Source organism: Callionymus lyra, chromosome 15 (genome assembly GCF_982586985.1).
Source record: "Callionymus lyra chromosome 15, fCalLyr1.hap1.1, whole genome shotgun sequence".
Lineage (NCBI taxonomy): Eukaryota > Metazoa > Chordata > Actinopteri > Syngnathiformes > Callionymidae > Callionymus > Callionymus lyra.
Genome location: NC_141832.1, coordinates 19341114 through 19901040, shown reverse-complemented (window position 1 = coordinate 19901040; position 559927 = coordinate 19341114). Strand labels below are relative to the sequence as shown.

Here is a 559927-nt window from a genome sequence, read left to right as displayed (position 1 = left end):
ATATATATATATATATATAAATATATATATTGTATTCATATGTTTCAGTTTATATTTAGACTGTACATAGACGTCCATGCCTCTTATGTTTTTATCTTGTAACATATTCTGAAGCTGCTGAACTGTGAATTTCTCTGTGAGATGAATAAAATATCTATCTATCTATCTATTTATAATACATTTATTACTTGATTTATAAGATTAATGACTTCCAAAATATTTTATTACTAGATAAATGTTGTACGATACTACGAGATTAAGTCGTAAAAATACTGTACTATAAGATCTAAATTATATGATACTACGAGAGAAAAAATGAACGCAAAAACTTTATGATGACATAAAAAAGTTGTCTAATACTACAAGATAAAACTCAGACAAAAATACTTTATTACGAGATTAATCTCATACGATACCAGGAGATAAAAGTATTGAGAAAGTACTGTACCACGACATTTAAGTTGTATTCATTTGTTATGAGATTATTCATTAATTTATTCTCTACCGCTTTATCCCGGGGTTTGGGTCGCAGGGAGACTGGAGCCTATCCCAGTGTCATAGGGCGAGAGGCAAGGGACACCCTGGACAGGACACCAGACAGTCGCAGGGCACACAAAGACAGACAACTATTCACACGCTCTCATACCTACGGACAATTTTTCCCAAAGTTCTCAATCAACGTATGTTTTTTGGACTTGAGGAGGAAACCGGAATGCCCGGAGTAAACCCACGCAACATGGGGGGAGCATACTAACTCCACACAGAAAGGTTGTCATGGCCTGGAATCGAACTAGCAACCTTCTTGCTGAGGCGACCGCGCTAACCACGTGATTAAAGTCGTAAAAATAGATTCATTACGAGATTAAAGTCGTAGTAAACTACATTTATAACTAGATTAACCTGGATGGGTTTTAAAAGAGGGTTTTAAAGTCAATGATTAAAATAGATTAAATAATTACATAATTCCACTACAATCATTTTATAATTATCATTATGTCTTCCCCTCATCCTAAACTGGTCCTTCATGGATACTGAGCGCTTGATAGTTTTATGAACGGAGTGCTCAGAGCAAAATACAATTTTAAAATGATATTTGCCACAACACAAACACATTTGAGTTCATAAACTTTACTCCATGTATGCCCATCTTACTGGATCACTTCACATTCAAAGGAATTGTTGGTAAGATTGTGTTTCCAGGTTAAGCTAGTTGGACATTAATATTATTATTGTAGATAATTAACATTTCACTGTGAATTAGATCAGGATTAGAACGGGTTCTTTAGGCAGCCATTTACTGGCCTTTGAATATTTGTAAATTGCCAAACTCAACAATGGAAACGCTGCTTAATGCTAGATTTATATTATCAAGAGAAAACAGTGAATTAACACGTAAATGACTGGATAAAAGAAATGACAACCATTTTCAACAGAAAAAAATATATAAAAAAAAACACACATGTAGATTATAAAAGTTAGAATTTAATCTAATGACAGCAAATTTACATCAACATTAAAACGTGTCTGAAGGTAGAAAACATTCGATCAGTGACAGAATGGACGGCCTCTTTAAATTAAGCAAAAAACTTTAAACCAAGAAAAAAAAAAATCTTCAGATCAACCATAAATGAATGAAAAGGGACGGTTCGGAAACATTTACAAGTAATGACTTTTCTCACAATTTAAACGATAACTATGTTCCCACTGGACCAGTTCCAAAGAATAAAGATGATGAAAATACACGTCATGAAACCTTTTGGAGTGAGTAAGTTAGTCACCTTTATAAATAGTTTATAGAATATATGTGCAGCTATTGTGAGACTCATAAATTGGCTTCATTTCGTGAGACAGGGTTGAAAAACAGGGCCGACAACTGACCAGAAGGGCTGGTCAGACATGAAAGAGAATGGCAATAAGTCACACTTCATTTAACCCGGTAAGTTATTCATAATTCTATATTTCAACTTTGACAGACAACAGATTTAGAAGATGTGAAAAGTTACATTTTGTACTGGAGACAATGAGATTCATCTTCAAGTCTTGCAGCAACGCAACAATCTTATAATATTATGTTAATGGTAACAAGACCAAGCTCTGTATTTTTAAATAAAATATTTTATATCACGATTCTTGGAGTTTTCACTTACATAGAGTAAAGCATGGTGATGGAGTGAACTTTTATGCTGGACTATAAAAACAAACACAACTTTCTAACACTATAGGTTTTACGGGTTTATATCCTAGACATTAGAAATGGTCCTGCTACTCCGTACTGTGGATACGGACAAAATAAAACTGTCACAGAGCCAATTATAGACAGATTAATGATCATCCTTGTTGATTATATCAGACTCTGATGCTTCAGCTAACATTCATTCAAGTTATTAAATCCACAATTATAGTTTGTTTTTGCATATTCTTTTTAACACAATCAGAATCAGTTTCAAATGGATCACTTCATGAATTATGCCTAATCTTAAACCACCAACTGCAACTTAAGTACAAAGCGATTTGTAAATGTATATGAACTATATAGTAGACAAAAATGTAACTTTAGAACACAAGTGTCAAACTCAACTGCACAGGGGGCACAACATTTTAAACCACCATTTAAGTCAAAATATACTGGAAGGTTTGTGCCTGGTCTTCTTAAAAGAGATTAAAAGGGACTTGATCATAAATGGAACATCTATGAGGTTTGACTTTGTCATCAGATTCGATCTTGTTTCCAGTTTCAATCTAGACAATGATCACTTTCAGCGCGTGTTTCTCATGATGCTAGAAAACAAAAATTCAGAATTAGACTTTAACCTTTTACTCTAAAGCTCTTGAGGGCCACATGAAGTGGAATACCAGGCGTGCTTTGCCCCCCGGGACTTGAGTTTGACATGTGTGTTCAAGAACAATTATGACACTTGCTCTTTAAATAAACTTTTTAACAGCAACTAGTCTCAACCTTTGACTCAAAACTGTAGAAAACAGAGCAACTATATTTGAGCTTTGGTATTAAACCTCAGAAACTCTTTCTTTAAAGAACATTAAGGCTGTCAGACCGTTAATAAAATAATCTGGTCGATGTGTGGAAACGTAAATGTAGATTGCAACAGGACTAGAAAGCGGTTAAAGACATTTTTTGAAAAGATAATTAAAGAGAAAAGCACAGATCAAATAGAACGCTTTGACACTTCACAGCCACAACCACACCCTTATTAACTTCATCATTGAGAAAATGACTTCTACGACAAACATTTACTCACTAACGTCCAGTGAAGATCATGGATTATGGCTTCTTTTAGTGCAACTGATTTTACAGTTAGCCTGAGTCACGCCGAAAAAACAGGCCACAGTTATTAAGTTGATTATTGCACCAACACCACAAAGCAGCAGTTTCAGCTACATGTGCAGGGTAAGATAAAAGGTTAAAAATATTCCACTTGTGTCCTCAGAGGGTAGTTTCTCCTTTTTCCAAGAAGAATTCTCTCCCGAAAAGAAACATGCTTTTGTCTCAGCGCTGATCTTCAGAGTGCTCCAGATCTGACGTCTGATCACTCTGTTCCACCTCTTGGCCATCGGGGTTCCTGTCTAACAAGTCTGCTTCCTTCTCCTCGGCTTGCTCCTCTTGTACGCTGGACTCTGGATGTTCTTCTGGTATGATCTCATAGGTGGTCTGTGGGTCCTCTTCAGGCACTGGAGAATTGGTAAGTGGCTGTGGGCTGCTCGTCTCCTCAGCTTGTCCTATGGAGCTGGTATCACTGACCGAGTCCGAGCCTCCACCTGACCGCCGGAATAGCCGCTGACCTGTGAATGTAAGCAGGAAAAATACTTTATAATCAAATAAAGCGTCAAAACAAAATGTGTGGTACAGCTAAAAATATATCTTTTGAATACAGTTAATTTGTATTGATTAAAAATAATTTTATTACAAAAATAAATTGTTCATTACAGATTGGAACCAAACTACGATTGTACGTGTGTTATGTAAACCTAAAAATATGGTGCATTATTCAAAGCTTACAATTGTATTAAATATATAAACCAACAGTTATTGTCGACTGTTTAAATCTCTTGACAGCACTGGTTATTATACCAATCAGTAGATAAAGCATTAATAACGGCTCGCTCTCCCTGACAGCAGGGGTTGTGAGTAAATTTATACGGGCCATAACTGGAGGTACAGTAAATATAAGGAGGATATTAATTTGTAATAATATTACATTCATAATGGAAGGCAAAGCATGCGAAATCCATGATTAAACGGAAGATCCCTTATCTTGGTGAAGCCTGCCATTACATAATACTTCACAAATGTTGACTATAAGTGTGAGCACTCTGGCAGGAAATCAATGGATTCATTACCAGTGATGTTTTCATGTAATACACAAGAGGAATAAAACCACTTGAAATACAAATTCATGTAATTATTTTCTTTAATTCACTTATCGGGCAAGAACAAACTATAAACGATTCCATTTATAGCAAAACTATTCTGCTGACCGATACCACTTCACCGTTGTGTTGTCTCTGGGTCAAGGTGACCCGAGGGCCCAGACACAAATATGTTCGTGGTATTAGGGACAACACAAGGGTGAATGTAGACTGCACAATACAGCATCAACCATTCAGTGCATGCTTTGTTCTTTATATGACAAGTGATGGCCGCCTTGATGAAGGGCAGCTCTTTATAAATTAAGTTGAGTAAAATAATTGAATAGCTTAATAAATAGGGACGATGAGATTAAACATAACAGTCATTGAATTATTTAACAGAACGTTGTATGTTTGAAGAGAGAAAATGTTACCTGGTTGTCTCTTGGATAAGGAGGTAGGGGAGTCCTGCATAGAGGGCCGACCTGGCTGGGCTTTGTTGGAATAAGTCATCTCAGTGGAGTCCAATGAACCTATAACCATTCAAATATATTTTTTCAGATTTATCTCTTAAAAAAGAGGACATGTTTTGGGAAAAAAAAGGATTTCTTGTCACCCTTTTTTAAATGTACGCAATAATGCATCTTCTTTGAATCACTTTGTAAAGTTCAAAAATAGTACATTTTAACTGTTGTTTGATTAACATTCATTATTATTAAGGTAAGGTAAAAGGTAAGGTAAAACTTTATTGATTTATTGAAATTGTTTTTTTCTAATAGACACAGAAAATACAGCATTTTTTCATTTAAAAAAAAATCAAAAATCAAATAAGAACAAGAACATAAAGAGAAAGAACAAGATGACACAATCTAAGTCTAAAGATAAAGACAAAGAACATAGATCAAAGAAAAACAACAAAGACAAAGGCTATAAAGACTAACATAGAACAGAACATCCAGATACTCTCACTCCACTCCTGCCCCCGAACTCAGAATCGTACAATTTAATAGCCCGAGGAATGAATGAGTCCTTGAGTCTATTTGTTTTGCACCTGGGAAGGAGCATTCGTGCACTCATTTTGCTAAATAAAATAAATTAAATTTATTTTAATTAAATTAAAATAAGATAAATTGCAGAGGTGTTTTTCATATACAACAATACAATTACTCAAGAGAGACAATCCTCCACAAAAAAAATCCGATTTACATAATTTTTTAGATTTTTTTAAATGACATACTTTTATTTTATATTTACAACAAAACTCGTGCCTAACAAAATGTAAAAATACCAATAAAAATGATGACTACACTGGGACAGCAACACGCAGTACTTGAGAGCAATAAAAGTCTGTTCTCCATCACATATACTGACTTAATCATTAATTAAGATTTTATTTGAAACATATTTTTCAGTTATTTTGCTAATACATACGAGTAAATGCCTCTTGATGCAGGTAATAATGCTCATGAAGAGGCGTTCGAATAGAGATAATACCCTAAATGTTTTAAGGTATAAGAAAATGTGAAACACCGGTGGAAAAAGAAGATAATAATATTAATAGTCATGTACCTGCTGTAAGGTTAAAGGTCCTCCCCTTTATGGTGCTTTCAACTGGTGAGAACCAGTTTAGTACAGATCCAACCAGAGGAAGCTGTCTCAACATTCCCTGATGGACCGAAGATCAAGACATACGTTACATGCGTTCAGTGTCTGATAAATAATACTTCTTATGCTGTAGCTTGAGCAAGCACCTCTTCTAGGAGTTTATCCTCATTTGCCTTCTGAAGCTGCTGCTCGGCCTCCAGGATGCCCTTCCTCACCACCTCCGTCATGTTCTCCAGCAGCTGCTCAGGAAACCAACAAAAAACAGAATTATACATCAGAAATAATGCTGAGACATGATAAACATTTAATTGCCCCTTACACTCCACATGCCTTTCATATTGTGCTGTAGCTCAACATACAAGATTGAAGACACAGACTTCAATTGTCCAAAACAAAATGATTACCCTTTCATTTTCCTCGATGTCTCTTCCGAGGGCAGTGATCATTTCAACCAGCTCCACAACATCCACATCCTCGCTGATCATACCCACGAAGACACAGTCATCCTCTGCTCCAAACTCAGGGCCTAGAAGACAATATGTACAAAAATAATTGCCATTTACTTTTAGACACCGAGACTATTCCTTAAATAGTTATATATTCTCTGAAGGTACCAGTTGAGAAGGTAATATCAGCATCCAGCTCCTGCAGTTTCTTCAGAAGCTCTGCATTTATGGCCTTCAGCTCCTTCTGTCTCCTGTCCTCATCAATTTCCTCGGACTGAGGCTCAAACCTGTACATTCATCCAACAATAAAATAAATAGCAATATTATATGTATATAACCACACCAACTAAAGAGTATAGCATGGATATCAAAAGATTTATCTTACCGAACAGCACCAAGTCCAGGCCAGCTTACATCTTCAATGTATCTGAGATACGGCGCATGTCTGTGGGTCTCCTCTTTGAAGTCCGGTCTACAGTTTAGGGTAGAGAGCAACACTGGCAACAGCTCACCCAGTTTCTGCACCAGGCTCTCCACATCCTCATGTTCGGTGCTCAAGACTGAAGGTAAAATAAATTTTGGGATGATCAACGTTAAGAAGACTGATGCCATAATGCGTGATGGATTTACCTGCAGCCGTCAGGAGAGGGCTGAAACGGAGACACGCGCCCTCATCTTCAAGCTCAAGAACATCGACCCCACTGCCCGGCACGGTCTGAGCAAGTTGCTCACATAACTGAAGAAAAAAAATTGGATCATTTAGAGCAATGGTAGCCATTTATATGTCAGTGAGCTAATAAAAAAACATCTTCAAACTTCATTAACACAATGAAAGACGGAAGGTGAAAGTATTAACGACATGACAAAGGGGAAAACCTGAACATCCATTAATAATGTTACGAAAAGACAATTTAAAAGTTAGTCACTGATACTTAAATAAAGCGAAGTATACTAATGATTATAAATAAAAAGGCAAAGGACTCACCCATCTGTTGAAGGCATTAAGCACCTCCTTCTCACCAGCACAGAAACTGTCCACCGAACCTGGGCTTGAAGCTGTAAATTACAAGTTATATCATCAACACGGTTTTTTAAATACATTTTCAAACAAACACTGCTGCTACACACTAGTTTAATAACTGGTTCTCCAGCTTTATTTAATGCTTTATGTAAATCATTGATTATACTATTTTTTAATTGTACGTTCTGCTTTACGTTTAGTCACTGAAAAATGGCTTATGGTTCTTAAATATTGGTAGGAGGGACAAGCAAGCATCCAATGACGTAAAGAAGAGAAAGCATCTTAATTTACCAAAATGACATTTATCACCCAAATTGTATATTTATTATTCTTTTGCTCAGATACAAAAGAAATGTTACCAGCACTGGTTTGAGGAGAAAACTTGAAGAGCACCACAGGAGATGTGAGTTCATCCTCCACCTGTTGAAAAGAGAAATATACAGATTAAATAAGTTTACAAACAAATGACCAAAGAAGGGACATGTTATTATGGATTGTTGAAGTCCATGGTTGTCTGACACATGGACTGCTTTAATGAAACCTAATGTGTATGAAAGCTTCTGTCCATTGTTGGTATGGAGCAGCTAGAATAATAGTCGTGGATCAGCAGATTCGACAGCCTGATAACTAAACAAAACAAAATACAATATAGTCTAGAGTGCACTGATCCAGACAGTATCAGACCATACCAACACAGCTGGTGTAATGATTCTTCTGTGGTTTTAACAGAAATGGAATCATTAACATTTTAAGTGCGATTATGTCATATTAAAACATTTTTTAAAATACATAGAGAAGCTCATCAACAACTACGTGATGCAAGCATCATGGTCAGGTGAGGGGGAACTAAAAGTAAGTGTTCCTGGGGTGGGAAGGAAGGGTCATGAATAATGTTTGGGTTTATTATGTATTTAAAAAACTATTGCAGAGATATGATCTATACAACACAGCATACATAAGTTATGGAAAGAAGGGAATCCATAACTCAATTCTAGTTGATGCCGATTATAATATGATTATAACATGTAGTGAGAGTTGGCGTCTTTGTTTCATGATCTCGGTATGTAGTATTTTGCCCATGTTCCATTCATTTTTGTAACATTTCTACTTCTATTAACAATTTTAATAGGACACCAAGAAGAGTCTATGTAAGTTGTACAATGGATTCATGGCATTTTTTAACACTAGACAGGTCTGTTTATTACAACCAAAAGAATCCCATTGTTTACTTTACAGCAAACTTTAACTGTTGGGTTAAAATTGTTAAACAGCCCCACAAGTTTGAAAAAAAAGATGGCTTCAAACTAACTTTAGTTCATCATGAGTTTCTTGTATTGATCTCAATTAACTATTTTACCACATGAATGGCTTCAAACCACTAGGTTGAACCCCGCCAAGTTATTTGTTACAGCTCGTAGTTATGAAAATACAAAGAGGTAAATTGTTTTGTAATCAATTCATCACTGTAACATTTCATTTTGTTGTATTGGAGAAAACTGTGTAAACAGACATTGGCTGTTGCACCAATACAAATACCATACGACAGTAGAATGTCAATCATTTGTATGTAATCTTATTTCATACTTTTAATCTGTGCTGCCACCACAAAAAAATCGATGTTGTGTTTACCATACTGGCAATAGAAGTTTCTGATTCTGATCATTTCCCTGTCTAAGCCAATGTACAAATGGTATGCTTCACACAATCACATTCCCCTATGGAAATCAAAAACTTTACCGTTTCTCGTAGCAATATAGCATCAACTTCTTAATTTGGATCTTACATGTTTAACCTAGTTCAGCTCAAATTAATTACACATTTGTCATTGCAATTACTCATATTTAATTCCATACATGTGGTCAACCATTTCTAGGATCACTACGATGGGGATCCATCATTTTGTGACTACAGTAAACACACAACATCTGGTTACAAATCGGGGTTTTCCAACCAAAGTACTGCCTCTATCCCAGACAAAATATTTGTTAGTGTGTTTGAGTGTCAAAAATGTGTGTTGGTATTTTAATGTTGAACACAAAGCTTCTTGGTCATCCCTCATGCAACAACCTCCAACCCATCATTCCCACCTGTTGTGACAGTCGTCAATCTGGCTTCTGCCTTTATTCAAATTAAATATCGTTACTAAGTGGATCCAAACTGAAGTCTGATACTTGTATCTAGTTTATTAGTTTAGGGAAAATCAATGTTGGAATCCCAATATACAGTTTATAACATGGTTAAATAATGTACACCTACCAATATATCAAATATAAATATATAAATGATCATGATGTTTCTACTTAAAATGTTTAAGCTATTGGAAACCGATATTTGTCAAGTGATTAAATCACTGCTGATGGAACAAATAAATGAGATTAAGCCTGAAACCTTCATCAATTATTCATGACCAGAAACACAATAAGTGCAGGTATGCATTTTCTCAAGAACCTCTAAAACATGCCTGAGTGAAATAGGAAAAATTGGACAGCCCATCAGCCAATGGAGACCCAAACAAGGCAGGGATTTTGTGAGTGAGGGGACATGGTCGGGAGTGAACGTAAGGAGGTGGGGGCAGAGGTTTGATCCCACCTACAATAGAGAGCATGAGAGAGCCCAGAACGTCCCGCAGGGATACCCCGGAGATGGGCGGTATCGGAGAAACCAAGCCCTGCAACCAAGGCAACCCACACTGACCAAACAACTTGACACAAACAAAGACACTGAGACAGTCAGAGTGTTACTGATATCGTTCACAGCACCTCTCAGTCTACTTGATCAATTGTGTATTACTGTGGGTGCTAGTGAACAAGTCTTGGACCCTCAATCCGAGTGTGTACCAACGTGACTGATTACCATGTTCAAAGCCTCCACAAGTGAGATCTCTGTCTCAAGCACATCCTAGAAACATAAGCGAACAGATTTCTCTTTATAAATTACTGAAAATGTACAGAAAGCAACTGTTAATCTCCAAAAATGCCCATTTTAGCAAATATATCATACAGTATATATAAACAAATATATGACAGATCGAGGTCAATCAGTTTTGTGAAAGACTAAATTTGAACAGTAATAATTTTGTACGTTACTAGGGCGCATAATAAATTGCAATATGTGGGTTTGACACAATGTATAAGAGGATTGAAGAAACCGTTAATGGTAACATAATAAAAAATGGTAAATAAACGTTATGCCTACACAAGAGGATGGATGATAAAATGACAATAGTTGTATATTTTTTATTTCTGTGTTTTGTACCTGCATTGTTAGAAAAAAAAAGAAAAACAGTAGCACATTGACTGTTCGAGGTTTTTCAAGTGATTATCTGTTAGAATATTAAACATTGTACATAATAATCTAAGGGGCCAAACGGGAAATTAATCCACAATGCTGATGTAAATGGTGTGGGTCTGATAAGTGATGGAGTTCACCTATTTAAATCTAAAGAACATTAAAAGGTGAGCAGTGTAAATAAATCAAATAAATCTGCTGTGCAAAAAAAACTGTGCCCATAAAAGAAACTAGCAAAGAATACCTTGAGTACTTCAAAGGAACTGTCATCACTTACCGATGTTTTGATGCTGCTAAGAGATTTTAACTTCTGCAGCATTTCCTGGCTCTAAAGGACAAAAAAGAAATTGTGAATGGCAAGCTTGATTTACCATTACAACGATTCGAAATAATGATTAAAAAACCCAGTTACCAAATCTGAAGCATGTCTGATTTTTTCCACAATCCCATTCTGTCCGAGGTACTGCAGGGAAAGCCAGAGTGGAAGTGCTCGAAGCTTCTCCACCGGTTGACTTGAAGTCAAACCTGCTGCCAGAGACTGAGACCAAAGCAGTCACGTTAAAATATGTCATTCGTTACATTTCTGCTGTGCTTTTATGTACCAGAGCAGGATCTTCATGTCTGTAGAGGGTGACTGCGGACACTGCAGGTAAGCCCAGCCACAAACCAGGGGTGAGTGTCATGCTGTCACTTTGAGTTGCTGCCTGAATCAAGAGAGATGCACAATTTATCAGACTATTTATGTGGATCAAGAAACAAAATCTAACTCTAGGATTGCTGTTCACATGTGAAAAGAAATAGATTAAAACAGTTCTGCATAGGAAATTTAGATTCAAATCCTTTAAAGACCTTGATAAACAGCACATCTAGTTTGATATATGAATTTATTAGAATATGTTTATATAAAAAAGGCATTAAATACTTTCATACAGGTTCAGTTACAATTATGGCTACAGCACATTAGACATAGTAGTGAGATTACCATCACAGCAGAGGAGGCTTGTCCCAGTGCCAGGGTCGCCAGGTTGACACTGAGAAGAAAAGGGCGAAAGTAAAAATAGGTCCTGCTTACACTGATTTTTCTTTTTATAAAAATGGCCAACTAATGATTTACAGCATATAAATCTAAAAGATCCAGAGCTGCAACTTTAAGACCCATCTTGTGCCAGGTTACAATTCTACCGAGAGCATTCACTGTGGGAACTACGACAAAAATAAAATAAAATGCATCTTTCAGAGTTACTATAACCACTAATTAACTTAAAGCAACCATATGTAACATTTTGAGATTATTAATACATTTTAATATTTTCTGTAGTGATTTTTATGATAGTTATTAATTAATTACAGTAGTGTCGTAATTCATCTGAACGCAAATTCACTAAAGTTTACACCTACCCTTCCACATGAAGCCACATTGCATATTGTTCACAGATTTCCTTTAGACGTCCCATCTTGTCTGTGTGTCCTGCTCCTGGCGTACCTGAGACATAGCAAACCAAATATGTACTCAAAAATAAACATGCACTAATGCTTCGTTTAAAACCTTCTTGTTGAGAATTCCATTTTTATTCTCTTATACATTATATTTCTATTATACATTTTTTTATAAATTTACCTGCATTTGCGATCAAAAGCAGTGGAAGTTTTCCAGTTTCCATATCCTCCTTGATGAGTTTGTCCAGCATCGCAACATCCTGTGAATCAACAAAAAAGTCTTTGTGATGCTGAACTTTCATAAACACCATAGATGTGAAAGTTCCTACCATTTGATGTTGGGATCCAAAGATTGTGTTGCACGGTACGGTGCACAAACTAGAGAGGGGCAGACCGAGCTAGAAACGCAGAGATAAGTCATGAAGTAAATTATTATTTGTCAAATTAGATTGATTAAAAAAAACAAAATTGCTTCGGTACCTGGTTGCAAAGGTGCTGACCGAGGCCAGGCCTGGAGGCTGCACTCATGTATATAACTGGCTGGTTTGAGCTCAGGACCGAGTAGCCCTCAGTGGCGTATTCTTCATACCGGGAGTTGATAACCAGCCTACACACTTTGACAAGCCCTTCCCGGTCATCCTCATGGAAGTATGCAGAACCATTCTCGTACCTAAAACATCAGGTCAGATTACTTTATGTCCAGGCAGCATCTCTGAATCCCCGAAAGTTTTTTTGTTATAAACAGCTTTTTTTTTTTTTGAAAGAAGGGTTTGCATTACCGCAGTAATTTTTTTAAGGTATTCAAGGTAACATGAATTTGGTTATTTAAACTGGTTGCTGGTAATAAGATGCAGAGAATGTAAGATTGTCTATGAATGTAACCTGTTCTATGAAATAAGAAGTTACAAGTTTGTCTAGCAAGGATGTGTCATCGTACCAGGTTAAGAGATTACATTCCACTCCACCTGAACTCCCCTGAAAACCCTGGAAGTATTTGATGTCATTTGTAAGTGTTAAACAAAAATATCCATTAGCCGTATATTTAACATTATATATTAAAATTATCTCTCATTTGTTTTTCATATTTCACCATTATTTAAGACACCCTTTTACATACAAGGATGTTTGCATTAGGTTGGTAAAGTACACAACCAAATTGACCTCTTCGACATCTGTTATTTTACAGACCCGCCCTGCACACCTTTTTCCCTGTCAAGCAGCAGGCAAACAGACCATACCGAAGAAGACTTCTAATGTTTTCAGCTTTTTGACTTCACTGTATGAGAATGACACCCTGGTATTTTCATGACTGTTGGAATTGACACCATTTAATACATCAATATCTGTGTGTTTTCTTGACAAATTAACAGCAGGAATGGTAATTAATTAAAGTCTCAGGAATAAATAAAGCAAACCATAAATGGGGAAGAAAGTGGCATTTGAAAGTAATTTAACCTCATGCACATTGAAAATACATCCTCTCCCTCCACACAAAGATTGAACAAAAATACCTGAACAGCCTACAGAGCCACATGGTGGTGTCCGACAGAATACGGGTAGTCAGCTTGCACAGTCGTTCTTTCTCAAGAACTGAAATGTAGGCAGCTAGGCTGTGACCTAGCAGTGCCATGTGACCCTGCTCTCCAACATTATGCATCCTACTGGAAAAACAGAACAGACTTTATTAACCAGATTCAGTCTCAAGACATGAAAACACCACAAATGAAAAAAGTCGTTTAAACAGTGAAAAACTATGTGGGTTCAATTTTCCTGACTCACTGTTGGGTTGGTTTATCCTCCTCTTCATCTTCTTCTTCTTCGTGAATGAGGTTGTGAACAAGTTGGAGGATTTCTGAAAAATCCTGGCCGCTGCAGGAAACATAAAACAAGTTATCGTCACTTAAACTCATAATCTCAATAATCTTCTTGTGCCTTCATTTTTATCATTGTTCAAAACAAGTGTTTCGAGTTTCGCTCATTTCTCGGTAGTCCTCTTAACTTCCCTTTTTCTGAAACAACATTTTAGATTCTCTTTTAGAAAAATTCTCTTCTTACTCTCCCTGCAGTGGCCCAGGGATGCTGGTCCGACCGAAGCGTCGTCTCTCTGGTCCTGCTTCCAGTTCTCTGAAAAGATACAGAATGCTTTAGATTATTCTCATGGATATTTTCTGTCTCTACAATTAACATGTATAACAATGTTAAGAAATGTTTTTGACTAAAAAACGTTTCCCAACAATAAAAAACACAAGCAAGAAATATACAATTTATACATTTTGAATGCATCTACCGTCTAAAGGTTTAATTATGTATTTAATTATCATGGCTTTTATGAAGAATTAAATTTTTTACAGACGTGTCAATATTCAAAATTAGTCATCATTGTCCATCTCTATAGTTGTTGATTTTTTGTTTGTTTTTTACATATGAATCATCTTAAAAGTCAAAATGTTGTCCTGTTATCCATTAGAATATGTTCATCATTTAAAAAAAAAAACCCTGCTTATCCATCAGAGGGAGGCACTACAATAGCAGAGGAGCCACATTTGGCTTTAGAGCTGCAAGAATCTTGTTAGTCAAACAGATTTTATAAGAATAATTTTGTTATTTACAGTTTACCACAATAATAATTATACCGTAACACAAATGCAGTTTCACACTTAAGAATATGTAATGAAAATCTAAACTATTGCTTTTAAGCTATCTCAAATGTTTGCCTTTTACTGCTTAACTGTTCATATTAATTACCAATAATTATGTGGTGAAAGAAGTATTCACTGATTACCTAACTAGGTTTCAAATCAAAAGCTATTTATTGTGGCTACCCAATGATTGAAGCACTCACTTTTGAGAATGTTATGGTTTTATTAAAGACTAAAATTGATGCAGCAAAGAAGCTTTTTTTGGCCAAATTTGTACAAATTAGTTGTCTCATTAAATCAGACATTGTGTATCTGAGCTTTTGAATTGAGGATTGAAGACCCCTGCTTTCAGTCACAACGCCTTTAAAAAAATGTATTAGTTAAACCACTTTAACTCATGATATCCCCTTATTTGTCCATCAAAATTCTCTTACCTTGGCCCATCCTCGAGTAGCTTTATGGCCTCACTCAAATTCTTGCCCACTTGAACCAGCGTGTTGTCCAACATCATGCAGGGTCTCGCTTTATGTGTGCTGTAAAAGGAACAAGATGAGATGATACCGATGCTTAAGGGCACACGTTATCTCTTGCCAAATGGGATACTGGAAAAAAAACGAATCTGCATAAAATGTTGCCTTTGCATGAATTAAAGGTGAGATCAGATTGAGAGACTTAGTGGTTTTCTAACCACAATACAATTTTAAAAGGACATCGGTTAAAAAAGCACTGCAAAGAACTCTTGGCCTCATTATATTTAAGGTTCAAGTGCAACCTTAAGATTTGTGTTTCATCCCTGTCTTGGATAACCTTTGTGCCAGACATGTTTTCTGGTTGGGCTGGCTTTGACACATATCTTCTAAAGGCGTGTTTACATTATTGTGAAGGAAGCTGCTGAATATACCACAACATTTTAAAAATCAGGTTACAAATTATGCTACAGGCTTCTTTTGTAATATACACCTAAATACTCGTCTCAAGAATCTCTTGCTTTTACCTCAGACTTCTTAAAAAGAAGCACATCCCATGCACATCAAGCACATTAAAAGAGTTGGGGCTGAAATACTTTAAATATTTTGTTGATCGAAGAAATTGAAAACGTTTCTGGAGAGCAAAACCTTTCCTGAACAGTCCAACTGGTTAAAAAACCAAGTACCTCATTGTAAAATGAAAGTCCCTTGGCAAACCTCAACGAAAGTTGTGTCAACGTTTGAAAGCATGATGACAGTGTTTGTCAGAGATATACAGAGAATTTAAAAGAGAAATTAATAATATTAAATGAGTACTTTTATTTGACTAACATTGCAATACAAAACCTTAAATAATTACAATAAAATTAAATTCTCATTCATTTCTCGTGCTTTTAGATTGTATTATTTGGGTTGTTGTGTTTGGGGGCAGAAGTGGAGTAAAATGATATCCTTTGTCTTTGTTATTTGTCTTTAATCTATGTTCTTTATCTTTAGATTTAGTTTGTGTCATCTTGTTCTTTCTTTTTATAGAAACTTAGTTCTTGTTCTTATTTTTCATTTTTATGAACGTCTATGTTGCTGTGTGCTGGAAAAACAATTTCCCGAAGGAGACCTCCAGATGGATCAATAAAGTTCTATCTATCGATCTATCTAAAATTACATTGCCAGCTGTTGGGATGGTGGGGAAACAAAAAAAACACACAACAGTCCTTTGTATACGTTTCCTTTAATGTTTCCCTTTATTTTAATATTCAAACTAATGTAAATAAGTAAGTAAATAGTATTTGTGAGACCTATTTTTTTTCCTTTTAAAAGTTGCAGTAGTTGTACAAGCTATCTGAATATATACATATATATATTAACTGTTAACAGACAATTCCCAAAGCTGCATTAAAAGTTTGTGCTTATAATCCTGCAGACATATGTGACATGAACACAGCGGTTAAGTTGACAAAATAAGGCAATGACTCGGACAGCCTTTCATTGCATATTTTAGGTTAATGTTTTTCTATCAGAGGAGGAAATTGGTGTCAACGACTGCCCTTGGCTAAAAGTGTGAATTCTTCACTGAAACATGATGACATGTGTTATGACAAATGTTGAAAAGAAAAGTAACATGAGCATTTCCCTAGAAATATGTTAAGCTAGTCAACATTGCCATGGCTATAAAAAGAAGTATACATTATACTATAGACTCGATTTCATATTGATTAAAAAAAAGCTTTAACAAGAGGTCACACTTTGACTTGCTAAAATGCTGGTAAAATTGGTGACTTGAATCCCAAATCTGCAGCATTTTTATTATGAATAACGATCAATGACGCATAAATTAATAATGTAAGCAAATAAACTTGGCTAAAATGTATATAGCACGTTTGTAAATAAGGTATAGTGAGCAACCATCCAGCCGCACCACTAAAGATTGCGATTTTGTAAACAAAGAAATGCCCAGAGACGAAGGATCTACTCCACAATCCATTGTAGACTCTCCAAAATACTCAGTTTACACATTTTTTTAATTTAAATTTAGACTTCTACTCTTTGACGCAATACTCCAGAGCGTAATTGAGATCTTAATGACCACAGTTTACTCTATTTTTACTGTTAAAAGGTTGTTTTTTTGGCCCAGTTAATGCATTGTATTCATGCTGCTTTTAATAAAGAGACAATATATTTTAGTTCATAAAAAAGAAATCTTAATGGTGGACAAAAAAACTGACCTGATTTCAATGTTCTGCAGGTCTTGAACTATAAGTGAGCAAAGTTTCTTGCATTGTTACTAGTGGTGTGTATATAATACATATCCCGATACAGGGGCAACATACATTGCGATACTGTAGGAAACCAAAATATATCCAAGTTTTGAAGGCTGGTGGAATGAACTTGTCATCACTTGTAGGATTTCAATATGCTCTGCGAAAGGCGCTCTACCATCAAAAAATACTTGCTTACTAGAGCTGAAGAGGACATAATGAGTGATCGGAAGTTTAATTGAAAACCAAAAATGAACACTGCGTAAATATAGTTTACTCCTAAATAAGAAAAAAAAATGGAATATATACAATTAAAGAACTATTGGTAACACATAAATATGATTTGCAAGCAAAAAATGAATAAAATGAAAATAAAAAGGGTTGTTGTTTGTTTTTTTAAACAAGACATTTCTATCCATACAAATATGTTATAACCCCTAATTTCTACCCTGGCAATACTGCTTCATATACCCTTCTAACTTCACTGTAAGGTAAGGTAAGGTAAGACTTTATTGATCCCTCAGGAGGTCTCCTTCTGGAAATTGTTTTTTCCAATAGCCACAGAAAATACAGCAATTTTTCATAAAAAATAAATCAAAATAAGATAAGAACAAGAACAAAGAGAAATAAAGAGAAAGAACAAGATGATACAATCTAAGTCTAAAGATAAAGATAAAGAACATAAAAGTAGTACTGTAGTAGTCTTAATGAAAAATAATAGATCTTAATTAATGTGAGAAAAAAAATTGACCAAAATCTGACCTAATTTTCATGTTTAGCATGTCTAAAACTATATGTGTATTTTTTTTAATCTATTTTTGTGGACATATTGATTTGTTGCCCAGTAGATACAGGATGTTGATAGAAAAATCTGACTTGATTCCCATGTTTACTGTGTTCTGTAGGAGTGCCAACTCTCAACGCATAATTGTCAGTGAATTTCTAGAAGGAGACAAACAAGTTCCAGAGCATATATTTCTACTGTCTCTATGAAATAATGTTTATTGAACATGACATCTTGTTGAAAAGTGCAGCCATGAGGAAGGTTAATGATTAGCAAGCAATGCTGGAGCAGGTGCATCACAGGCTAACAGTTCAACTGTTAAATGTTACGTAAAATGTTCACCGACATGATATATGATACAGAAACATTACAAAAAAAAGGCGTGAAAGGAAGAAGGAGAAGCAACCATGTGAGTGAGAAGCAGAACCAGGAGACACCCGGACGCTGCAGCCGGACATTAGGTCAGTGAAGGCGGCTATAGTATCCTTCAGCTCTCGCTCTTCTTACCTTCGCCGCACACGGATGACAGCCTGTGGTTGTTCGCTCGGACTTCTTCAGGAAGACGTTACGGACTCGTGTGGCTAAAAAATATTCGTAAAATATTGTTTTAAATGAAGTAAACGCGCCCAGTGTGTGTTTGCTGAGCATGAATCGCACTACACTTTACTTCCTGGTATCACGCGAGACGTGCGTTCCACGCTGGCAGTGCTGACGTCACTGTATACAAAGATCAGACCAATCAGGTGATGCGAGTCCGTCCCGTCGAACCACTGCTGTTTGGTTACACGTTATAAGGAAATACAATCATTTAAATAAAATAAATCATTTAATAGATGATGACATCTTGATATATCCACATATTTTTTAATTATTGCATTCAATAATTTTTTTCTAGATTCAACCAACATCAGTTTATATCTCACTTTTAAAAATTGTCCTATAATTAAATTAAATCTACTGACTCCTTTAAGAAACATCTTAAGACATTTCTATTTGTTCAGGCTTTTCCTTGATTTGCTGGAGCTCCTGTTGTGTTATCAGTTTTATCTTGCCCTTTAAAGTATATACTTTATTGAATATTGTTTTGATTGTTTAAGCGCTTTGTGACCCTGGTCTAGAAAAGCGCTATACAAATAAAAATTACTTACTTACTTACTTACATATTTTATCGACACCAGAAGCATTTATTGTCATTTCAATGTCTTGATCCTACAATCCTAGTGAATTGTTTGTATTTATTGTTGGATTTTATTCATTAAAGGTTGAGTTTGATCAATCTTTTCTGGATATTATTTTCAGATCTTTTATTTGAAATAAGTAAGTAAGTAAGTAAGTAATATATATTTATATAGCGCTTTTCGAGACCAGGGTCACAAAGCGCTTTAACAATCAAAAACAATACTCAAAACAGTACATACTTCAAAGATCAAGACAACACCGAGAACAACACAGGAGTTCGAGAAATTCAAGTAAGTAAGTAAGTAAGTAAGTAAGTAAGTAAGTAAGTAATTTTTATTTGTATAGCGCTTTTCCAGACCAGGGTCACAAAGCGCTTAAACAATCAAAACAATATTCAATAAAGTATATACTTTAAAGGTCAAGATAAAACTGAACACATCAGGAGTTCAAGAAAATCAAGGAAAAGCCTGAACAAATAAAAAGGTCTTAAGATGTTTCTTAAAGGAGTCAGTAGACTCCATCAAGCGCAAAGAAAGAGGAAGATCGTTCCAAAGCTTAGAATACAAATCAACATCCAATGCTGTTCAAATACTGTAAATATTGTGTTTGCTTTCATTGTTGTCCATGGTACTACCCTCTGGGAGGAGCCTTTATCCTGATCAGCTTGTCGTTCCTGTTGTGTCATGACTCAGGTGCTCTTTAAGTATTATCTTTTTTCAAAAGACAGATATAAAAATACAAAGAGTCGGCCGTAATCCGATGAGAAAGAAGAAATAAACATTTCAATTGAATTTAGCATGCAAGCAAAGGGCAAACAGCCGCCTCAATCAACATGACATTACAAACCAGTATCATCAAAGACAGACAGGAAGGTCATATAAAGACGGAATGAGAGTAAACTACTTTAAACTTGTATTCCAGGCTCATTAGAAACATTTAGGCCCCAGGCTCACTCTTAACAACTACAGTAAAATAGAACTAAAATGTATATTGCTTTCAAAGCAATTGTTAAACTCTAGTAAATCTTAGAAGTGAAATTTTGCGGAACATACCAAACAATTGTTTTCCCTGTCATCCTCATGCTCAAGTCTGAGGTAGTCCCATAGCTTTTGTCATGCAGCTGTTGATTTGATCTAACCTTAAAAAATATACATCTCATTTTAAAACAATACATCAGTTGATTTTCAATCCACAAAGACACAGAAACATATGTTTAAGCCTTTAATACATAGCCCTGAGTGACCAACATTCAAACTCTGCAGTTGTTTACAATAATCTTCATCAATCTCACAGTTTCAACCTCATTTATGCGTTTAAAGTGCACATGCATATTCGTCTGACATTCTTTTAAAAAGTAGAAGTGGTCTCTTGGCTGTCATCGCTCAGTCACACAGCAGCAGTATCAAACATTAAATGTTGCACACACCAAAGCTGGATAAACATGCACCCATGCATTGAAAATCTTCACCATGCTAAAAAGGCATCTCCAGCAATTGCATTCAGTACTCAGATTTCCTGGGACTAAATAAATTAAAAAAGCAAAAAATAAAGGAGAAGAGACTATAATTTTGCTGATTTATAAATACGTGTTCAGGAAATATAAGCCTTCATTTACATGCAGCTGTATCTGAACAAATATCTCTAATTACCTCCTCTTTCTCTGCCTGAAGTATCCATGGATTAAAACATGAATTATTATTCTCCCCTTACAGGAAAGTAATATTAATCACACACATTTTACATATTCAGGTGGTATCAATTAAGTATTTGTACTCAGTAACCACTACCCTGAACTTGACCTAAATATTACTTATTCAAAGTGGCTGTAGAAGGTTTAACAAGCCTGTTTCCAGTGACATCCAGTTTCATGGCAAGAGAGTCCTCATGTTTATCTGTTTCCACAGTGACTAATAAAATAGAAAATAAATGTGCAAGACATCAAGCCCTTATCCATGTGTTTTTCTGACAGAATAAGTTATAGGATTTTACTCAGAATTCTGTTTACGGTAAACATTTTTGGGGTACTTTTGTACTGTAATGATCTCTGTGTAAGTATGACAAAAATAACAATGTTAAAACAGACAGTTATCAGTGACTACAACAGGTTATATCCGGACTGAAACTGAAACCTCATCTTGGCCAACTAAGCCACGAGCTCAAGTCCCAAACTGCCATGAAACTAGATAACCACCATCAATTCTGCCAGTATCAAGACTCTCACACTTTAATCTTGTGATCTCTCTGATTATACACTTCTTCCCAGTCTGGCTATCTTGTTTTTTCCATTTTTCAATTGCTTTATTTTGACCCTCATGCTTTTGACTAAGATTCTGAGAGCGGTCTTGAACTGGTCCTCCTGTTTTCTTGCCTGCTCTGTATAATAAACGTTTTTAATTCTGATCATTTGTGTGAATTTAGCCTTTGGTTTATATTCACTTGTCTCTTTTATTTGACCGTTATGCTGCTGCAGGTATTTTGGGAATAGCCCCCACAATTATGTCAGTTCAGTCTAAATTTAAACTAAGATAAACAACTATTCATCTTCGTTTAGTGCAAATGTGTATCAGAGATATCTTGAAGCCATTGTGTTGAAAATGATAAATAACCAGCAACATAAAGACGTGCAAAACCGACAAGAGGCAAACATTGAGATAGGGACACACTTAAAATCGATATAAATATATTTGATTTATAAATAATATGCAATATTAAGAGAAAATTATATGACAATTCAAGCAATATCTTTAGCATCATAACTTTTTTTGTGAGAAAAAGTACATTTCATACACACTGTCTTTTCACATTATAGATCACATTTTTTGGTTTACTTGTCTTCACCTCATCTAGCAATAACCCACTCCAAGCATTTTCTTCATGTGCTCGTACACCACATACGATATGCTCACAGCAGGAATGACCTTGAGGAAATTCGGGGTGATTCCACGATAGAGACCGGTCACTCCCTCGTGTGATATGATGTACTTAAACTGACCCAGCATGGTCAGCTTGGGTTCACCCTCTGTCAAAGCTGGAAAAAAAAAGGAAAAATCAAATGATGTCTAATCGCTTTCCTTGTCGTGTAAAGAACTTTTAATCTCACCTTGTGCCTGCATACGTGTCCGGATTAAAGCGAGGGGGTAGGATGCCAGCTGACCACACGTGCTGGACACGGTACCACAGCCCAGCAGGACCAAAATCCCTGGATCTGCAGAATCTACACAGTATCGCTGGAGCCAGGCATTTTTTAGAGTCTAAAAATGAGAGGTAGACTTGAGATAAGGTTTATGCAAATTAGAGAAAACAATTTCAACAACTTAACGTCAACTTACCTCATACACAGCTAAGTCGATGCCAGCGTAGGGGATGATGCCAATTGTATTTGGCAAATAGCCCCTGTAAAAAGCCTGAACTCCTTCCATTTTTAGGATTTGTCTGGCACAATCAGCCATACCTGAGTACTGGCCTGTCTTCCTCAATGTGAGCCGAGTCTTTAATACCTGTAGAGAAGCAGAAAAACATTGGTTTTAGAGAAAAATGGCTGTGAAAAAGGCTGTCATTGTGGAAACGAAACAAACATCGGATTAATAATGTGCACAATTTAAACAGATGTTTGGGACACCATATGCAAAGAGTGTATGGAAATCAAGATTGATTAGAATTGCTATTTTTAAGGTCAGTTAGATAAAGGAGAACCATCGATTTTTCAATCGCTAGATGGCACAACAATAACACAATTGTCATTACTCTCTTGAAGGTAAAAGTTAAATACATTGTGTTACATACTATTACTTTTAAAAAAAGCTTTTTTCCTCCACCAAATTTTTCCGGAATTTATCTATAGTTGATAGAATCGTTGTAACTAAACCAAATCTGTAGGCTGGATTCTCAAGCCTTTCCAGTTCTGGACACAAGCAGTCCAGTGGCAATGATATCAAAGTTACGTGACCGTCTTTGAAATCCTTAACTAATTTCTCAACAGTTTGATGGTATTCTTCTGATTATTGTCCATTTAAAATACCCATTTGCAACCATCTTTCTGTTCTTGAGCATCTTGATTGCTCTCTACAGCTTGTGTGTTTAGTAGCACTAGCATCTTCCAGGCAAGAGCCTTCCAACCTTTGTTATTAAGGGCATCTTTTCATGTTTATTAATATTTTGCGTTAATTCTTGGGTTGATATACTAATTTTCCAATAAGAAAATCTCACCTCTAAGACACAGCACCTATTTTCTTTCTGACACCTATGACAGTCGGACATTGTACCTTGGCATTAACCTTGTAAATCCACATTTCCATTCCTGATATATTTGTAATGTATCAAATAGAAATAAATTTTGCTATGCAAACTGATAAAATAATAAACAGAAATGTTTATTTTGGCTAACCCTTGGTTTCTCAGGGACAAGGGGACCTAAAGACCCGAAAACAAATGTGTTTGTGTTATCCCTTGTGTTGTATCTGGGTCAAGGTAAACGTTCCACCACTACATATGTAAGGGAGGTTGTTTATGTACCGACTGGAGCTCAGTTGTCCTCATCTTCGTCCAATAAAGACACATACTGCTCTTCTGTAATGTCAATCTTGGATCGTGTCTTTATGTGGCTCAAACGGGAGGTTTATTTTAAGAGCGTTATTTTGGATGAAAATAAAGACAAAGACAATTGAGCATCAGTTGCTCTATTAAAATGTTTGCCTATATCTCTAAAAAACAAACAGATTATTCTGAAAATAATCCCAAACCTTAGACGCCATGAGGGTGAGTAGAATATAAGTGGAAATTAATTCATTTTGGATGAACTATCACTTTAAGAGTGCACACACACAAATAAACAAATCTTTTTTTATATAGTTCATAGACATTTATGTTCCAACCTCCATTGGGTAGATGATGGTCTGTGCAGTTGCTCCAGCCAATGATCCAGCAATGAACCTCTCCTGGACCCTTAAGGAACCTCCCTCTCGACTGCCGCGGATCAACCATTTGATCTTTAGGAAATAATGTTTAAGACACAAATTATTATTATAACAATTTCAACTATTCTTGGCAGAGTAGCTCGACACAGATTATTCAATATAAAATTGATTATTATACGTCATGCTCAAGGAATCTCTGTGCATTAACCTGTTCATAAGCCATGAATTTAATGGCAGATTCAGGCGCGATCTTCAGGACATTGATGCCATTTCCCCGCCACAGTGACGATACACCTCCTTCTTTCACCATCCCTCTCAGTCCGGACCACAGATTGATCCCCCGAGATGAAGAGCCATGGACCTTGACACACAATCACAACCAGGTCAGACCTCTCTCAGATACGATGATAGCAAAATACAAAAATGAAAGATCCACCTGCAGAAAAACTTTGAGTCTGTCCAGAGGTGCTGTTCCTGTCCGAGACACAGCGCCTGCCATTGCTCCAGCCACGAGCTGCCTCCACACCAGCCCTGACCGTCGCTCTTTCTCTGAGAACTCATCTGGCACTGTCAAATGCTCCCCAATGTCAAACATCTTGCAACGGTATTAGAAATGAATACAGTTTAAAATTATGCATAATCAACTACTTTTTATAGATGGATTCAACTTGAGTTTAAATTATATATTATCTTAAATAATGACATATTTTCTTATTTAATTATTGTTATTTTTTCCCCAAGAACTGAAAATCATAATTTACACTACTCACATGAGAGTGTTTCCAGAAGTGGACGATCTCCTCCACGTTATGGAAAGGATTGAACAGGAAGTGATCCCTCCATTCATTCCAGTCAATGGTCATAGTGCCATCTTTGTCCATACTAGGAATATAAAGCATATCAAACTCACTTGTGTCACGAGCAAATGTAATCTAATAACTTGTATTATATAAAGTATGATGTTTTTATGTTGGCTGATTTAGTTTATTACATTAGATTGAGTTGTGTGGTCGATTATCGTGAACAATGAGCTGAGCCAAAAGACAAAACTCTCAATTACTGGTTAGTCTATGTTTCTAGTCAACTATGGTCAAAAACTTTGGGTAGTTACGGAAAGATTGTGGATACAAGCAGCTGAAATTATTTTTCTCCTTTAGAGACCAGGCGAGGAAACTGGGAGAGTCAGTGGAAAGGCCAGTTAAGGTGGTTTCGAGCACGCTTTCAACGGAATTTCAGGGAGAATTAAAAGTATGTGTTAAAGACATTATTTTCCCTCTTGTCCTAGTAATACCACAATAAACTTCCAGAAGACCTGGAAGAGGATTCTGGGAAGAGAGATATATGTTCCTTCCAACAGGACATCGGATAAGGCTTGAAGATGATGAGTGCTTTTCTGTGTCATGGTTCAAGTACCTTTGTAGAATTTTGGAGGCCTGCTCCACCGTAACCTTCACTCCAAGCTTTTGCAGCACATGTTGAATTTCTCCCACATCAATGCGACCTACGATGAACAATACAATAAATACACATCTGTTTCCTTGATATGGATTTATGCCATTTACACTTTAAAGTAGCTTATTCATGAAGACTGGTTGGTCCAAAACGCTCAGAGATTTCCCATAATTTTCCTGCAAAATGATTTTAGATGTATTTTGTTTGTTGTTTCTATCACTGGCAGGGTCAAGTAGACACATGAAATTGGTGGTGTAGTCTAGGCTGGGCTTCCAAAACTTCTCTATTCCAAGGCTCCCCAAAAACAATAAGCATATAGCCGGGGACCACCTTTGCAAAAGCCAGTAAACCCTTCAACATACAGCATCGGAAAACGTCAACTTTAAGAACGTACTTTTATTTATACTTTAACACGTTTTATGAAGCATTTCAGGCAACTGGGCCACATTAATGTATTCCTATGGATTTTACGAATGTGACATTGTCACAAGTCGTGTATAAAATGAAGGCAGTTTGCGTTTTTTATCATATTAAATTGAATTTCATTCTTTTTTTCCCTCCAATTTTCTGCTGCCCCCTGGCGGCCCCTGGTGGAACTACTGTGCCCACTAATTGGAGGGTATCATGATACAAAAAGGGTATTTTTTTCTTCAGAGATTTAACTACGAGAGAGTAGTACACGACAATGTTAATCATTAGTTCCGAGTGTAGGCATGATTGTTTCAAACGTGCACACCGTCATTGTTGCGGTCCAGGCTGTGGAACATGAGCCGAAGCCTTTTCTCATGAGCCTGCAGGTACTGAGAGAACTCCTGGAAGTCCAGCGAACCATCTTGGTTGATGTCACTCTCCAGAACGATCTGTGAGTACAGAAGGAAACTGTAAGTGGCGTGAAAATCTGTTTGAGGAGGTAAGAATGGAAACAAATAAAGGTGAATGTGCAAGTGGAGGAGACCAGAATAAAGGTAAGTGATGAGGAGATGTGGTTGACATGGAGGTCAGGGGGGTGTGGACAGAGACTGAGACGCACACGAGCAGAGACGGTGTTCCGCTCTGTGAAGGTCAGGATTTAAACCACAGCTTACCTGGAAGTAAACTCCTGTTAAATAGGATAACGGGTGAGAAGAAGAGAGAGAAAGAGAGATGTAGAATGCAAGGGTCTTCACAATGGCATCTAAACACTTCCAATATCTTACAAAATATTTTCAGCATTTTGACTTTTGAAAGGTTATCAGAGTTATAATAGTTAATAAATCAGTTATAATAAGTTGCATAGAGTGATGGAGAAGACAGTATGATGGATCTGAACAACTGCACCAGTAGCTAAGAGGAGAAACCAAACTGTTGCCCTCCCTCCTGAACCCTGACTTCTCTATGGAAGCTATCTTGCACAACCACCTCACTTAATCTGTGAACCCAATTTGTTGTTTCTCTCTTAATATTTTAATAAAACAAATGAAAAGCCTACATATACAACTGGCAACAGTCTTACCAGCTAGACTGCACTTGACCTATATTCTAAATACCATCGTACAGGGTAAACAACCAGTGTGAAAGCCAGTTTAAGTCCGCAAGTAACCCTACACTATATTATGTGGGCAAGCAAGGTAGGAGGGCATTTCCAAGATCCCACATGGTATAAATAAACAGATTCATTAATGTACACATCACTCTGTAAAGATGATGTTGTTGTGACCGCATGACTATTCTAGCGTCAGTCAAGATGGTTTAAGTTTCAACAGTCTGTTAAATATTCATCCGCAGTGGGTTGATTCTAGTGAAGATAGGAGTTGGGACGAGGTCACACCTTTGACTGTGAAGAAGAGGCGCAGAAATAAGACATCTATAGATCAAACAAGGGCTATAATAGATCTAGGTTTTGTGTATCGATGAATCACGTCAATGTTGCTACAGTGCAGATGATTTATAATGCATTTTAATGAATACTTAACTTATATTAAACTTTGGCCATTGACCTAATTTTTTAAAAAAAATTGCTTATTTTTGTTCTCATGAAATATCATGAAAAAAAAAGGCTATTAAAATAACTAGATTTAAATTACAGATATTCCCTGCTCCTTTAGTTTAAGTGTTTTCATTAATATGTTTCTATAACTCTATAAATTGCATCTGGAGTGAGAACTAGGGGTACGACCCACTAACCCTTGGGTGGGCATTCAGTTTCCTTCTGGGGGGAGTGGGCAGATTATATACTGTGACTCTTATCAGAATCAGAAACGTATATTGAAAGGGTTGTAAACGTGACATAAGATTTTTTTTCTCCATAAAAATGATAAATAAAAGGGAGAAAATAGAAGATTAAAAGCCTTAAAATATTTTTAGCAAGTTATTTGTATAGTTGAACTAGTCGTGAAATTGATAGTCATAGGCAGCAAGCCCAGGTCTGGATGATAAACCTATCCTTCCATATAACTTTTCCTTTTTCTATACATTCTATAAGGTCTTCCGCACATGAAAAGAGTTGTATTGGGCTCTATTCTCTCACTGCATCACCGGCCGGTTAGCTCAGTTGGTTAGAGCGTGGTGCTAATAACGCCAAGGTCGCGGGTTCGATCCCCGTACTGGCCACTTCTTTTTATTTTTAATTGTATGTCCTCTTTTTCTCAACAACAAACCTGGTATATTATCAACTGGATTTGTTAATGTCGTAATGCGAAACTATAGTTCAACCATTTTAAATATTTGAATAATGAGATGGCGTTTGATTCATTATGCGACAAGCTGTTTAAAAAAAACATCCATGGAAACATATATATATATATTTAAACATATACAGTACACTTGGCACCTAAAGTAAAACGATCCATAATCCACTCTCACCTCCTCTGCTTCACCTCGGTGTAAACCCCGAGCTGCCAATCCGATCCGCAGCTCACTGATGTCCACCCGTCCGTCTTTATTCAGGTCCAGCTGCCCGAATAACTCCGCGTATTTCTTTCCCCGCTCCAGGTCCAGTGGACCGGTACCGTCCTCCACATGTTCGACAGGAGTCCGGGCACTGGGGCGCCCCTCGTCTTCTTTGCCCATGTATCGCTTACTACCTGTTCGGCAATGTCATCACCGATCATAACACACGAGGAAAGACACCCGGATCTCCCAAGAGAGGGTTCCACTGTTTCAGGTCAGATGGATGAAGATGTTCCGAGGATGTGTCACGGAGGTAAATCCACGCACGAAGATCTATGAGTGACGGTCCACTAAAAAAGCATCAGCAGTTACTTGAAAAAAAAGGGGGGGTGATGGTGGTGGGTCTGCTGGTCGGATCAACGAAAAATAAACCCGGAAAAATCAAATATTCTATATTGTATTTGGTGTGTTCTTCGTAAAGGTGAGACTGAGTCAGTTAATAGTAGCTAATACCTCACGCCGCGCGCCCGCCCACTGCGCGTGACGCGCCTCTGCTGCAGCAACATCACCTTAAAGAGTCCACTGTGCGTGGATGTCTACCATCAACCCGGTTTAGAAAAAACATAAATATATATTTCTTAAGTCCGGACTTATTCGTCTCTTCATCAAGAAGCAATTTTCTTATATATATATTTTTTTCATTTTATAAATATTTCAAACGTTTTTAATGCTGATTCAAACTATAAGTCCGTGGGTAGACCAGAGGAACATGAAAACCATTCTTGTTTTAATACTATAAATAGCCGTAATTATGAGGATTGTGCAGTCCTGACGTGCGGTGATAATATTAGCCCATAAAAGGCTTGGTCAGCGTTCACGGGATAGAGAGAGATTTACAGTCAGACTGTTGCTCAAACCTCTTCAATGATATGTCAAGGACTTTAAGCAACGTTTTTTTTTTTACTGTATGATTCAGGGATCAGTATGGAATTAACCCTAGGGTTTTCTCTGGGACAGTATTGTAAGTAAGTAAGTAGGTAGGTAGGTAGGTAGAACTTTATTAAGTAAGTAAGTAAAGTAAGTAATTAAGTAAGTAAGTTAATAAGTAAAGTAAGTAAGTAAGTAAGTAAGTAAGTAAGTAAGTAAGTAAGTAAGTAAGTAGGTAGGTAGAACTTTATTAAGTAAGTAAATAATTAAGTAAGTAAGTAAGTAAGTAAGTAAGTAAGTAAGTAAGTAAGTAAGTAAGTAAGTAAGTAAGTAAGTAAGTAAGTAAAGTAAAGGTTATTTGTTAAGCGCCTTTCTAGACCAAGGTCACAAAGCGCTTTAACAATCAAAAACAATACAGTTAAAATATACTGTATACTTAAAAGGCCAAGATACATAACAAAAACACAGGAGTGCCAGAAAATCAGGGGAAAATCCTGCACAAATAAAAACGTCTTAAGATTTTTCTTGAAGGAGTCAGTAGATCCATCAAACACAGAGAGAGAGGAAGATTGTTCCAAAGCTTAGGAGCAACAGCCTGGAAGGATTTCTCTCGTCTGGTCCGGTAGCGTGTTCAGGAACCATCAGTAGATTCTGATCCACAGACCTCAGAGCCCGAGTGTAAATCTGGATCAGATCAGTGATGTAAGAAGGGAACCTGACCATGAATAGATCTGAAAGTAAGAACCAGAATTTTAAAGTTGATCCTGAAAGAAACTGGCAGCAGGTGAAGATTTTTAAGGATCGGGTAAATGTGAGTTCTTCTACTAGAGCGGGTCAGAATTCTAGCTGCAGAGTTTTGTATCAACTACAGGCGAGACAGTTCCTTCTTGTTTTAACACAATAATAAACTGTTACAATAGTCTAAACGAGAAGACACAAACGCATTGAAGCTTGCTGAACAAAAAATATTCTTTGAAACCCCTTTGAAAAACTACTGCCACCTTCTGTTACTATAATGACAATGCTATCAACAATGTTTTGAATCCTCAAAAGTAGGGGGTCAAGAAAATATCAATGCATATACATGATTTTGCCCTATGATACTATATTGATATTCAACAGTACTGAATGGTTTATTTTCTATCTATTTTATATATATAATAGAAGAATGGGGGAATCCTACAGATCCCGGCGATGACTGAGGATGAGAGGATACAGTGGACTCTAGCAGCTTTGAGCATACTTACACACAACACACTAAGTTTCAAAACTAATCAAAGCAGATATGACTTTGTCGACGGCCATATGGTCTGTAAGCCCTGCAATGCCTGAGTCCAGTACTCAGGAAATATGTGTTTTTTTTCTACAGTATCGCAATATATCGTACTGTGACACGTATCGGATCGCCAGATTAGTGACAGACTCGGGTAGAACAAACAAGAATATGTAACACAACTTATATATAACAGAGATTGATTTGGTCAAAACTTTCATTTAATAAAGCTAAAATGCATTATTGCCCAATTTCTAATGTTCACTTAAACATTATTGAGGGCCAATAAACAACACTAACAACACAAAACGACAAAAGTATAGACTTATAGAAATCAATACAAAAGAAACATGTTGGTTTTTACATGATCTTTGACCACATGAGAGCAATACAAATACAGTCTAAGGGCCACATGTGGCCCTCAGGCTGCACTATGCCAAATCCGATTTCACAGAACAAAACCATTAATCTAAATGTAAAAAATAAAAAAGATATACATTTCAAATTGAATAACCGAATTTATGATTATTTAGATTTGAATTTTATATTTATTTATTTATCCGATCTTTGTTTATTTCCAGACACTGGACTGAGCTGAGAGGCGCTCGCCCTGCTCGTGCATCAAAACTGCGCCTTCTCGCTCGCCGTAGTGACAAGTACTTCCGGTTAACAACAAGGCCAGTGGCCCTGCTGCCAAATTTTCACACCATCGTATTTTCATCACACAAGTTTTAGGTCATTGTTGAAATAAAGAGAAAGAAGATGCCTTTACCCGTGCAAGTCTTTAACTTCCAGGTAAGGGCTTCCGCGTTTGCGGGTATTAAGAAAACGGTTAAAGCTACAGTTAGCTAAAGCTAATGAGCTCAGTTTCACAGGCTCTTTTGAGTCTAGGCTTTTAACGTTCTTCGTTTTACGAATTATTTAAGTACTTAACAGGTTATAAGTATTGTTGCAAATACTCACTGTGTTCTCGGCATTTAATATACGTAGGTTTGTTAAATGGCTACCGGTGTATATCTGTGACGTATAGTTTTTATATTGAGATTCCCGCTAATCCAAATATGTGTTTATGTTGTTTGGTTCATACACGATTTGTTTATTGTGACATATTCAATACGTAGTAGAAATATAGACAACACTGGTATCATCTTGGATCCAAGATACATCTGGTATCTCTCGATCCAAATGCTGACAACACTTGGTATTACGTACATGTTGATGGCATCACATGGTGGATTCATATTTTGCTTTTCTTCAAGCATTCGTGGCCCATAATAGTTTATCCTTTTGTCCTGGAAGTAGGGAATTGCCTTTTTGTTATGGTGATAAGCGTAATAGTAGATTCTGTGTTTCGTACGAATACCTTGACAACGTTAAATCTACTGCCTCACCATATACATGTTCAATTTGTAACTTAACTCACAAAACGGTATAGATTCAATGTATTACATTCTCAATAAACCCATTTTCTGTGTTAGGGGTCTGTGGAGCCCATGCAGATCGATGCAGACCCCCAGGAGGATCAGCAGAATGCCCCAGATATAAACTACATAGTGGAGAACCCAACCCTGGTAAGTTAAGTTATCTTCTTCTGTGTTTTTGGTCATTCCTGTCAGGTGTTGCCAGAATCTAAACCTTGTTGCTTCTTTTTAGTTTCTCCTACATAGCCTCTTTATTAAAACATCTGCTACACATTTAAAATCTTGGAAACAAAGAGATGTAGTAGTACCAGACTTTTCTTATTTATTCATGTTCATTTATTATACTCTGTGGGGCTTTTTTCTGAAGTTAAACTAGTTAAAGTATAGAGCATTTGCAGATAATGTGAGTTTGAGTAATTACAACTGATGGTAATTTATGTCTACTTCAACTGGAATTGTGGATTGGCTTCACAATAACTTTCCAAGAGAGAATTAAGTCACTTTTCCCTGCGAATACTTGATTAATAAAGTAAGTAAGTAAGCAATTTTTATTTATATAGCGCTTTTCCAGACCAGGGTCACAAAGCGCTTAAACGATCGAAACAAAATTCAATAAAGTATATACTTTAAAGATCAAGATAACACTGATAACACAACAGGAGTTCCAGAAAATCAAGGAAAAGCCTGAACAAATAAAAACGTCTTAAGATGTTTCTTAAAGGAGTCAGTAAAATCCATCAAAGAGAGAAAAGAAACATTTATTCAGGTGTTTTTAGTAAAGCATGTCCAATAAAATCCAAAGAAGTCAAAATTGAATAGTAAACTTGAACATAAATTGCATTGACCGGAAGGATCTTCATACCAATTTCCATTATCAACTAATTGTGATTACATTATATCTTTCAGGCTTCAAAAATCACATGGGATGATTAAATGAGTGAACATGGATAAACGTGTTTCTCATGGTCTCATCTTATGTTTAGTATCTTTTATCATCAAGACAAGCTTCAGTTGTACAAACATGAGATGCCTTCAGAGGACAGTTGATTAATTCAAATAATTTCTTTGCATTTTCAAGAAAGTGAAATATAAAAATCACACAGCCATATTTTTAATCAATTGACATTATAGAAAAAAAATGCAAATGATCTTTGTATGAGAAAGATTTTTTTTTTTATCATTTAAGCACATTTTTCTAGTCATCATGGCTCTCCCATGGCTCTTAAATAACCTTTAATATTTGCTTAAATACCACTATCATGATTATAACATATCAAACAGTCAAAATTATAAATCTAAAGATTTTTTTTACAAAATATTTCCAAAAGAAATGTGATTCTACTTCTGCACAAAAGTAATTTTCTAAAGTTTAAGACACCTTTGGTTAATCTCTTCTTTTCTGCAGGATCTGGAACAATATGCCACCAGCTACAAGGGATTAATGCGCATAGAAAGACTCCAGTTTATAGCCGAGCATTGTCCACAACTGCGAGTTGAGGCTCTGAAGATGGCCCTTACGTTTGTCCAGAGGACCTTTAATGTCGACACCTATGAAGAGATCCACAGAAAACTGACCGAGGCCACACGGTAAATGCTGAGGCTATTCTTAGATGTTTTCTATTGGGACATCAGTCATGTCTTGATTTCAAAAGGTGTTTTCAGTTTAATTCCACTTTACATTGTGGTACCTTTGTGAACAAGGTTCTTAATCTTCTCCAGATATTTTCTGCCATATTCTTGTTACTGTTAGATTATATCACATTTGTTTTGGATTTGCTGGCTTCATGTCCATAATGTGAGAACCAGCGAAGGCTCTTTGAGTCCAGTATATTGAATATTGAGAAGGTTGAGCTGAGTTGCATAAATCAGTTTGCTTATCTTAAGTTACAATACATTGGCGGAACATTGGACTTTGCAACATCATAGAATTCACTTTTAATCCTGACTTGGCAACAACATAACTATACACTTTTGACCTGTTGTTGTTCATTTGAGGTGACGAAAAAAGTCAACTACAGTACCTGCTCATACTATAGTAGAGCAAGTTTTTCTTAAAAGGCCTATCAAGTGGTCAGTAGAGTTACTTTTCCTGAGACTGCTGATCAAATGTAACCAGTAAATGAGATGCTTACTTCAATAGACAAACAAATACCTGGAATAAATGTTCAAAATTAAAGTTGTTTTTACTCTTAGTGAAGTGCAGGGGGTTCCAGACACTGTGCCGGAAGGTGGGGTTGTTCCACCTCCTCTGGATTCAGCATGGGCTGAGTCTACCCGGAAAAAAGCTCTACTCAAACTGGAAAAACTAGACACTGACCTGAAGAATTACAAGGGGAACTCCATTAAAGAGAGCATCAGGTGTGATTCTCTTTTACAGTTGGTTCACAAAGTTGGGAAATGTGTAACTTTTTAACCCTTTTTCTTCTCTAGGAGGGGTCATGATGACCTGGGTGATCATTATCTGGACTGTGGAGACCTCAGTAATGCCCTAAAGTGCTACTCAAGAGCAAGAGATTACTGCACGAGTGCTAAACATGTCATCAACATGTGTCTCAATGTCATCAAGGTACAACTGTCTGAGACGACACATACACTGCTACTTGGGGTTAATGGTTAAATCATTAATTATTTAATCATTATGTAAGTGTTGGAAGCAATATATTTTGTTATCAACTAAACCTGATTGTGTTACCTGTTTCTTACGTATTAATGTTGCCCTTTTTATTGTGTAGATAAGTCGATATAATAGGACATAAAACGTCCAATCAGATCCATGTGGGATTGACTGAATAATTAATGTTGCCAAGCAAACCGGAGTAAAAGCTCAGCCAGTGTGGTAGCCTAGCAACAAACAAAGCATGAGACTAACAAACCAGGAATATGTTTGTTTGTTTTTTTGCAGACTCATAACCACTGAGATTCATCCATGTATCTTAATGATCGTATGGTTTTTGCTCACAGGTTAGTGTTTACCTACAGAACTGGTCCCATGTGCTAAGCTATGTAAACAAGGCTGAGTCTACCCCAGAAATCGCAGAGGTAAGGAATATGTACTACATTAGAGATGCAAATTATCCAATCTTTGTTTAATTCCAATGTCAATCAATATGCTTACAAAGATTCTAAACCCAGTTATTAAACACTTTATTTGAGCACTGACTAATGTCATCAAAGGTAGAATACCACAAGCCATCTGATTATTTTGATCCATTAGATTTTCATATTTAACAATTTTGGATATTTTTTTTATCTTAAAAAAAGTTGTCCAATTGATGAGAATAAGGGCAATTCAATTATTTAATCCGTGATTTCCATGATTAAACAAGATTAAATCCACTGTATAGGAGGGCTGGCTCTGTGGTTGGAATGAAGCTGGACTCACTGGTGACAGTTGCTGAGAGGAGATCATTGAACAAACTACTGTCCATCATGGATGATGACAGTCATCCTCTGAACACTGTCATCAGTGAGCAGAGAAGCAGAATGAGTGCACGAATGCTCCTACCCAGGTGCAACACTAATAGACTCAAGGATTCATTCATTCCTCGGGCTATTAAGTTGTACAATTCTGAGTTCGGGGGCAGGAGTGGAGTAAAAGTATCTGGATGTTCTGTTCTATGTTAGTCTTTGTATCCTTTGTCTTTGTTGTTTTTCTTTGACCTATGTTCTTTATCTTTAGACTTAGATTGTGTCATCTTGTTCTTTCACTTTATGTTCTTCTTCTTATTTTATTTTTAATTTATTATTTTTTATTGTTTATGAAAAATTGCTGGCTATTGGAAAAAAACTATTTCCCGAAGGAGACCTCCTGAGGGATCAATAAAGTTTTACCTTACCTTACCTTACCTTACCTTATACGCTGAATCCAATAATGAATTAAAAAAGTATTTCACTTTAATTTCAATGTTCTTCAGTTATAGAAAAAAAGGTCTGTAATGTTCATTGTGCACGTTTAACATCAGCTCTAGTCAGTAAATGTATTTAGTTTAAACCTCAACTTAAAACATGTAAAAGTAAATAGATAATAATAATAATAACCTGTTGCCATTGACGGAGCATTAATGTTATCCTGTTCTTTCTAAAGTTGGAATTAATGTTTATTGCACTATCTTGCCATAGTTAAAATATAATCTCATCACATCCAGTTATGATTTCTGTATTGAAATAACAAGATATTTTAACGGATTCCTTTCCTGCAGCAACGGGGAGAGCGAGATAGCCACAATCAAGCCGTCCTTACTAAGCTAAAGTGTGCTGCAGGTAAGAGGGAGAGACTAAAATAACTCTCACTAACAAGTGCTGAATAAGCTGCTGATTGTGTATTGTGTGGTTCAGGTCTGGCAGAGTTGGCTTCAAGGAAATACAAACCAGCCGCAAAGTGCTTCCTGCAGGCTTCTTTTGACCACTGTGACTGTCCTGAGGTAAGTTCATGGTTTAACAGATGTATGAAGATGGAAAGCTGTGTGTCACAACAACAATTCTTTCACTGAAAAATCTCAAGGACATCCATTTTGTTTTGTTGAGATTCAAGAGAAACGTTTGTTATCTATTTCTCAGTACATTGTTTTGCACAGGGCTTTGCAGCTAACGGCGTCTTCCCCAAGTCACCTTAAAATAATCTAAGAATAAAGTCCAGTCCACATGGAGATGAAGACCGAAACGAATACATGCTGTTGGAAGTTTAATGAATGAAAAGAAATGAGCAGAGAAGAGAAAAGCCAATCCAACGTTTAAGCTTAAAATTTGGGGCAAACTTTTATTTTCAATCCAGAATTTAACTAAGACCTGGATTTTTAATGTGTTGCCTTCATTTGCTCTCTTGATGCTACTGGTTAAATTCCTCCTTCAAGCTTATAGACGCTAGTTTTCCTACCACAGCTCCCACCAAAGTAGTTGAGCAGCTGAACTGTGACAGTTGATGTCGGTTTTCCCGACTAATTTGTCGGAAAAAAACGATTAACTCGCTCACGTACCAATGCCGTCACACATGCTAGTGTGGAACAATTTATCCTATTCGGATCTAAATTGCCATAATCAAACAACCCGATCATTAAACGGTAAAATCTGCGATTTCTACCCTTGGTGATGATGTCTGAATAAAAATGTTTAATTGCTATTTGAAAGGTTTTCCTTGTATTGTATGTCTGTGAAATTGTTAAAAAATGATTGGACTTTCGTATTTTATGATTCTATTAATCATAGAATCACAAAAGTATGAATGTTCTATTAATTATTAAACTAATGTTGGTTCACTGCTGTGGTTTTGATCTTTAAAAACATAATCATAAATTTTGACATTTATTTATTATGTAGAATAAAATGTTAATTTCCTTTCATGTGTTTTTTTTGTAGCGAATAGTTTATAAACTAACAATAATTTAACAATTTCAAACAATATAGGGCCAATAACAACAGTAGTTATATATAGATGATTTCCACATTTTTAAAAAGGTTTCACCTTTGTCTGAGTAAGAGTTTAATGAGGCTTTACTTGTTTATTTCTTCAGCTGCTGTCGCCCAGTAACGTAGCCGTATATGGAGGGCTGTGTGCGTTGGCGACATTCGATCGCCAGGAGCTTCAACGCAACGTTATATCAAGCAGGTAGATTTGAAAAAAATACAACTTTTAATAACACATTTGAAATGTTAACATCACTCGTTTTATTTTGTTGTAGCTCTTTTAAGTTATTTCTGGAGCTGGAGCCTCAGATCCGTGACATCATCTTTAAGTTTTATGAGTCGAAGTATGCGTCCTGTCTGAAACTCCTGGATGAAATGAAGGTAAAAACAGTCATTTTTGCAGTTTCCTTAATTTATAAAGTTCTATAAATAAATGGTTGTGACCTTGAGCAAGGTTACCCTAGCGCATGTTACATTGTTTTTACAAATGTATCTGGGTTAGCTGAGGTAGTAGACAGAAAAGAGAAGATGTCCTGTGATGATTGACTGTGGTGTCTCCTTATAGGACAACCTGCTGCTGGACATGTACTTGGCACCGCATGTGAGGACGCTGTACAGCCAGATCAGAAACAGAGCTCTCATCCAGGTGAGGGGGCAGAGCTTTAGAACCTCTTATTAGTTTTGCAAATCATTGATGTAAACCAGCCTTGCAAGTATGCATTTGCTTTTATGGAAATGCTGTTTTTAACGGTTGCCAAGCAATGAAATTTCGTTGCCAGATTCACTGCAGTGTTGTGTGTACAAGGCAGAACAGATCTTATCTTTTTCTGAAATATATATTTTGTTTTGAATTATGACTATTTTAATCTCTATATATTTTCACATTATTAAATAATGATAAATGTTTAGTTTTGAAGCTATAACTGTCCATTAAAAAAGCTTCTTATGTGTTACTTTGAATCATTTGAGTAAGGAGATGGTGGACCTTCGAGAAAGACTCATGATTCTTGGACTAATAAAATTATTTTTACGTTGAAGGGAAACTGAAAATAGATTTTATATATCAAGTGTTTGTTTTCGTACAGATATCAGCCTGAATATTTAGTTGATAATGATAGTTTCATCTTCATAGTTTGACTGCTTTGCAACATTTAGGAAAGTGTAAACCACTATGTCTGGTAACTTTCAGTAACTTGCACAGTCAAACTTGAAGCAACATTGTATATAAAGAGTTAAAAAAGAGACAGCGGATAACGGGGGCTTTTCACTTCTATAAATATGATTGAACCAGCCCCGAAGACTGATGCATCTGTTATAACATAAAAGGAGGTGTGATTTTGATCCTTTTGTTTACATTTTTGCTATAACAGATGCATCAGTCTTCGGGGCTGGTTCAATCATATTTACATAAGTGAAAAGCCCCCCATTATCCGCTGTCTGTCTTTTAACTCTTTATATACAATGTTGCTGTTGGTGCCGCTTGTCAGAAAAGTTTAATTGCAATACAACAAACTCTGATGCGCCATTGCCAAATACAGCATGTACATTTATTTACAAAACAAGATAGATATTCGTGTTGTCAGTTTCTGGTTGCATCTTCCTAGTCTTTCGGTATTTATATGAAAACACTGTCTCTGACTGAAGTGCTGGTCATGACACTCGTACACTTGAAAAGAGCGTCCTTTATGCAATAGCTTGAGTTCTACTACATGAGTCCTGATTGTTCAAAATTATACAACTTACTTCACAAAATATAAAATAAATGTTTGTGCATGTGTCGTAGTATTTCAGCCCGTACGTCTCAGCGGACATGACAAAGATGGCGCAGGCCTTCAACACCACAGTGGCGGCTCTGGAAGACGAGCTGACCCAACTCATCCTGGAGGGTCTCATCAACGCCCGCATCGACTCCCACAGCAAAGTGAGTGTCCACCTGTGGTTCCTCTTTACCTCACGGGGGACACTGTTGACGGCTGCCGTGTCTTGTCACAGATCTTGTACGCACGGGACGTCGACCAGAGAAGCACAACCTTCGAGAAGTCCATCCACATGGGCAAGGAGTTCCAGAGACGCGCCAAAGCCATGATCCTCCGAGCTGCTGTGCTACGCAACCAGATCCACGTCAAGGTCAAACATTTTATTTGAACTTCACTTTCCATTAGACACTGAACTTTAATTCATCAAATGAGTTTCAAAATGAAAAGATCGTGAGATTAAGCTCAGATTAGTACAAATAAAAAATACTATTTTATTCCTCAACTGCTTTCTCTTGGCCTCTCTGCCGAGAGGACCAGCCTCAAGGATATTGTTCTTCAAGACTTGCATCTTGCATGTATTTAATGAAGCAGACAGTTAAGTACCTAAGAGGCTCCTCAGCCTCCCACCCTCTTCCTTCCTTCCTTCTTTCTTGAAAATCTCTCCCATGAATAAAATACTTCAATGAGAAAAAGAAATCGACTGTCGTGTCCTTGAAGAAAGTTTAAATTCTCTTGCCATTTGGAGAGTAACAACGGAAACAGATCGGAACAACTTTTTAGAAATGTATTCAACAAGAAAAGTCAGAGACCTTCTCAAAAATCTAAATGGAATAAAGAAAACATTTTGAGTGACCCTGAACTTTTGCGCTACAGCGTATTTTCAGACCCTGCTAGCAAACACTGCCTTAACACATAAAATTATATGAAAAAATCAATATACTTTGAGATGAAAGACCCAGAAATGTATAAGTCAAATAAATTGACCTGCAAAAAGTAATTTTTTTTTTTTTAGTAGATCATAATTAAAAATAACGAATCAAGTATTGTGTATTATGTCATGTCATGTCAAAAACAAGAGCCTAACATTATAACAGAATTCTGTGTCTGTCACCAGTCCCCCCCAAGAGAAGGCAGCCAAGGAGAACTGACGCCGGCCAACAGCCAGACCAGGATGAGCACCAACATGTGAGGGACCCGCCAGAAGGACCCGTACCCCGACTTCACCGCCTCCTCTCCTCCCGCTTCAAGACAGAGCAGAAAAGAAGACTGATTAGGTTGTCATCCTGTGGACGCGAGACGGCCTCAGAGTAGCTGAGGAGGACGCGCTTTTGTTTGCTCATTTTTCATCACAAGCTTTTAAAATAAAGTTCCACATAACTGTCTCTTCCCTGCTGGATGTTTTTAAATTATTCCTCTGTGTTTAGCCAGGAAGTGAGTTGATGTTTTTATTCCACATGAACTTGATTCACAAACGCACACGATTCACTATATTCTATTCTTTCAAATCTTGCAGGAGGAGGTAACAATAACTAGTTTTTAGTATGTGATAGCGATACTGCAAACTGACTTTCCAACTATTTGTCCCTCAAGTTCGTAACTAGATTTGTTTCCTCAAGATTTAACAAAAAAAAAAATCTATATTTAGGAAACCGTTTAGAATATATAGTTGAGGCTTAATCTATCCAATCTCAGAATAAAGATGATATTTTTTAGCATCAATTTTACTTTTATTTGAAATCTGTGTGTATATATATATATGTGTGTGTTGACATCAATTCACACATTCTGACACATGTTTAAAGACCAGACTGTCAAATTTAGTAAAAAAAACCTAAAGAAAGTACTTGTCACTTTAGCCATTCATTCCTAATAATGCTAAAAATGATATGGGACACGAGTGTTGTTTTTTATAGAGCAGATTAGTTGAATCTTTACCACCCAAAATCCAACCAATCACATGTTAGATTTCTTTTTTGACATTTTGCGTTTTGGCTTCATGATTTAATTAGTTATTTAGAACATATATTAAAATAGGACTAGCTTGCTATTAACTAGATACGCGAGCAAATACACAATTTTTTTATAAAATATCATTCACTTCATAATTTTCTGAAGAAACAAAAACAAACCTTCATTGAGTTCGATTAAAGTAAAACAACAGACCATAACAAAATAAGGGATTAATCTAATGCAGAGATTAATCACTAGGTGGCAGTAATGATTCACTGTTGGCATGTTGTGTTTTTATAAATAAGATTCTTCTTGACGCTTCATCTAAGTCTTGACTGAGATCCAGAAGTGACCATATTCACACCAGAAGCCAGCTGGTCATAATGTTATGTGTTTATTTAGTGGAGTCTGGCTATGAGTGTGTGAGGTTTAATAGCTTTTTGTCAGACAGACATGGTGTTAAGATGCTTTATTGTCACAAAGAGTTAATATATAAAAGTTATCACAGACCTGACGATGAAAAAAATAATTTATTGTTTCATTGGATAGCCTATAGTTTAATATATACAAATAAAACATTGTTTGGTGCAATTATCGTCCACTTTCTATGTCATTAAAAACCATTACGAGTATCATGAATTTTAACATTCCACCACTGCAACCAGGAATTGTCTCGCCTTCGGTTGTTTTTCTTTGCACGTGTTTTATTGTGATTTGTTGTCCAATTATTTTTTTGCAAGGATAACAAAACTCAGTTTAATTTCATAGTGTTTTGTGGGTGGAATCGATAACAATGAAGAAAAAAAAACAAAACCTCTGTGATAATAGTTGTCCCGGTAATGTGTACATTTGCTTGAAATCAATAGTTTATTTAAATAGTTCAGATGATGTATTCTGTTGTTTCTGTCACAACTACTTCCTGTATGACTTTTCTTGTCTTTGTACTTCCTGTTTTAATCCAGAGTACTGTTTCTCAAATCGCATACTTGTGTACCTAAACTTAGTTTTTTTAGTGCACAAGTGCGTCTCAATTCTTAGTATGTGAAATGTAGTGCCATGCACACTAAAATTTGCGTACTAAAACACCCACAAAACTGAGTACGGATCGATGGACATGTTCTACCCTCTTAGTGACGTTGACTTTGTAAACGGAATACGTCATATATATATATAAATATATATATATGCATTTACTACACGTCTTTGGTTCCAAACTGCCAGGAGGTGTCGATAGTGTTCCTACAGCTGGTTGAAATCATCGTTAAATAGTAGAAGAAGAAGAAGCTGTCGCATCATTTCAGGTGTCTGTAGCGACAATTTTTGATTTAAGACATACTATCTGTTGAGAATTTGCGTACTAGTTAGTAGATAGATAGATAGATAGATAGATACTTTATTCATCGCCTTAGAGAAATTCACGGTTCAGCTGCTCCAGAAAATGTTACAAAGAGATAGAACACAGAGGCATGCAAGTTATGTACAGTCTAAAATATACTGAAACATATGTATAAAAAGGGAAAAAACTAATATTAAAAATTATTTAAAAAGTATATAAAACGTTAAAAAGAATGGGATGAGTCTGCGTCATGTATGATGCAGGTTGAAGAGTCTGATGGCATGGGGGAGGAATGATCTCCTCAGTCTTTCAGTGGAGCAGGACATTGACAGGTCAGGTAGTCGCTTATCCAGGCAACTAGGTGTGAATACACTTCCATCCCCGACAGCTTGTCCCTCAGGAGCAGAGGCTGGATGGTGTTGAAGGCGCTGGAGAAGTCCAAAAATGTAATTCTCACAGCACCATTGCCTCTGTCCAGGTGAGAGAGAGATCGGTGTTGCAGGAAGATGATGGCATCTTCCACTCCCACCTTTTCCCGGTATGCAAACTTTAGGGGGTCAAGGGCGTGGCAGGTCTGTGGCCTGAGGTGATGAAGCACCAATCGTTCCATGGTCTTCATCACGTGCGACGTCAGGGCCACAGGTCTGAAGTCGTTCATCTCTCCAGGATGGGGTTTCTTTGGGACTGGGATGATGCACGATGTTTTCCACTGCTGGGGAACCTTCCCCAGTCCCAGGCTCAGGTTGAAGATGTGCTGAAGGGGGTGACCCAGTTCCTGTGCGCAGGCCTTCAGTAGTCGAGGCGACACTCCATCTGGACCTGCAGCTTTGTTAGGGCGCAGCCTCCTCAGCTGTCCATGGACCTGAGCTGCTGTGATCGTGGGTGGTGTGGTGGGGGGTTGGGAGTTGTCCTCATCTGAGTTTGTGGAGGCTTGTGTGAGTTGGGGGCTGAGGTGAGGGGTGAGGGCATCTGCATTCATAGGTGTGAGTGGGTGATCAAACCTGTTAGAGAACTGGTTTAACTGGTTTGCCCTTCCCACATCGCTCTCCATGGGGGGTTTCCTCTTGGAGTTGCAGCCAGTGATTGTTTTCATGCCCTCCCACACCTCCCTCATGTTGTTTTCCTGCATCTTTTGTTCTTTCTCTTTTAATCTTCTTTCTGTACTGCCCTTTGGCCTCTCTGAGCTGAACTCGGAGTTCCTTCTGTATCCGCTTGAGCTCCTGGGTGTCGCCATCCTTGAAGGCCCTCTTTTTCTGGTTCAGAAGGCCCTTGATGTTGCTTGTAATCCAGGGCTTGTTGTTAGCAAAGCAGCGTACAGTTCTTACTGGAACAACAACGTCCATACAGAAGTTGATATACTCAGTTGTGCAGTCAACAACCTCCTCAATGTTCTCATCGTGGGATCCATGCAAAGCATCCCAGTCAGTGGTCTCAAAGCAGTCCTGTAGGGCCAGTTCAGCCTCAGGAGACCACTTCCTGAATGTGCGTGTGACTGTAGGCAGCCTCCTCACTCTTTGGATATAATGAGGTTTTAACAGGACCAGATTGTGATCAGCTTTTCCCAGTGCAGGCAGGGGGGAGGCTGTGTATGCACACTATCCTGATGCATACCAACTGCCAGTGCACTAGGAGAAGTATGCGATTTGATAATCACACACTTATACACTTAGTATTCAGTATTTTGAGTACAAAGAGTGTCCCAATTAGCAGTGTGCAAAAATGTAGTGTGCAATGAGCACTCAATTGACACGCTCAAACAGCCAGAAAATTGAGTGTGGATCGATGGACAATTTCCACCCTCAAGGGCCGCCATCTTAGTGACATAGATGACGCTAAACAGAAGCTACGTCACATACTACGCTCAGAACATACCTGCCTAAATGTCTTGAGAAAACACTCATATTACCACAAAACAACACAACAACAATAGTAACACAATGCAACACAACTTAATAACTTGTTTCAATTGGCGAAAATCGCTGTCAAGTGTCGACGATAGTGTTCCGACAGCTGGTTGCAATCACCGTTAAAAAGTAGAAGAAGAAGCTGTCGCGTCATTTCCGGTAAGTGTGTAACGACAGTGTTTGATTTGAGAAATACTATCTGTCAAAATTTGTGCACCGGGCAAGTACATGCACTGTCTTAACGTGTACTGTAAACCAGTGCACTCTGAACACTTCTCTTAGTGCATTGGAGGCTAGTATGCATCAGGATAGTGTACGTACTAACTAGTACGCAAATTCTCCACAGATAGTAATGTCTCAAATCAAACACTTCCGCTACACACTAACCGGAAATGGCGAGACAGCTTCTTCTTCTACTACTATTTAACGATGATTGTAACCAGCTGTAGGAACACTATCAATGACACCTGCTGGCAGCACGTTTTGCAAGTTCGGAAAACAAGAAATATTAGATATTTCGGCAGATATTTACGCCGCTATCGGCACCGAAGACGTGTCATCCTCCTACTGCTGGCTGAAAATGCACCTGAAAATGCACGCCATTTGAGTGGTAGTGATGTCCGTTTACAACGTCAACATCACTAAGATGGTGGCTGTTTAAAGTGTCTATCGATCCATACTCAGTTTTGTGGGCATTTTAGTACGCCAATTTAGTGTGCATGGAGCACTACATTTCGCATACTAAGAGTTGAGACGCACTTATGCACTAAAAGTACTTAGTTTAAGTAAGAAAGTATGCGATTTGAGACACAGCTCTGTTCTGAGCCTGACCCAAGGTTTTCCTAAGGTGCAGCTGAAGTCAATTATTAATCACCCAGCTGCACTTCATCCTGTCGTGTTGCATTTTCTGTTGGGTTTACTTTTCCCTTTAAAAAAAGAAGTAAAATCGTCATGTTTTCTTAGTTTTTATTATGGATTTGCAGTATTTTCCTTCTGGTGTCTATTTCAGCTCCTCTGTCTCCTTTATTACTGCCATGGATTCACTTCTAAAATATCATATCGTGATATTGTAATTTGAAAAAATATAGTTAATTAAAAAGTAAAAATTAGTGTGGTATTGATGAAGCTTCATGAAGCGTCAATCTCATTTTCAAAATCCACTAGATTTATTCTCAATAAGCTTCATGAAGCTTCATCACCGTTGAAAATTTTCAGTGACAAAGAAATGTCGAATTTCAGTGAAATTTTATTGTGAAAAACCACCACCTGTCAAGCTCTGAGAATAACACCAAAGCTTCATGAAGCTTCATTGTTTATATTACTGTTGAAGATGTTCCGTAAACCCAGAGAAGTGTAACAAAGAAATAACAACGTTTAGTTAAACCTCACCTTAGGTTGAAAGAGCGCCACCATCTGAGCCCCTGAAGAATGACACCAACGCTTCATGAAGCGTCATCAGAAGGTTTGGATACAGTGTGATGTGACAACTAGCTTCTCATGACGACGAACAGAAAGTGAATTAATCCTGTCAATGCTGAGCTAAGTGTCCTGATATTCCGTGCCCTCGGGAACGCAACTCTTCGCGGCACCGAAGTCATTTCTCATCGCCGTCGATGTCCTGCTCTGCAGAAATGACTGCGGAGAAAATTGGGGCACATCGGGCTATAATTGAACTCCGTGAAAATGATTATACCGAACAAGCCTTTGAAGGTTTTTTCACCGACTATAAATGATACAGATCCTCAAACAGAGTGCTGCAAGTTTTTTTACTCTCTCAGGAATGTCTTGCATTTGAGGAAGCTGCTGGGAAAAGATGAGATAAAGAGCGGCGACCTCGGGTCAGAGCGGCCGATAATAGAAGATTAAATGATAGTAATCGTTGACCCGGAGACCGAGATGAACACTTTGATAGCGGGCTCTCATGGAAGCACTTTTCTTATTAGACACAAAGAGGACCAGGAATGCGTCTCCGTCCACGAGCAGCACCCGGAGAACAATCCTCCAAAGAAAGAAAGTCTTCATCTGTCAAAGAAGCAGTGAGAGTGATGGAGTGAGCGTGACTGTGAACAGATAGACGTTGAAGAATGAACACGGGGACATAACAGCATCTGTCAAACACTATCAGCGTCATTGGTGGCATCATAGGGAAAAAAAAGTTTGGAGCGAAAGACAAGCAGAACAAAGGAAGTGGCAGACGAGCACGAGTCGAACAAAAGTATGAAATTAACAACGTCAGTCATGGTGATTCAGGCGTTTTTTGGTTTTTTTTTGCTCGAGTTTGTGGTTCTGATTGAACAAAAGCGTGTCGTCAATCAAGACCTGATTATGTGTCAGCCCTCAGGTCTTCATCAGGCTGAACTGAAGGCTCGTCAAGGGAATCAGAGATTTGAAACTTTCGTTGAAAAAACTGCAGACAAAGACCATCATCACTTCCTTAATAATGGATTCACACGGCCTATTGAAAGTGATAGTTCACCCAAGATTTGAACTCATTTTCAAGACGAGCAGTATGGAGGTATTTGGATGTTTTTTAAGTTTCTTTTAGGACGAAGATGAAGATGAAGACCACTGAGCTCCAGTCGCTACATTAAAATGAACATTCCTTTTTCTCTATAACTCTAAAAAGGAACAGATTACTCTGAAAATAATCCCAACCCGAGGGTGAGTAGAAAATGAGTAAAGTCTGAATTTTGGGTGACCTATCGCTTTAAGTGTGCAACAAGAACATGGCCAATTTGCAACTACAACAGACACTAAATGCTAGAATGACAACACTCCTGGCAAACATCGCAACAAGAAGGTGATTCATCGGAAGACATGGAACAGTACAGTATTTTTTTCGGACAAAAACCTAGTTAAACAACCAGCCGGGTGTTCAGGGACGACACACTGGGGTGTATTCTGTGCACATGTAAACAAAGGCGTACAAACAGCAAATTGACGATGATTCTTTTGTGTGAAATTTCTAGACTACTAGACTCAGGAGTCTACGGCAGTGCTCATCGAATTGTTTTACTCTTAAATAAACATCTGTAGGCATATATATATATATATATATATATATATATATATTTAAAAACAAAAAGGGGGGAGAAGGAAAGATAGTAAATTCAGTTAGATTACAGTAACCCAATTTCTGAAATTATGTATATATTGTGTATATAAAATATTGTGAAAATGTAAATACATTTTACCTATTTATAACCACACACCCACATTTTCAATTTAATTTAATTAAATTAAAATACATTTTCCCAAACATGATTTTTATACCTTTACTTTAGGGTCACATGATATTTATGCAGCATTCAAGGACATTGATTTTCAAAACCAGCCTAATATGGTGAAATGTTGTGCCTTGATAAAGCAGTATGAAGTGAATGATACACTTCTAGTATAAATAATTATTAAAGATTCAATTTTGTTACAATCTCTTTGTTGTAGCTTATGACTGAATTGTGGACATTTCAGGGTGTAGTACCTCACACTTGCGCTAGAGGCAGAGTTGTTGATTATACACAGATGGAGTTTGTGTGTGTGTGTGTGTGTGTGTCCCTTTTGTTGACGGTTTTAAGATAGAAATTCATGTTGGCGCATCTATAATGCATTTCTAATGCTAACAAACAATGACACCAAATGTATTCACCAATTGGGAAACTAACTCCCTAATATATTGGACTGTATTCTGAAAATTGTCCCCAATCTTTTTACTAGATTAATCCAGACACGCACACACACAAAGTATGGATTCATCTTGCGATGAAAGCTCTGATCGAACAACGGCGAGACCGATAAGGCAAACCTCCCGTTTATTTAACAGCCACATTAGAATTTCAAAAGGTTGTTTTAAGCAGCCCAGGGAGGTCCTGCCAATCACTGTTGTCAGTCAGAACTAGATCAAACACAAACTCCCACACGCCAGAATTTATTCATTTGTATTGGCTGCTAAATATTGAGGACAAATGTTGGTTCACGATGATGATGGAATTTGTTTAATTTCTAGATTAACTGACTTGTAGTTTAGAACAGAAAAAGATTGTTCATCTTGATTGAATTGCTTTTGATCACCTAATTAAGAACAGAATGAAAAGTAGAAGCATTCATTTAGATTTCTGCAATAAAAAAAGTGTATACACATAAACAGAGAAGACACTGCAGTTATAATGTACCTACACTAGGGGGAACCAGAAACACAATTTAAATTCAAACATATTTGGGCTTTAACTGAGGCTTCAGGGCATTCCTATATAGTTGTATTTGTATTAAAGAAAATGTTTACCCTGAAAAAAAATGTCTGTTGTCAAATTAACTTGCACTTGAAGGCCTTGAGGAAAAGTTACAATTACTCAGGACGACATAATTATAAGAAACAAACACTAACAAGAGGAACTTAAAGGTAAGTAGTCGACGGAGTTAACCTTGTGTCTAAAAGGTTGTTGGTTTGATTCCCAGCTAAGATGGGGTTGCGTAAGGTAACTAAATTCTATACAGTAATAACCTTTTTTTTTTCTTTCCATTTTTCCATTTAATTTTGTTCTTTTAAAAATTTAAAATAAAAAGTTAATCCACATTAAGTCAGATGTTAAACTTTCTCTGGGATAATGTCCTTCATAACATGTGCTTCTACGATAAAATTCAAGTTATATTTATTATATAAAGTCATTACACATGACAGCACATGGACTTTAGGTGCCTGAAGTTTCAATAATAAACTAACATAAAACAAAGTGTGTGGCAGAAGAGTAGATTGTAGTTGCAGGAATAATTAACTCTTTATCTTGTTGTTGATTCCGCCATGTGTGTATGTGTGTGTGTGCTAGTGTTTGACCTCTATATATTTTTTTCATGTCTGCATATCACTTCTCCTTTAATTCCAGACTTCACAAAGCCAAGATAAGGAAAGCCCTGACAGCAGGGATAACAGAAAAGCTGGTATTTTTGCGCTCGGAAAAAAACGACTTCGCTGCTTCAGTTGAGGTTTAAAGATATCATGGTTACAGGCAAGAGTGTCTCCAGCTTCTTGCGTCAATGAACATTCAGTTATAATCTTTATTATTCACAGGTCATTTGCACTTTTCTTTCACCTTTGGTAACACTTCCTGTTACCGTTTGTGTCTCAGCATCTGCTGCATATTTTACAGTCGGTTGCAAACTCCAGACACACTTGAATTGAAGCTCATTAAGGCAGAGTCTGTGTCAGAAAAGAGAGTGTAAAAAAAACAACAACACCTGACCAAAAAAAACAGAAAGGTGCTGGGATATCTCGAGCTGCCAGATTCAGCCGGTGTGAGCCAAAGTCTGTCTTGCCGTCTTGACTAATGTGATTTATGGCCACATTCGATCAGCCTAGCTTTACTTCCTCCAACCATATGTTGCTTTATGACCACTGGAAGGTAAAGTTATTAACACAGATCTCCTGTTTCTTATCATGGATATTTGAAGCACCTAGGATAAAAAAATGTAAATCCATGATTAAAGCATTAGAGACAGAGATAAGGGTTAATGTAATGGTGTACTTCTTAAATTCTTATGTTAAAATTGATGTTCCAACGTAGTATTTACATCCAATTTCTTCACTATCTGTCATACAGAACAAGTTTGTAGTACCAAAAAGTTATATTTATTATTACTGTCTAAAAGGTTTTTTATTTAGAAAAAGAAAACAGACTTTCTTTAAATGTGAAATAGCATGTCAATTCTGACTCGTAACAATGAGTAAAACTAAGTACAAACTCTAGAAACAAAACTTTTCAAAGTCGTCATTCCTTTTAATTAAAGCTTAAACACAAACTCACACATTGGCACTAGGTCTCTAAAAGCTAGCAGACACACAAGATGCGAATACAAAAACATCTTGTTATAACCAGTCCAGAGCCCTTGTTGATTAAGCATTATGTTTTCTTATGCACTTAATTGTAGTTTTTTTGCAGGTCATGCTATTGTATTTTCCTTTTTTTTATCTGAACGTCTGTCTGTGAATATAATCTTGACGTTAAACTGATCCGCGGTACAAAAATAGTTTGTCTAAATAAATGTATAATATTGCATTAAAATCACTGTGAGTGTAAATGGGCAGCTTGGCAGAGGTCTGCTCTCTCAAAGTGCTTTTTCTGTTTCAATACTTTTGGTGCCAATGGGGCACTGAAAAATCGCTCCATAGGCAACTGATTCCAAGATGCTGATTGGATACATTTCCATTGTCAACAAAAAGGATGTGATAAATGAGAAGCTGTTCCTTAAAAAAATGTAATCAATTCTATAATGTTTTTGCCAAATGGAAAAGTTTCACGTCGGCATTAAGATTTAATAGAATGCAAAAAAAAGAAAATCGAACATTAAAATAATGAAAAATACATTTAAAAATAATGCTGAATCAGCAAGAGCCCTGTTTTGCTTTCTCTGAGACAAGAAGAAACCGATTTTCACTAGTTTATAGGTTTATTTTCATTTTTTTTACTTGATTGAAATACTTTACTACTTTTTCTTGGGTCCCAAGAAATAAAGTCTGTTTTCAACCACCATAAAATCAATAAATCCAAAATGAAAAACATTATTTCTTCTGTGTGGCCCTTTTTTTAGGCAAAACTTTATAGAGCTTTTTTAAAAACTCTTCTACAACCAATATTATTAATAGTACAGCCTCCATTTCTGCACACACACCGTCCTCACCTTTTCCTCCTTTCTATTTATTCCACCGATTTTCTTTGACATTTGAGTCATCGCAGTTCAGTGCTTCTCATCCAGGCAGAGGAAGTTAAACATCTATATTGAGCGTGGAGTAAAATGCCACATCTGTTTTACAAAAGGCTACTGATTTGACCAACTGCGTTGAATTATACAGTTACAGGAGACCTGCCTACACGCTCAACATACACTGATTAGTCGTCTGACGTAAGAAAGCCGGAGTCGATCTTACAGCCACAAAAACACAGAGACTCTGCAACTCTATAGTTTATGTCAATCAATTGAAGTGGAAAAGCCAGATAGAAATTGTTGGTGAATGAATAGGATCTGATGAGGTTTCACGATACATTGTCATCATTCTCACAGGCCACTAGATGGTGCTCATAATCCATGTGTTTGTGTCTTCTTGTCTACACTATTGTAACAGTTTATGTTGGTGTCTAAACAAGAAGGAGCTGTCTGGCCTGCAGTTAATACAATACCCTGCAGCGAGAATTCTGACCCGCTCTAGTAGAAGAACTCACATTTCTCCAATCCTTAAAATTCTTCATTGGCTTCCAGTTTCTTTCAGAATCAACTTTAAAATTCTGGTTCTTACTTTCAGATCTATTCATGGTCAGACTCCACCTTACATCACTGATCTGATCCAGCCTTACACCCCAGCTCGGGCTCTGAGGTCTGTAGATCAGAATCTACTGATTGTTCCTGAACACGCTTCCGGACCAGAGGAGAGAAATCCTTCCAATAACCTTTACTTACTTACTTACTTAAAAACTTGCTCTTGACTTGAAAATGGGTGCGATTAGATTCTACGCTGCTGCAGAAAGACTTAACTACGTTCTGAAGGTCTTCTGTTTCCGTGAGCGGCCTTGTAATCATTTCTTTTGCTCCTGGTTTGCTCGCAGCTTAATTTGTTGTTCTTCTCCTGTTTACATTGTTACTCAACCAAGCATTTCTTTTCTTAGTCCTCTGGGTCTTAAGTGTGCGTTTGGGAGAGACACTGACAGATGGTGCGTGTTTGCATGAATGTCCACAGATTGGAAGGAGGTGGTTGCAGTGAACGACTGCTTTTCAAGCACAAACAACTTGTCCGGAATCTGTCTCTACGTGTCTCTTCAGTACATTGACAACAACACTTCTATTAACTTCTCTGCTCTGTTGAAATAGGCCTTTTTTTTTTACACAAGCTCAGTCTATTTCTGTAACGGCGGATCTTCCTCTCATTCTGCCCGTTAGTCAACAAAAATATATTTTGCTCCCTCTCTAATCATACTTTTAGTTTTACACCTTCATAACAACTGTCTGCACATTCCACCAGATAATCTGCTTAAACTTCGATCAACTTGAGTCTTCCTAAGTGAAGGTCGGCATATGAGTGGTGTCACTTTTTCATTACTGGTTTAAAACCAATTCAGTCTATTCTTGACCCAAAAGGCACTTGTTGTGGGGTTTATTTACTATTCTATTTTAAATATTAAATCACAGAAACTAAACTATCAATAGTTGACTTGAAGAACCAATGCTTTTTGCCAGGAATTGGAGTTAAGTTAACTAGACTTTTTTTCAAAACATGAAATATAAACTTACCTTATTTTCGGCACTTTAAGGCGCACTTAAAAGCCTTTCATTTTCTCAAAAAAAGACGGTGCGCATTTATATATGAACATTACCTGGTGGGTGACTTGTTTACAAACACTTTCATGACTATGCGCCAACTGGGCCGAAGCGCCGTGGACGGCATTACGTCATTCTGTCATCACGGGGTGGGATTTCCGGCACACGTCACATCATGGCGGACAGCTATGGAGTGATATTACTGCCACGGGTTTGAGCGAGAGTGTCTTGTTTGTTGTACACTCAAAATCACTCTCCTGAGCGCTCAACCTTGTCATACACGTTCGTTCAACATGTCATACATGCACACTCTAGCTGTCATACACGCGCTCAACTTCTCTGCTGCGCACTTAACATTTGTCTGCTCACAACACCTGTCTCACTCACTGCTGCTTGAAGCTTTTTAAACATCATTTGAACATCGTTACCATGGGAGTGAACAGAGTTGTCAGAACCCTTAATAAAGTTTGACTGTTTTGTTGACATCCCCTTTAGCACAACTTTATCTAGTGGATGCATAACGCAACCCCAGTCAAACGTTTGACTGTATCTTTTATTCTATGCGCTTTATAATCCGGTGCGCCCAATAGTGCGGAAAATACGGTAATCTTTACGAATAAAAATACAACTAAACAGATTGAACATGTTGGAAAAGGCAACAACCCTGGTAAAACCAGATTTGAAATCCAACAAAACCTTTTTTTTTGCAATTCCAGGATGAACTTCTGCGTAATGTTGCCAAAAAAATTGACCTTTTTTAAAATTCATATTTAGAAAGAGAAAATGTTATGTATAATTAATCATGAATGTTCATGATTGTACTGACACATGATAACTTTTAAATGTAGAATTTACATTTGAAAAAGTCACTCATGATCTAATCCTTAAATGATTATTAATGTTAAGATGTTAATTTCATTTAATTTATTTCTATTAACTAATATAACAGTTTTTGTTACTGTTCAAAAATAAATAATCGTCTATCAGGTGACTTTTTTGAAACCATGGATAACTGGTTACAAAAAAGATCACGTCAAGGGATTAGTTATACTAATTTCTTCATCATTATAATTTATATTCAATCATAAACTTTTTATTAACCATCTTATTTTAAGTTGTGTGCTAAACACAAGTCTACATTGATAAAAGGTGAAAAGTATAATACTTAAAATCTTTAAAAAGAAAACATTTTTTCTATGACTTAAACTCACTGTCGTATGTCACCATCGCGACACCTTTGAAAGCGTCTACTATCACGTAGCATAGCACATAGCATATGGTAACCAGCGATTAAATCTCCAGTCACTCTATTATTTCTGCTCATTTCTGTGGAAGACACCAACTGTCTGGGATTTATTCCGCTCCTATCGATGCTATCTTCCTCCTTTCACCTCCTTCCTCTGCCATCTGCTGTCACACCTGGAGTCGTACCTGCGCTGGAAGCTGACCTGCAAAACAATTCTCAAGTGCCAAGTGTCATGTCCTCACAAGTAGTTACTCTGATGCATTACTTTTTTGCTGTAAATTAATGCATTACAAACATAAAAAACAAACAATATTTTACATCAATTCTGAAAGTTATATTTTAACCTGATAATAAGTGGTGAGTTTGATTTCATAATGAATGAAAATTCATCAGTATCAGCAAAATGTGAAATTACTAGCTGTTTGTACTCGAGCAGGCTTTCATTACTATAGCTTGTTTCCTGTCTTATCTATAGTTTCCTCTTGTGTTATCGGTCGTTGTCGGTGGCAGTTCAAGACGCTGTATGGCTGCGACCACCTTATGATGCATGGCTGCCGGTAAGCTGACAATCATCCAAGCATTCATACACACTGGACTTTCCATAGACCGGTGTCAACTCGTTTTATAAATATGTCTGTATGACTGACTTCCCTCACTCCTTCGTTCGTTGATTGGTGTTGGATTTGAGATTTTTCCTCTCTCCTCTCTTCGGACCTTTGTTGGCTTTTCTATGTCAGTGCTTTTTGTTACTCAGTTAAGGTGAGTTTTATTTGAATCATTGACTGAATGAGCCAAAATGGTGACTGTTAAATGTAACGGTTGTTAGCCTCGTAGCAGAATAGCACAACATTTTGGTTTAATTTTGAACAGTCATGACTAGCTATTATTTTAGCGATGCTCTTCTCAACGTAACTTTGTCTGGACGACTCGTAAATTCATGACAATATGATAATATAATTGAATTAATCTAATTTAAATTACATTTGTGACAGTAACAATTACCTTTTTGGAGAAACACTGCTAGGTATACTTTTCACATGTCTCGATAAATTTTACATTATTTTGAGGAAGTGTAAAGAAAATATGCGAAGCTAAAAATGCTTTAGATAATTTTTGAGCTGATATTATACATACACTGTCTATTGAGGCTGTTTATACAAGTCTACATCATTGCAAACAACCTTGTTGGAACGATTTAGAGCAAATAAACTACAGAAAGCAACTGTCAGTATCACTGCTTGTCTGATAGTGATCACTAAATGAGTCATGTTTAACATCGATTTAGTGACTGGAAACCCTCAAGGACGGTCGCGATGAGCAACTTCTCGTAACCTCGGTCTGATGCCTCCGATGACCCCAAACATCACCCGCCGCAACAAAAACACAGAGTTCTGGTTATTATGCAGCTGTCCACTCAAGCGGGGCGACGGAGACTAAGTCCGTTGTCGATAAAAAAGCAACACGGGGCTGAGATCTGATAGCTGCTGTACGAGACAAATACCAACGGTCCTCCTCACTTACTCTGGGCCGCAGATAAAAAGGGATAAAGAGTCTGTAGGGAAAGTGGAGAGGAAATCGCCTGGAGCTGGGAAAAGACACGTGCACTCACACACACACGCCTCAGTCAGAATCAAAAAGCACTGAAGTGTTAACAACAACACATTAGCCCGGGAGCACCTGCAAGTGCACAAGCGTTCAGAAATCAGAGGAAACTCATGTACACATTGATACTGAAGACTCAAGCTGTGAACTCTGTACGGGCGCAAAAACACACTTTCACACACTCCAGTAAATATTGTGAACGTGTCACACAAACAAACTGTCGAAAAAATCTGCTCAGTCATTTCACAACCACCTACAAATTAACGCATACAAACAACCTGCTAAAGAACCAACACACACTCCATTTCCGATCAGATATGTTAGTAATTAACACTTAACAAAATTCGGACAGATGCTCCATGGGCTGATCAATAATTGTGTATTTGTAACATAAGCAAGTTTTTATCCAAATCAGTGGGATTCTCAGAAAATGATGAAAGAAACCTTCAAGGTTGTGATTTATTTGACAATTTTAGAGCAGCTCCTCTGTAGTGAGGATGACAAAACAAACACTGGAATGAGTTAGTTACATTTCCCTTGAAGCGTGATTAAAGAAAAGGTTTGAAGTAAAAATCGCTTTTCCTTATTTTTAGCTCAAGACGGATGCAGTATGAGCCGATGGACAGGAGTTCAAAGTTAAGAATGAAATCTGGAAGCTTGATCAACTCCTACACTTTTGTAAAACAGACTTCTTGCATAAGTTTAACCCCAACAATTACTCCTTTTTCTACTCTTAAAAATTATTTACAACTTGATTAATAACTTTAACCCCCTCATCCTCTAATACCATCTTGTTGATTTTGAGAAGTTTCCTGTACAAAGTACTTCGTTCAGTCAATATAAAAAATGTAGGAAAGCCAAAACTTATTAAATTTTTGGCCGGAAACAAAGATCTTCTCTTGAAGTTGCTTCATCAACCGTGTTACAGTAGAACCGTGTTTGCATATCTTTGTGAGTGTCAGCTTTTCTTTCAGTTCCATGTTAATCTGTAAAACGTTTAAACATTTAGAGATTTCGAACTTAAATACATAAAACTTGACTTATCACCAGTGTTGAGTGTTGAAAATATTCTAGATGGGGTTTTTGTAAGTAAGTAAGTAAGTAAGTAAGTAAGTAAGTAAGTAAGTAATTTTTTTTTATATAGCGCTTTTCCAGACCAGGGTCACAAAGCGCAAAACAACACTACAAAAAAAAAATATACTTTAAAGATCAAGATAATACTGAGAACAACACAGGAGTTCCAGAAAATCAAGGAAAAACCTGAACAAATAGAAACGTCTTAAGATGTTTCTTAAAGGAGTCAGTAGACTCCATCAAGCGCAAAGAGAGAGTATATTTTATATATATATATATTGTGACAGTATATTTTATCTGCCTGTACCAAAGAAAGAAACAGTTGCAACTTGTTTCATTTTTAATGTAGAAGTCTACACTTTTAAAGCTAATGATGAATAATAATGTTTACTATGCTCCTTTTTCAGATAGAAAATACAAAAACATTTTAATTCTATGGCATGAATCCTACAGAACAAACCAAGTTATAAAAAAAAAAACCAAAGGGAAACTATCAAGGACCTGTCCTCTGCACCAGGACAACAGACACAAAGACACTGCAAATAAAAACAAGGATAAAAAAGAAACTTGTAAAACGAAGATGTGGAGAGTGGGGATCGAACAGGCGATAATTGTAATATAAAACCTAATGGCCATTAAGGCCTTATTTTTAGTATCGGGGAATTACTGAAGTTGTGACGTCAAATGCTGCGAAACATGTTTACCTGCCTGTCCTGCGATGAGTTTGCAAATCTTGCGTTGGTAAATGCGTAAAGTGTTATGAGGGATAAACTGTTGTGGATTTCAGGAGGAGATTAGTCTCTGAATCGTGTTCCTGTTCATTTTCTTGCACCGGATACACCTGGAATCTTTATCTCAGGAAACGACTTGTATAATGTTATACCATACCATCTCACACACAGGCCGTTTTGTTATACTTAAGGACAGAAAAAATAAGTTAAGCAAACAGTATTAGATAAACGCCGCTCCACACATGCAGATGCACAAGTGAGTATTTGAAAATAAACAAGAGCGGCATCCTGACGATAGTTTGCACACACATCGTGAAGGAGAAGAGTGATGGCAGTGAGGTAATAAAGAGACTTTATGAGGCAAAGAGAAGCACCCGGGCTGCCAACAAACACGAAGACACGTCTGTGTGAGATGATCCTTGAAGGGCAGCGCCTTTTATCGCCATCGTCCACATTGTGTCTCTTCGTCTTTGATCATCAGCACTCGGTCACGTCTTCATGAGGGCGGCGTCCATCTCATAGACGCGACATGAAACCTGACGGGTTAGGGATGAAGAGCTGACCGACCTCTTGTCACGACCAATGACTGCTGGGAAAAAGTGGTGCTGCATCAACACTATAGGTGTCAGGAAAAAAAATCGATACACTGATAAAAAAATGTTGCACTGTATCGACTTTTTGTTGGGGGCTTAAAAATCACATTTTATTTTTGTGATAGTTGTTTTATGGTTTATATTTCAATAATGTGTGTTTTAAATCAAATTATTCAGAATATTTATCTATTAACGATTAATATCCAAATATCCAATGCATTTGTTGTTTTCACTCTTGCAAATAAAAATGGCAGATAAAGGAACAATGAATACCCGCAAGATCCCAGCGATGACTGAGGACTAGAGGATACAGTCGACTCCAGCTGCTTTATAAGCTAATGTTTGAACATATTTCTGCCTTCAGTTCTATTAATTCAACCAAACAATATCAAGATGTTTCGAAAATTCAGTGTCCCTTAAAATTGCTCAGAAAACTATGCTAACTATTGTATCGTGCACTAATATATTGCGTCAAATCATGTCGTGAGCTATATCTATCGTATTGTATTGTATTGTCAGCGGAATACATTGTATCGTGAACTGATGTATGGATTTGTATCTTGAGCTTAATATATATTGTACCGTACTGTGAGCTGAATATATCGTATCGTATCGTATCGTGAGCTGAACATATCGTATCGTATCATATCGTATTGTTAGCTTATGTGTAATGCTAAGGCCTCAATCAACAATATGTGAGGATCTGATCCTTCCCAGTAACCAGACTGTGAGACACACAAAAATAGTTAAAACCCATCCAAATAAATAATTTAATAAATAAAATTGACTGTAATGGCCAGAACATCTTAAACTCAGACCTCGACCAAAGCAATTTACATAACTTTTAGTTTAAACAATTAGAGAAATTACCGGACTAAATGTCAATTATGTTCATTATATGTCCATATCACCGCCATGACGAAGATTCTTCACGCATTTCAATGATGATGAAGCGAGAAGACGTGATTGATCAGTTGGTATTTGGACGTGTAATGAATCCGTGCTGATCCTGCCAAATAAAAAGTCCGCTCAGCGCCAGAGTCGATGCTGATTTATGAAGCTTCGTTTTACTTTATTGGATGTTGATTTATTTCCAGAGGCGACTATATTGTTCCCCCGGGGGATAGTTTTGTATTCCTTTGCTATCACATCCATGCAGTCTCAGCCCAAAAAAGTAGTGTCCTGAACCTCCTAGCTACTGAGGGAAAGCAAAAAACATTATTGCTTTAATCAACAACTTTAATATCTTTGGGACAATCGAGGATTCTAAGGTCAAAACAAACTTGAAACAAAAACAAAGCTGGATTTCCCAATGGACATCTTTGTCCACATCCTGGATCTTCCTCCTTTAAACGAAATAAAATGTAAATCACATTTTGAATTTGTATTCAGTCATGAATCTAATATTTGCTCTAGAAACAATACTCTAGAAGGTTGCATCTGGACAATGTCACGGTCTCGACCATTATTTGTTTTTTTCCTTCTTCAAACCAATGGCTTATGGTCCTTCCACATTTTTCTTGTCAGGACTATTTGTATCCCATCAGCCTTCATCTTTTTTTGTGAACCACAAGAAAATCCTGAAGTAGAACCTCCAGATTAACTGTACATTTTACAACCAAAACAACAATTCATGTTTATATTAAGCATATTCTTCAGTTCAGTAAATATCAGGAAAGTCTTTCATGATATATATTTGTTCATACATTTCTTTAAAAATGGGTCAGTCACACTAAATCAGACAACCATAGCCCACATTCTCTTCTTAGTTACTTTCTGATCTTGGTAGCGTATCATTCTTTTTTTTTTTAGTAGGTATCGAAGACACATCTATTGAAAGATAAAGTCTGTCTAGAGCATTTATCAGCGGCTATGTGTTCCAGAAAGGAGCATTTGATGATTTATGGACAAAAAGCTACTGTGTTTTTTTCCAACATCTTTTACCTCCTCTGTCTTGTATTGTTTAGTTGCCTGACAGAATATCCAAGTTATTGATAATGATGAGAGGTTATGAAGCTCCGGGAAGCACTTTCTATTTTTTCAAAGCACACTTTATGTCACTCTCACAAATAAAGTATTGATCGGAACAGCTATTCTATTGAAACATTAAGGGTGCCACCTACTGAGCGCTAAAAATATGACACTTGTAGACCAAAGAGCCCGAGTCTGACCATGAATAGATCTGAAAGTAAGAACCAGCATTTTAAAATTGATCCTGAAAGAAACTGGCAGCCAGTGAAGAGTTTTAAGGATCGGAGAAATGTGAGTTCTTCTACTAGAGCTGGTCAGAGTTCTTGCTGAAGAGTTTTGTATTAACAGCAAGCGAGACAGCTATAGGTCACTTTCTGCCCAATAGAGTATTAATTGGAACAGCTATTCGATTGAAAGTTCACATTATTTCAAAATTAAGGACGCCACCTATTGAGCATTAAAAAAATAAAATGTTTTGTGTGTATTTGTCCTCAATTAACTCACTAACCATTTGGGATGCAGGCATGCTGAACAATACTAATATCATTTATCCAATATAAGTTCTTAAAACTATGAAGTAAAACTTGTCCGTAGCAGAGTACCAGTTCCCTGCCATGATGCATTAAACTAAATTAAAGACTGTTATCTATATTTGTCGTGACGGCCCCTGGTATTCGTCTACTGCAAGATCATCATGAGGACACGGCCAAGGAAACTACATTGGGCCAAACCTCCAGGCAAGCCTTCCACAGACAAGCAAGCAAAGGGGCACCGGGAAGGTCAAAGCACTTAATGGCAGAGCACAGCCTGTCCTCGGCAGGAAGTGGCCACGTGTAACTGAGGAACCGGAGAGGTCACCGAAGAGACCAACTGCTCGCCCGCAGAAGAAGCAACAGGGTTCAATGGTATTTGTGCACGTAATAGCCTCAACTTGACCACCTTCTGTTACCTGACCTCAGTTGAAAAAGACCAAAAGGAAACACGGTCTACGATCCAAGAATCTTTACAGAAATCATTGCTGAGTGTCAAAGGATTGTGCCGATGAAAAAAATATTACAGAAGAGTGAACATTGAAGTGTAACCTTCTGGCCTCAAAAGCTGGTTCTTTTTGTATTCACATTAAAAAAGTATGTTCCATTCGGAGAATAAACCCAAGTTGACCATGTGTCTGGTGAATAAGCACTTACAAAACAGCCAATATTAAATTGCAACAAATTTGTTAGTCTCTTTAGGCTGAATCTAGAATCTAGAAGATGAGAAACACATTTAGTTATCACTTCTGTCACATTAGATCTGCTCCCAAAGAAAAAGTCTGACAACTTTATTGGCTTCACAGCCACAAGAGCGTCTTTCATTTAAGAACAAACAAGGTTTTCTAATTTCACTCATATTTCCTCCTGGAGAAACGTCAGCTGTATTACATTTGGTGCTTCAATTTTGCTCTCGGTCAGATCTCCATGATGACAACTAAACACAGAGAACGTTTTTCACGAGGGAATTTCAAAATGAACTTAAATAAACCCACTGAGGTACGACCCTGTGTGTTAAAAATATATCACAATTTGATAATTTATTGTAGCTCTTGATGAAGTGCATATAAGGGCAACTAATGTGTTGATTTAAGTGTGTCTTAAATAGATGTTGGACTCTATTGTACTCATCAGTATGTGTTTGTCTGTACAAAACTCTCTTTTCATTCAAATGTTTACATTAGAAAATGTTCTTAATGCTTCATTTTCCTTATATGAAATTTTGTTTACCATGACCACACCCACTCTGCTGTGATTGGTCAAGCATCTATGTTTGTCACAGCACATCTTCAATCCTGAAGTCTCCACCTCCAAGGGACTCATTGTATAAACAATGTGGGGTGTGATTAGAGCTGGCTGTCGGAGCGAAGACCATTATTATAATGGGCTGCGCTCTCGTAACCTCTCGTTCGCTGAGCTTTCAGACGGGGAAGGACTTTATAAAGTGATAACTTCAAAACATGGTCATGATGAGGGACTTACTGCATCACATTTCAAACATGTGAGTAAGTCAGGAGAGTTGGCTTCTCCAGGTGAGTTGGCCTTTAAAGGAACAAATAATTGGGAGAACTCTCTGAAACAGAAAACAAAAACAATCCAAAACCAATTTTAAAAACATACGGCAAATTCCTGGTAGAGAATTTCTGAACGAGTCATTCTTTTAAGGTCTTTTAAAAAGTTATTTCATGATTTTTACATCTGACATTGCTTTCAATGAACTATGACATGATTTTTTTTACTGTGTAGTTCACCGAAAAATGTGATACGAAGCAGATCTGACAAGACTACTCATGTATTGATAAATTAAAACCTCAATACTAATTGGAAAAGAAAAGTTTTAAAATGTAATTAAAGATTGTTATTTTATTTGTTTTTGTATGTTGTTACCCAAACTGTTTTATTTGTATTGCGTAAGATTTCTAAAACATTTTTGGAAGAGTTGATAAATAAAAAAACAAAACAGGGGCAAAATTGTTCAGTGTTTCTCATTCAGAATTTATTTTATTTCGTATTTAGAAACATGCATTGACAAATAGCAGCTCAGGTCTGTGGGGTTTTCATTTCCCTAATGGTATATTGTCATAAAAAGCTAGTCCTTCTTCAAAAAGTTGTATTATTTAAATTGAACTAATGTCTTCTACATATTCTGGGAATATAATATAGTTTATAACAGAGGCTGCGGGCTGCATGAAATCTCATCAAAGGCCAGACGTTGGAACTGTAAAAAACAACTAATTAAATTGCTTTTCTCTTACAGGAAACTTTTTTTTTCTTCCAAGGTCCCCTGATTCTATATTTTCTTAAGACTTACTTTCATTTCCACTCCGCCCCCCACTTAACTTCTTATTTCTGTTGCATTCTCTCCCAAGAGAAAGCTTTCTCCATCCTGTTAAGGTAGCAACTTGCTTTGTGCCGTGTCCTTGAGGGCACACACACATACACACAAGCACACACACACACACACACACACACACACACACACATAGATAAGTGAACATTCACAAACATCAAACACTGCCAAATATCATGAGCCAAAGCCATTTCCATCTCCCTGCAGCTTGCCCGGTTAAAGAGCAGACAGACATTTACTCTGGAGAGGGATGTGGAGGGAAGGAGGAGTAATCTCTGACAGTCCAGATCATGCCGGCTGGTGCTGCTCCACAAACCTTATTTCGGGACAGATAAACAGATAACAACCGACAGTTGCACTGAAATATCACCAAAGTTTGCACACTTTTGTTTCCTGTTATGACGTATCAACCCGACGTGATGAAGCTGTTGGTTACATCTATCTGTACTATGTTTGTATTTAGCTGTCATCTCGGGGAACAAGGAAAAAGAAAAGAAAAAAAAAAACTTTTTTCGGTTCGAAAATAAAATACAAAACAACTTCCTGCTTACCATATTTTTATCAATCATTTTGTCAATCAGAGCAACTACAAATTACTTAGGTCCTGCAACATCCGAAATATCGATATAAGTATATATATTTTTTTGTTCCATATACTTTACTGATATCCAATAGCACTGTATCGATATTTAAAAAAAAGTTATTTTATGGTGTAAATTTAAATAGTGTGTGTATAAAAAACAATCATACTATTTCTTATTTTACAATTAACCAAAACATTCACGGTTTTTATTTATGTGTGTGGTGCAATTAAACATCTGGCCACTAGTTGGCAACATTCTTCATTTCCTCTGTGCCAAAGTAACAACAAAACGGCAGCAAGTCTGAAAAAGAAAGGATACCCCAGGCTCCACCACCTTTTAAAGCTGATGTTTAGACTCATTTTGGCTTTTAAACAAAGTTTAAAGTTGAAAAATGTAACAAAGACAGATACTGGATATTGCATGTTGCTCTAGGTTGTTTGTGACTTTTAACGCACTTCATTGTTAATATAATATTTTCAGGAGCAATTTGCTACAAGCACTTTCACATTTGATTAGAGACATTCTTTGCTTGTTTATTTGTTTTAAAAGCCAGAAAAAGTGTTGTTTCTTTAAAATAAACAATATATCGTTGTTTCTACAGTATCACAATATATTACATTATATCGTATCGTCACACGTGTATTGTGATAATTATTGTATTGCCTGATTCTTGCAAATACAAGTCCCTTATCCGAAGTACATCTGTTACTTACTCACATTTTAATGCAAACATTGTATTTATGCAACTTGTCTTTGTTTTAAAAAAGGATAATGTACTGTAATTTGTTGACTACAAGCTATGACTTTTTCATACACTTTGAACCCCTGTGGCTTCTACAATGATGTGGCTAATCTTTGGATTTATGGATAAAGACACCAGGAGGCGCTGAAGCAGGAAGTGCAAGAACAAGACAGTAAAGGTGGAATAGATAGTGAAAGAAGGAGCGTATCAGGAACAAAAGGTGGAGGTAACACAACAAAAGCTTGACGTCAATCAAGAAGAAGAAAACGAAAGTTTGATGTTGTGTATCATGCACACAATTTTAGGATTGAAAACACACAGAGAAAGAGGTCAATCTGGCAGCACGTAAATTTGACATCAATGAATCGATGGAGAGATGTCGGAGACGGCAGCGTAAAGAACTTAAAAAAGGCAAAGAAGTCGACAAAATCTTTGAAAATAATAAAATAAAAAGTTTGATCCAGACCCGCAAAAACATGCCCAGATGGTGGTCAGTAGCACAATGGCAAACAAGGTATAAACAAGGAGTTTTTTTTTAGGGTGTTAAATATATACACTAAAAGTAATGACATAATGCTAGCAGTATGAGACAGCCATCTTGGATCTTCAACTGAAGTACGTGTCACACTTGTTTTTCACTTTTAGTTCCTGATGAATGGACCCATAAACTCCATCCATCCATCCAATCTCTACGGCTTATTCCCTAATTGGAGTCAATCCCAGTTTCTTCGAGCGAGATGTGGGGGACACACTGGACAGGACGCCAGTTGCCACAAAGACATACAACCATTCACACACACACTCATACCTACCGACCAATCTTTAAATCTGTATGTTTTCGGACTGTGGGAAAAAACTCCTCCTTTGATTCACTTGAGAACTTCTTCTCATAAGGACAGGAAGCTGGAAAACATACATGCTCTGCTTTTTTCAATATATCCTCTGATTTGTCAAAGGATTTCTTTGATGGCAATCAACAATATTTGCATTTCCACTACCCCGTCCCCATGGCCTACTTCTTTTCTTTGAGTCTGTCCATTATCTCCTCACTTCTTGCTTGCTTGTCTTCTCTTTCATGTCTTTGTTCTCTCTCTCTGCCCTCGTTTTTTTTCTTCTCCTTTTAAAAAAAAAAAAAATAGACTAGTCTATCTCTTATCACACACTAATGCCCCGCAGGCAAAGGATCTTTGCCACACTAACACACACACATCACGGCTGTGTGAATAAATATAAGACAGCCGAAGATAATTCATGAAGACGTGCACTTAAGCGCGCGCACTATTCTATTTCCTGCCGTGCTGTGTTTTTGAATTAAGAATACATAAAAGGAGACGCTGATGCTCCGCAGATTCGACCGGCTGAACCTATTCATAGAAAGAATTTTGACAAGTTAAATAAAGTTTCTTTCAAAAACAGGTTGAAGATTAATTATAGCAGGAAAAATAGTAGCAAGCTGATGAAACAACGTTTTAAAAAATGAAGGAGTTAATCATTGGCTTAAGGAGGAGCCTGCTGCATGAAGGATCCATGGAGGAAATGTAGAAATTGTAGCAACATACTTAGGGGGTACCATGTTTGACTCTGAACTCAAGTTTGATAAAAACACATGGAGTCCACTGTTAAACAGGGGTAACAATGTATGCATCTAATGCAGTATCTTAATTATTTTTACGTTTCCGATAATATTTAATGTAAACTTTATCATTCTTTCATCCAAATTCTGTTGGCTTTTTCTTTCAGATGTAGGTTTATGGTCTGTCTTAGGGGAATAACTGTCATTAGCTAACATACCTTAGCCCTATCTGGAAAAATAGGGTCATTCTGACCACATCCTTTGTCAGGAAAAAGATTCTCAAAAAGACAAAAAGATTCTCAAATTCATTAATTTCTTTGGCCATCAGGCTTTTAAATGCTGCTGACAGCTGGACTTGTGCATTTATTCATAACTTGTTTCTCTCTGCTACCTTTCCATTGCTGGTGCCAACCTGTGGTGCTGACAGTGTGGACGCTGTATGCATTTTGTTGTTGTGTTCTGTTGTAGGTTTTGTGTGGCTGAGGCTGCTGGGATGAATAAAGTTGTTTGAACTTGAACTTAACACGTATACTTAGAGTCAAGACCATTTATCTGTTTTCATTGATTTTGTCAACGTAGCAAATTGAGCTCAGAGATCTTCATTTTTTACAGCTAGAGTGTAACTTTACTCTTGTTGTCATACCTTGAGGAATTGTTTCAGAAAAACTTAAACGAGTCTATATTTTAAGCTTGTTTGGAGCAGAAGCTTAAAGGCTAACATGCAGGACAGGAAACACTTTGGGTAAATACCGCTACTTCTAGAGGAGACAATAGATTGGAAGCACTTGCGGTATTTACCTTAAGTAAAAACCTTCATTTAATTTGAAATGTCTGAACATTAAAGTTTCGTTTTAGCAAATTAAATGGAATTGAATAAACCACAATTACTGGATAATAAACTAAGCATATATGTTGCATCATGTCTTGTTTTCGCCATGTAAAAAATGCTTATTGACGACAATATTTCTTCATACTTTTCGTTGACAAAAGCTTACACACATACATTACACACAATAACCAGCTGGAGTTGAAAATGATAAGCATCATATTGGAGTCGATCTCTGTGGATAATAATGGTAATGAGACTGTTACTTGGAACGATCAGAGTTCTTTTTTATTTCGATGTGAATCCATTACTTCACCAGTATTACTGTTCAGCAGGGGTCCTGAGTCAGCCGAGACAAACAAGAAGAAGACAATCGACTACGGAGACAGAGACTAAATCAAGAATATGATAAAGCGCTATCAAGAAGGCGAAGAAGACAAATGTCCTTGTTTTGAACATGACTCAGGATATGGATAAATGTGGTGCAGTCTGGAGGTTAATAGAAACAAAATGATGTATTCTGAGTCAAAACTTGAATCATCATCTCAATTTTACTGCTTTGACTCTCTTCTGTTTGATCTTCTCAAGCAAGGATGATCATAATTGTTGTTTTAAAATAATGGTATCATGGTTATAATGAATGAAATTCCCAATCTTTTTTTTTTACATGCTCCATCTCTTACTGGGGTCACAATCTGCTCAATGTAATAAAAGTTTATAATACAGTGTTCTAAATGTCTCCTCTCAGAGACAACACAACTTGTTTTTTGTTTTTGATCATAGCGACGTGATAGTGGTATTAAGAGGTTGATCTCCACTGAGGGCCCGGGTACCAAATCCATCGCCGGGATAAAACACGCCAAACCAGGATAAACCTGGTTTAATGATGTGCAAGAATGTGTGAACACAAGGTTTCTTTCTGTTACAAAAGCTTATCTCTGACACTTCAGTGGACATCTAATTAATCCCCTAACCTTGGAAATATTTTCTTTCCCAATGAAACAGCATCGCCACATTCTGACTTCATAATGACTTCCCAACTTATTCCAGAGTGTTTTGCAGAATTTTGAACCTTAGTTCTTTCAAATAAATCTTGTAACAATCCAAAACAGTTATTATCAAGTTAAGCTATTTGCTTTAATTTGGTAAGCAAGTAAGTATGTATCTTTATTTGTAAAGCTGTGGATCCTCTGTCGTCATTTTTGAATTCTTTACGCTGCCGTCTCCAACAACGATTCATTAATTCCAAGTTTATGTGCAGCATCTTATTTTCCCTCCTCAACAGCCTTTAACTTTAAAGGTGTTTCATTAGCTTTTCTCAGTGTAATCTCCTTATTCTTCTTCGTTTTACCACGGTGGCATTTTGCTGTATCACCCCCTTGTTCCAGAAACATCTCATGTAAGTATAAATATGTATATAGTGTATAAAGCACTTGCTTCAGGCCTAAAGAAAATATGTGTTTGAATCCAAACGTTCGAATGTTCACTAAAGGCTGATGTGATTTAGAAAACTTTTTCAATCATACTAATAAAAGCTTTAAACTGAGAATGTTCAGTCTTAAGAAGATTCCACTAATCTTAAAAGCACAAATACAAGCGTCTGGTTAGTCAAGCTTTAAACTATATTTAGTGTTGAATGATGCAGAACCTCTGTCTAGGTTACAATGGACTTTAGAGATGAATTTGAAACGTTTTCATGAAGCGCTAGAAAAGATTGTCTCTGCACTGAACTTGAAGTCACAAGAGCATGGAAACATCGTTATAATAATTTAGAGATGGATTGCTTGTGTTACTGAAGAGTCTATTCTTGTACATCTTGTACTTTACAAAATAATGCCATCCTGTTTTTGTGTCAGTATTAAAAATATTGTCCGGAAAGTAAATGTATTCTAAAGTCAATGTTTGCTGAAACTTGTCATTTGCTTTCCTTACTTTATCTTTTTCAATTCTTACAAACTTACTCTTCAATTAACGGTTAATTTACATGTACAAATGAATAATGCCAAAAAAAAGCGTCTTTGAAAGAGATCTGAATGAATGTTCTCCCAGATGGACCTCCTAGTAGAGCAGACCCAGGGAAGAAAGTACTCTTTGTTTAAGAGCTTTTTTAAAACTCTTTTTTATTTATCCTTTTTCATTTGAAGTGTACATTATGAAGCAAAACTGGGTTTCACTCTTCCAGCCCGCTGTAATCACGCCCGCTTTGTTTATGCAACAAGTCCTTTGGAGGTGGAGACTTCTGGGATTGATGACACGCGGTGATGGACATCAGTGCTTGACCAGCAGAGTAGCTGTGGTTATTGTATATTAGATTTAATTTCCCTAAAAAGGAAGGTTTTCAGTGGGCGGGGCTTCAGCACATTTTCTGATAAAATTGAATAATATCTAATAATATATAAACATTTAAATGAAAAGAGAGACAGACACATACTGATGAGTACAATAGAGGTCCAAGATAAAATTAACCAACTTCTAAATCAGTTGCTCTTCAATCTTTCTTCTAAAATATCATGGCATAATGACATTTATTTCATGTTTATTTAAAAAAATGTTTAGGTTTCTTCTTTTTATTGGCTAACGGCCAAGTTGCAGGTACTTCTGTTAGAATTGATCCGTTAGCGGGGATTCCTCTCTACCCTTCGGCATCTACACTCATTCCCGCCTAGTTTTCCACCCATGTCTCCATACTGTCTGGGGACCTCTGGACCCCTGTAACTCGGTATCCTGGATACTTCTTCCTTGTTTGTACTGTAAAGTGGTTACATAAGGACAAAAAACAATATAATCCGCCACAATGATGCCAAAACGTCACATATTGGTGCTGTAATCCTTCACTGTCCTCTGTAAGTCCAGATATTTTAATTGGTTTGCTTCTCAGACTTATCAACCTGTTGATGTCAAGCTTGAACTAAATAAAGATTTTTTGAATCGATCCTGTTTGTGTGAGTAGTGTGTTTGGGTTCCATGCCAATTCAGAGCTTGACAATCAATAAACAACAAAGTGAATAAGGAGCCATAACTAATAGCATTATTGAGCCTTCCTCTTATTACAAAACACTTTTAAGAAGTGATGTTTGACCAAAGTCTTTCTGCAGTTATGAGTGGAAAAAATGAAGAGAAAAAGCCTCAAGCACACAATTATCATCCTCAATGTGTATTGAAAACACAATGTTTCGTTGTCTTATTAGGACTGTTTTCTGCATCTCCTAATATTTATTTTCTACTGCAAGGGTGAGAAGGGTGCTTTATTTCTTGTTAGAGGATGTATTTAATTGCTTCCATCAAAGTTTGAAGAGGATTGCAAGAAATATAGTAAAAGTATGGTGGCTGGGAAGTACAAAACAAACAAACTAAAAAAAAACTAAAAAACAAATAAAAAAGTCTATGAAACAAATAAAGAAAACAATTGAAAACATTTTATTACACTCTACACTTAATAGAATAAATGTATGTAATGTAATGTTAATTAAATGTACAAACCCTAAAACAGATTTACAAACTTTGTCACCAATGAAAACCTGTTACCATCCGCTTCGTGCCTTGTGGCACATAAGGTCTTCACAGAGCGCTTCCACTTCTCCACGACCATGATGTCCATTGAGCTTCCTTTCTTTCTTTCTTTCTTGAGAGTACGCCTCCAGGTGGTCTTTGGTCTTTCTTTTCTTCTCTTCCCTTCTGTATCATTGCTAAATTGCAGTCCATGTGTCAGCTCTTTCCAAAAGGGCTTCAGTTCTGACGTGATCTTGCCAATGTAACCCAGTATTAGGCGTAGGCATCTATTATGGAACACATCAACTGCTTTGTTGTCTCCTTTGTTTATTTTCCATGTTTCACATCTGTATAGCAAGACTGGCACCACTAGCGTTTTGTAGAGTCCCAGCTTTGTTCTTCTTGTGATGCTGTTGGAGCTCCAGATCTTCTTGAGTCTGATGAAAGCACCATTACCACCGTCTATTCTTCAGAGCCTTCATTCCTCCTCCCTCTTTACAAACTGTTGCTCCCAGGTAAAGTAACTTGTCTGCCTCTTCGATGTCACTGATCTGAATTCTTTCCTGGTTTCTTGCGTTAATCCTCATTGTTTTTGTTTTTTGTGTGTTGATCTTAAGTCCTGCTTGTCTGGCTTCTTCATCCATCCTTGCTGTTTATTCTGAATTTCTTATTTTGTAGAGGATAGTAACACTATGTCATCTGCGAAGGCTAGGTCGTCGTAGTTTTTGTGTTAGCATCTAATTCCATTTTCTCCCCGTGTAACTGTTCTTCTCATGATCCAATCCATCACAATCAAGAATAAGAATCCCAACATATTGCAACCTTATTTGACACCAGTTTTAATCTCAAACCACTCACATATTTCTTCTATATCTTGTCTGGGATTCCATACCTTTCCATGATTATCCACAGGCTTTTGTGATGGACAGAATCAAAAGCTTTTTGGAAGTCTACAAAGTTAGTGTTGCTTGCAACTCATTGACTTGTTTTATGATGTTTTGTAGTCTGTAAACTGCTTGTTCTTTTCTCATTCTGCAGTCAATTCCATTTCTTATACAGTCTACAATAATCCTGCCAAGTATCTTTCATACACCAGAGAGTAGGGTTATGCCTCTAGAGCTCTTACATTCTTTGAGATAAGCCCTTTCTTCCGGTTTGTTGGGATATTTTCATGGTTCCATACTTTCCATAACAATTTGTGTACCTTTATTTCTGAGAACTCTACATCAGCTTTTAATAATTCGGCCGTGATGGAGTCGATGCCTTATTATTCTGCAGTCTTTTTATTGCTTCTTCGACTTCACCTATTGTTGGTTCATTTACTGCAATCTCTTCGATTCCGTCATTGAAGCCCCATTCATCATCTTCTGTTATTGGGTTTCCTGGTTCTTCTCTATTAAACAACTCCGTTGATGAGGTTACCATTTTTGTCTAGTACTGCTGTACTCTGTCTGGGTTACATAATGTCTTTGTGAGTCCATATAGTGTTGTTTTCTTGCAGCGTCTTCGGCTTCACTAGCAATGTTCTCCAATCATTTCCTTTTGTCTGCTTTTATACTTCTCTACACCTCTTTGTTATTCTCTGCATACTTCTAGCTGCTTCTTGATTCTGTGTGTGAAGGATTGACTTATTTATTCTTTCTCTTCATTCTACAAGGCTGATCCATGGCTTCCTCTTTTTCCGTGGTCTACCATCACTGCTTCATCTACTTCTATGTATGCCTTCTCCATTACTTGGGCGTCACGTTCTACCGCTTCATCTCCTACTCTCTCCGCGTATGCTTCCTTTTCCAACAACTGGAACCTGTTTCGCAGACTGATGGAAAAGGTCTTCAAGATGGTTTTATCCTTCAGCTTTGCTGTGTCATACTTGAGTTTTTCTCTTCCTTTTGTCGTTTCTTCCATCCTAGCTTGATTGTTGTGCATAAAAGATGGTGGTCACTTCCAATGTCCGCAGATCTGTGTACTCTGTTGACTCTTGTATGATCTATCGGATTCCTGGTCTTCCCATCTGGAGATATATCCAGGTTGTCTATGGTCGTCTCTTCCAGAGTAGATGATGGTCTGTCCTTCTGATTGTACCACCTTTCCTTGTCCTGTCCACTGCATTTCACCGATGCCCATGATGTTGATTCTTCTGTTCTACATTTCTCATGCTGCTATTGAAATGTTGCCACTTGCGTAGAGTGTTGGTACATACAGTTTCCAATTTTCAAGGTGTTTTTTGGGTGCAGCGGTAACCTTTTCAGACCAAGGGCATCCTGTTGGCTTTGGCCCCTGAGCGTCAAGGTGTCGCTCCTGTTGTGATGACTGGCTTCAGCGTTCCCCGGATATGGTGCACAGATGAAAAACAATGAATTAACTTTTAACTTTAACTCTAAAAAAAATTCACAAAATTTTGAAAAACGTTTACAATCAAAAGTAAAAAAAAAATAAAAAAAACTCTAATACAAATACAAAAATATTTTGAAAAGTTATATATTCTTTTATTTTTTTCCACAAGTTTTTGTATTAGTTTAAGGATTTGTAGATTATGTAAATTATACTTTCCTAGCCACTGTTTTATATAATATAAATGTTTTTTATTTTTTAAATAAAAGTATTAAATATCTATATAGTTAAGCAAAAAGATAATTACAATGTATTAATTTTACATTACACTTAATGTTGATCCAATATCAGTTCCAGTCAGTTATTAAAATATCAAAGCAATAATAACACTGTCATTAGTGAGCAGAGAAGCAGATGGAGTGCACAAATGCTCCTCCCCAGATGCAACACTAATAGACTCAGGGACTCATTCATTCTTTGTACTATTAGATAGTATAATTCTGAGTTCGGGGGCAGGAGTGGAGCAAAAGGATGATGTTATATTTTTCGATGTTATCTTTGTATTCTTTTCTTTGTGTTATTTACTTTGATCTATGTTCTTTATATGTGTACTTTGTCATCCCTTGGACTTTATTCTTTTGTTTGCAATTCGTCTGCTGTGAACTGGAAACCCAATTTCCCCAATGAGGTCTCCAGAAGAATTAATAATGAATTAATAAATGAATAATAATTAAAATTAATAAACTATCTATAATAATAAAAGTGACTCAGGTAAAGTTATTCCTTCATGTCTAACATCTTCTACATTTGTTCAAAACATTCCTCAAGTTGAAGATCTTGGCTCAGTCAGTACCTGTTTCAGGACCCAAAGCCAGCCTTCAGCTTTGGAGCTAGCTCTAGCATGTACCCTCTGGCACCAGAACCCTCGTAATCTCCAACACCACCAGCTTCTACAACACCTTCGCCCACAGTAGCCTCCAGCACCTCCTGCCTCCTTGACTTCCACTTAATCTGTGATCCTAGTTTTGCCAGTAATCCCCAAAGAACAGACTCTGAATGATGGGAGTTATCGGACCAGAACACCTGCCCGGAATGCAGAGTGCTCCAGGTTTGATGCATTGTTGCTGCCCTCGGCTTTTGAAAAGGAGTCACTACAGTACCGCTGACAATGCACACCTGAACGCAACAAACTGACAAGACCTATTCAAACTATAGTCGTTTTTACATCACATTGGTTTTTTCACGATTATTCATACTGAGAGCAAAGAGTGCCTGATCCTGCCAGAACTGTTGATGCTGGAAGCTTCACTAAATACAGTCTTTTAACTAATGTTTAAAACATTTAATCACTTGTATTGCCCTGTTTTCTAATTTTCCTTTCAGAAAGAGCTTCATGCTGTTTGATATGTTGTCATTGGGGAACAAGTATAAATGACTATTTTACAAACTGAAACAGTTCATGCATTTATTTATCGTTTCTGTGGCCACAACAATCTATCACTCCATGGTGGAATGAAATAAAATAGGGTATTTATTCTTTCTTAATGGTATCAATATCTTGTTTTCTTTGTAAATCCACATTTTAAACCTTGACTAGACCATATTATGCTAGATTTTAAATTAATATTTGATCACTCACTTGTACCTCTTTATAAAGGTATTCCCAGACTCTTGACTTGTTTGATTCTGTCAATCTTTTATGATATTATTACTTCTATGCCCTTACGTTTGTCTTCCAACCACGTTGTAAAAGCAGAAATATTTGCTGAAATGGCAGTTGGAAGTCCTTCAGCCGAGGTTATTGGCTTTTCAGAAGAGGGTATACCGATGTTGCTGAACTCATCGGATGGTTCAATATAACCGTCCTTCCGTGTCATCCACCTAAAATACCCGGCTTTGCCCAGGGTTAGCTAATAATAAGATACAAAACCTAAAACATAAAATAAGGCCAAAATACTGGGACGATCTATGACTTAACGTAATGTAACATCCTTAATAATAATTTGCTTTAATTTAGTTTAAATACATTGGGATGAGATGGAGAAAATTAGCATTGTTGCTACACTAATAAAAAAATATTTTTAGCATGCAACCATTTGTTTCTTTTTGGCCTTTGCAGAATAATAAGGCCACATTTTCTTTTCTGTGACACACAACAAAATGGTTCTCATGCTTGTCTGAAATTATCTTGTTTGCATATTTTTGAGCTGAAATTGCCAAAACTGCTTTTAAAAATATTTTTTTTAGTGCCAGCCGCTGGAGTAAGTCCAAGATGTGTGAAATAAACACAAACATAATAAAAAGTCGTGGGTTGGTGAATGACCTTCAAAATACTTTCCAAAGCAATCCTTGTATGCAAAAAAAACCCTGCACTCTGCAGTGAAACACCGTCATCATCCTGCACTTATACCGCTGCCAACATTCATTGGATTAGAGAGAACGATGACGAACATGGTGGACAGGACTGGCTTAGTTTTCACTCAAAATCTCCTGATGTTAATCATTCCAGCTCCAGGTCTTTGACCTTTTGTGGTTTCTGTCTATTCTGTGTGGAAATATGTGAGAATCATCTTGAAGCCCTGAACCCTAAATCCTCAACATTGCCTGTAGAACAATCAGACTCCAGCAGAGCATTGACGCACGCCTTGAAAAATCCTTGATCACTTTGGAGTCTTCTATTCGTGCCTTGCAATCACGGAGATATTTAAAATATCTAAAACCAGTACAATAGCAGTAGCAATGTGGACGCGTCTCATCGCGGCGTGAACCCGAGGTCACATTCTTTTTTACCTTGAAAAATGTCTTTACATGTGGTATGAGCTCTTATAGTTCAAGCATATTGTTCCTGCAGCTTGAGATCTAGTCATTTTATTAAGTGCACTGATGTTATTAGTGCAAGTGATATTTCTAAAGAAGCACTTAAGTAACACTGGAAGTAATTATTAACCAATTATTCTTTGAGTTTGTTTTTTTCGGCCATTCCTATCAGGAATCCACAGACGGTCAGTCTCTTCCCTTTGAGGGGAAGAAAAAACTTTTTTTTCCTTGAACTCAATTTACTTTTTTTCAATCGTCTTCAATTGTACCAAATTAATGAAATGATTTTAGCCACTTGTGGGATGCAGGATCACTGTGAATTGTAAATTTACAAAGATGTTATAAAAATCACTTGAAAAAGTGAACAGTCATCTCTTTGGAAAGAATATAGCTTTTTGGTGTAATTTCGGGTCATTAATAAATCCTGTATGCAAGCTTTACACGCTTCCTGGTTCCAGTCCGAGGTGTCAGATCAAAACCTCTCCTGTACTGGTAACATTGTTCTCCAACTCTCTGTATGATCTTCCTTGTGCTTTTGATCTTTTTTTTTAGTTTGCTTTTATGATTCTGATTCACTGCACGCTTTTTGTTCCTCGTTTCATCGTCTTATCTTTCCTGTACGCTTGTGTTGACAGCCACGCTATTATTTTCCTATCTTCCTGTTCTTCTGTCCGCGTGTTCTAATCTGCAATTGTTCTGATTTTCTCCGTCGCTTCTTTTGTTGCAGTTTTACTACCGCATTTTTGTTACTTGTGTTTGTCGTGTGTTGAGTTTTTGTTAATGAATTCTTAATTCTCATCCTAGTCTAATTCTTGAGTCTCATCAATCAAAAGTCATCACCTACACATAGGATTTAGTTAGTTATGGGCTGTAAACAAGTACTGAATTTTAGTTTATTTGTGCACAATTAAACGTATCTAGTACAAGAAAAGCGTCACTAGAATTACTTAGTATATTTCATTTTTCTACTGGTACTACTAAACCTTGCATTTGTTTCTTCTTGTCTGGGTTATAGCAACAGTTTGTTTTCATGTCTAAACAAGAGAGCTGTCTCGCCTGCAGTTGATACAAAATTTGCAGCGGGAATTCTGACCTGCTCTAGTAGAAGAACTCACATTTTTCCGATCCTAAAACTCTTCATTGGCTTCCAGTTTCTTTCAGGATCAACTTTAAAATTTAACTCAACTTTAAAATACTTTCGGAGCTATTCATGGTCAGACTCCTCCTTACATCAGTGATCTGATCCAGCCTTACACCCCAGCTTGGGCTCTGAGGTCTGTGGATCAGAATCTACTTATGGTTCCTGAACACGGTTCAGGACCAGAGGAGAGAAATCCTTCCAGGCTGTTGCTCCTAAGCTTTGGAACGATCTTCTTCTCTCTCTTTGCGCTTGATGGATCTACTGACTCCTTTAAGAAACATCTTAAGACGTTTCTATTTGAACAGGCTTTTCCTTGATTTTCTTGAACTCCTGTTGTGTTATCAGTTTTATCTTGACCTTTAAAGTATATACTTTATTGAATATTGTTTTGATTGTTTAAGCGCTTTGTGACCCTGGTCTGGAAAAGCGCTATATAAATAAAAATTACTTACTTGATTACTTACTACCACCAATAAACGACTTGTTTAAATGATACTTCACCCAAAATTTGTAATCTGAGTAATCTGTTTACTTTTTAGAGTTATAGGCAAAAATGTAAGAACATATGGCAGCTGTGAACATCGCCCTCCTTCTTTGTCCAAAAAGACAAATTTAAAACATCCAAATACCTCCATACTGCTCGTCTGTAATGTCCTTCTTATATTAAAGCCTCGACATGAGGAGTTGTTCACATTTTGTTCAACAAGTCTATATTTTAAGATTTATTTTTAGGATTGTTTCTTCTGTGTATAAATTAGCGTTTTAGCTCCTGCTCCAAACAAATTTAAATTAAGATTTATAAACATTCTTTGATGGTTTTAAGTGTCTTTTTGGACAAGAAGGACAAAGAAAAGTGGCCGCAAGTTTCTAAATATTGTTTATAAACAGTAAACAAAGCAGACCTTAGAGGCCATTTACCTGTTTTTTTTCTTTGTCTTTGATACAAATTTGATTTACATTTTATTTTGTTTAATGTTTCTGTGGTTTAGCTGTGAATTTTGCCCCCCACATTTTTGTTCCATGCCTTAACTATATAATGAAAGCTACATAAATGGTAAAAATTCCATCAATCGGCTAGAAAGCGATGCTGTGTTGATCCCGCTACGAATGCTCTCACATGCACTTATGCAAAATCGATGCGATGAAGGCATGTTTTGTGTCCTTCAGGGAGCGTTTGTGTCTTTGTGAAATACATCAGCTTTTCATCCCTAATGAGCCAGACGAGTGCGTGATAGCTCAACCCTGACTGTTTTGTGTTTTTGTGAGCCGAGAGTAATTATTTTCTCTGCCTTGGCATGTTTGTAGAGGTTTGTGAAGCTGAGCGATTCAAGAGATGTTCAAAGAAATCTAACTTAGAACAAAGAGTTTCTGAAGGTCTTGGTGATTGAAACGAAGCTGGAGATACTCGATTGATCAGGCAAGAGTTGGTTTATGTGTGTTTTACTCCTCAGTGTGAGTAGGTGTTCAACTATATGTCTATCGACCCGGGTTAGCCCAGGGTCTCTCTCTGACACATCAAGGCAGAAGTTTTCTATTTATATTGAAAGTCATATATTATCTGACCTAATGTTTTTTTTTTTTTTTACTTATTTTATTTTCACTATTTAATTGCATTACTGGTCTTAATTTCTCTTTATTTATTAACTGCTGTAAAGCTGTAAAGTTGACCGAAAGGATTGTTGTAAAGAGCTGTATAAATAGAATATATTTACATTTACATTTAAAATGTCCATATATTTGAGTTGATCTCTGGCAAACATTATCACGCTCTCATCTGTCTGCCGACTTCACCTCCTTTCTGTTTTCATCCTCTTATCTCTCCTCCATCAACTTTCCTCCGTGCATGCTATACCTCTCTCCTCCTCATCTCCCTTTATCTGTGTGCCCTTCTGTCATTATCTTCCTCTCCGCTCCTCTTTGTATTTATCTCTTCCCGTTTCTCTCCATTTAAATCCTCCACCATTCAAAATGGAGGATTACCCTCAAGGTGGAGAACAGCGGCTTCCAGAGCTTTTCCCTTTTGACGTTTATTTACTCAGGGACAAAAAAAAAACGAAAAGCCGAGATTAGCCTCCAGACAAGCATGGCGAGCATTTCTCTTGTGTGCATATTAACCTTTACTTCCTCTGAACACTCACTTCCACCTACATATACACTGTAATGTATTCACACAGCCATTGTATACCGGATTAGAGGAAACACATTTACTACTTTGAGCTATTGCTGACTAAGCGCTGTGTTCCATTTATTATGCAAGAAGATAAATTGAAGGTTAGATTTCTCTTAAGATATTACTTTAGAAGATAATATGTTTTAATATTGCGTGCATACCATTTACGGAGAAATATATCTGAAAATACTCCTTTTAAAATTGATAATTTAACATTCTGCAATATTAATACTTTAATTTCCACTTGACAAATCGAAGTAGCCTGCAGCCTTTAGGACCAATCTCCTCTCAGCAGAGTGATTAGAGGGGGAGATTTAAATGGTTGCAGATAAAAGTCGCATAGCTTTCGCCAATAAACTACAAACCCCAAAAATCAGAGATAAAATAGAAAATGTAGTAGGTTACGTAGGTATCCAGTTGCACATAATTGATATTGATAATTGATTATTATCATTATTTCTTTGGTGTAGTTATGGGTTAGGTTAAGGCTTATCTGTGGAGCTCATAGTTCTGCAAAGCACAAAAGCTAGCATTAGCTTGAGGAAATAGAATTGTATTAGCTCAGACCAGCATGCAGTCAGCTACTTTCTGTCCCTTAAGTTAAGACTTTAAACCAATATTTCACTGAAACATTCAATCATTTAAAAACTGAGAGTACCCCCACTGAGCGACGAAAATGACGACACTACTTAAAACAATCTCTCAGCCATAACCATCAAGCCTACTTACAATTACGACCAATCCGTCTCAGATCTATAGTAAAATTTAAAATAAATTCAATATCTGATTGAATTTTAACATGGGCTTCTTAGCATTGCGATTCCTTAACAAGGATTCAAACTGCTTCTGATGCCACAAAACCATTGAGGTTTGTCACCGCACATCATCAATCCTGGAAGTCTCCACCTCCAAGGGACTGGTTGTATAAACAAAGCTGAGTGTGATTACTGCTGGCTTAGGGAGGAGTGAAGCCATCATTACGTGATAATGGGCTTTGCACTCGTAACCTCGTTCGCCGGGATTTCAGAGAAGAACTTTATAAAGTAATACATTTAAAAGTTACTGCATCTTGGAGAGGAAGACACATTTGAAACATATGAGTCAGAAGAGTTCCCTCTAAACAGTTGTATTTAACTCGGCTAAAATATGTAACATAATTGGTTCTGATATAAACGGTCGTAACCAGACTGTAAAGCAACACAGATTCAGCTTCATTATTGTAAAATAAACGTCTGATCGGCACCAACTGTGTTTTCGCTCTCGCTTCCTGTTCTGTCTTTTTCCGTTCCTCCGAGTCGACTAATGGCAAACAGCTGGACCTCATCAGCAATCAAGAACCTCGCCTACTTCAACCACTCGAGCGCAGACCTGTTCGCCAGAGCAGAGGACTTCCTTCGCTGGTTTGTTGCGCTCGTTCCTCGACCATTAGAGCAATTGTATTTTTGTGAGAGCTTTAGTTGTTTCTTTCGAAAGTGTTTTTTTCTTTTCTGGAATCCAGAAAATGGGTCAGCACAAAAATATTCAGATGTAAGAATCTGTTGCTGTGTCTCAAATCGCAAACTACTCTTAGTATACTAGAAGTTAGTATGCATCAGGATAGTGTACGTACTAACTAGTACGCAAATTCTCCACAGATAGTATGTCTCAAATCAACCACTGCTGCTACACACTAACCGGAAATCACATGACAGCTTCTTCTTCTACTTCTATTTAGCGATGTTTCAACCAGCTGTTTGAACGCTATCGCCGACACCTGCTGGCAGCACGTTTTGCAAGTTTGGGAAAAGAAATAAAGAAAAAATATGAGAATCTAAATATTCGCGAGATATTTACTCTGGTATCAGCAGCGAAGACGTGTTTATCCTTCTACTGCTGCTGAAAATGCACCTGTAAGTATATTAATATATATGCATTTATATATGACGTAACTTCCGTTTAAAACGTCACTAAGATGGCGGCTGCTTAGTGTGTTTAGTGTCCATCGAACCATGCTCAGTTTTGTGGGCGTGTTAGTACGCCAATTTAGTGTGCATGGCGAACTAAATTTTGCATACTAAGAATTGAGATGCACTAACGCACTAAATATACTAACTTTTAGTACGCTAGTATGCGATTTGAGACACAGCATGTGCGCGACACGAATTTAGGCACTTTTCCTTCCTAAATCCCAATCAACCTAGAATTAATCGCAGACTTGTTTGTCCCTTTCCACGCCCTCTTTTACATATGCAAATCATATTTAAATGAGCCAGAGTCCGTGATTTTTCTCCCTGTGATCGGAACAAACTAATGAAAACATGAATTTAAACGGGATTACCGGTTTATATTTGTTCATTTATACATTTCTGACATGGACCACATAATTACATTTGAATAGTTTATATGTTTATATTTTGTATACACAGTTATAAACACATACTTTATTAACAGACGATCAGGGGCTTATTTAAAACGTCTAAAAATGAGTTAAACAAAAATAAAACTGTAAATTAGTAACTTAAGTTCTGAATATTGATGATAAAGATGATCTGATCGTCTGAGTTTCATATAAATGTGTTAGGCAACTGAAACACACACACGTGAGTTGTTATTACATTTATAAAATAAAAACGTTTTGTGTACAAATGACAAATGAACAAATCATGTGACAGTGTATTTATATAGGTGTTTTTCAAAGGGATCGCTCCGATGATGTGATCACACGGCTTTAGCTGCTTCAATTCTGCAGCTTTACTTTGATCAAACGTTGTTTCACAAATGTCTTCATTACTTCTGTTGACCTGAAGCAAGAGACACGAATAATTTTCTTTGTTATATTGTAAAAACAAGCTCATAATTCCTTTAATATTTTTCTGAATACTGGATTAAAATATTAATTATAAAATGATCGATGTTGTCTTAATAAATACAGATCATCAATTTTGTCAATAAGAACATATTAATAAGTTTAATAAGATAACTACTGAGTGTTAATTTATGATCAATATTGATCATGCAGCTGATCTGGGTGTAAGCGATCTACAGACTGTGTGGGAATTATGAACGTTGTACTGCTCTTTTCAGTGTTGATGCATATGGACTTTGACGTGGAAAGGTTGCTAAGCACGTTTTTGGGCATAAAACTCCTTAGTACATGAGGCCCCTGGTCTTGGTTCCTCGGTCAAGTGCTTTGGTTTTTTGTGGATTAGGGAGGTATTGTACTTTTGTTTTGATGGACTGTTGTGTAATGATACTTATTGAGTTATTTATTAATTTATACATTTGTCTTTTTTTTGTGATCGATTGACTCGCCTGGACAAAGCACGTGTAAGTAAGCCCCGAAATAACATTGGAATAATGTTACTCTGACAAGGGTCTTTGTCAATGGAAACACATTCAAAGTATACTTATTCAAAATATAAAAAGATATCAGATTACTTTATATTCTGACAAAAGTTTTTCTTTATTTATTTTATTGTATCACAAGAACTACTACAAAACAGCCTTGGTGATGGGTCGGATGAAACCAAAACATCCCTACTCAAAATGATTCTAGTCAGGCTGTACTAGTAATACTAGTAAACTAAAATAAAATATTTGTAACTCAAGCCAGTCACTAAGAAAGTGACACTCAAGGAATGAAGCTTTTTACCGTCTTATTGTTTGTCACATAACTTGATGTTCTTCAGGTAGAAGTTAGTTCTGTGGGCAGTGCTGAACTGTGTGTGTCGGCCTCCGACTGCGTTTCCTCACAGCGTCTCCGCGTCGGTTAAAAAACAAACCACCTCCTCGGCTCGCAGCACTCCCGCTGCTTCTTCCCTCTGCTTCCTGTACGTCCGACTGACGGCAGTCTGTCGGCTCGTTCTCTCGCCGCCGCCCACCAGCGTGAGCGCCGCTGATAACGCTGATTCATTAGCGTGACTTTGTTACCGGAATGCCAATTACAGCAGGACATATTGTTGCTTCTGAAGCGAACCCCCTGATCTGCTAAACAATTCATGTTCTGCTAAGTGGTTCATGCCTTTACTGCCGGCCATGTGTGTCAGCTTGAGGCCTGATAATGGAAGGTACAGCTTTATAATTCACTGCTTAATTATAATGAAGACACAACCCGTGTTTGCCAGATAGCAACTGTTGCCAAGGGGTCTCTTAGGGCCCTTTTTGTCCTCAGTGCTCTTGCATTAATGGGACTGCACTCTACTTATGCATGTTTTTCATCTTGTATGTTGAGGCCAAACTGAACCTAAAATGTTTTTTTATTGTTAGATAGAAATGAGGGAAGTATTTGTATCGTTCTTTGCTGCAGAAAAATTGACATAGTTGTGAAAATGGAGCATTGCCAAGCACAATTATATTCATTTCTTGGAGGTACCACATGGCAGAACATTTGGTGCTAGCAGCCTGACACAACAGGGATGACTCTTCTGCAGCTGGATTCCTGACTTCAATGAAATCAAATCGAGGATTCTTGTTAAATGGCAACTCATTTGAAAACCCAACTCTCCTGACTCACTCACATGTTTCAAATGTTGACGTCTTAATCTCCAAGATGCCGTAAGTCCCTCATCATTATGACGTTTTGAAGGTAACACTCTATAAAGTTGTCCCCCATCCAAAATCTAGGCGAACGAGAGGTTACAAGATCAGAGTCCCTTATGACGTCTCAATGGGCTTCACTCCTCCAGCCAGCTGTGATCACGCTCTGCTTTGTTTATACAATGAGCACCTTGGAGGTGGAGAGTCCCAGGATTGAAGACACGTGGTGACAAACTTTAATGTTTGACCAATCACAGCAGAGTGGGTGTGGTTATGGCAAATTTGATTTCATCTCCAGAAAGTGTTTTCAGTGGGTGGGGCTTAACCCTATTTTCTAATGTAAATATTTAAATGAAAAGAGTTTTGTACAAACAGACACATACTGATGATACAATAGAGTACAACATCTATTTAAGACACACTTCAACTGAGAAAAATCTCTAAACTTAGGAAAATGTTGTCGGAACATGATCTGGAGCTTGTAATCCATGCGTTTGTTTCTTCTCGTCTGGACTATTGTAACAGTTTGTTTTCATGTCTTAACAAGAAGGAGCTGTCTCGCCTGCAGTTGATTCAGAACTCTGCAGCGAGAATTCTGACCCACTCAAGTAGAAGAACTCACATTTCTCCGATCCTTAAAACTCTTCACTGGCTTCCAGTTTCTTTCAGGCTCAACTTTAAAATTCTGGTTCTTACTTTCAGATCTATTCATGGTCAGGCTCCTCCTTACATCACTGATCTGATCCAGCCTTACACCCCAGCTCGGGCTCTGAGGTCTGTGGATCAGAATCTACTTATGGTTCCACGCACACGGCTCAGGACCAGAGGAGAGAAATCTTTTCAGGCTGTTGCTCCTAAGCTTTGGAACGATCTTCCTCTCTTTGCGCTTGATGGAGTCTACTGACTCCTTTAAGAAACACCTTAAGACGTTTCTATTTGTTCAGGCTTTTCCTTGAATTTCTCGAACTCCTGTGTTCTCAGTATTATCTTGATCTTTAAAGTATGTACTTTTTTGAGTATTTGTTTGATTGTCTAAGCGCTTTGTGACCCTGGTCTCGAAAAGCGCTATATAAATAAATATTACTTACTTACTTACTTAAATCAACACATGAGTTTCACTTCAAATTTACTACGATTTATTCTTGTTAAAATCTTTATTTTGCATTGAAACATGGTGGAATCTTTAGAAAAACAGATGTTTTTGTTAACACCATAGTTAGTCATTACAATTACAACATAAACATAATCATGATTACCATTTTGGCCATAATTTGCTGTAGCTGATGTCTCTTTGTATTTATTATAGTAAGTAACTTCGACCTTCATTTATTTTCTTTGGAGGTTGAGCTCTGAGTAAAGCAGGGTTGTGGACAATTACATCTAACAGGCAAAATGATATACTAAATTAAATAAAAAAACATTTTCAGTTATTTCAATTTTAATCATGAAAGAAGTAATTTCAAAATCACTTAACAATATAAAGTATTTTTCTTTTATTTTGGCATTCAAGATACTCAAATTAAAGAAGAAAAATAATTGATTCAGAGTTGACCTAGAAATTAATTATTAAAAAACAATTCAGAATTCAATACAAAATAACAGCTTTGGCTCCCGGGCCACCCTTTGCCCATGTCTGGTATAAAGCTTTAAACAGAAGAATTGAAAATACGACCTGCAGCCCACACTCCATTTATATTTGGCCTCAAAGAGTCTTATATAACGACTCTCACGTAATGTTTGCACTGAGATGTTGGTTCACCTTGTTCTCTCATGAAAATATGAATTGAAAATTCTACATTTTGGAAAGACATGCTGAAGGTATGCACTAGAAGGTGATAACACTAAACATCTTACATGAGTGGTCTTCAGCCGAGACCATGACTTAGACAGGCAAGACTCAAAACCAATACTTCTCCAAATCAAAACCAATTAAAAACGAATGTAACACACACAAAATAATATAAATTTCACTCCAAAAGTAAAAGTAAAAGTGGTCCTTGCTGTCCTTGTGAAAAAAACGTTAATAATTTGCCTTTTTAAAATGCGTTCTTTTTTTTGTTCAAAACTGACTGTTGACGATTTTGTTCATTCATTAAAGGAGCGAACAATAATCCACTATGGTTGAAGACCACTATTATGGCCTGAACCTGTGCTCATGGGAAACCCAAGACCAAAACCATAGACTGTTGGGCAAGATGGATAGAACTCCAACGAGATTAAGTAAGATGGAGGGTACTCAAGACTGAGCCTAGGAATAAGTGGTCTCATAGGTGGCAAACAGTTGTCACCAGAAGATAAGAAAAAAACATCTACAGAATAATTTCAATGGTCTATTGAAGATAAAACAGCTTTTACTTTCAGTTATAGCTGCTGGTCTGCTTGTTCTGAATAAGAAGCGCTCCACATCTCTTCCTGAGGTCGCTGTGTTCCGTTGCTAGTTTAAAGCCACCTTAACCCTGTTGGGCGTTATTACTGCTGCGATGCTTTAAACTGCTATCACTGAGCTTGAAGTGTCCTTTGGAACATTGTGTCTTCTGGAGTACATGTTCTTTCTTTGAATGTCAGGACTGATGTAACTCTGAGCTTGTGTATTCGTCGCTTGGAGAATATAATGACTCACATTTGTGTCACTAAATGAAATAAAATCTATTTGTAGCACGGACTAGTCACTGTCAGATCTCGCTTAGTGATGGGAAAATGATGAGCAAATATTCTGTTATAATATTTTCAAGCCATTTATATTATTAAAGTTGTATTACTGCTGGTGTTTCATCACTGCTTGTGTGGAGAAGGAATGTGGGAGTAGATGACTCTGTTCCAGGTACGATCTCTGAAGCAGTCAACAATTATCCCGACCTTGAGCGATAATAACTCATTCAAGTTTGTGTTTGGATAAATCTTTGGAGTAAGATAATTAAAGGCTTGTGAAACCCTGACGAAGATTTAACAGCGAACTAACAGCTCTGTGCTTCAGAAAGGAAATTGAAATTTTCAATGAAAATCAAAACCATTTAAGGTCTGGATTCTGTAACATTTTCAACATAAATAATAAACACTTGACAAAAAGAGATGATAACATACTGAAAATATAAAGATTACGATAATATTAAGATAAACACAAGCATACTAGAGTGAAGTAAAGAATAGGAGGAAACTTGAAAATGTTCAAGATTACCAGCCTAGAAATGAGGATTTTTTTTTTTTAGTCTGACACCACGGACTAGAACAAAAAAGCTTTGGGATTATCAACTGGTGTTTAATAGTGACTCCAGCCTGGTGTCACTATCTGTTAAGAGGGGATGAGCACACATACAACAAAGTTAAAACCACCAAACAAACTAAATTGAACATGACATTAACAACAAATAAAGTTACCCTAAACCTTCACCCTAAACACACAAAAACATAGTCTCACTGGACTCTAGATGAATAAGCAGAGTTAGCATGACACTGGTAATTAGTGGGCACAGCATTTATGACTTGTGATCTAAAGTAAAATATCCTATGAAATGTTATAAGCTTATTAGGACCTTTGTTAAAGAAAAAGTCATAGTCAAAAGAGGCCAATTGACTCCAAGTTGTCCCTACTGAAAGTATACAATGTTTAAGTCATTTGTCTTTATTACTATGCATTGCAAAAAACGTAAATTTTAACACCTGGTAAGAAAAAAAGTAAGCACCGATCATCTGAAATTCCTCTCGGCACACTCCATCCTCCCTGCATCCTGAAAACAAGGTAGACAATTAATAGCTGCCAGGTTCTGTAGATTTTGTCGCCATGTCTCTCGTGCTACTTGCTGTCCTCACCTCCTATAGCTCCGCTGAGAGCGCAGCTTTCAGCCCTCTCTGTAAATAATGAGAAAATGAAGCGAGAGTCGGAAATGGAGGGGTCCCCTGTGTGTTGCAAACTGGTGCACAGTCACACTCCATTTAATTAATTTAAAAAAACTGTGAGCAACAGAAGAGAGTAAGAACAGGCCGTCCAAAGAGAGAGAAGGCTCGGGTACATTTAATTTCCTCCAGAATTGAAATTATGAGGAAAGTAACAAACGGGATGATGGGAGGATTTTTGCTTCCAATGTTGGTACAGTATTTATATCTGTAGTAAATGTTTTACATGTATGAAAAATGCTTGCCATCATTCATCAATTCAAACTCATTCAAGTGGCCAAAATCTTTTAACAAACTAAGTTGAGGGAAGAACAAAATTATTATCTTCAACAGTTATATCCTGAAGTATTGTCCTTTTATTCTTGCAGTCTCAATCTTTTTACCCAATTAAATTAATTTTGGTTTTATTGGGAATCTGTGTATATGTCTTATGTGTTGAGTCCTTTTTCTCATCTTACACACTGGCATCATTATAGGTTAAGATATTAATCTACTTTAATTTTGAAGCAACCATCCTATAGGCCTCGTTTTTCACACGTGATTTATGCCATGTCAATCAATTGTTGTCTCCATGGATCTGGCATAACGTTAAAAATTCTGTACTTACTGCCTTTGCCCTCTTCATTCTCTTCAGAACTGCCTTCACTTTGATCTTAACTGCCACCGTTCTCTTTCTTCCTTTCTTTCCCATTTTCATTCATCACTTCTTAGCAGTATTTCATCCTGCTTTCGTTTAAACTGTCTTCACATGGTTCATCAATGTCCTCGTTTCAAAACCTGGGCATCCTGAATAGATCTCAATCCTTTGTTCCTCCTCCAGTCTCTCTACAGGCCAAATGCCTGACTCTTCTCCCAAACATCTCTTTGTTTGCTATTATGTGCCATGTTCTTACTCCAGGTAATACTCAGGTAAAAGGTAGAGGGAAATTGGCTCTGAGCCTTTGTTGTTTGGGAAGAACCCTTGACCACAGACTGTATAAAATATGGATGTAGCATTTGAGTTATTGAACCACAGTTTTTGAGGCCAATCTGCGGCAGTGGCAATATTGGTTTTTCCAGTCCCTGTTCTAGAAGCCGAGTCAGGGTGGGCTGAATCATGGACAAGAGAGGAAAAGTTGTCCATTAAATTGAGGCTCACTAATCATTAAAATAAATAAAACTTTCTTTTAAAACTGCGTGTTACTATATTGAAAATTGGGTTTGAGCCAGGCTTGTCATGATCCTTGTAGATTTTGTCTAATTTTCCTAGTTTGCTTCCTATTCTGTTTGGTTTTCTACCTTTTTTTTTTATCATCAAATCGTGCGCTTCTCTAAGTGCACTGCTTTACAGAAAACTGTAAGACTGTGCATTTACTTGCGCAGTGCGCAGATTTTGACAAGTTAGTACATGATCTGACATGATCTAAATATGCAATGGTCTGTTTTCAGTCGCCATGTTGTTGCACATCCACGACTGGATCGCTGATTTCCCAGATCGTGTTCCACGCTATATTTTTTATCGGAATCTAGTTGCTGTTAAAACATGGCGGATCCGAATATGTCACTGTGCATGCGGATCTTGCAGATTTTCCAGATTGTGTACTGACAGAACTGTCTCAAATTAAACACTGCGGCTACACACTTACAGGAAATGACTGGACAGCTTCTTCTTCTACTACTTTTTAACGCTGATTGCAACCGGCCATTGGAACAATATCGCAGACACTTGACAGTGATTTTCACCAATCGAAACAATCCATTAAATTGTGTTTCGTTGTGTTATTATTGCCGTAGTGTTGTTTTGTGGTAAAATTAGTGTTTTTTTTCCCCGAGACTCACTGCTCAGTATGAATGCATTTATGTACTCCAAATATTAAGTGTAAGTGCAGAAGTGTGCGATTTGGGACACACTTAAGGTTTGGATCCACTGTCATAAAAGTCTGTTTTTTTTTTACTGGGTTTGGACGTGAATTCCGTCTTAAATTATTCAGTTTTATATCAACCGGCCTCAAGTAGACACTCGATTAACTGTAGCTTTTGGCACTTCTGCATTAGCTGGTTTAAAAAAAAAATTATATGTTGCCCTTTTAGAGTCAATCATTAAAATATAATCATGTAGCAGCTGAAGCAGCTTATTTTTCACTGGTTTCTAATTTCTCTTACATTCATGAATAACACATATTTTAATAACATTGATTTAATGCCGTCCTTGGAAGAGCAGTCCAAGTAAATTTGATGCAAAACATCCCTTCTAGCCTCAGGGCAAAGGTCTAAAAAGTGCACGATACTTAGTAAGTGAAAACAAGGACAAATCTCTCTGGCCCAGTCTCCTGAAAGCATCTTTGTGCTTAACATCTAGGTGAGCACTTTTCTTACAGTAAAAAAAAAACTGTATTTGATCAACAAAACAATGACAGCAGGTCTATTTCAATAGATGAATTTTCAGTGGGAACCTGATTTACTTGTTCAACTCCACTCGGTTTGATTCCGGGACATAATTGATTATTGATGTTTGTGTTTCCTTGCTTTCCACAGTCCTCCTTCTCACAGTAACATTGTTTCTGGCGTCCTTGGAACAATCCTGATCTGAGACTGGAGCAACAAAACATGGCAGTAAATTGCAAAATTAAAAAAAGGCAAAACTCCAGACATGGCATATAGGATAGTAACGTTTGTGTCTCTGGTGCTCTCAGCCAGTGAGAGCTGAGCAGAGATGTGCAACCCTTTTTCAGAGATGCTCTATGAAGGAGAAGATAGTTCACTTCGGCCTGTTTCTGAGGAAAGGGAGGATTATTCTCTTCTACTGACAAGTGTATGTTTTGTTTTCCTAACTGATGAATTTGGTGGTGGTCCAGTTCTACATTTAGTTTCATAGAGCACTGACTGGGATGAAAGCATAATGTACATCCTCACCAGGGGCCTCCCGGAGTATCTCAAGGTCCAGGTCACACATTCTCCACATTGGCCTCCACTCATTAGTCCTTACACTTTAAGGAAGTACTCTAATCTCAACTTGTTACCTGTATAACAGACTTCTGTCCACAGATTCAATCAATCAGACACCAACCTCTCCATCATGGGCAAGACTAAAGAGCTGTCTAAGGATATCGGGGACAAGAGTTTAGACCTGCACAATGCCGGGAATGGGCTACAAGACCATTGAAAAGAAGCTGGGTGAGAAAGGGACAAACGACAACAACAAGAAAATAGAATAATCGTCAATCTCCCTTGGTCTGGGGCTCTACGCAAGCTCTCACTCGGTTGGGTATCAATGATCATAAGAAAGGTGAGGGACCAGCCTAGAAATGTGGGCAGCTTGTACATGATCTCAAGGCAGCTCGTGCCAGAGTCACAAAGAAAACCATTGGTACACTACACTGTAATGGTATTCAAATCCTGCTCAAGAAGACACATGAACAGGCCCGTCTGAAGTTTGCCAATGAACATATGAATGATTAAGAGTAGGTGATGAGCTCTTTGGTATTAATTCGGCTTGTCATGTTTGGAGGAAGAGGAATTCTAATTGTGACTTCAAGAACACCATCCCTACCGTCAAGCATTTGGGCTGGAAGCGTTATGATTTGGGGTGTTTCTAGGCTAAGGGGACAGATAAACTACAAATGGGCGTGGATGAGTTTTCCAGCATGACAATGGCCCAAAATATGCAGCCAAGGTAAAAAAAAAGGAGTGGCCTTAAAAAGAAGCAGCATGAAGTTCATGGAGTGGCCTAGCCAGTGTCCGGACCTTCATCCTATAGAAAATCTGTGGAGGGAGATGATGCTTCCAGTTGCAAAGCGACAGCCTCGGAATCTTAAGGATTTGGAAAGGATCTGCAAGAGGAGAGGTCCAAGGATCCTCCTGATATGCATGCTAACCTGATGATCAACTACAAGAAACTTACTCGATGAAATGCAAATTATTTTTCCATCTTTTCTTCTTGATATTCTGTGTCTCACTGTTAAAATGAACCTGGCTTTAAACATATAGACCATTCATTTCTTTGTCAGTGGGCAAACTTACAAAACCAGTGGGGGATCAAATACTTCTTTCCTCCACTGTAAGATCGATGTGATCTTAGAAACTTGCATGGTGGTTTCTTCAACAAATTCAGTTGACTTTGACGTGGAGGAAGAATTCGACCCCTTGGCTCTGGGTATCCTTTGGCGAGCATCAGGTATTATTGGTTACAATATGTGTCAAACGGGTCTTCAGTCCCTATATCATTTTAAAATAGTATGATTCCCATATGGTTTTAGAAAAAGGTGTTAGAATTTGGTCCACATTTATGGAGGTAAATCAACTAACTAGTGATGGTTGGACAGCCGCACTTTATCACTGCTTCTGTTCGTCATTTTTACAATAATTCAGGCTACTGACCAATGTGGCGGATCTCATCAGTACTTTTAGCGGAATATTTGTTGGTTTTAGCTTCATAAACCCATGACCTTCAGTTCTTGCTAGAATGATTCACGGCCAGATGTATAGCCAAGATGAAAGTCTTCTTTTTTATTTCAAGAACCCCCTTATTCGGAAGAGGGTTGACTGTCCTTTTCTATATGTTCTATATTCTATAGTTCTGGGAGATCTATAGGTAGGATAAAATGAAATGTGAGTTTAGAAAAGGGAGCTCCTTTATTATGAGGAAAACGTATAGGTCAGTCGAGGTGAAAAAAAGAGCTGAGCCAACACTTTCCATTTACCATTCATTATTTGTTTCTAGGTACAGTAGGTTCAAACCCGTGACATTCTTTCTCAGAAGTTTGAAATGATTTGCAAGTTAAGTATCAAGGATTGTATATTTAAAGTCCTCACTCTTTTAATTGTTTAACTTCTCATATTAAGGTTGTCACTGTGCACAAAAATATAATTTTGTGTGAGTACATCCTCTTTTTAGTTTTTTTTTTGGACAATGACGTTCTGCAATGGACACCTGAACTGTCCAAAATTTCCTCTCGCTGTTCCTTCTTGCCATACTATATATTTCACGATACAAGCAATGGTATAACCAAAATGTCACTCATTGTAGGTAACTCTAAATTTTGCGGTTTTTATTTAACAAAAACATAATTTCCAAGGTATTTTAACCCATTAGTTGTACCTTCAATCACTAGCATGACTGTTCAAACTTCAGCATTCAGTAGTTTCCCAGTACCAATGATTCATAGTAACTGTAAGTACATTTACAAAATTGCTAAATTGATTACTACAAACTCAATTTACTACAAGGTTGCCACAATTGAAGGAGCCATTTTTCTTTATCTTGTTTATTATTCCATGAGACAAGATGTGCGCGATGAAAGTCTGCGCCTACGATAATTCCAATGGAATTAAATTTGGAGTTGAAATCCAATCAGTGGTTACAAAGTTAGCATGTACAATGGGCATGATGCTCCGAGGAAAACAAAGGACAATTATAGTCCTAATAATGTCTGGTTTGACCGTGAAACTCCCCAGGGAGGTGGCAGTCGCAGATAGAAGGCCAGCCAGCTCATTCATTTTCGACGCCAACAAACCTTTAAACTCCCAAATAAGTAACAAAATGCCGACATGTTTTGTAGCAGCTGAGTATTCCATTGCTAGTGTGAATTTCAAATGTGTTTCTTGAGTACATAATTCCACATGTATTCATTCATACTTCGGATTGCCTTCATTGATAATCTACAATTGAAATATTCATTATAAATAAAGAAAACACATTGAATGAAAGGGAGTGTCCAAACCTATGGTCTGTACTGAATGCATTTATATTTTGTATTATTAAACAAGACAGAAATGCATTTGTTCAGTGCAAAATGTGCACTCACACTAAATATGAACATACGTGATGAAAGATAAAAACAAAAAAACAGCTATAACAATATGACTACAAATACAGACACCATACAATAGCTCACAAAAAAGGTTTCCCTACAACAACAAACCAAAACAAATCCACAGAAAACACTGAGGGATACACAGACCACAAGTTGCTTTACAATTTACATAGTAAATAAAAAATAATTGCCTTTTTTTCTTTTATTCTATTTAATACTATACTTTAATTTTTCAATTCGCATATTTAAATATTTGGCATGCATTTTTGCATGTAATATTTACTGAGGATAATAAAAAATGTATAAGATTCCTATTATTTTAACCTTGGTGTTCATATTTGGCAATATGTATTTTAAATAAATTAAGTATAATTAATATTCCTTTTAATAAAACATTCTAAACCATCCAGGGACAATTGGAAAAAAAAAAACATGATCATTAGGGCTAATACAACAACAGAGACATTACAGTCCTCGGCCGTCTCTGCATAGCAACATCCTCTCTCTGCTGGTACTGGAGTGTTGCAGAATCCATCCGAGTGAGACCTCCTCCTCTCCTCCTCCTCCTCCTCCCCTCCTCCCTTCGCCGGTCCTCTCTCCACCCGGCTGAGCGTCGCACAGCACGTTGAATCACAGACAGCGAGCGGAGGCTGCAGACTTGACCAGACAGTGGATTTAGATCCAGGACAAGAAGAAGTAGACGCTCCCTCAGCAGCCTTCTGGTTCCCAAGGTGAGAGCCGCTTGCACGAGAAGTCCAACTGAAGTGTTTTTTCTTTAACTTCCATCAGGATGAGCTGTCCGACACACAGCATCCTTAGAAACCCATGTTTGGGGGGAAAAAAAAACGAACCTTTAAATTTTATGTGCAAGCGTGCATGCATGCTTTTGTGTCCACCAGGGTGGGGGCTGACCGAGTCTGTTCTCTTGTGTACTTGCCTCCAGCATGACATCCCATTTACACACACACACACATGTCTTTGTGACCTATTTGATTGAGCATTGAATCTGAAAGGTGTGTGTGTCAGAGAGAGACGTTACTCATCCACAGCAGACGTTCAAAGACACGATGTGCATCTGTGGCGGCGATGAAGTTATCCTGCTGGACAGATGTGACTGTCACAAGTGGTGTCATGCAGCTGCACACACACACACACACACACAAACACACACCTCAGATGTAGTTAAGAAGATATCATTTGTGCATTAAATCATTAATGGGATTCGACCATAAATACAGAAATTGATTTTTGTGTTTCGTTCTCGCGTGTATGTGACAATGACTGGACCAACATTTCTACATCCAGTGTCACCGATATGTTCCACTGACTCAGCTCACTGAGGCTCGCCCTCAGTCTACTGTGTGTGTGTGTGTGTGTGTGTGTGTGTGTGTGTGTAGATTGATCACCTGACCACTCATTTCACCAGCAATAGTCTGTCTCTACAGTGACTTTGAAAAGCAGTTTGGAAACACTGACGGGACTCGATTAATCAAGACGGTGTGTCACGTGTCATGTGGTATGTTGTGGAGGAAAACTTATCCTAAACCTGATGACAGAACATCTAAAAACTCCAATGAAACTAAACACCTGGCCTTCATGGAGATGTGTTTGTTGATTGTGTGACCAGGTGTGTTTTATACAAGTAACAAGTTCGAACAGGTGCAGGTAATACAGGTAATGAGTGGAGGATATGAGGAATATCTAAAGAAAAACTAGTGTTTTGAGGGTCGGAATTCTTACTGCATGGTAGGTTAAAAAATACTTGCTCATGCAATAAAATGTAAATTAATTAGTAATAAATCTGGTTTTTTTTTTTTAATATGTTTTAACAGTTATAATGTACATTATAAAATATAGACCTCTACATGCTTTGTGGTAAAAACAAAACAAAACAAATACTGCATAATGAAAAATATTGGGACTGTTTTCTGAGGCAATAAAGCAAAAAAAAAGGCAAAAAGGATGAAGAAAAATAGGTTCATTATAAGAGAAATGAATTATTTTGAAAAGGACAATTTCAGTTTTTGTAAATACTAATACTGAAAAGTCAAATCATGCTACAATAAGGGATGAAAAAAGCGGATCATCATTTTACGATCTTTAATGTAACATGATCAATGTGTAAATAACATTCAGTTTCACTTTTCTATCAGGTTATCTTTAGGGACAACTAATACTCACTAAATAGAAATAAAAAAATGATAAAGGTGAAAGAATGAATGTTTGAATACAGCTGTATTTAGAATTTAAGTAATAATAAAGGACAAAATGAAATAGTCAGTTCACTGTTAAAAATGTTCAGTTTAAGATTGTAGCCCTTGGTAAGTAATGCTTAACATGACACAATTAAATAAAACAATTCACAAGAATCCCTGTGATGCTGGAAGACTAATATAGTCTTGTTAATAACCGTCCGTAAAATGTCGTCTACAGTTTGTTCAGCTGAGAAACCAGCCGGGCTCTACACATTACCTTCCGATCTCTTGCAAGATGAAAAAGCACTTAAACAAGGATTACAAGGGTTCGCTCATTACCTCTCTCTGCTATATTAGTGTTGTGTTGACATCCTGGTGCTCATCTCCAGGTGTTAATGCTACGGTCAGGTTTTTAGCAACAGCTCGGTTATTTTTTTTCACTTTCCTTGAAGGATTGCACTGAAGTTGAATGTCTCTTTCTTTCCATAATTACTGCAGCCATGTGTCAGCAATTACGCATCTGTACTGTTGACTGCTTCCAGTCTGATGAATAAATGTAGTCATACAAAGATAAAAAACTCATCAACTAGCATCTCTCTTTAGAATGTTCCTTCAAACATACCTTTGGGTGACAACCAACAGAACTGAAAGAAATTAAATCAGAAAAAAAAGTAAACGAAATCAGTTCATCCCAATCAATTCTGGACTAAACTTTAGCTAAAGGTAAACGGACTGGTCCTATAAATCAATAATGCACTTACTTTTTTGCACCACGGATAAATATGTCAAAAATAAAATGGTATTCCTGTCAAAAAAATGAACATCAACAATAGACGAAAAATATATCTCACTATTACGCCAAATAAGTCGAAGTCCTTGTACTCTCTTGAACAAGAAGGTCCCATATAGTTTATAGTTTCCCTTTGTTTAAAAAAAAAAAAAAAAGAAGTTTACTGCCTTTTTTCTGCTAGCTAATTCTACCATTAGACCATCTGGACCTGTAAAGTTACTTTGGAGAAAATAAAGATTAAAAGCCTTTCAGACGAGCAGTCAGTGGTCCTGAACCACTGGCAACACATTGGATGAGCTATATTAAGCACCTTGTAAATGAGCCAAACAACACATCATTAATTATTAATGTATACAGTGTTTTACAGAAAGTTAGAAAATAGAGTCAATGAATATTCAGTCTCACATAACCTTGCTTACCCCTCACTCGATCAGTTTTCCTGTGTGTAGGACTCGGAGATGTCGGTTTAAAATCTTTGTTTAAAGGACTTATTTCCTAAAGGTTTCTCACAAAACCTTTAACTCGTGTGTTATATCAATGTTAAGATGACCCTCGCAACCTAGATATAACACAAGGGATACCTAAAACACTTTTTTTCCCCACACCAATGGGTCACCTTGACCCAGAGATAACTTAAGGGTTAAAAAACCTTTTAAAATAAATTTTTAGTAGGTGTTTAAAATGTTAATTTGGGTCAACTTGGCACAACCTCAGCACATGTTTCTTTCATGGACTGTTACATCTAGTTCTTTGGTTTCACTTTATTTTAGCTAAGGAGAATTAGGGGTTGGTTTGCTAATTCCTCATTAATTTGAATACAGCAAAATATATAATGTCGAATAATAAGAAATATTATGAACTTATTAAATACAGAGAATTATTGACCAGCTGAAGCATTGTCCTGATCTATAGAGCTCAGTAGGGGGCGCCCTTATTTTCAAAGTGATGTGAGGCTTCAATAGAATATCTATTGGCCTTTAAGAAAAAGTGCTTCATGAAGCTCCACAGCACATCACTACAGAAAACATTTCCACAATTTGTTTACTTTTGAGCTTTTAACTAAACTCCCTCAATTTCCTGCCTTTCTCAAATGTACACACACTTGAATTTCCTTAAGTTTCAACACAGCATATCTGATTTGTTGCTGTTATGTACTGTATGTCGTCTTCTTGAGCTGTTGGCTCTGTTTGAGAGCTGCTCCATATTTAATAAAAAGGTTGTGATCTTTTGGGACTCCGAAAAGGCTTATACGATCACTGGGGCAATTTTAACAGCAAAAAGCCATAAAACGTGTTGGTATTTCGCTGATATTGCAGCAATTTTGAAGAAAGGAATTTACTTCAAAAAGGTTTTTCAATCATTTGTTTTTTAAATTCAATAGAATCAATCAATTACGGACAATGAATTTCATAGTTATTATTCATGCATAGTTTAAGAGTCTAATTACCATTTATTTATTTTTATATTTTCCTAATAGAAAGTCTCATCAGCATTACAATGTCAATTAATCAAATAATATTCATGCAGGCCGGAAGCAGTAATTAATTCATCATTAAGATCAGGCTCATGGAAACTGTCTCACTCATAGTGTAATATCCATACCAGATTAGTATCATATCCAAATGCAAGGTTTCAGTATTGATGATTTTAGATTGATATATATGGCAATCTCAATTTTGATTATTGTTTTGCATACGACCAATACTATGTAAGTAAGTTAAGGTTATTTGTAAAGCGCCTTTCTAGAACAGGGTCACAAAGCACTTCAGCAAACAAAAACAAAAAACAGTTAAAATACAAGCTTTAAAAGGCCAAGACACATAAGTATCTTTTACATTTTTTTTAAATGTTTTTTATTGATCCTGAAGGAAACTGGCAGCCAGTGAAGACTTTAAGTATCGGGGGAATGTGAGTTCTTCTACTAGAGCTGGTCAGAATTCTCACTGCAGAGTTTTGTATTAACTGCAGGCGAGACAGATCCTTCTTGTTTAGACACGAATATAAACTGTTAGTCTAAACGAGCAGACACAAATTAAAACAAAATTAAAGCCAAATGAGCTTTATTTTCTAACTTTGAATGAATTACAGTTGATTAAACAAAAGAGATTTGCCGCAGAATTTATGGGATTATAAGGTCCAGATTGTGTTGTGACATCATTTTAGTCAGTTTAGAGATGTTACTCTTTGGAAGGAAACACTAACTATTAAACCAAATCCTAAGATCAGCCCTCAGATAATGACCTTCAGACAAATGTTGATCCTGCATTAGCTCAACAATTACAGATCCAAGAGTGGCGTCTACAGCAGCGGCAGAAGGAAACCGCTACTGTAAAACTGAAGACAGATTTTGGATAAGTTTTATGCCAACTCCCCTTTTGGCGAGACAGCAAATCTCACAGAGCAAAGGCAGCGCTGCCAAAAGCAGACAGAGGATGCACACTGATTAACAGGCTGCCACGGCGATGATAAGAGAGGGAAGGAACACAAGTGTGTGTTTATACGCCGTTGTGGGGCTTTGAAACCGCCATGATATTGCTAAGTCAAATCTACGAGGAGTTTTGTCAACCAGATGTAATGAAAAAGTGACATTAAAACGTGTCAGCTGGTCGAACATTCGGAGTAAAATAACAAGTAGAAGTCAGTTGTGTCCGAGCATGACATCTGTGAAACACACTCCTTGGCGTTGGGCTCTGGCTTTGCTTTTTCGCTCCCTATAAATAGGCTGCACAGTCCTCTGGGAAAACACTGAACTTCTTTCTTGCCCCTGGCTTCAGAAAATAAGAGCGGCCATTGTTGTCTGTGAGCAGAGTTGGAAGTGAAGCTCCTGGTGGTCACCAACGATTTCTCCTGCAACTGTTTGCAACCAAGGCTTTCGAAAGCTCCATGTTGAAATTGTCTTCAGTCATTATTTTTAGAGCCCTGTACATATCACTATTCTAGAGTATTAGGGACTCACAAATAACTGTCTTTTCAACATAAGAAAATTAAAAGCATTTATATATGATGGTCATGTTCCTCAACAGGATCTTCGCCAGAAACTCTAGAGGTTCATATCAACGTCCGAAGTATTCAAGGTATCATACTGCTGTTATGGGCTTAGCTGTTGATGCCAGTGTGACTAGCGGGTTGCGAATATGCTACGAAAGGTATTTCATCCAACGTTACGAGACCAGGATCCGATACAGTTGTGACATCAGGGAAGGGAGAAGGTATCAAGTTGTGGTTTACAGTTGTCAACGACTATTAAAATTGTAATACTGTGGCTTTAAGTCTTATTATATAACACATTTAAATCATCATCTTCCACCTTATTTAAAAGAATATTTCATGTTTGGATCACCAACCACTCTCACCATTAGCTTAAAGGGTAACTAACGTGAAAACTCAACTCAGAGGTTACAAAAGTTTCTATTATGGCGTAATAATGGCTTCACTCGTCCTCCTCCAGCCAGCTGTCACCTCGCCCCGCTTTGTTTACACATCAAGTCTATTGGAGGTGGAGCTTTTTGTGATTGATGGCGCGTGGAGACATACTACGATGCTTGACCAGTCACAGCAGCGTGGGTGTGGTTATGATAAACAAGATTGTATATCCAGAAAGACGGTGTTTATTGAACATTTTCTATAGTAAATATTTCAATGAAAAAAGAGTTTTGTACAAACAGACACATACTGATGATACAATGGAGGTCAGAAATCAATTTAAGACACACTTAAATCAACACATTAGTTTCACTTAACCTTTATTTTTTACAGTTGCTCCAGCAGATTCAATTTTCAATTCAATTTTATTTAAAGTGTCTTATCCTAACAAAGTTATGATGCAAAATACAACGTCAACAACCTGTCATGAAAATAATGTCATCAATAAAGATAAAAAAAAATCAATGTTCATTGGCCGTACAGAGTTGTTTAAGTAATATGTTTAAAATGAAAACTATGAATTGCAAGTATGAGATTTCCGCAACGCTTCCAGCTGACACTGATCTCACTTCATTATTGTTATGGGGATCATTTGAGCGGTGTCGGGTAATCCACGATCGGAGGAACACTGTGTCTTACCGTCCATTTCAGTTAATAGTTAGAGCTCTCTTCCGCTCCCAGTTGCTTCTCTAACAGGCTCTGCTTCACACGTTTTGCTGCTGTTCGAATTGAAACCGATGAAAATGGTGCAATTTAGCCCAAATGCGTCGAGAGAGGGCGAGGAGGGATTTTGACAGTGCAGTTCACTGAAGGGTCACTTTCATGGTTGTTACGTCCTGCATTTGTAGATAACGCTGATGGCTCGAATTGTCGGTAATCAGATGGAGCACCTCTTGAGATCAGCTCTTTCTGTTTATCAGTTGATCTTAAGGTCTCATCCTGACTTGACCTGCAATCATGACGTGTTGGATAAAAACGAGGAGAACCATTTGTAAAAAAAAAAAGGAACTGAAATGCAGATTCTTTTTTCACTGGCGTAAGAAAGCATCAGTAAGAGTTGAAACCAATGGTGTGTTTCGAGTTCGTCTTCGGTCATTTCCTGTAAATGATTCCATCCGTCAATGAGGGCCGAAATAACCGACATGACCATTTTCTGCTTGAGGTACCAAGGATAATCTAAATCCCAATTTTCCCAAACAGTCTTATGGAATACCTGAAGAACTTGGAGAATATTGACCTTTTCAATAATCAACACTGGGGCTGTGTATAAGAAAATGTATTAAATAGAATAAGAATCGATTCTATAAAGACTTTTCAATATCGATATAAGAGCGAGAGATTGGTTATTGCGCGGCATATTGGAGCTGTCTAGGACAAAACAAATGAAACTAATAGAATCAGGAAAACTGACGTTAAAATTCACTCGTACTCGCTGTTGGAGAACTAAGGATTCAAAGGGCTTGTTCAGGTCCTTTAACTGAACCACGTCATGATTTAACATAAACATCTGACTGAAACAGTTATTCACAGGACGTATAGAGAGTCGTGCTAACCTGTGACACAGACATTCACTTTTTCTAAACAGGAATCTATACAATGTCATTTAGATGTTTTATTAATACAATAAAATATAATATACTCCAGTTACTTATTCTACTAATATGGGTGGAAACGCAAAGCGACAGCCTGTAGAGGGCACAGCATGCATGAAGTGGAAATGCTGTTTAAACTCAGGAGATAGAAATAAAGTAGATTGTAATACAATTAGGCCATTATCATTATTCAACAACAAATTCTGAATCAAATCAGACCTTATTCACACTTGATAGCCGTGCAATATTGTTTAGTCCTTTCCAAACAAGAGAAAGCAGAAATATTTGATATATATTATTATTATTATATTTGAAATATTCTATTTTTCAAAAATATTATGTGTATTTGAATTTGAACAGATTATGTACTGTGTGTGGGGGGGGGGGGGGGGGGTGCGGGGGGGGAGTCAACTCTAATTATTATGCTTCTTTTTTTCGGGGGGGAGGGAACAGGTTCATGCATTATATTCCTCTCTCTGTTCGGTGCGAGAGAAAGTCACGTACACACTGGTGTGTTGGCAAACAAAACTTTTTCTTTCTTAAGCATTTTTGGAGACTTTAATACTCACAAAAAATTCAATGAAAATACACAAACTAAGAAGTTAAAAAAGTTACAACTGAACTAGTAATTCATAGTGATGTGCTGATGAAGCGGTGTCCTTTTTTCTAGGTGGCAATTTCTGCTTGATTCAATTAAGCCTTCCATATATTAAAGCTTATATCTCATTATTAGCTGCTTCATAAATCTGCATCTGCCCAACACTAGCGTTCAGAAAAAATTCTACGTGTTCAATGTTATAGTTTTACTCAAATCTCAGGAGGGCCACAGTAATACTTTGCCCAGGTCAATCAAACAGCTTACAGTTAATGTTAATTTCACTCAGTTTTTTTCCCTTCCTTCCTTTTTCTCTTGAGCTAGTCTTGTGTGTGGGTGGTGATTTTTCTATAATAATCCTTATCTCGTTTAAGCCTTGTTAAGGAGTTTAAAGGGCAATTATTAACGTATGACTTTCAGAATGAAGTGTTTCTCCAAATCCAAGAATTTTAGAAATATATCTGATGTTGGTTCTTTTCCAGGTTGCTATTGTTATAGATAATAGCTTTCATCTCACTCATATGGTGTCTGTCAGAGAACTGAGATAGACTCACTATTTGGTTCCATTATTTGTTGACCTGGTTTCTCACATCACTGCCTTTTGCCCTAAGCGGCCGGGATAGTCTCCAGTCTCCTACGCCCCCCATAAATATGAAGAACAGGTTCATGCATTATATTCTTGAAGAGCCCTGATTAAATATTTATTATCACGGGTGTATTGGAAAGAGTTTGGCGATACGATACAAAGGGGCAACGATATGATATATTGCAATTCTATAGGAATAACTATGTATCGAGTTTCTTTTTAAAGAGTTAAACTGTACAAAATTAAAAAAAAACTATGAACTCATTTTTTTTAAAAGATACAGCGCTGTTAAATATCAATATGATATCATGGAAAAGAAATATTGCTTATAATATTGTTATTATTTTCTTAAACCCCTATTGTTTATTAGTATTAGTATTAGTAACACCACACACATCAGTGGCTAACAAAACTGTATGATCGGACGACAAGGATTCATACCCTATCAAGGAAATAGTGTGTATCTGTCTGCACACGTGTGTGTCAGCAGACGTACTGTGTTAATATATTCACTTGAGCGTCTCCATGACTTGAAGAGTCTGTTAGCGTGAGTGATTGCACCTCAGGGCCCGCTAGAAAACTAAAGTCAGCTGAAAGGAACGGCATCAAAGGTGTAAAAAACGAAGCACTCATGGCTATTATTCTTCATGAAATGAGCCAAGATGCCATGTTGTTGGTGGCTATTTCAAAACTTATCAGTCATGTGGGAAGCTTTATCTACTTTACAATTGTTGTTGTGGGATGTTGATCTGGTTGATGAAAACGCAAGTGTTGGCTCGTGCATTGTTTTGCCTGTTATTTCAGGATGAATTCTAAAACTGAAATAGATATATTTTGATCAACTATGAATGTTTTATTGCTCATACTGTATCAAATAAAATAATGTATAAGGTAAGAACACATTGTGTTTTATTCACTTGACGCAAAACTAAGCGTCCCTGATTTACTGCTTGCTAAGAGCAGAAAAATAGTACCGTAGGGGAAACCAGTGTTGAAAAGGATTGCGTTAAATCCTCCTCTAACCCAGAAAAGAGTGGATTGTTCGGAAAGAAAGTGAGACTAGTTGGATCTTATTCATTTAATAAGGACACATTTCTCAAACTTTGGTTCACATTTCTAAACTGACATAAACAATAACATAACACTATGTTACATTAATACTGTGAATGACCTTATCTGCAAATATACTGTATATAGTAAAAAATATATCACCAATCTTGAAATCTTTTATGTGAATCTTTATAAACAACACTGATTGTTTATCACTTTTTTTTGTTTAAATGGTGACAGTTTCCTAATAAATGTATATAATTGGTGAGTATCATCTTATAGCTATAGAACTCTTAAAACAGAATTTTGTGACATATTTTCTTAAACAAAGTATTGGAGTTATGTTGGGATATTTTTAGTTCATATTGCCAATCTCATGTACCACCTTATTGGTTCTTCAGCAGGTTTAACAATATACAGAAATTATATAAACATTTGGACAGCAAAATGTAGAAAAACTATTTTTTTGTGCTTTCAGAACGCAAATCTCCACAGTGTTCAGAATTCAGCAATTACCCGTATTTTATAACCAAGTAACTTTAATGCTTTTTTGTTCGTACACGAACAAACTTGCCTTTCAAGATATTAGGGCAAAAGGCAGCTTCCTTAGCTAGAAAAAAACCCCCCACTTAGTAGCAGAAGAATATTTTCCAAATCTAATTGAATATACTTCCTTCACCCCTTATAATGGTTCCTGTAAAGAAAGAGCAGTCGATTTGGTCACTTAAATGACGGCAGGTAAAGGTCAGTCCATGTACCTGCAGTCTCACTCGCTGTTTCCTGCTTATTGATTTATTGCTGTTCCTGCACTGTGGTGGAGAGCAGAAGTGCTAGGAGCTCTTAACTCTCTTTCATAATCACAGCAAGGTGTGTGCGAAACAACACTATTTTCCTCATTTTCTGGTCACAAGAACAAAAAGGCTGTTTTTCGCTTTTTTGAAATGTGATGATAGCAATAAATATACCAATGAAGACAATTGGAGACTTTCAGTTATGTCATAACTTAATTTCACAATTGGTGAGAAAATACTCAAGTACTCTTTGATACTTGGTACTTTGATAAAAACAAAGGTAGTTTAAGTTATTTGAGTAAATTTAAAATACGCTAAAGAGAAATAAAAACAAAATCTAACAGCAAAGTTACTCAATTGCTATTTTATTCATTAAAAGTGCAACTAAAGTGTTGATTTAAGTGTGTCTTAAATAGATGTTGGACTCTATTGTACTCATCAGTATGTGTTTGTACAAAACTCTCTTTTCATTTAAATATTTAAAATAAAAAATAAGCTTTATCCCCGCCCACTGAAAACACTTTTCTGGAGATTAAATGTTGTTTACAATGACCACACCAACTCTGCTGTGATTGGTCAAGCATCAAGTTTGTCACTTAACATCATCAGTCCCTGAAGTATCCACCTCCAAGCGACTCGTTGTACAAACAAAGCGAGGGAGAGAGGAATGAAGCCATTATTATGTCGGAATGGGCTCCGCTCTTGTAACATCTCGTTCGCCCAGATTTCAGACGGGGAAGAACTTTATAAAGTAATAAGTTCAAAACATGGTCATGATGAGAGGCTTGGAGAGAAAGACAACATTTGAATCATGTGAGTGAGTCAGGAGAGTTGGGTTTTTGCATTAGTTTTCCATTAAAAAAAAAAAAATCTAAATCAAAAAAGGCTTTATTGTACCCAAGACCAGGGTTTTAATTTGCTTTTTCAGATAATATATTTATATATTTACATAATAATTCACATTATTTATTACATTTATATTTTTTTTTCCACGCGATAATGAATCTGATTTAAGTACAAACCATACAAATTAATACTAGACATATTTCAGTATCCACACCCCCACCCTACTAAAAAATTAACTCAATTATATTAACGTGAGTACTTATGAATTTTACTTTCCCCTGTTGCTTAATACAACGTGTGTGAACCATTTGTAAATTACATTTTATCGTTCAACTTAAAGTGAAAATATGTGGAAATAAACTTGTGACCTGCTTACATGCTACATCACTATTGGCCGACATTCATCTTGTTTTCATTCTCCACTCGACTTTGGTTCTACGTGTCAAAATTGATTTCACAAGGGAGCAGAATTTTGGTTGCGGGCTGAAAAACGTTATGATCCGAAATGTAAAAACAGGAAGAATGAGAATCATACTCCTACTTTGATTTTGGGCCCAATTAAATGAACCGGCGGGCCGGATTTGGCCCTCAGGCGTGAAGAATTCTGCTACCAAAAATTGCGGAGTTAAAACTTCGCAGCACGCCCGCTTGTTTTTGCATTACTCTGTTTGATTGCTTTTGTTTTCTTGCTGCGGCAACAATGGAATTTGTCACACACTAGACAAAAGAAGGATTTCCTTATCTTCTCATGAAATGTTTCTTTGTCGGGAAACTGCCTTTGGTTCAATGTGAATAGTTTAAATTAGACTCGCAGACGATGGCGAACATCGCAGATGTTGAGTCATTCCTGCGTATCCCATGCTTCTCAGGTTAAACGCTACTCTATTAAACATCGTTTTAACAATATGATGTTATGAATAATTATCAGGAGCCCTGATCATGAAAACTCAGTTAGCATTGTCGTAAAATACTGTTTCCATCTGTTTCATTTCATTTTGTTTGGAGATGAATCTGAGACTACAACAGATGTTTAATTTTAATGGGATTATTTAGAAGCATCTTTGACGGCAGAGATAATACAGGAGGCTTATCTTCTTCTCTTTAGCTTTAGATGGAAGCCTTTTTTGTCTCTTCAAGGATGACAGTGACATTTATAACAAACTCTATCCGTCACCTGTGTACAGGGACTTTAATCGTTGACATTTATGCTCATTCACGTCCCAGGCATCGATTTTATAACCATTCCAATGACACCCAAGTGATTTAGATTGTCCCGACGTTCCTTGTGGCACAACATGTTCCACATGATTCCCTGGATTGGCATAAAATGAAAGATGACGATTTAAACTTTGATGATGTTTCCTGGTTGGTGAGACATAAACACATGAAACACATTTACAGGCTTATTTTACTCATTTTCTACTCTCTCATGTTGACAAGGGTTAGGATTATTTTCAGAGTAATCTGTTCCTTTTTAGAGTTATACACAAAAATATATGTTAACTTTAACATAGCGACTGGAGCTCGGTTTCATCATCGTCCAAAAAGACAAACTTAAAAACATCCTCCATACTGCTCTTCTGAAATGTCCATCTTGTATTGAAGCCTCGACATGCGGAACTTAAACAAGTCTATATTTTAAGCTTCTTTTTAGCACTGACGCTTGCAATGTGTTTCAATGAGGAAAGACATAAGGCAAGAACATGGAGGGTGATGCTTCAAATAAGCTTCAAATGTAGACTTATTTAAGTTTTTTGAAACAATTCATCATGTCAATGCTTCAATACAAAATGGACATTAAAGACAGAGGTATTTTTTGCTTATATTTAACCATTTATTTATTTATTCCGAAGCAATCCCAACCCTTAATCATCATGAGGATGAGTAGAAAATTAGTTAAGTTTTATTTTTGAGTGAACTATCACTTTAACCCTTGTGTTTTATCTGGGTCAAGGTGACCCAAAGGCCCGAAAACAAACTTTGACCTGGAGGGAACACAAGGTTTAAATAACATTTATGTTAAACAATACTTTGTAAAATAATATAAATAATAATAACAATCAATCAATACCCTCAATATCCCTCCATTCATGGACTCAGCTGAAAGTTTCCAGAAGCCTGGTCCACCTTATGGAATGAGATCCGAATGAAAATGTCAGCCTTCATCGTTCATCCTCATCACAACACATGTCAATGTGGCAAAACATCCATGGAACCGTCGGCAGAAACAATCGTTACACGCAGATCAAAAAGAATATGAGACGCACATTAGAGATAAATAGTTCACCCTTTTTTCGGGTTCCTTCGTCAAATCATTTTCTGTTCACAGAATAGAGAATAAGATTAGTGCATTACAGAAATGATATTTACTGAACTGTAGAAATATAAACAACATTTTCTGCCATGAAAGTCACAAACCTTTGAATGTTCTTTTGATGAATTCCTTCTTTTTTTAGCTTCCTGCTTCCACATAAATTGATAAATTCATATTATTATGGGATATTTTATCTGCTTTATTAAGAATATTTGTATCTGTTCTCCATAAAAAAAATCCCTGAAAAGTTGTAGGATCATGTCCAGATCAAACTTTAAATGGACAGCAAAAGAGAACAAAGTTGTACTTCAGCAAAAAACCTACAAAGCAACTTTAATGAGGGTTTTCTCAGGATGCGTTTCCACCAGCTCAGGAATGTGACAGAAACATAAAAAAGGTCTCGGTTCCGTCTTTGAACCCAGGATTTTAAAAACCCTCACTTTTGTCTCTAATGAGTCACAATTGTCGTTAGTGTCCAATTCCTCTCAACTCGCTGACCTTTCTCACTTCTTTACTCGCAGCCATTAAATTGTCTTGGAACCAAACTGTTCCAGACGCCACTGATGACTCATTTGAGAGAGAGAGAGAGAACGAGAGAGAGAGAACGAGAGAGAGAGAACGAGAGAGAGAGAGCGAGAGAGAGAGAGCGAGAGAGAGAGCGAGAGAGAGAGAGAGAGAGAGAGAGAGAGAGAGAGAGAGAGAGAGAGAGAGAGAGAATAAACATGTTGAGGATTCATGCATCATCACTATGACTGTGTGTCACACTTTATTGAAAAGCAAAAACACATATATTATGTTTATGGAGGATAGTTTTACCTTAAGCTAAATTTGTAGTACTCTTTCATATTAAAAATAATAATAATTGAAAAATAGTTTTATCTTATGAATGCCTCCCCTTTATATTATAATTATTATTATCCTTTTTAATAAGTTGCCTGTAGTAAAGGACTACATCCTCCTGAGGGATCAATAAAGTTTTACCTTACCTTACCTTACATAGTGATGAGTTAAACAGGGTGTCTGCACTCAGACCCGGATTACTCTTTCATCTGGGTCTTATACTTCGCTTTCTGGAGGATTGATCATACCAGAGTATCTTCAGGTCATTTATTACCACCAAAAGAAGTACAAGCTTGACCAGCCCTCTCTCTGTGACACAGCATATTGGCAGTCCAGACGAGTACAGCCTGAAATCCTGGGCTCAGCATCCCTTTACATCGTAGTCTCCGTCCATTTGCCCTCCTGGAGTCTCTCAGGCGTTGTTGTCCTGCCGTGAGTTCCTTGATCGTCGTTCTCAGGCAGACGAGAATTGTTTATTCTATCGATGTCTTGACTCTAATCCTGAATTTTGTGAATGTGTGTGTGTGTGTGTGTGTGAGCTGATAACAATTTCCCCCTCATGCAACCTCAAACATAATATATATTTTATAACCCTCTATCTTTAGCGTGCAGAATACATAAATATAACCATTATAATATAACAATATTGAATTACCCTTTAGCATTCATTTAATTATGGCATATATGAATATCAAAGTTTTCATCTAACTATAGCTTCATAGTTGTGCACGAACTGTAGAAACGGTTTAAAAAACCGAAATCCTAGATCTGCCAAACGTAGCTTGGGTGTAAGATTGAAAAGAATATGGACTTTAAATGTCAAAAGGAATTGTATGACATCAAGGAAATGTTCTAGTCCTGATTTAAGTTTAGACCTTGAGTGTCTGGAAAGGTTCCTTTAAATCGAATGTTTTGTCATTATTATAAAAAAAAACATTAACTGAATATCTTCTGCTTAGACTCGAGTAACAGGAGAAAGTAAAAGCTAAAGAATAATTGAAAAAAACTGATTTTCAGGAAACAATTGAATTTTTTTTGCGCTAAAAAGAATAATTCCAAAATGATTGTGTTCTAGGACTTTTTGTACTTCTGACTGATGCATTTTCAAATTTGAATGAAACATCGGTGTTAAGTGAAAGCTGTGAACTATTTTTGTCCATCGTCTTATTGTTCCAAATAAAGCAAAAAAAGGGCCAATTTTAAGCAAGATTTAAGTAATTTTATTCATGTGTATTTAACTATTGCCACATTTTGTAGTTTAAATATATTTATAGAACTTCCTTTATTGTAAATAACCATCTCCAAAAATCAGGAGAAACCTTTTTTGTGTTGTTTAGTATAAAATCGTGTTCAGCAACTTTTTTTGGTCACAACTAACTATAAACAACACAAAAAATGTTTAATTTATTGTTAACTGATAAAAACAACCAAGGCATAAAATCAACTATTAACACCATTAATCTATCAGTTCCTCTCGTCGCTAACTACAGAACCATTACTAAATCATTTAAAACTAACCATTCAATCTTTAACAAGAAGATACTTAGATAAGAAAGATAAGAAGATAAGAAGGTTCAGAGTAGACTGTACTTTCTGAGGAGGCTTCGTTCATTTAACATCTGCAAGAAGCTCCTCTGCATGTTCTACCAGTCTGTGGTGGCCAGTGTCCTGTTCTATGCTGTGGTGTGTTGGGGTGGAAATGTGTCCAAGAGGAGTGTCAACAGGTTGGACAGGTTGATCAGGAGGGCTGGTTCTTTGGTTGGAATGAAGCTGGACTCACTGGTGACAGTTGCTGAGAGGAGATCATTGAACAAACTACTGTCCATCATGGACGATGACAGTCATCCTCTCAGCACTTTCATCAGTGAGCAGAGAAGCAGAATGAGTGCACGAATGCTCCTACCCAGGTGCAAAACAAATAGACTCAGGGACTCATTCATCCCTCGGGCTATTAAATTGTACAATTCTGAGTTCGGGGGCAGGAGTGGAGTGAGAGTATCTGGATGTTCTGTTCCATGTTAGTCTTTGTATCTTTGTCTTTGTTGTTTTTCTTTCCTTGACCTATGTTCTTTGTCTTTGTCTTTAGACTTAGATTGTGTCATCTTGTTCTTCCTCTTTATGTTCTTCTTATTTTATTTTTTATGTATTATTTTTTATTGTTTATGAAAAATTGCTGGCTATTGTAAAAAAACAATTTCCCAAAGGAGACCTCCTGAGGGATCAATAAAGTTTTACCTTACCTTACCTTACCTTACTTGTTAAAATGACAACACAATACTGAATACCATTACAGGGATGAACTATGACCAGTTGTCATCTTTTAGTTGATGCAACCTGGATGCAAACTCTACACTTTCTCTCCTCAAGGTCAACTTTTCTTTATTTCCGTAGCCATTCATGTTTTATCCATCGTTGAAGTCTCTCTAACAATTGACGCTTCTGTAGTGCTCCGAGTCTCTGAATGGCCTTTTGTTATAATTTGTATATTTATCTTCGTTTTGGAAGTTGTTCTTCCAGCATTTTTTGTCATCTTGTATTTGCACAAATTGTCCTGTTATCTCAGCACATGATGATTTGAACAGATCGTCCATAATTTCTGCTAATACTGTTTTCTCCCCAAAGTCGCCCCGAATTCCTCTGCGAAATGAGAGGGTTCCACATGAACACATGGAAGTGCGGAGCTTGACGCTCTTGAGAACTTCACATTTCATCTCCTTGTAAACACAATCTGCTCATTATCCTCCCTCACATGTATCGGCGGACTGTCACGAGGAATCAGATCCGCCAGCTTGCCTGTCCAAATGATTGTTTGTCTGGGGAAAAAAAGGGTCCTTAAAAAAAGCGAGCGGCTCCGTCGCTTGTTGCCATGGTGAACCTCAGCAGGTCGGAGCTGCAGGTGTGTGCGTCGGGCGCTGCGTGTCTGCCTGTGGTTTGTGATGAAGAGATGGAGGTGGAGGTCAGCAGAGCGTTCATCTGTCAGAAGTGTGCATGGTATTAAGATGCTATGAACGCGAGTTTACATGCTCGCACACGTGTTCGCCGGATTGCTGCTGGGTCGTCTCCCGCTCTTCTCATCTGACCTTTGGCCTCCCGCGATATATCTAAATGTCTTGCATTCGAAAAATACAGCAGAGGGTCGGAAGAAGAAAATGAAAAGATAAACTGAGGACGGAGAAAGAAAGGGGAGTGGATGTGAGGAGGAGTGTGGTAGCTGGAGGGATGGATGGAGTCTATGTTTGTGTGTGTGTTTGATTAGGAAGCCAAGTGTAAAAGAATAATCTCGACAAAGCACGAGATTGTAGCAGCTCAGTGTTGCTGCGAGCCAAACAAAAAGCTCTGATGTTGGAAGTGCGTGAGTGTTCGTCACTAAAAGCATTTAATCCCGAATCAGTTTTTGTCAAGATTTGATCTCATGGATGTGCTTCACGATATCAGCCGATATTCTCGTCCAACATTTTCCATTTAACTCAAACATGTTCTTTATTACTCGGCACCAGCGGAATAACAATTGAACAATCTTCGTAGAAACGCTTTAGAAGTGCATCTTGAATAGTTTATTTTTAGTACTGTTCATTGTCTGTGATCAAAATTGCGCTGATGTCAGGTATTAAACACCTGATTTTGAATACAAGATTCATGTTTTTATTATTGTTATTAAGGAATGCGATGTTATTTTTATATTGATCATAAATAATAAATATATACATTTGTCTTAGGTAACCACATAATTTTCAACGTGGAAATGGTGACAGTAATTCAACAAGTATAATGCTATTCGTTAGTTACTAGTATATTATCCTTTGAATCAAATATAATATATATATTATATATATTTCCATGCGTTGCGTTTGTGTCTGCTCGTTTAGACTATAGTAACAGTTCATTTTCATGTCTTAACAAGAAGGAGTTTTCTCGCCTGCAGTTAATACAGAACTCTGCAGCGAGAATTCTGACCCGCTCTAGTAGAAGAACTCTCATTTCTCCGATCCTTAAAACTTTTCACTGGCTGCCAGTTTCTTTCAGGACCAATTTTAAACTCTGGTTCTTACTTACTGGTTCAGAGCTATTCATGGTCAGGCTCCTCCTTACATCAGTGATCTGATCCAGCCTTACACCCCAGCTCGGGCTCTGAGGTCTGTGGATCAGAATCTACTGATGGTTCCTGAACACGCTTCAGGATCAGAGGAGAGAAATCCTTCCAGGCTGTTGATCCTAAGCTTTGGAACAATCTTCCTCTCCCTCTGTGTTTGATGATCTACTGACTCCTTAAGAAACATCTTAAGACATTTTTATTTGTGCAGGATTTTCCCTGATTTTCTGGGACTCCTGTGCTTGTCTTATGTTATATATAATTTAACTGTGTATTGTTTTTGATTGTTAAAGCGCTTTATGACCCTGGTCTAGAAAGGCGCTTTTCAAATAACCTTTACTTACTTACTTATTACACATTTAGACAGCTTCAGGTTTTACAACCAGACACAATATCACTAGTTTGATGATGGAAAATAACTATATCAATTTACAGTTAACTTTAAGTTTAAGGTCATGGGGCTGTTGCTGTTGAACTAAACTGAACAATTGTACGCAGAAAGGTTCATGATAACAACGCGGGTTTTCATCTGATTAATATATATTTTTAAATTCCAATAAAGATTCCAGAGAAGAAATATACTGCACTTGCCTATCTTTGTGTAGAAATGTGAGAGCAAATGACGGGTAAAGAATGACTTGAAAAGTGTGCATGGAATGTAGATTAACAGCTAGTATCTCATTCTTTTTTTCCTCACTGGGTTTCCTCATATTTCGAGCACACAGCACCTCAGGTTAGCTCTTTAGATAATATGCAACGTATTAAACAACCAATAAATGGCCCTGTGACAGAGAAGTCACTTGCTGGGTGATTGTGTCGATGTGCCCCTGAGCAAGACACTATTCCTGACTGCATCACCTCACCCTGCCATCAGTGTGTCCCTGAATGGGTGTCTTATGTTTTTTATGGTGCCGAATCAGCATTAAAGATGCTATAAAACTAGCACTGAAGAGCGAGCACGGCATTTGTTTGCTGAAGTGAAATTAGGCTAAGTAGCCATCACCGCGACCACGGCGTGTAATCGTGAATGGAAGTGACGGAGAAATATAGGTCAAGCGATAAAGCAGTAGTGCCTCTTCTATTCACGTGTTTTAATGCAGCGCTGGAAGCTTATTTCTGAAACCTTTGTTGCTCTTTGGTCTCATCACGATTGAACCAGAAGACAATGACTGTTTGGGTAGGCTGGTGATCATGTTGATGCTTTTTTCCTATCAAGTCGTTTTACTGCTGTGTTACAGGCATAATATGAATCAACTTATTTGTGTGTAAACTTCTACTATAGACAGGTATGTCCTATGTATGAATACTTTTTTATTTTTCTATTGACTTGGGCTTATATTCAGGTGCACTCTAAAGTGTAGGAATGATGGTATAGTGTTTTCTTTTTTCAGGGAAACTTGAGCTATTAACGGAATATAGCTATCTCCAAAACTTTGTTGAGCAACGACTATATTTCATATCGAACTGTTGTAAGGGGTTGTCAAATCAAATAAATGTATGAAAACGATAGGAAACCTTCAAGTAAAAATGTAAATAACAAGTAAGGATAGAAACAACTCTAGCAAAACATAATTAAACAATGTTAATTAATTGTATATTGTGTCATTTTTTAAATACATAATTGAAGGATTCTGGAGCAAGAGCAGGTATAATATAATAAATATTAATTAGGACTTTAAACAAAGACATTTAGCACTTTATCTCAGGGTCAAGGTGACCCGAAGGCCCGGATACAAATGTGTCTGAGGTATCCCTTGTGTTGTCTCTGGGACAAGGTGAACGACCTCCACCACTGCATATGTACTTATGGAAGCCAGGGAGGCCAGAGACAACACAAGGGATAGCACAAATACATTTGTTTTTGAGGCTTCAGGTCACCTTGACCCTGAGGTAACACAAGGGTTATAAAATCATATTTAAAATGTAATGATGTGGGACCCCAGATTGTCAATGTATTTTAGATTAGATCAGATAGAATTTATTAACCCTTTTAACTGTCTCAGTTTTGTTCAAATCATTTTGTAAGGTGATTTTTTTGAACTTGAGTAAAAACACTGACAATGAAAGAAAGTGATGCGATAAAGTACTATTGAAGTTGAACCGTGAACGTCACCAACACAATAGAGGACTCAGTGGGTGGATATAAGGACGACTTCCCGTGTTCCGGCAGTGTAGCCGCAGCAATCGAGACATGACAACTTATATAGTCCGTGCAGTGTCAGGTGTTTGAATTTTCTATCTCCTGGCTTCAAGCCTGAGGAGATCTAGTCGCTTTTTCAATCTCTTTCGCATCATTTCACCTGGGGAATGGTTGTCTGAGCTCAGCTCTGCTGACAGTCCAGTTCCTGGAGCACTTTTAACTTCAGCTCTTCAAACTCTCGACTCTATTGGATACATAGTTTATTTGAGGAGTAGAATTCTTCAATACGGGTGAGTATAAGGTTTAATTTGATGCCCTGAAGTTATTGATGTTCAATCAACAGCTGTAGCCCGAGTCTCTCGTGTTGATTCTTCTTATATAGTTTTGATTCCTCTGCCTGTCTGCAGCAGTATATATATATAAATATATATTTATTCTCATTTATATACAGTTTGCATTTTCAAATTTCAAACTTTATCTGTCGAGAGAATTCCGCTCTATAGTTTGCTAAAAAAGTGATATCTTTCTCATATTACCTGTTGATGCTCCCTAGCTGTGCAACATAGAAAGAGGTCTTGACACATTTTTTTGTTGACTAACATTTGTTAAATCATTAAATAAGTGCTAGACTAAAAGATTTAAAATGTGTGAAAGTGAATCAAATACATTTCGATATTTCAATGATGGTTTCTTACATGAAAAAGACACTGTAAATTAGTGTTTATTCTAAATGCAAGTCATATTAATTGAGTATAAAAGTAGTGAGAGTCGGAGCAAATAAAAAACTTGAAATATGAAAAAGATCTAAATGTGTCTTCATCTCCCGAGTGTGTGTTTACTATTAACTAACCCTCATTTTTGATGATCACAAAACTAGTTTTGAAGAATTGTTTGGATATTTCTGCGTCAGAATAAGTAAGTAAGTAAGTAAGTAAGTAAGTAAGTAATATTTATTTATATAGCGCTTTTCCAGACCAGGGTCACAAAACGCTTAAACAAAAAAAATAATACTCAAAAAAGTATACACTTTAAAGATCAAGATAATACTGAGAACAACACAGGAGTTCCAGAAAATCAAGGAAAAGCCTGAACAAATAGAAACGTCTTAAGATGTTTCTTAAAGGAGTCAGTAGATCCATCAAGCGCAAAGAGAGAGGAAGATTGTTCCAAAGCTTAGGAGCAACAGCCTGAAAATATTTCTCTCCTCTGGTCTTGAGTCGTGTGCGTGGAACCATAAGTAGATTCTGATCAACAGACCTCAGAGCCCGAGCTGGGGTGTAAGGCTGGATCAGATCACTGATGTAAGGAGGAGCCTGACCATGAATAGCTCTGAAAGTAAGAACCAGAATTTTAAAGTTGATCCTGAAAGAAACTGGAAGCCAATGAAGAGTTTTAAGGATTGGAGAAATGTGAGTTCTTCTACTTGAGCGGGTCAGAATTCTCGCTGCAGAGTTCTGAATCAACTGCAGGCGAGACAGCTCCTTCTTGTTAAGACATGAAAACAAACTGTTACAATAGTCCAGACGAGAAGAAACAAACGCATGGATTACAAGCTCCAGATCATGTTCCGACAACATTTTCCTAAGTTTAGAGATTTTTCTCAGTTGAAGGAAACAGTTTCTGGTCAGTTTTCTGCAGTGTTGAACAAGAGACATGTCTTTATCAAATACAACACCCAGGTTTCTCAGGCTCAGTTTGACAGACTGACCTAAGTCACCCAAGTACTGACTCAACCCTGGAATCTTATCATCAGGAGCAATCACCAGAGTTTCAGTTTTGTCCACATTTAGCTGTAAAGTGTTTTCACACTTGTTTGATTTCTAGCAAACAATTGACTAAGCTGTTCAGCCTTTGGGGAAAAATGTGATAAGAAACATCTGGAAATCTCTGAATGATTTTACCGAGGGGAATCAAGTACAGCAAAAACAATAAAGGACCCAGAACAGAACCTTGAGGGACTCCACACAACAGATCTGCCGATTCAGACCTCATTTGATTGGCAGATACACTAAAACTGCGCCCAGAAAGGTAAGATGAGAACCATTCGAACACAGACCCAGACAGTCCCACTTCATCCCTCAGTCTTCTCAGCAGGATCTGGTGATCAACTGTGTCAAAGGCTGAGAACAGATCCAAGAGAACCAGAACAGTGAATTTACCAGAGTCAGCCGACATCATGATGTCACTGGACACTTTCAATAAAGCTGTCTCTGTAGAGTGATGTTTACGGAAGCCAAATTTCTCATCTATATAGGGTTCCTTTAAGTTCAGCTGCATTCTCTTTTGTTTAAACAACCTTAATTCATTTGAAGTTAGGAAATAACGCTCATTTGGCTTTATTTTTGTTTGTTTTTGGAGTTCAGTGAGCTGGTGCTTGAAATGAACCATGTTAACTTCTCATAAAGCCACGCCCAATTGTTTTCAAAAACTTGTTAAATAGTTATTTTCTTATCAGATAAATTGTCCACACCATGCACAATAGAGACAGGTGTATAATATTGTTCAAAAAGATGTGAGACAAATTCAATTTGCCATCATTTTCCCTTTATGAATTACACCAGTCAAATTACACTGACAAGCAGAGAAAACAGCATCTGCTCTGTTTTTTTTTCTTTCCTCAACCCAGCATGAAGGAGAGCGACACATATTTAATAGAAGAAGACAGCTGCCCCATGCTGAAGGTCCTCACAGCTGAAAGATCATTTGTCTTTTGGTTATTAGAAAAAAAGCAATGACAAGAAACTTGAGCCGATTAAGTTTCTTTAAAACATGTCAGTTCAAGTAACGAGAAAGTGGATTTTAATTACATTAATTTACAATTTACCGGCAATGAACAGGCATAATTGCATGTAAACTTCATATTCATAGAAGCAAAATGACATACGTGCTATTCAAAGATGAAAACTTGTTTCAACATTTGTAGAGGCAGCAAACACACTCTAAGTTGAAAAGTAGCAGTAATTGGTGTTGTCCCCGTTTTTAATCTAACTGGAATTATTGAATGTCATAGATTTATCAGACAGCATTCTTCTAGAATTTAGAGATCAATGAAGATGTTCATAATGTTTGTTCAAAGGTTCATGTGTTCATAAGCTTGACACATTAAAGTCGAAAGATGTCTTTTTAAAAAGCTTTTACTTTTTAATGAACGTCAATAGAGATGCTCTAGAGAACGGCTTTAGTTGTTTTTATTATTTATTTATTTTCGAGTATTTGTTTTGCTTATAAAAAGCTCAGGGTTTTTCCTTGTTGTTGCTAGAATGTCCAATTAATTCACCAATTTTCAAAAGATGTCTCTTATCACCAAAATTCATGCTGTATTTTCTTTTCTTTTGTTCGGATGTCTTACAATGGTGGAAGCAAAGCTCCCTAATAATGAAATAAAGTGACAAAAATGGGATCAATCATGAAGTAGAAATTTCTTGTTTCATGTAAAATATTCATATCAAATAAATCCAAATTAATTTAGGGTACTATGTGATTTCATTTATTGAATTCAGTGTCTACGTGTTCGCCTGACATGACCAGGTAAAATCTCTATATTGTCTGTATATATATGTGGCCGTCATGTGGTACAACTGATCATGTAGAGCTCAACAGCTAGTTTGTTCTTTTGTACTGTCAGTATTTCAATTACACAACATAGGCAACAATAATTGTTTTAGCATTTTTTTCTTTCAATTATTATTCTTCCGAGTAATTTAACTCCCAAAAAAAATACGGTAAAAGGGTTTGAAATAATGTGCTTTAATAATATTATTAATTTCTAAAATGATTAGTTCAAAATATATATTTCTTTATTCATCTTTGAATAAAAAACATATTGAAATCAATAAAGTTCAATACTTATAGCTTATTTAACATTTCCAAAGCATAATGATACTTTTTAATTTACCTTTTTCCAGCTTTTTCCCCCATTTTTTTTTCTTGTAACCTCTCAACCAGTTGCCTCTCTGTCTGAAAAAAATCTGCTAGCTAAGAGAGTATAACTAACTACTGCCATTTCAACTGTGTCCATTGGTTAGTCGTAATAGCAGTTGTGACAGGTGGTCCAAGGCGCTTTCGTTCCAGTTCACCGACGTTTCCAAACCGTTTCTTTATCTCTTCGGTTGTTAACTATCTGCAGTTAATCGCTTGGAACAAATAAAATGAATAGTGAAGAGCCAATTATCACGCAATAGCCCCTGCTAAAAACTCTGTCGTTTAATTGAATTGAATCATCATCATCACCATTTTTTAAAACTCTTTCCGTCCTTTTTTAAAAAAAATGCTGAGCTGACCAGACTGGAGATGGTGTTGGTTATCGCGGACATCGCATTTCCCCTGACGCGCTGATGAAACCTGAAGGCCACAGCGCACTGTCACTACTACTAGTGTGTGTGGGGGGGAAAGAAAGTCCTGCGCTCTGAACGCTGGTCTATTTCAAGCTCTAATCCAGAGTCTAAGGTTGTCAAAGTGCCACCCAAGTGTGAAGGATCAAGCCACCGCAGAGTGGATCAAACCGGCTCCGGGCTGAAGGCCGTAAATGAAGAAGTCTAGGAGGAGGCACTGCAGGAGAGGGATGGGAAGGGATGATGAGCCGGGCTTCTGCGGAGTGTGAAAGAAGACGGGAGTGATGAGGAGAATGATAGAGAGAGACGTGATTAGATGTTCGCGGACGAGGCTGGAAGGACGGGAAAATGTGCGCCCGAGCGCCGGGCAACTCACACTGCATGTAAAAGTGCATGTGTGTGGTTTTATCTGTAATGATGGGCATGTAGGAGGACTGGAAAGCCTGCCTCCTCTTTTCACAATCACTGTTCTTGTCCCTCATGCCGGTCTCAATTCTCCTCAGCTTGTTTTTCTTCATCCTCCTACAAGTCTGATTAGCTTTCTCTCTCATCCCTTCATTTATTCTATAACCAACAAAACAGTTTTTTTTCCTTGTTCTTCTCTTCGCCTGTCAGCTGTGTCTCAGAGCGAGATAATGAAAATAAACTGGTTAAATTAAATGAATACAATTTATAAAGCAATTAAGCTTTACACATGTGGTTCACACCTGATAATTCTTTGACTTATTTTTTCTGCAAAAAACACCATGGAAATAATTTATTTTGCATGACATAGCTCAGACGTCAGAGAGGTTGGGTTGTGACTTGACAAATTGCAGGTTAAATCCCAGATATAGACATGATTGTGTCGATGTGACCTTGAGTATGACACTTATTACTCATGGCCTAATTACTCTTAATGGAAAATGTGCGCTCTGCATTGCAGCCTACTGCCATCAGTGTGTGAATCAATGATTGACAAAAGTCCAATTTGCACGGGATAAGTATTACCTGGGGACCTCGGTGTTTTGTAAATGACCCCCCCTCCTCTGCGTTATTTTAAGTGCATTCACACGGGATAAGCGACATCTGTAAAATAGTAATTTTTACTGACATTAACTAGAGATACAGATGGAAAAAGGAGAGCAATTACTAAACGAGAAAGTTAGTGTAACCAACCGTTCTTCGTTTACAGAAGATCAAGTGGACAACTGTTTATTTTCTGCGCTGTCCTGCACATAAATTTGCCCCAACATATTTCTTCCAGAAGAGACACCGTCTGTTACAGTAGTGTAACCGAGTGCATTCGTGTGGGAAACGACGAAGCTTGAACTTAGTTTGTAGCTGTGCAGCGCGCACGTCTTCTTTACTTTCGTCATGTGGAACACACCCCCAACATCAACGAACTCGATCAACTTCCTTTTCAACCCCTTCAAAATAAAACAGCGTAAGTAAATATTAACACAATGGCGAGTGCCTAGAAGTGTGTTACAGTGGCATATATGCGGAATTCAGATTTACAAACACAGACATTCGGATTCACACGGGATTAGTATTTTCACCCGACGTCTAAATTTGGTGAATTACAGTACGTAATTTGTGGCGGAATTATTACATTACAAATCACAGACATGCCGCATTCGCATGGGATTTAAACTCACTCACATTCTCCACAATTATTACAAATTACCAGAGGTCCCCAGGTAATACTTATCCCGTGCTAATCGGACATAAGTGTAAAGCACTTTAAGAGTTAAAAGTAAGTACCATTTACTATTAAATTTACAGATTAAATGTTCTCTTTCTATGTAAATTTTCTTTTCATATTTAATTAATAGTAATTCCTCTACTCACACTTTTTTTCCCAAGAGGTTGGCTTAGTAGAAAAGTTGAACAAAAGCACTTTGGTCTGGCAAGCATGTTTTTATTGTAATATTAGATGCGGTCATCAACGATCAACGATCTTAGCTAAAGAAGAATCTTTTGCTAAGAAGGAAATGTAAGATCAAGCTGACCCATTATTAAAAGCCTTCTCGGTGTTCAAATGCTCAGTGATGAAGCCGTGTCAGGGAAATTTATATACTTTTAGAAAATAATAAAAGATATATGCATATATGAGTTTATAGTTCTACTGTCAACTGTTGAAATGGAATCAGATCTGGTTTAAAGACACACATTTTACTTGTGTAGAAGTGAGAAAGAACAACACAGAAATTTCAACACAAAAAGTCCGTCTGAATCCTTTCTGAAGCAAAGAGCTGTTAGTTCGCTGTTATATCTTCATTTCAGTTTCATTTAACAAATAAGTGTGTTTTCCACGAATAAACCATGTTATCAAAGTTTTTGTGTATACGATGATGATCTCACTGCTTTGCGAAGGCTTGTGGTTATCTTCTATTTGCAAGTTCTCTGGAACTTCTTCAAGGTTTAGACAAATGTTCCGCACATCTTTTGGTCTTTAAACAATAACTACATAGAAGGAGTTTAACAATATTGCAAGTTGACTTTGATCTCAGAGGAATGAGTCAATTAAAAGCTACACAAGTTTGTTACAACACAACCCACAGTGGAGAAGAAAGAAGATCAATGACCTTGTTTCTTTAGTTAAAGTTATGGTGGGAAATTATTATTATTATTTTCCTGAAAAATCTTAATTTTACCCCAAATGAATGCAGTAAATGAAATTCTCCAACAGAAAATTATATAATTTTAGTTACATATGGAAGGCACAATAATGTAAAATCGTGGTTCATGTAGACGATGACATGTCAATTAAACTCAAAAGTAAAAAACAATGAGAAATCTAATGAGTTTAAAAAAGGTTAGAAATCATATATAAATCATAAAATAAAATAAAAAATCAGATGAAACAAGCTTTAATTCAACAAGGTCCAACAGTTTTTTTTGTTTATCTTTGTTGGCCCTTGTTGTACTTATACCTGCTACATTTGGAAGCACAAAGTATGTTTTTAGTGATGGCCAGCTTTTAGGATCAGGGAAATGTGAGTTCTTCTACTAGAGCTGGTCAGAATTCTTGCTGCAGAGCTTTGTACTAGCCATCTTGTTTAGACACGAAAATAAACTGTTACAATAGTCTAAACGAGAAGACACAAACGGATGGATTACAAGCTCCAGATCGTTGTGGCATTATTTTTCCAAGTTTAGAGATTTTTCTTAGTTGAAGGAAACAGTTTCCGGTCAGTTTTTTGCAGTGTTGAACAAGAGACATGTCTTTGTCAAATACAACACCCAGGTTCCTCAGGCTCAAGTACTGACTGACAAGACCCTGAAACTTTATTATCAGACACAACCACCAGTGTATCAGTTTTGTTCATATAAAACTGCAAACTGTTTTCACTTAGCCATTATTTGATCTCTATCTATGGAATACCTATTAAAACACATGATAGTAAAGAAGACTAAATCTAATACTTAAGATGTTATAACATATTTTACTGTCACATTGCACTCGAAGGAGGTAAAGGATGAGAAAAGTATGAATATTTGAAGCATTCTTCCCAGAAAATGGTATCACTTAATTTGAACATGTTCGTTTTATTCTTAGCTGTAATGAACCAATCTTTTTTTGGCAAAATACTACCCAAAAAATATTTTAATGAGTTTTTTAGTTTGTGTCCGGTTTTTTGGCAAATACAGATGCAATGATTGATTTTTAAGAACCTCCTTTATTGACACACAAAAACTTTATTCAACTTTATAGATTTAATCACCCTTTTTTCACCCATACATGAATATGTATTGATCGTCTTTTAATAAGCTTTTTACTCCTTTTTATGATATTTTTTAATTATACTACTCAAATTACCTTCGCCCATTTTGCTGGAAACCAACTGAAAAACAAACCCGTCTCTGCCTCCTCTACGCACACAAACGAAAATGAAAATAATTAGGCTGCAGAAATGAATGAAAATGGGAAAAACTTTAGCTTTCAAGCCTCAAAAGGGACATTTGAAGACTCGCTAAAGGATTTTTAATTGAACGTTAAGGAGGCAGTATTTTATTTCAGGATTTTAGCAACATTTGTTAACTATCAAAGTCTAACTATCAAAACTTTCTCATTAGCTGAGTCTCAAAAAAAAGGGAATCAAACTATCAAAACAAGAAAGTTGTCCAAGATGAAAACAACGTTTATGTTTACTTGATTCCAAACTGTTTGCAATGCGTTTATTAGAGACGGTTTTAAATACAAGTACCAAAATGTGGGCCAGGATGCGTGGGTGCTGGATTCGTCCTCTTCATGTACTCACACATGTTGAGTCATTATTTTCATTTTGGTAAGAATCAATGAACGTGTAAAATTGATTCGCCCACGACTACAAATCCTTTAACATCCAGATATGGTCAGTTTTTGTCTCTTCCCTCCCACACAATCCTTAATTCTCAGTCAAGAACACACTTCTTTTCTTCCTTATTTTGCCAAAATTCTTTCATTCCTGATGACTGTGTCACAAATTTAGCCACAGTGTTGGTAACTCGAGTTCTCCGGCAGTATTTTGTTCTATTAAACCAAGCTTTATATGTGTTTATTGGTCATCATAATGTTGACCTTATGTGAACACCAGTAAATACGTGATCAATTAAAAGATGATAAGTTGTTAATCAATACAAGATCAATAAATCTATGAATTACTGTCTCATAAGAACTTCATGAAACTTCGTTCTTATTCTAGCAGATGTTGTAAAAGTGACATTGTAAAATGTTATTGCAAGAAAGTTCAGACATCTCAGATCTTTTCATGTAACATCATCGTGAGGCGTTGCGTTCCTTTGCAGTTGACTTTGAAGTGATCAAAGTAATTTGAGTTTTTTAAGATATGAGGAGGGTTAGGAGTGATCAAATAGTTCAAAGCAAATTTGACATGTAAGAGTTTGGTCTCGATGTTCTTACACCGACAGAATACAATTCAAATGAAACACCATATTTACGACAACTTGAATTCTACCTAAGCATGTGCAATTTAGTCAGTTTTACTCTCTGCTCTGTAATGTTTAACTTTGAACAAATGTTTAATTAAAACTTCTCATGACTTTCAAAATAATGGCTCCAACTAGTTCTAATAAAATAGGGCAATTTTTAATGAAGCTTCATCAGCCCATTGCTTCATAAGTGTCCCATAGTTAGGGGTTGATATAATACAACTAAAGTCCCAGAGAACCGGTTAATTATTCAACAACTTCTTTAAAACTGCATGTATAATTAAATTGTAGTATCTATAGTTAATGTGTGTAATGTTGCCTAAACAAAGCTCATGATTACTTAGATATGTGTATTTGTAATCTGTTGGCTGCACTGATTCATGTATAAATACAAATGTATTCATGGTAAATACACTTATTATTACACTTTATTACACTTATATTACACTAACTACTGTTGGACGAATACAAGATAAGGTTTTTGCTCAGTGTGCGGGAACTTGATCACGATCACAATTAAGGAAACCTTCAATTCTGTTAAAAACATGCCATGGAAAACAATCATTTTGCCAGAATATATACATTTCTGAAAGGAAGCACAACGCTTTCACAGTTCGAAAACAAGATGCTGACAATGTCTAGCTAATGTGACAGCATTAAAAATGAAAATCAGATTAATGTATGTAGAAGCGATGTAAAGAATTTTTCTCAAATTGATTTCAACCAATCAGAAGCGGAGAATAATGAAGTCATTGCCTGCACTCGTATCTAAACTCTGATAACTGGATGGTAGAAAACACTGACACAGTGATGCAAACAATCTTCCACAAGCTGACCTGAAAACAGTGCAGCTGAGATAAATCCTGCGAAATGAAGAAAATAATAGTCTTCGCCGATTGTCATTGGCCTCCTGATGATGCTTCTCTGCATGTGCAATCTGGAAGAAGACCTTTGGTAATCCCACCAAGAGATTATGTCCGTTGTTTGGTCAAGCTGCAGATGCATGATGCGTTTCTAGACGAAGAAGGTCAGTCTGGGTCTCTGAGCTCATCGGCTTCCGAATGACCCGACCTGATACAACACGTGCAAAAATAGCTGGTTGGAATTTCCATCTTACTTCGTGCACCTAGTTTCGCATTCAACAACGGGGGGTTATTCCAAAGTCAGGAATCATCCCAGGTGCATCTCATACATTATATTTATGATTGCATTTGTTAAGCACTGCCGTTGGTCGACTCACGCTCCAAGATTACTGTTCAGGAAGGACTCGCGGAGAGAAAGGAGGGCGAGGACAAGCAAATAAGTCTCGGAGATGACTAATAGAAGAAGCTGCCGAAGACAGACACAGATGGTGATGCGACAGGGTTCAATCGAGGGGGACACAGATGATGTTGAGGGAGGTGGACAGACTGAGAGACGACACGCTGGGAGGGGCGAGTAATAATCATGCTGGCACGACAGTCAACCTTCTGTTCCGTCCTCGACACTCACACCTACACGCCCCGAGCTACCGGCTATCTCCAGAAACATTACCTCGACATCACTGCGATTCAATGAAAGTTAAATCATTTAGCTAACATGCTAGGCATATTTTAAGTGGGTTTATTGTATTTGATAAAGATAAAATCCTCTTCATTCAGACAGTAGAGCAGGGCCGGGTCTAGACAGGCATGTATGAGGGGGCAGCCACAAATCTTGAGGGGGCATTGTGCTGTTACTTCCTTACTTACATGTAAGTTTGAGGGGGCACAACATTTATTTGAGGGGGCCAGGCCCCCTCTTGCCCCTGCCTAGACCCGGCCCTGCAGTAGAGTGGTTTTGGTTGTGGTTTAGAAGTTGCAGGTTCGATACCATGATGCTTATGGTGTTGTGTCCCTGAGCAAGACATTAACTTACTTAATCCCCGATTGTGTCAGGGTTGAGAACCCGATAACGGACACTTGACGGCGATTTTTCGGCAATCGAAACAACTTATTAAGTAGTGTTCCATTTTGTTCATTATTGTTGTTGTGTTGATTTGTGGTAAAATTAGTGTTTTCCTCGAGACATTTACACCGGTATCTGCTCTGAAGAAGTGTTGTCACTGACTAAGATGGCGGCTGTTAAGGGTGGAAAGTGTCCACTGATCCACACTCAATTTTCAGGCCAATTGAGTGCTCATTGCGCACTAAATTTTTGCACAATGCTCAAAATTTAAAATGAAAGTGCAGAAGTGAGCAATTTGGGCCTTTTTTTTGTTTTGGTGCCCCTGGTGGACCTTTTTGACATTACTCACTATTTGCCACATGATCAGTCACATGACCTGCCAGTGTTTCTCGTCTGCTCATTAACTCAATTCTTTCCACCTGTCTCTTGTTATTTGCTTTGTTCATTTTAGTTAGTGTTCAGTCATTGTCAGTTTGTGTCATTTGTTACATATGTGAACATTTTCTGAAAGCTTATTTATTTTTGTCTTTTTGAAACTCATGAACTTTCTGTTTTTTCTTTGCTTTATTTTTGTTGAATGGATTAAATCTTTGGACTAAAGTAATCTTTTTTTTACTTTGTCTGCGTTTGGGTCGGCACTGCAAACTCCCCGTCAGATCGCCCCTAATGGTAAGAGCTGCTTCGCAGCCTACTCCCATCAATGTATATTTACGTTAATGTGGCTTTTTTTTTTGTTAGGTTATAGGTAAAGGTGTTTATCATGTCAATATATTATCAAATATAAGTATCATAAACAGTGTATAACGGTTTCATAAGGTTCCTTTATTCTCAATTTGAATGATTAGAGACAATTTAGCGTCTATGAAATTAAATTAAATTTAAATATACTGACCGATTGTCATAATAAAAGAGTAGACATTTTTACTCTTTCACCAAGACACACCATTTTATGTTCACCATGATTCACACATTGGCTTCTATTTAATTTTTTTTCTAAGATTTAGCAAGTTTTTGGGTGAACAATAAACTAGTATCAAATAGGTGTTTGAAGGTATAGCAGGCTACGTCCGTCAATGTGCTCTAGAGCAGGAGTCCGAGACCTTTTTTTTGTACCATAGACCGGTTAAATGTCAGGATTATATTCATGGGCTGACTTTTATATAGAAAAAAAGTAAATATAAAAAGCATGAACTACAAAAAAACTGAAATTAAATACAACGATGAATCAGCAAGAGCTCTGGACTGGTTAAAAAAAGATGTTTATGTGTTTGCATTTATGTATATTTGATTGTATGCCGACGATGTTGTTCTGTATGTGTGTAAACAGAAGTTTAGTTTCCAGAGTTTGTGTTTTACTTTAAAAAAAAAGAATGTATATACACAGTGGTGATGTGTTGATAAGGTTTCATGACACAGTGTACAGAGTACATTTGTTTCTGAGGCTCCAATTCAATGAAACCTTACATTATATAGTGCATTATCTTTCGCCAACTGAGCTCTGAGAACAACAACAGATCATCAACACATCACAGAGATAGTAATTATATTCAATATTTCCAGCCTGTCACGTCAAAAGTTCCCAAGTGAACAAGGTTGTTTTGGGAATCCTTTCCTAAAAGCCTTATTTTCCGATACGTGGATTTATTAAACGTGACATCTGCCGTGTGTCTGATGTTCAGGGTATGATGAAAATGAGACCAGGGAAAAATAAGTGTTCCTGCTGCATCAGTCATTCTCCATATCTCTCCGAGCAGTGCTAATAGAGTAAGATAATCCGCTGAACAGATGAAAGGACTTTGCATTTCCCCTGGTGTCATGCGACCGCGTGTCTTTGTGTGTTTGTGAGTGTGTGTTGCTGGTGACTGTAACACAAAAACACAAATTGACAAAACAAGCAGCAGGACAAAAGAAGAAATCGTGTCTTTGACCGGAGAAACATTGGTGTGACTTCACCGAAAACAAACTTATTGAAATGTTTCCGTTGAAAATGTGTCGTTGCATTACCGTAGAGGCTTTACCATCAATCCATATGCATGTTTGTCTGTGGCGGGCCCGCTCCAAAGGCAGCTTAAGTCTTTGCATAATTCATCTTCCAATCCCCTGATCATCGACGTGCTTCTCAGAGTCGCCGCCTTTATTTGTCTGATATCCAGTTGAAATTGTATCACACTTCACTGAGCACATCGTAAATGCATGTGACACTGTCTTTGTCAACAATAAAACCTTCATTGGTTCTGATCACAATAAGAAAAGTGTAAAATTCTGTTTTGGGGAAAAACATTTGACTTGTATCTTGTATCAGAGAAGCAATTGCAAAATTTTGGACAGGCGGGTAAAAAAATGTAATATCAAAGTCTGGTTTGGGTGTTTGCGACTGATCATAGTTTGGTTCTACGTGGGTCGGTCAAAAAACAAAAAAAAAACAACCCTCAGCTTTTCTTGAGTCTGAGCAACATCATCTCAGCTGAGTGGTTAGAGGGGGAGATTTAAATGGCAGTATACGAAGGTGATTTTGTCGCAATAATAAAATAAGGAAGTGAAACTCAAAAGTGTTGGTTAAATGAAAAGTTAAAAAGAAGTGGTATGGCTGGGTGAGGCAGAAAATGATCAGTGGTTGTGTCAAATCAAACGTTGATTCTTAGATGTATTTTGAGATTTTGGCTTAAAAGATTATTGCATTTCAACTATGTAGCCTTAAGTTTTCTGAAGTTAATGTTGTGAAGAGTTTTATTCACGTTTGTTTTAAGCTAATAATCTATTAAGACACTAAAATAAAAATAAAATGATCAAATGTTATTTTTAACTGACTACTAACACACTTTTGAAAGTGTAAAGTAAAGAAACATATGGATTCAGAAACTGTTCTATGAGCCATATAATGAAAACAAGATATTTCAAGTCATATTCAGGTTAATTATTGGTTACAAAAGTCTCTAATCCAAATGACCTACGTGTTTCCACCCACGCCGTGTTGACATTTCAGCCCCTAACATAATTGTCGGCAGTGACCCCTGTAGTGAAACCGTAACTTCTCTCTCGGGCTCACAGCTGTTGTTCAAACCTGCAGTGCGGATTTTTTCTCTGTCCCGAGTCTAGTAGTTCCAGCTCCTCACAAATAATGATGTCTGCTGGGCTTGACTCAGCACCGTGTCAGATATGGAAGGATTTTGCTAGTTTTTATGACTCTTAAATCAAAGTCGAGCTTGTAGAGTTTGAAAATGAAACAGTCAAACAAACACTACATTTTAAACATTTCTTAAACTACTTTAAGAAATGTTTGTAAGTTACTCATCAAGAGCATTAGTTAAAACGTTTTTTTTTCTTCAATGAAAGGTTAAAAAAGGGTATAATTATGACAATTACATGCAAGCTAATACAATACTTTATTTATACCAACGCATACATATACATTTTTAATATACTGGCATAATAAAGTGATCTATATCAAATTAATAATTAATCCTACGCAGCACCTAATGATGCCCAGAAATGTCATGGTTTGAGAATTTACAGTCAAATATGTTCCTACTTCTCACATTTTTTGGTTCTAGCAATGTATATTTCACTGTATAATTTGAGGTATTTAAGTTATTGATTCACATTATCTTAATGTTTTCTCGGTTTAAAACATGAGCAACAGTTGGTTTCCCCATTTAAACACCTGTAATTATCCTGTATAAACAATTACTCTCACCTTTTTCTCTCTTAAATATTTTTTAATTTGCAATTAAGCCAAATTTGATTGTCAATTCCTAAAAACACTTCAATATCAACTGCTAAAGCAACACTATGTTACATTTTGACACATTATACTTCATATTCATACATTCATATTTACTCTAAAGCAAGCTTAGGCAACATGAGCATTATATTGAACGTTTAAGAATTCGGGCAAAAGCACAAATTTACATGATTAATCCCTCAGAGACAAAGTGATAGTTCTATGTTTCTCGTCTGTTTAACATGTTCGATACAAGATGGTCATTACAGACGAGCAGGACGGATGTATTTGGAGGTTTTTCAGTGTCTGACGAAGACGACTTAACACTAGTTGCTACATTAAAATGAACACACAGTTTTACCTATGACGGATTACTCAAAAATAATCCCAACCCTTAGACAACATGAGGGTGAGAAGAAAATTGTCATGAGTCTTATGCGTCTGTTACAGACTGACTTATTTACCCTCTGTCGTCTGTTTTCTATTTTTATCCTCCTGGCCTAAAATATAGCACAGTCGACTTGATGTTTAATCGTCTTTATTATCACTTATGTCATCCCTTCACTCTCAGATCTCCTCTGCACTCCATCTCTGAGGAGCCGCCGTCTATATTTAGATGGACCGTGGTTGCACTTCAACTGCCAAGTGTTGTTCCTGCACTGAGGTGTGAATGGATTCTCGCTTGTCCAGAGCTTGTTTTCTCCAACACTGGACTCTTACTCATATAACGCCATGTTAGCGCCTGAGCTGTGAAACCAAATGAGACGCTTATGATCCATTTCTACGACTTCAAAAGAGTTAATTATTCACTAAATCATCCCTTTATTGACCATTAATAATTTATGAATGTGTCTGAAGGACAGGAAGTGTGTCATCACCAAACACATGAACTTAAAATACTTGCATGCTTTGTTGAAACTACAAATATTTAATACAATTTTCAATCTCACGGCTACACGAACGCCCCTCTGCAGAGCCAATCCTCAGCTTCTATTCTTTATTTGTTTACCCAGACTAGTTAATGCATGACTGGCCCTTTTCAGTCTGGTTCACTTAATATTTCACCCCGGCGGTTTTCTCTTCGCCACTGTTGCTATATCAATATCGCTTTGTTGGAAACAAGAGAAACGCGTTTGTAAATCAGTGACGATAAATAAATGATATGCTAGAATAATGCAGCTGTAGCGGTTCATCCTAATGAAACATTGAAATAAAATGAAAGAGAATAATATTAAGCGAAGCTACAGCTCACTTTAAAAGGACAAATACATATGTATGTAAATGGTTCTATCAATGATGTGAGTGGATACGCACCAGAAAATAACTTGAGACATTGACAAAGCACTTTTGCAGGTAAAAAGAGAAAGTAGGAAAATATAAAAATTAAGCACTGAAATTTAGATTCAAATAAAAAACAGTTCAAATGGTAAAATATGAATTGATTTATTTTTTAATGATGCTAACGTAAAGTGTAATGGATGCTATAGGAAGTGTTTAACCAATCTTAACTAAGTTGTAACTTGAAATGACCATTACTTAAGGACTATAAGCAGCTGCTTTTTTTCACTCTTTGAACCCTGTTACCTACAGGTGAACAGCCACTAGGAGGTGCTCTAGTGGGATGGTACAAATACTAGAGATGAGTAGTTTAGTTTTGAACAATTCATTTGTTAATCATACACAAACTCAACATTAAATGGATCTATCTGGAGATAGAAGAAGGACATGCTGCATGTAAATTTGCCATCAATAAATCAAGGGTGAGACTTTGGAGACGGCAGCGTAAAAAATATTTTTTAATGGCTTATATTAAGGACCACTCTCAAGTCCAGAGATTCAAGTTGTAATACACATTCAAAAAATGATCGTAATTATTTTTGTTTCAAATCATTTATATTGAATTACATTTTTTTTTAAATCCCTGCAAATTTAGCACAATAATGATTAATGTGACAAAGCTGCCACGTTTAGTTTTATGAAAGCATTTAGGTTAAATTTGAAAATGCAAGTAGCCCTGTTTACTTGTTTAAAGTCAAAGCTAGTGTATGTAAGATTAAACTTGTTTCTTCTAAAGTGTCAGGACAATGTCATGGATACCTGGTGCGCAGTTGCCACATACTGCATGTACGTTTATTTAAATAAACAGAATTAAGACTTTTGTGTGTTTCGTTTTTATCTTTTAACTTAAGTCTCACAGATGTTCATATGAAAATACTGTCTCTGACCCACTGCTGTAAAGCAGTTTGGTGGTCACATGACACTCACAGACCATCCGGACAAAGTTATCCAGTGAAGAAAATCGTTAATAATAAATAAATAATAGCACAGTTTAAGATCCAAAATGTTCTGTATTACTGCTTTAACATGCCAAGAAATAAACAAATACAGAAAACTTTTAATCAGTTTTAAAAGAAGGATCTCCCAAACTTGAGCAAAAACGTGGTTCAAAAATGTCAGAATTAGAAAGAGATACCAGAAGTGCAATACATTTTTTGATAAATACACTGAATGTGTCAGAGTAGAAAGGAAAGCGGTCGCGAGGAAAACATTATATTTAGACTGACTGAAAGAGAGAAAGTTGAAATGTGGGATGTCAAGGGAAAGAAGGTCGAGGCCCCAAGGGTGCGGTTGAGGAGAGATGGAAAGAATGGTCTGAGAAGCTTTCTATACAGCCGGTGAGCAGACGTCTATTGAGCTTTTTTTTATTGATGTTGGACTAAGGAAATATGAGAGAAAACATGTGTTCCTACTCACCGCAAATTAAATGAGTAGCACTGAAGGGTAGAAAGCGGATGATTATGCCTGTTGTTTAATTAAGTCAGATGTAATTGTACATTTGGTTTAATCCATTTACTTGAAGGGTTGCGTGGATACAAAAGGCTGCCATCTCCTTCTCCGTGGACACATACAAGACTTTTAAAGCTGTGTTTAGTAATGGTCAGAGTTGACATACTCTGTCCCGATCAATTCGGCTAAACGGCTTATCGATGATGTCTAAACAAGGAAGCGAATTCTCCCTCACAGTAATCATCCATTGATTCTGCAGGTCAGATGTCGAAGAAATTGTTCTCGTCTTCTGCTCCGTCTCCGCTCGTATTCACACATTTCCTCCGCCTTCGGGGGATTTGAAGGCATGGTTGATAAAGATGCACGCTACACTAGAAAATTCCCAGAGGAGCACACGCAAGAATCCCTTTTCCCCTGCCCACCGTTATCTCCTCTGTTGCTATATTTCCAAGGCTGGAGATTACTATTTGCTCTACACTGTTTTGGTCAATCTTCACAGAGAGCTCCGGCAGTGGGGTTGAGCAAGGACAAACATTCCAGAGGGATAGACACAACTTTTTAAAAAATGTTCTGTTTACTCAAAGTTTTGAAGTGTAACCCTGAACATTTTCAACCATTTAAGATGAATAAAGGCGTAGAATAATAATGCTTTCCAAACCATGATATACACGCTGAACAGTCCAGAGTCTTTATAATTTATCATTTGACTTATTCGATGTGTATATTTAGATCAAGATGTTCGGATCGTAATTATCAAACTTACTTTGGGGAATGTTTACCTTTCATGTGCCAGTTTGGATGTGTGGTATGGAAGTTTTAAATTCCTACTTTAATCTACACAATCTTAAATTATGTTAATCTTCGTAGGTTTTTTTGGTTCATTATTAGTCCCTGTTCCACACTGGTGTTTGAACAGGCTAAATATATCCCGCTAAGTCATTTAACATGAGGATATTTTAACAACAATTCAATCATAATTTAATGTTAACAGAGAGAGATAAAAGGGAAATTACTAATCCAAAAATTCATTTGAAAAGTTACATATGTAATGAACATGAACAAAATCAACATCAAGACTACAGAGATCAAGACAATGAAAAATGACCAATGAACTAATCCAGATTGTATTTTTACTCTTAAATAGATACTTTCTAGATTAGCAGTAATACTTGAATAGAAATACATTTTAAAGTAACACATTCTATAGCTCTTGCCACAAGCCATGATAAAACCATCAACTATATGATTGTAGAAAATGAACTTCCTGTAACAAAATGACAACAACCACCTGTCAACATTTAGAATTCCATATATAAGCCAAGGACGGAATGTAGTTTTCTTATCCAAGACAATTGTCCATCCAAGATAGCTCATTAGTAGTTTTGTCTAGTGGAGAAGAAAACTTCTCTATGAAGTTGACTAATAAAAGCACTTTAATCATCCTTCAAAGAAGGTGAGGACCTCTTTTCTTTTGGACATTATGTGTGAAGTTTTGATATAGTCATACTTTTAAACCCATCTGGTCATTATTAAATCTGCTCAGACTGTTTAATGTGAGTTTTCTTTCCCCCCAAAACAACATCGTTCGCCGCCGACTAATTAGTGAGAGAAGTCGCCTTCAGGTTGGAGATGCAAGACAGGCGCTTCTGATGTCTCACTGATGTGGAAGACGAGACTTCTGCAGATGTTTTGAAGTCTGAAGGGAGAGGCGGTCTTCTCCTCTCGAGTGTGCGTCACATAAACATGCTCATACGACACACACACTTAAAGCAGACTGACTGATCGCACAGCTGGATGGCAGGAATTCAGTTACTCAAAATATCCAAAAATATCCGTAATCATTGACAGATTTATACAATTAATGTAGTACTGAACACTTACTAGTCATTAAAGGAAGATCTTAAATGTCTTCTTTACAGCACCAGGTCGTGCACAAACACCCGCACACATGTCGTCTCTCTGGTGTTTTCCTGATTTAAATGCCAAAGTCAGCCGAGTGAAAACGAAAGCTCATATATTTGGCTTTAATGAGTCCTTCAGAAATGTTATTTGTACGTCATTGCACGTCAAAATTATTGAGTTCTTATTTGATTTTACTTAATCTTTCTAAACTAGATATAGGAAGGAGCGAAAACTGTCCATTTTTAATTATAATCTTTCCGTGTCAAGATTTTGACAGCGTTTTTGTGACAGTTCGTAGGAAAGAAACTCACCATTGTCTTACAGTTTTTCTCATTTGAATAAGCAGCTGCACCGACCTAACATTTTCCTGTATACTAAGAAATGGACGTTGTTAAAATAAATAGATGCACAGGGAAAAGAGAAAGAATAAACATTTCCTTCTGTCTGGTGTTTGTATGTGTACTCCCTTTACTTTTCTGCTTCTCCTCCCTGTACAGTCCACAAACAAACATTGACTAAAGTGTTTGTGAAGTGGTTGTCGATGTGTGCTTTGCAATGGACCGTTTCCCACCTCTTTCCCTCTTGAAAGCTCAAGAATCCATCTGCTCTTAAGGGCTAAGGCTTTTTTTATTTTGAGTTTCCTGGAGTAAGTAGCTGGTTTTGGCCTGTTCTTAGCCCCTTGATTAAGAGTAAACGAAAGATAAATTGAAGCTACAGTATCACACAGCGCTAACATTAGCCTCTACAACAAGGTGTCTGGGACAAAACAAATGAAACTGCAGAATCAATGACTTTACCGTCGGATTCTCTGCATGCCATCAGGATAAAAAATGAATACATTAGCCCAATTAGATTAAATTACGCCCATACAGAGTAGGGGAAAAAATGTAGGTTCATTCAGGTGCATGAACTACACTACATCATTGCAATTACACATCTAATGGAAGCAGCTATTCCCAAGGTTTCAATAAAATGCAGGCGCTATAACCTGTGACATATGGAAATCACTATCAGGGTTTCCAACAAAAATCATGCTGGCACCAAGAGAGAATGGGTCACATTCATATGACTTGGCTTTTTTGAGTTTATGCTTTTGCACATAAAACACCCCCAGGCAGGTTAAAGATGTAACCGTGGTTCTATGAATGCTCTGTCCTAAACAGGCAGTCGCTAAGGGTTGCCTAGGAGAGCATGTAGAGGGCAAAGCAGGCATTAAGTAGAATTGTTGTTTAAAATGAGGAGAAATACTTAAGTACATTGTAGCACAGTAAAGCCAATTTTCATTACTCGAGTGCATGATTTGACTATTTGAAACAAAATGTTTCCATCCACCTTATTAACTGAGCTCAAATGAATTTACAAAACTGGCCATGATACCCACTCTTAGTCCAGACTGATGTTGGTACTGAGCCACATAGCAACTTGAAGGAAAGTCTCTTTTTTTAATCAATCGATGGACTATTGGAAAGTGCTCCATCATCTGAATTCAATGTTCGACCATCTTACTTCAAAACTGACGAGTGATTGGGAAGGAACTGCCCCATAGGGTAGTTCAACTGTATTGTAACTTGATGGTATCTGTAGCCATTCAGGTGAAGGCAAAGTGTGCTGTCAACCGATCATTTCTAAAAGGTGAGCAAACAATATCACAAGGCTATTTTGGAGGTCACCGCCTTGTACTTTTTTACACAAGGTAGCCTGTGGCTAATTTCCTGCTTGGATGTTGCCCCAGCTTTCTGAATGTCGCCTGGTTTATCGGCAATAGAGAGTTACATTTAGGAAAAAGGAGGAATGTTGATCAGACAATCCGGGGCTAAAGCCTAGAGGAGTTGGTGGTGGACCCTGATGTGAAAGATCTACTGATAATGGACGTCAATCAAGGCTTAGCAACTGATAGATACAGTATAAGCCGCCCAGGCAGTGCTCAGATCAGTGCAAGAGGGTAGTTGGTTGGATAAATACCTCGTGCAGGATCCCAAAGCACAATCGTTGAAATTGCAGATGCCAGAAAGTATTATCGTTATTACAACTCTAATGTCATGAGGGATAACTTGGGATGTAAACAATGTTGCAGAAGAAAGTATTTAATGTTCACTGAGTGATGCTCTGTCTCTGAAGGAGGGAGCATTTCATGCAACAAAGAAATCCCTCCGAGGGAGAAAACGACATTGCAAAACAACGCGTCTCCAGTGCGAAGACGCTCAGGTACACTTTGTTGATCCACGCTTCAAAGAATTCACATTATTCAGGATTATATTTCATACATCAGTCATCGCCCTTGCTAGATCAAAAGCCTCGGAGACGAGGGCGCTGTTGTGATCTGTGTCCTGGGACCATATGTCGGTGGTATCGAGAATGCAAACTATGTAGCTTCCGCATCCATCATAGGTGTCTATGCGTGTAGTTTGTGCATATGCAAAATCAAATACAATATGGATTAAATATCCAAAGATGATACATTTTCAGCACAAATTCAGCCAAGGTACTACTCTTGTTTAATGGCAGTGCACAGTATCGCTGACAAAGAGAATAGACTGTCAGCTGGGTGGCAGAAGAGATATTCCTTTTCCTTCCTCTGTCCTGGGAACACTGCGTTGTACTACAGCAGTTCTGACAATCATTTGAGTCTGTTCTTGTACCCTTTCTGAGGTGGGCTCTGAAGGAGCACTCAAGCAGCTCCGGAGGACGTTTGTTCTTCTTCACAGGATCCCCATCTGGGTCTTGAAAGTGATGGTATCTGAGTGCACAAATGTGTACAAGTGTTAAAATAACATTGACCGGAGGGGCTTTGCAAACACAATTGGTTCTGTCAGACATGGGAGACCCATGTAGGCATTCGTCCGTCTGTCAACTTCAAAAGTTATAAACAGATTTCAATGAAATATTCATAAAATGTTGACAAAGTAAAAGGAATGGATGATTCTTTTTTTCATCTAGACACCGATGGTTTTTGGATTGCGAACAATTTGCAAAAAAAAAACACCAAAAGCCAACCACCTCAAATTCATTTATAACACTGCACTTCATCAGAACAATAAAAAAACAACCTGCTGTGATGCCAAAACACGTTGTCGCACATTCATACTCTCTTTCCAACTGTGATGTCGGATGTTCTGACAACACACGATTGTTGACAACGATTTGTCAGCATGCTGCGGCCAGAAATCTCATTGAAGACCATCAGCCGCACTCTCTTTTCTGTAATTTTGGTCTGTGAAAAAAGGCTTTATCTCGGCATTTGTTGTGTCTTTAAAAAAAAAGTATTTGAGCAGCTTTGGCAAACGTTTTTTCTTTTTTTTTTTTTTTTAGCGAGGCATCAGCAATAACCATCGGATCATTTCACATGGTGTGACAATGAGAGTGCTGATGAGTTTAGTGTACTTTTTTTCTGTGCTTGGGGCGGTAAAAGGAAGAGATTTGGCAGAAAGCATTAAATGACGGAAAGAGGACAGGACGAGCTGGAGGGAGACAGATCAAAAGAAGCGTGGAGAGGATGGGGAGCGTTGATGGAGGGAATGAGGGACTTCAGCCTTGGGATATTATCTTTTCATCTCATGCCAATTATTTCTAATTTTATTCGTCGAATATCTTCGCAACCCAAATATTAGTGTGTGCTTTTAACCTCTTCTGGGATATTGTCATTGCTGATTTAGAGAAAACTGTTTTCCACGCCTGAATCTGCATTCCAAGTGTCTATTAATGGGGATTACAATGAATCTGTCAGTCCTGGGTTATGGTCAGTCATTTAAAAATGTTTTAATATATTGTTATCGTCATATTTTTCAGAAATATTAATGGTGTTGTAGTTCTCGAGTTCTTTTTCCTCTGTCTCCTAATAGTGGTCTCAACCAAGATTGTTTTTCCACACCCTTCATATGAAAATACTTGCTGAAGCTCCTGACATTGCCCGGGGATTTTTACAAGACAAAAAAAAACGAAAAAAACATTTAAGAGAAAAATGCAAGGACACATTTTACTGTCCCTTTAACATGCTTGCGTGGACTCAAAAGCGTGCTAGGTTTACTAAAACGATCGTAAAACGATGCGGAAGTACTAAGGGCTAAAAGAAGGCTAAGAAACGTTGGAGGACTTGCTCAATATTTGAGCTATAGATCTCCGATTTAGTTCAAAACCTTTCTTGTAATGAGACGAAAGAAATAAGTGCTATTGTCGCATCAATAATAAGGGAATAGTAATGCATGACTTTCTGTCCTTTTTTCATTTGCTGACGTTTAAGGCCAAAACTGAAAAATCTGGATTGTGTACGTTCCTTGAAAATTAATGACAAAAATGAGCTTAAAAAAACAAAACGATATATAAATTGCATCTTTTTTTATGTTGTCAAAAAATACTATACAATAATTATGTTTTAAGAACTCTAAAAAATTCAATTGTTTACTGGATGAAACTGAAATAATCAAAACAAATTACCATCAGAACACAGGTGTTGGTTACTTTGTTGTTTATAACTTATAATGTGTTTTTTTTTTTAACGAGAACTAGAATACATTTCAGCAGTGACAGCAATGACTAAAACAAAATTAAAATGCTTTTTTTTTTAAAGTGTCTCGGTCTTGGCATTAGTCTGGAAAGGTTTGGTTTTGGCTCCGTTTTTCTTGGTCTTCTTAGTCTTGGTTTTAGCAGAGTTGGTCTTGACTACTTGTCTTATAGAGGATACATATTTTTGTATAACCTTATCTGAAAAATAAGGGCTTTCAGTGCAAAAATATATTAAATCTTAAAATCAATTAATTGAGCCAAAAAAAGGATTTGAGCTGTCGAAGACATGTGTATTTGTCGCTGTCACATAATAAGAAATGACCTGTGTTGGACATTGAAGTCATGTTTTCTATTTTAAGCGTGCAAGCTTCACACTAACCCCTGGTTCATTAATTCAACTAGACAGGGAAGAAGGCAGAGGGTATCAATAAGAGTATTTTCTTGTCTGATTTGTTCATAGCATCAATTCTCTGGCAGGCTCTGTAAACCATTAGATTGTGTGGGTCTAATGTGTAACGCTTCTGGGAGCTGGAATTGTGCCCAAAAATTCATAAATTGTTTATCCGACATCACAGAACACGCTGTAAATGTCATGTTTCACCAAACTCTTAACCGATACTGGCACCGCAGACTTTTCTGCACTTGTGCCTCCTTTTAACATTTCTTTCAATTTGCAGACTCGAAGGACACTTGAGGATTTTCTATGTAGCTTGTAACTTACACAAGAACAGCCACTTGGAATTGTTTATGTGCTCGGAGACACAGCAGGAAAAAGGCATTAGTGGGGAGAAGGGAGCTCAATAGGTGCAGCAGAGCAGAGACCTTGGCATCACGGTCCTTTCATCCTGTCTTACTTTTAGAGAGACAAGGGCGTCTCACTTGAAAGGGCCAAACGTTGCAGCCTCAATGAGATAAGTCTGTCGTCCTTGTCAGAAAAGAATTGCCCAAACATTGCTGAGATTATCTGCATAGCTCAGCTGGAAAGAGGAAAATGAATAAAACTTGCTTTGAAGCGACATCAGTTTCTCGCTCTCTGACTGTGCCGGTTTGCAATCTTTGTGTTTTATCACCAACTGTGTGCAAGGAAAGCAAATAAAAGCAAGTCGAGGCTCACTTGTTTAATCTCCGTATTTCCCGAGCTCATGGTCGGTGGTGAGTTTATCTCTCTTTCTTAAGTCTAGTTAAAGTAATAGTTCAAGCTAAATTGACTTATTTTTTACTCACTCTTATGTTGACTAATGGAATATTGTCAGAGTAATCTGTTCCTTTTTTAGAGTTATAGACAAAAATGTATGTTCATTTTAATGTAGGGACTGGAGCTCAGTTGTCTTCATCTTTGTCCAAAATTACACACTTAAAAACATCCAAATACCTCCTTGCTGCTCGTCTGTAATGTCCATCTTGGTCACCACAAGAGGGCTTTGAAAATATGGACAATGCTTCATGAGAACATCACTTGTTAACACAAGTTGGTTCGACAAGATGCTAATGCTAATGTACAACATTATGGTAGATTATTATTTTGAAACTGAGAATGTATTGGTTGTATCTGTGTGACCACAGTTGTGTAGCTACACAAGAACATTTGTGACGTTGGGATTTTGACGAGGATTTGACAGATACTGAGTAATACTTAAAAAAAAGCCTAAAAAAATATGTTCTTAGTTCTGGTTTTTCATCGTCGGTTCTTTTTTTTTTTCTTTAACTTATGTTCTTATTTTAAGGCACATTGTGTCATCGACACTGAACAGAAACTGGGAAAATCTAGAAAAAGATAAATAAAACATTGAACAATAAATAAAAACTTCTTTTTTTTTCCCCAATTATCTTTCTATCTATTTCTATTTTTCTTTTCGTGCTTAAAACAGTGACAACGAGAGAGAGAGGGCATCCCTTGGTGAGGCATACACTGTCGAACTAAGTGCTTTTTCAAAACAGATAAAGGCGTGAATGTGTTTTTATTGTTATGGTGCATAGAATGTTACCCCTAATAGAACCACAGCTTTTTGGTGTTTTAGTTCAAAATGTTTGCATTTTATCACACAGATCTAATATGTAAATTTTTGTTTTGAACTTATACAACACTAGTGGTTCTACCCCAGCAAGAAATGGTCTAAATGTAATGGACCAAGTAATTTAACTGATCTGATTTGCCCATTGCTTATTATCAATAACCCCTGATGGTGTCACATCAAAGTTGATTCATCAGTTTGTGTGATGATTTATTAGCTTCTTTTTTTTTAAACTTAAAGCAGAATTAGTTTGAAGCCATACAAGTTCTTGGACACGGTAACAAATAAATAGTCACAGAAAGTTCTAATTCTAATTCTTCTTATACGATTTTTAATTTGTAATGTAGGATCTCATAATTTAAATATCCATAAAGAATATCATCATTTCACGAATCGCTGTAATCCCTCCGTCATATGTTACAGCCCGAGCAGATGCTCCGAGGAAATAGTTGTGAGAAAGGTTTTCCAGAAATGTAAGCTTGGCAAACATCTTCCGCTCCCTGCCAGCGAGCAAAGTAACATAGACAAGAACACAACTTTTTCTCTCGAATTGCTTGGTCAGGGTTTTCCTCCTCTACAACGACCAGTGTCTATTAGGAAAGGCATCACCATTAACGTATGTCTGTTTTCGTTCGTCATTTCTTCAGTTAATCTAGATTTTCTCTTTTAACGGTGACTTAAAAAATGTAAAATATATGTGTTTTTTTTTTATTCCAATTGATATAAAAATCTATTTTAATCCTTTCATTAAAAAAAGAGTTGATCCAATGCTGCACAACTGTTCGATGCATGTTCTCCCGCAACAAGAAGGCGAACGTTAATCAAGGAGAAATATCGTAGACCCTTTCACCTGTCAGTCAAACTGAGTCTACTTGAAGCTTTTTCTCTCATTTGAAAATGAATCAGGCTGGCAGTGGAGCGGGAGAAGATGATCCCTGGCCTGGAACTGTCAACCAATGATTCTCGCAACTTCTCTCTCCTTTTCCTGCTCGACTTGCACCAGCTAAACTCCTCCTGTGACCTTCAATCCATTATCATCACTCTTGTATTTATATCTATAATGTATAGGAAGTAGATATTAATGATATATTTGAATAGTTTTGTTTCACAAAATCCTGCTAGTGTTTCTACATTTACAATTGAGTTACAAATAATTCATATTTGAATGTACTGTATTCATGAGTTTGAATGATTATTATGTAAACTGAACTCAACGACCGCTCGTAGCGAAGCATGTCTCTCCTGGTTTTCTACTGGAACAATATTTTCTTCTGCAAACTGGTGGATAAATGTTTTATTTTGGGTTTCTTTAGCCTTTATCTAGTCTTAGTTTGTTTATTATCGTGGTGCTGAAGCCTTTAAGAATCTTGTTTTCAACGAGAAATATCTGGTCACTGCTCTTGAGAGAGTGAGGAATCCTTCAAAATATTTGTTGATTTAGATTGTGATCTAGAACAGAGTATCTGTGTCAAAATATGAACTTTGTTTAAGTATTTATTTGGAGAGCATCTTGACTGCTGGTCTAAGATAAATACAGACCCATCTAGTTGTCAACAGATCCAGCGTTGAGAGGTGCTGTGTGATGAACCACCACTAGGACTGGGTATCGCTCGAAAACCTTTGATACCGGTACTGATACTGATGCATTCCATCGGCACCAATAATAAGAGTTTAAGAAAACTACATTAGATGTGGTACAAATCTTAAGTAAAATTTTTCAGCGTTGGTAAATATTTACTCCAAAATGTTTTTTTTTAATATAACATTAAATTATTTTCATTAGTTAAATGTTATTTTATGTTGTCACCATAAATAATTCCAGTGTTGTGTTTACAACGCTGATGATAAAAGTTTTCTAAATCTGATTCTGATTCTAAATAACAAATAATTTACAATGCAAAATAATTTATTAATATGTTATGTTTTTCTGCAGAAAAATCCCAGAAAGATACTCGATCTTAAGGAGGTATTATTTTCTGTTGTTCGTCTGTATGTTAGTGAAACACTTTTTTAGTGAGGTTTTCATGAAACTTTAATATCTGGATTAAAAACTAGACATTACATTTTGGTGTTTCGAGTGAAAACCCAGTGGACTCCCATGATCAACGCTATCTTGCCCACACTTTTGTGTAATTTAGACCCTTTTTCTTGCTCAGTTTTTGCTGAGATTTGCAAGTGAGTTATTCTGAATTGGATTGTTTATATATATATATATATATAATAAAGATTATTGAACAATCATGTTGAAAACGCTACTTGGCAGCGGTTTGCAAATTTCGAAATACTTTTTAACACTTTTTTTTTAATCTATTTAAAATATAGTTTCTTTAAATGAAAGTACTTACTTTTCAATTACTATTGTATTATCTCATTAAATACGAACTTAGATTTCTTTTTTGCCCTTTTTTAGTTATATATGTATAGAGTTATATATGTATTTCATGTGATGATTGTCTTAAAAAGACACACCCCATCAAAATAAATCCCATTATTCTTAACTTAGTCACAACATTATGACCAATTAATGATTGTCTGTGTGAATAATGACAATTTATTTTGCTATCCAAGTCATAATTCTTGTTTTTTTCTACTCTTATCCTTTTTTTTTGGTGTACCATTTGCAAATGGGATAGTAAAAATGGTCTTGGGGAACAAATGAATTTCGTGGATAATAAAGAAAATACATTCTAACAAGCGCTTTTGGCAGCTCCACGCTGCTCTCTGCTGGACAATCATGTACAAATATATATTGTCACGCCTTCCAACAAATCAGATCACCCTGATAATTCAGTACATAACTGTAAAATCTCATGGATACCAGCCTCTCTATGAGTCTCAGCCGCAGCCTCGAAAGTCAAAAACAACCAAAACAAATCCAAAACAGAGAAGCTGTCGTCTGAGCACTTGAAAGACATTTTGTTTTCTCTCTGTGTCGGTTCGCTCCTAGCAGGTGTGTAATTGAATATCTGTCACTGCGAGACAACGCCATCAGATTCTCAGCAGTAGGTCGACAGCTCACAAGAACATCCATTGCTGCACATAAAAGATGACGAGTCTGTGCGCAAGCTCGCTGAAAGTGCTGGACCACATACAGAGGAACACGGGTTGTCGAGGTGGTCGCCAGGAGGTTGAAACGTGTCAGAGATCTGCGGAGTCACATCTGTCATTGGCTGATTTTCCTGTCTCACCTTGTCTCTGCAGGATCCCAACTTGTCAAGAGCTTCCCATCGTCTAAGTGTTTGCATCTCTGGCACGAGGATAATAGGTGAGTCACGATCGCAGCTATAAAGTAGAACATTTAAACCACATGAAGAAAATGTTTTTGGCTGGATGGGATTCCTGGGTAACTTTTCTCAAGATTCCATTAGAATTATACGGGTTATTCAATATTCTGCAAAAGTCAGAGAAACAACTTTCATGATCATGGGCTCTTAGCAAAGCAGAGATCTATCGCAGATATGTCTTCGAGTGCCAAGCGCAGAGTTCTAACGAAATGGCAGCTCTTTGTAGTATTAATGTTTAGGTAAACGCCTCTAGTCACTCTAAACACTTGTCTTCTAAGATTGCCGTGCCACGTGTTGGTTGTGGAATTTTATCGCAGTTTTATGTCGTCTAGAGAGAATCTGTTTTATAAGTTGTCTTACGCAGATGTCTGTCCTTGTCCTTGTTGGAACCAGACTTGCTGGCATCATCTACAGATCGTTTTGTATCTCTCACTGGGAGTGTCGACTTCACCTGACCTGACGAATAGCTGAGCAAGTGGATTCTATAGAGAGGCAATGATTATTTAATATGAATTAAATATGAAAGATTATCAGTTAATCAAGTGATTATTTGAAATGTGTGTTAAATCTAGATGACCGATTACAGTAAAGTTTTCATATCCTTACAGTAGCTACAGATTCAATATATGGATACACTAAAGGGCCATTTTTGGTTGCAATATCTTGTAAAATGAGTTCATATTCTGTACGAGGAAAAAAAACAACATGTTTGTACGTCAGATGTGGGTCGACCAGAGACCACTAAACATGATCTTTATCTCCTACAAACGTAGATTTCTTATCTCATATTATTGTGATGTTATGTAGTACGGATGTAAATATAAAGAAATTAGGTAATTGGAACCAAAAGGTAAATATACAAGATTCAAAATGTCACTTTAGTGCTTCCAAAGAAACAGTCAAGATGAAATCTAAAGGACTTAATCTGTAAACCTGGTGTAAACCTTCAACAGAGAGAGCTGGACTATACATCAAAAACATCTGCTGTACAGAAACACTGAGTTAGCATAATCATGTTAATGCTTACATTTGAGAACTCTATTTATCAGTTAATGATTAAAAACTAAATATTAATAGGTTGGAAATGTCGAGGATAAATCCTTTTATTAAGACTTTTATTAAGATGTATGTGTTAAGAACTTTGTCTAGATCATGAATATTATTTAATTCAAGTCATGAATATATTATTATTTTTCATTTTTAATTATTTATATGTAATTTCATGTTAATGTCTCTTATTTTATTTTGATGTATTGAATTTTATTATTCTGGATTGCCACCGCAAATATATCCCTGTGTCACTGCCCAACGTTTCTGATTCTGGTTCTGAAAAGGCAAAGTCCTTTCTTTCAATTATGTTTTTAATGACACAACAACTCAGTGGTCAAACAACTCAGTGTACAGCATCGATATGATATGAAATAATATTTAATTCTCCAGAAAATACATTTAAAAATGATCATATCACCAAAACTAATAAATATCAGTATTAGTCAAAGGTCTTAAAACTGATGCCATGTGATCGGAAACATCCCAGAATTACCACTTATTCCTCATGGAATGTTATTAAACTTCGATGTCTGTGAAGCAGCTGGAGGTTTGTTGAAAAGTAAAAGAAGTCAAGGATAAAATAAAGAGCTGTTACATCAACGTGTTTAAAGAAATAGTTCTCAAGGTTTTCCTTAAAGTATAATATGGGGGTATCTTTGTTTAGAGTACAGTACTTGAACTGGAGCTGATTTTATAAGAAGCTGTTTCCCACCAACCCTCTTTAAATGTGAGCCAGCATTCCCGCTTCAAGGCTGTGTTAGTTTTGGTTTATTTATCGAGGTCAGTCATTTGTTATACATTCCGGAAGATCAAATATTTTGAATTCCTCTCACTCTTGAGTAAAAGTTATTTTGTAAAAATGTCTTGGGAGGACAGTGTTTTCCATTTCTACTGAGGCCAAGATGATGCTCACCTGCCAGGATTGATCGTCAGCATATTGCATTCACTCCCTTAATGATGAAATGCAGTGAGAGGATCATTAAACATCATATCAGCCAGAACCAGACGTTCGACCCATGCCAGTTTGACTACTGTCCCAACTCTGTTTTTCATGAGTCTAAATCAGGGACGAGCAATTACATTTCCATAGGGACTGTCAGTGCGAAATACAGAAGAGACAATAAAAAAACGGGATGGGGAAATAAAGTAAAGCTAAATAAAATCTCATTATATACTGTTACAATAGTAGTACAACACTATTTTCTTTTGAAGTATAATACGTACTCACAATAAACAAAACATAACTTATCCGTCATTCACTGTCAGAATGATTTAAACATGAACAAGTTTTACTCTCACAAGGGCCAAATAAAAAGGCTTCACATCTGACCCTGTACCACACTTTGACCAGGTCCGGTCAAAGACCTTTAACAATAGGATCGACCCCCCAGTATCTGGTGAATTTGATTCTTCCTTGCTTGTTAAATAGACTATGAATGGTTTGGGACCTAAAACATAGAATTCAGGTAGTCTTATCGATGTTTTCTTATTTCTCTGGATGCTCTGGTCGACCTAACATGTCTTCTGATCTGAGACCCAGACCCAGGTTTGGCAAGACACCGTCCCCTTAATCCTCAAGGTCAGATCAAGACGAAGACCTATACCTTTTGGTCACATGAATAAGGTTTTTGTCAGTTTTAATAATAAATAATATAAAGGAGCAGAATGATTATCTCGGTTGAGACCAGTATTACGGCTGAAATGGAGGGAACTGGACACCTAGAAGACCAAGACCATTTGCCATCAAGACCAAGATATCAAATGAGTATTCTGGAGACCAGACTGAAGATCTACAACACTACTTTGATGTTTTAAGTTGCAGTTCAATTTGAGGATAAGCTCCTCTAAGTCTAAAGCCTTGGTTACTTAGCAGAGCAGGATAGAATGTTCTAGGCAAGTCTTTCAACCCACTCTCACTTGTGTTTAAGAAGATATACAACTATGATCGTGGAGGCATCATGTATGTCCTTCTGTGATCATCCTCCTCTGTTGATGGTTCCTTTGGTACTGATCAAGATCTGGCTCTGAATACGACTAGCAATGTCTGTCCTTCTATCAGAGACTGTAGTTTCAATGTGTTCCCTGTAATCAATTTACGTAACGTTATATTTTTGGAATGGCTTTCCATTGGAGGGTGGTTTGGGCAGGACCCTTGTAACTGAAATGTCATTCCCTGATACTCTGCAGGAAGATGGAAGTCCTTTATTTGGTTTATTGTGTTTCGATTTAGAACTTTTAAAATGGTTACCGACACATTCCAAGCTACTGTCTTTCAGTTGTGGATAAAAAACGTCTTTATATATGCAGAGGTCAGTCTGTAATTGATAAACCACCTCTTATAAAGTAAGCAATTGTGTGAAAATGTATGTTTGGGGCTCTTTCAATTTGACTTGAAGTGACGTTGACACATCCAGCGCTCAAGTCAATAAGCTAATTAAACTGCCAAGCTGAACTGACACTTTTGACCACCGCTGGCGGAGACAGGATGTTGCCTCGAGGAAGAAGAAAGGGATACACTTTTTCACTTTAAACATACTCGTGTTAATGTCTGGAGGACAAAAGGGATTTACGAGTTAGCAATTCAAATGAGGATTTTAAAGTATAAGCGCTTGCTCGTCAAAACCTCAAATACCTTTTCCCCAACCTTGACTTTGAAATGAATATTTCGTCGTCTTTAACCTGAACATATGGCAAAAAGTCACTCCGAAAAAATTTTTATGTCACCAACGAATTGTGCTGGCTGTAATGTAACACATCAGAGGAAGGTCTGAGTGAACACGATGTTTAGTGTGTCGCGTTATATATATTTTCACGGCTCTGAAAGCTTTTTCAGCACAAACCTTGTCTGTAGATATTTCCTCAAATCAAGCAGCAGAGCACTCACAGACATAACTTCAAAAGGGAAAAGTGCTACATCCTTCCACACACACACACACACGCACGCACACGCACACGCACACGCACACACTCATTCTCACGCTCTTGATGTGTGTTACTGAAGGAGAACAAGGTGCCGCTAAAGCTTCTCTCTCATTTCTGTATTTCTGTCTAGACAGCAGGCGATGGATTTATACACCGTGCTGTCACTTAAAGGAACATGGAAAATGACTTTGCTTCGGCAGAAAACTGACAGGAGAACAGCAAAGATAATTTTTGCTGGAAGTGAAAATGGACGATCAAATGTGGCAAAGATTATGGAACACGGAACAAAACGGATTACGTTTGTTATGATAAATTGCTTCTCTTTCGTTTTTGGTTTTATCATCTAAAGAGCGTTTTCAGAATTGAATTTGCAGCTTTGCGTGAGTTTCAGTTTAGAACTGATTAACCAGAAAAATAAAAACAGTAATAAAGAGGTCAGTTAATAAAGGCTAAAATCTATTTTCTTTCTCGTAATATTGAATTGTAATGGATCTGTTATATCCATGTTATAATCCATGCAGGTTTTAAAACTCACACTTTTTGCACTGCAGATTACATCTCACTATTTTTTTGCAAAATATCTTTTATAAAGAAATGTCTAGTTAAGTTTATAGATTCATTTTCAAGCCTAAATAGTTTTAACCTTGTGTTAGAGATAACACAAGGGTTAATATTACCAACAATTAAAAACTAAAAAACACATTAATAATCTGTACTGGAAAAGGTAACATTATTGTATCGTAAAGGCATAAATTAAATATCGGAGATGATGTTTTTTGAAAGACAACCCTGCTTGAGTGTAAATCTCAAATCTATATTGAGTTATTTTCATTTTTAAAACATATTTTTTATTGATTTAAGGAGCATAAATATAAACACAAAAATTGAAAATACAATTCACATTCAGGGCTTTCAAAATAAAATAATAATAATAGTTAAACAATACATATTCAGGAGTGTTAATACAGATAGTGGACGTTAATGGAATAGATGAAAATAAAAATAAATACAAACAACAATGGATTGTAAATATTATGTGTTTGAGTTATTTAACCATGTTTAATAATGACTAAATACATGTCTTTCTCCCTCCTTACATGATCTATTATCATTATTTCTTATTGCATTGTTACTTCCTGCCAAGTAGGTTAACAATGTATTTGCTTTTTAAATTTTTATATAATGTGTGTTATAATTAAAAGAAATTAACTCCTGTAGAGGTTTTTGCTGATGTAATGCTAAAGAAAAATACATTATTTTTACAGTAGTGAACCAGAAACTGTTAACCTTAAGATGACTTATAACATTATATAAGACTAAATAAGAAACAACTGCTTTCAATAGTTGCAATGTTGATATGACTTTCAATATCATTACATTGTTAGAATACATTTGTGGTCAAGGACTCGACCTTTGACCCTATCCAACAAAGTTTGCATCTTGGAGCGATCAACCCGTTTAAAAACCTTCACTTAAACGTATTTAGGTTTAGGAAAAATGTTCCTCTAATTGTTAAATATTTGAGGCACATGATGATGTTGTTGACAGGTTGAGAATAATATCCCTATTAAAGCATCTTTAGCTTCCGCGTCTGCATAAATTCAAATCATCTCTTTATTATAGACGACTGATCTCCACAAAACCACTTCGATAGTGAGGCAACTTCGGTCAATCAATCACGGGAAGATCTTCGTACGATGCCATTGCCGCTCATAACTGGATATGATTGAGTCGGAGGAAATACGTTGGAGCATTCTCTGTGAGAAGATTAATGATAATGGAAAACATTTTTTTTTTTTAAATGAAGACAATGGAGTCCTACATCATGATTTCGGGATCATTTTCTCTGCTGCATGAGGAAAAAGATTCATCCCCCAGACCTCTTCATCATTACACACACACACATGCACACACACACACACAAAACAAACACCCCACGGCTTGACAACAACCAACGTTTCCAGCCCCATTACTCTGTCTCTCCCTCCAACCCATTTCTCTTCTGTAGTCCATTTATCACCTTTTCCCCTCATTAGCTTTAACTCTTGTTCCGAGGAGCAGCCTTTTCCAACCCTATATAGATTTATTTCTAACAAATGCTTAATTACCTTCATGCCGATGATTTCATGTTAAACTTTTATCTAGTTTTCTTTGGGAAAGCCGTGGGTTATTTAGAGTTCCACAAACTTCCAGAATTTCTTGAGTTCCATAATGGGTTTGTTCGCAACTTTCCAAGCACTTCTCAATTTCTTGGTATATGTTAAGGATCCTTTATATTATGGGCCTCAAACTAGAAGGTCTGTGGGCCATTTGAGGCCTGTGCGGTCTTCCATTTGATGTCCAAGTTTTCCTGTATCTGGGCAAAGCAAGTGACTTCATCTTCAAGTCAGATGGTTACAAAAACAAAGATCATTCCGCAATCCCTCAAATGTTGTCATTTATATAGCTTTGTTTATATAGTTAAGATAAAAATACATAAAGTTTGACAAAAATGTCCCGAAATTCACTGTGGAACCAAACAAAAATATACAATAAAATAAACAACAAACCTTCATATTAGATCAAAAACTGAGTTTAAGTTTGTATGGGGCTATTATTGTTGCTAAAGCTTGCGTGAAAGGATTTGAACATACATACCTGTATCTATACAGTGATCCACAAACGGAACTCCATTGACGAATGTGTGACTCGATTTGTATATGTGTTATTCAGAATAAGTATTCATCACTAACTTTGCACAAGATCTAAAAATCAAACAAACCTGCTCTTTTTTTGCATGTGACAACAGTCCTGTCGCCGTTCAAGGTCCATGAATGTGTAACATTTTTAAACAAATGCATCTGCTGCGATGACACCGTCCTGCCAGTAGGGTACGGATATCACAAATTAATTTAAATACTTTTATTTGTAAATGGCAGTTTACCCGCATTACATCATTAGCCAGTTTAGGTCATGGTTACAGCAAGATTCTAGGTTCGAGACCCGTCTAGTTCTTGTCATTCTTACGTGATTGGTTAGATTGTGGTTTAAAGAAATACATATTCAGGTAATAGTCTCAATAAGAGGCATTGGTGTCACATTCATCAACCGAGTTAAGCATTTGTGGATCACTGTACAGATACACATATATTTAAACAAATTCTTTTACGCATTTACAAAGCTTTAGCAACAATAATAGCCCCATACCACTGCTTTTTTCTGTATATTGTTCCCACCAGATTTTTTATCCTATCTGTAACTACAAGTAGCAGTTCAATGAGGTCTTCCAGGCCAGGCGACTCTAAAGAGGAACAGCGATAATAGGGCGACTCGCACAAAGATGTGATCCAAAGTTTCCTGTGACAGAGATCACTGATTAAGAGGCTACATGAGAATTAATGCTGGAGACCTTTGCCTGAGGCCATTTTCCTCTCTCGTAAGAACTTTCTAACACTTACTTTTAATGACATTAATTTATACAGTCTGCCACCGTTTGTACGCTCGAGTGGTTTTAGAAAGAGCCACAGATGTTCTCGCATACTTGGAATCCTCATAGAACTTTTGACTGATGCCAACTTGCAAGTAGATTACATTAAAGTAATAAAAAATATATTTAAATCATTAGCTGAGTTTCTTTTTTGGGAAACTTTAAGCGACAATTTACATGTTAAACAATGTTGTTTCAGAAAAGTGTCATGATGTCAAGTCTCCACATCATCTTGAAATACAGCATGTACATGTTTACAATGAGAGAAAGACTCTTGTCAGTTTTTGGTTTTGTCTTCTAAAAAGTCGCTCAGTATTTCATAGGAACACTCTGTCGCCAACCTTCTGCCGCCAAATGCATTGACACTCACAGACCCAATGGGCAGATGGGTCACCATGGATAGAACAACTGGTTTCAGGAGCCCGAATTCCTGCATCACGGTAACTGACTACATCCAGCTAGCAGAGGGGTGGGCAAACTCGGTCCTCAAGGGTTGCAGTGGGTGCAGGTTCGATCGAGCATGCACAGTTTAACCAATGAGGTTTCATCTAAAACAAGCAACACCAGACTGACAATCAACTGATTACACTCCTAAGACACCTGATTGGTCAAAATGTGTCCTCTTAATTGGTTGGAACAAAAACCTGCGCCCACTGTGGCCCTTGAGGACCGAGTTTGCCCACCCCTGAGCTAGAATCACTCGATCTTGCGCACTAGCTTGTGCTCCCTCTCCACCAGAGAGGCGACATCCATAGTGCTAGCTACTTCAGCCAAGGATTGGATCCTACAGTTGCTCACAACCACTAGATTTGACTACTGGGGGTAAGGCTGGTGATCCAAGCATGGGCAACTGGAAACAGGGTTCCATTTTCCTTACCAACAATGCTTCATTCTACTTCTTGTATGGTTCCTACTTCTTGTATGGTTCCTACCCCAGGACTGGCTTGCCTCGGTTCACCTTAGTTGGGGCATTGAACTGCTCACAACTTTTTTGCTGGGACACATATAGCCTTCCACCACAGTACGGTGGTAAATCAAATAGTCTTCTTTAGATTTAGGAGGGAATATTCACCTGTACCCTGTTCCATTTAGCGACATCAAAATAAATGTTACAAAAGAAAACATAAAATCATGGCACTAATAAAACATGTTCCATTTGTTAATGGTGAAGAGTGTGAGTGGACTATCGTTATTGTTATGGGGTTGCTTGATGGGATTGCTTCGTGTGACGTATTAAGAATTGGTGAACCTAGAAATCATTTAAGAAAGAGTGTTGAACAACAAAACCATAAATAATTCAGTAAACACAAGCATGAAATAATCCAGTAACAGTAAATCCAGACCCAACGAATAATGTCCAAACAGGAAAATAAACCTATGTGGGAACAGAGGAGGGTAAAGGGGTGCATACTGTCACAAAAAGCTTACGAGAGAGCTGAGGCGAAAGAAAAAATGAAAGCGCTGGCAACACCAGGAATTAGCAAAACAAGTATATCCACAATAGTTCCGAAATGTGAGCAGAACAAACGGCTGTTACCGGGTCAGAAGATCTTTTCTCTGGCGCTGAGTTCAGGGACCCTGTCAAGAGAAAACACAAGAAGAGAAAACTGAACTGTAAAATAAAACACTCAAGGCTACAGTGGCGTTTTCACCAACGTAGTCTTGTTTTTTTTTGCTGAGTCCACACAATTATTGAACCAGGTCTCCTTAATTAAACATGCTTATATTTAATTTATAGGCATAAACTGCGCTGCAATGTTGGAGATACTCAGGATTTCTATTACGATTAATCAGGAAGGACAAGATTAGATATGAGTCTATTAAACAGCTCAGGTGGATACAGTAGGTTTGGAGACAAAGTTAGATCGGCCAGAATGAATCTCATTATTCATGAGAAACGTACTCCTCATTTTTCTCCATTTCTCTTCTTATCTTCAGATCATGAATAAATAAATAAAGTGACTTGACTTTAAGTATAATGTCATCACTAAACTGCATGAAACACTGAGAAGATTATGTCATGTACTATTAAAAGTAGAATCTTGTTCTGATAAATTCCCTTTCTTTTACTTTCGCCTCATTATAAAGCTTTCACTGAGATGACGGTGACCTTGGTTATTTTCTTATCCTAATCAAATCAAGTGTGTTCTGTAAAGACTGTATTCATGATTTTTTTGGGTCAAAAAACAAAATAAAATTTGGAATTAATTTACTAATTTGAAGTAGCAAATGCATATTATGGACCAATTTCTTCCTATGTAGAATTTCATATTAAGGATTAAACGGTTTCTTTCCTTCTATCTAGTTTTACTTCTTAACTTTACGTCTTTGTCTGTGCAAATATAATCTATTACGTTAAATAAACCTCACTGCGCCCCCCCCTGAGCTGTAAATATTTGGACATTGTTTCAACAAAAAAGGGTCTGAAGGATTTCTGCAATAATGTAATTTCTAATTTAGCTTGTCCTTTTGTTTACACAACAGGGCTCGCCTACGCTAACAATATCTACTTTAACGAGGACGCCGGATGTTTGTGTCGTGGCAGGTACCAGGGATGACTCACTCACAAATTACATTTATATCCACCTTGGCCACGCATGGTCTTCCTCCCGGGGGAATCTAATTATTCCGACTATATTTACAGTTCACCGCGTCCTTGAGAATGTTAATTTTTGAAAAGCATGCGCGACAATCTTGTTACTTTTGGTTTCATTTTGGTTTTCTTGATGTTATTTGTCGGCAGGTCAGACGTTGGTGAGGGTGACAGTGGAAGGGGATGATGTCCATGCAAAGTGAGTTTTTAAATGTATTTGTTTTTGCTGAGACAACTTTATACTGTTGCCTCTGCCTACTTTATTGCTTTTTTATTGGTGTGTAAGCATGTGAGTCCAACCTCTGCCAACCGTGACATTTAAAAATCCCTTGTTATAAGTATTTCTAGATTAAACACACAGATAAACACAAGCAAACTGATTATTCATTACATTTGGACCTTATTGTTATATTTTTATGTCTAAATAAAAAGCAGATTACGTTTCAGCTAATGGTGGGGGAATCTTATTTAAAATTTGAGGTGTTTTTTTCAAGCATTTCTTATGAAACTAATTTTTGTGCATTATCAAGTTTCCTGTCATATGTTACAAAAGTTAGTAAGATAGCAAGAAAACAATTAAAAGAAACAACCCTCAAAATATAAATATAAAAAAGAAATCAATACCAAATGTAGTACTGTAAAACAAAAAGACAAACTTAAAAATTAAAAATGTATGTCGTCAGAAAGAGCGACAATGAGCAAAAGATTTTCAAATAACTAATAAATAGACTTTGGTCTCAACTATCCAAGCAGATGGATTCCTTAAGAATCCGGAAAACTGGAATGGGAGGAGTCAATACTGGGTCTTAAAGCCTCAAACTTTTTTGCACTATGGACCGGCCTTCAGATAAAAGCATGAAAAATAAAATGGAACTTGGGGGGAAAAACAATATGCACTATGTGCATGAAACATGCATGTCACTGTAATGCTTAATTCGTTTTGCGAGTTAACTGGCTAATATAACAATTTTTTTAAACAAAAGACCTATCATTCAGTTTCTACAACAAAAATGGTAAAAATGTTTTTTGCCCGGTATCAAATCGCTGAAGGACCAATAGTTGGCCATGAGTTGAGGTGAATGAGAACCACTGTCCTAAAGGACATCATGGAACTTTTAATAAGCTGCTAATTGACTGTGACGGGATCAACATCATCAAGAAAAAAAGCAATTGACCTGTGAAGTTCATACTGAATGTTATATTTCACTGCAACTTTTGCAGATAGGATAAAGAGCGTAACAAACATTGAAGTAAATGACGGTGGACCACTCTCAATATCACCACAATTCTCAAAGGTACTTTATAGATTCAGGAGCGGCAGGTCAACTTCTATACACTTGATGGGTTATATCTCCACCAGAAAATAAAAAGGATGTTTTTTTTGACAGAAAATGTAAGATTATGGATCAAAATACTCTATGATCTAAGAAGATAAAAAGTAACAGAATGTGAGGTTTATTCACTGTAGACGAGAGACAATAGTATGAGAAATTAAACAATATAAAAGAGTATTGCAAGGCTCAGCACTAAGGATATGATACCTTAATGCAACTTGATCAAAAAGCAGCCTTATTTTGATTCTTGTGTTGTTTCCCCTGATGTTTTTCCACTTAAATAGAAACATTCAACATGTATTTGAGCAGCACTCTCACCTTCACTCACATACACACAATTTTACCAATACAGAATGTAACTTTAACTAACATTTTGCTCCGAAACAATACTGTCAGAACACATTACAATAGAAACAAGTCATTTTAGAAAAATCACTTTGACTGTGAAGTTTTTGGACCAATTTTGAGTTCATTCTTTAAACATCGTTTCTGGCACCGTTTAAGCACAGACACCGTCTGGTAAGTACCAGTTCAGCACCTATATAATATAAAACCTGTACGATACACATCACTATTGGGCCCAAAGTAGTTACAGACACATTAAACAAGAATACTGAATGTCCTGATATGATACCTTCTGTCTCTTAAAAGACTTTTGAAACTAACATCTGATGAAGAGGAAGATTGAAGAAGAGGGAACTACTAAAGGGTTCAGTGGACATACTTTGAATCAAGCCAATGGCTTATGTGTGATTCCAGTGAGTGAGGCGGACAGTGTGGTGAAGGTGGCGGAGTGGCAGCAAACCTACTACGCGTCAGACTCAGGCATCCAATCGGGAGCGACCACGGTTCGCGACGACGAGAGCAGCACCGAGCACAGCGGGAGTAAGAACTACACGGCAAGTGCTTCGGCAGTGCCCAACGATTCTGGTGGTTCTGGTTCTGTGACGAGAGGAGAAGTCGCCGCCGGTGGAAGAGATAGTCCAACAGGTGAGGAGCTCACAAAGGCCAATAGAATGTTGACTACAAAAAAGTACAACAATTTGGTCCCTTTTATTGTTGTTTATTCAGTAAATAAATGTGAAAACAAAACTTTCCCGACTCACTCACATTTCAAATGTTGAAGTCTTCCTCTCCAAGATGCAGTAAGTCCCTCATCATGACCATGTTCTCAAGTTATTACTTTATAAAGTAATCTCTGAAATCTCAGCAAACGAGAGGTTATGAGAGTGAAGCTCATTATGTCATAATTATGGCTTCACTCCTCCTCCAGCCAGCTGTAATCCCACCCCGCTTTCTTTACACAAAAAGTTCCTTGGAGGTGGAGACTTCCGGGATTGATGACATTCAGTGACACACCTTGATGCTTGACCAGGCAGTGTTTTCAGTGGGCGGGGCTTAAGTACATTTTCTAATGTAAGTATTTAAATTAAAAGAAAGTTTTGTACAAACAGACACATACTGATGAGTACAAAAGAAGTCCAACATGTATTTAAGACACACTTTAATCAACACATTAGTTGAATTTTAAAGCACATTTACTTTATAAACATTTATTTTTATTTACACATTATTTTTTTTTGTATAATAGCAAGGCAAGATATGAGAAATTTCTAGTTTGATACATTTTTTAAATATGTTAAGAATTGCAAGTAAGGGTTCTTGCATCCTTTTTTGCAATTGTATGCTACGGTACCTCGCCTCTGTTATAACATCAACAATCCAATGTAAAATACACAAACAGCCTTAAAAAATGTATATTTAAAATAAAGATTTCACAAAGACAAGGTCCCCGAGGCAATCGTAAACCAAAAGTGGCGAAAGTGTTGATTCTAATTACTAAATATTTTACCTTTTTTTTTTCATTTGAAAAATGTGTTATGCATTACTTTTTTATATGAAATTCTGGTGTAATGTCGTTGTCATTTTGCCTTAACTTGTTTTCATATCAAATAAGGCTTTGAACAGAGTCTATAAGCCTCACCGGCCTGTCAGTTCCCATCTTCAGGATACAAACATTGTGAAACCATCCACTCGTGTGCAGACACTCAGAACATCTATTTGTGTCATCTGAAGCGTCTGCTCGAGAATAAAATAATAATAAATTGGGAATATATATGTTTTCATGGACAAAATTGTGATTATAATTGTTGGTTTCTGCTTCTCATCACGTGCGTCAGTGAAACCGTCTTGTTGATGTGCAGGCGATGAAATCTTGGTAATGGTCAGATGTATCAACGTCCACCTGACTTCGAGAAGACTTTCATGAGACACAATCTTGATGCTTTAGCTCAAATACCAATGGCTAGAACGACAATTAAAAAAAAACAGACACACAATTTTTCACGCTCCAAAACAAGCACTTGAAGTCGTTTCACTTAACAATGTATTGCAGATGCACCGTCTATAAACAAGCTCCTATATCTCACTGAAATGTTTCTCTTCAGATGATGTGTCTCATATTAAGTGTGATGAGATGTTTTGACTGGAAATCCTTCTCACATACACGTGCATTCAGATTAGCTTCAGGATTTAACACTTGGATTATATACTCAAAACCGTTGCAATTACAAGTGATTAAGAAACATGAATATCAAGTCATTTTTTTTTTATTTTTAAACACTAAAGCTTGGATGCATTTCGCTCATTCAATTGAATTGATTCTAGCAAACACATCAATTCCATTTTTATATATAAATAAGAAGCTTCTTGTTTTCAGTCAGTTAAACCAGAGGAAATCTTAAGTCTGGTGAAAACAAAACACTTGATAGTTCAGTCCATCCTCTGATCTTTGCACCAATGATCTGCCTTACTGGGTCGAGGTTCGTTTTGTCACAGAAGGTGTGACTCATTGCTGTCTGCTGTGATCCCACCGGGCTCTTCACTCATGTGGACGGGCTCGGAATACTGATAAGGAAGAGGGAGGATTTAAGGCAGCAAGTACTTTGTGACAAGTTTGGTGTGACGGGATATTTAAGTCAAAACATCACTGAAATGTTTCTTTAAGACCTGAAAAGACTTCTTGAACTAAACCACTTTTCTTTAAGTGAGCAGTTATCATGTTTCTTCTATTCCATATATACATATATTTATACATATTTATGTATTTTAAAAATAATGTTGACTGTTGCCACACTTCTGTTTCAAACAGGGATGGATTGAGATGTTGCATGATATAATAATAATAATAAAAAAAGCGGTTCTTATTAATTGATTGTTGTTATAGACTCAATAATAAATTGTTTGCTTTCAACCTGAAAAACAAGTTTTGTTGTTAACTTACTTATTTAGATGACTTAATATTCATTTTTTTGTGAATTTAAATTGTCCCATGCTATTGAATGCACCATTAGCCGATCCTTTGTTATTAAATGCATGACACTTGTTTGTAATAATCAAAAGATTTGGTGCGTTCCAGGTGTTTTTTAAACAAACAAAAAAATATATATTGTCTTGTTGTAATCAACTTAAATAAGTTAAATATGTTTTTGTTTTTTTTGTTATTTGTTTTTCGTCTCTTTTTCCTCGCAAGAAAATAAATATATCATCATGAATCACACTCTGGTTTCATCAATCAAACTCTGTTGTCTATATAATTGTATTTCCTTTTTTAATTGTACTTAAAAGACTTTAGATTCAAACCAAATCCAAATGAAATGTTTGAACATCAAAAATATTAAGTTCATTTTACAATGATCAACATTTCTTAACATTCATTCAAAGCTTTTATTCCGTTTTTGAGATATTTTGGATGGACATATATAACAGAGAGCAGGTCGGTAGTGATTGTAGACGCTGATGCAATGTCCTATTTTTTTTTTTTCCCCTCAGATTTAGACAATCAATACTCGCTGACCAGAGCTCAGAGAGTCCGGGCCGCCATGTTCCCCGAGACCCTGGTGGAGGGCGAGGCCGCCATGCCGGTCCAATCGGATCCCACGCAGCAGAGCAACGTGCAGCGACTGGCAGAGCCGTCGCATCTGCTGAAGAACGCCATCGTCCACCTGATCAACTACCAGGATGACGCCGAGCTGGCCACCAGGGCGGTGCCAGAGCTCACCAAACTGCTGGCAGATGATGATCCGGTACTTTTTCTTTTTTTCAACTTAACCCAATTTCTTTGTCGGAGGAATTTTTTCAGTTTAAATTCCCTTCACTCTCTCAGCAAAATAAATAGACGAGGGAATGTAAAGTGACAAGGACAACACAAATATTTGGATGTTACAGAGGAAGTGTCAAAATGATGAAGTTAATCGATTAGTTTTAGCCAGAGGCAAGAAAGCTGCGCAGCAGTCTTGGAACCCAGATTCTCTGTAGATGAGAGACGGTAGGAGGCTTGGTGACTAAAATGATTAAAACTTAGTCCGTTTCTGTCGCTCCAACACGACGTCACGTCCGGGTCTTAATACTTTGCTTTATGGAGAGAAAAGGTCGAAATGCAGAGTGTACGGGTCGTTTTATTCGCCGCTTCAAGTCAAACTAAGATACAACTTTACGATCGAAAGGACTCGCTCTTTGCCGGCAGCTCTACAGGTCAATAGCTCCGGGAAAGACGGTCCCGCATTAAAGCACATCTCTATATTTAAGGGAAAGTTTCCTGTCCAGGGGGTCGTCTCTTCCGGGGCAGTGGTTCTTTCAAGCTTCTTCATGTCTCGGGTCACCTGGAGAGTAACTTCCTTGCTTCCCTGTTGTGTGGGCAAGTTCGTTTGTCTTCCAGCCCCCCTTCTTTGGGTGTGTTCCGTTTTGCTCTTTTGTTTCACGCCCACAGGTGTGAGCCGGGGAGACAGACAGATGTTCAACTTATCGCTGTTGGGCTCTAAGGCTGCTCCAAGCTTTTCTTGAAACAGTGTAAATCAGTCTGGAGTGAAATGTTGGTTGTGAATGTGTATTCAAACGTTTAAGCTCTTAGATTAAGCTTGTAATTTATACTTTATATTTTGATTATCTTTTAGCATTAATTTAAGTATGGCGTATACGTATAGTGTATAATAATTTTGAATCTAACATGACAGAGTTTTGGTCTTGTTTCCTTCTTCTATCCCTCTCTTAAGATAGAATCAGTACAAATAATAAAAAAGTCTTCTCGTCAACTTCCCAGGTTGTGGTGAACAAGGCAGCCATGATCGTCAACCAGCTGACCCGTAAAGAAGCCAGTCGACGCGTGCTGGTCCAGTCTTCGGCCCTGGTGGGTGCCGTCGTGCGGGCGATGACGACGGCGGTCGACATGGAGACGGCTCGCTGCACAGCCAGTGTCCTACACAGCCTCTCCCACCAAAAAGAAGGACTGCTGGCGATTTTCAAGTCCGGGGGGATTCCAGCTTTGGTCCGGATGCTCAGGTAGATGCAAGACTATGTACCTATGACCGTATCTGGACTCTTTTTTTTTTTACGGAACCAGCTCAAGAGTGAAACTATTTTGGTGTCTGTTTATATTTTATTTTATTTTATACAAGAACATTATATTCCTGATTTAATACAATAAATCTTTCTGATTAACAGTGGTCCTGATTTAGAGTTTATTTAATTATAAAGTACATATTATTGGACATGGTTTAGTTCCAACTTTCATCCCTTTGGCAGGTAAATGTCAAAATTCGAATAATGTGAAAGAACATTGACGAGTTAGACAATTAGTTAATAGAGAAAAGTAGTAAAACGTACAAACAGATACACAGGTTTAGACAAGGTGGTGGCAACAGTTATCTTCTTATCTTGTCAATCTGTTTGTGGCTTTTTTCCACAAATTCTTGTAGAGGAGGAGATTCTTTGTCAATGTCCAAGTTTAGGCACTTGTGTAGTATGTGACCATGATAATACGTTTTTTATCCAAAACTTTCAGGGCTTGTTTGTAAACTGTAGATGAAATATGTAGTACTTGTATTGTTAATGTATATTGTAACTTTTATATTATAACTATTATTGTTGTTATTGTCTCACACATTTTCATTTTCATCATGTCAATAAACTTCCTGAATACTGACTAAAATACCAATTTAGTCAAAAAAGCTATATCTTGAATAATAAAAAAAAAGTTTCATTATTAGATGTCAATTCACACTAACTGAAAAGAATATGTTGTGAGACATAATAGAAAAAAAGAAGGTGGATATGTTGAGGATGGGAGCCAATGAGGTTAATGGGAGTGGAATATGAGGTGAAGGCATGACTACAATAGTTAGTTAAGGTAGAAGAAACCAACCCATTATTTTATTTGTCATTTTTAAATTCCAAAGGAAAGGTAAATAAAAGTAATATGTACACTATGGATGATTATGAATGATGTAATTATGAATACATTTAAATTATTATTATTTATAAAGCGCTTTTCAGGGTCAAAAAGTGCTGAAATGATCAAAACAATACAAAACAGTTAAAATACATGCTTTAAAAGGTCAAGTCAACATAGAAACAAATACAGCAACCACAAGAAAATGAAGAGAAAGCCTGCACAAATAGATGCTTCTTGAAGGAGTCAGTAGACTCTATCAAACGCAGAGGAATGGAATGTTTACTTTAATAAATACATAAAAATAAATAGATTAATGTTCAAATAAATATAAAAATGTAAAAATAAATGAATTACTGATTTTATTTTTGTCAAAGAACAGTCAATTTATGCGTAAATATATAGTACGTTTATTTATTACATCATTTGATTATGTATTTATACATGTATTTATTTATAAATATGTGATGCATCGTCCTTCATAGTACAGTGCCAACAGTAAACTAAAATTTCATCATGAGGCAAAGTTTTCTTTTTTATATTTTTGATATGATATCTGGCAGTTGCTTTGCAGTTATACATAAATAATTAGACAACGCATAAAAGTGTATTTCAAGTTTAAATATGAGCATAAGTTTTAAATTGCCATTAAAATTTACCAATTGAAATACCCAACTTCCAGAAGGAGATCTTCAGAGGGTTTAATAAAGTAATCTGAATACATATTTATACGACAAGATTATAAATGTTATGTTAATGATACAACACATTAAAAAAGCACTTGGATCTAAAAAATGATTAATCGTTGACTGCGTTGACTAAGCTGTTTCATCAAAGATTTTCTCTGTTTCCTGGAATTTTCCTTCAGGAAGTTCAGCGTCCTCCACCTCAGCGCATTATCCCTGGTCTCACCTATCCTCTTCACAATCCTCTTTGTCGCGTCTGTCTCTCTAAAGATATCCGCCTGAATTGTGAAGTGAAGCTAGATGTCCTTCAGTCGTCCACGTCCACCCGAGTGATTTTATTAACTCAATAGTCTGAGTCGCAAGAATACTTTCACCCGTGTCTTGAGTGAACCAATGAAAGGAAACATATTCTTAAAGGAATCCTTTAAGGGTTTTCACGAGTTAGTTGCTGTCAGTCAAGATAAAAAAGACACAGTATCTCAGTAGGCGGCGGCCAACGTTTGAAAATGATGTAAGATTTCAACACAAAAGTTTCTCAAAGTGGAATATTATGGAGGCAGTGCCATCTAGTGGGCTCTGAAAATAAGGACGGTGCCTCATGAAGCTTCATCAGCAAATTCGCAATTTATAAACAACATTAACAGAGCGACCGAATGAAAACGACTTGCATTCTATCCAAATATTTATTATGAAAAGTCTTACCTAACCTTTACTTTAAATGGCACCACATATTGACACAATGAAGATCATTTTATTTATGTTGATAGTAATAAGATAGATGTCAAATAATCAAGAAAAGCATTTTTTTTTAAAAATTATTATTACTTTCTGTACAAAAGCAGTTTATTAACCAAACATTTTAGGGAAGTTTGTTCCACGTTCCGCATCCAGATAAATGATAATAATAATAATAATTATAATGATGATGAGAAATGCATAAATAAAAGAACAGCATGTGTCCCAAGAGATTCATTTGAAATGGAAATTATAAAAGGGAAGAAACGAAAAAACTCATCCCCAGATTAAACATAACCAAGCAAAATTAAGTGGAATAGTAACAACAATTATTTTTGCAATCCATTGCACATGTGAGCCAGCAACTGATATTTCCCCTGGCCTTTCTTTTCTTCTTTTTAGTTTACCTGATGCGAACCACGGGCAGTATTCTCAGACTGTAACATTACCAAGTACAAAACAGAAAGTTTCACGCCATGTATAAATAAAATGTGTCTCAATACACTAACATACTGGTCCATGGCATAAACATGTGTACTGGAAAGTTGAAATCGGGGGGGACTGGTCTGTGACTTCAGCCCCGAGAGTTTGTTGCTGCTCCAAAGCGAAAGCCGAGCTAATCCTTCTGCTGGGGCTTAACAAAGGAGGGATAATTCACTCATAATTGATTTTGGGGCTTAAATTTACAAAAACTGAAAACTGGAAAAAAAATAATTAGAAAATAGAAACTGGTTGGTTCAATAAGATTGTGGGGGGGGGGCACTGAGATCCCAGAAGGCTTTCTAAATGCAGAGCTTTCTGTAGACCCCCAATGGCTCTTTGTTATTTATTTTATTAAAACCGATTGATTCATGTTTGAAGAAATGATGGCATGTTTTTTTTTAATTCTCATTCTCAGCTCTCAAGTGGAGTCCGTTTTATTTTACGCCATCACCACACTCCACAACCTCCTACTGCACCAGGAGGGAGCCAAGATGGCGGTGCGTCTAGCCGACGGCCTGCAGAGGATGGTGCCCCTCCTGAAGAAAAGCAACCCCAAGTTCCTGGCCATTACCACGGACTGTCTACAGCTGCTGTCTTATGCCAACCAGGAGAGCAAGGTGAGGAGCATGAGATGGGCCTTGAATTTCCCTGATCATTGTTTCTCCTTACAGTTGATTATTCTCGCTAACGGCGGTCCAGACGGTCTGGTGTTCATCATGAGGAACTATAACTATGAGAAGCTTCTGTGGACTACAAGCCGTGTGCTGAAGGTTTTGTCAGTTTGTCCTAGCAACAAGCCGGCGATCGTAGAAGCTGGTAGGTCCATGTCAATGATCGCAACCGTGTAGGTCTGCTGTGCATTAACTGGAGGTCTTTTGCAGGTGGTATGCAGGCATTAGGACAACACCTCACTGGATCAAGTCAGCGTCTGATCCAGAACTGTCTTTGGACGCTCCGGAACCTGTCAGATGCTGCCACTAAGCAGGTAAGAATTAATTTTGCTGTTTGCCCGAACAAAAGCAATAGCTCGATTGCTCAGGTATACTTGATCTACCGATGGTTGGGTTATAACCTCAACCTCAAGCAAGTAAAGGACTTCAACAAATGTTATTGTTAGTTCGTTCCAAAAAACACAACTATTTTTGGATCTTAATCGACAATATCTGCTTCTATGGGCAGTATGGTTAAGCACCTCCAAGACGGAAAAGTCACAAGAATAAAAGGGCTATTCTGCTATATGGACAAGCTACATGGGTATTATTTGGCATAGGCATTCAGCATTTTATCAGTACTTCCTGATGACATTGACATCCTTTACGGCACAGTAACTTATCATAATTTCACCCGCACCTTGGACACCCCTTCCATCATAAATGGAATTGGAGAGACTATTCGGTTTCATGGGTTTCCCTTGCCATCTCCGCCAGGAAAGAACTCATACGCCATCTATCTAGGACTGCTGGAAGGTAGGGACATGTACGGGATACAAAGGCAGATTATTAATCAGATTAAGTTTATTATAGATATATATCAACGACATGACGCGTGGAAGCAAGGCCTCTTGCACTCTCCAACCCTTGTTGACCTCACCATAAATTACCTTGTTGGAAGCGTCTTTTTAGCAACAAAGGCCTTAATGTCAGTCGGTGGAATTAGAAACAGTGTGAGGGTCTTACCTGTATCTATGTGGCCCGCTGTTTTTGACAACTCTGCATCTTGTACATACAGTACAGTACCGACAACATAGAAAGTAGAATAAGGCAAGGGAGGTGAAGCGGTTAAAGAGTGTCTAAGGGGGGCGATACAAAATCTATACGTTATTAAATCATAGAAGGAATGTGCAATACACTTTTACCAGGACTATGAACCAACCACCTTATAATTTTCTGCCACTCTCTCCATTGAGACACAAGTGATTTTAAAAAAGGTTTGTGTACCTTGTCAGGATCTCTGATTTAATTATCAGACCTTTAATTTCCTGCATCAATGACTGGGAGTGACAGCCTGTGTGCTTGTGCTTCCCTTGAAAATGTAGTTTACACTTGGTCGCTTAGCAGCTAATCTTGTAAGCCCGGGGAGGCCAGTTTTAGCTTCAATGTTTACAGCATGAAATTAGGGAAACAAAACATCAAATATGTTTCTGCTCAGAGCCAGGTTCGCCATAAAAAAACAAACATGTTTTGCTGAAATGTTTACACACATTGTAATCTTACATGCTGTGTGGCACAAAAATATGTCAGCATTACCCACAGGGAAACCAAAATTGGAACCACTGTGGGATATTGATATTGATGACTTTTTCAAAGGTCCTATAGATGTTAACCATTGTAAACCAACCTTGTCCCTCTATTTTTTTTACTGCCTATTTGTTCCTTGTAGCAGCTATACAGATTTATATTCATCTACATTATTGTGACGAGGGACATATTTGTTTATGAGAGGTAGCTTTTGGAAAGTACCATTGAAAGACTGAAGCAGAGATGTGCATGCATGTTGGCTCCTCTTCAGTCGTTCCATGGATATCATGATGATTTTATGGTTTTTGGTACACAATGTTTTTGTAGTGTGCAGGAAATTAAACATGTGCTCATTAATCAGAAGACTCACACCGAGTCTGGGTCTTTAAATATCGGCCCAGATCACTTTGGGCTGCGTTATCATGCTGAGAATAACGTTCCGGCAGGAAATTCAGTCAATTAAAGTAAAGGGCATCCTGGCAATTTACAATATAAAACTCTATTCGCAGACGTAAACTCTGAAATATTATTTCGCAACCAGCACTATTCTGCCAACACATCCCTCCCTGAAGAGAGTCTTGCATCACTTTCTGGACTCCATGGATAGAGAATTTAATTTTAGACGTCCAGAGTCCCCCAGGGCTGGACTGGTAATCAGAAGCACCGAGCAATACCCGGTGGGTCATTGCACATTTGGATCGATGCAATAATTAGTTTATCCACAGGCTGGTCCAATGGAATATTTTAAATGAATGCCCATTGGTTCATCTTCAACTCGTGGATGGGTGAACCAGACACACTGAAACTGTGTAGTGTCAATTAGTAGTTCTACTTCATGTGTGCTCTGCCCTTTACTGCTTATGCTATGGGTTACCACCCTCAGGCTTTTTTTGTTGGAAATAACAGACATTGGTGACTTTAAAAACAGGGACCTTAACAAAACTTGTTTTTGGTAAACAGTAAAGAAAGTGGCAACAGCTGTTGCTGAAGTGAAATCTTAATGGGGCAAATGGAATTCAGTAGCTGGGGTGAGTGATTTTGGGTGGGCTATAGAGGATCAGGTGCTGAGGGTGCAGGATTTAATGGTACTTTTTAAAAATCCTTTAGTAGCAGATAACTGTTTGCTCGCAGGGTTGGATAATTGTGTTACCACCAAGGGGTAGTGAAGTCAGTGCCGTGAGAGGATCCACCTTAAAACAGATGTCGCCGGTATCCTGCCCGTGTCCACCAGACAGTTAGCATGTGAATAGTCCTTGTGGCTATTTAATAGTCTTTCTTTACTTATTTAAAAAATGTATTTAAACTCGACACTCTCGAAATATGATTAATTCCACCAGGAGACGGTTCATGAGTTAAACAGTGGAGGTATAAGAGCTGTTTTAAGCTACCCTCAAATACGCCTCAGGTATTTGTTCTACTTTAAAGCAGCCTTGTGAGTGTGGAGAGCAGTTTGATCTGACTTCCTGTCTGCTCGACTCAAATAAGCAGGGCATCTGGTCACCTCTGTTGCAGAGCTGTCGGTAGACACATCTCTACGATGACAACTGTGCTTGAGGTGATGAGTAAATCGAAAAAAAATGTTTTTTAGTGGGGACGGCTTGTGAAGAACATCTTCCTAATACTATAATACTCATTATTTACGACAACTGAAGTACTTGTCCTTCATATGAACCTTTAGGGGGTAATTTCTCAGAAAGTTTTCTCTGCTTTTATAGTATCTTGGGGTTTTTGTCGCATCATGGAGCAACTCCAACTGTTTCTGACATTATCGCTTATACAATACTTTCCAGGAAGGGTTGGACGGTCTGCTGCAGATTCTGGTCACCCAGTTGGGTTCAGATGACGTCAACATGCTGACCTGCGCCACAGGAATCCTGTCCAACCTCACTTGTAACAACTCACGCAACAAGGTAAGCTGGACATCACCATTTGACTTCGCCTGGCAATCAGAAAAATATATATATGTTGCCATCTATAACTCTTTTTTCGGATGAAAAAACATCTCACAATAATTTTAAATAGTTAAGTTGTTGTCCACGGAAGGGAATCTTCCGCACTTCTAGAGAGTAAAAGCGCCATAGACTCAAATAAACATCCGACAGCGGAAATATGTTGAATTTAATTAAGTTTCCCCAAATTTTTTCATGGCTATGAGGTGGAGTGCTACTGGCCTTACCTGCTTACAGTTCTATCCTCTTTCCCCTGGGATTTACTCACTCAGTTTCCATGCTCTTGCCAGTAAATTCAAGAATTGGAATTCAAACCTATGATATTTTCAACTGGAATTTGAATCACAGATAATTTATTACTATTAAAAAAACTTTTTTGATGGCAGTAAAACTAAGAAATTGCCATGTCTAAAAAAAGGTTTTGCCGTAATAATAATAATATTAAAATTCTAAGAAACTATCATTATTTATTTTTTTGAAAATCAATAAACATCCTCCTTCAGCAATAAACATAATTATCTTTTACTAAAACGCTTCAGTCCCCAGCAGTCTCAGTTAATCTAATTTTTTAGCTGCAGTTTATCTCTGGTGTAGGGATGAAAATGGTGTTAAAAATTCAAAGGGGTTTTGTAAGATCAAGATCGTAGATGCAAGCACTTCAAATGGGTTTTCTCCACAGGGTGTCTGTTCTCCCTCTTGGAAAAATAGGAAAAGAAATCACATGCTCAGCATAACGAGGAGCTTTTTAAGGTGACTGTGGACGAGAAGAAAATATTCTCTTTATAGTACTGTCAAAAAAAGAAAGAAAATCACTTAATTAAACGTCCGCCATTTAAAAACAGAAATGAGCCGGAAGCTAAATTAAGGTCTCGGAAAAAGGTCTCATGCAGCGCTGACAGTAATTTATGCAGCTCCTCAAACTAGTTATCTGTCAGGAACAATGATTTGCTGTGACAGACAGCTGGCCGACGATAATATCACCTGTCCCCAATAATCACAGCGTCTGTCTGATGCCGACGGAACACGTAAACAAGCATCACCGAAAGTGACTGAAAGCTGTGCCAACTTTAATTCCATGTTAAACAACTGCATCAAACATTTTTTGAACGTATAAGTTTGCTGTTCCACTCACCTCTGTTCATCCGTTTGACTGATGAAACTTCTGCAGCTACTTACTTTAGAGAATCTGTTGCAATTGTAGCCAGAATATACGCCATTCAGGAAATCTGCAAAATAGAATAGATTTTTTTATTTTTCAAATACATGTCACAGCTTCATTATCCCTTCTTGAATTCACCTCCACCAAACTTTTATTAACAGTTTCCAAATTTCACACAGTTTATAATCTCCCAAAAACGTACATCATTTCAACAACATAAAATTCTTTATTATTACGCACCATGTAAAATATTTTACAGCTCCTCTGACTGCGCTGCCTCCCCACGCACATTGTAAATGTCATTTCCTCCTTTTTATATAAACCATACCGAAGATTAATTTACTTCGTTTTGGTTAAGTTCAGGGTTTTACGGAGGTCAATGAAGGTGTCATGAGGCACAGCGGCTCAGTGATGGGCGAAGTTGGAGGAAATGTGTGTTGATTTCCAGGAAACTAGAGTTGTTGTTTTTGCATCATTTACCAGCAAAAGCTTTAAAAAATAAAGACTGACTCGTAGACTCAGTCAAGAACGCTACTTTATATTTAGATATTCAGTACTGCATTAAAAAAAACATGCGAAAAAAAGGGAAAGCAGAAGGTAAACCTTGCTCTAGCAAGAATACACTCTACTGGGTATCATAATTTCAATGGTTGGGACGTGAATAGACTAAAAAGCGAAACTGATTTCAACATCTTAGTTCAGAATGCCCCTTGTCTAAAACCTCTCATGCACATGCACACAATTTATACCCATAATTATACCGACAAAACACAACTTATTTGTTATTATTGACAAAATGAAGCCCCAAAATACTGCTGACATAACTTCCTGTCTCAGTAAAACTGTATAACCATTGAAAATGTCAGTCAAATTAAGAAAATAACTACATATCGCCAGATTTTAGAAAAATTGGGTCCCTATCCGCCTCCCAGCAAGAAGATTACCGGTTCCCTTCCATGTTGGGGGGAAAGGCAAGTTGTTTCCTTTCAGTGTGTAGTTCATATCTTCTCCCCATGTTGTGTTTGTTTACTCCTAGAACTCCCCGATTTCCTCCCACAGTCCAAAAACATACAGAGGTTGATTGGGAACTTGGTGAAATTGTCTGTAGGTCAAAGTGTGTGTCTGAATGGTTGTGTGGCTACAAACTGGCGACCTGTTCAGGGTGTCCTCTGTGTCTTGCCCGAAAAAGCTGGGATAGACTCCAGCCCACCCGCGACCCCCATTAGTAACTTCTTCTTCTCCCAGCAGTATTACAGACACACAGATAAATATGTTGAGTACACGTTCTTTCATCCATATCCTGTAGACATTGGTGACCCAGTTCGGTGGCGTGGAAGCTCTGATCCACGCGGTCCTGCGCGCCGGGGAGAAGGAAGACGTCGCCGAGCCGGCGGTCTGCGCCCTGCGCCACCTCACCTCGCGCCACCAGGACGCCGAGCTGGCCCAGAACGCCGTGAGGCTTCACTACGGCGTCCCCGCCATCGTCAAGCTGCTCAGCCAGCCGCACTACTGGCCTGTTGTGAAGGTGATTTTACACAATTAACATTTGTAAATTCTACCCTTAGCAACGCTGTGACACCATGCGTTGTGTTGAACAATCGGGGATACCATTGTCAAAGAAAGCAATACTTCGAGGTTCCCTTCAAGTGACCTCAGGTTATTTTCATATTTAAACCAATATTTCAGTAGTTGACCCAAAATGTAGTGGAATACTTTTTTTTCCTCTTGAAGAACTTTTGTGCAGTGAATAGCACGAGGTGGAAGTGAAATGTTTGGATGTTGTTAGCAGCCAGTGCTCGGCTCGGTCCAAAGAAAAGCGTTAGATCTTCGCTCTCTCATCCCTCTGGTCCGCTTTGATACGCCACATCAGACACTTGCTGGCAGACGCTCGCCGGGTACATCCAGTTTTCTTGAATTTCAAGCGTTCCCTGCTTCCACATGTAAAGTTGACCCACATAATAATATCCTATTGAGAAAAAGCCTTTGATGTGGCTCCTGGTTTCAGGCTACGGTTGGACTCATCCGGAACCTGGCGCTGTGCCCGACCAACCAGGCGCCTCTGAGGGAAGCAGGTGCGATTCCACGATTGGTTAATCTGCTGCTGAAGGCTCACCAGGACACGCAAAGACACGGCTCTTCTTCTCAGCAAACTTACCAGGTCAGACAAACACACACATGCTTGCATGCACACGGGCAAGAACGCAAACAGACGCACACTTCGACATGCGCAAAATTGCACACTCAAGCCCAAATACAAACACAGACACGCACAAGAAATACACATGAAAACACAAACACATATATACAAACACTCACGTCACGCACAAACACTTACATAGACATTCACAAACGCAAAAACTACACACACAAATACACACAAGAACGCACGAATGAACACACACATACAAACATGTACATACACTTACAAACATGAACATACACATACAAAAATGAAAGCACACATACAAACCAACCACATACATAAACGGACACAAACAAACACACAAAGAAAGGAAATACTCACACAAACAGGAAACGCACACAGACATTTGAATGCATTAATAAACGAAGACACAAACATGAACGCACAAACAAGAACTCACACATAAACAGGGGGGAAGACAAATGAACAATAACTAAAACACACAATCAGGAACACATTCACAAAGAACACTCAAACAAAAACAGGCAAAAGAACAAACACACACAAAAACAAGAACTCACAAACACACATAAACAGGGGGGCAGGCAAACGAACAATAACTAAAACACACAATCAGGAACACATTCCCAAAGAAGAACACTCAAACAAAAACAGGCACAAGAACAAACACACACAAAAACAATAACTCACAAACACACATAAACACGTAGGGCAGACAAACGAACAATAACTAAAACACACAATCAGGAACACATTCACAAAGAAACTCACTCAAACAAAAACACGCACAAGAACAAACACACACAAATACATGAACACACACACCGACAAGAAGAAACACACAAACAAAACGCACACACACAAACAAGAACGTGCACACTTACACTAACAAGAATGCGCACACACAAAAAAGAAGGCGTCTACACACACACACACACAAACCAGATAGCAAACAGACACACATGTGAAAACAAAAACAGCACACACAAACACATATCACAAAAATGTTCATGTTGCTTATACAGCAAAGAAGTGAGAATACAAACTTCTGTGGTGCATCAAGTTGTGTCTTTCACTTATTGGTAGAAGATGTTCAATTGTTTCAGACGTGTCCAACATATGTATGCACACACACACACACACAGACACACACACACACACACACACACACACACACACACACACACACACACACACACACACACACACACACACACACACACACACACACAGAAACATTCACGCACTAATGCATGGATCCTCCAGAGAGTCACGCTTCCTGCAGATTGTGAGCATATTCTGTTAGTTTTACCAGCAGCAGCAGCAGCAGCAGCAGAAGAAGCTGCAGTCATATATAAATAAAGCAACTATGTGAGTTATTGCATCACATTAAGATCCTCGATCAATTCATGCTCACACTTCAGGCCCTCCATTTAAAATGTTTGCCCGCTCCTGTTACAGCTACTCAACGTCAATAGCTGCACCATATCTTTTTGTCTTCACATTCCATCTGTGAAACATCTTTATGAACGGTTCACTGAGAGGCCATAGAAGTTTATTGTGTGCGCGAGATGTGGAATAAAATATTGTTAATGTAATAGGACTTCTATGAGTGGTGTTACCTTTCAATTTTAGTGAGATAATTCCGTAGCAATATTTAAATAAACCCATGAATTCAAAATAAAATGGTAATAAATTAACATCTAAACATCAGATATTTTAACCTCAAGTTGACGCACATGAATACTAACTAACTATTTACCCTTTTAGAAACATTCATGACTCATGGTATCATTAGTGATGCAACTTTATGATGCATTGTACTGATATTTAGATCTCAGTAGGGGGCGCCATCAGGTATAGACCTATGTTAGGTACGAAGAATAGTGGATCAAAGAAATCGCAGGTGGAAGTAGCATAGTTTGATGAGGTTTCATGATACAGTGTCCACTAGATGGCACTGTCTTCTTTGTTTTTCTAAACCCTGAGAAAAACTGAGAGCGATTAGAAACGTAAATAAACGTCTTAGCTTTGAGCTCAAAAGGGTGTAAAGAAATGCATTAATTCCTAATTATTTGTGTCTATTTTGTTGTGTCTTTCTAACCAGGACGGCGTTCGAATGGAAGAAATCGTAGAAGGATGCACGGGTGCACTTCACATTCTGGCCAGAGACCCGATAAACAGAGGAGAGATCGCCAGCATGCAGACCATCCCCCTGTTTGTGCAGGTATGTGCAGGTTTATACAGAAGATAATCTGACATGAAGTGTAAACGTTAGAGATATTCAGTGGTAGCCTGGGTGCCATCTTATTTCTACCGGGGGCTCCTACACTCGCTACCATAAAAAAATAGTCTGGGATTGCTTGACCCACTGCTATTTGGAACTCGAAATCAGGTAATGAAGGCATCATGTGGTGCACGATGGGCTGGGCCTCTACTGATTGGATGACCCCTGGATGACCCTTCCATACCGCGATCCAATCAGATTGCCTTATTATTCACTCGACCGTGTAGTGTGCTATCAGCACTCAATTGGCACGCACAAATGGCCAGAAAATTTAGTGTGGATTGATGGACACTTTCCACCCTTAGTGACGTAGGTGACGCTAAACGGAAGCTACGTCACTGACGACGTGTCTTCAGAGAAGATACCGGCGTAAATGTCTCAAGAAAACACTATTTTTTACCACAAAACAACACAGCAACAGAAATAACAAAATGGAACACAACTTAAAAACTTGGTTGCAATCAACTTAAAAAGATGTAGAAGAAGAAGCTGTCGAGTCATTTCCGGTAAGTGTGTAGCAGCAGTGTTTGATTTGAGACAGTACTACATGTCGAAATTTGAGCACTACGCAAGTAAGTGCACTATCTTAACGTGTACTGTAAAGCAGTGCACTTAGAGAACTAAGCGAGTTGAGACACTGGTCCTTGATAAAAGATGGTTATATTGTGTTCTTCGGGATGGCTTACCTGAGTGAACATAGTATGTAAGTAAGTAAGTAAGTAAGTAATATTTATTTATATAGCGCTTTTCGAGACCAGGGTCACAAAGCGCTTAAACAATCAAAACAATACTCAAAAAAGTACATACTTTAAAGATCAAGATAATACTGAGAACAACACAGTATGTGAAGAATCATCCCCCTAAATTCTGTTTTTTCAGCTCAAGCCAAACACTGATTTAAAAAAAAGCATTGATTGAACATGTCAATATCATCACAATTATTTGTATTGCCATTTTCAGTGAAGGGTTCAACCAACAAGGATTTTTATGTGGTCAAAAAAAAAACATAAAAACATTTCTAGTTAAGTAAATGTGATCCCACGAGTTAGCATTTTTTCCATCACCTTAAATCAAATGCTGGTGATAATTAAGTTCAATAAAGTGTATTTTTATTGCAATATGGATATATCTGACTTGTACTTTTTATGTTTGTGTTTGTGTGTGTGTCCAGTTGCTCTACTCTTACGTGGAGAATGTCAAGAGAGTGTCTGCTGGCGTCCTGTGCGAGCTCGCTCTTGACAAGCAGTCTGCTGAACTCATCGACGCAGAGGGAGCATCTGCGCCTCTCATGGAGCTGCTGCACTCCAACAACGAAGGCATCGGTACGAAATATTCCCACATTTATGTGACAGTCCATGAAGTTCGTTCAGGTGACACTTTCTTAAAACTGTCCACATGTTTTTATTAAGGTACCAAAGATGGTGTCACATCACTACTATGTGTATTCCTTTTTTAAGTTCCCAAAAAAGAAGCAGCTGAGGCTTGTACGACATTGCAGTGACACTGTTTTGACACTAAGTGGAGCCAGAAACGATCTTTTCAATTTTTACGAATTGTCCATGTAGATCTTTATTCAGCCAGTCTGAATGTCTGAATCTTGCACTTGGAGCTGTCAGGGAGTGTTTATTAATTTAAATGATGTTGCAGCTTCTTCTTCTTCAAAAAAATTCTTCTTGACTAACCAAGAATGTTACCAACATCTAGTGAACACTGTTATATTTTGTTAGGACCTTGAAAAATTATTTTCTTTTACTGTTTTTCCTCGATACAAACCAAAGGTGAACATAGTGTTTCACCAAATAAACCAACTTGAAGCAAAAACAAATAATACTCTATGTATCTGGATTTTAAAGGTCAACTTCATTATAGTGTCGTATGTAAATATGCATTTTCAGTATTTTGACAAAACATTCTAAAACGTAGCACTTTGATATTCACTGAGAGAGCTCAGTCTATCCATGTTTGCTCTTACATTTGGGCAAGCTCAGAAAACTATGAAAGTTAAGTTATAAGTAATGAAATTTATAGATTCAGTAAGATGAATAAAAGCCAGTCACGTGTAAAAGGAATGGTGTTAAACAATTATCGAAGTTGCAGCAGAATGAAGTCACACACACCGCCTACAGTATACACTGCACGTATGAGCCTTTTGTGGCGTCGGTATCCTGATGCTCTTTGACCCAAAATGTCTGTTCTATTGGGACAGAAATAAGATCTTGCATTGGGGGAAAGTCAGTGGGTTTCCCTGGTCAGATTCATTTATTATTTTTCCTGGTATATTAGCTTTAACATTAGCTTGAATGCTAACTAGTGCGGTACATAATTAGTGTGGTGTGAATCGTAATAGTTTATAAATTGAAAAAAGAGCCAAGAATATAGAGATTACATTTAATGAATCGATTTGACATCATCTCGAAGTTTGAATAAACTCATAAACAACATTTTTCTAAACCAGAAACTTTTTAAACAAGATATTTGTTGTAACTAGAAAACCAGTACGTCTAACTTTTCCCAAAGATTTAGTTATATATAAATCTGTAAGGGGGAAGATAACATCAGTATTCATCCTGTAGTACTGACGCCAGCTCCATAATTTACTTCTCCCGCATTAAAAACTCAAGAAAAGAAGATATAGTCAGAAGAAATGGAATGAGCTGTGCAACATAAAACAGGTAGAGCGTGTTGTGACGTTTTTCACTATGGAATTGTATGTAATTCCTGCAGAAAATGTCGTAAGTAATTAGTGTTTTAGGCGCGACAGTGTGACAGTATTTGTATTTCGTGCCAGGTAAGGAAAGTCGTTTCAATGCGAACCACAAAAACAGGTCAGTAACACACGCTGTGTTGCAAACCTGAAGACAGCATCATGTTTCAGTCCTCAGGCTGAACTGAATCATTAATAAGTGGCAGAGGTACGAGTCCTGAGCCCCCCTGTAGGGACTGGACCATCATGGCACCTGCCCACCCCCCCCCTCGCCCCCTGCAATCAACCCTGTCAACAAGACAAAGACTCTTGCCAGAGAGCAGCAAGTTGTGTCGGGTCCGTGTCGGGGCTCGTCACGTTTTGCCCGAGTTCCCTCAGCTCGTTCATTTTTCATACGGAAGAGCCGAAGCTGAGATTCACGATGAGATCTGCTTAGGATGAAGCAAAAAGGGAAAGAATGTATCCTGGAAAAGCAAAAGAAGATAGAGACTGGTGCGTATGTTTTCAAAGCAGCAAAAAAACAAGTCACGCAGTACATTCACTGACATTCACAGACAAAAAGTTTCTTGAAAATCCTCAGTTGCTTACATATATTATTGTTGTTATTGATTGACAGTCATATTTAATGACATAATGTAGTTGTGATGCTTAATGTAGCGTTTAAAGATGTTTTAAAAGAACTTCCATCTGCATCACTCTGACACACAATGAAATGCTTCTCCGAAAAGCTTGACAATGGTTTTGTCACAGTTTAAATTACGCTTTCAAACGTTTCAATGAGAAACAATTTACATTCTCGAAACAACGCTCAGATGCCATTAATCTGTCTGACAAGCGCCTTTTTGTAAAATGATGCGATTGTTCTCGACTTCATGTGGCGAAGGTTCAGTTCAGTCCTCCCTTGACGGCAGCATCAACTGACGATTTATTTTAGCAAAGGGAACTATACTTTCTGTAGTTCAAGATCGAGATTAATATTATTTAGCAAGTGTTTTTTTTCATTGTTAAAGTTCCGTGTTTTGCTATATTCCTGCAGAATGAAATACAGCATTATTCTCCACCTTAAGTACATCAGGGTTAGAAGAACTGATAAAAGAAGATCCAGAGGTGTTAGTATAAAGATTCTGAATAATTTAGTGTTTGCATATTCTTGTCCTTAGGATATTTATAAGTCATTCTTTTTCATAATTCTGGTCCTCCGGAGTCTAAAAGCGAGTTTATGGTGAAATGATTGTTATAGATTAACATCATCTTGTTCCTTTTATCTATCGCATATTTATTCTTTGTTAATAGATCAAAGGATTTAATATCTGAAATTTTACATGTTTGTTATTTTGTCCCTCAAAAATGGTCACTCCTTAAAAAAACAAACACAAGAAAAACCCAAATAAATTTAAAATTGAGCATAAACAGTTAATAAGAATGTCCCCTGAACAGAGACAATTGGAACTTTCAGAATAAGAGCTTAGGGTAAACTGAACAACTGAACTGAACAAAAAGCTAGGAAGCAAAACATGTCTAGTAGGTGAACAGGAAGTAGAGTGACTGATGTCGACTTTTTAGAATGAAAATGTCATTATTTCCCTAACTCACAAATATTTATATATAAATAAATTATATTTTTAAATACTTTGATTAAACTTTTAATTTTCTCAAAGCCACCAAGGGGTCTCAAGGACTAATTTGGAAACTACAAAATGAATATATATTCAATTTGGGGGCTTAGTTGGTGAAACCCAACTCTTCTATTACCAGGACTCGCATCAACTCAAATAACAAGGACTCACTCTGATGTGTTGGACTCGACCCACATCTTCGACACTTAAGAGTAACACGGTCTCTGACCCACATCCAGACAGATACATAACACAACCTTTGCATTAGCCTGAATCACTTATTGTTGTGTAACTGGAGCCCCGGGGACTTTAGAATCTCACTTCCTATCTAAGACGTCTTTAATCCGCGGTGCTCTTTAAATTAATTAGTCACATCCTTCCTTGTGAGTCCTCAGATGTGTGTACCATGATGGCACGCAACTTGTTTATCAAGCAGCCCTGAATTATGGCAGAAAATTCCTTTTCATTTTGATTCCGAGTCGACTATAAAAAAAAAAGTGATCATGAATAATTGCTCAAAGTGTCGGGAAGTGACTGCTCTGTGATTCAGAAATTGATTTATTTGGATTAAAAAAAAAAGGAAGTTTGTACATGCTTTTGCCAATATTAGACGATTTCTTGAAGAAGCTGATCTAAATGCAAATGAGGAGGGGTTTCTGAACTAGTGAGAGATAATTGATTGCCGGGATGTTCTGCTCCGCTGAGCTCTGATGTGTCTCCACAGCTACCTATGCTGCTGCAGTGCTGTTCAGAATTTCAGAGGACAAGAGCTCAGACTACAGGAAAAGAGTGTCAGTGGAGCTCACTCACTCGCTCTTCAAGCATGACCCCGCTGCCTGGGAAATGGTGAGACCCGTCTTTTCGTTGGAATCGAAAAACGCTTTTACAAACTGTAGTTGCTCTGATATCATGAGGGTTTTGCAGTTGACAATGTTCTCACGTAACTCTGGAGCCACCGTAGTTTCGCTGCCTACAGCTCCGGATAATATTGTGTCATCAGTGTGTGATTGTGTGTGTGGATGGGTAACAATTGTTGTGAGTGGCTTTTTTAGAAAAGATTCTGCTAATTGGGTAAATGTTAATATATGAGTTTATTTATTTTCTTTAATAAGTAACTTTAATTATAAAGGGATTTTATGTTATGCTTCAGTTAGTTTCAAAGTTTTTTTGGATGCATTAGCACTATAGCTTTCAGTATGATTCTATATAAATTCAGTCCAAACAATGTTTTATTTAAATACTAAGGGTAGAAAACTCGCATTTCAAATCAGGTGAAACAGACCAACAAGGCAACACATGTGGGCAGGAACCACTTTTGGATTTTCTCATAGAATTAGAAATTAATTGTTTCAACTGAATAAACAATAGAATCCGAAAAGAAAAACACCTCATTATTTAATTTACCTCATTAAATATTATCTCCTTTAATTGTTTAATCGGAATTCTTTTTTTCAGGCACACACTTCCGTTCCTCTAGAGCCGACGTACCTGGCTGACGGTAAGACCCATACAAACACATCGTCTGACTTTTGATTTTCATACTAAAAAAAATGTTTTCTTTTAGCATTGTAAGGTAAGTAACCTGATTTAGCACTTTTACTTAAACAAAGGAATCAAAACTGGTTTAAAGTCACACATTTTACTTGTACAAGTGAGAAAGAACAGAGTTTACATGTCTGTCTGTTCTGAAGCACAGAGCTGTTAGGTTGCTGCTATATCATCGTTGCCGTTAATGAACTTACTCCAAAGATTTAAGAAAAACACAAACTTGAATTAGTTATTAGGTCATTCAAGGTTGATGTTGACTCCTTCAGAGATTGTACCTGGCACGGCTCCTTTTCCACACAAGCAGTAATAAGAAGTACAACCAGCGTCATAATCATCTACAAAATAAATTCCTTAAACCTGTATTTTGGAGGCCATATAACAAGGGAAGGTTTTGGTTGTTGAAGCTGTCTTGCAGGAATACCTGGTACCGGTGAAATTATTTATAGCAGCTGGCAATCTGAGGTTCTGATGGATGTCTGCATATCAGATTTTCTTCTTTTCAATACCACTATTTCTCAGTGCTAAGACATAAAATATAAATATGGCTTCACATTGTTGAGTTCCTGTCAAGTGTTGCTGTTAAATGTTTCATTTCCATTGCTGTTTTGGGCGATGATGAGAGGCAATGATACAGTCGAGCACAAAACCTCAGTTCCATAATCACCATTTACCAACATCCTGTCGGTGGGATGATTTATTCTTCATTCAACTTTTTTACCTTCACTCCTTCAAAATGAAGCACAGATACTCTGCTCAGTGTTGCCTTAAATTATTAAACGTTGGTTTTGTAAAGCAAAAATGTTTTCAGTGTTACTGAAAACACGCTGCTTTGGATCACTTAGTATTCTTGTCAAACTCTGCCAGCACCAAGAATTTGTCACATGCCACGAGGGAATATACAGAGGTTGCCACCTGCTGAGTTTTAATCGCAGGCGGGTTGGTGTGCACGACACGTGCTCCTGTGAAGTGTGAGGCGGGTGGCATAAGAAAACAACATGTTATATGTGCTTGTGTTTTTAAGGTATTTAGGTTCCTTTATGGGGCAGAATAAGAATCTGAAATCAGCCCTACTGACGTAGTATGGTTACCATAATGTATGGACTAATGAGTGAACTTGAATATAAGCCGCAACAGTTAGATCTAGACACAGCTTAAAAACATGTAATATTTACACAGAATTAAACACATTTAAAAAAAAGTATCATTTAATAAATGCTGCCGTTTCTAACAGCAGAAAAGATAAAAAATCCAGATAAAAAAAACACCAGCTTTTATTTATTCTGAACTGTCGTTTTTCTTTTTTTTTTTTATTACACTGCCGTCTCCAATATCCAACCGACGATTAATTAATTCCAAACTGATCATATGCATTTCTTCGAGTGTTTTCCATCAGGTGTACACGATGCTCAAATGGACAAAATCAATCAAAGTCTTATTCTTTATGATAAAAGACATCCAGTTTTCGATACTAAACTGACACCTCTTATTGATCGTAATATTAGTCTCTTCCTCCACCTCTTTTTTTCCACCAACATTACTGCTAGAGCGCATCCTGGAGACCCATTTGAATAAACAAATTAACCATATCATTGTATTAAACGCATTGTTAAAAGGCATGTTAAAAAAAGAGAAGTTGTTTATTGTCCGAAAATACAGTAATTGTTTAAGGGATGATTGACAGTAACCTGATTGGTTCAACTACAAAAGGGATCATGTGTTTTTTGAGTTTGAGCACAAGCATTTTTCGGTCGAACCTGAAAGAAGTTTGAACAGTTTGACAATTGCCTGATTGTTAATCCATTTAAGCGACTGTTTGTGATTGCTTTTTAATTATTAACTTAATTTAATTCATTCATTCATTCCCAATGACCACAATGAGACAAAACCACTTGTGTTGTTTTATTATCGATTCGTAGCCACATGAAAGTTTTCGCCAAAAGAGTTGCTATAGTTTTGTTAATTTATAAACCTTCAAAACATCATCAAATCCAAACAAAACATTTGTAACAATACATTTTTTCCTGTAAATTATGTTTAAAAAATGCTCACTTTTTGTCGACAGGCAGACAGACACACACAACTCATTCAAAAATACGACCATCTCGGCTGATGTGTGCGTCTTTGTTTACGATCAAACATCATCGTATTTTATAATTCAGATCAGATCAACTTCTCTGATCTAATTAAATATTAAAGAAATATATTCAGGCTGTCTTCGTGGAACGTGTTGTTTTCTCCGCCTTCTGCAAGGATAATGAACAAATGACTCTGGAGGTGAAAAGAAAACTATTCATTTATTTTTTGCGGGCACACTAACAAACTGTATGGCATCCAACATGAATAAGTGACTCTTGGTCCCTGGAGGGGTGAGCGGGAGCCAGTCACTTTAATTTCTGGCACATTAAATGATGTCAGGCCCTGAGCTGGACAGGAACCCAAACACACATCTCTTGTCAACATAAGCAGAATCCGGTCCTTATCTCGGTCAAAGGTGAAATGCAGGGCGAGGAAGAGGTCTAGAAGTGATGATCAGGATCCAAGAGGTGGCAGGCATGGCAACAACAGCTGGGAAAAAGGCAGAGGAGATGTATTTAAATAGATTAGAGATGGTGTATCAATAAATAAAAATGAGTTACCATTATGTATACTATATTGCTGAACAGTTGCCCTCTTGACCCTTGGACTCTTTGAGGTGTCCTTCAATATCCAAATCCTATGGCCAATGGTTTCTCCTGAAGAACCAGGAGGCCAAGTCCAGAAGTCTGTGGGCAAGCATAGGGGCCCGGTCCCAAGACTTCCGACGATGGTTTTCATCTCCGAACTAGAGGGTTCTAGGACGTGTACCCAAACAGTTTCTCACCCCGAACCCCCTAAGGATCAAGGAGCACCCCCCTGACCACCAATCAGGTCCCTGAGTGTACCAGTTTCAGAGCAAGGTTGAATGTTTAGGCAAGCCTACCTTAATATTGTCTATGCTGCTTAAACCCTCCTGGGGGTTCCATCAGGCGAGAGGCGGAGGACACCCTGGACAGGACTCCAGCGTCTGTCGCAGGGCACACAAAGACATACAATTATTAACACAAACACACAATCATACCTACGGACAGTTTACCCAAGTTCCCAATTAACCTCTGTATTTTTTTGGACTGTGGGAGGAAACTTGAGTGCCCGGAGTAAACCCACGGAACATACAAACTCCACACTGAAAGGAAAAGGGGTAACATACAAACTCCACACTGAAAGGAAAAGGGGGAACATACAAACTCCACACTGAAAGGAAAAGTGAAATAGGGGGGATTGATGAAGGTTTATTGAGGATGCAGATATCCTGGGACAGTTCAGGGGTAGGTGAAGAAAACGGACAGATCTTGATGAAGCGGAAGATTAATCTGGCAGGAGGTCAGTTTCTCGGTGCAGAAGACTCACTCGAGGTCGGATGTCGGCTGGTCAGGTTCCAGATCTTGTGACGTACATGAACAGAAGGCTGGACCTCTGAGTGTAAGAGAGAGAGGACTGTGCACAGCTGGTTCAGTCAGGCTCATTGCAAGGTGTTGGAGGTTGATCAATTTCTTAAGTTGATTTGCGGATAAAATATCAACAAACTCTCATTATTCTCTCATCAAGCAACTTCAAACCTTAATATTGTATGTTTATTTCATATCCAGTCAAGTTTTTTTGTTTTTCTTCTATTTGGAGTCTAGCTGAGACAATTAAGGTTCAAATTGCTCTCCATATGTGATGCATAAAAAAGAGAATTACTCCCGATATGTAAAGGCTGTAATTGGATTTATTTCGCTCTCTTTTTCACTAATGAATCTATTTACAAAAAAAGAGTGAGAGAGAATGAGGGGCCAAATAATCTCCTCAGATTATGTAACCATAAGACTTGTGTGCTAACCATGCTAACATTAATGCAAGTGAATCACTGAGTGATGAGTTTCTACGAACCACACATTTGTTATTATTTGTTACAGTTGTTTATATTTTTCTCTCTCCTTCAGCGGTTATTTGGAAATAAAGAACACTTGTATAAAAGGTCAAAAATGTTGTCCATATCCCTGCAAAATCTCACACATAGTCTTAAAACATTTTCATTCGTGCAGGCTTTTCCTTGATTTTCTGGAACTCCTGTGTTGTTCTTGGTGTTATCTTGACATTTAAAGTATATCTTTTAGTGAGTATTGTTTTGATTGTTTAAGCGCTTTGTGACCCTGGTCTGGAAAAGCACTCTATAAATATAAATTACTTACTTACTTTGAATACAACATCAGAATTCATTAGTTCTATAATTAATAAGGCTTTTCGATATGATGTCACAGTGGTATATAATCATGTTAAGGTCACATATAACCTGTTATTATAAAGTATAGATAATGGTTTATTCAATGAATTTGACTTTGAGGAGCTATGATTTATCAAATTTAACACCGTGTGATGATACAACACCTCAGTTAGTCATTTCAGAAGTGTCTTTTCAAAATAAAAGATTTTTTTCAAAATGTTTTCACAGTGAAATAAAGTCCCGGACTTTCACTTTTACAGAACTTAAATGATTGACAGTCGATGGGAGCGCTGTACTGACGTACAGTCTCCTAAACACACCGGGTACAAAGTGAAAACGGCGACACAAAGTGAAACCCGTCGCTTCCATCTGTCTCTGTTTATTTATCCTCCGGCTTCACTAAGAAGCTCTTCTCCCCTCTCCTCTGTGTACACACTCTGAAAATCCCACCACTTCACCATCTTTAATTAGAGCTTTAGTCTCGCTCCCAAGTGTATTCCCGTATATCCATGCGCCGAAGTAATCGGCAGAAATATTGGTGTTGTTCAAACATGTAATATCATCTACTCTGAATCCAAGACAAAACAAAGGTTAGTCTCTTACTTGAAGGAAGGCCGAACACACACAAACACACACAACATTCCTTAAATTGAAGTTGCTTTGCTAGTTATATTGTGGAATGAACTCATTTATTTAGTTTACTTCTGAGACAGACAGCAAGGCGGGAAACTTTCTTTGTTAGTCCCTTGACATTTATGTGCCGGATGTTTTTATTCCCCCTAAAAAAAAAGATAATTTCTCTATTCAGCTGCTCTGTTGTAGAGTTGTTAGTGTCCCTTTGTTTGTTATGAAGATGTCTGAGTTGTCTGATTGTCTGACATACAAAATATGGAGAAAAAAAACCATTTACAGTTCAAAATGTCATTCATGTGGATTTGGCAATAGTGACTTTTTGGAGTTAAGGACAGAAATGTGGCAAAAGTTTACAGTGTAGATAGTAAACTGGTAGCGCTTGTGATATTTACCCAGTGTTTCCTGTCAGTGTAGCATGTTAGCCTTTTAGCTTCTGCTAGAAAAAAGCTTAAGATATAGAATTTTTTTCCTCTTTTGTTGAGGCTTCAATACAAAATGGACACTATAGACAGTGTGGAGGTTTTTAGAGGCTTTATTTTTTGACAACTTTGCGACTGTCAAATGGACATACATTTCTGCCTAAAATTAAAAAAGAGACAAATTACACTAAAATAATCCCAACCCATAGTTTTTCATTCATACTTATTCTAACTAACTATCAGATATCTTAAGATATATGCAATACTTTTCCACAAACTTAAAAACAAACCGTGGTTGCATAAATATGACTTACAGGTTCCAAGGTTACACTTAAATATATAAAAATATATACAATAGATGGGTGCTTCTGGTCATGTTAGACATAAGTGTTTACATATGGCTTAAGTAATGAGAGAGACTTTTTAAAGTAGCCAGGAAGATAAATTGAGAAAACACCACAAAAAGAGCTAGTATCTTGTTTTGTAAACAAATGTACACGCATAAACACGACACCAGGGGGAGCCAATAACACAACTAAGAACCCTGCGTATTGGGCCTTTATGACACAGCAATCTCTGCTGCCCTGTAGCCTCCATACATACATGTTAAAAACATGCAATTCTTACACCAACTAAGAAATTAATTATTTTCTGCTTCTGTGATTGATCCAGAGTTGGATGCCACTTACCCTCCATACGGCTACACTGACCTGCCCCTGGACACTTTGCCATTGGACCCGGACTACCACGAGTCCTACATGTCTGAAATGCCCTATGACCCCAGACAAGCTTACCCTGAGCCGCTCTAACATGTAAGTATACCATCAGCTCAGAGCACATTATCGGCTAACTAAACAATTAGCGACTTATTTAGGCAGCTACAGCCGAGTTGTCTAGCTTCCATTGTAACTGGACATGACAACCATTACATATATCTCTGCCCCAGGACCTCCTCAAGTTAAGCATGGCTAGAAAACAGAATCTGAGTTGTTGACAAAATGCCCGAGGCAAAGATCCTTGCCCAAAACAGAAACAGACAGCAAGTATGACAGTTTAACTTGGACACAAATACTTATTTTAGGATATTCTATATTTTTGTTGTAGTTTAATATTTTAGTTTGTGTGAATTAAAAATAACTTGATTTCCTTCTTTTTTTTTTTTAAAACAGTTGCATTAGCAAATATCCACTGTTGCAGTTTAAACTTCAGGCCACTAGATGATAGTCATTACGTATAAAGCAGCTACTAAAGGAACAATGACATACCGGCAATAACTGAGGACGAGAGGACACAGTCGACTCCAGCAGCTTTTAAAGCTGTAACAATAAAGTCAAGTACCATATTAAACTATGTCGGTGTTACTACAGTATCACAATATATTGCAATATAATTTTTGCCCTTGTATCGAGATACGTATCCTATCGCCAGATGCTGCCAATACCCACCCCTACATGAAAAGTGTGATATAGATTTAGTTTTTTTAAAGCAGGAGATTGAGCTCTAAAATGTTGCTTATTCTACTCTTTTCTTTTTGTGTTTGTGTTTCAGGAACAATGATTTGAATCCTGCTCGTGAACAAAAAAAAAAAACTGGATAAACAAAATACCTGGAGGAATGGACTGGAAAGGCCAAGAGTTAAAGACTTGAAATCACAGGGAGAAGCCCCTTTTGCTACAGCTGTAGGAAAACATCCTGTTGTCCAATCAAGAAACAGCTGTTTATTCAAACGTGGTATACTGTTGCTGTACATGAAAACAATGTATCTTTGTCATACTGTGGGCTGTGAAAGTGAGTGTGTGTGTGTGTGTGTGTGTGTGTGTGTGAGGGGTCTTCAGGCATTGTTACAATGGTGTTTTATTAAGCAATCAATTGATGTAAGAATGCTTTTGGCACTTTAGAACCATTGACCGTGAACAAATTCCACAGGTTGTATCGGTTGGAAAAAAAAACTTTTGTTAGCAAAGGTGATCTGGATTTTGTCATTCACTTGTGATGGGTTGATGAAGCTTCATGAAGCCTTATTTTCAAAAGCCAACTAGATGCCGATCCCTGCAACAATTGCGTCAAACTGCGATTCCATTGAAACTTCATGAAGCCTCATAAACCCATCACTATCATTCAATCCCAAAACCGAAGCTGACAACAGGCACCTTTATAGGAAACTCCAAGATATGCATAAGGAGATAAATATGTAGCTTTTTTTCCACAACAACAAGATCCTTAAGTCATAGGGAGGACTTCCTTCGCTGGGCAATGCTAATCGTGTTTTCCCAACTCAGTTCTTTAGATGTTTGAAACCAGTGCACAAGTTCCCGGGTGTCCACGTGTGGTTGTTGCATGGTAGTATATTGTGTCTGCATTGACTTAACTTTCACACACAAAAGGGACGAAAAAAAAAAAACAAGAGCGGCCATTTTGGAATTCATGGATCTGTTTGTGACTGACCTGGTACATGGGAAAGTTCTGTTTCGCTTTGGACTCCAAATGGACATATTGTTTAAAAGTCAGAGGGAAACACTTTAAGACATGTATTCAAACAATTTACATCTTCTTTAAGACGGGGGGGCGTATCCTTGTGGTGATAGCGGATTATGCCGCATACAGCAACCTCCGCTTCCACCCAGTTCTTCGCATGATCAGCATCCAAGAGGAGCAGCAGGAGGTTCGATGATTGCCGAGGGGAAACGGTTCAGTAACTGCTGCAAAGATTCGCCATGTTGAGAAGCACAAGTATCCTGTTGATTATGTCACAGCGTTATTGTTACTCATTCTGGAATCTATTAAATACTGTTATTTTCAAAGAGCGTTGTGTAGGTTTGTTCTGATTCCCTCCGTAGCTCGAATGTAGACGAAATTCAGGACCATCTGTCTTTCGGTTTCTGGATGGATGGATGGATGGATGGATGAACTTGAATTAATCCCTCTGGAGATCTCATTCGTGAAATTGGTTTCAAGCTCACAGCAACACAGACTATAGATTCATAAAAACAAGGACGAAGTGCAATAAAAAGAACAAAGTGCAAGATGACAAAATCTAAGAATAAATAAAATAGAAGAATATAATAATATATAAAACAAAGAAAGGATACAAAGATTAAAATAGTCATTGAGTCTATTAGTGTTGCATCATGGGACGAGCATTCGTGCACTCCATCTGCTTCTCTGCTCACTGATAGCTGTGTTCAGAGGATGACTGTCATCGTCCATGATGGACAGTAGTTTGTTCAATGATCTCCTCTCAGCAACTGTCACCAGTGAGTCCAGCTTCATGCCAACCACAGAGCCAGCCTTTCTGATCAACCTGTCCAACCTGTTGTCACTCCTCTTGGACACATTTCCACCCCAACACACCACAGCATAGAACAGGACACTGGCCACCACAGACTGGTAGAACATAAACTTTCCTGCAGATGTTAAATGATCGAAGCCTCCTCAGAAAGTACAGTCGGCTCTGAACTTTCTTATAAACATGGTCTGTGTTGAATTGCTGGGATCTATGTTTCCTTAATCAACTATAGTCTTATTTCAACTGTATAGTGTCTTGAGATAACTTTGTTATGATAAGACACTTTGAATAAAATTGAATTGAATTGAATTGTGTTGCAGACCAACTATCTCCACCTCGTCACCTGTCTCTGAAGTACAGATGGTGAAGAGGTGAGGGGCCAGTACTGTCCCCTGAGGTGCTCCTGTACTGCAGACTATAGAATCAGACGTGACGTCTTTCAGCCTGACGTACTGTTGTCAATCAGTGAGCTAGTCCAATATCCAGGAGACCAGGCCGGGGTCCACATGCATCTGAGTCAGTTTGTCCAGCAGCAGATTGTGCTGGATATTGTTAAGGGCACTTAAGAAATCCAGGAACAGGATTCTCATTGAGCCGCTTCTTTTATCCAGGTGGGAGTAGTTCTGATGCAGGTGGTGAAGGATGGCATCTTCAACACCAACCGCAGGCTGGTAGGAAAACTGCAGGGATTCTTGTGCATGCTGAACTTGTGGTCTGAGACGTTTGAGGTCAAGCCGCTCCAAGTCAGTGCCACCGGTCTGTAATCGTTTACCTCGCTGGGCCTGTTTTTTTGTTCGAGACTAGAACGATACAGGAAGTCTTCCTCAGGGATAGCAATTTCCCCAGCTGCAGACTGAGGTTGAAGACATGTTGGAGCATCTTTGCTAAATGCTCTCGTGGAAAACAGATTTGTAAGGAAATCATGCTACACCTTGGACGACCAGAGAGGAACTATACCACAGCATCTTTCACTGCCCTTGAGAATTCTGCTACGGGACCAAGTCGTTCTGCTGATGGATTTGACAATAGACTGTAACAGATATAGATTTAGTACCTGTGACTTCACCCATTTTGGGAATACAGTCTTCTGATTAAGACAGAATCTGGTCAAGGTTTAAGTGTTCAAAAAACCCCGAAATGTGCCTTGTCAGTGAATCACTGTGTACCGATAGTGAAACTATTATTAAAGACTTATTCAAGATATTACATTTTGTGGGTTTTTTGGGGGGCTGGGTGTGGTTGTGACTTCCATTCTTTCTGCTCCCAGCCTCAAGTGGACATTAAAAGAACTGCAGCAGTTATAAACTTGTGTATACTACTAAAGGAAGGGTCATCTGAGGGTAATCCTTTCAGGCAAATGAGGTCACAGCACTGGCCTCCCAACCAAAGGTTCCCAAACCAAAAGATGGATCAGGTGATTCCCCTGGATATTGTAAGTGCTTCAGTTTATCTTGGTAATGGTGTATCACTGCTATGTGTGTCAAATATTAAAGCAAATGCTTAAAATGTTTAATCTGAAGTTAAATGTAAGGTTTAATGAAAGTACTAGTTCCCTTTGACAAACACCCGATCCCCTTAAGAGCTGGGACAGGCTCCAGCCCGCCGATTACACGAGGATGGGAACGAGCGGAAGATATGGAATGAATAAAAGAGATAGGCAAGGAAGTAGTTGTATATAGAACAATGCTGCCCTCTTTTGGCTGAATATGTAATGGGCTCTCTGCAGCCTCGACACAGACTGAGGAATTAACGATGCAAAATATACATACAAAAGACATTATACATAACAAAATATATTAAACAATAACAAAATAAATGACGAAACAAACCATACCTGTTTAAGTCAAAAAATACAACATAGAATAATACTTTAGTAATTGCATATTTCACACACATGCTACATATCCGTATGTTCGACTAACACGTTTAAAGTCTCAAATTAAAACACACAGAATTTAATAAAAAATATTAAAGTAAACAACACTAGAATCAATGAAGATTTGGCACAAAACAAGAATGTAGCCGAAGCAGAGCACTTCAACACATTTCAAAAAGCACAAACAACATATGTAAAACAAACCCACACAAAATAAAAAATTAAAGGACAATACAAATAAAATAAAATACAATGGATTTGGTGTAATTCCACTTTGTAATTTAGTACTGGTTACAAATGGAATAAACTCTATACTCTAATATTTCATATCATAGGTCTATATAATTCATTTTTACATTAAGGTATGTATTGGTTTATCTTGTTTTATTATCCTTGAATAATACTATAGTTAATCAATTTAAAATCAGAATTAATTTATGAAAACACTTTTCAATCTTAAATCTAGTCATTTAAAAAAATATTGGCTATTAAAGGAAACTATCAGCTCTTCACTTGGTTCTGAAAAGTAATCAGTTTTTCCCCAGACATAAATATATATGAAAATTACTATTCAGTGATTATGAGGGTTTTAGTTTTCTCAGAAACCTAGAGATTGTCTTTACTGATGATGAAGCGAAGGCTGTTCTTAAGACCATGAGACAATGTAAGCAGCTGGTGTACCTCCATTTGTATTCCCTCCATCCATGAGCTGTTCTTCATAACGTATGTACTCAAATCACTCCAACACCGAAATATTTGTATTCAAAACAGAAATTTACTTGGTAATTTTCGCCCAAAAAAGGAGGTGAAAACAAGTTTGAAGAGCAATGTGGTTCAACTCAAGGTTTTCTCAAGATGGCTTTTTATGACCGTCCGCTACATCCTCTCCATCCAGACAAACAATATAAGAGCTGTCTGAAAAATAGTATAATAAAAAAAAAACGACAACTCTCTGTTGCACCTCGATGTCAGCTCAATTTCTGAAGGGCCATATGTGGATGCTGTGAAAAAAATTGAGGAGGACGAACTGACAGATAGATAGATAGATGATTGAATGTTAAAACTATTTTAGATGACATGTAATAACATTTTTTAAGTTACTTATAATAAGGAGTATCTGAAAACCTGCAGAAAGTAAAAAGACAAATATATTAAACCAGGGATATTTACTAATCAAGATAAAGTTTGACCTCTAAATATACTTTGTATTTGTGTTGTCAAATCTATAAAAATGGAACACTAAAATGTTAATGTTAATATTTATTTAAACACCATGTAAAATACAGAAAGTATATTTATTAGCACAGAACAATTAATTCACTCTCAACAGAGTCGTTAAGTTTTATAAAGTCTTTCCTCGCGAAATCACTTCGCAGGCGATTTGAGAAAAAAACAAAACAAGTTCAGCTGTTTGGCCACTGTGTGGCGCTGAAAGACCGTTATTTGCTGCCTCTGCCAGACTGAACAACCACACTTGAAAAGGAAAAACAAAGAACATTGTTTATGCAATAACACATATAATTTAAGAAAATAATAAAGAACATGAATAAAATGGTTAGGGTATTTTTTCACAAGATTAAGGAAATATAAGTTTAAAGTGTATAATAAGTAGCCTTTGCAATGTTAACCCTTGTGTTATCTCAGGGTCAAGATGACCCGTAACCCTTACCCTACCTTAATCACATTTGTTTTAGGATATATTATATTAAAGACATATTAAAAAGCAGCACTATTTGCATCGACACCATCAGTGCAATACCCACCTTCTTAGACACATCCATCCAGAACAGTGGCATTTGAGGTCTGCCAGGCAGGAGAGCGCTCAGGTGCAGGTTCTATTCAGAGACGCTAGTGTCTCAATCTGGCAAACACACAAATGGACCATCGTCCTGCTAGCTCGGAGAATTTCACAGAATGTTCCATTTTTTTTGGCACTTTATCTCTTCATGTCCACTGACCTGTTGCCCACCAGACATCTGTCTACATCTTCTCAATTACACTCATATTGCGCTAATTAGTAGCGAAAAGGAGTGGGAAACCACCAACACAGACCTCGTCCATCTTTTAGAAGGTCTAAAAGGGTGCGTGAAAAAAAATCAGGACATGATTGGAGAGATCATTTACAGCTATGGAGCAGAGAGGAGTGAAAAGGAAGAAGCAGGAACTATCAGCTAATCTCAATTGCACAGGACAAGAGACTTGATAAAGAAGAAGGAGGTAGAAAGGAAAGAAGAAAGAAGGTCCTGAGATCAACCAGAACCTTTCTAGACCAGGGTCACAAAGTGCGTGAACAATCAAAAACAATACACAGTGAAAATTATTACTTATAAGATCAAGACACATAAGACAAACACAAGAGTCCCAGAAAATCAAGGAAAAGCCTGCAAGAATTAAAATATCTTAAGATGTTTCTTAAAGGAGTCAGTAGATCCATCAAACACAGAGAGAGGAAGATCGTTCCAAAGCTTAGGAGCAACAGCCTGGAAGGATTTCTCTCCTCTGGTCCGGAACCGTGTTCAGGAACCATCAGTAGATTCTGATCCACAGACCTCAGAGCCCGAGCTGGGGTGTAAGGCTGGATCAGATCACTGATGGAAGGAGGAGCCTGACCATGAATAGTTTTGAACGCAAGAAAGAAACTTCCTGAAAGAAACTGGCAGCCAGTGAAGAGTTTTAAGGATCGGGGAAATGTGAGTTCTTCTACAGGAGAGAATTCTCGCTGCAGAGTTTTGTATTAACTGCAGGCGAGAAAACTCCTTCTTGTTTAGATACCAAAATAGACAATTACAATTACTAATAGTCTAAACGAGAAGACACAAACTCATGGATTTCAAGCTCCAGATCGTGTAGTGTAATTTTAGTGTAAGTTTAGAGTTTTTCTCAGTTAAAGGAAACAGTTTCTGGTCAGTTTTCTGCAGTGTTGAACAAGAGACATGTCTTTATCAAATACAACACCCAGGTTTCTAAGGCTCAGTTTCACAGGTTTACCTAAGTCACACAAGTATTGACTCAACCCTGGAACCTTGGCGCAATAACCAGAGTTTTTAGTTTTATCCAGATTTAGCTGCAAAAAAGGGATCCTTACTAAGGGATCTTTTAAATCAAGGGCTATTAAGATGTTTTTTTGTTGTTTTTTTTACAGATGTGAGATCTAATTGTAATAGTTCAAAGTAAAATCATAATTTATAAAGATTTCATTATAAATTGAAGAGGTAAAAAATATGACAAAAATCTTGAGAAAATTACATTAAATACGCGCAGAAATAATAAACAACAAAATACTAATCCAATGTGTATCATAGACGTGCAGGAAAAACTTTTTGTGGGCCCTGAGACCCCTGAACCATAGAAGTCCAACACTAGCTTTGCACCAAAAATCCATCAGAGCAAACATTCCCTCAAAGACTGGAAAAGTATCCATTTTGTCTTATTAGCCTGAAAATCCACATATTCCGTATTAATAGACAGTTTGAATAATGTCTCGCTGTGACACGTGACCCGCTAGCATCAATTATTGATCACCTGTTTCTGCACTGCTGAGACATAATTACCTTTTCTAATGCGTATCCTTCATCACGTTTAAACATTTTTATTGCTTATCTTTCTGCCGATCCCTCTGGCAAAATGTTTCTAATTACACCATTCAAATGGAGTCGGGGAGTAATTTTTCTCTTCGCTTCAATTATGGAGCAGCCAGGACGGCCATATTTCACCTGATCCTGCAGTCGTCTGCTTCTGGAATGAGGTTCAGCTGAGGAAAGTGTTCACCGGAGTGAGGAGAACAATAATAAACGATCTTGTTCCAAATTCAACGATCGAACGGTTTATCTTCGGCCCTCGATACATGTGCTATGCATTTTCACAGAAGCCGCAAAATAAACATCAAAATGTACTTATTATACATCTATCTTCTATATGTCCCTCAGATTTATTTTTCATGCCCGACATCCATTAATGCATGTGTCAGAGGGTACCTGCTGAAGCATGTTCTTTGATGCACGTGTCACAACACAGGATATAGATTTATGAGCTGAAATATTTACCACATCAAAGTGCCTTTGAAGCATGTTCTGCAGAACTTTGACGTACGTCACCTGAGAATGCTGCGTCTTTATTTCCCGATACAGAGTAAAACTAAATGGACAAGCTACTAACATCTCTGCCATAGTTTTCCCTTTTTTTACTCGTTCATATTTTTTGTTTTTATTAAATACACAAGCAACTTGTTGAAGTTGGGTTTTCAGTGTCACGACCACCTCTTTTATGCTTTTGTTTTGACACTGAACTTCCTGGATTAATCCTGTTTCTTCCACATGATCCAGAGCTGCAGCTGCTACGCATTTGCAATCACACCTTTTTTTCTAAGACGTCTTGGCCTGAGGTCAGATGTCAGATCACCACAGTGTTTACTTGAAGGTATGTTCACCAGTTCTTCAGAGTCTGGCTCTTTTAACTCTTGTCTTCTTTGTCAAAAGATTTTCCCGTTTGTCCTGCAACTGACTATTCAATAATCACTAAATTTAGGATGCATTTAGATCGGTCAAAACCGTAGCGCTTAGAATAGTGTTTCAGGCTCCCCCTAGTGTTAGATGAGTGAAACTGCAATGTCTTAAACTGTCCATAAACCCGTTGGTAATATTCTTCCGTCGTGTAAATGTTTACAAAACAAGATGAGAGCTCTTGTCGTGTCAGTTTCATGGTTTATCTTCCTGGTATGTTAATAAATTCTCTCAGTACTTAAAAAAAAAACCAACTCTGTATCTTGGTTTAAAGCAATTTGGTGGTCACATGACACCCAGGCTCTCCAGGCAATTTACGTAATGAAAAGCTGAATTAAAATAATGTCTAGAAAGTTCTACATCATGAGTCACTTATGAATCATTAATGAATAAATATGTAAAAATGTTGCATTCTGTGACTTTCGACTTCTTTCCTCTTAAGGTAAGTACGTTTTATTCCAGTAAAGGCCATTAAGTGATATTTTTTCAACATGTGATGTATTTAACAACTCAATTTATCTGACATTTAAATGTTTTTTACCCAGTTTCTTTAAATATCATCCGATAATGGTGAATTATTATGAAAAATGTATTTAAACTGAAGATCTTTGTATTCTGGTTCATATAAATGAAGCTCTTTAAAGGTCAGTTTCAGTAGTGATGGGATAAAGAAGCTTAATGAGAGTGTCTTTTTTTTTATTGCTCAGTTTTAATGGCTTTTATTAAGGTAAAATATTTGAGTAGAGGGCGCCCTCTAGTGGAAAATAAAGACACTGCTTCAAGCAGCTTTATCAACCCATACAAAGTCACCATCTTATTACCACTTATTTTTCTTTTAATCTGTGTTAGAAGCTTTTAACAAGTTTTGTAAACAGATGTACACGTATAAAATTTAGCTGAAACAGTTGCAACTATGCTATTTCGACACAAGGGGGAGCCAGATATACTGTTTAAAAAAAACTCATAGGGCATTTAATGTATAGACTGTATGTTTATGTTAATAAAAATGCAGTAGAAGACATTGACCTACAGAAAAAGACACAAAGAAGTAGATAAAACCAAAAGCTTTATTGATGGTTACTGATAAGTGGAAGAACCATAGTACATGCACATACAATGACGGCGTAGGAAGCCTTTGTTTTGAACCACAAAACCTACTGGAAGCTGAGCTTGTATAAAGTATTTGCGGAATCAGACATTCAGCAAAGTGAAGACGTGAACTTTTTTTTTTTAGAACCACAATCTTTACCAACAACATACGAAGGTTTTTTTGAACCAGCCCAGCCAAACGGCCTCACGGTTCCTACTGCTGCGTAGATCCAGAATGAGATGCATCAGATTTTTTTTTTTTTTAGCTATCTATTTTTTTTTCATAAATACAAAAAGGAAGATATGTAACAGCACAATTAACTTGGGAATAGTTGTAAACAGAATTGGACGCAGGAATAACCTCGAGGCTGACTTGCAACGTCGCCTTCACCAGGTTCCTGTTCCCGTGTAGCGCTTCCCAAATACACTACAGATTTATTCCAAGAACTTCTATTTACACCATAAATTAGCCTGTTCACAAATGAGTTTTTCATAATATCGGTATATTCCAACATTTACTGTTTAAAGAGTAAAGGTTGTGTCTTAGGAAAAACCAAACAAAATCACATTTAGAATAAGAGGGGAGATCATAAAAAAAAAGAAAAGATAATTACAACTACAGCACTGATATGTCTCAGAATTATGTGGAAGTTACATGTGCAAAATGGTACAGTTGACAAAAAAAAAGACAAAACAATCCCGATGATCTTATCTACAACATGATTACATTATTTCTGAAGACGGTTAAAAATCAGATTATGCCTGGATAGAAAATGAGATAGCTTGTCCTGACAACTGATCTATATCTCTAAATCTAAAACAGCATTATGTAGTTCATATAGGAGAACATCTTCACTGCACAGGTCAAATTCAATACATCGTTGGATTATTATTCATATTATTATTCATACTATATGTCACTCCCTTTAAATTCTACTTATGAAAGAACAGAAAAAAAAAATCGCAACCCAAAGATAAAATAGACACAGTGGCCGTCGACCGCTGCAATATATATTTTTAAATCTCTTCTGGAATATAAAAATCATTCATTATAACAATTGATATCTTGTAAGTTTATATAAAAAACATCTATGTCTGGAACGCTACTCAGTACGGAAGAGGATTAGTGCCACAAAACGTATGAGAATCGGAACACTGTGACTCTCCTCTATCCCTCACTCGCTTCTTTTTTTTAACGTTTTTTTTTAATATTTTCTTCTAGCTATGAATCGACTGAACAGTGAACCTGCCATGGGGGAACCTCTCACACCAGTTAGCTCGACTACACGCGTATACACACACCAGATATATCCACTGGCACCTTTGGCTTCAAGTGATATAATATATAACCATATTATACAGTCAGTTGAACTAGATCTTGAAGAACGTCGCTAAGAGCTAAGCTAAGCTACACTTAATCTATCAGGCTGAGAGAGCAGCTGAGATTGAATCCTGCTTCCTTTCTCATTTCAAGATGAGGAAACAATTAAATTAAGTAAATCTTAATTTAATTTCAATTATAGTGAGACTTTGAAATATCAATCTACTATATTAGTTCTTAGCTTTAATTTAATTTGCTTAATTTATACTGCTAATGTTACATTTTTTAGATTTAAATTTCCAAAATCAATTTTGAGAACAGGTGGAGCATTTTTTAATGAAATACAAACTCATAAAATCATGTTTCTGGAGATTCATTATATCAGATGGATGACTACATTCAATTGACATTCACATTGTTTTTTAAGTATACTTCAAACTTTTCTCCAATAATATAGCATTCTGTTGGTTCTGTTTACTAATAATTGACTCCAAATAACAAAAAAAAAAAGGATTAAGTTCCCTCTAAAATATTAACTTTATTTATTCAATCTATTTTTATTTTATTTTATTTAAAAAAAAATGGATGATGATTAGACTATTCCAACCGATAATGCATGGCCTCGACTTTCTACTGGGTTGTGCGATAAACGCTAATGCTACTTTCTACCCCACTTTAATTCAATTTTTATGGTTATTGTCAACATCAGCAATGTTTTTTAAGTGTTAAAAAGAGTCTAGTCTAAGTATTTATTTATTTTTTGAGTAAAAAATGCTACAAACACAAGGATTCGTTTTTCAAAACACTGTTAACACAATTTTTCTGTCTATGAAAATAACTAAATAAAATTACGATTAATGATGTCCAGCACTCTTTCACTAAATAAAAAAAATAAGTAATTAAACAGTTAAAATAAATTGCAATTATGTTAAAAAATACAACTAAATTTGAATGTTAATTTAAATCCTAAAATCTTTCCGCTTAATTCATTGACCTGGTTTGTAATATTATCCGACACTATTTTCTTGTGTTATGTTTTCAAAAACTAGGTGGCATGAAGAGAGTCTTTTCGTCTATAAAAAATTCAAATAATCATCACATTTTTTGAAATTCAGAGGTTTCTGTGGCTCCTTATTGTCGTGGATGAATAAGGAATGATAAGGAATTCCTCATGTTTCATGTGTTGACAAGCATATTAACCACCTGTATTTATCATAATAGAAAACGTAGTTAATGACGTTTGAACTGATGATTTTAGTCTCTATAAGATTAAAAAAAAAAAAAAAACCTTTCGAGTGGTTCATTCTCAGCTGCTCAATGTATCACCTACAACATCCAACAAAATAATTTTCTGTTTATTTGTGTTTGCTTCTTAACTTTCTGGTCACATGACAAAAAAAAAATCTATCACTGCTAAACTAACTAAAGTGCCAACAAAAACAAAGACAGGAAAAAACCACAGCACTTGACTAGCGCAGTCACGCTATCACACTAAAAAGGATTTTTTTTTTTTTGTTGAAAAATGTAAATAAAATAACGTGACAGTGACCTATCGTACAGGGTTAGATAGAAGCCCGTAGATTCTGATAAATATTTGTATTCCTCCTAATTGTTACTAGTCTCTATTAGTACCATGAAAAAAATTTACAGCTGATAATCTATTATGTTTCAAATCTTCAGAAATGAAAAACCCACAATATCAAAATACACAGCACAAAATATCTGAGGTATAAGATGGAAAATATCAGCTGTCATTTTTATTTTTATTTTTTTTTTAACTCTCGCTCTGATCAGGAGTCGTTGAAGTGATGCACAAAATGCATGTATTGCAATACCCAGTCTTTCTCTTGTACTCCGTTTAGCCTCGCGCACACACACTCGCACACACACACACACAGACTCACACACACACAAGTTCTCTCTGTCCTGTTGGAAGGTTGATTTTGAGTTGAAGGTGTTGCTTAATAAGGTGCGAAGCGGCTGTATCCTCCCCGGTATATACTAGCCTGGAGAGAGGACAGCACCAGCCCCACGTCGTCAGCATGGCTCCGAGCTTTGGCATCTGTCAGCGGTGTGAACGCGTTCTGAAACACACACACACAGATATGTGTGGCTGAGCACCATCACACACACACAAAGACACATTCACTAACAAGTAAGGATGCATAAATATATATTTATATACAGGTATAAATGTATATTTAAGTACAATAAATAGATTTATTAAACTTGTATCCCTACAAAATGCTAAATAATGATAATATATTTTCATTCTGATTTTGACACTTGAGTCCAGTTTCTTAACCAAGTCAGCACCGACTCCAGGGGGGTCAGGGGGGTTCAAGGTGACATTACCGTTGATCTGGTGTGAACTCTCCCCGGACGGGTAGAGCCAAAACTGGAGCAATCATCATGCAGCAAGCACAGGGAGACGCTTCATGCCAGGGGAACATGCCAACAGCTACGTGGAAGAAAGCCAGTCAATACAGAAACCAACAGACACTCATAAACACACAAGTGACGATGGTATCATGGATGGAGTCTTTTATTTTTTGGACTTGAAAAGGAAATCTTAAGAAATCAACAGAAAATTATGATTAAGAAGAACTTAAATGTTAGTTTTTCAGATCTCGAACTAAAATAAATCATAATTTTCTCAGTTTCTCCGATTTTCAGTCCTTAAATGATGCAAGTAACAATGACACAGCTTTATAATTAAGTTTGACATGTTGGAATTTTTTTTTGTTTTATTTACAGACATTCTTAACTTTATTCTCTTAATTATTAAATTAAGAGACTTGTGAAATCTTGCGATTAATTGTTTTGTGAAAATCCAACTCTCCTGACTCACTCGCATGTTTAAAATGTTCAAGTCTTTCTCTCCAAGAGGCAGTAAATCCTTCATCATGACCATGTTTTTAACTTATTACTTTATAAAGTTCTCCCCCGTCTGAAATCTCGGCAAACGAGAGGTTACAAGAGCAGAGTCGATTATGGCGTAATAATGGCTTCACTACTCCTACAGTCAGCTGTGATCACGCCCCACTTTGTTTATACAACGAGTCCTTTGGAGGTGGGGACTTATGGGATTGATGACATAGTGTTTGACCAATCACAGCAGAGTGGTTATGATAAACTTCATTTCATCTAACAGTGTTTCCAGTGGGCGTGGCTTAATCACATTTTCAAATGGAAATATTTCTATTAAAAGATAGTTTTGTACAAACAGACGCATACTGATGAGTACAATAGAGGTCCAAGATCTTGTTAAAATACACTTAAATAATGACATTAGTAGCTCTTTAAATGATTTCGAATCTCTAACTTTGTTTGCCGGTTGTCTGTTTTATAAAATCATATTTTTTGTGTTAGTTTTCTTAAGTAGAGTTGTCGTGGCGGATACAATAGTCAGTCACATCCTAAGCTTACAGCACTTTATAAGGACCTAACGTCTTAATTTTATTTTATAATGATAAAAGAACAAAGAAATGATCCAAATAAAGCAGAATGTAAATGACTAGACCTGATCTGTTTTTTCTAAAAAATGGTGATCTGCCACAATAAAGAATTGTATTAAAGAAAACTCTTTTACTAGGGTGAAATAAAAACATTAAATCTGATCATCAAGTGATTATATAACAAAACTTTTTTTTTTTTAAACCATAAAACGAATCGTTTTGAACACTTAAACTGATTCATTAAAGAGAATCAACTTAGTCATTAATTGATGTTGTCTTTGGATGGCGTGTGGATCTCTGATGCATTTGGACAATCGTCTCCTCGAGGCCGACCGGTTCTCTTACTCCCCCCTTTTCATCTGACCCTCCCTTCAGCTGAAGCACGGCGAGGGATTTGATTATCAAAATGACTAATTATTTCATTACCAGGGAGTGCGGGGCGAGGTGGTATCCACCAAATTAGAAATATAATAACGAACATGGACTGAGCTGCCAACGCATGAAGACATTCATCACCTTTTACAGGCGAGATTAATGTGGCATTTGGACTGCCGATAGCGGCACAGACAAATTCAATTAAGTTTAAGTGAGGGGATGTCAGCGCTGCAGAGAAGCTCAGGCAGGATGCCTGAGGATGAGACGGCAGAAGCGCGGGAGACTGTGATCGAGCAGGCGAGTTTTCGGCGATAGCGCCTTTGCTGGAAACATGGCGCTCACAGCGAGGGAACTGAGACGCTGCACGACTCGGGAGAGTCCGTGAAACTTAAGATTTAGTTATCTGTGAAATGGTTCCGGCGATCGTTGTTACGAGTCAAAAGAGCTAGAGAAGGAGTCGGCGAAAAGTGAAAAAGTCAAGTGCTTTGTTATTGCGGATGGAATGTTTCATCTCAAATTTAGTACAAATGAACTGAGATGTCGAAATTTAGCATAGCGGGCCAATTCTTCTTTGTACAAAAGTCTACTACCAGATAGTTGACTCCAAATTGGTAGCACTTGCTTGTATTCGTGGTGCAGAGTGAATCATAAATTGTTAATTTAAAGCAATTTGAAGATTTTAGACACTTTCTCTAGCTAGCCATGTGGAAGTCCCTTTTGTTAGCTTAAGAAAACAACTTGCAAGGACCATTGCTGGACTTCCAATTCCTGGTGATTTGAAACGGGTATTGTTTAGGTTTTATTTGATAATGGTGCCGGGGATTCTTGAACGTGTGCATTAATAATAAGGTAAGGTAAGGTAAGGTAAAACTTTATTGATAAATTGTTTTTTACCAATAGCCAGCAATTTTTCATAAACAATAAAAAAATATATAATAATAATAAAATAGGTGCAAACGTTTTCAAAATAGTTACCTAACAGTCTGTATGTTTATTTAATGCTAAAAAAAAGGGGGCTAAATAGTGTTTTAGCGAGGCGGCGGTGCATGGGGGGCTTTGCCAGATTTTTGTATTTTAGACGTCTTATCAGGAAGAATGACACAAAAAACGTGAGGGGGGTCAACGAAATAAAGCACAAAAATCTCCTTGGCTTTTTGTTCTGTTACTACCATTAATATCAGAACCCAGTGGCATTATTGAGTATAGGTACTAATCCCTACTGGTGGATGAACCAATCTAAGAGGAGGCTCACCACCACTCTACAGGGGAGTCCAATGACATCTATTTGCCTACCATGGACTGGAGATGTTGGAGGGTTTTTTTAAAAGAAGAACTATCTTTGTTTAAAATGGTCACAAATTACAGATGGTCAAGCATCGCGAGCAAGAGATATCACTGCTTTAAACAATAGCAAACATTCTACTGTGCACCCTTGCTATATTGGTTTAAGTTTTACATGGTGTAGACACCGAGTATGTTGAACTTATTAGCAAGAATGAACAACAACACAAAACAAATGGTTCTATGTCTTGAGTGGGATAAACATCTACAGAAGATGGTGCCATTTTCATCCAATGAGATTTATGAAACAAGCAGCTATGATATGGTTGCTGTATACGAGCTCTACACTTTTTAACGTTCAGGGTATGACTTGCACGGTGGCACAATGGTTAGCACGAACCTGCAAGAAGGTTGCAGGTTCACTTCCCGGTTGAGTGGGAGGCGACTTGTGACCTTTCTGTGTGGAGTTTGTATGTTCTCCCTGTGATGCTTGGGTTTACTCCAGGCACTCCGGTGTCCTCCCATAGTCCAAAAACATACAGAGGTTGATATAAATTTAGGAAATAATCCATAGATATGAGTGTGTGCGTGAATGGTTATGTGTCCCTATGTGCCCTGGGAGAGTCCTCTCCAGGGTGTCCCCAACCTCTCGCCCGAAGATTGGGATAAACTCCAGTTCCCCGTGAACCCCATAAAAGAATAACAGTAGAAAATGGATGGATGGATGAAATGACTTACTATAAATGGCTAGCTATAAACACCAGCGTCCCAATGAGCAGAGTGCGAAACTGTAGTGCGCGATAAACACTCAATTGGTGCACTCAAACGGCCAGAAAATTGAGTGTGGATCGATGGACCACCCTTAACGGCTGCCATCTTAGTGATGTAGATGATGCTAAATGGAAGCTACGTGCAAATACTGCCGTAAATATTACGAGAAAACACTTTTTTTTTTACCACACAAGACGACAACAATAATAACACAATGAAACACAACTTAATAACTTAAGTTTCAATTGGTGAACAGTGCAGTCAAGTGTCGGCGATAGCGTTAAACAGTAGTAAAAGAAGAAGTTGTTGAGTTATTTCCGGTAAGTGTGTAGCGGCAGTGTTTGATTTGAGGCAGTACTACATGTCGAAAATTTGCACACTGGCCAAGTACTTGCACTATCTTAATGTGTACTATAAACCAGTGCACTCTGAGAAGTGTGCAATTTGGGACACAGCCGTTGTCTTACTATCCTTAGCAAATTCAACTGTGTGGTCTGGAGTCTTGCGGTTCTTGGGGGGCTACTCTCGCTGAATCTGTCAAGCATATGAAGCATACCAAAAACATGGCGCGCGAGGAGTCGGACCAAAAGAAACGTCTAAAGATCCTATCTGAAGCAACATTTAAAGTTCAGCTTCGTTGAGCTCCTGCTGGTCCACCTTTCACATGTCACGCCGCCGTTTCATCTTTTGCATTTCAAAAGCTTCTCTAGCACTTCCAGATGCATCAATGTGGAAAAAGAAAATCTCTCTTCTTGTCCGTTCCCTTTACGATTGACCTAGTCGGATCTGGCAGGCAGCTGTACTGATTGAATCATGCTTGCTCGCCTGTGTTTGGAGGAGTTCCAGACAGCTGGGAGTAAACGAAGGGGCAGAACCAGGACCGATGGGGATATTTTTACTCTCATCGGCCTGGGAAACCCTCTGGGTGTCTGGGGTCAGAGGCAGGACAGTATGGCTGAATATAGTTAAGATTAAACCTCAGACCAAAACCCAAAACATTTTGGCTAAATGCAACCAAAATGATAGTAAGAGATCATTTGAGACCTGTTTTCAGAGATCAATAATCTACAAAGATTCAAACCCTGATGTGTATATGAATGAACAAGTTTTAATTTCAAGCTCGGTGTGTCTTGCTTTTCGATATTTACAGAGGAAGTCAAAATTCAGCACCTCAGCAGGTTTACTTTGGGGGAAAACATGATGTCAAATGCAGATAGTAAGTAAGTAAGTAATTTTTATTTATATACCGCTTTTCCAGACCAGGGTCACAAAGTTGGAAAAATGTTATGAACATTTTTAAATAATATATAAATATTCCTTGTCTCTATATATTACTGACTATGTATATATTATCATAGAAACAGCAATTGATATTCTCTAACAAAGTTTAAATGGCAAAAATAAAAATGTATAATTCCTATCCAAATATTTAAAAGTAAAAACTATACACACCAGAGGATTCAAGGGTATTATCTACAAACAATCGGAAATTAGGATCATGTTTTGATAATTTAACCATTTAAAGTCGGCCAGTAATGTCTGAAAACATTGTGATGGATAAAAATAAATAATCTGTCAATACTTATAAAGGTTATCAATAATACTAGAGACTCAGACTAGAGTAATAGAACATATTCTGGATTCATCGGAGGCGAGTGTCAGCAAACAAGATCGGATAATTCTCACTGTTGAGAAAACAACATTGGTTGCCAAACTACTGCCACCACCGGGCGATGATCATTGACCTCCAGTAGGGTCAGGATTTAATTATCCGTGGATGAAATGAGAATCTTTTAATGACTAAGGTAAATCAACAAGGACGGTGAACTAGTGCTTCTCCAGGAGTGAACTAAGTAAAAGACCTGTATCTGGGCTGAGATCTTATCACACCTTAAAAAGGTTCCTGGAAGTTCTGCCCAGAAGGTCACATTTTTTTGTCGATCTGATCTAACTAGCATGGCTACACATTATGACTTATTACATCACGTGCACATAATAGTTTGATTTCCATGAACTACCTTCTTTTGTGCTCACAGTGTTGTAGACAATGGTTTATTGTAGAGAGAGTTAAACAGAAATTATTTTAGGTTCCACTATTTTGGAGGGTTTGATTTTTTTCTTTCACTTCCTGTCTCTCCGTTTCTAATCCCTTGAGCTTGACTAGTGGCACACGGCTGGAACAAATCTGTAATCAAGACCTGACCACTTCAACATAGACATGTAAACATAGATGCCGCATCGACTGTAGACTGATGTGTATAAAATGCCGCCATCTTGGTACAGTGCCATCAGAAGCAGCGCCGCATTAACAACTACAGGGAAGGAGGTACCTCTCAATATTAAAACACAATTATTTGCTGAATTCTGGACCAATTTTCAAATGCTTTGGTCCGTATTTCTTTCATCTATCAAATTCATCATATTCAAAAGTTTTTTTTATTTTTTTTATAGATTTTACAGTAAAACATTCCTTCTACTAATGTATATCTATCTGGTCTGAGGTTTGAAAAAAAACCCCAGTGAAAAACCTTGACAAATGAGCGATTTATGATCACTTTTATAGTGTAAACACAGCATTTCCCTACAGACGTAATGCACTGTAGGAGCGAGTGGCACTGTACCAAGATGGCCGCACTGTTTAATAACTGCTATAGTGGTCGGCAGCAGTCGATGTGGTGTCTATGTATATAAGTCTATGACTTCAACTACCTGAATCCAGACCCGTGAGTGCTTTGGTAAAGTTGTTGTTTCAGTGATCTTCTAGTTTCGACTTTATTGTAATTCCGCCTTTTATATCTCTGATTCTCAGTGTTTGAGTAAGTTTCTTGTTCTATTGTGAGTGTTTTGACCTACAGATCTTTTGTTATTTTAACAGACTGAGTTTTTTTTTTTTTGTTTCCTGTTTTCTCTTTTTCAGTAGACTTTTCGTTTCGAGATATCAGACTTTGGTAGCTATAAGACTCTTGTTGTTCTTTTTATTGTACTCAGTTTTTTCATTTTAAATTATGTTCCATTTCTGCTCATTTTTTTGGGCACTGGTAACTCGCACTTGCACTTTAGGTTCCACCCAAATATTTGTAATCATAAAAGTTTACACGGCTGTATATTGGGAACCATTTTTTAATTTCTGCTTTCAGATGTCTATGACTAAATATGTTCTTAAGAATTTGATCCAACATGTTTTAGAAATGTCTTGATATTGGAAACACTATAGAAACATAATATAATATAGACAATACAACTTTGGAGATTTTTGGTTTTTATTCCATGTAAAATGTTGTAATAATGTTGCCTAACTTACTACATTTTTGCTATAAAGCTACAATGATGCTCCTCAATACTTCACTATGTAACCACTGTACCACACTATATACTCATATATATACTACTTAAGTTGGTAATCTAATAAAACTACAAATTAAACTAATGCATTAAATACATCCATTCACAAGACTTTTTACAATATATTTAAATAAAATGACAGAGAATCTTTACTCTCTAATACTACAAGAAGATCATTTTGCGAGCCGCATGAAATTCTCACTTCCTGCTCTAACATGAGCAAAATGTTCTGAAAGGCTAAATAAATATTTCATTTTCAAACGCTTCCTCCCCCTGTGATTTGAAGGACGACCAAGACACCCAAATAATACCCGGCCAATTGCCAAGCTTAATAATCCTGTTTCTGGTTTTCATGGACAGCATTTCAACAAAGTCATTAAGATGTTTGGTGACTTGAGGATATTTGCCTTTGGAGACGATGAACAAATCTCTGCGACCTTCAGAGGTCGCATCCCAGTTAACTAATGGAGCGCCACCAGCTACGTTTAACATTGGACAACCAAACTGGAGAAAACTGGTGAGTTTTGATTGAAAAAATAATAAATATACTGCATTGATTAGTGTTAATAATTTTTAGAAATGTCTGCTTATTGATGGGATATTGTTACTTGCTTGGATTTATCCTTTTTTAATGGATGATGCAGTTAAAATAAACTGATATTGCACCAATAATATTATGATTATTCAATGTACAGAAGATGGCATGCACAACACAAAGAGCGTCACAGCCCCGGCATGCTGAAAACGGACACCGGCGCAGCGTAGACTTACCATGGCACCAACGCTGTATGTTGCTGCTGGAGTGAGTGCGTGGTTGTAGGGGTCGGCAGCATATACTCGTCCGTAACTGCAGGGAAAAAAGCAAAAACGGTGTCAATTAAGCTTTATTTTGAACATAACTTGTTACTTTCACTAACAAGCTGTTTGGTGCATAAATTGAAGAACAATCGAATAGGAGACATTCAATAAGTTCTCTATTTTTAGACAAAAATACACAGCAGCTAATTCCTTGTGAAATCCCTCCCCTCGCCCGTCCACGATAAGAGCCAATCAGGAGCCAGCGTCTGTGCTTATAATTGAGCTGATTTGCATAGCAGCCCAGTGGTTGAAGCGATTAGAAGTTAATCCCGATTAGTTTTGGACATTTGCTGTTTGCTTGCAGCCCCCCCGCTGCCTCCCCTCTTCCCACCGCTACAAACCCTCCCACACAAAAGACACACGTGCGCGCACACACATGTACGCACACACATGTACGCACACACACACACACGCTACATTTGACCTATCTTATCTCCCGGCACAGAACCCTAACCCGTCGTTGCATGCGTGTGTGTGGAAGCGTGTGTTAAGCTTCAGCTAACGCACAAATTCAAATGCAATTTCCCTTTTTTCTTTTTTTGTGTTGTTGTTGTGTTGAAACGGAAAAAAAAACGAGAATTTAGACACGGAAAAAAGATGTTGAATATCTATCGAGGTGAAACACTTAATTAATTTCAGCTGTGAGACATTTCTGCTGCTTCTATCAAACGCAAACAAAAAAGGAACAAGGCCACAAAGAAAATGTGTTTTTTTTTCGGAAGATTTTGCATAATAAAAGGAGATACTGACTGAAGAAGACAAATTAAAGAACTGACAGATGGGACATAGATGCTTGTTAGTCTTATCAATGAAACCCTTGTGATGCCAGAAAAGTTGAATTAATTGAGCAGAATGTGTTTTAGAATTAGTCCTAATGTACTCATTATACATGAAGGCGAATAAAAATGAGTCTTTTATTTTTGTATGTTATGTTTGTATTGCTAAAGTGACATAAGCTAAAGCTAGTTAGCATCAAAGCCACAATCCACCAAGACACGATGTTAAAACCGCACTATGTGAGAGTCAAAATGTTGTTTCTGTCGCCCCCCAGTGTTAGAATAGTGTAGATGCAATGTTTGTTACAATTACAAAGCAAGACAACAGTGCTGTGTCTCAAATCGCATACTTCTCTTCGTATACTAGAAGTTAGTATGCATCAGGATAGTGTACATACTAACTAGTACGCAAATTCTCAACAGATAGTATGTCTGAAATCAAACACTGCCGCTACGCACTAACCGGAAATCACATGACAGCTTCTTCTTCTACTTCTATTTAACGATGTTTCAACCAGCTGTTTGAACGCTATCGCCGACACCTGCTGGCAGCATGTTTTGCAAGTTTGGAAGAAGAAATAAAGTAAAAATATGAGAATTGAAATATTTGCGAGATATTTAAGCTGTTATGAGCACCGAAGACGTTTCATCCTTCTAATGCTGCTGAAAATGCACCTGTAAGTATATGCATATACCTGTATATGCATTTATATATGACGTAACTTCCGTTTAAAACGTCATTAAGATGGCGGCCGTTTAGGGTGGTTAGTGTCCATCGAACCATACTCAGTTTTGTGGGCGTTATAGTACGCCAATTTAGTGTGCATGGCAAACTCAATTTCTCATACTTAGAATTGAGACGCACTTACGCACTAAAAATACTAACTTTGAGTACGCTAGTATGCGATTTGAAACACAGCACAGGTCTTGTGTAAGTTTCTCTTTTTTTTTCGTCCTGGTAACTTAAAAAATACGTCATGAAAACACTGTCTCTGAAACGCCAATGGAAACAATTGATGGTTTGATGAAGCTTCGCGAAGCAGGGTCCTCGTTTCTGAGCTCAGTAGATGATGCTCTTCGCTTAAAACTAATGTGAGGTTTAATTAAAGTACATTAGTTGCTCATAGCTCAGGATTATACAGCAAAGAGTGCCATCAACCCATCACTGCTTAAAAGAAAACGGACCTAAATGTTCACTGATGAATGTGAAACTGTAGTCAAAAATCAAACCGAGTCGGACCCAGATGTGTAGTTTGTCAAAGCAGCATAGCGTGCAGGCCGGAGCACATCTGCATGAGAGACCATGCGGCATTGACATCAATATTTTACAGCACGTGGGTCGCACCAGGTCCGCTCAGGCTTTATGAAAGCAGCTGCTCTCGCCCCCTCGCTGTGATCACCGCGGCGACAACATGACCCACAAGTTTCAGGCAGGACCCCAGAAGCAGATGGCAACATCCAGACACGAGAGTGATGACGGCGCTCTGAGTTGAGTCATCAGAATCCTCCGTTTATCCGAGAGGCGGCTCGAACAGTCATTCACGGAGAAGACCGTCGCATATACACATGGTGAGACTTTCATAGGGGTCAGACAAACAAACTACTGCAGCCACACGTGCACAATTACACATACATTTGAGATATTTGATAATCAGACCAACTTTCTATAAGAAAAAACACTTTCAGGTGTGATAAATCAGGTCATTATTAAACTATAAAAATGTATCTTTACATCGTAGTATAGTGTGACCTTAATTCTGACTTGCACAAGAGGAAAGTGTAAAAAGAGAGGGTTCATGAAATGTTTTCCCATTTCCATTTCATGCTTTGTTCAAGGATATCAAAACGTAGTAAAAATAAAAATTATTTTGCACCAACAATGCATTTCCTCCCTCATTTATTCATACTTATTTAGAACAATACAGATTATATATATATCTAATATATACCCGTTTTTGCGGGAATTCATTTCATCGTCACTTCCTTTTTCTCCTCAGCTGATTTCGGATAGAATTACACGATGTAAAATAAACAGCAACACTATTATTTTGACATTCAGACAAGCTTATTCATATATAAAGTTAACAGAGAATGTATTTTTCTCTCTACCACATTGAAAAGCGTAAAAATAATATCTTTGTTAAAAATGCATTGTGTGTGTGTGTGTGTGTGTGTGTGTGTGTGTGTGTGTTACCTGTCACTGTATGCAGCAGCTGTGGCAGCAGTAGGCTGGGCATATCTGTAGGCAGTGTAACCACCCTGTAAAACACACATCAGGGACAAATACACGGTTACATGGGTGTGCGACCAACAAGATTCAGCTGTGACAATAATCATCCGCACTGTTGAAATACACAAATATAGACAGAACAATTCCCATATGCATGTTCCCTCTTGTAGATACTGAACTGGCTTTTTTTAGAGGAGGATTAGGATTGTCAATGGACTACTATATACATTTGCAGCTGTCTTTGAATCAGTGATAAAATAAATACATGTGTAATGGATTAAATAGTAGCTGGTTTAATGTTATTTGATTTTACATTGTAAAGTGTATCCTAGTCAATTTTCTTTTAATATAAATCTTAAAAAATCCTAAATTAATTCCACAACCACAACAAAGTATTGGATCGTATCCTTTGTAGGTAGGTAGGTAGGTAGGTAGAACTTTATTTATTTATTTATAACTTTGGGTCAATTTTAAAGGAAAAACAAGGAAAATATTATCATATAATTTAGGTATTTTACATTTGTCTCTTAATTACTTTTTATAGAATATCTTAATAAACCTGCAGACTTATAAAGACCGATGGACACATAAAGCAAACAAAGTAAATAAATACATAAAGTATTGCTATTGTGAGTTTAGTCGGAGACTTACAAACATTTATATAAATTGATAAAACAACAAAAAAAAAGACTTAAAATGCTTTTAAAATACATGTTGTCAGATTAATGGGGGGATGGGGTTGTTTGGGCAGGACTATCACACTTTTTATTTTTTGTGTAATGCTGAAAAAAATCAAAATGAGTCAAATAATGTTTGTTAGTTTTTAATATACATACTTAATATCTCTAATAGCGGTAATTAAATGTCCAAAACAGCGACATTATTATGAATCCGAATCATTTTAATTATATTTATGATGAGTTAAAGGAGAAAAAATACACTTATTTTCTTTATGTTTTGAATTTTCCATTTTCTTTTTGCAAAGTCTATTAAAAAAAAATGGTATTATCTTATAATTCTTCATAAAGATGACATATTCTCGTCTATATTATATGGAGCTCCGCCCCGATCACTTTGAGTGAGTGAAAGTCGTCACCCCTCTTCGCCGTGCAAGTGAGTGTCAGCGAGATGAAGGGTCGTGACGGGTAGATCACGTCCCCCGTTACTCACTGGACACTCCACTGTTTGCTGCAGATGGTGTGATTAATGGACGCCCTGCAGCTCCGCCTGTGTGTGTGTGTGTGTGCACGTGGCCCGACATATGGTCAAGGTTCAGCCTCCGCACATTGAGAAATTTACGGCACCATTTTAAAGATCCGTACCGAATACTCTTTTGAAAAATATCACCTTGTACTTTTAATCCGCGGTAATCCTGCTTTCCTACACACACGTCATCACTTGATGGACGTAATTAGAACGTCAGTCGCGGTGAAATTTGGCTCCGGGAATGATTTTGTAAGGCTGCGAATGACGTCCGTGTCGGCCCAGGCCTGTGCGCTTCACTTAGAGAGCGCTGCTAATAAAGGCAGGGTTAAAATCATTAGCAGGGTTTGGAATTACCTGCTCTTTAATGACTCACAGAGAATTGAGCTCAATGTGTCCCTGGTGCTTTATCAGTCTGAACAAGCTCACACACTGTCACAGTTTGTCACAGAGTCTGCAGCACTTACTCGAACACTTCCTCCTGTTGCCGCTGTTTCTGATGACTCACTTTGAAGTAGTGAGGTATGGATGACGCTTCGTGAAACAGTGTCATTGTTTTCGGAGGACGCTCGCTCCCTATTGCTTTGAGTAGCCATTTTACTGAAACCTCATAGAATTTTGAGAACAGAAGGCGCCACCTAGTGAGCTTTAAAAATAAAAACACTGTTTCATGAAGCTTCATCAACCCATTGCTAGTTTATATCGACTTTCTGACTTCCAAAAAAAACAAAACCTTGTAAGATTTTGGAGGGCGGGGGGGTTATTTAAAATACTTATAGATAGAAATACGTCTAGATATCTATATATAATTAACTCGATGCAACAAATATACGTTGTTTTTTAATTTATTTTCCATATAATTTGTATTTATCTATATTTATTTTTGAGATTAAATAAATAATCCTGGAAAATATGTCATCCTTCATAAACTTTATCTTCTATATATTATATTATATTATTTATATTATTATTATCATTATTAGGTTAGGTTCATCAGTCCATCTCTAGTTTACACTGACTTAAAAATAAAAGATAAGCACATTATTTTACTGATCCTTTTAGATTAGATTAGATTGACTCTATTAATTCCTTCGCCAAATTGGCTTCCAGTTCACAGCAGACATCATAAAAACAAGAACAAATAGCAAAACAAGTATAAAGAACATATATCAAAATAAAAACATAGATCGAAGGAAACAACACATAGAAGCAGATACAAATATTAACATAGAATAGAATCATATTTTTACTCCACTCCTGCTCCCAAACTCAGAATTAAACAATCTAATAACACGAGCAATGAATGAGTCCCTGAGTCTATTAGTGTTGCATCATGGGAAGGAGCATTCGTGCACTCATTCTGCTTCTCTGCTCACTGATGACAGTGTTCAGAGGATGATTTAAGAAGGGATTTGATCTAAAAGATTCTGGGAATTACCCAACATAAAATTAAGAATGGAATATTCAGATGAATTCTAATGACAGATTAATGACATGCAGGAATCTCAAATCCCAACAGCTCACTCATTTTCATAACTGGTCATTAATAACAGACTTTAACATTAATAACTACTACTATTAGGAAGTTATTTATATCTGTGCGACGAACCTTGGAATATACATTTTTTCTCCCTGTCCCTCTTTTGTTTAAAAGTTAAAGAGTATTAGATATTTACATAAAAAAAGAGATTTACACAGAGAGGTGTAAGAAATTGTAATTGGGAATAAGTCAGCAACCATCCTAACGGAGATTCATTTAATTTGATCTTCAGTTGGAAATGTTTCGGGGAAAGAAAAGGTGACACAGACGTGGACGCATGAATCTGGACTGCAGCCGTGACATGAAGCCAATAGAGATCAATAGCTTTTCTGTCTCATCCTGTGATCCATTCGTCAAACGCGCCTGGCTCTACAATAAACACTGCGTCCCCAGCTCTTGATCTCAGCGTTAATGAATATTAAATGTTCCTTTTGCTTTGGAGCGATCAAGCCCTGTGGCGGGGGCGCCGGGTTAATAGGGGGCCAAGGAGGTCGGATTTTACGAGAGAATTGCCTGCGAGACACACACACACTCATGCACACACACACACATACAGAGGGTTTACTGTAACAGCTTTTGTGTTTTATCAACTGTAAAACTGAAGGTCTGTTTCCAATGATTTATTACAGACATTGCATAATGTTTCCTAGATAATAATTCATATTTAAAAATGCATTAGAATTAGAATGGGTGTCATTTTAGAAGCAGCGTGATTGTCTGTCTTCACAAAAGTGTCATTTTGATTCAGTCATTTTAGATTTTATGCTTCTTTTTACGAGTAAATAAGGTCTAAAAGACTTTGCTTTATTTGATTTCTTGACATCTACAACAAATATAAAAGAGACTTTAATAAACTGTCAAAGATAATCTAGTCTTGATAAGAACTCTCAGTAGAATTTAAGGCCAAAGCAATCAAGAGCTGTTTTTAAAAAGAGTCGTCTATGAGTCTTTTCTACGCTTACAGTGATTGTCTTCTGATTATTTGTGAAAGGAAGATGCTCTGATTTTGGGACAAACCATTTATCCGAGGGCTTGTTTCACATGGACTGTGTTCATATGTATTTTACTATTTTACGTACTAAAGAAGTGTTTCAAAAATCAGATTAAAAAAAAAAAGGTTTCACTGATGCAATGTGGGAAACCACCACTTTGATTTTGTGATTTTCTTTTGTGAATCATGGTTGGAAAGGTTGACTTTTAATCATATTATTACTTTTTATTCTGTAATATATATATAAAAATGAACAGATTTATCTTTTCACATGCATCATGTTATTATATAGCTAGAATTTTTGATTTTTAAAACAATTATTAGTTTCTTTCTAAGGTTGTTTTGTTTAAACAGAAACAGTTAACTTTGGATAAATAATCCACAATAAAGTTGCATTGACGAATATTGTTGGACAAGGGCGGACAAATGATTCGACCGTCTCAATTGTTGATAATTATAATTTTTTTAATCCAACGTTTTTCAAATAAGTGATTCTCTAATATGGAATCTTTCATCTACCAACCTTATCTTGTTCGCAGTGCAGTTTATCTATTTTGCAAATTAACCTAAAAGTCAGCTACATTGTATTTGATAAAAAAAACAATGAGACACTAATGAATAGTTTTTCAGTTTAAGTGTTTATAAACAAACCCAAACATTGATAAATCGCCTTTCCAAATGGGAGAAAAACATTGTTTCACCCAAGTGACTTGAAACCATCTCAATCAATTCAAGTTGATTATCTGTCGTTGCAATATCTACAACTTGGCTACATTTTTTTGTAGTCAACTTTTGTTTAGTCAAATCATTTAATGGACCATTTTATGGGATCAAAAAATGGTTAAAACTATACATTAGAATAATTTAAGATAAAACCAAGTACATTTTTTCAATCAATTTAATTTAATTTCAAGAAGCTTATCACGATTAACATATAAAGAGGAACTTTTCATTTATATAGGATCTTCTTTTTAGGGGATTTAGCTTAAATATCTCTATTTTTCCCTTAATTAAAAAAAAACCTTTTTTTTCTTTCAATATATTTTTAGACTGTCCCATTTTCTGTTTAATTAGTTTTGTTAAATTAGTTTTGAATGTATGCTAATAATGTTATGGCATCTTAAATTAAAACTAGAACTAAAATCCGAAATATGATATAAATTCTTAATAGTTATATTTTTTGTTATAGTGGTACTGGTAAATTTGAGTTGACTTTTGCTTAAAAACCCCCAAAATCATTTGACAAAAATGGTTGTGTACTAGTGTGTAATGGTGTGTTAGGATAACAAGTATGACAAAAGCAATAACTCTAAGTACTGGGTCAGTTTGTGGATCTCTCCGCAGAAATATCCTAAAAAGGAACACGTCAAATCAACATGGAGCTTCGGTGTGATGGGATGAGCACCAGACTGTGACGTGATGGACCGCCATCCTCCCACAGAGCATGAGCGTTGAAGGGTTAGCACTTATTTGTTCTAAGAAGCATCGGTGCACAAACAGCGGAGATGGCGGTGTAGCATGCAATGTCATACCTATAAATAATACTTACATAAATATCTGCACCATAAAATCCATCCTGGTAAACAACACTGCAGAGGATGCAAACACAAACAAACAGACAAACACACGATAAAACAAAAACATTCATATTAGTGCATGTTGACATGCAGGTCATCAGGCTAGGCTAACAACCAACCTCGATCTCACAATGCAGATAGTAATGCAACCAACAGAAAGAAAAGAATAACAAGAGGAGTAAACTGAAACTGAGAGTCGAGCAGGAGACCTGTTCAATGGTTTGCTAAGAAGGCTGGAGAGGTTTTCAATCAATACTCCAAAAATCTGTAAAAAATCTGATTATATTTTTACCTATATACAAATATAGACCACCTTTTTTTCTCCTCAACTAATGGTTTAGCAATAAAGGTAGTGGCATCTGTGTGTATCATGTTGCTAACCCGAACACAAAGGAAAACATGATGACTAAAATCCCTGTTTTCGTCGGTACTATGTCATAACTAATGTTTTTTATCAGTAAAACTATGGAAAATGTCTTGATATCAGCTCTTAAAACCTTTTAAAAAAAAATCTTATCGTAATATTCATGAAATAAGTGTGCATTTGGTTTAAAATGAACCAGAAATTAAATAAACTACACAATGTAAATATATATCAACATTTAGTGATTTTGTTGTACACAATAAAGGTATATTTTCATCTTTCCTACATTTCTCGTTAAAAAAATCCCATTATTTACATTAAGTACCAAGTTTTATTTGATAAATAAACACAAAAAACAATTCATTTAAGTATCCAGGGAGTCAGAAATGGCACTTCGAACAGCAATTCTTTAGAAAAATCACGTTATTTTAAACTGAGGGCGCCACCTACTGAGCGATGAAAACACTGGCACTGCTTCATGAAGCTTCATCTCACTAATAATAATATTTAATCTTTGTTTCTTGACAAAAGTACTTGAATTGGGAGTAATGCATCTTCAGTTATGAGTCAGAATTATTTTTAAAATAGATTTTTCAAAGAACATATTTTTTAAACCGGCTGAATATACTGTATATATATAAATATATATACTTATTTATAACGTTGTCTTTCAGTATTACCACAGACGGAGTTCAATGGAATAAACACACATCTAACTAACAGTGTTTTGTATATTAATTCTCCAATTATAGAGTCGCAAATGTCACTTCCTGCTTTGCAGTGGGGGTAGAACGCTTGAGAGATAACTAGCAATCGAATCAACCAATTAAACATCACACCGACCCGCAACCGTGGCAATAAAAAAAGACAATCTCTCTATAGGATGAGGATATTTCCAACCTCTGACCTTCTTGCTCCGAGGCTCTACCACCATTAGAAAATAATGTCATATTGAATAACGATGTTGATAAAAACCTTCAAATTAACTGTTTAAATTTAATTAAAATTGGTGGCATAAATGAAGACCTACACATTACATTTGTATTTATATTATGTGATACTTAAAGTGTTTAATTAAAGCTGGAAATATAGCTTCACGGATAATTAATGTGATATTTTATTATGTCGATATCCCATAAAAATCTATTTAAATGTTCAACATAATAAACTGAATATCTTTCCATTGTCCTTATATGACTGTTTTTAATGAACAGATAAATATATATTTTTTTCAACAGATTTATTTGCAGTTGACTCATCGCCAGTTTTGAAAGAGGATTTTAATGAAAAAGCTTCTCGGGCCGACATTAATTATTCAGCGCGGCGGCAGTAGCGCCGGGTAATTAAGTGGAACAGCGAAGCATTAATAAGAGTACAATCTGTAGCACATATCTCTTTGTCAGGACTTGCTGCCCAAGATTTCACCCAAACATCTCACCTCATCAACCGTGACATTTAGTCAGCTGATCACTGGGATTGTTCATCTGTCCTGTGTCGGAATCTGGCCAGATAGAGACGCTTTTTTGGTTACAGTCAGAAGAGATGCTCCAGTATAAACTTTAATGTAGGTTGCAAAATGATTTTGTTTTTATTTAGTATTTAGCTTAATTTTATCTCTTTTTTATGCTTTTCATGCCTTTATTTTTGCATGATGCTCCCTCGCAACAGCCTTTGTTTTCCAACCGTATCATTATGACTACATTATGATTCCTACTAAAAAGTCTTGATTTTGGGCCAAAGAAGAGATTGTTTTTTTTGCTTATGGTCCCTCATCAATCGAGTTTGTTACATTAATGTTAAATATGAAGCCAAACATTTTGGTTTTGAGAAACCTGGGTGTTTATTTTGGTGTCTAAACAAGAAGGAGTTGTCTTGTCTGCAGTTAATACAAAACTCTGCAGCGAGAATTCTGACCTGCTCTAGTAGAAGAACTCACATTTCCCCGATCCTTAAATCTCTTCACTGGCTTCCAGTTTTTTCCAGGATCCATTTTAAATTTCTGGTTCTTACTTTCAGATCTATTCATGGTCAGACTCCTCTTTACATCACTGATCTGATCCAGCCTTACACCCCAGCTCGGGCTCTGAGGTCTGTGGATCAGAATCTACTGATGGTTCCTGAACACGCTTCTGAAGCAGAGAAGAGAAATCCTTCCAGGCTGTTGCTCCTAAGCTTTGGAACAATCTTCTTCTCCCTCTGTGTTTGATGGATCTACTGAATCCTTTAAGAAGCATCTTAAGACATTTTATTTGTGCTGGCTTTACCCTGATTTTCTTGGACTCCTGTGTTTGTCTCTATGTTGTCTTGGCCTTTTAGAGTTTTTTAAATCTGTAGCTATTTTTAAACATGTATTGCTTTCGATTGTTCAAGCGCTTTGTGACCCTGGTCTAGAAAAGGCGCTTTTTACAAATAACTATTACTTACCTACTAACCTACTTACTTACTTCTCCAGCCTCCTTAACTAATGCAGGGGGGGGGGGGGAAATGTAATGCATTCAAGTCAAAAGATCAGTCAGAAGTGATGCGTCTGTTTGTATTTGGGCAGCTCAAAAAGCACGAGCGCCAGACCTTCCAATTCACCACCTCGCTCTCTGACACCAACAGTTCAAGGCCCGGGTTGACAAATGGGAAAACGTGCAAAGGCACACGTCTTCCAGCATGCCTGTTGGTTGGATCAGCATGCTGTGGTCGTAGGCAGATATGTCGCGGGCATGCATCCGCTTCACTGGATTTTTTTTTTTTTCATTTTGAGAAAAAGGAAGGAGGGGGGGGGGAGGCGTTGCAAAGAGAGGACCCTCACCCTCCATATGCTGGGATATGTGGAGGAGGAGCAGCTGCCCTGAATGTGTTGTATACCGTCCGTCCTCTCCCCCGTATGTGGGCTCCTCTGTATGCTGCGGCTGCTGCAGTGGCTGCTGGGTAAGGAAATCCTGGTACTGGAAAACAAAAATGTAAAACTCTTAACGTATCTAGAAAGCAAACTCATGAAGGAGGTGTGCGGATATGGCGAAGGAGTTAAGCTGTTGCAGAGTATTATTATTAGCTTACGATTAATCTTAATGGGGGGCGACTGACACGTGGATTAATCTGCGAGAGAGAGGTGAGTGAGGGGAGAGGAAAGGATTGAGGTGCCTTTTTTTTTTTTTCTTCCTGCTCCTAATTATACATCTCCTCAAAAGGGAGATCTAATAAAATGCTAATAGAAACTGTGAATCATTTACCAAGCTGATGAAAAATGGAAGGTTTGAGCCAAAGGATAAGAGTCTCTCAAAGAGAGACAAGGAGAAGAGTAAGGGGGTAATTGTTCCTATTCATCTTTTGTCATCTTCCTGTACCCTGTGGCCTAGTAAACCTTATGCCGTACCTGTAAAAAAAAAAAAAATCATCTGATAATCGTTGTCAATGAAAGGCCCATCAAGCATTTTTGATTTAATTCAGAGATGCCCTCTGGTGGTCATAAATAGGGTATCAGATAACGTACCTCCACGGTAATAATCCTCCATAGTTAGGTATCGTAACAAATGAGTTTGTCCACAATCAATGTCAGGCTACTATTCATTGAACGGTTGGAAATTTGAATTTATCCAAAGATTTATGAATTGTAGTGGAAAGAAAAATGGTTGCTAGTGAGTGTATCACTCCTATAAATATACAACATTTCGTTTGTGGTTTATTTAATGTTGTGTTACCAAAATAAAATAAAAAAATAAATGAGGGAGAAATTTGTCATTAAATGCATTTTATATCTCTCAATAAATGTCTGTAGCTGCACAAAAACTACGATAAGTCAACTATATATATATATATATATATTTGTATTTTCTCTTTCCTGTGATTTTTCTTCATTATTATTATTGTTATTTGTAATGTTTTGTATTTTTTTCCTTGTATTATTTTGTGTATGTTTCAAATATAAGAAAATATAAATAAATGTCCGTCAATTTTTGATTTGAATTTGCTTTTAAGTGTTAAACTGAATAGATTAAAAAAAATCTTCAAATATCCCAGCCATTAGTAGCAATAGACTTAGACTTCCTTTTATTGTCGTTGCAGGGAAAACACAACAGTGAAACTGACAACAAAAACAAAAAAGCCAAAAAAACACAGCAGTGAATATTGAATAGTTTTTAATGTTGGATGTTGCAGGTTTTAATTAAAGACCCTATCCGTGGGTTTTTCAACATAGTGTTTCTGGCTCCCCCTAGTTTTGGAATAGTCTAACTGCAATATGGCAATATGCTAAATAATGTTGTTTCTGTGTGTAATTCTCTTCATTTTAAAAAAACAAAAAACACTGTGTCCGTCCTACTCATGAAAAAAATACTTTGGTGGTCACATGACACTCGAAGAGAGCGAAGAACATCATTAAAATAACAGCTAGAAAGCTCTACTTTGTGACTCATAACCATTCAAAATTAAACCAACATGACCATAATTTGCTGTGTTAAAGGGCATCATTTCCATGATACTGACAAAAAAACTCTAACTTTGTTGCTGTCGCCATTTGTCTGCTGTTTGGATTCTAATTTCCTCAATGAATGTATAACCCTGAACTCCTGCATACATAACAAATGATGCCTTCTATAGAAGGCAGAAGGTCTTCTTCGGGGCAAATTTACATGTGTCAATGAAGAGTCAGAGCAAGCTGTCGAGGAAAAAAAAACAAAAAAAAAAACTTCTCTCACTCGCCCTTTTATTCAGTGGAACACAATGAGTCACATTATTAATTTTCTCCAGCTGGAGAGCAAAATGACTCGCTTTTTTTTTTCCTGCCGTTTCATAATCTCGCTCTCTCTGAGGAGAATCTAATTTGTTGCTTTGCAGTCTGTTGGTTCATTTGGAGATTAAACTGTGGTGTTAAACACTTAGAAAGATGGCAGAACAGGGCATGACGGAAAACCACATGGCGCTGCTGCTGATATTCGCTTGGAATTAGTGTTTGCTGGAGAGCAAACGGGGGTTGAGGAAGTGTTTGTATTAAATGCTTAGTGACATCGAGTCTGGAACAAAAGGTTCCATTTAATGACCATTAGCGGAAAGAAAGGTGGATGGAATCGAAAAGGAATCTCTCACAGTTCAATAGGTGGGAGAAAAATTGTATTATTATTTCGTTATCCTCTTATTCTTTGAGTCTATCCCAGCTACACAGGGTAGAAGGCAAAGGGAGAAGATATGAAATCAAGAACTACTACTATGGACATGTCTTTATTACATTTTATTTTTTTTATTTTATTAAAAATCATGTATTGGTGATCAGTTAGACACTGAATCTCCTACAGTCTTATTAAATTATAAAACTCATGCCCTACATTCAACAAAAGACAGGGAAGAAATGATTCCAGCCGACGGAGAAATTGAAATTATCGATTCCAATCAGCACAAAAAATATATATTTAATTTCTTTCTTCGCCCTTGAAGACGCGAGCAATTAGTCGCCTTCTCTTTTCGTCCTCTGCCGTGCTTCACTTCTGTCCTCCGCTGTCACACGTTGATCTTATCACCAAATCCAAGTATTTTTCACCTTAATGGCCTCAGTTAATGACAGTGCGGGGGCCGGGGGAAGAGGGATTGTCGAGGTGGGAACCTGGACAGCTCAGATTAAAGGTGGCATGTTTGTCTAGCTTGTGTCGCGCTGCTCAGCACGGCTCACAAAAAAAAAGGCTTTTGCAGAAAAAAAAAAAAAAAAATTAGGCAGGATTTTAAGAGTGTAAGACAGGAAAGGAAAGGGGTCACGCTGGTGAACAAATGAGGAAGATAAGAAGGGAATGGTGAGGGGAGGAGAAGGTTAAATATGCTTACCTGCATAGAATTCTGGGCTGTAGACAGCGCTGACCACTGGATTTAACTTCCAGCCTTGAAGTCAAACAAAAAATGGCATAATCTTGATGAGCACGTTTTATTCATTTGAACAAACGATAACCTCAGACTCACACCTAGAGCGCAGCATAGAGATAGTCTAGCAACTGATGGAAATACCTCAGAGGACTCAAAACGTTGTGCATCTTTAATAGGATTTATTTTTAGATTATTTTTTTTCCCTAGTTTTTCTTTGCCATCAATAATGATTCACAGAAAGAAATTATACCAAAGTCATCTGAAGGTCATAGAAAATTAAAACCAAATAAATTAATATTACATTATTTTAGGTTTTTCTTGGCCAAGTTTCACCACTTATGTCAATGGGAACATTAATGCAGGAAATCAGTTATAAAAGTAAAGTGTATGTAAGGGATTCGCGGACGAAAAGGTCTGCATCTTTAATAAGGATTGATTTCTAGTTTTAATAGTGATCAACAGAGTTAAATCATACCAAAGTCAAACATCATCTGAAGGTCAAATAAAACCAAATAAATAAATAGTACAGTATTTTTCTAGAATATAATTTATTTCCAGTGTATCTTGGCCAAGGTTCACCACTTATGTCAATGGAAACATTAATGCAGGAAATCAGTTATAAAAGTAAAGTGCATACGATCAATTTACAAAACAGTATTTCTAAATCCTTAATAGATCATACCAAAGTCAAACATCTTCTGAAAGGTCATGGAATAGAAAAAACAAATTAAAGAAAAAGTACTTTCTTTTTTAAATATGTGATAGATTTAGGAAAATTCATGAAATAAGTTATAAAAGTGAAGTGCATCCGATCACCTTACAAAACAGTATTTGCGGACGAAAAGGTGTGCATCTTTAATAAGGATTGATTTCTAGTTTTAATAGTATCAACAGAAATAAATCATACCAAAATCAAACATCTAGTGAAAGGTTATAGAAAAAAAACTAAAAAAAAAAGAAAAAAAAGAGTACTTCATTGTTCTATGATAGATTTAGGAAAATTCAGGAAATCCATTATAAAAGTAAAGTGCATCCGATCAATTTATAAAACACTATTTGCGGAGGTTTAATGGTCTTTAACACATAACATGACTACCAGTCCTGATCTGCCCTAAACCATGGACACGTTTGTTGTGAGTCCCGGATTTGTCGCTACAAGGAATAGTTGTTAAACAGTAAATGCTGGTTCAACCCCCAAAGCACTTTACACCAAGTCAGCCATTCATTCACACGCGAACAACACACTGATGGGAGTAGGCTGTGATGCCGCACGCCAGCTCAACCATCCGGGGTTAAGTGTCTCGCTCGGGGGCACGACGACACAAACATGTCAGGAGCTGGAATTTCAAAAGGGAAGTCACGAGCATGCCACTCTAGGGTCTGAGCTATGCCGCCCAGCAACAATGACGGTTTGAAATGTTGCCTTAAATTCCTATAAGGGGTTTCTACGAGAGACGGACGTCAATTCTGAAGAATTTAGGAGTAATTTAGTTGCAAATATGAGCTGATATCACTCATAATGGGGATAAAAAAATGTGGATTTTCTGATTTAAATGCCTTGTTAAAGCAAATCAGGAATTTGAGCCCAATGGTTTGTTACTCAAAGGGATCATGGAATAAATGACTGCCCAGGCTAAATAAACTCCACTGCCTTTAACCATTGTGTTATCTCAGGGTCAAAGTGACCCAAAGGCCCAAAAAACAAATGTGTTAGTGGTATCCCTTGTGTTGTGTCTGGGTCAAGGTGAACGACCTCCCTGGCTTCCATAAATACATATGCAGTGGTGGAGGTTGTTTATCTTAAGCTAGAAGCAACACAAGGGATACCACAAACTCATTTGTTTTTTGGGCCTCTGGGTTAAACTACTCTCTGGAAGGACTTCTATAGTACGGCTTTGCTTTTCTTAAAATTAGAAACAATTAGCAAATGGCAAAGGTACGTGTTTTTGTTCCAAGGAACTGTACCTATGTATCAACCATTTCTAAATGGGACAAACCATACACGGTACATTATAAATAGACACATTTTGGAATAAAATAAATAAATAAACAAATGTAATTTGTGACACTACTGTAAATCCTATTATATTATAATAAAGTATACATTTTTAAGGATAGCGGGAAGTTTGGGAAAACGCATCATCGTCCATTTTTGGAGTTCTTGTCACTCATCCTACTGCAAGATGTTTTTAAACTAAATATAACTTTTTGAAGTCAACTGAAATATGACTATTTCTAGGGTTGAGCCAACAAGCTAGCTTTGGGTTATTGCTTGCCACAAGTGCAGACAATACTCTGGTATGTTCTAGAATGTCCACAACCACAATTTTTTTCCCCCAAAACTCCCATTTTGTATCTGCTGGAGCAGATATACTGCCTGACAACCATTGTGCGTCTGCCCATGAAGAGATTATGATGTGACACGCCACTAATGTATCTCAAAAAATACTCAACTGTTCTCACCATTTGCATATGGGTTGACCGTCTTCTTATTCGTCATGACTCGGGCTGTTGCATTGTTGACCTGAGAAGTTAAAAGCAGGTTTAAAAAGAGACTCCATGAGTAACAACAAAAACTTCATCGTTGCTTTTTGAATGTAAGGATTTTTTTTTTTTTTTGTTTTTTGCATGCGGTCTTCAAGTGTTTTCAGACAGAAGCAGTACACTGGCAAACACCCGTGTCATCTGGATGTTATGAAAACGCATTCAGAAACACTGAAAAGTAAAAAGAAAAAAAAAAAATCACATCCAAAAAACACTTTCCTTCTCATTTGGATATTTTCTGCCTGGTGAAGCTTCCCAACATGCTTCCCCGTCCCATGTTGCGTGACATTTCAATGTAAAGGAACAACAGATGCACTTGGCAAAAAACTGTAAAATGTGTGGACGCATGCAGCTTGAGATGAAGGAGGTGACACCGTTTGAGGGGGGAGGGAGGGAAGAGATGGGGGAGGAGGGAGTATGTTGGGAGCATTATGCAGCAATCCAGTCATTCTTGAGAATATGAGAGGAGCTGTTGTGATGGAAGCAACACGCAGCATTCACACTGACACAACAGCCTCTCCGATTCATGGCAAGGATCGTCGTTGACAACGGAATCTAAACATCAAATGTGATCAACCAAAGGAAATCATTCCATCGTCTGAAAAGGGGTCAGAGAAAAAAAAAAATCAAAATAATAATAAAAAAAGAAAAAGGGTGCATTATTTTTTTCAAACTCAACGACACATGTTCAAGAAGGTTTCCCACAATCTTAGTTGGATGTGCAAACAAGTCATAGCTCAGTCAGTATATCTCGCACACGCAGCGCCAGGAGGAACACTCAGTGGACGGACACGCACGCCTCCACCTCAGAAAATATGTCAATATAGAGCATCAATCCAACCACAGTTAAAAAAATCAACAGAAACGTCACTTGAGTTCTAGCGTTGCAAACGTTCCAAAAGATAGAGGAAGACAGAGAGGAGATGCTGTCAGAATCGCCCACACTTACCATTCCCAAACCTTTATGGCCCCTCCCACTTGTTTGTGTACTGTTACCGTTGTAACTGTGATGGAGGGGGGGGGGGGGTTCTAAACAAGCTACCGTAGCAAGGATGGTGAAGGTAGGGGGGTTGGGGGGAGAGGATGAGAAAGGAATAAGCAGCATCTTATTCATGTGGCCAAGAAATCATCACGGCACAAACTCTTCAGCTGTCCCTTGTTTTTTTTTTCCCCCCTCGCCCGGCAGTGTGAGACTCAAACTGTCACATGGTTTTATTGAGGGTATCAGTGAAGGGGGAGACAGTTTGGTGCACAGGTCATGGAAAGCAGCACTTTTTTTTTTTTTGGTCTATGATGATGACAGCATGACTGGATCTTTTCTTAGTGCTCCTACCCTCGGATGCATTGTCAAAAATGAATGGAAATATTGTTGAGAGAAACAAAATACAATTATTAAAACATAAGATTAATTTATAAGGAACGATGACGAAGAGGAGAACGTTTATTTGCCATCATCCTGGTTCTTCATAAGTTTATCTATTATTGAAGATTGAAGATTGTTGATGGTGTTTGTATTTCCTGTCGTGGATGCAAGTTCAGATAAAATTGAAAAGTACGTCTTCTACTATATCTTCTTTATTGATAAATTGTCACTTTATCAATTCTTCGCATCCACAATGAATGATTGAATATGTTTTATTTTTATTTTATTACTTATGTTATTTTCATTCATATTATTTCACTCATTTTTAAACTGTACTGCCACCAATATAAATCCCTCTGTTGCGTTTACAACACTGGCAATAAAAGTTTTCTGATTCTGAATGAGAGCGAGAAATAAATCAACTTTGAGGACTCAAAATGAAGTCAAGCCTTAAGAGTGGGCACTGTTAAACACGGGTATTAACTCCGAGTCTTGGATTAAAGTTTGTCCACCAGAGTTAAAATGTCAAAACATCAAGAAAAGCCTGTGGGGACATATGGTCTTGCTCCCTGTGCGATATAACAAGAACTTTCAAATGGCTGGAGAAGAGTGTCACTAGTTGATCTGTGAATAGTTTGTAGAAATGTACTATAAAAGGAAAGAAAGGGATGTTGTTGTGCGTTATATTCCCTAAAGCAAATATCATATTACTTAAGATGGCAAAACTACATAAATGTACCTGTCAGGGATCAATAATTTGGGTATTTATCAGTTTAAACTTTAAATGCTTAATTGTTTTCTTACAAATGATCATTTTCCCCACAATTTTGTGACTCGACTCCTTAAACTCTCTAAATATTCTGTAAAATAACACAAGGATTATCTCAATGTGTGTTCTCCTACCTCATTTTTATCTGTATCGATTATTACTGTCTGAAAGGTGTTTTATTTTGAAAAGGACACGTTTTTTTTTTGTTTGTCATATTGGCTTGTGGCTCTCATCACATTCCATTAAATTGTTGTTATTCTCAGTGGCTTTCTCACTCTTAAATTAATTACATTTTAAATAATAATAAAAAAATGATTGATGTTAATGATTTTTTTTCCTCCAAAATGACCATAAATCAAAAACATTGCAGGCCGATGATCAACTGTTTGCTCCACAATGATTTAAAATTAAAGATACCGATAATAAAGCAGTCAAAAATTATACTAACCAAATGTTTTTGTTTACATTGATATTTTGATCTAAAAGAAACTGTTTGCGCTTCCCCCCATTTTTTGTCACTGCTAGACTCAAGTCTGCATCCCTCTGAATCAAATAATAAATCATTTCAAATCAGGCAAATCATATGAAAGAAAACACACAATATAAATGATTTTCTTAGTCAAAAAAAAAAAAAAGGGTAATAGGAAATAAATAATGTTTTATTAAAAAATTGATTTAATGAAAAAGATGGCAATAGTCACACACACACAAGAACACACACACACACACACACAACACACGCTTAAACTAAGAGACTGAAAGCAGTTTTGAAAAAGACAAAAAAACGTACCTCTATTTTACGACCTTCAACCACCGTGCCATGTAATTTCTCTCTGGCTCTGTCGGCGTCCAAACTATGTTCAAATGTTACAAAGCCAAACCCCTGTGAAGACAAAAAACACATAGTTATTATTTCCGTTTAATCCACAAGACCACAAGGAGAAAAGAAAAAAAATGCCGATTGTATCTGACATCGCGTGAAGATTGGAGGACATTTTTGACGCTGCATTGATCAGTCTTCACTAAATGAAGTTGTAGATATTTAATTAACTTTGAAAACACCAATCGTCAACATTCATTTTAATTAAATCCAATTGTTCCTCGTTAATGTTTGAGGTCCTCATCGACTCCAGACATATTTTGTTCAGGAAATATCAACGAATTAGGACTCAATCATTATTGCCTCTCCTCGTGGACGTCTGGAGGTCGTCGAGGATGTTGCCACTCTTGTACGGATCGATTCGTCGTTTCACAAAGTGATAGGAACAATTCTCCGCTGCAGCGTCGATACTTCAGCCTGTAGCACGAACGTAGCAACTATTAAAATGAAATGTTGGTTTAAGTCTTGAGTTGGATTGTGTGAATAGCTTGATCTCAACGACTATTTTTTGGAATTAAAGTCTCCATTTCAAAAGAAAAAGATTTTGACTTTTATTTTGTATCATCCTGCTTCTGCCTGCTCTCTCTCTCTCTTGACAGTCGGCGAGAGCGAGGCTCCGCGAGAACCACAGCTGCCGACGATGAACAATCTACTGCCACGTATAAAGGCGGGAATCCTCTCAGACTCAGCGTCACTATGTTGCCCTTGTTAGCCTGGTAATGCTCGCGCCCGGCCTGACTTTTTGGACTCTACCTTAAACTCTTGTTAATCGTTTTCCTGACCACTTTTTCGGCAGTGCTTTTTGTTCTCTTTGGTGAGTTCGATATAATTTGTGTTTCTCTTCTTCCACAGTGGATCTCGCGACTTGCAGCCACGCCCTCCTGAGCTGTCTCTTTTATTTACGGACTATTGTTGGACTTAATGAGCCTGAGAAACCTGGGTGTTGTATTTGATAAAGACATGTCTCTTGTTCAACACTGCAGAAAACTGACCAGAAACTGTTTCCTTCAACTGAGAAAAATCTCTAAACTTCGGAAAATGTTGTCGGAACATGATCTGGAGCTTGTAATCCAGTTTGTTTCTTCTCGTCTGGACTATTGTAACAGTTTGTTTTCATGTCTTAACAAGAAGGATCTGTCTCGCCTGCAGTTGATTAAGAACTCTGCAGCAAGAATTCTAACCCGCTCTAGTAGAAGAACTCACATTTCTCCGATCCTTAAAACTCTTCACTGGCTTCCAGTTTCTTTCAGGATCAACTTTAAAATTCTGGTTCTTACTTTCAGATCTATTCATGGTCAGGCTCCTCCTTACATCACTGATCTGATCCGGCCTTACACCCCAGCTCGGGCTCTGAGGTCTGTGGATCAGAATCTACTTATGGTTCCTGAACACGGTTCAGGACCAGAGGAGAGAAATCCTTTCAGGCTGTTGCTCCTAAGCTTTGGAACGATCTTCCTCTCTTTGCGCTTGATGGATCTACTGACTCCTTCAAGAAACATCTTAAGACGTTTTTTTTGTTCAGGCTTTTCCTTGATTTTCTGGAACTACTGTTGTGTTATCAGTTTTATCTTGACCTTTAAAGTATATACTTTATTGAATATTGTTTTGATGGTTAAGCACTTTGTGACCCTGGTCTGGAAAAGCGCTATACAATTAAAAATTAATTACTTACTTAATATTGTAATTTTTGGACTGAGAGAAAGGACTCAGTTACACTGCCACCATCTTCTGGACCTTCGTTGTATTTGTATCTTTGTATTAATTTGTCTTTTGACTTTTTTTTTTGTCACCTTAGCTATTGTAATTTTATTGTCATCCACATCTGGGTCACCTTAAGTATTCCATGACATGAAAAAGCCAAAATACTTAAATTTTTGAGTCGTCTCCAAGAAAACTTTCGATGACTAGATTGACTATAAGCTTCCCATATTACTAGTGGAAGAAGTGGGGGACATTCGCTTAGTCAATGAAGCAATGATCACAATTTTTAAAAATGCACTGTTTACAAATTTAAAAAAGAATAAGGGAATAACAAATTATTACATTAAAATATAAACTAGCATACAAAGTGCACTGATTAAAAATGCTCCCCGAAGTGTGTGATTAATATTAAAAAGATTAAAAAGGGTTTAGAACCAGTGAGTCCCGTTAGATCAGGGATGTGCAATTGAATTTTCTCAAAAGAAGCCTTAATATAATGGAAGAACAAAAAAACAAAACAAGTTAAATCACAAAAAACAAATCGAATAGAAATGAGATGAATCGGATAAAATTGTAATTGTATTGCTTTTTTTATTTCAATATTAATTTAATATCTCCTTGATGGGCAATGAATACTCACAGTAGTGACAAACCTCGAACAAAAAGATATTCAGTCGCAAGTTAAAAATAACTAAAATAAATAAATGCAAAATGTATTTATTTGTTTCAACATGATTTGATTGAGTTTTGCTTTCACCTCATTAGGGCCACATAAGTAGATAGATAGATAGATACTTTATTCATCTCCTTAGAGAAATTCACGGTTCAGCAGCTCCAGAATATGTTACAAAGAGATAGAACACAGTTACAAAGAGATAGAACACAGTATTAAGTAAGTATTGTCTGTATTAGATAAATGGGCCAAAATGTAAAAGTTCACTGGACTGTTTGATATACCAAAAAATACATGAAGCTTCAACTACTATGATTATACTTCCTCTAACATCCAATTTCATTCTTGCCACTAACTATTGGTTTTTGAAGTTTCCTTATATCTTCTAAAACATCAATATTCTGTTAATCTATAACACTTAATTTAAAATCTTCATGGATCACAATGATCCGGTGGCTGATCCATATAAAATAATTAGGAGGGCCAGAATTGGCTCAGAAACTGTGGTGGCCAAAAGAATGCTTTTTTCATGTACATCATCACTCACATTTATACAAGAGGGAAATTAGACGCTTGTCAGCTAAAGACATAAACAGTATGTTTAGGAACTGGAGAAAAAGTGATGCTTCTGAGACCACCAATCCGAAAATAGGACAGTTTTACCTTCCACTGTAATTCTAAGAAGTCTGAACTAACACATGCTGCAGTTAAACATTTCTAAACCACTAGTTTCACATTAAAAACTGACAAAATTCAGATTTCAGACTAAACACGTATCAGGATAAAACATGTTGCTATCCCATCATAACCTGAAACATTTCACTCATTTCTTTACAATCTGTCAGCACTGACCCTCCATACAAACATTGATTTAGTCAAATTTAGCAGCTTGTTAAAGCTGTGACCAAGAAAACAGTTTCTGTGCAGCCATCTGCAGGTCAAAATAACAAAAAAACCCACAAACCTACTGTTGGCGTTGTGTTGATTTAAAGTTACACACTCGAATCATAAACCAAAAAACTACTAACGTGAAATGTTGGACAGAGAATTGCTGCTCTGCATTATTTAGTTTTTCTCTTTACTATTGATGGATAGAATACTTAACACACATAAATCGGCACAATATATTTAAAAAAATAGAAGTTTAACTCTTTAAAACAAAGTAGAATCTAAATACAAAGAGTGAAAATGCATACCTTGGATCCACGTTCATTGAAGATGATTTCCACATCGAGGATTTTGCCAAATTGCTGAAATTGGGATAAAAAGAAAAAATGAAAAATATACACATTTTACATTAAACGTTCATGATATATTACACTCTATATGTAAAAGTATATATATATTCTGCCATTTCTGAATGTATTTCATGCTTTAACTAAGTAGAAATTCTGAATGATTTTATCTGTATTGCTAAAATCAATCATTTTTGCTTTAACTATGTAAGAAACTCTACAGAAATCCTGTTTATCAAAGTTATTTTCAATAGCTGCTGAAAAGTGTAAGCTGTCTTCCTAAGTGTCACTTTGTTTATACACACAAACTCAACTTGTTCCTGTCGGATTCACTTGTGTTGGACTGCGTTAGATTTACTTACACCGAACATTTGCCTGAGGTCTGGGTCTCTGAACCTGAAGGGGATGTTGGAGACGTGGAGTCTCTTGGGTTGGGCTTTGCTGTCTGTGCTTTCAGTTGCATTCTGCGTCGATGACTGACTGTCCGTCTGAGCGGCATCGTCTGTCTGCTGGCAGACAACAAGACGTTTAGTTATTTATATGCAGTCTCACCCAAATCTCTCTGTGGTTTGATGTCACGTTTTAAATGTATCATCTTGAGAACTGGGGTCTCAAAATTCACACATACTGATGGCAGTAGGCTGCGACGCAGAGCGCCAACTCAACCATCAGGAGCAATCAGGATAAAGTGTCTTGCTCAGAGACACAACGCCACAATCTCATCCGGAGCTGGGATTGAACCCGCAACTTCTCAGGCCACAAGACAAGCACTCTACCAACTGAGCTATGAGTGTTGGCTGAGAAAGGGACTACGTATTTGTACAATTTCACACCTGTGTTGCCTCTGGGTCCATATGACCTCAAGGTAAATGACCTCCAAAACTGCATATGGATTTATGGAAGCTAGGAAGGTCTTTCACCTTCACCGTCACGTTCACAACACAAGGGTTAAGAAATAAATATCATTATATCAAATGTTATCATATATATACATATGTTTGGTTATTATATATTAAATGTTTGAAAATAACTGAGAGTGTGTGTTATTGCATTTACTTAAATAAATGTATTAACATAATTGCTTTTGTTTCATTTCTTGGTGTGAGTAGGAAACGGAATGTATGCCTCTGAAATACATATACAAGGTTTCAAGGGGAACACTAAACATCCTAATCCATTCATTCGAGTCCATGTTTATCCGGTTGTGACCTTTGTTTTTGTCTGTCGGCTAATAAATATCCTATGATGGGAAATGCATATCCCACGAAACAGTTCTTGCTTCAAAGGGAAATTGGATGAAGTGATGAGAGTGTATATTCTGTATTGCTCCTCCTTGTACAAGTAAAATGATTGTGACTTTACCATCTTTGAATTCTGTGCTTTGAGTTTCAGCAACAGTTTCCTAATGGGATAGTTAAGGTTTATATCCGCAAACATTATAATGAAAAGAAAAAAAATCAAATTAGGAGCAAAGACTCGCAAAAAAAACACCTGATAGGCCCTCCAACCCGCACTGTCCAGTTAAGTTTGAGGCCCCTGGTCTATAACTTTTAGTTGACTCAGAGTCTGAGTCTAGAAAGATGTGTCTGAGGAAACAGATCTACTTTAGTAAAAACGACAAGTAAGTCCCAGAATAGAATATTCTATGGTTTAGACTAACTTCTGTTCAATCTGACTAATGTAAAAATATAATAGATTAACTTTAAAATGTAAAGCTTGAATCAAAGGAGATCACAAAACGAAGGAAAATGTATGAAGTAATGATTAGTGATGTGTCGGTGAAGCTTCATGAAACCGTTTCCTTACATTTGGGCTCACTTTATTTCACTCTCTACACTATAACCCTTTACTTTTAATAACTATTCTAATGACACCACAAATATGTTTTAAAATATGGGCGCCCTCTAATGAGCTATTAGAAACACGGCACTGTTTCATGAAGTTTCGTGAAGCTTCATCAGTCCGTCACTAATAGAAATATGAAACTCTAAACTAATTTAAACTCATTAATATGCTGCTATTTAAACATGTAATCAGGAAAATAACACAGCAAATCTTTACTTATATAATCGATATTGTCAATTATGACATTTAAAATATATTTATAGGAAGTATTGAGTGACAAAAATCACATTTGTTTTATCTTTCTTATTCATCTTTTCAATAAACATTAAAATACGTGACTCTTTACCTAACATACCTGTAAAGTGCCATCAATCAGTTCCATCCTTTGAATACTGAATTTCTTTGTAAGAGGATTTAATTGATCCTCCTCTCATCGCCGGTGACCCCAGTCCACTGATCTTTATAACCCATGAGTCAGACACAGGTTGTAAATTGTACCGGATGAAAAGCTGCCAGAGCTCGGTCGGGCGGGGGGGTAAAACATGCGCACAAAAAAAAGAATAACACAAGGACATAATAGGTGGTAATGAACACAAACACAAGGAACCAGCAGCCGTCTGTATTTGGCATTTACCTCTCAGTGTGAGTGAGATCAATGGTGGATAAACACACAAGGAGAAGCCCTGGACTCCTGTTACTACAGCGCATGTGTGTGTGTGTGGGTGCGAATGTGTGGGTCTCACTTTGCTCACTTCGCTTCAGAGCGCCCAAAAACACGGGTATCAATCTATAAACAAGACACCCGTTGACACAGGGAAGGACAGAGTGCGAGGCCGGCTGCACAGCCATTCAATACAAATATAAAAAGCGGAAACACCCTTTGATTCGCTCGGAAAGCTGCCGAGCAAGGCAGGAATTAACCATTGAAGACATGAATAGATATTATTAAGGGGGGAGCCTCCGCTTATTATGTTAAATAATAATTCCATTACACGTTGATATCGCTGCCAAATCCTTGTGCTGAATACTAAAATAACTACAAGGGCATTGTTTCCCACCTACTCGCTTTCTTTTTTAGTCCGAGGCGTTAAGCCAGCTGCAACTAAAGCCTCCACGCATTAATATGTGCATGTTTGTGTGGGCGTGTGATGTTGAAAAGAAGCGAGCATAAGGCAAGGAGACTGGAGGTCTTTCATGTAACGCATAGGTATATGCCGGCACACACAGAGAAAAAAAAAACAAAAAAAAAAACGCACAGGCAAAGCCACAACTGCCATCTGTGCAAAGCTCCGAGGTGGCAGCGACATCCGCCCACGCTCGCGCTGAAGAAATAAAACAAACAACAAGGGAGACAATAAAGCGAATCCCTTTTGGCAACAGAGGTGGATATGTGAGGCAGGGACACACTGTATAGTCTTTTATGATCTCGCAGAACCAACACAAACCGTGTCAGTCATCGTTAGCACATATGGCCAAAAAGACTGCATCCGTGTAATCGACTTTTTTTTTCTTCTTCAGATGGTAGATTCGTGCCTTGTTTCTACCGAGAAAACATGTTTGAGGACAAAGAGGTCCACAAACCCCAACACCATTGAACATTTTTCAATTGTACCCAAAATGTATTTTAACTAAAGATACAGTGGATTTTTACATTCCTGAGTTAGATGAATGGTAACTTCTAAATGTCTTCCCATAGCACTGGAACCTGGATGGTATTATGCTGAAAATAAATGACAAAAACCTACATATTTAAATACAAACACAATTATTTTTTATAGATTCTTTACGATGTATATACACAATATCCTGTATTGGTGTTTTCTGAGTTGAAGTCCCCTTATAATGCCCAATTTAAAAGATACATTTTTATTCTTAGATTCACTCATTTAATTTAATAAAAAGGATATTTGCTCTTCGAAAATAATATGCTCAGGTTCTGAGAAAATGGACCCTTCTAGGATAATAAAATAAATTACAAAACTGCACCGACACTTTCATCCAACACTGAACAGCGTTTCATGGATTGTATTTGGATGCTTGAAAAACTGATCTGAACAAAGGTAGAAGTAAAAATAGAAGCAAGGCGTAAGACAAAAAAGGAGCAAAATAAGTTATACTGTAATCCAGTGGAAATCCAAGAAGATTCTCAAAACATTATTACATGGACTGACCTGCATTCATGACTTTAATCTGTATCATGATATTGTACAAACATGTTTTTTTTATTTGTTGGCTGTGTACCTTGTGAAGTTTCATGAAGCAGTGTCAGTAGGTGGCGCTCTCACCTTGCTTTTATTTTTGTTTGGGTTACGATTATTTTTCAAGTTCTGGAAGTCAAAGCATCATTGTTAAAATGAATCTCAGATTAGGTCTTAAAACTACATTTCCCAGAGTTCACCAGCAGCAAACTACCTGCCATTGATTGGAAGCATCTGGGTTTGCATGGAGGGATTCAGTCTTTCAATGAACCTTCAGAGAGAAAACACTCGAAGTTCCTTCACAGGTTCAGTCCAAAGACACCAATGGTCAGTGAAATATTTTACCTTCATTCTCTTTAAAATGTTCATTTTTAAGTGCTGTGTAGATTAAGGGACACATGGTATCATTGACTTAATTGTTTTTTTGGTAAATGTTTTTTTGCTAAGAACAATAGTTCATTCATTTTCTGTTGTGTTTACGATAAATATGCTTGCCTCAATTGGTAATATTTGAAGGTTATTTTCTAGGCCCTTTTTGTGTTACGGTTGCGATTAATGATGCGCAACGTCTTTTTTTTTGGTTTTCTTCAGGAAGGTTTAGTGGGGGAAATCTGGAAATGCATCTCCACACATTGAAGCATTTACCTTTTATTGATTAAAAATGTTTCATTTTCTTTCATGATCTTTCAACAACGGATGGTAACCCTTTAGCACGCAAAGATGTAAATCTTTATGGACGATACACAAAGAATGATATAGTTTCCATATGAAACGAGTCAGTCTACTTGCGTGTAGCTTTTCTCTTTAATATTAAGTAACAATCAAATAATCATACATTGATTTTGGGTGAAAGTCCACAAGTTGTTGAACAGAATGCTAAGCTAAAGTAGCCACAGACCCTTTTCCTTCTTTGGGTAAGGTTGTACGGAAGTTTTCTTAACTCAACAATTGAAGTAACATTAACCTTTGCACCACTAGCTACTCACCACTGATCCAATCCATGGAGGGATATTAATCTTCAATACTTCAACTATAAGGACCATCAATGTGTCCTTTGCTACATTCGAAAAAAAGGTGCCGTTCAGGACGGCTTCAATTTCTTTGTCTTCAAAACATCTCGGAACATGAGTCGTTGCTTGTCTGGTGATCTCGAGCCCATTCCTTTCATCATGATCCCGTGATTCTGATAAGAAGAGGCTCAATCTAATCCCCCATAATCACCTGCACCATCATCCGGACGAGAACCCCGTTTCATCTTATTTCCATCTCCACCTTTTCTGTTGATATGAAATAACATAAATAGGTCACCGAAAGGAATGTTTGGAGAATAGGTCACGGTCTAAGAGGATTGTTGTTGTTTTTCATCTGTATTTTCATCTAAATTGCAGCAAGAATTTGTAAGAAAGGTGTCAAAATAAACGTCTTGCTACACTGTCCTTATACAATTACGACGGCGTTTACAATAAACTGCCTTTGTGTGCAGCAGCTTGTCGAGCGTATAAAAGAAAAGGGAAAAGTCTGAAGCTTTTGTGGGAGGACTGCAGCAGACTGAGAGACTGCAGGGGAGAACTGATGAGGCTTCCAGATGTACCATTAGCCGTCTTTTCGCTGCCAACAGCTTTCTCTCGCTTAATCTATAGTCTCATAAATTCACGAGGATGGGAGGAAGCCAACGTATATAAAATCTGTAGGCTATGGATTCCTCCTCTTTGAAAGCTGTGACTCCGGTTACCTTGCCTTGAAGGAATTAAAGTTTTGACCTAAACTCTTATGTTCGTATTGATTTAAACATCACTTTTAACGTGCCTGGATTGGACATCTGGGAAAAAAACCATATATTGGAACTTTTTTTTTTATAGTTTGTCTTGTGAATACATGATTCATTCTGTGCTTCCATGGTCCAACACTAGTGGATAATGCTGTGCTGATGAGGCTTCATGAAACAGTGTTTTTGAGCGCTCACTAGGTGGCGCCCAGGGATTACAAAATTATTAGAAGTGTCAATAGAATATCAATTTAAGGCGATAGACTACTGCGGAGAGAGAGCCATCTAGTGGGCTCTGACTGTAAGGACACTGTTTTCATAACGCTTCAGTCACTACTATTCCGTCTTGAATTGCATGTTTCAAAAACAGTATTTAAACTCGTATCTGTAAATAATTGACACAGGGTTTCGTGATTCAGTGTCTTAAGTTTCAGTCTGTTGAGCAATCATTGGCTCTCAAAACTAAACAAGTGATTAAATTAACAACTTAAATTGAATATTACGTAAATAATATTATTACTTTATTTTGAAGCTAGAGGTGAGGAAAAAAAAACCCAACTTTAACAAATGGATATGAATTGATATATAATAATGTATTCTTATCATGGCATGTTTTTTTTTGCTTATTTATGGCTTTAATACAAATCATTAATATTGTGTGTTGTAGTTTTCTTTCTTTTTTTAAACAGAAGAGAAACTATGCTATCACCAGGTAAATTTTAAAGTAGTTACAAAGAGTTAATTTCAAATATTGTAATCGTTTTTTGGATCATTTCATTAAATAATTTGAATATTGATGTGTTGAATTTGTTTCTATTGAAAAGTTGAATTCCATAATTTGAGTATAAAAAGGTTGCATCTATATTTATTGAATCAAAATATTCAAACGTTTTCAAAATCAATTGCATAATTTTTCACATTCAGTTTGACATTTTAATTTGAATAAATCAAGACAAAACCAAACGAGCACCGAGCTACTTGATCGTATTTTCAGCCAATCTTGCGACTCGTAAATGATCAGGTGACGACATCGAAGCAGCCGCGTCAATTTAGGTATTTTCCTGACAAGGGGTCAGCTTTATATTAAGGTCTTAAAATTCAATCTTTGGTTTCCGTCAAAGGGTTTGAGCAGGAACGATATTTTACTCTTAGTCAGATCCGTCTGTATAACAGCAAAAGCCACGCCCACAATGTCTGTTTAGCTCACTCGGTAAATGAGTCGAGGTTTGTCTTTTGCAGGCTCTAAAAAACAACAATATGAATCAATTCGGTCATTTCTATCATGGTTTGGAATTTAATCTTTTACGTTTTTGTTTTTGGAAAATAGGTTAGTTTCATCACCAGCGTTTCAGTTATGATTTATGACTTCAGATTTCAAGAAATAATATACATTCCCGGCGTGGATTAAAAATAAAGCGACTTTTCCTTTCTTTTTTCTCCCTCCTTTTCTTTTGAGTTAATACATCTTCTCTGCTTCGAGTTCAATTTAATTTGAAGTAATGGCTTCACTGGTGGCTTGTTTTCCAGGAATGGAACTTGGCTCCCGTTCAATTCCTTTAGCCTCATCTGTGAGGGAACATCTAAACTATGACTCACCTTTTTTTTCTGGCCTGGTTTTCCGTTTCCTATATTTGTCATGATGTGAACTTTAATTTAAAGACTCCAAGATCATCATAACCCACAAAATAGTGTTATATAACAGAACAAAAGTTGTTTATTTTGTGCCCATAGTCTTTCCACTGCCTGTTAAATTGAAAAAACGCTATGTATTTTGCTAAATTTATATATATTGGTAAAGGAAATTAAGATTTTTATATTTTATATAAATAAAACAATAATTCAATTATATATAAATTCATGTAATCCCTTGTATACAATTTAATGATTATTATCCCTGTATCTTTTTAGTTGTATTTTTCTATTTTGTGATTAAGTATTTTTCATTTAAAATGTTATTTATGTAAAATGAATTACAGGGATAATTATGAAAAATGTACATAATTAATTGAATTCACTGGAGAGAGAGCACAAGGCTTTTGACAAGACGCGCAAATTAATTAGACACATCTTTTTTTTTTTAATCAACTTCCACATCAACGTACGCTCACAGTATCGCAGTCAACGCTATCCCATCATGCCTTACTGTTGCTGTGCCGGTGACGGTCTGGGTGCCGTTGTCCGAGCCGCCCTGCTCCCTGTGGCTCTGTGAGGTCTGGTACATGGTGAGGGGGTGCTCGCTGACCGCCGCCTGCACCCCAGCGTAGTCCTGCGGCGCCGCCGCGTGCGGATGCGAGTGCGGATGCGAGTGCGGATGCGGGTGTGAAGCCGTGAACTCAGCCGGAATGCCATTCTGAGGAGGGGGGGCGAACTGGGCGGAGGGGTAAGTCTGGGCCATGGATGGGTCCGGGGGTGCTGGTGTGTCCTGGTTACCCTGCGAGACAGAAAGAGATATGTGTTATACTTCAGTGAAGTACTTTTGAAAACATCTACACAAGCATTAATTGATGATTTCTATGCTTTCAGCACTCACCTATTCACACAAACATTCACACACTGGTGGGAGTAGGCCGCGACGCAACACGTCATCTCAACATTTCAAGCCATCATGGGTTAGTGTCTTTTTTATTTTAACCTAAAACAATTTATTTCACCCAAAATGATGGCCGTACATTGATTTTCCTTTGTTTATTTTTTTACTTTCTTGAAATTTCATCGCAGACAATGAGTTCAAAGAGACAGCAGGGGGCAGTAGCATTGGTAAACGTCAAATGCTCGACACGTACAGGAGCCGCGAGCAAGAACAGGAGCTCGTGTTGTCGGCTTCACTGAGAGTGATTTATCGCTGATCCAGAATGTTTTAAAAAAAACGCCATTAGCCCTGAGAGAAATCACATTAAACATCTTGTCATTAAAAAAAATAAAAGTATAAAATTCCGAGCCAATTCAATACAGTGAGTTTCGTAGATTGAATGTGTAAAATGTGAATGAAGCTTCTTTTTTTTTCTGCCGACACAGGCTGGAGTATAATCATCAGTGTAACTCTTTCTGACTGAAGTGCATCTGTTTATCATTGATTTCTATCTCTGCCAAGCATCTTTTTGCAGACCCAGGTTTATCGATTCATCTCTTGGAAGCATTACACAAAAGCTATTGAGCTTCCGTCCTTAAAAAAAAGAAAAGGAGTAGAACTCTAGATTCTGCGGGAAAATCTCTTTATTTTTTATTAATTTTCCAGGCCTGAATTCAAACGGGAATATGAGAATGCTGCTTTTTTATTTTTCCATGATCCGTAGCAATGAAGGAAAAAGTGTTTAATGTGACCAGACAGTATTTGATTTATAAAACTGTTTACATTACCTTCTCCTTTTAGAATTCTCTTGATTTATGAAACATTATTATTATATGTACATGTCTTTGGGATTCAAACATTAAATATAAGTTAAGAAAACCTGTACAAAATGTAATCCTGAATTTTAAATCAATTTATTTTAAAGATCAATCTAATTTTAATTAACTGTATTGCAAATAATAAATATTTACACAGCTGCCTGATGTGAAAAGTATCTGTTTCCACTTCAATTACACTGCATTCAAGACTCAATCAAATCGAATCAATTCATTACCCAAACTAAATATTTGAATATTTTGTGGCAGATGTGTAATTACAGAGCAATGATGGTTTATTTTCTAAGATGGTTGATACCATCACCCCTTTTATTTCCTTCATTGAAGGCAGTAAAGTAGCCCAAAATTCTCCCAACAAACCTCCACCAGCCTCTTTTGCAGAGCTGGGTATTTATCTAAAGTTTTTGATACTGATACGATACCTTCACTTCTATGCCTGTTCCTGAATGATACCCTTTTTTTTTCTTTTTTTTTTTTTAATACTTATTTTGTTAGATAATTTCTAAAAAAAAGACATTACACATGGTGCAAATCCTGAGTTTAACTTTTCTTTCTTTGGTACATTTCCACTACAAGCCGTTTTCTTGCAGAGTAACAAGTAACGCATCATTTGCGTGTTCACAGTTGTTGCCATATATCAGTTTTTCCTCCAGAAAAATCCACACATTATCTAGTTTTGATCAGGTGAGAGAGATTTTTCTATACTCTCTGGTCTATAGAAGCATTTTGGTCAGCGCCACAAAGGAACCAAAGTTTGATACCCAGCCCCACTCTTTGGAAGGACCTTGAACCGAGACTGGCCCATGGTTTCAACCTCTCAGTGAGTAGCAGACCAGAGCTCCCTTGAGCAAAAAAGATAAAGCCCCGTCACCCCTTTTGAACAAATTAAATATGCCTTCACTCTCTTTTTATCACTACGTATTGCTTAGGATTCTATGCAAAAGTTTTTACGATGATTATAGAACCTTTTGAGAAACTGGTTCTTGACCAAAAGAGTCTGAGATAAAGATAAAACGTCTTCATATGTGAAGATATTGCCAAGATACTTGGGATGATGAATAATAAAAACAGTACAAATAAATCATATATTTTTTAATTTTTACTTATTTAACTAGTTTACTTTAGTTAGTTTAATTTATTTCTGAGTAAAACAACCTTGTCAAAAGTCACAAGCTAATGATGATTTCTTTCAAAAAATAAAAAACGCATTCAAAACAGTGACAATCAATAGAAAATAAATTGTATAAATGATTTGCTTGACCACTGCTTCACAGTGCAGTTCCACTCTCTTCCGACCGTCCTTTTTTGATAACCACCTCAAAATGAACGAATCATTCATGAACACGCCGACTATTGATCCCCTAAATCTCTTGTTTTTTTTTTAGGTAACAGGGGTAAACATTTGGAAACCAGTTGATCATCACAACCCAGGTTTTTGTTGAGATAATTGCCTCCGAGAACACCGTCTGTTCCGAACAATAGTCTAGTTTAAGATTCTTCTGCTCCGGTCCAAGTCCTGCACTGCATCTTTAAGAGGTTTAAGAGAAAAGCCAACATCTTGATCTCTGGATTGTGGTTTAACTGAAAGCTAGCCACACAAAAAAATGTTGGAAACATTGAGCGAATGTGAGTGTGTGTGAGGCAGAGAGAGGGAGAAAGTGAGTGGAAGTTAGGGAGAGGAAGAAAAAGTATGAGGGAAATACAGACATGAGTTTTGGCTAAATGCTCTGGTTTCTAATGAGAAACACATTTCTACAGCTGAAATATGCCATACGTGGCAGCGCACAACACACACCTACATAGACACACACACACTCGCGCGCACACACGGAGCAGTGAGGAAAACACAATAAAAAGACAGCATAAGAGCCGCTTTCTCTTCCATTTGTGCTCTGCTTTCTCACCCTTTCTCTCGCAGGAACACACACTTGTCCACTGCAGCTTAGGTTTCCAAGAGGTTATCATGCAATATGTCTAATGCAGGGCTGCCTTTCCAAAGAACACTTCACTGTTCTGGAAACCAGGAAGCCACAGCATTATGCAACTGTGGTTGAAGCCAACACACTTGAAGCCCAGTTTCACCCCAAAACCAAGCAGTGGCTCATCGTACCGTTTGAGACTTTCAGAACATCTACAAATGGCTTTTTTTTGAGACAATTGCTGAGTAGAGAAGTAGTTTTTTTTTTAAGCTTTCCTATTTAATAAAGAAAACATGAAGGACATTTCATTTTAGATGAAACTGCAAAATTATATTTTTTATTAATATTTTTTATCCACTTTTGATGCATTAATATCAATTTAAATCTTCCATGCCTCATTCAAAACTCCACTTTATTTTACTACATTTCCTTTTTTTTTACATATTGATTTTTTGACATATTGATTAAATTCTGGATTTATTTTTACACTTAGTTAAAATCATACTATTAGTGAAGGGTTGAAGCTTCATGAAGTATTGTTTTTTTTTTAGAGCTCTATATGTGGTGTGGTTAGCTTAACAAAGATGTGACCTTTAAAATGGCTGTTCCAAGTCACTGGTTAGTGTGGAGAGAGTGACACCTAGTGGGCTCTGAAAGCAAGAACAAATACTTCATGAAGCTTCATCAACCCTTCACTAATAGTATGATTTTAACTAAGGGTCAAATTAAATCCAGAAGCATATGTTTAAAGTAAGTCAATTAACATGATTCAGGTTTTAACAGTAAATAATTAAAAATGCAAATTGTAAGCATTCAAAAGTATTTAAAAATATATTTGAATTAGGCATGGAAGATTAAAATTGTCTCTAAATTGCTTCTTCAAAAAATAAAACAAATGATAATAAAAAAGCCCATTTATCACGTCTTAATTTAATCAAACATCACTTCCAAAATAGATTAAAAAACACACAACAATGTCACACATGCAAACTAATGTCACCAGGAATTAAAAACTCATTGAAACCAGCATTAACATCGATTTTAAAGAGGGTATAACGACACAAAAGAGGACAAAACACATATGAATATAAGACGAAAATTGACGACAACAAAAGGGAAGGAAAAAAAGTCTTGGCAACGCTACACAAAGGTCAAGTGGTGCCATCAATCTAACAAATTGGAAGTGACAAGAGCGCACCGCGAGGTAAGATTCACCGTTAATTTGATCTTAACTATGGCTGGGAGAGAAATCCAACAGAGACTCAGTTGTCAAGGAGGACGGAAACTATCGGGGTGATGTCGGTCTACCTAACGTCATGAATCGAGGATTGAAAATGGATTTTAGTATTGTCTTTAGATTATCCAGGTTCTTGCTCCATATTTCAAACCAAGAGTCAACGACGAGCCTTAAAATGAATCCAAAGAAAAAGATCTTTAGTTCTTGAATCACATTCAGAAGACAAACAAAAACAATCTCCTTTTCACGCATTTTTCTTCTTAACTGTCACAAAGCCAAGATATATTTCTCCAAACATCTCCCACAAAAGAGCTCCAACAACTCCTCTGGACACTAAAGACTGGACGAGAAAAAGACATGCGAGCAACACGGACCTAAAAAAAGCCCACACCACATGCAAACACACCCAATACAAGCGCACAGCTGCTTTGTGCAGCGCCTCAGAAAGACTCGCAGGAAGAGCGAGCGAGTGTGTGTGTGTATCTATGTGTGTGTGTAGGTGTGAGTAAGTCAGGGAGAGTGTGCCTACAAAAAAAAGGGTGTTAAAATATGTTCCATAGAAGTACCTGCTCTACCATCTCCTCTCTGTCTTCCACGCACATCCAGCTGCGCTATAAAGTCCAGTCGGGCAGTGTTTGCGTACAGCGGTCATCAATTATGGATGTGTGTCTGGGTGTGCGTTGTGACGGAGCGAGCAGGAGGAGGAGGAGCACGAGGTGTTACTATGAATGAAAGCAGCTTGAGGAAAAACTGTAACACAACATCACTCCTCGTCTTGATTCATGCCCCCTTTTTCTTTCTTTTTTTTGCTTCCTTTACGTCGTCCTCGCTTCGCTAGCTGCCGCTGGAAACCAAGAGCCGAGTTAAGCCGCTGGTTTCTCCTGGAAAGACGTTTATCTTCAGTGACTGTTGAGGATTTAAGCAAATCCTGACTTATTAATGGATGGCGCCGTTGTGAGTGATGTGTATTTACATGAATGAACACTAGGGATGGGATGATGAAGCTTCATGAAGCAGTGTCATGTTGTTTAGAGGTCAGTAGGTGGCGCCATCACTTTAAAAGTGATGTGTCATTAGAACAGTTATTCAAAACCAAGGAAAAAAGTGCAGGGACTGCCATCTTGTGGGCTCTGAAAGGATTGACACTGCTTCATGAAGCTTCTTCAGACCATCACTAATCATTATTTCTCTGTTCATTTTCCAATATTGTATTTCAAATTTTGATGATTATATATTTAGAATTTGGAAATATTTTACATGATGTGGGAAAGATAATCACTTGGGGTGTGTTTTGGCAAGAATCTGTCGATTTGATGCGTATCAAAGAAACACCGATAGAATGTTTTGCGATACAGCTGCCGGAGTCGACTGTATCCTCTCGTCCTCAGTCATCATTTGGCTCTCGCAAGATTTAACTGTTACTTAAGCTTTGTAGGACGAAAAGACTCTTGCCATTAAGCTGCTATACGTTTAATTGCAACACAAAATGAATAAAATGCTGTAAATATTTGCATGTTAATTGTTGATTCATAAAAAAATAAACATGATTCCTTATTTCTCTGTTCATTTTGCAATATTGCATTTCAAATTTTGATGATTATATATTTCGAATTTTTGAATTATTTTACATGATTTGTGAAAGATAATCATTAGGTGTTATGTTTTAGCAAGAGTCCTGCGATACAATGCGTATCACAGAAACACTAATAGAATGTATTGCGATACTGTTAAAAGAGGATATATTTGTAGTATTGTCTGAGCACTAGACTCTGGTGTTGCAGAATTTACAGGAGTCTTAACTACTTTCATTTATTTATAAACCAAAATATGTTGAAACAACAGCTTTAACAGATACTTAATCTTTGTAGGACGTAATGACGCTTGTCAAGTAGTGGCTAAACGTTTAATTGCAACACAAAATGAACAAAGAGCTAAGAATATTTGCATGTTAATTGTCAATTAATCAAAATTAAAGATGATTCCTTATTTCTCTGTTCATTTTCCAATATTGCATTTCAAATTTTGATGATTAAATACTTAGAATTTTGGAATTATTTTACATGATGTGAGAAAGATAATCCCTTGGGGGGGAGTTTTGGCAAGAATCTGGCGATACAATACGTATCACAGAAACACTAATAGAATATATTGCGATACTGTAGTAACGAGGATATATTTGTAGTATTGTCTGAGCACTTGACTCTGGTGTTGCAAAATTTACAGAAGTCTTAACTACTTTCATTTATTTTTAAACCAAAATATGTCACAACAACGGCCTTGACAGCTGCCCGAGTCAACTGTATCCTCTCGTCCTCAGTTATCTTTTGACTCTTGCAAGATTTAATTGTTACTTAAGCTTTGTAGGACGTAATGACTCTTGCCATCCAGCGGCTATACGTTTAATTGCCACACAATTAAAAATGCTGTGAATATTTGCATGATGATTGTAAATTCATGAAAATTAAACATGATTCCTTATTTCTCTGTTCATTTTCCAATATTGCATTTCGAATTTTGATGATTATATATTTCGAATTTTGGAATTACTTTACATCATATGTGAAAGATAATTACTTGGGGTGTGTTTTGGCAAGAATCTACCGATATCACAGGAACAACTATAGATTGTATTGGGATTTATTGCGATACTGTTGTAGCGAGGATATATGTGTAGTGTTGTCTGACTCTGCTGTTGCAAAATTTAAAGAAGTTGTAACGACTTTCATTTATTTTGAAACAATTTTTTTTCTCCAAACAACGGCTTTAACAGCTACCGGAGTAGACTGTATCCTCTCGTCCTCAGTCATCATTTGGCTCTCGCAAGATTTAATTGTTACTTAAGCTTTGTAGGACGTAATGACTCTTGCCATCTAGCGGCTATACGTTTAATTGCAACACAAAATGAACAAAGTTAAATGTATATACACTGTATATGTCAAAAATAATAGATACAGTGTTAAATATGCAATACAGAATAATTGTAAAAAGAAAACGATGTAGAGAGGTTCTGATATTTACTCACACCACTAGTTATCAGTCCAGTGACTTCAGAATTCATCTGAATATTCATTTTTCTTTCAGCTCTGTCGCACTTTTTTTCCCCCCTGTTTATACGAGGTCTAGGTGTTGAGCTGGACCGACCCCGCCAATAAGAAATTGAAACAACTTTAAGTATGGCCGCCCACTTAGGATGATTGCTTAGAAATAAGATTGGATCTGCCAGGGTAGGTCTGCTGAGGTTATACACATTATCTAGTGAGAATATTGGAAGGTTTTGAAAAATGTAAGATACTGAAGTGTTTTACAGAAGTACAATATCATTTCACCCTTTGTGTTATGAAAGAAATGTGTTTGTTGTATCCTTTGTTTTAAGGTGAACAACACCCACCACTGAATATGTATTTTTGGAAGCCAGAATATAAACCAAAAAATTCATTTTTTGTTAAACCCATTTATCCGTTACAAGCAAATCCAGCGTAAATAACAAAACATCCATTTAACTTGACTGAGGTCCGACTTATCCATGTGGAAGTAGACGTCAGTGTGAGAATTCCTGCTGGCTCTGTTGACGGGAACAGCGGTAGCTACGTGGTTTCGAAGCTTTGTTTACTTTTTTTTTGCGGTTGTGCTTTTTCATTTTGTGCCGAAGTTCTAGGCGAGTGTTGAATTTCACTATATAAACACATGTATTTTTGCCGCTAGCATTGCACTGATCGCTCTCTGTTTGTCGAACCAGGCTTTAAGTCCACTTGGGTCTGATGCCACCAGGTTTATCACCACACCAGGATGAACTAGAACCAACTCGTGACTCATGTTGCTTAAAGAATCAACCATGTACTGTACATACTCTTTCATCGTACCAACCACATCGTCACGACATGACTAACCACAGTGCTCTTTTTGTAGATGGATATTTGAATGAAAAATAAGCCATTTCAAACAAATATATCCAGTAAATAATTGCCATTATTGCCGTTTTAAACTATCCGTACTTGAAGTCAACATGTGGTTTGCTGTTGATGTTGAAACTAAGGACTAGAATATATCGGCTATTTTATGTTAAGACAAAAAGTGTTGAAAGGTACTAAGAATTGAATATTGTTGATGAGAAAATAATGATAAATAGGGTGAGATTTGCACTCTGTTTTCATGTTCCCCAAGGCCAGGGTTTTCTCAAAAAACCCCACCAACCCTTGCTATGTACCCCCTCCTCCCTTCACTGGATATTAAAAACAAATGCCACCAGATTTCATCATCCATCCACACTGAAAATCGCTGATTCCAGAATGTTCAAACAATTTGCCAAATGTAAAAATACAAACAGAATTTGCACTGTGAATTAATAGTTATAATATACTTATTTTCCCTTTTTTTAAATTTTATTATTATGTTTTTTTTATTCACTCATTATTTTATTTCGTAAATTTATCTAATTTATTGTTAATATTTGTATTAATTTCGTTTTTTATTTTTGGTATTTGTATTGCCAACCGTGTCAAGGCGCATCGTCAACAATATTGTTTTTTTGACAATAAAGACATTCGATTCTATTCTATCCTATGAAACTATGACCCTACGCAGGACCTGGGGATGTCGAGGCTCTTCTTGATGATTTTGATATGTGCTCTATAAAGTTGTCTAGCTGCCCTATAGTAACACAAACAATAATAATAATAATAATACATTTTATTTATATTGCACTTTTTATCATACATGACCTCAAAGTGCTACAGTAGACTTATAAAAACAATTACAAGAGTTTTTAAATAAAGAGGTTTTCACAGTCTTTACAGAGTTTTAACACTGTCTTTTCCTTTTAAATGAGTATAATTACATAAAAATAATAAAAACATTAGAAAGAAAGGTTTTAAGAATAATTTAGATTTTTATTTGGTCAGGTCAAGTTTAAGACGCATAATGAAAATAATGCCAATATAATAATTTTATAATGAAAAAAAATTAAATAATATAAATAATTATTAAAAATACGACAAATAAAAAATAATAAAATTGCAAAAATATATATATATAGTTGCGGTTAACTAATATCCTGACTTCGTAGCATGTATCACGTTGGTTTTTAAGAAGCTGTTTCACTGAAACTGTCAACAGTGAATGACGAGCGGAGACAGATGTACACACACCTGTACACACACACACACACACACACACAGTGTATCATCCACAGATCGATAGTTCAGTGAGCTGGTCTGACCATCTGACTGTCTTATTACCACACGTGGAGATGGAGGGATAAGAAACCGGTGACTTCCGTCCAGATGTGTGTGTGTGTGTGTGTGTGTGTTCTTGTACTGGTCATGTAGTTGACAGATGGTTGGGGATGATGTGTGAGGCGCGGTGTGACCAGAGTAACACACACAAACACACACGCATGAGGGCTCGGCTGCCAGTCTGCTCGACTCGAGGCCAGACGTTCATTAGTCGTTTGGTTGTTCATTCGCTCACTCAGTGAGCCAGAACTCCACTTCAATCATGACTCAGCCGAGCTCCTGTGATCACTCACTCCATCAAAACCTTCACTCGCCTCTCTTTTCTCCCTCGTTTTATGAATCTGTGGATCCGTCCGCCGTCACATTTTAAGAGCAGGCAATTCAATAATTACCTCCGACTGTGACCGTAAAACCTGGAGGGGGAAATACTCCTCGTGTCCCCCGTGGTGTCAAATTAGTTCATAATTTCATTCCCATGATTTACTTAACCTGCCTGCAATGGAAGGAGTCGCGGCTGAAAGCCGTTTCTAAAGATCAGCTGTGACAGCAATTGGGAATTATTGCTTTCACCTTTTCGCTGTGTGTAATTTTATTTTCAAAAGGATATTTCTCCAGCAGAGCACGAGACAAGCTTTGACTTGAACACTTAAAATTGATTATTTTTTTTAATAAAAAGAAAATAAAACTTCAACTTTGTCGTGAGAAAAGCCCAGAATATCTAAATTCTTTCACAAAGACACTGTTTACAACTGAGAAAAATAACGTTTTTACAGGAGAACATTTGCTGAAAGCTGGACAGTCACAACTCAGTAGGATTGATGTTGTGTTTTTACGTTTTTGTTTTTCGCAGTTAAAACATTTATTCGATCTTTGTCCAAAAATGTTGTATAAATGTATGTTTAAATCAAACCTAAAACAGTTTATTGTAAAATGGTTTTAAGTACTCTAAGAAGCTTGAGGAAACGGAGCGAAAATAAGATTCCATGAAAAGGCGAATTAAGAAATGAAGCTTCATGAAGCCGTTTTATTATTTTCAGAGGCCACTAGAGGGCAGTCACTATATTTTATTGCTGAGTAACTATTCTATTCTGATCTCTGAAGCTTCATCACTAACAATCATATACAAGAGTCAACTTTTAAATTACAAGTGAAGATATTTCACAACTAAAAATTATTCATATTGTTAAAAAGCAGTTGTAACTATTTGTTCCTTTGATAAATTGTAATGTAGCTGTAAATGATTCCACACAAATTCATAATTGATTCATGTTTGTGGAACAATAGGAAAAAAGTACAAAATAACAAACGTAACATTGAATTATACTTAAGGTGACAGGGATATGACAGAGGGCAGATACTACAACAGAGTCCAATTAAATATTGAGCCGTTATTCTGGACACATCTCAGATTTTCCTGAGAGGCACAATTAAAAAAAACAAAACAAAAAACAAATGCTTCTTGTCGCACGTAAATTACTTCATGGACCATATTAGCCATTTTCCCTTCATAGCGCTATAGTGTTTCAAAGGAAGTGATGTGCTGAAGAAGCTTCATGAAGCAGTGTTCATTTTGTCAGAGCCCACTAGAGGGCACTCTCTGCTTTATATCCACCATTCAAATAAAAACACATTTAAAAATATCAGGACATACTTTGTGAAGCTTCATCCGCCCATTTCTAGTTAAAAGATGAATTGATGTTTATCTTACTGCTTGTATTAATTGATGGGGAAACTAGGCATTTCCAATGACAAAATAATCATGGATGCAACATATAGTTGGGCATCCCATAATCACTATCATCTACAATAGAATAATAGAATAACTTTGAATTGACCAATATGCATATGTCCGTTGATTTGAAATTTTAAATACATTTTACTGTCACAACTTTTGAGTTTTTTTAAATTAATGTAATTTATTTACAATTTGGTTGACGTCTGAGTGAAGCTTAAATTACTTTTTTGAAAGTCGAATGCCAAAAAAATAGATTTATTTTTACTAAAATTAAACATTGTAAGGGTATGAGATCACTATTATAAGTAACATTAACGGATCCCTTATTAAAATGTTCCAAACAGGACTTCACCCATTTTAAAACCATTTATTTTTTGCTAAAAACGACACATATCCATACATATATATAGTGTTATGATGAGTTATTCATTGTCACAAACGTTTAAGAACCGACTCTTCAGTCTTTCTGGTCTCGGGTTGTGACTGAAATGACATTTGGAACAAGGTCGCCATCAATTAGAAAAGACTCTAAAATGTCAACCGCCAGCGTGTCACTCTTTATTATTATTCTAATGAAATCTCCACAAGAGCTGCCGGCCATCATCAATGTTTATTACGGCGCTCGCGCGACTGTCAGAGGAGCCGCGCCGGAACGCTGGCTTTACCGGCGAATGGTTAACCTTATTTGACTCCCTTTTGTGGGGAAGTGTGAATGTTCCAGTCATGTAAAACACATGTTCAGGATGTCGGGATCCGTGTTTCGCACCTGCTGCGGAGAGAATCTAAACACGGCTGCCAATAAACACACATCTGCTCCTCGTGTTACGTACGAGAAGCTTGTCACGTTACAGCGATTTTAATGTACATTTCTTTCCTCAAATTACTTGATCTTCTCATTGAGTGTAAACAGAGTTTTTTGATAAATACCCTCAGAGTTTATGCCTGGAATACTGTGTGGCATGTTTATGCAGCAGAGAACTTGGTAGTGTGGAGGAACAATTCAATAAAACCAACGTAAAAGAATCTTGAAAATCCTGAATTATTATGCACAATTACATGGAAAAGCATGTTTCACATTTCACTTAATGTTCTGCATCACCACCCCTTAAAAACAGCATATTTTGAAGTTTAATAGCTTCAAAAACAGTAATTTCTTGCACAGTAGAACTCTCTGGCTATGTTACTTTGAGTTCGAAGCCAAAAAGGAGATACTGACATACGTTTTTTTATTTTTTTATCTCAATCGGAAACATTAATCCTGTTTTATAAAAGGAATCTGTGGAATCTAATGTGGAATCTGTCAGTGGCGGAACAGAGATTGTAGTGACACATTTCTGACACTTGGGGGAGCCAGAACACACATTTCCGAACGTACATATTGAGGCTTTAACAAGCATTGAGTCCGACACCAGGAGCCAAATTATCAAGTCTTTATAGTATGGTACGGGTTTTATTCTTTTCATTTCACTTTCTCCAACAACCTGGTATTTTTGAGTCTGTTTTGACCAAAACCATATTTTTCGCTTTTCAGAACAGCTGGTGAGTGTAAAGAGTGATTTAAAACAGTTCCCCGCCAACTTAAAACTCACTCAGATCCTCAAATTATTTTTCAAGCTAATAGTTGAGAAAATCTTTTCAACAGAAACGGAAGAAAAAACAATATATTGAATAGAAATATTGGCAACTTAAAATATTTCTTAAACTAAAATAAGGAACCCAAGACAAGAAAAAATATAACTTATACCCCAAAAAATAATAGTATTAAAATAATGAAATAACAAATTCAGCTTTATATATATCTCTTGAAATAATGTTGGTAAATTCGGAAACTCTCCAGAGTAATTTCAGATTGAAATGATGACATTTACTACAAGTACCAATTCAAAAAGTAAATTAAAAGGGTAACATTTGACCACATTGATAATATTTTTTCTCTCTAAACTTCAGGGGGGACATCAAGAGTGAGAAGGAGCATCCTCACTGTTTTAATTATCCTTAGACTTTGAACTTGTCGATACATTTTTGTTTTGTAATGCTAACTTTTTCTGTGCTTACTTTGTTGTGTTGATTTCACTTCTTAGTCGGTCCTACCGTCACTGTTAAGTTCCACGTCCACCGTGTGCGTCTAAGGGTCGTTTCACACTTGGCAAAATTCAAATGAGATTTCCAGACCAAGCGTGTTTGCCATCAATCATGACATGACCTAGGCTGATAGACCTCCCTCCTCTCAGCTGTAAGACACTCGAAAATCATCTTGTTGTGTTTCATGTGTCAAACACTGAACGCCCGCAGCCTTTCACTGAGGTTAACTTGGGGTTTTTCATCTCGCAAATGCTTCATCACTTCACCAGTTCATTTTCAAGTTACACGACCCCTTCGGGGTTATCGCAGCGCTCATTGCAGGAGTGTGTACGAGTGCGTGGCATTATATCCCTGCCAAGCTCCTGTCAAATTTGTGTAATGCTAGGTTTTTGTTCCATTTTTATTCCATTTTTTTCCGAGTCAGCATTAAAAGAAAGAAGCAAATAGCTTGAAGCGGCAGAGCTGTTCCTGTAATTTAACAACAGGAGGCATCGCAGCATGCGCTTGACTGACAGAGCAAAAGCTGCTGGTCTGTAACTCGAGTCTGACTAGTTAACTTTCCACTCGAGTGTGAGGAAATTAATGAATCCATTTAACTTGTACACTCTTCTGTAAGAACTTTGTTCGAATACATTTTCACGTTTTGCATTCAATTTCTCATTTGAGCACCTAAAAATGATATTAATTACATATTTATTTCAGATTACAGATAATGTGTTTTACCACCACTCTTTTCCTACAGATGGCACCTGGTATTCCACCAAACCAGAAGACAAAATTACATATTTTGCAAACTTAATATGGTCAAAATCTTCATGGCCACCTTTTTTTGTAAAAGGGCAGATAGCAAGGAAATGTTTTAGTTATTTTTCTTTCATTTCGTAGCATCTGTATCTGCTTGATAATTGACCAAAAGTTTGAAAGACCAATTGGACAGGTACGCTAATAGTTGAATAAGGTTGGTTTGCAATTTCAGTTGAAAAAAGTGTAGTTTATATCATCCTATGGAGCTGATGCACATGTTCCTTTTCGCAGTCCAACTTCCTGCTCCAGGTACCTTGAAGTACTCTAGGTACTATGGCTTTGTCTGATGCCTTTTGACCACTCCTATAATTCACTCGCATCCTTTTTATTTTGTTATTTTCTTTGATCTATGTTCTTTATATTTGCACTTTGTCCTCCTTGCACTTTGTTTTTTTATTTGCACGTTGTTCTTGGTCTGCTTTTATGAAACAATCGTCTGCTGTGTACTGGGAATCCAATTCCCCGAAGGAGATCTCCAGAGGGAATAATAAAGTCTATATATTCCTCTTAATCACAGGCTCAGGTCTGGGATTTTGGCTCGCAATTGTAAGGATTGTATTCTGCCCCAAAACATTTCCTCAGAAATTAGTATTAGATTTGCAAGGATGTATTAAATAAAAAGTAAAGACGAGGAAGACAGTAGTTGGCGAGAGATGGTACAGATCCAAGAGAGTATAAGTAAAACTAATGAGTCTAACGTTCAATTCCGCAACTGGAACATCGCGTGTTTGGACTGAGAACCGGAAAGTTCAAGAAGCCACAATGGCTTGCACTCACTGGAACAATCCCTGAAAGACTTGATTTCATAAGACAGATCTCTTTTTCTGACATATCTTTTCCACCGACGGCTCCTTCTTGTTTATGCACAGCGCTTTAGCTTTCTCGACTGCACTTAAAACAAAACTCTGAAGCGAGAATTCTGACCTGCTCTAGTAGAAGAACTCACATTTCTCCGATCCTTAAAACTCTGCATTGGCTGCCAGTTTCTTTCAGGATCAACTTTAAAATTTGGGTTCTTACTTTCAGATCTATTCATGGTCAGACTCCTCCTTACATTAGTGATCTGATCCAGTCTTTCAACCCAGGTCTGAGGTTTGTGGATCACAATCTACTGATAGTTCCTCGCACTTACTTCTGAACCAGAGGAGAGAAATTCTTCCAGGCTGTTGCTCCTAAGAGATGATTGTGAGACAACAACAGTAGATGTTGGACGGACAGGTAGTATAACCATATGACGGAATATTGTAAGAAATAACTGGAGAAACTTTGTCATGGAGCTTCCAATTTTGTTGGGGATGGCAAGATTCATTATTGTGCTTTAGTAACATGGCATGATGGTTCTGGTTTCAGTAGAAACGAGGGCTTGTTGTCTATTACATGCCACTTTCTTGAGTTAGTGATGGGCCAAAGAAGCTTAATAAAGTCAATGGGTGGTTCCAGCATTTTTAAAACTATTTGGGGATTTGCAAATTCTTTATTGATCATACAGTTCCATCTACTGGGCTCTTAAAATAAGGGCTTCATGAAGCTTTGTCAGTATTTTACTCCATTCAAAAAATGTTAATTTTATTTCTTTGTTTTTTGGCAATTTATATGTCAATACAAATTATATGTCTCAATTCCATTTTCACGATCCAAAATGTTCATTCACCAAAAATATAAGATGCATTTCCAGCGCTGGCATCTCTCCGAACCATGACATGAAATGAAACCGAACTGAATATCAACCATTTTCAAATGTCTCCACTCTCTTCTTGTCGACTGTAGTGATTCCACTGCTCACTGTTGAGTTATATAAAAGGTCCCGAGGAACGCCCCCGACACTCCGAGAAAATCTGAGTCACTCAGGCAAATAGTCTTTTCCTGTCAACAATGGAATAATGACAACATAATGTGCATCTAGATTTACAATTTCCGGTGCATCATGGAGGTTGCAAATGTGTTCTAGTAATGATATTGAATCATTACGCTGACTTAGACGACTTGAATCCATTTGATTCCTTCGCGAACATTTGAGCTCTACAGCAGATTCGATTGTATTCGGGGGATATAGATTAAAACCTACTGCCTCGTGGGGCAACATCAGCCGCTTCTGTCTGGCGGCGCGTGGATTACTAATGACGTTCATTTAGTTTGGCTCGTGTCACTGTTTATGTTCCATCATCAGGAGCTCGCTCTTATAGCCCGTCACTGGATGTAATATCACATGAGTTATGGGTTAATCGACGACCGCGGCAACCGCATCCCCCCACGTCCACCCGCAACATACACTCGCGCAAACACACGCATGCATGTACACAACCCAGAAGCCCTCCGAGGACATATTAAACACTTTTCCCAGCAACGTTTCCATGGCAACATGAAGATGAGCTTCCAATTGCTTTGCTCCAAAGAAACATGGCCAAGGTTTTAAATGATCCAAAAACCATGTCGGAGTGTGTCAGCGAGGGGAGGGCGACCGAAAACATAAAAATAGACTAAATCTGAACACGGCAAGATTTTTGAAAAAGTGCTGCAGATTTTTGTACATTGATCTTGCAGGGAAAAAAAATAAGATAAGAAATGGTTGACGGTTGGAAAGATACATCTGTTCCTCTCTTTCAAAATGAATTTCAGGATTTCTCTGCACCAGCTTGAGTAAGCATTGGTCAACAAATCAAACTGTCAGAGCATGGAAAAGTATTATGGCGATGAAGAAGACATATGAGAGGAATTAAGGAACAGTTGGCGTAAAGTCGTGCACTGGGATCTCAAAAAAACCGTCTCTTTCTCGTCTTGTTTATCCTTCCACAGAGGTCTGGACACAAGTCAACGTGACTCAAATCGTGAATGATGGAAAGAATTTACAGCTGACTTGGAAGAGAAAGATTTGATTTAAAATGCAGATCAAGCGTATAGAGTATGAACTTTAAAACATGAGTCACAAATCTACTTTACCTATGATTATTTCTGACATTAACAATTCAAGGTAATTTTTATTGTGTGATAATGTTGATTTGCAACTTTAAGGCTCTATACAGACATAACAACAACACAAAACAACAACACAAACTTTAAACACCAAAAAAGACCGTCACATTTTCTGTAATTATAGTTTAACTTTGAGCCACCATAACCTATTGGGGGTGTGTATTGGCAAGAAAAAAGGGACAAGCACAGCGATACTATATATTGTAATCTATATATTGTATTACTGTAGTAACAAGGATATATTTGTAGTATTGTCTTGTATTTGACTCTGGTTTTGCCGAATTTACAGACCACATGACTCTTGACGAAGTCGCTGCTTTAATTCCTTTTAAACCAAAATAAATCCAAGTATCGGATTTACAAGCTGCTGAAGTCCACTGTATCCTCTCGTCCTCAGTCATCGTTGGGATCTTGCAGAATCCAATTGTTCCTTTAGCTTCAGGGGACCTGATGACTTCTGCCATCTAGTGACCAGCAGTTTAATTGCATCACAAAAATGAACAAATTCAGTTAATATTTGTGCGTTAATTGTAAATTAAAAAAAATCTAATTATTTTATTGTATACACACTTATTCTACTGAAAACAACCATTAGGTAAAAATTAAAATATGATTTTTAAACCATGTTTTCTTTTTAACTTTTGTGCTGTCGTATATCGATACAGTATTGTGAAAAAATAAAAGCGATATGTCATTGTATCGACATTTTCTGACGTCCCTCTGACCTATGGTATGTAGTATAACTCGGTAGGTAATATTTCAACAATGATATTGACAATGTTTCTTTGTCTGGGTGGGTATGGGTAACAGTGGACTAAAGAATATATAACATTGTAGTTCCAATGCTCTGACAGTGGGGGAGACAAAAATCATCCAATCAATCTTGCAGATTGGGGCTTTAACCAATAGTAACTAATGTTTTCAAATTAATTTTTTGGATAACACATTTTATCCAATAAAAAAACATCAGTTAACACCATTAAATCCTACTCTGCAAGGGTCATACATTAGCTGCTTCTTCACAATGTATTTTGCCAATTAAAAAATACATGAATAAAATTAAAATGTATATTTACAAAAGCAAGACTCACATTATTCTGAATATATAACTATTTGTTTGTGCAATGTTACTTGTTTATTTATGTAACTTTGGACATGTAATTTTAACGACAGAATTATTGGGTCCAGAGCGCCACCTACTCGAGTAAAAGAATAGAGATGCTTCTTCGTTTGTCAAATTATTATTATTCCCAACCACCTGAACATCACCGGAAATAACTCGTATAAAAAAAGCTCTAAGTGCAGTGAATGGAATATCCCGAGTGCCACAATAGTTCAGCAGGAGTAAGTGGACATTTCATGTCACAGCAGGTTTGTGTTCCCTTGACAAAAATAGGAAGCTTTCAGTGAGAGGAAAAGTAACTGTCAAACACAACAGAGACTTTGAACTCATGACAAGACACAAAGATTTTGAAAACTAAACAATCATCTTGGGGATAAATTGACAGAAAAAGTCCCAATAATAAGGTAATCACAGTTAAACAATGTATATAAATTCATTCAAAATATATGTATTTTAAACTCTGTTGCACAGCTTACATTTAAGACAACTACCTGAACACTGATACACTTCTTACAGTGTTCTAAAGCTAGCTTGAGGCACAATGAATCCACAGTGCATTGAAGATATTGTGTGACGGTGTCAAGGATCTTAAAAGATTTCCGTCACACCAGCTTTATTTCACCATCATCATCCCACTTCACATCTGCCCAATTGGGTTTTGTGTTCCTTAGTTATTCCTTAACTTTCAGTACAATAAACAGGCAAGTGCTTTGTCAACACACGAACATTCCTTCTTGAGAGAAATATTCCGCACATTTTACTGTGTGTGAGTGGGTGGGTGGTAAGGGGTCGGGGGTCTCTGTGAGTGTGTGTGTGTGTGTCAGGTTCAGTGGCCCATATACCTTGTCCCCTTTACGTCTAACAGCATGTTGCCTTTTCCCTGTCGGACATCAACTCTCCTCCACGAGCTTCAGCATTCCCCTCAGCAGGGTGTGGGAGTTCAGAGTGTGTGTGTTGGAGTGGGGGGGAGGTAGGGAGGGATGGAGGGGGGAGGTGGCGACTCTCCCATGAGTGGGTATTAGTATCACGCTCAGCCTGGCAGGAGTACTTGTCACATTCGGTGGATGCTCTTCTCCCCCTACAAGCTTTTATTACTCCCATGTACCTGACTTGTTGGCGGCGGGTGATAATGAACAGTATGAATCACGGCCGTGTCGAATCAGGTGCTTCATATTAAGGAGGAAGTCTCCTCTTACAATGCAGCGCTCCCTCGCAATATCGTGGTTCACCTTCCACGCTCCCTTTTTTCTTTTTTTTTTTTTTTTACAGTACAACATATTTAAATTTATTAAAGCGTTCCCGACTGAAGAGGCTACGAGATGGTTTGTAGTTTTCATAGTGTTATTACTGCCTGCTGTAGACCACGACCAATGGCAAAACACAGACACACTGTTCTAGTCTTGAACTGTTCAACGACCAAACCAACTCTCACTCTTTTCCCTTTAAGCCAGAAACGAAAAACACACTTTCGCAATCTCATGACAAGAAATTAATGAATCTTTAGTTCGGGATCTAAAAAAGATGGAGGACGACGTTACAGACGAGGGTGGGGGGGCAGCGCAGTCAGAGGAGCTGTAATGTATTTTACGGTTGGGTAAAAGTTAAAAAAACAAAGTTTTTGGAAAGAATATAAACGGTGTGTGAATGTGGAAAATGTGAATGACAGTCTGGGGAAGGTTTATGACGATTGCAAGGAGAGATTATGAGAATCAAATATACTGTATATGAATATACAGTATATTTGATTAGTTAAAAAATAAGCAGTTTTCAGAACCGGATCGATGTCTATCACTTAATTGTAGTCCCTACTATTAGGTGATAAACAAAGTACTCTATAGGGTCCTGTGTGTCATAAGTGCTCTAATATACAAAAGGGAAATTTCTCAAAAACATAAATTAAAATTTTATCTTTGACATGTTAAATAATGAAATAAAAAACAAGAATAAATAAACTTAATCTGAGTTGTGTTCTGTCAGTTTAATCTTTGGACTAAAATATGTGTGCTGGTGTGCAAAAATGTGCGAATTTTAAAATACATTTTGAATGTATATATCACTAGTAGTGTCTGGGAATTTGTCGCCAAACTCTAAACCAGGGAAATAAGAGTCGGTGCTTGTCTAACAATATCTGAATTGTTCTGATATATATATATATATATATATTTTTTAGAGGTGTTTCACTGTCTTCGTTGAAATATTTTCACCCCACATCCATGAGTCAAGAGTATCAAGATAAAACAAGACTATTTTGAAGACCATCTGGAAAAAAAAATATCCCTTTTCAAGTTTCAAGCTCCGAAAATTGTCTCTGTTAAATGTTGCTCAGATGTTTACGGAAGCATGTGCCCCTCGGTGAAGATGGGTGAGGACTACAGAGCACCTCGGCGCTCCAGTGCATCAACGGAGTCAGACATCAGGAGGATTTCGGGTGCAGCAAGGAGCCGGCAGTGTTTTCTCTGTGTAGCCTCGCTGCCGTAGTCACACGGGACGGGGGGGAACGTTACGCAACGGCTGTGATGAACAGAACTGAGCGGCGCTCGCTGCACGCTTCACACCCACAGAAAATAGTAGGGTTCCCGAGAAGCGCAGGCAGCCTGTAAATAATGCATGTCAGGAAAGAAACGCACACAGACACAGACACAAACACACACACTCGCACACACACAGACTGAGCCTTCCAGCTTTTTAAAGATGAGTCGTCTTGGAAACAAAACCGTATAATTTGGTATACAGTGCTTCAAAAGGACTGTGTGTGGAATGTTCTGGCAGCTGCAGGGAAATATTACATCCCAAAAATCTTTAAGCCATGCAAATGAGGTCTCTTATTTTTCCATGTCTAACCTTTTTCCCCCCTGCATTTTGTCAAGAGTGTGTGCTCCATGATTTAGGTCTTTTATTTCCCAGGTCGTCCGGATATTAACTAATTCAAGCGTGCGGTTTGTAATCTTCCCCCGACATGCTGGGGCTTTCACTGTGGTACCTTTTTTAGAGTCGCCTCAAATCCAGCAGGAAAAAAAAAAAAGCCCGGCGAGGAGTGTGGAATAACACGACATTTTAATTGAAGTTCTCGTGCTCAGGGGTTCATTTGTGGGATAATTCTGGTCCCTGATATTACTCTGTAATTCCTCACGCTGTGATCAACTCTATATATATAAACGTTCATAGTTTAATAAAAAAACAAACGCGCACAATGTCATTACTACTCATAATACTACTGTGAGGAGTGAGGAGTTTAATTCCACCTTTGAGGATCTATTCTCGAAAGGTTGGTTAGTTATAAAGAGTTGTAGACATAACAGGAATTTTCGTTTGGAATTCCCAGCCCTCAGTCTGTAAGGTTTCCTCCAAGGAATAGTAAAGGTGGTGAACTGTCTGTTTGTGGAGTGTTTTATTTGAGTGTTTTATTTGCAAGAAACCTAGTGAAAGGAACATAAAGCTAACGAAGCTTCATGAAGCAGTGTCTTTATTTTCAGAGCCCACTAGATGGCGCTCTTTATGATATAATGTATTAATTTGAACAGCTACTCCATTCAAATGTCATTTGAATCATTTTTAGGCTGACTTCACTGAGCTCTCAAAAACAAGAACATTGACACTGTTTTGTGAAGCTTCATCAGCCCATTACTCGCTAAGACCACTAGAAGTGGGTTCAAGATCTTAAATCAAGATGTTGACAGAATGAGAATTAGTTCAGGCAACATTCTTAAAGAAACATACATGGAGAATATTGTGTTGTTGTAGTTCAGACAACGTCATGAGATTGAAACTAGAAGTCATGATTACCAAAGTCTGTGAATCCCATAGATAGCCCTATTTCTACAATAAAAAATGATGGTCTTAACCAGTTGTGAGAAATAGTGTCCGGGGTTCATGAGGCTTTTTTATACAGCTGATGAGGTAGTGAGAGGCTGAATGTCATGTTGTTTAGATGTCAGTAGGTGGCGCCATCAATTTAAAATGATTTGATGTTTCATTAGAAAAAGTTGTTCAAAACAAAGGAAAACAGTGCAGAGACCGCCATCTATTGCACTCGGAAAAAAAACTTCACGAAGTGTCATCAGACCATCACCATGATAATGTATCATGATACAGTCTTCTCAGTTTAAAAGGCCACTAGAGGGCACTCTAAGTTTCAAAATGAAGCCAGGTTTCACTGAATTAAGTAGAGCCAAATATTATAAAGATGGTCAATGTATTTGGTTATACAATGACCGCTTGATTCTAGGTGAAACGTCACCAGAGTAAACTGGTTCATTTTCAGCTCCAGCTATAAAAACGCATTTAAGCTAACAGAGCTTTTGCCTAGCTTCTACTGGTGTTACGTTGAAGGGGCTAGTGACAGGATTCGCGGGATCATTTTTTTGGAAAACATAGTTCAGCTTGTTCAGCTCATCTTATCTAGCTTTTAATAAAGGTTACATACAATATTAGAATACATTTCAAATAAAAACCAACTCCTGCCGCCTAACATGTATATATTTTTTTCATATGTTCTGTGTCTTTGCAGTTTGCTGGTTATCGCTCTGTGGTTGGATGTTTAACGATTTTTTTTTTATGGGTTGTGCGATTAAAAAGTAAATGAATAATCAAAAATATTAAAAGTGATGGCTGGTTTAATTGACACATGATATTGGTAATCATGTTCATCATTATGTCATAATTGCGTTCATAAATCTAAATTGTATGAAGCAAAATCACATGTGAATGAATCCACCTGCTGCTGACTTGCATACAATAACATTATTTTGGACATGGCTACGTTAACATGCTACTGAAACATACTTTCTGCCCCGACAGACCTTCACATGCAATAGCCCCCCTTGGAAAACAAGTTCTCGCTTTGGGTATAAATCAGAGAAAATCCTGTAGTTGGGACTCCAACAGCTGCCTCTGGTGTCAAATTCAAACAGCTTCTAATCATCCATCACCTCAACACTCTGGATTCAGGGTGGCATTTAATCCAGCTCACCCCTGCTGCTCAGAAGCCACATTTATCTCGTCCAATAAATCAAGCTGCTTGGGTTGTTAGCCTCTTAAAAAGTAATAACCCACCGGTGAGTCATACATTACAAAGCTCACACTGTGCAGCCAAATATTGTTGGGGCTCAGAGTAGTTCATCTTAAATATTAGTGGATGTCATGTGGCTGCTTGTGCTTGAGGCCCTGTCATATCCTCGTGATGTAATGTAGTAGCAAAGAAAATGTTTTCCCGACTGTCAGTAGCTTAAACTTTTGACAAAGAACGGCTCTCACTCATATTCTCTTTGTATGGGTTCAACTCATTTATAATGTATAAGAGGTGCTTGATCCTGCTGATCCAGGTGGTTTTTGAGATGCATTCCTTGTGGAATTAGAGCTGTAGCAATAAATAATCTTAAGCTACCATTCAATATGATGTATTCAGCTCACGATACCATATCATACGATGTATTCAGCTCAGGATACCATACGATACGATGTATTCAGCTCATGATACCATACGATACGATGTATTCAGCTCATGATACCATACGATGTATTCAGCTCAGGATACCATACGATACAATGTATTCAGCTCAGGATACCATATGATACGATGTATTCAGCTCAGGATACCATACGATACGATGTATTCAGCTCAGGATACCATTTGATACGATGTATTCAGCTCACGATACTATTCGATACGATGTATTCCGCTCACAATACCATACGATACGATGTATTCAGCTCACGATACCATACGATACGATGTATTCAGCTCATGATATCATACGATGTATTCAGCTCAGGATACCATACGATACGATGTATTCAGCTCAGGATACCATACGATACGATGTATTCAACTCAGGATACCATACGATGTATTCAGCTCAGGATACGATATGATGTATTCGGCTCAGGATACCATACGATACGATGTATTCAGCTCATGATACCATACGATGTATTCAGCTCAGGATACCATACGATACGATGTATTCAGCTCAGGATACCATATGATACGATGTATTCAGCTCAGGATACCATACGATACGATGTATTCAGCTCAGGATACCATTTGATACGATGTATTCAGCTCACGATACTATTCGATACGATGTATTCCGCTCACAATACCATACGATACGATGTATTCAGCTCACGATACCATACGATACGATGTATTCAGCTCATGATATCATACGATGTATTCAGCTCAGGATACCATACGATACGATGTATTCAGCTCAGGATACCATACGATACGATGTATTCAACTCAGGATACCATACGATGTATTCAGCTCAGGATACAATATGATGTATTCGGCTCAGGATACCATACGATACGATGTATTCAGCTCATGATACCATACGATGTATTCAGCTCAGGATACCATACGATACGATGTATTCAGCTCAGGATACCATATGATACGATGTATTCAGCTCAGGATACCATACGATACGATGTATTCAGCTCAGGATACCATTTGATACGATGTATTCAGCTCACGATACTATTCGATACGATGTATTCCGCTCACGATACCATACGATACGATGTATTCAGCTCACGATACCATACGATACGATGTATTCAGCTCAGGATACCTTTCGATACGATGTATTCGGCTCAGGATACCAATCGATACGATGTATTCGGCTCAGCATACCATTCGATACGATGTATTCAGCTCACGATACCATACGATACGATGTATTCGGCTCACAATACCATACGATACGATGTATTTGGCTCAGGATACCATACGATACGATGTATTCGGCTCAGGATACCATACGATACGATGTATTCGGCTCACGATACAATACGATACGATGTATTCGGCTCAATATACCATTTTATATGATATATTGAGCTAACGGTACCATTCTATAAGCTATATTTAGCTTGAGTTACCGTTCGATACTATGTATTCAGCTCAATATACCATTTGATACGATATATTGAGCTCACGGTACCATTCGATACGATATATTCAGCTCACGATACCATTTGATACAATGTATTCAGCTCATGATACCATTAGATACAATGTATTTATCTCACTATACCATTCGATACGATGTATTTATCTCACTATACCATTCGATAGGATGTATTCAGCTCATGATACCATTCGATACAATGTATTTATCTCACTTTACCATTCGATAAGATGTATTCAGCTCACGATACCATTTTAAAACAAACAGAAAAACGATACAGTGCTGTTAAGTATTAATATAGTATGTTGGAAAATATTGAGATATATATATCAGAGAACTCTGCCCATAACTATTTACATTTTGAAATATTTACATATGAAACTGTACCATTTTATTTAAGCACCATCGATCGATAACAAACTGATCTCAAGAGTATCTTTTGTTGTCCTACTCAGTTGGTGATTTCCCCCGTATCAGGCCGCGTTACCGCCTACTCCCATCAGTGTGTGAAGGGAAAAGAGTTTTTTTTAAGTCACTTTAGAGAAAAGCCTATTCTCAAAGCATAAATATGTTAAATATTTTGAGAATTTTTGCCCTTTTTTAAGAATTCTTAGAGTTACAAGTTTTTTCTCCTTCAGATTGAGTTCAAGAAAGACGCAGCCTACGATCTTTCTTTTGAGCAGCAAGATGATCGCAATGTTAGACTTTTTTTGGAAAGGTTTAGCATTTATTATTCATTCCATGATGAGCGACTCTAAATAAAACTTGAGTGTGTGACACAAGAATGATCAGTGACATAAATACAGATGAAGTGTGTCATGCAAACCTTTAGAGCACATTAGAAACATATTTACACTTGAAAATTACCTCCATGAAACCAGTAAGTTAGTTTTAGTTAAAAGAGATCAATAAAAGGTCTGTTATTGTTTTAGTTGCGGCTCCATGTTGCAAATGGTTCGCTGTAACATCACCCTCCGGTTTACCCGTTTTATTCCTGCCATTTCTGACGCTCACACACACAAACACACACACACAGAAACAGAGAGATGGGGAAAGAAAACTCTCTAAATGACTGAACAAGAGCAATTCGGTCAGTAAACCAGCCACTTTGTCATCGCATTAGAGGAGCAGTTAGACTCGTAAATGAGCAATAGGAATTTCTCTCTGTGCTCCATCATACTGCATAATACCAGAAGGGCGGCTCTAACGAGAGCAAATGTCTTTTCAGACCGCTCTGGACTTCAAGAGTGTCAGGAGACGGCAGTTGTTTGTATTCCACCGTAGAAAGTCTCATACCTTCAAATTGACTGTCTGGAAGTGCCACTCTCCAAATCTTTTAAGGCGGAAATAAATCATCTGCATCTGACTTTCGATGCATCTTTGTAAACACAATAATTCTGATGGACTGGAAGAATTGCAACTATTTGTTGCACTGAATTCCCTGAAGTATGAACCTTAGCTTGCATGTGTTTTATTCAATACATTATTCACCCCCGTCTTTGATCCAATCCTTCACAAAGTAACACAATGTTCCTATTATCGAAAAACAAGCTGTGAATCTGTATTTAAATCTAATATATCTATAAACTTTTTCATGTTTCTAATAATGTTGTAAATTTATAATGTCCTGTATTTTACGTGCTTTTATTTTGTAGTTTTTTCTGTCTCTGACAATTCCTTCTCCTTGATTTTCTGGAACTCCTGTTGTGTTATCAGTTTTATCTTGATCTTTAAAATATATACTTTATTGAATATTGTTTTGATTGTTTAAGCGCTTTGTGACCTTGGTCTGGAAAAGCGCTATACAAATAAAAATGACTTACTTACTTACTTTGTCACTTTAAACAGTTTAGTAACACATAGCTACAACCAACAACTGTATGTTATCTCAGCTTCCTGGTTCCAATCCGTGGTGTCAGATTGATCCATGGACCCAGGATGTGATTTTTTAATTCCCTTCAAGGTTATATTATTCCCTATTCATTCCTTGTGATTCCAATCTTCTGCGCAAGTTTTGTCTACTTATTTTCCTTACTTTTGTACGGGTGTGTTGCAACTACATCCTTTTAAGTTCATATTCCCATTGTCTATGTGATTGTTTTATTCATTGCTATTTCTAAATTTCAGTTTTTGTTGTGTGTTTCAGATTCTCTCTCATCTAAACATAAAATGTATATATAAATTCAAGTATTGCATTAATTCAAAACCCAAAGATGATCCCAAATTTCCCTCGGCTAGACGTGGATCTAAGCTGTAAACCCCGGTGCACCACGTCGCAGCAACACAATGTGGATGGTCTTGCCAAGTCCGTCGCTTTTCAGAGAAGATGAATGAAGCCCCATTCACTAATTCAAACTAGTCTCCAAATGCCCAAACTTATCAAAAACCCATTTCCATCTCCCCGGGGGGCTCCGCTATCCCAGATTTTTGGACAAAATAATCTCCAAATGAATAAACCACTTTGTTCTATATTTAGAGTGTCTTTGGAGCCAAAACAAGCTGCGAGCGTAACAGAGACGAGGCTGCACATATCCAGCCACGAGATCTTTTATTTAGAGTGCTGCTCTGGAAAATAATGACTGGATGTTCATTTGTGATCATCAATGCATATAAACAAGGAGGGGAAAAGACTTAAAATACCACATTCGATACAGAGATTAGACAAATATTTCAGTATGCTCCATCAGTGGTGTGTTTGTTAATGAGACACTAAAATAATATACAGAGTCGACAGACCAAACCTCATATTTGCTTGCAAGTGCTGAAACATGTAAGTGTAATTGCTGAAACGTGTGATTTATTTTGGTTTTATTTTCTTAACTCACTTCCTGTTCTTTCCTTTCCCATTTCCTTTCAACCACCAGATCAAAGGGTTTCTTGCACTGGTATTGTAGTTGATATCTAGTCTCTCTTTGGTTGTTCTTGTTTGGGCTATTTATATTTTTGCCTTTGTGTCTGAGTTAAAAAAAAAAAAAAAATTCAGCAGTGTTTTGACGTCTGTGTTTTGATTTATTCAGTTTTCAGGTTCCATGTTGTTATTTTTAGTTTTCATTTTTATTCCCGGGTTTGGTGGTTTGTTGTAAATGATTTATTCAGTTTTTTATTTATTTGAATTCTGGTTATTTATAATAAATATATAAATAAATAAAAAACGTTCTTTGTTATCTTCTTATATTGGTGTCTGATCATGTTTCCTCATGGATAATTTAAATTAGATTTTTAATTGTTATTATTCAATACTTGTTTAAGACTATAATTAATTGTAAGTTCTCCATCTTGGTAGTTTCTCTAATTCTATTTTTATGTCCTTTCTAGTAGTATTTCTTGCCCCTCAAAATAAATTAATTCAATATAGAATGTATAATTGTCAGAATTTGAAATAAAATGGATAAATAAAAGTTATTAATTATATTAATATTTTGATTTAATAACTTTATACTTTTATACTAAAAGGAAATAAAAAAAAATTACCGGAAAAATCATTCCTGTCAGATTCCAAAATGGTCTTGTGCATGTGCAAGTTTTTTTGTCCGGACTATTGTTTTGATTGTTTAAGCACTTTGTGACCCTGGTCTGGAAAAGCGCTCTACAAATAAAAATGACTTACTTACTTACTTACTTACAGGACACGTTATACTTTCCCACTGTTTTTATTAATATACAGGTTTTATTCTTATTTTTATTCGTAATATCCTTAAAAACTTGCGACACAATTGTTTGTATCCATTAACCTTTACTCTTAACTATTTGCATACATGGTACAGTTACACTAGTGTCAATTTAGGACATTGTAACTCACTTCCTGTTTTATTTTCTTCCTCTCTCCTGATCGTATTCATATTTTCTGAAGCCTTATTTGTTACTACACTGACCACCTGACCTGAGCCTTGTTATTTTGAGATCTTTAGGAGGACATTTTCCCCTGGTGTGTAAAACGGGATTGATAAATTCATCCATTAATTTCCTACCTCTTTTTTCCTTAGGGTGACATCTTCAAAGATCTAGGTACAATTGAACATCTACTTGATTTCAAATAGTAAAATGAAATTCTGTTTTGAGGATCACATCTGTACAAATTCAAAATCATCGATAAACAGATAATTCATTTCAACGTTTATAACTGATACAGGAAATAATTGGTTGTGAGACCAAGTCCATCATTTCATGGACGGTTGCTTTGTATTGGCCGAACATTAAAATATACATTACGGCCCCTTGTTGGACATAATCCACCCACACAAAGGTATCACTCTTTATCCAGCCGGTGGGTGGGTCGAGCGAGAAGAAGGTTGACAGATTGAAGGTGATAACTTTGCCGGGATGAAACTAATCAATAGGTCAGTTAATGCATCAGTCTATTATCGGCCCTCACAGAGGCACTAAAACATCACCATAAACCAGTCAGTCAATCGATGAGTTAGCAGACCAGTCTGTAACACACACACACACACACACATACACACACACTTACACACACACACACAACAACAGATGTGTCAGAGGAAATGTCGCAGTCTTACCTTTTATAAGGCCAAAAGCATCCATCAGGGGGAAACCGGCAGAGAAAGAAAAGAGAAAGAAGAGAAAAACAACATAAATTATCTTTGAAAAGTTTTGTAAAATACACACAATGTTGCTTGAGTGGCAAAGACAATTAGTGGAAAAAGGACACAGAAAAAAGGGCCTGTTGTTGTTGAAATTCATGACAATTAAACCTTTTCATTGTTGCAAGTTATTATTGTTCCCAATGTTTTGAAATATATTAATTCACCATGAGATTCTTGTTTTGTTTTTTTTAGATGAAGGCCACGTCTTTGATTCATTTTATGACTTTTTTAATGGGCCCATAAAGACTTGAATCCTAGAAAAATGTTTGAAATTACGTTTGTTTTTCAACTTGTTTTTGTTTAAATGTAATTTTTAATAGTAGATAGATGGATGGATAGATAGATAGACTTTATTAATCCCTCTGGAGATCTCATTTGGGAAATTGGGTTTCCAGTACACAGAAGACGATCATTTCATAAAAACAAGAACAAAGTGCAAATATAAAGAACATAGATCAAAGTAACTAAGACAAAGAAAAGGAGACAAAGATTAGTATTTTTCATGAATGAACCTAAAGATTACCTTTTTTGTTCAACACAATTTGTTTTTACATGTCAATATATACGTTGAAAATATAACAAAGAAAATAAACTATGTTTTTTAATAGAATTTTTCGTAAGAGAAACTTGGAAATTATTTTGGACATGGGTGTCGGTTGTTTTGAAGTCTCAAGTGAAATTCTACTTCCAAAAGTTTTCAGAGACAAATGTTTCCCAGAAGAGAAGCAGGGAGGAAGGTGATCAATAGCTAGGTTATTAAAATGGAAGTCATCATTATTGATCCGTGTGCGCTCTAATATGACTTCACAATGGTAGCGTGAGCAGAAAAATAAATAATAAAAAGCAGCTCAGAATGAAATAACAATTGATTCCAATGCTACGCTTCTCACGCCGCACACACTCAAGCATGTCATTTTCTAATGAAAGCTTGAATATATAAGTGTCTGCTACGTTCCAGTATTTAGTACCAGACGATGGTTATTGTAATGATACTGAAAAATGGTCAAACACTGATGTAATGAAGGATAATTACTGCATTTCTATGATTTTTTTTTAACGAGAACTGATCATTTCCAATCACCAAACCAATAATTTAACAATGAACTACAATGACCTTTCTCGGTCTTCGTAGACACTCGAGAAACAACTTCTAAAGTCAAACATTTTTTTCCTCCAAACCTCCAACAGGCTCAACCATAAAATATATTTCTTTTTTGAGCAACAATATGTTTGTAAATCTGGTTGACAGAAGTGTTGTTCAGAACCATCCCAACATACATCCAGATAATGGATACAAAAGCGTGGGTGGGTTTGTAATACGGCTGGCGTAATGAATACAAATTTATCACAATTCGTCGCGTGGTTCCGCCGAATAATCTGGATTAAATCGCATTGTATATGCAAAATCCAATAATAAATTAAAAAGCTGCACACAGATTCAGCGTGAATCTTAACTCATAACATGGAAAACAAAATATTATTAATTATAACAAATAAAAGCTTATTGCGTTGGCATTTATAAGTTTCTTTTCATAAAAAGCAATGTACACAATGTGATTACTCACTATTAATCATTATATTTCTTCTATTAATAGCGATTAAAACTTCCCTCCCTATTTTTAATTTTCCTTGTCTTTTCATTAATGAATGTTTTAATTTCTTTTATGTCCGCCATTCCTGCTGGTTGTGTTAGTTACTTCACCCGTCCCTTACTTCCTTAAATAAATAAATTAATGACTTTTTAGCTTAATAAAATAAACATAGTATCCATCATAGTATTGCAAGTATTTGCACAGTATTGACTCGTTACAGTAAACCAGTAGTTTGTGAACGATGGGGAAAAAAACCCCATCAATATTCTCAATATTCTGTGTATTTGAATCACAGTAGTCGATCTCGGCTCAACTCTGACCCGTTTTGTCCTGGCACGACTCCCTCATCTAGAATCGGTGCCCTCCAAATTCCTGACTCCGGTTCAAACTTCAAAAAACTGCACTCCGACGATTTGTCTGGCTGTGATATTGAACATTTTTACCGGACGCACACACACACACACACACACTCCCAGATGTGTGTGTGTGCGTTCAAAAGCAACCGGGGTGAAGACAGATGGGGAGCCGAGCCGAGCCACTCCAACTCTTTCATCCCTCATCAAACTATTAATTCATCCTCACTCAGTCCGCGGCTTGGCGTGCACTCTTCCAGATGAATATTAATTGGGATTGTGGCAGATCTACACGTTCTCCTTCTCTGCTAACTTGCTACATGGCTGAGCCTGATTAAAGCCAATCATTTACATAATTAACATATGGTGCTAGCCCTGTCTTTAATGTGCTGATCATCGGCCCTCCTCTCACACACACACACACACACACACACACACACACACACACACACACACACACACACACACACACACACACACACACACACACACACACCATCATCTGCTAACGTAGGGGTGTAATGGCGTCACTTAGGCTCGTGGTGAGGTGCGTTCTTTTGCTCACCTTCTCTTGAGTGTCACTGATGTCTTTGCACAGCAGGTGATATTTATTTATTTTTAAAGGCATCTCACACTGTTAAAGATGTGTTGTGAAGATGAGGTTCAACATCTATGTGCGTTGCAATCCCATGATTCACAGCAATTGCTTTAGAAAAACATGACTTGAAATTGATTCAATTTTTTTTTTTGTCCGTTTAAATGCTGTCAGTGCACAATACAGGAAATCCCCATGTTTTAATAAAAAACTGGAAAATCACACCTTCCAGATTGTGTACTACACTACAAACACAACTTACCTACTCAGTTTTTTGTCCAACTAAGGTTGCCATTAAAACATGTTAGCAATACAGAATTTTGCATTATCAAGCAGATTAATACTTAATTCGTTGGCTGGTGCATCGTTTTAAACAACTGGTATGTTTTTGTTGGTTTTGTTTATTAAACTATACAATGCATTGCAATGTTACTGCATAACATTTATACTGGGAATAATTTTCAGAAGAACCAATATAGACTCTAGCATGTCTTCATGAACAGTAAATTATCAAAGACATGCTAGTCTGATCAAACCCTAGCAGGAGCCAAGGTCTCTAGTGGGCCAGTTTTATTTGGTTATAGTTATAGTCAGAGTTATTTGGTCATATTTGTTGTTAGCCTAACTTGACCAACCTCTGTTTTTTTTTTCAACTATAGTGTACATTGGAGTAAATATTAAACAGTTAACTTGCTAGTTTAGCTAGTCAAACAATGCTAACTGCAGTCAATCCAAGGTAAACAAAATTTCTAGTTTATATCATGGGGTTAAAATTCTTAAATTTAAATACATTTTAAAATGTATATTCACGCTCTCATTAACATTTTCTATTTCTGATTAAAAAAGGACTCAATTCGTAAATAGCCTTCTTTGTATTCAATCTGATTATTCAGCAGGATTGCGTCTCCAGCTGTGTTACATGCCCTACAGATGGTGCACAGATTTGCACATCAGCTGCGTGAAATAGTGTGAAAAAAATGTTGTTTTTAACTAAAGTGTGAAACTTAGTATCTCGCCCCATTACAAAGGGCTACGATGCTAACAACATAACCGCTGAATTTTGCAATGTTTTCTCTTCTTGGACATTGAATAGAAAACTGCTATTCTTTTAAATTTTTGGTGGACTTGGAGATCAAACTGCAAGTAAATCAGTTGCTAGAAAACTACTTGTGTATGAGTGTCATTGAAAACTTGTTGGTCGTATTCAACCTGAAGGATTCTTGACTTGTTACGAATCCTTCTTTGATTTAGTTAAACTCTTATGATGGTCTAATGTGGTGTTTTAGCTATTGTTCGTTCCTGTAGCAATACACGATTCTAATGTCCTGAGAACCCACAAGATCTCAAGAAACGACAAACTAAATTAACTTGTACTATAAACTTAAATTGTACATATTAAAGGATTCACCTTAAGAAAAAAAAAAAAAAAAACTTATTATTGTTATTATTATCATTAAAGTTATTAATAACCATAGTTACAAAATGTTCTTTTGTAAATGTGCAACAACGCTACAATTTAGCTCCTCCTTTGTCATATACTACGAAAAGAGTGCATTCGAAGACACTTTCAGGATAATACTCGAATACACAAAATACATAAAATACTGGTAGTTTCTATTTTTTTTAACTAAAAGACAAAAAAGCCTTTTGGGCAGCTGACAACTGATCAACAGTACTTCCACATGACGTGGTGTCAAAAAAAGGAGGCTCTCCGGGGCCAGTGACCGTCGAGCCGAGAGTGTCATCAGCTGGCCGCCACGGAGACTGGAAGTGTCACAGCAAAGGCAGAAGAAGTGGGTGTCCTTTGGCCACGTCGTGCACCAATGACTGATTCATTGAGAAAAGTGGCCGGCGGGAACTGGAAGATGAATGTCACTTAACTCCAGGCACATTAGAAGGGAGCATGTGGTCTGCATGCTAGATGACCTGCAAGTGTACCTGACCTCGCCGACCACGGGGCGTCATCGTCTTGCATGGGTCGAGGAACATTGGCCCTATACGAGGGACCCATGGGCGTCAGCGCTGCTCTTGGTGGTGAACTTACATTGTGGGTAGAGTTCAATAGTCGGTACGGAACTACCTACCCTACCCTACTACCCTATAATTTGGGATCTAGAGAGTAGCAAGATTATGTCATCGTAAATAGTAAGTAAGTAATTTATATTTATAGAAAAAAAGATGTTCCTCTGGTCCTGAAGCGTGTTCAGGAACCATCAGTACATTCTGATCCACAGACCTCAGAGCCCGAGCTGGGGTGTAAGGCTGGATCTGATCACTGATCTAAGGAGGAGCCTGACCATGAATAGATCTGAAAGTAAGAACCAGAATTTTAAAGTTGATCCTGAAAGAAACTGGAAGCCAGTGAAGAGTTTTAAGGATCGGGGGAAATGTGAGTTCTTCTACTTGAGCGGGTCAGAATTCTCGCTGCAGCGTTTTGTATCAACTGCAGTCGTCTGTGTAGTTGCATGAACAACACAGACCCGGTGGAGCCCTCCAGCTAAAGGTTGCGTTATCATGCAATAGTCACTGGAGACCCGGGTATGAATCCCGGAGAAAACATCGTTAGCGACCCCGAGAGCCAACCTTCAAGGAAAATGGGATACCATGCCTGGGTAGGCAATAAGTTGACTTCTGAAGAGGGCGACTGTCAAGCTGTAATCGATGCTCAAGGGCAAAAAAAAAAAACGGTGAAACTTTCACTCCCTCTTTTCTTTTCGACAAATTATGAAACCCCAGTTGGAGGCTTCAACCTAAATGCCCTACTTTCTTGATATAAAAATCACTGTTCCGTGGGTTACTAGCACTTTCCATATCACCCCCAAAAGCCAAACATCCCTCACTTTTTGTGAAAAATTGTTCTTCATCAGAATTTCAAAGGACGATACGGGTGGTGGGGAAAAACCCTTGGGTAGCCAAAGCTGCCGACCGTAAATGTTGTGTCCCCTTTGGTCATGCATAAGTAAGACGCCGCCCGAGGTCTGCACTGGTTGTAAAGGCCGCTGTTGGAGGTTCTGGGGTAAATCTAAGATGCCTTAAGACAAGATTATATAAAGATGACGTGTTGCAGGAAATATGACACAAAAATTAAATAATTAATCTTAGCTACTTGATTGTCTCTGAGGCGAGGATTAAATGGTTTAAAGCCATTAGTAACCTGTTCCTCTCATCGGAACCCTTTCATCTAGAATCTTAGAGTCCTGTGACAACCAGAGGCTAGTACTTTTAATATCCAACCATGAATTTAGTATACTTCAATCCAACGTTAATGGCAAATTGTTGAGACGTGAACAACATTTTAGACTCTTTTAAAATCAGCAAAACATACAAGATTGACTTTTTTCCCCATATTTACTGCGATCTTCGCTGTCATAACTCTTGAGTTCATATTTTAAAAAGTGTTCTTTAGTACACAACTTTGCCTCAACCAGTGTGTACCTCCCAATCCTCTTTTTGGTTGGAGACGGCAGTTTTTCTCATTTCCATTATCGATAAAGCTTCTAGGAAGAGAAAACTAACCATTTCGGTTTTCCCAAAAAGACGATTCAAACCAAATTAGAACTGTGGTCGGACATTTTGGACTTTTGCAATTATATTGTGTTAAATAATGTGAGGGGCCAACAGACTTCAGTTTTAGGGCTGAAAAAGTTACACGAGATGGAGGTTTTCCATTATAAACTAAAGTAGAATTGTAGTACTAAAAATTCTGGTTCCCGACACCAAATATACTTTTTTTAATTGCAAAATTTCCAAGAGGTTCACATAAATGAAAATCTCACAGCCCACTATGATAAAACTATTTTCGTGACACTGATTTAGTTTCTTGTATCGAGGAACCAGTCATAACCGCTTTATTACACAGTTACTACTTGTCCCAGACATTGTTTTGATCGTCCAAAAACGACCTCACAAAGTCTCACACCAAGCCTTAAACAAAAAGCCTCGTTAGGAAACGGTTCACTGAAAGGCCAACGGTGGCCCGGAGGTTAAAAGGCTTCAGATTAGCAAGACGATGATGTCATCGGACTCAAGAACGCAAACAGAAGTACTTTGTTCCAACAAAGTTTTGTCACCAATTATCTTCCCAAGCACCAAACACATAATGACTCATTGGACAAACTATATAAATAAATAAGGGAAACCCCTGAAGGCGTTTTCTATTGAAATCTACCTTCGGTCAAACCAGGAATAGAACAGGAAGTTGAAAATCAGCCTTAATAGAGTCGAGATTAAAAAAGTTAGCAGATATAAATGAGAACTACAAGTGTATGTATACAAAAGAAATAAAAAAAAAATGGTCCATCCTCACACTCATATAGGTTTAAAAGTCAAATTACTCTGCATGTGATGTAACATGTCTAGTAATGTGCATTAGTGCACGTGGATCGCATCGTTCTCCGCCTAAGGCTCCACGATCTCTGCTTCGCTCTCGCTTCGCTCATTAGGTGAAGCTCGAGCGACCGAGCAACGCTCGGATCTCTCGTCTCATCACAGGAAGGGAGACTCGGTGCCACTTTTAGTCCGGCTCAAAAATATTCAACCGCCGCCAAAGAAGACGATTTCATTCTAGTAAAAAAAAAATGCTGTGTGATGCCTGGTTCATCATGTTCTGATCTGTCAGTGGCTGGAAAGTCATCATTTTTGAAGACGACACACACACCAAACTTTAAGATGGAGAAATTCCATTACATGGTCGAAATATTGTGTCATCATCAAGGTCAGAGAATCAGAGGTCTAAGATGATCTGAGCATTATGATCCTCATAATTACATGTTAGCCGCAACCTGCCTTGTCGTGTCACTGTAAACTGAATTGTCGTAACTTTCAACACATGGATCAGTTATAGAGATAATGTTTTTTAATATCTGTTGCATGTTGTCACCATCGTTGTAAGTGTACGTCGCTGCCGGGTCATAAGGTTGGGGGGGAATAGGCTGTTTTGCCAAGATCAGAGTTTAACTGATACTTAACTGAATTTTCTACACACCCTCGTTTCGAGTAAGGGTTGAGAGAATTAAAAATGTGTGTCTTTTTTGAAGTTCTAGGCAAAAATGTAAGTTTAAATGACGGTCGCAACTACACAGTCCAAAAATACACAGTTAAAAAACATCTAAATACCTCCATAATGTTTGTCTGTAATGTTATGTCTCTGCTGTAACATGGCAAATTGTTCACGTAAAAGTTTAAAACTTATGTAGTATGGAGGTATTTTCACGTTTTTTGGTGTCTTTTTTTAGACAAAGAAGAGTAAGCACCAGTTGTTACTGTCATATGGAAATACTTTTTCCTATAACTAGTAGAAAATGAGTGAAATTTGAGGCGAACAAACCCTTTAATCTCGAACCAAACCTTAGCGGTTTAAAGTAAGTCACCAAAGGATCCATCCGATCAGGAAACAAACAGGCTTTGTGATTTCCATAAACCAGGGTTAACCCTGAAGTTACCTCGATGAGACGTTAATCCTGCTTCATTTGGAGGCTCAAAGCAACATAGCGTATTGATTTGTAAACACCCGTCATTGTAGAACAACAACTAGGTCATGGTTAAACCTTTATCAATATAACTATATCACTCAACCTCTCAAAAAAACAGTGCGACTGACTCGTCCTACAATAAGATTCATTCGATCTCAATAACCCTTGTGTCGTCTCTGGGTAAAGGTGGCTAGAAGGCCCGAAAACAAATGTGTTTGTGGTATCCCTTGTGTTGTCTTGGAGTCAAGGTGACCCAGTGGCAGAAAACAAATGTGTTTGAGGTATAACTTTTGTTGTCTGTGGTATCCCTCGTGTTATCTCAGGGTCAAGATGACATGGTGGCAGAAAACAAATGTATTTCTGGTATCCCTTGTGTCGTCTTTGGAATCAAGGTGACCCGGTGGCGAAAACAATTGTGTTTGAGGTATCGCTCGTGTAGAACAACCTCCCTGGCTTCCAGAAATACATGTTCAGTGGTGGAGGTCGTTCAGCTTGACCTTGAAGCAACACAAAGGATACCTTAAAGACATTTTTTTCGGGCTTTCGGGTTACCATGACCCAGAGGGTTAAATCACATACCAACAGTCTGGTTTACCAATTTTACCACGAGAACTGGAGTCGCACATATTCAGCATTATTTGTGATTCACAATAAATTGGGTTAGTGGCTCAAAACACAAGCAAAATATTTTGACATATGAGAAGATCAACAATTTTCTTAATCGGTTTTAGTTACAAACGGCGTGTCACACTGCAGAACAGCGTTTAGAAAAGCAAACACTTCCCTTCATTGCTCCTTCATACAGGCGACGGCTGATAAAGATTGATAAAAATGTGACAAGCATTTGTTGGAACGTCATATTTCCATTGAAATAAGAGCAAAAAAAGAAACAACAAATGTCTGCCAGAGCGGCAGTCATGATTCCACATGGATGAGAATTTTCTGGTCATTTGCATTCATTATCTAAGCGAGTGCAGAGAGGCGGGAGTGTGCAGGTGTGTGTGCGCCTGTGTGCGTGTGTGTGTGTGTAAGAGTGAGTGTGGGTGATCATTTTTCTGCCTGTTAATATTGACTGTCTAATATGAGAGTGCGAGTGTGTGTGTGTGTGTGTGTGTGTGTGCTCGGCCCGCAAAAGTGCTTGCATCGGCAGGTTCATCCTGAGAGCCTCTCAAATCAAATGACCAAGAACAATGTGGAGAAAAATGCTGAGGTCGGCGAGACTGAGCTCACACACACACACCGACGCAAACATGAACGCGCTCGCACACACACAGTATTTCAATTTAAATGTGTTTCAGACGTTTCTCTTTCCTTAATTCATTTTCTCTGCCTCTTTTCTCCGTCCTCTCTTCCCCTCCTCCGCATCCTTCTCGCAATATCTATTTAAATAGCCTTTTAAACCTATTTGCTGCAATATTACCGCACGTGTCTCTTTTCCTGACATTACAACCGTATTTGCTTTTGAAAAAAAAAAAAGAAATAAGGTTATCAAACAATAGCGTAGACAAAAACAATATCTATGTTCACAAAATAATTGCCATTATTTGTGTCGCTTGTGATTCCCTGGGCAGAAAAAAAAAGAGTAAATTCTCGCCACTAGTGTTACACAGTTCCATATAATCCTCGGTTTCATTTGGTTTGGACCACTAAAGTGTTGTTATTTGACCTTTGAAGACACTTCCCTGTTATCAACCTTGGACTGATTCTTTGTGAGGTGTGTGTGTGTGTGTAGGTGTGTGTGTGTGCAGACCAATTTCAAATCATTTCCCATCCAAACTCATAATATTCGTTTTTTTGCGTGGTTTTTTTTGTAGCTTTCTTGCTAGAAACACACAAAGTATTTCTTGTTTTGTTTTTATTATTTCAATCTCATATTTTCAGTTCACGTGTTTCTGTGGTTTACATACAATTATATACTAAAGTGTCATTATTTTAGAGAGTGAAAAGAAACATCATTATTTTTGCTTTTTTCAAGGACTTCATAGTTAGTTGATGCTTTTGTTGATGATGTAACTGTCTTCGCTGGTGTTGCATACAAGATCATTTAAATAACCATCTAACAAACAACAATATTTTTCTGACCTATTTAACTTCTACCCCCTATTTCCTTATAGCGGTCGAGCTATAATTCTTTACCAAACTCTCCGTAACAGTAAGTAAGATTGTGATGTAATTGTTTTTATTCTTAAACTTTGTGTTATCTCTGGGTCAAGGTAACATATGCATTGTTTGAGGTTTTTTGCTGCTAAAACAAGGTTTAAATTATTCCTTTTTTTCCCCCCGCTAATGTTACGATATATTCAGCTCACTCTAGAAGACGATATATGTCGATATTCTTGAACTATTTTGTGAATGATTTCAGGGGGCATTGTTCTGTGGTTGTGCTTCTCCTGATTGGTTAAATTAATAAAAAGCCCAAAAAACATCAGCTTTAGAAGCTATTGGAGCGGGCTGTATCCCCTCGTCCTCAGTAATTGACGGGATCTCACTGGATTTCATTGTTGCTATAGCTGCGGAGGAGTTAATAAGTGCCATCTAGTGGCCAGTGAAACACCAAACTGATCAAATGATGTGAACATTTGAATCTTATTAATTTTTTTTAATTTTTTTTTACATATTAACCATACAAATTGTGATTGACTGAATAATCTGATCCTGATGTTATTTTAAGATGTAATTAATTTGTTTGCCTTCTGTACTTATATTGTGTTTATAGTTAATCTTGCATATCTTTCTTCAGATTTAATTTTATTTCTGCCTTCTGTAATTTTATTTTGAATTATTTTGTTAATAGTTTATTTAACATTTTAATAATTTCTAAGTGGTATATTTAAAGTCTTTAACTTGTCAGTTTATCGTTATGTTATTGTATTTTAAGACGTGTTTATTTGCTTGAATTTCTCTACGGAGATGAATAAAAGTATCTATTTGTCTAAAATATGATTTTAAAGGCTTAATAATTGATACAGTAACATAAAAAAATAAAAAAAATCAATATTTTTTTTCTCCAAATCCCACATTAAACTACTTGGCCGGCCAGATCTGCCCGGTAGCCGATCAATCTCTGAACGTTTTTGATCAATAGGAAGAAACCAGAGTTGTTGTTTTCTCTCAAACGTAAACAAACATGTCGATTTCTTGTTCAGGACGGAATCAAAAGATTCTTTAACTCGTGTGTGTAGAGCAGGAAGTCGGTAGAAGACTCGGACTCGTGCTGGAACTGAAAGATAAACCTAAATGGGACTCTGGAATGTGCAGTTGTCTCACCGCGATAAGGACGGGAGCGGACAACCTTGAACTGCTTTAATGTATAAATTGAAGATGGAAATAACATGTGAATGAATAAAAAAAAAAAAAAAAAGTGAGGAAGGAAGCAGCGACGTTCATTTGTAGGAAGATTTTAACCATTAAAGGTCACGGCTTTCCTCGGCTGTTTTGGTGTGGGTCGGAGAATAGTGGCGAAAACGGTAACAAATAGGAGTCATCAGTCGGAACGTGGGGCGAGAGAGCGAGATGTTGCTGATGATTGATTACACGAGCGAGAGAGAGGGAGGGAAGAGAAAGACCCTCGCGCCGATGCTGAGGTGCTGATGTCAACGATTTGTACCAGCCGACCGAGGGCAGCGCTGCCGGAGTCCATGTTTTCCCTCCGAGCGGCTGAGCACGTCTGACGAATCATGGGGGGGTCGGGGGTGGGGGGTCACACGTGTTCAGCCAGGTTACCGCGACCAGTCGCTGCAGATGTGTTCTGCTGATGTTTTTTTGTTTTTTTCTCCACGTATCCGCGGATCATCCAGGACAAATGTCTGGTGAACGCTCGTGCAGAAACATGGTGTTACACTGTCAGCGCCTTCAAAGAGAGGCAGCGACATCCACTTTCTATTTCCAGCCACACACTCCAAATGTGAGCTTTTGCATTACAGCAGTTGGTTTTTTTTGCAGTTGTCTGACCTGAATATTTTTTTTTTACATAAACATCCAAACAAAAACAGCGTGTGTCTTGTTTTTTTTCCTCAAACTTCAACTCCCAAAAAGCTAAAAATAAGCCGCACAGACATGTTCTTCCTGCATGAAAGGACAATTAACACGTTCAAAATGGCCACATGAGGAGCACGAGCCTCATGACAATTAAAGAAAACTACCAGACGAGTGGAGAAAAAACGGCCGCTCGGAAATACTCGTTCTGGGCTTGTTTTTTTTTCATTTTCCTGGTGATTTATTTGACTTTAATTAATAAGGATGTTGAACATTTAAAAATATTGTCAAATCGCTCGATTGAGCCCCAAAATAATACAGACAGAACAACATAACTCAGTAAATTGATTATATTGTTGTTTTTTTTATCACATTTTGAAATAAATTACTTTCATTTCCTTTAGTGGAAAAATTCTGCTTTAATTTATTAGCATTTTTGCGGCAAGGTTTAAGAAAGGGTGACGTTTCAAAGGTCACACAACCCTAGTATAATTGCCAAAATCTTTCCATTATAAAACAAGTGAATTTATCGCAGCATCACTAATTGTAAACTATTACATGAAATTTTATTTAATGACTTTTTTTACTATCTCTGAACAGAGGCAGTTGTATATGATTGTACTCTTTATTTTAGATGGATGGATGGATGGATGGATGCAGCACCGGTTACAGATAAACACGTCTTAAAATAACAAAATAAAATAAAAACAATGTTGTACAAACTTCTCGGAATGTAAATAAAAAATACAATAAAATATAGCAATAAACAGGCATGATAAATACTGAAAATATACCAATATTAACAATTAACAAATGTTATCAAACTATTTTAAACTGAAATCCAACAATAAACAACTGTAATAAAACAATTACAAACTGTAAAAAAAAGAAGAAAAATCCCTAGATCCCTCGGAAATTTGAATTTTGAAAAGTCTTTAGTTTTATAAATTGAGAAATATATGTTTTAAATGTATTTAATTGATTGTTATTATTTTGAATTAAATATTAAATAATTTATAAGATATTATTAGTTGTTTTAAAGAATATATTTTTTTAATAAAATATTATAAAATACTGGAGCATACGTTTTTTCCATGAATTTTAAATCCGTACCTCTGATCATTTAGTTAGACGTTGATAGTTATTGGTTTGGTTTGACTTATGGTGGAATTTTGAAATAATAGAAAAAATAGAAACATAATACTTAAGTAGTAGTAGAGTAAATGTGCGTCTTGGCAAGAATGTGACGATACGATACTCATCACAATACGGGTGCAACAATATGATACATTGTGATACTATCGGAACAATAGTTTCTTTTGATAGTAGTATCGAGTACTTGACTCTGGTGTTGCAGTATTTACAGACCACATGACTCTTGACAAAGTTGTAACTGCTTTCAATTGTTTTGAAACCAAAATATGTCCAAACATAAGCTTTAAAAGCTGATGGTTTCTACTGTATCCTCTCGTCCTCAGTTATCGCCAAACTCTTTAGCGATCATTTAGCTGCTTAAGACATTGACCGCTGCTGCCTAGCAACCCGAAGTTTAACAGCAATCTTTATTTAAATTATCGATACATTGCTGTTGAATATTGATATAGTATCGTAGAAACAAATATCGCGATATATCGACATATCTCTGTGCTACACTTTATTGTTTTATATCATGGCGAACACCAGTTATCGACTTTTAACAAAAGAAGCGGAGAAAACGATCGAGGAGAACGATTCTCCAAAGAACACAAAGAAGTATTATTGATGTATTTTAATAGAAATGTTCATCAATTTGAAACCAAACCTGCCAGGAGACGTTGTGCCTGCTCCGCCTCGCTAATGAGCAAACTTGTTCTCCACGTTGTTTGCAAATGAGTTAATTAATAATAATTAAGTCATCTTGATGACTTGTGTGCGTATATATGTGTGTGTGTGTAGATGTGTGTTTGGTAATATTTAGACCAGGATGAGCCAGCCTCGAATTAGCCAATCAATCAGACCGCAGGGTAAACAAACACACACACAAACACACAGTGTTTATGAAAGAAATCAATCAGCGATGGAGATAGTCCGAGTCTGTCAGCGACTCGCTCTCCCTCGGTTTGTTCCTGTCTCTGGGTCTCTCGCCCTCTGCTCGCTGCGATAAGTGGGTTAAGCTCCTTTGGGTTAATTAGACTGTTTCAGATGTGACTAATTTGCCGGCCGCAGGCTCCGCGATATTCCAACCAAAGATTGTGTGTGTGTGAGGGTTTGTGTGTGTGTGTGGGGGTGTGTGTGTGTGTGCGCGCTCACTTCAAGCGTGGCATCCTCGAACGATGGTGAAGTATGGTATAGTGAATTCAAGTCTGATGAACGCATCATCGGATGTGGAGATTAGAGCGTTCAAGAGACTCGCAGACGCACAACTCTCATCTGATTGTGTGTGTTTTCTGACGTGTGTGTCAGACTATCATCTAGTGTTTGGAGCTGTGGGTGATTGTGTGTGCTTAACTTTGTGTGTTGAAAGGAATTTTCATATAGTGTTTTTTTTCCCTCTCCATAGGGCCAATGTGTGTGTACTATGACTATGAGTTAGTTGTGTATTTGTGTGTTTATTTCATATATTTTTCTGGTATGTCAATGTGTTTATTCTGATGAATGGGTGTGTTGGTGTTGTGTGTATTATTATAGTCCTTGAATCTATTATTGGGGGTTGTGTTGATGGGTTGTGCTTGTGTGTTCTTATGTAAAGTTTGTGTGTGTACCTATTTATAACTATGTGCATTCATTTGAATTTCCCACATGTATGTGTGTGCTAAGGGTATTTGTGTGTGTCTGTGGGACCACTCATGTCCTTTCATTTTTCTGTGTGTTTTCAATGTTTTTATGTCAGTTAATGACTGGTTTTGTGTCTCAAATTGTGTTTGAATCTATTTTTTGTGTGTATACTGTTTGTATGTGTATACAGGTTTGGTTTGTGTGTATGTGTGTGTGTGTGGTTATCACTGCATTTGTGTCTCAGATTGTGTTTGAATATTTTATTTGTTTGTATATTGTTTGTATGTGTGTAGAGGTTTGGTGTATGTGGGTGTGTGTTTGTGTATCTGTGTGTATGTGTGTGTGTGGTTATCACTGCATTTGTGTCTCAGATTGTGTTTGAATATTTTATTTGTTTGTATATTGTTTGTATGTGTGTAGAGGTTTGGTGTATGTTGGTGTGTGTTTGTGCATCCGTGTGTATGTGTGTGTGTGGTTATCACTGCATTTGTGTCTCAGCTTGTGTTTGAATATATCATTTGTGTGTATATTGTTTGAATGTGTGAACAGGTTTGTTGTGTGTGTTTGTGTATGGCTGTGTGTGTGGTTATCACTGCATTTGTGTCTCAGAGTGTGAGTCTGTATTTACAACTTTGTGCATGCATGTAAAATCTTTGCTCCCTCTTTATAGAGCCAATGTGTGTGTACTAAGACTGTATAAGTTGTGTATTTGTGTGTGTCAAAACGGCCATTAACAAATGTACCTTATGTTTCTTTGTTTTTTTATGTTAGCATGTGCAAGTGTGTGTTTGTACATGTGTGTGTATCACTGCATTTGTCTCGGATTGTGTTTGAATCTATTCTTGGGGTTTGTGTTGATGTGTTGGATTTCTTTGTCTATAGTCTGACATTGTGTGAGACTGTATTCACGACTTTGTCCGTGCATTTAAAATTGTTCAATAAGTCAATAATTTTCCTTTTGTGTCAATGTTTTTGTGTGTGTAGGAGTGTTTGTGTGAGTGTACAGGTTTAGTGTGTTTGTGCATGGGTTTGTGTTTGTATCACTGCATTTATGTCTCAGATTGTATTCCAATCTGTCCTTGGGTTTTGTGTTCATGTGCGTGTGCATTCTCTTGTGATTCTATTGCGTGTTTTATTTCTGTGGACACATCTGCATGCACATTTTTGCACATTTCCATATAAGGTTCCGAGTCTCCGTCTGCAGCCGTGAGCATCATCGTCGTCATCAGCTCTGACCAGCATAAGTCTGGTAATACTTGAACATTTGGGCCAGAATTCTAGAACAGACTCTCGCCTGCGGTGACTGGAAGTGACGACACGAAAGGTCAGAGTCTAGAGCTCGGTCCTGCTGAGTCAACATTTTTTTTTCTATTTATTTATGTGTTTCCTTTTGGCCTCTGATGATGCTTTACTGTTAGTCTGCAGTATTTCAGCCCCACAGAGGAAGAAGGCAAATACACAAACACGTGGCAAAAAATAACAAAAATACACAATATAAAAAAATCCATGTGTGTATTGTGTGAGTATTATAAATTATGAATAAAAGTGTGTATTAAATGTAGTTTTTATGGAGAAATTATTAAACTTTTTGACAGTGTTCACCAGGCTCAGGTCTTGTTGTTTAGTTTATTGTGTAGTTTAAATTTTTGTTTGGCAAATAGGTTAAAAATTCTGCGTCCTCTGATGATAAATATAAACCTCGACTTTAACGACCCTTTACAACGGCTGTAAATTTGATTGATAGTTTATAATTCAAGTATAGTCTTTTCTGGAGAAACAAATCAGATATTAACACATATAAATATTAATATTTATTTTGTCAACTGAAAACTGAACATAATGGATCTAATTGTTTGACATTTTTATTTTATTTTACAAAGAATCAATTAAAAAAAAGGGGAAAATTGCATTAAAGTTTAAAAATATCTAACTGTAAAAAAATATCAACGCAAATAATAAAATTCCTGAACAAAAATAAAAAAAAAAAACCCCATAAATTACAATATTTATAATATTGTGAATAGAGTTAGACAAGTAAAGTGTAAAAAAATTAAATCAATTGAATATGTCATTTGTAAAAAAAGTTCATTTTTATAACTTTTTTTAAATTAAACTCGTCTAATCGAAAATCCATTTGGCTCAATTACTTATCCAACAACCATAAACAATGTAATTACTTTTCTTTTGTTACTTGTATAACAATGAATATAAAAGTTGGATAAAAAACAAACTCCAACTCTGTCTATGCGAGCAGATTTAATCAATGTCTTAATGGTTTCCTAGTGTGAAAATATTCGCCGATAACCTTTCATTTTAGAGTTGGAATTAAAAATGATCTCATTAATTAGAGATGCTGTGAATATAAATCACATTAATTGAGAATATTATTCTCTGCCACTTCTTCTTGTGCATCAGTTAAGTTGTTCTTGTTTTATTTTATTCATTTATTCGGTTCAAACCGACATCTACTGTATGTTTTGTGCAAAAATATAAAGATGTCGGTTTACTAAACATTCCTGTCTTCATTTCTTTGTTATTGAATGATATCCACATTCATATTTAATCCAAAACACATTGGAAGTTACAGCTGAATACGTTTCTTCACAGTTGGATATCCTCCATATCCCTTCCGACACTACCTCGGCGAGCTCTGCTGGTGGTACAGTAACGTTTTCATATTACGACAAGATGTTTATAGCGGACGATCACGGGGCTCATGCTGAGCTCTGATATTATTTCCCACTAAACGCATAAAAACCAACTGGTGATCCGACATTATCATAAGAAAAGAAAGCGGCGAGGAAGGAAGTATTCCGTCTCTTAATGTTTCCCGCTTCCATTAGTGTTTTATTTTGTCATCGTGAGAGGAATAACAGCGTGAGAGAATCACTGATAGGCCTCATAATCACCATGGCGTCTGATAGAAACACTTGCTGTCGAGCCAGAGAAACATTATCATTAACATCTGAACACAAACACCATTGTCAAGCATCAGCTGTCTCGCTTCCATTCGCCACGCGTTGTAAAAACGGCTTATCCGCCAAACATATCAGCAAACAAAGCTGCGGCGGAGAAGCGATTCACTTTCGACATCAACCCCGGGATCTGGACATTAACCCGTGAGTCAAATCGTAAGAGGCGGAAAGACTGACTTGTGTTTGTGAACAACCGTGTGTCTGTATCTGCAGCGTGACGGCGAAGAAAATGCAGCGCTAAGAAGAAAAGTTCAGAGCAAAGTTCTCCCGAGACTCTCCGGTATGAAGCCGTCTCTGTGAGAAAAAGGTCAATGAGTTAAAGTCTACACTCCTAAAAACAAAAAAAAATCGCTCTTCACCGACAAAGAAGGTCATCAGCCCAGGTATCATTTAAAGTTGCACACTTCCTGAGCAAGCATAAAAAAAAAGCTTTCTCTGCACCTCAGCGTGAATAATATCTCAGGTTTCTAGCAGAGAAAAGAAGGTTTTAAACCCCTGTAATACATTGACACACACAAACACACAAACTGTTCATTGTAAATGTCACCAACAAACATAATGTCTTATAACTGTGCTTTCATTTTGTATATGTCTAAATACATATTTCATAATGGCGCTTCATGAAGCACTGTCAACTCTTTCCCAAACCACTAGATGGCACTCTCTCCACAATCTATTGTGTTAAACAGCTATTCTTTTGAAACCTCAAGTAATTTTCGACTGAGGGCGCCCCCTACTGAGCTCTTAGTAATAATAGGAAAGTGTTTCACTGTCAAACTAGGAGGCGATATGATTCGTATGATGATACAGGAGCAATGATATGATATGATATACTGAAATACATTGCGATACTATAGGAACAAGTATATAATGGTAGTATTTTCAAGTACTTAACTCTACTGTTGCATAATTTCCAGACCGCATGACTCTTGACAAAGTCTTAATTTAACATCTTATAACAATCAAACAATTTCCCCGAAGGAGACCTCCTGAGGGATCAATAAAGTTTTACCTTACCTTACCTTACCTTTACAAAATAACCAGTTATTTCTGTCAGTATTATTTGAGGGATTCATTTTGTCAATTATTACAAGGCATAATGTCTCTTCTGTCAGTATTATTTTGGGGGAAATTTTGTTGAATTTAAACGGACTGAGTTAATGTTCTAGTCAGAATTATTTTGAAACAAAATTTTGTCATTTGCAACAGACTGAAAGAAGAATATGTTCAAACATTAGCTTCAAAAGCTGCTTGAGTCGACTGTATCCTCTCATTCTCAGTTATCGCCGGGTACATTTATTTCTTCTTCATTAGCTGCGTAGGATTTGTAATGATTGCTGCCATCTGGCGGCATGAAGTTTAATTGCAACAAAAAAAATGAACAAAGTCTATCAATATTAATGATATAAGTTAATTGTGAATAAATGAACGTATTATTTTATTGGACACACACTTTATTTACATTCAATATGATTTGAAAGGCAAACTAAATAAATGATAAAATTGATAGTGTTATTGAATATTGATACAGTATCGTGGAAAATGCGATATATATACATAGTATATAAATGCACTCATTGCACAAAGATAATAAAATATTCACCTTTCGATTATACAGTACCATGAAAAAAACGAAGTTGTCCCGCCATCTTCGCAGGCATCAGGAAGTCACAAACTGAACTCACAAAGAAGTTTATCCAGCCACTCCTTTTTAGGGAGAAGTCCAAAGATAGAGTACGTACGGGAAAAGCCCTCACCCCTTTTGCACAAGCTCGTCCAAGACCACAGATGGAATGTTAAACAGTTTCAAGATCGATGCCCGGAACGCATCTCAACTGAACCATTTGTTTAGCCTTGAGAGATGTCAATACATCCATGAGGGTCGTCCGTCTCTGTGATTTCTCTCCAGTGGTATGAAGCGGCGTGCGCGCCCCGACACGTGCACGCCCCGACACATGCGCGCCCCGACACATGCGCGCTCCATACCCTCAGATCGCATTAAAGCCGCTCTGGCCTGCCTCGCCGAACATTTCCAATTATTGCTCTAAGTGCTCCTCCATCACTGAATGTCAAGTATCGAGTGTCACCAGACGTATACACAATCTATGTGCGCCCTGAGGGATGAAACTCTATCTGCGGTCGGATTGATCGGAGAACACTGGGATTCAATTGGAATCATGCATCAGACTTTTGGATTCTTTTAAATAAAATCAAGAAATGATGTGATGCCATATTGATTTTTGCTTTTTCCCCTCAGAGTCGGCGGGGACTTTAGAGGCCAGGCATGGCATCAAAACAACTTGTCTATTTTAAATTCGGCGAGATAAAAAGTAGAAATTAGTCGTATTGCTCAAAAACTCATCTTCCTCCTGAGTCATGTTGGGGATCTAAGTGAAGACATTAATCATCATTATCATCAATTTCTGTGGTCAAAATTCAATTTTAAAGCAACACACTAGTGCTGGTTTCTCGCTCTCATGTTTAAACTTTATAACTTTATATTTTTCATTTTCGCAATGGAAATAATTTGGCCAACCACTGCTTTATTAATCTGTACATTCAGTTCTAGCTAGGTAAAACCAAGAACAGTGTTAATTACAGTGTTTCAAGAAAAGTATAAGAATAGTGAAACTAGTGTTAAGAACAGTTTGAAGAACAGTTTGAAAAAACAGTTTGAAGAGCAGTGTCAAGAATAGTCTCAAGAATAGTGTCAAGAACAGTAACAAGAATACTGTAAAGAACAGTTTGAAGAACAGTGTCAAGAACAGTTTGAAGAACAGTGTCAAGAACAGTTTGAAGAACAGTTTGAAGAACATTGTCAAGAATAGTTTGAGGAACAGTGTCAAGAACAGTTTGAATAACAGTGTCAAGAACAGTTTGAAAAACAGTGTCAAGAACAGTTTGAGGAACAGTGTCAAGAACAGTTTGAAGAACAGTGTTAAGAATAGTCGCAAGGATAGTGTCAAGAACAGTAACAAGAATACTGTCAAGAACCGTTTGAAGAGAAGTGTTAAGAATAGTGTCAAGAACAGTTTGAAGAACAGTTTGAAGAGCAGTGCTAAGAACAGCATCACAAACAGTGTAAAGAATAGTGTTAAGATCAGTTTGAAGAAAAGTGCCAAGGGTTAGGTTAAGTGCCAAGAAAAGTTTTAAGAACAGTTTAAAAACAGTGTCAAGAACAGTTTCAAGAATAGTAACAAGTAACAAGAATACTGTAAAGAACGGTTTGAAGAGCAGTGTCAAGAACAGTATCAGGATCTGTGTGAAGAACAGTTTGAAGAACAGCCTCAAGAACAGTGTCAGGATCAGTTTGAAGAACAGTTTGCAGAACAGTTTGCAGAACAGTGTTATGAACAGTGTTATGAACAGTGTCAAAAATAGTTTCAAGAATATTTTCCAGAATAATATTCACAGTTCCAAGAACAGCTTCTATAACAGTTTCAAGTCAACCCTTTTTTACAGAAAGAGAATGTATTAGAACTAAAAAGTAATGTATTTGAACTACAGCAGGGGAAGATTCTGAACAAATATTGTTGGTGGTTGGATACCAACAAGTATCAGTGTCATGGATTTGGATGAATGGGTTCCTTGAATGCACAATATAGACAAAGTCTTGCAGTTTATTGAGCATTCATGTATAATTTTTAACTTAACAAGATGTTTTTTAGACATTTTGCAGAGAACCTGATATATCTGAATCCCATATGTACCCATTACAGCATGACAAATCCCAATTCTTCTTTTTTAAACATGAAGTGTTTTAAGAATATTTGAGAAGAGTTGTGAAGACACCTGTACAGAAAACCTTTAGTATTAATCCCTGAAAGAAAACATTTCACAGGCTTTTGTTCCACAGAAAATCCGAACCATTTGTATTTCCTGCCACAGCCGTTGGAAGTGACTGTTTTCTTCTCTCATTTCAAGTTGGCCGGAGAGTGAGTGCCAGCGGAAGTGACAGCACAACATAAAGTGATACAATAGACAATGACAGCAGTGTCAAAGACGTATTAGTTGTCACTGAGTGTTATCTGTTGTTTATTGCGGCGCTTATTACTGTAGAACTTTGAAATACATTAATGATTTATCAGCCTTGGTACACTTCTGGACACCTCGATGAAGGTCACGGTGCAAACACTTTTGAAAGGGTGAAGGTGCTTCGAAGAATAAACACAAACTTTTTTTGTGGAACTTAATGAAAATGATTGATAAGAATAAGAATACATTTGATCTAAAAGTACCAAGCTATTCTGTCGGTATTATTTTGGGGCTTCATTTTGTCAATTATAACAGACTGAATCACTTTTCTGTCAGTATTATTTTGGGGAAGATTAGTGTAAATTGAAATAGCTGAGTTACTCTTACAGTATTTCATAATTCTTTTGGGACATAATTTCGTCATTTGTAAGAGACTGAGTTACTGCTCTGAGAACTTAAAGTTGAGGCTTCATTCCGTCAATTGTAAAAGACGAACGTGACTGAAAAGTGCTTAAACTATAGTATGTTTATCATATTTACCATCCACACATTATAACTGCTTATGCTTTCTCTCATTCATGGTTGGATTTTTTTTTTGTTGAGTAATTTGTCTCTTTTTGCTCGTCTGTAACGTTCATCTTGTATTGAAGCCTCGACGGAAGAATTGTTCCTGAAAAAACTTTGACAAGTCTGTATATTTTTAGGATGTTTTTAAGTGTGTAAGTTTGGACAAAGATAAAGATGAAGACAACTGAGCTCCAGTCGCTACATTAAAATGAATGTACATTTTTACCTATAACTCTTAAAAAGTAACAGATTACTGTAAAATAATCCCAACCCTTGGACAACATGAGGGTGAGTAAATAACGAGTGAGATTTAAAATTTTTGGGGCAAATATTTTTACACAGAAATTAAAATAAAAAAATAAATAAAAAAATTGATTCAAGAGTAAAAAGTCTTTATTGTCATTATGTCAAATAGAGCGATAACTAAATTAAAACAAAACAGACAAAGAGTATTTCCCTTTAAACCTAGTGTAAATTGTCATTGTCACTTCATAAGACATAGATAACATAACAGATTTAATAACACATTATATTTATTTTTATGAATAATTGCTGTATTGCTGTGGAGTCTACCGACTCTTTCAAGAAACATCTTAACACGTTTTTATTTGTTCAGGCTTTTCCTTGATTTTCTGGAACTCCTGTGTTGCTCTCAGTATTATCTTGATCTTTAAAGTATATATTTTATTGAGTATTGTTTTGATTGTTTAAGCGCTTTGTGACCCTGGTCTGGAAAAGCGCTATATAAATACAAATTACTTACTTACTGTGTCTAATTGAAAAAAAAAAAAAGAAATCCCGAAAGAGACCTCCTGAGGGATCAATAAAGTTCTACCTATAAAGTATACTTGCAAATATTTGCAAAGGAAATTTGAAAGTAAACCAAAACCTTAGTGAGACACAAGAATACGGCATTTAAAACTATGTTGCTTTTCAATGTGTTTAATAGGTTAATGTAAAAATTGATACCATTACTTTTCTTGACAATCAACAGCATCATTGAAATCAAATATTATTTAATAAAAAAAGAAGATGAACTGAACTAGTAACTGTGGGTACTTGTCTATGGGAGCAGAACCGTATGGCACCAGAAAAAGATCAAAGGACTTCGTCTGATTCTTACTTCAGTTCAAGTAGACACTTCAACACACAACTAACTACACACACAATCCTTACATTTCCTTTTGGGCTTTTTTTTTCAACAAAGAAGTTTCTCTTCTTTAATCATGTTTGAGCATTTCATGGGGCCTCCCTTTTTTTTAATCCAGGAACTGACTCCTTGAGGGAGGGGGATCACGGTACCTAAAAGAAAAAAAGCTCCCTCTGCTGGGACGGTGTGACCCCGGGGAGGAAAGGAAAACGTGGATGAAACTTTTGATCTGGCGACCCTGCCGCGTACAAAAGGGCGACTAAAGATGATGATTAACGCTCATTGTTTATCCGAGTGGCTTGCTTTGTTATCGTGAGCCCGGATGTTGAGCCTGGTTTTTGTGTCGTGTGTGTGTGTGTGTGGCGGTAGATGTGTGTGTTGTTGCGAGAAGCATAGCGGGATAATTCCTGGTGAATGAGCACGATGCTACATACACATTACATACAGTAGCACAACAATGCCCCTCAGCGTCACACGAACAGAGAGAATAAATGAGCGGAGCAGCAGCCTGGCACTTTTTCTTGCATGTGTGTGTGTGTGTGAGTGTGTGTGTCTCCAGCCTGCAAGGCACACTGTGACCCAGATAGCATAAAGTATTTCACGCGTTCGGGATCCCTCTAAATTAAAGACACTCACTTCCCTTTCTTCTCCTTCGCTCTCGTCTCCATCACGGGGCGAGCGGAGGATTGAAATGGTGTCATGGACGGAGGAAGAGAACACATCTCCTCCTCCTTCCGCTCTTCTTACTAAATCATCAAAAGGAGTTAAAATGCCAACAGACATAATGAGGTTGTGGAGTCTACCCCGCAACCTCCCCCAGCTACTCCTCCTCCCCCCCCATTTTCCCCACCTCTGTTTCTTCATCTCCACCCTGCCCGGCTCCTCTTGTTATCTCCCTCGCACTCTTTGTGTGTTCGCTCTGTTGACTGCAGGTGGTTTCGCAGCTGAAAAGAGCAGTCAGATAATACCCCCGTATCGGTCAACAAATCCATAGAAAAGGGGGGAAATCATCAGGGTCTGAGATGGAGCCCCGATCATTTACATATCCTCCCGAAAATATCAATCAGCCACTCCGCTGATTTATTGTCGTACTTTTAATGAAGTCGGTGTCTCACAAGAGGCGTCGGTTGAATCGATGCCGCTAGAGGTCACGATATCGTGCCCCCCCCCCGCCCCCCCGTCCGCGGGTCAAGACAATTGCCGGAGGTTTTTTTTTTTGCTGCATTTCCCATGATGCCTATCATGTTTTCTCCATTTCAAAAGGCTCCGGCGTGAGATCAATTACGTTCGATTTTGTTGATTAGGAAAAGCGTCGGAGCATTTAGATTACTCGCTGAGGACCGCAACCCCGGTAAACAACTTGGCGGCAGCACATTGAACAAATCGCTTGACGTGACTCTTGATGAAGGAGCTTTGAGGAGAGAATGAATTCAAATGATGGCGTGCAGAGAACAAACGAAAAAAATGACATGGTGTTGTTGGCGAAAATTGAATTGGCAGAAATTAAAAACATCATAAACTTTCTTAAAGTATCACTTTTTAAATGTATTTCTTATTTAGTATCATTATATGTGATACATCACATAAATACTTAATACATCTCATTTAAAAAAACCTTTTTAAAATTACATATTTCTGTATCCATCTTTAATTCAGCTAACATGACATTTAAAAGGTTTTACTATACTTAAAATAAATACTTATTATGTATATAATAATAGCGCTGTTTACCCCAGAATGACAGCAGATTTAATGCTTATGTTTTAGGGTGGTCAAGTTATTCTTAACCATATTTTACTAACCAAAAATGTATAATTTCTCTAACTCTGCAAAGGTTAACATTACAATTTTTCTTTATCTTAAAAAGCATTAATACTGACTTATATTAACAAACAATACCTGAACCAAGTACTAGGGTTTGGAGAAAAAAAAGTATAGTATGTAAGATAAGTTCTTGTCATTATAGAGCTATTCCTAAGAAAATTCTTAAATTCTTGAATTTATTTTCATTTTAACCGATAGACCTTTTGATCAATATTTGGTATAAATTGGAAACGCTACCTCATGAATCCGAATCAGTTATTGGTGGCAAATTATGAAGAACAGTATTAATACATTTCCTAAAGTGAATAAACAAAAAACTTAAATGATAGCATAGCATTGCATAAAACATATTTTAAGATGTAAAACTTTATTTTATTTTATTTTTAACCTGTGTTATTTCCAAATGCAGGTCTTAAAATACTATTGTTATTTTCAATAGCTAATAATAGCTGTGGTTAAAGCTAAATATCATCATATATATCTTATCATCATAAGAAAGAATGGGTGGTAAAAATCGATTGTGTTTTGCGGTTAAGTTTTTATTAGATCTAGGTCCTTGTATTTTTTTCTATTTATTAATAATAATAAAAACAACAACATCTAGACGTTACGTAAGAAGCTGACATGCTTCAGGGAGGCCAGAGGAGCTGTCCATTCAGCACCACGCCGGCAGAGTTCCTCTCAGCCTTTGTCCTTTTATAGAGTCGAAACCTGGTAAATGTACCTGTTAAATAATGAAGAAGCCGTTCCAGGAGTTTAACTGAACAGCTCCAACCTTGCCCTAGAATTTTTCCAGGGAATTATCTGACATCTGCCGGGTCAGTACAACAGAATATGCCAGTCTGTCTGATCTTCTGAGTCAGTATGATACAAGTAGAAACACAAACTACTTTTCACACTGAATCTGTTTGTAATGCTCTGCTTATGATGTAAAACATCATGAATGACATGAAGTACTTTTATCCTCAAAGAATTTGCAGTAAAATTGAATTTTTACTTTTGACGTAAGATTCGTAAGATTTCCATGAACAAATATCTGCAGTTGTCTGTATAAGTGTGAATTTAAATAAAAAAATAGGTAAACATACATTTTTATAATTACGAATGGACAGTTTTATTTCGGTATACATTTTTAATATCAAACCTTTCTGTAAAGATGATCAACTCCTTTTCTACTATTGTCAACAAGTTGAATCGTCCGCAAATGTGATACATATCAACTTATTAAACTATACTGTACCAATTTTATTCAAATAAAGTATAAATAACTTGGGTCCCAATACCGAACCCTGTGGCACACCACAAGTTACTTTTCCACAATGTGACACGGTATTATTCATTTTTACATATTGTACTTATTTAAATACCTTCTTATCCAATTAAATATAACACCTCTTACTCCATATCATTCTGCAGTATTTAGGGATGATTAATCGTAACAAACACTTTACGGTAATATATAATAACTACAGCATATTGTTTCTTATCTATAGCCATAGCTATATCTGCTAGAAATTCCATCACTGCTAAGGATGTTGATCGGTTGTTCCTAAACCAATATTGATGGTCACTTAGTAACGGATATTTTTCCATAATATTTCTCTGTTTTCGAGTATTTTTGAAAACTCAGATAGCAATGAAGACTCATTCAACCTCTCTTAGGTTTCAACTTTTCGTAGCTACTTCCTGTCAACCGACTTAAGTAACACAATATCTTATTTAACCTCGGGAGGTCTTGACGTGTTTTTTTTTTTACATGCTGTGCTTCTGATTTACACATAATTTTAACCTTTTTTTTCCTGCTGTAAAACAAACAAATAAAAGAAGTAGATGAAAGAAATGTTCATCAACGACGGGCGACAGCAGTAGACGAAACACAACCTCTAACTATCAAGCATGAGTCAACGTTAATAGAAAACAATTTCCCGAAGGAGACCTCCTGAGGGATCAATAAAGTTTTACCTTAAAACTGGAGCAGACAGATCACATATTAACCAAATAATCCGACCACATTCTGTTGAATTCGTAGCACTGGATTGTTAAATATGAAAGTATACTTTGATTTGGTTTTCCCCCACAAAACCGTGAAGCAAAGCATTTCCAGGGCACTGTGTGTAATTGAACCTGAAATAAACCAGAAAACAGCTTCTGCATGTTGGTCCAGCAGCTGTCTGGATCCAACACACCTGGCGCTGTGAGTCATTCCATATTCATGTGCTTCCTGTTTGCCCACACAGAACCCAGCAGAGCTGCTGATCAAGAACCCAAATCTCATCCCCAAATCAGCACATCACACGATTTCAGCTCTAAGTGGGTGTGATGGCTGTGTATGGATCAGTTCTGAGCAGCTGAGGTCAGCATCATCCAGTCCAGCACACAAGTACAGGAACCAACACTGTGTCTTGTCTTTGCTGTTTTACGTGTATCAAAGAAGACAGAAGTACTCCCGCCTGCTCTGCTGCTTTTAAGGAAACCTCTCTATCATTTAACCACGTTACTGTCTTGGGTATCTATAAAACAGTGAGGGGTACCAGTCTGTGCGGAAACGAAATATAATTTAGATAAATTCTGTACTGATTATTACTGTAAATGTGTTTTTTATTTTGAAAAAATCAAACCAATTCTCTGTAGTAACATTAGCTTGTGTCCCTTGACATTCGGCACGTTTTATTTAATCAAGTTTACTAAATAAATTGGCCTCTAAATAGTGACAATGACAAAAACACAAACGCTTCATGGAATAAATCCGGAAACATCAGAACATTCAGCATTGTGGTGATTGTTTTTTGCTCATAAAGTTAACAATTATTGTTAAACTGTCATGCTATTTTGTTTCTGCCGTTTTTATCCTAAGGATGGCCTGTGCTGCAAAAAATGTAGCTAAAATGAATGCTATGAAGAACAAACACAGTGACAAATGTAGTGATTTCTACGGGAAAAGTGAAGAACATTTGCAATGGAGTACCGTACAGTTATGAATTCAAGTATTTTAATTCCTGGCATGTCTTCTCCCACCCATCCAATTCGTTGTAGCATAAAGTCTGTTTATCGACAGTTGAGAAGATGCGAGACGAGGGTTCATTTTTTCGGCTTTGACTTTTTTGTATCTATTTGATAAGATAAACCAAGCAGATGATTTTTGGACATATTGTCATTGCAGCTAATGTAGATGTCAATTATTATAGACTCAATTGATTTGTGTTCATCTTTTAACGAATAGATAGCTGCCCCGAATAATATACAAACGCTTGTTATCATATAATCTGATTTATCTAGAAGTCTCCTTTGAGCTATGAGATCATTTTTGCTTTTCAGTTTTAGAGAAAATTAGTCCTAATATGGACACTATTATCATCATAAATTGGGCATTCTATGGATCAAGTGTCAGTTCCTCTTTATGTTTAGTCATGTTGTAAAAAGGAGATTCACAAAATCAATAATGCAACATTTATTTCAAAACAACTCTTATTTTTCTGCCCTAAATGATTTGTAAGTAAGTCATGTATATAAAAACAAAGATACATCTTTTTTACGGATTTATCCTTCAAAGGAACCAATCATTTTATTCTATTTCCCATTTTGGATCTTGATTCTGGTTAGAATATAAAATTGGGGATGAACTATGTTTGACAACGATTGGATAATTGAAGCAATATTGATATTAAATTATAAATGAAAAAATAAAGATTCAGTCCTGACAGGAAGCTCAAAGGAGTGAATTCATGAATCATTGATTACAAGTAAGGGATGAGAGGAAAAATGAATATATACTTCTGTAGATCACTGAATGAATGAATGAATTTTGTTCGATGAAAGTGTTTCATGTATTAACTATGAACCCCCTTTTTCTTCTGCAGGTTGCTATGGCAGCAGCTGTGATGGTCCAGGACCTACTGAGACTGTCTTCCTGCCTGCAGAGCTCGTGCGAATGTATTTTTGAACAAAAGAAAAGTTTGGCCTCCTTCTCCTTTCAGTTCATTTTTTAATCCTCTTTCTTCATCCTCACTACCTCCATCCCCCACTCTCTCTGTCCCGCTCTCCATCCATCTTCTCTTCCATTCAGCCGTGCAGCGCTGGCGTGTTGTTGCATGAACAAGACGGAGGATTGTGTTCGTGTTTCTGGCCTTGCTGGTAAAAAAAAAGAAAAAAAGGAAAATATTTTGGGTATAACGTGAGAGATAAGGTGAGTCATCACTACACTCTTGTGGCGATACACATGGGTCAGCGCATCCTGACTGGGATGCACTGAACGTTGGGACCAGCACAAACCTCCCTCTTTCTTCAGATACGTCTGAAATGTTGTGACAGGAAAGGATCTGATCAAACAGTCATCCCAGACGTAGAGTTCTGGACATCAGAAGAGGACGTGAACACTACTACCAGAGAGATTGATTTAAAAAAAACAAAAAAAACCCACTGGACTTTTTTTTAAGATCTTACAATTGCTCGACCAAAAGGATAATTCAACAAAAGAGGCTTCTATCATTCATCAAAGACCAACATTGATTTAGTTAGTCCGTTTTCTGCTTTCTTCTTGCACAAGTCACACTTCTTTGATAGTCGCAACAAGACAACCTTGACATCCAATGAACTGTTGGCACGGCCCAGCAGACGCAAAGCATTCAAACCAAGCAAGAAATGCCTGTGAAAAATAAAGAAATTGTTATTTCTATTCGATTCTATTTCTATCTAGCCTTGAAGGGAAAATACACTAAGAGACTTAGACGCTGCCTGTAGCAGAGACTTTCACAAGTCAGACTCGAAAGACCAGGTCAAGACCAAGTTACGACCAATACCTTGACCAGACCAAGACAAGACCAAAAGCAAGACCAAAACAAAAAGCAAGGACAAAACCAAAACAAAAAACAAGACCAAGAACAGAAATAAGACCAGGACAAAGACTTTTACCAACCAAGACAAAACAAAAAGCAAGACCAAAACCAGGACCAGGACCAACGCCTTGACCAGATCAAGACAAGACCAAGACCATGACCAAAACGAAAACTCAGACCAATACAAAAAACAAAGACCGAGACCAAAACCAAAGACAAGACCAAGAAAAGACCAAAACCAAGACCAAGACCAAGACCTTGACCAGATCAAGACAAGACAAAGACCAAGACCAAGAGCAAAAGCAATAGCAAAGCCAATAACAAGACCAAGACCATGACCATGACCATGACAACACCAAAAGCAAGACCAAAACCAAAAACACCAAAAAAAACTAAACCAAGACCAAGACCAAGACCAAAAACAAGACCTTAACCAAGACCAAGAAATGACATAAACAAGAACTCAGACTGTCAACACCAAGACATGATAAAGACCACAGACTGCCAAGGCCAAGTCATGAACAAGATGGTCCAATGTAAAGAAATCCATTTTCCAACTATCCATCTTATCATTTTTGAGTTTCAAAAGTGTCATTATGGTCTCAGCCAAGGCTGTTACGTGACTGTCAGATGATCAGATTTCAATGAAACTTCAAGGACATTTTGATAATATGATAAGGAAAATGTAATGCAATTTTTGGGGTCTTCTGGAGTTCTATTTGGCTTAAGAAATATTTATAAGGTTTCAACACTCTCTGTCAATACAACTGCCACTGACTATCCATAGATGACATGTGAGAAGCTAAAAAAGATATAAAACGGTAAAAAGGATGTGTGTAAATTAGGATCTTGGTGGAGGTCAGCTCTCTCTCGAGTTATTTAACTCACGTTGCTCTTTAAGCTCACCGCTTTAGAAACTCTTATCATAACATCTTAAGTGCTAAATTTCATTGTCTCCTCTTGTCTGACATATGCTGCTCGAACGAGCTCTATAAATAAAGTCCGAGACGAGTTGTATTATAAGCAATATAAATAAATAAATCGAGAGAACACCTTCTGTGAAAAGGAGATATTTTATTGATGGTTCGAGCGAGGACGGAGGAATACAAACAGCAGGTAGAGGAAAGAAGCCTCGACAAAAAGTTTTATTTGGAAACAAGCGTCTAGTATTTATCACATCATCACGGGAAAAGTCTGGAAGGTTAAGAGCAGCCACACGTGCTCCATACAAAGATTTTATTCACGCGACAGAGATGGAATCTTTTTTGTGGCTTTTTTTATTACGAATGTGCCTTTGAGTACATCAAATCTGATAATAACGTCGTGAAAATACAACTTCATAAAAAGGCTAAGCTCCTAAAATATTTATTTTATGAAAATCCAATTTGAAAGCTTCAACCACTTTTAATGAGAAAGTGAAGCACTTGATTGCAAAGAGTTGAAGGAAGCAGAATATAATAAAACACGGCGTTTCCAAATGATCGCTGCGAGTCTCATTATAGTTGCTAGTTCTGTAGCTGTGCTTGATTTATTGGTAATATTGAAACGAAAAAAAAATGCACATTACAACACCTCGCATCTTTCAATATAACGTTTTATCTCGACATGTCCAGATAATGCTCAACGAGAACTAAGAATTGTGATAAATATGGATGAATAATTTACCAGAATGTTTACTTTAGATTAATAATTGTAAATGTTTCTTTGTAACTTTATAATTTCTGTGTATTTTGTTAAGCTTTTTTTGTGCTTGGACATTTTTATTCTGAAATTACTTAAAAAAAAGGGAACATATGCCATAATCATTCATTAAAATTGAAAAGAATATTCAGTGTGAGGACAATTTTTAGCAGGATTTAAATATATAATTATTGAAATAAATGAATTAAGTATATAAGTATGTGTCTGAATCTACCTACTATATTGATGAGAAGATACAACTTCAAAATAAAATCCATCACAAGGTCCGTGTGATGTTTTTAGATAATGATAATAGCACTTGAATGGTGGGAGTAGTAAAGTCGCAGCCATCCATTAGTTTGGTTCAGCGTGAGCACATCAATCATAAGCCACGCTTTTCTACCAGGGCTTGTTTAATGACTCTATTTATAAGCAAGCACTGCCTGAACGGTGAGGGGTCCTCAACATCAGCAAACTAGAGAAGCGTCAAATTTCATTTTGACAATGTATTTTAATGTCAGTATGGAGTGTTTTTTTCATACTAGCAGCAGTTTACACATCATTAGATACTCACATCCAATTTTAGTTGGATCTATCTATTTAATGTTTTTATTATATATACCTATGTAGGAGTAATGTATACATCATTTATTCTTTTTATTCAATTAGATAAAGTTTACAAATATGGCCGCTGAAAAAGCCCAGTACTGTGTCTCAAATCGCATACTACTCTTAGTAGGCTAGAAGTTAGTATGCGTCAGTTTAGTGTACGTACTAACTAGTACGCAAATTCTCCACAGATAGTATGTCTCAAATCAAACACTGCTGCTACACACTAACCGGAAATCACATGACAGCTTCTTCTTCTACTTCTATTTAACGATGTTTCAACCAGCTGTTTGAACGCTATCGCCGACACCTGCTGGCAGCATGTTTTGCAAGTTTGGAAAAAGAAATAAAGAAAAAATATGAGAATCGAAATATTCGCAAGATATTTAAGCTGGTATCAGCAGCGAAGACGTGTTTATCCTCCTCCTGCTGCTGAAAATGCACCTGTAAGTATATGAATATATATGCATTTATATATGACGTAACTTCCGTTTAAAACGTCACTAAGATGGCGGCTGTTTAGTGTGTTTAGTGTCCATCGAACCATGCTCAGTTTTGTGGGCGTGTTAGTACGCCAATTTAGTGTGCATGGCGCACTAAATTTCGCATACTAAGAATTGAGACGCACTAACGCACTAAAAATACTAACTTTTAGTACGCTAGTATGCGATTTGAGACACAGCACAGTTGAAACAGGAGAAGAGACAATGACCACATACAGAAAATTGACGATGTGGCAAATTTGGTCATGTACCCATAATGATAATTTCCCTTCGCATTAAGTCACGCTTACACATGGCCACCTTTTCTTTAACCCTTGTGTTGTCTTTGGGTCAAGGTGAACGACCTCCACCAATGCATATGTATTTATGGAGGCCATAAATAAATACCTTAGGTATGAGTGTGTGTGTGGACAATAAGTCTTGCAACAGACTAGCGTCCTCACCCACCTAACGCCCGAAGAAACTGGGATGGGCTCCAGACCCAAGTAACCACCATAAGGGAATAAGCGGCAAAGAAAATGAATGAATGAATGAATGAATGAATGAATGGGAAGTTGTTCACCTTGTCCCAAAACCTTTCATGTAATGTTGCTTGTCTGTGTCTTTGGTATAACTTGACCAAGAACACAAGCTTAACTCCGCTTTGCCTTTTATGGTCGTACATATAGAATAATTATCAGAGAAATGATGGTGAATTATGAACTATAATTGTTTTATTGACATTATTATATATTAGATCCAATGCATTAGGTTATTTTGTATGCAGAGTCTGGTTCTGCTTGAGGTTTCTGCCTTCTAAAAGGACTTTTTTCCTCACAAATGTCATTCAATCATTGTTGATTCGCTGGGAACTGTTTTTCTTTTTTCCGATATAGTCTAACTTAAACTGTCAATGTGTCATGATTTGACACTTAAAATACAATTGAATTGAATTATTTGGGTTTTCTTCAACATCCAAATAGAAACAAATAATGAATGTTAGTTAAAACATTTTGTTCTAGTCAAGCATTTTATTTTAAGAAAAAAAAACATTTAGTTGTTTGAACATTATTAATACAAGCCTTTGTCATTCGTTTTGGTAAAATAAAGTCTCGGCACAATTCACAAAATATTATCCAAGCTAACAAAAGATATAAAATAATCATGAGCAAAGAAATAGCTACACACGCGCACACACAATTAAAGATTTACTGCATCACCGTGCAATCCACTCTTTCGCATGTTAGACAGAGCAATGTGGTGGGAACAAAAAAAAAAATCATCAAATGCTGCTACATTAGAGGAAAAAGCATCGACGGTGGAAAAAAAATTAGTATGAAAAAATGTCACACGTCTATCTTTCAGTCACGCACACACTGGATTCCCAAAGGTCTTCATATGAATTTAACATGTCTTACCAGGTTCAACTATATATATCTATAAAGACCCAGATTCACCATGTAGAAACAACACACACACACACACACTTAGAGCAAACCATACAACACACACACCACCCAGTTACGCCACCAACACATTAGCACAGAAAGAGTTAAAACTGAAAGAGTTAAAACATTGCGGTCTGAAGACAAAAGCACTCTCTCTTTGTCTCACTCTCTTTCTCACACACAAAACACACAGACACGCACACCTACATGCACAGACACACACACACACACACACACACACTCATTTACACCCGCACAGCTTGCAGCCGTGGATCAAAGCACTGGATAAAGGAATGAGACTAATGGAGGAAAGTTGCTTAATGACAAATTGTCAGATTGCAGAAGCCATTTTCTCGGCTCGTCATTTGGCTCTTTCATCCATGGGCGCTGCTAAAATATTCCTCTACTCCAGGCTTGTGCTCGGTCACACTTTCAATTCCCCTTCCGTGCATTTTTTTATCCCCGCTTCTTTTTTTTTACCGTGCAATTTCAGAGGGGAAAGTCCCACAACGGCAATGTGAAAGGAAATTGGGTCAACAAAACATACAATTGTTTACATCCTGACTGCACAATAAAAATACACTGAATTCCCCTGCAGACTCTGCCGGTCTAGTCATTACTTTGCACAATTTTTACACCGAAAATCTTTCAGCTAGGGATCTGTGTTTCTCTAATTAGAAAAAAGCAGCAGTATAGAAACTGTGCCGGTTAATAATGGATAGTCAATTAAACATACAAAGCCAAGCCTTCCGGGGTTCACAAGTCCCCACGGTGTTAGGATGTCCACTTCTGCCGTCGGCGCTGGCTTCTATATTGAAAAGATATCAAATTCCATTTTGAAAGTGACCCCTGTCCCCCTCAGGGATCTGTATGATGTTCAGGAACCTGATCCTGGCTCAGTTTTAACTAGGAATAAGTAGTGCATTTACGAAGGTCTTAGCTTTTACACAGCGACGTCCGTTACTGGACCTAAGTCTTTTAAACTAAAGTGTGAAGGTGAGCCCCATCAAGATACCAGTGCAAAATGTCTGTTACAAATGGACAAGCTCTAGTTGAGGACTATGTGGAAAGGTTATTACTAGACTCTGTTCCAATGACTGTATCCCTTCATCCCCAATGGATTCCTGTTTTCTTTTCAGGCTGAGTAAACGGACCAAATCACAGCTCACTGTCTCCAGTGGAATCTCCTCCTCAGGGCCTACTATTACCCTCAGATAGGTCAGGGTTGTCTTTCTTCAGGGCAATCTGCACTGGCCCGTCCTTTTACCAGAGAGTGGATGCTTCGCCCAGAGATAGTGGCAGCCCCTTTGGTCCCAATAAGAGTCATCTTAAATAGACCTGTTTCAGGTAGTGGAGATGGCAAAGTGCAGGGGATGGATTTCTATCGACGAACAAGGGAAACCCCCTTCGATGCATTATCAGAAGAGTGGCCAGAATAAGTGTTGAGCTCTTATCCATGCCTGGTCTTAATACCTCATGGGCTTCACTGTATTACCCTGGGATCCTACTGAACTATTTTTAGCAACCAGGTGAACAGGATATGGTTCTCAGACCATCCTGAGCATCACAATCCAGGTGCTTTTCAGAGAACTTTTTCCCTCGATCATGGCCTTTCAAGGCACTTTATATTTTCCCATCCAGTTGGTAAATCCTACTTCATTAAAGGAGTTTAAGGGTCTAGACCGAGGCACCATTTCTATTGGATTACAAGACAGTTCTGGACATGTTTAGTTGGAAAAGTATATGATCATAAACTCAAGCATTCAAGTTTTTACATTCTTTTTTTTAAGTTTCATGCATTTCTCTCATAGTGGGATCCAGACGAAAATCCAAGCATTTTTCAAAGGACCAGGAATATTCTCAAAGCACAAAGGATATTTTATGTTAACTTCTTTCATCCTCATTTTGTAAACTCAAGACTCCAGATCTGAAGTATTACAGTCATTTAAGTTTAATTATTTTGATACAGGCTTTATATGGGTTAACAGGCTAAAAAGCGGGACCTTAAGCCCGAAAAAAACAACTATTTTCTCAAATTTAGCAAATAATTGCCTATGTGATAATGATACAACATCGTCATTTCTTCTGTGATAAGCAGATCCAAATCGATACAAAGAATGCTGGCATAAAACATCGCTAAAACAAGAGATTAAAACGAAGCTCGTAATGCTAATGCTAACACCAGATGGTTCATTTGGAACAGAAACAAACATGAGCTTGATATACTAGTCATAATTGAACACATTTAAGACCACATTTGCACCTTCATGTCCTACATTCTTTACTTGCAGAGAAGAAATACTACAAAAAGTAACCAGAAAATGGTGTTTCCAACAGCATTCAATACGTATTTGGTGATCTTTTTTTATTTACTCCATGCTACATTCACTACCCGCTGCCATTCCTGGTGGATGGAGAGCGAAGACCTTCTACATGTCTGAACGCATGGATGGAATTTAATGAAACCAACATTGATGGATGTTTAACAGTGTAGCGCCATCTACTGGGACTCATCACCGACCCGGCGATTGATTTATGATGAGAACCACAAGGCCAGTTCCCAGGAGCAGAGCCTGAGGGGGGGTAGGACACCATTAGCCAGCATAATATTAAAAAAGGTTTCTCACAAGGCTATGTTTGCGATGCCGTCACCGTGTTTATTTGTTATACAGGTGCCAATTTTTACAAAGTTTTACACTCACCGGAATTGAGAAAATAAGTCTTGTTTGCCAAAATATTGTTTAATTAATAATGGCCCCTTTTTAATAAATCAAAATACCCCCGCAAATCCGATAAGGTAGAGGGTAGAAGGTAGAAACAATATACATGTTAAATGATTATTATTCAAACAATTCACCAAACATCACCATGAAATTCGACTGGTCGCCATAAATAATTATTAACTTCAGGCTACAATCAATTTGTACACTTGTTTTAATACGGCTCAAAATGTTATTCTGGATGATAAAATAAAAACATTGCCCAATTGTCCAACATGATAACTATCAAGTGTTGCAGAGTAAAAACAAAAACAAATGTAGGGTGAAATGAAAACCAACACATTTCAAATAACAAATGTTTGGTGTTCGAAAATTCCCCTAAAAATGACAATGAAATTAATTATAATCATTTACACGTTCATGAAACTATAAACAACACAACTTTAAACACAGTTATATTAAAGTCAATGCCTGAAAAAAGAAAAAGAAAATAAAATATGTTCCTGTCAAAATCCACATTCAAACTTGCATTAAAATATAATATTATTAATTTAAAATACATGATTTAGTTTATTAGTCAACTAAGTTGAAATAGAATATATTTATAGGTTGAATTTGAAAAAGAAAATATGTTCATAACCCTTAAAATGTATCTAATATATTATTGCCAGTTCGCTAGGGTGGCTTTAAAAGAGCAAATTCAACTTCGCCTACGGTTTCTTCGATGTCCAACAGCCCAAAAAGAGTGACAACCCGATAAAAATTCACGTCTGTGTTAATTCAATCTATTGAACACGTTTAGAAAATGAAACGTCAACTCAACATGAAACAAGCAACACAAGTTCCATCACAGCAATGACGCAGCATTCTTCACGCCTGAATCTGTTTATCAACATGGTTGTCTACAAAGACAACACATCACACAGAATTCACATTCATTTATATTGTTAAAAGGATCTATAAAGTGTTGTTCCCTAAATTCATGATACATACTTGTATAACAATGTTATTTATTAATTATTTTTGTTGAAATCAACGTCATAACATTTTATTTTTACTAATAAAGTCAAACTTTTTAAATGTTTATTTAACTGTTTTATAAACGGGACACTAACTGTCTTTTTGTACGTCATGAAAACTGAGAAAACTGTTAAAAATGTATTATCATTTTTATGGTTATTTTATGAAATCTTCATTTCAAATTCCCGATCCAACATATATTTCTTTTTTTTTTTTCATTAAAAAAATAACCTTTTTTTCTGGTCGACTCGTTTTATTTTTAAAATATGTTTATTAAATTAAAATGATCACACAATAAAAGATGGTAAGACCATACAAAGAAAACGAAAGGCAACAGAAAGATGTCTTTGACATTGCTCAACGCCACTTCAACACACAGACACACACAGTTGCAATAGTGACTTAAAAAAATTACATTTTCTTTATGTCTTTCATCTTAATGTACTGCGTTTTTTTAAGGTAATAATATGCCTAATGTATCCTCAGATGGAATTTAATAAATAGATACAAATATACAATCAATGTATTTTTTTATTAAAATATACTTTTTTTATGAATTTATTTCAGTTTATTTACTTGATTTACCTCCAAAATCATATTTAAATACAGCTTATTTTAAGCTTATACACTAGTTTATTTAATGTAGCTGCTAAAATAATATTATTGCTGAAAAAAAAACAACCTTGTTAACATTTCTTCGTATGAATAAAATGAATAGAAATTCAGATTGCGACACACTGGATGACAATGTAGGCTTTAACTCAGTATTCCGCTCACTTTCAAAGCCACAAGTTCAACTAAACGCCCCCAACTATCAGGGGTAAACATCAGAAGAAGCTTTCGTGGAAATCTTCTGCCACCAGCAGCAGCAGCAGCATCTTGACGAGAGATAGTTCAGAGCAACAGCATCGTTGTTCCACAACCGGCAGATAATGCATATATTTACAGTTTTTTTTTGTTTTTTTTCAACGTCCCATCAGCTCACAAGTGCCGGGCTCCACTTCCCCAGCAAACACTCACTCACCTGCTGTAGATACATGAAGGTGAGGGCAGCGCAGGACAGCTGAGGACAGGCTTCCACATTAGGTAGAGCCACACATGTTCCTCCGGGATGCTGCATGTTCCCTCCTTTGGGCTTGCACGGAAACCAAAAAAAAAAAAAAGCCCCTCAAAGCCCTTCAACTCTGATAGTAAGAAGAGGTGTTAGAAGAGAGAAAGAAAGAAAGGTTTTTTGTTTTGTCTTTGAAAAAGAAGAAGGGAAATATTTGTGAAAGAGCGAGAAAAAAGATGCAGGTTGTAGAGGATGCAGCAGCCGGTCCCATACGATGGAGACCTGAGTGGTTTCTGCTCGCAATAAGGCGGGACGAGTGCGAGAGCGAGGAAGAGGAGAGAGAGAGAGAGAGAGAGAGAGAAAGAGAGGGAGGAAGAGAGAGAGAATGGTCTGCTGCAGTGTGTGAGTAGGAAGAGTGTATGTGTGTGTGTGTGGAGGCAAGCCAGCAGTCAGTGTGACTGCGCTCGCTGGAGCGTGATGGAGGCAGAAATTGTCTGTGTGTGTTTCTAATGTGGTGTGTGTGTGTGTGTGTGTGTGTGCGAGGAAGTCCAGCAGTGTGTGTGTGTGTGTAGTTTCCCTGCATGAAATGAAAAAAAAAAATAAAAGAAAAAAAGTGCTGATCTCTCTTTACCCCCATCATTCTCTTAAAAAATTGAAGCTCTCTGACATGTGTAACTGGAGGCGACAAGGATGCCGACCGCAGTCACTTACACGAGCTCGCGCGTCGGACTCGGGAGTGCCTAATCCACCGGCACGACTAGTTTTGGTGGCACAGAGACAACCTCCAGTACCTTAAAAAAGATTTCAGACCCCGATAGCTTTCGATTGTTTTCCACACAAATCTCCTACGATTGTGTTTCTGCTTCTCTACAGGAGTGAATCATTTTCACTCGGTTCCCCTGAATCATTGTTTCCGTGATTTGTTTTACTTCAGCGGAAACATGATCAAAGCATCTGTGGTTGTGTTGATGGAGATTAGATTCTAAGAAGAGCAACATTGAAGCTCTTTTTTTTTGAAGTTGCAAATCTCCAAGATGCAGTAAGTCGCTCATCATGACCATGTTTTTATTCCATACAAGGTTCTTCCCCATCTCAAATCTCAGCGAACAAAAGGTTACAAAAGCAGAGTCAATCATAACATAATAATGGACTTCACTCCTCCTCCAGCAAGCTCTAATCACGCCCACTTTGTTTATACAACGAGTCCTTTGGAGGTGGAGACTTCCGGGGTTGATGACTTGCTGTGACAACTCTTGATATTTGACCAATCACAGCAGAGTGGGTGTGGCTATGGTAAACAGGATTGAATCTCCAACAAAGGGTTTTTCAGTGGGTGGGGCCTATTTTCTAATGTAAATATTTAAATAAAAAAAGAGTTTTGTACAAACAGACACATACTGATGAGTACAACAGACTCCAAGATCTATTTAAGACACACTTAAATCAACACATCGGTTCAGTTTAAGTTTAAATTCACAAAATGTACAAGTTTGACTGTGATATTTATATTCTTTGATGCTCAATAACCTTTATTATCTCTACGTTTTTCCTCTTTCATCAAACACTCACCAAGCAGATTCCTTTTCCTTCAACATCATTTTTATGGTTGTTAAAAGTCTCTGTAAGATTGTAGACAGCAATGACAGTTTCTTATCTTATATTTGAATCATTAGCATAAGAATTGAATGAAATGTGAAGCAGCTTGATTAAAACAGTAGTTAGTCAGCTGTCGAGACGTCAGTCTGTTTGGTATATAAAGTGCTTTTTTGAAGCTACAAAAATATTGTTGGATCCAAAACGGATAACTGGAGTCGCTCCGTGGGGGAAATCTTCACAATCGTTTGAGCCCTTTATGCCTGCTTTAGCGAGGGATCCCCCATAGATCGTAGCAGATTGTAATTGTTTACTGGAAGAAGGAAAACAACCAACCAATCCTAATCAACAATATTTTTTTGATTAGGATTGAATTAGGATTCTTTTTAATGTTTTTTATTATTTATACTAAAATGTATATAGTAAGTATTTATAGTTGTATTTTTCGTAATCTAAAAATAAATATTATAATTATATTTATAATGTAATTTCTTTTTTTTTAATGTATTTGTGGATAAACACTAAATAAAAACACCACGATCATATTAACATAATAAATATACTTTTATTTTTAAAGTAACTTCCTACAGACAAATGTGACGAACTTTCATTTGAATAATACATGTTTCTTCTTGAGCTTTTTATTTAAAAAAAAAAAACTGTCCTCACCTTCACCCTGAGAAGCTGTGAAAGAGTAAAGAAGAATCTTAAGTCATTCCTTTACTTCTTGTCTGCACACTTGAACAAACAAGTCAGTCCTGATGAAAACGTTTTCTTTACTCGTTCACCAGGAGCGAGAATATATATCCATATATTATATATATATATATATACATCTGAACAAGTCTTTTGTGGTTACATTTGTATCCAAAAGAAAAAGATTTCCACGAGTGCAACTTCCTTTAAAATGTCCCTTTTTCTCCATTATGTCAACCAATCGAAGTGTCAAGAAACGTTGTAACATCAAATTATAAACTGAATGCATTTAAAATGTAAAAAGGAAACAAAGTGCAGTGAAGGTGAAATGCCTCACAGAGAGGTTGTATGAAATGTGTGTTTGTGTGTGAGTGTGTAAGTGTGTGTGTGTGCGAAGGCAAATAAAGCCATATTATGGGATGAAGCAGAACCCCGCAAGTGTGTGGCTGCGGGCCAACAGCTACCTTTTATCCATTCGTTCGAGTGACGACACACTCGTCTTTTTCCCCCCCCTCTGCATCTTCGCTTCCTCTACCAGGCGCCTTTGGGCACTGCTTTTTTTTTTGCTACCACTCGCACGTAAACATTTGCTAAGCCCGTGGAGCTAAAGGCGGCACTCTCTTCTACACAAATACAATCTTCAGGCGACGTGTCCATTTTAAGATGTCAAGTTTTTAAACCATGAAACTTGTTTGCCCTCTTCATATTCACATGGTTGTAATGATGAAAAGATGACGCAACGACCGCTTCCTGTTTCTCTGAAGGTGTTGAAAATGACACACAACTCTCTGTTGTTAATGTGAAATATTTGAGAATTAAATTCAAGTTATATTAAATCTATTTATCACTTTTTCTATTTTCACGTTCATTTTATGACTAAAAATGTGTATAAAAATAAATAAATAAAATTATGTTTTAATAATAAATATCTTACATTATTAAATATAAATAGACACATATTTAATTAGATCTAAAGAATTAACAATTTAGATGTCATATAAACCACTTTTTGTCGTACAATATTATTCATACAAAAATAAAGAAGCTCTACTATATTTGTATAGCAAACCTTAAGTAATAAGAACAATTTAATACGTTGATATTAATTATTAATATTTGTGTAAAAATAGTTTTTTTTCTTTACATATACATATATATTTACTGGCATAAAAATATTTTTTTAAGTCACATATTAAACAAATCCACTCTGACAAACAGCATTCTCTGTTATTGTTGTGAAATATTTTAGAATTTAATTCAAGTTATATTAAATTAATTCATCACTTTTTCTATTTTCACGTTTATTTTATGACTAAAAATGTGTATAAAAATAAATAAATTAGGATTTTTTTTAAAAATAAATATGTAACATTATTAAATATAGACACATTTAATTAGATCTAAACACTTTTAACTTCTAAACCAAATTAACAATTAAGATGTCATATAAACCACTTTTTGTCGTACAATATTTTTCATACAAAAATAAAGAAGCAGTATTATATTTGTATAGCAAACCTTAAGTAATAAGAACAAATGTAATACGTTGATATTAATTATTAATATTTGTGTAAAAATAGTTTTTTTCTTTACATAAACATATATATTCTGGCATAAAAATATTTTTTTAAGTCACATATTAAACAAATCCACTCTGACAAACAGCATTCTCTGTTGTTGTTGTGAAATATTTTAGAATTTAATTCAAGTTATATTAAATTAATTCATCACTTTTTCTATTTTCACGTTTATTTTATGACTAAAAATGTGTATAAAAATAAATAAATTAGGATATGTTTTAAAAATAAATATGTTACATTATTAAATATAGACACATTTAATTAGATCTAAACACTTTTAACTTCTAAACCAAATTAACAATTAAGATGTCATATAAACCACTTTTTGTCGTACAATATATTTCATACAAAAATAAAGAAGCAGTAATTAATTAATATTAATATTTTAGAATTTAATTCAAGCTATATTAAATTAATTCATCATTTTTTCTATTTTCACGTTTATTTTATGACTAAAGATGTGTATAAAAATAAATCAATTAGGATATGTTTTAAAAATAAATATTTTACATTATTAAATATAGACACATATTTAATTAGATCTAAACACTTCTAACATCTAAACCAAATTAACAATTTAGATGTCATATAAACCACTTTTTGTCGTACAATATATTTCATACAAAAATAAAGAAGCTGTACTATATTTGTATAGCAAACCTTAAGTAATAAGAATAAATGTAATACGTTGATATAAATTATTAATATTTGTGTAAAAATAGTTTTTTTCTTTACATATACATATATATTTACTGGCATAAAAATATTTTTTTAAGTCACATATTAAACAAATCCACTCTGACAAACAGCATTCTCTGTTGTTGTTGTGAAATATTTTAGAATTTAATTCAAGTTATATTAAATTAATTCATCACTTTGTCTATTTTCACGTTTATTTTATGACTAAAAATGTGTATAAAAATAAATAAATTAGGATATTTTTTTAAAATAAATATGTTACATTATTAAATATAGACACATATTTAATTAAATCTAAACACTTTTAACTTCTAAACCAAATTAACAATTAAGATGTCATATAAACCATTTTTTGTCGTACAATATTTTTCATACAAAAATAAAGAAGCAGCACTATATTTGTATAGCAAACCTTAAGTAATAAGAACAAATGTAATACGTTGATATTAATTATTAATATTTGTGTAAAAATAGTTTTTTTCTTTACATATACATATATATTTACTGGCATAAAAATCATTTTTTAAGTCAAATATTAAACAAATCCACTCTGACAAACAGCATTCTCTGTTGTTGTTGTGAAATATTTTAGAACTTAATTCAAGTTATATTAAATTAATTCATCACTTTTTCTATTTTCACGTTTATTTTATGACTAAAAATGTGTATAAAAATAAATTAGGATATTTTTTTTAATAAATATGTTACATTATTAAATATAGACACATATTTAATTAGATCTAAACACTTTTAACTTCTAAACAAATTAAACCACTTTTTGTCGTACAATATATTTCATACAAAAATAAAGAAGCTGTACTATATTTGTATAGCAGTAATAAGAACAAATGTAATACATTGATATTAATTATTAATATTTGTGTAAAAATAGTTTTTTTCTTTACATATACATATATATTTACTGGCATGAAAATATTTTTTTAAGTCACATATTAAACAAATCAACTCCGACAAACGCATTTTAAGAACTATCTTTAGTGTTTATCTGTTATTTTTTTGTTCGTTTTGGTATTAAAGTCATGAAAAAAACGATATAATATTTATAAATATATTTATATGTATTTTTTTGCTCACTAGGTGTGAACTAATGAGAGGCATTTTACGACAGTCAACCCAACGGTGGAGCAATGGGCTGGAAAATGTTTGGAGCCTCATGCTCCATCTGTGCCCTGCACACCTGTAGACCATCAGTCATCATAACACCTGCCTGCAGCCGGCGTCGTCAGCACTTTCTGATTAGACTTCTAAGAGTCTCAGTCTTGTCAGTCTCCAGTGAGCCGAACGCTCACGCTGGGCGGGAACGTTTTTTTGGGGATTCATTTCTAAAAAAAATGTCCAAACAAGTCTCGTCGTCTCAGGGAATACATTCGAAAGCCTCCAGGGTGAGCAGCTCTCTGAAATATAGACGTGTGAGGTTCATGTTTATGTTTTTAAAATCTGTTCAAATGCAGTGATGGATGGTTTAATAACATTTTCAACTTGTAGAAATATTTTAAAGGTCCATTATTTCGTTTTTTTTTAATTTTTTTTATCTCTAATAAGTCTATGAATGTCAAATTTCTCACAAAATGTTCTGGATTATTTATTCAAGTGTCCCCCTCTGACTCCCACTTTAGAATTTGCTCATTGATGGCCAGAAAATGATAAACTAAGTGAAGATGAAGGTAGTGGAGGTGGTGAGGATATTAAATATTGTTTCATGGGCGCAACATACTGATGCATCATGAGGCAGTGTTCTTACTTTCAGTGGCCACTAGATGGCGTTTTAAAATCCGTACTTTTTAACATTGAACAGCTCTTGGGGTTGAAACCTTGCGTCATCTTTAAACTGAGGGCACCGTATACAGTGTTTTAGAAATCATGACACTGTTCCATGAAGCTTCGTCAACACGCCACTAGCATGACATACATACTCAGGTCGACTACTCGTACAATTGTAACCAAAACAAATATCGCTTCACAAATCCATCAGCAATACACAATAATGATGTTGTAGTTTGTCTGGAGACCCTTTTGTTTGTGTCCTGGTCTCCGAAGTATATGGTCTTCTCTGTGCCTCACCAAGTCTTACTCATAATGGAATGAAACCCATGACACATTGTCACACGTCCTCCCAACAGAGATCACCTGACAGAACAGCATATTATCAACATGATAAATGATGTTAAAGTTATTTAACTTAAAGTTATTTTATTTTTGGTTGTATTTATCTCGGTTTATATCTGAAAAAGTTTTGTTTTTGGCTGATATTCTTCAGTCTTGTTCTTGGCTTGGATCAGACAATTGTGTTCAATTCATCTATCAATATGCAGTTGGATGACCTACAAAATTCATCTACTGTTTGATTTCATGTTGGCCTTTTTGTTTTCTTTTAAAAGCTTGTGTTCTCTCTGTTTTGGCTTAACAGTTTGATATTGACTCCAAAACAGGTGGCAGGTATTCTGCATTTTGAACTGTTAACTAAGCATGGAGGCAAAGTGCTTTGGGCGATTGCCTCACAACGGCAAGATGGTTGCCGGTTCGCTTCCTGGTCGAAAGGGAGACCAACTTGTGATCTTTCTGTGTGGAGATTGTTTGTTTACTCTGGGCACTCCGGTTTCCTCCCTCAGTTTAAAAACATACAGAGGTTGATTGGGAACTTGGGGAAATTGTCTGTAGGTATGAGTGTGTCTTTGTGTGACAGACTGGCGTCCAGTCCAGGGTGTCCCCTGAATCAATCTCAGAATCAATCCTATATATATATTTTTTACTTTTTTATATACTTTTTTCTTCCTCAGTTATGAGAATCACGTAGCATGACTTCTCTTCCTCATGTAGCTCAAATTTATTTTCTTCTTCAAGCCTGTCCGGACTCTTCTTTAGTTATTCCTGTTTAACTTTGACATGATCGTGTACTACTTTACCTCTTTTTATATCTCTGGTAAAATGCAAGTATCACTTGAATATATATTTTATTCAAAAGGACATCAACAGTTTTCATTATATTAAGTCGAAACAGTCGGAAAATCGAAGGTGGCTACAGAAAGTTGGGCTTTCCTGCTTGTGGAAAACTTCCAATGAGGCCGAACAACTGTACCTCATAATGTATCCAAAGCTCCATTCTATATTATTTTTTTTTAGCATATGGAGTCGCTCAGAATACTTGATAGCAACGGCCCCCAAGTGGGTCACACTTCTTTTTTTTTACCGAAATGTCCCACTAGACTGATCTCTCATGTTGATGTATGATCCAAAACCATCAGGGAAGTTTGGAGCCATCTACTATCATTAGGGGTGTAGGCGCTGCCCAGCAGGGGATCTGGGCTGTAGGAGCGACACCGAGACTGCCTGGTGTGGTCGTCCACGGTACTATCAATAATCCAGGGATATTTAGTTTAACCGTAGAAAAATAACAAGTACAAATTGATTTCTTAACAGCAACAGAGTATTAAAAAAAAGCTCTTACAATAAGTGGAAATTTCCTTCCGAAAGCTAATCGCTACAACGTTACGACTCTGTCTAATAATGATGTTACATTTTTGACATTTCTGTTGTTCCATGTTTTCATTTCTTCCCGGCTGCCAGCTGCACTTTATCCCCGACAGCTGAATAAAAAGACCTTTTGTGAAAATCGAAGGTAACATACAGCAGGATTCCTGCATTCATCCTCCATCAAGGAAATCTGTGTCTGGGCAAATGATGAATGAGCCAACTACACACAAGTGATAGAAAGGAAAATACAGCGGCGCGTGGATATTAGTGTGAAGAAATCTCCTCTGTCAGTTTCGATTACTTGATATTTCCACCAGCAAAGATGAAGCTGCTGCCACAATCTCGTGGACTGGCAGAAGAATCCAGGAAACTCTTTTGTGTTTCCGGCTTTAACAGGAAAACTGGTCGATGACATTGGATTCCTGTCAGTTCTACTTCGACCAAAGATAACGGCACTTATGAGCCGTTGTGATGTTTGCTATATCAGCCTTTCTGAACCAAGGATAGTATTGAGAAGCTGGTTGTGTTCCGGAAGTCGGTGATGAAGAGAGACCGATGAGTGGCATCTCAGACATGACTGATGAAGATACCATTGACAAAAACATGCCAAACTTTTCGGTGATGAGTCTGATATATTAGGATCTAATGGTGGAAATGCCCAAATATGTGAAACTACCTACCCGGACCACCACGCCGATAAGTGTGCTGTTTTTTCTTTTCGTTTCCTTTGCACTATTATATTGTATAGATTGTCGGTCTAAAAAATGAAAAGTGATAAGATGGAGGGATTGATTTACTTGGATTGCAAATATTATTTGTTTATGAAACCACATCCAGAAAGTTTCTTATTTGATCTTCCTTGTAAGTTCATAGACAGTACTTTATATGAAAACAATGTGTTTCACCCACTGTTTGGTGGTCACATGACACTCGGGTCGTCCAAACAAAACTACGTTATGAAGTTCATTGGTTTAAAAAAAAAAAAAAACTGGCAAGAGAGTTCTACTACATGAGTCATGACTATTTTAAATTAAAACAATACAGAACGGCCTGCCTGAGGAGATAAGACTGGCTGAGTCTGTGCCTTCTTTTAAATCTATTTTAAAGACACACTTTTACAGACTGACTTTTTGTGTGATGTCGCCTTTTAACACTTAACTGGATTCATCAATGGGCTTTTGTCATTTTATTTAATACTATTTTCCTTGAATTGAACGCGTCTTGTTTTACTACTGTGTTGTTTTAATGTATTGTCATTTTTAACTGAAGGTGTTTGTAACTACTGTCAAAAAAGTGCTATATAAATACAATCATTATGATATTATTACAGAATAAAGTAATATTGTTTTATTAACATTGAAAACTAATAATTTAATGAAAATATTGACATTCCTTTTTTGGTAGCTCTTTTTTTTTTATAGATAACAAGTGATCATTAGAAATAATACTATCACTTGAGCCTGTTTTTATTGTTTATATAATGATATACAAGTTTTTTTAATAGCATCTTCATTCCACAAACTCATCCATGACACAAGCCTATTATTGTTTGTATCACAGCATTTTTTTAATTGCATTAGTTCCAGTTTAATTTAAAAAACAACATATTTTTGTTTTGCTCATTTTAAACAGAGGTAATTTACGATTGACTCACATTTAAAACGGTGTTAATTAACAAAACATTAAATTAATTGATTTGTATTGATCCTTCTTCCTGCAAAACATAATAAGGATATTTAAAAATGTTTTTTTTAATAGATGCTGACCGTACAAAAGAAGCAGCGCTTCCATGGTATTTTTTGGAAAGAAGCTCTGTTGGGTTTGATTCCACTCTGTTATTGAAGACAAGATGGAAAAGCTAAGTGTCTTCCCGGGAAACATCCTTATCTGGTTGGTATCCATAGTTAAACAAAATGGTGCATTCTTTATTTCCTCAGAACTGTTATGCTGTAAACACTCTCTACTCAAGAGCCGTTTTATTCCTATATTTGCTTGATTGGTTTGCTAAATTGTGGTCAAAGGGATCAGAAGCCGAGAAGGAAGCAATTATATTGATGGTTTCACTTATTAAACATACCCCTATCAGAGCATTATGTTAGTGCTTCGTCTGGTACGGGGCCTTGCAGCCTTTTTTTTTTTTTTTTTTTTAATTGCCTGAAAGCTGTTGGATCGCGTCCAGAATGTATTGATGCCCAGACGATCCATTCTTGATGCCTCACTGCTGTTAGTCACAGTGCTGACAAAGCATTTAACCCCTGCTGGAATCTGGAAACTCCTTGTTCTCCTTCAACTCTTGTCAGTGTTTTTCACCAGCAGAGCCCCGGGAAGGCTGTTGGTACAAGCATGTCAACGTACACTGTAAATGACTGCGCTCGACTGTTGCAGCTCTTAAATATCAACCTGTATTCTATTCATTTCCCCTAAAATCCCGAAACGTTCACCAATAGGTGGTTAAATAGCTTAAATATTATGACCCAAAAAATAATAATGGGAAGCTAAAATGTATGAACCCTACTTAAAGTGAAAAAATGTAAATTTGTAAAATACATAAATGTGATTTGTAGAAAACAAATGTTCAAATTCCATTTTATTGGTAAAATTGTATTTGCGAACGATACGATAAAATGATACACTTGAATCTGTAACATTATAAATATTTTACAAGTGGTTTAAGGATATACTTTGGCCTGTAGAAAATTATTTGAGTAAAATACGCAAAGTAAACTTCTCAAAAAGGTATTTACTATGTTTACAACGGATACAAAAAGACTAAAGTCTGACTTCTAAGAGCACAGACTGTAGAAAAATGTAGTTTTGACATTCAAGGAAAGATTTATACAAACACTATGTAGTCTATTAAGGCTTGTTGTTGTGTTAGAATGGTTCAAATCATTCCTTTCTGGGCGCAGTTTTAGTGTATCTGCCAATCAAATGAGGTCTGAATCGGCAGATCTGTTGTGTGGAGTCCCTCAAGGTTCTGTTCTGGGTCCTTTTATCATTTTTGCTGTACTTGATTCCCCTGGGTAAAATCATTCAGAGATTTCCTGATGTTTCTTATCACATTTTTGCTGATGACATCAATCTCTACTGCTCTTTTGATCCAACTGAGCCTCAGAGGCTTAACAGCTTAGTCAATTGTTTGCTAGAAATCAAACAATGGCTGAGTGAAAACTATTTTCAGCTAAATGTGGACAAAACTGAAACTCTGGTGATTGCTCCTGATAAGGTTCCAGGGTTGAGTCAGTACTTGGGTGACTTAGGTCAGTCTGTCAAACTGAGCCTGAGAAACCTGGGTGTATTTGACTAAGACATGTCTCTTGTTCAACACTGCAGAAAACTGACCAGAAACTGTTTCCTTCAACTGAGAAAAATCTCTAAACTTAGGAAAATGTTGTCGGAACATGATCTGGAGCTTGTAATCCGTTTGTTTCTTCTCGTCTGGACTATTGCAACTGTTTTCATGTCTTAACAAGAAGGAGCTGTCTCGCCTGCAGTTGATTCAGAACTCTGCAGCGAGAATTCTGACCCGCTCAAGTAGGAGAACTCACATTTCTCCGATCCTTAAAACTCTTCACTGGCTTCCAGTTTCTTTCAGGATCAACTCTGAAATCCTGGTTCTTACTTTCAGAGCTATTCGTGGTCAGGCTCCTCCTTACATCAGTGATCCAGCCTTACACCCCAGCTCGGGCTCTGAGGTCTGTGGATCAAAATCTACTGATGGTTCCTGAACACGCTTCCGGACCAGAGGAGAGAAATCCTTCCAGGCTGTTTCTCCAAAGCTTTGGAACGATCTTCCTCTCTCTTTGCGCTTGATGGAGTCTACTGACTCCTTTAAGAAACATCTTAAGACGTTATTATTTGTTCAGGCTTTTCCTTGATTTTCCTTGAGTTGTGTTATCAGTTTTATCTTGCCCTTTAAAGTATATACTTTATTGAATATTGTTTTGATTGTTTAAGCGCTTTGTGTCCCTGGTCTGGAAAACGCTATATAAATAAAAAGTACTTACTTACTTGTTTTTTATTCTTGTGTTGGAATCCACTTGTATCCCATTTGGAGTTTTTTTTTTTTTTTTTTTTTAACGCTTCAGAATACAAGAAATAAAAGTGGACTTGATATTTAAACCACACTACAGTAGAAGTGAAATCCTTAACTAGTAACTGACACAAGCTTTTGTTGAGTGATTTGTCTTCTTGTCCAAATGATTTTTAAATTGAGAAATGGAGCAACATTAACAAAAAAAAAAAATATATGGATAATTTTTAATTCGTTTTCGCAGAGTCAAATTTCTAAAAATGACAAGTACAAATAATGTAAAGAACAAATGGGCCAACACATTAAACGAGAAGATTATAGTTGATGAGCAGACAACAACACAATCACTGGAATGGAGATAATTATCATTAGAAAAATGGAATTTGCTACTTTATTCCTCCCCAAATCAAAAGCTTACAATTGGAATGTAGGAGAAAATGTCAGTCAGTTCCAAGTCAGTTTGTAACTTTTTTAGTCACATCCAAATCATGCACACATCTTCTGGAGAATCTGTAATACAGCTATTTTGGAAACTTATTCATTCTCTGCCCAAAAAGGTTCTGTTCAGAAACCGGATTACTAGCTTTTCAGCATTTTACTAGCAGCAGGAAAAAAGACTATGACGATGAACTGACTACAAAATACTGCTCTGGACATGAGTGAATGGACTAATCTAAGACCAGATTTGATGAAGTGAAAACAAGAGGGAGCTAAATATGAACGGAGATTTCTAACCAAGAGTTATCTCACTTTTAAATTAAAAATAAATGACAATTGACACTTTACTTCGTGTACTTTCCATTTGACTCGTGTGGCATTTAAAAGTTAATTCTACAATTTTTCCAAATGTCTCTGGTTGAGTAACACAGTTTGTAACGACCCTCTTGGGCCGCATTAAAATCCGCCTGACTTTGGACATAACTGCTGTAGACTAAATTAAAGGAAGGACTGTTTGACAGAGGCTGTGCAAATGGTTTAACCATAGAGAGACATTTATAACCACATAATGCATTCACACTATCCACCCAAGCCTTATAGTTTATTTTTTATTTAATTTTCTTTTTCTCTTGTAAATTATTCATTTTATTTAATTTTCCCCTCCCAATAAATAAAAAATGAATTTTTTGTTAAACCATTCCTGTGAAAATCTGCATCTACAATAAAACAAACTTGTAAGTATCAAAAATGTACTTGAAGTACCCATTTTCAAAAAGTATACTTGAATAAAGTCATTTTAGACTCTATGTCGGATTTGAGGACATACAATAATAATATTGATACATTTGTTTTTAATTAAAATTAAATTAAAATGCTAATTTATGGTATGAACAACAACAAAAGCCTTAAGAATTTCCTTTTTCAGAATACACATTTATCTTACATGTTCCTTTTTATAATGGGACTGGTTGTTGTCTTTGTTTTCTAAAGCTTCCCTCCACCCACGTCAGATGTATCCAGCTGTCAAAATTAGAAATACTATTACATTTTTTATTCTTACTTGCTATAGTACTCGCAAAAGCTATAGTTAGGTGTAGTATTTAAAAACAAACAAGTATATTTAAATGCAAAACCACACTTCTAGACTTAAATGTCCAAAAAACATATTGAATCACTTTGCCACGCATTGCAAAAGAGACTCTTCAGAGAAATCTGTTTTCATAACACATTTTCCTTCTCCATCTATTCAGCGTTCATTAATATTCGGCAGATATCTGCGAGAGGGAAGCGTGTTTAACCGACAGCAGAGCCCATGACAGTTCCTCAGCCCACCTCAGCTCCTCTTTCTCTGCCCGACTGAGGACGCACCGTTTCCTGTTCCAGACAGAAATAGCATCAGTGGCTAAACCCAAGCTGCTCGCTTTAGAGGATTCCTTCGGAAACGCAAAGGGATGACGTCACACTCAAACGGAAAGGGTTTGATCTCTTCCCATTCTGTCTTTGCTCGGCCGGACCACCAGATGTCTCCCATGTTTACCTCCTCGCTTCCTGGCTGGTCCTAATTAATATCAGGTTTTCCTTCGGTTTTATATTCTGCACTGCCACAGCTGCTCTCGAGTACATCTCAGATGACCCGTAAAAAACTTCCAGCACCAGATTTGTAGTCTGCGTTTGTCCAGTGTGGTGCAGTGACTCATTCTGTTATGCAACGAGTGATGTGTATGTCTGGGCGGATATTAAGGAGGGAATCACCCGTATATTGTATCTAAATCTGCTCTTTACCGGATGCCTCAGGAATCAATGCTGCTCTCCTCTCTTGGATGAGTGCGACCCTGGGACAATAGCACCTTTAACACTGAAGAGCAGTTGGAATTCTACCCTCTAATAATCCAACACATAATGACTATCCTTACTCTCTCAGGCACAGCTTGATAGCCACGATGTGTAACCTCGGAGGCCTCTGGACGTGGAGAGAGACACTAAATGCAATATCATGAATGACAAAATTAATCTTAACCCTTGTGTCTTATCTTGGGGTCAAGATGAACGACCTCCCTGGTTTCTCCAAATGCAGTGGTCACCCAGGGGGCCACTGGGTCACTCTGACCCAGACATAAAACAAAGGTTAATTTAAGTCATAATGCATTTTAAAATGCACAGCGTATTGTTCCGTTCATATAAAGTTAAAAGGCATTTTGGTGCTACTTTACCCATAACAGCTGAGGTAACTATGGCATTTCTTTGGTGCCAGATTCCAGGTGGTAAACGTACGCCATCAACGTGCGATAAGTCCCCCCACCCCCGAATGTGCAATATGCTCGCCACAAATCTGCGCTTGCGCTCCCTTTCTGTACCCCTTAAGAGCTTGATTTGAATTAAGATTTAATACTCGCTGGGAGACGCTTCCCGCTCTCTGATTGGTCAAATTAGAGCCAATCTTGGTCTTCCTGTATATAGTCCTACTGACATTGGACGGTGACCAATGGACTCTGGACAAGGTAGGCATGGAGGGTGACCAATCAGAAAGAGAGAATCCTTCTCCCACGAGTGCCAAATTTCGATTTAAGTCGAGTGTGTAGCAGGAAATAAAAAGTGTTGAAGATTGTCGGTGAGTGTCTTACACCTGTGGAGTGACCGACTGTTTCAAGCGTGTTTCAATCCATATTGAAAAGGGGTCTTTTTGCACACTGATGATTTACTTTTACACATGTGGGATGTGGGCACAGGAAACGCCATATATATCGATGTGGTCCTTTTAAAAACATCATTTAATAACCAGAAAAATATGAATTCCCCTGTGATGTTTTCCTGTCAATAAACAGTGTTCATTTACAGAATAATAACATGTAGAGTTATATTTAGCTTGTCATTTTTCTGTATAGTAATTCTTGCTTCTCAGGAGAAGAGGAACTCAAGCCCAACAAATGTGTGTGTGGTATCCCTTGTGTTGCCTCTGGGTGAAGATGAACAACCTACCTTGCTTCCTTTGTGACCCTGGTCTTGAAAGGTCTCTAAAACTACTAATTAATTACTTACTTATATACTTACTTCCAGAACTAGATATGCAGTGGTGGAGGTTGTTCATCCTAATCCAGAGGCAACACAAGGGATACCCCAAACAGTTTTCTGGCCACCAGGTCACCCTGACCCCGTGGCCGCACAAGGTAAACGAGTAAACTAGATGTTTGTAATACGCTGATTTTATACTTGCCTGCTATTCACTCATACTCACTGTAGTGGAGTCTATCAAGCGCAACGTTGTATGTAGACTCGCTGAACAAGACACAACACCGAAGTGATTTCCACAGATTTTCCTCTTTGTCCTGCTGGTACTGAAGGTCAAACTAGAAGGTCACCATCGTACCAAAACTGGTAGAGGTTTAACAACCCAATGTTGATGCCTTCTTAATAACATACAACACATTCTACTCTTCAATTAAATACATATTACACCTGGTTGTGTAGTTATGGAATGTCTTATTAGTACAAAGTCTTTGGACTCACTGTAACAGCTGACGTTAAATCCAAAAGCATCACTCCTTAACCAGACACTGGTTCACATTTTGTGTGAATTCTTTATACCATCAAAATGTACATTTTCTGACAGTGGCCAAAAAAGCTTTTAACTCAACTTTGTCTGTATTAAATCTTCTGCATTATGAGAATCTAACCTCGGGCATAGTTACGTTGTGGCTTGATGTGGACGAGTTGTAACTTCTGCATTTGTGAGTTTCATTACGTAATGCTTAATCGCACTGGAAAAGTGGATAGAAATTAGTTGGAGAAGTATCAAGATGATGCCATCGATGGTTTTGGCACAATCTATCTTTGGACGAACGTCTGGAAAGATAAACCATCTTATAGATTTTTCTTTCAAAAATGTTCTCTTACGACAGTTTCTACAATGAAGAATGTATTTACACAATGTGAGCAAGATTTAAAACAGGAAATGGGTCACGACACAAACTCAATTGTGTTCATAACAAATACCGTGTTTTCCGCACTATAAGCCGTTAAACATCTAAAAAAAAACAACAGTGCACCTTATTATCCGGAGCGCCTTATATATGAACATTATCAGGTGGGTGACTTGTTTACACTTTCATGACTCTGCGCCGACTGAGCCGACACACTGTGGGCGGGATTACGTCATTGTGTCATCACGGAGTAGGATTTATGACGCACGTCACATCATGATGGACGTCTGTGGAGTGATATTACTGCCACTGGTTTGAGCGAGTTTGTCTTGGTTGTTGTACACTTACACACGCTCTAGCTGTCATACACACGCTCAACTTCACTGCTGCGCACTCAACATTTGTCTGCTCACAACACCAGTCTTACGCGCTGCTGCTTGAAGCTTTTTAAACATCATTTGAACATCGTTACCATCGGACTGAACAAAGTTGTCAGAACACTTAATAAAGTTTGACTTTATCTGACTGTTTTGTTGACATTTCCTTTAGCAATGCGTTATCTAGTGGATGCATAACGCAACCCCAGTCAAACATTTGACTGTATCTTTTATTCTATGCGCCTTATAATCCGGTGCCCCCTATTTATGAAAAGAGTTTTAAAAAAGGCCATTCATTGAAGGTGCGCCTTATAATCCAATGCGCCTAAGGAAAATACGGTAGTCAGCGTTCATACATGTTTTCCATTCCATGTTTTTGTGTTTTGGTTTGTAAAAAAGAATAGAAATTCCAAGTTAAGTGTTAATTAAGTTGTTTGTCGATCTTGTTTTTGCTTTAAAGGCCTTGAAGAGAAATTGTATGCGGTACAAAATATTTTTCCCAAAATGATACCAAATATTTATAATGATGATACAGTTATTAAGGTATATATTGACTTATATAAATATCTCTTGTGTGTTTATTTGTTTTAGTTTGTGTCAATTTAATTAGAAGAATTAAAAAAGAAAATGTTATTATTTTATTCGGTATCATCTCTCACGCCTCAGTTTACCCCGAATAGGGTTTTAATAGTCGTCTGCCCGAGAGACATCATATGCTGATACCCCCTAAGTCAAAGCACAAAGGTGTGAATCCTCACTTAAGCACACACGTGTACTTGCACCCTCGTTACACAAAGATAGACCCCCCTAAACAATGGCCATCCATCACTGTCGGCCGGGATGGGAAAAGTGCTGTCGGAGACGCGCGGCTTCGGAACGCTCGGTCTGATTACATTTGAGCTCAGATGCAGATTAGTTTGGATGGAAGACGTTTCTGCTGAATAAGCGGCAAGTCAACATGGTCGTTGTTATCATCCCGCAGGTAAATGATGTAGATCACCGGCAGCGGATTGTCTCAATTTTAAGCTAGAGCAGACATTTCCTATTGGCTACCTGGGAGGCTCTGCTGTTATTACCTTATATCTCTCAGGGATTGAAAAGCGGCACGGTGATGCATCTTGGTTGAGTCTCTCCCAAATCTCAGCCTGTGCCACGGTTCAAGGAAGCAGCAAAAGTAAACAGGGATTTAAAGAATACCAGAAAGAAGTTTAAGAATCTTTTTTTTCCTCCCTACAAATATCAGTGTCACGTTTAATTATTATTAAAATGATTATTATATTTTAGCATCTGTATGTTTTTTTCATATTCATTCATTATATATATATATATATATATATATTTAGTCACCTTTGTTATCACCATCTATTAAGTACTCTACATTTAACAAGTCTAACCTTTATATTTCAACTAATAAAGTCTTAAATAGATGTTCAACCTCTATTGTACTCATCAGTCAACATGTATCTGTTTGTACAAAACTCTCTTTTCAGTGAAATATTTACATTAGAAAATATGATTTAGCTTCGCCCTTGGAGAATAAATCTTGTTGGCCATAACCACAACCACTCTGCTGTCATTGGTCAAACATCAAGGTTTGTCACCATGCATCATCAATCCCAGAAGTCTCCACCTCCAAGGGACTCGTGGTATAAACAAAGTGGGGCGTGTTTGGAGCTGGCTGAAGGAGTAAAGCCATCATTATGTCATAATAGACTCAGCTCCTGTAACCTCTTGTTCGCCCAGATTTCAGACGGGGGAGAACTTTATAAAGTAAAATCTTGAAAACATGGTCATGATGAAGGACCTTCTGCATCTTGGAGAGGAAGACTTCAACATTTTAAACATGAGCGAGTCATTAAGGTTTGGTTATTTACATTAGTTGCCCTTTAATCATTTAACGCAGCGCTAGCAGAATTGAAAACATTGTTTTTGGCGCCCTCCATTGTTAAGTCTTATATAGTAGCACGTCTCTTACCAGATAAAATATGTAAATTTGTTTGCAAAATAAGCTTTTTTTTTTCCACAAAATATTTGGGTCAAAAGTTGTATTTCTCCCTTAAAACGACAGTGAGCACCATCCCCAGGTTAAACCTTGTAGCTTAATATGTACATTAGTTGGCGCTTCTGTTAAAAATAGACCCTTCGAAATCTAAATGGCTAACACTGAAACCTTACGCACACAATTCACAGTGACTGAAATATAATTAATTTGTTCATTCATTCACCTCCACATCCCTACGTGGAGCGAACCGATCGATTAGCAGAAATCTCTCAAAGCAGCCATCTTTTCATTAAAGGACTATAAGCATAACGAGGCCTTTTAGGCGTCCGCGAATGTTTCCATCACGCTGGCCGGGTTTAAAACGCAATAATAAATAGCAGAAAAGTGTCAAACACTGAGCTCCATGAAAATGGTCTCCCCACTGAGCAGAGCCAGCAAATATTTCAAGCCAGCTTTTCCAATTTACTGCCATAATTGGCTGTCTGTGCCCAGAGAAAGTGGCCATATCTCAGGGTTTCCTCGGCTGGCCTGACGGCTTCTAATTAGTGCGGGGAAAGAGTCTGTTCCTTCAATTAGACAACAGTGCAGCCAGTGAAGGACTGCCCTCTATTTGTAACCAGAAACGCTGCCCTCTTCCCGGAATATAAATATGTGCTTGTGCTAAGTATGTATAAGTAATTATTCATGAGTGCTATGTGGAGACTGAACTATCGGAATTAGCCTGATACTGAAAGTTGTAACAAATTAATAACTTTAAGCAATTTGAGTTGATGAAGAAAATATACTGCTCGTAGTTTTTCCCTTTCATGGAAGAGGATGGTTGTTGGTGGGTGAGAAGGAAAAAAAATACTGTTTCTTTCAAAGAAAACTTGTGAAACCAAGATTAAATACGTTTGAAAAACCGTAAGTTCAAGTAGGTGCTACAGGGGTACTGTGGAGATATTCTTGGGTTCAAAATAACTGTCATGAACTGCTCCATCTCTGGACTAAGCCTTTTGTTTTTTGGCCTTATTCGTTTGCAAAGGCCAAAAACAAACCACTCCCTCACTACAATGGCATGAAGGCTCATTTTATTCATCTCATTCCAAGGAAGCTTAAGCAATAAGAGCTGGGATTGGAATTGGAGCTCTGCAGCTGAAGTACTAAGCAAGTCAAAGTCTCTTAGAAAGTCCTCCTCGGTTTTTGCCTTCTTTGAGCCCAGAGCAGCTTCTGTTGAATTTTTTTCTGAATCAATAACAATCAGCCGAAAAAATGACGCTAGTACCCTTTTATCAGGGGCCAATAAATATTTTTTGCGGTCTGTATCTTGTGAAAATCCTCAGGTAACATTGAGTACTAAAGACATTAAATCTAAATGTATAGCAAATAGAATTGTTGAGAAAGTTAAGTTATTTATTGTATTGTATGCTCAAAATTTGGAAATTGGCGAACGGTTAACCATTAGCTAACTCATTTGAAGAATTTCCAATACTATAATGTTGTATCCAGATATGATACTAATTTTTAAAATGATTAATACCCTTCTCCCATTAACAGTTTTTTTTTATTTAACGTGTGGATCTATAAATTCATGTTCAAGTAAAGGGTTCTAATTACTTCTTCTTTTTTTGTTTTTAATATTAATTTGAAATTTGGATGGGTTTTCCCTTTTTTTATGTTTCGGAATTAAGATAAAAACGTTTGCATCCTGACAACCAGAAACTTCATCAGGGATTACCACATTAATACCTTGAATGTTGTTGAAGACTGGACAATAAATGTCATCTGTTTACTTTTGAGTCCATGCATGTCTTTTTGGTATGTTAAGGTTCATGTTGATCTTTTACAGGCAACTACATTGACAATTTTTCCAAATCAAAAGATTTTTTTGACAGACTTATTTCCTTTCTGAGTGATTATCTTTATTCCAACTTAAAGCTGCACCGTCACATAGAACAGAACAAATGGATATGCAGCACTATATTGAGTGAAATTTGCCTCATTGACTACCATTGCTTTTAGATAAAACTTTCACACGCATTTCAACACCACACGGTTTCCATGTTTTTGGGGATAATCCTCACTTATGTGGTGGTCATCAGAGACTGGCGATCCAGTTCAAAGTTCAACCAGGTTTTCTCTGCTTTAATCCAATGTCCTGAAGATTTTCCTCATTCTGGCAAGTATGATGAATAACTAAATATTATTGTATCCAGTTTTCAATTTGTTATAGGTTTATTAATCTTGTGACTGTTTCTCTAAATCAACTTATCTTGAGAGGTACATTAAGAACATCAGTGGACCAAAAGGAAACAAGACATTTTAGGTTCAGCTCATCACAGCTTGAGTCGATCTGAGGCTAAGAACTTGTTTCTTGTTCGTTAGATGTTTGTCAGTTGTTAGGAAAATTAATTAAAGAAAATACAATTTTTTTTTTTTTTTTTAAAACAAGAAAAAAAATTCTTGTATAAGTGTCTTTTTCATGTCTTTTGAAATTCCACATCAGTGTTGTCACAACTCTTTCACCTATACATGTCACTCCTTCACTCTTCATCTCAACCTTTATCACCAGATTCCTATCCTTGTATCCTTGTCTTCCTCTTGCACTTCCAATCCTTACTTTCTTCATTCAACGTGTCCTCTCCAAGTGTTCACCCTATCCGTCTATTACATCAGTCACATGAAAACCCTCCTTTGTAATAAGTGTTTGTTAAAACAACAGATTATTTTAAGATGATGACCATATATATGTTAATATCTGCAGAGAGACTCTTGTTTTGATTTAAGCAGATGACAAAGTGGATATGAAGCTCCATTAGGTTGTTTTCCTTTTCTTTTTGTCACTTATAGCATCAAGTCAGGACAAAACTATTCTCACTGACCTCAATTATTTTATTTCGGGGTCAAAGCTTGTTTAAGGGCAGTGCGGCAATTTTCGAGCACAGAGCTGATGAATGTTTTTCCATGTGCTGCCCTCTAAAATTATGAAAACACCTCTCCCATGTGTTTGTTATTGGTGTCAGGTGGGCCGAAATAAAAGTCTTACTGCTCGAGTGCATGGCAGCGTGAACCAAAATTACCTAACCTATTTATGCTTTTAGTTTTCACGACTTGTATGACTTTTTGCAAAACACCTTGAAAATGTGACTGTCCTCAAAAGACTCCCTGAAACCTGAACGATGCTTTACTTTCTCTCCATTTTTGAACGAATGAACCAACTGACTAACTCTTGGAGCTTATTTTCAGGGAACATTCTCTGTATTGATTAAAATTACCTTCATTTCCTGATGGGAACCAATAAATTAAGAGGTCCGAAGCAAAAAAAAACAAGTTGGCTCAGAAAAGTAAGTAAAAAATATCAGCTAATAAAATTGAGACTTGGATTGTGATCCATCAATTATGCTTGCAATATAAGGCATCTTCGGCCGTGGCATCCATCCATTATTCCACTTTATTCAGCATCTCAGTCTTGTTTTGACTTCGGATTTTTATTCCATTTATGAGTTTATTTGCAACAATGTAACAAATGTGCCGGTATCATCGTGACGCTAAAGGATGTGTTTAAGATCGGCCTATTCTGTTCTATTGATTATTACTGTCTTAAAGGTGTTTTGTTTCTCTGAAGTAACATTAACTTGTGACCCTTGACACGTCAAGATATTTACTAAAAAAAAAAAAAACCTGTAAACTATTGGAAAAATGTTTTTGAATGGTCGGTCCGTGAATAAAATTTGGGGGATCCCTGGATCAAAGGAAAGAAGATAAATATAATTCAAAAAACCTCTGGAGAAAATAAGGTTTCCGTGAATTAGTCGTGTCCACAAAGTGATTTCAATTTCTAACATATGAACGTATTGTTGTTTAAATTGTTTCCTTTATTGTTGTGACATAAGCTGAAATACAGATTTTGCTGATTTTCTTTTCAAATCAATTTTTAAACAATGTTTTAACTTTTACTTGTTTCAGTATTTTTTCTTTCGTTTTTAATTTGCCGGGGGTGTCATCGCTCTTCCCTAAATGTGGTAACTTAAAAAACAGCTGTCCAGGAGTTTGTGACATCAAAATGTTTGTCACTGTAGGCTTTTATTTATATTTTCTGATCAGGGGAGAAGTTAATAAACATAAAAAACGCAATAATCTAATAATGTAGAACTTACTGCAGCATGTAGGGAGCATGTATCAAGGTCCAGGGGCCTAATCGGGCCTGCTTAATCATTGTATGTGGCCCCCTTATGGTTGGCTAATATCAAAGTAGATTCATGTTGTATTGTGCCTTAAAAAGTTGCTTAAAAAGTGTTTCATATAATTAAGGACGTTGGATTGTCCAAGTCAGTAATCGTACATATACTTCCTATATGAGTAAAACTGATTTTGATTGGTCGTTGAGTAATGAAGGACCAACAAACAACGTTGACATTGTGTTATTATGTTTAACAACCCTGATGAGGATAGAGCTCAACATTTTAAATTTATATCTTGGTATGAAAAGTGGGGAACGGAGAACTCTCTCAGGATACAAACTGCATCAATCAATCACTCAGCAGGTGTTTAATAAGATCCGCTCAACATCTGAAATCCAACATAAATCATTAATTGTCGTGTTCACAGGACATATCTCCGCTCGGCAGCCTCGCATGCATTTGTGTGCGCCGGCAGGTTGCTGTGAGCGCACAGTGTGTCGGTATACATTCATTTGATGCGATGTGGTCTTTTACCTGCCACGCTTGGTGAAGCAAGGCAATTGAACACTGGCTGCAACGGTCATTCTGTCGGCCGGCTTGAAACAGAAATGTCAGCAGCAGGAGCGGCTGAAGGCGGAAAATACCAGACGCCCGGAGAGCACTTGTTGAACACCAAATTCACAGAAATACTCATCTAATCAATCATCTGTCAACAGGGTCGGGGTCTGACATTGAGCCGTTTGGGAGGGCGCTGAGAGCATACTAGCAAAAAACATATATGAGGGACAAGATAACTGATGTGGACACCAGCACTGACAAAAACAAATCGTAATCCTTGTCTTCAAACCTAAAAATTTAAGGAGGTCATATTATTATTGGAACAAATACAGGTATGTGGAAGACAACCCATATGAAAGCTACTGAAATGTCCTCAATGCAAAGCTTTTCTCAGTCAGTCCTCAAAGTCACATCCACTCAAATCATGACAGTTAACCTTGTCTGCCCTCAGAACTATAGTTGCTGATTTAGAGGAGCTGACCCTCATCCCAGACACCTAACTGCACTGGGTCGTCTGTATGAGGCACAGTTAGATGTCTCCTAACTTAGGATCTTAAACCCCCTGAATGCACAGAGATAAACTGTCCATGTTAACCGACGTGGTACCAAATCCACTTGGAGCACTTTAAAGTCTATCTCAACGAACACTCGGAATGTTTCAGCAAAGTCCTATAAAAGTTCCTTCTCTGGGTCGAGTACTAGTCCACCGATCAGGAACGAATAATTCTCACCTCTTTTCTTCGAAAGCAAAGGTCGACAATTGGATTTCACAATGAAGTACCCCTGTATAGACTTTACCAGGAAATACAGTATATTGGAATATAATTCAGATTAAGTTGGAGCACTCTCTCTGGTCCAGCGGTTAGTGGATCAACCGTCCCGGTTGCCTTGTGTCTGGTTTTCTCTCATTTGACGACCCTGGAAGTCCCTTTAGAATGTATCATTTTCTGTAGTTAGCTTAGACAGTTTCCCATTTCACCCTTATCGCTTTGTCTTCTTGAGCTGCCAAAACGGTGGTCCAGAACTTATTAAACGTCACCCACATTTGCTATGCTCCCAACATGTGTTGCCATAGTCAGACCCCCGGATTCACAAGCCTTGGTTATTCTGATACCTGTAGTCGACCCGAGGCGAAGCCAGTAAGACTTATTTAGCTTGATTGCACATTGACTTTAGGGGTCACACCAGGGCTATTCAACTACAATTTTCAGAAGGAAAGATTTCGGGTTGGGCGTACAGCATATTGGCTGTTAAACCCTTTTACTAGAATTGCTGTCAGATGTCAGACGTATAAAAAGTAGTTGATTTAGCACTTGAGCATTAAAATAACAATTTGTAAAATACATTTTTCAGTTAATTTGTGGTTAAATCTTCCGTCACGTTGTTTTCAGAGGGTGGCATTATCTCAACTGGAGCTTCACAGCTCACCGTAAAACGTGACAAAAAAGTGTCGGAAAGTGTCTTCGATTGACAAAACTATGGTTTAATCAGCTTTTTGATAACACATATGCCTTTAAAAAAAGGATTTGGCCTGGGGGGCTGACGTGGAATAACATGGGGTAGACCATTGGGGTCTTTGATTTCCACTGTGTCACAAAAAAATCGGCTTCTCTACGACCACAGCAGAGCCACTTCCCCCTTGTAGTGTTAGTAGATGCCACCTTTTACACACTTTAGAAAACAAAGCATACAGTCTAATAAGTTAAATTACATCCACGATTCGAGGATTGTATTGGTTCAGGGAGAACATTTTAAAAAAAAAAGAATCTCGTGCCAGAAGAAACTAATATGGTCTATCGCCCAGGTTGTCTTATCAACTAGACTTTTAACTAAGTTTCCCATAAGAGTGTCCGTCATTGATACCAGCAGCAGTGATTCAAAAGCAATAGAAGTCAATGGATACAAATAAAACTACAGAACAGAAATATGATTTGTCCTGGTACCATTATCAACATTTCGGTGTTTTGCGAAGTGAGGTAAACTGGTAAAGTGACTTACAAAACAAGAAGAGATGTACATAATAATACAATATATGTGTGTAAAACTTGATGTATAATTGGGGTTCGGATTTTCCTTAGATGGCTATTCATTTGAAAAAAAAAAAACATCGGCTGGTCTATGAGGTATTCTGACCGGGTAAGTCTTGATTCTGAAAAAGTTTCAGAAACGCTTAATAAGTGGGATCAGGCAGGAGTTTACAAATGTTTTTTTTCCGACCACAACACCGGGAGATGCTAGGATTTTAAGTACAGAATATTTATAAATATTGGATTCTCTGATGTTGTACTTGCTGCTAGCCTCCACACTCGGATCAAAAGGCATGTGTTGGGCTTCATTTGTAAATGTGCTGCACAAACAGAAGGCTGATTTAGCCCGGGTTAATTGAGCTCTGTAAAGAAAAGCAGTATCAGTAAAGAGAGATCGTGGGTCGAGGGAGGAGAGGGGCACGGGGGGGGGGGTGGTTTGTAGACCTGGCCCGATGCTCCAGTTACAAATCTATCCTGATAAGACAGCAGCATCAGCATTCCTGATCCTCTCCCTGCACCATCAATCCATCTCAATCCAGCCTCTACTCCATCTTCTACCTGTGTTCCCACTGTCTCCCATATGTACACACACACACACACACACACACGGACACACACCCCTCAGTGGTGAACGAGCCTCTATTGATTGGATCTGAGAAGATGTCTGAGGAGGAGAGCAGTGTTCAGGGCGTAGGGAATAGACTACTCTCAGCTCTCAGCTAATAGATATCACAGATTGCCTCGGAGTGTCCGCTCTTGTGTGTGCGTGCGAGATACAGATTTTTGCGGTGCACGCCGGTCGTCAGAGGAGCCGGTCTTTTCACAGGCCCCATCGACTGAAGCACAGCGTGGCGAGGCTCCGGGCTTTATGATAGGCCTGATAACAGGTCTGATGTGGCTGAATGAGCCCCACTGGAGCCCCGCGTGCAAGGAAAATACGATTTAGGGGAAAAAAGGCGACGGCGGACCATGTGAGGCAAATGGCTTTTGTTGTGAATATTCAAGGCAGTTGTCAAGAAGGCATCCTGTGATTCCCCGTAATGAGCTCGACTCAAAACTGCTCCTCTGCCGCCCACATCGCTGGAGACATGAGTCATGGAAGCTCGTTGGTTCAGTTACGATTAAGTTTCTTCATTGAACTTATTTCTTGTAATCCTTTAAATGATGCTGACCTATATCTTGGTTCACTTTTTAACACAAACATTCTCCATAAGGGATATTAAACAACCCCCAAAAGGGTTTTAAAGATGCACTGATCTTTCAGTGAAGGTCTTTGAGGGGCCCAAGCAAATTAAAAATCTCCAATTTTGAAAAATGTAAAACTCTTATTGCATATTTGTATGTATGTATGTATGTAATGAAAATGATCGGAGATTACCTGAGTTTCTTTTGCTGATTCTAATGAGGCCTAAAGGGAGAGAGAAAACCCCCATGAAAATGTATGTTTAAATTCAATTAAATATTTTAAAACAAGGAATATTTCCACTTTACTCTCTTCTCTCCTCACGCTATTTTTGTCTTCAGACTAAAGACTAAAGCAAACCTATGTACCTCACTTAACGAAAACACAATATTTTTCCACTTATTTATTTAAGTATTGATTTGTTACAATACAGTAGGGCAACTAAGTTTTAAAATAACCTAAAAAAAAAATGTCTACAAGAAACAACATTTAGTTCATATATAATTTACACTAAAATCCTACGAAAAACAAATACTTAATGTTTTCTTTAATTATCAGTTTTACTCTAATACATTTTAATATAGCATAGAAGTTGTGGCTCAGTGATGTGTTGAGGACTGTATACACTCAATCAAGGGTCGGCAATTTATTTCACAAGGGGCCACATTATATGGCGTGTCTGTTGTGTGGTGGCGTATAGACAAGCTAACAAAGGAATGAAGTGGAATTCCATAAATATATCGGGAAAACCAAATGCTTCGGTAACAAGACAAGAAAAACGATTCAATGTTGTATAAGGATGTTGCATTATTAAGTTATTGTTATGCCAACATAATAAAGAATACATTCCCTTTTTCCCACCAATTTATTTTAATTTTGATCAGCAAGGTACTAAAATGTTATTGCAAAACAACTTACTTTAGAAAGTGACAATTTTTGTTGAACTAATAATGGATAGTAATGAAAATAAATGCTGTTATATACATATCTACGTCATCATTTTTTTAGTTTTACTTTGAGCCATTTGGATACCGTCAAAGGACAGCTGGGCCCCCTGGACCACACTTCTCCCCAGTTCTGCCCACTTAATGAATCCATAAGGAAAAGAAAATATAAATCATGTAAAAGGTCCTCCTCCTCTTGGGTCAGGAAAAAAGGTGCAGCAGTGACTCCTCACTTTTGGCCTCAAAACATCCAGGTCCACGAATAAAAAATAGAAAATTGCGCTTAACTCTAAATAATTGACTCGCTGCACTGCGGACGTGTACACACTCCTTCCACATCAGCATTTTCTTTTCATTGAACACTGAAGTATGTAGGTCACACAAGCTTGTTGGTATCATCCTGCATTAAGGCTGTGATTTATTACACTGCGAATTACATAGAGTTGGGTAAATGTGCTATTGTGTGCTTCTAATCATAGGTCCACCAGTGCAGAATGCTCATGTGCACTTCTGCAGTCAATTACTCAAGACTTCCTATTTGCTGCCTGAGCCTGCACTCCATATATTCCAGCCGAGCAGTGAAAATATGATGTGGGAGCAGCACCAGCTGACAGGGATTAATGGCCAGCGGTGCAGCCAAGGCAAGGCGCTACGGTGCTGGTATTGTGAGAGGAACAACAGCGGGTTTTTAGAGGGTACTTCAGACAGTGGCGGTCTTTCTCTCTGATGGTGCAAAGAGATGCTTATGCTGAGTCCTTATTTTAAGGCGGAATCCTGCTCAAACTATGAAATATGGTTAGGGTGTTTTACTGCATACAATAATTAATATTTAGAATTAAGCATTGACATTGGTGTCCATCAGAATGGGCCCAAAAATATTCATGCAATGTTGAGAGTCACTGAGTTGAATTGTTTGTATGATGACTTTAATAGAAGGTTTTCTACAGTTGTTTATACACGTTTGTCACTAAGAAATGTACGAAAGAGCAGTATCGCCAGTATGATTGACATTTTTTTGACTATGCTTCTTGTTTCGAACCTATTACCAAACACGATTAAACGTATTTCAAACACGTTTTAATGTATTTCAAACAGGTTTAAACATTTTTCAAACACATTTGAATGTATTTCAAAGACATTTTAATGTATTGTCAAACATGTTTTAATGTATTTCAAACGCGTTTTCACATATTGTAAAACACATTTAAACGTAATTGCAAACACGTTTTAACAAATTGCCAAACAAAATTAAATGTATTTTCGTGCCGTTGTTAAAAAGAGGTTAAAGTGTTAATTCAATGATATCTATGTTAATAACTTTCATAATTATTTGTTTACTGTATGATTTAGACGAATCTGAGATGGAGAGTGTAACTGTTGCAGTTTTGTCTTGCAATGTTTCTGAAGAAAGATGGAACAAACTTCTTGCATCTCCATGTCATGTGTGCAAAGGCTTAGATGATGACCAAATTCTGTACTGTTGTTTATTAAAAGAATCATAGCGGCTCCCACTTCCATCCTCATAGCAGTCGTCCTACCGCACGTCCAGTCGCTCAGCTGAAAAAAAAAACTCTTAGAAGACTCGCGTCTTTAAACTGACTAGGACCCGACAAAGCGGCCCAACCAGACGCCGGTTTATAAGATGCTCTAGCAATCGCCTGCTCTAAAATGTCACCGGCTTTCCAAACACACTGCTTAAAAGCCATACACAGATGTTGTTGTTATGATGAAGTAATAAAGTCAATTATTAAAATTGCGCAGCCAAACATTTCTGTGCGGCGGGATCGGAAATGGGTTAAAACGTGTTTGTTAATACGTCTGATTGAGAAGCACAGTCCAAAAAATGTCAATCATATTGGCAGTACTGCATTTCCGTAGAAATCCAGTATAGTCTAAAAATCTGTATGATACAAACCACTTATTTGATGGTTATAAAAAACATTTTAAGGCCAATCCCAAACTTTTTTTTTTGAGATTTTTACTACTCAAATGTATAAAATACAAATATCTATATAAATCTTTCTGACTGGACAGGAAACAAGTCAGATACAGGTCTACTTTAAATACAAGATGAGAAACATTATTTTGCAAGCATCCAACTGCTCTTAATTTTTGGTGTTCACTCCATTGCATCCATTTGTAGGATTAACTTGAATTGAAGTTGTGGAGTATTACAACGCTGTTGCAGATTACCATTTAAGTTGCTGGGACTGTTGCAGAGGTATTTTATAGACAATATAAAATCAATCAAAATAACAAATAAACAAAAACACAACCTTTAAAACACCACCTTAACTAATTTCTCTCATTGTTCATGGTCTTTATTTCTCAATAATTATAAAAATTAGTATTTATCACAGTGCGTATGAATTACTATCAGACATATTTATCTCAGCTGCTCATTTACCGAGGCACTATTTGTTCAACACAATGTTGGACACAAGCTGTGACCTAAAGAGTCAGGTCTTGGAAACGAAGAGTGAAAATGAGTTTTCCGGATGCCTCCGGAGTGAGGTATTCCCGCCATGTCTAACTGGGAGAAGTGAACAAAGGCAGTCCCAGGAGATGATGGCAAGATTACATCTAACTGCTAGACACTGTGTTTTCCCAGAATGCTGCAGGAAGCTTCCGTTTCAGTTAAGGATGTCTGGACTTCTTTACTTTATCTACTACACCTTAGATCAGATGGACTGGTGGATGAACGGGTGTTTGGACGAATGGACAGGTAGAGGGATGGATGGATGGATGGATGGATGGATGGATGGATGGATGGATGGATGGACGGACGGACAGATGTATTGATAAGGGAATGGACGGACAGGTGGATAGCCAGAAAAGAATGGACAGGTAGAGGGATAGACAGACAGGTTGTTGGAAGGATGAATGGATGGGCTGGTAGAGGGATGGACAGGTGGATGGATGGACAGATGAATGGACAGACTGGTATAGGGATGGACAGGTGAATGGATGATGGATGGATGGATGGACTGGTAGAGGGATGGACAGGTGGATGGATGGATGGATGGATGGATGGACTGGTAGAGGGATGGATGATGAATTGATGGATGGACAGATGAATGGATGGATTGGTAGAGAGATGGACTGGTGGATGGATGATGAATTGATGGATGGACTGATGCATGGATGGACTGGTAGAGGGGGGGACAGACAGACAGACAGATGGATGGACAGATTGTTTAATGGTTAGATAGATAGGTGGATGGATGGATGAATGGATGGATGGTCTTATCGATGGATGGATGGATGGATGGATGGATTGATGGGTGTGTAGAGCAATGGACTGATGGATGTAGGGGAGAGTGAATTGATGAATGGAGGGATGGATGGATCAACATATAGGTGGAGAAGTTTCTTAGATGTCTAGTATTTATATTTTAGATTTATCCTCCAAAATAGATGATGTCGCTTGCTTGAAAAATCCTTCAGAGGAAAAAAAAAAATAGATTTTGAATATATTATTGGCTGCAAATGCAGCATAGAAGTTTGTCCCTGATCTTAAAGAAGGATTATAAACATCGATCAGACGCCAGTGGTGTACTGTGAATGACTAAGATGCTCTTTTGTCTCAGTTAGTGTCAGAAAAGTTTGCTCGTTGCACATTATGAACCCAGTAGCGTTGGTTAGCAGCTATAATGAGCAGATTTTTGTATTTGCCCCATATTTTGTATCTTCTTCCATTTTAATCTTCATTATTTGGTCGGGCGTTATCCATCTTTTTTTTTGGGGGGGGGGGGGGTTTCCGCCGCAAAAAAATTACTAATGACGATAAACCTGGATCACTAAATTTATGTGTGTAAATATGAAGTAATAAAACAACACATCCACATATTGACTTGTGATATCACAAATAAAAGAATACATAATTCATAAGTCACCGAAGGACGGCTCCGGTGAGGGTTTTATTAGAGCCCGCTCTCGTTTATTCTACTCCAATTCAATTCCATCTCGCTCTTATATAATTACGCGGCTGCTGAAACTGTTCTTGTGGATATTCGCTCCGTAATATTTCCAAATCAATAACAACAAACGCGCGTCGTCCCCCCAGTGTATGTTGCCGCTAAATCTTTTTGACATTTTTATGAAGCGCAGCCCGACATCACTGGCCGTGGCCCTCAAATTGAATATCGATTCTAATGATCTCTTCTTTGGGGCCTCAACAGTTTTAATGTTAATAACAGCGAGAGGAATGTGGCACATTCTCAATTTCAAGAAAACTTTTCTACACAGCCCCGGGGAAACGCAGCCTAATGTGATAAATTTGTCGAGTCCCTCGTTCATGAAACCAATTCTAGCTCTCTTCTTTTTTTTCTTTTTTTTTCAATGTGTTGAATATTTCAGTAAATGTAATCCAGTCTCGCTGGGTCAGAAGTTGTCTCCATGCCGGAGCGGCAATCTCAATTAAATTTGAACTCTTCAAATGAAGTGTTACGCTGTACGGAGGATTGGAATTAGTGAGGGAAGAGAATCAAACCTCCTCCTGACAACGATGGCCTAATATTTCTCAATTAACATTGTTCCACCGCCAAAGCCCCGGAGTCGCCGAGCACACCCAGACGTTAGACCACATCTCAGCCATTAATTATTTTTTGCTAAATGGAATAATTGAAGAGTAACTCTGTGACACGTGGACGTAGTTAAAGCATGACTTAAGGCTAAGGTGTCTTAGCAATAGCAATGAAACTCAGCATTTTAATAAACCTTTGTCATTTAATCCACTTGCATAACCCAAACTAAACTCCATATGTGCTCAAACTGTCCCACTTATGGATAAAAAAAACTAAAGTTCACACATTTTAAATGTCTTAACATGGAAGTACATATTTTAGCTTCTTACTACTTCAAGACAAACATCTGAAACAACCAAATGCAAGCGTACTACTTATGTACTTACATTGTATAATCTGCTATTACAGAATGCTCCGGAGTAAGAGGAATTAACACGACTTGACCCTTAAATCCAGAACTATAAGGCAGGAAATGCATGGGGTGTTGGAATCTTTAAGTTGTTTTGTGAGCTTCCACGTCTCAAACCAAAGAGGTCCTGGTCTATGTTGAGGGTTATTATTGTCCCTGAATGTTGCAGGGAATGGATTCAGTTCAAGAAACAACTTGTACAAAAAACTATGGCAACTCATTGTGAGCGGAACGTTTTTTTTTAGGGCTTTTTAGTTTGAATGTAATGTACAAATATTTCAGTGTTTTGCGAAACGGTCCAATGACTAGTTAGCAGATAGGCTAAATGCTAAAAACGCTAGTCAACTAAAACTTCATAAAGTCCAGTACTATTAACGGAACAATGGTATGGTACTCCCGGTGACATCATGGGAAACATGTAGCCTACATGCTAACACGTAATAAAACGAATTTGGCATTAGAATGCTCACTCGTTTATCGCGGAAATTCGAGGACCTTTTCTAACCTTGTATACTTATAATCCAACAAACTACTTACATGTACACAATTATTCAAATCACCATCAATTGCGAGAGCCTATCCTAGTTTTATTGGGTGAGGACACCCTGGACAGGGAGCCAGTCTGTCGCAGACAGTCATTGCAAGACAGGCGACCAATCACACACACACTCATACCTATGGACATATACCAATTTCCCCAAGTTCCTAATCAACCTCTGAAGGTTTTGGACTGATGAGATCGGAGATCCTGGAGTAAACCCACACAACAAGGGGAGAACATACAAACTGCACACAGACCTGGAAGCGAACCGACAACCTTCGTGCTGTGAGGAAGTTTTAAAAATATTAGCCTCCTGCTGGATGTCTGTAAGAAACTTTCTGTCTAAATTCATGACACAGATCACACAAAAAATATTTAAAAATAAAGTAGAGCTGCTTCTCCTCTTCACAGCTGTAAGGATGCCTCTTGGGCTCCCCCTAATTTCAGGAGGCCACACTACACTCCAGTCTGCTCAAATGACAACTTAAAAAGTTTCCCTCTTTTTTCAAGTTCAGGTTGGAGTTGAAAATTCAAATCGGATAACAGATAAAAAGTCTTGTTTGGTTTTGAAAAAACATGATGCTTACTAACTTACATTTATCAGCAGCACTTTAAACTATTAAACACTACTAAAAACATCATTCACGATGGAATTTCCCACTCGACGCTGACTGTGTCCCGAGCGGCTGCACTACTTCCCACACGGAGGAGCTGTCACCATGTCAACAATTCCCGCTTCATTCTCATTCTTGCCCGTCTTTTCTCCTGTCACACCGTCCCCCAACTCTGCTGTCATTTCCCATCCTTCCACCTCCATCCGTCCTGCAATAACCTCCATGTTCCTGTCATTTCTTATCATCCAGCCACCCTCCTCCATATACCTTTTTTTTTTTTTTCGCCCCCTTTCACAAGTTGGTCCAGCCGAATGTGAAGTAAATGATCCGAAAGGGATGGATGTGTATGTGTAGTCATTTCCTCCCTGAAACCAATCTGGAGCTACGAGGGAGAGTTTCACTTTGACTTTGTCTAACATGTGACTTGTCCTTCGTCTCACCCGTGAAGGACTCCAGTCTCCAAAACTTTACCTTCAGTTGTTTGACCTTTTTTGTCTGGTTTCAATAATATACTTTTCAATTTCTATTGTTTATTATATTTTTACATCTGTTATGTATAAATGTTCTATATTTGTTTTTATATCTTTGCTGTTTATGTTTAAAAAAAATGTCTTCACTGTATAAAGAAATTCCACTCCATTCTTAGTAACAGAAAAAAGCTATTAAAACACAATTGAAACTTTGTTGAGGTTGTAAAACAAGGTAAATATCACTTAATTTTATGTGTTTATAGGCGCCAAATCATAATAAGTTGAATGTGTAAAAAAGTGAGAGAAACACTGAATAATTGTTTGTTTGAATAGATTTGGTGTCACAATTTACAGTATTGTGTTAAAACTAATGTGCAATATATGGAAGGTTAGGTGTGTGATCATAATATTAATAAGTTGATAAAAAATATTTCAAAGGTTTTAATTATTACTCCAACAGCCTTATGCTATACAAACATTCAATACAATAAACACCGTTTGAAAGGTGAAGGTTTCAGTAGTTTCATTTTAAATCATCATTATTATTATTTTTTAATTAAATGGCTGAATTTAAAATGCAATCAAAATTTTGAGGGTGGATTTACTTTTAATTGAATGGTAAATTTCTTTGTTATCTTTAAATCATTTTATTTTTTAAAGATTTTTAAAGGCTGTTTTTATGTAATGTCTAAATTCTATAATAAAAATGTCCAAAACGTTGTTTTTATTCTTTGTTAAATAGTTGAATTTGGGATATAAAGTAAATCATTTTTAGATGAGATTAGTTCAGAAATATGATGTTTTATAGTTTGGATTTTTTTCTTAAATAGTTGTGAGTCTACTGACTCCTTCAAGAAACATTTTAAGACATTTTTATTTGTTCAGGCTTTTCCTTGATTTTCTGGAACTCCTGTGTTTGTCTCTGTGTTATCTTGACCTTTTAAGTATATATTTTATTGAATATTGTGTTGATTGTTTAAGCGCTTTGTGACCCTGGTCTGGAAAAGCACTCTATAAATATATATATATATACTTACTTGTATTCAATAATTAAAGTTTCTAATGTTAAATGAAATAAATACTCAAATGTAAACCTTGTAAATGTAAATGTTGATTTTCCAAATAGAAAAGAAGAAAAACAACATTTGAATTATTCAATATTCAAATGGAACAGGAACGTGGACATGGAAATAAGAAGCACTCCTAAGAAGTCAAGATGAGAACAAATGAACGTAGATGCAGCAAAACTGATTCAATCCAAAGATGATTCTCTGTCGTCTACCTGCACAACCGTTCCTTGATTCTAAAATGCTAACATCATCCATATAGAGCACTTGTCTAAGTCCACTCCCAGGGGAAATACCTGCAAAATGCTTGTGTTCTTTCAGCCATAAAGCAGCTCAGCACCACAAACATTCCTCTTCCTCCGACACACTCGGAAAGAAGGCCAGTCAGCAGAATGCAGACAGACACTGCAGTAGATGATGATATGCGGTTTTGCAACGACTTGGCTGTTGGAAAAGTTGAGCAGCACTTCTTTAACGGGGATCGAACAAGACGTGAGGTTTCTTCTAAAATGTCTATTGAGCGGTTTTGTAACGAATACACACATTGAAAGTAAAATAAATGAAATTATTATATCTATAACATCTATTATATAAATTATACCTTCACATTATTTTTAACAAAACAGTGTATTTAATTATTTTATTTCAAGGTAATTAATTGTATTAAATGTTTCTTATTAGAGTTTTTTTTGTTTACAGTTTTACCAGCAATATTAAGCTCCTAGTTTTTAGACTTTCTTCCTTTAGATATTTTTTAGCTGGTGTTATCTCACTATAACCGCACACATAGGTCTCTGTCCTGGCGCTGCAGTGGCTCGGACAAATGTTGCCGTCTGACTCCTGGCTGTCAGCTCTTGGTTTTTTTCGGCCGAGTGTGACGGTCCGCACTCATAAACCCAACTCTGATCTCTTATCATCTGTCATACGACTGTGTTTCCTGCATTCCTGCTCACTTACAAATGTCGACACACACACGTGTGTGTATTTCCTGTCTCCGTCCTGTTTCATTTATAAACGTCATTTATTAACATTATTTATAGATATCGCTTCAGATATTACCGTTTCCGCAATATGTGGAAAGGTCCACACATTTACAGTGACTACGTTCATTTTTTTTTCTTTTTTTTTTCAGATACAAGAGTGATTGTTTTAATCATTGGAAAAGGCAGTCACGGTCTGGAAGCATTGCGGCTCCGCAGAGGATCTGCAGTAACTCATTTTAACTCGAGTCATTGAGAGTGTATACACCAGAGGATACGCTTTGAAATGCTTCTGGTGTGACAGGAGGGGGTTCGGGGGGTGGGGGGGCTCAACTGTATAGAGTCTCCATGGCCGAGAAAATATCAACCACAGCTGCTGGTAAATTGAACATATTTAACAGTTTTCATACTAGATGATGAATGAAATTGTGATGGGGGCAAAAATGACATTTTTAGATAAATTGTTACATGATGAAAACTAACCTGGAAATGTCTGCAAATATATGTGAAAATAAATTCCTGAAAAGGTAGTGAATTGGATGTTAAACAAAATATGCTGGAAAACAAAGAAAAAAAGGATAATGAAACAAATATACATGAATAACAATGACTTTATGCTCGTATATGGCTTAACAAGAATCAGAAAACGTTATTGCCAGTGTTGAAAACACAAGGAATTTGTTGTGGTGTCAGTACAGAATTAAAAAAAATGCAGAAATATGAATAAAATAAAAAGAGATTCATAAGATAAAATACTATAACATACAATGAATTTAAAATAAAATAAGAGACCGTAAAATGACAAATAATAATGGATAATTAATATAAAATGCATCACATTAAGTAAAACAATATTCGTGTGTGTGTGTGTGTGTGTGTGTGTGTGTGTGTGTGTGTGCGCGTGCGCGTGCACGCAGTGAATCTCAAATATTTCGGTTTTCAATGGGACAACATTGAAGAGATGACACTTTGACAAAATTGAAAGTAGTTTATACAACAGTGTACATTTATTATTTCCTCAAAATAAGTGAATATACAGCCATTAATATCTAAACCACCGGCAACAAAAGTGAGTAGACCCCTTAGTGAAGGTTCCTGAAGTGTCAATATTTTGTTGGGTCACCATTATTATCCAGAAACTGCCATAACTCTCCTGGACATAAAGTTTATCAGAGCTTCACAGGTTGCGACTGGAATGCTTTTTCTTCAGTGTTGTCCCATGAAATTATATACTTGAATGTCTGCAGAAATGTAAGGGGGTGTCAAGAACTTCGAGGTCAACATGTACCTATAATGTGGAGCTTATATTGTTGATTCCCTAGTTTTCTATAATGCATTATCCTAAACAAAGCATTAGCTTCCACTCATACTGGATCAGAGGTCAGTGTACAGATGATTCCCGTTCATCTTTTTGTTTTTACACCGAGTCTGTTAATTAGTCTAATTGGGGGTCAGAATCCCATTAGTCAGCAGAAGTGTTACTCAGCAGTATCGGAAGTGTGAACTGTGACCGCTCACATCATCATGTCTGTTTTGGCAAGTAGGCTTTTTTTCTTTTAATTCCACAGAGATCTTGAGTCAGCACAATCTCCCACAGATGCAGCATCTTCCACCGTTTTTAGCAACGACTGCGGAGTCATGCTGAGGAACACTGGTGTTCGTGTGGTCAGTGGGAGGATGGTCGGACTGGCTTTAGCGTCTTCATCTTACCAGTGAAGCTACAATGCATTGTTGTGTTATACTGGTTCTTTTCATGGGTTTCTATACAGTTAAGGGATCAGTGGTGGAGAACTGGAGACCTAAACTTGACTTCTAACCTCTAAGCGGAGTAGAACCGTGACCGAGATGAATGAGACCCCGGAAATATTCAATACAAAATACATTGATTTTCTTTTTAATGCTGAAATTAACAATATATCCGGCTCAATGTGGACTCAATCCGCAGTGTGATAGATGATTAAAAGTCACACCATCTTCGACGACATAATCCTTATTAGAAATATGAAAAGAAAACTGTCTCTTTCCAACCAGAAATTGACACCCGAAGCTACTTCTTATCCTTCCTGGTTAGAATCCACAGTGTCAGATCATAAAAACTCTCATGTTAGTAACATTGACTTCCTTATTGTTCCCTGTATTCCCTGGTGCGTTGTGTTTTTCTATATTCTAACTACTGTAAATTAATTTTCTTTTTTGTTGTGTGTTTGTGCTACATTTTCTTTTGTTTTATCCTGTTTTGACACTTGTTTTCGTCTTATTTCAGATATCTTCAGCGGGTCTGTTTTAATTTTAGACCCAGATCTGAAACCCAGGTACTTTTTCTGGAACACAGGTTTTTTAGTCTTATTTCTACTTTTTGTTCAACTACGACTGACTCGCATTTAAAAAACATTTACATTAATTTACATGTAGATATTTTTATTCTTTGCACTTTGCAATATTTGCAAATACTATTTTAGTAGTTAAACGCCTATATAGAAGAACTTCTACTAACCATAGTGCATGCTTTAACAACATTAAGAAATATTAATATGGCATTAATTGGAAAATTATAATCAGCTGAAATGAAATATCTGGCTTATTAGCAGAAAAAAAAAACGTAATCATTGATCTCAATATCAACACTAAGATCATCAAGTCAAGTTAGAAAATAATGAATAATAACGATGTACCAAGATACATTTTACAATCTGTGTGCACGAATGCTCCTCCCCAGATGAAACACTAATAGAATCAGGGACTCAATCAATCCTCTCACTATTAGATTGTATAATTTAGTTTGGGGGCAGGAGTAGAGTGAAAAGATGATTTATTCCTTTTGGTCTTGTTCTTGTTTTTATGAAACTATCGTCTCCTGTGAACTGGAAAACCAATTTCCAAAAGGGAATCTCCAAGGGGATTAATAAAGTGTATCTATCTATCTATCTATCTATCTATCTAACTTTCACCGTCTAAAGTCATACATACCATAGTTTTCTTCAGACAAAACATTCATTCTCAATAACCGGCACAAACAACAAGGTGCATCTTTCTTAATAAAACACTTTGAGAAAGCAAAAATCTAAAATATATGGATTTTTTTATATTTTTATTAATTATTAGGCCAATCAATGTAAGGGTATAGTATAAGGCTGTTGGAGTAAACAATAAGAGAGTAATATTGGCCTTATGAGATATAAAAATAGATATTCTCAAGCATCAACTGTGTTTGAGTTTTAGAGAATGTATTCAAAATTTTATCAAAATATAAATTTCCAATAGAAAAGGTTCCCCTTTCTAAGACATTTACTCAAGTTCTCATTCAGGTCAGGTACTTCACTTAGGTGAATTCCTCTAAGGAGATGAATAAAGTATCTATCTATCTATCTATCTATCTATCTTGGGTATAGATTTAAAGACGAAAAAACCTGAGGTCCTTTTTCTGAATAGTTCTGTGTTGTACACGCAATCTTCCATCGTGATAAACTTCTAATACACCATCGTTAGGTATTTCACAATCCTTAGTACATAAAAAATATCTAAAAATGCATGATTAAAGATGGATCATGTTTTAATTCAGTTATTTTACTTGATCAATAACAAACAACACAACTGTACATGTTTAAGTCATTTTTAAATGTAGTGTAAGCTACGAGTGAAAACAATACATCACAGTGATTCACAGAGCATAAGAAAAAAGCATTGAAAAGTTCCAATCAAATAAGTTTGTCCACTCAGAGAGCGACGATGGAAAAACGTACCCACAGATACATCATCATGGTGGCTGTCCGGCCGAGAGTAAGCTGCACAGAGAGAGCGATTCCTTCTGGGGTTTCGGGTCAAATGATGAATCCTCCGCCTAACGTGGAACCATCACCCGATATTTTCGACAATTTTTCGGATGTTGTCTTTTTTTAAAATGTTCCTCCCGTTCGTCTAGCGCTCTGCTGTGAGATCCACACGGCAGCCACTCATCAAGTGTGCATTTCAGCAGGAGTGTGCGAGTGTCTGCGCGTACTCGAAAGAGCTTATAATGACTGAATCTACTCGATGCAGCAGGATGCTGAGAGCGATGGAGCAAGACAGAAAGAGTAGAGGTAAGAACAGACGCACACACATATACACGCTTGAGGGAAATTACATTGACTTACTTTGTGGAGTCTCGTTTGGAAACTGAACTCAGATCTACTATTTAATGTAATTGGCTTTTAAGGCTGAGTTGTTTACTCCTCGGTCTAAATGTGCAGCTATGTCAGTGTTCGGTGATATCAGCTTCACACAGGCACCTTCAGATCTTAACGGCTTCCTGTTAAAAGCACTTGGAAATAATTGTTTGTGAACTAAACTTGGAATTTAATTGAATTTGTTTGGCTTAAAACTAGGAAATCTATTTGTTTTTAATGAGTATGCTTAAATAGAAGAATATTGTATTGGTTGTTGGTTAGTTTTACATCTTTTATATGGTTAAAAATGGAGTGAAAGCCTTTAAATTAATACAAAGCATCTGCAGAAAAAGGGTTTTAAGTGAGTATTATATAAGGTACAACACTAAATGTAATATAGACGGAAACACTTTAGAATTGGTAACACATATTAACTATTAATAAGCTACTTATTTATACCTTTATTGACAGAAAATCCAACACTTATTTACCATTTCAAAGTACTAACTCACACCTTGTTGATAGTGACTATATTATACCTCAATAACATGATATTAAGAATGAACACCTTTATTACCGATTATAAACAAGAATTAAAGTAGTAATTAAAATAAAACTAGCTTCTTTCTATTTACCACTTAGATAGACATACTTTCTCTTGTAAAGAAAATAAAAGTATAACAATATTAATAGCATCCATAACACAATTTCTCAAAAATAAGTATTTGTAATTGTGAATATTTACAGTAATGAGGATGCTGTAAATGCATTGTTGACCTCATAACTGTCAAATACCTAATACTAAAGTTAAATTACACTGCCACTTTAGAATAGGAGACATACTCACAATTACAAATACTTGTTTTTGAGTAATTTGAAGTTATTAATACTAGTATATTTTACCTTTTTTTTTTTTTTACTTAAAACGAGACAGTATTTTGAATTTCTTCTCTCATAGTCTTTACAACTAATAAGGGGTAAATTGTGAGAAGCTAGTTTTAGTTTAACTTTTGCTTAATTTCCTGTTTATAATCAGTAATAAAGAGGTTGTTCAGTGTGAACTCCTCAAACCATGAAATTAAAGGTAGAATATAGTCAGTATGAACAAGGCGTGAGTGAGTACTTTACTATGGTTAATATGTTTTTAATTTCCTGTCAATACAGTTATAAATAAGTATCTTATTAAAAGTGAATATTTTTTCCCCATTCTAAAGTGTTACCATTTAGACTTACACCCGAAGAAGAGCAGAACAGACTTTTGACGAGGATGAACACATCTGTAATAGAAATAAAGATGTGGAACCACTGATATTAAAAAACAACATAACAAACACCAAGTAAAAAATACTTATAGTTATATAATCACCATAACAGTAAACTGGCTGAATAATAACAGCCTAACTAGCAACGTTGATCAACATGAATATTATAACCACAATATAATTAGCAACATCAAAAGTGTAAAAATAAACAACTAAATTAAGTACAACTTCTGTTCAGTGAAAAAGAAAGGTTTGAAAAAGAGACAGAAATAAAAAATACATTTCATTTTAGGCACTTTGTTACTTTCTACAATATTTTAAGTTAGGTAGAACTTTATTGATCCCTCAGGAGGTCTGAGGGAAATTTTTTTTTTCCAAATTATCCACAGATAAGAACAAGAACAAAGACAAATAAAGAGACTAGATTTCAAACTACTTATGATTGCATATAAATCACTGATACATGTATATATTGGTGTCAACTGAAAAGATAGATTAAGAGATTACATAATTAAATCATACAAATAAGTATTACATTTGAATTTTAAAAAAGCATCCTTAATAAAAATGTTTGTTAAACAAATGGCAGTAAGTTGACTAGAACGATCTACAACTATAAGTTTGCTAAATATGTCATCTATGTTGACCGCTTGTTTTATAATTAAATGTATGTCGACGTTACATTTCATATCATCCCCATTCATTTCCAAGAGAAACACAAATGCTAGCGTTGAAAGATGTTCATTTAGAGACTTGGAGGAGACGTTTGGTACCATGAACCGCGTGATAAGGTCGAGGTGTGTTGGCGGAGTGACGGAGAGATTTAAGGTGAAGGTGGGATTACATCAATCATTAGCTCTAAGCCCTTGTTTGCTAAAGTGATTGACAGGCTGAGAGCTGTGGTCAGGGAGAAGTCTCCATAGACCATGATGTTTGCTGATGATATTGTGATTTGAGTTAAGAGGTATTGGAGGTGTTTGAGAGGTGGAGATATGAGCTGTAGAGAAGAGCATTTAGAACGTAAACTGAATGCTTGTTGTTCTTCCAATACATACTCAGAAATGTACCTGGACTGCAAATGGTCTGTTATTTGACTCATAGTCATGACCGCCTTTACTGAGACCCAGACACTGAAAAGCCTGGAGAGTTTGTTGAGTTCATTTTGAGCTGTCTTTTGATATCTGTGGATTATAATATACTAATATTCTTAAAACCACTATTACTGCCCAAGACTGGGTGAGACAGAACCAGAGACCAGGATGACAATACTGACAGTACTGGTCCCACCCTTGTTTCGAGACAAAAATATCGGTTTAAAGAACTACAAGACTAATGATGAATGTCGTGTTATGCTTGTGATATGTACGTTTAGTAAGTTTAATATATATCCAAATAATGGTATAGGAGGCTTCTTCATTGAGCCCGAAAGATGGATGCAGGTTTCAGCCAGGGTCAAAGGTTTACTAACCATGTAGACTGATTGGTTAAACCTTGTCTTCTTGTTTGGTTATTTTAAGTAGACTACTATAGGGGCTCTCTAAAGCAGGAAAAGGCTCAGAAATCACTGTTTACTATTTTCCGTACTTGTGAAACAATTCACTCTACTGATTGGGTTTCAAATCGTCAACCAAACAACTGTCACTATCATAAAGCATACTCATTGAAAACGTGACAAAATATATTGTGTAGATACCAATAAGAAAGGAACAACAGTTTTCTATGGAAATATTTAATTAAAAACAAATGTATTACAACCACTCATGAGTAGCTTATGAGCAAACGAATGGTTCAACAATATGTAGGTTTATTTTAAAACATTGGTAAAGTTGATATTGTTATGAAAGTTTGGATGAAAGTCAATCGACAGTTTTACATTTTCACTCAGTTCGTGACTTAAAAAAAAAAAGAAAACGGGTTTCATTTCACATAATGTGCAAAAGTTTAAGATGTGATGGAAAAGCTTGAAAAGTGTGATTAAAATATGCCCCAAAGGCCTCATAACTCAGGGAAAAAAAGGAAAAGGAGTCCAGATACAATCTGCAAGTGTAATCTATTTGCTTCTCATTTCCCCATTATCCTGAAGGAAATACTTGTTCATTTCTTTATGGCTATGGACAATTAAAAAGAAATGAAATCTGCTCGTAGCTGTGCGTTTAGGGGATTGCAATAAGAAGGCATGGCATGAATAATAACAGAAACTGCTGAAAGTTTATTTTTAGTCCCAAATTGTAGCCAGTTTAATGAGATCTGTGTACGGACGACATCAAAGCCCACATCGCTTCTCTTTTCAAGGCATTTTGGGAGATTTTCATATCGGGAATAGATTACATAAATAAATAAAACCGACAACGCTTTTGCTTTACATAGCAATATTAAATGAGTGCTTGCTTGGAAAATCCCCACGAGACAAGGAGATAGCAAAGAGGTGAGATCTCTGACTCATTAAGTGCGGATATGAGCGGGCTCTACTCAATCTACAAGATTTATAATGAGGCCGAGGGCTTCGGCGCTCCTCTTGGGTCTCTTGTCAAGTCGGTAATGAGACCAAAACACACTCATCATACAGATGCTTCAGACGTACCAGTCTAATCAAAGTATTGGTTCATAAGTGTCTTGGTCTTGCAAGTGCCCATGTGCATGTATGGACCACAACGAGGACAAACACAAGCAGTAATCCATCAAGCTATCACCAGCTCCCAGGAAAGACTTTACTGCCAGCGCTGGCCTCGCGCCTTAATTGATCAGGGCGAGTCAACTCAAAGCAAAGGTCTCGGAGCTAAATCTCAGAGTGGCAGATATAAAACAAGTCAAAAAAAAAAAAATCCTCTACCATCATTAACAGGGAGGAACGTTGTTGGGTCTGACCTAGATACGGAACAACTTTAGCACTTGGAGGTGAGTAGATGAATATGTTGGATCTCTGATGAGAAAATTCTTAGACAACTTATTGTGAGACACGAGAACAAAGTGGAAAACTTGATAAACTATGACGTAAGAGAATTGATTTTTTTCAGTTGGTGGGTGGCGAAGTAAAACTGGGTCGATAAAGAAATAAAAGTAAAAATATTAGATTAGATTACATTTAATTAATCCCTCGGGAGATCTCCTTCGGGAAATAAGATTTCCAAATATTAAAAATAAACTAATTTGATTCTAAATTTGAATTCACACTTCTGCACACACGGTGCCAATTATGTTTTTGCAACAATATAACTCTATAGCGATGGTAAAGTTTAGTGTTATTTATGTTAAAAAGAGTTTTACAAATCAAAAAACAAAAAAATAATTTTGTATTGTGCAGCAAGTCGACCACAAATAAGTAGTATCAGGAAATGGACACGATCTCAAACAAAAATATATTGATAAAGATACCTTAAAATAACTGTTTAGGCCTGCAACAGCCATTCACAGTCTTCTTCAAAGGCTTAGCCACAAATGTTTTCATGCACTTGTTATTAAAACTAGGATGCGACAGATCTGTGGATTCTTTTATTGGTTAAAAGACTCCAGGTGGCGCTGTAGAAGGAAGCACAATCTAATGCACGAGAGAAGACGATATTTTCCTTATTAAGACGTGGGGGTGATGCATGAAAAGCTCAACCACTCATCATTCAGAGAGATTATTGAATGTTTATAATGTAATTCCTGCTTATTGTAAAGATAAAAACATGATTTCAGAGCTAAATGTACTGTAAGTGTGTTCCATACAATGATTGGTCCACAGATATATGACACAGAGCAAAACAAAGGAAATTCACTTAATCTATATTAGTGAACAAATATGCATTTCAATTAGTTTTCCTTCAAAGGCCATCATGGCTTCTGGACACAGAGAGAGGAAACCATCAATGACACCGTGATCAAACCAGGGCTCCAACAAAACCAATAAACCAATACGAGTCAAAAATGAACTTACCCTCAGCTGCTCTGGTTCACAGCTCATTAGTTGTTTGTATCTATGAAAAGAAGAAACAATTAGTATTTGATCATGAATGTAATAACGTTAGAAACCGCACAACCATGTTGACAACCCATCATGCTCGTCTCCACTTCTAATGTTGCCAAAAATCGGAAAAATAAGCATTACATTTTTGACAAGCTTCCTTTATATACTCTTAAATCCATGTGCTTATATTTTCAAATTATTTAGAAAATATAAGCACATGCATTTATATCTTCTGAATCCTTTGTCCACTTTGAATAGGTTATCAGAATCAGAACCGTTTATTGCCTTGTGATTGTCGAAGTACATTTGTTCCATGAGATTGATCAGATTTGGATTTCATAACACAAATTGATTGAAATAAACTTTTTAATTTCAAATCAACAATTGATCCACGGAAAAAAGTTGCCAACCCTCGCTGCCTTGAGGTGCGGCCTTAACCCATATTGTTGTAAACAGCTGTGTGCTGAGACCCCTCCTGTTCACCTGTCTGACATATGATTCCTAGTCTGACGCAGCAGTGGTTGGTTACATCACAAATACTTAGGACAATAAGTATTGGAAGGAACGAAATGTTGAGGATCGTCTTCGTTTGTTTGTGAAGATAAGGTTTTTTATCTCTAGATTAACGCACTTTTTAGTGAACTAAATTGTTTTGCGAGTGTGACTATATCAGTAACTTTGTCTTTTGACATTTCCCTTTTGGGGTTACATGCTTTAGGGGTTACACGCAAGTCTAATCCCACTGAACATATTTTCCTCCATAGGATTAGTCACTTAATGTCCTCAAGAAAATATCAAATGGCTGCCTCTGTAATTGTCTCGCTTTTTCCACGTCACCACAACAAATTCCTGTTTTGTTCTTGCATCACTGGCAAATAAAGCTGATTCTGATTCATCAGCCAATTTGTAAAATAAGAGTTACATGTGACAACTAGAACAGAACTGAACTTTGATCAACCGTTTTTCATTTTAACAAATACAAATGTCACCCAGGATGCCGCGGAATATATTCAATGAATTCCGTCCGAAGGTAGAATCCTCACCAGCAGCGACATTTACAGACACTTCAGCAACAACAGCTGGCTGCCACCGAGCAGGTGTCGATCCATCACTGCTGCTGTAGCCAATCATTTCTACATTCCAACCTCAGCTTTGGGGAATAACTCCAGACTGAAGGTAATCAAAAGACCCTGTGAGGGTCTGCACGGATCCCCCCCCCAAGCCAATGTTTTAATGACATATCAAAGGTGGTAGCCTGTGATGCGTCTGCATCGGTCTCTGTTTGATTCAGTCACGAGGTCTGGCACCGGTTAACCCAATAGTTTTCATTCATTTTTTCTGATGCGTATATCCCAGCTTCTTAGGGTGAAAGGCAGGCGACACCTTGATCAATACGCCAGTCTTTCACAGGTCACACAAAGACATACAACCATTCACACACGCACTCATACCTACGGACAATTTCCCCAACTTTCCAATCGATCTCTGTATGTTTTCGGACTGTGGGAGGAAACTTGAGTTCCCAGAGTAAACCCATGTAAACCCGGGAAAACCTGAAAAACCATCTTGCTGTGAGCACTAACCCCTGCACCATTGTGCGCCCCATTAATACCTCGATATTGATAATGACTCTGTTTACGATTAAGCTTTTTTCTTTGGTAAACAAACTGCACGATTTCTGAATAAAGCTTCTTGTTAAGTGTGTGTAATGGTAGCCGACTCCTTTTATCATTCATCGATCGAGGAACAAATCAATGCCTTTATTGAATGCGCCAGCAGATTGTGTAAATAAACCATCAGAAATGCGGTTTGTTTTCGTTTTTCAACTCATTGAAAATCAGCAATGTGCACCAAGAAAAGTAAAAAAATCAAAATAAAGTGAATAACAGCGATCGCAAGCAAAAACCGGCTGTGAACATGCTGAATAAGCAAGAAACGCCCCATTGGGAAACAAACCATCAAACTACTGGTGTCAGGCCAGAGCAGGAGGGTGGTGCTGGTGAAAGATGGATGCAGAGATGAGAAGATGGTGATATTGAACACCAGGACATCACTCCGTGGTTGTTTATTGCCCAGCTCAGTGCTTCGGAGTTGAGTACCACTAAAAGGGGTCGTGGTTTGCAGCAGATGGGTGACACGCTTTGCATTTTCGCGACTCCAAAAGTGGTTTTCTGTCCAAAGAGAGATGAGGCTGAGTCATACGTTAATTTAATCATTATTCTTGTTAAATCTGGCACATTTATCCATTGCGCTTTGAATTTGGTATTTTATTCCGTGAATATAAGTACATTTAAAATGTTTCTGACACTACAGAGAAGTTGATATCTGTGAAGATTTCTATTATTGGACAAAAACTCCACGAGTGTGCAAATGAACCGCTGGATTAAAGAATTAAATGGTCTGTTTAGCCAAAATGAGCTAAGACCTATTGCCCGGTACCCTCCTATCTGGTCTAGTGTAGAACATAATTGGGGACACTGTAAGTAAGTAATTATTATTTGTAAAGCACCTTTCACAGACCAGGGTCACAAGGCGCTTAAAAACCAAAACAATACACATCCAAAATGAAGTTCTATTTATTCATGATGTCAAGAAAGTACAGTGAGACTCACAGTTGATGTTTCAGTGTTCAGTTAATTTATGGTCTGCTTTCCAGTGTTTAATATCTGTAAATTCCCCAAATACCCTTAACTTTTATCACTGATTTCCTGCCTGAACGACCACATCTACATTGGCACCGCGAGGCAATGCTGATAAAATATAGACCGACCTTTTTTTTTTTTTTTTATCAGTTCGCTGAGAGCGGCGCTTTTCACGTGGGTCCTCTGAGGGATCTGAATTTGTTCTATTTTTCACAGGGCAAAAATAATATCGCTGCACCGCTTTTGGTGAGTGTGTACTCTTACAGTTATCTAACCAAACGAAGACCGTGTAACAACCTTGAATCTTCACTTGCATCAAAGGTATATAGGTTCCAAATGAAACAAATGTTTGGTTCCAAAACTTGATATTTTGAGAGAAATTGGACAAGGGTTTGGGAAATTGATAGGAAATATGACCAAAAGCCAGTAAGGCTGTTAAAAAACAGGGGTACGGTGTACATTATAGGACATCGTCAGGGTTAATACCAAACGGCCTCAGACAAAACGGCCTCAGGCTTTAAAACAAAACATCATTAGATAGATTCTTTTATTTATCTCTGTAGAGAAATTATCAATTCAAGAAACACCATTTACAGATAAACACGTAAAATACTTAGAAAGCAAGAATACAAAGTTTTGCTAATTTTGGGAATGTACATCGTCAGGTCTCAGACTGAACGTTCTCAGACAAACCACCATCAGATCGAACTTTCTCAGGCTTCAAAATAAAAGTCACCAGAAAAAACAACATCAAATAGCATCTGGAGAAAATAAACAAAACAGTTTATTTCAAATGAAACCGGAAATGCACGTGTATCCAAAGCAAATGTGTCTATTTTTAAATCAAATCTCGCTACGGTAGTTTCCATCAGTGACGTCAAGTCTATTTCCAGATTCCGGTTTAAATAGTTACTTTATTTTACAGATGCTATCTGATTTTGTTTTTTCTATTATCGTTATCATATGAATTTCTGGTTTCATTGGAAATAAGTAGTATATATATTTTTTTCTAGATGCTATCTGATGTTGTTTTGTCTGGTGACTTTCATTTTGAAGCCTGAGAAACTTTGATCTGACGAAGTTTTGTTTGAGGCCGTTTAGTCTGAGAGTTGACGATCTCCTAAAACATACACCGTACAGGGGTGATGATAGAGGAGGTTTCGGTTATACCTTGGGCTGCAGCCATCTGAAATAGTTGAAGTTTAAGGAGGGATTTTAAGGGGATCAGCTCAGGGAGAAGTGAGTTGCGGTAAAGTAAACAGGGATTGTCCAAGGATGGTAATGGCTAAGGTAATTAATGGAACAAAGATGGAAGTATTCTGACTGTTTACAAAATAATTGCTTGTTTACCATGGCAGATCTAATGAATGCTATGTCGTTCTTGAGTTCCCAAAGCATTCAAGGTGTACACCTTCATAAACCATCTGATGTTGTTCAAGAAATCCAGCAAAGACTTTTGAGTGAGTCCAGTGACTACCTTTTTGTTCTTTTAAAAAATGTTATTTGCAGTAACTTCACAGAAACTCACAATGGATCAGCATTTATCAAGTACTACCTTACTTCAGTGCCCACACTGGTTACCTCACTGGGATTCCAACCTTAAATGTCCCACTTTGTAGCCCCAGTGAGCTTAAAAAATAATATATTTTATTTCATAGCAAAAGCTCAAAGAAACTTGATCCCTGTTTTCTTTAAAGGAATCAACTGTCAGCAAAAAAAAAAAAAGCTTTCAAAATTCTGGCAACAAATGTCTAGACAATGTGCGTAAACAAGAACCAGAAGACTCAACCCTTTATTAGTTCCACTTACAAAGCCCCTGCATCCTCCTCGCCTCTTGCCTCTCCCTGCCTTCCACTCCAGGCCAGGAAAATAGGGGCATACTTTATTGTGACAGGCAGAGCAGCCAAATACCAATGGAGAATACATCAGCTTGGCAATTATTGGATTAGCTCACGCTGATATCATTACTGCCAAGCATTCAGTCCAATCATTGATTGCATTTTTCAATTTACTTCACCATTAATGTGAGTGGCCTGACTGAACAATCTTCTGATGAGTCCACAGCTCTGTGTCCCGAACCCCCCTGGGTTCTTTCCCAAATAACTTTTTGTGTACCTTTCGATGCTTGAAGGGTTTACCAACAAAATGAGAAGACAAATGATTGCGAGTCCCCCTGGTTTTGGGGCCATTTAACAGGACCCGTGTTCCTCTTTGAATGGTCAGGCTAACTATTATTTCTCATTTGAATGGGAGTTAAATGCTTGGACTGGGTAGAAAAACAAATGTGTTCATGGTATCATTTGTGTCGTCTCTGGGTCAAGGTGAATGAGCTTCCTGATTTTCAGAAATGGGGATACCTCAAACACATTTGTTTTGTCAGCAACTGGGTCACCTTGACCCAGAGCTAACACAGGGGTTAAGTTCATAAATTAAATTACTTCATAAACCTTGCTATAAGATGCCATTGTATAAAGTGTCCTTGGGACATTTCTTTTCTTAAAAAAACGTTTTTAAATATTATAAATCCCTACTTTTAATTTGACACACCTTTATATTCTAATACATATTAATATCATTGTTTTGCCTTTGTCATATCACAAAATTAGACAAGACGCAACGGCTTGTTCATGTGACTATGATTGACTATTTGATGCAAAATTGACCACTAAAAATATTAGACTAAATGTGGTATAAGAATACTACACCTAAATGCCTTTACTTTTACGTTCACCAACAACCCAGTCATTTAAAATTTGTTAAGAAATAAAATAAAATTCAGAGTGAATTGTTTAATAGCATAGAAGAATCAAAATGTACTGAAAAAACAAATGTTTACTGAATATATCTACTTAAGAAAACTAAAGAAAAAAACAGTCAATCCTCATCTTTACTAAATATTTAGAATTTAAAAATGGCTTGGGCTACAAGGTGTTGGTTACTTCTGTTATTAACAATTAGAAAGACTAAAATACATTTTCTCCTTGATTAGAACTAGACTAAAATGTGTGACTTTTAGGCAACTGAAACTGGACTATAAATAAAAATGTTTAGTTGGACTCTATGGCTCGGTCTGTTCTTCAGTCTTGGTCTAGGCTAAAGTCTATTTTAAATACTTTAATATTCAGGGTTATTTTGTCACCAACAAAAAATAAAAGTTGCTCAAGTATTTTTAGAAACAACAGACAGACTCAAAACTTCAGAAACAATCCGATCCAGATCTTTAGCTCATTTGGTTTTTGTCAAATTCTTAGACAAGCTCTGAAGCCTCTAATCTTTTTGGTTACTGCCACATCCTAGCATTGAAGGAATATGGAGGAATTTAAAGCAGAAAGCTCTTTATCCGCCATCACAGAACAATGTTGTCAGCTGCTTCACTCTTTTATTTCCCAAATGGATAGTAGAGCACAGTAAGAGAAATGTGCAATATCTCTGTCATTGCTTTGTGCATCCAAAGCTCTACTTAGATCGACAGGCACTGTCTATAAATATATACTGACGTTATTAACAAAATATCAGTTAAATATGCAAATCTGAGGCTGAGAAAAAGGAATAGGAATATGCAATGTGGTGAAATTTGAATTTAACTATGAGGGCAAGCGACAATGACAAAAATAAAAGCATTGAATTGAATTAACTGAAGCGAAAATAAACATTTCAAACAGAAAATGAAGAACACTTACATTTACATTTTGAGTTTTTTGCATTAAACTTCTATTCTTGACTGGTATATTACTGTGAATTTGTCAAAAAAAATTGTATTTATTGAGGCGGGATTCTGCCAGGAAACAACCAGGAAGTGCTCTTTGCACGACTTAACGGTGTTTAAAAAAACACTGTAATGCAAACGTCATCACTGTCCGACTGTTAAATATCAACGTGCCGTCGGTCAGCACTAAACCTTGTCAGGCAAATACACAAAACAGTGTTTTCAAGTCAGAGCGTGAAGCAATTCCTGGTTAGCCTTCAGAACTCTTGCAAGCAGATTTGTTCTGACAGACTTAATTGACCTAATATAGTCTTTTTCAACCCATTTCTGGGATTGTGCTTTTGTAATTTTTTGTTTGTGTAATTGTTATTTGCCCTTCAGGGCCACTCTGGAAATGTCCAACCTTAATATATCTATATAATTCATAATAAAGATGAAGATACCGTATGTTTTATCTCAGCTGCTATTTGCTCTCACAACACTTTTCTCTTCTGACGAAAGGGGCGAGTCTGATTCACACATTCCTAAATATAACGCAACATCTCTGAGCTTAAAGATTTATACTGGCTTCTTCTTTTTATGGACTGTGTGGTGAAAAACCTCACTCAGTGATGCAATCATTTTGAAACGTTTTAGACCAGACTGACCCAGATCTATGTTTCAATTTGTACGGTTTGTCTAGCGGGGTAAAACCCACCACTTTGGATTGCTGAGCTGATTTGTGAGCAATGTGAACAAGTGCGGGCGCCTCACAGTAAGGAGGTTGCTGGTTCGCTTCCAGGCCAAGCCAATTTGTGACCTTTCTATGTGGAGTTTGTATGTTCTCCCCGTGTTGCGTGGGTTTACTCCGGGCACTCCGGTTTCCTCCCACAGTCCAAAAACATACAGAGGTTGATTGGGAACTTGGGGAAATTGTCCATAGGTATGAGTGTGTGTGTGAATGCAATGTCTTTGTGTGTCCTGTGACGGACTGGTGTCCTGTCCAGGGTGTCCCCTGCTTCTGACCCGATGAAACTGGGATAGGCTCGATAAGGGATCAAGCGGTAGAAAATGAGAGAATTAGCAAGTGCTGACTAAAGGTACTACGTTGTTTATCCATCATAATAAAAAATAACTGGAAATACCGACAGCAAAACAATTAGATTGTGGCATTAATTTGAACAAATGTCAGTGGAAGATAAGTTGTTCAACTTTCTTTAATCCAGGGCTCAGAATAGTTTGAGACAAACCGCCTATGTATGATTTTAGGGTTTGTCTCCTGTAAGACAGGGGTCCCCAACCACCAGGTCGCGGCCTGTTAATCTCGGCTTTTTTTAATTATCCCAGTCGCGATGTTTTATTTTGAAAAGTTACCGGATTCTCTTCTCGCATCTGGGTCACGTGATATGTAAGCATTGTTATGGTTGGAACTGCGCAAATACTTTCATATTAACTAGTGATGGGTTGATTAGGCTTCATAAAACTGGTTATTAGGGTATCATGATAGTGTCTTCATTTTGAAACGCCACTAGATGGCGCTCTCTGCTTGTATAACAATTGGCTCTGATCTACTTACTCAATGAAACCTGTCATTGTTTTCAAACCTAGAGTGCCATCTAGTGGCCTTTCCAAATTGACACTGTGCCATGAAACACCATTGGTTGTTTTATGAAGCATCATGATACCAACAGAAATGTGTGTAGCTAAGTTGATGGAAGGCACTCATATTTCTTACCCTGATTTAATTCTTGGTAAATCTGAACTTTGCCATGAAAAATATAGTTTCTGTTAAGGTTGTCACAATACCAAAATTTCAGTAGTCAATACAAATACCAGTCATTTTTTTTTTCTTTTTACTCTGATACTTTTCGAAACCAAAATAAGAGTCTCCTTTACTTATTAGTACACAACTTTATTAAATAAAGAAAAGTTTATATTTATAAAGTGGTGGAAGTAAAAATGTTTTTTTCTTATTTTTCTTATACAAATAAAAAAGAAAATCTACCAATATTACACATTAAAACACTTGGTGAGCAGAGAAGTTTAAATAGAATACACGTTTTAATTTCATTTTATCTGCCTTTCAAAGATTTATCTGACTCTCTTGCTGACATTTGACTTTTACTGTAAAGGAAAATGGATAATAAAGTTTTATTTCAAACATTACTAGTTAATCAACACAGAAACAATCTCATAATGTTGCTTTTAAATGACTGTATCGTCAAATTGTGTTTACATTTATTCATAACATTCAAAAAGAAAATTCAAAGTATTGTAAAGGTGCTCGTCTGTAGCAAGTGTTGTCGAGTGAAGTGTAGCTAGAACATCAAGAATGTGTTTGTTGTTTAATGTAAGTTATAAGTTATATTGAACTGAAAGTCACTCAACTTGAACTCTTTAAAGAAGTCAGGATGTTCTTTCAAGTCTTTCCAAGTGTATATTTAGTTTAAAGAAGACTTGAAAGACAGCCTGACTTGTTTAGACACACTTTAGGTTTTTAAGGGTTTACTCCACCTTCATCCTAGAATCAAAGGTATTTCAAATTTGACTTGACTTGAAATCTGTCTTGTTTTCACTTGAAATAGCATAACATTGTTTTGAAGGACTACAGACGTTTTTCTCACAAAAAGCATGCTTATACTGCCCCGTCAGTTTGGCCAATGTGTATTTGGTACATACGGTACCGATTTTTTGGTATTGTTGAATTTTGGTACTGCATTTGTACCGAAAGTATCTGTTTTTGTGTCAACCCTAGTTTCTGTGTGTAGATACAGTTACTCCATGAGACCCTTATCCAGCAAGTTTGTTTTAAACAAAAATTTGGATGGTGAAGGTTTAGTTTTTTTAAATTATATTAGATGATCATTGAAATGAAGCAGATGGGGGTTAAACTGGCAAAAAAGGAAATTCTATCATCATATTGTGTTAATCTTTATTAACTGTGACTAAAAGCATGTTAAACACTGTGTAGTAAAAACGTGGTAATAAAACAAAAACCCATGACAACTCTGTGAGCATTAAACATTTTTACTTCCCTGCAACTGCCTTAATGCTTCTGCCCTGTTTACTGAAGCTCTGTTAATAGGAGGATCTTCTTCCAGCTGAAAAATCTTTAACCATTAGCCGTGGCAGTTTCTACAATCCCATCCCGTCTCTTTGTCAGTGTGCTGTAGATCAGCTGCGTAATGATATTTTCTGGAATAAATGCTTCATTGTTACCGAGTCTTTTTTCCATTTAACGTTGCAATTTTTTTCCTCTAAAAAGGTGCTTTGCGTTTATTGAGCTCTCAAAGTAAGAATAAATGAACTTGTGGGGGGATCGTTTACGTCCATTAGGGGCACGTGTGTCGGGAGAAAGCGCCGGCGCTCGGGCGACTGCTGGTATGAATCGAGGATTGGGTAAAAAGTCAATCAAATAAGCAGCATGAGGGAAACCACGACGAATGGAGCTTCCAGGAATTAACGTTGAGGTCAGAAGACTAATGGAGGCAACTGCTCAACCACCGTACTCAACAAAACCTCCGCTCGCCCACCACCAGCCCCCCCGACAATCTTTCCACAGAGTTATTGATTAGCAGACAGGCAGGGATGGCAGCAGCTTAGACCAGAGACACACTTTGAGCACTTTGGGGTTGGGTTTCTCTATGACAATGAGGTAAACCGTTAACGTCTATTTAAGAAAAACCAATAAACGCTGATGGATTGGATATGAGGTCTCATTTGCATGTGCGCTCCATGGAGTGATACAACTTGAAGGATTGTGTCGCAGGCAGTTAAGTTAATACAATCTTCATGGAAGAGACAGAAATGTTTTTTTAAATCCACTAATAAATTATACGTTTGTTAACATTTGTCTGTCGAGAAGAGAAATTACTTTAAAAGTCTTGAATATGGCAAATGTTGATAATAGGAACAGGAAATGATGATTCAAGCTCAGCTTTCAATGTCAACAACTGTTAATGTGGTTGAGAATCAACTGGTCTCTTCTTAGAAACAATTAGTTGGAGAAACAGAAAAACAGTTCTTAGTAGATGATAAAAGCTCCATTTCATTTTTGTTTGCTATTTGTAGTAACTATATACAAATGTGTATTAAGAACTGTATCACTCCTTTAGTTCTGTTTGTTAAGACTCAGTTGTCGTCTCGATCTTGACTTGGTCCTATCTGGTGAAATCATTGATAATTATTGTATACAACCAATTTAAATATTATATTTAGCATAAGATAAATCAATGTAACCTTTGTTTCTTCCGAACAGTGACCCCTGGTTCTCTCCTTCTAAACCAGTTGTAAAAGAGGCCTCTCAGGATAAAGGAATGTTATTGTGTTTTCTTGTGTAACTTAACAACATTTTGTCAGAAAAAAACTATGATTTTTGAATGAAATACTATACATGAAATAAAAAGTGATGAATAAAAATACAATGAATTTTAATAAAAATAAGGGACATTAACATAAAATTACGTAACATAATGAATAAAAAATTCAAATTAAATTAGAAAAAAAAAATCCATTCTTTGTACTTGAACTCCAGTAAGTAATTGTGTAAAATATGTGCGTTATATTATTTTTATTATAAAGTCTTGGTCTCAAATCTCTACAGTCTTGGCCTGTGCTAAGTTGGTATTTTACACTGGCTTATTTTATTATTCTTAGTTATCTCCTCTTTAGGTTTACAAGTGATTTTAAACCTCAGCTGATCCGACCAACATACAACCAGAGGACCAGAGATCCGATATCGAAATTGGCAAACAGGTTTTTAAATTCTCTTCTTCTGTGTACAGTGGGACATGAAGTTGATGCTTTGGGGCAAATTAAAACAATTATAAAAACAGAGAATTAATCTCAAATGGGTCCTGTCACTGCACCGTGTAATTATGTGATCCCACTTTTGTTTTCCGCATGACCGTTTTCATCTGTGTCTTGGGTGCCACTGCTCTGTTTGTGTTTTTGTTGCCGTCTGGTCCTTCCCGGAAAATGGGTTTTTAACCCCAATGGTTTTTTTTAACTGGTTATCTAAAGCACATTGCAGAAATGTATCAACCATCAGCTTGGTTACACTATCATCTACTGCTTTTCACTTTTAAAAGTCAGACCAGGATGTTATTTGTATCTTTTCTCCATCTTTTGTTTCCCTCTTTCCCTCCACTTGTGCATGCTGTCGGTTATTTTCTTTAATATGTCAATAAACTGATCGGGCAAACCATTTTCTAACGCACATTATCCCCATAAATGGCGATGTGAGGCGCTCTGCCTGCCTGCACAATCCTTTATTGATCATTCGCTCTCGTAAAAACCAAAATGGGTGACGACTTAGAAATAATGGAACACAGACAAAGAACTGCGAGCCATCTGTTCGGACAGGGACTTCTTCTCAACGTTGTCAAGGTTAACGTGTTGTCAATATTTTGTGCGGTGATTAAAGTGGTTTCATGGTGACTGCTTCAACGTGTATATTCCATGGTTTAACTCACGGTTGTTTTTCTCCTTCCAGGTTTACTATTTTACTTAATGCTTATATGTCAGGTTAGGAATTCGACTTATAGACGTGAATTTAGACAAGGAAGAGACACAAGAGATTGAAATTGGTTTAAAGTCACAACAATTTTACTTGCAAGGAGAGTTTAATACAGAACCTTCTCATTGAAAGTCCCATTTTCACTCTGAAGTGAGAGCTGTTTCGGTTGCATCTATATACCCCAGCGTAAGTTATTTATTTTCCGAGTGACAGAAACAAAGTTAAGAAAGGAGATCAGACCAGATGGTATAAAAAAAAGCAAACAAACATCACAGTTATTTCTGTCTCTTTAACTGATTGAACTGTTGTTGTTTTTGTGACTTCGTCAGACATTCCAAAGCCTAATAAAAACCAAGCAGTGCTTTGACACATGAGCAATGATTAACTATGATTAAATATGCAAATACCCATACTACACTCAACACACTAGCCGAGTATTTTCCCATCATAGTACAAGAAAGATTTTTCAAATATATTCTTAAATTTTATTTTATACACTACTTGCTGAAATATCTGGTGTTACCCTGGTAAGTCATGTAGGTAGGTTTGCTCTACTTAGGGTCTGAAGAAGAGGGAAAAAAATAGAAATGAAAAACAAAAATGACAACCAAAAAATACATTTGAAAATTAAAAGTTAATGGGCTTTACAACTGCCCTGCTAAAATTCTGTAAATCTTCCTATTTTAGTATGTAATTAATAGTAAGTAAGTAAGAAATAGGGTTTAAATTCCACCAATATTTGACGTTGGCATTTTTATAGAGGTCTTATCTCCCGCTTCCCAACCCCTGCAAAATAACAAAAGAAGGTTAAATAATGGGAACAACACAAGGTATGTACTATGATAAATACATTTAATACAGTAAATGAAAATTGGACATATTTGAATATGCATGGGGGTTTGCTGCTTCCCTTGACCTGATTGAGTTCTCGCTCCACTAAAACCTTTACTCAGTAATCTACGTGCTAATTTCAAGATATTTTTTCGCATAGTTAAGGAGTCTATAAACATCTGTTTATTAACATATGGACTTTTTTTTTTCAAATTGTTCAGCTTACTTGGTTGCATTATGATTTGTTAGTTATATTTCTCTTTTAAGAAGGGGTCCCCAACCTTTTATGTATCGCACACCAGTTAAATGTCAGGATTATATTCACGGGCCGACGTTCAGATAGAAAAAAGTAAAAATACAATAGCATAACCTGCAAAAAAACTATAATAAAGTGCTGAATAGAAATATATCACGCAAATGCTGAATCAGCAAGACCTTTTGACGGATTACATGCATCTATGTATATCTGATTGTATGTCGACGATAGTGTTATTTATGTGTGTGTTCGTGTTTTCTAGCTTTTAGAGATTTTGTGTAACTTTAAGGCAGCAATAATACATCTAAATATATAGAAATCAAATTTTAATACATTAATTAAATAAATGGATGACAAGAGCACTGGCAGAAGAAGAGCTGCTTTTCAGAGGTCTGCGCCCACTTAACATCCTGCTGAGAAGGACATCTATACATGGCAAGTTCTCCATGCTATGCAAAGACGTAACCTCCCTTGTGTGTGTCAACATTTTTTTGTATTTGGTCGTGTTTTTTAAGACGGTGAGGAAAACTTCTTTCTTCTTCGGGACACACCAGCGGTAGCTGCAGGGGGCCGTGATGACCCAGATTCACAGAAATGCAGTGTTGCAAGAAGTTTGTCGAGTACTTTTTACTTCACACCCTAATGAAAGCCAAAATCTGTGAAAGACGTCATGACTCAGGAGAGAATTTGCTAAACGTGTATTAAACCTAGTGCTTGTGCCAGCAACATTTTAATACACCATGGACCGTTTTTGACTGATATTAAGACGGACAATGATGTATCTGGCTTTCTTATTAATGAGTTAATGATTTGTTTTTACAAAAAATGTATATTATTCATTTTCAATTTATTTGCAAATTAATTAATTATTTTATCGTTATCAATATAAATAGTATAGTTTATTTTATTCCAAATGTCTTAATTCTACAATTTCTTCAGTCTTCTTAATAAAATGAAATCATGACATCCTCTTACTGTTTAACACCAGATTACATATATTTTCATTCTATTTAAAACATGGGGGAAAAAACCTAAGAAATAAGTTTAAATTTGTATTAATTGCCATTGAATGTGTTCCCTTAAAAGAACTCTAAAAGAAGGGTTGCCAACCTTGATCAGGTACACTTTCAATCTAATCGGATTCATCACAACAGTTTAGGTGTATAACGGGATGACGATTGCCTGGTTGAGGGGCCAAAAACTGTTTTTAAATATTAGCAAAATGCAATTATGTACTGCACTATTTCGTGTGTGTATCTTGTCTTTCTAAAACAATGTCATTTGTGGAAAAAGGACAATAAATGCAGAACACAAAACTTACTAAGACCAAGACTTCAAAGCCGATTTCCAAGCCAGAATATCAATAGAACATGACAGAAGTTCTGACAAAGGATAAATCAGCAGGAACGTCAGGACCTGATAGGTTAAACAGTATCAAAGGGAAGATGTTATCGAAGCTGTGATGTCGGGGCAGTAACTGTAACAAGCAACATGGACGATGAAGGAAAGAGGCAAAAAACAATCTGGTGTTGTGCGAGCCAGCCTGCAACATATGGGGTGAGTTGATTACAGGTGATGGAAACGTGTGAAGACCCTTGAGCAATGAAGAAGACAAAACGGGTAGGAGGGAAATCTTAAATACAAAGGAGTCATCGTGTACCATAGTACAGACATGTAACTTCAGGCTCATAATAGGCTGTGCCTTTGTCAATTTGTCCATTGTTTGATCCATTTAAATGTCTTTCATTGTCCTCCATGTCTCTCTACTTCAAGAATTGTAGTTTATTTTAGCAACAATCTTTTTTTGAGCTTTTTTGTAGCTTCGGACTGGTATTATATATAAATATTCAATTATAAGAAGAATTATTGTTTTTTTCTACAACCATTCATTCTTTTTGCCCCCCCAGCAACCCCCATACGGGATTAAGCAGCATAGAAAATGAATGAATGAATGCATTCTTTTGTGTGCTTTTATTATGTTTTATTTCTCATCCAAGGCCCTTTCCTTCTATTTCTTCCTTGTCATTTTAATGACAGCCGGAACCAATCCGCAATCTTCACCATTGCAGCTGCCACTCGAGCTTCCCGGTTCCAGTCCGTGGTGTCAGGTTGAACTGAGTCCTTGTGCTGGTGAGCTTAACCTACCAAACACTAGTCAAGACTTTGGTAAAGTATTGCATTTTAAATGCATTTTTTATGAATCATAAATGGGTTCAAATTAACTTAACTGTATTGTTAAACAAAGACAAATTCCCTTTTCAACATTATTCATTATATTCATTTCTATCTTTTGTGCGATAATTTTCTTCTGCTACGCTTCACTGTAAGTTTTGACACCAAGAAATGGTGTGAATTTAGCTATGTATTAATGCATTGTTCTAAGAAAACCCTTACATTACTTTTGTGTCTTCTAAACGATTTTTGTGTTAAAATTGTTTAGTTCGCAGTTTTCTATGTGAAAGTAAACTTGTGCAAACATAGTTGATAAAGTCGAAAGGAACAGCCGTGCATACAGGAAGATAATCGAAGCATATACCGTATATAAGAAAGTGAAGTTCAATCAAAGTGAACAAAGGTCAGCGAAAAGGGACAGAAGAAGCTAGGTTGTGAGTGTGTGTGCGCCCGGCTAACAAAGTGGGCATCCAAGGGAGAGAACAAAACCTTCCTCCTCTAATTCCACACACCATTAAATTGTAATTTCAGTGGCTGATATATTTATGCATTAAAGCATTACGATTGTGTCCCCAACCTATTGCTATGCTGGCCATGCCATCAAAACAGGATTTGAAAAGATCGTACGCATAAAACCCAACGGTTGAACAAAAGTTGAAGAACTTTACTCAAGTGTTTGTTTGGTCTTCCCCTTACTAGTGTTGTTAGAGTTGGCTGTTTATGGTTATAGAAGTTAGGCTTCAGGACAGACCAGATGTTAGAGGAAGTGAATATACAACCACTTAAACTTGGGGACAAAATACAGACATTTTCAGTTTCTAGATGTCATATGTCACTCAAATTGAAAAAGTCTTACCCAGTTCGCGGAGCACATACCTATCAGAACCCAGACTACAGGCTTGCTTGTGCACAGAGCAAATATTTAACATAGGGATAAACTCAAAGTTGCAAGTATCCTAATACTTTTTCACCCAAAATATCTATTCTATGAGAAAGAGAAGGATCTTGCCTAAGTAAAACAGTGAGTTCTGGAGTTTTGACATTCATGTATTGTTTTCCTGGTATATTAGCTTTAACATTAGCTTTAAGGATAACTTGTGCACAAATAAAAACACATATAGTCTCTAGGAGAGTAACTTATATAAGAATAGGAGGAAGACAGATAATTATCAGAGTATTAAAACCACATCTACCTCATGCTCTATTTGCACTACTTTTATTGCTCTGTTTCTTTTAGATTTTTATTCTTTCAAATGTATATATAGTTATTTATATACGTATGTATATATAAAGATATATATGTTTATTTTTACTGCTCACTTTTGTTGGGGGTACAAAGTAAGAATTTCATGGTACATAGTACCTATGACAATAAACGCTTTGAATCTTTGAATCTTGAATCTATCGCCAAGCAGATTGAGATTGAGTTGTGTTGTTATCAAAATAACATCAACAAGCAAAAAGGATGGTGAGCCTAGGGGTCAGAATTTGAGTATTTTCTAAACCCCATTTGGTGTGTTAATCAAAGAAATTACCGAATTGGACATTTTAATCGGTTTCCCAAGGACGGGAAGCACAAGTTCTATCCAACAACAATTCATCCAGACGCTTAAATTCTTAAGTATTCTAAATTGAGTCAAGCGATCGACACCTTCCAAGATGCAATTCCATCAATCATCTCGATCACTATAGGCAAACAGAACCATCAGTCAAATGTTTTCCTCACATTGTGAAGAAACTGCTAAAATTCCTGAGTTATGGACACCGTTTTTGGCACTTTTATGCCACAAATTGGTGCCGATTCCAGGCAACTTCTCCTCTTACAATATTATTTTCAATACTTTCTTTTTCCTTTATTAAAGTGCAATTTCATCTTTGTCAAATAACAGGGCATAACATTATACTGACTGGTTAGATGGTGAGTTTCGTTCTCCAAAATGTTAAAGAGGAATAAAAGAAGGACTGCCGCTGTATTATTGCCATCTAATAATCTGGTTATTTCTGTATGTTTTACAATAATATTTACCAATTTTAAATAAAGAAAAGTAAAGGGGCGCTTCCATCATCACCAAGAGAGACAAGTGTGTTTGTCGTCCCAACACAACACATGACAAAGTTTGTCCAAATATTTGCCGCCACTAATTCCCAGCAGATTTCCAGACGCAAACCAGTTTGGACAGAAACAGGTGCTTGACTTGGTTGATTTCTTCCGCATTTTATCGCATCCAGTGGGATTCACCTTTTGTTCGGGAGTGTGTGCGCGCGTGCACGTGTGCGTGCACTTCATGTCGCACTATCCATCACCAGCGGCTCTTGTAGTGGCTGGATCACTGCAGGTTACGCCAGTGCTCCCTCAGCTAAGTTGTGTGGACTTGATATATGTGCTGTCGGGCGGCAGTTAATGAAACAATAGCCAGAGCAGCTCTCCTCCTCGCTGCTGCTCGTCCCTCGCTCTGTCTCTGTCCGCCGCCATCTCCACATCTGTTTCCTCTTTGTCTAGTTTGTCTTTTCCACCTCACTGACTCTACACAATTTGTACTATTTAGACAAAGATGCACTTCCAAGTTTGGAAGAAGGTAAATCAAACAAAGACAAACAAGATTTGCGGTAACTTTACTTTATACATATCCAGGGGAAAGAGACAGCAAAATCGAAACAAGGCACAGAAATCTCGTGTTCTTTTAGGTACGGTCACTATCGTCTATGTAGGAACCAAAGTACAATTTTTAAAACACAAAGTTAAATTAATAATAAACAGTGTATCAGAGCACTAAGCCAAGTGCGACCTGAGGACAACAAAAAAGTTGATGTGCAACGTCGGCGGTTTCTTGGAGATATGTCTCTTCTTCAATCTGTAGAAGAACCTTGTGTTGCCACACAGAGGTGCAGAACTTGTGTTAGCTGGGTAAACAGGAGGGGTCTCAACACACAGTCCTTCTCCGTTGTGGATTCCTACAGTTGGATGCAGCGGTAACTTGTCCATTAAAAGGACAAACGAATGTGGTTTACAGTGTGCAGTCATAATTATTTGGGCTCAACAATACTGAAAAAAGTTGGTTATTTTGAACAGGATATAAAAACCTGCCAAAATTGATTACATTTTAAATGTATGATTGGTTTTTTGGTATGATTTAGTTTAGCTTGGTTAAAATTACTTAATGTTATCTTTAAAGAACCAAGATGTTGATGAAATATTTCTTAACTGGCAGTTTTATAATACCATTGTTCCTCTTTGACCTTTCAGGTATAAACGTCACCACTTTAAAATGCCCCATAGGATATACAGCCAGTCGTGCTTCATCAATAAAATGTGGAAGAGTCATGTTTAATGAGGTGAGTCTGACCTTTGACCGCTGTGTTTCTGTGTGTATTAACAGTGTATTTTCTGAACGTGATTACAAATGAAGTTACCTTACAATGCCCTGACAAAGATGAATTAATGGTCTGGTGGTGATCAACAATTAGCAAGCTAGCATACATTTTTCTTAAGTACTTGACTTTAGAACCAGGTAATGACTTGGCATCAATCTACGTATGTGCTTCTTATTCTGTAACTTTGTACTGCTATTATAATTATCCAATAATAAAAAATAAAAAAAAATAAAAACCAACCATTGATTCTTGTATGTGCTTTTATTTGTTGTCTTTCTTATCCAAGCCCCTTCCTTCTATTTCTCCCTTGTCCCTTGGCACTCAAACTTCCCGGTTCCAGTCCGTGGTGTCAGATTGAACTCATCCTTATAATGGAAAGGTTGACATACCAAACACCAGTCAGACTAACAACTTAATCAGGTAACAACCTCAGTAATAATTGTCTCTAAATTAATTCACTGTGTTTTTTGTCCCACTGACTTATTATTGCAGCTGCAATAGGCTTCAACATCCATCCTAGAGTAAATATTCAAAAGAAAGTTTATGGTCCTTTTTTTTTTAATCTTGGAAGTTATTTCCATAAATTCATTTCCTCTGTATTAATGGAGCACAAATGTAGCAGGAGACCCCCCTTAAAGTTCAAATAAATCAAATTAAATTATATTAATGCCATATTTAATACGTACTAAATAAGAATGATTTCCATGTTTTATATAAAGCGGGTGCCTCCTTAATTAGTCTTGATTATATTCATTTACCCAGGTAAAACTAGTTATTTCAGCTTGTCACACAATATATTTTTGTCTTAATTTAGATTTGCATTTTTACCTTAAATCTAATTTAGATTTTTTTTTTTTTTCATATTTTCTTCAGCTGAAAAGAGAAAAAATAACTAAATGATAAACGTATATATATATATATATATATATATATACCATTGCTCAAACATACATACATAGATGATGGTCTTCGATGGATTATATTAAGTTGTCTTCATGTCTGTCTGCCTTTAGTTAGTTAAAAAGGCTTGAACATATTATGAACATATTAGATATAAAAAAAAAAAAAAAATCAATTTATATTTTGGGTCAAAGAACAGATGTTGGTGATGTTTTGAAGTTCGCATCTGGATTGAGGAATGTTTTGTAGGAATCGTCTTTCACTTCAATGGCCTTTAGTAGCTCACATGGCCAAAAAAAAGAAAAAGAAAACGACCAAATAAAACAGAAAACAACTAAACACCCCAAATAAATCAAATGAAATGTCCCTATTGTGACCAAAATGTGAAGCTATTTTGAGGTTGATGCACGGTATTGCACTAGTTTTGATAGTTAAGGAATGATAAAACACCAGTTTTTAGGACACCAAATCCCAGAGAAGACACTTTTGTTGCCAAAAACATTCTTGAACTAAGATTTTTTTTTGCTTATTTGTTTGGATTCTGTGTTTCCACAGTCACTTGAAATGCAGAGGTAGGGTTTTCTAGTTGACAACAAAATCTATTTGACTTTGTGTCAAAACAACTTTGTTTTAGACACTCATTGTTGTTATAAGATTTTTACGTATAAGTTTGATTTTCTTTTAATGTAAAAATAAATACATACATCTTACGACTATAAGCTGAAGAGATAACACTGGCAGCATTTTAAAATCTCTAGCATTAGGAAGATAAAGTAAGAATGCAAGCCACACACATGGAAGATTATCTTCTTTTTGAAAACGTATGCAAAGACAGCAGATTATTCCAGCTTCAGACTGTCTGTAAAACACATTTTTTTGGCTATTAGGCCTCAACATATTTATCACAAACACCCTCAAAACAAAAGGAGGACAACAACAACACCGTCATATGCTGCATAAGTAGAGTGTTAGTTCCCATTAAATCAACAACTTAATAATTGATGAGAAAACATTCTCGTTAATTCAGGGCAGAAATGATCAATTCAAAACGGCAAAGCCAATCTTCCTCCGGAATGTTAAAAGCTTTCGTACATATTTTGTCAACAGATTATGACCCGAGGCACTGAAGCGTCCATCGATTTTAGCTCAACCTCAACTATGTGCTTCACTTTCTGATTCAAATTCAGGTTTGCGACTTGTTTTTTTTTGACTAACTAGGCATACTAAGTGCTAAAATTGGGATGTGGAAAGCAGGTCAGATGTGCTTATCCTCCCTGAGCACAACTTGTCTCACTAATTAATACAAACCCAAATATGGGCTGGAGGAGAGTTGAGGGAGGGTGGGCCTTATCAACTAAATAGGCTGCAAGGGGAAAGCACTGTTTATTCCTCCCCTTGCACCCCACTTATACCATCTCCCCGCAAGACCCAAAGATAACCACAAATAGAGACAAAGACGGATGAAGTGGTGGTACAGAGATGAACATAAAGTCTTGAGGGTTTGTGAGTGTGTGAGCGAACCTTCGACAGCTTGAAGCGCCAAATGATTTATTTACACTTATTTCTAGCCGACCAACATGTGCTTGTGACTCCATTAGAAAGTCCTTGATTGGAAGGTTTTTTCCCAAACAAAAGGTAAACCCAAGGGGAAACATCGGGTTTTCAAAATTAAGCCAATGTACAAAAAGCCACAGTTCATTGAGTTCAGAAAGGACTTTTTTCAAATAAGTTTTTTGCCATCAAAAACATCTACAGTATGCTTTTAAAAACTGCTTGGGCCGCCAACACTGAGTCTGGTTCTGCTTGAGCTTTCTGCCGTCTTGAAGGACATTTTTCCTCTCCCATGTCACACTGGGATTCACTGATTGTTGATTCGCTTGGATTTGTTTTTCTTTTCTCTAATATAGTCTTACTTAAACTGTTAAGTTTCTTGAGATCATTTTGTTGTGATCTGACACTTTGAATAAAATTGAAGTGAATTGAAGTACACAGCATTGCCAAGGGACTTTTTGGAGATACAAAACTGTGACAGATATGTTTGATGAAAAATGCAAAGGCCAAAATATGTTATTGTCCCTTCAACATTGAGTTAGAAGGGTGCTGGCGTAATTTTTCGATTGGACAGATTCCCAAAAATGACGGGGAAGCTTCAAAAAAAGAAGGTCAAACAGGGTTAGAGGATATGCGACTTTTAAAATAATGTAACTCAATATTTGTGCTACAGAACTCTTAATTAGCTTAAACCATCATTTTAAATGAGACGCTATACTAGCACTAATAATCAGTTCTTCGGAATTCCCATAGTATCAGCCACCCTAGATTAGAACTAATCGGTCATAGTTTCATAGTTCATAATGGTAGACTGCAGTTACACGATGGCCGTGAACAGGTATTAGCTCAAGAGCTTTTAAAGTTTCTACACTGCTTCATGATACAGCAGCCCATCACTTAAGGTAGCATGCCCTCGAAAAGTGATTCCAGTCATCACTATTGTGGTCATGTTAAACACTTAAGCATTCATTTTGCAACTTTGGACCACAGACTGAATAAAAAGGGATGTACTGTCTGTGATGTCACCCATTTGTTACTATTATTGATTGCTGTATCATGAAGCTTCATCAACCCCTACTACTAAGAGAACCGACCCTACAGTGGGAGGCACTGATTCTCTTCACCCCAGTCAAATTTCATATGTTATTTTTGCTTTTTATTTTTTTACGTCGAGAACTGATTCTTGTTTAAATTAAGATTTGAAGTGACTCTTAACACAAGTCAATGTACAGCCAGAACATCTCTAGATATTCCGAAGTTTCATTAATGAAAAGATAAAAAGGAGTGTCAGTGCTAGATCACTGTAGACATGAGCAAGACCATCGGTTTGTGGTCCTGGTCTTGAAGGTCTACGGCCTTTTCTTTTCTCGGTAATTCGTCCGATTTCTGTCTTGGGCCTTAACAGTACCTAAAAGCATATTAGACCATTAGTATCTAGTACACCAATCTAGTATACTTTATCTTATTTAACCCTTTTGTCAGGGTCAAGGTGACCTGAAGCCGCGAAAACAAATTCTCTTATCTGTTGTGTTACTTTTAGGTTAAGGTGAATGGCCTTATGGAAACCACTATAAGATCTGTTGACATAGCAAAGTAAGCTAATGCTAATGTTACTCAACTACTTAACTGAAGCGATCTTGAAAAACGGTCTGGTGAAAACATAAAGCCTGAGCGTGTGTGTGTGACACACACAATGGTCCAAACCATCAGTTATATTTCACTTCATTAGAATGAACTTTGATTCTGTTTACATGACACACACTAATTAGGTTTATCGAAATGTACCGGTCGTGTCACAGCCGATGAAGAAGTAGCTCAATCCACTCTCTCTGTCTTAGTTGGAAGCTAATTGTGCGGTGGGAGGAGCGGTGAGGGATTATGACGGTCAGTGCATTCATCATGCTACTCAGGGGGATGCGAGAGAACGACAGACAAATAAATTATGCTGTCTGAGGCATCACAGATGCCGCGACTTAACAAGGCAGGACACCTACTTAATACCAAACATTGTCAACACCAGCCACGGCGACTTTTGTCGAAAACTTTCTTTTGTCTCCGAGGGCGCGACGGGTCGAATCATTGATTTTCGGCTTCAACCTGGTATGAAGTATTTTCACGTAGGAATATTTAAAAGCGTCTTTATGTTTTGGGGGTCTCGCCCCACATCCTGTCCATGAATACACCAAAAATCATTAGCTGGTGTTGTTTACATCAGCAGAGAAGCGTAATTAGAATATAAAAAAAAACATCATGATGTTGGATGTCTCTTCCTGCACATGCACCATCTCTCCCTTTTATCTTCCTGTTCATGTTTTCCTGCTCTTAATCAGTCGTTTCCCCAATGCCCCCATTCACCTTCACCGGTCGGAGATAGTGTGTGACAGCGAGGGGTGCGCGCATGGAGATTCGCTTGGCAGTTAACAACAGAAACTCAATTAATTTAAGTCTTTTTAATTAGCCCCAGACTCAGTTTTACTGTTGTTTACCCTCTCTCCTTTCCTGCTCTCACCAGCAGGAAAAAAAAAAGAAGCTTTCGTTGTTCTAATGAGGCCTCACTTTCTCCGGAGCTTCTGCTGCATCAGCAGGACACTTCCTGACAAACAAGAAATCCATCCACGAGACGGTAAATCACATGCAAGTGGTTGGAAATGTCTGGGTTCTGATAGCCTGGTGGACGTCTAGGCTTGAGAGTCTTTAAGATAATTTGATTATGAGCATTTATAATTCTAATTGACACAAATGCAAGGCCTTATTGAGATAGAATTTTTGGCAAATGTCACTTAACCAACCCAGTTTTGCCTTTTAGTCAGTTCCAATTACAAATTGTCAGAATTTCCCTTTGACAGTGATCGTGTAATTTTGAGGTCAGTTTATAAAGAAATGAAGGACGTTACATTTTAAATAAATGTTCAAATACATAACAACGTGTTTGATAAAATGAATAAATAGCCAAAATAACAATGAGAATAAATAACAAAATGTAACAATAAAGAAATATAGAAAATGACTTTATTTTTGTCAAAGACAGGTGCTTTTCTTTGTACAAATGTACATTTATTTATTCATAGATTTTTACTTTTACATTACTTAACTTAGCTATATATGTATTTTGTTATTTTAACATATATTTATTGATGTATTTATACGTTTTGTCTTTTATTTATTCCGACATTTCATTGGCAGTATGCAATTTAAGTAGGCATGTAATTTATTTATTTTGACATTTATTCGCACATTTATTTTTTGATTTCGACATTTAGTTATGTATTTATACATTTATTTATTTAGGTTTATCGAAATGTACGCGCAACAAATATCACGCCTTAAGAAAATAACTCTCAGTCCATGTCTTATATTTATTCTTCTTTGTTCCCTCCTGGCAGTCGGTATTTCAGTTGGACTTTTTTTCACTGTGGATAATGAAACCTGTACAAGGTCTTCTGCTTTTGTTCTTATGCACATTGTGCAGGTTCATCCCTGGGACACGAAGCGCTCTGAAGGCTGGTGTTTATGCTGGAATATAATTGTCTGAACAGTTGAATGTGGCAACTTCACGCTTGTGAAAATCGTTTCCAAGGATGAACCTAGCTTGCGCAAGTCGGCTATTGATATCCTAATATCAAGATTCTGTTTTACTCTCCCATGATTAATTTCTATTAGAAGTGTATTAGTATAATTATTATTATTATATTCATATATATATAATATTTTAGACACCAATGCATAAGTGCTTCATATAAAAACAAACGTAATTAATTTGAAAATGGCACAATACATTAAAAACAGCACAATGAAAAGACACAATTAAAAACAAGATGCCTTTTATTTACATCATGAATATCATGTTAAAATATTAAGGTCAAACACAGTAAATGATCAAAACAAAGTAAAAACCATTGATGAATCCAGTAGATATCCCAAATGTCAAATAAATATGTTGATTATTGGCTATTGTCAAAATAACTGCAATTATGTGCCTCATCTGTGCGCCGTTGCCACATTGCACAATGTACTTGTTCACGAAACAAAATGAATAAATTCTTGGGTTAGTTTCTGGTTTTATCTTTCTGGTAATTTCAAAAAGTCTCTCATTACTTTATGAGAAAATACTGTCTCTGACCCACTGCTGTAATGCAGTTTGGTGGTCACATGATAGTTGAGTCGTTCTAATAAAGTTAAATAGTGAAGATTGTTGTTCAAATAAAAGCTACAGATTTCAACTACATCAGAGATTGAAACAATCATTACAGAAAAAAAAATAAAATATATATATATATATATATATATATATATATATATATATATATATATATATATATATATATATAAAAACATAATAAAACATCAAATCTTATGTATTGTTGCTTTAAAGTAAGGGTAAATATTTTGTCCCATTTTAACTATTTTAAGCGACCTGTTCAAAACCAGTGGATATTGATACGTCAAACAAACAGAACTGCCATTCCTCCCCTTTTAGTGTTTTCATAAAAAGGTTTTTGCATTGATGTCAATTAGCTTGGGTTTTTGGTATACAAAAATATACCCAACCGAAGAGGTTGCTCACAACGTTTATAGGAGCATATACCCCACTTTTAACTAGTGTGTAGTTTACTATGCATTTCATAGGGCTGCCAAGTTTCAGCGAAAGGACAAGAGTCATAATTATTTTATTTATTATTATTATTTTATTAGTTTCTCGTAAAGTCTACGTTGAGTTGTTATTATATTTTTGGGATATTAGTCTACATCTTCTTGAAGATGTCTATGGCAGTCATTTAATGAAACGTAAATTGATAATTACTGATTAATTGCATCGTAAATACGTCCCCTTTGACAAACACATGTATGAGTCACAGCTACAATATGATGTTTTAATTTTTCAATTTCTCAAAAATTCTACATTCATTTTATATTTGAAATCTTTAACCTTTAATTGTTAAACAGTCAATAGATATTGCAAAAATGAATGAACTAATAAAAAATATATAAAAATATATATAATTAATTTGAAAGCCAGGAGTTTATTTCCCCATTTCTGCATGGCTTTTTGGGGAATTGACCGTAAAGTTTGGCAAGAAATCTCCAGATAAAAGTACAACTCGTAACAGGAGAAACTCGACTCAAGTGATAGATTTGATTACTATGGTGTTGTTGACTCGACCCCACGCTTTTGTGTGTGTGTGAGTAGTGATGCTATAATGAAAGATAGACCCGCCTTAAGTTGCTTCTGATTGGTTAATATTGCGTGGTGCCTTCTGTGATTGGCCAAATTCATGCAAAAGGGACCAAAGATTATAATCATTTAGAAAAAAAATAGTATAAATAGTATTAAATGGTTGGCAAATGTTAAGTGTTGCATGTGGTGTAAGAATGGCTCAAATTGTGTGACACTTGGAAATCCTAATTTCTCTGGTTTATGCTCAAAACTTTAACAAACCTACAAACTTTTATTTATGATATGGAACAACATTATCGTGTCCAGCAACTACCAGGGGACACAAACTGTCCAAGGCAGGATTGGACCGACATTCACTCCATGTGTGACAACAAAAAAAAGCAGCGGCGTGATCCCCAAAATATGGTCGATCAGCGTGAATGGCAGTGTTGACACATGTTTGCCGCTGCTAATGTTCACACATGTCCCCCACGAAAAAACAATGCCACAGCTGCTGACAATGATACGGCATCATTGGCGACGACAGTCTCACACACACACACACTCCTGGACCAGGGGCGCCTCCATCATGGCGCCGTCCACATCAGCACCACAGCCAGACTCCACCTTTGATCAGGACCCAAAATGGCAGCACGGGCTCGGGCTGACATGTCAGACAGCTGCCAATTAGAGCAGCTCAGCCTCAGGCAAGTGAATTCCAACCCTGCAGCTAGCAGGTCGTGTTTTCCATGCAGGCAGTGGCGTCTTCCTGCCCATGCCTAATCACGGCTTCTGCTGCTTATTTACGCTCATTCCCTCCCCACGAAAAAAAAAAGGCATTGTGAGAATTGATAGTTAGGCCATCATTGCCAAGTGGGCTTCTACCCCCCACACTCTTCACATTTCTTCTGCCACCCACCGCTCATAAATTATTCCACAGACGTCTCTCTTTTTTTTTTGGGCTGGGTTTCTTCACACTGGACAGATTCCACTTAGACATCTGATCACACCAAGTCACGGTAAGTTGGCAGACTAGTCAGCTATTAACCTGCTACTGTGTCCATCAATAGTGAAATGTTCCTCCATCTGTGGCTTGTATTGAATCAGAGAAAGATGTCTATAAAGTTGTTGTTGGAGCTGTAGTGAGTGACAGATGTATGTGTTGGAGCGACCTACTGCTATACACTGAATATATTACTGTCATCAGATATGTATGTTTTTTTATTGTATTTTCTTTTCTATTCATTAATTAGTATAAGTATATTTATTGGATGAAAGTTTCTTTGGATTTTTGGAAGTCTTAACCCTTTAACTTCCTTTCTTTTGAGTCAGTTAAAAGGATTATTCACCTTAAATTTCAACTTTAATCATTTTAACTCACGCTCATGTCGACTAAACGTTGGGGTTATTTCCAGAGTAATACATTTCTTTTTAGAGTTATAGAAAAGTCCATGCTAATGCAGTGAACCATACTCTGTGATCATCGTCTTTATCTTCGTCCAAAAATCCAAACCAAAAAACCTCCAAATACCTCCATACTGTTCGTCTGTGACGTCCATCTTTTATTGAAGCTTCGACATGAGGAATTGTTGCAGAAAAACTTAAACAAGTCCATATTCTAAGCTTGTTTATGGCATTAGCTTAAATGCTAACATGCTACACAGACAGGGAACACAGTGGGTAAACATCACGAGTACATCCATTATAGACAGTAGACTGGAATTGTTGCATCATTGCTCTAAAAGTGAAAATAATCCCAGTCAACATGAGGCTGAGTAGAAAATAAGTAGAACTATCACTTTAAATAACAGAGTAGCGGATTGATTCCCCCTGTTTTTTCCGCTATAACCCAACCTCTTGTAAGTATAATTTAGGTATTTAATCAATTTTCTTGATCCAAGATTAATGACCTGACAAATATCAGCGCTGCATATTTTAATTTATTATCAAGATGATATTTTTTCGTGTCAATCTTCGCTTCAAGGGAAAAAAATAGACGGGGCGGTAACAAAATGAATAATGCATGCAATAAGGCAACGTAGAAGGACTTGTGGACCCGACACTTGATGTCTGCGTTTACCATGGGTGTGACCACATTACCACACTGTCAGCTGGTTGGGGAACACTTTAATGAAAAATGAATATATGACAACTAGAGCTTCACTTTGGTGCTTGCACTCTTGGAAGAGCCATGGATCAGGCCCAGAAAGCAGCCATTTGATGTATTAAATCTTTATAAGGCAAGACAAAAAAAATACAAATCTGATCTTGTAGAAACACTTTCTTTAATAATATTTATTACTAGGATATTTACATATGTTCCCAACAGTTGTTTAATTAAGATAAATGAGATTGAAAATATTCTTTCTTGCACCTCCTACTGGCACAGTGCAAATGCAATATTTGCTTCCAAAAACAGGTTCTTCTTGTGTCAGTTTCTCATCTTGTCTTCCTGCCAACTCCACAAAATGTGATGCAGTTTCAGGGTGTTTTGAAGGAGCCTGTTTTTGTATCATCACCTATGATTCTAACTTGTCCTTCCCCCAGAGCCACTCTCAACATCTTGATAAGCTTGCCAGGGATCTTCTACATATCGCCTCGATGGTGCCACCAGCCCTGGATCCTCTCCTTGGCCCTGTTTAGACTCTTGCTCTACGTTTTCTTTTCTCTCCCTGTGCACCTCGATCCCCTTGTTTCTCCCCTTCCGTACCCTCCAGCTGTTCACAGCAGAAAGTCATCAACTGAGTAGGGTTCTACTCAAAGTTTCTGCCTGTTAAAAGGAAGTCTTTCCTCCCCAATATAGCCAAACTCTTACTTGTTGTAATTGGGGTTTTAAAAGATACTTTTACATGTGTAGCAACAAAACAAAAACAAAGCAGATATACAAAACAGTTACTTGGTTTCAAATAGAAAAGTAAAAGGAATATCCTTGTCCAATAAAATGCTTAGAAAGTTCAGAAACAATACAGATAACAAACAAGAAGCATTATCAAAACATTAAAAAAAAAAAAAAGGCTCACCACAGAATATCCAACCCGTAAGCCCCGCGAGATCCTGACCCGACGACAGATCCTGTTTGAAATCCACAAGTAGTGCCTGGAAAAGAATAAAAAATGTCATTGTTGATGACTTTAATATAGATATATAGCATTTTAAAACACGTTAACACAGAAAAGAAAACATGGAAAAAAGCAATGTTTTTCAGTACAATGTCTGCTATTGATGTAAGAACTAAAGTGGTTACTATTAGGGAAAGCACAAAACATTTATGAATGCCAGTTCAACATGATGAATAACACAATCATTACAACTTGTTTAATTGGTTGATTCATTCATAAACTGTAAGTCTATTGATCAATTATATCAGAAACTCAGGACTATTTAACCTATTCATATATCTCTAATGCAGGGGTTCCCAGAATGACCCCCAAACCCCATTAGCTAATGTGAATGGAGCCCCTTTGCAAAATACAGCAAATGCTTTAAAATACATTAAAAAACATCAACTTAAGTGTTTCTCCGTGGTTCTTTCTCCTTTCATAAACCTATCCATTCGCTGCTTACTAAGTACAAGCTACATGGTAACGGGTATAAACAGCTCGGTTGATACTTGGCAGTTTGCATGTCTATGTATGTTCTGGCCAAATGGCTAAAAATATTAGATTCTATCTCACACTTTGAGAACCAATACCCTAATGCACCTATAGGGAAGACACAGTCTGTCAAGTATTTACTGAATAGTTACCAGCATTTGCTGCATATACGTCGTCTGAATTCTTTAACAATGTTATACAGTATAATTCACATCATAGCTGGTCTTGATCCTTGTTCTCATCTTGTTGATACTTCTTTTTATTTAGCTTTATCTGCTTTTTTTTACACATGCCGGTACGCCAAAGACGTATCATGTGTTTGTCTTTTTTATTTTCTTGTTATGCAGTTTTTTAAAAAGGTGCTTCAAACAATGAGCTCAACACACTTGTAAACTATATAACATTTGCAAAAAAACGGTTTTTAATCCCCAATCTACAGATTTGTGTACATATCCAACAAACAGTTTTTTGAATTTGATCGAAATTAAGATCACCTAAACATATTCAAATAAAAACAGAATATTAACGTGTTTTTTGTAACTGTAATTTTGCTTTGTATAATTATATCTTTACAACTTTTTTAAATGGAAAGGGTTGAATATTCCTTTATGAGAATACCCACATGTACAAGGCCTCAGTCTTTATAAGATTAAGACAGCTGAGGTATGCCACAGTGACCCCCACTCCTGCAAAGACCAGCCCCTGCATTGACACAGTCCGGTGAATAAAAAGCTCACAGCCTCCCTCATATATACACAGCTCGGTAAAGTCACCATGACCAGTTTCTTGGATCCGATAACTCGGATAAAGCAAGGGTTGGAGCAAAAACCCCAATGAAAGAAACTTTCAATCTTTTCCTATGACCTGATAAAAGTATATATATTTTTTAAAAACAACAATTTTTAGCTCGATATCTTTTCTGGGGGATAAATATTTTATGCCATAGAATGTTTTCAGATAGAAAACAGATAGATCGATTAAATATGACTAACTATCGCTATGTCTTTATATCCACAAAGAAAGACATAGCGATATAGAGAAATATACTGTATACATAGCTTAGACATACAGATACTATATAGAGATAGAGACAGATATTTATATTGACATTGATACGTATATATAATGATATTGATATAGAGATAGATATTTAAATTGATATTGATGCTTTTAGATAACTATATTGATATTAATACATTGATATTGATATATATATATCGAGAGAGAGAGAGAGATTGATAAATATTGATACATATAGATATTGAAATTTATACGTATAGATAAGAATTGATATGGAGATAGATAGAGATCGCAATCCAGAGATAAATGGTAATCTATAGATAATTCCTTTAAGAAATAGGTTTGCTTAATAGCTACTTTCAGACGTTATTTAATCTATAGTATAATGCCAATACTTCATCTGAAATTGTACAAATCCACTTTCATGGTTAAAGTAATGTGGAAAACAATTCTACTCGACCATATCTTTTATTATGAATTCCAAAAGCAAAAGGCTTTTTCACACTTCTCAACTTGACCTTTTTGTTTTCGCTCGCAGCTGAAATTGCCATCAGACACAGAAAAGACGGAGCCGATGTAGGCGACGTCAAACGCTGCCTGGCCCATGAGCCAAGAGGAAATGGAAAGAAACACAGTGTCCAGGCAGAGATAACCTCATCATAAATGCTCTAATAGCTCGACATACGTAAAAAGTCCAAATGCAGCAAAGGAAAGAGCCCGGTCTTCTTTTTTCTTTTTTTTTTTTTTGCCCAGAGGACAAAAAGACTCTCTAGATGGAAATGGATTCTCAGAGGGAGATTATCTGCACCGAAATAACATGTTAGCGTGACCTTTCCGAGCCATTTTTGACTACAGGGCCTGAAGCTAGAACAGTGAAGTGAGGCATAGACAGCAGTGTTATACACCCTTTTAATATCCTTCTCATACAGTGTCGTTGTTTGGTCCGGTTTGAAAACTGCGATACACGCTGTGCTGAGGAGGAACATACTGGCAAATTGCTGATGCCGTTTCACTGATTCATGTCTCTCCAGCCATCTTGACTTGGCCTCTCATGATCACATAAGTACCTCGTCTCTCCTGTGTGACACTGAAACAACTTACTACTCAATTGTTTAGCTGATACACACACAGCAAACTTTGTTCTCAAACCATTCCACTTGAGTTGTGCCGTTATTCTGGTTAGGTCCTGCCTAGTCACTTCCAAAGAGAACATTTTTCTTCTGCCCATTCCTCTACCTCTCCAGCTTGTCCCGCAACCCGTCATTACTCTCACTAAATCATGAGAAAACATCATGGTCCACCGGGCTGAGAGCTGATGTCATTCTACTCTCACCTTGACTCTAGTCACTCAAAGATCCAGTCAGTTTACACCGGAAACTTGGTGGATGTTTATTTACTACGATGTCATTGTGTCCTTTACATCGGTTTACATTGTACTTTCAGTATGTTTTTATACAGAATACAGATTTTTCAACTACAATACAACATTTTCTGTAACCAACTATTTTTTTTTTTATTGTACTCAAATAATTTGAAACTGTAACAAACCAATTATAAACTTTTATTAAACAATGTCCAACTGTATTAAATCAATTATAAAATGGTATCAAACAATTTTCAACTGTAATTAGCATTTATAAACTGTAATTAAACTATTTTTAACCGTAATCAACCAATTATTTACTGTGATTAGAAATTCAACTGTAGTAAACAATTTGTTTATTAAACCGTAATAGACCAACTATGTACTTTCATCAAACAATTTCCAACTGTAATAAACAAATTATAATCACTTGTTAAAACTATTTTCATCTGTAATAAGCAAACTATAAACTGTAATTAAACAATGTTAAACTGTAATAAACCAATTAAAAACTTTTATCAAACAATGTCCAACTGTAATAAACCAATTAAAAACTTTTATCAAACAATGTCCAACTGTAATAAACCAATTATAAACTTTTATCAAACTATTTAAATTGTAATAAACTAATTGTAAATGTTTATCAAACAATTTTAAACTGTAATTAGCCATTTTTCAAATGCAATCAAACAATTATTTACTGTCATTAAAATTTCAACTGTATTAAAAAATGTATGAAACTGTTATTAAATAAATTTCAACCATAAAAAAACAACCATACTTTCATCAAACAATTTTCAAATGTATTCAACTGATTATTAAATGTCAACAAACCATTTTCAACTATAATAAACAAATTATAATCTGTTGTTAAACCATTTTCAACTATAATAAACAAATTATAATCTGTTTTTAAACCATTTTCAACTATAATAAACAATTATAATCTGTTATTAAACCATTTCCAACTATAATAAACACATTATTATCTGTTGTTAAACCATTTTCAACTATAATAAGCCAACTATAAACTGTAATAAAACAATGTTTAACTGTTATGAACCAATTATAAACTATTTTCGAACAATTTTTAACTGTAATAAGCCAATTATAAATGGTTATCAAACAATTTTCAACTGTAATAAACCAATTATAAACCATTATCAAACTATTTGATTGTAATAAACCAATTATAAACTAATATCAAACAATTTCGAACTGAAATAAACCAGTTATAAACTATTATCAAACAAATTCGAACTGTAATAAACCAATTATAAACTCTTCTCAAATAATTTTCGAACTGTAATGAAACAATTTTTGTAGTCAAATAAATTTCAGCTACCATCAAACAATTATTAACCTTTATGAAAATATTTTCTTGGCAGTTTTCAGATGAATAAAAATGCTTTTTGAAGTTTAGCAGAGACGGGAGAACCGTCCTTGTCCCTTTCCTGTTTCCTTGAACAGAATATTGACAGAACATATGCTACATTTCACACACACCCAAAAAATGTTAACTGCATTGTTTGTCACAAGGAGAAGACGAGAATCAGGCGCCAGGAACCCGCAAAGAAACACAAGAGTTTTTGGGTGTGTTAGTGAGATTTTCGCTGGTTCCATCCCAGCCCCAGATGTATCAGTGTCTCGTCTATAACCAAGACACTTAATCCTTATGGGCCGCCCTGCAGTGTTCTGGCATCAGTGTGTGGATCTGTGTAGAAATTGGCAAATTAGTGTAGCACATGTCGGGAGCTCGTTCAGCCTATGAAGGTTACATTTCCCTAATTTTTATTCTCTTGGACTCCCTCGCACCATTTCACCTTCACACACATCTGTCCGCGACTTGGTTTTTTTTTTACCCTTTTTTTAGTAGTCTTATCTTTACTCATTATTAAGAAAAAAAAACAACTTGTATTCATGATCCCGGGTTCTCCGAGTCGACAATAAAGGAATCCAGAAACTCAATAATGAGAGTGTTTCCAATTACCTGTCGACAGAAGAGCAGCTGCAGATTAAGAGATAAGATACATGTTTGGTCATTTGGACATTTAGATCCTTAAGACGAACGTCCTGTCAGAGGAAATCACCATTCGGGGAGAAGAAGCCTCAAATGTTAGTATTTGTGAAAACCGAATTCTTCCACAGAGAGCTGCAACGACCCCATATATCTGCGCATGTTGGTTTTAAAGTCAAACACGGCGAGAAAATAATGAGAGCGTTCTGGGTTTGGATGCTGACGCCCTCTCGATATATGTGGAGCTGGCCGCGGCGCTCCTTTCCAGCGCCGGATCGATACTTGACTGGGAGCAGAGGGCAAACTTAACCCCGGGCTAGTGCATAATCGATAGCGTTGTGGGCTCCTGCTAATTAAACTGCCACGTTCATATATCTCACGCAGGAGGCTGCGTTCGGACAAGAAGGTCCGCCGAGTGAGGTCGGGGGCCCGGGCCGGCAGGACGGGGGGACGAGCAAATGGGTTTGGAGGCTCATTCAATACAAATTTATCTAAACATCTCAAGTCTTACATGACTGTATTTTCTTGTAAAGTGTGTTTTATGAATAAGAACGTATCATGGAAAACCAAAAGAAAAACCTTCCTCAGATTTAATAATACAGTCAGGCACTTCATCAATTACCGATCTATTGAACCACATTAACGTTGGTTGTTATTAGCTTTAGCATGTTAGCAATTAGCAGGGACTAGCAGTCTAGAGCTAGCTACCGTATTTTGTTATCCGTGGAAGCAGATTGAAGAAGCAAGAAGATATAAATCCAAGAAATGAAATCCAACTCCACCATTGTTTTTATTAACAGTGAAAATGTGATGATTTGATCTAGTCTAAAACTTAAAAAATAAAAAGTAAGTAAGTAAGTTATATTTATTTATATAGTGCTTTTCCAGACCAGGGTCACAAAGCGCTTTAACAATCAAAACAATACTCAAGCTATGTTATCTAAATCTTTACTATTAATAATAATAGTTAGTTAAAATTGGGTCCAATTATGTGATAATCTATATTTGGATTATCCATTTTGAATAAAGGGAAAACGTTACTGTCTCGTTTATTGTTTTCTTTTTCCATGTTTGATGGGTTTTTTTATTCCCTTTTATGTATTTGCCTTTTTTTTGTACCCTGTGTATTTGAAATGGAATCAAATGTTTTCCATCGTATCGATATTGAGTGTTGATTTTGATATCATGACAACTATATGTGGGACTGATCAGTTAAAATAATAAAAAGAGCTAATATTTATTATTGTGAAAAAAACTGATGGAATTCTGAATAAAAAATATAGCTTTTTAATAGGGTGTTGACTCTATATATTATATATAAATACTGTATATATAATACTTTATATATTTATTTAAAAAATATACACATAATATAAAATGGAAAGAGTGAAAGAATGATGTTATTCTATGTTAATCTTTGTATATCGTTATTTTCTTTGATCTATGTTCTTATGGTTTGCACTTTGTCATCCCTTGCACTTTGTTCTTTATTTGCCTTTGTTCTTTTTTATACTGGGAACCCAATTTCCTGAAAGAGATCTCCAGAGCGATTAATAAAGTCTATCTAATCTAACTATACATCTAAAATGCACTATTAAGGAAAAACTCGAACCTTTACTAAACCACGCCCACGTTGCTGTGATTGGTCAGAAGGCGAAGGCAGATTCTACCAACAAAAATTTCTCTGCTGACAGCTGCCATCAAAAACTAAGGCCTTCCTTCAGCAAGTTCTTTCTAAACATCTTTGAAAAAGTAGATTTGTATTTGCTTGTTTTTTATTTTAGGGATTTTTGTGTGGTTTGAATGTCTATTTGGGCCTTTTTTGTTTTGTTTTGTTTTGTTTGTCATAAGTCAAAACAATTGTCTCGCACAGACACAAACATGGTTTTATTCAAGAATTCTGTTTCAGCTTAACTACTGTATATAATCAAAGCCAAATAAATGATAAAAGCTGATGTGATCTTTATTCCTCAACCATCTGACACTTGAACAAAAATATATCCCCCCCTTGATCAGAACTGTCAAAAATAAAAATAGCAGGTCCGGTTGCCACTTTAAATCCTGAGGTGTTGGACAGTGTTGAGGTGTGCAGTGGACCTCAAGGCCACAGTTCAGAAGACCTTTAAGAAGGATGGCATTTCGCCGAAAATCAATCATTTTGCCTGAGAACAGGACTTGATTTAATTGGCGGGGATTCAGACAATCCGCTTGCGATCCATAGTGTCAAGGGTCCGGAGCAAATATGTATTTCTGTGCCGAGCATTTTAGATCTGGATTAAGGAGAGTCTCGTCTAGACACATGGTTGTGTATATATAATTCAAATACCTGGAAGCGCAGAGAAACGCTGAGTAGCGCAGACAAAAAAAAAAAAAGCGAGAAGGAGCAACCAGAGGACAAAGATTAGAGACTTAAGAAGCTACAGGCATACTTACAAGGGAAGTATATGAGATACATGGATGAGGAGTAAGACAGGAGCGGCTCAGATGCCGAGAAAGAAGGAGGCGGCATAAATATGTGATTTATTGATGAGGGATGGAATATGCTCACAGAGCAGAGTGGAGGCGAGACGAAGCCAGCCTGCCGTGGAAGTCCCTTACGTTAGCATTATGCACCTTTTCCATTTGTGCACCTCATACATACTAATACACACACACACACACACACACACTCACACCTCCACTGCTTCGAGCTATCCCTAGCTTCCTCCGCTCCCCCTCCACACTGGCAAGAACAAGAAAGAAAAAAACAGGTCTCAGGGCGAGATTTTTAAATTCAGTAGAATTGAAGAGATGTCGTAAACAAAACAAAACGGAGGATGCTTTAACTTAACTACATGAAATGCTCAAAATAATAATGATTCACTGACTAACACTGTCTTTTTTCATTTTTTTAATGAGCAAATAATCGATGCAAAATGAAAATATTGATCCAAGTTTTCTTTTTTGTAAGAGACACAGTCATCCTCGAAAAAAAAGGACTATAATTGATTGGGTGTCTGGTGGACTGTCACACTCTGAAACACACTTTTCACACACATATAGACATGCCGAGACACACTAAGACACACAAACCTGCATAGAACTGTAGGTTAACACACTCACCCAAGTGCATAGAATCAGCTTTATTATCAAAAATACAATTGTCTCCGCAAAATGAGCCGCAAATTAAGGCATAGATGACAAACCGTTTTGTTTTTATTTAAGTTTTTCAGAACCATTTCCAATGTTGAGGCTTCAATACAAGAATGACTTTACAGAAGCACACCAAGGAGGTATTTGGAGTTTTTTAAGTGTATTTTTGGAAAAAGATGAAGACAAAGACAACTGAGCTCTGCTCGATACATTAAAATGGATTTATGAGTCTAAAATAAAAACAGATAAAAATCGATATGAGGGTGAGCAAAAACGAGTGACACTTGAATTCCGAGTGAATTTTTACTTTAAGACCTACGCTAAATGAATCGTCAACCATTTCATTTTTATCCCTTGTGTTTGTTTTTTTAAAAGTCCGATCTCAAAATCTACTGTGGCTTTCTTAAGCAAATCTTAAATGCTAGGATTGACCAGCAGGGCGGCGATAGGCCTGCATGTGTCCTATAATCAGGCCATGCAGATAAGAATAGTGCGACAGGACTTGCGTGGGCTATTATTGACTGAATATCTTTATATGGACTAAACATGTGTCCTGAACAATTCCCATGTATTTTGGCTTCTAGGGTTAGATAAAGTGCTAATTTATTGATCTAAATTATGATTATCTAAGTTAATGTCAAAAAGATTCATTATGTTAGGTATTGTTTGTGCAAGAGATGGTTGAAGGTGTTTGTTGTTGTCTTGGTATTGAAGTGTTGATGAAGCCTCATGAAACATCTGATGACGTATCATGATACATTGTCTTCATTTTGAGAGGCCACTAGATGACACTCTCTACTTTTGAATATATCTCAACAATATATACCTACTCGCAATGTTGTTGGTTGTTGACTAATGAGGCATGAATGACAGGAAACTGTGGAGTCGGTAAAAGTTTTAAGACTCTACCAAGATTTTGGTTACATAGTTTACCAATATGTCAACGGTTTTCTTGTGTACCATATGAAATCGGTTTTGAGGTCGGCAAAACCAAAATTAACACATAAGGCTTATAAGGAGCACTGTTGATTTATAAAGAGGATTTAAAGTGTGCCTTTTACCCCGAAAAATAGTGTAAAAAATTGTAATTTATCTGCAATGTTGCCTATAACTCAGTGCCTATTTGATTAAAAAATATATTTTGTTCGATATCTACTGGAACGGTTTTGCTGTAATAGGATTAGGAGGTGTTTGAATAGAGAAAAAACCCTTCAGTGGCTTTATAGCGAAACTGCCGTTGTAGAAAAAAAAAATGTATTCATTGCTTGCGTGTTCGGCTTGTTCTTCTAGAGCAGTGAATCCCAACCTGTGCCCCCTTGTGGACCACAAATATATTGCAAGTTATATCACCAACGTTTCATGAATAGCATGATTTGTGTGAAATATATTAATAAAGAAGTACATTTTCAAAACATTTTTGAGACTTAAGAGTGGGTCCTTGGTTGAAGCTTAACCCTTGATGTTGTTAAGTCTTTGGTCTTGAGCTTTGTGAGTCACAGCGGAGCTGTTCTTGACTTCAAGTCCAGACAGACGTTCAGGCTAATTTGTAAGTAAGTAAGTAAGTAAGTAAGTAATATTTATTTATATAGCGCTTTTCGAGACCAGGGTCACAAAGCGCTTAAACAATCAAAACAATACTCAACAGCCTGAAAAGATTTCTCTCCTCTGGTCCTGAGCCGTGTGCGTGGAACCATAAGTAGATTTTGATCCACAGACCTCAGAGCCCGAGCTGGGGTGTAAGGCTGGATCAGATCAGTGATGTAAGGAGGAGCCTGACCATGAATAGCTCTGAAAGTAAGAACCAGAATTTTAAAGTTGATCCTGAAAGAATTGAAAGAGTTTTAAGGACCGGAGAGATGTGAGTTCTTCTACTTGAGCGGGTCAGAATTTTCGCTGCAGAGTTCTGAATCAACTGCAGGCGAGACAGCTCCTTCTTGTTAAGACATGAAAATAAACTGTTACAATAGTCCAGACGAGAAGAAACAAACGCATGGATTACAAGCTCCAGATCATGTTCCGACAACATTTTCCTAAGTTTAGAGATTTTTCTCAGTTGAAGGAAACAGTTTCTGGTCAGTTTTCTGCAGTGTCGAACAAGAGACATGTCTTTATCAAATACAACACCCAGGTTTCTCAGGCTCAGTTTGACAGACTGACCTAAGTCACCCAAGTACTGACTCAACCCTGGAATCTTATGATCAGGAGCAATCACCAGCGTTTCAGTTTTGTCCACATTTAGCTGTAGAGTGTTTTCACTCAGCCATTGTTTGATTTCTAACAAACAATTGACTAAGCTGTTCAGCCTCTGGGACTCAGTTGGATCAAAAGAGCAGTAGAGCTGGATGTCATCAGCAAAAATATGATAAGAAACATCTGGAAATCTCTGAATGATTTTACCGAGGGGAATCAAGTACAGCAAAAACAATAAAGGACCCAGAACAGAACCTTGAGGGACTCCACACAACAGATCTGCCGATTCAGACCTCATTTGATTGGCAGATACACTAAAACTGTGCCCAGAAAGGTAAGATGAGAACCATTCTAACACAGACCCAGACAGTCCCACTTCATCCCTCAGTCTTCTCAGCAGGATCTGGTGATCAACTGTGTCAAAGGCTGAGAACAGATCCAAGAGAACCAGAACAGTGAATTTACCAGAGTCAGCCGACATCATGATGTCACTGGACACTTTCAATAAAGCTGTCTCCGTAGAGTGATGTTTACGGAAGCCAGACTGAAACTTCTCATGGATGTCGCTCTGATCCAGGAACAAAGACACCTTCTCCAAGATCTTGGACAAGAAAGGGAGCTTAGAAATAGGCCTGAAATTACTGAGGTCAGTTGGGTCTAAGCCTGGTTTTTTGAGCAGAGGCTCCACAATGGCATGTTTAAATGCATTGGGAAAAACCCCTGTGGAAAGGGAGAGGTTCACCATATTGGTAACCCAGGGGTCAATTACATCAAATACTTTGATAAAAAGAAGGACGTCATCTGAGCAAGAGGAGGGTTTCATCTTGTTCACTAGTGCCGAAATATCACCCAAAGATACAGCAGTGAAGGAGGACCAAGAGGAGGAGAGGGGCTCAGAGACAGTAGGGGTTCCAAACAAAGGGGGAGAGATTTTCTCTTTGATCAATTTAATTTTGATTTGAGGAGCAGGAGAAACGAGAGAATTAATCGTGTCAAACAAAACTTTGGGGTTTTTCCTATTTGCTGCTACCAGTTTTCTGATGTAATCAGATCTAGCAGTTTCTACCATCTCATTGTAAGAAGTCATCAGATCCCTGAGGTGAAGTCTATGCACCTCAAGTTTAGTGGACTTCCAGAGACGCTCAGTCTTTCGACAAAGTCTCTTCAGACTCAGGAGATCTTCATTTGTCCAAGAGCACCGTTTTTTCAAGTTCGATTCAACAGGTGCCACTTGATCCAGTATTTCAACACAATGATCAGTGAAACAGTGAATCAAACTGTCCACGTCTGGGCAGTCATCAAAGGAAAGACGGTCAAACATAGCAGAAAAACTGTCTGCAGTATCGGCTGAGATGACACGCCTCTGAGACCTAACTTTCAAAGGCTTAGGTTCAGGGATGAAGTCCAGGTTAAACAATACAAGAGAATGATCACTCAGATGGACATCATGTACAGATACATTAGAAATGTCCAGGCCAAGAGTAAAAACTAAGACTAAAATGTGGCCTTTTTGATGAGTGGGTTCAGAAACATGTTGCTCAAAAATAAAGGCTTCTGTTAAAGTTATAGTTCTTTAGCAGAACAAGATGTAAGATTGTACCAAATGCACGTAAACCAACGAAGTTCGGGACGGACATGCTTCCAAACCGAATGATGTCGACGACGACGAGCCTTTATCGGAGAAAGGCTTCTTGAAAAAAAAACATGCCCGATCTAGAAGTAAAAAAAAAAAAAAAATGGGTCAGAACTTGAAACAGAAGGAAGTGTCTGCTTCCCACACAGCCTGATGAATAGTGACTCCCCAGCACTTCAGCTGTCATAAACAGTGGCGAAGACGGGGGCTTATCTCCCACCAGCAGACTGTATTGTCACCAGAAAAGTGCCAGAGAAGCGCAGCAAAAGAAGAGAGATCATGTTTGATTAGACACTCCGAGCAGATGACAAAACAGGGCCAAAGAAAAGGGGGGAAAAGGAGGAAGATGACAGTGGGGCGGGAGCACCTAATTGATTAGCTACAGAGAGAGAAAGTCAGAAGCTTCATTTGCCAAAGTGCTGCTGGGAGTGTAAACCCGCCACCCCTTCCTCCTTATCCACCAGACGCAGGCAATTGATACACTCTGTTAGACCTTATCAGAGCTTCTGTGATCAGCTGCAGCTTGAGGCCCATTCTCTGCCATTTAACACTGTGTGTGTGTTTGTGTGTGTGTGTGTGTGTGTGTGTGTGTGTGTGTGTGTGTGTGTGTGTGTGTGTGTGTGTGTGTGTGTGTGTGTGTGTGTGTGTGTGTGTGTGTGTGTGTGTGTGTGTGTGTGTGTGTGTTACCTCTAATGCCAGAGCGGCTTGTTAATACATTTTCATGTCAATAGCCTTGATGTTAGACCTTTCTGCAGGTGTGCCGGTAATATTTTGACGGGGGAAAAAATAAAAAGAGGATCTTTGTCCTCATTTGTTCGTGGCTCCAGTGTGTGTGTGTGTGTGTGTGGGTGTGTGTGTGCGCAGCTGTGGGTCTGTGTATCTTCTGTCATTTCATATGCTACCGTTTGTGTTTCTTTTCTTTGCCATGAGTCGTGTTTCTAATGATCACTTAGGCGTCATTGTGACTTACAGGCATGTTTGTGTGTTAATGTGTGTGTTTCTTAATAATAATCCAACAATCAATAGTCAGTTACTAATGAAATCAGGACCTCATATTAAAATCGATTGCATGGCAACTAATGTGTTGATTTAATTGTCTCTTAAATTGATTTTGGACTCTATTGTATCATCAGTGTGTGTCTGTTTATAAAAAAAACTGTCTTTTCATTGAAATATTTATTTAGAAAATGTGCTTAAGCTCCAACCACTGAAAACACTTGTTTTCTTGAGATTAAATCTTTTTTTTACCATAACTACACCCACCCACTCTGCTGTGATTGGTTAAGCATCAATGTTCGTTACTGCGCGTCATCAATCCCATAAGTCTCCACCTCGAAAGGGCTCGTTGTATAAACAAAGCGGGTGTGATTACAGCTGGTTGGAGGAGGAGTGAAGCCATTATTGCGTCATAATGGATTCGGCTCACGTAACCTCTTGTTTACCGAGATTTGAGAAGGGGTATAACTTTTAAAGTAATAAATTCATGACACGTTCATCCCCAACATTTTGATAATAGGACAAGAAATGTGCAAATTAAATTCATATATTTCTTTTTTTTTTCACCCTCCTCCAAAAACGTTTTAATAGTTTGTCCTGATCAAAATCAAATATTTTGAGTCTCATTATGTACTTTAAAAAAAAATTAAACTGATGATAAACATGAACACGCTGATCTTAGTTCTGAATTGATGTAATTTTTTTATTGATCAAGCGTTTCAGGGGTTTAGTTTATTGAACAGAGAGTACCATCTAGTGACAATTTTTACCATAACTTCACCCACTCTGGTGTGTTTGGTCAAGCATCAATGTCCATCACTTCACTTCATTAATCCCATAAATCTCCACCTCGAAAAGGCTCATTGTATAAACAAAGCGGGCGCGTTTACCATTTGTTTCTTTTTGTTTTTACAATCTAGTGTAGTCATGGTGGAAAGTAGCTCTAAAACAATATATTTTAGACTAAGGAGAAGGCAGTTTAAAAATCCTGTGAGGTTTTGACTTAGAATTGTTAAAAAGCCTATTTAGAAAGACTGCCATCTGGTGGACTCTGAAAAGAATGACACTGCTTCATGAAGCATCATCAATTATTATTTAGAATGCTAATACAAAGAATGCTATTGAATTTTAATTATAATGAAAAGAGAAAACCTTTATGCCAATAATATTATTAGGTTTATACATGATGTGACCTTGATGTCCACTAGAGGTCTCCCTACTACACAGCAGCAATAACCAACATCTTGATTGCATGTGTGTGTGTGTACATGTGTATTTGGCAGCTGCCCGGCGATACGCACATCACTATCACAGCTGCCTACACACACTCCTCAGAGCGGCAACATTGATATTTACACCTTATGTAATGTTGGCTTTCACCTTCACTGCACTTCATTTCCTTCTCACATCAACGCTGGCTAAAGCAGCTTTTATCATGATTTCTAAATGTAACATTGCACATAAGGAGGAGTCTGCGACCTCTGTGTTATCAATGACCTCAGAGTAAAAATAATGGCGTGCACGTGTGTAGCGTAGGAAGCAATAACTCTATCAGAATGATCCTTGTTTACATTATTCATCAGGCATATATTGTTTTAATTATTTTCTTAACTTTAGCTTGAGAACCTTGTTCTTCTTTTTCTTGTTGCTTCTTCTTTGACATTCGTTAAGAAGGTTCTGTATTAAACTCTCCTAGCAAGTAAAATTGTTGTGACTTTAAACTAATTCGGATCTCTGACGTTTAATTTTTGAGTTCACAGCTTCAAGTCAGATTCCTATTGTGGAGAGAGCACCATCTAGAGGCCTCTAAAAATAACCACAATGCTTCATGATGCTTCAAAGTTTATCCATCCATCCATCCATCCATCCATCCATCCATCCATCCATCCATCCATCCATCCATCCATCCATCCACCCATCCATCCATCCATCCATCCATCCATCCATCCATCCATCCATCCATCAGTCCATTGAACATTATCTGTTAATACGTTTAAATTATGAAACGGTTTTAACTTGGCTGAGGTGCAAACTGTGTTCAATTCGGTTTTTATTGATAGAATTGTCGTCATGTAAATATTCAGTTACATTACAAGTGTAAAAAATCAATGCAAATTATCTATGTAAATCAATGTATTCAATACATTACTTTTATTACTTTTTAACCAGTGGATAGCCATAATATGGATATAAAACTGACAAAGAAAATATGGAAAAATAAACCGAAATACGGTAGACATGGAAACATTTTTCTCCCAAAAATTTCCAATTCTATCCACATTGTAATTCCACTGTTATGTCCAATTGCTTTTCCATATTTATTTTGGACTCTATTTGATTGAGAATCCACTAAGTTTGTTAGCTGTGAACAGCGATATTATCGTGTATTAATCAAATAAATATCAACATTTGGATCGGAAAGTTCTATTGGTTTATTCCAGGACAGGGACATAGATCATTCATTCATTCTGATTCATCATGTTTGCAAAGTCATTTAAATGCCTTTAGTATTCAAGAAACTAACATTGATCGAGTATATGTTTTGCTTTATAACTCAGTATTTTAACTGTATCTACACTCTGGACAACTATCTGCTTTGTTCTTTCAAACAGGGTTTTTGTGTGAGTTTTGCTGAACAAAGCTTTTATTCCTGTTCATTGTCAGAACAACAACAAAATAATCAATCTGCAACTTTTTCACTCTCCTTTTGCAGATAAAATGTTCCAATAAACATCATAAATAGGGCAAAATGAAGACAAAAATATATTTAGTAATAAGGATTAATTCAAAACATTCATATTTTAATCCATAAAACACGCTTTATTCCTTCTTAAAAGTACTATTTTGCCTTGGGAAATGCATCAGTTGTGGATAGTCTTCTTGTATTGTGAACAGTTGTGTATTGACTGTACGACATCAGATTGTTATTCGAGAGTAGTAGAGGACTGATTATTAGGGGCTTACTGGCTGCAGTGATAAACGGCAAACAAAATAGGATTCATAATCTAGAATTGAATTTCCAGCACACCTGCCTATTAACTTCAGTGCGACTGAAACACATTAAAGCAGCGAGCGAGGAGGAGACGTCGAGTCGCATCCCGCATTCAGTCGGCGGGATGATGTGACTGCTCCTTCCTCCGGGGAGGGAAATATGCTGACTGCTTGGCAATGACAATAGAACTAGACTATTGTCTGCTCAAGGTGCGTGTGTTGTGTCTGACCCTCTCAGGCTGAGACTCAAAGAAAAGCCAAACTTGTAGTTTCTTTTTGTAAAAAACGCAAGTTCGCGAATAAGGACACCTGAAGCTACATTCTCAGAAGCACACATTTGTGAAGAATCAAGACATTAAATCCCGGCTTAACATTTACGTTGAATATTTCGGGCAGTGATGTGTCGACGAAGCTTCACGAAACACTGTTGTTTACCACTAGATGCCACTCTCTGCTCTATAGTAAGAACCCTTACGTAATTTTTAAGGTGAGAGCGCCACCTTCTGAGCTCTAAAAATGAGGTCACTGTTTCATGAAGCTTCACCAGCCCATCATTTTCTTACGCTACAATTTGCTTTATCTGTATTGGAAAGAGAACTTAAGACCACGTTGAATTCAAAAACGTTGCATTATGTACATTTAAGAAAAACAGAAAAATATATATTTTTTACTAATTTAAATAATGACTTACGGATGTTCCGTTTTTTTCAATTAATCTTATGACCAGTAATTAGAAAAAGCTAGGTGTATTGTGTATTGTACTGTGTATTGGCAAAAATATGGCGATACGATACGTATCACGATACACAATAAAACAGCAATACGGTATGTTGCGATTCTGGGATACGGCGATATATTTGTAGTAATGACTCTTGTGTGAAACCAAAAATATATCAAAATATCAGCTTTAAAAGCCGCAGTCGAATGTATCCTCTCGCCCTCAGTCAACGGCACGATCTCGCAGGCTTTTATTGTTCTTCTAGCGACGGAGGATGTAATAACTGCTGCCATCTAGCGGACGAAAGTTGAATTGCAACACAAAAATGAAGAAACGGGGTCAATATTTGCATCTTAATTGTATAAAAAAAAATATTGTTTTATTTTACATGCACTTTATTGAAGTGTAAACCATTGAATTCATAAAAATTTAATTTAATTTCAAAGCCAAATATGAAAGAATATGAAGTAATTTAAAAATAAATGTTTTTTTGGAAATTAAAAATCGATCTAGTTCTGATGAATATTTGAACAGGATTGTGAAAGAAAACTTGATATATATTAGTGTATTTATATTTTTTCACACTTCTATTGCGCACTGGAATGTATATTGGTGTTTTTAGTTCACAACGGCTACTTCAATGTCATTTTTAAATCGTATTTCAAGTGGGTTTTTTTTATGGTGACTCTGGTTATGCTTCATATTCGCCCTCCTCGCTCCTCTGACCTCCTTCCTCGCAGTAGGTTCCGCTCAAGGGAGCAGAGGAGGATTGACTAGACCAGGGGTCGACTACCTGCTGCTCCGGAGCCACGTTCAGCTCATCAGTCTCCCTGTTGTGTCTCCCTTCATCCTCATGCCACTGAAATGGCTCTTCAAGATGAACTACAACCATCCGAGGAGCGTTTCCTCGCGACGTCTCTCCTCCTCGGAGGTGTTTGTGGTCGTAAGCATGGTATCTCTGCTGTGCACACACACACACACACACACACACACACACACACACACACACACACACACACACACACACACACGCACACACACACACACTTAATCATTTTTAAACTACAAGTACAAGATGAAAAGGGTTTTATGAAACAGATATATGTAAATCAAATGTTTTTTTTCTTAAATGATACAGAAAAAAAGCTAAAATAAATTAACTTCAATCATTGCAGTACGACTGAATCATTTAGAGGATATTTTTACTGCATTACAGCAATTTCACTATATATACGTATATATATTTTTTGGCAATACTACACAAGTTATTGGATAGTATCACCATCAAAACAAGTCATTTAATCAACATTTTATCCAAATATGATGATGATAATAGATAAATATATTGTTACATAAATTGACTTGAATAAAATATATTTATTTTTAATTATTGAAATAAAAAACACATGGAATGGAAAATATAAAACTAGATAAAAGCTTAAATCTAAACAAACTGCCTACAGTAACACAAATATGTAAACATGTTTTTATGAACTTTTTAATACAATGAAAAAAGGAAGAAAGAAAAGGGTGTTTTATCTCCGTCCGCTTTCGTTTCTGCTGCCACCTACTTTAGTGTCGGCGTAAGTTTTTATTTTATATTTTTATTCGCTGCCTCTGATTTAAAAATGTCATTTTATGAAATCCTGATGTCGATCTAAATCGAAAAATTCCTCAGCTATAGTCTGTAGTGACAAAATGTGATTTAGTTTTTCTGTGAAACAACACAATTCTTGAATCATTTAAGTTGTTTAACTGCTTTAACCGTAGGTTCTGTTTCACTAAGAAATATATATTAAAATCTTTGTCATAGGTTTGCTATTTCTACCCTTTCTGCACCTTTGATAAAAACTGGCCTTAATATCCAAAATGATACCAATGTGTTTTTCTTAATGTTTCGATCTTCATCGCTACAAGCCTGTGGATTCCTGCTGCCCACCTCACACCCACCCCATCATCCATACTGACTTTTATAGAACAACATGTGGGTCACGTCGGGTTGCTCAACCTTCTACCAGAATAAACTGCTCTTGAATACTTGATGTGTTGCACATTTGAGGCGTATTGTTTAGAAATATAGCAGCTTTGCCAGGCAAAAACACAAACAAATTTGCACGTATGCAAGTCGAGGTCGAGTGTCAGCTACAGTATAAATACATTTATACATGATTGATAACCAATAACTTCATTAACTCATTGATCAAGGGAAGCATACAAAGAAGTATTTTTATAATACCACAATTCAAACAATTTCTGGACCAACAATACATTCCTGTAAGAGAGAAACCAAATCAACAAAAATCACTATATCATCAGCAGACAACATGAACAGTTGACAACATCATCCAGCAGTTCGTCCATCATTAAATAAATAAAAAAAAGGGTCTAAGAGCTAGACTTTCTCAAGATCTAAAAGTACTAAGTGTAATTGTGTTGACCTCTTCTCTTAGCTTTACATTAACATATTTCTCACTTTTCTACGTTTTGACTACTTGGGCTTAATTTTTTTCAGTTTATGAGCTACTTTTAGACGCGCAAGTTATAATAATCTTCCTTCTACAAAAAAGTCTAAATCTATCTATCCATCTATCTATCCATCTATGTATCTATCTATGTATCCATCCATCCATCCATCCATCCATCCATCCATCCATCCATCCATCCATCCATCCATCCATCCATCCATCCATCCATCCATCCATCCATCCATCCATCCATCCATCCATCCATCCATCCATCCATCCATCCATCCATCCATCCATCCATCCATCCATCCATCCATCCATCCATCCATCCATCCATCCATCCATCCATCCATCCATCCATCCATCCATCCATCCATCCATCCATCCATCCATCCATCCATCCATCCATCCATCCATCCATCCATCCATCCATCCATCCATCCATCCATCCATCCATCCATCCATACATGTATCTATATATCTATATATCTATATATCTATCTATCTATCTATCTATCTATCTATCTATCTATCTATCTATCTATCTATCTATCTATCTATCTATCTATCTATCTATCTATCTATCTATCTATCTATCTATCTATCTATCTATCTATCTATCTATCTATCTATCTATCTATCTATCTATCTATCTATCTATCTATCTATCTATCTATCTATCAATCTATCTATCTATCTATCTATCTATCCATCCATCTATGTATCTATCTATGTATCTATCTATCTATCCATCTATCCATCTATGTATCTATCTATGTATCTATGTATCTATCCATCCATCCATGTATCTATGTATCCATCTATCTGTCTATCTATCCATCTATCCATATATCCATCTATGTATCTATCTATGTATCGATCTATGTATCTATCTATCTATCCATCTATCCATCTATCTATGTATCTATCTATGTATCTATCTATGTATCTATCTATCCATCCATCCATCCATCCATCCATCCATCCATCCATCCATCCATCCATCCATCCATCCATCCATCCATCTATCCATCTATCCATCTATCCATCTATCTATCTATCCAGCTATGATGTTCTTACACCTTGTTTATCCCTGTCAAATACAGAAAAAACATAATAATAAAAATAAAAAGCGTCCACCACAACGGTCTGACTGCAGCATCGCTGCACACGCCGCAGTGATCCACTCGTCACTCTGCTGCTCTCATTCATAAACAAGACCACGGGACACTTGAACTGTGGTGGATCCGCTCGCTGGAGAGAGTAGCCAGAGAACATCAGCTCTATTCCCCACAGTCACCCAGTAGCCCCCACTAACTAGTCCATGCTCTGGGCCAGACATTCATCATAACACGCTTCCTTTTTATTCCTCGCCGTTTGAATGCAGACCTGGATTCTTGATCCATTTCGCCATTAAAGAGAGAACAGCCAGTGCTTTTAATGCCATATTTCAAGACAGCCTGCCCTGTAGACGGGTCGTGCCAACAGACGTGTACGGGAAACTAAAAAGGGTCCGAAAAAATCTGTCTGCTGGCAAAGTTTTCCTCTGCTTGCCGTAGAGAAAATGAGAGTTTTCTTTAATCATGTATCCTCTTAATAATCTCCCGGTCTCAAGCCGACAACTTGAGCATCCATAACCAGCACACTTCAAGGGGAATAGGCTTAAGGAGGGAGAGACGGATAAGAAAAAAAAAAAAAAAAAGTAGAAGGGGGTAGCGAGGGAATGAGAAGAAGGAAAATGAAAAGAGTGAGGAAGAGATGGGGAGGAGGGGGTCGATTTAAAAGAGGAGAAAAAAAAGATTTCCCTGCAGTATAATTTGCTGATACAGATGATACAGTGATGAAGAGAAGAGTATGACACACACACACACACACACACATATACATCCTGAAAGAGAAATCCCCAATGGGCAGAGTAAGAGTAAAAATGCGGGAGAAAAACTAATTAACTGATGAAGTCCCGTTGTGGGCTGCACACACACACATCCTAACACACACACACACACACACAAAGATAAAAACCGTAAATCTCCTGCCCCCTACTGGTCACTCGACGGCAGTGAGAGCCGGAGAGCGGCGGAAGGAACGCTTTTATATCAGAGTAATTAACGTGGATAACAAACACTGTCAGCTGATAAGCACGAGTCAGACAAACAGACAATTAGAGCAATACACATCGCTTTTGTGTCAGAAGTGTGTGTGTGTGTGGGTTTGTGTGTGTGACGTGCACAGCAGATGCAGCGTCACGTCTGCGCTCAGTCACATCAGAGACAGCCACTGTAAGCTTGAGATAAACATCTGTTATTTACGCCGTTCAGACCTGACACAAGAAATCCAGGTTCAATTTGTTTTAAAATCCCTTTTAGCTTTTAATTTGATTAACATTCCTTACTAAATAACTTGTGTTTCTTAAAGTTCATCTGTATTTAGAGGACATAAGAAAGTTAGCTCTAAAGAAAGGATGTGTGGAGAAGATAAGCTCATCTGGTGCTGCATTCATTCATTAAAACCGGCCCCCCGATTACAGGCGGGCCCCCAGGGGCCTGCTGGAGAAAAGGTCTTGCTCACTCCCGCCGCTCGCTTCTGACACAGTGCCCGGTAGATATAAGCGAACTTCAGATGTTGCAATTGAACGAACCCGGAGTAGAAAATAAATGTTTGCTCCGTGCCTTATAGCCAAACACATGCAGGTCATTTCATAGTATTGCGTACTTTTGATCAAGCCTGAGCTGTCTCTGGGCCACATGTGTCTCTCTGACTGACTCGCTCTTTCCCTGTCAGCTCGTACCGAACTGACACTGAAAATAAAATATACATAAAACCAAATGATACAAACATATTTTAAAGCAGCAGTCATTTTAAATGTTTTACATTTTCAATGCTTCTTTAATCTTTAATCTTAAACAGTCATGACTTATGTCATGTGGTAGAACTCTCTTGCTATTATTATTTACTAAATATCTTGGTCTAAATGACCCGTCTAGAGAGTCATGTGATCAGACAACTTATTTACTGGTCAAACTGGTCAAAAACTGTGTTTAGTAGTAGTACTACTAAAGAGTACTAAGAGACTAACCAAGATGATCAAACTGAAAACTACCTAAAAACATTTTCAAATAAGAACATGTGCAGTAATATGTGGCAACACTGGTTACACAGCATTGCAATTGAACTGTTTTGCCAGTGGGGGGAGCCATAACAATGTTTTCAATCTTACGTATTACTGCTTAAATGTTTCTAGCAGATGGAGATCTGATAGTTTCTTTATAATTGAAGTATTTAAGCCTTGTGTTATCTCAGGGTCAAGGTGACCCGGAGGCCGAAAAACAAATGTGTTTGTGGTATCCCTTGTGTTGTCCCTGGGTCAAGGAGAACAACCTCGTCCACTGCATATATATTTATGGAAGCCAGGGCGGTGATAAGGGGTAAAGACTAGTTTTACCTTCATGAAACCCAAGAACATCTTCTTAGCATATTATTAGGTCCATGATTTGGTTTCATTTGCTATGATGCTGTGTGAACAGCACAAGTCACACTAAATCTAAGTTTACGAATCAGAATCCGTCGACTTTCAAACGTGGAACTGTATCCATGGAATGAAAAAAGGCCTAACAAACGTCCTGGAGAAGATGGAGTGGAGAGATAACACCAGTCACTCTGTACATACTCTGATTTCAACCGCAGTGTCAGACTCCATTCTCTGTTGAACATTTCAATGAATTTTAATCGCTCAGGACTGTGTGGTTTTGCACTAGTTGTTGCTACCATTTGAATTCTGTTAAAGTTATATGTTGTTCTATTGCGCCTCTTTGGGATCCTCTGTACGAATGTTGCTGCTAATGCTACACATAATGCTACATTAAATTGGGAATTCTCTTTCTTCTCGTCCTCCATCGTGATATGAGCCACTTACAAATTTGCCGCCACTCACCGTTTTTAACTTTAACCCTTGCAGTCCTTCGCTAACGGTTGCCGTCGCCATGGTCGCTTCTACGAACACCAGTGTGTGGCATCATCAATAAACAACTGCAGGTCATTTCAAGAGCATTACTTGTTCACGCGGCAATCCATAGAAAGGCCACATTCAAAGACTAACCCTTACGTGAAGAGCCATCAGATTTGAGAAAAACTGTGTGCTTCAAGACCTGCCGTGTAAACGTAGCAAACCTTGAACGTCCCACGTCCAGACAATGTGAACACAAAAATGAAGATACAGTCACATATCACAACAACACACACACATACGTGTCTAACAAAAAGGAAAAAATATATATATAAAATATATTTATTTTTTTTTCATTGGAAAATTTGGAAAAAATGCCCTTAAATCAACGTCCCTAAAAATCCAGAAAAAACGATGTTCATTATGCAGCGGATCGTGTGAAAGCAAATAAATATTGCCCAAGTTTTCAAAATGTTATTTTCTATATGTAAAAACATTTTTGAAAACCTGAAAAAAGCCCTAGACATTAACATTTCTAAAAATTGAAAGAAAAAGGTTAAAAACTAAAGTTCACGATCCCTCGGACCATGTGAAAATAAATGTTGCCCAAGTTAGAAAAATGACCATTAGCAGCCATCAGATTTGAGCAATAAATCGGAATTATTTCAAAATTAGGTGAAGTTTTGATAAATTGTTCAAAGCTGAGATTGTAAAGCAGAGACTGCCATCTAGTGGGCTCTGAAAATATGGACACTGATTCATGAAGCTTCATCAACCCATACCTAAAGATAATTTCCACATGTAAGATTTATTTTTAAATAAGTAATAATACAAAAGAAAAACAACAAAAAAATATATATAACATAATACTTGAAACCTAAATCATAAACTCACAAAATAAGGTTGAAATCAGTTGAAATAACCATGTGATCTATTAGGCACCGGGATATTATCCTGATAATATAATAATAATACATAAACCACATGAAAGCATAAATGTCTGATACGATGTCTGATTTATATGTCATTTTTGGGGGGGAATTGGATGACATTTAACTCGGTTTTGATGGGTTACTAAGAAATAAGGATTTGAATCCCAAATGCCACGTGCACAAACACGGCTGCCAGATACAGAAAGAGGCTGAAAAAACATGTCTGAGAGAGTTGACCACACAACCATGGATAAAACCTTAAGTCCCTATGGTTGTCACGGAATGACAATTGAATTTGCAAGTGTAGTTGCTCAACTCCAAGTCTCCGGCAGATGACAGTCTTCCTCAATCAATGCACTTTTTGGTGAATGCTTGTTGCTCATATATTTGAGGAATTGAACCTATGAAAGAATCTCATGAACCTTAGTGGAAATATGTCTGTTACTTTAAAGCAGCAAAGTCCACAAAAAAGAAACAGACTTCCTTCTCTTTTGTTTAATTTGGACTCTATAAGGAGGGCGAGATTTAACAATGTGAATGTGGGATAAGATTGATGTCCCTCAGATGACACGGACGCAAAGACACACAGTGCAAAAATGTGCGGGTTGGCAGTTTTATAGCAATTGAAATAGGTCATTATTTGAGCAGCAGTCGACTAAAATGACCAGCCGCGATGTTTTTGCATGTGACCTTTCACCCCTGAAAGTAATCTAAATGCAAACAGGATTGTCTTGAGACCGAAACTACGTGTTGGAGCCTGGCAGCGGGCCAATCAAACCGCTGGCCCGGAGTGAACCGCTCACATCTATACGACCGACGACAGCGCCGTCAAAATGCATTTGACAGCCGCCGCGCTGACAGATGACTGGGGCGTTGGTGCAGCATTCCTGGACAAAACAAGGGGACTGAAGCTGCAGAAAACAGAACCTTTAATGTCATGTTGGTGATTGTTTAAGAGGTGTGTGTGTCCTCATTTTTCAAGTCAGCCAACAATTTATATCACACTACTCACATGGATTTAAAAAGAACTCGGAGCAGGGGAATTGCACTTAAACCAAGATGTCTCATCTGAGGATCTTATCATCCATCATCTGAAATGATTGGTTCATTTTGCATGCACAGTTACACTGTTAAAACACTAGGGTGAGCTAGAGACACTATTTTAAACTCCTGGATTAGGTATTTAATATCTGGATTTCACACTGTATTTAGAAAACTGGCCGATAGGAGCAGATGATAGGGCGTGAGGGGTTCACTTGAGTTGAGTTGCCTCTTCACCTATCTTACCTGATATGCAGTAAAACTCTATATATCTCTTTTAAATAAATAAAAACAACTTTAACTTCTATCATCCATATCTGGCACTAATGTGAAGATATCTGGATATCCACATCCAGCTCTTCATTCAAATATTCCAGATATTGAAATTATTTCCCAAATGCATGTTTTTGAACTGCAACACATAAATATAAGCTTCAAGATAAGTGATTACAAATGAGAAAAAATATAGATGAAAACTCACATTTAGATGTATTGTTATGCCTTTTTTTTTTACTTTAATTATATTGTATTTGTTTGAGTCTGGCTTGAGACCACTCTGGCTTTTGAATACCTAGAAATACATTTTTATTTTTTATATTTGACACTTTGATGGAGTGGAAATATACATTTAAGTGCACATTAATGCACACGTTGACAAAGAAATACATCTTTAATTTATGAACATTACAACAGAAAAGTATTCTTTCTTTGATTTAATTATTTGTATTATCATATCATGATTAATATAAATATATAGTGATTCAACTATACAGTTTTTAAACACTTGAGAGTATATATATATATTCAAGTGAAAGGGTAGATTACGTTTGAGAGAACAGGTTTGATAACTTGTGAGTCTTCCATTGGGCCACAGCTGCTCAGATATTAGCAGAACTCTATTCCCCTCTACTGGTGGTGAGTGGCGGGTGCAGGCTGGTGTTCTTCAGCACCATGGAGAGCTTCATCTGAACGAACCCCTGGGATTAACAAAGCGAGAGGAAACAGCTCACAGCAGGACAGGAAATTGTTTTTACCAGATACACAATAATCATGTGAGATGTTTTCATCTGCGAGTAGAAAATGAGTTTTAAAATCTATTTTTTGTATTTTACTCAAGAATGCCAGTAGCTGCAACACAGTTATTGATTTGTTTTTTTCTTCTTCATTCAGTATTTCTCTTATATATTAATCATTTATTTTCCGTTCTGATGCAGAACCAGAGGTTCTATTCTGCAGTGGCCAGTACCCGTCATCAGAGGTGCAGACAGTCTTATAAGAATCAATAACCTTGTATTCTGAGTCAGCATAACTGATTTATTTTTCTGTTGAGATACAATTAAACTGTTATTGAAGTGTGTGCTTTGTTACCATGAGAATCATTATCACCAGCTTCCTCTTTACTAACTTACTGCCCTGAAAACAACAAAGTCTTGTTACCTAGCAACAACTACAGAAGGGAACTAAGCTAATTCTAACCATTTTCAGCCAGAAACTCCACAAAGTTGATCCCATGAGTCGTGACTGCGAAGTATTTGTCGCTCCAGAGATGGATTTTGAGTTTGTGAGTGTTTGAACTCTCATGGCATCCTGGACTCCACAATCATTAGAGGAAACAACAACATCCATTCACTGAGACAAGAGAAGCTTCACCACATCCCAGAATAATCCATCACACAACAACAACCTCCTCACAGTGCAAAAACTGAAATCTAGTGAAAGTGAAAATGTTAAAAATATTTGTTTTTGTCCAAGTAGAAAAAATATATATAATTATAATATTTTGTTTGTTTTGCTGCGTATTTGAAAAATTGTTTTTAAAAAGGTCAAGCAAGAGAATAATATGTATTCTTTCGAAGCATAAAAATGATGTTTAAACCAGTTATTAAAATAATCATACGTGTTTACAGAAATGTTTTCGCATTGAAAACAATACTATATATATTTTTTTTGCAATATTTGATGTATGTTAAAATAGATTGTTATATTTTAAATTAATTGTAGAATCGTAATCATAATTTTTCCAAGCAAAATTGTGCCTTGGTGCTTTTGTATTTGTTTTATTTTAATTGTTTACTTACTATTTCTTCCCATAAATTATTGAAAAACCATTATTTTAATATTTTAAATGGATTTTAAATAGATTGAAGCTGCCAAATATTTACATTTATTTTATTTTAAATACTACTTCACGTGATGAAGAACCAATGTCAATGCTATGTTCTGAAAATTAAAATTGTAGACAAGTGGGACGTAAACCCTGCATTAAGTGATCTTATTCTTAAATGTTTGTTGCCTTATAGATTCCACTCTTGGCCGCTTTTTCTCATTTGTTTTATTTAGTGTAAATTGATGAAGTCAACATTATTCAGAGAAATTACTTTGGCATAAATTGTATATTGTTAACCACATATAATCTTGTCACAACAAAAAAATATATCTATGTAGAAACTTTTAACCATATTTAGTACTAATGATGAACTTCTAATTTTTCAAAGTATTTAACACTTGCTATCTCAGGGTCAAAATGACCCAAGAGGTATCCCTTGTCTCTGGATCAAGTTGAAAACCTCCACCACTGCATATGTATTTAAGGAAGCCAGGGAGGTCGTTGACCCAGAGACAACAAAAGGAATACCACAAACACATTTCTTTTGGGGGCTTTGGGTCACCTTGACCCTGAGATAGCATAAGGGTTATAATGTCTTTTGGGTGGGTTGTCAGTTTAGTAGAGATCCCCAGTGGTGGACATGAATCCATTTTCTTTATCTCAAGATATTCGTATCTCGAGATATTTGTATCTCATCACATTCACACGCACCAGTTCATGACACTTAAAAGGAACAGTGATATTCTTCAGTAATGATTTTGAAGTTCTTTTAAGTGACTTGTTTTTCACCCAAATGAACAATCATTTTTTCGATTAACATAGTTAATGTTCATAAGTGTAGTTCTTTAGTTTAGCCAGTAGATGATGGTTGTATTGGGAGACTAGCAAGGACAAGTTATGCTTCTGGATCTGGTGTGCTTTTGTGTTTGAGTCTTTAATAATTAAAGCCCAGAGATAACAGCTATTATGACTTTGTCTGCTCCTTGAGTGTTATACATTATTTATTTGTTTGTTGTCATTTAATTAATTGATGACCAAGTGATTTATTGAATGATTGACCAGAAGAAGACGAAGCTGAAAGGATTATTGAACAATTAACGAGAATGACTTGAAGTACTGCCTCAGTTTCACAGGATACCCACAGGATTATTCTTTGAAGCCAACCTTTTTCCATACATCTACATGTGACTTTTAAGGGTTTATTTTGGTGTCTTAACAAAAAGGAGCTGTCTTGCCTGCAGTTAATACAAAAATTCTGACCCACTCTAGTAGAAGAACTCGCATTTCCCCGATCCTTAAATCTTTTTTTAAACTGGCTGCCAGTTTCTTTCAGGATCAGTTAAAAATTATGCTTACTTTCAGATCTATTCATGGTCAGACTCCTCCTTACATCAGTGATCTGATCCAGCCTTACACCCCAGCTCGGGCTCTGAGGTCTGTGGATCAGAATCTACTGATGTTTCCTGAACACGTTTCCTGACCAGAGGAGAGAAATCCTTCCTTAGAGAAACATCTCTTAAGACATTTTTATTTGTGCAGGATTTTACCTGATTATCTGAGACTCCTGTGTTTGTCTTATGTGTCTTAATCTTTAAAATATATATTTTAAAGGTGTATTGTTTTTGATTGTTAGAGCACTTTCTGACCCTGGTCTAGAAAGGCGCTTAAAAAATAACCTTCACTTACTTACTTACTTAACCCCGACATCTTAACTGCTCATCAATAATGTAAATCACTTCTTCTATGTCCAAACATCGTCCACAGCACAGTTGCTGTGCTTTTACAGATCCTGATTAGGTTTTTCATGTTCCAAAAAATACCATTCCTGGCTAAGATGGAAAGAATCTCTTCATGAGTCTTTCCTTATTTAAAATAAATGCTGATAAGACGCTCGTGGTAGATGATAATAAACTTCTCCTTGAGTAAATGAGAAGGTTGTACTTATAGAATGATCATGATCACGAGATACAAGTATCAAAAGTATTTAAATTTTTTTTAAATTTATATCACCTCCAGGGCTCCTTAGGTTAGTTCTATATAGACCAGAAATAATTTAGTTGATTTTCAAATCAACCTTTTAAATCAAAAAGAAAAAAATCACCTGTTTCATGCATTCTTGCTGCTGTACCGAAAAACCAACGACAAGACAAATTGAAAAGCGTAACACAAAGTAAACAACAACCGGTGCCAAAGAGATGATGGAAAAGCCTCCTGACATGTGTGAGCAGAGAAAAAGTGACAAAGTAAACAACAAGGAATAAGGCTGCCAACGCCAGCTCCATCTTACCTTACCTTAACCTTTACTAAAAATAATATATCAATGTCAACCTGTCACGCTGTTTTGATGGATTCAACTTATACATTCTGCTCTTTAACTCTCGTTTTCCTGAAACACTCATAAGAGGATTTCTCTAGTTTTGTAGAGTGTTTCTTATACATGCAAGTATTAACAGTTTTCAACATGAATTGTGCTCCACAACAGAACGAGAAAGAAGTAACTGCTCACCAAAGTTGCTTTCGTTAAAAATCTCCTTCTGCAGTTTGTTTCTCAAATGCGTCTAGAAACACAAACACACAAAGAGAGAATAAATTAGACGACCGGGCTGATGCAGCGTGCAGCCTCTTCTACATGCCAGCGCTCCACTGTGACAAAACATAATATAAATTCATAAGTTTGAGAAGAAATCCTCGACACCCGGCGTAGAAATTTGGGAGCAGGTACACAAAGGAAGAGCAGCTGTGATGACAATAGTAACCAAATTCGTTTCTGTGTCTACAAGCCGAAGCCCGGAGAGAGAAAAATCGTCTGGAACTGACGACAACAAATCCACATTTATTTTTTATTTATATTTGCAAAATTCCTTATTTTTAGCAAACTATTGCTATTGACCTTTTAACTCATTGACTATTGAGATATTGACTCAATTGATATTTTCATATTCACTCCATTTGAATTGATGTCGGAAAACAATGAAGATGTATTTAGTGCTCAATTACTAACAGTATATCTTATTTTAAGCTTCTTAAGTGTATGTATTGGTCAGAAACGGGCGATACGATACGTATCACGATACAGGGGAAACAATACAATATATTGCGGTACTGTATTTATTCTATTTGTAGTAATGCCTGAGTACATGACTCTGATGTTGCAGAATTTACAGACAGAACAACTCAAATATGTCAAAACATCAGCTTTAAAATCAGCTGGAGTCGACTGTATCCTCTTGTCCTCAGTCATGGCCAGGATATCGCTGGAATTTTTTGTTCTGCGTAATAACTGCTGCCATCTAGCGGCCGAACGTTTAATTGCAACTCAAAAGTGAAAAAACATTTGCATGTAACTTACAAAAACAAAAGTTGAATTTGATACACACTTTATTGCAATGTAAACCATAAAGGAACTATGATAAAAATGTAATGTGGTTTAAAAGAAAGTTAAAAATTGGGGGGAATGGATACAGTGCTGTTAAATATCAAAACAGTATTCTAACAATAATTATGTTGCAATATAAAGGTGTATAAATATTTTCTAAATCCTCTACAATGTTCCGTAAGTTGGATCCAGACGCTCCATGTTCATCTGATCCTATCATTGCTGCACTGGATCATCAAAACCATCAAGGTAATGTGTTCTGATATCTGCTGGTGCCTCCCAGTCTACAGATGCTCCCGCAACACTCCCCTTCATATGTCAATTGTCAGGATCTGATCCACTCATTACTTTGATTATAATGCTTCCATTAGTACCAGGAGTCTTAAAATGCAACCTCTGGCGAGATCAACCAAATTAAGATTCTCCCTCTCCTCGCGGAGACGAAACAGACACTGTCAAGATGTTTTATGTCATAATAGAGGGAGGTTGTTAAAAACTCTGCACCGTGAACATATAAAACTTCCTCAATAATCTTCCCAGGTTCAGAGCTTATCGTGAAAGCAACAATATGTTGGTTTGGAAATGTTGTTACTGGCTCACCATAGTGTTGGAAGATTGTAAGTAAGTAAGTAAGTAATATTTATTTATATAGCGCTTTTCGAGACCAGGGTCACAAAGCGCTTAAACAATCAAAACAATACTCAAAAAAGTACACTTTAAAGATCAAGATAATACTGAGAACAACACAGGAGTTCGAGAAATTCAAGGAAAAGCCTGAACAAATAGAAACGTCTTAAGATGTTTCTTAAAGGAGTCAGTAGACTCCATCAAGCGCAAAGAGAGGAAGATCGTTCCAAAGCTTAGGAGCAACAGACTGGAAGGATTTCTCTCCTCTGGTCCTGAGCCGTGTGCGTGGAACCATAAGTAGATTTTGATCCACAGACCTCAGAGCCCGAGCTGGGGTGTAAGGCTGGATCAGATCAGTGATGTAAGGAGGAGCCTGACCATGAATAGCTCTGAAAGTAAGAACCAGAATTTTAAAGTTGATCCTGAAAGAAACTGGAAGCCAGTGAAGAGTTTTAAGGATCGGAGAAATGTGAGTTCTTCTACTAGAGCGGGTCAGAATTCTCGCTGCAGAGTTCTGAATCAACTGCAGACGAGACAGCTCCTTCTTGTTAAGACATGAAAACACATTTATGACATTGTAACTACAATGTCATAAATCCTTTCTGGTTCCTGGTATGTTCAAAAAGTCTCTTAGTAAATTCATATAAAAAACTGTCTCCGACCAAGTGTTCTTAACCATTTTGGTCGTGCAGACGAAGTTATGTAATAATCTAGGAAGTTCTACTGCATTAATCTAAATATTACAAAAGTAATAATGAAGTCAAAATGTTACATATTTTTACTCAAATTGTTCATTGGTAAATGGCTTTTTTTTCGGGTATCACTGAATAGTCAACACTGAGAAAACAATATGGTCTTCATGTTGTCATGGCTACCTTCAGTTTGGCACAACTGTTGACTTTGTTGAGATTCTTGTGAACAATAGTCTGTTGTATTGCTGTGTCTGGCTTCTTATAACTGAGCTGGTCACTGCAGCCATTCTATTCCATGGTAATGCAATGTTTCGAGTCAGGAAATGGGACTAGTGGTGTCAAACTCAAAGGGCTAGAATATGTAGAGTATGTAGTCTAGGACGTCAACACCGGACAAAATGTTTATTTGGCTAATAGTTTGTAACAGGAAGTACCAGTCTGTTATGCAGGTTCGATCAATCTTTATTATCTTTCACCAAATACTCAATACTTTCATCCAGTAGCTCTTTCTCTTTTTGCAAGTTTTCTTTTGCACTAGAAATTATTGATTTTTTTCTGTAAGAAAACAGCTTAACGTGTAAATTTACAGATGCCTCAAAATGAAGATTTGTACTAAGTGTAATGTAATTTAATTTTTTTAAGAATTAAGAATTGATATTGAAAAAAGTATTGTTCAAATCCTGGCATCAAAGAGAATGAATCAATATCTGTAACTGAATTGATTGCCAGAGCGTCTTTTTGGTACGGTTTTTTTCCTTCCCTAATTCTTTTACTTTTCTTATTCTTACTGTCCTTTTTTTCCACCGGTCACTCCTTCACTTTTATTTTTGCATTGCGTCTTGTTTTTTTTTTGTTATTAATCCGTTATTTCCTTGTTACTTCCTCTGCACTTGAGTCTCTTTCGATTATACAGTATTATACTATATTAAAAGGCGCCTTTCTAGACACTCAAGGTCATCGCACAGATACATTTAGAACCTTTTTTTTTTTTTTTTAATCATTAAAACACATTAAGACATAAAAAAGCAGCAGCAAAGTAAAGTTGATCAATTAGTAGAAAAGTGGAGAAAAAAAATTAAATAATTTAAAATAGACATTTCTATGTTGTTAAGTTATTGTGATTAAACGCCACCTTTATTTTGTGCGTTATGGAATTTTCCCAATAGATTTCTCAATTAAATTCAAGTGTAATTGTTGTAAATATTGTCATTTTCAATGCGTCCCTGCGACTCCAACCTTGACCCCTAGACCAGAAGCTGTGTGAGTGGAATTATACCACTTTTTGCACAAAATAAAATCTAAAAAGGAATTGAATTTGTCCCTCTTTACAGGCCCAGCTACTGTTATAATAAAGCATGCAACAACAAGTGTGTAAGACTGAAGGTAGTGTGTGTTCGTGTGCATCTTCCAGCAGTTAGCTCAGAATCTGGACCACGGCAGATATCCAGAGCCACAAGCAGACTCCGACCACACGCATCAATCAATATCTCCTAATGAGCAAGCTGCTTGCGTGTTTGCTGAAGTCATATTTCATCATGAGCCTCTTGTCTCGTCCTCCTAATCAACTCAGTTTTCTAAACACATACAGGTAACCATCTGCTGCCGCGCACCCACACAAACACCCACATCCTCTGGCGAAGACCGCATGCCTGCTCACTTTGATTAGACGTGTGTGTGTGTGTGCGTGTGTGTGTGTGTGTGTGTGTGTGGGGGTGTTGATTTACACACGACCCACCCTCAAATCTGCCGCCCCTGCATCTCACCACCACATGAGCCCAAACTCGGTAAAATCCAGAAGACATTAGAGAGAAAGCTAGGATTGGGAGGAAATTACGTGAATGATATTTTCGTATAACTTCTGAGTTGATTTTTTAAGTTTTTAAGTATGAGCTGGACAAGCAACATCACATTAAAGCAGCAATAAGTGTCAATTGACGTTACTTTTATTTGTTTTAAATTTTCTGTAATTATGGTTTAATATTGACTACCCGTGTAGTTGAACTCTAGCTATTATTTTGACAATGTTTTTGAATACGTAACATATTCTGTGAGTGTCAAGTGACCGTATTATGTCAGTGTGTTTTTATATCAAGTAACAAGGAAATGACAAGAGACTTGTATCTTGTTTTATCAGTTAATTGTTAATTGTTTTGTTAGAGACTGGCAACAGTGAAACTTAGTTCAAGACAATGCCATTACGGTACTTCGACAACAGGGGGAGCCAGACGCACTTTTTAACTTCTACAGAAAGGGCCTTTAACGTCCAGTTTCGATATTTGTTGTTAGATTGTGTAAACTTGTGCTATTTATACTTCCTTTTTTTGACAAGAAGTTAATCCCCGCTCTTCTTGAGATGTTTTCCACAGGACTTTCCTCCCATTCCTGACCTTTCTCACTATCACTCCGGTCCTCAGATACTCTGTGAGGATCATAAGTCATAGATAAGAAACAAGCAGCCCAGGGGAGAACAACACTCTGAGGTCTGTGGATCAGAATCTACTGATGGTTCCTCGCACACGGTTCCGGACCAGAGGAGAGAAATCCTTCCAGGCTGTTGCTCCTAAGCTTTGGAACGATCTTCCTCTCTCTCTGTGTTTGATGATCTACTGACTCCTTCAAGAAACGTCTTAAGGCATTTTTATTTGTTCAGGCTTTTCCTTGATTTTCTGGAACTACTGGGTTTTACTCGGTGTTATTTGACCTTTTAAGTATATATTTTATGAGTATTGTTTTTGATTGTTTAAGCGCTTTGTGACCCTGGTCTGAAAAAGCGCTGTATAAATACAAATTACTTACTTACTTAATTCAATTCAACACATAAACCTAAGAGTTATTAGGTAAGAGTTACCTAAGTAATCCCCGAGTACTACAGACGGAACGACCAAAATATGTCCAAACGCCAGCTTTAAAATGTCCTGCAGTTGACTGTCTCCTCTTGTCCTCAGTCATGGCCAGGATATCGCAGGATTTTGTTATTCTGCTTAATGACGGCTGCCCTCTAATGGACAAAAGTTGAATTGACTACTAGATCAAAATTCTAAGCTATTGTTTTAGAAAGAAGTTTAACAAACAGTCACACTTTCCTCAATAAGACAATATAATTTGTTTCTATATTAAAATATATTCCAATCCCACCAAAGATTCATTAATTTGGTTTCTATTTATCTCTCGGTCGCTGAAATTTACATTAAGGACTTATTAAGCTACTTTTTGAAACTAGTACTTGAACTTTTCAGAACCCACATGGACACATTAACATTTTTTGGGGGTTAAAGTGATAGTTCACCCTACATCCATTCGCTCATTTTCTACTCATGTCGACTGAGGGTTGGGATTATTTTCAAGATAACCTGTTCCTTTCAGTTATTTGCCTTCATCTTCGTTCAAAGAGACACAATTAAAAACATCCAAATACCTCCATACTGCAGTTCTGTTACATCCATTCTGTAATGAAGCCTCGACTACAGGAATTGCTAACTGATACCTATATGTGTCAAACACAATGTTCAAGTAGCGTTAGTTTTACACACTATTCATTGGTATATACCAATTTTTAACACAATATTGAAATGTCATTTTGTTTATACGAGAATCCGTATAATGAATTCAACTTTTATGACGAATGGTTCTGAACAAGTGAGCTCGAGACTTCAGGGAGAGTTTTAAAGGAAAGATGTGGAATATGCAACGGCTCGTCAAAATAACATTTTAAGAATAGAAATATACGAATGAATGGAATCTCTATGCCTGTTTTCCATTTTCAAAACTCATTACATTGGTCAGTAATTCAATATGAGATCATGAAGCAAGTGGACAAAAAGGAAAAGAAACACAATTTGTTTGAGATACAGTTGAAATTATGGTTATTTTGACGTAAAAATATACAAAAACTGATTCTGTTTGCCAGATTTTTCTGTAAGAGATTCAGAGATGGCAGAGGCAGGTGCTTTGATGCGAAAATCTGGCAGATAATTTGTTTTTCCGCCTCTCGATTGTGTTGATATATTTTGTCCTCTTTTTTAAAAACAGCTACTGCAGATTTCTCTTATCATGTGCGTCGTTCAACTGGGCTCTGAGAGGTGTGGTCTTGATGAGGGGGCAAATGCCAGAACGCATCGTTCCACGCTCGTTCCGTGTGAGTCATACTTAGTTTGGATATTTTGGGTTGTCCGAAAGTCAAGAGCTGATGAGTGAGCCGATGATAGAATAATAACCAGTTGAAGTGAGCAGCACAGAAAGTTTCCTTGTTTTCAGGTTTCATAGGTAAAGATGAATTTAACGTTATTGTATTTAACTCCACTAACAATTGATATGTCCAGACAATGTTATTTAATGAAGCCATTGATACAATAATAGCTACATAGTTGCACTACACAAGTAATCACTGTTAAAACTTAAATTAATACTTTTTAAAACCCAAAAAATATATCAAAATGAAACATATTGCATCTTAAACATGCTGTCAAACATTCATAAAGGTTTGGAAAAATGTGGAGAAAAAGACGAATACTACCTATAATTACTCTCTTAAACTATATTGTTGACTTTGCAAATCATTCTTTAGGTAAAAGTAAGGACTAAAGGAATAGTTTGTCTTAACCTGATGAGAAGCCTATGCAACCACGCTAAGCGGAGATGGTGGTTGCATTCATTTCCATCATGGATGAAGTAACAAGAGTACACTATGAAGCTTCCACGTAGAGCAATAGTCATCAACCTCAGGTCCGGGGACCTGTACTCGTCTGTGAGACATTTGTAACCGGGCCGCAGAGACAGGAATTAAACTATTTATATAATTTATTTTGTATTGATAAATACTTTTGATACAATTTTCCCCAAAGCAACATGGGCCTGTTGCACTTCTTTGTTTCAGCCATTATGTAGACTAATAAAAATAGATTACAATAACCACGCCCACTCCACTGTGATTGGTCAAGCATCGAGGTTTGTCACCGCGTGTCATTAATCACGCAAGTCTCCACCTCCAAAGGACTTGTTGTATGAACAAAGCGGGGTGTGATTACAGCTGGTTGGAGGAGGAGTGAGGCCCAATATTCAACATAATGGACTTCGCTCTTGTAACCTCTTGTTTGCTGGGATTTCAGACGGAGAAGAACTACATTAAATAATAAATTCAAAATATCGTGGTGATGAGAGACTGACTGCATCTTGAAGAGGAAGACTTCAACTTTTGAAACGAAGAAGAGGAAATGGCAGGGTTTATTCTTTAACCTTGATTGGTTTTCAACTTTTCAACTGTCGGCTTGCCTGTTCAATCCTCAGGTTATTAGACAGAATCTCGATTCCGAAGGTCTTCTCTGAACAGTTCCCATTGAACACATGTAAAAGTTTCTCTCGCTAAAAAGCGTATCGGGATGAAAAAGAGATTGATTTGTTCAAATACTTTATCTCTAATGTCAGATGTTATTTCTCAGGCATGCTTCTTCAGGAACACATCAAGAACGATTGAATGGCTTTAAAAAGAAGGTGCAAAAACCTGCGCGGGGTGTTCGAGGTACATCCTGTTCTTTGTGGCAATCGTTCTTTTTTCCTCGGATCCTTTGCTAAAGAGACAGGAATGTCAGAAGCAGCCGGGGAGTTAACCGCAACCGCCACTTAACACTGCACTTTATTCCGGATAACTCCTTCCCGGGATTGGATAAGAGATTCATATTTTCTGGGGCTGAAAGGATTTTAAATTAGAGGAAAAGTCAACTTGGTACAGAAGCTGAATGAAAAGTAAATTGACCCTCCACCTCTGCCGGGTGAGTCCATTAGCCGACGCGATGCCCCGCCAGCGTCTGACTGAGGGATGAAATGGGTTCCATCCGTCTCCGACTCCCGTCGCCCGTTCCCTTCTCCTCTGTCTGATGTTTATTGATTGTCCTAAAACAAATGACGTTTTCAAATCTGCATTATGTATTAATCAAGTCTTTTTAGCGCCGCGATGAGGAATGCTCCGCTGATTGATTAGACGTAATTAATAATTCTGCCTCTTACAACAACATGTGCCGATGATTTATGCTCATGTATTCACTCCTCGGATCCCGGCACGAGAGAGAGAATCTGTTCTCATTCAACGCAGGTGTAAACAAGTCATTGTTGGCAGGTATTCCGTGTATACATTCATGGGAAACATGAATAGTCAAAACCGGGTTGTTGGTACAACTTAAGTGATTGTTTGGACACATAAAGAGATAAGTAGACAAATGACTCATACTAGATTTATTTAAGAGCTGATGTCAAGACATTTCCATGGAGTTCTTGAAAATATTCACCCAAAACTTCACTCGTTCTCTACTCATCCTCTTGTGGACTAAGGGTTGAGATTATTTTCAGAGTAATCTGTTTCATTTTCAAGTTATAGGCAAAAACGTGGATACATTTGAATGTAGAGACTGGAGCTAGCTTGTCTTCGTTCCTTCATCTTCGTCCAAGACACTTTAAAAACAAAATACCACCATGTTTAAAGAGCAATAGCGATATAAACAATGAGTACTCCAGAAGTACTGCAGGTAAATATCGCAAGCCAGTGGCCGCTGGCTCATAGAGGGCGCTAATCATACTGCAATAGTTTGTTTTCATGTCTTAACAAGAAGGATCTGTCTCGTCTGCAGTTGATACAAAACTCTGCAGAGAGAATTCTGACCCGCTCTAGTAGAAGAACTCACATTTCTCCAATCCTTAAATCTCTTCACTGGCTGCCAGTTTCTTTTACGATCAACTTTAAAATTCCAGGCCACATACTGTCTACTGTCTAAACGGGAAGTGCTTGTGATGTTACCCGGATTACTTCCGAGTAATATTGGTTTATAGCACTATTGTCCCTTAAACGTCTGCCTCAAACAATAGTAAAAAAAAAAAAAAGACATTTAATTCTTCTCGTTGGGGCTTAAATACAAGATGGACGTTACAGACGAGTAGTATGGAAGTATATGGATGTTTTTAAGTGTCTTTTTGGACGAAGTTCATCCACTGAGCTCTAGTCGCTCATTAAAATAGATGCACATTTTGTACTATTATAAATAATTCAACAAAAGTGGACATGAAGATCAGTAGAAAATGAGTAGGTTTGAATTTTGGGTGAGCTAACCCTTAAAGTTTCTTTGTACTGACAAAAACTTAAATTTAACTTAACACAATCATTCTTTTAAAGTCTGACATTTTTGAAAATAATTTTTCATTAATATAAAAACTATTACAACTTTATTGACAAACTCCGGACAAATGAATAGTATTCTAATCTAAATTAAATATGGCGAGAGGGGCCGCTGTAGTTGTGTTCCAACATAATTTTACGAACTGTTTTTGGTGTTGGTTAATGTCCTTTCATTGTCTACTTCATGTTTTGCATCGTGGATCTGAGAGGACTTAAATTTCATCTATGCTGTATGTCTTGCATACATGTATATTTGACAAATAAAAGAACTTGAACTTGAACTGAGCAATAATTTAGGGAAATAAAAGGACAAACAATTTCCTGCAACAGTAAGCGCTTGCTAGCTAAACCACAATGGACAGATTGAACATTTTTTTGTTTCCTTCACCAGCTACATATATAAATATGTATATATGTGTGTAACACTCTGGGGTGTGAGGCTGATGGTGGAAGTGATGTTGGGGGTAATTGTTTTTATGAACAAAGGTGGTCAAATCATATTTTCATAAAGAGCAACTAAGTGAAACTTCAACTTTCCTGCTTACAAGCTTCAAATGATGAAGTCTTCCTCTACAAGAGGAAAGGAAGTCCCTCAACATGACGATGCTCCGTTTCAATGCTATTGATATATATAAAAAGCATTTAAGAAAGCTTGGTTAGCCTCTCACAGGTGCTACAAGGCTCTCCTTGGACTCTAAATGAACCGCTCTGTGTCTGGATTAAGCCCGATATTTCATTTTTTGGCCTTCTTCTGAAAAGTCCATAGAGGCTAAAAATTGCTCTGCACAAACTTACTCCCCTTACGGAAAAATATAATCCTGTATATTTTCTATATATTCAGCAAAATCACTTCAATTTCTTCAATCATTTAAAAACAAAAATGTCTGCCAGCTATCCTCACGAGACATTTTGCACATAAATTGAGACTTGGACACCATGGACTGCCGACGTTTGGCCTAATACATACAAATCCATTTCATATAATAAATGAATTAACCAAGGACAATCTTTTTTTTAAACACAAATGACAAATATAAATAAACAATACGTCATACCCTGCAATAACAAATCCAAGCAGAACCAAAACACAAATTAAAGATTACCCATAAAACACCCCTGTCAAAATGAAACATGCCACAACACCCCTATTTTAACTGGGTGGTTCAGTCCCTCTGCTTCTATTACTCAAACCAGGAAGTGGTGAGTACCTGACTCCTTGTTTAAAACAACAAATGCAAAAGCAAATGGTCAAAGTGATACGCTAACAAAAGAAAAGCAAATTATACTTTCAATGTGCGAGCTTCACACGTCACAGTTATATGGAGAAAAGGCTGTTTCACAACTACATTGACACTGCTTGTTCCTAAGAGCAATGTTTATGAAGGTCCAGCTTTGGTTGGATCAGCTCTCTACTGGTGAACCAATGATCTGGTTTCTTTGCAATAAGATCCAAATAAAATGTTCAGCCCTGGAATCAAAAAAATGGGCAACTCTGGACCTTCAAAATAAATCTCTTTTCTTCCACAGTGTTAAAATAGTGAAGTGAGATTGTCTTCATGCATGTGTTATGAAGTAAGTTTTATGTTTAAAACGGACAAAAAATCTGCAAATATAGTTTTTATTTCGATAATTCATCAGACTTACTTTATTTTTCTCATTGATTTCCTGCCTGAGCGTTTCTAAAGACGGAATCGGCGTGATGTGGGTGAAATGGAATTCAATCCTGATTTAGAAGCATGACCCCCACATTAAACGGAATCTGCAAAATAGTGAGCATTTATTTTTTTTCGCTATTCAAATAGATATGTTCCTCATAATCCCTCCTTGCACTCTTTATAAACCTTTCCCAAACAGTCATTAACATTTTTCACACACATACATCAATTTGGCAACATGTAATTCTTAATAATTACTCAGCCTTTCAAATCGCGCTGCGTCAGGCGCAGCAGCAGGTTAGTGGGCACGAGCTTAAAATAAATCCAACTTTTCGAATGAAAAAAAAATCAGCAGAATACTTCTGAAGCAACATTACTTTTTTATAGCAAAAGTAATCAGGGGATTCGATATTTAACAGTCAGTACTGATAAGTTCAGTTGTTCATTTACGTAGGTCAGTTAAGGTGTCGACAATTCTTCCAAGTTCCCAATGAACCTCTGTATGTTTTTGGTATGTGGGAGGAAACCGGAGTGCCCGGAGTAAACCCACAAGAACATATAATCCACAGAAAACTGCCGCAAGTTAATACAGTAAGAAATAGACATAGTCAATGATGTTGAATTTAAATATTACTTTTTTTATATGCAGTACTGTACGCAAAAAAACAAATCCACGAAAAAGGGAGACCATGTAAAGTGGACCTCAAATGGCCAGGAACCAGTGTAAGTAAGTAAGTAAGTAAGTAAGTAAAGGTAATCCGTAAAGCGTCTTTCTAGACCAGGGTCACAAAGCGCTTTAACAATCAAAAACAATATACAGTTAAAATATATATTTTAAAAGATCTAGACACAAACACAGAGACAAGTCTCAGAGAATCAGGGAAAAGCACAAATAAAAACGTCTTAAGAGGTTTTCTGAAGGAGTCAGTAGACTCAGAGGGAGAGGAAGATCGATCCAAAGCTTAGGAGCAACAGCCTGGAAGGATTTCTCTCCTCTGGTCCTGAACCGTGTTCAGGAACCATCAGTAGATTCTGATCCACAGACCTCAGAGCCAGAGCTGGGGTGAATCACTGGGGGTGATCTGGATCAGATCACTGATGTAAGGAGGAGCCTGACCAATAGATCTGAAAGTAAGAACCAGAATTTTTGAAAATGATCCTGAAAGAAACTGGCAGCCAGTGAAAAGTTTTAAGAATCTGGAAAATGTGACTTCTTCTACTAGAGCGGGTCAGAATTCTCGCTGCAGAGTTTCGTATTAACTTCAGGCGAGACAGATCCTTCTTGTTTAGACACGAAAGTGTAAGTGTGAAAGTGAATTGCACCCATTAAAAAATGTAATTTGTGCTAAGACAGTTATTGTTGCCAGTCATGGTTAAGACAAGAGATAAAAAAAACCCTGTTAGCGTCACTTCTGGTTCCAAGCTGCTCTTGTTTATTAGCCGCAGTGTTGTGTCCCTCACTGTTTTACCGTAACTGGGAAAAAAGAAGTTTCCAAATTCATTCATTCTTCCACTTTCCACCGGAAATGAGAATAAAAGGGAAAACTGGCTGAAGCTAGTTGAGCAACAGTTTAGGATTTAAAAAAACTGCTACTGCAACCCCAGGCTAGCTAAAAATTGTATGCATTTATCTTTTTATAATTTATTTATTATCATTATTTTTAGTTTCAAAATTACCATTTACATTTATCATTTTGTATGTTTGTATAATTCTTCAAATTAAACTATATTTTCATTGAATCACGTTCTGATTATATTCTTGGTTTGTGTCGTTCATATCCGTCTTTCTGGGATTCGCTTTCCGAAGACCCCGTCAGTGACGTCACGTTTCTGTAGCTCATACACGCCGCAAGAGCAACAGAAGGCCTCCTCTCCGTCTATAATTAGGGGGCGCTGAAGAAAGAAGTTTGAGTTTCGCCGGTTTGATTCCAGCTCTCGACATTTTCATTTTACTTGCTTTTTTATTTTTTTTCGTGTGCGTTTGTTTGTGATAATTTGGGAGAAAGTATCTCTGATTTTCTTGTCCACAGGACAGGATGTTAATAGTTTTCCTTCAGTTTTTAAATAATTTAGATTATTCTGTTTGATGTATGTTATATTATAATTAAAATATATATTTTCATTTGTATCTAAACAAGGAGCATTTTAAACAACAATATCCATCATTAGCTTTAAGTAAATAACATTAAAGTGTTGATATCTACACGTAATATATTGGTAAGGCAGGGTAATGTACTGGAGCCACTGTAAACCACAAAAGACAATTTTAACTTCTTGGTTCTGTAAGGATATGACAACTTTACTGTAATTGATCATCTAGTTTTAACACACATTTCATATTAAATAATAATTTCCTCTCATTAAAATCCACATGCTCAGCTATTCGTCAGTTCAGGTCAAGTCCACGCTCACACTGAGAGATACAAAACAATCTGTAGATGATGCAACAAGGACAGGGACAGACATCTGAGTAAGTCAACTGATAAAACAGACTTTTTTTCTAGACATCAACTGCAGTAAAATTCCACAACCAACACGTGAAGACAAGTTTTTAGAGTATCTGACCAATATTACATACAAAATTGTCTAGAGGCGTTTACCTGAACCTCAACCAGCTACATGCGTAAATATAAGCCTCTATTGTGTTTGACCTGGATTTTTAAAACTTGCTTATACACAACTTCCCAGATATTTTGAACCACAATAAAAGAAAATGGATGTGACCGAATCCTTTACTAATTTAAATGTTGACCTTGACATGACTGACACTTTAACCGGCAGCTATAAAAACTGGTTGGAAACCCTGATGGGTACGATAATATTATTCCAAGAATTAGAAACAATGACTTTCAGATAATACAAAGTACGAAAAAAGCATATTAGAATATAATCAGGAACTTCCAGGAGGAAACTGGGAAGTAAGAGCCGAGAGGTGAGAACGGTGGTAAAGAATTAATCTAGTCGGACACGAGAAGGTATCTGGAAAGCTAAATCAATCTGGATCAGATGTTTGCAGAAACAAGATTGATGTTTCCTGAACCCCTTCTCTCAGCCGACACAATGGTTTGATACTCATCTTTCCACGCTGCACTCGTCAGTCTTCGACTTTAAATTGCTACTGGGAAGTAGAACCTTGGATTTAATTGGAATGATCTGCGCAATCAACAACATTTATCAAACTTTGGGCAGCACAACTCAGTCATCCATCACACTGGCTGCTGTTCATGGTTATAATTAAAAACTCTCATCAGTCAGACTGACGCTGAATTAAGACACTAATTGAACAAGTAGCAGTATTACGGAGACTGATGGCTTCGGAGTTTCCCCTGCTGTGATTGGTCAGCAGCAAGGAGCCCATCAGTTGATTTCTTTTTTTTTTGTTACGTACTATAATGAATGTGAGATTAAAGTTTGAAACAAAGTTTAAGTCATTTGAATTCAACTTCAAACTGATGGAGCAAGATTATAGGATCAAGATTTTGTTGGGCTTCTTATATTGACACATGCATTTTGTCTTGACTTGACTGATCTTCCTTCCTCTCTTGGAAATCACCATGTCATCTGCAAACATCATGGTCCACAGAGACTTCTCCTTAACCCACGACTTCCAATATCCCTTATCTTTGAAAACAACCAGTGTCAATCATTGCATCAGCTGTGACATTACAATTAAAGTCTTAAATGGAGTAAAATGATCAAGTCTAATTGGCCATCGTGTACAACTACTATATATGCGAGTTCTCCATCCAAACACAGTATTAGTATTAACAAACGTTTCAAACAAATTTGGTATATAAAGCTACTAGAGTGTATTAAGCACCTTTTAACTTAAGCATAATTTTTGTGATGCTTCCTTAAATTGTCACTTCACGCTACTTGCTAGCAATTAATGCTAAAAACAAAGGTTGTGGATGTTATAATGCTAATGTGTAATTGTAGCGCAGTGAGTTTGCAGAGGCAATGGTTTATTTGTGCGAGTTTTCGTGTTGCTGTGCTGTGAAATGTGACCAATAATTGTGGTGTTGTTGCCATTTTACTGTTGTGATTAACAATTTGTGTAACTGCTGGTTTATCGGATTCCATTTCATCTCACTTCGTGGCCCAGTGATCCCCTCTGCTCTGGATAGTCGTGGTCTCGAAGTTGTCAGCAGGAAGAATAAAAGACTGATGTACAGTATTTCTAAGTGCTCCACTTCTTCACTTCTGGTGAGCTTCAGCTTGGATTTCCATCAAATGACTAAAGGGTTGCAGTCCTGCTCTTCACATACAAGTCTCGCACTGCGATACACTAGTTCTCTTATGGATTTTAATCAATTTATTGTCATATTTAAACAAAAAATACTGATTTTTTTAAACATTAAATCATGTATAAGATGTTCTTGTGCAATTCTTGTTGTGGCAAACATAAGCCAGTACTTTGTCTCGCCTGCAGTTAATACAATACTTTGAATAATTCTGACCTGCTCTAGTAGAAGAACTCACATTTCCCTGATCCTTAAAACTCTTCACTGGCTGCCAGTTTCTTTCAGGATCAATTTTCAAATTCTGGTTCTTACTTTCAGATCTATTCATGGTCAGACTCCTCCTTACATCAGTGATCGGATCCAGCCTTACACCCCAGCTCGGGCTCTGAGGTCTGTGGATCAGAATCTAGGTTGTTGCTCCTAAGCTTTGGAACGATCTTCCTCTCCCTCTGTGTTTGATGGATCTACTGACTCTTTAAGAAACATCTTAAGAGATTTTTATTCGTGTTTTCCCTGATTTTCTGGGACTCTTGTGTTTGTCTTACGTCTCTTGGCCTTTTAAAGTATTTATTTTAACTGAGTATTGTTTTTGATTGTTAAAGAGCTTTGTGACCCTGGTCTAGAAAGGCACATTTCAAATAACCTTTACTTTACTTACTTACTTTGTTTTATAGACAAAAAGAAACATTTGTGCCTTAATAGGCAAACCAGTTCGTTTTACCACAACACTTGTAAAATACACAAAGGTATGTTTGGTCAACATGTGGCACAAAAACCAAACAACGAACTTTAAGAATGGGATAATATACCAGTGATGATAGATCCGGAGGATGTACATGATGGGTTAACTGGGTTAATGCTAGACAACGATTTTATTGAGGGGTAAAGATATTGTGACAAAAAACAGTTTTCGTTGAACCTTCTTTAGGAGAAGAAACAAAAGGTTAGTTGAAGGTTGAAATATAACCTGGAATGAAGTCAATTTGTTTCCCATGAACTCTGCTCGAAAAGAAAAAAAAAACTACCGAATAAATAATATTTTTTCCATGAAATGACATCATTTCTTTCTAATAATACATTTGCACAAAAAAGAAACAATGTTTGAGGATAACCATTCCACTATTTTTCATTCTATGAGGCCAATTTCTTACATATAATGGGATGTTCTCAGCTCGAGTTTCGATAAAGCTCAGCCCGAGGGCAATGTGCCAGACGACTGCAGAGGAGAACAGATGAAAGCAGAGTTAGATAATCTCTGTCTACTCTTCTCCAACCTTGTTCATATGGTATTGAACTACATTCTATTTCTGTAGCTCACGCGTGAAAGGATTTATGCAACATGCCTGAGTTGGTGTTGGAGTCATGTATCACGCACACACATCTCCGTATGGTCACCCACATGTACCATGTTTCATAACACCTCATTTCTTAATCCGTTTTTCTTTGATGAGTATCTTAAAACGGTCTCAATATACTTGCCAAATGGTTTCTTCCAGGCACTCCAAATGCCACCCACAGTTCAACATTAATTCAAAATACCTGATTTTCTCTGAAGAACCATTAGTTTGTGACTCTTGACACAATAAGACACTTGTTTAGGTCACATTTACCCAAAATTAAGCCTATAAATAAGTTAAAAAGAGTCAAACGAAGAGTCTATATGCAACCATTTTTCTTCAGAGGAAAATATCCAGATTTAGCATTATCATAAGATGTATTATCATGCACTTGACATCTTATTATTACTGTTTTTATCTGCCACAACTTGAACTCAGGTTTGTGAATATATACCAATAGCAAACTGGTTTGTGGTTTCTTCAAGGTTCCTTCAATCTTGTCATGTTTCCCATTTGTATAGTGTTGGGTTTTGTATGGTTGTCTTCCTTTAGTTGCTGGTCAGATTTCCCGATCTATAGCTGTGCACCTTCCTTCCGTCTGACTGCCTTATGTATATGTTTGGGTTGAGGAATACATATATTTGAACCATTGTGAATTAAAGATGGTTTGACTTTAAGTCTTATTCTATCAACAGTTTCCACTCCTTCTGTTTAGTCCCCCGTGACAGACCTAGAAGGGTTTCATATATTTCAGCCGCCCATATATTTAAAATACTTGGTAAATAAAGACATGATGAGTAAATTACGATGCATCAACATTTAAAATAAATTAAATAAAGCTAAGAAATGGTTAGATAAACAACTAGAATTTGTGGAAAATTATTCAAACAATAAATGACACATCTTTACAAACCTTCAATTTTTTAGTATCCATCAGGAATCATTTGAATGTGTGTGTGGCCTGTGTGTTATATTCTATTACTTAGGTGTCCTTGGTCTAAAAATGTTGATTAAAAAAAGAAGAAAAACCTACATTTCAATATCAATCCAAGGTAACCCTGTTATTAAAAATTCATCGTAGATTTCACAACCTAGCCAACGGACCGACAATGAACCTGTTCATAAACTCTTGATTAAAACTCGGGAAAACTAATTATTCTTTAACCAAACCATCCGAGCGTAACTTAACCGAGACCTTGTCCCATTTAAGCCCTGTAATTCCGCTCTTTGACCGGCTTTGATTCATATGCAGATAGTGTGTGTGGTGGCTTTGTGTGTGTGTGTGTGTGTGCGGAAAAAAAAACAGACTGTGTGCCGGCGCAGAAATGAAAGCGAGGTCATGTGTTCAAGTGTGGAGCTCGCCGGAGTCAAACGCTGCAGGTCTGAGGCGCAATTTCTCCGAGCCTGCTGGTTGTTGTGTGTGTGTGTGTGTCCTTGACGGCGGTGCTTGTGTACATGTGTCAGTAACTCATGATGGCCGCCCGCAGCTATTCCGTAAAACACAATGGCGCGGCAGCAGTAATTATTTTCGGCCTTGAACGGCTAATATACTTTTAATTGCTTGCCATTTCGCGTGAAGGGGTTTTTATCTTCCTAACGTGATGTTGAAAAGGCGTTCATCATTTGACCAAGGTGAAAAGGTCCAAGCAGATTACTGAGAAATTGTTTTGCCACAACTAACAAAAGAAAACATCGACATGGTGTCCTTGAAAAGTTTCAGTCTTCCCTCTTCATTATCATCAAACGTCTTTGTCTGAATACGATGACTCTGGACCTGCTCCAGTCTTCAGCTCCTGAAGAAATGGTGGTGATACTCTGTATTTTAGCTTTCTGGTTCTATAGTAAATGGTACAAATGAAAGCAAACAGCTGAATTGTGGATCCTAATCCTGGTTTAAGTTTATTATTTTCTGAGTAATTTGTTCCTTTTTAGAGGTATAAATAAACATGCATTACTATGGTAATGTAGCGACTGGAGCTCAGCTGTCTTCATCTTCGTCCAAAAATACACTTAAAACATCTAAATATCTCCATGGTGCTTGGAAAAAGTCTATATTTTAAGATTGTTTTTTAGCGGATGTTGCTAGGCCGAGTACTCCGGGTAGTGAGCACTTACAGTCTTACCTTCTGTGTTGTTGGATGTTGGCCTAGCAGCATCCGCTAAAAAATAAGCCTAAAATATAGACTTGTTTAAGTTTGATTAGAACAATTATTCTCATGTCGAAGCTTCAATACAAGATGGACGTTACAGACGAGCAGTATGGAGGTATTTGGATGTTTTTAAGTGTCTTTTTGGATGATGATGGAAACGACAACAACTGAGTTCTAGTCGTTACATTAAAATGAACAAAATATGTTTGACTATAACTCTAAAAAATAACAGATTATTCTTAAGGAATCACAACACTTGGTTGGGTGAGTAGAGAATGAGTGAAGTTTGTATTTTGGGTGAACTATCACTTTAAAACCTATACCCTGACTGCAACAAAGTGTATTAAGGTTATTTTAATATTTCATATTTTTTCAAACTTGGACAAATTTTGCTTTCATTCTTTTACCAGCGGCTGTTTTTTTTCCGAAAGTACCGGTATTTCGCCAGTACCTGAGAAAACCTATACGATACCTATCCCTACAAACACAAATGCAGACTAACAAGATGTAGATTGTGAATCATGTCCCATTGTAAGATTCTCTTTGTCGATGATGTGAACAACTGTAGCAAATTGGATGATGTAAATGTGTTGAAAATAGAACTGATATCCAGTTATCTGACCAGACCATTGCTTGGACTAAGCTAGTGGATATTCAAGGTAATAAGTCAATTAAGCCTGCTAGTTAGCTTAACTAAAATATGTGATCTGTGTCTAAAATTGGATTATGCAAAGCCTTGGAAGGAGAACAGAAGTGTGAACTGTAACATGTTTTCTTCTCTGAATTATTTCAATTCATCCCAAAATAACGAAAGCAATGATGAATCTGCACATTCATGTTTCATGGTCATGTTAGTTTTTGATGTCTTGTTTCAATATTGATGCCCATTGTTGTCATATATCTTTCTGACATACTTTTTTTTTTCTGATCCTGTACATTTGCACCCTTTTCTGTTGATCATTATTTCCTGACAAATGTACGAATACTAACAGACAGTTTCTCTTGAGTACCTCTCATTGTTATCTTAGAGAAGTACTGTTTCTTAAGTTTCTTCTAGATACACTAAGTTGGTTACTTTTAATATCTTGACCACATTTCCGTGAGTTCGGCCTTTTCTTTTCTTTTAAATTGCTCTTAATCTCTCTCTAGTCCTCTCTGTTGTCTTCTGCCGTTTTAAAATGTAAATGATGTGAAAGTATTCTCTTTTTTTTGGATGAGGAAAAAGTTGGTTTTGGTTTTGAACTTTTCTTTGTCTCAGGACTTTGTCTTTTTTTCTGCTCAGGTGTTCTTGACTACAATATAATATAGTGAATTAGAATTATTTTTATTGCCACTATTAGAGGAGGATTTCACTAATAAGAAATTTGCTAAAGTACATATTTTCAACATTAAACCTAAATAAAAATACAGTTTGACTATTTTACAGATTATAAATTGAGAGGTGTGGACAGTTTGTGTTTATGAGTTATAAGTAACTTAACTACGATTCAATTCAGAATTTGGACAAATGAATCAAATGTTTGGGAACCCCCAATATCTACAGAGGTCGACCTCAAACCAGGTGACTTATTGAACTTGAATATTATTCTGGGAAACTGTGATTAAAACACTGTCTGGATCAATCTCTCGTTCTTTCTTTTCCAACCGTAGATTTCACAGATATTAATTCAACACGACTGCAGTCAGACCTGCAGTGAGAGCCAGACTCGGCACCCCTGGGACGAAGATTTAATAAACCGCCAATAAAACCTTGAACATAGAAAGCTGGCCTAAAGCTAAATAAATTCAATACAAAAAAAATGATCATTAACTTCAAAAACTAATGAGTCCCTGAAAAAAAAAAGTTGTTCCCTCCCATGATCCAGAAATGGGTTTGTTATGAACATTAAAATTAACCTTGTGCTGTGAAAAACAATAATGTATACATTATATATTATATAGCTCCCTCGTGTGCACGCTGCTGCCCCCTGCTGTTTAGCTACTTGAAAACATCTGCGCTTCCTTCCTCTTACTCATCACATCTTCGTCTCTTCCTCCTCATGTTTTTAATTTCATCCCTATTTTCTAGTCTGACCCATCTCCTTTTTTTTTTTTCTTTCTGGAATCCATTCTCTCGGTTCCGCCCCGCCCTTCACCTCCCCCGTCTGGCCGTGGAAGTGTATGTGCACCCCTGATTAAGTTTGGATTAGATAGGCCAGAGAATAGGCGACTTGCATTCGAAGCTGGAAGGGAAGACGCTGGCGGGAGAATTATGATGAGGCCGGGAGAGGAGGTGGGAAGAGGATAAAGTGGAGGAACGAGGGAGCCGTCTTCTTCCAATGCATATTTAAACGTACAGCGCTCCCGCAATGAACCTCGTCTGTTGAGTGGTTAAGTCCCGATTGCCAATCCTCCGAGCTGACGATTCCAAACAATGGAGGGGAGGAAACGATAACACTGCTGTGTTTAATTCAATTGATGGCAAACATGGCTGAGCCCTCGATTCGAGAGGCAGAATAATGTGATGACACGATGCGAGGGGAATCAACACCTTCCAAAGTCATTCCCACTTTCCATTGCCTTTTCGAAGATTTCCCTACATATTCTATCAGTCTATATTATAAACCGTGTGATTTCCACTCAAGGCTCAGGGGCCAAAGTCAGCCTGCCAAGTCCATTTTATGTGGCCCTTCGGAATGTTGGCTCAAAATGAAAGTAGATTAATGTTAAGGATAATGAACAGAAATTATAGAAGTCAACAATAATACAGAGACACTCATTAAAGGTAAAACTGAGCAGCCTGAAGGTCGTTCACCTTGACCCACATACCAAGGGATACCACAAACACATTTGTTTTCAGGCCTACGATTAACCTAGTCTCTGATATTAAACAAGGATTAAAAGAGTGTTGAAATAAAAAATACAGGCTTGTTATTCCTGATTTTTTTTTTTTGTTCAAAGATGATTTGCTTGACACGGCTAATAGAAAAAGGTGATACAAAATGATACCCAATCTTTTCTTTTCTATTCAGTCCAATTATCATAGCGTTTTTTGGTGCAACTCGGCCCTGTTGTGTTCATTTTTCCGTATAAAATGAGATAAAGCCACTTGTCCAAGCGAGATTCGCTTTTTTTGACCAATTTCTCATAATTTATTTTTTACAACTTAAAATTACAATGTCAAATAGGTAACGTTCATTTTTATTCATGACAGTGACCAAAATAAACAGTACTTTCAAGACCCATAACAAAAACAAAGGAGTTTCAGAAAATCAAGGAAAAGCCTGAACGAATAAAAATATCTTAAGATGTTTCTTGAAGGAGTCAGTAGATCATCTAACACAGAGGGAGAGGAAGATCGTTCCAAAGCTTAGGAGCAACAGTCTGGAAGGATTTCTTTCCTCTGGTCCGGAAGTGTGTTCAGGAACCATCAGTAGATTCTGATCCACAGACCAAAGACCCCGAGCTGGGGTGTAAGAAGAAATATCTCATCTAACTCATCCATTGAAGACATCAGAGCAACGACCTCTACTGGACCATGGTGGGCAGTTTGTGATGAAAAGTCAAAAAACGATTCCAGTTGAATATAAACCATATTTCATGAAAGTAAAAACCAACCGTGACACAAAGCGTTGTTTGCTACATCCACGAGAATGAATGATAGATGGAGTGACCACCAGATGACCCGTCATCTCACGCGTCTCCTCGTCTGTCAGCAAAATACTTTCTTCTTTCCCCTCATTTTGAATAACACAAATCCATTAATAATCAATAACCCGTCGCATCTTCTAATTATTCAGCTTACTCCCTTTCATCTCATCTTTGCGTTTCGCCTCCCTCCACTATCTCGCTGCCATTTCAATATCAAATGCTTTTCGCAAAGCGACTCCTCGCTATTATTGTCTCAGGAAGACGGCGAAGTGACTCTTGATGTCGGCAACAAACATTTTCCTCCGCTTTGGAGTATAAATACCAGGCTGGCACGAGTGTGGTCCAGCGCTGGAGTCGCCTGTAATTAGAAAGCCTCTGGGGTACGGGCTGACAGTCAGGATGGAAAACGGAGAAGAGGATGATGAGGGGGGGGAAAGAAAAAAGGTTGAGGTGTATTTTTCATGAGGAATATTAATGATCATCATGGAGGATAAGAGCTTTTCTAGCGTCATTATTTTCTCTCGCAGGTTTTGGTTTTTCAACAGCTTATCAACAATATCCGTGAGGAGAAAACAGGTGCAGAATATCAACATGTTTTTGTTTTTTTTAGGCAAATGAAGCCGTTTTCACGTTTGCATGTCATTAGCAGGATGAGGGGTTGTTAGCGGGGCACACCCCGAGAGTAGCATGTTTGTGCGAGTGTGCTCGCGGTTGAGTTGATGTCGCTCAAGATAATAGTTTGAACAAAAACTTCTTTCACCTGCTAGTTAGTTAGTTGAAAACGTCGCCGAAGTCTGTACAAATATTTACTAATAAAAGTAAGGATTTCAGTAATATTTTCAGGAAGTCATAAAGTAGCAATGCGTTGGATTAAAAATGTTTACTCTGACGCCACCTAGGCTCAGAGAAGTGTCATTCCAAATGTAGTTGCGCCGTTATTTTATTTGACTTTTTAAAGGTCTTTAAAAGTAAGTACTTGATAGGACTGTTGTGAAGCAGTTTTGTGGTGGGTCATCCAGACAAACTTAGATACTGAAGAGCATCCTTGAAATGATAGCAAGGGCAGATGACAGCCCAGGGGCCACATATGGCCCTCTGACTCTATTTATGAGGCCCTGATGAGGTCAGAGTAAAAGTGTGAAGACGATCATCTATAAAAGTTTCTGATGGTGAAGAATTTAAAGTTTTTGTTTAAGATTTTTTTTTTTTAATATTTTCTTTAATTTATCTTTCCTTTTTATAGGAATACATTTTTACAGTTTATATTTATTTCTACATACCATGTATTTTAAATGAAATAATACACAATAAAATATCTAAATTTACATGTATTTTATCATGTCATGGCGTTATTACATTCAATCTTTTGTGTGAAATCTTTTTGTTTCTGTTGCAAAAATAATTAACTTTAAAAATGTTTACTTTATCCTCAAGGATCTTACTATTAAATGACGAGAAATTATACAATATGCAGTCAAATTACAGTTTTTGCTTATTTTATTATGTCTTTTGATGTCCTTTTACAATTGTTTAAAAAGCTCCTTTAATTCGTCCCTTCTTGCGTTTGCGTTGATGGTCCCTAACAACACTGACCGTATACATTGTGGCCCTTGATGGAACCTAACCACCCACTCCTAAGATAGATTTCTACGACATTACTGGTAATTAAAACATAATTGCAGAAAATACTTGAAATAATAATCATGTAATGTTTTCTAATGCTCCTTTAAGATGGGACAAGGGATAGATGACACTAGATGGAATTTTAATTTATTCTGGATTACTGTGTCGGTCCGATATGTTAAAGGGATAGTTCATCAAAAATTATAACTTCACTCATTTTCTACTCGCCTTCAATTCGACTCAGGTTTGGGGTAAATTTTTACAGTAATCTGTTCCTTTTTAGGATTACAGGAACAATTGGATATCATTTTGAATGTAGCAGCTGATAATCAGTTGTATTTTTCTTCATTTTCGTTCAAAAAGAAAATCTTAAAAACATAAAAATACCTCCATACTGCTCGTCTGTAATGTCCATCTTGTATTGAAGCCTCGACAAGAGAAATCGTTCCGGCAAAACTTAAACAAATCTATTTTTAAGGTGGTTTACAGTAAAAGCTGCTAGGTTAGCTGCTAGGCTAACATCCTACACAGACAGGAAGTACTCCGGAAAAAAATCGCTAGTGCTTCCAGTGCAGACAGTAGACTGGAAACGCTTGCAATATTTACCCGGAGTACTTCCTGTCTGTGTAGGATGTTGACGTAGAATCATAGAGTAGAAAATGAGTGAAGTTGCCCAACAGCACAACTCAACCTACATCAATGATATTCCACTGTTAAATAAAACTAAAGACAGTTTATTAAATAGATACAACAATAAAATTGGCTGAAACTCTCCATAAAGGTGGACAGGTATATCTTTATAATACATAATAATTAACTAGGTAATTCAAGTTATTCATCCACTGATATCTGATCTCTACTAAAACGAATCTGTTGGACCTGTATATCGGGTCCGGAGACATGAGGACATGAACAGCCTGTTTCTGGTTCCGAGGCGGTTAATACAGCGTCTGGTCATTTCTTCAGATGGAAACAGCGCCCGGCTACTAGGCCCATCTATCAGGCCCAAATGAGATGTCAAGGGTCAACTGCGACGCCGCACATCGCCCTTTCTCCACAGGCTGCCTATTTGTCACCGCAAATGAGGAAAACAGGGTTCTCTGGGGTCTTCAACACACATCCACGTGCACACACAACACACACAAACACACACACTAATTAGGCAGTAGACACATGGCTGGGCTTCTTCTGTGGATGCTCCAGACACACACACACACACACACACACTCAGAGCCGTGTCTTCACTGGCATTTCAACGTGCTGCCATTTATCTTGAGTTCATTAACACATGTGAAATACAGATTGAGTGTGTACTTGTTTAAATGTAGCTAATTTGATGGCTGGTTGTGTTCTCTGAATAGAACAACACACACCTGCAACTTTTCATGTGGGGTTTTTTCTCTAGAAAAAATCTGTATAAATGAATAGTATTTCTGCTCATAATACATACATTTAAATACATTTCAAAGGAATGAACCGTACAGCCACGTTTTCAGACTTATACATATAGATAATAACTACTACTACTGCTCTGAAGATGTTTTGGAAATTATTTTTCAGAAATGAAGTCAGTATTATATTGGACAGTATTTATATATGTAGTGTATACATTTAAATAAATTGATTTTCTTTTTTAACATATAGAAATGGCAGGTCTCTGGATTAGTCTATATGTATTTTGAATTTATTTTTTAGTTGATAAAAATTCATGGTAGTCGTCACAGTTATAAATTAACCTCCTAAATCTTGAATCTAAAGTATGAGCAGCTTTTGCTTGAAGGTGAACCAATGTGTTGATTTAAGTGTGTCTTAAAAGATCTTGGAACTCTTTTGTACTCATCAGTATGTGTCTGTTTGTACAAACTATCATTTTATTTATTTATTTTTATTTAATTTCTTACTTGTGCAGGCTTTTCCCTGATTTTCCGGGGCTCCTGTGTTTGTCTTATGTGTCTTGGCCTTTGATAGTATATAATTTGAATTTGAATTGTTTTTGATTGTTAAAGGGATTTGTGACCTTGGTCTAGAAAGGTGCTTTACAAATAACCCTTTACTTACTTACTTACTTTTCTGGAGATGAAATTTTGTTTACCTTAACCACACCCACTCTTCTGGGATTGGTAAATTTTTGAAATGCTCCAAATATCTCCCTTACTTACTTATAAATCAGGTTTGAATTTCATTATTTATCTAAATATAGACTGATGGAATCAATACTGATCTAGAGGCAGAGTTTGTGTTTGCTGGTCTTTGCCTGGATCCATGTTCTTCCTTTTGTAACTGACAAAAATAAATAAATGTCATGAAGAAAATTGTTTAAATAGCATTTTTGTTAGCAAAGCATTGCTTACATTGCTGTTTGTCTGGTTGGTTGAATCCTTTGAAAATCAAATACTTTGGTAAAATGTCAACATTCTGCTGAATACAGATGGTTTATCAAAGTTTAAAGAGAACGCGTTTACAGCAGGTTTTTTTTCGTTGACCAAAAATGGCTCCTGGATTCAAATTCTAGTCTTGCTCTGCCTCCCTGCTCACCCTGACACTTTTCTCTTTGACATCGCCCTTTAAAACATTGTATTCAACCATATATCCGTCATTGGTGCCTCTCTAACAAGTTGTTTTTCCCATGCTCTTATTCTACATGAATGCACTTTATGTGCCAATGGGAAGTATCTTCCAATCATCTTAAGCAAATTCAGTTGGCTTTTGATTTCTGGACACATTAGTACTGACCTGTGTTTTTTTTGTTGAGTTTATTGGACCCTTTAGTCTACAATAGTCCCATTAGTCTCCATCAGGACCTGAAGGGGCTTTAAGAAATACAGTTTAAAAAAATTGGTTGAAGCCAATAAATCGTATACAGCGTAATTAATTTTTTATTTTACTTCGTAGAAAATACCATATTTTTTTAAAAACAAAACCAATTTCAGAGGATAATAAAAAATAGTAGATATTTTTTTATTATTATTTCTGTGTGGCCCCGTAATAAATGCCTCAAGACCAGTTACCGAGTTGGGGGAGACTTTTGTAGTTTATATTTAAAGCAGTCTTATGAACAGGAAAAGGCTTTTCTCAGAAGTACTTCAGCTATGATGGAAGTGAATGCAACCGCCGTCTCAGACGCACTGCCTTAAAGCAGTTTGTCGGTCACATGTATATACGAAGTCGAACGAATCACATCACCCACGGCAAGTTGTGTAGATAAGAGCATCATTAAAAGTTGTGCGAGTGAAAATAAATAAATCATAGAAAGTATGGATATGTGTTTGGCTGCTTTGAGGGGAAAATAGCTTCATAATAAACCGTATAACCAGTAGTGTTAAGCAAATACCTATGAGAAGACCCCAGAGTGAGCTTAAATTATCAGCGTAAATAAAGGAGTTTGAAAACGAACGGAGGCGATCCGCCTCCTTCACTTGTCTCGGCGTTGTAGTTAGTAGATGTGCGGAGCTCGCGGGCAATAATGAGGAGCAAAACGGGGCGAAGCTCCTCCAGTTCACATTCACTGCGAGCAGCAGTGGAAGCAGCAGGCTCTGGGCTCCGAAATGAGTCATTGTTCAGTGACCTTGTTTAACACCAGTTGCTAATGAGTTTCTACAACAGCCATTATGTCAGCGAGGATCAGGCTTGCCGCTCGGATGCGACTCCTTATCTTGGAGGGAGACGGATAGAAGGAATCAATGCTTTTGAAAAAAATAAAGAATACATTCTTTATGTTATGCAAGAGCTTTATTTATATTATATTTGGTGAAAACTGGAGCTGTTAATGTTACAGCAACAATATATGACATTTTTACATATTTTTTTCTATTGTCTGATTTTCCTTTGAACAGTTATGCCTTGTGTAGTTAAAAAAAATGTTGTTTGTCTGGACGACTTGGCCGGACAGTCTGTGACTGTAAGTATTTAAAACTAGAAAATAACTAAACTAAAAACCTTTATCATGTTTAGTTAACAAATGCATATGCAGAAAATTAAGTTGCAGTTTCAATATAAATACACGTGGGGAGCCAGAAACGCATTTCAAGATCTACACATTGGGCCTTTAATGCTCTAAATATACGAATGAAACATTAAATTATAAATAAAACCAAACATGCATGTCTATACACTTTCTTTTTATGTTCAAAATAAATGAAGTATCATAAAGTTAGTATTGTACTTGAGTGAAAACATAGAGGTGTCTGTGTGTCATTGTTTATCTTTCATTTTTTATTGAAATCTATTCAATAATTGATCCTTAACACTGTGGACTGAGAGGTTAGGTACTTCCTACACAAAGTAAAGATTAGATTCATAGGACTAGTAGGATATGCTGGTATGATTTTCATATATTTTTTAAAGATATTTATACAATATATACAACTCCATTAGTAGCACAGAGTACCTTTAGACTCAACATCCACCTGTTAAAAAACGGATACTTTTGATAGTCTAGCAGAATTTGGACTTTGTGTGTCCAAAAACACTAAAAACGTAAAAACTGATGTACTATTTGTGTTATTATTATTTGATCCTATAAAAGCCACATATATGTGTTACTACACCTTTTGCAGATATATTTATTTTTATTAAAAACGAATAGTTATTTAAAAAAAACAATAATATATGGATGTGAATTTTAAGATCTCTGTCATTGTTTCTTCACATAAGAGTAAGAAGAACAAAAATGAAACAAATCCATTTTCTTTCGTCCATCATTGTAACACAAGTCAGTTTTGTGTGTGACATTGTCACCCCAAACTCTTCACAGAACACATTTGTCTGTGCTCGAGTATGATTTCCTCTTAAAGTTTATTTCAAAGTGAACTATGATTGTGATTGTGCGGGCTTGTCAGGGTGTGTGTGTGTGTGTGTGTGTCTCTGTGTGTGTTTGTGCGCTGCAGCTATCCTTCCGTGGCAATGTAGCTGGCACTGACAGCTGTGGCAGTTCCAGTTATTGAGTCGATAGGTAATTGGTCTCACAGGAGATAAATGAGCATGTGTGTGCGGGAGCATGTGTGTGTGTGTCCACATGTATTCGTGTGTGCGCTGGTATGTTTGTACCAGGAAGAGGAGAATGGGCTATTTTGAAAAATTCCTGAAATCCAAGTGATCACAAGTTTGCCTTGTGTGTGCTTGAGGATTGATGCACTCCCAGAGAAACCATCTTTTTCACCTCCCACAGATAAATCTCACTGCTTCAGTGCAGTAAAATACATGACTAACGTGTTTTAAGTGATGAATACTAAATTGTAGAATTATTTTCTGTGGGTAATAGATAACTAGTAGTAGCAGCTGCTCAACTGTGTGAATGTCAAACCTCTATATATAACGTCTCAAGTTCACCACCTAAGTTTTTTTTTGTACCTTAAATTGTTAAAAAAAAAAAGGTCTAATGTCAATTTCAACTAAAATTATGTTCTCTTAAATGTCCAGAATATTTGAAAATAGATGTGTTTGTGTTTGATGGTTCCCATCAAAACCTGGCTAATGTTATTAGCAATTTGAATGGTCTACAACCCAAATGTCTTGAGCAAAATGCAAACAATATATAGTAAAATTACACTAAATAAAATAAATAACGGAGATCAATCAGGACCAGAATATAACAGTTCAAGAAGTCTTTAAACCCGTCTGCTGGATCATGAATACTTTTTAATTTCATTTAACTAAAATAATCAAAAATGGTGAGGGGGTTCATTTTATTTGATATATTTAATTTATTTGAATAATCCCATTTTATCTAATCTATATTTATTTCATTCTTATTATTTGTACTTAACCACCATGACAAATTCATTCATTGTTTTGACAATAATGTCAATAAATGATCTTTGATTCTGATTATTTTGAGGTCCTCATATCGATCCAAAACTGATACTACAATACTAAAAATATATCCTTGTTCCTCCAGTATCACAAATATCATTACCCTTTATTGTATCGCCAGATTCTTGCCAATACACAGCTCGAGTATTTTTTTTTAAATAAATAAATCGACGTGTGAAAAACCACAATTTTTAAATAAAATGGTGATGTAATGTATCCAAAAAATATATATAATTTATGTAGATAAACACTAATGATTTGTTATTTAATAAACTCGATTCAAACTCTTTTTATTTCCTTCTGTCACAGAACTCTCCATTAAAACTGGCTAAGCTCATCGAACAAGAGTTTCCAATTTTAGCAGTGCTGGCTCTTCCCTGTGAGCTGGAGCTGACTCAATCCCAAACTGCTATATTTGTTCAACAAAGGAGAACCAAACAGTGCGCAGGGCTGGAAATAGTGTTATGTTGTCGGGGTTGTTGTCGCTATTGTGGCTCTGTATATATATGTGGTAGCAAATTAAAACGCTTGTGAGTGGCCTTGACCTTTAAGAAGTAGCTTCCATCTGCCCTTGCATCTGGGATTGGAAATCAGATCTAGTGGTATTAAGAGGCGTAAACGCAAACACTTCCTTCCCTCTTCAACCATCTGAGTATCTTCCACGTTCATAGGAGCATCTGAGGCCACTTCAGGTAAAACTCTCTTCTTAATAGTCGACACCATGTTGCTATAAATGATCCATCAAGAGTCAACGACGACGATTTTCCGTGAGGCAAAAAAGTCTGGGGTTCGGACTCCAGCATATGGATGCGAAATGGCAGAATAAACAAAACAAAATTCTTCTGAAAAGCGGCTCACTTATTGACTGGGTAGATTTCAAGTCCACTCGAACGTGTCTGAGGAACATCAGGCTCTCCAATCCGAGAGTCGGTATCTGCAGCGCTCCCTGCTGGCACAGACACCGAGCTTGTGTTTGCATTACAGCAGAAGCATTTGATGTGAGGATCTGTTTCTTCCCTCCCTCTGTTCTCCACACACACACACACACACAGCCCCTATTGAGGTGGAAGTCCAACTTATCAAATGTGTTCAGGGCCTGTTGAGCGGCCAAGCTCTGGGGCCAATTCCAAGAGCAGAAAGCAGCCAGCACTGAACATCAGACGGGATGTAGAATCCCTCTAACGGATGGCCAACTCATTTTGTCAGCATGTGCGAGTGTGTGTGTGCTTGTAGCACAGATTGTGAACACACTGTCGCTTCCAGTTCTGAAATTTGAAGCCAGACATGAAGTCCTGATTCACTCCTAAAATAAAGAACTATAAGGAGAGACGCAGGACTTCGTATGTTGCTAGCAGATGGTCTGTGTTGTGCATCATAACAAAGGGAATAATTCAAAACATATTTGAAATAGTTTTACGACAATAATGCCAATAATGGGTAATATGAGTATTAAAGTGGGGAAATAAATATCATACAAACGTTTTTTATTGTATTAAAGCAGAATATATGCTTGAATTAATAATTATTCATTTAAATATGGGTTTGTTATTTAAAATTTCAAAAAGAAATTGAAACCAAAAATGACCATTCTCACCAGACACTATTTTGTAATTAAAAAAAAAAACAGAAGACAAAAAAACACTGACATTCCAGACCCTCTGATTATTCACAATTATTCCAAAGACTCGCTTGAAATATAAAATCACAAATAAATGTGATAGAGATCTGCTATGTGCTGTGAATATGATTGATGTTTTATATCTTATCTTTTTTCTAAAAGTACTGCAAGATGCTTTCATACATCATTTTTATTCTACCTTTAGAATGACAACTTCTTATTATTATTATCTTTTATTTGCTTTTATAACTTTCATCACTTCTTCCTGTATATTCCCCCCCCCCACACTTTTCATAAGAATTCACCTGGCATTGTCCCTTATTCATGCAGTGTCACACACAATTTGGCCCCAAATTATACTGACAGAAGCAACTCATTTTGTTATGGTTGGAAAAATTGAGCCCCATATTAATACTGACAGAATGTAACTAAAAAAACCATTGCTATTATGTTTTTATTCAAAATGTGAAGTGTTTGGACAAATATTGCCTTCATATTTTTAGGATTGTTTCTGGGCACTGGTTAAGTATTTTCTTTATATCTTTATTTTCTTTGGTGACATTGTTTAATACCACAATCTTTCTCCCCTTGTCCTTCCAGAATTCAATTACACTCTTGACATACATTGGGGTCTTCCTAGATGTGGTGCGAGTCTATTAGACAGACAACAACTTCTACTAAATCACATTAATAGAGAGACAATATATATATATATATATATATATATATATATATATATATATATATTTAAATGATAAAGGTTAAATGAAAGAGTTGCCTTTGACAGAATCTAACTAGTACAGTACATTACAACTAGTAGTAAACAACTATTTTAAGGGCAAAGGGAAAACTAGTGTGAAAACTTTCCTGACTTGTTTACATGTTTTAAATGTTGAAGTCTTTCTCTCCAAGATGCAGTAAGTCCCTCATCATGACCATGTTTTGAAGTTATTACTTTATAAAGTTTTCCTGGAATCTCAGCGAACTAGAGGTTACGACAACGGAGACCATTATAATGGTGTTCTTCACTCCTCCTCGAGTCCCTTGGAGGTTTTATCTCCATATCTCATCTCCAGAAAGTATTTTCAGTGTACAAACAGACACATACTGATGATACAATAGAGGTCAGTTATGACACACTTAAATCCACAGTATTACAAGTTGTACAAAACATAATTACAAATGACTATCTTTGCAAAATGACAAGGTCATCAAACTGCATTGCCATGCATAACTTAGCTAGATAATAGTGCTTGAAAATGTCAAGTTGGTCGACAACTTCTCAACGTTATGCTTTTATTGTTATCCAGATAAATGATTTTGAATAAGTCACTACACCCCTTAAAGCGGAACTACGTAGCTTTAAAGATATTGTTTTTGTCTCTCCCCCAGTGTCGGAACAGTGTCATTGCAGCTCCAATGTTGTGACCTTTCTGTAGCACAGTTGCAGAATCCAGATTCATAAACAAAAGAATATGAAGGGTTTCTGGTTTGATCCTCACAATAAGTTCAAAAAGTCTTTCAGTACTTCATATAGGTGGTGAAGATCGGCGTTAAAATAAAATAAAGTTCTACAACATGTTAAAAACTAAACCAATTATTACAGGAAATATAAACAATAGTCTAAATGTTACATAGTGAGTTCATATTTTTCCTTACATTAAAGAACAAACTCTCTAAAAATGTGTGTTTTTTAAGATAACTGTTCAATGTTGTCGACCCGTTACTTCATGACGTTTCAAAAAGACAGTCCATATGGAACGTGTTGTGCACATATGGAAAGCAAACTGCTGCCTACGCCACTACTGAGATCATCAAAATTAAAATGTGTCACATGACAAATATGCCCATCAGCGTGTTCTCGGAAGGGCACCTTCTAGCGATGATTCCAATCCGATATCCCGAGAGACTATCCCCCGCGCGAGTGCCACTTCCCAAGTGCATCTCTCCCATTTATTCTTCAGAATACCGGATTGATTGATGTGTCATCAGGCCCGTCTCCCACCCTCTCTCTCTCTCCTCACCCTCTCCTCACCCGGCAGAGGAATGAAGAATGCAACAAAAGCTCCACCTGAACATCTGAGAGGAGATAGCGCCACTTGGACAAGATAAAACAGAGAAATGTTTAATACCGCCTCCTCTGCTCAGGAAAGACTAATGTTTCTTTTCCAATGCATTAGCATTTTGATAAGCCCCGCTGAAGAATTTCTCTCACTCCGCCCCCACCTTCCCTCCCTGCCTGTGTGATAAGGAGTTGCAGTCCGGCATTATGACGGCGTGGAGTAATTGGATCGCAGCATGGGGGACGACTGTGTTCCGAAGAGGAGGGCTGAGGAAGTCGCCTCTTTTAGTCCAAAGTTTGCTGATTCAGGACAAGGGTGAGTTTTGTTGGCAGAGGCGTTGAAGCCCCTGCAGGCTCTGACCGCACGTCGTGGGAACAGCCCTCCGACAAATCGAGGAGGATTGTAATCAAACTACGAACACCTATGCGCGTCGTAACAGATTTCCCTTTATCCTGCTCACGGGGGGATGATCCTAGATGAACACCTGGTGACCAGCAGGAGGAGCTGAACTTTCATCTTGATTAGCGAAAGTCAAAACAGTGAAATCAGAAGCTACATTTCACTGTAAGCGTGGAAGTGATTTTTGCACCCATTTATCATATAAATCTCCTTTTTTATCAAGTCAAATATAGATGTTAATCCAGGTTTATTCAATGCTATCTAAGCCCTCCATCTACTTGATGAAATGTATCATACACTTGCTGAAGTAGTTTATAAGATACAAAGCCACAAACAATATTTTAAATGAAAAAACGCAAATGCCATTTAATTTAGTTTTACATATTTTATTGTCCCTTTTACATGCTTGTGCGTCATTATTTCTGCATCAAATTTCAGAAAAATGACTTAAAGAACACCAGAAACGTTGGAGGACTTTTAAAAAACAATGTAACTTGCTTAGTGTTTGAGTTACAAAGCTCTATTTAGTTTAAAATCTTCCTTGGAATGAGGTGAAGAAAATTAGCCTATTCACTAATGATAAGGGAGTAGTTAACGCACAACCGTTTTCTGCCAAAAATGTAAACTAAAAATCAGGCTTAGTTCAGATGCAAAGCCAACCATGCCGGTCATTTTGAGCTTAAGTAGAGCTCTGTAGGACTCATGTAGCACCTGTTAGAGGTTAACCAAGCTTTGCTTTGCACTCAAGTGCATTATATAGATGTAGATTTTTTAGATGGATAGTTCTGCCCACCATACAGCCTAGAAAATATGGATGTAGTCCATGCTCTCTGCATTATAATATTTGGCTTCTTACCTACTAACTAAATAAAATCATTTTCAAACTGAGACTGCCATCTAGTGGCCTTTAAAAATGAAGACACTGTATCATGATACAGCATCTTACTATTGGTGCTGTATCATGATGCATCGTCAACCCATCGCTAGGATGTAGTAACTGTTACTTCAGCGACCTGTTACTGAATCAAGCATCGTTAGACTCCAGTGAGTAGGAATTATGATCGAGCCTGTACTCCTGTACGGGGTCCGTTTCGACTAGATGCAAAGAAAATGGGGTGTACGTGGGAAATTAAGGGTGACAGGAGGGTTTACCAAATCCCTTATAATGCAAATTCAGGAAATCTGATAAATGTAAATTATATTTGTAGAGCAAGTAAGTCAATTATATTTGTAGAGCGCTTTTCCAGACCAGAGTCACAAAGCGATTTAACAATCAAAACAAAACTTAATAAAATATATACTTAAAATATCAAGATAACACTGAGACCAACACAGGAGTCGCAGAAAATCAAGGAAAATCTTGCAAGAATAAAAATGTCTTAAGATGTTTCTTGAAGGAGATAGTAGATCATCAAACACAAAGGAGAGAAGATCATTCCAAAGCTTAGGAGCAACAGCCTGGAAGGATTTATCTTCTCTGGTCCGGAAACGTGTTCAGGAGCCATCAGTAGATTCTGATCCACAGAGAAATGTGAGTTCTTCTACTAGAGCAGGTCAGAATTCTAGCTGCAGAGTTCTGTATCAACTGCAGGCAAGACATCTCCTTCTTGTTAAGCCATGAAATTAATTGGAATATAATGAAATGTACAGCACATGTCGACCCTGAAATCAGTGTTTGAGACCCAAACTGTTGATTGAACCAGTCTTTTTCTTTTAATGCCCTTAATGTCTGTTATTTAGTTTAAGTCCAGTTGTGTCCAGGCTTTCTGCCATCAGCCCAAGCATCAGCTTTAAAATCAGCTGTACTATCCTCTCGTCCTCAGCCTCAAGTGGACACCGGAAGAAATGCGGTATTTTTCACTTAGCGCTTGGATTCACTGTTTAGAGCCTGGTGTTGCCTTTCAGCTTTCACATAACATATCTAATTTACTTTATTATTTGGTTATTATAGACTCTTTAACGTGTTATCTTGATATTTTTAGTATATCTTTTTTTACTATTTTTTTTTTTATTGTTTAAGCGCTTTGTGACCCTGGTCTAGAAAAGCGCTATATAATACAAATTACTTACTTACTTACTTACCTTCAGGTTATTTCCCTGTAAGCATAAGCTAATGCTAGTCAACAACTACCCTGGTTTCATCTTACATATGCATCTATTTTTCGATTTTCTTGATTCATGTTCAGTTCAATAAATATTGAATCCTAATATTTTTTTAATTAAACTTTGTGTCAGTACTTATTATTTTATCGTATTTAATGAAAGTTCATGGTATTTATAACAAAGTACGAAAGACTGTTTCCTCATTTAACTCAAATATAATTCAACGTATATGAATCTGATATTACAAAATAAACTATGATAGAGATGTTATCTGAGCAGCTAAAATGATCACATTACCTACTTTACAAGAGTTTGTTACCTCCAGTAATTGTAGATTGTTTTGTCCTTAATAGCCGTTTTAATATTGTAATAATAAGATATATAACCTCATGCTGCATTTTAGTAAGCTTTTATTTACTTAAAGGGCTATTTCTTTGTTTCCTAATGATTAACAATGGATGACAAAGTTGCTGCGAATGATACCAAAACCACTTCTAGCTTCGTCAGCCCATCTCCAGCTAACACCATAAGAAGTACAATAACTAATTGATTTGAATTACAAAAGACATCCAGAATTATCGGAGCAGTGAATTAGCACCATCGCCATCCTGGAGAGGTCATGATAGCAGAGAGCTGTGTCAGGTTTATATCTGTTGTAGCAGGACGGTTGATATTTTCATCAGGCGTCGGACTGACAATCATCAGTCTGCAAGAAAAACCTGTATCCGCCACGTTTTCTTGATCAGCTGACGACTCATCATCTAGAGTGTGGTTATTCAACTTAAGAACCGTGGGCCAGATCCAGCCATTCAAGCAATTTTGACTGGCCTGCGGCCCATCGACCCATGAATCATGAATGCTTTACCTTAAAGCCGATAAAAAAGAAAATATAAGCAAATTCCATTGCTACTACTATGTCTACTACTATTGCATAAGTGCTAAACGATTTAAACAACGTGTGTGTATTTTTTATCTGTTTGCCTAAAATTCAATAGGAAGCAGGGCCGGGTCTAGACAGGCATGTATGAGGGGGCACAACATTTATTATCTTGCCCCTGCCTAGACCCGGCCCTGATAGGAAGTAGAAGTAGAGGGGTTGACTTGCCAACAGATTTGAATTCCTTTAAAAAATCTGGCCCTCCAAGGAATTATAGTTGAATTAAAAAAGTGCTGTTGGTTAGCCTAGTAGCTAACTAGCTAGCTACAACATTCCAGTACTGTTGATGTCCTTCAACCAATCGTTTTGTTTCTTGCTTGGAGGAACTTAAGAACCTAAAAACTGGACTACATGAAATGGAATTTGGTCCGATCTAACCGAACAATGGTCTGATCTATGCTAGACATAACATTGACTCAAAAAACTTCTGGTTTGGTTCTTTAATTGGTTGGTTAATGACCACTTCGGTATGTCTATGACAAGGGTCATCGGCCTATTTATATCTGCTCCAGGGGCCCAGTATCAACCTAAGGGGTACTATCAGTTTGTTAGACACTATTAATACAACTTAATATTTATTATTATAGATAAAACATTCCTCTTATAAATTAATCACATTTTTAATTATTTAATAAATACCAATTGGCAACAAGAAGGTAAAAACTAAATTCATATAATTAGATGTATAAAATATATATTTGTATATTTGTATTTGTTTTCTTAAGTGCCTAGGGGCAGCACGTTGGTAAACCCCAGTGTAAGTCGCAATTAAACAAGCAATCTTTAACAAGTAATGTGTACAAATTCTCCGGAAATGCAGCCTTTTCGGAGAATTTGAATTGTTGTTAGGTATTTTAGTTGTGATTTCATTGATATATTATTGGTTATTGTTTACAATTAGCCCTAAATAGCTCTTGTATTTACAATTTAAAAGCACAATTCACAGTTTAAGTGTGTGGTGGAGGTCGTGTAAGATATTGTGATGCATTGAAAGTCGACAAAAAAGCCAAACTTTTGAGAAATGGTCCTAACCTTAACTGCGACAATTCATCTGCCGTTCTATGATCGGCACTTTTCTTCGACTTGACACCCCCTGAATGACATCGCCAATACCTTCTTCTTCTTGAAGCCTTCTGACAATCCTTGCATCCACCTTCCCAGACAAGAGGAAAATGGCCTCATGAATAAAAATGAAGAGACAACATTGTCAGCTGCTCAGATAGACTGTGGCGACGGCTGCACACTACATTCATCTTACGGACGGAAGATGGAAGTGTTCGATGCTGCTTTTCCAGCTCCGTGAAGCCCATGAAGATTAGTCTAATGCTTGTTTATCAATGCAAACCGTGTCGGGATTCAAAAGCCCAGATCTGAGAGCAAATCCATCATCGCTTGAAAGGCTGCTCCACCTCTGCGGGAGATATCAGCACGCCACTCCCTCGCTCGCACTCTCACACACATTTGTTAGCATTCTCTTCTGTTTCACACCTTCTGACACCGATATTGATTACAGTGAGGGACCTTGGCGACCCTGCTCAATGAGAATCCGACACAAATGCACAATTTCTTCTTGTGCTACTGCGGGGCGGACTGTCTGGCCCTGTCACAGACCTGTCAGACGACACTGTGATGTCTTTTGAGGTTTGGCATATAAAGAAATATTATAAATAGAGATGTTTTTTTTCCCTCCTGCTGAAGATTCCTGAGGAATACAAAAAAAAAATGCTACTTCTGAAGAGATTCCTTATCACAGATCATAAAATAGATGAATCAAACTATGCATCATCGGTGATTGCATTTCTTTCTTGTTAAAGAACAAGCAACAATGTAGAACAATCTTGACTCGAAATGAAAGTGAATGTTGACTTTTCAGCCGGTATGAGCTGAAGAGGGACCTGAATGCCTTCTTCCTAGCAGCAATCTTTTATCCATGCTGTGTTACAATTGGTTATGATGACCCGTGTTCTTTCCTAATCCGACCACTTTTGTGGCTTTTATGTGTGGAACTGTATTTACCTTAAATGTAGCATTGAAATTTAACGAAAGATCATGACACCTGAATATGAATATTAGTAACGGAAAGAGTAGGACTGTAACGATACACCAATACAATTCGCTACGATTTATCCAGCTCACGATACAATACATAATTTTCGTAACGAATTTAGGGGACACAGAATATTAGTGACTTCTTGTAAATGTTCCACTTTTTCTGGTTGATTTAATAGAACTGAAAGCCTAACCATCAGCTTTAAAATCAACTGTACTATCCTCTTGTCCTCAGTTATCGCCAGGATCTCGTCGGATTTCATCGTTCCTTTAGCTACGCAGGACGTAAGGACTGCTCCCATATAGTAGCCCGGAGTTTAACTGGAACACAAAAATGAATAAACGTCATGTTAATTCTAAAGAAAATTTGAATTATCTTTTAATGCGCAACTTATACATATAATTAAACCAAAAAAGATCAATGATAAAAATAAATAATATATGAATATATGATTATAGCAGTGCCATCTACTGGGCTGTGAAAATAGTGACACTGCTTCATGAAGTTTCGTCAGCCAATCACTCATGAATAAGTCTTTGTACCAATATCATGATATTCTTTTCATGCTCATATATCAAACAGTATCGATTAAAAAGAAAAACAAATACATTTAGCTACAATTCATATTTTGTTTTCTAAAATAGTTAGTAGTTTTGGAATAGATTAAAAGCAATATATTATTATGGAGAGAGTGCCATCTGGTTGACTCTGAAAATAATGGCACCGCTTCATGATGGTTCATAGTATAAAAGTATAAAACGGGAACAAGTCTGGTTTAAAACTTCCATTTATATATATCACATTTTCATACGCTTTTTTAAATGCACAACTAAAATGTTTACAGAAGACGATTGGTATAAGTAAATAAACAAATGCTCATCTAGAGCCTTTGTTGTGAGAGATGAAACAAACAGACCTGACAATAACAAGACGTCAAAAACATTTTGTTTGATATTATTTTGATTACATTTTTTGTCTAGTCTTTTTTTTTTTAGAAAATATTTTGAAAACGGAGGGATCTTATTATTCTATTTAGAATACTCAAGCATCCCCTGTAAGTTGTTGTGGTTTTTGGAAGGAGACTGGAGTTCATGGAGGAACCACAAGCACAGGGAGGACTTTCCAACACTACTCAGAAAAGACAGAGGTTCATGATACGAGCAATTTTCTATCTTTTAGGTGGTAGCGCTAACCACAACCCCACTTGCGCCCTTAATTTAATAGTTTTTCATATTGTTTATATCTAGTTATCACAATATTTAACTCAACTCATTGTTTCTCTTTTTGCGAGTTTGTAGGATCGTGGAAATGTGAGTTCTTCTACTAGAGCGGATCAGAATACTCGCTCTATCATATTATTTTTATATTAAAACAAAATAAAAAATCACTCAAGATAAATAATACTGATAAAATCAAGTACCAGTCTTCACTGTTATTTTCATCCAGCTTTCCCTTCACAACAAAATCAAATCAAAGTGTGCTGGAAGTGCAAGTGGAATAAGACGAAAAATACAAAAATCCTGAATGTGCACAAGCGGCACAAGATAGGACAGAGAGATTTAAATGAAAAAAAAAGTCTTCTCATTGTGGTTCAGCCACACTGGTCCCTCTAACATGTAACTAACGTTTTGATCTTCTGGTCTCAGCTGCTGCTGATCTGGCCAGGTCTCCTCAGTGGCAGCCCTGTTTTAATCACCGGCTGGCAGAGCACAAAAAAAAAGTTAAAGGAAGGAGGCTTGAGGAAGAGGAGGTGTAAAGAGATGAGAAATATCCGGTGCTTCCTGGATGATGGAGGGAGGTCGAGGAGCCCCTCCAGGCAGAGTGGAGAAGAGCATGCTCCTGTTGACTCTGCAGTAACAAATATTAATAATGAGAGATGAAGGATATCATTCTTCTTGTCGAGAGCAGAGCTGCTAACATTTATTGCTTCTGCTGAACATAATGGTACGTGTGAGAGGTTTGATACCTCTGACTGGTTTCAGTGCGTCTGTGTGAGCTCAGCGCCAAACACGGCGCTGGATTCCCACCAGGTTGGTTGAAATGTAAAGAGACCGTTTACTCTCACTGAAGCTCTGAGCAATCAATGATCTCAGATTGTCCACAGCTGCAACTGGCTCCCCAGTGCTCTGGCCTACAAAAACACATCCATTAATCGTCAGGGAGCCCAGGAAGAAGCTGGTTGTGGAAGTTTCATTGTGTTGTGTGAAGAGTACGATTGAGATCCTAGTACTGGAGTAGCAATCCATGAGGTTCTGTGATTCTCAATGATACTAATTCATTGTAGAGCTGTGAGAAAATATCAAAATGGCGATATATCAGGATCATCTTTTCATGCCAATGTATCAAACCGTATGGATTAAAAAGAAAAACTTATACGTTTGGCTACAAATGTTTTTTCTAAAATAGTTCTTTAATGGTTTACAGTTTAATAAAATCGGGTTAAAATTAAATAATTTGATTGTTGCAATTAAATTTACAGCTGCTAGATGTCAGCAGTCATTACATCCTCTGCAGGATCAAGGAATTACTGTGACATCCTGGCGATGACAGTGTACGAGAGGATACAGTCGACTCTGGCTGCTTTTGAAGCTGATGTTTGGACATATTTTGGTTTCAAAAGTCATGTGGTTTGTAAATTCTTCAACACCAGAGTCAAGGACTCGGACAAATATATATCCTTATATATATCCCACAATACATCGAATATAAATTATCGTTGTCCCTGCATCATGATATGTAATGGGTCGCCAGACACACGCCTAGTTGATTGTACTTTGTTTACATATACCTCATTACTCAGTTACCTTCTCCCTCTCTTAATGTTTTCATTAACACCAAATGTGCATAGGAAACATTTGTGGCTCAACTCCAACCTGATTGTTTATTGGTTTATGGTAAAAAAAAAAAAATCAAACTTAAAAGTTGCAAATAAAAAGTGCTGCTGGGTCTTAAATTAGTGGGAAGTCTGTATGGATTTATGCCGATACTTATAACCCCAGTTCTGACTTAAAGCAGACCGAAAAAAAAAGGTGATGCAGATTTTGGTCCTTTATATCGGGTTTGATTTCATAATTATTTTGGAAAAAAAACAGTTACAGTTACAGTATAGACATTTACGAAATAAAATAAAAAATGTACATCAGTGATTTGCGTCACACAGTCGCATCTGAACTCGCCTGGCAAACCAGCTAACACACACCATCTCAACCATTTAAAATTTGTGAAAAAATAAAAGGCGCAAGAACGCAACTCGGAGTCATAAAGAATTGACAAATATTAGCCCCAAAACAAACCTGACAGAACATAATTAATACACAATTGTTTTACTATGGATGTGTTTAAATTTACATTTTCATTCACTTTTTTTTTTATTAGCTTATTGGGCCGGCAGTATAGAAAAACCTACATACTACGATACATATCCCTATTAATTTCATGTGTAAGTATGAAAAAAGAAAATATATATATAATTTGGACAGTTCAGGTCCATAAACCCAAAGTGATTTCCGTCTCTTGAGGAATAACTTTCCCTCTCTGCTCCAGTTACCTTAAAATGTAGGTTCTGAATGGTAAAAGAAAAACAGGTGTGGGCTTAAGTAAAAGTTTTGTTCTTTAGAGTGTTTAAGTGAGTGTTATGCACGCTAGGTGTTAGCAGCACCGCACGGTAGGGTTTTAGCCATTGATGGATACCATGGATCATTGCGGTAGCAAAAATATAATTATAAAATGATTCAATGATGGGAATAACAAATTTGAAAGGGAGGATGACTTTTGCCAAGCAGTCGATAAACGGAGAAGAGATAAAATCCTGCAATTTATACACGACAGCCAAGAGGTTGTACAGATTCAAACAAGTACTTTAATCACCAGTGCATCAATGGTCCGAAGGAGATTACTCCAGGTTGGTAGGCCAAACCCTCTTCCCGGTTTCTCACCACTCTCCAAAGATGGTCTCAGTTCCGAAAGTAGTAGAGCGATCTAGAGATCCATCTAGGAGCTAATAGAAAGAAGATAAGAAAAGCACATGGACTCCTACGTTGTACCGATAAGTAAGTAACCTATTGTCGAAAAACAACATTGTGGAACTGCTTCGGCAAAGGAAACAATTTCATCCATCCATCTTCTCCTGCTTATCTCACTTCCAAACCTGGACAGGACATTTCACTCCCAACAGTGAGAGAGAGGAAACACCCAGTTGTTTTCATAATAGATAAAGAGAGCTACACAATCAGAGAAGTATTATTCCAGCTTTCTGTCTGTAGTTTTTTTTTTGTTTTATTTATATCAGAATCGCACACATGTTCAGATGTACAATATGCATATGTTATTAAAGAATTCTAAAGAATCATCTACTCAAAGTGTCATCAAGTTCCCAAATGAACCTTGAATTATTGATACAATTGTAGTAGTGATGGTAGCTATGAGGAAACAATATCATATTGTGTTTATATAGGAAGGAAAATATCAAGTCTAGGTATTGAATTTTATAATGGTGAATGTTTGGAAGACTGATATGATGCCTGATTAGTGTAGCAAAAGTTTGTGATGTCTTAGAACAAGTGAGATTCTCAGAACGTATCTTAACTTGGGTTTATCGAATTGTTTCTCAACATGTAGGCACAGAAAATGTTGATTCAATGTGTGTCTTGTAAAAATTGACAGATTATTTCAAGAAAAAAAACGTTGTAGTTCCTGAGGAAGTTAGGCTGGGCAGTGAACCATGGGAAACAACTCTGTACCAGTACCCATACTGATACCTTCACTTCGATATCGGTTCCTGATCGATACTTTTTTCCGATAACCATTTTATTATATACATTTTCTAGCGGTTTTCTTAGCAATATATATTTCTATGCACGTGAACCCCATCTTATCGAGTCTCATGTGATTAGACTTTGGGTACGATGGCACCGAAAGATCTAACATGTTTCTATAATCAGTACTAGAAAAGCATTTTGTTAGGGGCCACAAAATAACTAAAGTTGGGTTCACAGCCAGAGGTGTATGGTGTGGTGTGCAACGTGAGGCTCAGCTAATTCTTTTGTTGCTACAGTGATGGAAGTAAGGAATGAGTCTTCAAGGATTTGCTGATGATATTGTGATTTGTAGGGATAGTAAAGAGTAACAAGAGAAGACGTGAAAAGTGGCAATGTGATCTTGGGAGAAATAAAATGAGAATCGGCAGAAGGAAAACCCCATAATACTAGCAAGGCAGAAGAAATAGTGAAGATGAGAGAGTTGAGGTGGTGGAAACGGATCAACTATATACAGATGAATGGACCAGAATTATGAGAAAGACTGAGTGATTTGTGTCATCATAATATCAGAAATTGTTGACACGGAGACAGTAACTTGACAAGAGGTAGAGGTGACGACATGACAAAAAAAAGAAATTTGATGCGAGAATGTTCAAACCTTGTCGTCAACGCCATGCATTGCCTGGGGCAGCAACGGGTGATGTTGTAGTGACTAGGTTGTTTAGTTTCAGTGGATTTTGGAGTTCTTCAAGTATATCACATTGGGCATGTGTCATCAAAGCAGGAGAAGCACTTTCACTGTACAATAGTTTAACATCTCTAAAATTAGGAAAATTATGTCACAACCCGATCAAGATCTTATAATCCAATGTCTTCTTGTTTAGACTATTGTAACAGTTTATTATTGTGTCTAAACAAGAAGGAGTTGTCTCGCCTGCAGTTAATACAAAACTCTGCAGCGATAATTCTGACCCGCTCTAGTAGAAGAACTCACATTTCTCCGATCCTTAAAACTCTTCACTGACTGCCAGTTTCTTTCAGGATCAATTTAAATATTCTGGTTCTTACTTTCAGATCTATCCATGGTCAGGCTCCTCCTTACATCAGTGATCTGATCTGAGGTCTGTGGATCAGAATCTACTGATGGTTCCTGAACACGGTTCAGAGGAGAGAAATCCTTCCAGACTGTTGCTCCTAAGCTTTGGATCAATCTTCCTCTCCCTCTGTGTTTGATGATCTACTGACTCCTTTAAGAAACATCTGAAGACATTTTTATTTGCGCTTTTTCCTAATTTTCTGGGACTCCTGTGTTTGTCTTATGTATCTTGGCCTTTTAAAGCATATATTTTGTTGTGGTGTAAGCAACACATTGACATTTGGATTTATGTGTAGTTGACAGAACAAACCCTTCGGTTCAGGCACACCTTTAAAAGTTCCACCACTGGATCCTGTCTTCAAAGTTATTTTGGATTCAATCCGCATAAACACTGCCTCCCCCGGTAAAAGCTTATGTATTTTAACTCATTGAAGATACTTCTTTAACCCCGGACAAAAAACAAAAGTTGTTTTTCCCATATGGAAAATATTTTTAAAAAAGCGGCGTTGCGTTCTTTCAACAAACTGTTTCTTTGCTTGAAACTCAAACATTAACGTTACTTCATAACCGGCACACATACACCAACACACACACACTTGACAAGAGCTTCATTTACTTGGTGTTATGGATGAAGAGAGCATCATTTCTGAGCTTTAAAGTACCCCACTTTTGTTAGACACCAGGACTGGACTTTACATTTGAGTCGATGCAATCAGAACATTTCATTAATTTAATCAATCAATCTTTGAAACACCAAATACGCTGTTCAAAGACGGTTATATTTGTAGGGCTTTAACTTAATGGACAACATAAATGGCCCAATGGTTCCTTTCTCAACTAGTAGAGAGCAAGTCCAATCAAAGCTAGATCTTCTCAAAAATAATCTCCTGGATCGTGAAGTGTCAATAAAATACCAGTTATCAAGTCAAATTGAAGCAGCAATGAGAGGTTCGACCACTTTTGATGTCCTGGATTTATTATAAGGTGCAACATTGTTTGCCATTAAGTTTCACCACACTCTTGTTTTTTAAACGTTTCTTGGAAGAGTCGTTGGTCTTCTCCTACCTTGGAGGGATCAAGGCTGTAAATCTGTAAATCTCTACTTTCATGCTCTGTACGGTGGAAGTGGCATAGATACTGAAATTGTCATCGGGAATAACCAGAAGAGAATTTGAGAGGACACGTCCGATAAGGAATGTTGGGAGATGGAGATACTATATAAATCGAAAAAGACGACCAACCGAGTCCATAGATGCAGGACACGAGGAGAAGAGGTCGGATTAGCGAGAATGCGTTCCATAGATAAAAAGTGGCCATGGCTGACTTGGCCGTGGCAACTTTTGATTGAAAAACACCAAGAGAATGTTACTGATAGTTTTCTTAAACTCCAAATGGATGCTAGAACACACTTGCTTAAAAAACAGCAACAATTACGGAGTGTAAAACATTTTATGGCGCTCCTGGGAACAAGGAATCTACGTCACCAACTCGTCTTCATTGACGAGGGGAAACGTATTGTGTTTGGCCAGACGAACATGTTTTGCCTCAGCTCCTCCAACATGAAGTGGATCCGTGTAAACAGCTTCAGTGGATTGTAAATCCTCTCCCCGGGACTTACCCGATGCTGCTCATTTCAAGCCGCCACAGTCTGTCGCCGTCTCTCCACAGCGATACAGTTTCATGAGGCAATCAATACACGCTCACTGCCTACATGACAGGCAGCTTGTTGTAAGCCGAAGAGCAGATGCTTTTTCGCGCTGCTTTGCATATTCACCACATGAAAGATTTTTTACATTTGATACATTTCGTGTCGCCCCATTCTGCCTGTCACGCGCAAGACTGGATTATTTTCCATGTTTCATTCTCATCATGGCTGTCTTCAACTTTGTGCTGGATGTTTGTCTGTTGACAGGTGAATTAAACAAAAGCTGCATTTTTTTTATAAAATGGCATAAACTACTGCACATGTACAACAATATAATATATATTGTGATACTAGGATATATTTGTGGTATTGTCCGAGTACTTGATGAAGTTGTCACGGCTTTCATTTGTTTTGAAAGAAAAATTTGCCCAAACATCAGCTTTAAAAGCTGGTGTATCCTCTCGTCCTTAGTCACCATCGGAATCTCACTTGTTTTTATTGTTCCATTAGCTGCGCAGGACATAATGACTGCTGCCATCTAATGGCGGGATGTTTAATTTCAACACAATAATGAACAAACGCTGTGAATATTTGCATGTTAATTGCAAATACAGAAATTTAATTATTTTATGTTACACACAAATTTTTTGAAATATAAACTACAAATGAACTTTGATAAATATTAAATTCAATTTGAAAGCCAAAATGAGATTCATTCATTTTCCGTGGCACTTAATCCATTGCAGGGGAGGTGGAGCCTATCTCTTTCTTTGGGCAAGGGCAGGGGACACCCTGGACAGGACACCAGTCTGTCACAGGGCACACAAACACATACACACTCATACCTACGGACAATTTCCCCAAGTAACCAATCAACATCTGTATGTTTTTTGGATGGGAGGAAACTGGAGTGTAAACAAACACAACAAACTCCACACAGGAAGCAAAATAAAATTAATTAATTAAAAAATGTTAAATCCATACAGGTATTTTTCAAAATTGATACAGTATTGTCAAAAAAAATGCATTATAAATTGGTATTAATTAATTTACATTGATATTTTATTCTTTTATTTTTATATTTTCTCTCAACCCTAGTTTTTTACTGACATTTTCTTTGCTGTGATATTGTTTTCCTAGTATAAAGTTGTAATAACCAATGTGTGTTATCTCTGGGCCAGAGAAAACACAAGGGATACCACAAACACATTTTTTGGAGCCTTCTTGTCACCTTGACCCTGAGATAACACAGGGGTTACGATAAAGCTTCAGAAACAAATGTGAATATGCCATGTTAAATTCTAGCGTCATTTTCCTTGAATTTTTTAACGTAGGTTACTGCTGATCTCTAGGTATGCGGTAGGGGGTTGCCACTCAATCAGGTCAATTAAAAGCCCCCCAAAAAATTCAAATATAGTTAATTTAATGACAATTTCAGCTTGTTTCTCCAATTGTAAGGGGAGCAAAGGGAGGCAGAAGACCCCCCTGAAAATCTAAATGTCTAAAATTTCCAATAAATGTATACTATATGTAATATATTAAATATGTCAGATAAAGTGAAACGATATCAGCTGCTTTCCGAAATTATAAATCCAATAATAAGTCTTAACTTCTCTCTTCTCCCTCTTTTATTTATTTTATTTAGGTTCTTTGGTTTTCAAATGGATTTTTTTTCATACCTCAACTTAATCTTACCTTGAAAAGTATGAAAATAAAAGTCTGTAAAGACCTTTCATAATGAGAAATCCTTTAAGCCAGTGTTAAATTAATATCATAATTCGGACCAACATCAACAAGGAAAAAAATGAAACTTAAATTATGTGTTTTAGTTAATCGTTTGTAAGGATCTTGTTTTACTCCTCATCACCCCAAAATACTTTTTCTTTCATTTCTTATAGGAATTACTTAAAACCATGGGCTCAACATTATATGTATTTTCGATTTAAAACGAAGTCAATTTACTGTTTTTTTTACCGTCTTCAACTTGGTTTGATACCAGAAGACTGTTATTATTTTTAACCTGAAGACTCATTCTACACTGTAAATGTTTCGATTTGTTGACTCTGACCCAGTTTTTTTTTTATTCAAGCCGCAGGTGAATACGATGAGAGAAAAAAATGATGTAAGACTGAAGAATAACTAAGGATCATTCTTTTTTGTTTCATATTTTCATACTTTGTTGTAAGTGACTCACAGTTTTCAAAAGCCATAATTCCTCAAAAATAAAAAGGTCAACTCAACTCACACACCTGGATATTGAAGTTATTTTAAACTTCTTAATTCCAACATGTTTCAATTCAAAACCACTCTCTTCAACTCAAACCTCTCACTGACAGCGATCAGCACAGCTTCAAGTTTACAATCCGCCACAAAAGCATCCGGTCTTACCTTGACTCCGGTGTCTCCGCCACGCCGCTCTCACCTGGATGCGCTCCTCTGGATGCTCCTCTGGATGCTCCTCTGGATGCTCCTCTGGATGCTCCTCTGGATGCTCCTCTGGATGCTCCTCTGGATGCTGCGCTAGAACTGCCTCTTCTGCTGCTGCCGCTGCGAGACTGTCTTCCTCCGCTCTTCTGAGCCACGAGTTCCCGTGAAGAGCCACACGCTCACCGGAAGTGGCAGGAGACAGGTGTGTTCACAATAAGAGTAGGAAGGGATGTCACCTATTCGACTGTGAGGCGTTTCGATTTTTTGTCTAAAACAAATCCAAGGAACTTGTCTCTATGCTGCATTAAAGTTAATCATGTGTATCATATGTTTGAAAAAGGTTAATATTATAAAACGAATTAATTTATTAAATTAGAAATATTTAATACTTTTTCTCTTACTTTCAATCTATTACAAGTAAAGTAAGTAACATCATTCCACGATATGTCCGCCTTCTACTACTATTAATGTGTATATTTTATACAAATGTTTTACTATTTTCAACTTTTCTATGTGAAGAGGGAGGAATTAAAGATTAAGGGAAACACTTCTTACAGAGGTTAGATTTTTCTTGGTTTTACTTTATTTTTAATATTTGTCTTTATGCTTTAAAATCAATTAAAAAAATGTAATAGAATACAAGATTTTTAAAATTAAAATCTAACTCGAGAAGGAAAAGAAAATATTTGATAGAAATATTCGGATAATTACATACATTCTTTTACTTTCTTACCACAACTTTTCTCTTCTTTTTTTTTTAACTTTCTCTCTCTCTTATTTTCTCGCTGGTCAGAAATTTGCTCTCTGTTACAGCTTTCTCATTCTTGCTGCCTGTTATTTTTGTTTTCTGGAACAGACTTGTTGTCTGATTTAGCTTTTTTTGTCACTGGCTAACTAGAGTTTGGGGGACATTTCACTGCCCCCGGATGTTATTTAGTGGACAGACTAGACTTGAAACTGTTTTTTGTCATTTTATTCATTAGGAAAAATAAATAGAAAAATACATTAATTTGTGACGAGTTGAGTTTAACTGTAATCCTTTCCTGCCCATTATAATGACTGATCGGCCCAAATTATTGTTAATATTTTAGATTAATAGTGGTGTGGCTTTGTTGTGAAGTGACGACTTTCTGCTAAAATTACGATATACTATGATATTAGATGATGGGATATGACTATATTCATCCCACATCAGAGGGAAAAAAAAGTAAAACGAACACATTAAACACATCAAGACACAGTACACACATAAAGATAACACCAACATTTATGGATACAAATAATAATCATAAGTACAATAAACCTTTTTTTTAGCATGTCACATTAACAACATAAAACACCTTAATACAAATATAATTTAGTTTAAATGTAAAAGTCTGGTATAAGTAAGTGCCTCCTGCCAAATAAAAACAACCCTGTTAGAACTACTCAAGCACATTCCCAGCACTTCTTATCTATACGTCCTAAAGAGTTATGAGATTAACCAATAGTTGCATGAAAGAGTAAATATCTTATGCACTACTAAACCTTCCCACTCATTTAAAATACAGGCTGTTATTGGCATGCTGTCTGGCCACTCGCTAGTCTGGCTCATAGCAATTTAATGCCTGAACGGATTCTTCACCGACTGTTCAAGGCTGAACAATTTCTCTCATAAGAATTCCCTGAAAGATAAAATAAGCAAAAAGGCGATACATGAGGGTTTTTATGCCTCTGCTTCTGCCTGCAGTTGTAAGAATGTCAGGATGAAGTGCTGCCTTTATCTGCTATCATGTTCCATTATGGGATGTTCTCCATGACCTCAGGAAAGAGCCGTTTTGGTAGCTCGGATACTTTTCTGTATATTTCTGAGGAAGTGTGATTCTACAGGTTTTATCCATCAGGGTTTAGATGTTAAATTTCTGTCATAGAGTTTCTCAAATGTGATTTAAAGTTTGTATTGTTCCTGCCCCAGACTGCCTGGAAAGCAGGGTGATGTTACAAAACAAGGTTACCTTTAACAATTTATCACAGAAGCACAAAGTATCGGAGGAAAAAAGGAAGAACAAAAGGGATCATCAAACCCAGGGAAAACAATATATCTGAAACTGAGAAAATAGAAATGAGCACAATCTGACACAACAGACTGGAACCTTGAGTAGATGCTGCAGGAGGTATTAACAAAGCCTAGTGTCATTACCTGTCAAGTGGATTTACAGGGGGTAAGGAACAACAAAGCAAAATCAAACATGGATTATTCACTCATAAATATTGTGTTAATCATTTCCTGCTCTCTATTCCATAATGGGGGTGACTGTTCGGCGGGAGGCTGGGGACACCCTGGACAGGACGCCAGTCTGTCACAGGACACTCAGAGACGCACAACCATTCACACACACACTCGTACCTAAAGAAAATTTCCCCAAGTTACCAATCAACCGCTGTATTTTTTTTGGACTGTGGGAGGAAACCGGAGTTCTCGGAGTGAACCCACGTAACAAGGGTTAGTTTAGGTTAATTATGATGTTGTATTTTATTGTCTCTGCCAATGTCCACCGCCTGCTTGTTGTCTGTTGCGTTCAGAAAGTTTGATGAGTATCTCTGTTGAACGAAGTTTCTTGATAGTCAACTGGGATTATGGATTATATTCTCCTTGAGGTGCGTTGAAAGTATGTGTTCGCAACAAAGGTATAAGCCCTGTGGTTGGTGGACATTACTGGATTGATAATAATGGTTTCATATCTGGGCACCGAATCTCTGTATTTCTTTGGTTCCAACCAAATCCTTTTGGTACTTATTAACATAAATTCAAAGGGTAACTTGCTTTTACTTGAAAGCAACATCGTGACTGTGAGCAAGTGACGAAAAGACGATTTTTCATGACTGATTTAAACACAGCATCACACGCTCAACAGCGTGATGGCTTCAGGTCCCTTGAGTAAACATTTTTACTTTTAAAAAAGCTATTCAGACTACTTGCTGCAGTATTTGTCACACCAAGGCAGCGGAGGTAATAACTCTACTCTGAGGAATCACTTGGTTGTCTACACCTTCAAATGTAAAAAATTAATTGAGACTCCTGTGTTCCTCTCAGTGGTGCATTGACCGTTGAAGCATATATTTTATTAGGTATTGTTTTGATCACTGGACGACACTGCAATCCATCGACATCGTTTTTTCAATCATGAATATTAATGATTTGTTTTTTCTTTTTTTTTCTTTTTCTGGAATCACTGATCTTTTACACTAAAAAGGATATTCCTGTCGCATCTAAAAAAAAGTAGGTCAATCTGCAGTTGACAGGTCTAAAGTTAGTGGAAAGTCAAAATGGCAGAACAGATAAATGTAAAAATGCTTAATTCATAATTTTGGATGCCATCACCTCTGGGTCTATCAGATCGTTTAGATAAAATACTGGCTCTGATTGATTCGCATCATTTTTTGTAACCAAATTCGGATATTTTAAACTTGCCTAAATCATTTTCGTGGAGACACTGCTGCCCCAAACATATATCATCCTCCACTTTCATGTTGGTGCGCAACAGTAATAGTGCCTATACATTTACTTTATATGTTGAAAATGATAATTATTAAATACTTTTTTTCTACTTATGACTTATTTTTCTTTGTATTTAATCCTCATTCTTGGTGCTTAACCCTTGAGTTATCTCTGGGTCAAGGTGACCCGGAGGCCTGACGACAAATGTGTTTCTGGTATACCTTGTGTTGTCTCTGTTGTATCTGGGTCAAGGTGACCGAAAGGCTAGACAACAAAGGTGTTTGTGGTATCCCTTGTGTTGTCTCTGGGTCAAGGTGAACATACATGCAATGGTGGAGGTTGTTCATCTTGACGCAGAGACAACACAAGGGATACCACAAACAAATTAGTTTCAGCCATTCGGGTCACCTTGACCCTGGATTAACCCATGGGTTAAGCGATAGTAAAGTAAAAATATCATTGGAGGATATTCTACAATTTTTATTTCATTTAATAAGTGTGTACATTTGATTATGGACAAAAAATCATATGAGAAAAGAAAAATAATTTTGACAGCCGAGTAAAACGCATGAAATCAAACAAAACCTTTCATTAGAATGATTCCATGTTGTCAGAACCTTTTTTTTTTGGTCTACAACTTAAACGTGAGGTTTGTCTTGAGCCCTCACCCAGACCGTTGCAAAAAAGGAATATTTGTGTCATATTCTTAAAATATAATAAAGAGCTTCATTAACAGTGACCGGGGTAACACATGTGACCCGGCCAGTCATACGAGATGTGCACTCTGCAGCCGTAAAACATTAATGAGACAGGCAGAGAGCAGGGTGACATTGGTGCAATGAATGATCCTGTGCCAGGTTTAATTTGTGCAAATGTACAGGGCTGTGCATGCGCTGCACAGAGTGACTGACATCTCATTACTTATATTGTGGAAGAGGCGACATAAATCACAGCAGACAGGCCCAAGGAGGCGCGGAAGCGTGGTCAGTGACATAAGCAAGATGCTGTGTATCCAGGTGTGGGGGCTTTTTTCTGACGTCATGTTTTCCCCCCTCACACGAGCCCCTGTGAGCTGATGTGAACCTACGGAGGAAGTAGAGGCAAATATATTCATAAGTCTGTCCCGGACGTTATTAATGTTACTTTGTAACAAGATTTCACAGCCTTGGGGAAGATGCCGTCCCTCAATCTGGTGGTCATAATGATTTTGGTCTCTCCTCCAGAAGGGACGGCATGAATAGAGCTGATGAAGCTTCACAACACAGGGGCTTTATTACCTGGGCTCAGTAGGGGGCGCTCTTGATTCAGGAATATTATTTAAGTAGTTATTCAGAGTTAAAGATTATGGAGTCATCTGAAAACAATTGTTGTTTTTTTTAAGATGAAATGGCCAAAAATCGAAATAGAAAAAAAACTGATGAAGAAAATTTAAAATCTTGTTTATGGCTCCCCCCAGTGGAGAATTCGTGACAATTTATCGTGGTGGAATTGCCAGATACAGCATTTGCACTTCATAAAACAAAATAACATTCTTCTTGTGTGATTTTTCTTTTTTTTATCTAACGGGTGAGAAAAAAATCTCAGAACACCATATGACCTATAACCTTGGTGGTCACATGACACTAACAAGCTCCCCGATCAAGTCGTCCAGACAAAGTTGCAAAGACTTAAAAGAATAGCTAGAGAATTCTACTATATGACTCTATATTAATTCACTAATATAATGAATAGTGACAGAAAAAAAGTATTTAAAAATTGAACATAGTGATGCTTTGATTGTTTTTAACTGTCAAATGTTGTTTAATAAGGCTTGCTTGAAGAGGTTTTCATCATTTATTTATAAATAGAAATAAATCTGCAAAAAGCTTTTTTACTCATTTACACATCAAATGCGACATATGGAGTCCAACAATAGCTCGTTGCTACTAACAACATCACCTACCTGCGTGGAGTTTTTTTTACAGCTCAACATCCACAGGTGTGGAGAGAAATTATCTCAGAGAGAAAAAGAATACACGTGTCACTTCCTTTATCAACAAAACAAAAACTGAGCTGCTGCTAACTCGGATCATTTAAAATGTCAGGTTAAACATTGAAATTAATAAAATGGAACTTGGTAGCCCTGAGTGAAGTATGAATTTTAGGTGAACTATCACTTCAACGCTCATATCATTGTTGTTGAATAACTGCTCAATATCAGGCTCAGAACAAAAAAACTCTTGTTTTTTATGCTATGCTAACTGTTGACGTGCTAATGTCTGAAATAGTTTCTCCATTAGCTGTGAGCGCAACAGGCGTAGCATCTGTACCACATCGTTTTTCTCCGACTAGAACCACATTTCTTTTTAAATAGTCAGAACTCGTAAAACTTTGCCAAGTTGATGTTTTGTTTTTTTGCTGTTTATGTTGCAAAAAAAATTGATAAACTGCCCTTGGCAAAGAATAAACTCTCTGCCCGCCTTGATGATGATTCATGATGACAATAAATTATCGGTAATTCAAATCTATCCTGAACGAAAAGAGTCATCCTTCAAGATGTGTTAGTGTGAGAGGCCTTTATTAGACTTCCAGGAAAAGGAAGCCCATCATCTTCCTCCCCACACACACTAACACCTCTTAACTTATAAAAAATAAAAAAAAGAAGTATGCAGCACAGTTTTTAATTATTTCTCTGCTGCTGTGTCAAATAAGCCCCAGTGATAACAAGCAGTGCCTCGTGACCTCGAATGACACTCATCAAAACCCGCCAGACAGTCCCGAGGCTACAAACCGGTGTTATCTGAAAAGTGAACCTCGCCAAGTTGTTCCTTCCGGTCATTACCGCAGCGTTACAACTTTCCTGATCCACGTCAATGGACCGACGGACCATTCGGAGACGAGGAAATTACAGCCACATGCCAATGAGACGCTCGACTAACAGTGGCAAGAATCCTCCGGAGGGCAGTGCAGGAGAGTTGAAGGTGAGGGGAAGATAATAGATCAGGTGTGTCCAGAGGTGTCCTCCCTCTCAGGGTCATCACTCAGGGCTGGATGTTAACACACTGACTACTTATTGATTACACTTCCCACAGACCTATAAACGTCCATAATTCTTTAAAGAGTCATTACCCTGTCTGTGGTGTCATCGTTCTTCTTTCCCTGTTAGACCTTTTTGTCCTTTGCATATTATGGTCTTGCAAGTGTGAAGAGTTTGCTGAAAAACACTACCTGTTTTATGGGGTTTTCAAACTTTTCTTTGTAACAACTTCTCTCCAAGGTCAACTTTATCAATTTCAAAATTGTTTATTCAATGGAATAACTCACCCGCATCACACAATTCAATGATGTTTAGTTGCATTAGTGTTACGGGGCTAAACAATAGAGAACAGAAAGTGCCATCTAGTGGCCTTTAAAAGTTAGGACACTGTATTATGAAACGCCATCGGCTGTTTCTTAAAACCTCATCAACCAATCCCTTCTAGTAAAGACTACTTTTGGAGTTGGTTTTCGAGTTTTGTTTTGTGTCTTTAGGTATTTTAAAGGAGAACTTATATGAAAACCCAACTTTCCTGACTCACTCGCATGTATCAAATGTTGAAATCTTCCTCTCCAAGATGCAGTAAGTCCCTCATTATGACCATTTTTGGAAGTTTCATCTGAGGCCTCATGTACTGTACTTAAGGGGTCGTACGTAGAAAAAACGCATGGACCTACTTTTCCACATCAAAGTCCATATGTATCAATAAGGAAAAGAGCGTACGTACAGAACAGCTGCTCAGATGCATGTCACAGACGTTCTTGTGAAATAACATCATGTCAGATTGATCAAACTGAAGCTGCTAGTGTGATCATCACCTTGAAAAACACTTGTTTCTTTGTCATTTGTAAACAAAACGCTTTTATTTCATATATGTAAGAATTTGTGCCTGTTGTGCAGCTGTGCCACACATTCATATCAAGCTCAGACCATCTTCATCTTCATCGTCACTCCTCAGCGCTCTAAGTTAGAGATTTACAGTATTATTCTTGTTAAACTCAATTTTTAAACGTTTCAAATAAGCCCTTGATTGTCTCCCTAAATAAAGTATTTGCATTAATAACTATGTATGTAAGATATAAACATTTACACTGGAGCTCGTCTGCACTAATTTAAATTTAAGTATGTGATCCATGTCAGAAATGTTTAAAAGAACGAATATACTCATGTTAAAAGTCATGTTTTCATTATTTTTTTCTGATCGCGGACAGAAAAATCACAGATACTGGTTCATTTAAATATGATTTAAATATGTAAATTAGGGCTTGTAAAGGGATGAACAAGTCTGCGATGAATTCCATGTTGATTGGGATGTACAAAGGAAAAGTGCTTTTATTTGTGTGTACTCGCAGATTCATACATCTGAATATTTTTCTACGTGCACCATTTTCTGGATTTGAGTGTCCGACCATATTTAGTAGAAGATGAACAAACTTCTTTGTACATGAGGCCCCTGGACTAATAAGGAATTGCACATGTGACACTTTTTTTTTTTCCTTTTGAAATTGTTGAATCCTACTTGGGATTAGATTCGTACGCTTGATTGATAGATTGAACATAAAGATGATTATGTCCAGATGATAGAAGAGCAACTAGATGGGACCAAGACTAAAGAGTGTCGAGAACAGGACCAAGACAATACCAAGGAATTCTGAGTCAATACCAAGAGAGGATCGAGACAGAAGGACCACGACCGACCAAAAAAAAGTTACACAATTCACACAAAATAACTGTCTTGATGTGAAGTACATTACTGTCATAAAAGCTGTTTATCAGTCTCGAGACCAAGTTCGGTCTTAAGAACTACAACATTGGTTCACAAGGCTAACTTAGCGTCGATCAAATCTTGTACCAGAAAAGATTGACTAATTCAAGTCACCTCCGGTTTAAGAAAACCTTATTTTAAGATGGTTATTCTCTTTAACATATCAATTTGACATACCTGGATAGGAACAGAAAGGCCGAACGATCATTTTTATGGTATTTTCCACTACACAGGTCCAGCCCTACTCGCTCAACGCTACATTGCTAGCTATCTACTCGCAGTGAAAATCACCAACAACAATACAGGCAATACTGTACTTGCCGCTCAATCAGATTTCTCCTTTCAACTCACAATACAACACAAAAATTGGACTGAAATACCGTCCTTTGATGTAGACTCTTTCACCAATTAATGGCCAGTAGTTTGTGCTGACTTGGCTTGCTTGGAACCACGGGAAAGCGGGTACTAAAAACTGCATCTGCTAAGATGTACCATGCTGGTAGAAACCCAACATATGGTAAAGACGAGCCGTCAGAATAGGGACATTAGCGTCTCCCAAAGTGACAATTAACAAACCAATCCCGGACTCCTACAACTACGAAACTTCCTTTTATTCATCTGTGATTGCTTTTTGCTACTTAGAGTTTTAATGCTGGTGTAGGTGGGTGTAAGTATTCAGGCCATGGCTCTGTATAAAAAAAATCCCCCAAAATCCATTTTCCTCACTCTTCTCCCACGTTGTTTAACTACAAATCCTCACATCAGGATTGTACCAGCAGACGTCCCACAAACAAAGCGTGAAGAGATGCAAAACAAACACGCGAGATATCAACAGGGAAGCCGGCGATCGCTATCATCCCCTGGAAGGCTTACCTAACATACCTTGTCTAATTGAGGCGCCGGGGCTGTGGTTAAATTAACGAGCGCGAGCAGCCGCGTGACAAAAGTCGGTATCACGCCACAAACCATCGTTCATGTCGTGTGCGGTAAAAAAGCGCGGGAGCACGGAGGAACGTGACGCCGAGACTAAAAGGAACAGTTTGATAGAGTGAGTGAAGGAGGAGGGGAGGGATCAGTGATTTATGGGACTTTGTGTGTGGGTTGTGACACAAATCTGTTTACAGCGTGACATTGTGGTGACTGGAGGACAGAAAAATCAAGTCCCTGTGACCTGAATCACTAAATTCTACGCTTTTGATGTGTTCTTTCGGCGAGGTTTAGGCGGAGGGTGGCGATAAAGCTTCGCCGGTCTACTTATATTTAGAGCTTCGGGAAGTGTCATTAGATTATTTTTTTTCAAGAGAGTGCCATCTTGTTGCCTCCGGAAAAATGACGACAGCGGAGATGATCGTGGGAGTTCCAGCCACGCCGGACCCTCTCATCCTCAACGGCTCCCCGGTTGACAATGTTGAGTTTCTCCTTCAGATCCTGGAGATCTTAAGTGGGCGATGAACATCGGTCTCGTCATGAAGATCGGATGTACTTCCTGCATCAGTAGAGGAGATTCCACCGCCCACGAACGATTCTGGTGAAGTTCTGCCATTGTGGAGTCCATCATCACCTCCTCCATCACCGTGTGGTTCTCTGCTGCAACAACGTTCTGCTGAGAAGGTGCTTGGATGCCCTCTTCCATCTCTGCAGGAGCTGTTCCCAAATCGCACACTACTGCACTTACGGTTAATATTTGAAGTGCACAAGTTTCTACACATAGAGCAGTGTGTGAAAATGTAGTGTGCACTGCCAGAAAATTGAGTGTGGATCGATGCACACTTTCCATGCTTAAGGGCCGCCATCTTAGTGACGTTGGCACTAACGGAAGCTACGTCACTGACAATGAGTCTCCAGAGAAGATACCGGCGTAAATGCAATGCAAAAAGTAGTAGAAGAAGAAGCTGTCAAGTCATTTCCAGTAAGTGTGTAGTGGCACTCTTTGATTTGAGACAGTACTACCCTGTCGAAATGTCAACACAGTGTACTAAAAAGCAGTGCACTGAGAGAAGTGCGTGATTTGAGACACATCATGAGATCAATACAGACCAGAACATCACAGTTCAAGTACTCTTCCTATCTTAAATATTGTTTAATTGAATTTAATGGTTTTTTTAAATGTATTAATTATTTATTTATTTTATATTTTATTTTATGGTTATGAATTTTATTTTATATTAATGTAATGTGTTTGTTTTACTCATCTCCTTTTGTTTCAGTCATATCATTAAATTCTTATATTCTATAATACCACCAGTGTTGTGTTTATAAAAATAACCATAATAACCAAAGTTTTCTGGTTCTGAAACTTCATTAGCCCATCAACAGCAACTTGGGTGAAACTTCAGAGTATATTTCTTCCACAATATTTTGACTTTTACACCTTAATACTAATTGTAGTGGTTGATAAAGCTTCATTAAACAGTGTCCTTATTTTTAGAGCCCACTAGATGGCACTCTCTTCACAACAATCTGTTGCTTTGAACAGCTATTTTAATGAAACCTAACAGTATTTTCACCAGTTAACACATCATAACCACCTGTCTGAAGCTGTGTGGCTCCTTTAAGTTACTCTGCTGGTGGGTTTTCTTTTTCAGGGGCAAAGCAAAATTACAGATCTCAGGTCAGATTGAAGAGCAGGGGTCTCGGATTTGTGGGGTGTTCGTGGCCCGTGAGATGAGATTTGTTGTCAAAGTTTTTATCAGGAGCAAGGGATGCCATCAAATGGTTAAGGAATAAAGATGATCCCATTCATTGATACCATGTATATTTGATTATATATTCAAGGTGGAACATGATCTATACTAAAATAATATTAGACAAAAATAACCCAAATTTACAGAGAAACCATACAAGAATTGATCTCCCTTTAAGGTATAGAAGTACAGATATATTTTCCTTTTTTTATGAACAAAAATTTGAGAAGGATGAAAAAAACTGAATTAAAATGTTTTTCGCCATCGACTGTCATTAATAATATTAACTTTTTTAACTTCTGAACAAAGTTCTGAAAGATAGCATGTAATTGATTTTCGGAGGATCTTCTCTGGGTTTCAGCCAAACGGCTCTTAAAACAGCGTGAGGTTTCTTCTATTTCTCCCAGGCCAAAAAAAACATTACACAAAATTAGCAGTGATTTAAGAAGTCTGGGAGAAACTAATGAGCAATTACGCGGCGTGATGTTTTTCATTTCTTATTTTTATGCGTGGAGGAAAAATAAACAGGCAGATTTAAAGATTCATCTTGTAAAATATTGTGCTCCAAACTCTCGCTGTGTCACGATCATCTCTCATTTTTATGTCGGTTCATTATAGCCTTCATTACACCGCCATGGTCTCAAGGATTGGCCTGGAATACCTCGCCAGGGAGGAAACTGAGATGAAGGCACAAGCCTTTCTAGTGTCACAAGCTGAGTAGAAGTATTTTTCCATTGATTTTAAATGATGTCTTTCATTTATTCATCTACATTTTATTGGAAGGGAAGAATTACTCACCCTGTCATTTTTGTATAGATTTCCCCTATATATATATATATAGATAGAATGGTTGGTTGTATATGAATACCAACTATCATCATCATTCATGTAACTTGTAGCAAGATTATCAAGTATCAAGGAATGTTTACAATGTATTAAGAAGAAAAAATGCAATGTAGTTCTCAAGCTTTAGACCTGATAAGAAGACTATTGTTCTTTCTCAGTTACTTTGTTAAGAGTTCTCTTTAAACTCCACCTAAAGCGCTTTGAATTATTCATTGTTCTTTGTGGAAAAATCTCAAATAATAGATTTTTTATTGGCTAAGAGAAGAGAACATTAAAATAAGCTTTTTTCATAAACTGCCAGACTTTGGAGAGTTGTGTTCTCCTTTTTGTCTCAGTAACACTCTTTTGGGAGAATCTAAAATTGTTCCTGTGACACGTATTTTCCGTGTGCTCTGATAAGCCAGAGTCATTCTCTTTTTATATTTCAGCACATTTAAGAATCAACTGAAAGTCAACAGCCGGAATTTCAGCGTAAGACTTCTAAAGTAGCATTTGAGTAAATAGCACAATCACAATACAAAAATGTGGTATGTTTAAATAATAAAATAACTGTGGTATCTTGACTACTTCCTGTAAAAACACTCATTTTTAATGTTACATCCATTATATTTTTCTACTATCCCCAGAGAAAAAATAAAATACCAACCAGAAAAAAGTTCAGGTCACAAGACGTTAAAACTGAGCGTTAATAAACTATAAGTAGCTGGACATAAGTGTGCACATTTACTCGAATACACAAGATAGAGTAACACAATTTCTAAAAAATAAATAAAAACATAACCACAGATAAAAAAAACAAACCAAGGATATCACTTAACTGGAAAGTAAGAAGATACAAACCAAAAGTAATACAAACAGAAAACAAAGCAGGAATAAAACCCTAGAAAAAAAATATAGCGGTCAACACGTGTACAACAGAAGCAACTATGAGAAACTCAAAACCAAGCAAATAGAGAAAGAGAAGGATCAGTGGAGAGGTAAACGACATATTGATGATCTGAAAAACAACGCAGGAATTGAGAGACTTATACTAGATGGCAGGTGATTGTTCCAGCTGTGTGTCATCACCTGTCCATCTTAACCCTTGTGTTATCTCAGGGTCAAGGTGACCCAGAGACGACACAAGGGATACCACAAACACCTTGACCCTGAGATAACATAAGGGTTATTGGAGGAGTTGGATGGAAGGAACTGAACAAAATAAAAGTATAACACAAACTATTTCAAATATGTATACCATTAATCGTTTGCTTCAAGGGATGCCGTCTTTCTTGGCGAGTTTATTCCCACATTTTGAAGGAGAAACGAGAAAGTAGTTCCTCATTAACTAAGGTGCCAGAGACGCCCATTTTCCTCGGCGCACAAAATCGTTGGCAACAATCCTCCCACAACTTCCTAATTACAGTGATTTGTGAAGTCGTGGATGCAGATTTCCTGGAAAAGGCTTTCTATAACTGTTGGGGGGGGGAAAAATAAATAAACGGTGACAAAAAAAATGTCTTTGTCTGAGAAAATTGGATTCCAAGTTGCCTGCGTGGAAAAAAAATGTGCTTCATCTCTCCTTTCCTGGCTACTCGTCCCTCCGTCTCTCCTCTTCCAGCCTCCTTCTTGGAAACACAGAAATGACAAAAGAGTGTTATCAAAAACGGTAAACAGTCTTAAAATGTGCTTGAAGAGAAAAAAAAAACACAAATCTAAGGCTCACTTAAAAAACAAGGGAAAGGTGGACCGGATCATGGGGGGAGATGCACCAAAAATGAGTCATAGGTCTTTGTCACTCGGTTGTCTCCCTAACACACACACACACACTGGTTGGAATGTTGTTTGGACTGACTCCTCTCACAAACAAATCTGGCACCGCAATAAAGCCGCTTCTTAAATTATGCATACACTCATATACGCTGCTAAATAAACATGGCTTATGAAATCTAATAAGCTCATTGCTCTTTTTTTCCCCCCTCCAGTCTCTTCCTGAGCCATGTTATTGTCCTCACTCGCTCGTCTTCCCTTTTGTCTTCTTTTTTTCCACCGGCAGACGTTTCACTGTGACTGACACTCGTGTGAGTCAATCCAGGAGGAGGAGAGAGATTAAGCAAGTCGAGAGCGAGGGGGGGGGTTAAAAAAAAAAAAATGATCTGCTTATTTGTGGTAAGAGTCACAAACGTCACCTCGCATGACGCTGAGTTATGTGCTCGTCGGGGCTGAGTCCAGATTAGTCAGTGGCTGTTGACCTCCAGGTGTCATGTGACTCAGCGCCACAATTTTAGGTGTCTTGTTTGAATTTTCCTGACGGAACACACAAAGTGAGTGAAGATTTTATCTTTTTTGCATGAGGCCAAGAAAAGACTGATGATGCGAGGTTTCAATGGATCAGCTTTCGAAACCAGTTGTTGCTGAAAGAGTGCCCTCTAGTGGGCTACTACAATAATGACACTGCTTCTCGAAGCTTCATCAACCAATCACGACTTCTAATACCTACAGATATTTTCTTGTATTACTATCATATCCGCTTTAGCTGTTGTACTATTATGTTGTTTTTTTAGATTATAACTTTATTATTACATGATCTTTATTCTTATTTGTTTTTAGAATTTTTTTTACGAGTTTGAACACAGCTGTATACAAGGCTTTGGTTTTCAACTGAAGCAGTATCCTTCTTTTCTCAGCCCACTAGATGGCAATCTTCGTAATGAACTATCGTTTTAAACAGCTTTTCAATTAAGACTTCAAAAGCTTATTTACTGGCTTTATGTCTTGTGTGGCTACCCGTCGAAAAACGGTATTCACTGATGACGCCGTGTTACGTTCAGTGATCGCTGTCTATCCGCAGGTACGCCACAGTTCATTGTTGCTCTCTAAACGTTGTATATATTATTTGATAAAAGCACAGTTATGGTCTTTAAAGTTAACTCCCTGTTTTTATTTACATGGAGAAACGTATTGTAATGTGTATTGTGTCGTTTATGTGTGTTATTTTATACTATTTAGCTAATTGGTGGCTAATTGTGTTAGCTGGTGTTGAACTTGATAACAGCAGTGATCGCTGTCTATCCACAGTTGGTGAAAAATAAAACGGTTTCTCCACCATAAAATCCACTCCAGTTCTCCGGTGGTTATTTCGCGCTCCACTGTTTACAAGACATCTTAACAAAACGCAGAGTAAAGACAGGCTAAAAGCGCGGGCTACATATGCTGTACATATAAAACCAATAAAAAACATCTTTAGGAATATTTAAAAATTAACATTTTCTTTTTTTTTGTGTTTGTTTTTGGCAAAATAAAATGATAAAAAAGGACAATTGCGATTTGGAACAGATTCCATTGTCACATAAACTTGTTGTTTTCTAACAGTATTAGTTTGAAGCTAAATTGTTTTCGGGTAAGATATAGTGAATCACAGATTTTGATATTGAAATATATTTTGAACTTCTTTTCTATTTTTGTTAAAGAAAATAAAACCTGATCTCATATTGTTTATGTCGGAAACAACACTATTATAGCATGGACTGACTGTGATATAACTTTACTTCTTTCTTAGATACTGTACCTAGTGATGTCCTCATGAAGCTTCATGAAGCATCATCCTTTTTTTTTAAGCCCACTAGATGGCACTCTCTCTATGCTCTATCTTGAACAGCTATTTTAGTTAAACATCAAATCATCTGAGGGAAACACCTACTCCGCTATCGATGCTTCATTAAGCTTCATCAACAAATAGGAATATATTATTTGAAAAAAATAAATATTAGAACTAGTATTGTTTAAAATTTCGAGGTTCTCTAAATACCTGCCGTCCCACTATTGTTAGCACATTAGCTCAAGTGTGTACTAACATGTTTAAAGACTCTATATGAGCAACAAATACACTAAAAAGCTCTGTAATGTTAAACATTAGGATCTAATCTTGCAGACACGAGTTAATGCAGGTGAAAAAGTCTGTGATGAATTTTCCGCCGGCTCGTAGAAAAGCCATTTCAATGCGGGTGTAAAGGTTCAATGAAGACTGGCACGTTGTCATTAGTGGGTCAGCCGTCGGTCAGATACTGTACGAGACAATGAAACAATGAGGAAGACGGAATGAAGTCATTTCAAGTGTTCTGAGCAGCCTGGCGGCTCGTGACAGCACCTGGAAGTAATGGATGGAAGGTAACCAATTGTTTCAAAGCCGGGGCCTAATCGTAATGACTTCCTGCTGGAATTAGAAGAAACAGAATTGAGTTCGTCTGCTGAAGCAACCATTTCCCTAATTCTTCCTCTGATAACTCAAACGCATCTTAAACACCAGAGGAGTCCTCGCTCGATCATCTCGCCTTGAGGCAGAAACTCTGAAGTGATAAAACATGTTAAGGATTTAAGATTTCTGGTCATTTCAGTTCAATTTTACCACAATTAAATTCAAAGGATTTTAACGTTTTTTGTACCTTAAACATTAGAATAATGACCTATAATAACGAAATTTCAATTAGGATACGCCACGCTTAATTAATTGTTGCATTTATTATAGTTTTAAATAGAATGAAACTCGAGTATAGTACGTGTCGTGTACTCCACTAGAGGGCGGCACTTCCATTCTGACGGTTGCAATTTCCCGTCACTTTTTTTCTTTGACTATATTCCGATATTCAGTCATATCCTTCCCCAACGTTGTGTAGAGGAACAAGGTATTGAAGCTCATTTTGATGCTGGTTATTAATATTAAATAGACTCGACTCCATTTCTTCTTCAGCTATCACAGCTCCTGCCAACAGTTTTGCAAATATATTTCACTCATTTATCACATTACAATATTTTATTTATTAGTTACAATCTGTTGTGATTAGTTTTAAGCTAGAGTGACATCAGCTTTCTTTTCAATTTACACGCTATTTGATCATTAAAGATATTTATTTATTGACTTAACCAGGTCTAAGTTAAAGATAAGATCATATTTATATATACTCTATATGTATATGTATATTTTTTTCAAACCCTTAAATGCAGTTTTCCCACTGTAAAGTCAGTCGGTAGTTAAAATGTATGGGAGGTCCCTTGGTATTATTTAATTTTAAATAGACATTTAGTTAACAGTTAAAAAGATACACTTGGTGTCAGAACCCACTTTGGTATAAGCTGTTGTTAAAATCTTCTCGGAGGTCTTCCGAATACTGATGGAGTGATGAAGCTTCATGATGCAGTATCTGACGGGCCTTGAAAAAAAAGAGAACCAGAATATAATTTAAAGGAAAATATTTATTTTAAAATGTTTTTTTTCAATTCTATTTCAATTTTTTTTTTTCAGACAAGAACTAAGCAAAAGGGGATAGTCCTTAACTGGATAAATGATAAGTTACCTTATTAAAGACAAAGAAGAATATAGCAAATTACATCATAAGAAAATTAACTTAAAATTATATTTAGGTTTGAACTAAAAAGGTCGAAATAATGGCATAAAAGCACGACTTATATTGTATTCAATTCAGGTTCAAACTACTATTCTCTATTTCTATGTATTTGAATCAATTGTCTTTATTTAAATGTATTTGGTGGGTCTCAAGGCCAGACCAGTTGACAACCAATGCAAGAGGTCAGGGGTCAGCGACAGGACAAAGGTCAACAAAGGTTGCCCAGATAACCTGGAGGATTGACTCGAAGGATTCTGGAGGATTTTTTCGGAGTGAGGCGCAGCTGCTGCTTCGAGTCAGGATATAGTAGTTACACATTTTACAACAGCTTTCATCTCCAGTCAGAAAAATATGGAAGTGCTTCCACAGATTTATTGACGTCAAACTGTAAAGATAATTTTACAACACTGTAAAAGGGGAAGCAGATTCCTGGCAGCAGGAGATGCCAGTGATGCTATAAAAAACACTTCTCTGAGACCTCCATGGTTCAGTCTTTACTGTGTATATGTGAGAGATTGTCACAGGTTCCTGCTATGATCACATCATCAGTCAAGGACAGCATCTTCTGAAATCATCATGTCATCTGCATAGAGTTTAAGCCTTGAGAGCAGCTGGTCGCCAGTAATCTGGATGTGGATGATTATTTAAAATAAGTAAAAGTAAAATTAGATAAAAATGAATTTATGATAAGATGACTGATGCGTCAGTTTCTCAACATGACCTTACTGGGTAACAAAAACTACTCAGGTTGTGGTGACATCACCAGGTCAGGTTTACTGTAAATCTAGGAATTCTATATATATCTTTTTAATCCCTTTGAATTGTTCTGTGCTTGTATTTAATATTTGGACTTTTTTTGACCCAAGTATGTTTTCAAGCATACTTTACAGAAACACACGTTCCATGTGGTTATCATGTGTAATTAATTATAAGCCCATGTATAAGCCATTATAATGCATTAATAAGGCTGTATAGAAGACTTTTTGATGGTTTACAGTCATGTATGATAACTTAAAACAAGGTTTATTAAGTCATTTCATTAAGTGGGTACGTTGTCTTGTATTTGCAATGTAAAAACAACGTATACAATTTAAAAAATATTTTGAATTGAAGTGTATACATAATCTGTTATTTGTAAAAACCTTATACATTGTTGACACTTTACTTTTAGCTCTTAAAGAAGAAATTCGATGCTATGAATGTATTATTACTTTATTATGACTATATGTCTGACCAGACTCTAGAAACCATGTTTTATGTTACAATGCGGGTATTATAATGGGCGATTATAGTTACTTTGGCATGACATTATAAATATATATATACATTTATACATATATTTTTAATTTAAATTTTCTTAAGAAACAAAAAAAGCAAAAAAGTCTAATAGGTAAGATTGGAAATGTTGCTTCTGAATAGTGTAACTGCAATTTTGTTGCGCCTCTTGCTTTGTAGCCATATAAGTAAGTAAGTAAGTAATTTATATTTATAGAGCGCTTTTCCAGACCAGGGTCACAAAGCGCTTAAACAATCAAAGAAAATACTCAAAGAATATATACTAAGAAGATTTTTAAAAAACACAGGAGTCCCAGAAAACCAGGGTCATAAACTTACTGTATTTATTGTTACAAAACAAGAGGATTAAATCACATATATTAAATATTGTGGCACATATTATGATTTTTTAATTAGGTTTGTGACTTGTTTTCAGATCATTAAGTAAATGCATATTTATATATTTTTTATTTTCAATTCAAGGATGGGCCCTTTTCCTTCCTGGTGTTCCATCCATTTAGTGTTTAGGGTCGACCTCGAGGTGTTTATCTTGAGGTCTTGTTCACGAGTCAAGATGAATGATAGGATTGTCAGAATGACTGACACGGTGTCAAAATGTCACACACAAAAAAACGGGAATGGTTAGGTATGTCACTGTGGCAAGAAATACTCTTCACACAAGTCATCTTAGATATAAGAAAATGATTAAATATTATGCCTTAATGATTATTTGTTTATTGATTTTTAAATATGCAGGATTTTTTAACCAACCAAAATAAATCTGTTGTTGCTTTTTTTCTGTTTGTTTTGTGGTTCATTATACATTAAAATGTATGTGAAAAGAACATAAAAGTTTCAATTCAAATTCATTTATTGAATATATCGAGTGCTGTATCCTATTACACACAATAAATTAAAATATGTTTATTGTTTCAAGGGCACAAATGTAAATAAATTATAATATACAGGGTGGGGAGAAAGTTGTCTAACTACTGTGAACAACAGTTTACTCTCAAAGTTGTGCAAAAATGAAGTAATGATAATTAATTTCACTGACGTATCAGTTTATATTTCATTTTGGGGAATCTTTCGAATTTTTTTTTTTTTTTGAACAGAATAAAAAGTTTAATTTTGGTTCAGAATTTTTGCTTTGACTATTCAAAATAATACAGTATATATCTTTAAAATATATTAAGAGACAAAAAAAAAGTACTTTCTATCTCATAATGTATCACAAAACTTGTTTACATATAAGTTAGCTTTCACCCCTTCTATTCAAGACATTACGGTTAACAACATTTTAGGAATAATGTTTTTCGATATAAAAAGTCCATTAATGATAAAAAAAATACCTTAAATAATACATATAAAAAAGGAATACTTAAAAATGTAATAGCTGGTATTGGATTATTTGTCACATAGTTAGTCGATACACTGTTAAAACAGTTTCACTGCAAATGTTGTAAAAAGAAATCTTCGTTTTTGCGAAATATTTAATCTGCCCAAAAGGTCAAATCTGGACTAAAAGGTTGTTTAAAAACTAACACACGAATATTCGAAGTTGTTGAAGGTCCAACATTCTTTCTATTTATGTTAAGCTTAACCTTATTTTGTTCTTTTTGCAACACAAATGACCTTCAAATGGTCAGTTAGACATAATAAGGGTCAACTAGAACTTCACTATTGAGGTAATCAGGCTTAAGTTCAAGTTCAGAAAGAGGTCAGACATTTCTGAAGCTTTCAAAGCTGCTTAATTAATTTAAACTTTAAACTTCAAGTCTTGTCTCACTATAGAATGAAAGTCAATATGTCTAAGAGCTTTATGGTTTAGTTTATTTATTATGTTTGTTTTTTGTTTACTTGAGCTTATCCAACTGGCCATTACAGTCAAATCCGTTTTTTAACCACATTGTCATCTTAAAACTGTTCAAAAGCTTCTACACATTTACAACATGTGACATAAAAACAATATTTTACACGTTCAAATTGTCAAAGCAAGACTAATTAACATTAAATGCATTTGGTAATAAAAAAAAACAATGACCTCCCTCTGGTTCCTCCTGTCATGTTTCTTCACTTCGTGGCCCCTTTTAGAGAACCTGACAAGCAATAAACATGATCTTTCAATTTCCCACGGTACACTGTACTTCTCATGGATGTGTGAGGTTAGGAATTTATTATTTTCTTTTACAGCCTCCTGAGCAGGTGTTTACAGAGAGTAAAATGCACCAAGTATAAGTTAGTAGAAATCCAGCTGTCTAATCAGCTTCTGGTTCAAAACAGGTCTACAGCAGAGGAAAGACTGCAAGGATTTTACTAGTGTGGCTCTGAAGAGAAAATCTATCTTTCTTTTCTTCACTTGTTACTCACCTTACACTAGCAGAAGGATGGATGGATGGATAGACGGTTTAGAAACACAGATCAATGGATAAATGGATGGATGAATGAGAGACAGACATATTTTGTGACCCTGGTCTGGAAAAGCGCTATATAAATAAATATTACTTACTTACTTACTTACTTACTTACTTAATGAATAAATTGATGGGTGGACGGATAGAAGGATGGATGGATGATGGAAGGATAGATAGATGGATGGACTGGGAGACAAACGGAAGGATGGGTGTATGGATGGATGCATAGATGGATGGGTGGATTAGTGGATGAACGAATGGAGGGATTGGTGGGTGGGTGGATCGATTGATGGGTGGATGTGTAGATGGGTGGATGTGTGGATAAGTGGAAGGATGAAGGGATGGGTGGATGTGTGGATAAGTGGAAGGATGAAGGGATGGGTGGATGTGTGGATAAGTGGAAGGATGAAGGGATGGGTGGATGTGTAGATGGACGGATGGAGGTTTTGATGGGTTGGTGGATGGATGGGTGGAGGTTTTGGTGGGTGAGTGGATGGATGGGTGGATGGATGGATGGATGGATGGATAAATGGATGTTTTGGTGGGTGGGTGGGTGGATGGATGGATGGATGGATGGATGGATGGATGAAGGTTTTGGTGGGTGGGTGGATGGATGGATGGATGGATGGATGGAGGTTTTGGTGGTTGGGTGGATGGATGGATGGATGGATGGAGGTTTTGGTGGGTGGGTGGATGGATGGATGGATGGATGGGTGGATGGATGGATAGATTGATGGATGTTTTGGTGGGTGGGTGGATGGATGGATAAATGGATTTTTTGGTGTGTGGGTGGATGGATGGATGGATGGATGGGTGGGTGGGTGGGTGGATGGATGGATGGATGGATGGATGGAGGTTTTGGTGGGTGGATGGATGGATGGATGGATGGATGGATGGATGGATGGATGGATGGATGGATGGATGGATGGATGGATGGATGGATGGATGGATGGATGGATGGATGGATGGACGGATGGAGGTTTTGATGGGTTGGTGGATGGATGGGTGGAGGTTTTGGTGGGTGAGTGGATGGATGGGTGGATGGATGGATGGATGGATGGATAAATGGATGTTTTGGTGGGTGGGTGGGTGGATGGATGGATGGATGGATGGATGGATGGATGAAGGTTTTGGTGGGTGGGTGGATGGATGGATGGATGGATGGATGGAGGTTTTGGTGGTTGGGTGGATGGATGGATGGATGGATGGAGGTTTTGGTGGGTGGGTGGATGGATGGATGGATGGATGGGTGGATGGATGGATAGATTGATGGATGTTTTGGTGGGTGGGTGGATGGATGGATAAATGGATTTTTTGGTGTGTGGGTGGATGGATGGATGGATGGATGGGTGGGTGGGTGGGTGGATGGATGGATGGATGGATGGATGGAGGTTTTGGTGGGTGGATGGATGGATGGATGGATGGATGGATGGATGGATGGATGGATGGATGGATGGATGGATGGATGGATGGATGGATGGATGGATGGATGATGGTTGATAATCATGCAACAAAAAGGTTTAAATACTGCGACTTAACCAAGTTGCAAAAAAAACTTACCGTAAGTTCAGTTTCTGTAAGTTAGTTAGTTAATAATAATGAAATAATTAAAATAAGGCTAGTCACATCATGTTCAATTTAAGATTAAAGAATGAACATTTTTTAGACCTAAGTGTATTGCAGTCCTGTTTAAATGTCATGTTGGAAACCATATTATAAATTGTTTAGTTGAATTAATAAGATGTCGCTCGGCCAGCTGGTATAAGTTGTGTAAACATAATTAGTGTAATACCACATGATACTATAGTAGTAGTAGGTCTAGTAGTATTATTGTTTTATATTATTAATACTATAGTTGTCATCAAATGTTTTTTTTTGACTAAAATTAGAAACTTATTCAATAAAAGAAAGGATTTCTTTTTTTTTAAAATATTTATTTATTTAGTTAAACTCATAACAACATAAAATAATGAAGATTGGACCCAAGTTTCAACCCAAATGCAAAGTTAACTTAAACTGTATCAAACTGCTATCAACTCATACTTCTGTTATTATTATTCAGACCCACTTGCGTAATATTTTGTCTGTAATTGTTGGTCACGTTGCGTCACTCTCGGACGATCACAGCACGACGTCCGTGTAAATTCCATTTAGTCACTTTGGAACGGCACGGAAAGGCTGATCAGAGACAGTGGTAATCCCACATCAAAAAGGTGTGTGTCCAAGTGTGTGTGTGTGCAATTTAAGTCCATTTGTCCAGATGATACACATTCTTTCATTTCAGCTTTTGGGGCCCTTTAAAAGTGGCCGCATTGTCAGTGGCTTACGGCTGTTATTAACTGAAAGAACAAAGAGAAAGCTGATCCAGAATCTGAGCAGAACGATTCTTCCAACTTCCGACTCCCACGTACAGGAGGTGCTCTACCTTGTGAGGAATTCTCCTCGGAGCAACTCCTGGGCTTCATGTTTCATATTCAATCATGTCAAAGAGCCTTTTTTTTTTTTTTACAGAACTCTCTGGTATGCGGCGGCTGGAGCATGTGGGACCTGACAGTTCATTAAAGATCCAGAGACCTGTAGGCAAGTTACAGCACACACTCGACACTAGCCCAAAATATCAATAGAGTCTCCCGGCACATTAGGTGGTCCCACCTCACCGACAAAGGATTAAATGGTTGGCTTGAGTTAAGAGTTAAAAGGGTCAAAAGGTGCAAGAGTTCCAGGGTAGATTTTTTTTATCTTTCCACCGAAAGTGTAAGTGCAGCTTTTACTGAAGGATTGTCGCTGCACTTGCTTTCTAGCAGACGTGGAAGCAAGAATTTCAACTGCTCCAGTTGAAGGAGGGCGGTAGACATGTCATGTTGTACATGGTTGTCTTGCTCACTTATCCTTGAAGTTATATTGTCTTTTGACCAAGATTTCATACATACCTTCATAGATAGTAGATAAATGGATTGATTGATTGATAGATAGATGGATACATGGATGGATGGACTAATTAATTACAAATGGAAAGACGGATGGAGTGATGTATGGATGACTAGACGGAGAGACACAAAGATGATGGGTGGATGGATAGACAGATGAATGGATATATGGATGGATGGATGTATGGATGAATAGATGAGGGACAGACAGATGGATGAATGGAAAGATGGATGGACAAATGAATGGATGGATGGATGGAAATATGGATAGATAGTAGGATGGACGGACAAATTAATGAATAGATGGATGGATGGACAGAAGTATGGATAGATAGAGTGATAGAGTAATAGATGGATGGAGGGATGGATGGATGGATGGATGGATGGATGGATGGATGGATGGACAGACAGACAGATGGATAGATAGATGGATTGACAAATAGACACATGTAAGGATGGGTAGACGGATGTACTCACAGATGAATGGATAAATGGATGGATGCATAGATGGATGGATGGATGGACGGATGGACATATGTGTGGATGGCTGGATGGACAGAAAAAAAAGATCTATAGATGGTTGGATGGATGGGCGAATGGACAGATGTATGGATTCACGGACGGACAGAGCGATGAATGGATAAAGTAAATGAATAGACTGGAAGAAGGAAAAAGTTTATGTCACAGTATATGACATGAAGTATGAAGCGAGGTTTGCACAAATGTAACTATTCTATTCCTCAATCTCTTTTATTAGGGTGTGTATTTGCAATAATGTGACAATACAATACCTTTTCAGGGGGAACGATAAGATGTATTGGTATACATTATGATACAGTAGGAACAAGTATATATTTGTAGTATTGTCGAGTACTTGACTCTGGTGTTGCAGAATTTACAGACCACATGATTATTGATGAAGTCGTAACTGCTTTCATTCGTTTTGAAAACAAAACATGTCCAAACATCAGGTTTAAAAGCTAATAGAATCGACTGTATCCTCTCGTCCTCAGTCATCGCAAAGATCTTGCAGGATATTACTGTTCCTTTAGCTAAAGAATACATAATGACTGCTGCCATCAAGCGTCCGGAAGTTGAATTGTAATGAAATAATGAATAAATGTTGTTAATATTTGCGTGTTAATTGTAATTAAAAAACATTTTATTTGATACACTATTCATTAAAATATAAAACATAAAAGTATCATAAATTGATATAAAAATAATAAATAAATAACTTTTTCACAATATTGAAAATAGATATGTTTTATCAGAGAAGTAACTAAAGTAATCATAAGTAACAAAGTAAGTAATTTTTATTTGTTCAATCGTGTGTGTATTCAAACACAATGCTTATAGTCTCACATGTTTATTTCTTCTTGGAAAACCTGATTGAAATGAGATATTCTTGCAGTTCTTTCCTGCTCCTCAGATGTAACTTCTCCCTCCATCTAGAGGTGAAACAGAAACACTTTAAAAAAGGTTCTGGTGCTTCATCTCTCCAGAGACTTGGCCAAAAACAGAGCTAACGAAACACACTTTCTAAGGTGGGAAAGTGAACACACACTTGCAGGACGACTGGAGACGCCGCCCCCTGAAGGAGCACTTGCAGATTTGATTTCAGGGGGCGTAAAAAGAGGAGAGGGTTTGCAGGAGTTGGGGGGTTAAGGGAGGGGGGGGCAAAAGACCCGACCTCAGGGTATGTATTTCTAAGTGGCCTCTTTCAGAAATACCGGGCGGGGCTTTGTGATGATTGCTCAGGAGCAGACCTGGATGTTGATGAAGATATTTAGTAACAGCTCTGACTGCTGCACAGATTCCAGAACCGGAGTTATGAAAGGGTAACTCACACCGTGGCCACGGTTTGACCCGAATATTGACATGAATTCATCGTCACACCAAACCCAATTCATTTTCTCATCTTTGTTTCGGTTTTCTTCTGTGCCTTTCATTGGGTATCTCTTATTCAAGCACTCCTCATCCTACTTTTCTCTCCAACCTCTCCAACTCTGACTCTTCTAACTCAACTTCTTGTCTTTTGTGTCGGAGCTACTGTCTCTAAAGGACAACCTCTGTCCAGACTTGGATCAAGATAATGTCTCAAGTGGACACACAGACGGAAAGAAAGATAAAGAATCATCATCAACATCGTCCAAATACTAGATAATAGAAAATGAAATTGTTTAACCACAAGAGATTAGAAGGGTTGTTATTACGGCAGGTCGACTTAGAAAGTTTACAATGTTCAGAAAACACAATATAAAAATAAAACCATTGTGTCTTATATGCTTAAACAATCTTTGTAGCTGTTTTACTGCTGTCTTCTCAAACATTTCTCAAACCTTAATAAAGACATACATTTAATAGGAATGTTATTCTAGGGTGCTGGGTATATAAATGAGGTATACTAAAAGAAAAGGATGTTGTGAAAAGGAAAATAAAAAGTACAGTTTGGATTTTAATTGACCCGTTTACCTATTATTATGAGAAAACCATCACAGCCTTAACGGAGGACAAAAGTAACAAGAAATATACAAAAATCATTGTATTTGGAAATAACTATGAGCTGAAAATCAATTAATTTTCCGTAACTTTACGTTGGGAATTGAATAATATTTGTTCTACTCTCATAGATTTGCCTTAACTTATCATTAAAAAATGAACTTGGGTGAGGATTACTTAACTTTGTTGATTCTTGGCTTAAGATGAATTAGAACAAAATTTTCTCATTTTGTCAACTTCTGCACAACACAAATGTTGGTTAGGAAGAAGAAAAGTGTCACAAAAAAGTATTTTAGCAGATCCTTGGTTTGGATCACAGACTATGTACTTTTAAGATAATACAACATTTAAAACTGTAACATTGTTCTACCTTATTCTGAAAACATACTGATTCACGTGTTGCAGAGCCATGTTTAAAAAAACACAGACAATAAAGAACATTTTTTTCTCCACCGCCATTTCCTTTATCACCAATAAACCTGTGTCACCTACCACTTTTCTTGCACTACTTTGTATATTTGTTATGTATTTTTGCCCATTTTATTTCTTGCTTATTTATATTTTTATTTAGATATCATCCCCACAAAACTATAATTCTTAACGAAGACACAAATAGCCGGGTTTAGTGTTAATATCCTTGGACAATAAAGCTGTTTCTGATTTGGAATCTATTTTTAAATTTGTATTTTCCTGATCTAAACTTCATCTTTAAATGCAAATGCACCTGAATGTGTGTCGTCAGTGTCAAAGAGAGATATTACTTTTGATGCAGAAACAGGATTTTAAGAAGCCTCCTTTCTAAGGAGAAAAGTCAATCGGGAGTGAATTTAAAGGATGGGACGCCGGTGCCTCCCCCTCGATGCCTGGGGTGAGACAGCTGGGGGGGAGAATTGAAAGCGAAAAAAAAAAAAGGGGAGAAAATTGGCCCCAAGATTCAGTTCCAGGTGTTGCACGCGGGGCCCCGCCCACCATCCATCCATCCTCCCGCCCTCCCCTCGCTACTGTCCCCCGCAGGTCCAGGCTCCAGGAGGATGAGTCGAGGGGCCGGGCCGCTGACGGAGTCCCCTTCCTCCCCCCTTCCTCCCCCCTGTCCTCCCTCCTCTCGGACATCACGGAGCCTCAGAGTCAGACCGGACCTCAGTCTTGATCCAAACGCTCGCTCGACTTTACGCGCATCTTGAACGTCCATTTTTTAGAGTCTTGAACAAGTTTATTATTAGTTTGTCTCTCGCCATTGTTCGGCCGCAGAACCCACCAGAGAGGCAGGATGTCGGCGCTCTCCGTCAACGACCACCTCGAAGGGATTTTATCAGATTTTGAAGGTATGTGTTCCCATTTCACAATGATATACTGCGGACATAAAAACACCTTTAAACCATCTCAAATGATGTTAACTTCCTCATATTCATCCCACAAAAAGTAAAAATAAATTTAGTCACTTTCCTATTGTGAAAAAGTTAGTAAAAGTGGTCCCAAAAAACTTAAAAAAAGAAATTTGCAGCGTAAATGAATGTTATTCTGGTTGTGATTAATTTAAATTCCAAATTTTTAATTCATAATTTTCTTCATTTAACTTTTATTTTTAACTTGTTTAATTGATCTTTATTTAATCAAAGTTTTTGTTTTATTTGTCATTTTAATTAAAATGTTTGCATTGTGTATTGTATTGTTTGCAGCCAGAGGTTTGCAAAACAGAATTTTAATTGACAACAATGTTGTTCTTTGACAAGAAAGAGATGCTATTGTATCGGTTTGCCATATAAAAAAAGCAACACAATTGATTCTGTTGTTCACATCCTGCTATTTAAACCCTCTTGACTATGATAAAAAGTTTGTTATTTGTAAGTAAGTAAGTCATTTTTATTTGTATAGCGCTTTTCCAGACCAGGGTCACAAAGCGCTTAAACAATCAAAACAATATTCAATAAAGTATATACGTTAAAGGTCAAGATAACACTGATAACACAACAGGAGTTCCAGAAAATCAAGTATTAAAACATAACTTTCTACTCATTTTTATGAAGCTCACACAAGTGAATGTTATTTTCCCTGGACAGGATTTAAAAAGTTATTTATTATCATATCTAAAGTCATTTTTTACCTGCTACGAATGGTCTCTTACATCAGAAACACGTTGAGTCAGAGCTTTGGTGTCTTGAGCAGAGACTTACTGTATAATTACTGGAGTCAGATGTAACACGGCGGCACAGGTAAGAGATCAGCGGTAATAACACATTCTACGCCGAAGAGCTTAAAAAGCTTTCTGCTCTTAAGAGTGTCTTGTGAGTGAGTGTGTGTGAGCGAGCGCGCGAGTGTGTGTGTGTTTTTGCGCGTGTGTTAACACACAATGGTGTCTTTAAAAGGCCTGTGAATGGGTCTGCTTCAAAGGGTGCTCGGGAGTGTCAGATCTTCTTGAAGTCTTGTGGCAAAAACCTCTGTAAACCTGACGCAGACTTGCACTTTTGGTTTCATCTCCTTCAGCGACGACCAAAACTGCAAGTTTGTTCTCATTTAAACTGCTTTGCTTCGATTATTCAGCATGTTTGCTTCGCTTCTACTTCTTGTTATGGTGGATTCAATCTCAGTTTATAAAGTTAACATCGCTTAGACTTAATGATTGTTGTGATAACTTTGAGAAATAGAATGAAAACAGAGGTGCCAAAATGCATTATGGGGAATTGCAAAGACTATACTTAAAGTAAATTATATTCATATAAGCTTATGTTTACGGAGAGTATTTGTGAAATTCTGTTTATGAAAGTTACATCCAGGTCCGTGTTTGACTTATTATCCTGTTCGGGAATCAAACCTTTAATTGCTTTAAACTAAGTGTTTATTTGGTATCAAAAGGGCTATTCTTTCATTGACGCCTCCAAGAGTTCCATGAGCACGAGAGCTTCTCACTAAATAAATAGTTCTTTAGCTTCAGACGTTCACGTGTTGACGTGTGGACAAAACCAAAATCAGGCTCCATCCTTCTGTCACTACGGCTCTACTTGAGGAAGGATCGAATTTCCGAGCCGAGCACGACATCCAGCCTTTAAGTAAAAGAAAAATCCATGGCTTGGAATTCGGATGATTCTATTCTCTTTGACAGTGTTTTACAGAGTGTTTTTTGTTATCAATTCTTGAAAAGAAACACAACTGTATACTTCAAATAGAGTCATGTTAAAAAATGATTAGAGCTGCCTTGTTTTGTTTTTTTCAACATTTTTCATGCAATCAAGCAGGAACTCTTGTTACAGAACACGAGATGCCTAAAAGCAGCTGTTCAATAACATAGCCATTAATGTAACTGGCTCCTAAGTGAAACCTTTTTTTACTTCAACATCATATCTGTTTGAACAAATGTACCTTGTGTTGTTATAGATATAATTATGAGCAAGACATTTAATTTAATAACGGGTCTATTCCCAACGTTTTTTTTTTTTAGACATGGCTCATATTTTAGGCTAGAAAACCAAACAAAAATGCTTATGAAGTTAACAATTTACTGACAAGGAACACCCTGCCTCTTAGTAATGTGACTTGTATAAACTAGAAACTAAACTAATCTAAACGAAGGAGCCTTTGCATGGGTCGTCATTTCAATAAAAACACACTCCCCAAACACTTTTTTTTTTTTTTTACGAGGAAATGAAAACAATATAAACTAATACAAGAGGAAGCTCCGAGACTCATCGGCTCCGGCGCCATTTCCAGTTGTTGTTTACGTGGATACACTCGGAATTTGCTGTTGAAACAGACTCTTACCAAAGAGAAGATGAAATTGAGTAATCTTCCTGAGGATTCTAATGACCAAACTTCGCAGTTTGCATCGAAACATTGGTTAGGAATGATTGTTTACATGTATGTATGAAAGATAATACAGAAACTATGAAGGTGTTAGTAGATCCAAGTCATATGACTTGGGTATTTTGGGGTATTTCATTAATTTTGGTTGCAATATATAACATAATGGAGTATTTACAGTGAGAACGATGTCAGAGTGGACTTCATACCATGTATCGTTCATCGTAGAGCCTGTCTTGGTGCACCAGAATCTGTCTTTTAGTTTCTTCACTCCCTCCTCACACCTAACATACCTGTCTTAAGACAGGTGCTGATCTATGCCCTTCTAACAAATTAGTGTAGCCCTCGGCGACAGACCGCCACTGTAGCGGCTGCAAGCGTGTGAATTCATCCGACACGTCCGACCCCTGACACCGGACAGTGGTTCCCTGTCTGCGGCCACGTGGCAGCGGAAAAGATGAATGTACACTGTTAGTTTCACTCGAAACGATTGTGTTTAGTTGTGGAAGATCATTCGTAGATCGTGTCGAAGTGACTGTTGGTAAGTTGTTCCGGTGTCATGGCGGTTCTCTGCCCCTTAAACGTTTTGTCCGACCGGAAATGATCTTGCATCCTCCTGCCGCTTGTCTCGGCAGTGGGAGGCAATCAGATGTGACTGATCTGAATTAGATTTGGCAACAGTAGAGCAATTGTTGATGGCGACCCGAACCGCCAGCTGCGGAATGCTGAGTGAAACATGAACGCCCCCCCCTCTCGTCAGTCGCCACTTGAAGAACAGAACCAGAGCTTTTGTGTGTATTTGAAAAGTCTTCGCACTGCTATAGTAGTCAATGTTCACCAGTTTGTGTATGTACAGTCTGGGGTCAGGTCATCACCTTGACAGCCACATATATATTAAAAAAAAGATGGTAAAGATAGGTCTACTGGAAAAGCGCTATATAAATAACAATTACTTACTTACTTAGTTACTTACTCAGCCCCTATTAGCAACTTTTTACCCAAAGTATGTTTTACTTACGATGACATTGCTTATACCCTCGGTATAGGAAAGTTTAGCAGAACTTATATTTTTGGTCCCCTAAACACCAGGTGACGCCCCTTTAGGGTCTTTTTTGTAACACAAACCGGCAATATGTTAAAAAAAATCTTAAAAACAGTCAAATACATGGAGTTTTTGTTACTCATTTTAACTAGTAAACAGGTTTATTTTTCGAGTAAAGTTCACTGAAACCTCATACGTCAAGAGTCGCAGGCTCTAACATAATAATATAAATATTTAATAATCAAACACCTTCCAGACAGTAATAATCAAGAAATTCAAATAAGAAAATATTGTTTCTGTCCCGATAAAAAAACGCCTCATGGACCGGTAACGTTCCCTCCATTAAGGGTTGGGCAAAAGAAATTATAAAACTTTTATTGTATTGATTGTTAGAGTAGATAGAGAGATAAGTGGATTGACTTTATTAATCCTTCTGGAGATCGACTTTGGGAAATTGGGTTTCCAGTTCACAGCAGAAAATAGTTTCATAATAACAAGAACAAGATCAAAGTGCAAATAAGAACAAAGTGCAAGGGATGACAAAGTGAGTTGATGTTTTATTTTGAAAAACATGATATTTAAAAAAAAAAAAAAACATGCCGTCAGACAAACACGTTCTTGGCTACCACTGAGTTGTGTTGGATTTTCAATACTATTAATATGTGGTTTTACCACGTTTATCTTCCACACCTTGAAGGTCGGACATTAAAAAGAAAAGACAATACTATACTGATCAGTGTTTTGAGAACACTGGGTTATACAACATTTCAAACTAAATTAATGGTGTTCTCGGTCACTGCTTGGTGACTTTTAAAACGTTTCATTCAGTGTCAATACTATGACGCAAATCTTTTTTCCCCCAATTTGGTTTGAGCTGCTGCATCTTTACAATCGATCCTTCTCTAGTCATATCTTCATCATGTCGACTCCTTGACCACGAGTGACCTCGGGGTGAAATGTTGGTAATACGACACAACAACGATGAGCTCGACAGAAAATGTCCAAATCCAGGACGAATCCTGACTTTTGTAAATAACTTTCAGGTCACACGGGAATATGACCTAACGTGATTAAAAGGGACAAGTGTGTGTGACCTGATTCCCAGAAGAAAAAAGGGTTGGGAAAGTGGTTTTCATGCGAAGAAAAGTTGTTTACTTTTCACACAGCATTAGAGTTTGGTCCAGTGTTTGTGAACGGCAGTCGAGTGAAAAAAACAAAAACGATCTAAAGAAAAAATGGATGTACTTGTATGGACAAAAAACTTCTTAAACTTCTATAAATCTATCTCTATTTAAATGAATTACATGTTTTTATTATTGGGTTTATCATACAATGTAAACTATGAGTAAAATGTGTAAATATGAGATGATATACTATACAAAAAAATGTTTTTAGAGACAAGAAGTGAGAAATATTTACTAAGTAGTGAATAAAAAATGTTGTAAAGTGTAAAAAAACAACATATGATAAGAAAATATTTTAACCTTAACAGGTTTGGGTAGAAAAGGGGGGGAAATAAGGGAAAAGCAATTAATAAATACATTAGTGATCTCCTAAAATTAATTTAAAATAGAAGAACATCAATAAAATGTTTCTGGAGTTGAAATAAAAATGGATGGGCTAACTATCATCAATCTTTCTATATCATCAGTTTTATTGTTTTACTCCCTCATTAGGGCCACAAAAAAAGGGCTGCCTGTGGCCCCCAGGCCTAGTCTGGTAGAACAAATCACTTACTAAGTTGTTTTGATTGAGCAATAAAGCTGGGAATTGACTGTCTGTGGAATTTAGGCTAGGAATGTTTTTGGCCCTTTATTAGTCTATTATTTAATATATAGACAAATATGAATGTGTTTTTTGAGCAAGTCGTGTCATGGTCTCTGTCGCTCTCCAGGTGAAGGATTATTTAAATGGTAGAAAATGTTTGGACTCAAAGGCAGTAATAATGGGTTGTGTAAGTTCAATTGGAGAGAGTCAACCGAACATTTTGCGCCTTTGGGTGACATGGAGGATTAGAGGAGGTCAGAGGGCCTACGAGCTGCCCCTCCCTGCCCCTGTCACATCCTGGTACTGCACTCCAGCAAGGGGCGCAAACCCTACAGAGATCAGAGTAGGTCCCATGACTTCGTGACCCAGTCGTTTCACGCACACACCCAGCTCGTTGTCTTTGCTCATGACAAGTGGTACTCTGTCAAATACAAAAACATTCCAGTCTGCATTAACGCGGCGGAGCAGAAAAACCAGGACTCAGATCCACCACTTTAGCGGACTCTTGTCGGTGCCAGAGACCATAACCAGAAGAAGGTTTTTTTTCGCATCAACTCAATGTTCATTCCTTCATCTTTTCCTTCAGTCTGTCCCGACGCATTACGCTTTTTAATAGACGGACGTTACATAGGTGGCTCTTGATCTGGCTCGCTCCCAAGCCCTCGCTTCCATAATGGCTCGGGATTTGGCAAGACATCAGTGGAGGCTGTCGGCTACTCAGACAAGTCTGAAGCTGTCCGGGCCCTCGAGGCGCACTGGATCACGGCTGGGGAAACAACATGGACACAGAGACGTAAACCATTACTGCAGGGCGAGAATGGGTGCCATTACAAATATAACAATTTACACAACTCCAGATCTTACAAGATTATACTCTCTAAACATTTGAATCCATTAGACTTGAAGAGGTTTTGTAAAAAACAATCATTAAACTGATGAAACCCAACCGTCTGTTGACCCATGTTAGAAGATGCATGACCTTTCTTAAATGATCAAACACAGTAAGACCCTTTTTTTAATCCTTATTCAGTCGTTATCTTCATACCATTCACTTGTGAAGCAAATGACTGTCCAAAGTGAAGCCTCCTTGATGCCTCTTGAACTCTCTTGACTCTTCTATCCTTGTGTTCCCTGGTGTCATCTCATAGATAAGTATTATCTATATAGCACTTTGCGTTATCTAAGCTGTCTAGGATACTTCATTTCTTGTTTAAGTCTAAAGCAGTGGTTCCCAAAAGGGGTCTGTGAGGCCCCTTGTGACAGGAAGGGCTACACAAAATTAAGATTTTGATTTGTAAAACTAAGGAAATATTGGAAAAAGCACCAAAGGGTAGCCACCAGTCTCCTGAACATTGGAATTGTACTTGTAGTATAATGGTGCACAATGGTGCCGAAGCTGTTTTATGTACCATGGGATGGTCTGAATTATAAAAAAGGCAGGAGAACAGGGGTCAAACATATGCTGTAGCCCCTACCTTGCCCTTAAATGTGTGAAAACCCACTCTCCTGACTTACTCAAATGTATCAAAAGTTACTACTTTATAAAGTTCTCCTCTGTCTGAAATCTCGCCAAACGAAAGGTTACGAGAGCGCTGTCCATTATGACGTAATATTCTTCTTATTCTATTCACTCCTCCTCCAGCCAACTGTTATCATGTTCCGCTTTGTTTATACAACGATTCCTTAGGAGGTGGAAACTTCTGGGATTGATGACGCTCTGTGTCAAGCCTTGGTGTTCGACCAATCACAGCAGAGTAGGTGTGGTCATGGTGAACTTGATTAAATCTACAGAAAAACAGTGTTTTCTGTGGGCGGGGCTTAAGATCATTTCCTAATATAAATATTTCAATGAAAAGAGAGTTTTGTACAGACACATTTCAGGCTTTAGTTTGTTCTTAAAATAATACCATTTTCTGGACTTCTCAAGGCAATTTAGCTCACCTTTAAGTCAAAAACGATATTTCTTCTTTAACAAAAAGATACTTTTACTTGGATTTAAAGTTTGACATATAACATTTTTTCTAGTTATCTTGGGCCTCGATGTATTTATAGCTTATATTTCTACTCAAACTGACCAGAATTGTCACACTAGACTTGAAGACAAGTCGAGACCAAGACAAGAAGAAAATAGTGCACACAAAATATTGGTAGTTCTTTCTTCGGTAACTTTTACCTCAGCTTTGTACTCTGCACATCATTCTAAAACACTTCTTCAATGTTTAACGGTTTAGATAAAAGATTGTCATGTGTTTACCAGCTTTGTTTAATAGTGTTTGAACGATGACGCTGGAGATCTGGATTTTCGATGGAGCTCACTTCTAGATAAAGCACCATAAATCCTTGCTGTGTCTTCGGCCGCAGTAGTGACTCATTCGAAGTTGATCTTTTTTTTCTTTCTACTGTATACAAATGAAATTGACCTCTATTACTACATTTGTTAACTTGTTTAATCTTGGTAGCATTGCATTTATTTTTTTATTTTTTGTAAATTGCATGGCAAGCGTCAGACCAAAGAGTTGCACCTTTGATAGACTATTGCTTGTACTAATATTTACCTGCTAACAGGTGCTTATGAGCAAACAGCAGCGGAGCGACACAAACTTGTCGTGTGCATGTGCTCAGCTGTTTACGAGATTCCAGACGGTGTTATTTTCAGCATTAAAACATTGCAAACGGCTGCCCTGGAATGTGATTTCCAGATGTGCTCCTAGTAAGTGGAAGTTGTTTTAGTGTGTGTGTGTGTGTGTGTGTGTGTCTGCATGAGTGTTGTCTCTGACTGACTGGTGGCTGTGAGGTGTGGACACTATTGATTTGTTGGTGTGTGTGTGTTTACGTGAGGATGCACATGCTGTCTCATCTGTCAGCTTTACCTGTAAGGAATGTGCAGACACGCTTGGAGGTGGAGGGGGGTACGGACAAGTCCAGACTGGGCCTCCTCTTTTGTGTGTGTGTGTGTGTGTGTGTGTGTGTGTGTCCACCAGGAAGATCTGATCCACTCTAGAGTTCAGTTAGATTTGATCGCTCATCTACATGTGAGGTAGAAATGAAATCTTGTTTGTCTTGAGTATGTTGTTATTCGCCAGCCAATGGTGATTCATGTAACCAGATGGAGATATGGATCAACAAACCTGATAGAAAGTAGGGAGACAGGTTCATTTAGGAGGATGTATCGAAGGCTCAGAGCCTATAAAGCATGAGATTGGATCATGTTTGGACCACTTTGAGACCCATGAAAGGAGGGTTTTTACACCGTGGTTCTTTACTTTTCTTTCCACACATAGAAGGTGTCGTTGACAGACTCAATGATCAACATATAAACATGGATTTCCAGTCCAACTGTGGTCCAGTTGTTCCATGTTTTTCAATCTCCTTCACTCTGGCCCTCAGCCAGACACCAACAACTGCGTCTCTTCATTGCAGCATGTTTGCGAAGTGGACAGGAAGACGACTCATGAGCCCGCTATAGATTAGAGCCTCACGTTACCCCGAAACGAGTGCGCCACTGCATGAATATATACATTCACCAAAACCTTCATTGCATTTGCTGATTTTGGACCTGCTTGAATTTTACAATACACCCATATTTACACGTTTCTTTATTAATAAGACCTGGTTTACTTTCATGAGAAGACCATAGTAATGCAACAGGACTATTATAGGAAACTAATGTGTTGATTTAAGTGTGTCTTAAATAGATGTTAAACCTCTATTGTATCATCAGTATGTTTGTGTTTGTACAAAACTGTCTTTTCATTGAAATATTTACATTAGCAAATGTTCTTAAGCCCCGCCCACTGAAAACACTTTCTTTTTTTGGTAGATGAAATCTTGCTAACCATAACCACACCCACTCTGCTGTGATTGGTCAAGCATCGTGGTTTGTCACTGCACGTCATCAAACTTGGAAGTCCCCACCTCCAAAGGACTCGTTGTATAAACAAAGCGAGGCGTGATTACAGCTGGCTGCAGAAGGAGTGAAGCCATTATTATGTCACAATGGGTTTTTCTCACATAACCTCTTGTTTGCTGAGATTTCAGACGGGGGAGAACATTATAGAGTAATAACTTCCAAACATGGTCATGATAAGAGACAATGGGAATGAAAGAAAAAGTAATATTTACAAAAAAATAACACGATTGTGTTAACTATTTGAACAAGTTTAAATTATCCTTTATGTTAGACTCATATGTCAATCTCGACGCCAGGGGAACAAATATGGCCCTTTAAGTTATTTTAAGTGGCCACCCAGATGTTTGGCTCAAAATCAAAGTAGATTACTGTTCATGTTGTTCACCTATAAAGAGGCCAGTATTTAAGATAAGATAAGAAACATAGGTTATCAATGTCAACAATTATACAGACTGATGTTGAAGGAAACTGATGTTTTTAATGCAGAATAAACTGAAAGAAAATAGATATTGAGCCGCCAATTATGAAAAGACAAACGGTCTTATACTTCCTGTCGGTAATATTTAATTTTATTTAATTCATTGAGTTTGACACCCTCAATGTAAGATGTCATAAAAGGTTCTTATCTCAAGAGTGAAAGAGACTTGTGTCTTCTCAGCGTCAAACCCGGTCATCACTGTGAGCAACTCACATCCACTTTTTAGCCGCGATTTACAGGACCCTTATCAAAACACTTAATAAATGTCATGATTCTCTTTTAAAGAGTTTTTGTTCATGTTTTTTATTGTCACTGAGGCTTTTTGTTGGAGCATTCCTTCTTATCAGATTTAGGAGGCATTGTGTAAGAGAAAAGGGGATAAGGGCCCTTCGTAATTGAGAGAAAAAGCAGGAATGGAGCCAAACAGCAGACACACACTCAGGTATACACACAACACCACCACACACACTGCCACCGTAATTATTCCTCCAGTGTTTAACAGGGTGCCAGCAATTACCTGATAGCAGGACTTCTTATCTTTGGCTCCAAGGGCAGGTTCACACTTGTAGCCTCAGTGAACCCAGCACACACCAACACACACACTCTTCTCCTCGTCTTGCTCAGACACTTCTTAGGCCTCGAGGATGCTCACGTGTTGTCCTGCAAGTCACTGGTCATCAGCGTCCGAGTCTATAAACCAGCATTTATAGTTGAATTGAATAATAATCCAGATCACAATAGTTCATCTGCAGGGCAATTTTATTAAATCGGCATCTCTCACCAACACACGCCATGATATATAATTAATGTTCAAGTGTGTGTTTACCAGATTAGCAGCTGTGGTTAGCCTTCGCTGGAAGGGAAAGAATAGGGATTTGACACCGGAGCTGCTGTAAGGAAACAGGAAGAATGAGACTCATATAGAAGCTTAGGACTGACTACGAGAAGTTGAGATACTCCAGGATACAATGTATGTGCAGAATATAAGTGCTTGAATGTGGTAGAACGGTTTGTGATTCGGAGATTTAGGATAAGATTATAACTCTCAGTGCTGGAAGAATCCAATGAAAGATGTTCAAGTCGTATCTCAGAGAGACATCTCATGTAGCAGACAAAGTAAGGAAAGCCACAGACATGTCGGACAGTGATACGAAGTAAAGGTAGAAAGAAAACAAGTATGATTTATGAACGTGACAATAGGATCTGTTTGACCGAGGCGAGAATTTAAGGAGGCTGACTTGTCGAAGCAACTCCAGATACAGGATGGTGCCAAAGAATCAAAAGTATTTTTCAGGGAAATGATCGTATGTTACAAAAGAGCATTGGGGGGTTTCAGAGGGACACGGCATATCATTCGGCCAATCATGCGCACTGATTTTAGAAAAAGCATCAATGTCACTAATCTCTTTCCCAGCAAAGCACACGTGGTTGAAAACATGCCACATGGGAACAAATGCCTTCAGGGTTACTAGAAAGCAACCACACGTTGACGGAATGGCCAAATGATCGTACAAATACGATCCTCATTGTATACCTGACATCACTATCCTGATGGGATTGTACAAATTCCTGTTTTTATTTTACCCGTTGACACTTTTATCTAATTATAGACATTATAGTTTGTTAAATATGTGTACATTTACTCAGTTTTAATTGTGTATATCATCAATTAAGTATTATAGGACAATTTAGGAAACTTAACCAAAGGTCAAAGGTCACTGTTGTGCTCATGGAGTCTGTGTTTGGGTGTAAATAACATATTTAGACTTCTGTAATTATACACTACATGGCTTTCTGTTTTGCACTTTGTTCGCTTTTCTTCATGCTTAACAAGTACTGTGACTTTTGAGAAAAACTCTACCCTAAATGGTCCATGGGTTCACCTTTTAAGCAGTTTCCTAAAATGTTGTGATGATGTGACGATGACTCTAGCTGACAGTAACATCAGTTGTCGTTTCCTGTGGACGTTTCCCATGGGCCGTCCCCCCCAAGCCCCTCTCATGGTGTGTCACGTTGCATCGGCTCCTCGTTGTAACACAAAACTCCACGAAAAGGCTTTGACCTGAATCCACCCTTTGTGTTTGAACCATGAAGGAAGAGTGTAGGTGTGCGAGCTTGGAGGAGGAAGAGAGAGCGAGAGGGCGGAAGAGGACGGTGATCTCTGCCACTTTGTAATGAAACATTGGGGATTGCAAGTGAACTGGAAAAAACTGCTGGGAGCTTTTCTTTTATGTTTTGATGTTTTTTTCAAGTTGTAAATTTACTTTTGCTTACAATTGTGACAATGTTGTGGAAGCCTTTGAAGATTCTAATAATATACTTGAGACCCAGACGCACAAAGTATAGCTTGATGCCACCAGTTAGAAAAAAAACTGATTTAAAAGCACATGATAGGGGTTATTTTTGAAAATTGTTCTTGCTTGAAAATGTGCTGATGGCATCTTCTCATATGCCTGTCCCTGAATGATAGAAAAATAACACTTCCTGTATTTTCCTTTCTTTGTGCAGCACTGAAGAGATCCTTTGATATTGAAGACGTGGACGACTTGCCGCCCTTCACCCCGACTTCACCGGTTTCCACTCCGGTTTCGCCATCGTCCCCTCGATTTTTTCTCAACCACAGAAAAGCGGGCGAAGGTCGGGTCGGTGACGGCCAGTCGCCCTCGCTTGCCTTCAACAACAATAATAACTTGAGCTCGGCGCCCTACCACTCCCGCATCAGCCTCAGCTCCAACCCCAGTCCGGTGCTTAAGCCCCGCAATGTGGTCAGCAGTATGTCCTTCAACCATGGGACCGCCAACAAGCCTGCCATGCTCAACAACAACTCCTCCGTGACCAGAGCTGCGTCCTTTCAAAACAGGTTGAACCCCAATGGTTTCTCCATATCTGGACCAGGCAGTGACAATGACAGCCTTCATAGCTCCACGTCCAGCTTGGAGTACTCTGGTGGAGGCGTGGGTCCTCTTAGCCCCACCAAGCTGACGTCATACCCAAGCCCGCCACCACAGGTAGAATACTACCGTCCGTTGCATCAAATGCCACAGCAGCATCTGCAAGGAGGCCCCATCGTGGGGAACAATAACAACCTGAAGAAGTTCTCCTCCCACGGAAGCGTCTTCCACTCTGAGTTGGACCAGAGTTCTGGAGTGATGATGGTGGCACCAGAAGCGCATGGAGTTAGCCACGGCTCGATGCCCAGCCTTGATGTGCAAATTCGTGACGGAGGAGGTGGAATGATGGTTATGCAGAGAGGTGGAGGCAGAATCTCTCCTGGTTTGAGGTACAACACTTCAAACAGCAGCTGGAATGGACGCCATCACAATGCCGGTTCCTTCGGAGAAGAAGGAGTAAACCGCCAGAGCATGAAGTCCAAAGAAACACCTCGTCTAAACAAGTTCCCCTTGGATCTGGATAATTTGGTGAGCAACAACTCCCCTCCTTCCAAGGTTCATGGAGGGTCCATGAGCCCAACTCCCCCAAAACCACCACCCAGAAGCACAGGAAGTCATCAGCAGCCTATTTATCCACCCTCAGCCTCAGCGAGCCCATCGGTCTCCCTCAGCAGCCTAGACAGTTCCTCTGACACGCCATCTCTCTCCCTGCACCATCCATTCTTGCCTTTCTCCACACAATCCCCCACCTCTTCCCAGGGCTCCATCCCTGTCCCAGAGGTAAGCAGCACACCAGTGCCTCTGTCTCCGGCCCAGACCCCCCAGCTGGAGATCCTCTCTGGGCCACAGGTTGGTCAAGTTGCCTGTGACTCCCCTGGTCCAAGAGCTCCAAGTTCCAACGAAGAATCAGCGGATGGTGGAGACACCGTCGGCTCGATCTTACAGAGGATTGCAACTTTCACTCGGCCCAACGTTGGTGATAAGACCCCAGCAGCTGCTGCTCAGGCTTCCGCTGTCCCATACAACGGCGGGTTGTCTTCTGAATCTAGGATTCTGATTGAGACGGCACCAATGTGGAGGCAGGAAAAGAAGAAACAAGAAGGTAGGACATTTCTTCTTTCCATTAATGAGTGGAAGTGTTTTTTAAATGTCTTTGTTGTGCATTTTACCTTAAAAAACTGGAGGCCAGTCTACCATCAGTTCACAATTCTATTGACTTTAACAAAACAAAAAACTTATCTTCAGATCCATCACCCAGGTCCACAGTATTTACATAGTGAAGAAAGGGCTCCTACATTTGTTGAACATTCCAAAAAATGGACCAGAGATTTTTTTCCCAGGGAGGTATAACTGACCCTCTTTTTGTAAACAAATGCAGATATGGACTGTGGCAGCTGTGATGTTTTCGGGGGAACCACAAGCAAATATGTCCAATCAAGTTTTCTTCTTCAGGTTTTCCTTTTGAAAGAGGAAATCTGGGTTAGCTGTGTGTATGTTAAAGCGATCACAATTTGTTTGAACATTTTTAAAATCTATAAATCCGACAGAATTGTATCAAATACTTGCAGAAAACAATCCTTTAAGCACCTTGCAAGGAAATAATTATCCAGAATAAGCTATTTTTTAAAGTTTCTTTTTACGAACAATATACTACCATCACACAGTAACACAGTTAAATGTCCATGTGAACTGGTCTTCTTCCCAGCAGACAACAGATACGAACAGATACGAACAGCCTGATAGATACACTAGTTTCTGTCCACATGTATGGAAAGAAGATAAAAACACGTGATCATGGAAACAAGGGGGAAAGATGGAAACACACGTGAGGACCTTGATAGTCAAACAAATCAGGGGAACTTCCTTTTGTTTACAAAGCTGGAGGACCAGTCAAGGTTAGAGTCAGCTACACTTAGAACCCTTTCCTTCTAAATCACATACTTGTCAATAAATGCTAGTTGTATGTAAGCCTTTTAAAATAACTTTATAAACACTTACACACAGACAGTGTGCGTTTACAAACTAGCTATTTCGGTCCGCCTCCACCCAGTAGCCATTATGTCCTGCTTCCTCTGATAACACCGTAACCTTTAAGCTAAAACAACATGAACCAAAATGGATTGAGCCAGCATTAAAATGAGCATTTTGAAATTGTACCATAGTAATCATTAATAGTTCCCTGGTGGTCAATAACAATGAAACATACTTTGATTTAAATTTAAAACTATTTATTTTTGTCATTTTGCATGACCACCAGTGTTGGGATTAACTCGTTATGAAGAGGCTATTTATATAAATACACAATGATAAATACATGGAAGTTTATGTTGTTGCTCCCTTAAAATGAATGAACAATGAATGTGTAGATGAAAGACTGGAAGAAACAAAACTTTGGTTTATTTGGTACCTCAATATTGCACACACGTCAATGACGCATTCCTAAACAATGGGATTGCTGTAGTTCGTTCAAGTAGGTTTATTTTTAAACTAAATTTGAAAACCTCATAACTATAACTGTATTACTTCAATTAAAAAAAAAGACAAACAGCATATTTAGTAACTTTTCCCTTGTGATTAGTTACGTTAAAAGTGACGAGTAACTTAAAGTAACTGAGTTACTTTTGAAAGAAGTAAGAAGTAAGTTACTATTTTAAAGTAAGTAAGTACACACAAAAATAGATTTTATGATATTGTAGTAACACTATTCCGACACTAGGGGAGCGAAAACAATAATGTTTTTTTTAAATGTCCAAATACATTTTTAATGATAATATCTTTGATTTAAGGTATTAATATAAAGGCCCACTTATGAATGTCAGTAATCATACTTTTTCCATTGGTCTTTTGCTGCATTTAAACTCTCAATTAAAAACTGTAAATCTTTCATATTTTGTCAAACCTTTTCTGACCCATAGGATAGAAACTATTTTGGTTCTGAACCTTGCACTAGGGACACGGTCTCATAAAGTACAGCTGGGTTGTTGGACAAACAGGAAACATATGTTCAGAGACAACTTTGGGGATTTCCACCTTCCAATTCCTGGAGGTTAAACAGATGAAAGGTAAATCCAGCAGTTCTGCCACCAACAGCCTTAATTAGCTTGTCCACACTTTTCCTGCAGCTTCACGAGAGGTGCAGAGGTTGTGAGCTTCAAGAGTAGACTCTGCCTGTTGTTTGACCCGGACTCGCCACACGAGGAGTCCATTATGTCTCATTCAATTTTAACAGAATCAAACTGAAGAGTTATTATATTACTACCTCCTCTTTATAGACAGTCACAAGACATTTGTTTACCTGTGAGTTTTTACTTCGTCTTTGGAAACCCCCCTGGACGGCTGTTTTTTTCTCATAAAAGGGGCCAAAATCTTTCAGCAGACCATGTCTTGGGCCAAACAAAATGTGTATTTATTAAATAGGCAGATGATTTTTATATTTTATATTATTTATTTGAGTCTCAAACTATCTTAGATATCTATGTTTGTTCTTCATCACTAAACACATTCCTTTACTCTTATTGTCCACATCCATAATCCTTGTTCCTTATCTTATCTTAAATGCTGGCACTTTTATAAGTCAGCATATCTATATGAACATTTATCTGCTTGAATTTTAAGTCAACTATCCGGCAGGTCATGGGTTTAATATGTGTGTTTTATACCGTCTCTGCTCTCTAGTAGTTAGTGCTGCTGGTACTCCATCAGTACTTCATTTCCCCCACTCAATGCATTTCTCGCTAGAGGATTCAAACCCCTTCTTAGTCCAACTTCATAGGAGGGCCTAAATCCGGGGACAAAGTCTGGATTGTATTGTGTTCACACTATACATTTTCGAGCCAGACTTTCACCCAGGCCTTGGAGCGTACTGTGAAAGAACACTAAGTGCATTTTTAAAGTTAGTCACCCTTATTAATAGGTAGAAAACTGAATATTATAGTCCAAAATGTAGTTTTTATTTAGTAAAAATTCAATCGACAAGGACTTCTCAAGATCTTTTTTTTGCGTTAGAGAATGGAATAGTAGTACAAATCAATACAGACATTGGAATATTTTATAAGTGAATAAAGTAAAACATTAATCCATTTGTTGGAACAAATGTATAATAATATGATATTCCCAGATTCAGGTTCCAGACAAAATAAATAATAAATTATTTTTGCACCGGGGACTGGTTTAATGTGGGCACTATATTCACGTACCGACCTTCATATAAAAACAGTTTTTCTACTAGTTTACGAGTGTATTCTTTGAGCGGCAAGAGTCCCAGGCTAATGTAACTTCAGAGAAAATACCATGTTTTTTCATTCATCATATAAATATATTTTTCTTTCCGTGCGGCCTGCTAACAAATGCTCATGGACCAGTACGGATCCCCAGACCAGGGTTTGAGAACCACTTGTTTAAACCACACATTGCTAAACTGAACTGATGGTTGTAGGAATCCATAACTCCGTATTTCAACATATTTAGAATATGATAACAACCACATATTCTGCTTTTAAGGAACATCTAAAAACTGTCTGTAAAAGCGATTATCTTGTATCTTTAACATGTACAGTGTAAAAAAAAAACTAAGCGTTGACAGATGAAAGTCTTCATGAAACACTTTTCCACGGTCGTCAGCAGCTCAGTTGAAAGAGCCGACAAATAGAACCTCGCTTGTGTATCCATTCCTATTTTATTTCCGTTGAGTAATTCCTTTTGAAGTGAAGTGGACATGTTGGGGTGTAAGTGTTGTTTTGATGGCTACATCCTGCCGGAGACGGCGGCAACACTCCCACTGCGGAGCACATTGTAAATAACAGGTTAATGTGCAGTAATGGCTGCTCGCAGTCAAATGATTGTTTTTGCTCTGCAAATGCTCTTGTTTGCCACACAAACGCCATGTCGGGTGTTCCTCAAACACGAACCCTGAATCTGATGCACTCACAATAGCACCTGGCAATGAAAGAGGTCAGTGTCCTCTTCCCCTCACCCGTTCACCAACCCCGGCTCATATCTTCGCACATCTCCATGGGAACGCGTTCTTATCTGTCCGACCATTCTTCTGCATCTTTTTGCCTCGACTCTTCTGCATACCTCCCCGTGTCTTCCCCTGAAATGCTCCGTTATCGCCCACATGTAAACGTTAACAACATGACTGACCAAGGTGACGATGGAGGAGGAAAGTTTCTAAGAAGGTGTGCAACATTTTGACATTTTAGAGAACAAAGGTTCTTTTCCTGATTTTAGGGGAAATTGTGCATTATTTGGAAAATAATGATAATACTAATTTAATTTAGTTTTATTATTTTCAAACATATTAATATACATACACATACATCTTCTCAAGATACAATTTACAAAAAAAGCACAACAATTAAACAACTAAAAATTATAATTACATTTGGTGAAAATGTACGCATGTATCATGATTAAAACATTTATAAATCCACCTCAGGTACTTTCAATATGGGAGAAATGCCTTGATATGCCAAAAAACTACTCAAAAGCATATTGTTTACCCTTAATTGCATATTTTATACTTTCTATAGGCAGAATTTATATAAATTCTTAAATCCATTGACCAGTTTTTGGCCTAATTAACCACTTCCACAGCATTTTTGGTTATTTTTTTATGTTGGCCAAAAAAGACCTATATCTAGAAATAATCTGCAATTCTCAGTGATGGTACATGCTAGTCGATAAATGTAGCACATTCAGTCTGATGTATTAAATTTGAGCAGAATACTTTCCCCTGATCAGGGAAGCAGTGCATATGTGTAATTGTGCATACATAGCTGCTTACTTTTTTTAAATGTTGCTGGTTTGCTTAATTTCCTCCACAGTCCATAAAAACATAGTCATTTAAATACTCTACTAGTCTGTAGGAATGAGTGTGTATATGGTTTGAGGTGAGTTTGTTTTTTTATTTTGTCATATATTCTACCCTAGGCTGGCGACCTGTCCAGGGTGTCCTCGCCTTAAGCAGTTGGGACAGGCTACCCAGCTACCCTGATAAGGGATGAACAAACCAATCTAATGCGTAATTTCCTCTCTACCTAACCCTTGTGTTATCTCAGGGTCAAGATGCCTCGACGGCCCAAAAACAAATGTGTTTGTGGTATCCCTTGTGTTGTCTCCAGGTCAAGATTAACGACCTCAACCACTGCATATGTATTTCTAGAAGCCAGGGAGGTCGTTCTCCTTCCCCCAGAGGCAACACAAAGGATACTACAACATTTGTTTTCGGGCCTTTGGGTCACCCTGACCCTTAGAAAAAACAAGGGTTTAAGCTAGCTGCAATTGGTTAAAGAATGCTTTGAAGTAAGAAATAATTGACACATCATGATGTTGATCTGAACGTCAACCATCATTTATGTATTCTATGAACATCATGGTCAGCAGATACCACAACTGTTAATCAGATCCCTGTTGCACTGTGTCTCATGGAGAATGTTCCCAAATCTTAATAGTCTACAACAGGAAATTACAAAGATCAAAATCTCATCGGTGGGGTCCAGGTGTGGGATGTAACTACAGATGATCTCAAGACCAGATAAAAGTATGAATTAGTAGCAGGATGAAACGGTGCAATGCTCCATTTAATTAAAGTGATGGTGAATATCAAAGCACTTCTCTCATGACTACACCCTCCAATTGGACTGTTGCTTGTATGGATTTCCTGTACTTTATATTTCTATTTTTACAGAGAAAACAAACATGTTTTCACAAACTGCTGTTACCTTTTTATTTAAAAACATTTATTAATGAATACATGTCTTATTAAAATGTTTTTTTTTGCTAATTATTAATTAAAAACAATAAAAAAGTTATTTATTTTTTATTTAAGTTATCATGACATTTTCTTTTTCTCACTTATAATAATAAAAAAATTGAATTAATTGTATCATGAAATCTGTTGGTCTTGTTGAATGGTTGTCAAGTCAAACATTTCCTCTTCAAGTCAGAGCTTGTGATTAATAGATCCATTTATTGATCAAAGCTGACATAAAGAGGATGATAAAGTTTATTGTTACTATTTCAGTCTATTGTCTGTTATGTCAATACAAATTGTTTCCAATAAAATAGGTCAAACTTGGTCATGTGTACGCGAAAGGTTGACATTGTTGTTTTAACTTGGGTCAGAAAAATCAAGGGAAACCAAACACATGAATAAGCGAAGGAAACGGCTAATGTGGGGATTTCCTGAGTTCAGAAAAACTTACTCCCTGGTATTTGTTGTCGTTCCACTGGTCTGGCCCCCTTCGGTCCGGCGTCTTTCCTGTCCAGTGAGTCGCAGAGAGGCTCCGTGCAGATAACACATGTTGTGGCCTGTCATGTGACGACGGGCGGATGATGAACATGAGTCAAGTGACGTGAGACAAATTAGGAAAGACTTTCAGTGATTCACAGCAACATGAAAAAGACCAGGCAGGGACGGGGTCACTCAGAGTGACCTCACTTTGTAAAGGTTTTTCGTTTTAAGGGCCTCGCACTGACAGCTCTTTAACCCCGACAAGTCAGGAAGGTGGATTTGCTCCTGACAAGTTTCTGTTCCTGTCTTACCCTGTAAAATCATTACTACAGTATTTTCTGGAATACAAGACACAATTAAAATAATAATAGATTTGGTTCTAATAACTGACTTGGAACCGATTCAATGTGGTACATGGCCCTCAAAAATCAGCAAAAATGGTTTGGTACGACTTTCGCAACGCCGTACAGCGAGACTTTGTATTATTACTCTGTTAGTCTTCGTAGTATAACTCTGTGAGTCTTCGTAGTATAACTCTGTGAGGCTTTGTAGTATTACTCTGTGAGGCTTCGTAGTATTACTCTGTGAGGCTTTGTAGTATTACTCTGTGAGGCTTCGTAATATTACTCTGTGAGGCTTTGTAGTATTACTCTGTGAGGATTCGTATTATAACTCTGTGAGTCTTCGTAGTATAACTCTGTGAGTCTTCATAGTATAACTCTGTGAGTCTTCGTAGTATAACTCTGTGAAGCTTTGTAGTATAACTCTGTGAGTCTTCGTAGTATAACTCTGTGAGGCTTTGTAGTATAACTCTGTGAGGCTTCGTAGTACTACTCTGTGAGACTTCGTATTATAAGTCTGTGAGGCTTCGTAGTATAACTCTGTGAGGCTTCGTAGTATAACTCTGTGAGGCTTCGTAGTATTACTCTGTGAGTCTTCGTAGTATAACTCTGTGAGGCTTTGTAGTATTACTCTGTGAGGCTTCGTAGTATAACTCTGTGAGGCTTCGTAGTATTACTCTGTGAGGCTTCATATTATAACTCTGTGAGTCTTCGTAGTATAACTCTGTGAGGCTTTGAAGTATAACTCTGTGATGCTTCGTAGTATAACTCTGTGAGGCTTCGTATTATAACTCTTAGAGGCTTCGTAATATAACGCTGTCGTCGTTGTCGTCATATTACTGGGCTTGGCTACACCGCACCGAAAGGCTTTGTAGTATTACACGAGGCGCCACTGCACAGTTGGCCTCGTAGTATTACTCCATTAGGCTCCGCCGAACCAGGAGGCTTCCTTGTATAACTCTGCGAGGATAAGTAGTATAACTCTGCTAGGATTCCTAGTATAACTCCACGGAGCTTAGTAGTTTAACTTTGCGAGGCTTTGTAGTATTACTCTGCAAGGCTTTTTAGTATAAATCTTCGAGGTTCAGTAGTTTAAGTTTGCGAGGCTTCATAGTATAACTCCGCGAGACTTTGTAGTTTAACTCTGCAAGACTTCGTGGTATAACTCTTCGAAACTAAGTAGTTTAACTTTGCTAGGCTTGATAGTATAACTCGGCGACGTTCAGTAGTATAACTCTTTCAGGCTTAGTAGTTTAACTTTGCGAGGCTTCGTAGTATTACTCTGTGAGACTTTGTATTATAACCATTCAGGGCTTAGTAGCTTAAATTTGCAAGGCTTCATAGTATAACTCCGCGAGGCAGGGTAGTTTAACTTTGGAAGGCTTTGCAGTATTACTCTGCGAGGCTCCACCGCAACGTGAGGCTTCATTAAGCAAAATTAGAACCAAATATGCCTGATAATCTGGTGCACCTTGTAGTCCGTGAAATACGGTATTTGTTTTGTTTTTCACAGAGCGAATTAAAGCTCGCCTATTTGCTAGTGATGGGCTGAAGAAGCCACTAGATGGCAGCCTCCAAAAAATAACAGCTGTTCTAATTCCATTGAAACCTCATTGAAACAACACAGTTACATGAGATCATCACCATTCTTATTGTCAGCATGCCTAAGGTTTGTTTCTCAGTTTCGAAGCCACAAAAGTACTTTCCACACATAGTTTCTCCTCGGCCAACGGTCCGAGGCCAGTCCGTACATGTCCCAGTAGCACCTCCGACTTCTCTCGGAGAATGTTCCGAGGCTGGAAGGTCAGGGAAGACAGGCCTGATCACAGCGGCTCTCACTCTCTCACAGCAGCCATGTGTGAGGGAAGCCAGCGCCGCGGACGTGTACAGACCAGTTTCGCCTCGTGTGCTCGTACGTTTGCGAGTGTGTGTGTGTGTGTGTGTGTGTGGTTGGGAAGCAGCCGTCGCCTGCAGCTGGACTCCACTTGGATTTGTTTACAATCTGTTCAGCTGTCTAAACTGATCTGCCCTTTGGATCCTCCCAACTTGAGGCGCTCATGATGGAATTATTAGCCAAACACTCAGCAGAGGCTGGTGAGATGTGAGAAGCTTCTCCGTCCCACAGAGATAGAAAATGATCGCGTAAAAAATTAAATGTATTTATTGTACAATAAAAGTATCCTCCATTTTTTTAATACACAGTGGACCACAGATTAAACCTATTGACCAATTATTAATGTCTTTTTTAAGGAGCCACTTTTTATACTGTGACTGTTCTGAGGGACCGTTTGGCTAAAAGTAGTCGTGGTTTCATGAAACATTGTCCTTCATTTCCGATCCTGCAAGATGGAAATTTATCTGCAGTAATATTTGAACAGCTATTCTAATGGCACGTATAATATTTTCTTTACTATCGGCGCCACCTACTGAGCTGTAAAGGCTTCATGAAGCTTTATTATTACACTTATTCACCCACGCCGCAGGAAGGAGAGATTCCGCTGCTTCTTCCTGCCCACTTTTATGAGTTTCTATAACGAAAACATATAAATTAATTTATATTATTTATTTTCTTACTCACTCCCCTCAATTCTGTACTGTGTTGCACTACTTTTGAATTGTGGTATTTATCATTTTATTGACTACTGTTTTTTGTCATTATTGTTTTTTATTTAAAGATATTTCGAACATATTTAATGTATTTTTAATTAATAATGGGAACTTTCTACTTGGACTTTTTTGCCAATGAGGGAATATTAAAGGAATATCAATCAATCAATCAATCAAATATGTAATCAATCAATCAAGGCTACTGAAAGAAGGGACATTTAATTTGTAAATTTTATTGTATGTTATATTATTTTGCACGGATTGTACTAAGATATTAATATTTGGATTCCTGTTACATTTATTTGTAATTTATTTCCAGAAACAAAATAATATATAAAAATAAAATATAAAAATAATAGTTCAGTTCAGTTCAGTTTATTTAAAAAGGACAACGTTTACAAGTTATATTCAAAATCCATAAAGAAATAGAGGTGAAATTATTAGTTAGCTGTCAGAACAGTTTAAAGGCTCAAGCGACCACTTTGGTCGTACATTGGTAATCAATAAAATATCTTTCATGATAAGAAAGTCAACTAGAGAAAGCTATTAAAATCTCTAAAACAAACCTTGAATGCCTTTCACCTAAAAGAACCTTTATCTTTTTGACCCTCAGAGCTGAAATTTTCTTAAAAAAAACGATTATCCTCCCACCTGTTGCAATATGACATCCCATGATGTGCATCAGCAGGTGCTAGAAAAAATTGGTCCCCGAGGGGGTCTAATGTCAGAACGATGGAAGGTGAGGCAGATCAAGAGGAAGAAAAACCTACTTAAATAAAATTGATTAATTTCCTGTCTCCTATGCCACCAGCGTGGAAGAGGTTCCTTTTTTTTTTTGGCAGGAAGCTTGAACCCTGTCAGAACATCTTCACCTTTCTCTGGCATTAAATGTAACTTTCTGAAGATTTATGACGCTCCGCGGTTCGGGTTTGTAAGTGACACTCACCTAATGGTCTGCAGGGAACATCAACAGCCTGTCGCGTCTTGAGTAATAGAGCTCTGACGATCGTTCATTACATCTGTAGTCTTTTGAATCAGCACGTCCAGCCTGTTGGAGGAGGAGATGCCGGGAATAATCCCTCATCAGGCGGCAGGAGAAGCGACAGAGAAGAGAAGGTTTTATTGAGATGAGAGGTTGATTTAGGCTGAACAGAAAAGTGGTAAAGCTTGTAAAATAGACTCACTTTTAATAGATCAACTTGTGACGACATTGTGTCTCTTAACTTGTTTATTAGATGAAGGTTTTCCGCTAAATAACAACCTTTAAAAGAGTGAAGATTCTCCCGATAGAAGAGTAGACCACAAACTAATTCTAGGTTTTTCACATTTCTGACCCTGGAAATGTAGTTTAAACCAAACATCAGATACTCATTTTGAGTTTAAGGTTTTTTTTAAATCCCACCGACCATGAACTAGTTACTTCTAGCTTCGCTATCTGGTTATAAAGAAAAGTAATTTCCCTCTTTCTGTCACAAAAAGTATCATCAGATTTAATACAACCTGCAGTTTTTCAACCATCATCATGTAAATAACATATTTTAAAACGAGTCAAAATCCTGTGTCAATGTCAAAAATGTTTTTGGTTGTCGATGATTTGTATAATGATATTTTATCATTATGTTTACAAATGTTTCTATTTTATACGAACTTTTGACACAATTAGTCATTCAAAAACTATGTAACATTTTGATTTTTACTTAATGGAGGCTGCATACCTTGACTATTATTATTATTTATAGTATTTATTTTTTAATCAATGTATTTTTTACCTCTTTAAACACTACAAAAAAACAAAAAACAAATCAAAAAACCTAATTTTTTGTTTTCCCATCAACACATGGTCGAAGATTGTGTATTTATTTTTGTTTTATTTAATGAAAATTGACTATTTTACCTCTTTAAACACGTCATCTCTTCGTGTCTCTCTCATTATCTTTTGCAAATTAAATTTTTATAAACTTTTAACGTCTTTCCTTTCCCAACATAAAATGTTCAGATAGTATCTCCAGGAATTCTATAGGAAATGGTGATAAAAGAACATGCAAAGGGATATAAAAAAGTTTGTTGGTCATGTTACCTGCTGTTAGAACTAGCCAAAAAAAAATTGAAGTTACCAAAATGTGTCATCTTCAAAATGCTTGTTATTGTTCTTCAAAAACTCCTTTAAGAAACACCTTAAGACGTTTCTATTTGTTCAGGCTTTTCCTTGAATTTCTCGAACTCATGTGTTGTTCTCAGTATTATCTTGATCTTTAAAGTATGTACTTTTTTGAGTATTGTTTTGATTGTCTAAGCGCTTTGTGACCCTGGTCTCGAAAAGCGCTATATAAATATATATTACTTACTTACTTACTTACTTAATAAGACAGTGGCAAAGCTAATTTAAATGAGCTGTTTTATCCATTTTATTGTCATGTTTCTTAATGGAATGCAAAATGAGCTCCTTGGCAGTGGTATGCACCATCATTTTAAGTAATATACATATATTTGGCATGTTAACTCATATTAAAGAACAAATTTAGGTTAAATACCTTTCAAATGTGTAATCATTTTGCTTAACATTTCCATCATATTTGAGTTATGCCTTTTTTCTAACAGCAGTTAAGCAAACAAATCTTTAAAAACAGGGGATCAAGCCATTTCCTGTTTAGCATTCTGCTTTATCACTGCATCAGTCGTGTTGCACAATGATTCACCGAAGATGGATAACCTGCAGAGATAAAACCAAGTGTGGAGGTTATCACTTAACAACTCTCGAGTTAGTGCAGAAATAGCTTCAGAAACCATCTGGATATTTTAACATTGTGTCACTGAATGTTTTTGTTTTTTGAGTCATGTTTTTTTAAATATTTTAAAAAAACAAGGGTTTAAAAAGTCGTAAACTATCCAAGAATATAATAGTTGTCTTCATTTATCATTGTTTTTTAAATCAGAGCATCCCCCCCCCCTTAAAAAAATGAACAAAAAAACAACTACAAAACCTCTGCCAAAGGTTCATCTATTAACATGTATGTCAAGCAGAAAATGTCTTCAAAACAGTGAAAGTATTCAATGTGTTTTTCTATCAGTGAAGTGACAATCAAGTTATTGTTGTCAAGAATTGTCAAACCCTAAAAAACTTTTTTTTTTTTTTATACAATTTTTTAATCATTTTCCTCCTAGAGAAACATGTTGCAAAAAGTTTTCAGTTAATAAATTCACTTTTTCTTTTAATTTTTTTAGTAACCGACGCTGAATACATTTCTTTTTTGCACTTTTAAAAATAGTTTTATTGTTTTCTATTTATTTCTTTTTAAGTTTAGAAAAGTTAAAAGTTAAAAAATAAAAGTGCGTCGCTCAAAAACCAAATCCATGAACCAAATTGGTTGTTTTACTGTCAACACAGTTTTTTAATTTGTTAAATTGGATGTAAGGTAAGGTAAGGTAAGGTAAAACTTTATTGAAATTGTTTTTTACCAATAGCCAGCAATTTTTCATAAACAATAAAAAATAATACATAAAAAATAAAATAAGAAGAAGAACATAAAGAGGAAGAACAAGATGACACAATCTAAGTCTAAAAATAAAGATAAAGAACATAGGTCAAAGAAAAACAACAAAGACAAAGGATACAAAGACTAACATAGAACAGAACATCCAGATACTCTCACTGTACTCCTGCCCCCGAACTCAGAATTGTACAATTTAATAGCCCGAGGGATGAATGAGTCCCTGAGTCTATTTGTTTTGCACCTGGGTAGGAGCATTCGTGCACTCATTCTGCTTCTCTGCTCACTGATGACAGTGCTCAACCACATGTAAGTGTTGACATCAACTCATTTTCAAATTATGTGTAAAAACGTGTTCCTCTTCTGCTCTCTTTGCACTATTTGACACAAAAAGTTTCAAAAACTCTAACATTTTAAATTTAACTTAATGGCGGCGGCTGACCTTGATGGGTGGCATTAATTGATGTATTTTTTCATTGTTTTATTTAATAGAAATTGAACATTTTACCTCTTTAAACACGACCAAAAACCAAATCCATGGACCTATTTTGTTGTTTTTCTATCAACACGTGGACAAAAATTTTGTCTTTTTCCCCATCCTGAGGTGAATTACCAAATGGACATGTGGAAGGACTCAGCCAAGGAAACATTAGGTCACACACCACATGTGCTTCCTCAGTCGCACCACGACTATACACACTTGAGTTCCTGTTGTGATCCAGTCACAGATCACTTTCCTTTACGCCATCGTGGTCCAGGATCATTCCGAGCTCAAAGGATGACATTTAGGACCAGATGTGTTTACGCGACTGATGAAACTTGGCAGCCACGTGGCGTCGACGTCCAGTTCAGCGGGAATATTCCTCTTAAAAATCTGACTTGGCTGCTAAATATTTACACTGGAAGATTTAACAGGTGACCGTGAGCCGTCGCAAGAGGGTCTTTTTTTTTGGTTAAAACGGCTGTTTTCAATCCTCGTCTTCGACGTTGTTATCAATGGACTAAACTAAAAGCCTCAGATAGATGACGACAGATGCATCGTGTCACTTCCCGATATTTCTGAAAGGAATCAGACGTCGCAGCCTTTGTAAACTATAAGATGTAAGTTCTCCCAAAATGACTCACCCCGATGTCGACTATGCTACTCTAACTCATGCTAGAGCTTCCTGTGTCTCCACTTTCCGAATGCTAGCTTGTGTAGCATGAGTCGCCTTGTAGCTTCCGCTACAAACAAGCAAAAAAACACAGAGCTATTGAAACATTTTTGACATACGAGCAAAAAATGGATTTTTTCGGATCATTTGGTTCGTTTTTTTTCGACGACGACAAGTTAGCGCCGGTCGCCACATTAGCATAGACATATATTTTTGCCAAAAATTAACGGATTAATCTGAAAATAAACCTTACTCGACATGAAGGTTTTGTTAACCCAGAAAAAAAATGGTAATTGTTGCTTAATTTCTGAGGATTGAAATCAGCTACTTTGAGAAAGGTAGTTAGTCTGAAAAGAAAAGGTTTTCTACCTTCTACACAACACTTTAGATGTGTACTCAGGACCACCTAAGGCAAGACCAAGACAATACCAAGACCAAAACAGTAGTGAACAATATTATTTTAATTTTTGACTTATTTTTAGTGTTTTATTTAATGTATCAAACACACGCTGTTTTCTTTTGTTCATTTCTTAGTTTAATGGAGCAAACATTTCTTTTTGAGATGTACATTGAGGTACACGTGAAGTATTTATTATGATTTATAATGTCTAGTCCAATTTTCGTAAATAAATAATCTTTTACTTTATACTTCGTTAAACCACATTTAGTCTTTTAGTCAATTTATAGTATAGAAATAGCATATATAAGGATTGTTATATTATATTTATATTATATAATATTATAATATAAAGAAGTGAAAATGTAATATTTGTCGAGATAATTATTACGTCCAAACACTGGAGAAATCACAGTTTTCATGAAGGTTCGGTGTTGCAATTGCATTGTTCCAACAGTGGGGGGAGCCTGACACAAATCTGTTCAATTTCCCTACAGTTGAATCAGTTCATCAACACAAAAGACTGTGTCACAAAAAAGTACATAGTAGGTTTTTCTCGTAGAAATGCTCCTCTGTCATCAATCCAGGATATGTATTGATAACACATCTCATAGCTCAGATGGTAGAGTGGTTGCCTGCAGTCCAAAAGGTTGCAGGTTCAATCCCAGCTCCAGACAAGCTTGTGTCGTTGTGTCCCTGAGCAAGACATTTTACCCTGATTGCTCCTGATGGTAGACTTGGCGCAAGTGTGCAGCCTACTCCCATCAGTGTGTGTGAATGGCTGTCAAAAGCACTACCGAATTTCCCCTCGCGGGACTAATAAGGGATTCTAAAAAAACAACCGAGTAAGGAACACAAGCTTGGAAAAGACAAACGTGTCTCCAGCTCAAACACCATCCGTCTAAACGGGCTTCGCTCAAGTAAATCAACCCAAGTCTGACTTGTGTTGTACCCCGTCTCTCCGCCTCAGGGCGTGATGTGTGTGTTTGGAGGAGATACACCCCATCAGCGAGGGCATCTGTCTGCGCCTCATTAAAGCCCCCTGCAGGTGACGGAGAAAATCTGGAATCGACCCAGTAGTTATGATGTCAGAGACTTCCTGTGTAAACGTACATCCTGGAGTATCTGAGGCTCCGAGGGAAAACCGGTCGTGAAGCAGTTTGAATCTAATGTTCACGTGTTTACATATAAATAGTCGGAAATAGCCTTCAGTGTCAAACCATATTAAATATATATTTAATATTTCTGGACAACTGGAAATTACTGTTTAATTTTTAAATAATGTATGCATTTATTTATTTTTTTTAGACGTTTTAATATTGCATAGAATGAATGTATATAAAAGTATAAATATAAATATGAATAAGTAAAAGAGCAATATATATAGAAGAAATAAATAATGTTTTAAATAATGCACGGCTTGAAGTTATATTCATTTTAGCAGTCTGATGAGATACCTTGTTAAAGCTTTTAAAACTGAGATAAAATGTCTTATTTTAGTATTTTTTTATTTTTTTTGTAGTAGTAGTAGTAGTGGTTTTCTTCTTTTTTTCATTAACTAACTATACTTTAGATCAGTGGTCCCCAACTCCTGTGCCAGGACCGGTTGGGTTGGTTTGTTACTGGAATGTTCCTCTTGATGTTTTTTTTATATATATATAAGCTGGTAAACTTACAAACAAACACTAAATAAAACCATAAATTCACAAACAAGCCTCGGACTGATTAAAAATAAGCTTTAAATATATTTTGTTGTGTTTGTTTTTAGTTCATTATATTTAATAGCTGTTTTATTTTGCTGTCACGCCTTGAAAGCCAGTCTTTAAAAAATACTGGCCCCAGTAAACTAGTCTGTGTTGCCCAAAAGTTCGCTGACCCCTGCTTTACATTTACACCAGGGCTCCCTCTGGTGGGCACTGACAGAACAAACATAGAAGTACAAACGAACATAGAAAAACTTGTTTTGTAATTCATGACACGGCTTCTGAAGAGAGAGGAATTCGGCCCAGAGCTGCTTCTGTGTTCAGCTGCGGCGAAACTTTCCAGGAGAATTTGAGCCTCCGGGCAACAAAGAGGTGACCTGTGTCCCCCTCATCCCTCAGATGAACCTCGGTGTGGCCCACGCCCGCCGCTGGAATCCAATCATCTGTGATGCCACAGGCGTCGGTGGAAGCTCTCGCCGGCTGACAGAGATGGACACTCGCGATGGGGCTTCTAGATTGAATGCCTTCCCAGCAGAAGCTGACTTTAGGATCTAGGAATTGCTAGTCGGGACTTGTGGTCAGATCCGTCTGACAGGTCGGGTTGATGGATGAGTCACATTTTTAAATATGTTCTTCGTTGACCAGCCCTGGGCCGTAAAGGATTCCACAAAAAGGACTGAGTCACTGTGTAAAAAAACACAAAAAATACTATCAATATTAACACTTTGATATGGCTACAAATTTTTTTAAAAATTCACAAAGACATTACGAAAGGAAAATGTGTTCTAAAAGAAAATTAGTATTAAAAAGAATTGTGACTTTAAAGAAACAATGATTCTTGATATATAAGATTTATTTTATAATTTTGATAGTTTAACATGCATAAGAGAAAAAACAGTATCTTAAAATATGCTGACGTCATTGCATCAAAATATATATATAAGATTCAGATTTTATTGAAAGATTTATAATTAATAATAGTAATTTAATAAAAGAATGTGGTTACTTGGAGAGTTCATATAGAGAAGGTGACTTTAAGAAAGTGAGAATAAAAAAATTAAAAAAATTAAGTGAGGTTTCATTCAAAAATCTTCTAAAGTCCATTTATTATAGAGTATATATCGCCATCTAGTGAGCTCTGCAAGTAACAATACTGCTTTATGAAGCCTTATTCGCCTCTTTAAAAAAATGTATAATAAATTATAATACACCATGTAAAAGGTCAATAAAAACTTGAGTTCATTAACATGTAAAGTGCGAAGATCACGGCAGTCTAAAAAATAATAATAAAACCTCCCACGGACTCTGAAATGGTAACAAGAAAAATAGATTTGTTGGTTGAGCTCAAAACGCTCTCGGACCCTCAGAGGCAGCAACCATGGGAGGAGAAACGAGGTCTAAAAACAGTGAAATCCGTAATAAAACCCATGAAAAACAAAAACAAAGCAAACCTAATTTTCACACGAGAAACTCTAAAGTAATGACATCAGTAGATAGAAGTTTGTTTAGTCTTCATCAAACACACACAAACACACACACATTACATACAGTTGCCGACAAACTATCAAACAAAGAGTAAATCGTCTTTAAAATAACAATTAAGTATTACCATATTGTGAGTCTGTTGTAACTCAAAATACATTCTTCACACTTAATTATTATTGTTATTGAACTGTTATTTTATGGTGAAGCAACCTTGAGTTTCTTGAAAGACGCTTTTAAATAAAATTAATTATTATTATTATTATTATTACACAAACCCTCTGGTTCACATTTTAAACAAAACAATTTTTTCTTGATTTTCCAAAAACACTTTTTTTAACAGATGTGTATCGAGGTCAAGTATAAAACATCCTCAGTGGTAATTGTTGCGTGATCTTTGCACAAATACACTTTTCAGAGATGCTTTCTCCTCCTCCACCGCTTGTTCACCCCTTCACTATCCATCCTTCTTTTGAACAGCTGGGACTGATCATCGATCACAGCTGCAGTGACTCACCAGACAGACCGTCGTCCCTTTAACTTTAGTTTTTACACTAATGCTTATGTTGCCTTGAAAAACTAAAGCCACAGCCGAGACTACAGATTGGTCCATGCAAACCTGTTGTAAATCTGAGTGGAATAATATTAATTCAAATGTTGTTTTTCTTCTATGAAATGAATAAATAATGGGAGAAAATCATTCAATAAATTGTGGGGGTCAGATCTTGCCATGACTGTCACTTTCTCTTCCATTAGACTTTCCAGAATGTCAATCTCAGGGTTCATCTCAGGATACAGTTGGCAAAGGACACGCCGGGTATGAAATATCAGATCCTTCAGCGTTCTATAAATATAAAGCCAAGGCTCTGTCAACAGATTACTTGATGAACCCTGGCTTGAGTCATACATTTTAAATGAAGACGATTGTAGGAAAAATGGAAGTTGAGGGATTGGGAAATAATTAAAAATTAAATTGGAGAAAGTTGAAATAATCGAATAGATTTGTCTGAACTTTAGTCGTAATTATGAAAAAGGACTGCTGTCAAACAGATTTCGACAAACTTACTTAATGAAAAGCATCACTGAAATAAAAGCGAATAGTGAATCATGACTGTATACATTTATGCCATGATTAAAGCAAATATGAAAGAAAAAAGATAATTTCCAAATGTTACTTATTGCTGCTTTAACCTGTAGACACTGTATTGTTTTCTACAAACTTAACCACACATGTGGATTTTTCTTGATGTTTAACCTTTGGACTGTACCTCAGATTCTACATAAAGAAATTGCTGGTTTACAAGTGTATTAAAAGTGTATTATTTGTTGTCACAAGAGCCATAACAAAGTCCCCAACAACTCAAGCCGGGGTCGATACCATAGATATTTTAGTTCATGTAGAATCAGATGCAGTAAAAACGCATTGTCCCGTAGCATCGTTTTTGGGGGTTTTTCGGGAGAATGTGTAGGTAGTCTCGTCAATAACCACTAGATGGCGAAAAATAGCATGTTTTGTACATGTATTTTGCTTGTTGTTGTTAATAGTTTTTGCTTAAATATCATGTGAAACATATTACCAATAACTATTTGTTGTCTGAATATTCAATTATAAACCTCCAAGTGTTATTAAATCATGGTGAAAATCTTTAATCTTTAATTAGATCAAAGTTCAGACATATTTTCTATTAATGGACACATCAACCACAATAATCCCTTTGTTTCGTTCTGGTCACATAAAATAGAGTTAATATAACTTAATAAAAAAACTTAGACAATATTAGGGTCATACTATACAATATGACTCCCTGGCCTTTTTATTTTTATCATGAAGTCTGATGACATTAGTGGTTAATACCATTCCTGGACAGGATATAATGAAATAAGGAACAAAGCGCAGTGACCCCGGTCAACCATCAGGCTGGTTTATTAATGTTACTCAGAGGGAAAAGTCCTACTGCGGTCACTTTCTTTTCGATATCAATCTGTTATTTTTTTAGTTTGTTGTTTCTCTTATTGAGCCTCTAGTCACGTCACACTTGCCGAGCAGAGCCGTGGTCGGTTCAAATTTCCCAACAGTAATGATCACATAAAGTACCAGAGAAATCTTGCCTTCTCCTTTAATTCATGATATGACTTGTTTTTCTGACAATTGGGTAATTTCATAGCAACTAAATTGTGATGAATCTTTATTTTTCATTTGTGAAGTTGGTGATTATGAATATGTATGAACCAATTCCATCTGTATTTGTTTAAAAATAGTACTTTTTCTGGCCACCAACCTTCATTTAAAAAGACCAAACTGAAGTTTCTGGACAAGTGTGTGGGTAAACAAAGAACTCTAATTCGGATGTTTACAGAAAACACTTGCAGGGTCAAGTCACCGTCGTCTCTTTGCTTTTTATGAGACGACGTGAGCAGAAATCAAAAAAGCAGATCAGAAACTAAAACTGTTTTCCAGTCTTCACTTCACCTTCTCGGTCCGGAGCTGGTTACACAATCCTGCTAAGAGACGGAGAAACAAACAAGCTCAGCAATAAAAACATAAACTTCCTGATAGTAGTAATAAAAGCGGCGGATCAATGGACTATTCTTATTTTCCTTTCAGTTATTCGCCACTCTTACATGAGAGTTATGTTGTGGAGTCGTTGAATGATTTCACCAGGAAACCCTTTACCCCCAAAAGGGCAGGAAATGCATCATCCTCTGACACACACACACACACACACAGTTACCAACACACAGTTACCAACACAGCGTCACGCCCCTCTCTCACACACACACACACACACTCTCAGATATGACATCCTGGCTAGTGTGTCATTGCTGACGACTGAGTCTCCACACCAGGTAAAGACTTACTTTTCCTTCTTTTGAAACCCTTACATCAGAAAAGAAACAGTGTTTCCACACACACTCCAGTGTCTGTGTTTGTAGTTCTGTGTTGTAACTGTGTCTGTGTTGGAACTGGAGAGGAAAACAAGTGAAAACTAGTTTGAAAGGTTGTTAAATGTGTGTGTTGGTATCTCAGTAGCAGAAAAACACCATCAATTATTGATTCTATTTCATATAAATTGAAAGACCAAAGTAAAACTTGTGAATAATTTGATACTTATGACATTTTAAAATATAATTAAAAAAACTTTTTTTTTTTTTTTTTTTAAACCCTTGCACACTTTTCTAATTGAATCGTCTCTGGATATGTATTTGCAAGACCAAATTTTTCCTTATTAAGAATAAGAAAATAGACATTTGTGAAAAAAACTAAATAAAATTGTTTGCAGAAGTGGTACAGCACCACCCTAGCTGGCACTCATCATTGAGACTAATGATGTCAGTTAAACGACAGCTAGTGTTAAAACCCAACCCACTGCCTGACTCACTCTTATGTTTCAAATGTTGACGTCTTTCTCTCCAAGATGCAGTAAGTCTCTCATCATGACCAGGTTTTTAACTTATTACTTTATAAAGTTCTCCAACATCTGAGATCCCAGCGAACGAAAGGCTACAAGAGCGTAAGTCCATTATGATGTGATAATGGCTTCACTCCACCTCCAGTTAGCTGTAATCATGCCCGCTTTGTTTATACAACGAGTGTAGGTGGAGACTTATGGGATTGATGACGTGAAAGTGTTGATGCTTGACCAATTACATCAGAGTGGGTTTGGTTATGGTAAACAAGTTGTCATCTCAAGTGGGCGGGGCTTAAGCACATTTTCTACCAAAAAAAAAAAATTAAAAGAGAGTTTTGTACAAATAGTGGGTAAACTCCATCAAACGCAGAGGGAGAGGAAGATCGTTCCAAAGCATAGGAGTAACTTGCTGGAAGGATTTCTCTCCTCTGGTCCAGAAGCGTGTTCAGAAACCATCAGTAGATTCTGATCCACAGACCTCAGAGCCCGAGCTGGGGTGTAAGTCTGGATCAGATCACTGATGTAAGGAGGAGTCTGACCATGAATAGATCTGAAAGTAAGAACCAGAATTTTATCTGATCCAGAAAGAAACTGGCAGCCAGTGAAGAGTTTTAAGGATCGGGGAAATGTGAGTTCTTCTACTAGAGCCGGTCAGAATTCTCGTTATGAGTTTTGTATTAACTGCAGCGTCAACCCTTACCAGGTGATGTAGTAATTCAGGAGAAATTAGTGAGGACGTTAAACAGTTGAAATTAGCTAAAAGTGAACCACATTTTTATCCCTTTATATGAGTATTCTTCCCCCGATTAATGTTACATATTTATTGAAGCCTTCTTGACTAATCTTGGTTCTCACATCGTGTACCAGATGCTTTCTAATGCTGAGCCGTATCAGTTCAACTTGACCATGAAAAAGACTAAAACAAAAGTCGCAGCTGCACAAAGATACTGTCTGCAGCTCCGACTTGACTCGGTCACTTTCCCAGACCCTTGACAATAAATGCACAAAATCAAATATAACACACAAAACAGATGGTGTTACATCAAAACTAACCCCTCATTGAAGAGGACTGTTGGGAACTCCAGACGTTTCAGGACCATTCTAGGCATCACACATGGACATTAAGGACATGACGAACGGCATGATGGGAGTTTGGTCCCAATGGTTGTTTTTTTTGATCCGGAGCGATATTTCACCCGGCGGGGTAAATGAGTGTGACCGAGAGAGAAGGGAGGAGTGAGAGGAGGCCAAGGCAGGAGGCATATTCTTCCTCCTCCTCCTCCTATCAAGGATTAGTGGAAGCTCCTTGGTTCCATTTGCATGTGAATGGATCCCGGTGCTGCTTTTAGCCTCCAAACACCCCCCCCCCCCTCCCTCTCTCCCTGGCCGGCCTCTGCTGACATCAGGGTGCACCAGAAAGTCAGAGAGGGAAACTCTGCAGAGAGCGAGAGAGTCGCAGCACCATCACTAAGGAACAAACACAACAACGTCTTTGCTAGATTTCCTACTTGTAAATGAAACAAGGTAAGATCGTTTTTTTTTTCTGTGGGGTTGCTCAGACCCCGGCGTGGGGTAACAAGAGGGGTTCCACTCCGGCTCTAACAATGAGCCAGGACTGGTCCACTTTGGCGGTCAGAAAGGGGGTGCAGCAGTGGGGGGTTTGTTAGGCCTCGCTGGTGGATTCTCACAAACATGTTGAATCAGCATTTGATTCTAATTTATCTCTATCTGCTGGTCACGCACTCGCGGACTCTCTTCCGGATTCAGATTTCTCTTTGCCGAACCGTCGCTGTTATGCAATCTCATTAAGTTGAATTAGCTTCAACAGGCACATTGTGACTGCTGCGTTTTTTTTAAGAGCTCGCTCCATTTGCAAACCTGCCAGGAGTTTCTCTCTTGTTTTGGTTCAAGTCGGTGGATAAGACGTTGTCCGGACAGGAAATAATTGGGGAAATGAACAACCATTTGTTGGAGCTAAAGGATTTTCTCCCTAAACTTTTATATCATCATATAATGACTGCAAATCTTTGCTTTTATTATAAATAAAAACAGTATTCTTGACAAATTACCTTTGGTACTGTTACAGATATAAGTATTCCTTGAATAACTTTACACCCATAATTTTAATTTATATTTTAGTTACCTTGAACTTTTAATTTTAAATAAATATTCAAAACAAGTTTGCTTAGCTTTCCGGTTTAATCCTTTCCCAAGAAAACACATTACTTTGAGTAAATAAAGCGCTTTTGTACTCAAGCACTCAAAAACATTTCTTATTTTCTAATTATAAAATGTTATTCAATTTAATTGAATGATTTTAATGATTAAAGTGACAGGGTAAACTAACAATTCATATAGTTAATGAGTAGAAATACAGTCAAAGTTTATTATAAATGTTTAAATATGTGGTATATAATATATATATATATATATATAATATTGTTTGATTGGTATACCACTTTTATTTTTAATTATATTTAGAGGGTAATGTCACATTAACAGTGTTTGTTTTTTTAATGTTTTCATTTATTTTTGATTATTTAAAAAACGATTTTAAATAAATAGCATCAATTCTAAAGAGGTTAATAGTCAATTATTACCAGTAAAAGTATGTTATGATCTTTCGTAAGTGTCATAAAATAATACAATATTGTCATTGTATACATTTTCACTTTTCTCAATTTCCAGCCAATGTTTTATCACTGTTTATAAGATGTTTTTTAAAAACGCGAGCTCATTTATTATCATTTCACACGAAGCGTCTCTGAGTCGTCATGTGGAACAGGAAAAGTGATGGTGTGGTTTCTTCCTCCTCCCATGTTAGAGGAAGTGAGTTGACAGAAGTCAAACTGTGATACATGTGGAAGTACAGCTGCTTTCAATGATATTGTCCGTGAGCTCCAGTGGTCTGGACACTGGAAGTTAAGAAACACGCTTGTTTAAATTGTCAAATCAGGCGATCTTTTGACACAAGTATAAATCTGTCATTATGGAAATACAAGCATGCTTGAGTCAGTACCTCCAGCCTGAGTAAGTTACTGTTGCACCTTTAACAACACACTTGTAAATCATCGCATGAATCATGAGTGTGTCATCGGTCTTGTCTGGGGTACAGGTGCACTGCTGACGTGTGTTGCGACAATTCGGCAGGTCCTGGTCTGTCACCAACGATGAGTTGGCGAGATCGGTTGGAACATGTTAGACAAAAAATTCATCATCGTATAACAGTAACTATAGGTTGTTTTTGGTTTGCCTCATTTTTAACCTTTATCTTTGGGGGGCTTTATAACAAATGTGTCTGTGCTATCCCTTGTGTTTTCTCTGCATCAAGGTGAATGACCTCCATCCCTGCATATGTATCTATGGAAGCCAGAGGCAACACAAGGGATACCACAATTACATTTGTCACCTTGACCCTGGGATAACATAAATAAATACCTGAACTGTCATCTAGCTACACATGAAAATACTTAATTAAAACTGATATAAACATATTTATAATACTGAATTTGTCTCTAAACGCACCATCTTTACTAAACGCACCATCTTTACTTAAGAAATAATAGCTAAAATGCTAAGATAGGGGAAGTTTAGTGTAGAGTCTCATTTTCCAATGAGGGCGGAATGATCCAATGCTTTTCTAGATGAGAACCATGGTCTTAAGCTTAACATAGTTTATCCTAAGTACGCTCACTTTAAGCTGAATTGAGGTTAAATGTGAAAAAGCAGTGACAGGAATATCTGGAGACCATTTCAACACTGGTTGTAAAGAAATGGTATCTTATATTTAAAGGAAATGTAATTCAAAAGCAACAATAGTCTAATCTTAATGTCAATAGCAATAGCTTTACTTCATTATTTTTGCATTTCAGCATTAACTGTTCATTAAATTAAATGTATTATTAGCTTAGCTGAGCTTACTACGCAAAGCAAAGATATAACCCCCCAAAAATGTTATAAAAAACGTCTTAAAAACCTCAATCTCTCCTTTGACTTTGCAACATTGTATCCTGCACTGTATAATACAACCTTGAGGCTGAGTAAATAAACATGCGGCTCTTGAAATCAGATAACCCCGACACTGGTAAACACTTGGGAGTTGCTCAGCAATAAACAGAAGGAGAGTAAACAGAAGAAAAGTAGGCCACAAGATGCATGTTAGGTTAACTAAATATTGGGAAATTTTACCACAGTTTTTTAACCACAAAGTCTGGATAGGACAGTAGTATGGTGGTCACCTCGTGACCTTTACTGGACGAAACTAGCCCCTAATTCCAATCTACGACTGCCTTTAATAGCGCCGTAAGCTAGCTTACATTTGATACATTTTAGATGTTTTGGACTCTAGATTTGTGTTTCTGTAATGGATGATGGAGCCGCTCATGTTCAGCTCTGAATACGCAAACAAAGTTATCAATCACTTTTTAGCCAATCATTTATACCTTTGATGAATGCGGGGTTTTCGTCTGAGCCCACCCGCCAGAGGTGTGACAACACTTGATTCCTCAAAACATTTGTGTTTACAGAAAACAATCACTTTCACAGCTCAAACGTTCCGACGTGCGACAACTGTCTGCACCTCCGAGCCTCGACGTTTACACATTCATGGAGGCATTAGCACCTCTAAAGACGACGAGGGACGGGGTGATCTGGTGGTGGTCGAGGGGCTATCATCTGATCTTTGCATTCATTTACTGATGGTAGGAACTGGTGGAATCACAACAAATCTGTTGCTGCAGTGGTGGATACATCTTTTTATTTCTCAATTGTACTTTAATAGTTTTTAAGCATCAGACGGCAGTTTTGAACTCTTGGGTTTCCTGTTGTGCAAAAAAAAAATGGAAATGTATCTAAATCCTTGGGTTATCTCAGGGTCAAAGTGACCCGAAGGCCCAAAGGTAAACCACCTCCACCACTGCATATGTACAGTATTTCTGGAAGCCAGGGAGGTTGTTCAACTTTACCCAGAAGCAATGCAAGGGATACCACAAACACTTTTGTTTCCAGGCCCCTGAGATAACACAATAAAAACACAAATAAAGGTTTCCTGACTAGATGAGGCATGGACGACACATTTCAGGGTATAAAATCCACTCAAAACAGGAATTTGAAAACTAAAAATTGCTGTTAATAGAAAACTCTGCAGCGAGAATTCTGACTTGCTCTAGTAGAAGAACTCACATTTCCTCAATCCTTAAAACTCTTCACTGGCTGCCAGTGTCTTTCAGGATCAATTTTAAAATTCTGGTTCTAACTTTCAGATCTATTCATGGTCAGACTCCTCCTTACATCACTGATCTGATCCAGCCTTACACCCCAGCTCGGGCTCTGAGGTCTGTGGATCAAAATAATAATGACCTTTATCTTAACTTTATCATGAAATTATTTGGAAAAACTTTAAAGTAGGACACATTTGCTCCTTATGAATTTGCTTAAGTTGTTTATAAGTTTCAATAACTTAAATTAATTTTGTTTTATTACGTTGTGAATTTGCTTAAATTGTCTATAATAAAACTGCTCAACTAACTTCAACTGTTGAAGTAAACGTCTGTTGAATATTTGTCCAAGACGACTGTTTTTTTTGCTTCGCTGGGCTGCTGTAGTTGTGAGAAGAACTTCCAGAAATCTGGAAAGTTAATTCCACTCAGTTCGTCCTCTGTCTCTGTCGCTGTCTTTCTTCGTATCTTTGCTGTGATCACACAGTATTTGCTTTTCACATCCATCTCTGGTTATTGCTCACTCTAACTCTGGACGTCCATGTTTGGGTTTCACATGCCCTTTTTTATTGCTTTCAAGTTTGACACGGAAGTACACTGCCTTGCTACTTTACGCATGCATTTAGATCTTGTAAGTTTGTCAGTTTACGTATGTCTGTGATTTACTAATAATCATATTGAATATTTACGGTTATAAATAAATATTATACAGATAAAATAAGGCCAAACAAAAGTTTTTAACTTAATAGCTAATCGATGCTTATGTTGTTTTTTGTGTATGTTATTATAATATTATTTGTGCCGTGGTCGACGTTAATGTTGTTTTGTTACTGTATTATTATCGTTTTCAACTTTGTTATTGTCATTGTTGGTTTACTTCTTATATGATATAATTTAGTTAGTTGTGTAATTGTTGTTAGTTATTTCATGTACATAAAGGTCAATTATCGTCAGTGCCGCAGATTTGAGAGCGTTTCAGCAGTTTTTTCCTGCAAATACTTTGATCTTACATGTTCTTGTTTAATGTTTTTTCTCTATTTAAATGTCTTCCATATTAACTATATAATGAAATCTATAGAATGAATTAATCATTTGCGGTGATGATCTTTAATCTGTAACCTTATGGCATTTTACAAATATGGTGTCCTTTGCTCTGCCTGCAAACTAGGTTTTTATATGGAGGGTTGCAGGTTTGAAACCCCTTGAGCGAGTTGTAACTATACAACGCTAGAACATTGTTTTCTGTGTTTTGGAATTTCATTTCAGTGACGTTTTTATTATTCTCTTGAGTAATAATGAAGTTTGTGTCATGTCAGTTTTATCATTCTAATTCCACCCAAACTTCAAATACACACATTATTTACCGCCTCAAAGATGCCGTTGTCAACTGTATCAAAATATCCCAGTCTGACAAATACATCACGAAGATGTAACGACAGCATTTACTCTGTCATTAAACAAAAAACTAAAAAACCTTTTCTCTCCTGGTCTGAAGCAAGAGACACGAGGTTGAGTCAAATTGCATGGCTGCTCTTTTGTATATAAAACGGTTTCAGGTGCCTCTTGAAAAACAATCATCTTGTAAAAAGTTGCGCCACAATTTACAAATGACTTCCAAAAATAACCATCTTTTTAAAATAAATAATATAAAAGTACATCACTCCACGTTCGGATTTTTTTTTTTTTAAATAAACTAAGTTTACAACTAAGAGAAAGGCCACTATTTAAATGGAGCAGCCCTGGAATAAAATACCATCATTTTAAAAGTGCATATTATAGGTACACTGTTATTTTGGGTCAAATGACACCTTTAGTTACAGCAAGTTAAACATGAATCTTTTGTTTTGCTATTTGAACTGCTATTACTTTTTAGGACATTTTACTTTACTTTAGGTACCTGACAAATAAAACAAATACATGCGATAACATGTAGAGTGAAAGCAAAAAGCAAAGAAACAAATAAATATGGAAGAGTTTTAATAAAAACACCTTAATAATAAAAAATGGAAACGTGTGCGATTTGACTTTGTATATGAAAATTTTTACACAATCAAAATAAGACTTTGAATTTGGAAAAAAAAATCAAAAATTCGGTTCAATGCATTAATAAATTCAGCTTAAAATTCAATGTATAAAAAATAGTTTAAAGAGATATTCAGCTTAAAAAATGTAATTAAAAAAATTAAAAATAAATGTAAGCATTAGGTTACACTGTGATGTCGTGCAAAGATCACGCGTGTTTCTACTTCCTGTGACCTGCTCCTCCTCGGTTGCCCGGATGTTAACACTGATTTTTTTTTTCACACCTGAATTTTTGCTTACGTTGATATTTTTGTACAAAATTGTTCTTTTTTTTTACATTAAATAGTTTACACTGAATATTTTTCACACGTGAATTTATTCATGGATTGAGACAAACATAGACAGCAGGTGCTTAACATTTGATGTTTTTTTGAGATTTAAAGATGCTGTAAAATTTAAAAGTTAATATTAAAAGTCACACATTTGGTAACATAAGAGAGTGACTCATATTCTTTTCATGTCCACCGAACACTGGTCTCTGCCCTCTGCTGTCCAGGCTCATGAGGATTAGGTTCATTTGCTGGTTCATCGGTTTATTTTTAGCTGATTAACTTATTCCGACCAACACTTCCATGGCATGTTCTGGTTGTGTGTGTGTGCGTGTGCACGCTTGTAGTGTGTATGAAAGTGTGACTGAGAGAGAGGACACGTTCCATAGAGTCCCACTCGTGTCAGGCGACTCTTAATTGTGATGTTTATTTACATTACACACACACACACACACACACATACGTCAGGGAGTTCTCAGGGGGATTGATGGTGACACTCAATCCTCTTACAGCACGAGCCAGACGACACCACAGGCCAGACTACACACACCTACACACACACATAGTTACTGTAAGTAGAGGATTCTGCCTCTCTTGTGTACTGTTTGTGTAGAGCCCGATTTATTGTCACCTGTACGTGTGTGTGTCGACTCACGCGTGGTATAACTCAGCATCCTCGATGACTAAGCCACAAAGGTTTATTTTAAAACCCGCCTCAACTTCTCTCTTCTGTCCCTCAGTCACTCCCGCAGAGTTGGAGCCCGATCAGCCCGAGCAGATGGAGGAGCGAGAGGAGCAGGAGCGAGGCATCGCGGGGGACGATCCCGCCGAGAAGGCGACGCCGGAATCGCCGGAAGTTTCGCGCACCAACGGCTTCCAGGCCGAGGCCGAGCCGGAGGAGAAAGAAGGGACGGAAGAGGACGAGATGAAGATGGAGACGGAGGAGAAGCCGCGTCTTCCCGTGCCCGGCCTGGAGATGAGCTACATCCGTGGCACGGATTTGTTCGGCTACGTGGGCATCGAGGCGGTCCTGGACCAGATGAGGCACAAGACCATGAAGGCGGGATTTGAGTTCAACATCATGGTGGTCGGTGAGTGGGGCCTTTGACCTTTACTAGGGACAATAAGATCTGACAAAAAAAAGAATTCATAGTAACATTAATTATTGCTCTTTAAAACCATTGAATCAGTTGTTCATGAACATGTCAGTTCCTCCAAACTCTGATAGTACTTGTGGAGGAAGTTCAGCGGTGAGTTGTGTATTTATCATGCAAGAAAATCTGCCATATTTACAAAAAATGCTTTTCTACTGTGTGGTGCATCTGTGGTTTCAGCTGCACACGCAAGTGAAGGTTGTTCAATGTTTTCACTCGTCTTTTACAAGGCAGAAAACGACTAATTATTTGAGAAAATATATACATTGCATACAAAAACTTTAACTTGTTTTTTTTATCTAAGTAAGTTTCTTGTAACACATTTCTAACAAAAAAGGTATGTCTTAGTTTAAAAAAAAAAAGTATTTCTCACTTCTCAAAGTATGTTTGTAGCTTATAGTTTTGTGATCTAATTTCTAGCATTTGATTGTAGGGGTATTATAAAACATAAATACAGCAATTATATACGGCAGCACCGTGTTTATTATTTTATTTTGATTTTCAAATCATATTTTACTTTTTTAGTATAGTTTTTTAATGGATTATAACTCAATGAAGTTGTGTAAACTTAATTAATTTAATTCTTTAACTAACAATTAACATGCAAATATTCACACCTACGAGACACCGTACGACGACTGAGGACGAGAGGATACAGTCGACTCAAACAGCTTTTATAGCTGATGTTTGGTCATATTTTGGTTTCAAAACAAATGAAAGTAGTTACAATTTAGTCAAGAGTCATGTGGTCTGTACATTTTGGAGCACCAGAGTCAAGCTCTCGACAATACTACAAATACAGTATATACTTGTTGCTACAGTATTGCAATACATCGTATTATTGGCCCTGTGTCGTGATACGTATCGTATTGCCTGATTCCTTCTGATACACAAATCTATATGATTTCATCAGTTTAATCCTACTTCTGGACTTCTTTACATTTCTTTTCCATTAACAGATCAATTCACAAATCTTGATTTTCTTTTAAATTTAGGATAAAGTGTATTTTCCTTTGATTTCAACCAATTTGTATTCAATTTTGAACTACGCCAGCCTGTATATGCACTTTCCTTAAAAGTTAACAAGAATACCTCATTAACATCCAGTCAAAATGAGCAAATATTTAAATAACACATGAAGTAATAAAACCAGATTTTTGTCATAAACTGGTGGAACATGTTCTGCTTTTCTGCCTAAACCTCGACTAAATCCTTCTTCCTGTGTCTGTCTGCAGGTCAGAGCGGTTTGGGGAAGTCCACGCTGGTCAATACACTCTTCAAGTCCAAAGTGAGCCGGAAGTCCTGCACACCCAACTACGAAGAGAACATTTCGAAGACAGTGAAACTGCAGTCAGTCAGCCACAGTGAGTCCACACACACACACATGCATCTACACACACACACATGCATCTACACACACACACACACGCATCTACACACACACACACATGCATGTTTTTATGCTTGGATCTGTTTCACTTCAGCTCTCACGTCCTGTTTCCATATGAATTTGATCATATTTTCCCATGTGAACGTTAGTAACCCTTGAGTTTAATCTTGACTACACGTTTGATTTAAAGTTACTGATTTTATTTTGACACATTTATTTCCCTTTTTTTGACACGTTTAGTTTGCAGTCATCAATGGGCCTCCGTAACTAATTTTGGAATCATCGTATGATATTGCGAATTCTTATCATTCAAATATATAATGTGCAAATAAGTGTTTGTTTGAGTAAGGTATTTATGCTTTTTAGGTGGAAAAATAAATTAAATAAATATAAATACATTGATATGGATAAGGAATTTCAACCATGTTTTATTTTATATTGATAATTAGTGTTAAAAGAAACAATATTTTTTAACTTCCCCCAAAAAAGGATGGAGGAATGGACAAACAAACTTTGCAATGATACAACAAAAATACAATGTCTCACTGTGCATATAGCATTCACACTCGTTTTGTCTATTTTGCTAAACCTCGGTTATCTGGTGTGTTTGAATGCGACACATCCGGGCACTTGTATGATGGTATCAGTCGACACAAAATACCTGAACATTCGCCCGCTTGAGTGTCTTCATTTTTGGAATGTTCTCTCTCCACGATAAACATTTCTTCCCGGGTTCCTGCATGGATCTTCGGATGTTTAAATAGATGTCAGACACACTGAACTGAATCAAAAATATTGAAAACAGGTGATGTAAGTAATGGCATCACAGTCTTCTGCTATTTAAAAATGGTCAAGGAAACCATTTTACTTAATACACAGCATGACATACTTACTATAATGGGGCTTTTTTTTTTAAATATCCAAGTTAACGTTGATTAATTTTGAAGTATATTAATTTTAATAATATAAAAAGCAGAAATACTTTAGATTGAAAACATTGTTTCTGACTCCCCCCGGTGTCAGAATATTTAACTGCAATGTTGCCTCAAACTGCATGGACATTTGTTGACAACACAAGATAACGTCTTTTTGTGTCAGTTCATGGTTAATCGTCCTGGTACCAACAACAATCTACAAGTACTTCATATTAAAACATTGTCTCTGAATCACGTGGACACTCTCCGGGGCGAGTCGTCCACGCAAAGTAACGTGGTTAAGAACAATTTGAAAAAGTTACTCAGTGATACGTTCAGTTTATTCTTTACTTTTGGTCAATGGCTGATATAAGTTACTCTACCCATTCTCAAGCATGCCAACTTAACCACCAGCAGGGTTTAAGAGTCTTGCTCAAGGAAATATTGACACAACGCATATACAGGTGGGATTGAACCGCCAACCTCTAAGTAATTCTTCTAAATTGTTAATTTGTAATGTGGATAATGTTGTTTTATTGCATATATTTGTACTATTATATTAGTATTAACCAAATGTACAACCGCAGTCCTTTATTGTTTAATTATACACTCCTTCCCATTTTGACACTACTTTTTATGAACAAAAGTACATGTTTATACTGATGTATATCACATGAATAATAGTTAAAAGCGTTCATTACAAACTGGGGATTGACTCTCTTAATTAAAGTTTTATTTCCGCGACAAATACTTTCACATACATTGAAAAAAATATGTCACACAAATTTTATAATAAATTAGACACTGGCCTTTAATCTATTAATAATTCTTAGATTCAATGGCATAGTAAAAATTCAATATGAAAAATAAACTTTATTTAACACTGACACAGATGGAAATAAATTCAGTTCCAGGATGTTTGACTGGAACACATGAATCTCTTCAGCTTGACATGAAACATGTAAGCAAGGCTCACTTTACGACAGGTTAAATCCTGGAGGAATTTTTCTGTCTTTCATATATTCACCTTTAGGGACAAAGTGAGGAGATTTACAGTGGTCTGTTCTTGGCTGCTCTTATCTCTGCCTGCTAACGATGGAAACTGTCCTGAAGGTCCAAATTATACAAGTGAAGCTACTAATATTGGCACAGCCTGGAGATACTGGGACCCCCCCACCCCACCCTGCCCCCCCTGTGCTTGGAAAAATGAATTTTGGGAAGTGAAAAACAGTTGTGCAACTACAGCTGTGGACTCCATTAGATACAAGCAAAATGTTTAATCAGATGTAATGATGTTGTCGGCAATCTCTTTTGTGACCGCTGACAAATAGACATATTTAAAAAGTACTCATTTTTATTCTTGTTTAGAAAACTAAAAAGTTGTTCCAGATCATTTATTGATTATTCAGAAAATAGACAAATGTTTGTACTTTTTTAAAGCCAGAATTAAGGCCAATATTGTTCATACCATACTGAGTCTACTGACTCCTTCAGGGACTCCCGTGCATGTCTTATTTAAAGTATATATATTTTAACTGTGTATTGTTTTTGATTGTTAAAGCGCATCATGACCATGGTCTAGAAAGGCGCTTTAAAAATAACCTTTACTATACTTACTTACTTGCGAAAAGTAAAATGTGGAAAAGCCCTAATAAATGTGTATTATGAGTAAATATAAATAAGTATAAATACAAAATAAAAATGGTTAGCTCTCAGAAAACTTTGTCAACTCTGACACAAAGCTAAATAAGTCTCTTTGTCTTCTTTGGAATGTGGTGCATTGTAGAAAAAAAAACACAGTCCAATTATTTTTAGTAGTGTGTACAAAATGAACAAGAATTTATGGCAACTCAAGAGGGACAAAATATTAGGTTCACTAACATGTAAAATATACATTACCAGCATTTAATATAAATTATGAATACAATGTTTAATGTAATGAAAAAAAAAATTGTTGTTGTTAAAATAGGTTTTGTGAGTCGTTTTGAAGAACCACGTCTTTAATGACACTCATAGAAACCAGAAGTTCTTACTTATTTTCTTAGGCCTTCTCGTCCCTGTGTTAAAAAAAAACAACTTTCGGATGTAATTAAGGAAATATAATAATAATAAAATAACTCAGATTATGCCTTTATATTGGATAGTGATATTGTATTGAAAGCAGCTGGATTTTGTCTAAATGTTAAATTATCCGTCTTTAATACTTTAAGAACACAGTTTCCTCATCCCACCTAAACAGTCTCAGGACACTTTACCTGAACATCCTTTTAAAAACCATTAGTTTGACTGAATGTGCTTACACCAGCAAAACCAGTTGCTTCACTGTATTATTGACCGGTCCGGACAGCTCTTGCCACAGTATTGCAGGTTTGTGAAGCTCCAAATGATCAGGTTCCCAGTGTCTGCAGTCACGCTTTCAGCTCCCAGCAGATTCCTGCGAGTTGACTCAACAATATCAATGAATTTCAATAACTACTCTGGCGCTCACACATGGTCGCACACGAGAGTGTTCTTTTTCTTGTCAGAATTCTCACTGAGAAGCAGGATAAAAATATCCACCTGCAACGCTTTGCTCCAGAATAACGGTATTTGGGGGAATTTAAGAATTTAACAGAAGGCTGGTGTGAAAAAAATATAACATTTTATACACCATATTATCAGGGGGAAAACCTTGTTTCCTCTTTTCAAACCTTAATACTTATGGGAAACATAGAGTTAAAGCAGTGTCAAGATCATTAACTAAGTTTTTAGAAGTTGTTTTTTCTCCTCTATGTTTTTTTTGGCTGACACCTCTAGGACTCACTAGACCAGCTCAAACTCTAGCATGCAAGAAGCAAACATTAAAACTCAAACAAGTTCACGTGGAACTCGTACATCAGTTCAGTTTCATTTATTAAAGGTTCATTGTAGCACAGCACTTTCCCACGGTTTGAGTCCAAATATAAAAATTGTGCAAAACTTACAAAAACCCTTTTCTTCCTCTTTGCTCAGGCTTTTGGTGAACTTTAAGATGGTATTGAACATGCGTTTTTATAGCTCTTTCGGGCTACATTAAATAGCTCCATAATAATATCATATTTAAAAATATCCATTTGATATTTCATTAGATATTTTTTTAATCTTCCAATTAAAATATGTACGACAATGAATAGGCCACCTTTAAAAAAAAGATATTGCCCAAAAAACTTTCTTTTTAGTTATAACTTAGATACTGTTGACACTTTTGTTCCTCAACTCTATAATCTGAACATACCAAATTATTTTTTATAGTGGGTTTTTTTTTTTCTTCTTCTTTTTTCATGGCTGACTGGATACACAATAGCTTTCATTCTTTGATACAAATGATAACTCCCTTTTATATTTTATAGTTCATTATTTATTGTGCAATACACATTTCTGTGTAGATAATTATGTGATATTTGCTGCTGATACTGTACACATTTCCCCATTGTGCGAAGAATAAAGGTTTAGCTTGTATTTTCTTAAAAGTATACTAAAACCAGTATGCTTCAAAAAAATGTATACTCTTGTTTTATTAACATTGTGAAATTAAACATGTATTCATGTTGATAGTCAATATTAAAAATTGTTGATTATATTTAATGAAACAAATCTAAACGATAACGTTAAGTGATAAAGCTATTTCACTTTTCCTCTGCGGCACTGACCTCTGCTGGACACTAGGGGTAATGCATGATTACGTTTGTTTTGCTAAGAGTTTTCTATTATTATTTTCATAGTAATTGAGGAGAAAGGTGTGAAGATGAAGCTGACTGTGATCGACACTCCAGGCTTCGGAGATCAGATCAACAATGACAACTGGTGAGTGGGAACATATTTGACTCATCCAGAGCTAAAAACATCATTAAAAATATGCTTCTTGTCTTTTCTAATCGTGTCCAGCTGGGAGCCCATAGTGAAGTACATCAACGAGCAGTACGAGAAATATCTGCGGGAGGAACTACACGTGAACCGGAAGAGGAGAATACCTGACAGCAGAGTTCACTGCTGCATCTACTTTCTTGCTGCCACTGGTCACAGGTCAGTTTTCTCTCAGCTGACGAATCCTTAACTCGATTTTCAATGTTTTCACTTTCATATTGTACCTCAAAATAAACTTTATATGAAAACTATATAAATATAAATTTGAAGTATACAAGTTATCCGTGGCTCTAATCGATTTCATATAATAATAGTCGATGTATTCGTCAAGGATCCATTTTTTTACACTCTACAACAGTGGCCTCTTGTGGACATATTAGGTATTTCTCATTTTTATAATAAAAATTAAAATAACATCCAAGTGTAAAATCATAAAAAAAAGAATAATAAAGTATATAAATTGGACGTTAAAAAACGGCTTTGGCTTATCAAACAAAATTATTTAAAATGATCAATTCATGCAAGTAATAATTAGATGTTTTTACCAATTGAAATAAAGACTCAATTTCAATTTTCACAAAGTGAGCATAAACATATTCTACATTTGTTTTTTTTGGAAAAAACAATACTAAGAGGATTTAGAAGTGTATCCTATTCCCTTTCATCATATTCGCAATTCTTAATTTAAAAAAAAAATTCTTTGCAACATGAACAATCTTAATTGGTCTGTACGACCAATGAATGTATGTCTTAACATCTTTAATGATTTTTATTTTATTTTTTTAAGGTAGATCTGAGACAGATGTTTTCATTTCTTTTTATTTTAAATATACAATGCTTTAAAAAAAACAATCTGAATTGCTTTTATTTAGGTTTTTGTTTTAAAAACAAATCTACATTCAGCATACATCAATAAATTTACACAATAAACACAAATTTAATGCTCTCTTAACAGTTCTTAAAGTTTTGACTCCATCTTTTCTAATATAGGTTACGTCCGATTGATATCGAGTTCATGAAGAGGCTGGGGAAGATCGTGAGCATCGTACCCGTCATCGCCAAATCCGACACACTCACCATCGAAGAGAGGCAGGAGTTTAAAGAGAGGGTGAGCATCACAAATAACACACCTGAATGTATGACCTTTTCTTTAACACTGTGACCTTTCCTGTTGTTTGACAGATAAGACAAGACTTGGCGGCCAATTCCATCCGTGTTTATCCACAGAAGGAGTATGATGAAGACCCAGAAGAGAAAATCCTTAACGACAGAATCAGGGTAAAGAGTTTGAGATCAAATATAGTCAAATGTGTTAAAGAATTCTTAGACATTTGAAGTTAATGCAGAGGTTTCAAATCAAGCCTCAAGGGGGCTTCAGACCTTAATGAAAAATATGTAAACTGACAAATTGTATTTGTAATAATCAGATGTCTGTTGTGTCTGCAGGAGAACATACCGTTTGCTGTGGTTGGAACCGACAAGGAGCACCAGGTGAACGGACACAAGGTTTTGGGTCGTAAAACCAAGTGGGGAGTCATAGAAGGTACGTTTACGTCACTCACACCTGGAATGAAACATCACCGCATTCTCAACTCATGATCTAAAGTTTGGCTCGCAGACGAGTGAATCTGGCAGCTGTTTCAATGCAGCCTGAAATTATCTCCGCAGGGCTTCATTTTCCAGTTTCATTTAACTGATTATTAACATCACTTAAATCACACGTTTTTTAATTCGTATTATTCAAAACAATGATTTGATTGATTCGCTAATTTATATTTACTGTTTGCATTATTAGTTTCTTTCATATTGTTGCTACAAAACTACAATTAAAATACACCGATTATGGTTTTTTTTTAAGATCTGTAATACATCTGCAAAACTTAAAGATGCTTTTAAAAATAAGAAATTATCCCTTTTTTCACTGTATTATTTTCCCCCAACAGTTGAAAATGTGGCGCACTGTGAGTTTGCCAACCTGAGAGATCTTCTTATCAGGTGAGTTTAAAACATCTAAATGTTAACTTTACAATGGCAGGTTCTGTTTTGAGTGTTTGTTTATTATTTAAACACCACCCGCTTTGAAGGCTGTTGTAATGTGAGATCTGTGTGAGTAAAAGTGTGAGTAATGTGAGAAAGAATGTCTCCCTAATGTGTAATAGTATATTATTTATTTATCTTTATTTGTTCTTCCAATTCGACCTCAATTAATAACACCCATATTGAAAACAATAAATCACAGTGTGACGCCAGCACCCCCTAGTGGTTTGTTAGAGTAAAAATGTTGTGTGAGTTTCTAAACACTCCCTATGCATGCATGGTTTACTCAAGACACTCCTGGTTTCTCCTTCCAAAGTCCAAAAATGTACAGAAGTTGATTGAGTACTCTAAATGTCTGTAGGTAGGGATAGGCTCCACCCACTGTGACCCCACATAGATATAATGTTGTTGAAATAATAAATGAACATAAAGCTGACAACTAGTAAATGTTATTTAAGTTAATTATATTTAGATTTTGAGAAATATTCCTTGTACTGCCAAGCAAAAAAAATCAAATGTTGAGTTAACAACACCGCATTAAAAAAAATCTGATTCTGATTAAAGCACCAATTCGTCAGAATGAACCGATCGTTTCTGGCTCCCCCCAGTTTTAGAAGAGTGTAACTGCAATGTAGTGGCTAATCCATTGAATTGTTGCCACATACCACTTGTCTATCTTTTTACGATACGAGATAAAATACTCAGTTTAATAACCAGTTTCTGGTTTTACCTTCCTGATACTATGACTTTAAAAACTCTCTCGATACTACACTGTCTCTGATTGACTTTTGGTCACATGAATCTCTCGATGAGTCGTACAGACAAAGTTAAGAATCATTTAAATAAAAGCTAGATGTTTGTTTAAACTTTGACAAATACACTTACCCGTTGTACCCTTATGTGCAGGTCTCACCTCCAGGATCTCAAGGACGTGACACACAACATCCATTACGAAACCTACCGGGTACGACGGCTCAACGAGAGCAACATCAACTTCTTAGAAAAGGGACTCTCTGATTGGCCGCTGGAGAATGGGACTGCTGACAAAAATGAAACTGAAAGTCACCTCTGATCCTGTTGCCACTGCTCCGAACCAGAGATGGAACACAGAGATGTTTTTTTTTTTTTGGTTTCCTTCATCAGACCAAACAGTGGATTAGGATTTTAAGGAAATGTTCTTTTGTTGTTTTGGGAGAACAAAGGCAGAGACAACGCAATTTCTGTGTTAAAGACTGCCCTGGCCTTAATGCTAAACAGTGATCCACAACAATATGTAGTCTTACTTTGAAAGTACAGTATATTTTGGAATACCTGTCAAGATTTTTATAGTGACATGGATGTTAATAGCTGTCGACACACAGTACAGAAATACGAAGTGAGGCAAAACATATCGCAACTGAAAGTTTGAATTTATTGCAAATAAACATCATATTATCATTACTTACAGATGAAAAACGCCATTTAACTACTAGAATGTGAGTTTTGTATTTTTTTTAATAAGCTAGAAGTATAAAGAACCTTTGAATTCAAGCATGACATTGTATTATTTTTTTTTTTACAAATTAACAATTTAGAGATCAGAGATCAAAACCGTTTTTTTCCATTACATTCTTTTCATGTTGCTAAAGGGTGTGTTAGCATTACAAAAGCTAATGTCAGCTTCTTTGTCAACAATATAACTCACACGTTTGCACATTTCAATAACTTACATTTTCATTACTTGTTTTATTTTATTCATCTCCAGCAATATTGTTTCATTCTCAATCATCCATTGTCTACTGTGATCTCTCCAACACAAGTGTGTTATTTTTTGTATGAATATATTATCCTGAAAAGTATTTGGTGATAAATATTCAATTTTAAAATGTTGCTGACATATGAAATAAAATTGTATACAGTTCTAAAACAAAATTGGTATAAAGTGATATTTGGCATTAGTGTCTGTTTTCTATATCATAACTGAATTTTAAAAGAAATAAATATCAATTTACTAAAGTAAATAAATTGTACAATTGGAGACTTTCAATTAAAAAAATTAAATCCAAAAAAACAGGCTCATAGTGTAATGATCATTTTAACAACAAAAATGCTGAATTGAATGCAGCAAAGGTAAGTGTTGTATAAGTCCCTTTAGACTTGTACTCAATGTCAACCTTTTAAAATACAAGAATTCAATAAAAAAAATGTTTTAATATGCTTGAAATAAAGATAAATGTCGTCATCCTTTCTAATATACTGTAAGTACTTTCACTGAAAAAACTTTGCTCTTATATAAAGAAAAAAATATATAAATGCCTTGAATTAATGTAATCAGATGTTAAACATGTTCATAATACGGAAGTGTTCGTCAGTTGAATTACCCTTTATGAAATATTTAAAAATCATAGAAGGTTCCATGTTTTTAAAAAGTCGACTTGAAAACGATGATCCACCCTAAGAAGAAACATCCGAATTCTTCAGTGAAAATATCTTCACCAAGCATCCAAACAGACATGAAGGTTTAATGTCAGAAAGTATAGATTAACTGTTTGACGCATCTCTTCGTTTGCATCTTGTCGCTGCGTTATTACTATTACACGATAACTGACTCTGTCATGTGCTATTGATGGAGTCGGGAGCAGCTGCCTCCGCTCTCTGTGCTCGTGTCTAAGGAAAAAAAACATGTATTAACAGTTACATTATTGTTTTTAAAAGTCTTTATGATACACTGTTTTGATTAAACTTGTCACTTTCTCACTGCAGTGTGAAGTTATTGTTGCTATAACAAACAGGTTGAAATGTTTATAAAACTATAGGTATAAAATAAATGTTTCCTATTGTTGCATTTTTAAGAAAAGTTCACATGCCATATGGTTTTAGTGAGAAAGACGGAGGATTTCAATGTGTTGTTCATGGAGTAGGCACAGATCTTTTTTAATTTTATTTTGGAAAGTGTCTTTAATAAACAGAATAGATGGGGTGGTGAGGAAAAGCAACACATACATGAGTGAACTGAGTTCCCTCTGGTAGAGAAGCAATATCTGGCCAAATAAAAAGTTTTGAATAGTGAATGAGTCTTTCTTTATGTTGGCTCATGAACGATGTAATTGATAATGCTGAAGACACATTTCTAAACTAATTTAGCAAAGAAAATCGAACTGAATTCTAGGAAAATGTTGCAACAAACCCGACCATACTCATAGAATGTTTGGAATTCAGCTTTGTGTTTTACCTTTGCCTAAGTTCCCCAACCTGCTTGTTACGAGAGACCATCCCTTTGTCTCTGTCAACATATCTCCAAATGTCATCAAGAATATTCAAACATCTCCAGGTTACAACTCAAGGAGCGGTAAGTCAATTATCATAAGTAGAATTGCCGAATATTTCACTGGAATACCACGCTGATGTTGAGTCAAGCCGGATTTGGCTCACATGCCTCAAGTTTGATTTGTCATCTAAGTAAAAAAAAAAAAAAAGTTAGATTTAAAGGTTGTTAGTTTGAATCAAAATTAGATTTTTGTTTTTTAACAAATTAGCAACATTAATATGGAAATGGTTTGAAAAAAAAAAACAAGCACAACTGTTTAAGTAAAATAGGTCAAACCAAAATATATACAAAAACACATAATGATTAGGGAAACTGTGAAACGTATCTATTATTGTTAGTTTCTACTCTTTTTACACGTGAGTATTTCAATTATTTATCAATTTAAATGTTTTCTGGAAAAGGCGGAACCAATCATGTGGGTTCGATTGCCGCCCGGACGTGTTAGCGCTGCTGCCCCATCGGAATGAGCTCTCCAACTCAAGTGTGTTATTTTTTGTATGAATATATTATCCTGAAAAGTATTTGGTGATAAATATTCAATTTTAAAATGTTGCTGACATATGAAATACAATTGTATACAGTTCTAAAACAAAATTGGTATAAAGTGATATTTGGCATTAGTGTCTGTTTTCTATATCATAACTGAATTTTAAAAGAAATAAATGTCAATTTACTAAAGTAAATAAATTGTACAATTGGAGACTTTCAATTAAAAAAATTAAATCCAAAAAAACAGGCTCATAGTGTAATGATCATTTTAACAACAAAAATGCTGAATTGAATGCAGCAAAGGTAAGTGTTGTATAAGTCCCTTTAGACTTGTACTCAATGTCATCCTTTTAAAATACAAGAATTCAATAAAAAAAAAATTTAAATATGCTTGAAATAAAGATAAATGTCGTCATCCTTTCTAATATACTGTAAGTACTTTCACTGAAAAAACGTTGCTCTTATATAAAGAAAAAATATATAAATGCCTTGAATTAATGTAATCAGATGTTAAACATGTTCATAATACGGAAGTGTTCGTCAGTTGAATTACCCTTTATGAAATATTTAAAAATCATAGAAGGTTCCATGTTTTTAAAAAGTCGACTTGAAAACGATGATCCACCCTAAGAAGAAACATCCGAATTCTTCAGTGAAAATATCTTCACCGAGCATCCAAACAGACATGAAGGTTTAATGTCAGAAAGTATAGATTAACTGTTTGACGCATCTCTTCGTTTGCATCTTGTCGCTGCGTTATTACTATTACACGATAACTGACTCTGTCATGTGCTATTGATGGAGTCGGGAGCAGCTGCCTCCGCTCTCTGTGCTCGTGTCTATGGAAAAAAAACATGTATTAACAGTTACATTATTGTTTTTAAAAGTCTTTATGATACACTGTTTTGATTAAACTTGTCCCTTTCTCACTGCAGTGTGAAGTTATTGTTGCTATAACAAACAGGTTGAAATGTTTATAAAACTATAGGTATAAAATAAATGTTTCCTATTGTTGCATTTTTAAGAAAAGTTCACGTGCCATATGGTTTTAGTGAGAAAGACGGAGGATTTCAATGTGTTGTTCATGGAGTAGGCACAGATCTTTTTTAATTTTATTTTGGAAAAAGTGTCTTTAATAAACAGAATAGATTGGGTGGTGAGGAAAAGCAACACATGCATGAGTGAACTGAGTTCCCTCTGGTAGAGAAGCAATATCTGGCCAAATAAAAAGTTTTGAATAGTGAATGAGTCTTTCTTTATGTTGGCTCATGAACGATGTAATTGATAATGCTGAAGACACATTTCTAAACTAATTTAGCAAAGAAAATCGAACTGAATTCTAGGAAAATGTTGCAACAATCCCGACCATACTCATAGAATGTTTGGAATTCAGCTTTGTGTTTTACCTTTGCCTAAGTTCCCCAACCTGCTTGTTACGAGAAACCATCCCTTTGTCTCTGTCAACATATCTCCAAATGTCATCAAGAATATTCAAACATCTCCAGGTTACAACTCAAGGAGCGGTAAGTCAATTATCATAAGTAGAATTGCCGAATATTTCACTGGAATACCACGCTGATGTTGAGTCAAGCCGGATTTGGCTCACATGCCTCAAGTTTGATTTGTCATCTAAGTAAAAAAAAAAAAAAAGTTAGATTTAAAGGTTGTTAGTTTGAATCAAAATTAGATTTTTGTTTTTTAACAAATTAGCAACATTAATATGGAAATGGTTTGAAAAAAAAAAACAAGCACAACTGTTTAAGTAAAATAGGTCAAACCAAAATATATACAAAAACACATAATGATTAGGGAAACTGTGAAACGTATCTATTATTGTTAGTTTCTACTCTTTTTACACGTGAGTATTTCAATTATTTATCAATTTAAATGTTTTCTGGAAAAGGCGGAACCAATCATGTGGGTTCGATTGCCGCCCGGACGTGTTAGCGCTGCTGCCCCATCGGAATGAGCTCTCCAACTCAAGTGTGTTATTTTTTGTATGAATATATTATCCTGAAAAGTATTTGGTGATAAATATTCAATTTTAAAATGTTGCTGACATATGAAATAAAATTGTATACAGTTCTAAAACAAAATTGGTATAAAGTGATATTTGGCATTAGTGTCTGTTTTCTATATCATAACTGAATTTTAAAAGAAATAAATGTCAATTTACTAAAGTAAATAAATTGTACAATTGGAGACTTTCAATTAAAAAAATTAAATCCAAAAAAACAGGCTCATAGTGTAATGATCATTTTAACAACAAAAATGCTGAATTGAATGCAGCAAAGGTAAGTGTTGTATAAGTCCCTTTAGACTTGTACTCAATGTCATCCTTTTAAAATACAAGAATTCAATAAAAAAAAAATTTAAATATGCTTGAAATAAAGATAAATGTCGTCATCCTTTCTAATATACTGTAAGTACTTTCACTGAAAAAACGTTGCTCTTATATAAAGAAAAAATATATAAATGCCTTGAATTAATGTAATCAGATGTTAAACATGTTCATAATACGGAAGTGTTCGTCAGTTGAATTACCCTTTATGAAATATTTAAAAATCATAGAAGGTTCCATGTTTTTAAAAAGTCGACTTGAAAACGATGATCCACCCTAAGAAGAAACATCCGAATTCTTCAGTGAAAATATCTTCACCGAGCATCCAAACAGACATGAAGGTTTAATGTCAGAAAGTATAGATTAACTGTTTGACGCATCTCTTCGTTTGCATCTTGTCGCTGCGTTATTACTATTACACGATAACTGACTCTGTCATGTGCTATTGATGGAGTCGGGAGCAGCTGCCTCCGCTCTCTGTGCTCGTGTCTATGGAAAAAAAACATGTATTAACAGTTACATTATTGTTTTTAAAAGTCTTTATGATACACTGTTTTGATTAAACTTGTCCCTTTCTCACTGCAGTGTGAAGTTATTGTTGCTATAACAAACAGGTTGAAATGTTTATAAAACTATAGGTATAAAATAAATGTTTCCTATTGTTGCATTTTTAAGAAAAGTTCACGTGCCATATGGTTTTAGTGAGAAAGACGGAGGATTTCAATGTGTTGTTCATGGAGTAGGCACAGATCTTTTTTAATTTTATTTTGGAAAAAGTGTCTTTAATAAACAGAATAGATTGGGTGGTGAGGAAAAGCAACACATGCATGAGTGAACTGAGTTCCCTCTGGTAGAGAAGCAATATCTGGCCAAATAAAAAGTTTTGAATAGTGAATGAGTCTTTCTTTATGTTGGCTCATGAACGATGTAATTGATAATGCTGAAGACACATTTCTAAACTAATTTAGCAAAGAAAATCGAACTGAATTCTAGGAAAATGTTGCAACAATCCCGACCATACTCATAGAATGTTTGGAATTCAGCTTTGTGTTTTACCTTTGCCTAAGTTCCCCAACCTGCTTGTTACGAGAAACCATCCCTTTGTCTCTGTCAACATATCTCCAAATGTCATCAAGAATATTCAAACATCTCCAGGTTACAACTCAAGGAGCGGTAAGTCAATTATCATAAGTAGAATTGCCGAATATTTCACTGGAATACCACGCTGATGTTGAGTCAAGCCGGATTTGGCTCACATGCCTCAAGTTTGATTTGTCATCTAAGTAAAAAAAAAAAAAAGTTAGATTTAAAGGTTGTTAGTTTGAATCAAAATTAGATTTTTGTTTTTTAACAAATTAGCAACATTAATATGGAAATGGTTTGAAAAAAAAAAACAAGCACAACTGTTTAAGTAAAATAGGTCAAACCAAAATATATACAAAAACACATAATGATTAGGGAAACTGTGAAACGTATCTATTATTGTTAGTTTCTACTCTTTTTACACGTGAGTATGTCAATTATTTATCAATTTAAATGTTTTCTGGAAAAGACGGAACCAATCATGTGGGTTCGATTGCCGCCCGGACGTGATAGCGCTGCTGCCCCATCGGAATGATCTCTCCAACTCAAGTGTGTTATTTTTTGTATGAATATATTATCCTGAAAAGTATTTGGTGATAAATATTCAATTTTAAAATGTTGCTGACATATGAAATAAAATTGTATACAGTTCTAAAACAAAATTGGTATAAAGTGATATTTGGCATTAGTGTCTGTTTTCTATATCATAACTGAATTTTAAAAGAAATAAATATCAATTTACTAAAGTAAATAAATTGTACAATTGGAGACTTTCAATTAAAAAAATTAAATCCAAAAAAACAGGCTCATAGTGTAATGATCATTTTAACAACAAAAATGCTGAATTGAATGCAGCAAAGGTAAGTGTTGTATAAGTCCCTTTAGACTTGTACTCAATGTCATCCTTTTAAAATACAAGAATTCAATAAAAAAAAAATTTAAATATGCTTGAAATAAAGATAAATGTCGTCATCCTTTCTAATATACTGTAAGTACTTTCACTGAAAAAACTTTGCTCTTATATAAAGAAAAAATATATAAATGCCTTGAATTAATGTAATCAGATGTTAAACATGTTCATAATACGGAAGTGTTCGTCAGTTGAATTACCCTTTATGAAATATTTAAAAATCATAGAAGGTTCCATGTTTTTAAAAAGTCGACTTGAAAACGATGATCCACCCTAAGAAGAAACATCCGAATTCTTCAGTGAAAATATCTTCACCAAGCATCCAAACAGACATGAAGGTTTAATGTCAGAAAGTATAGATTAACTGTTTGACGCATCTCTTCGTTTGCATCTTGTCGCTGCGTTATTACTATTACACGATAACTGACTCTGTCATGTGCAATTGATGGAGTCGGGAGCAGCTGCCTCCGCTCTCTGTGCTCGTGTCTATGGAAAAAAAACATGTATTAACAGTTACATTATTGTTTTTAAAAGTCTTTATGATACACTGTTTTGATTAAACTTGTCACTTTCTCACTGCAGTGTGAAGTTATTGTTGCTATAACAAACAGGTTGAAATGTTTATAAAACTATAGGTATAAAATAAATGTTTCCTATTGTTGCATTTTTAAGAAAAGTTCACGTGCCATATGGTTTTAGTGAGAAAGACGGAGGATTTCAATGTGTTGTTCATGGAGTAGGCACAGATCTTTTTTAATTTTATTTTGGAAAAAGTGTCTTTAATAAACAGAATAGATGGGGTGGTGAGGAAAAGCAACACATGCATGAGTGAACTGAGTTCCCTCTGGTAGAGAAGCAATATCTGGCCAAATAAAAAGTTTTGAATAGTGAATGAGTCTTTCTTTATGTTGGCTCATGAACGATGTAATTGATAATGCTGAAGACACATTTCTAAACTAATTTAGCAAAGAAAATCGAACTGAATTCTAGGAAAATGTTGCAACAATCCCGACCATACTCATAGAATGTTTGGAATTCAGCTTTGTGTTTTACCTTTGCCTAAGTTCCCCAACCTGCTTGTTACGAGAAACCATCCCTTTGTCTCTGTCAACATATCTCCAAATGTCATCAAGAATATTCAAACATCTCCAGGTTACAACTCAAGGAGCGGTAAGTCAATTATCATAAGTAGAATTGCCGAATATTTCACTGGAATACCACGCTGATGTTGAGTCAAGCCGGATTTGGCTCACATGCCTCAAGTTTGATTTGTCATCTAAGTTAAAAAAAAAAAAGGGGAAACTGTGAAACGTATCTATTATTGTTAGTTTCTACTCTTTTTACACGTGAGTATTTCAATTATTTATCAATTTAAATGTTTTCTGGAAAAGGCGGAACCAATCATGTGGGTTCGATTGCCGCCCGGACGTGTTAGCGCTGCTGCCCCATCGGAATGGCAGCGACAGACACTTGTCAGCTCAAAGATGAGGTTGTCTTGTTTACTCCTGTTGACCCTCAGGTCGGTCTGCTTTCCTCACTAAATCGTTTATAAACATATTTTGTCGTTATTCATTTAGTCGGTGTTTTTATTTATTGTAGGTTTTTTGTCGAAGCGCACGAGTAGCTTTGGTTAAGAAGTAAAGTCTGTCGCTTAAGAAGGATTTATCCAAAGTCTATAAATAGAAATAATATATAATCCCCAGATAAATGTCAGGGATAAGAATAAATATACTTTAAAGCTATTGTTGATGCCCCGGAAACGTATGTTTTGAACAACAAGTGTGTCTAGAAAAACAATACATTTCGATTATACTAAAAACAAGTTGCAGTTGTTATTGTAGTGTAAGTACAGGATATGCAACAAGAACAAGTGCAATGCCATAGGCCACCTTTTTTATAATCATCTATAAAAGTAAAAATCCAAGTAGATTTAATAAAAATAGAACTTTTATGTTTCAAATATATTTAATTGAATTAAAACCAATATGTGCCTTAAAATATACATGGATATTGACAATAAAAGAGTAATAATTGCACAGATAAATAGATTGAGAAATTGGAGACAGAAGGAAAGTTCAAATTAATATTTCATGGATTTTTAGAAAGGTGGCTCTGGGGTGCATTATACTGCATTAAGGGCCACAAATAGTCCTTTGGCACACAACTCTGAACAAGCCTGACACATGGCATATCGGAATACAACACGGCAGCTAAAATAAGAGACAGAAACTGGTACATCCGTCATATACATGTTTTCCTTTTGAGCAAAAACATTATATATACGGTAGTTATCTATTTGTGTAATTTAATTGTTTAATTAATTGACCTAAATGAGGCAGAAAGAACTACTATTATTATTATTATATTATTAGTTGATTCTTGGGGTAACTAAGGGGAACAAGAGTGATGTGACACATTCACAAAGACCAGACTGTAAATAAAGTTACATGTAAATTAAACATTACAGTGTCTATCATTCATTACCAGAGATCATTCCAGTTTTCGCACAGAAATATTAACCCAAGTTTTGTAGTAAACAACTGGATGACAACAACATTTAAGACATTTTTCTTTATATATTGATTCCTTTTTATACCAAGGAAAATAATCTTTGTTTCCTTTTTTTTTAGATAATTCAATTAAAAGTTCATTAAACCTTTTATCGTGTGGTTTCATTCATGTGTTTTTACGTCTCTGTGGGTTTTCAGGAGGCACGTGACTGCTCCGCGATGAGCCAGATTGTTTTTCAACATGATCGTGTTCTATCAGACGTTCACTTGCTCCAACCCAATTCACGCAACCACATGACACGCCTCAACTATGTTGGACAGCCGGGTGAGACCCTGCACTAGTTCCATTTATAGAAGTGGTGTCCAGGACAGTCTCAGTTTTCCATGTTTATGTCACTGTACAGATTGGAATTCAATTCTGTACTAGTAGGATTCCAGATCCTTCTAGTACAGAATGGTATTCCAATCTCTACTAGGAGAATCTTGAATCATACTAGTACAGAATGGAATCCAACCACTACCTGTAGGATCTAGAATCCTTTTAGTATAGATTGTAATTCCAATCTATACTAGTTGGATCTTGAATACTACTAGTACATATTAGAATCCTGCTACTGAACTGGGATCTTAATATTGATATGGGTTAGGGTTTGATTACATTAATTACATTACAATCTCTCTTAGTAGAGACTGGAATTCACTAGTAGAATCTGGAGTCATCCTAGGACAGATTGGAATGCCAAAATTCAGGTCCCAGTTCAGTAGTAGGATTCCAATCTGTACTCTGACATTTACATAGGAAGGAAGCTGATTGTGCGGTTTTAATCGCAAGTGTCAATTAGAAAACAGGCAGACCCCTGTTTTTTTCTTATTATTTAATTTAACCATTATTAGCAGTGTGTGTGTGCTTGTGAGAAAATGCTGAATGTTGAAATAGAAGTGGAAAGAAGATAAAAAGTAAAAAAAAAAAATTGTTACGTTGGTTTGCTGTCTTGTTCTGTATCTGCCCCATAATGAACACAGCTGGGTGTATTACTGAGCTATGTGTGCAAAATAAATAGAAAATGTCTTTTGTTTGTAGAGATGAATAAATTCTTACTTTATATGCAACCTAGACAACAAAAGTGGGAACTGAGGATTAAAAGCAACATAAGCTGAGAGGAATTAGTAAAGCTCTGTTGGGTTATTCAGTATTACTCATTCAAAACTTTTAACCATATAGAGTATTTATGCGATTCTTCCAAAAGCTTCATTATTTCATCGTAACTTGAAGCTACAGTGATTATTTGTCTCGTTCATGCATGATTAATACATGATACTTCCCGTATCAGTTTTTGTCTCGAGGTTCAAGATCCTGGAAGATGATGACAAACACGCCAGCGACACAGAAAAGAAGGTAAAGGATGTGGATGAAGAAACGCATCAAGAGAAACATGATGGTGGAGAAGTCAAAGATGAGCCAGAGCTGGACGAGGATGGAGACCTCGATGTCACACACCGGTACATGTTTTTGTTCAACCTTTGACCCCATTTCCTGTTATTCCTGATTATTATTCTATTTTGTAGTGGAATAAAAACATATATGTTGTTTATACCATGACTTGTTGTTCCTTTAGGCCCAGAAGAATACTTGAAAGTAGCGACCGGGACTTGGTCTGTCCTGTCATTCTCAGACAGGAAGAGAATGAAGAAGAGGAGGATTCAGAGGAGGAGGTGGATTTATGCCGTGATGGCCATATAGTTATTGGTAAGATTCTCATGTTTTATAACTGATACCCTTACTAAGGGTCTCTTTATGTAAGAGTTCATTTAGTACATTGACAAAAAAAGGTGATTAAAAAAAAGAGTTAATTACAGGTTTCTGGTAGCACCATGCAGTGCAATTTGTAGGTGAGCTGTTCAAATTGTTGAAGCAGAAATAAATTTGTTGACTTAATACGTGAAATATCCAAGAATACACTCATTCCTGCTGGTCATGAGGTAAAGTAAAGTCAAGTTAAGGTTATTTTTTAAAGTGCCTTTCTAGACCAGGGTGATGAAGCGTTTTAACGATCAAAAATAATACACAGTTAAAATATATACTTTAAAAGTCCAAGACACAGGAGTTCCAGAAAAAACATTTAAAATACTGCACTAATAAAAAGGTCTTAAGATGTTTCTTGAAGAAGTCAGAAGATCCATCAATAGAATCACTGATGTAAGGAGGAGCCTGACCATGAATAGATCTGAAAGTAAGAACCAGAATTTTTGATTTGATCCTGAAAGAAACTGGCAGCCAGTGAAGAGTTTTAAGGATCGGGAAATGTGAGTTCTTCTACTAGAGCGGGTCAGAATTCTCGCTGCAGAGTTTTGTATTAACTGCAGGCGAGACAGAGGTTAATGATAATTCATAATGAGAGATGTCAAGTTCACAGATATATTTATAATCGGAGTAGTTTCATCGTTTATTTTAAGTATTTTTGTCTGATGACTTGCTTTTCAATTGAGAAATTAATCATTAAGTTTATTTGTTTAACTTTTTTAGAGCATACTATGGCCACGCCTCTGGAGGACGTCGGCAAGCAGGTCAGTCAAAAAACAAGTAGTGAAAACAATTATTATTATACCATGATTTTACTTGCTTGATTATCAAAGCTTGATATAGAATTACAGTGAAATTATGGATAAAATCGTATGGATCAACCGTTTTAATTTATATTTAGTTGTCTGAACATGGTGATTCTATGTATAAACTGCAAGAAATTATGGATTTTATACTTTTTCTCTTTACATGCTTAGTTATATAAAATGGAACAAATAGCAGCTTCAAAGTTCTGACCATCTTTCCAGTACTGTGTCAGTTCACCTGCTGCCAATTCAAACACGTCACGGAGCAGATGCCATCAACTGACCTCTGGAGACATGGATCCAGTTGTTCTCAGGTCAAGATTTGAAATGGAGTTAACCATTGTTGGATAATACTCTACGTTGCTGTAACCAGGAAGTAATCATAGACTTCAGTCACTGACTGACACTGGGTACCTGGAATTTAGAAACGGAGCCATGGAGTTTGTTTTTGTTTTGTCAGAGGTTAAAACGGGGGTAAGATGAGACCCACAAACTTAAAAGGGGGGCTACACAATACTTGACAGGTGGTCATAATGTTATGGTTCATGAGAGTATATTTCGACTGCTTGAGTTCATCAAGAAATGGATCATTTTCATCATGAATTTTAAATGTAATGTTCCGTCCGTCAGGTGTGGAGAGGAGCCATCCTGCTCGCCGACTTCATCCTGTCAAACAAACTCCTGTTTAAAGCAGCTGATGTCTTGGAGCTGGGAGCTGGAACGGGTTTGACCAGCATTGTCATGGCAACAGTGGCCTCAAATGTTTATTGCACAGGTATATAGTTGTTATTTTTTGATGATTAAAAAGTAACAATTTTGTTTTACAACTTTTTATAATGGCTTTAAAATGTGTTTTCCAGATGTGGGTGAAGATCTTTTAAACATGTGCCAGAAGAACATATCTTTGAATAAGCACCTTACTGAGACTGCAGGTGAGATCTCTATACATCATACACTGTATATACGTGTTTGTTTCTGCAGCAGGTGAATGAAGTAAGATAAATCCTCATCAAAAAAAATAATAACATAAAATAAAAATAAGATATTTTACTAAAGCAGAGAGCTCCAACCTATTTCCTATCCCTAAGTGGGATAGTTTTGATGACGTGAGAGGCAAAAAAAAAAAGGTTATATTAACTTTAAATTGATTTATATCAAGAAAACAAAGCAAAACGTTTTTTTCCTTTGTATAAAAAGGAATTGATATGTAGAGTCTTGTTAAAATTGAATAGGCATACATTATGTTGTAAGAATTTTCTCATGCAGAACTTCAAAATAAAAGCTCCTAAATCTCTATCCAGTTACACACGTAATTGAGAACTTCTTCAAGGATGGAAAGGAAAACGTTTTTAGCATTTAAGAGTCTCATCATCTTGTCATAATAAGAATGTGTATGGAAGTACATCAGTGCCATCAGAATATTAAATGGTTCAATTTTTTTTTTTTTAAATATTGAAAGGTTAAAACAATTTCAACTATTCAATATTTGTTATATTTTAATGTCAATTATTCAATATTTGTTATATTTTAATTTCCATTATTCAATATTTGTTATATTTTAATGTCAATTATTCAATATTTGTTATATTTAAATTTCAATTATTCAATATTTGTTATATTTAAATTTCATTTATTCAATATTTGTTATATTTTGATTTCAATGATTCAATATTTGTGAATAATTGAAATTAAAACATAACACATATTTGATAACGGTGGATGGATGAAGAAGTGCATTTTGGTTCACGGGTTTAATAATTATTTGTAATCCTTGGTCTCAAAAACACCACGACGTAAAAGCTTCAAGAAAATGTTATTTTAAAAATGTTTTTCTTGGTTTTCAGGTGGTGAAGTTAAGGTGCGACAGCTGGACTGGCTGCAGTACGACCTCTGCACAGGTGACACACTCCCTGCAATATTCTGTTTAATATTAAATAATAAGACCACAATGGTGTATGTTGATGACTAGACTAGACAACTAAATAACTAGTCCTGTCGTTGAATAAAAGTTATCCTCAGCTCACCTCACCAAAGGTTTGTACGTCACTAGTGTTTTGAAAACAGTGTCAGTCATCACCCTGGTTAAACATTCTTTTCACTATCCACTGCTTTAGCAAATTGATGACATATTAAATCCTTTGATTTTAAATACTCTAAAAAAGTATATACTAGACGCTTAAAATACTGTTCTTATTCCTTACAAGAAGACATATACATCAAACTTACACATAGATAGACAGGTCACTGGTATCATGTGATTTGAACATCCTGTTAGTTTTACTGCGTTTTTTCTTCCTTATTCATTTACCTTTATTGTGCTCACAACACTTTTTTTCTCTATATTTGCTGCACCTCCTCCTACAACGAAATCCCACAGAGAGAATTTACTTCTTGAGTATTAGCGGTGAATAAGTATTTCCCTAAGAATAAAGTCTGTATTCACAAGCCATGAAACTTTTTATTATAGACAAGTTTTTATAACTCACTTTTATAACTCGCCTTTTATTGACAGGAACCCAGAAAAGCGGAAGAAGACAAAGCGTTTAATTGAAGATGTGTGACATTATTACAGATACATTCAATTGACTTTACAAACATAAAATTATTTGCATCAAATTGGAAAATGAAAACAAAATCTAAATGGAAACAGATTTAAATATTGCTTTAGAAATAAACCGACTATTCTTGTGTTTTTAGAGAATTCATTAAAAATTATGTGGTCCCATCAGTTAGATCTTCCTTTAGTTTCAAAGTGTTCTATTTTTTAACTGTGTTACATCAAAGTGATGCTAATTTTTGAAGCGGGTTCCTCTCATTCTAACAGATGCTGATTTTATATCACAAGTTAAACTACCTAAAATGTCTTTACATCTACATGTTAACCCGGATGATGTGTGCATTGTTATAAAGAAAAAGAAAGGACATTGACAGATTTGTGAGTGTGTGCTTGATAGCTTTCTACACTTATGTTATATATTTATTTGTTTCCTGCAGACTCTGATGTGGACTTCAGCTGGACAGAGGATGAAGTAGCAGATCTTTACGACAACACCACAGTCATCATTGCTGCTGATAGTAGGTCCAGCTTCTTATATAAAACCCTCTTAAATCGCAACCTCAAATGATCATTATTTATCATTATTGTCACTAAAATAACATGTACCATGTTTCTGTCTCCAGTCTGCTATGAGGACGATCTTACCGACGCCTTCTTCTGCACCGTGTGTCGCCTCTGCAGCAACTTTCACCACGACTGCATCATCTACATCTCCATCGAAAAAAGGTTGATACCAGTTCATGAACAACGACATCGTGATGTGCTGAGAGAGGATGTGTAGACACACGTCTGCTGCAGACGCAAGAGTGGTTCAGCACTGGTCTGGCTGTGGTCGAGACTTATTAAATCTGGGTTTGTTTACCCAGGGTTGTGTGTTGACAGGTGTGGTTTTCTTAGATTACTGAGTGTGTAACAATGATGCATGTTTCTACATGGAACTGCAGTAACTTGCATTCGTGCAGTTTTGGCCTCACTGTTTAAGGACTAACAAGAATAGATTTTCAGCTTCTGTTGGCATTAATTCAAAGAGTGACGTAATATTATACACGTTGCGTGTGTAATATTTGATCTAATGGCAGGTCTGGAGTGAACAATGTGCGACGGTAAATGAAAGAATCTGTGAGAAAATGTGCTGCATCAAAAGCTTGTTTATATTTTATTTGTAAAACTCAGTTGGTCATTAGCTCGAGATTAGACATTTGAGGAATGTCCCCTCTTCCTTTCAATCCAGGATACATACTTATGTAAGATGTTTTTGCCTAACCTATGTAAATAAATGTAAAGTTTAGGTACTTTAACATAGTCATTTAAAAGAAGCAAAATTGTGGCTGTCCTTGTCTTTAACTGTTGCATATTTCAGGTCCTCTTAATTGTAGTTATATTGATTATATATCACAAATGTTGGTCAAGTCAACACAAATTGAAACGTAAATGTAGATTTCTTCGACATTTATTTTACATTTTTATTGTAAAAAATGTTTTTCAAACTTTATTTTTGAATATGTTTTAAATATCTTAATATATTTAAGAATTACATATATGTAAGTAAGTAAGTAATATTTATTTATATAGCGCTTTTCCAGACCAGGGTCACAAAGCGCTTTAACAATCAAAACAATAGTACAATAGAACAATACTCAAAAAAGTATATACTTTAAAGATCAAGAAAATACTGAGAACAACACAGGAGTTCCAGAAAATCAAGGAAAAGCCTGAACAAATAGAAACTTCTTAAGATGTTTCTTAAAGGAGTCAGTAGAGGAAGATTGTTCCAAAGCTTAGGAGCAACAGCCTGGAAGGATTTCTCTCCTCTGGTCCTGAACCGTGTGCGTGGAACCATCAGTAGATTCTGATCCACAGACCTCAGAGCCCGAGCTGGGGTGTAAGGCTGGATCAGATCGCTGATGTAAGGAGGAGCCTGACCATGAATAGCTCTGAAAGTAAGAACCAGAATTTTAAAGTTGATCCTGAAAGAAACTGGAAGCCAATGAAGAGTTTTAAGGATCAGAGAAATGTGAATTCTTCTACTTGAGCGGGTGAGAATTCTCGCTGCAGAGTTTTGAATCAACTGCAGGCGAGACAGATCCTTCTTGTTAAGACATGAAAACAAACTGTTACAATAGTCCAGACGAGAAGAAACAAACGCATGGATTACAAGCTCCAGATCATGTTCCGACAACATTTTCCGAAGTTTAGAGATTTTTCTCAGTTGAAGGAAACAGTTTCTGGTCAGTTTTCTGCAGTGTTGAACAAGAGACATGTCTTTATCAAATACAACACCCAGGTTTCTCAGGCTCAGTTTGACAGACATATATTACATATATTGATACATATTGATACATTGATTACATATATATATAGACATATATTGAAAATGCGACACTTTTTCGCTGCAGTCTTGAGCTCGGGTTACAGTCGCCGGTTCATTCATCTCGTCTTTCAACTGCAGGATGAACTTCACCTTGAGGCACATGGACGTGTCCTGCGAGGCCTACGACCACTTCCGCCACTGCCTGAACCAACTTCAGGACCTGACGGACGGCCAGTGCAGCTACTCGGTGGAACGAGTCCCGTCAGACTTCTCACAGTTTCTGCAGTATGAGAGGATAGAACAGCTAGTAAGTGACTCGATTCATCACTCAAACATATTACGAATGCATTTCAAAAGGTTTACAAATCAGCATTATTTATGCATCGGAAAATAAATGGAACCATGTCTAGTGTAACAAGGAGCATCTAAGCTTATAAATAAACACCAGGATGGATTTAACAGATTTCTAGGAAGAAAACAAGAAGAAGAAACTGCACCAAAAACTCAATCTTCTATCCTTCTCTCATACAAAGACAAGAAACACAACCTAAATCAAATATTCTATAATATAAATTACTGAATAGATATAGATGTACATATGAGTTGTATAAGGTTGAATCTTTTCTTCATCAGGTGTAAGCATGAGTAAATAATAATTATATTCACACACATTTCTGGCAACAAGGTTGTCTTTAAAATGGATCGTCTACTATTTGATGGAAATGCTGACATCCTCAAAACACGACCATGTTTGACGATCAGATGAAAAATTCACGGATGCTTAAGACAAATTGTTTCGACTTAAAAAAAATATGTATAACCTTCATTCATAACATCTACGACTTCATTCCTAACTTGTGATTTTATACATTTATTACTCCAGTGCTGCGTTTTGACTTCATGACTGATTTGGTGTGCAAGCATGTGAAGAACATAATACTTTGCCAAATTGGTTCTTTTGAAAAGTTTCATTAAACATTGATTCAAGAATGAGAGCAAAATCTGTCCAAATCTAAATATTGTTGTTATGATAATGAATATTATAATATCTTTGAATTATCTCTATAGTAAAACACTTTCCTTAAGTATTTCCTGAGGGTAAAATTGTGGTGTATAAAAAACCGAGTTCTGTCAGTATAATTTTAGGGCTAAATTGTGTGTGTCTGATACACGCGCATGAGGCACTTTGTCAGGCAAGTGAAAGTGCCGCAAATCACAGTCATCACTATATTTTAAAAAAAATGTTGGAGGTTTTTATTTTAAACACAATATTGTATCGGAGAAAGTGATATTAAAATTGAGTTTTATGTCAGAATTGGTGCCATTATAGAACCGAGAACCGAGCAAGCATGGGTCACATGACAACATGTCACACCATAAAATATAGTTACATTAAATGTAGTTAAATTAGATGTATTCTTTTAATCTATTTCCATAAGTTAACTACACAAATACAGTTATAACATGATAAATGCCCTAATAATATGTAGAATATTTTCCTATTATAATAAGGTTTATTGTTCTTTGTCTCTTTTTAATAACGATAATCCAGATGAATGAGTTTCTACATAAATGTAATTCATTTTACTCATTAAATGAATGTTACCTAATGGTAGTAATGTTGAACTGAGAATCAACTTTTATTTTAAACAATTTGTGTTAATGTTTTTTTTCAATATGCACTCAAAGAGATCCTTCACTCTCTCACAATAAATACACAATAAAAAATGAACGTATATTATTAAAAACACTGGAACGCAGTGGGTCAGATAATGGAAATACAGTATAAAAGGAAAGTTTGCTAAACCTTTAAAAATATGTTCTTTCAAATATTTATTTACATCTTTGTATTTCATTTATTTATTTAGGAAAATATAGTGAACAAATGTTTTGAAGAAATCACTTTAAAAGATGAAGCTGATCTTATTAATTTCCATTCACTAGAACACACTGTTGTGCAGGCGGTTGAAGAGCGCTCTTTAATCCAACCAAAAGTTAGCATCCCGTGGTAATAATTAACTGTTTGTTTTGCAGGAACTATGGAAAGTGACGGCCACACGTATTCCGCTGGACTCTGCCAAGTCTGATACGAAGTCTTCTTGACCTTGATTGCCATCTATTTATTATTTACCTCCCAGTATTTCACCGGTCTGAACCAGTCTGGAACCGGACATCCCAGAGATAGAGTTGATGATTAGACGTTTTATATAAAGGCTGTGCTGTTGCAGGTGGAACTTGAGTCGCGGCCTTAATTGTTTGATGATTGAAATGAGGCTGTTGTTGTACATGAGCGAAGTTCTCATTTGAAAACTCTAGGAATGTTACGTCAAGACAAACATGCTTTAGGTCAACAGTGCAGGGTCCAAAGGCTACTTTGAGCTTAAAGTTCTCTTCTGGTTATTTGACTCAAATGAGGGTTGAAGAAAATATTTTTTTTTTATCGTCACCCCTTTAAAATAAAAGTTTGCTTGAATCTTGTCTTGATTTACTGCTCTATCCAAAAGTACACAGAGAAGAATTCTCTATCGTTTTGTAGATTTCTTATTTCTAAGTTTTAATGTTTTTTGTTTTATTAGGTCAAATTTCATCAAACAGGTTAAGTCATTCAAATGTGATTTTAAATGAACAACTAAGAAACATTTTGACATTATTTAAGATTTGTGATAGAATCATGTTTTTTTCTTCTTTCTTTATTATTAGTGTTTTTTAATGCCATAAAAAAACGGAATTTAAAACAGAACCGTACTTTTTTTGCTTTTCCTTGTTGCTCATTGAGAAAG

At 36.9% G+C, this 559927-nt stretch overlaps 7 protein-coding genes and 1 non-coding gene across 19 annotated transcripts; 5 read left to right on the top strand and 3 right to left on the bottom strand.

Annotated features, from left to right (window-relative positions):
• Window positions 1-1462: 1462 nt before the first annotated feature.
• Window positions 1463-18986, bottom strand: pdxdc1 (pyridoxal-dependent decarboxylase domain containing 1). Of its 2 annotated transcripts, XM_087809059.1 has the most exons (24): window positions 18815-18986; window positions 15236-15334; window positions 14218-14286; window positions 13942-14031; window positions 13674-13823; window positions 12643-12832; window positions 12492-12560; window positions 12344-12422; window positions 12124-12208; window positions 11708-11756; window positions 11328-11429; window positions 11138-11263; window positions 11003-11053; window positions 10291-10335; window positions 7797-7857; window positions 7402-7472; window positions 7047-7152; window positions 6802-6976; window positions 6585-6703; window positions 6375-6496; window positions 6117-6209; window positions 5935-6031; window positions 4800-4898; window positions 1463-3798 (listed from the first exon to the last, which is right to left on the bottom strand). In XM_087809059.1, exons 2-24 carry the CDS (start codon window positions 15310-15312, stop codon window positions 3506-3508), a joined length of 2418 nt encoding a protein of 805 aa, XP_087665185.1. In that variant the 5' UTR covers window positions 15313-15334; window positions 18815-18986; the 3' UTR covers window positions 1463-3505. The 2 variants fall into 2 exon arrangements, with proteins under 2 accessions (XP_087665185.1, XP_087665186.1); XM_087809060.1 differs by lacking the exon at window positions 10291-10335.
• A 2729-nt stretch (window positions 18987-21715) lies between these two features.
• LOC148065234 (mitochondrial adenyl nucleotide antiporter SLC25A23-like) lies at window positions 21716-29224 on the bottom strand. The gene is made up of 10 exons (XM_087809613.1): window positions 28693-29224; window positions 26588-26711; window positions 25813-25900; window positions 25170-25281; window positions 24836-24994; window positions 24608-24760; window positions 24358-24471; window positions 22816-22983; window positions 22587-22737; window positions 21716-22514 (listed from the first exon to the last, which is right to left on the bottom strand). The coding sequence occupies exons 1-10, from the start codon at window positions 28897-28899 to the stop codon at window positions 22330-22332; spliced, it is 1461 nt and encodes a 486-aa protein (XP_087665739.1). The 5' UTR covers window positions 28900-29224; the 3' UTR covers window positions 21716-22329.
• trnai-aau (transfer RNA isoleucine (anticodon AAU)) lies at window positions 28367-28440 on the top strand. The gene has a single exon. It is a non-coding gene; the product is annotated as a tRNA-Ile (tRNA).
• Window positions 29225-31578: 2354 nt separating the features above from the next.
• Window positions 31579-40879, top strand: gps1 (G protein pathway suppressor 1). Of its 2 annotated transcripts, none has more exons than XM_087809658.1 (14): window positions 31579-31714; window positions 32398-32490; window positions 33746-33927; window positions 34534-34698; window positions 34771-34906; window positions 35302-35379; window positions 36540-36600; window positions 36676-36761; window positions 37848-37942; window positions 38016-38121; window positions 38306-38386; window positions 39524-39661; window positions 39733-39867; window positions 40612-40879. In XM_087809658.1, the coding sequence occupies exons 1-14, from the start codon at window positions 31682-31684 to the stop codon at window positions 40684-40686; spliced, it is 1464 nt and encodes a 487-aa protein (XP_087665784.1). In that variant the 5' UTR covers window positions 31579-31681; the 3' UTR covers window positions 40687-40879. The 2 variants fall into 2 exon arrangements, with proteins under 2 accessions (XP_087665784.1, XP_087665785.1); XM_087809659.1 differs by having other exon boundaries at window positions 40592-40879.
• A 52731-nt stretch (window positions 40880-93610) lies between these two features.
• On the top strand, window positions 93611-186879 carry LOC148065232 (junction plakoglobin a-like). 2 transcript variants are annotated; one of them, XM_087810090.1, is made up of 18 exons: window positions 93611-93684; window positions 143503-143566; window positions 153767-153815; window positions 155710-155940; window positions 158782-159035; window positions 160049-160287; window positions 163496-163697; window positions 163752-163896; window positions 163962-164065; window positions 167108-167227; window positions 169732-169950; window positions 170431-170583; window positions 172697-172816; window positions 174048-174198; window positions 177921-178042; window positions 178652-178694; window positions 184751-184890; window positions 185627-186879. In XM_087810090.1, the coding sequence occupies exons 3-17, from the start codon at window positions 153800-153802 to the stop codon at window positions 184885-184887; spliced, it is 2256 nt and encodes a 751-aa protein (XP_087666216.1). In that variant the 5' UTR covers window positions 93611-93684; window positions 143503-143566; window positions 153767-153799; the 3' UTR covers window positions 184888-184890; window positions 185627-186879. The 2 variants fall into 2 exon arrangements, with proteins under 2 accessions (XP_087666216.1, XP_087666217.1); XM_087810091.1 differs by lacking the exon at window positions 93611-93684 and adding an exon at window positions 126036-126048.
• A 7909-nt stretch (window positions 186880-194788) lies between these two features.
• rbfox1 (RNA binding fox-1 homolog 1) lies at window positions 194789-381648 on the bottom strand. Of its 6 annotated transcripts, XM_087810096.1 has the most exons (13): window positions 381585-381648; window positions 352453-352492; window positions 237867-238154; window positions 230278-230424; window positions 229877-229930; window positions 226217-226309; window positions 223214-223274; window positions 220715-220768; window positions 217716-217851; window positions 214524-214563; window positions 209205-209269; window positions 206148-206223; window positions 194789-198233 (listed from the first exon to the last, which is right to left on the bottom strand). In XM_087810096.1, exons 2-13 carry the CDS (start codon window positions 352477-352479, stop codon window positions 198111-198113), a joined length of 1164 nt encoding a protein of 387 aa, XP_087666222.1. In that variant the 5' UTR covers window positions 352480-352492; window positions 381585-381648; the 3' UTR covers window positions 194789-198110. The 6 variants fall into 6 exon arrangements, with proteins under 6 accessions (XP_087666222.1, XP_087666223.1, XP_087666220.1 ...); XM_087810097.1 differs by lacking the exons at window positions 352453-352492; window positions 381585-381648 and adding an exon at window positions 346873-346939; XM_087810094.1 differs by lacking the exons at window positions 352453-352492; window positions 381585-381648 and adding an exon at window positions 306800-307102 and having other exon boundaries at window positions 230278-230421.
• Window positions 381649-487522: 105874 nt separating this feature from the next.
• On the top strand, window positions 487523-541768 carry septin12 (septin 12). Of its 4 annotated transcripts, XM_087808733.1 has the most exons (11): window positions 487523-487714; window positions 499890-501374; window positions 530396-530746; window positions 532045-532173; window positions 536854-536935; window positions 537017-537154; window positions 537986-538103; window positions 538178-538273; window positions 538442-538538; window positions 538939-538990; window positions 539939-541768. In XM_087808733.1, the coding sequence occupies exons 1-11, from the start codon at window positions 487660-487662 to the stop codon at window positions 540102-540104; spliced, it is 2769 nt and encodes a 922-aa protein (XP_087664859.1). In that variant the 5' UTR covers window positions 487523-487659; the 3' UTR covers window positions 540105-541768. The 4 variants fall into 4 exon arrangements, with proteins under 4 accessions (XP_087664859.1, XP_087664863.1, XP_087664862.1 ...); XM_087808737.1 differs by lacking the exons at window positions 487523-487714; window positions 499890-501374 and adding an exon at window positions 514156-514251; XM_087808736.1 differs by lacking the exons at window positions 487523-487714; window positions 499890-501374 and adding an exon at window positions 521404-521525.
• Window positions 541769-548611: 6843 nt separating this feature from the next.
• On the top strand, window positions 548612-559607 carry mettl22 (methyltransferase 22, Kin17 lysine). The gene is made up of 12 exons (XM_087809091.1): window positions 548612-548681; window positions 549871-549997; window positions 551004-551172; window positions 551289-551419; window positions 552197-552237; window positions 552910-553054; window positions 553140-553211; window positions 554124-554177; window positions 555274-555354; window positions 555460-555562; window positions 557286-557454; window positions 559182-559607. The coding sequence occupies exons 1-12, from the start codon at window positions 548616-548618 to the stop codon at window positions 559248-559250; spliced, it is 1227 nt and encodes a 408-aa protein (XP_087665217.1). The 5' UTR covers window positions 548612-548615; the 3' UTR covers window positions 559251-559607.
• Window positions 559608-559927: the final 320 nt, after the last annotated feature.

Coding starts and splice junctions, on each gene's coding strand:
- pdxdc1 (XM_087809059.1), bottom strand. CDS start 15,312: ATGATGTTGGACAACACGCTGGTTCAAGTGGGCAAGAATTTGAGTGAG. Junction 14,287..15,235: donor CTACTCGAGGATGGGCCAAG/GTAAGAGAATTT, acceptor GTATCTTTTCAG/AGAACTGGAAGCAGGACCAG. Junction 10,336..11,002: donor TTAGCAGCATCAAAACATCG/GTAAGTGATGAC, acceptor TTATGTTTCTAG/GATGTGCTTGAGACAGAGAT.
- LOC148065234 (XM_087809613.1), bottom strand. CDS start 28,899: ATGGGCAAAGAAGACGAGGGGCGCCCCAGTGCCCGGACTCCTGTCGAA. Junction 25,901..26,587: donor CCTGGACCGCAACAATGACG/GTGTGCACGTTT, acceptor TGTTCATCGTAG/GTCGCATTGATGTGGGAGAA. Junction 24,995..25,169: donor ACTTCTGGAAACACTCTCAT/GTGAGTAGTGTA, acceptor TACCGTTGCAAG/ATGTTTGACATTGGGGAGCA.
- gps1 (XM_087809658.1), top strand. CDS start 31,682: ATGCCTTTACCCGTGCAAGTCTTTAACTTCCAG. Junction 31,715..32,397: donor TGCAAGTCTTTAACTTCCAG/GTAAGGGCTTCC, acceptor TTTCTGTGTTAG/GGGTCTGTGGAGCCCATGCA. Junction 38,122..38,305: donor AACTCCTGGATGAAATGAAG/GTAAAAACAGTC, acceptor GTCTCCTTATAG/GACAACCTGCTGCTGGACAT.
- LOC148065232 (XM_087810090.1), top strand. Junction 155,941..158,781: donor TGGAAGAGATAGTCCAACAG/GTGAGGAGCTCA, acceptor TTTTCCCCTCAG/ATTTAGACAATCAATACTCG. Junction 159,036..160,048: donor TGCTGGCAGATGATGATCCG/GTACTTTTTCTT, acceptor TCAACTTCCCAG/GTTGTGGTGAACAAGGCAGC.
- rbfox1 (XM_087810093.1), bottom strand. CDS start 306,895: ATGCAGCATCCCGGAGGAACATGTGTGGCTCTACCTAATGTGGAAGCC. Junction 238,155..306,799: donor CCTTCATGTATCTACAGCAG/GTGAGTGAGTGT, acceptor TCTGTCTCGCAG/GGTAACCAGGACACACCAGC. Junction 209,270..214,523: donor TTTATGGTGCAGATATTTAT/GTAAGTATTATT, acceptor TGTGTTTTACAG/GGTGGTTACACTGCCTACAG.
- septin12 (XM_087808733.1), top strand. CDS start 487,660: ATGTCGGCGCTCTCCGTCAACGACCACCTCGAAGGGATTTTATCAGAT. Junction 532,174..536,853: donor ACTGCAGTCAGTCAGCCACA/GTGAGTCCACAC, acceptor TTATTTTCATAG/TAATTGAGGAGAAAGGTGTG. Junction 538,539..538,938: donor CAAGTGGGGAGTCATAGAAG/GTACGTTTACGT, acceptor TTCCCCCAACAG/TTGAAAATGTGGCGCACTGT.
- mettl22 (XM_087809091.1), top strand. CDS start 548,616: ATGGCAGCGACAGACACTTGTCAGCTCAAAGATGAGGTTGTCTTGTTT. Junction 554,178..555,273: donor GCAGTACGACCTCTGCACAG/GTGACACACTCC, acceptor TGTTTCCTGCAG/ACTCTGATGTGGACTTCAGC. Junction 557,455..559,181: donor ATGAGAGGATAGAACAGCTA/GTAAGTGACTCG, acceptor TTTGTTTTGCAG/GAACTATGGAAAGTGACGGC.